General features: G+C 43.5%; 5 protein-coding genes, 2 long non-coding RNA genes and 2 pseudogenes across 8 annotated transcripts; 4 read left to right on the top strand and 5 right to left on the bottom strand.

Annotated features, from left to right (window-relative positions):
* Positions 1-4,256: 4,256 nt before the first annotated feature.
* LOC140197788 (uncharacterized) lies at positions 4,257-8,039 on the top strand. Its single transcript, XR_011886025.1, has 3 exons — positions 4,257-4,481; positions 5,618-5,700; positions 8,023-8,039. It is a non-coding gene; the product is annotated as an uncharacterized lncRNA (long non-coding RNA).
* Positions 8,040-34,435: 26,396 nt separating this feature from the next.
* LOC140197787 (uncharacterized) lies at positions 34,436-40,190 on the bottom strand (annotated as a pseudogene).
* A 14,491-nt stretch (positions 40,191-54,681) lies between these two features.
* Positions 54,682-99,827, bottom strand: LOC140198362 (uncharacterized). The gene is made up of 7 exons (XM_072259459.1): positions 99,800-99,827; positions 93,070-95,140; positions 87,109-87,195; positions 76,776-76,922; positions 76,445-76,653; positions 63,530-63,552; positions 54,682-57,553 (listed from the first exon to the last, which is right to left on the bottom strand). The coding sequence occupies exons 2-7, from the start codon at positions 94,264-94,266 to the stop codon at positions 56,313-56,315; spliced, it is 2,904 nt and encodes a 967-aa protein (XP_072115560.1). The 5' UTR covers positions 94,267-95,140; positions 99,800-99,827; the 3' UTR covers positions 54,682-56,312.
* A 24,319-nt stretch (positions 99,828-124,146) lies between these two features.
* LOC140198361 (uncharacterized) lies at positions 124,147-161,028 on the bottom strand. Its single transcript, XM_072259458.1, has 3 exons — positions 160,903-161,028; positions 124,392-126,550; positions 124,147-124,246 (listed from the first exon to the last, which is right to left on the bottom strand). The coding sequence occupies exons 1-3, from the start codon at positions 161,026-161,028 to the stop codon at positions 124,147-124,149; spliced, it is 2,385 nt and encodes a 794-aa protein (XP_072115559.1).
* Positions 161,029-192,620: 31,592 nt separating this feature from the next.
* On the top strand, positions 192,621-265,492 carry LOC140197785 (uncharacterized). Of its 2 annotated transcripts, XM_072258233.1 has the most exons (3): positions 192,635-192,666; positions 197,949-200,534; positions 259,119-265,492. In XM_072258233.1, exons 2-3 carry the CDS (start codon positions 198,917-198,919, stop codon positions 262,229-262,231), a joined length of 4,731 nt encoding a protein of 1,576 aa, XP_072114334.1. In that variant the 5' UTR covers positions 192,635-192,666; positions 197,949-198,916; the 3' UTR covers positions 262,232-265,492. The 2 variants fall into 2 exon arrangements, 1 of the variants encoding a protein (XP_072114334.1); XR_011886023.1 differs by lacking the exons at positions 197,949-200,534; positions 259,119-265,492 and adding an exon at positions 234,718-235,317 and having other exon boundaries at positions 192,621-192,666.
* A 12,355-nt stretch (positions 265,493-277,847) lies between these two features.
* On the bottom strand, positions 277,848-289,175 carry LOC140197786 (uncharacterized). The gene is made up of 3 exons (XR_011886024.1): positions 289,056-289,175; positions 281,240-281,409; positions 277,848-279,901 (listed from the first exon to the last, which is right to left on the bottom strand). It is a non-coding gene; the product is annotated as an uncharacterized lncRNA (long non-coding RNA).
* Positions 289,176-300,407: 11,232 nt separating this feature from the next.
* On the top strand, positions 300,408-303,312 carry LOC140197784 (uncharacterized). The gene has a single exon (XM_072258231.1). It carries the CDS (start codon positions 301,199-301,201, stop codon positions 302,747-302,749), a length of 1,551 nt encoding a protein of 516 aa, XP_072114332.1. The 5' UTR covers positions 300,408-301,198; the 3' UTR covers positions 302,750-303,312.
* A 27,977-nt stretch (positions 303,313-331,289) lies between these two features.
* On the top strand, positions 331,290-575,252 carry ift74 (intraflagellar transport 74). Its single transcript, XM_072258230.1, has 19 exons — positions 331,290-331,712; positions 337,177-337,312; positions 340,444-340,492; positions 352,393-352,491; positions 352,588-352,648; positions 353,610-353,669; positions 367,927-367,988; positions 397,481-397,619; positions 432,781-432,843; positions 438,633-438,776; positions 451,092-451,132; positions 467,507-467,586; positions 484,923-484,976; positions 508,635-508,732; positions 532,548-532,674; positions 539,915-540,078; positions 540,796-540,921; positions 571,696-571,756; positions 574,675-575,252. The coding sequence occupies exons 1-19, from the start codon at positions 331,599-331,601 to the stop codon at positions 574,794-574,796; spliced, it is 1,800 nt and encodes a 599-aa protein (XP_072114331.1). The 5' UTR covers positions 331,290-331,598; the 3' UTR covers positions 574,797-575,252.
* Positions 369,711-372,504, bottom strand: LOC140197273 (AP-1 complex subunit beta-1-like; annotated as a pseudogene).
* Positions 575,253-576,716: the final 1,464 nt, after the last annotated feature.

The following is a 576,716-nucleotide window of genomic DNA, read 5'->3' as shown; positions in this document are numbered from 1 at the left end:
GGAAAGTGGAACCAGGAGAAGGAACAAGGAACTAGGGGCCTGGGCTTGGACTCCGAGCTGGGTACTGGACAAGGACCCAAAACCTGGGTCTTGACTCGGGTCAGACCCCGGAACTAGGTGAGGACATGACATGGCTACAGGACAGGACATGGCTTGGGTTCTTCGAGGCTTGGGTTCTTCGTGGCTTGGGTTCCTCAAGGCGAGGACATGACGAGGCTTGGGTTTCTTCGAGGTTTGGGTATAGACTCCAAGCCAGAGACTGGGCAAGGACCCAAAAACCTGGGTCTTGACTCGGGCTTGGAATCCAGAACTAGACAAAGACATGACGTGGCTACAGGACTGGATGAAGCTTGGATTCTTTGAGGCTTTCCTGGGTGGGACGAGGTACTCCTGGGCTGGGTGAGGCAGAAGGACAGGACGAGACTCCGAAACCTTGACTTGGTCTTGGCAGAACAGGAACACAGAGACTTGGTCTTGGCAGAACAGGAACCAGGAACACAGATACTTGGTCTTGGCAGAATAGGAACATGGAACACAGAGCCTTGGTCTTGGCAGAACAGGAACATGGAACACAGAGACGTGGAACATAGAGCCGGGACTCTTCCTTGGGAACAGGACTTGACCCCAGCATCTGCAGATTATTTTGCATTTACCCCTCCTAAGGAGCAGGACGTAGGGCCGTGACTCGTACATAGAACACAGAGTGTCATGGTCCAGTCCATAAAGTCCGCATTCCAGTTCCCAGTTTGGTCCATGGACTCAGGACTCCAGGTCTTCTAGCTGTCCCTTGTTTCGGTTGGGTTAATCATAGGCACCTGATTCCCATCTTGGTGCTTGGAATATAAGTAGCCTTGGGGTCGAGTGTGGGAACTGGTTTGTCTTGTCAAGATTCCCTGTGAGCAACCTGCCTGTGGAAGGCTAGAGCAGCCACTTGCCATCTTTAGGCCACGTTGGAGAACCATTGCTTCATGGAGCCTTGTTGTGTCGGTAGTCGGAGCTGTCTTTGCGGTATGGATTCGGCCGTTTCCTGGGCCAGCTGTGTGGCCGTCAGCCACTCCGAGCTAAGTAGGGATCCAGCTGTTTCCGTAGCCAGCCAAGGTTTCTGGCTGTAACTGTGACTTGGAACAACCCCAATGCAGAGATGGAACTGTCTGTCGTTCTTCAGTGTTTGTCCCTTCTTGTCCTCGCCTCCGTGGGGTAAGTCAGGCCGTTCTGCCGTTGCCCTGCAGGGGGTATGTCTTGTCTTGTCTTTGCCTCTGTTGGGTAAGTCAGGCCGCTCTGCTGTTACCCTTCGGTGGGATCTGTCCCCTCTTATCCTCGCCTCCGTGGGGTAAGTTGGGCAGTTCTGCCGTTGCCCTGCAGGGGACTTGTTTTCTCTTTGCCTCTGTTGGGTAAGTCCGGCCGTTCTGCCGTTACCCGACGATGAGACCTGTCCCACCTTGGTATGGAGATAAAGTTGAGTCCCGACTTGTCTAAGGATTAGTCCCAACTCTATGTTGATGTACAGTTCCCAGTCTGTCTCCGAGCTCAAGCCTCAAGACCCCAAGCTTGCAGCCTCAAGCCTCAAGACCCCAAGCCTGCAGTCCTGTAGCCATGTCATGTCCATGCCTAGTTCTGGGGTCCGAGCCTGAGGCAAGACCCAGGTTCTGGGTCCTTGTCCAGTCTCTGGCTCGGACTTCAAGCACAGGTTCCTAGTCCTGGTCCCGCTTTCCCAAGCCCAGGCTCCTAGTTCATAGTTCCTTGTCCGGGTTCCCTGTCTAGTCCATGTCTTAGCCCAAGTCTGCATTCTTGGCCCTGCTCCTTGTCTGTATCCTGTCACGTCCCTACCTTAGTCAAGTCCTCTTCCTAGTACTTCAGTGTCTGTGTCTTGCATTTGGGTCCGTTCCCAACGCCTCCCACTGTGACACAGAGACAATTTCCAACACAAGGCAGTCGCAAACGGCCGGACCTACTTAGCGAAGGTGTGAACCCAGAGATGGTTCTCAACACAAGGTAGGGGCAAACGGCCAGGCCTACCTAGCGAAGGCGTGGACACAGACAGTTCAAAAAAACGATAGACAGTTCCTTATTTTGCTCCAGCGGTTGAACATGACAGCAGTGCAGGCAAAGGTTGCAGGCGCAGGGCAAGGCTCCAGGCGAGGCAAAGCTTCAGACACTGGTTGCAAGGCAAGACTTCAGGAGGAAGGGGCAGAGAAGGGATTCAGACAGGGGGTTTGGACAGGAACAATCCAGCAATTGAAGATGAACCAAGGAGCTATTTATGTAGCCAGCCCAAAATGTGAATCAGCTGCCTCAATTAGAGCACCCAACAGAAAGAGGGAAAACCAGAAAACCTGGAATATGGAATGATGGACCGGACCGTGAACTGGAATCTGGAGTTCACGGACTGGACCATGACAGTACAGTGCACTGTTGCCCCTAATTTACAAAGGGTCTGAGGACCCAGCAGGGGAAGCGGGGCTGTTTTAGATAAAATGAAGGTGTCTATTAAAAGCTTATCCTCCATTCCCTTTTTCTCTTTTCCTACCTCTTTCTTTTTGTCTTTTCAGACGTTTCTTTTTTGGGTCATCTCTAGTACTGCTAACACTTCCTTCAGCTCCCTCAGCTTCAATTCCTTTCCTGAGACCCTTCGTTACAGTGATGTCTGCTCCCCTGGGGGTGTCAGATGCCTGAACTTCTGGCATGGGGGGTTGTAAGGAGTGGGCACGGGTCGTCCCAAGGCAGTCGTCGTCATTTTTAAATCGTCTGTTTCACTATTGGGTGCCAATGGGGCACTAGCCGGTACAGGGAGTTGTGGCAGGTTTCGTTTCAACCCCAGCCTTCTCTGTTTCAGGCTGCTTAATTTCCTTTTTCTTTGGAGGTTGGTGTCTTTTAGCTACCTCCTTACATTGTTTAAAACGTCTTTACAAGGAATCAGCATCCCAATTTGGGTCGCCATCCCCATTTCGGGTGGCGTCCTCCCAGTACTGGATTAGTCTCAAATTAAAACTTCCCCCATACGGCCAATCCCCGTGTGACCACTCCTGCAAATCACTGCTGAATGTTACCGCATAAGGATCATCTCCGGTCTCTCTGATTACCATATCCGCCGGAGATGCAGGTGGGACGAGGGGGTCCCCGATTTTGCTGGTGGTGCCGCTTTATCTTTTTAATCTCTTTTTTTTCGCGGTCTTTTTTCTTACCTGTGTTTGAGTGTTCAAAGCCTTCGCCTTACCTCCGGAACTCTTCGGTTTATCAGCAGGATCAGCGCTAGCCGATCGACTGCTCACACTTCGCGTTTTTCCGGTTTAGGATTTCAATTTCAGTTAAGACAGCACAAAGTTTCTCTATACACACTATGTACACAATGAGCGCTCACTGGTCTTTCCACAAGTCTCTGAGTTCGATCACGGAATAAATCGGTAGCTACCTCGGTACTCCCGAGAGCACCCCCTGCCATCCCCCTTTCGGCGAGGAGACAGGCCACCAGTCTCTCCCTTTCAGCTAGGAGACTGATTTTCCTTCCCAACTTGGAAGGCACTTTTCTGTCTTGCTTCTCCTTTTCCACCTAGGGTTCTTTTTTGGAACCTGCTCTTCTAGCCTCCCCCTTTCAGCTAGGAGACTAGATTGAGGATCCCAACCTCGTCGCCAAACTGCTGCGGATAAATCTCAGGAGCAGCAGACAGAATAGATCAGGCCGACTCAAAGAGTTGTTTCAGACTAAAGGATTTTATTTACATGATATCATGGAGAGCCCAACACCTAAAAGCGGGATCTTGCGACACTTCACCTGTCAGTCGGCTGGGGTGATATACTGCGTCCAGTGCTCCCGATGTGACCTTCTACATATTGGCGAGACCCGACGCAGACTGGGAGACCGCTTTGCTGAACACCTACGCTCTGTCCGCCAGAGAAAGCAGGATCTCCCAGTGGCCACACATTTTAATTCCACATCCCTTTCCCATTCTGACATGTCTATCCACGGCCTCCTCTACTGTAAAGATGAAGCCACACTCCGGTTGGAGGAACAACACCTTATATTCCGTCTGGGTAGCCTCCAACCTGATGGCATGAACATCGACTTCTCTAACTTCCGCTAATGCCCCTCCTCCCCCTCGTACCCCATCCGTTATTTATTTTTATACACACATTCTTTCTCTCACTCTCCTTTTTCTCCCTCTGACTATACCCCCTGCCCATCCTCTGGTTCCCCCCCCCCCCGTCTTTCTCCCTGGGCCACCTGTCCCATGATCCTCTCATATCCTCTTTGCCAATCACGTGTCCAGCTCTTGGCTCCATCCCTCCCCCTCCTGTCTTCTCCTACCATTTTGAATCTCCCCCTGCCCCTCCCACTTTCAAATCTCTTACTAACTCTTCCTTCAGTTAGTCCTGACGAAGGGTCTCGGCCTGAAATATCGACTGTACCTCTTCCTAGAGATGCTGCCTGGCCTGCTGCGTTCATCGGTGGCTTACATCTTGCTGCCTCCCAAGACAGAAGAGAGGTAGCGTGAAAGGGGAATGCAGGGTAACGGGACTGCGTGTCGGGAGAATAGAGGCAACTGGACTGTGTGTCGGGGAAAAGAGGCACAGGGACTGTGTGTCAGGGGAATGCCATGAATCGGGATGGTCTGAATTTGGAATGCAGGGCATAGGGTCTCTGTGTCAGGGAAATAGTGGCTCCGGGACCGTGAATCAGGAAACTACAGAGCTGTGTGTCAGCGGAAGAGAGGCACGAGGATTCTGTGCGTCAGGGAATACAGGCACTGGACCGTGTGTCAGAGGAACAGAGGGATCAGGACTGTGTATCAGGGGAACAGAGGCACTGTGATGTGTGTCAGGGGGATACAGGGCGCTGGGTCTGTCTGTCAGGAAGGTGATAAACACTAGGATTATGTGAAAGGGAATGCAGGGCATCGGGACTGTGTGTGGAGGGAACAGAGGTACTGGGAATGTGAGAAAGGGGAATTCAGGGCACTGGGAGTGTGTGTCAGGGGAATAGAGGCACTGGAATTGTGGGACAAAGGAATGCAGTGCACCGGGACTGTGTATCAGGGTCTTCCCGTCAGGGAAATGAAAGACACCAGAATTTTGTGAAATGGGGATGCAGGGCTCTGACACTTGGGGTCAAGGGAACAGAGACACCGGGACTGTGTGTCAGAGAAATGCAGGGCACCGGGATGGTGTGTCAGCACAATAAAGGCACTGGAGTATATAGGGGTCAGGGGAACAGAGGCACTGGAACTTTGTAACAGGGTAATAGACACACTGTGACAGTGTTGCAGGGGAATACGGGGCACTGGGACTGTGCTGTGGGGAACATAGGGACAAGGATGGTGTATCAGGTGAAAATAGGGACTGGGACTATGTGTCAGGGCAAAATAGGGACCAGAACTGTGGGTCAGGGGAAAACGGACTGTATGTCAGGGAAACAGAGGCACTGGGACCATGTGCCAGGGGATGTAAGTAACTGGGACTGTGTGCCAGAGGAATACATGTCACCAGAACTGTGTATCAGGGGAATACAGGACTCGGAGACAGTGTGGAGGCCAGTGCAGAATTCCAGTACTGTGTATGTGTGAACACAGGCCTTGGGCTACATGACTGCCAAGATTCCATAAAGTCATTTTCTTCCGTGCAGATCGGCTCTGAACAGGAAGATGCTCCTCTTCGCAATGATGGCTGCTCTTGCCACTTCCCTGGCTGTCGCTGACTGGCGGGAAGGTAAATTCAGCAAAGTGTCCCTTGAGAATGTTGACACTCACTCACCAGTATGGGTATCAATGCAGATTACACACACAAACACTCACTAGTATGGGAATCACTGTTGAACACACAGAGACACTCACTCATCGCTATGGGAATCCCTGCCGGACTGCAATTCTCTTGGTAGTTGATAATCACGGCAGTCACCAGCTCTGAAGCAACCTCTTTCAAAATCAAAATTATATTTCACTGCTTCTTGAGGAGTGACCAGCTTTCAGACCCTTCACTTTCTCTGGTGTTGTGTGTGTTTTTTTAATACTTTATTTTCAAAATTTTCAAAAAAAATCAATGAAATCAACAAGAACATACCAGCTCAGACATGTATAAAAATGAAATAAGCAAAAAAAATAAAGAGACATAACATTAGAGGGATGCCTATTGTACAAAGTGCTCAAAAATACTAAACATTAAATCTCAAATGAGAGCTGTGAGAAATCAGCTGGGGGGAAATTGCTCATCCGCCCCCGGCCTCGTCCAGGTAGGCAAGAAATGGATCCCAGATAGCCGAAAAATTTTTAATTGAATTGGTTCTCAAGAACCTAAGTTTCTCCATCTGTATGACTGAGATCATAACAGCCATCCATCTCCGAAAGGAAGGGGGAGAAGGTGATTTGCATTCTCTCAAGATAAGCCTTTTGGCAACAACCATCCCCAGCATCAGAGACTGTTGTATGGCGGCAAGGAAACAAACAATAGATTGCGAGCAGCCAAATATAGCGAGACCAGCTTCCAAGGGAAAGGATCTTTTATAGGCCTTTGAGTACCAGTTGAATATTTTGGGCCAAAATCCAGTCAGTAATGGGTAAAACCAAAAGGTGTGTGACAATGTGGCTTCCATCCCTTGGCACCTATCACACATTGGCCAGCAGAAGGGTAAATCCTGTGCAATCTAAGTTTAGAGTAATGGAGACGGTGGACAACTTTAAACTGGATCAGTTGGTACCTGCTGTTAACAGAGCAAGCCTGTATCATAGACAAACACTTACCCCAGGCAGCTTCAGATAATTCAATGCCCAACTCCTCTCTTCAGGCATCTCCAATCTTCACAGTAAACACTACAGTGCAATTATCAAACAAACATACAAACTTAGAAACGAGATGCCTAGAGTCAGGAGGGTTCTTTAAAATATCAAAAAACATATGTTTCCCTGGAAGGATTTCAAAATTACATATCTTAGATTGAATGTAGTGTCTAATTTGTAAGTAACGAAAAAAGTGTGAATGAGGCAGCTCAAATTTCCCTTTCAGCAGGCTAAATGTTGCAAACCGTCTCTCTATGTACAGGTCTTCAATAGAAACTAGACTCTTCTCCCTCCAAGCATAGTAGGTTTTATCTGAAAGGAGTGATTGAAACAGATTGGTGTTTGGACAGAGGTCTCTGGTAAATTCAGAACATTCCTAATCTGATTTAGAATTCTGATGGAATTTTTCAAAACAAAACTCAAACTTTTTGAAGTCCCAGGCTTCTCAGTGTTAGAGAACAGCACAGCTGGCAAGGAGGTATTGACAACAGATTTAGACTCCATACATAGCCACAAGGGAGCCCCAGGGGCTAGGTTATCCAGAACCCCCTGTTGCCAAAACATTAAAGCCCTAGCACTGACAGCCCAATAATAGTGTCTAAATACAGGTAATCCCCGCCCTCCTTCAGACTTGGGCTTTTGTAAATGAATTTTCAAAATCCTGTGATTCTTATAATTCTTATATCATCTTATATCTGGTGTTGTGTTTTGACATTATTAATTTCTTTGGTATTTCATTCTCACCAGATTCTTTGGCTGTTGTATTTGATGGGTTTTCTGTGAACACAAAGTAATTTTTGACACAAGAGACCACAGTTGCTGGAACCTGAAACAACATACAAAGCTCTGGAGGAACTGAGTAATTCGGGTATAAAGGAAAATGCGCGGTCGATATTTAGGGTGGTGATTATTCATCAGGCCATACTGAGTAACCATGCAAAATGTCGGAGGAATTCAGCAGTTCAGGCAGCACCTATGGAGAGGAATAAACAACAGGTAGTTTGGGCCAAAACCCTTCATCAAGATAGCCATTGGGGTAGGTGCCTGGTGCCCTTCACTGGGTCCTGATTGATATCCAGGTAATAACCAGGAAAGGAGAGACCTGATGAAAGGTCTCGGGCCAATTCGTCAACTGTTTATTCCTCTCTATAGATGCTGCGTGACTGGCTGAGTTCTTCCAGCATTTTGTGTGCATCGCTCTGGATTTCCAGCATCAGTAAAATCTCGTGTTCCTTCGCTTCTCTCCCCTTCTCTGCAGGATAAATTGAGGAACCATTGCTGTTTCCCAGGAACACATGACAAGACTATCTGGTGGAGACACGGAAGGAGATGAGCCTCAAAGACCTGACACACTGTGCCTGAGGTATAACACTGAGCAGGGGACCAAGCATACACTCTTCTCCTACAAGTCCACTGTCCCTCAGGACCTGGTGCTGAGCTGTGAGGATGAAGGCACCATGTAGGTGATCATCGGTGGCAAGGAGGTCTGATTCCAAGTGTCCACCTTCCTTTGGGGCTGGGTCCACATCTGCATCACGAGGGACAAGGAGCAGCAGCTGGTTGGCCTAAACGTCAATGGACAGCTGTCCAGCCGCAAGCTTCAGGAGGGCACGCGGCCTGTCACCGCCAGGAGCAGGGTGATTGTGGGCTAGCAGGAGGCATGCATCGGCAAAGAGCAGAACCTTGTGGGCGAGATCCTGGATGCCAACTTGTGGGACTGGGTGTTATCTCCCATAGACATCAGGAACCTCTCCATGGGTGACTTCTTCACCCAGGGCAAAGTCATTACTTGGCTGAATGCTGGAATAGAAACCAAGGGCAAGGTCATGACCAGGTTATCAACCAGGACCCAGTAAGGGCCTGCAGTCTGCACTGCTCCCCCCGTTGTGTAGCATCCTGTGAGTTCACGTCAATTAAAGGATCTCACCTACATTTCTCGCAACTTTGGTGGTGTGCTCTTCTCTTCTCCTTACCCATTGCACTCACAAATTTTTCCACGCAGTCACCTGGGGAAAGGAAAGGGTTGCCGTTATGAAGCAGCTCCCTCAGCGCTGGGCATGATACGAGACGCATTGACCTTTGGTGCCAAGGTCCCGCTGTAGGTCCTGAAGCTCGGCTGGTGGGAACACAGAACAGGACATGATTTTGTTCCAGTCTAAGCAAGTTTACAATACTTACTACCTCTGCCTGCACAGGTAGGAAGTCTTCATATCCAAGTCCCTCCAAGTAACTGCCTCCACCGCCACCCAAGCTGCAAGTTACAGGCACTCACCACTCGGTATAAAAATCTTCCCCACACATCTTTCACCTTTACCCCGCACCGCCCACCATAAGTGTATGCCCACTACTAATAGACATTTCATCCCTGGAGTGAAGGTACCAGCTGTCTGCTCTGCCCATGTCTTTCATAATTTTATTGGTTACCATGTCTGCCAGTTCCCACTAACTCAGCACAGATGGCCTTACTCTCTAGTTGAGGGCACCAGGAAGAGGTTCTACCAGCCTGGTCCCTCTGATCTCACCTCACCCCAACAATGAGCAAGCCCTCACACATAGCCCTCCTCAGGGCCGAAGCTCTGGAATGGCTTCCCATCTCTCTCCCATCAATATCTTGGCTGCTCACTCCGAGGTGTTGGGCACCTACTGAAGTAGCTGAGGACTGAGGAGTATTCAGAAACATGTGTTGTAATAAAAGAGTCACCTTCACCATCCAGAATTTCTCCCAGTCAGCCCACAACCCAGCCTGGATCCATACCCAATCCCACCCCTCATACAGGCTGGACCCTTTCAGGCCAGCCCACCTGAAGCCCCATCCAGTCAATCCCAACCTGCACTCTCACCCAGTCCATGCTCAGTCCCATACCGAGAGGGGAGGGAATCTCCCAACACACAGGTTCCTGAGCTCTCGCTATGCGTACTCCCAACAAACCAGCATGCTTGGCTCCCTCCAAGCCCGTGCCCCTGGCTCTCTTCAGCCCAAAGAGACTGCAGAACAAACTGCTGGGGGAACTCAGCTGGACCCTGCAGCAGACCACATACATGAGAGAGAAGGTTGAGACACGGTCTGGAAGATGATGAATGGAGCCAGGTGAGGTGTGGGAATAATAGTGGGCGAGGGGATAGGAAAGGTGAAGCAAGGGAGAAGAAAGCCACTCAGATAGCTGTGGGGCTGACAGGCAGTGGAACCAGCTGGGGGTTGCAGGTGGTGTGACACCAGCTGCAGAGAAACTGAGAAGCTTCTAGAAAGTACTACATTTACTACAGCAACTACACCACACACTACAGCAATAACATATTTACTCGAAGATTTATTGCATAATTACATGTAACTATATAAAATTTAAAAGAGGGAAGTGGGAGTTACCGTATCTAAAATTGGAGAGTTTAGTGTCCACAGCATCAGGTTGTAGCTGCCAAATGGAGTGCTGTTCTTCAATTACATTTGACCTCAACCTGGCAGTGGTGAAGATTCACAAGCAGACAGGTTGGTGCAGGAATGGGAAGGAGAGATGAAATGTACTGTAACCAGAAGTGCAAGGTGGCCATGATGGACTGAATATGAATGATCTTGCTGATACAAGGCAGGCCGTGTCAGGAGCACTCAATACTAATACACCCGTTTGAGGCAGATCCATGCAAAGTTTTTTTTTCTCGGCTGAAAGGACTGTTTCGATCTTTGAATGGTGGTGAGTGAGGAGGAGATGGGGCAAAGTGGTGAACGACAGTGCTGTTTGTCAACTATCTGAATGTAGTGGATGACAATGTAACATGGTTAGCAGGTTTAATTGGATCTGCTGACACTAGTCTACAGGTCCTTTGCAAGACAAGAAGAGGCAAATCAAGAAGACTTGTTGATTGTTACTGGTTCGTTCAGTGTTACAAGAATAAAGAACAAACAAAAGACCAAGGGAAAAACAACAGTGGTCATCTCATACTCAGACTGGAGATACCGACATCTCAGCAATAATATTTAACCAATAAAATAGCCAGTTCCAAGTGGTGTGACACCTGCTGCAGAACAACTGAGAAGTTTCTAGAAAATACAGAATCAGCAATATTACTAGAAAATTTATTGATTACATGTAGTTAAGCAAGCACGGGAAAACTAAACTACAAGAAAAATAACAGTTCTGCACCCTAATTGAACGTTTTCAAGATGACCACAAAAATAGTGGTGGACAGTTAAATATTTTATTGGAAAGCAAGGTAAGTTATTCTTTCGCGCAGGGAGCGCAATTTCACTCACTCCTCTCCTTCCCAGCTGCAGGCTTCCCTCAACATCCCCCTCCCCTACATTACTCCTTCAAATCCTGGCAACCCCCTTTATCTACCAAAAGACCATAAGCTATAGGAAAAGAATTACTGTTTGGCTCACTAAGCTTTCTCTGCCATTTCATCATGACTGATCCAATTTTCATCTCAGCCCCAATCTCCTATCTTCTTCTCATATCCCTTCATGCCCTAACTAATCAAGAATCAATCAACCTCTGCCTTAAATATACATAGACTTGGCCTCAACAGCAGCCTGTGGCAAAGGAATCCACAGATTTATCAGTCTCTGGCTGAAGAAATTCCTCATCTCTCTTCTAAAAGGACGCCCCTCTATTCTGAGGCTGTGTCTTCTGGTCTTAGACTCTCCCACTACAGGAAACATCCTCTCCACCTTTCACCATTCGATAGGTTTCAATTAGATGCCCCCTCATTCATCTGAGTTCCAGTGAATACAGGCTCAGTGCCATCAAATGGTCTTCATGTGATAAGCTGTTTAATCCTGGAATCATTTTTGTGAACCACCTTTGAACCCTCTCCAGTTTCAGCACATCCTTTAGAAAAGGGGCCCAAAACTGCTGACAATATTCCAAGTGAGGCTTCACCAGTGCTTTATAAAGTCTCAACATTACATCCTTGCTTTTGTATTCTTGCCCTTTTGAAATGAATGCTAACATGGCATTTGCCTTCCTCATCACAGACTCAAACTGCAAATTAACCTTCAGAGAATTCTATACAAGGACTCCGAAGTCCATTTTGTGCCTGCGTTTTTTTGTAATTTCTCTCCATTTAGAATATAGTCAACCCTTTCATTCCTTTTACCAAAATGCATGACCACACACTTGCCGACACTGTATTCCTTCTACCACCGCATTGACCATTCTCCTAACCCATCTTAAGTCCTTCTGTAGCCTATTTCCTCAAAACTACCTGTCCTCCACCTATCTTCATATCACCTGTAAAATTTGTAACAAAACCATCAATACCATTATCCAAATCATTAACATATAACATTAGAAAAATCAGTCCCAACACAGACATCTGTAGAACACCACTAGTCACCAACAACCAACCAGAAAAGGCTCCCTTAATTACCTCTCTTTGCCTCCTGACAACTAGCCACTGTTTTATCCATGTTAGAATCTTTTCTGTAATAACATGGGCTCATAACTTGTTAAGCAGCCTCATGCATGGTGCCTTGTCAACGGCATTCTGAAAATCCAAGTACACAACATCAACCCATTCTTCATTGCCTATCCTGCTTGGTATTTCTTCAAAGAATTACAACAGATTTGTCTGGCAAGATTTTCCCTTGAAGAAACTATGCTAACTATGGCCTATTTTATCATGTGCCTCCAAGTACCCTGAGACCTCATCCATAATAATAGACTCCAATACCTTCCTAACCACTGAGGTCAGACTAACTGACCTATAGTTTCCTTTCTTCTTCCTCTCTTCCTTCTTGAAGAGTAGAGTGACATTTGTAATTTTTCAGTCTTCTGGACCTATTCCGGAATCTATTGATCATTACTAATGCCTCCACAATCTCTTCAGCCACCTCTTTCAGAACACTAGGGAAGTACATCATCTTGTCTAGGTGACTTACCTACCTTTAGATTTCTCAGTTTCCCAAGAACCTTCTCTCTAGTAATGGCAACTTTGCACCTGGACATCTTGACATCTGGAACTCCCGAATCACAAGATTCTGGAATGATTCTAGAATATATTTAAATCATCCATAAAGACAGGTGAGATACTGGAGGACATCTAAAGTTGTTCTGCTTTTTTTTAAAAAAAAGGCTCTTAAAAATAAACCACAAAATTATAGGCTGACATCAGTAGTGGAAAAATTATTGTAAGGTATTCTAAGGGACTGGATATATGATTATTTGGATAGAAATGGGCAGATTAAGGATATTCAACATAGCTTTGTGTATGCTAGGTCATGTCTGACCAATCGTATAGAGTTTTTCATATAAGTTACCAGGAAAGTAGATGAAGGCAAGGCAGTGTATGTTGACTATCTGGATGGTAGTAAGGCATTTGATAAGGTCCTGCATGGAAGATTAGTCAAGAAGGATCAGTTATTTGGCATTCAAGGCAAGGTAGTAAATTGGATTAGACAGTGACTTTGTAGGAGAAACCAGAGAGTGGTTGTAGATGGTTGCCTATCTGACTGGAGGCCTGTGACTAGTGGTGTGCCGCAGGGACTGATACTGAGTACGTTGTTGCTTACCGTCATTGATATAGATGACAATGTGAGTAACTGAATCAGCAAATTTGCTGATGACACCAAGACTGGGGGTATAGTGGACAACGAAGGCGGCTATCATGGCTTGCTGCGAGATCTGGACCAGCTGGAAAAATGGCAGATGGAATTTATTTATTTATTGTTGCCATACAATGCAGAGTAAGCCCTTCAGCCCCTTCCTGCCGTGCCACCCAGCAATCTATAATTTATCCCTAGCCTAATCATGGGGCAATTTACAGTGACCAATTAACCTCCCAACCGGTACTTCCTTGGAAAGTGTGAAAAGGTTAAAGGGATCATGAGAGGAAAGTTCATGACATCCATAAGTTTTTATACAGTTGGACATTCTTGATTGGGATCCTGCGGCAATTAGAAACCCTCTTTGTCTTTGTAAGTTTCTAAAATTATGAACAGCTCCTAAACCATATCAAAAATCAGTATAGATATCAGCTGATTATCTTTCTTCCAATTCACAGGCTTCAATCAAAGCTTTTAGTTTTGCCTTTTGCACAGAGGCACAAGAGCTTTGTTTCCTGAAGCCAGCACATCAGTTCAGAAGCAACCATTTGAATTCCTATTTCAATCATTGATAAGTCATCCCTGTATAGAATCACATCTTTGGTCATGGTTTCTTAATGCAGATGCAGTACACAATGTCACCTTTAAAGTTTGAAATTCTTTCTGTTGTTCTTCATTCAGTCACAGGAACATCTAAGCACTTATTGTCCTTCAGCAGGTTGTTGAATGGTTGAGCAATAGTTGATAATCTACCACTAGCTTGTCAATACATTCATTAACAAAGGTTTCATCATCTTCAGTCCAGTGTGTCTACATGCCCTTGGTCTTCATTGGAGCAAGCTGTGACATTGCCGTCATTCTTATTGTGTCATCACTGCCATCCTGACTTGAGTTGCTAGGGGTCAGTGCAGGTTCCATGTCATGTCTCTCCTGTAATTCCTCCAAGTTTAAATGGTGTTGCTGTCTTGGAGGACACATTGATGTAATCGAGTGTAATCCCTCAGAGTTCAGACGGTGAAACTGTTTAGGGAGACTGTCTGATGATTCCCCAGGAGGAGCACTAGCAGGACCTTCCCCTTGAAGTTGCAACTGTGCTTTCAATTTGTTTCTAAGATTAACACATTTCGATTGAATTAAAAGCATAAGAGATTCTGCAGGTGCTGGAGATCTAAAACTACACACATAAACACAAGTTCCATCAGCATTTTGTGTGTGTGACATCAATCGAATTACCGTCTTGTTCTTTACATTTTGCTGTCCTATCTTGCAGTTTCTTTAGTTTATCGCAAGTTGGCCGTTTCTTTCCATTAGTGAATACTTTACTCATCCCGTGAACTCTTTCACTTGCCCACAGTTGATCAAACCCTACACAGTGTTATCCCTAAATCAGTAGAGCAATTTTCCGTACTTAATGCATGCCTTCTTCTTAATAAACTTAACATATTAGGTATTTTTCATCCAGACTTTTTCGTTAACTTCATCCAGTTTAAAGGTTTTATCCAGATAAGAGTTCTCAGAAGGTTTCACAACTTTGTTTTGATTAGATCTTAATTCATTCTTACTTTTTATTAGTTTGACCGCGATCTCAAAATTTTAAGTTTGCAGTCGAAATTTGAACATTGTTCTGCAACCCGTATATAATGTATTCCCACTAATATGTAGAATTTACATATTTTTTTGTTTGTATTGGTTTGCATATTTAATTAGTGCTTTACCAGTTTGCACATGGCTCTACCAGAACTCGTTTCTTTCTTTAGATATTTTTTTAAACAACGCAGCAGACCTCAATCCCGATTTTCATTTTATGATGTGAAAGCCAGAACTAGAACAATAAGAGCATATAGGAGCAGAATTAGGCCAATTGACTCATGAAGTCTGCTCCTCCATTTCATTGTGGCTGACCTTCTCGTAACCTTTCATGCCCTGACTGATCAAGAATCTTATCAATCTCTGCCTTAAATACCTGTAGACCCAAACACTTGGCCCTACAATCGCCTGTGGCAATCAATGCAGCTATAAAGAAGGCAGTGAATGTATTTCATTATGAGCTTGAGGAGATTTGGTATCTCACTAAATTATTTGGAAATTTCTACAGATGTACTGTGGAGAGCATTTTAACTGGTTGCATCACTATCGGGTGGCGTGGGGGCTACTGCACAGTATCAAAGTAAGCTGCAGAGAGTTGTGAAAGTAGACAGCTCCACCATGGACACTAGCCTCTGTAGTATCCAAGACATCTTCAAGGAGTGGTGCCTCAAAAAGGAAGCATCTCTCATTAAGGATCCCACCACCCAGGGCATTGCCTCTGCTAATTGTTACCATGAGGAAGGAGGTACAGAAGCCTGAAGACACACACTTCAGGAACAGCTTCTTCCCCTTTGCCATCTGATTTCCCAATGGGCATTGAAGCCATGAACACTACCTCACTACTTTCTTATTTCTGCTTTTGTACTACTTATTTAACAATTAAATATATGGGGCTTATGGGGCATCAGGGAGAGGAGTACCTCTGGTGGGGGAACATGTCGCGTCCTTTTCAGGGCGGTTTGTCCACCTTTGGTCCCCACCTGAAACTCAGCTCTCACCTGTGGCTCCCCGTAGCTGTTTGCATGCGACAGCGGCCACACCCCAGACAACGGCTTCGACAAGCTGGCTAAACCAGGTGAGGGTAGCCAACGGGTCTCAAACCCTCAGTGAGATAGGGAGTTGTCAATCCCAGCATGTAAAGACAGACTCCAGCAGATTGAGCAGATGAGACCAATGGAAGGTGCAACGGTCTCTGCAAGCATCGTGGAACACGTAGAGCACGACAAGACACAGACGATGTCCTGGTCATCCACTGCGCCTAGTCCCATCTCCAGCTGTCTTGACTTTTGTCTTGCCACTGGATCCAGATGGGAATTGGGAAGAGAGAGTGAGGCTGACGCTGCGCAACTCTCCCTCACTTAAACCCAAATCAAGCGCTAGTCTCGACAGCTGGCTGGTGGCGCAGTAAAAGCGCTGGACTCCAGGACCGAAGGTTCCTGAGTTTGAATCCGGTCAAGCCGCTCCTGGGCATGCTTTCCACCTGTGCTGGTTTGAGTGTCGAGCTAGCAACTCGACCTCGTAAAAAGTACTAATGGTGTCGAGGTCTTCATCGATGATGATGGACGAACCTTATAACTATTAAAATATAGATATACTGGCCGTTAGTCCTGGGTATGACTCTAATCTGCAACCGGTGATGAGGCTCTGACTGGGGACTTTCAGAGCTTTGGGGAAAGTGGAATTACCCCTTAGTCATTCATTGCTCCCAGGGCTGCTCTGACCCGGAACGGTAGCACCTGCAAGGGTTCCTGCTCAAGATATGAACGAAGGCCAACGGCAGATCCGGCAGGTTCAGTAACTGAACTTATGACGGAGAAGGCGGATGAGCTAGGACCTCAAATGTCAATGGCTAGAGTACAGGCGTATGAACATTTGGGAAGATTTCTTTAGTTCGCCCAACGGAAGGAAATAGCAAACCACCATTGCTAGATACTAGGTTTCCTAGAATCTATTTGCTAAGAAAACCATGGTCAAACTCACAAAATGTATCACACAACAACAGCGTCAAGAGGATCTTCAAGACAATTCCGAAGATGCTTTGCTCGATAGGGTTGATTCTGGGCAGCAGGGGATCCCCGACCATCATCAAGCTACTGCTCATAAAATTCAAGTAACACAAAAGAAAATTATTGCCACTTGGAATGTAAGAACCCTATATCAAGCAGGAAGATTGTGATAAATGAAATGGAAAGACTAAAGATTAACATCATGGGAATTAGCGAAGTTCATTGGATATGTGCTGGAACACGTCAGAATAGAAATAAAACACCAATTTAATCTTGTGGAACATCCCATACTAATGGAGTAGGAATTCTTATGAATGAAAACATGGCAAAAAGTGCTTTAGGACATTGGGCAATATCAGAAAGAGTGTCCTTGTTAGATTCTGAGGACAACCATTTGATTTAGCAGTTATACAGGTATATGCACCAACAACAGATGGAACAAATGAGGATTTAGGTAAATTCTATGAAGAGCTTGAACAGGCAAAGAATGGATGCAAATCTCAAGATATTGTTATTGTCATGGGAGATCTAAATGCTAAAGTATGACAAAAGTTCAGGTGATAGCACCAGAAATCAAATTGACTTTATTACTATAAACCAAAGATTTAGAAACTCAGTTATATCCAGGTGTAGACTGTAATAGTGACCATAACCCAGTAATATGTCACGTAAAAGTAAAACTTAAAAAACTAAAGAAGCAAAAACCTGAACAATCCCTTGACTACTCGCAATTAATTAAAGAAGAAAATTTAAGACAAAAATTTACAATTAAGTAGGGAATAGATTTCAAAGTCTAGAAATAGAATCTGTTGAACATGATAGCAATCATGTAGAAATGAAATTTAACTCTCTAATGGATGCCTTGGTAGAATCAGCAAAGTCAGTGATTCCTAAAAAAGAAAAAAGCACAAAGAATAAATGGATGACAGATGAAATCAAAAATCTAATGGAAGAAAGGAGACAGAAGAAAGCAAATCCTATAGAATGTAAGTCCTTAGATTAAAAAAAAGTTAAAAGCTTATGTCAAAAAGCCAAAGAAGAATGGTTAAACCAGGAATGTGAGCAATTAGAAAGAATCCTTATTACTGATCCAAAAAGGTTACAACAACGAATCAAGAATATCACTCGTAAAAAGCTCCTCTGTTCTTCAGGTGGATGTTTGAAAGCAAAGGACGGTATCATTATCATGGAAAAAGATGAGATTATGAACAGATGGACTCAGTATATTCAGGAATTGTTTGAAGACCATCGAGGCGAAAAACCAGAAATTAAGAAGAACATTGAAGGTCCAAGTATTTTAAAATCTGAAGTTCATAATGCAATAAATAAGATGAAGAAAGGAAAGGCAGCAGGTCCTGATGAATTAGTAATAGAACAAATTATCACCCTTGAAGATTATGGAATTGAAAAACTTACTGATTTAATCAATGACATTCATGAGACTGGAATAGTACCAGAAGAGATGAAAAAATCAGTATTTATCACAGTTCCTAGGGAAACCTGGAGTAATAGAATGTGAATTACATAGGACCATAGCTTAATGAGTCATACTACTAAGATACTTCTAAGAATTTTGATGACGAGCTAAAAGTAAGATACAAGCTGAAATAGGTAAAGAACTATGTGGTTTTGTGAAAGACAAAGGTACAAGAAATGCAATACTGTATTGATGTTAAGTATACTATCAGAACCAGCTATTCAAGTGCAAAAAGATTTGTTTGCTTGTTTTATTGACTATACAAAAGAATTTGATAAAATGAAGCACAATAAGTTATTCAAAATATTACAAGATACTCTAGATCTAGATTCAAAAGATCTCTGCCTAATCAGAAATCTGTACTGGGAACAAACTGCCGCTGTAAGAATAGATGGAGAGGTGAGTCAGTTTACGAAAATCAAGAGAGGCATTAGACAAGGGTGTGTTTTCTCCCCTGATATGTTTAATGCGTACATTGAAACAATATTACAAAAAATAAGAGACATCTTGGGAATCAAAGTTGGCGGTGAAAACATTAATAATTTTAGATACTGATGTACTTTCAAGTCTGATGACCCAGTGAATTCCTTCCCACAGTCTGAGCAGGTGAATGACCTCTCTCCAGTGTGAATTCACTCATGTAACTTCAGCTGAGTGGTTTCTCCCAGTGTGAACTCGCTGATGTTCCTTCAGTTGAGATGACTGAGTGAATCCCCTCCCACATTCAGAGCAGGTGAATGGCCTCTCTTCAGTGTGAAATGTGTGGTATATCAGTAGGTGAGATGACCAAGTGAATTCCTTCCCACAATCTGAAGAGGCGAACAGCCTCTCTCCAGTGTGAACTCACTGGTGTCTCTTTAGCAGGGATGAGTCTGTGAATGTCTTCCCAGTCTGAGCAGGTGAATGGCCTCTCCCCAGTATGAACTCGGTATTGTGGCACAAGGGTAGATGACTGAGTGAATCCCTTCCCACATTCAGAGCAGGTGAATGGCCTCTCCCAAGTGTGAACTTGCTGTTGTGTCTATAGAGTGGATGAGTGAATGCCTTCCCACAGTCTGAGCAGGTCAACAGTACCTCCCCAGTGTGAACTGACTGGGAGCCAGTTGTACAAATGACTAAATCAATCCCTTTCCACACACAGAAAAAGGTAAACGGCCTTTCTCGCATATGAACCCACTGATGTACCAGTAGCTGAAATGACTGAGTGTATCCCTTCCCACAGTCTGAGCAGGTGAATGGCCTCTCACCACTGTGAACTGATAACTGGGTCAACAGGTGAGATGACTGAGTGAAAGTTTTCCCACATTCAGAGCAGATGTCAAGCTTCTAATGAGTATGAACTCAGTCGTGTGTCAGGTATTCAGAGGACCAAGCGAAGCTCTTCCCACGTACAGAACAGCTGAGCAATCTCTCTCCCTGGTGAACTCAGTGATGTGTCCACGATGGAATGAGTGACTGAATCTCTTCCCACGGTCTGAGTAGGTCAACGTTCTCTCACTGGTGAATTTTCTGATATATCTTTAGCATTGATTGCAGACTGAATTGCTTCCCGCAGTCAGAACACATAGAGCATTTCACTATGGTGTGAATTGCTGATGTACCTTCAGGCTGGATGACTGAATAGATCCCCTCCCATACAGAGCAGGTGAATGGTCTTTTTCCTACTGTGAATTCACTCTGTGGCTGCAGGTAAGCTGTGAGTGAATCCCTTCCCACACTAAGAGAAGGAGAATGATATCTCACTGCAATCAATTCTCTGGCAATTCAGAAAGTCAGGTGTCAGGCGTTTTGAATTCCTTGCATAATCAATGCATCAATGCAGTTGAAAACTGATCTCCAGTGAATAAACACTGGAACACCCCGGTTCCAGTGGGGTACACGGAGTTAGAACAGAAAAGTTCATTTCAGACACAAAGTACGTTTCCAGCTGGGATGAGACACATCTTCATCTTGGTGTTACCAGGAAAATATCTGGTCACTCCTTAAATATCTGGACAGAGACATCAAAACAGACATGGTGTTGTGTTTGAGGCTCCCATACACAAATTTTCTGCCAATTCTAATCTGTAAAAATATTTGCAAAACACATCAATGGGTGAAGGAGAATATTTCAGGTGAGATTTTAGACTGTGGTGAGCTCTGACATCACATTATTACGAAGTTCAATTCAAGTTGGAGGACTTCCCCATCTTCTAACTGGTCACAGATCAGGCATCCTGACTGACCATCTGATTGTATCCCTGTCCGAACCAGAATGGGCCATTTCTGCCCTTCATCAACCTGTGACTTGCCTCAGTTTGTCTCTCTCCATTAGTATTATCTCAAGTTCTGGTCATGTCCCACAGTGCTACAAAGACCACTTGATATTACATATCTGATCCTAGAGATTGTCTAACTAGTCTGATCCCGCGCCCTCGCCCCCCAGTTGATCGGCAGTGGTGAACATCACAATGCCAATGCCAATGAATATGTTGTGGAGAGGAGTAGTCTTTCTCACTGGAGTGTGCCAATTTGGTGATGTGGAAGCTACAGGTCAGTTGCTATCTAGAACAAAGGTGTATAATGTCATTTATGTACCCAGAGAGAATGGTACAAAACAAGTTGACACGTATAGAAACCTCCGGAACAATTGGAGATAGAAAAAAAAAGTGATTTTCTCAAGAACTAGATCATTCAGGACGCTGAGGGAGTGATAGAGAAGACATATAAAGAGGTAGTTACACCCGAGGTACAGACACAGGAAACTGGTTGACAGTCAGGAAGGAGAAAGGGGTTAAACAGCCAGTGCAGATTACCCCTGTGGCCACAACCCTCAACACAGGTATACCTCTTTGGAGGGGATGACCAAGCAGAGAAAGTCACAGCAGTCAGGTCTCTGCGACTCAGAAGGGAAGTGGGATAAGAGGCGAGCTGTGGTGATAGATTCGTTATTTAGGGGAACAGAGAGAGGTTCTGTGGACGGGAATGTGATTCCTGGATGGTATGTTGCCTCCCATGTGCCACAGTCCGGGACACCTTGCACTGAGTCCGCAGCATTCTGAAGTGAAAGGGTGAACACCCAGAGGCCGTGGTCCACGTAGGTACCAATGACAGAGGTAGGAAGAGTGACGAGGTTCTTCAAAGTGAATTCAGAGAGTTAATGGCAAGTTAAAGATCAAGGCTCCGGGATTGTGACCACAGGATTGCTGGCCCTGCCATCAGCTAGTGAGGCCAGAACTAGGAAAAAAATACAGTTTAATACGTGGCTAAGGAGTTGGTGTAGGAGGGAGGGCTTAAGATTTTTGTATCATTGGGCTCTAGTTCAAAAACGGTGGGACCTGTACAAAAGGGATGGTTTGCACTTGAACTGGAGGGGGACTAATACCCTAGTGGGAAGGTTTGCTAATGCTGCAGAGTGCAGTTTAAACTAGCATTGCAAGGGGATGGGAACCAGAGTGTCATAACAGTTAGTGGAGAGGTTGTGGAGACAGATATCGTTAACACCTCAGACAAAGTCAGGAACGAAAAGGTTGAGCATGGTATGACTTATATCCTGAGTGGTGTAAGAAGTATCGTAGGAAAAGAAGATGAGCTCAGGCATGGTTCAGCACCTGGAATTATGACATTGTAGCTATTAGTGAGACTTAGTTGCATGAGGGGCAGAACTGGCAGCTGAATGACCCAGAGTTCTGTTGGTTTAGTCGTGATAAGAGTGGGAGCAATTAATAGAGGAGGAATGGCAATACAAGTCAGGGAAACTGTCATGGCAGTGTTCAATCGGGACAGCCTGGAGATCTCGACCAGTGAGGCATTATGGGTGGAACTGGGAAATACGAGAGTACGACCATGGGGCTATATTACAGACCACCCAACAGTCCGAGGGATTTCAGAGAAACAAATTTGCAGGGAGATTGCAGACTGTTGCAGGAACACAAGTTGTTCAGGTAGGTGAATTCAACTTTGCACATGTTTACTGGGACTTCCAGAATGTAAATGGACAAGATGGGATAGAGATTGTCAAATGTGTTCAGGTAAGTTTTATTCATCAGTACATCGAGTCCCAATGACAGAGTGTGAGATACTGGATTTGCTATTAGGGAATGTAGACAGGGCAGGTGGCAGAAATGTGTGTAGGTGAACACATTTCATCTAGTGATCATAATGCCATTAGTTTCATAGTAAATATGCAAAAAGATAGGTCTGGTTGGCAGGTTGAGATTTTAAATTGGAGAAAGGCCAATTTGAATGGTATGAAAAAGGATCTGGCAGGTGTGGATTAGAACAGGTTGTTTCTGGCAACAAAAAGGAAGTTCATTGCTGGGAGGCACAAGTGAGGTGCTTATGTTATACACTAAATGCAATAGAACACTTAGGAAAGAAATCAGGAGAGCAAAAAGAAGTCATGAGGTTGCCCTGGAAGACAAGATTCCACAGATATGTTAAGAGCAAAACAATTGTAAAGGACAAAATTGGTGCTCAGAAAGATCAGAATAGTAATCCATGCGTGGAACCAAAAGAGATGAGGGAGATCTTAAATCTTTCTTTTTTTCATTTGTGTTTACTTAGGAATGGACACAGAGTCCGTATCAATGATTGAGAGAAGTTTGGATAAATGCATGGATAGTAAGGGTATAGAGAGCTTTGGTCCTGGTGCAGGTCCATGGGAGTAAGCAGTTAAATTGATTGTCACAGACAAGAATGGCCAAAGAGCTTGGGGGTGTGCTGTACTTTGACTCTGAAGGAAGGAAGGATTTTGTTTCTTTTTTTTCCCCAGATAGTCCTCTCACTGTCTACTATACTTCCAATCTAGCAGCCAACTGCAAGTTTGCAGATTCAGTTTACCACGTTATCATCCAAATGGTTGATATAGATGACAAAAAAATGGACCCAGCACCCATCCCTGCAGCTCATTACCAGTCACAGGCTCCAATCAGAGAGGCAACCATCTGGCTTCTTCTGTGAAGCCAATGTCTAATCCAATTTACTACATCATCCTGAATGCCAAGTAAATGAAGCTGCTTGATCAGCCTCCCTTGTGGGACCTTGTCAAAGGCCTTGCTAATGTCCATGTAGACAACATGCACTGCCTTGCCTTCAATAATTTTCCTGCTAACATTCTCAAAAAATTCCTTAAGATTGGTTAGACATGACTTACCATGCACAAAGCCATGTTGACTCTCCCTAATCAGTCCCTGTCTATCCAAATACTCATATTTCCAGTCACTTAGAATACCTTCCAGTAACTTTCCCATACTGATGTCAGGCTCACCAGCCTTTAATTTCCTGGTTTATTTTTAGAGCCTTTTAAAAACAGCAGAACAGCAGTAGCTATTCATTAATCCTCCTGTCCCTCACCCGTGACTAAGGATGTTTTAAATATTGTTGCTAGGGCAGATGCAATTTTTGCCCGAGTCCCTTTACACATCAGATTCCTGAATTTTCTTCCGGTTTACAAAATAGTCAATGCCTTTATTCCTTCTATCAAAGTGCATGATCATACATTTCACTGCAATATATTCCATCTGCCACTTCATTTTCCATTTTCCTAATCTGTCTAAGTCCTTCTGCTGACTCCCTGCTTCTTCAAAATTACCTGCCCCTCCACCGAACTTTGTATTGTCTGCAAACCTGGCCACAACATCATCAATTCTGTCATCCAAATCTTTGACATATAATATGAAAAGAAGCAGTCCCAACACAGACCCCCATGAAACACCACTAGTCACCAGCAGCCAACCAGAAAAGGCTCCCTTTATTCCCAGTCTTTACCTCTTGCCAGTCAGCCAATCATCTATCGATGCTAATGATAAATATGAGAAAGTCCACAGATGCTGGAAATCCAAAGCAATACAGACAGATTGATCAGAGAACTCAGCAGGTCAGGCGGTATCTATTAAAACGAATAAACAGTTGACTTTATTAAGTTCCTCTCTCATTCCTCTGTAGCTCACTTCACTCCATCAATACTAATGCACCTAAATGTAGCTTCTCCCTTTCAAATGCACCAACTTGCCTTTCACAATCTACCTTCACCTACTCTGCTCATGGACTGTTGTCCCACCCCCATCAGGGAAGAAATTATGTAGCATCCACGCCAGGACTACCAAACCACAAAACAGCTACTTCCCCTAAGCAGTAGGACTGATCAACACCTCCACCTATTAACCCACCTCTCCACACCCCCAAAACACCACTACTTTACCGTTTCCAGTTAGCCACCATACGTGCAGACATTCCTAAGCCTAGCTTCACCTTATGAATATACAATCAATCTATGTATAATATATAAGCTATGGACAGATATTTTTGTTATTGTGTTCTTTATCTTATTAGAATATAAAAACAAGGATGTAATGCTAAAGCTTGACAAGATGCTGATGAGTCCTCATTTGGAGTATTGTGTGCAGTTTTGGCCCCCTTATCTGAGAAAGGATGTGCTGGCATTTGAGAGGGTTCAACGGAGGTTCACAAAAATGATTCTGCGATTGAAGGACTCTTTATATGGGAAGTGTTTGATGGCTCTGGGCCTGTACTCACTGGAATTCAGAAGATTGAGGGAAGATCTTATTAAAACCTATCGAATGTTGAATTGCTTCAATGGAGTAGATGTGGAGAGGATGTTTCCTACAGTGGGGGAGTCTGAGACCAAAAGGACACAGCCTCAGAATACTGGGGGGGGGGGGGTCCATTTAGAATGTGGATGAGGAGGAATTTCTTCAGCCAGAGAGTGGTGAATCTGTGGAATTTTCTGCCACAGGCAGCTGTGGAGGGCAAGTCACTGGGTATATTTAAGGCAGAGGTTGATAGGTTCTTGATTAGTCAGGGCATGAAGGGATACTTGGAAAAGGCAGGAGATTGGGCGGAGAGGGAAAATTGGATTAGCCACAATGAAGTGGCAGAGCAGACTCAATGGGCCACCTGGCCTCATTCTGCTCCTATATCTTATCATCTTATTTTCGGCATAACATGGACAACATGAGGTTACACCTCCAATGTCCCACCTCTTGATGTACATGACTCAGAATGATGTCTGAGTGATGGAGATCCTTTGCCAGTATTACAGCATGTTTAGACTCTTCCGGCATGGCAGCTCTACTAAGCCGTCCACCAACTCTCAGACACTATCTTCAAGAGCTGTATTAAGCTTCAAAATGTGGTTGTTCTGTTTCATAATTTCTCTGTTTTGAAAACTTGAGAATTCATCAGGAAAGCTGTGTCCTTGGCAAAATTCAGTGATCACCCTTTCAGCCTTTCTGAGCTCCTCCACTAAGAGACAATCTCAGCTATTCTGACCCTTGGCTTTCCCAATCTTTCTCCCCAAGGAATACCCTTGTTCTTCATCTGAGTGAGACTGAGCAAGAGCAATATTCAATTTGTAAACACAAAATAATCTGCAGATGCTGGGATCAAAGCAACACTCGCAACACGCTGGAGGAACCCAGCAGGTCGGGCAGCATCCGTGGCCTCCTCTACTGCCATGATGAGGCTAAACACAGGTTGGAGGAGCAACACCTCATATACCATCTAGGTAGTCTCCAGCCCCTTGGTATGAACATAGAATTCTCCAACTTCCGGTAATTCCCTCCCCCTCCCTTCCTCTATCCCTGTCACTCTGCCCCCTCCCCCAGCTGCCTATCACCTCCCTTATGGTTCTGCTTCCTCCTACTACCCATTGTGTTTTCCCCTATTCCTTCTTCACTTTTCCTGCCTATCACCTCCCTGCTTCCCCTCCCCCACCCCTTTATCTTTCCCCTTACTGGTTTTTCACCTGGAACCTACCAGCCTTCTCCCTCCCACCCTCTCCCACCCCCCTTCTTTATAGGGCCTCTGCCCCTTCCCTCTACAGTCCTGACGAAGGGTTCCGGCCCCAAATGTCGACCGATCTTTTCCACGGATGCTGCCCGACCTGCTGAGTTCCTCCAGCGTGTTGTGAGTGTAGCAATATTCAATTGCTTCCTCTTCTGACTAAGAAACAAGAACAGGTTCATAAATCTAAGAATCTAGGCCACTGGTTTCCTCAAATGAGTCCAGAATGAGAAATGATAGATCATACGTGTTACCATGTCCACCTCCTCTTCAACGTGCATGAAGCTTGCCACCTTGTACGTATCAAGTGAAAGCCATACTGCTCATATAGAACACAGTTGCTAAAGCTCGAGTCTATGAAAGGCTTGTCTCTCTCTCTCTATGTATACACAGCGCATTTGGAGAACTGTAACTGCAACTGTAAAAACACAAGTTGCAGTGTCTTTGAATTCTCCTTTTGAATTCCAGATCATCTAGCAGAAATTCTCCAGCACAAGTGGGATTCACCGACTGTTTCCTTTCAGGTTGAAGAAGATACCAAGACCCCGACACCCATGTCTCATTCTTCAGGAGTGCTTTCATCTTCAACCCTCTAGAGGCTAAGTCTGACAGGTTACCTGGAGTGTTGACACTGAACATAGAAATCTACAGCACATTACAGGCCCTTTGGCCCACAATGTCACGCTGACCACGTAACCTACTCTAGAAACTGCCTAGAATTTCCCTACCTCATCGCCCAGTATTTTTCGAAGCTTCATGTACCTATCAAAGAGTCTCTTAAGAATTGACACCTTGAGAATTTCTGAGACTCTGTTTGCACTGAAGGTTCTGAACCTAGAAGTTTCTTTCTTGATATGCTTCAGCACAGAAGTACTATCAGTCAGAAACACTGAGTCAGGAAGCTGCTTGTGCGGCTCCTTCCTCCACAATATGTCCACACGGTTGCCGTCATAGCAGCGGTGAGCTCCATATGAGGGTTGGGAAGCTAACTTCAACAGAGATTCCCTAGATTTTCCTATGCTTTCATTGTGCACCTGAGAGTCTTTGTTGTGCAACAACAGGTAGGTCATTACTCCATCGCCATCTTCAGTTGTGTATGTAAAACTGTGTAACTGTGCAGCAGTAGCTTCAAAATCCAGGGGTTCCAAACATCTAATAACACTGAAGTCTTCAACTGGCAGATTTCTTCCAATCAGCTTGTCCGCTCATGAGCAACTGATATTGTATAGTGTCATCCCAGCCAAGCCCTTTCTTACTTTGATCTTATAAGATCTTTTTAGCAGATATAATCACTGGACTCAAGATTCCTAGAGATTCACAGATGAACTAACTGTGGAGAGGATCATCCATTTGGTGAGTGACCTGACTTGGATCGTGACTGTAAACTTCAAAGTATCAGACTGAATACCTAGAACTAACTCCACTGAAGGAATATATTGGTCCAAATCCTTCAATGAAGGATTGAAGGAATATATTGGTCCAAATGTTTCTCTCTTTGCTCTTCTGGTATCACAGACAGTACACTATGTCTGTTGCTTACCCACATTGTGAGTTGAAAACCGCCTTTAACACAAGCGGATACTAGGTCATGCTAGAGAGACACTGCTTCTTCCTCAGAGACACTGACACAAGGTGGTCATCAACACAGGAGCAATGCAAACCCTTATTCACTGTCTTGCAGATGAATTTCTCTTCATTGTCTTCTGGACATTTCCTAAGAATGAAATTGGCACAGCTTGGTGAAATCCTTGCTCCAAACAGATGTACCACCATTCTAGAGTCCACCATATCTTGGCTGAGGTCACTATTAGGCCAGGAGAAACCTCAGCAGATCTGCACCTTCTGCTAGTACTTTAACCTGGTGAAACATTGATCCAATATCCACCATGATCAATGCTGGTTCTTTTCTGAATCTCGTCCCGAGTCCACATCAGTGAGCCCATAACTTTTGGTCACTGTAGAAGCTGAGCATTAAGTGGTACTCCTTGAAAGGTCTCCCCGCAGTCAAACACAGAACAAAGTTTTCCTTTTCTGGGATGATAACACCATGATGTGCAATATACCAGACTTTCCCATCACCATACTCCAGATTCTCTGCTGGCACTCTTTTGGTATAGCTTTTGGAGATGTGATCCTTCATGAAAGCTGTGTCATCAGTGAGAAATGTCAAATGCTTTTTAAACTTCTGTAAGGGGGTTTCGTCTCTTATGTTACTGCATAGGCTAATTAAAATGGTTTCTTTGTTATGTTATACTTGGGAATGCTTCTTTGTTATGTTAAACGCTGAGAAAGTTTTGCGCTAGCAGCTCGTTTTGGGTTAGGCGGTGATATGAAGATGTTACGAACCAATTGGGATAGTTGTTATGATTTTGGTGTATCTGGAAGATTTGTATGCGCAGGGTTTTGGAGGCAGAAGGTGGGAGAGAGAGACAGAGGATGGACCAGTTGCTGTGATGTCCGCTAATGGGGTCGGACCCTGAGGAGCGCGTTCAGCGAGGAGACGGAGACGGACTCGTGTGGAGTGTCTGGTCGACCACCGTTGTTGGTCCCAGGCGGCCAGTCGAGGTGGTCCGAGGGGTCGCAGGGTGAAGAAGAAGGGTCCTGAGCTCCAACTGTTTGTGCATGAAAAGATTGAACTTTGATAAGTGTGGTGCCTTTTATTTTCTTTTTATATTTTATTCCCTATTAATTATATAGTTCCAGTAATATCTATAAACTGTAAATCACTTAATCGTATCTGGTGTATTGTCTGTTATTTGGGCGGGGTGGGGTACATCACACAGCATCCACACAAACTAATTACCCAGTTTGCCGGGGCCGAGGGCTGTTTCCCTAGATGACAGCGAGCCGAGCGACCCTGAGGCTGGCCAGGGGGGCTGCACTTCTTTGTTAGATTTAGTGCAGGCTGTTCAGCAGTCTTCCTATTATTTGGCCTGTTAACCTACCTTCTCAAAGGTAAACTAAACTGGTACTGGCCATCCACCAGTTTTGCACAATTTGCAACCAGCTCCATGAACTTGCGGTTTTCGCTTGACAAACCAGATTGTTCATCTTGACTGCATTCAGGGAAGTCTGCCTTAAGCTACTGCTGCCAAATCTCATTGAAGTCCAAAACAGATCCTGTTAACTGTCAGCTCTTACTGTGCACAGTCTCTTCCATCACTATGGTCTCCTTTCAGTGGTCCCCTCTGTTACAAGAATCACCCCTTGTAATAATGTTCAGGGAGGCCCAGAGAGAATCTATAATTAACGGCAAGTACCTTTATTGTCCACATGGAAGAACACGTGAACTTCACAATCAACTACCTGTGTGCACACCTACTAAGTTTTCCTGATCTTCCATGAAGAGTCAAAGAACAGAAGATATAATACCAGTTAAGAAGGAGTTTCTGCAGCTGGCTACATGTTCCTCAAGTCCTGTTTCGAATCTACTCATGTATGTGGGGCTCCTCACATGTACGATGGTGAACCTCCTAGCAAGTCATCACTGCAGTATACTTAAAAACATAGAAAACCTACAGCACAATACAGGCCCTTCGGCCCACAATGCTGTGCCAAACATGTACTTAAATTTAGAAATTACCTAGGGTTACCCATAGCTCTCTATTTTTCTAAACTCCATGTGCCTATCCAGGAGTCTCTTAAAAGACCCTATCGTATCCACTTCCACAAACATTGCCGGCAGCCCATTCCACGCACTCACCATTCTCTGCATAAAAAACTTACCCCTAATATCTCCTCTGTACCTACTTCCAAGCACCTTAAAACTGTGGCCTCTTGTGTTAGCCATTTCAGCCCTGGGGAAAGGCCTCTGACTATCCACACAATCAATGCCTTTCATCATCTTATACACCTCTATCAGGTCACCTCTCATCCTCTGTCACTCCAAGGAGAAATGGCTGAGTTCACTCAACCTATTCGCATAAGGCATGCTCCCCAATCCAGACAACAGCCTTGTAAATCTCTTCTGCACCCTTTCTATGGATTCCACATCCCTTCTATAGTGAGGTGACCAGAAATGAGCACAGTACTCCAAATAGGGTCTTACCAGGGTCCTATATAGCTGCAACATTACCTCTCGGCTCTTAAACACAATCCCACGGTTGATGAAGGCCAATGCACCGTATGCCTTCTTAACCACAGAGTCAGCCTGTGCAGCAGCTTTGAGTGTCCTATGAACTCAGACCCCAAGATCGCTCTGATCCCCCACATCGCCAAGAATCTTACCATTAACACTATATTCTGTCATCATATTTGACCTACCAAAATAAACCACCTCACACTTATTTGGGTTGAACTCCATCTGCCACTTCGATGTCCTGCTGTAACCTCTGACAGCCCTCCACACTATCCACAATACGTCCAACCTTTGTGTCATCATCAAATTTACCAAACCATCCCTCCACTTCCTCATCCAGGTGATTTATAAAAATCACAGAGAGTAGGGGGTCCCAGAACAGATCCCTGAGGCACACCGCTGGTCACTGGCCTCCATGCAGAATATGACCCGTCTACAGCCACTCTTTGCTTTCTATGGGCAAGCCAGTTCTGGACCCACAAAGCAAGGTTCTCAAGGATCCCATGTCTCACTTACTCAATAAGCCTCACAAGGGGTACCTTATGAAATGCCTTGCTGAAATCCATATATGCTACATCTACTGCTCTACCTTTATCAAACGTGTTTAGTCACATCCTCAAAAAATTCAATCAGGCTCGTAAGGCACAACCTGATCAGGCTTGTAAGCTTTTCAATCTGCTGCAAGTCATCCCTACAATCGCCAAGGTCCTTTTCCGTAGTGAATACTGAAGCACAGTATTCATTAAGTACCTCCGGTTCCACACACACTTTTTCACCGTCACACTTGATTGGTCCTATACTCTTGCGTCTTATCCTCTTGCTCTTTACCTACTTGTAGGTGCCTTGGGGTTTTCCTTAATACTGCTCACCAAGGCCTTATGGTGGCCCATTCTGGCCCTCCAAATTTCATTCATAAGCTCTTTCCTGCTAGCCTTGTATTTTTTGAGTTCTCCATCATTAACTAGTTTTTTGTACCTTTCATAACCTTTTCTTTTCTTCTTGACTAGATTTTCAACAGCCTTTGTCCACCATGGTTCCTGTACCCTACTTTCCTTTTCATCTCATTGGAACGTACCTATGCAGAACATCATACAAATATCACCTGAACATTTGCCACATTTCTGCCATACATTTCCCTGAGAACATCTGTTCCCAATTTATGCTTCCAAGTTCCTGCCTGATAGCTTCATAATTCCTCTTACTCCAATTGCCTATCCTTCTCCAATGCTATGGTAAAGGAGATAGAATTGTGATCACTATCTCCAAAATGCTCCCCCACTGAGCGACCTGACAGTTGACCAGGTTCATTTCCCAATACCAGATCAAGTACAGCTTCTCCTCTTGTAGGCCTATCTACATATTGTGTCAGGGAACCTTCCTCAACACATCTAACAAACTCCACCCCATCTAAACCCTTGCTCTAGAGACGTCAATCAATACTGGGGAAATTAAAATCTCCCACCACAACAACCCTGTTATTATTGCATCTTTCCAGAATCTGCCTCCCTATCTGCTCCTCGATGTCCCTGTTACTATTGAGTGGTCTATAAAAAACACCCAGTAGCGATATTGACCCCTTCCTGTTCCTAACTTCCACACACAGACTCAGTAGACAATCCTCCCATGGCTTCCTCCTTTTCTGAAGCCGTAACACTGCCTCTGATCAGCAGTGCCACGCCTCCACCTTTTTTGCCTCCTTCTCCGTCCTTTCTGAAACATTCCTCTAAGCTCATTCACTTTGTTCATGATACTCCTTGCATTAAAAGTCACATCTCAAACCATCAGTCTGAGTGCATCCCTTCTCTATCACCTGCCTGTCCTCCCTCTCACACTGTCTACAAACTTTCGTGAGCCAACCGCGCCTTCCTCCGTCTCTTCAGTTTGGTTCCCACCCCACAATGATTCTAGTTTAAACTTTCCCCAATAGCCTTAGCAAACCTCCCTCCCAGGATATTGGTCCCCCTCAGATTCAAGTGAAACCCGTCCTTTTTGTACAGGTCACTCCTGCCCCAAAAGAGGTCCCAATGTTCCAGAATTCTGAATCCCTGTCCCCTACTCCAATCCCTCAGCCATGCATTTATCCTCCGCTTTACACTATTCCTATACTCACTGTTGCGTGAAACAGACAATAATCCCAAGATTACTACCTTTGAGGTCCTGCTTCTCAACTTCCTTCTTACCCCTCTGTAGTCTGTTTTCAGGACCTCCTCCCTTTTCCTACCTATGTCGTTGGTACCATAACCTCTGGCTGTTCACCTTCCCACTTCAGGATATCGTGGACACAAACAGAAGCATCCCAGACCCTGGCACCTGGGAGGAAAACTACAATCCGTGTTTCTTTCCTGCATCCACAGAATCACCTGTCTGACCCCTCTGATTATAGAGTCCCCTATCACTGCTGCCATCCTCTTTCCTTTCCCTATCCTTCTGAGCCACAGGGCCAGACTCTGTGCCAGAGGCGCGGCCACTGTTGCTTCCCCCAAGTAGGTTGTTCCCACCAACAGTCTGTAGTCAAACAGGAGTACTTATTGTTAAGGGGAACAGCTACAAGGGTACTCTTTAGTATCTGACTCTTGCCCTTCTGTCTCCTGTTATCCACTTATCTATCACCCAAGGCCCCAATGTGACTACTTGCCTATAGCTCCTCTCTATCACCTCCTTACTTTCTCTGACCAGATGAAGGTCATCGAACTGCTTCTCCAGTTCCCTAATGCGGTCCCTAAGGAGCTGCAGCTCGACGCACCTGGTGCAGACGTGGTCGCCTGGAAGTCTCCTGGACTTCCCACATCTGACACCCAGTACAGAACACCAGCCTCACAGATATACTTCCTATTCCTATTCTTCACAAGTAACTTACCTCGCCTCAACCGTTATTGCCAAAGAAGCTCTGTAGAACCAAAGCCCTCCTACTCTGACTCCATCTACCCCCACACCAGCTCTATAAAGCTGTCTTTTTTTAAACCCTTCCCACGGGTCTAACTTGCTGACATCCATGCACCTGCACAGCCATTCTCGATCAAACCGCCAAAGAAAAACTGATCTCCTTTCAGACACTCCCACTGACATCCACATGCCAACAGTCATTTCTCAATTCTATTCGAGAAGATATTTAAATCACTCTTCATTACAGGTGAGATACTGGAGGACAGCTAAAGTTGTTCTGCTGTTTTAAAAAAGGCTCTTAAAAATAAACTAGGAAATTATAGACTGGTGAGCCTGACATCAGTTGTGGGAAAGTGATTATAAGGTATTCTGAGGGGCTGAATATATGAGTATTTGGATAGAAATGGACTGATTATGGATAGTCAGCCTGGATTTGTGCATGCTAGGTCACATCAACCAACGTTACCAGGAAAGTTGATGAAGGCAAGGCAGCTCATAAAATCCTGCATGGAAGATCAATCAAGAAGGATCAGTTACTTGGCATTCAAGATGAAGTAGTAAATTAGATTAGAAACTGGCTTTGTAGGAGAAGCCACAGAGTGGTCTTTAAGTGATTATGCAGAAAGTTTGAAGTTAATAACTCATATCCTTCTACCTTAGGCCACGAACTTATCAATCACCCCTCCTACTGTCCTTCAACAGGTTGTTGAGTGGTTGAGCAGTAGATGATAATCTGCCACTAGCTTGTAAATACATGGAATCAGAATCAGGTTTATTATCACAGGCACGTGTTGTGAAATTTGTTAACATTGCAACAGCAATTCAATGCAATGCATAATATAGAAAAAAAACAAATTTCACAACATATGCCAATGATATTAAACCTGATTCTGACAGAATTCCAAAAAACACTAGTTCTTATTTTCTCAGACAATTTGGAAGATAAAAGAACGTTCTTATCCTTTTGTTCCACACTAAAAATTCTTTATTTGTCTTGGATCATTCCGAGTTATCAATCCTGCCAACTACGCCAATTGACAGACATTGGTGTTTAAATCAAGATTCTTTTAAAATCAGTAATGAAGCATAAAACTTGTTGCTTCGGGACAGTTTTATTAAAGGCTGATCAAACAGGAAAGGAGCAGTGACAAGGTCTACTACTCGAAGAGAAAAATTTTAAAAATATGGCATCTAGCATAAAACAGCTACTTCTATACTCAAAGAGAAGAAAAATTCCATTCCAATCTATAGATAACAATAATCCATGATTTTTAATGTATTCAATATATACTGTAATTTATTTGCTTCATCTTCTATATTATGTATGCATTGAACAGTTGCTAAGTTAACACATTTCACTACATGCCGGTGATAATAAACCTGATTCTGATGAGCAGCAGTAATAAGTCACATTTGAACTTGCCTCTGGAGTCACCAACTGTGATGATTAAATATCCACCATGAAACTTACGTAAACATTTTCCCCAGTGTGAACGCAGTAATATGTCACAATTATGGACGACTGAGTCAATCCCTTCCTACGTTCAGAGGATGAGAACTGCCTAACCCAGTATAAACTTGCTGGTGTGTCTCCAAGTGTAATGATTGAATGAATCCCTTCCTACCTTCAGGGCAGTTGAAGAGCCTCTCCCCAGTATATACTCACTGGTGTGTCCACAGTTGGGATAACTGAGTAATCCCTTCTCACATTCAGAGCAAGTGAATGGTTTCTCCCCAGTGTGAACTGACTGGTTTGCCTGTAGGATGCAGAACTGAATGAATCCCTTCCCACACAGAAAAGGTGAATGGCATCTCCCCAATCTGAACTGACTCATGTCCTTCTCGGTTGCATTAAATGAGTGAATCCCTTCTCACACAGAACAGGTGAATGGCTTCTCCCCAGAGTGAACTCGCTGATGTTCCTTCAGTTGCCATGGCTGAGAGAATCCATTCCCACTTTAAGACAGATGAACGGCTTCTCCCCAGTGTGAATTCGGTAATGTGACACAAGGTTGGATGACTGAGTGAATCCCTTCCCACATTCAGAGCAGGTGAATGGTTTCTCCCCAGTGTGAACTCGCTGGTGTGTCAGTAGCGTGTATGAGTTTGTGAAGGCCTTCCCACAGTCTGAGCAGGTGAATGGCCTCTCCCCAGTGTGAACTCGCTGATGTACTTTCAATTCTGATGACCGAGTGAATTCCTTCCCACAATCTGAACAGGTGAACGGTTTCTCTCCAGTGTGAACTCGCCGATGTTCCTTCAGTTGACATGACTGAGAGAATCCAAACCCACATTCAGAGCAGGTGAACGGCCTCTCCCTAGTGTGAACTCGGTAATGTGACACAAGGTTCGATGACTGAGTGAATCCCTTCCCACATTCGGAGCATGTGAATGGCTTCTCCCCAGTGTGAACTCGTTGGTGTGTCTGCAGGTTGGATTTCTGAGTGAATCCCTTCCCACAGTCTGAGCAACAGAATGGTTTCTCTTCAGTGTGAACTTGCTGGTGTCTCTGCAATGTGGATGAGTCTGTGAATGCCTTCCCACATTCAGAGCAGGTGAACGGCCTCTCCCCAGTGTGAACTCGGTAATGTGACACAAGGGTAGATGACTGAGTGAATCCCTTCCCACATTCAGAGCAGGTGAATGGTTTCTCCCCAGTGTGAACCCGCTGGTGTCTCTGTAACGTCGATGAGTCTGTGAATGCCTTCCCACATTCAGAGCAGGTGAACGGCCTCTCCCCAGTGTGAACTCGGTAATGTGACACAAGGGTAGATGACTGAGTGAAACCCTTCCCACATTCGGAGCAGGTGAATGGTTTCTCCCCAGTGTGAACCCGCTGGTGTCTCTGTAGCATGGATGAGTGTGTGAATGCCTTCCCACAGTCTGAGCAGATGAATGGCATCTCCCCAGTGTGAACCGACTGGTGTGCCAGTAGAAAAGATGACTAAGTGAATCCTTTTCCACACATAAACAAAGGGGAACGGCCTCTCTCACATATGAACCCACTGATGTACCAGCAGGTGAAATGACTGAGTGTATCCCTTCCCACAGTCTGAACAGATGAATTGTCTCTCATCAGTGTGAACTGATCACTGGGTCAACAGATGAGATGACTGAGTGGAATTTTTCCCACATTCAGATGTCAAGCTTCTAATGAGTATGAACTCAGTCGTGTGTCAGCTATTCAGAGGACCGAGTGAAGCTCTTCCCACATACAGAACAGTTGAGCAATCTCTCTCCCTGGTGAACTCAGTGGTGTGTCCACGATGGGATGAGTGACTGAATCTCTTCCCACGGTCTGAGCAGGTCAACGTTCCCTCACTGGTCAACTTTCTGAAATATCTTCAGCATTGATTGCAGAGTGAATTGCTTCCACAGTCAGAACACGTGGAGCATTTCACTATGGTGTAACTTGCTGATGTATCTTCAGGCTGGATGACTGAGTAGATCCCCTCCCACATGCAGAGCAGGTGAATGGTCTTTTTCCCACTGTGAATTCACTCTGTGGCTGCAGGCAAGCTGTGAGTAAATCCCTTCCCAGACTGAGAGAAGGAGAATGATATCTCACTGCAATCAATTCTCTGGCAATTCAGAAAGTCAGGTGTCAGACGTTTTGAATCCCTTGTATAATCAATGCAGTTGAAAACTGATCTCCAGTGAATAAATGCTGGAACACCCTGGTTCCAGAGGGTTAACACTGATTTACAACAGAACTTCAGACACGAAGTACGTTTCTAGCTGGGATGAGACACATCTTCATCTTGGTGTTCCCAAGAAAATATCAGGTCACTCCTTAAGTATCTGAACAGAGACAGCAAAACAGATGTGGTGTTGCGTTTGAGGTTCCCATACACAAATTTTCTGCTGTTTCTAACCTGTGAAAGTATTCGCAAAACACATCAATGGGTGAAGGAGAATATTTCAGGTGAGATTTTAGTCTGTGGTGAGTTCTAACATTACATTGCTACGAAATTCAACTCAAGTTGGAGGACTTCCCCATCTTCTAACTGGTCATGGATCAGGCATTCTGACTGACCATCTGATTGCATCCCTGTCTGTACCAGAATGCGCCATTTCTGCCCTTCATCAACCAGTGACTTGGCTCAGTTAGTCTCTCTCCATTAGTATTATCTCAAGTTACGGTCATGTCCCACAGTGCTATTAAAAACAGTTGATATTACATATCTGATCACAGAGGTTTTCTTATTAGTCTGATCCCCTCCCCCCACGTGAACATCACAATAGCAATGCCAATGAATATGGTGTGAGAGGAGTAGTCTTTCTCACTGGTATGTGGCAAATTTGTGATGTGGAAACCACATGTCAGTTGGTACCAAGGACAAGGGGGTATAATGTCATTTATGTACCCAGAGAGAATGGTAGAAAACAAGTTCTCCCATATAGAAAGGTGCAGAACAATTGGATTTTCTCAAGAACCAGATCATTCAGGATGCTGAGGGAGTGATAGGGAGGACGTATAAAGAGGTAGTTACACCCAAGGTGCAGACACAGGAAACTGGTTGACAGTCAGGAAGGAGAAAGGGGTTACACAGCCAGTGCAGATTACCCCTGTGGCCACAACCCTCAACACAGGTATACCACTTTGGAGGGGATGACCAAGCAGAGGAAAGTCACAGCAGTCAGGTCTCTGCGACTCAGAAGGGAAGTGGGATAAGAGGCGAGCTGTGGTGATAGATTCGTTAGTTAGGGGAACAGAAAGAGGTTCTGTGGACGAGAATGTGATTCCTGGATGGTATGTTGCCTCCCAAGTGCCACAGTCCAGGACACTTTGCACCGAGTCCGCAGCATTCTGAAGTGAAAGGGTGAACACCCAAAGGCCGTGGTCCACGTAGGTACCAATGACAGAGGTAGGAAGAGTGACGAGGTTCTTCAAAGTGAATTCAGAGAGTTACTGGCAAGTTAAAGATCAAGAGTCTAGGATTCTGATCACAGGATTGCTGGCCATGCCACATGCTAGTGAGGCTAGAACTAGGAAAATTATACAGTTTAATATGTGGCTAAGGAGTTGGTGTAGGAGGGAGGGCATGAGATTTCTGGATCATTGGGCTCTCTTTCAGAGAAGGTGGGACCTGTACAAAAGAGACGGTTTTCACTAGAACTGAAAGGGGAGTAATCTCCTACTGGGAGGGTTTGCTTATGCAGCACAGTGGGGTTTAAACTAGCATTGCAGGGGGATGGGAACCAGAGTGTCAGAACAGTTAGTGGAGAGGTTGTGAAGACAGATATCGTTAACACCTCAGACAAAGTCAGGAACGAAAAGGTTGAGCATGTTGTGACTAATATCCTGATATCCTGAGTGGTGTAAGAAGATTAGTAGGAAAAGTAGATGAGCTCAGATGTGGTTCAATACCTAGAATTATGATGTTGTTGCCATTAGTGAGACTTGATTGCAGGAGGGGCAGGACTGGCAGCTCAATATCCCAATATTGTTTTTGACGTGATAAGAGCCTGGAGAACTCGACACTGAGGCATTAAGGGTGGAACTAAGAAATAAGAAAGTTTGACCATGGGGCTATATTACAGACCACCCAACAATCCGAAGGATTTAGAGAAACAAATTTGCAGAGAGATTGTAGACTGTTGCAGGAACACAAGTTGTTGTCGTAGGTGAATTCACAAATTCACAGAGAGATTACAGTCAGTTTCAAGGAACATAAGATTGTTCTATTAGGTAATTTCATCTTTCCACATGTTTACTGGGACTCATATAAAGCAAATGGACTAGAGGGGATAGAGTTTGTCAAATGCATCCAGGTAAGTTTTATTCATCAGTACATCGAGTCCCAATGAGAGAGAGTGTGATTTTATATCTGCTATTCAGGAATCAGACAGGGCAGGTGGCAGAAATTTGTGTAAGTGAACACTTTCCATCCAATGATCATAATGCATTTAGTTTCATAGCGAATATGCAAAAAGATAGGTCTGGGCAGTAGGTTGAGATTCCACATTGGACAGAGGCCAATTTGGATGGTATGAGAACGGAGATGGCAGGTGTGGATTGGGACAGGTTCTTTCTGGCAACAAAAAGGAGGTTCATTGCTAGTAAGCACAAATGAGGTGCTTACGGAGGATAATAAATGCAAGAGAACACTTAAGAAAGAAATCAGGAGGGCTAAAAGAAGTCATGGGGTTGCCCTGGAAGACAAGATGACAGAGAATCCTAAGGGGTTCTACAGATATGTTACGAGCAAAACGATTGGAAGGGACGAAATTGGTCCTCTGGATGATCAGAATGGAAATTCAATTGTGGGACCAAAAGCAATGAGGGAGATTTTAAATCTTTTTTTTTTGCATCTGTATTTACACAGGAGATGGACACAGAGTCTGTATTACTGTTTGAGAGAAGTTTGGATAAGTACATGGTTAGTAATTGTATGGAGAGCTTTGGTGCAGGTCGATGGGAGAAAGCCGTTGAAATGATTCTCACGGACTAGAATGGTCGAAGAGCCTGGTGGTGTGCGATACTCTGACTCTGAAGGAAGGAAGGGTTTTGTTTCTTTTCCCCCTGACGTCATTAATCGATAATTTCATGCACTGGAAGGTAGACACTTCATTTGAGATTAACTTAAACTCTATTTTAGTTCAGGTTTCCCCATCCTTGGATTTAAATAGCTGAATATTGAAGGTGTCTGGCGGAGTGAGTACGCGTAGTGTCAACCATGGCTGCCTTTTTACCCAGAAACCCCCAGGAACGAGATCTCGGTCTAGCCGACACGCTCCCAGCAATACGCATGCGTAATAGAAATGGCGCCGTCACTTTGGTTAATCGGCTGAAAGCTGCCGGAGTCCTGGATGCGGATCGTGCGGCTGACAGAGAGGAAAAGGATCGGGACTATCTCGGGGTGCAGGGCCACAGTGTGTCCGAAACTCAGAACAATTATCCCTCAGTCGCGGTGTGGACGCCAATGCCGTCGAAATCCCCGCCCGTAACCCAGGTCATACCTGTTGCCGATCCTCCTGAGGGTCTTGTTCACTCAGCGCATGTGCGATTTCCAGAAAGATCTGCGACCCTCACGTCTGCGCATTGGATCGTCTGATCAGCGGCGGCGAATTCTGAAGCGCCGAGGTGTCTGGGTAACTGAGGTGTCTATACATGTCTGCAAACTGCGGTTACCCTATGTCACATGGCTCAAAAACAGTCAATGTTTTTATGTAGAACACTCTGAGGGGACTTTAACTCAATATCACCAGGTATTCAGTGTGTCAAATGTCAAAGTCGAACCCACTTACAGATACAAATAGAAAACACACGAGATTCTGCAGATACTGAAAATTAGAGCCATACTCAAAGTTCAGGCAGCATCTAAGCAGAGGAATTATCTGTCGAGGCTTGGTGAGGGGTCTCAGCTCCAATTGTCAGCTGCTTATTCCTCTCCATAGATGCTGCTTGACCCACTGAGTTCCTCCAGCATTTTGCAGAAATAAACATTTTTCAATCAGTTTCCCAACATTGCTGATCTTTCATTGATAGCGACATACTCCTGCTCTGATTCCCTTTCTTGTCCCGATAAAGTCTATTCCCAGAGCCTCGAAGCCTTGGCTTTTGCTGGGACTCCCTCTGGTTTCTGGGCCTGATCCATTGAAGATTTACCCACCATTCAGCTGTCAGACAATAGTAGACTTTAGAGTGTGTATTGCAACAACTGAGCTGCATAAGGCACAACCCCTTGAAATCAGTGAAAATGGACCAAAATGTTGAAAGTGCACAGAAGTTTAACTGCCTGTGACATTATACGTTGGCCCAGAGCCTTGAAGAATGAGGAATGTCAGGGACAAAACCAGTGAGCTTATCGTCGTCTTCAGTCTATGGAAAATCATGCAGGAAATTCCAGGGAAACCTCTTCACCCACAGTGGTGACCAGTTGCATCCTGTCATGAGATGAACAACAGAGGTGGGTTTGAAGGTACTGATATGGAACAGAAAGACAGGCAGGGACCAGCTGGACTGAGTGTCCTCTCTACTGTACGATGGCCCTGTGACAGGCAGTAAGCACCTGAGACACAGGATTTCAAATGGAACTGATTTATTTGTCACAGATCCACAATATTAAACACTAGTCTAATATCAAAGCAAAATGTATTATTGGAGTACATACGTGTCACCACATATAACCCTCAGATTCTTTTTCTGCGAGTATTCTTTGCAAATCTATAGATTGGTAACTGTAAACAGGATCAATGGACTACAAACTGCAAATGCAAATATAAATAATAGCAATAAATGACAAGCATGAAATAACAAGATAAAGAGACAATTGGTTATAGAAACAGCAGAAAAAGAAATAGTGTAGTTATCCCATTTTGTTCAGAAGCATGATGGCTGAGGGATAGTAACTGTTTCTGAAGCTGGTGGTGCAAATACAATTTGTACCTTCTGCCTGACGGCAACAGCGAGAAAAGAGCCTGTGATGATGATGATGGATGCTGCTTTTCTATGGCAACATTTCGTGTAGATATGCTCAGCGGTTGGGAGGGCTTTACCCATGACGGACTGGACCAAATTCACCACCTTTTGTAGGATTTTCCACCCAAAGGCATTGGTGTTCCCATACCAGACCGTACTGCAGACAGTCAGCACACTTTAAACCACACATCTATAGAAATTTGTCGTAGTTTTTGAAGTCATGCCGAACCCCCGCAGAATCCTAAGGAGGTAGAGGTGTCGTGCTTTATTTGCAATTGTATTTATATGATGGGTCCAGGACAGGTCCTCCGGGATAGTGACAGCTCAGAATTTAAAGGTACTGACCCTTTCCACCTCTGATCCTCTGATGTGTACTGGCTGATGAACCTCTGGTTTCCCTCTCCTGAAGTCTACAACCAGTTCTTTGGTCTGATTGACATTGAGTGAGAGGTTATTGCTACAACACCCCTTAGCCAAATTTTCAATCTCCCTCCTGTGTGCTGATTCATCACCACCTTTCATACGGCCCACAACAGTGGTAGCATCAGCAAACTTGAATATGCTTATAGGTGTAGGTGTGAAGCGAGTAGAGCAGGGGAGCTAAGCTTACATCCCCTTGGTGATGCTGTGCTGATGGAGATCACGGAGGAGATGTTGTCAATCCAAATGCACTGGGGTCTGCAAGTGACGAAATTCGGGATCCAGTCGCACAAAGGAGTATTGAGGCCCAGGTCTTGGAGTTTACTGATCAGTTTTGAGGGGTTGATGGTGTTAAATGCTGAGCTGTAATCGATAAGGAGCATCCTGATGTATGCACCTTTACTATCCAGATGTTCCAGGGTGTGTGAAAAGGTATTGAGATGGAATCCACTGTAGACCTGTTGTTTTGGTGGGAAAATTAGAGTGGATCCAAGTCGCCAGTCAGACAGGAGCTGATAAGCTTCAGCATCAGTCTCTCAAAACACTTCATCACTGTGGATGTAAGTGCCAGTGGGTGATAGTCATTGAGGCAGGTTACCACACTCTTCTTGGGCACCAGTATTACTGAAGCCTGCTTGAAGCCGATGGGTACCACACAATTAAAGGCTAGCATCAGCAGAACAAACCCTCCAATCCTCAGTGACCAGGCTTCAGTCCTGAGTGTGATAAGCAGCCACAATATCTGCAGAATCCGACATTAATGATCAGTTGGGAACTTGCAACCAGATTCAGTCACCATGATGGTAAACATTTTAACATGCAGCTCACTTGAACTTCCTCCCTGATGTGACGTTGCTGGTGTTTCAGCAGATGGGATGACAGAGTAAATCTCTTTGCTCACTCTGGACAGAAGTGTGGCTTCTACTAGCTGTGAATTTGCTGGAGCCTGACAAGGTGGGTTAACTGAATGAAACCCTTCCCACACTCAGAACAGGTGTACGGCTACTCCCCTGCATGAACTGGCTGGTGTTTCAGTAGCTCTCGGGATACGAATAACACCTTTCCCACACTTGGAATAGATGAATGGTTTCTCCCCTGTGTGACCTTGCCGGTGTATCCGCTGGTGCAGTGCCCAGTGAATTCCTTCCAAAATGAGAGGCAATGAATGGCACCTCACTGCTATCAGCTGTCTGGCCATTCATCAGGTCAGATCACAGACGTGTTCATGGATTTGGGTTCTCCTTGCTTCAACTGGTGTGTTGTCTTCTCAATCATCTCCTCCTCCACGTGCGAGTGGGAATAAAAGAACTCTTTTCTATTTGGCAGCCAGTGACCAGAGGTGTTCCGCAGGGGTCTGTGTTGTGACCGCTTCTTTTCATACTGTATATCAATGATTTAGATGATGTAGCTTCAGCTTCTCAATCATCTCCTCCTCCACATGCAAGGATCAGTGGCATTCAAATGCTGAGCAACTGACAGACACAGCAGAACTGACGTGCTGTTGTGTTTGAGATTCCTGTACACGAATCCTTAACCGTTTCTATCCTGTAAAATTTTACAAAGTACGTCACTGGGAGACAGACAATATTTCAGCTAAGATTATGTTAGTCTTTTCTGTGACCTCTGATACCCCATTGTTACAGTGAGGCTCAACACAGTTTGGAGGAACAACACTTCATCTTCTAACTGGACACAGAATCAAATTCATTGTATACCTGTCTGTATCAAAATGGGTCATTTCTGTCCTTCATCAATCTGACTTGGGTCAGTTTCTCTCTCTCATAGAGTCATAGTAAAGTACAGCACAGAAACAGGACATTTGGCCCATCTAGTCTGTGCCAAACCATTAATCTGCCTGCTCCCCTTAACGTGCACCCAGACCTCAGACCTCCATACGCCTCCCAGCCATGTACCAATCCAATTCAATCTCTTTAATATTGAAATCAACCACACATCCATCATTTGTGCTGGCAATTCATTCCACACTCTCACCAGCCTCTGAGCAAAGCTATCCTCTTAAACATTTCTCCTTTCACTCTTAACCTGTGACCTCTAATTGTAGTCTCACCCACCCTCAGTGGAAAAAGCCTGCTTGCATTTATCCTCTCTGAATCTCTCATAATTGTGTATAGCTCTATCAAATCTCCTCTCAGTCGATTATGTTCTAGGAAATTAAGTCAGAACATTGTCAACCTTTCCAGGTAACTCAGGTCCTCAAGCCCCAGCATTAATCTTGTAAATTTCCTCTGCATTCTTTCAAACTTATTTACATCTTTCCCGCAGGTAGATGACCAAAACCTGGACACAACATTAAATACAATTCCAACATAATATCCCATCTCCTGTACTCAATAGATTGATTGATGGATGCCAACGGGCTAAAAGCATACTTTATTCCATACTTCATACTACTTTTAAGGAATTATGGATCTGTATTCCCAGATACTTCTGCTCTGCCCTACTGCTTATCTGGTGTGTTCCATCCTCCAAACTGTAACATCTCACAATAAAAACCCTCATCTAATTGTTCCAGCTGGTCCACATCCTGCTGCAAGCTTTGATAGACCTCTCACTGTCCACTATACTCCCAATCTAGTTGCCATCTGCAAATTTGCAGATTCAGTTTAACACGTTACCATCTAGACTGTTGATATAGATGACAATAAAAAGGACCCAGCACTAATCCCTGCAGCTCAACACCAGTCAGAGAGGCAACCATCCACAACCAACTGCTGGCTTCTTCCGTGACGCCAATGTCTAATCCAATTTACTACATTATCCTTAATACCAAGTGACTGAAGCTGCTTGGTCAGCCTCCCATGTGGGACCTTGTCAAAGGTCTTGCTAACATCCACATAGACAACATGCAATGCCTTGTCTTCATCAATTTTCCTGCTAACTTCCTGAAAAACTATTATAAGATTGCTTAAACTTGACTTACCATGCACAAAATCATGTTGACGGTCCCTAATCAGTCCCTGTCTATCCAAATGCTCATATATCCAGTCACTTAGAATACCTTCCAGTAACTTTCCCATACTTTAATCGGCCTTTAATTTCCTGGTTTATTTTTAGAGCCTTTTTAAAACAACAGAACAACAGTAGCAATCCATTAATCCTCCAGTACCTCTCCCGTGACTAAAGATGTTTTAAATATTGTTGCTGGGACAATTGCAATTTCTCCCAAGTCTCTTTATACCCCAGATTTCTGAACTTTCTCCCCGTGGCTCAGAAGGGTAGGGATGGGAAGAGGATGGCAGCAGTGATAGGTGACTCTATAATTACGGGGTTAGACAAGCGATTCTGTGGATGCAGGAAAGGAACGTGGATAGTAGTTTATGTCCCAGATGCCAGGGTCCAGGGTGTCTCTGATCACGTCCACAATATCTTGAAGTGGGAAGGAGAACAGCCAGACGTCTTGGTACATATTGGTGCCAACGACATAGGTAGGAAAAGGGAGGAGGTCCTGAAAGCAGACTATAGGTAGTTAGGAAGGAAGTTGAGAAGCAGGACCTCAAAGGTAGTAATCGCGGGATTACTGCCTGTGCCACGTGACAGTGAGTATAGGAATAGATTGAGGTGGGGGATAAATGCGTGGCTGAGGGATTGGAGCAGAGGGCAGGCATTCAGATTTCTGGATCATTGGGACCTCTTCTGGGGCAGGTGTGACCTGCAGAAAAATGACAGGTTGCACTTGAATCTGAGGGGGATCAATATCCTGGCGGGGAGGTTTGCAAAGGCTATAGGAGAGAGTTTAAACTAGAATTGCTGGGGGTGGGAACCAAACTGAAGTGACGGAGGAAAGGGAGGTTGGATCACAAATAGAGAAAGCTTGGAGACAGTGTGAAAGGGAGGATGGGAAGGTGACAGAGAAGGAACTCACTCAGACCGATGGTTTGAGATGTGTCTATTTTAATGCGAGGAGTACTGTATTATGAATAAAGCGGATGGGCTTAGAGTATGGATCAGCACTTGGAACTATGATGTTGTGGCCATTACAGATACTTGGATGGTGCAGGGGCAGGAATGGCTACTTCAAGTGCCAGGCTTTAGATGTTTCAGAAAGGACGGAGGGAGACAAAAGAGGTGGGGGCGTGACACTGTTGATCAGAGATAGTGTCATGGCTGCAGAAAAAGAGGAAGTCATGGGGGGTTGTCTACAGAGTCTCTGTGGGTGGAACGTAGGAATAGGAAGGGGTCAGTAACTCTACTGGGTGTTTTTTATAGCCCACCCAATAGTAACAGGGACATTGAGGAGCAGATAGGGAGACAGATTCTGGAAAGGAGTAATAATAACAGGGTTGTTGTGGTGATAGAGTGAGGGGTTTAGATGGGGTAGAGTTTGTTAGGTGTGTTCATGAAGGTTTCTTGACACATTATGTAGATAAGCCTACAAGATGAGAGGCGGTATTTGATCTGGTAGTGGGAAATGAACCTGGTCAGCTGTCAGGTCTCTCAGTGGAAGAGCATTTTGGAGATAGTGATCACAATTCTATCTCCTTTACCATAGCATTGGAGAGGGATAGGAGCAGACAAGTTAGGGAAACATTTCATTGGAGTAAGGGGAAATATGAGGTTATCAGGCAGGAACTTGGAAGCATAAATTGGAAACAGAAGTTCTCAGGGAAATGTACGGAAGAAATGTGGTACCTCTTCAGGGGATATTTACCTGGGGTTCCGTGTAGATTCCCGTTGGTGGCCATCCACAGCTGCCGAAAGTGAGGCCTCTGCCACTGACCTCGGAAATCGAGCCTGAGGCTCGGCTGGAGCGGAGGCCTCCACAACCGTGACTCAGTTTACGGACTTGTTTCAGCGAGGAGCCCGGCGATCCAGGATTAAGTGTTGGCTTTGGGGCCTGACCCAATTGACAGCCTGGGCCCCGGCAGCTGGAAGTGGCAGCGGAGCCTCCCCCATCACTCGGCCCGACCCAGAGCGCCCAATGACACGACCCACCGATTGATCCCCGCGGGATGCGTCCACCAACCTCAAAGAGCTGAGAACAACGCACTGCATCGATGGAGACCTGGAAAGATGCTCTATTTACCGAGGAAGCGTGGGAAAAGAGCTGGGCTGCTGGTCAGATTGAAGCTGAGGGGCTTCAGGATCCCTATGCCCACCATCCTACTAGCCAATGTGCAAGCCATAGAGAACAAGGTGGATGATCTTAAAGGGAGCCTCACCTACTGCAGGAAGATGCAGAACTGCTGTGTATTATGTTTCACTGAGACCTGGCTCTCCCCTGCCACCCCTGACTGTGCCATCTGACCGGAGGAATTTTCAATCCATCGGATGGACCACACGGCGTCTTCAGGCAAGACGAGGGGAGGTGGTGTCTGCCTACTGAACAACACTGCGTGGTGCTCGGACACAGTGGCACTGACAAGATCCTGCAGCCCGGACCTGGAACACCTGTCGGTGAAGTGTCGTCCCTACTATCTGCCACTGGAATTCATCTCAGTCATAATAACAGTGGTCTACATTCCCCCCCGCCCAGGCAGACGTGGAGTGTGCTCTGAACATACTGTATGCCAACATCAGTGAACTTGAGACCAGGTATCCGGAGGCTTTGCTCATTACAGCCGAAGACTTTAACCAGGCTAACCTCAGAAAGGCACTGCCAAAGTTATACCAACATGTGTCCTGCCCCACTAGAGGCCTGAACATACCTGACCACTGCTACACAGCAGTCAAGGATGCCTACCATTCCATCCCACAACCTCACTTTGGAAAATCGGACCATCAGGCTGTACTACTCCACCCGGCTTACAAACAGAAACTGAAGTGGGAGGTCACGGTGTCAAAAGTAGTGTCGCGTTGGACGGAGGAAACGGATGAGGTCCTCGGTGACTGCTTTGAATCGGTGGACTGGTTAGTATTCAAGGACTCGGCAGCTAACCTCAATGAGTATGCCTCAGCTGTCACGGACTTCATTTGGAAATGCACGGAGGACTGTGTGTATCGCAAGACGATCCGGGTATTCCCTAACCGGAAACCTCGGATGAATTATGAGGTCAAGTCCCTTTTAAAGGCTAGAGCTGCGGCTTTTAGGTCCGGGGATACCAGTCGCTACACGGAATCCAGGCATGAACTCTGGAAAGTCATTAAGGGCGCCAAGAGGCAATATTGAGCCAAGTTGGAAGCCCAGGCTAACCAGAGGGATGCCAGTAGACTATGGCAGGGTCTAAATGAGATCACTGGGCGCAAAGAAAAGGCTGGGAATATCAATAACTGTGGCGCTTCTCTTCCTGACGAACTAAACGTATTCTATGCAAGATTCGAACAGAAGAGGAGCATCTCGTTCCCTCCGGATGAACGGGACCTGGTGGCATCAAGATTCATCAACACCGAGGAGGACGTTAGAAGGGCCTTCCTGAAAATAAATCCAAGGAAGGCGACGGGCCCAGATGGCGTCCCAGGACGGGTTCTCCAGGCCTGTGCAAGCGAGCTAGCTGGAGTGTTTGCTGACATCTTCAACTGCTCCTTGCTTCAGTCTAAGATCCCCTCGTATTTTAAGAAGGCAACAATAATCCCAGTGCTGAAGAAGAGCAAGGTGGCATGCCTGAATGACTATCGACCTGTGGCTCTGACATCAATTGCTATAAAATGCTTCGAGAGATTGCTTATGGCACACATCAACCACAGCCTTCCGGTCAACTTTGACGCTTTGCCTACTGGAGCAACAGGTCAATGGCAGATGCCATCTCTCTGGCCCTACATTCCTTCTTAGAACACCTGGAGAATAAAGACGCATACATAAGGCTCCTTCTCATTGACTACAGCTCTGCCTTTAATACCATCATTCCAAATAAACTGATTCCTAAGCTCCAGAACCTGGACCTTAGCACTCAGATCTGCAGCTGGATCTTCAACTTCCTCACAGACAGGACCCACGCTGTAAAAATAGGGGACAAACTCTCCTCTACAATCACTCTGAGCACTGCTGCCCCACAAGGCTGTGTACTCAGCCCCCTGCTGTACTCACTGTCCACCCATGATTGTGTAGCCAAGTTTCCATCAAACTCAATATATAAGTTTGCTGATGACATAATTGTAGGCCGTATCTTGGGTAATGATGATTTTGAGTACAGAGAGGAAATTAAGAACCTGGTGGTATGGTGCGAAGACAATAACCTATCCCTCAGCATCAGCAAGACGGAGGAATTGGTTGTTGACTTCAGAAGGAGTAGCGGACTGCACGACCCAATTTACATCGGTGGTGCGCAAGTGGAACAGGTCAAAAGCTTTAAGTTCCTCGGCATCAATACCACAAGTGACCTGACTTGGTCCAACCAAGCAGAGTTCACTGCCAAAAAGGCCCACCAGCGCCTTTACTTCCTGAGAAAACTAAAGAAATTCGGCCTGTCCCCTAAAACCCTCACTAATTTTTATAGATGCACCGCAGAAAGCATTCTTCTAAGGTGCATCACAACCTGGTATGGAAGTTGTCCTGTCCAGTTGTCTAGACCGAAAGAAGCTGCAGAAGATCGAGAACACGGCACAGCACATCACACAAACCAATCTTCCGTCCTTGGACTCACTTTACACCGCACGCTGTCGGAGCAGTGCTGCCAGGATAATCAAGGACACGACCCACCCAGCCAACACACTTTTCGTCCCTCTTCCCTCCGTGAGAAGGCTCAGGAGCTTGAAGACTCGTACGGCCAGATTTGGGAACATCTTCTTTCCAACTGTGATAAGACTGCTGAACAGATCCTGACCCGGATCTGGGCTGTACCCTCCAAATATCCATTTTTCTATTTTCTATTTATGATTTATAATTTAAATTTTTAATATTTACTGATTTTTTACTATTTTTAATATTTAATATTTGTAATCCAGGGAACGGAAAGCGCAGAATCAAATAGTACTGTGATGATTGTACGTTCTAGTATCAATTGTTTAGCGACAATAAAGTATAAAGATTCATTCCAATAAGACAGGGAAAGGGTTGTAGGGTACAGGAACTGTAGTGTACAAAGGCTGTTGTAAATCTAGTCAAGAAAAAGAACTTATGAAAGCTTCAAAAAACTAGGTAATGATAGAGATCTAGAAGATTATAAGGCTAGCAGGAAGGAGTTTAAGAATGAAATTAGGAGAGCCAGAAGGGGACACGAGATGTACTTGGTGGACAGGATTAAGGAAGACCTGAAGGCATTCTACAAGTATGTGAAGAGCAAGAGAATAGGACCAATGAAGCGTGACAGTGGAAACGTGTGTATGGAACCAGAGGAGATGGCAGAGGTACTCAATGAATACTTTACCTCAGTATTCACTATGGAAAAGGATCTTGGCAATTGTAGGGATGACTTGCAGTGGACTGAAAAGCTTGAGTATGTAGATATTAAGGAAGAGGATGTGCTGGAGCTTTTAGAAAGCATCAAGCTGGATAACTCACCGGGGCCAGACGGGATGTACTCCAGGCTACTGTGGGAAGCAAAGGAGATTGCCGAGACTCCGCTGATGATCTTTGCATACCAATGAGGACAGGAGAGGTTCCAGAGGATTGGAGGGTTGCAGATGTTGTTCCCTTATTCAAGAAAGGGAGTAGAGATAGCCCAGGAAATTATAGACCATTGAGTTTTACTTCAGTGGTTGGTAAGTTGATGGAGAAGATCCTGAGAGGCAGGATTTAGGAATATTTGGAGAGGCGTAATATGATTAGGAATAGTCAGCATGGCGTTGTCAAAGACAGGTCGTGCCTTATGAGCCTGATTGAATTTTTTGAGGATGTGACTAAACATTGATGAAGGTAGAGCCGTGGATGTAGTGTATATGGATTTCAGCAAGGCACTTGATAAGGTACCGCATGCCAGGCTTATCGAGAAAGAAAGGAGGTATAGGATCCAAGGGGACATTGCTCTGTGAATCCAGAACTGGCTTGCCAACAGAAGGCAAAGTGTGGCTGTAGACAGGTCATATTCTGCATGGAGGCCAGTGACCAGCAGTGTGTCTCAGGGATCTATTCTGGGACCCCCTATTCTCTGTGATTTTTATAAATGACCTGGATGAGGAAGTGGAGGGATGGGTTAGTAAATTTGCTGATGACACAAAGGTTGGGGGTGTTGTGGATAGTGTGGAGGGCTGTCAAGAGTTTACAGTGGGATATTGATAGGATGCAAAACTGGGCTGAGAAGTGGAAGATGGAGTTCAACCCAGATAAGTGTGAGGCAGTCCATTTTGGTAGGTCAAAAATGATGGCAGAATATAACATTAATGGCAAGACTCTTGGCAGTGTGGTGGATCAGAGGGATCTTGGGGTTCGAGTCCATAGGACACTCAAAGCTGCTACACAGGTTGACTCTGTGGTTAAAAAGGCATACAGTGCATTAGCCTTCATCAACCGTGGGATTGCGTTTAAGAGCCGAGAGGTAATGTTGCAGCTATATAGGACCCTAGTCAGAGTACAGTACTGTGCTCACTTCTGGTCACTCACTACAGGAAGGACATGGAAACCATAGAAAGGTTGCAGAAAAGATTTACAAGGATGTTGCCTGGATTGGGGTGCATATCTTATGAGAATAGGTTGAGTGAAATGGCCTTTTCTCCTTGGAGCAACAGAGGATGAGAGGTGACCTGATCGAGGTGTACAAGATAATGAGAGGCATTGATTGTGCAAATAGTCAGAGGCTTTTTCCCAGGGCTGAAATGGCTAGCACGAGAGGGCATAGTTTTAAGGTGCTTGGATGTAGATACAGAAGAGATGTCAGGGGTAAGTTCTTTACGCAGAGAATAGTGAGTGCGTGGAATGGGCCGGCAGCGGCATTGGTTGAGACGGAAATGGTAGGGTCTTTTAAGAGACTCTTGGATGGATACATGGAGCTTAGAAAAATAGAAGGCTATGGGTAAGCCTAGCTAGTTCTAAGGTATGGATATGTTCGGCACAGCTTGGTGGGACGAGGGGCCTGTATTGTGCTGTAGGTTTTCTATTTCTCTATGTTTACAAATAGTCAATGTCTTTATTCCTTCTACCAAAGTGCATGATCATACACTTCCCTGCACTGTATTCCATCTGTCACTTAGTTGTCCATTTTCCTAATCTGTCCAAGTCCTTCTGCTGACTCCCCGCTTCTTTAAAATTACCTGCTCCTCCATCTAACTTTGTATTGTCTGCGAACCTGACCACAACATCATCAATTCTGTCATCCAAATCTTTGACATGTAATATGAAAAGAAGCAGTCCCAACACGGACCCCTGTGGAACACCACCAATCACTGGCAACCAGCCAGAAGAGGCAACACACATAAAAGTTGCTGGTGAACGCAGCAGGCCAGGCAGCATCTCTAGGAAGAGGTGCAATCGACGTTTCAGGCCGAGACCCTTCGTCAGGACTAACTGAAGGAAGAGTGAGTAAGGGATTTGAAAGTTGGAGGGGGAGGGGGAGATCCAAAATGATAGGAGAAGACAGGAAGGGGAGGGATGGAGCCAAGAGCTGGACAGGTGATTGGCAAAAGGGGATACGAGAGGATCATGGGACAGGAGGTCCGGGAAGAAAGACAAGGGAGGGGGGACCCAGAGGATGGGCAAGGGGTATATTCAGAGGGACAGAGGGAGAAAAAGGAGAGTGAGAGAAAGAATGTGTGTATAAAAATAAGTAACGGATAGGGTACGAGAGGGAGGTGGGGCATTAGCGGAAGTTAGAGAAGTCGATGTTCATGCCATCAGGTTGGAGGCTACCCAGATGGAACCAGAAGAGGTTCTCTCTATCCCCAGTCTTGGAGGCCCTGCTTTTCAAGTTCCTTCCTAACCCCCTTGTAGTCTGTTTTCAGGACCTCCTCCCTTTTCCTAACTGTGTTGTTGGTACCAAAATATTCCATGACTCCTGGCTGTTCACTTTCCCGCTTCAGGATATCATGGACGTGAACAGAAACATCCCAGACCCTGGCACCTGGGAGGCAAAGTACAGTCTGTGTTTCTTTCCTGCATCCACAGAATCGCCTGTCAAACCCCCTGATTACAGAGTCCCCTACCATTGCTGCCATCCTCTTCCTTTCCCTGCCCTTCTGAGCCACAGGGCCAGACTCTGTGCCAGAGGCGCGGCCACTCTTGCCTCCCCAAAGTAGGTTGTTCCCACCAACAGTACTGTACTCAAACAGGAGTACTTATTGTTAAGGGGAACAGCTACAGGGGTACTCTTTAGTATCTGACTCTTGCCCTTCCCTCTCCTGTTACCCACTTATCTATCACCCAAGGCCCTGATGTGACTACTTGCCTATAGCTCCTCTCTATCACCTTACTTTCTCTGACCAGATGAAGGCCATCCAACTGCATCTCCAGTTCCCTAATGCCGTCCCCAAGGAGCTGCAGCTCGACATACCTGGTGCAGATGTGGCCGTCCGGGAGGCTGGAGTATCCTGGACTTCCCACATCTGACACCCAGTACAGAACACCAGCCTCACAGACATATTTCCTATTCCTATTCTTCACAAGTAACTTACCTTGCCTCGACCATTACCGCCAAAGCCCTCCTACTCGGACTCCATCTACTTTCACACCAGCTCTATAAAGCTGTCTTTTTGAACCCTTCCCACCGGTCTTTCATTCCTTTCTTTTTCAATCTTTTTTATTGAGTTGCAAATTGATAAACATAACAATGATCATGAATCAAAGAGATCAGGATTACATTAATAGCGGTTAACGTATACAGGCACAGACCCTTCCCACTGGTCTAATGCGCTGACATCCACGCGCCTGCACAGCCATTCCTCGATCAAACCACCAAAGAAAAAATGATCTCCTTTGAAACACTCCCACTCGTTTAACTCACTGACGTCCATGTGCCAACAGTCGTTTCTCGAATCTATTCCAGAAGATATTTAAATCTCTCTTCATTACACATGAGATACTGGAGGACAGCTAAAGTTGTTCTGCTGTTTTAAAAAAGGCTCTTAAAAATAAACCAGGAAATTATAGAATGGTGAGCCTGACATCAGTTGTGGGAAAGTGATTGTAAGGTATTCTAAGGGACTGGATATGTGAGTATTTGGATAGAAATGGACTGATTACGGATAGTCAGCCTGGGTTTGTGCATGCCAGGTCATGTGAACCAATATTACAGAGTTTTTCGAGTAAGTTACCAGGAAAGTTGATGAAGGCAAGGCAGTGTATGTTAACTACATGGATGTTAGCAAGCCATTTCATAAAGTCCTGCATGGAAGATTAATCAAGAAGGATCAGTTACTTGGCATTCAAGATGAAGTAGTAAATTGGATTAGACATTGGCTTTGTAGGAGAAGGCAGAGAGTGGTCGTAGATGGTTGCCTATCTGACTGGAGGCCTGTCACTAGTAGTGTGCCACAGGGATTCGTACTGGGTCTGTTGTCGTTTACCAGCATTGATACAGATGACAATGTGAGAAACTGGATCAGCAAATTTGCTGATGACACCAAGATTGGGGGTATAGTGGACAGCAAAGGCCGCTATCATGGCTTGCTGCAAGATCTGCACCAGTTAGAAAAATGGCAGATGGAATTTATTTATTTATCATTGCCATACAGTGCAGAGTAAGCCCTTCAGCCCCTTCCTGCCGTGCCACCCAGCAATCTATAATTATCCCTAGCCTAATCATGGGGCAATTTACAATGACCAATTAACCTCCCAACCGGTACTTCTTTGGAAACCGGGAAAAGGTTAAATGGATCATGAGGGGTACGTTCTTCACTCAAAGGGTCAATTTATGCCCTGAACTTTGGATTCCCCCACCATTAGGAGAATCTGTCAACCATCTTTTGCACTCCAATGTGTCCTATGGAGTGAATACTGTGCCAGATAATCTTGTTTGTTCATCTGTGATACAGCATTCAACTTTGTTTCTGTAATTCCAGTTGCCAGATTCACTGTATATATTGCTGGTACTTCTTTTATTTCCTTTATTTCTTCCAATGCTGCTTCTTTTACAATTTTCTGCATGAATGCATTTCCACAGTTTATGCCTGTAGCCAATTTGGAGTGGCTTTTACATTTTAATACAGCAATTTTTCAGTAGTTGTATGACATCCATAATATCTTGTACTAGTAGGCCATTCTTGATTGGGGTCCTGTAGCAATTAGAAACCCTCTTCGTCTCTATAAGATCTTTGATCAGGGTTTCTTAATGCAGATGCAGTACACAATGTCACCCTTAAAGTTTGAAATGCTTTCTGTTGTTCTCCATTAAGATTCACAGAATCATATGAGCACATATTGTCCTTCAACAGGTTGTTGAGTGGTTGAGCAGTAGTTGATAATCTGCCACCAGCTTGTCAATAAGTGGAATCAGAATCAGGTTTATCACAGGCATGTGTTGTGAAATTTGCTCACATAGCAGCAGCAGTTCAATGCAATACACAATATAGAAAAAAAAATTCACAACATATGCCAATGATATTAAACCTGATTCCAAAGGAATTCCAAAGAAACCAGTTCTTATTTTCTCAGAAAATTTGGAAGATAAAAGAATGTTCTTAAACTTTTGTTCCACGCTAAATATTCTTTATTTGTCTTGGATCGTTCCGAGTTCTCAATCCTGCCAACTATGCCAATTGACAGACATTGGTGTTTAAATCAAGATTCTTTTAAAATCAGTAATGAAGCATAAAACTTGTTGCTTTGGGATAGTTTTATTAAAGGTTGATAGAACAGGAAAGGAGCAGTGACAAGGTCTACTACTTGAAGAGAGAAATAAAAGATATTGCACCTAGCATAAAACAGCTACTTTTATACTCAAAGAGAAGAAAAATTCCATTCCAATCTATAGATAATAATCCACGATTTTTAATGTATTCAATATATACTGTAATTTATTTATTTCATCTTCTATGTTATGTATGTATTGAACAGCTGCTGTTAACACATTTCACTACATGCCGGTGATAATAAACCTGATTCTGATGAGCAGCAGCAATAAATCACTTTTGAACTTGCCTCTGGAGTCACCAACTGTGATGATTAAATATCCAACACGTAGATTATGTAAACATTTTCCCCAGTGTGAACACAGTAATATGCCACAATTATGGACGACTGAGTGAATCCCTTCCCATAATCAGAGGATGAGAACTGCCTAACCCAGTAGAAACTTGCTGGTGTGTCTCCAAGTGCAAAGATTGAATGAATCCCTTCCTACCTTCAGGGCAGTTGAAGAGCCTCTCCCTAGTGTGTACTTACTGGTGTGTCTGCAGTTGGGATAACTGAGTAAACCTCTTCTCAAATTCAGAGCAAGTGAATGGTTTCTCCCCAGTATGAACTGACTGGTGTCCTTCTCGGTTGCATTAACTGAGTAAATCCATTCTCACACAGAACAGGTGAATGGCTTCTCCCAATTTGAACTGACTGGTGTCCCTCTAGGTTGCATTAAATGAGCGAATCCGTTCTCACACAGAACAGGTAAATGGCTTCTCCCCAGTGTGAACTCGCTGATGTTCCTTCAGTTGACATGACTGAGAGAATCCAAACCCACATTCAGAGCAGGTGAATGGCCTCCCCCCAGTGTGAACTCGGCGATGTGACACAAGGTTGGATAACTGAGTGAATCCCTTCCCACATTCAGAGCAGATGAATGGTTTCTCCCCAGTGTGAACTCGCTGGTGTGTCTGCAGGTGGGATTTCCGAGTGAATCCCTTCCCACAGTCTGAGCAGGTGAACGGTCTCTCCCCAGTGTGAACTCGCTGATGTACTTTCAGCTCTGATGACCGAGTGAATTCCTTCCCACAATCTGAACAGGCGAACGGTTTCTCTCCAGTGTGAACTCGCTGATGTTCCTTCAGTTGCCGTGACTGAGAGAATCCAATCCCACATTCAGAGCAGGTGTATGGCCTCTCCCCAGAGTGAACTCGGTAATGTGACACAAGGTTCGATGACTGAGTGAATCCCTTCCCACACTCGGAGCAGGTGAATGGCTTCTCCCCAGTGTGTACTCGCTGGTGTATCTGCAGGTTGGATTTCTCAGTGAATCTCTTCCCACAGTCTGAGCAGGAGAATGGTTTCTCCCCAGTGTGAACCCGCTGGTGTCTCTGTAGCCTGCATGAGTCTGTGAATGCCTTTCCACAGTCTGAGCAGGTGAATGGTTTCTCCCCAGTATGATCTTGCTGGTGTCTCTGTAACGTGGATGAGTCTCTGAATGCCGTCCCACAATCAGAGCAGGTGAACGGCCTCTCCCCAGTGTGAACTCGGTAATGTGACAAAAGGGTGGATGACTGAGTGAATCCCTTCCCACATTCAGAGCAGGTGAATGGTTTCTCCCCAGTGTGAACCCGCTGGTGTCTCTGTAACGTCGATGAGTTTGTGAATGCCTTCCCACATTCAGAGCAGGTGAACGGCCTCTCCCCAGTGTGAACTCGGTAATGTGACAAAAGGGTAGATGACTGAGTGAATCCCTTCCCACATTCGGAGCAGGTGAATGGTTTCTCCCCGGTGTGAACTCGCTGGTGTATCTGTAGCGTGGATGAGTGTGTGAAAGCTTTCCCACAGTCTGAGCAGGTCAATGGCATCTCCCCAGTGTGAACTGACTGGGAGCCAGTAGTAAAGATGACTACACACAGAAAGAGGCGAATGGCCTCTCTCACGTATAAACCCACTGGTGTACCAGTAGCTGAAATGACTGAGTGTATCCCTTCTCACAGTCTGAGCAGGTGAATGGCCTGTCATCAGTGGGTCAACAGGTGAGATGACTGAGTGAAAGTTTTCCCACCAATCAGATGTAAAGCTTCTAATGAGTATGAACTCAGTCATGTGTCAGCTATTCAGAGGACCGAGTGAAGCTCTTCCCACATACAGAACAGTTGAGCAATCTCTCTCCCCGGTGAACTCAGTGGTGTGTCCACGATGGAATGAGTGACTGAATCTCTTCCCACGGTCTGAGCAGGTCAATGTTCTCTCACTGGTGAATTTTCTGAAATATCTTTAGCATTGATTGCAGAGTGATTTGTTCCCATGGTCAGAACATATGGAGCATTTCACTACGGTGTGAATTTCTGATGTATCTTCAGGCTGGATGACTGAGTAGATCCCCTCCCACATACAGAGCAGGTGAATGGTCTTTTTCCCACTGTGAATTCACTGTGTGGCTGCAGGTAAGCTGTGAGTAAATCCCTTCCCACACTAAAAGAAGGAGAATGATATCTCACTGCAATCAATTCTCTGGCAATTCAGAAAGTCAGGTGTCAGGCGTTTTGAATCCCTTGCATAATCAATGCATCAATGCATTTGAAAACTGATCTCCATGAATAAATGCTGGTACACCCCGGTTCCAGTGGGTTACACTGAATTACAACAGAGAAGATCATTTCAGACACAAGGTACGTTTCCAGCTGGGATGAGACACATCTTCATCTTGGTGTTACCAGGAAAATATCTGTTCACTCCTTAAACATCTGGACAGAGACAGCGAAACTGACGTGGTGTTGTGTTTGATGTTCCCGTACACAAATATCCTGCCAATTCTAACCTGTAAAAATATTTGCAAAAGATGTCAATGGCTGAAGGAGAACATTTCAGGTGAGATTTTAGTCTGTGGTGAGCTCTGACAACACATTACTACGAAGTTCAATTCAAGTTGGAGGACTTCCCCATCTTCTAACTGGTCATGGCTCAGGTATCCTGAATGACCATCTGATTGTATCCCTGTCCGTACTAGGATGGGCCATTTCTGCCCTTCATCAATCTGTGACGTGGAAACCACATGTCAGTTGGTACCAAGGACATGGGGGTATAATGTCATTTATGTACCCAAAGAGAATGGTAGAAAACAAGTTCTCCCATATAGAAAGGTCCAGAACAATTGGAGGTAGAAAAAAAAGTGATTTCCTCAAGAACCAGATCATTCAGGACACTGAGGGAGTGATAGAGAGGACATATAATTAGGTAGTTACACCCAAAGTGAAGACACAGGAAACTGGTTGACAGTCAGGAAGGAGAAAGGGGTTAAACAGCCAGTGCAGATTACCCCTGTGGCCATAACCCTAACACAGGTATATCTCTTTGGAGGGGATGACCAAGCAGAGGAAAGTCACAGCAAATACGAGGAACTCTGCAGATGCTGCAAATTCAAGGAACGTACATCAAAGTTGCTGGTGAACGCAGCAGGCCAGGCAGCATCTCTAGGAAGAGGTACAGTCAACGTTTCAGGCCGAGACCCTTCGTCAGGACTAACTGAAGAAAGAGCTTGTAAGAGATTTACAAGTGGGAGGGGGAGGGGAGTATCCAAAATGATAGGAGAAGACAGGAGGGGGAGGGGTGGAGCCAAGAGCTGGACAGGTAATTGGCAAAAGGGATATGAGAGGATCATGGGACAGGAGGCCCAGGGAGAAAAACAAGGGGAGGGGGGACCCAGAGGATGGGCAAGGGGTATATTCAGAGGGACAGAGGAAGAAAAAGGAGAGTGAGAGAAAGAATGTGTGTATAAAAATAAATAACAGATGGGGTACGAGGGGGAGGTGGGGCATTAGCACAAGTTAGAGAAGTCAATGTTCATGCCACCAGGTTGGAGGCTACCCAGACGGAATATAAGGTGTTGTTCCTCCAACCTGAGTGTGGCTTCATCTTTACAGTAGAGGAGGCCGTGGATAGACATGTCAGAATGGAAGTGGGATGTGGAATTAAAATGTGTGGCCACTGGGAGATCCTGCTTTCTCTGGTGGACAGAGCATAGGTATTCAGCAAAACGATCTCCCTGTCTGCATTGGGTCTCGCCAATATATAGAAGGCCACACCGGGAGCACTGGACGCAGTATATTACCCCAGCCGACTCACAGGTGAAGTGTCGCCTCACCTGGAAGGACTGTCTGGGGCCCTGAATGGTGGTAAGGGAGGAAGTGTAAGGGCATGTGTAGCACTTGTTCCGCTTACAAGGATAAGTGCCAGGAGGGAGATCAGTGGGGAGGGATGGGGGGGACGAATGGACAAGGGAGTCATGTAGGGAGCGATCCCTGTGGAAAGCAGAGAGACAGGGGGAGGGAAAGATGTGCTTAGTGGTGGGATCCCGTTGGAGGTGGCAGAAGTTACGGAGAATTATTTGTTGGACCCGGAGGCTGGTGGGGTGGTAGGTGAGGACCAGGGGAACCCTATTCCTAGTGGGGTGGTGGGAGGATGGGGTGAGAGCAGATGGGTGTGAAATGGGGGAGATGTGTTTGAGAGCCGAGTTGATGGTAGAGAAAAGGAAGCCCCTTTCTTTAAAAAAGGAGGACATCTCCCTCGTCCTGGAATGAAAAGCCTCATCCTGAGAGCAGATGCGGCGGAGACGGAGGAATTGCGAGAAGGGGATGGCATTTTTGCAAGAGACGGTGAGAAGAGGAATAGTCCAGATAGCTGTGAGAGTCAGTAGGCTTATAGTAGACATCAGTAGATAAGCTGTCTCCAGAGCAGTCAGGTCTCTGCGACTCAGAAGGGAAGTGGGATAAGAGGCGAGCTGTGGTGATAGATTCGTTAGTTAGGGGAACAGAAAGAGGCTCTGTGGTCGAGAATGCGATTCTTGGATGGTATGTTGCCTCCCATGTGCCACAGTCCAGGACACCTTGCACTGAGTCCACAGCATTCTGAAGTGAACGGGTGAATACCCAGAGGCGGTGGTCCACGTAGGTACCAATGACAGAGGTAGGAAGAGTGATGAGGTTCTGCAAAGTGAATTCAGAGAGTTAATAGCAAGTTAAAGATCAAGAATCCAGGATTGTGATCTCAGGATTGCTGGCCATGCCACATGCTAGTGAGGCCAGAACTAGGAAAATTATACAGTTTAATATGTGGCTAAGGAGTTGGTGTAGGAGGGAGGGCATAAGATTTTTGAATCATTGGGCTCTCTTTCAGAGAAGGTGGGACCTGTACAAAAGAGATGGTATGCACTAGAACTGAAAGGGGAGTAATCTCCTAGTGGGAAGGTTTGCTAATGCAGCACAGCGGGGTTTAAACTAGCATTGCAGGGGGATGGGAACCAGAGTGTCAGAACAGTTAGAGGAGAGGTTGTGGAGACAGATGTTGTTAACACCTCACGCAAAGTCAGGAAATAAAAGGTTGAGCATGTTGTGACTAATATCCTGAGTGGTGTAAGAAGGTTATTAGGAAAAGTAGATGAGCTCAGGAATGGTTCAACACCTAGAATTATGATGTTGGTGCCATTAGTGAGACTTGATTGCAGGAGGGGCAGGACTGGCAGCTCAATATCCCAGAGTTCTGTTGTTTTCGATGTGATAAGAGCCTGGAGAACTCAACACTGAGGCATTAAGGGTGGAACTGAGAAAGAAGGAAGTTTGACCATGGGGCTATATTACAGACCACCCAACAATCCAAGGGATTTAGAAAAACAAATTTGCAGAGAGATTGTAGACTGTTGCAGGAATACAAGTTGTTATCGTATGTTAATTCAAAAATTCACAGAGAGATTACAGTCAGTTTCAAGGAACATAAGATTGCTCTATTTGGTGATTTCAACTTTCCACGTTTACTGGGACTCCCATAATGTAAATGGACTAGAGCAGATAGAGTTTGTCAAATGCGTCCAGGTAAGTTTTATTCATCGGTACATCCAGTCCCAATGAGAGAGAGTGTGAGATACAGGTCCTGCTATTCAGGAATCAGACAGGGCAGGTGGCAGAAGTTTGTCTAAGTGGACACTTCTCATCCTAATTATCATAATGCCTTTAGTTTCATAGTAAATATGCAAAAAGATAGGTCTGGTCAGCAGGTTGAGATTCTAAATTGGACAGAGGCCAATTTGGATAGCATGAGAATGAAGATGGCAGGTGTGGATTGGGACAGGTTCTCTCTGGCAACAAAAAGGAGGTTCATTGCTAGTAAGCACAAATGAGGTGCTTATGGAGGATAACAAATGCAAGAGAACACTTAAGAAAGAAATCAGGAGGGCTTAAAGACATAAGGCTGCTCTGGAAGACAAGATGAAAGAGAATCCTAAGCGATTCCACAGATATGTTAAGAGCAAAACATTGGGAGGGATGAAATTGGTCCTCTGGAAGATCAGAATGGTAATTCAGTTGTGGGACCAAAAGAAATGGGGGAGATGTTAAAACTTTTTTTTTGCATGTGTACTTACTCAGGTGATGGGCAGAGTCTTTATCAATCTTTGAGAGAAGTTTGGATAAGTACATGGTTAGTAAGTGGATGGAGAACTTTGGTCCCGGTGCAGGTCGATGGGAGAAAGCCGTTTAAATCATTCTCTCGGACCAGAAGGGTCGAAGAGCCTGGTGGTGTGCTGTACTCTCTCTGACTCTGAAGGAAGGAAGGGTTTTGTTTCTTTTTCCCCCCAGACGTCATTAATTGATATTTTCATTCACTGGAAGGTAGACACTTAGTTTAAGATTAACGAACTCTATTTTAGTTCAGATTTCCTCAGCCTTGAATTTAAATAGCTGAGTATTGACGGTATCTGGCGGAGAGAGTCCGCGTCGTGTTACCCATGGCTGCCTTTTTACCCAGAATCCCTCACGAACGAGATCTCGGTCTAGCCGACACGCTCCCAGCAATACGCATCCGCCATAGAAATGGCGCCATCACTTTGGTTAATCGGCTGAAAGCTGCCGGAGTCCCGGATACGGATCGTGCGGCTGAGAGAGAGGAAAAGGATCGGGACTATCTCGGGGTGCAGGGCCACAGTGTGTCCGAAGTTCACAACAATTCTCCCTCAGTCGCGGTGCGGACGCCGATGCCGACGAAATCCCCGCCCGGAACCCTGATCATACCTGCTGCTGATCCTCCTGAGGGTCTTGTTCACTGCGCATGTGCGATTTCCAGAAAGATCTGCGACCCTCACGCCTGCGCATTGGATCGTCTGATCAGCGGCGGCGAATTCTGAAGCGCCGAGGTGTCTGGGTAACTGAGGTGTCTATACATGTCTGCAAACTGCGGTTACCCTATGTCACATGGCTCAAAAACAGTCAATGTTTTTATGTAGAACACTCTGAGGGGACTTTAACTCAATATCACCAGGTATTCAGTGTGGCAAATGTCAAAGTCGAACCCACTTACAGATACAAATAGAAAACACACGAGATTCTGCAGATACTGAAAATTAGAGCCATACTCAAAGATCAGGCAGCATCTAAGCAGAGGAATTATCTGTCGAGGCTTGGTGAGGGGTCTCAGCTCCAATTGTCAGCTGCTTATTCCTCTCCATAGATGCTGCTTGACCCACTGAGTTCCTCCAGCATTTTGCAGAAATAAACATTTTTCAATCAATCAGTTTCCAAATGTCGCTGATCTTTCATTGATAGCGACATACTCCTGCTCTGATTCCCTTTCTCTCTCTCCCTTGCCTTTCCAGAGCACCAAAGCCTTGGCTTTTGCTGGGTCTCCCTCTGGTTTCTGACCCCGATCCATTGAAGATTTACCCACCATTCTGTTGTCAGACAATAGTAGACTTTAGAGTGTGTATTGCAACAACTGAGCTGCATAAGGCACAACCCCTTGAAATCAGTGAAAATGGACCAAAATGTTGAAAATACACAGACGTTTAACCACCTGTGACATTCTTTGTTGGCCCAGAGCCCTGAAAAATGAGGAATGTCAGGGACAAAACCACAGTGAGCCCATCGTCTACTTCAGTCTGCAGAAAATCATGCAGGAAATTCCAGGGAAACCTCTTCACCCACAGTGGTGACCAGCTGCAACCTGTCATGAGATAAGAACATAAGAAATAGGAGCAGGAGTAGGCCATCAGGCCCATCGAGCCTGCCCCGCCATTCAATAAGATCATGGCTGATCTGTCCTTAAACTCAGCTCCATCTACCTGCCTTTTCCCCATAACCCTTAATTCTCCTACTATGTAAAAATCTATCCAACTGTATCACAAGACAAAGGAGCAGAAGTAGGCCATTCGGCCCATCGAGTCTGCTCCACAGCTCCCCCATGAGCTAAACTATTCACCCATCTAGTTCCAATTTCCAGCTTTTTCCCCATATCCCTTGATACCCTGACTAATTAGATACCTGTCAATCTTCTCCTTAAACACCCTCAATGATCGGGCCTCCACAGCTGTATGTGGCAACGAATTCCACAAATCCACGACCCTCTGGCTAAAAAAATTTCTCCTTATCTCTGTTTTAACTGGGTACCCTCTAATTCTAAGACTATGGCCTCTTGTCCTAGACTCACCCACCAAGGGAAACATCCTTTCCACATCTACTCTGTCTAACCCTTTCAACATTCGAAATGTTTCTATGAGATCCCCTCTCATTCTTCTATACTCTAATGAATACAATCCAAGAGCCGACAATTGCTCCTCATATGTTAGCCCCTGCATTCCAGGAATCATCCTCATAAATCTTCTCTGAACTCTCTCCAACATCAATCAGTACATCCTTTCTAAGATAGGGGGCCCAAAACTGCACACAGTATTCCAAATGAGGTCTCACTAATGCCCCATAGAGCCTCATCAACACCTCCTTACTCTTGTACACTATTCCTCTTGAAATGAATGCCAACATAGCATTCGCTTTCCTTACTGCTGACCCAACTTGGTGGTTAACTTTTAGGGTATCCTGCACGAGGACCCCCAAGTCCCTTTGCACTTCCGATTTTTGAATTTTCTCCCCATCTAAGTAATAATCTGCCCGATTATTTCTTCTTCCGAAATGTACATCCGTACATTTGTCAACATTGTATCTCCTCTGCCATTTCTTTGCCCACTCTCCTAAACTGACTAAGTCTCTCTGCAACCTTTCCGTTTCTTCAACATTTCCTGCTCCTCCACCTAGCTTGGTGTCATCCGCAAACTTAGCCACAAAACCATTTAATCCATAATCCAAATCATCGATATACATCGTAAAAAGAAGCGGCCCCAACACCAACCCCTGCGGAACACCATTAGTAACCGGCAACCAATCAGAATAGGATCCCTTTATTCCCACCCTTTGCTTTCTGCCTATCAGCCAATGCTCCACCCATTTCAATATCTTTCCTATAATTCCATGGGCTCTCATCTTATTAAGCAGCCTCATATGCGGCACCTTTTCGAAGGCCTTTTGAAAATCCAAATACACAACATCCACAGCCTCTCCCTTGTCAATCTTATTCGAGATTACCTCAAAAAATTCCAATAGGTTGGTGAGGCAGGATCTTCCCTTCATGAAACCATGCTGGCTTCGGCCTATCTTGTCATGCACCTCGAGGTATTTCATAACCTCGTCCTTGAGGATTGACTCCAATATCTTTCCAACTACCGATGTCAGACTAATAGGTCGCTAATTTTTTTTTTGCTGCCTCCTTCCTTTCTTAAGTAGCGGAACTACATTTGCGACCTTCCAGTCCTCCGGAATCATGCCAGGGTCTATTGATTCCTGAAAGATCATTTCCAATGCTTCCACAATCTCCAAAGTCACCTCCTTCAGAATCCTTGGGTGCACCTCAACCAGACCGGGAGACTTATCTATTCTTAGTCCACTTAGCTTCCCAAGCACTTTCTCTATAGTAATCTTGACTGTACCTAATTCTATTCCCTGATACCTCTGGCTATCAGGCATATTGCTCATGTCTTCCACTGTGAAGACTGATGCAAAATACTCATTCAGTTCCTCCGCCATCTCTTTGTTATCCATTATAATTTCTCCAGCATCATTTTCAATTGGTCCCATATCTACTCTTGTCACTCTTTTACTCTTCATATATTTAAAAAAACTCTTAGTATCCTTTTTTATGTGTATCTTAAATATATTCAGTGAAGAAGCCTCAACTGCTTCCCTGGGCAGAGAATTCCACAGATTCTCCACTCTCAAGGAAAAACAGTTTCTCCTCATCTCTGCCCTAAATCTTCTCCCCTGAATCTTGAGGCAATGTCCCCTAGTTCTAGTCTCATCTACCGAAGGAAACAACTTTTCTACTTCTATCTTATCTATCCCTTTCAAAATTTTGTACGTTTCTATAAGATCCCCTCTCATTCTTCTGAATTCCAGAGAATACAGTCCCAGGCGACTCAATCTCTCCTCATAGATTAACCCCTTCATCTCTGGAATCAACCTGGTGAACCTCCTCTGCACTGCCTCCAAAGCCATTATATCCTTCCTCAAGTATGGAGACCAGAACTGCACACAGTACTCCAGGTGATGAACAACAGAGGTGGATTTAAAGGAACTGATATAGAACAGAAAGTCAAGCAGGGTCCAGCTGGACTGAGTGGCCTCTCTACTGTACAATGGGCATGTGACAGGCAGTAAGCACCTGAGACACAGGATTTCAAATAGAACTGATTTATTTCTCACAGATCTACAATATTAAACATTAGTCTAATATCAAAGCAAAATGTATTATCAGAGTACATACGTGTCACCAGATATAACCCTCAGATTCCTTTTCTTCGAGCATACTTTGCAAATCTATAGAACAGTAACTGTAAACAGGATCAATGAACAACAAACAGTGCAAACACAAATATAAATAAATAGCAATAAATAATCAGCATGAAATAACAAGATAAAGAGTACTTAAAATGAGACAATTGGTTATGGAAACACCAGAAAAAGAAATAGTGTAGTTATCCCATTTTGCTCAGGAGCATGATGGCTGAGGGATAGTGACTGTTCCTGAAACTGGTGGTGCAAGTACCATTTGTAGCTTCTTACCGATGGCAACAGCGAGAAAAGAGCCTGTGATGATCTTGATGATGATGGATGCTGCTTTTCTATGGCAACATTTCATGTAGATGTACTCAATGGTTGGGAGGGCTTTACCCATGATCTACTGGGCCAGATCCATTACCTTTTGTAGGATTTTCCACTCAAAGGCATTGGTGTTCCCATACCAGACTGTAATACAGCCAGTCAGCATACTTTCCACCACACATCTATAGAAATTTGTCAAAGGTTTTGAAGTCATGCCAAATCTCTGCAGAATCCAAGGAAGTAGAGGTGTCATCCTGCTTTATTTGCAATTATGTTTATATGATGGGTTCAGGACATGTCCTCTGGGATAGTGACAGCTCAGAATTTAAAGGTACTGACCCTTTCCACCTCTGATCCTCTGATGTGTACTGGCTGATGAACCTCTGGTTTCCCTCTCCTGATGTCTACAACCAGTTCTTTGGTCTGATTGACATTGAGTGAGAGGTTATTGCTACGACACCCCTTAGCCAAATTTTCAATCTCCCTCCTGTGTGCTGATTCAACACCATCTCTGATGCAGCCCACAACAGTGGGGTCATCAGTAAACTTGAATATGGTGTTGGGCTGTACTTAACCACTCAGTTATAGGTGTAAAGCGGGGGCTAAGCTTACATCCCCTTGGTGATGCTGTGCTGATGGAGATCACGGAGGAGATGTTGTCAATCCAAATGCACTGGGGTCTGCAAGTGACGAAATTCGGGATCCAGTCGCACAAAGGAGCATTGAGGCCCAGGTCTTGGAGTTTACTGATTAGTTTTGAGGGGTTGATGGTGTTAAATGCTGAGCTGTAATTGATAAAGAGCATCCTGATGTATGCACCTTTACTATCCAGATGTTCCAGGGTGTGTGGAAAGTCAATGAGATGAAATCCACTGTAGACCTGTTGTTTTGGTGGGAAAATTAGAGTGGATCCAAGTCGCCAGTCAAACAGGAGCTGATAAGCTTCAACATCAGTCTCTCAAAACACTTCATCACTGTGGTTGTAAGTGCCAGTGGGAGATAGTCATTGAGGCAGGTTGCCACACTCTTCTTGGGCACCGGTATTACTGAAGCCTGCTTGAAGCCGATGGGAACCACACAATTAAAGGGTAGCATCAGCAGAACAAACCCTCCAATCCTCAGTGACCAGGCTTCAGTCCTGAGTGTGATAAGCAGCCACAATATCTGCAGAATCCAACATTAATAATCAGTTGGGAACTTGCAACTGTCATAACAGGCTGGCTGGGAACGGACCCAAGTGCAAGACACAGACACTGAAGTACTAGGGACGGGACTAGGATACAGGGTGAGGGCTAGGACCTGGACAAGAAAACTGGGAACCCGGAACAGGACTGGATAAGAGAGCTAGGAGCCAGGGCTTGGACTCCGAGCCAGAGACTGGACAAGGACCCAGAACCTGGGTCTTGCCTGTGGCTCGGACCCCAGAACTAGGCAAGGACGTGACTTGGCTGGCAGACAGGATGAGGCTGGAGTCTTCAGACTTGAGGCCCAGCTCGGCTAGAGACTTGAGGCCGTGCTCAGCTGGAGACTTGAGGCGAGGCTGGGCTCGAGGCTTGGGGTCTTGAAGCTCCTCCTGGACAGGGCGCGGATCTCCACCCTTCGAAGGCAAGGGACAGGAAGGGACAGAACCCACCACAGGGTAACGGCAATCTGGCCTGGCTTACCTGACGGAGGCAAGGGACAGGAAGGGACAGAACCAACCACAGGGTAACAGCAATCTGGCCTGACTTACCCGGTGGAGGCAAGGGACAGGAAGGGACAGATCCCACTGCAGCGTAACGGCAATCTGGCCTGGCTTACCCAGCAGAGGCAAGGGACAGAACCAACCGCAGGGTAACCGCAAGACGACCTGACTTACCCGGCAGAGGCAAAGGACAAGAAGGGACCTAGATACAGGATGGCTCCATGACAAGACTTCAGGTGAGGGTGAGGCGAGAGTTACCGGCAAGACAAGGCAAGGCTTCAGGCAATGCAAGGCAAGACAAGAACTTCAGGAGAGGTGAGGTGAGAGTTACCGGCAAGACAAGGCAAGGCTTCAGGCAATGCAAGGCAAGACATGAACTTCAGGTGAGGTGAGGCGAGAGTTACCTGCAAGACAAGGCAAGGAAACAGAAGGCAGGGGAAGGGATACAAGGAGTAAGGACAAGAACAATCCAGCAGCCACGCCCTGGTCTCTGGAGGTATTTATGCAGCCAGCCCCAACGAGAATCAGCTGCCTCGATTAGTGCTCAACAGGAACAGAAACAGGGTAGACAGGAAAACCTGGAGCAGGGGTCAATGGACTGGACCGTGAACCGGAATGCGGTCTTCACGGACTGGACCATGACAGCAACTGGATTCAGTCACCATGATGGTAAACATTTTAACATGCAGCTCACTTAAACTTCGTCCCTGATGTGACGTTGCGGGTGTTTCAGCAGATGGGATGACAGAGTAAATCTCTTTGCTCACTCTGGACAGAAGTGTGGCTTCTACTTGCTGTGAATTTGCTGGAGCCTCACAAGGTGGGTTAACTGAATGAAACCCTTCCCACACTCAGAACAGGTGTATGTCTACTTCCCTGCATGAACTGGCTGGTGCTTCAGTAGCTCTCAGGATACGAATAACACCTTTCCCACACTTGGAATAGATGAATGGTTTCTCCCCTGTGTGACCTTGCCGGTGTGTCCGCTGGTGCAGTGCGCAGTGAATCCCTTCCAAAATGAGAGGCAATGAATGGCACCTCACTGCTATCAGCTGTCTGGCCATTCATCAGGTCAGATCACAGACGTGTTCATGGATTCGGGTTCTCTTTGCTTTAACTGGTGTGTTGTCTTTCAATCATCTCCATATCTGAGTGGGAATAAAAGGATTCTTTTCTATTTGGCAGCCAGTGAGCAGAGGTGTTCCGCAGGGGTCTGTGTTGGGACCACTTGTTTTTATACTGTATATCAATGATTTAGATGACGTAGCTTCAGCTTCTCAATCATCTCCTCCTCCACATGCAAGGATCAGTGTCATTCAAATGCTGAGTAACTGACAGACACAGCAGAACGGACGTGTTGTTGTGTTTGAGATGCCCATACACAAATCCCTAACTGTTTCTATCCTGTAAAATTTTACAAAGTACGTCACTGGGAGACAGACTATTTCAGCTAAGATCATGTTAGTCTTTTCCGTGACCTCTTATACCCCATTGTTACAGTGAGGCTCAACACAGTTTTGAGGAACAACACTTCATCTTCTAACTGGACACACTTCAGGCATCTGGACACAGAATCAAATTCATTGTATACCTGTCTGTATCAAAATGGGTCATTTCTGCCCTTCATCAATCTGACTTGGCTCAGTTAGACCTCCATACGCCTCCCAGCCATGTACCAATCCAATTCAATCTCTTTAATATTGAAATCAACTACACATCCATCATTTGTGCTGGCAATTCATTCCACACTCTCACCAGCCTCTGAGCAAAGCTATCCTCTTAAACATTTCTCCTTTCACTCTTAACCTGTGACCTCTAATTGTAGTCTCACCCACCCTCAGTGGAAAAAGCCTGCTTGCATTTATCCTCTCTGAATCTCTCATAATTGTGTATAGCTCTATCAAATCTCCTCTCAGTCGATTATGTTCTAGGAAATTAAGTCAGAACATTGTCAACCTTTCCAGGTAACTCAGGTCCTCAAGCCCCAGCATTAATCTTGTAAATTTCCTCTGCATTCTTTCAAACTTATTTACATCTTCCCCGCAGGTAGATGACCAAAACCTGGACACAACATTAAATACAATTCCAATATATCCCATCTCCTGTACTCAATAGATTGATTGATGGATGCCAACGGGCTAAAAGCATACTTTATTCCATACTTCATACTACTTTTAAGGAATTATGGATCTGTATTCCCAGATATTTCTGCTCTGCCCTACTGCTTATCTGGTGTGTTCCATCCTCCAAACTGTAGCATCTCACAATAAAATCCCTCATCTAATTGTTCCAGCTGGTCCACATCCTGCTGCAAGCTTTGATAGACCTCTCACTGTCCACTATACTCCCAATCCAGTTGCCATCTGCAAATTTGCAGATTCAGTTTAACACGTTACCATCTAGACTGTTGATATAGATGACAATAAAAAGGACCCAGCACTAATCCCTGCAGCTCAACACCAGTCAGAGAGGCAACCATCCACAACCAACTGCTGGCTTCTTCCGTGACACCAATGTCTAATCCAATTTACTACATTATCCTTAATACCAAGTGACTGAAGCTGCTTGGTCAGCCTCCCATGCGGGACCTTGTCAAAGGTCTTGCTAACATCCACATAGACAACATGCGATGCCTTGTCTTCATCAATTTTCCTGCTAACTTCCTGAAAAAAATTCTATAAGATTGGTTAGGCATGACTTACCATGCACAAAGCCATGTTGACTCTCCCTAATCAGTCCCTGTCCATCCAAATGCTCATATATCCAGTCACTTAGAATACTTTCCAGTAACTTTCCCATACTGCTGTCAGGCTCATCGGCCTTTAATTTCCTGGTTTATTTTTAGAGCCTTTTTAAAACAACAGAACAACAGTAGCTATCCATTAATCCTCCAGTACCTCACCCGTGACTAAAGACGTTTTAAATATTGCTGCTAGGACAGTTGCAATTTCTCCCAAGTCTCTTTACACCCCAGATTTCTGAACTTTCTCCCTATGGCTTAGAAGGGTAGGGAAAGGAAGAGGGTGGCAGTAGTGATAGGGGACACTATAGTTATGTGGTCAGACAGGCGATTCTGTGGACGCAGGATAGAAACGCAGATGGTAGTTTGCCTCCCAGGTGCCAGGGTCCAGCATGTCTCTGATCATGTCCACGATATCTTGAAGTGGTACCAACAACATAGGTAGGAAAAAGGAGGAGGTCCTGAAAGCAGACTACAGGGAGTTAGGAAGGAAGTTGAGAAGCAGGACTTCAAAGGTATTAATCTCGGGATTACTGCCTGTGCCGCGTGACAGTGAGTATAGGAATAGATTGAGGTGGGGGATAAATGTGTGGCTGAGGGATTGGAGCGGGGGCAGGCATTCAGATTTCTGGATCATTAGGACCTCTTCTGGGGCAGGTGTGACCTGTAGAGAAAGGACAGGTTGTACTTGAATCTGAGGGGGACCAATGTCCTGGTGGGGATGTGTGCAAAGGCTATAGGAGAGAGTTTAAACTAGAATTGTCGGGGTGGGAACTGAACTGAAGTGACGGGGGAAAGGGAGGTTGGCTCACAAATAGAGAAAACTTGGAGACAGTGCGAAAGGGAGGATGGGAAAGTGATAGAGAAGGGACACACTCAGACCGATGGTTTGAGATGTGTCTGTTTTAATGCGAGGAGTATTATGAATAAAGCAGATGAGCTTAGAGCATGGATCAGCACTTGGAGCTATGATGTTGTGGCCATTACAGATACTTGGATGGTGCAGGGGCAGGAATGGCTACTTCAAGTGCCAGGCTTTAGATGTTTCAGAAAGGACAGAGGGAGACAAAAGAGGTGGGGCGTGGCACTGTTGATCAGGGATAGTGTCATGGCTGCAGAAAAAGAGGAAGTCATGGGGGGTTGTCTACAGAGTCTCTGTGGGTGGAAGTTAGGAATAGGAAGGGGTCAGTAACTCTCCTGGGTGTTTTTTATAGACCACCCAAGGAGCAGATAGGGAGGCAGATTCTGGAAAGGAGTAATAATAACTTGGTTGTTGCGTTGGGAGATTTTAATTTCCCAAATATTGATTGATATCTCCCAAGAGTGAGGGGTGTAGATGGGGTGGAGTTTGTTAAGTGTGCTCAGAAAGGTTTACTGACACAATATGTACATAAGCCTAAACGATGAGAGGCTGTACTTGATCTGGTATTGGGAAATGAACCTGGTCAGCTGTCAGGTCTCTCAGTGGAAGAGCATTTTGGAGATAGTGATCACAGTTCTATCTCCTTTACCATAGCATAGGAGAGGGATAGGAACAGGGAAGTTAGGGAAATGTTTAATTGGAGTAAGGAGAAATATGAGGCTATCAGGCCGGAACTTGGAAACATAAATTGGGAACAGATGTTCTCAGGGAAATGTATGGAAGAAATGTGGCAAATGTTCAGGGGATATTTGCGTGGGGTTCTGCGCAGATACATTCCAATGAGACAGGGAAAGGATGGTAGGGTACAGGAACTGTCATGTACAAAGGCTGTTGTAAATCTAGTTAAGAAGAAAAGAAGAGCTTATGAAAGCTTCAAAAAACTAGGAGATCTGGAAGATTATAAGGCTTGCAGGAAGGAGCTTAAGAATGAAATTAAGAGAGCCAGAAGGGGACATGAGAAGGCCTTGGTGGACAGGATTAAGGAAAACCCCAAGGCATTCTACACGTATGTGAAGAGCAAGAGGATAAGATGTGAGAGAATAGGACGAATCAAGCGTGACAGTGGAAAAGTGTGTATGGAACTGGAAGAGATGGCACAGGTAATTAATGAATACTTTGCTTCAGTATTCATTACAGAAAAGGATCTTGGTGATTGTAGAGATGACTTGCAGTGGACTGAAAAGCTTGAGGATGTAGATATTAAGGAAGAGGATGTGCTGGAGCTTTTAGAAAGCATTAAGTCTGATAAGTCACTGGGACCAGACGGGATGTACCCCAGGCTACTGTGGGAAGTGACGGAGGAGATTGCTGAGCCTCTGGTAATGATCTTTATATCATCAATGAGGACGGGTGAGGTTCCGGAGGATTGGAGGGTTGCAGATGTTGTTCCCTTATTCAAGAACGGGAGTAGAGATAGCCCAGGAAATTATAGACCAGTGAGTATTACTTAAGTGGTTGGTAAGTTGATGGAGAAGATCCTGACAGGCAGGATTTATGAACATCTGGAGAGGCGTAATATGAATAGGAATAGTCAGCATAGCTTTGTTAAAGACAGGTCGTGCCTTATGAGCCTGATTGAATTTTTTGAGGATGTTACTAAACACATTGATGAAGGTAGAGCAGTAGGTGTAGTGTATATGGATTTCAGCAAGGAATTTGATTAGGTATCCCATGCCAGGCTTATCGAAAAAGAAAGGAGGTATGGGATCCAAGGGGACATTGCTTCATTGATCCAGAATTGGCTTGCCCACAGAAGGCAAAGTGTGGCTGTAGACGGGTCATATTCTGCATGGAGGCCAGTGACCAGCGGTGAGCCTCAGGGATCTGTTCTGGGACCCCCCCCCACCCCCCCGCTACTCTCTGTGATTTTTATAACTCACCTGGATGAGGAGGTGGAGGGATGGGTTAGTAAATTTACTGATGACACAAAGGTTGGAGGTGTTGTGGATAGTGTGGAGGGCTGTCAGCGGTTACAACGGGACTTTGATAGGATGCAAAACTGGGCTGAGAAGTGGGAGACGCAGTTCAACCCAGATAACTGTGAGGCAGTCAATTTTGGTAGGTGAAATATGATGGCAGAACATAGCATTAATGGCAAGACTCTTGGCAAGGTGGAGGATCAGAGGGACGTTGGGGTTCGAGTCCATAGGACACTCAAAGCTGCTACGCAGGTTGACTCTGTGCTTAAAAAGGCATACGGTGCATTAGCCTTCATCAACCGTAGGATTGAGTTTAAGAGCCAAGAGGTAATGTTGCAGCTATATAGGACCCTAGTCAGAGTACAGTACTATGCTCAATTCTGGTCGCTCACTACAGGAAAGACGTGGAAACCATAGAAAGGGTGCAGAGAAGATTTACAAGGATGTTGCCTGGATTGGGGAGCATACCTTATGAGAATAGGTTGAGTGAAATTGGCCTTTTCTCCTCAGAGCGACGAAGGATGACAGGTGACCTGATAGAGGTGTACAAGATATGAGAGGCATTGATCATGTAGATAGTCAGAGGCTTTTTTCCCAGAGCTGAAATGGCTAGCACGAGAGGGCATAGTTTTAAGGTGCTTGGAGGTAGGTACAGAGGAGATGTCAGTGGTAAGTTTTTTACGCAGAGAGTGGTCAGTTTGTGGAATGGGCTGCCGGTGGCGGTGTTGGATGCAGAAAGTCTTTTACGAGTCTCCTGGATGGATACATGGAGCTTAGAAAATGGAGGGCTATGGGTAAGCCTAGCTAGTTCAAAGGTAAGGACATGTTCGGCACAGCGTTGTGGGACAAAGGGCCTGTATTGTGCTGTAGGTTTTCTATTTTTCTGTTTACAAATAGTCCATGTCTTTATTCCTTCTACCAAGGTGCATGATCATACACTTCCCTGCACTGTATTCCATCTGTCACTTGGTTGTCCACTTTCCTAATCTGTCCAAGTCTTTCTGCTGAATCCCTGCTTCTTCAGAATTACCTGCCCCTCCACCTAACTTTGTATTGTTTGCAAACCTGGCCACAACATCATCAATTCTGTCATCCAAATCATTGACATATAATATGAAAAGAAGCGGTCCCAGCACAGACCCCTGTGGAGCACCACTAGTCACCAGCAGCCAACCAGAAAAGGCTCTGTTTATTGCCAGTCTTTGAGATCCTGCTTCACAACTTCTTTCCTAACCCCCTGTAGTCTGTATTCAGGACCTCCTCCCTTTTCCTACCGACGTCGTTGGTACCTATATATACCATGATTCCTGGCTGTTCACCTTCCCATTTCAGGATATCGTGGACATGAACAGAAACATCCCAGACCCTGGCACCTGGAAGATGAACTACCATCCGTGTTTTCTTCCTGCATCCACAGAATTACCTGTCTGACCCCTCTGATTATAGAGTCCCCTATCACTGCTGCCATCCTCTTCCTTTCCCTACCCTTCTGAGCCACAGGGCCAGACTCTGTGCCAGAGGCACAGCCACTGTTCCTTCCTCCAAGCAGGTTGTTCCCACCAAACAGTACTCAAACAGGTTGATAGAACAGGAAAGGAGCAGTGACGAGGTCTACTACTTGAAGAGAGAAATTAAAGATATGGCATCTAGCATGAAACAGCTACTTTTATACTCAAAGAGAAAAAAAATTCCATTCCAATCTATAGATAACAATAATCCATGGTTTTTAATGTATTCAATGTATACTGTAATTTATTTATTTCATCTTCTATATTATGTATGCATTGAACAGCTGCTGAGTTAACACATTTCATGACATGCCGGTGACAATAAACCCAATTCTGATGAGCAGCAGCAATAATTGCAGAGGTCAACGATAAGTCACTTTTGATCTTGCCTCTGGAGTCACCAACTGTGATGATTAAATATCCAGCACGTAGCTTATGTAAACATTTTCCCCAGTGTGAACTCAGTAATGCGCCACAATTATGGACGACTGAATGAATCCCTTCCCACGTTCAGAGGAGGAGAACTGCCTAACCCAGTATAAACTTGCTGGTGTGTCTCCAAGTGTAATGATTGAATGAATCCCTTCCTACCTTCAGGGCAGTTGAAGAGCCTCTCCCAAGTGTGTACTCACTGGTGTGTCCGCATTTGGGATAACTGAGTGAATCCCTTCTCACATTCAGAGCAAGTGAATGGCTTCTCCCCAATTTGAACTGACTGGTGTCCTTCTCGGTTGCATTAAATGAGTAAATCCATTCTCATGCAGAGCAGGTGAATGGCTTCTCCCCAGCATGAACTTGCTGATGTTCCTTCAGTTGCCATGACTGAGAGAATCCATTCCTACTTAAAGGCAAGTGAACGGCCTCTCCCCAGAGTGAACTCAGTGATGTAACACAAGGTTGGATGACTGAGTGAATCCCTTCCCACATTCGGAGCAGGTGAATGGTTTCTCCCCAGTGTGTACTCACTGGTGTGTCTACAGGTTGGATTTCTGAGTGAATCTCTTCCCACAGTCTGAGCAGGAGAATGGTTTCTCCCCCAGTGTAAACCCACTGGTGTCTCCGTAGCCTGCATGAGTCTGTGAATGCCTTCCCACCGTATGAGCAGGTGAATGGTTTCTCCCCAGTGTGATCTTGCTGGTGTCTCTGTAACGTGGAGGAGTCTGTGAATGCCGTCCATTCATCAGAGCAGGTGAATGGCCTCTCCCCAGTGTGAACTCGGTAATGTGACACCAGGTTGGATATCTGAGTGAATCCCTTCCCACATTCGGAGTAGATGAATGGTTTCCCCCCAGTGTGAACTGGTGTCTCTGTAGCATGGATGAGTGTGTGAATGCCTTCCACAGTCTGAGCAGGTTAACGGCATCCTCCTAGTGTGAACTGACTGGGTGCCAGTGGTAAAGATAACCAAATGAATCCCTTTCCACACACAGAAAAAGGTGAATGGTCTCCCTCACATATGAACCTACAGGTGCACCAGTAGCTGAAATGACTTGAGTATATCCCTTCCCACAGTCTAAGCAGGTTAACGGCCTCTCATCAGAGTGAACTAATTGCTGGGTCAATAGTAGAGATGACTGAATGAAATTTTTCCCACATTCAGAGCAGATGTCAAGCTGCTAATGCGTATGAAGTCAGTCATGTATCAGGTATTCAGAGGACCGAGTGAAGCTCTTCCCACATACAGAACAGTTGAGCAATCTCTCTGCCTGGTGAACTCAGTGGTGTGTCCACAATGGGATGAGTGACTGAATCTCTTCCCACGGTCTGAGCAGGTCAATGTTCTCTCACCAGTAAATTTTCTGGAATATCTTCAGCATCATTTGCAGAGTGAATTGCTTCCCACAGTCAGAATACATGGAGCATTTCTTGGTGTGAATTGCTGATGTATCTTCAGGCTGGATGACTGAGTAGATCCCCTCCCACACACAGAGCAGGTGAATAGTCTTTTTCACACTGTGAACTCACTGGTGTGACTGCAGTCAGTTTCAAGGAACCTAAGATTATTCTATTTGGTGATTTCAACTTCCCACATATATACTGGGACTCCCATAATGTAAATGGACTAGATGGGATAGAGTTTGTCAAATGCGTTCAGGTAAGTTTTATTCATCGGTACATTGAGTCCCAATGACAGAGTGTGTGATATGGGATCTGATTTTAGGGAATCAGACAGGCAGGTACCAGAAATTTGTGTGTGAACACTTTTCATCTAATGATCATAATGCCTTTAGTTTCATAGTAAATATGCAAAAAGATATATCTGGTCAGCAGGTTGAGATTCTAAATTGGACAAAGGCCAATTTGGATGGTATTGTTGCAATGGGGCGTAGGGAGCGATGAAAGTGTAGGACACAGACACTGAGGTAGCATTAACAAAAGTGTGTTTATTAATAGTTGCCAGGAAAGCTGGGGAGCGAGGATAGAATGCTTACACGGACGCGGATGTGGGACAACAAACAGGAGGAGCTCGGATATGGAGCCTGAACTTGGACTTGGATTTGAACTTGAGCCTGGAATTGGACAAGGACTTGGACACAGAGACTGGACTTGGACTCAGAGCTTGGACTTGGACTTGGACCTGAAACCTGGAGTTGGACTTGGACTTGGATCCGGAGCCTGGACTTCGACTCGGACTTGGACACACAGCCTGGTCTTGGACCGGGAGTGTGGACTTGTACTTGGACTTGGACACGAAGCATGGACTTCGACTTGGACCCAAAGCCTGGACTTGGACTCAGAGCCTTGGCTTGTACTTGTACTTGGACCCAGAGCCTGGACTTGGACTTGGACTCGAGACTAGACTTGGACATGGACTTGGACCTGGAGCCTGGACTTGAACTTGGACTCGGACGCAGAGAGACAAAATTCCCAACTCGGAGTAGCGGCAAAGGGCCAGACCTACTCAGCTGGAAACGAGGCGACAAAACCAAACAACAACAGACAATCCATATCTTGACGTTCAGTAGCTCATGAAGCGGCAAACAGCTGGCAATCACTCAATTGGACACGAAGAGACAGAATTCTCAACTCCGGAGTAGTGGCAAACAGCCGGACCTACTTAGCTGGAAATGAGATGACTAAACCAACCAATGACAGACAATATGAAACTTGACACAGAGTAGTTCATGAAGCGGCAAACGGCCGGCAATCACCCAGCTGGACACGAAGAGACAGAATTCCCAACTTGGAGTATCGGCAAATGGCCGGACCTACTCAGCTGGAAATGAGACGACTAAACCAACCAACAACAGACAATATGAATCTTGACATGGAGTAGCTCATGAAGTGGCAAATGGCTGGCAATCCCTTAGCAGATCACGAAGAGACAGAATTTCCAACTCGGAGTAGCGGCAAATGGCTGGAACCTACTCAGCTGGAAACGAAACGACAAAAACCAAACAATACCAGTCCATGTGTATCTTGGCTCGGAGTGGCAGCAATCGGCCAGCAAATCTCAGCTGGACATGAAAATGACAGAATTCGAATCTTGACTCGGAGTAGCGGCAAAACAGCTGGCAACTCAGCTGGGCATGAAAACGACTGAATTCACTAAGCAGTCACAGGCACCGAAGCAACTTAAAACCACGATTCTGGGCGGCTCCAGGATAAGCATAGCTGGACTGACTACGGTGATGAACCAGCAGTGAGTAGATGTAAGCCAGAGTTTTTATGCTGCCAGTTTGAATGAGGATCAGGTGCCCTAATCAAGGAGCCCAGTGGAACATGGGAGAAAGGAAATTAACTGAAATGAGGAGTCAACGGACCAGACTGTGACAGCTATGAGAATGGAGATGGCAGGTGTGGATTGAGACAAGTTGTTTCTGGCAACAAAAAGGAGGTTCATTGCTGGTAAGCACAAAGGAGGTGCTTACGAAGGATAATAAATGCAAGAGAACACTTAAGAAAGAAATCAGGAGGGCTAAAAGAAGTCATGGGGTTGCCCTGGAAGACAAGATGAAAGAGAATCCTAAGGGGTTCTACAGATACTGTATGTTAAGAGCAAAACGATTGCAAGGGATGAAATTGGTCCTCTGGAAGATCAGAATGGTGATGAAGTTCTAAGGGTGTTGGGGAAGTAGGAAATTTTTTTAGAACTTTGCACTTTGTCAGCATGACTTGTGTAATACCCACCCCGCCTGACTGCCTGATTAATTTATACCCGCCCCGTGTGACTGCCTGGTTGATTGACAAAGATAGCTGGCTTCTGCATGCCTGTCAAACCACAAAGAAGACTGCTTCCTTCTGTTTGCACATGTTCTATAATGATTAACAGCTCTTTGTATGGAAACAAACCTGGTACGGAAGTTGTCCTGTCCAAGACCGAAAGAAGCTACGGAAGATCATGAACACAGCGCAGCACATCACACAAACCAATCTTCCATCCTAGGACTCACTTTACACCGCATGCTGTCAGGGCAGTGCTGCCAGGATAATCAAGGCCACGACCCACCCAGCCAACACACTTTTCATCCCTCTTCCCTCCGGGAGAAGGCTCAGGAGCTTGAAGACTCATACGGCCAGATTTGGGAACATCTTCTTTCCAACTGTGATAAGACTGCTGAATCGATCCCGACCTGGATCTGGGCTGTACCCTCCAAATATCCGGACCTGCCTCTCGGTTTTTTTGCACTACCTTACTTTCCATTTTTCTATTTTTAGTATTTAATATTTGTAATCCAGGGAGCGGGAAGTGCAGAATCAAATATCGCTGTGATGATTGTACGTTCTAGTATCAATTGTCTGGCTACAATAAAGTATAAAGTATAAAGTATGGTATAAAGGCCGATTCTGTACTAACTAAGTTAGAGGTCCGATACAAGCCCCCAGAAGGAGAGGAACTCTTTCCCTCTGTCATGTGGCTCTGCACCTCTCGCTGGCTGAGCTTGAGAAAATAAATTGAAGTCAAGGATCAACTGATAAATTGTTTACTGTGTGGTTATTGGTCCGGCGAATTAAGTTTACATTTGGTGCCATGACTCGGATCCCAACATAGGGAAAGTCCCTGTGGGCTGAGTAAGTGACAGAGAGTTGCAGGTGAGTATTAACGGGTGGTTGGGCACCCCGAGGTGTTTTACCTCTGAATGTCCCTCCTACTTGTCCGATATGTCTGCCCCTCGCCCAGAGGAACTGGTACCTTGACGGAATCTAATGAATTGCCAGGACCAGGATAGTGAGGTAAGTGTATACTTATGTTAATACTGAAGGTCTGTTGGTGCTGGGTCGACTTGTCTAATTGGACAATGGGCAAGGAAAGGGCCCAGTCTATTTGTATAATTGGACAATAGGTCTTTGGCCTGGTCCATTAAACTGTATAATTGAATAATCAGCACAGGATGGGACAGACTTTGGATACAGAGGGCAAGGGAACTCCCTTGCAGTCTATGTGTGAACAAATACCAGATAAGGAAATGGACCTCCGGATGGTAAGTGCAGCGCTGACTAAGAAATTGGGGAGTGGTGTGTGGCCACTGGGGGGGACCCTGGGATATTACCTCATGTGAACAAGCAGTAAATGTGATATGGAAAAAAAACTGTGGAAAGAAGTGGAACAGTACATTATTAGCAAGTTGGAGGAATAATGCTTGTGACGAAAGGATAGATGTACGTATGGCAGCAGGAACGCCAAAAAGTCGGGAGACGCTAAAAGCGGAATGTGAATGGGTAGATGGGTGTCAAAAATGAGAGCAGGAGAAACAATGTAAGCAAACCAAGTCCGGCCTAGATAGGAGAGAAGGGCGGGAACATCAGTCTAAAGTTCAAACTAATAGGGAAACAAGGAATCCTGAACCTATGTCTGGCATACCGACCCTGTTTGAGGACAGTGACTGTGATGAGGATTGGGCACCCACAGTATCCTCCCCCCAACCTATCAGGGGCCAAGTGCACCCAGTGCTCCCGAACCCCAATCCTCCCAGTATTCAGATACAGTGGCCACTCGGGTAAAACAGCAGCAGCGGGGAAAGGGGAGGCTCTCTATATCCTGAGATCCAGAAAGGAAATACCAAGGATTATTCTGAGACAGGGAGGGAAGAATCTAATAAAACTCCAGAGTTAATGGCTCCACAAAGACAATTGCCCACCCGCATGCTGCCCAATCCATGAGCAGCGAAGGAGGGACAGCCCTCAGTGATTCCTGTGTATGCACCCTGGAAGCCTCAAGAAATGATAGTGATCATGAATCAGGCCCCAGATAGAAAAGAAAAACCAGCATAGTTTGCTCAGTATGTCTGCAGTACTATATAAATGTATAATGCAACCCCGCAAGATTTATTTGGTCTCTGCTGCATAATTCTCTCAGCTGATGAGGGGCGGAATGGAAGGCAGAATTAAGATACCAAACCCATCAGGAGTTACAGGTGGGAACCCATAATGAGAATAAACAGACAGAACAGATCATTCAAGCCTTGGAGAGGGCTCTCCAACAACCTGTAAACATCACTACAATACTTGAATGCAAACCTAAGCCTGGGGAATCGGGACCCGACTATTGGGAGTGATTTGTGACCTGCTATGACACTTTCGCAGGAGATCAAGCCTTTAATAATGGGAATCCATTCCCCCAGTTTAATGCCTTACTGCTCCAATGCTTACCAACTAAGTTAGCCAACGTGATTAAAAGAAATAATATGGATTGGCCTGACAATGACCGAGATCGAATGCGACGAGCTTTGACATATTATCTGGACACAGTTTTCGAATCCTGATCAACCCCTAAGGGAACTAATATTAAACGTAAATATGTTCAGCGGGAAGAAGGACACAAGCGGGCTATATCTGGGGATCAGAAATGGGAACAAAAACCTACCGAGGGACAGGTGGGGACAACAACCTGTTTAGAAATTGACAAGCAAGGATGCTCCCTACCATGAGTACCACCCCTCAGGAAGAGCCCAATGTAATATTGCAAGTTGCTGGAATTCCAATTCTGTTTATGATTGATACGGGGGCAACCACATCCACTCTCAATCAGGAAATAGTATCGGAAAAGGGATTCCAGCTATCAGACGCTACAATCTCTCTGTCTGGGTTCGAAGGCACGGAACGTACGTATTCACGTACCCAGTCACTGCAGGTGGAATTACAGGGGAACCAGTGTGAGGTTTCATTTGCAGTCGCCACCAGTCTGAGGTGTAATCTAGCGGGGGTGGGGGGACTTGCTCTGTCCGTTGGAAGTCGAGATTCTATGCACAGACAAGGGTACCACCCTGGGCCTAGTGAACAACCGACAGCTTCCCCAGTTTCCGACCCCCCCCAGTGGTGGGCACTTAATCTGGACTCAACTTCGTTTGAACCCCACTGCCAGTGGTCGACCCCCATGTGACCCTCTGCTATGACCCTATGGGGTGATCAACTGAGGAAAGCCAATATTATGCACCACTTGAGGGACAGAAGTTCCCAGTCACAGTGATTGAAGAGGTTAAAGGAAGAGAGGGCAGTGCATTACTGGCCGAAGTTCCGGATTTCCCTTGGCGACAGATAGGACTGGTGGTTCCCCATACCACCGTTAGGGTTTACCCTGGGTTCAAGCCAAAGAGCCTAGGGTTCCTTCCCTACACCCTGACGAAACAAGCCTCCAACACCAAGGGAGACTGGCAAGATTTACCTGTGGGCCAACTCCGATACTGGAGGGAGTCTGAGTTGAAGACAGGATATCTGGTAAGACACTCTTTTAATAGTGACCGAACCCAAGATGTTGTACCCCATCTCTGGGCAATTTCAGGCCATGAAGTCAGCCACACCAACTGCCCCCCCGATCTGGATCACCATGAAAGAAGGACAGATTCTCCCATCCATTATGTAATACCCTCTCAAGCCCAAGGAAACGTTTTATGAGAATGGAAGCTCTTTTGTGGGTCCAGCAGATAAACAATATTACAGCTATGCGATAATGACGGACAGTGAAGTAATTAAGCAAGCCTCTTTTGAAGCAGCTGTCTACGCCCAGAAAGCTGAGCTGCTTGGTCTGACTCATTCCTGTATTGTAGTAACAGACAAAAGTGTGAACATTTACACAGACTCCCGTTATGGATTTGGAAATGTACATGACTGCGGGGCTCTCTGAGAACATCGAGGATTCCTGACTTCCTCTGGCCACCCCATTAGTAATGCCACCTTGGTAAACAACTTACTCACTGCTCCACAGCTACCTTGAGTTTTGGCTATTATTAAATGTGTGGCCCACACCTGGATGTCTGACCGGGCCACTAAAGGCAATATCTTAGCAGATAAGACAGTGAAAAGTGCGGCACAGTCCTCGGTAGTTGTAGTCCCCTTGGGTTCCCGTCAAGCAACCTTCTGTGACTTAAGCAGAACGGGTTTGCCAGACATGTGGGAGGTACGTATTTTCAGGTGGACACCTCTGAGGAGGAGCGCAAACTGTGGTCCCAGATGCGGTGCCAGAAAGACCCTGACCACTGGGTTTTCGGATCACCCCAGCAGGTCAGCTTTGTGTTCCTACACAGTTTTTACCAATATTGGTCGATTATATACATAATTGTATACACCTGGAAAAGGAGGAAATAGTTGGTAACCTGTACCCTGCACATCGGGTAAGTACATTGCTATAGATACTGCATAGTTATTATAGTAGATGGATTGAAGCTATTCCAACTACCGATAATACTGCTATGACTGTTATGAAGATATTATTATGGGAAATAATTCCCAGGTACGGCCTGCCAGAGATGCTGAGCTCTGACAATGGCCCACACTTTGTGGTGAAAGTAAATGAAGGGGTATGTAACAAACTAGCTATCAAGCAACAATTCTACTTTGTACACAACCCATGGGCCACTGGCATAGTGGAAAGAGCCAACGGTACTCTGAAGAGTAAATTGGCCAAACTAACGGCGGAGACTGGACTCACTTGGTTGAAGGTCCTACCCTTAGCCCTATTCCACATGAGGGTTACACCACAGGGGAAAACAGAGTTGTCACCAGCTGAAATCATTTATGGATGGCCCATGAGGACCCCCTGGGGACCAAGATCTTGTGTAACATTGCTCCTAGAAAGTCTACCAGCAAAATTGGATATGCATACCCTAGGGGAAGAGATGGGGAAATATATATGCCAACTAACCAAAATTCTCCAAGCATTACATTCACAGGTATAACAGGCTACAAGGATACAAGGAAGAGAACTACCCTGCAGAGAAGAGTGACTATTCCACCATAGAACCTGGGGATTTTGTCCTGATCAGAACTGGGATCAAGGGAAACTCGGACCTCGGTGGAGAGGACCTTATCAGGTGTTACTGACCACTCCCTCGGCTGTAAAACTGAAGGGGCAATTTCGGTGGTTACATCCAACAGACTGCAAATGTGCTACTGAAGGAGCTGAGTAGAAGGACTCTTTCGGACTAAAGGAAAATGTATTGGTTGATAGTGGTGTTTGTGCTTATGTCTTTGAGAGGGCTCACCCCAGCATCTGGGGGCCCCCATGTTAACACCTTTTTGTCTCTCTGCCACACTTATGCTAAACAAGTAGAACAGGGGGCACGTTGGGTATGTGCCAAAATCCCCCAGCATGGAAAGGCAATGATCCCCATGTCCGTAGTTCCTTTTAATTCTAGTGAGGTCATGTCCGTGATGCTTTTTAATGGAAGGAGGAATGGAAGTGCCACAAGTTGCACATTGGAATGAGGACTGCTCCCCCGTTGCTTCAATGGGTGGTATTTTCGGTCCCCTCCCAGGATCCTTCTAAATTGTGGCCAGGAATTGGGATTGATTTACCCCTGAAACCATTGAATACTAGTTGTTACTGTAATTTTATCAAAAATGCTCCATATAAGGTAGGAGTAAGCTCGTGTACTCGGAATAAGACATATGTGAGCGGGTATAGTACACCTTGTCCCCTTAATGGTACTTATTGGATCTGTGGGAATAGATCATAACCCTGGCTGCTGGGAGAAAGATTTCATGGGTGCTCCCGGAGCCCCTCGTTTATGACCTCTACCTCCAAAAAGGATAAGGGATGGAGTGGATGTTGTTATCTAGCATATTTAGTACCCCACTTCAGAGTTCTGGCCCAGCCTCAAGATCACGTTTATTGGAATAAACAATGGAGAGGAGTAACTGAAACTGGACGATTTTGGATGATCGCCTTCCCCTCCTACGGGGCAGCCAGAAATTCCAGGGAGATAATTAACTTAGCAGTAACCCTAGAAGAGTTAGCCAATAATACAGCCGGGGCACTAACTGGTACTCAAGCGCAGGTGACTGAAATATCCACCGAAATGATTACAATCCGGCAAACAGTCCTACAGAACCGGATGGCCCTTGATTTTATTCTGGCAGAAAAAGGAGGGACCTGTGCTATTATAGGAAAAGAATGCTGCACCTATATCCCTGACGAATCCTCAAATATTACTGATCTATCTAAACACATAACCCAAGAGATTCAGGAAATCCAAGATGCTGGCAGTAAGCTACACAGTTTTAGGACTAGTAAGGCAGGGGGATGACCCTGGCCCTTTAATATATTCGGGGACTTCTGGGGAGTGTTTCTGCATTTCGGAAGTCTGATTGTATTAATTTTAATTATTGTCTGTATCCTACGGTGTCTTTGGCCATGTTTTGTATCATGTTGTAGAAGCAACAATCGGTTGTGAAAGGTTATCATATAATGATAAAAAGGAGGGAATGATGAAGTTTTAAGAGTGTTGGGGCAGTAGGGAATGATTTTTCGAACTTTGCATTTTGTCAGCATGACTTGTGTAAAACCCGCCCTGCCTGACTGCCTGATCAATTTATACCCGCCCCACGTGACTGCCTGATTGACTTGTGTAATACCCACCCTGTGTGACTGCCTGATTGACAAAGATAGCTGACTTCTGCATACCTGTCAAACCACAAAGAAGACTGCTTCATTCTGTTTGCACATGTTCTGTAATGATTAACAACTCTTTGTATGGTATAAAGGCCAATTCTGTACTAAGTAAGAGGTCCGATACGAGTCCCCAGGAGAGGAACTCTTTCCCTCTGTTGTGCGGCTCCGCGCTTCTCGCTGGCTGAGCTTGAGAAAATAAACTGAGGTCAAGGATAAAGTGATAAATTGTTCACTGTGTGGTTATTGGTCCGGTGATTTTAATTTTACAATGGTAATCCACTTGTGGGACCACAAGAGATGGGGGGAGATCTTAAGTCTTTTTTTTCGCATCCGTATTTACTGAGGAGATGGACAGAGTCTTTATCAATGTTTGAGAGAAGTTTGGATAAGTACATGGTTAGTAAGTGTATGGAGAGCTTTGGTCCCGGTGCAGGTCGAGGCAGAATGCCATTTAAATGATTCTTACAGACGAGAATGGTGGTGTGCTGTACGCTCTCTGACTCTGAAGGAAGGAAGGGGTTTGTTTCTTTTTTCTCCCAGGTGTCATTAATTGATATCTTCATTCACTGGAAGGTGGACACTTCATCTGAGATTAACTTGAACTCTATTTTAGGTCAGATTTCCCCATCCTTGGATTTAAATAGCTGAATATCCACAGTGCCTGGCAGGGAGAGTACACATAGTGTCACCCATCGCTGCTTCTTTACCTAGAAACCCCCACGAACGAGATCTCCGTCTATCGGACACGCTCCCAGCAATACGTATGTGCCATAGAAATAGCGCCGTCACTGTCGCTCATCAGCTGAATGCTGCCGGAGTCCCGGATACGGATTATGTGGCTGAGAGAGAGGAAAAGGATCGGGACTATCTCGGGGTGCAGGGCCACAGTGTGTCCAAAGCTCACAATTGTCCGTCAGTCACGGTGTGGATGCCACTGCCAACGAAATCACCGCCCAGAACCCTGTGCATACCTGCTGCCAGTCCTCCTGAGGGTCTTGTTCACTGCAGGTGTGATTTCCAGAAAGATCTATGACCGTTACGCCTGCGCATTTGATCGTCTGAACACCGGCAGCAAATGGAAGCACCAAGGTGTCTGGGTAACTGAGGTGGCTCTATACATGTCTGCAAGCTCCAGTTACCCTATACTACATGGCTCAATAACAATCACTGTTTTTATGTAGAACGTTCTGAGGGGACTTTAACTCAGAATCACCAGGTATTCAATGTGTCAAATGTCAAAGTCGAACCCACTTACAAATGCAAATAAAAAACACACGAGATTCTGTAGATGCTGAAAATTAGAGCAACACACAAGAAACTTCTGGGGGAACTCAGCAGGACAGGCAGCATCTAAGCAGAGGAATTATCTGTCTAGGCATGGTGAGGGGTCTCAGATCCAAATGTCAACTGTCCATTCCTCTCCGTAGATGCTGCTTGACTCACTGAGTTCCTCCAGCATTTTGCAGAAATAAACATTTTTCAATCAATCAGTTTCCAAATGTTGCTGATCTTCCATACTCCTGCTCTGATTCCCTCTTTCTCCTCCTGAAAAAGTCTATCTCCCACGCCTTTCTGGAGCCCCAAAGCACTGACTTTTGCTGGGTCTCCCATTGCTTTCCGAGCCTGATCCATTGAAGATTTACCCACCATTCTGTTGTCAGACCATAGTAGACTTTAGAGTGTCCATTGCAACAACTGAGCTGCATAAGGCACATCCCTTTGAAATGAGTGAAAATGACCCAAAATGTTGAAAAGAGCACAGAAGTTTAACCACCTATGACATTCTTTGTTGGCCCAGAGCCCTGCAGAATGAGACATGTCAGGGAGAAAACCACAGTGAACCCATCATCTTCTTCAGTCTACAGAAAATCATGCAGGAAATTCCAGAGAAACCTCTTCACCCACAGTGGTGACCAGTTGCAACCTGTCATGAGATGAACAACAGAGGTAGGTTTAAAGGTACTGATATGGAACACAAAGGCAGGCAGGAACCAGCTGGACTGAGTGGCCTCTCAACTGTACAATGGGCCTGTGACAGACAGTAAGCACCTGAGACACAAGATTTCAAATGGAATTGATTTATTTCTCACAGATCTACAATATTAAACACTAGTCTAATATCAAAGCAAAATGTGTTATTGGAGTACATACATGTCACCACATATAACCCTCAGATTGTTTTTCTGCGAGCATACTTTGCAAATCTATAGAACAGTAACTGTAAACGGATCAATGGACAACAAACAGTGCAAACACAAATATAAATAAATAGCAATAAATAATCAGCATGAAATAACAAGATAAAGAGAACTTAAAGTGAGACAATTGGTTAAGGAAACACCAGAAAAAGAAACGGTGTAGTTTTCCCGTTTTCCTCAAAAGCCTGATGGTTGAGGGACAGTAACTGCTCCTGAAACTGGTGGTGCAAGTACCATCTTACCGATGGCAACAGCGAGAAAAGAGCCTGTGATGATCTTGATGATGATGGATGCTGCTTTTCTATGGCAACATTTCATGTAGATGTACTCAATGGTTGGGAGGGCTTTACCCATGATCTACTGGGCCAGATCCATTACCTTTTGTAGGATTTTCCACTCAAAGGCATTGGTGTTCCCATACCAGACTGTAATACAGCCAGTCAGCATACTTTCCACCACACATCTATAGAAATTTGTCAAAGGTTTTGAAGTCATGCCAAATCTCTGCAGAATCCAAGGAAGTAGAGGTGTCATCCTGCTTTATTTGCAATTATGTTTATATGATGGGTTCAGGACATGTCCTCTGGGATAGTGACAGCTCAGAATTTAGAGGTACTGACCCTTTCCACCTCTGATCCTCTGATGTGTACTGGCTGATGAACCTCTGGTTTCCCTCTCCTGATGTCTACAACCAGTTCTTTGGTCTTGTTGACATTGAGACAGACATTGTTGTTCTGACACCCCTCAACCAAATTTTCAATCTCCCTCCTGTGTGCTGATTCATCACCATCTCTGATGCAGCCCACAACAGCGGTGGCATTAGCAAAGTTGAATATGATGTTGGGCTGTACTTAACCACTCAGTTATAGGTGTAAAGCAAGTAGAGCAGGGGGCCAAGCTTACATCCCCTTGGTGATGCTGTGCTGATGGAGATTGTGGAGGGGATTTTGTTGCCAATCCGAACGGACTGGGGTCTGCAAGTGATGAAATTCAGGATCCAGTTGCACAAGGGAGTATTGAGGCCCAGGGCTTAGAGTTTACTGACTAGTTTTGAGGAGTTGATGGTGTTAGATACTGAGGTGTAATCGATAAAGAGCATCCTGATATTTGCAAGTTTACTGTCACAAGACAAAGGAGCAGAAGTAGGCCATTCGGCCCATCAAGTCTGCTCCGCCACTCCACCATGAGCTAAACTATTCTCTCATGTAGTTCCAATATCTGGCTTTTTCCCCATATCCCTTAATACCCTGACTAATTAGATACCTATCAATCTCCTCCTTAAACACCCTCAATGACTGGGCTTCCACAGCTGTATGTGGCAACGAATTCCATAAATCCATGACCCTCTGGCTAAAAAACTTTCTTCTCATCTGTTTTAAATGGGTACTCTGCAATTCTAAGACTGTGGCCTCTTGTTCTGGATGCACCCACCAAGGGAAACAGCCTTTCCACATCTACTCTGTCCAACCCTTTCAACATTCGAAATGTTTCTATGAGATCCCCTCTCACTCTTCTATACTCTAATGAATACAACCCAAGAGCCGACAAACGCTCCTCATATGTTAGCCCCTGCATTCCAGGAATCATCCTCGTAAATCTTCTCTGAACTCTCTCCAACATCAGTACATACCTTCTAAGATAGGGGGCCCAAAACTGCACACAGTATTCCAAATGAGGTCTCACCAGTGCCCCACAGAGCCTCATCAAAACCTCTTTACTCTTATACACTATTCCTCTAGAAATGAATGCCAACATAGCATTTGCTTTCGTACTGCCGATCCAACCTGATGGTTAACCTTTAGGGTATCCTGCACAAGGACCCCCAAGTCCCTTTGCACTTCCGATTTTTGAATTTTCTCCCCATCTAAATAATAATCTGCCTGATTATTTCTTCTTCCAAAATGTACAACTGTACGTTTCTCAACATTGTATTTCATCTGCCATTTCTTTGCCCACTCTCCTAAACTGACCAAGTCTCTCTGCTGACCAGATGTTCCAAGGTGTGTGAAAAGCCAATGAGATGAAATCCACTGCAGACCTGTTGTTTTGGTGGGAAAATTAGAGTGGATCCAAGTCGTCACTCAGACAGGAGCTGATAAGCTTCAACATCAGTATCTCAAAACACTTCATCACTGTGGGTGTAAGTGCCAGTGAGCGATAGTCATTGATGCAGGTTACCACACTCTTCTTGGGCACTGGTATTACTGAAGCCTGTTTGAAGCAAATGAGTACCACACAATGAAACGCTAGCATCAGCAGAACAAACCCTCCAATCCTCAGTGACCAGGCTTCAGTCCTGAGTGTGATAAGCAGCCACAATATATGCAGTATCCAACATTGATCATCAGTTGGGAACTTGCAACTGGATTCAGTCACCATGATGGTTAACATTTTAACATGCAGCTCACTTGAACTTCCTCCCTGATGTGAAGTTGCTGGTGTTTCAGCAGAAGGGATGACAGAGTAAATCTCTTTGCTCACTCTGGACAGAAGCATGGTTTCTACTTGCTGTGAATTTGCTGGAGCCTCAGAGTTGGCTTAACTGAATGAAACCCTTCCCACACTCAGAACAGGTGTACGGCTACTCCCCTGCATGAACTGGCTGGTGTTTCAGTAGCTCTCCGGATACTAATAACACCTTTCCCATACTTGGAAGAAATGAATACCCTCTCCCCAGTGTGAGCTCACTAGTGTTTCTGCAGGTTGGATGCTCAGATGAATCCCTTCCCACACACGGAGCAGGTGAACGGCCTCTCCCCTGTGTGACCTTGCTGGTGTATCTGCTGGTGCAGTGCCCAGTGAATCCCTTCCAAAATGAGAGGCAATGAATAGCATCTCACTGCTATCAGCTATCTGGCCATTCATCAGGTCAGATCACAGACGTGTTCATGGATTCGGGTTCTCCCTGCTTTAACTGGTGTGTTGTCTTCTCAATCATCTCCTCCTCCACATGGTAGTGGGAATAAAAGGATTCTTTTCTATTTGGCAGCCAGTAACTGGTGGTGTTCTGCAGGGGTCTGTGTTGGGACCGCTTCTTTTTATACTGTATATCAATGATTTAGATGATCTAGCTTCAGCTTCTAGATCATCCCTTCCTCCACATGCAAGGATCAGTGGCATTCAAATGCTGAGTAACTGACAGACACAGCAGAACTGACGTGCTCACACGAGGAAATCTGCAGATGCTGGAAATTCAAGCAACACACACAAAATGGGAATGAGACGTGGAATTAAAAGGTGCTTCTGGTGCGGCCTTCTATATATTGGTGAGACCCGACTCAGACTGGGAGACCGTTTCGCTGAACACCTATGCTCTGTCCACCAGAGAAAGCAGGATCTCCCAGTGGCTATACATTTTAATTCCACATCCCATTCCCATTCTGATATGTCTATCCACGGCCTCCTCTACTGTAAAGATGAAGCCACACTCAGGTTGGAGGAACACCTTATATTCCGTCTGGGTAGCCTCTAACCTGATGGCATGAACATTGATTTCTCTAACTTCCATTAATTCCCCTCCTCCCGTTGTTACCCCATCACCTATTTATTTCCTTTTTTTTCTCTCTGTCCCTCTCTCAATTACTCCTTGCCTGCTCTCCATCTTCCTCTGGCGCCCCCCTCCCCCTTTCTCCCTCGGCCTCCCATCCCGTGATCCTCTCCCTTCTCCAGCCTCCTATCCCTTTTGCCAATCAACTTTCCAGCTCTTAGCTTAATCCCTCCCCCTCCTGTCTTCTCCGATCATTTCGGATCTCCCCCTCCCACTTTCAAATCTCTTACTATCTCTTCTTTCAGTTAGAACTGACGTGCTTTTGAGTTTGAGATTCCCGCAAATGAATCCTTAGCCTTTTCTATCCTGTAAAAAGTTTACAAATTACATCAATGGGAGACGGACAATATTTCAGCCAAAATCATGTTGGTCTTTTCTGTGACCTCTGATACCCCAATGTTACAGTGAGGCTCAACAGTTTCGAGGAACAACACTTCAACTGGGCAAACTTCGGCATCTGGACATGGCATCAAATTCATTGTATACCTGTCTGTATCAAAATAGGCCATTTCTGCCCTTCATCAATCTGACCTGGCTCAGTTTCTCTCTCCCATAGAGTCATAGTGAAGTACAGCACAGAAACAGGACATTTGGCCCATCTAGTCTGTGCCAAACCATTAATCTGTCCACTCCTCTGACCTGCACCCAGACCTGAGACCTCCATACGCCTCCCATCCATGTACCAATCCAGTTCAATCTCTTTAATATTGAAATCAACCACACATCCATCATTTGTGCTGGCAATTCATTCCACACTCTCACCAGCCTCTGAGCAAAGATGTTCTCTTAATCATTTCTTTCACACTTAACCCATGACCTCTACTTGTAGTCTCATCCACCCTCAGTGGAAAAAGCCTGTTTGCATTTACCATCTCTGATCCTCTCATAATTGTGTATAGCTCTATCAAATCTCCTCTCAGTTGACTATGTTCTAGGAAATTAAGTCAGAACATCGTCAACCTTTCCAGGTAACTCAGGGCCTCAAGTCCCAGCATTAATCTTGTAAATTTCCTCTGCATTCTTTCAAACTTATTTACATCTTTCCTGCAGGTAGATGACCAAAACCTGGACACAACATTAAATACAATTTCAACATAATATCCCATCTCCTGTACTCAATATATTGATGGATGGGTGTGAACTTGATGTTCCTCCAGTTGAAATGACCGAGTATATCGTTTCCCTTAGTATGAGCAGGTGAATGGCCTCTCCCCAGTGTGAACTTGCTGATGAACTTGTAATTCTGATGACCGAGTGAATTCCTTCCCACATTCAGAGCAGGTGAACTGTTTCTCCCCGGTGTGAACTCGCTGATGTTTGTTCAGGTGCCATGACTGACTGAATCCCTTCCCACATACAGAGCAGGTGAATGGCCTCTCCCCAGTGTGAACTCGGTAATGTGACACAAGTTTGGATGACTGAGTGAATCCCTTCCCACATTCAGAGCAGGTGAATGGTTTCTCTCCAGTGTGAACTCGCTGGTGTCTTTGTAGCGTGGATGAGTCTGTGAATGCCTTCCCACAGTCTGAGCAGGAGAATGGTTTCTCCCCAGTGTGAACTCGCTGGTGTCTCTGTAGTGCGGATGAATCTGTGAATCCCTTTCCACAGTCTGAGCAGGTGAATGGTTTCTCCCCAGTGTGAACTTGCTGGTGTCTCTGTAGCTTGGATGAATCTGTGAATGCCTTCCCACATTCAGAGCAGCAGAATGGCCTCTCCCCAGTGTGAATTTGGTAATGTGACACAAGGTTAGATTTCTGAGTGAACCCCTTCCCACATTCACTGCAGGAGAATGACCTCTCCGCAGTGTGAACTTGCTGGTGTCTCTGTAGTGTGGATGAGTGTGTGAATGTCTTCCCACAGTCTGAGCAGATGTACGGCCTCTCCCCAGTGTGAATTCGGTAATGTGACACAAGGTTGGATTTCTGAGTGAATCTCTTCCCGCAGTCTGAGCAGATGAATGACCTCTCCCCAGTGTGAACCAACTGGTGTTTCTGCAGGTTCGACGAATGAGTGAAGTTCTTCCCACAATCTGAACAAGTGAACGGTTTCTCCCCGGTGTGAACTCGCCAATGTTCATTCAGGTGCCATGACTGAGTGAATGCCTTCCCACATTCAGAGCAGGTGAATGGTTTCTCCCCAGTGTGAACTTGCTGGTGTCTCTGTAGCGTGAAGGAGTGTGTGAATGCCTTCCCACAGACTGAGCATGTCAATGGCCTCTCCCTAGTGTGAACTCGGTAGTGTGACACAAGATTTGATTTCTGTGTGAATCCTTTCCCACATTCAGAGCAGGTGAATGGTTTCTCCCCAGTGTGAATTCGCTGGTGTGCCCGCAGTTTGAATTTCTGAGTGAATGCCTTCCCACAGTCTGAGCAGGTGAACAGCATCACCCTGATGTGAACTCACTAGTGTGCCAATAGTGCAGATGACTAAATGAATCCCTTTCCACACACAGAAAAAGGCGAACAGCCTTTCTCACGTATGAACCCACTAGTGTAACCGTACGTGTAATAACTGAGTGTATTCCTTCTAACGAGTATGAACTCAGTCGTGTATCAGCTATTCAGAGGACTGAGTGAAGCTCTTCCCACATACAGAACAGTTGAGCAATCTCTCTCACCGGTAAACTCAGTGATGTGACCACAATGGGATGAGTGACTGAATCTCTTCCCACAGTCTGAGCAGGTCAACGTTCTCTCACTAGTGAATTTTCTGAAATATCTTCAGCATCGATTGCAGAGTGAATTGCTTCCCGCGGTCAGAACACGTGGAGCATCTCACTACGGTGTGAATTTCTGGTGTAGCTTCAAGCTGAATGACTGAGCAGATCCCCTCCCACACACAAAGCAGGTGAATGATCTTTTTCGCACTGTGAATTCACTCTGGGGCTGCAGGTAAGCTGTGAGTAAATCCCTTCCCACAGTAAGAGAAGGAGAATGATATCTCACTGTGATCAATTCTCTGGCAATTCAGAAAGTCAGATGTTAGGCGTGTTGAATCCCTTGCATAATCAATGCAGTTGAAAACTGATCTCCAGTGAATAAATGCTGGAACACCCTGGTTCCAGTGGGTTACACTGAGTTACAACAAAAAAGTCCATTTCAGACACAAAGCACATTTCCAGCTGGGACGAGACACATCTTCATCTTGGTGTTCCCAAGAAAATAACTGTTCACTCCTTAAATATCTGGACAGAGACAGCGAAAGTGACGTGGTGTTGTGCTTGAGGTTCCCATACACAAATTTTCTGCCGTTTCTAACCTGTAAAAATATTTGCAAAACACATTAATGGATGGAGGAGACTATTTCAGGTGAGATTTCAGTCTGTGGTGAGCTCTGACATCACATTATTACTAAGTTCAACTCAAGTTGGAGGAATTCCCCATCTTCTAACTGGTCACAGATCAGGCATCCTGACTGACCAACTGATTGTATCCCTGTCCGTACCAGAATGGGCCATTTCTGCCCTTCATCAATCTGTGACTTGGCTCAATTTGTCTCTCTCCATTAATAATACCTCAAGTTCTGGTCATGTCCCACAGTACTACAAAGAGCACTGGATATTATATATCTGATCCTACAAATTTTCTAATTAGTCTGATTCCCCCCACCCCCCCAGTTGATTGGCAGTGGTGAACATCACAACGGCAATGGCAATGACAATGAAAATGGTGTGGAGGGCAGTACTCTTTCTCACCAGAGTGTGGCAATTTTGTGATGTGGAAGCTACAGGTCAGTTGTTACCAAGGACAAAGGTGTCTAATATTATTTATGTACACAGAGAGAATGGAACGAAACAAGAGATCATGTACAGAATGGTGCAAAACTATTGGAGATAGAAAAAAAAGCGATTTTCTCAAGAACCAGATCATTCAGGAGGCTGAGGGGGTGATAGAGATGTCATATGGATTCTGTGGACAAGAATGCGATTCTTGGATGGTATGTTGCCCCCCAGGTGCCACAGTCCTGGACACCTTGCACTGAGTCCTCAGCATTCTTAAGTAAAAGGGTGAACACCCAGAGGTCGTGGTGCATGTAGGTACCAATGACATAGGTAGGAAGAATAATGAAGTTTTGCAAAGTGAGTTCAGAGAGTTAATGCTCAGTTATACTTTATACTTCATTGTCGCCAAACTAGAATGTACAATCATCAAGACTCCATGATTCTGATCTCAGGATTGCTGGCCATGCCACATGCTAGTGAGGCCAGAACTAGAGAAAATTATAGCTAAGGAGTTGGTGTAGGAGGAACGGCATAAGATTTTTGGATCATAGGGCTCTCTTTCAGGGAAGGCGGGACCTGTACAAAAGAGATGATTTGCACTTGAACGGAAAGGGGAGTAATATCCTAGTGCGAAGCTTTGCTAATGCTGCACAGTGGGGTCTAAATTAGCATTGCAGGGGGATGGGAACCAGAGTGTCAGAACAGTTAGTGGAGAGCTTGTGGAGACAGATGTTGTTAACACCTCAGACAAGTCAGGAACGAAAAGGTTGAGCATGGTGTGACTAATATCCTGAGAGGTGTAAGAAGTATCATTGGAAAAGTAGATGAGCTCAGGCATGGTCCAACACAGAATTATGATGTTGTAGTCAGTATAACCATATAACAATTACAGCACGGAAACAGGCTATCTCAACCCTTCTAGTCTGTGTCAAACTCTTACTCTCACCTATTCCCACCGACCTGCACTCAGCCCATAATCCTCCATTCCTTTCCTGTCCATATACCTATCCAATTTAACTTGAAATGACAACATCGAACATGCCTCAACCACTTCTGCTGGAAGCTCGTTCCACACAGCTACCACTCTCTGAGCAAAGAAGTTTCCCCTCATGTTACCCCTAAACTTTTGCCCTTTAACTCTCAACTCATGTCCTCTTGTTTGACTCTCCCCCATTCTCAATGGAAAAAGCCTATCTACGTCAACTCTATCTATCCCCTTCATAATTTTAAATACCTCTGTCAAGTCCCCCCTCAACCTTCTATGCTCCAAAGAAAAAAGACCTAACTTGTTCAACCTTTCTCTGTAACTTAGAAGATGAAACCCAGGCAATATTTTAGTAAATCTCCTCTGTACTCTCTCAATTTTATTGACATCTTTCCTATAATTTGGTGACCAGAACTGTACACAAGACTCCAAATTTGGCCTCACCAATGCCTTGCACAATTTCAACATTACATCCCAACTCCTACACTCAATGCTCTGATTTATAAAGGCCAGCATACCAAAAGCTTTCTTCACCACCCTATCCACATGAGATTCCACCTTCAGGGAACTATGCACCATTATTCCTAGATCCCTCTGTCCTACTGCATTCTTCAATGCCCTACCACTTACCATGTATGTCCTATTTTGATTAGTCCTACCAAAACGTATTTTCACATTTACCAGCATTAAACTCCATCTGCCATCTTTCAGCCCACTCTTCTAAGTAGTCTAAATCTCTCTGCCAGCTTTGAAAACCTACTTCATTATCCACAACTCCACCTATCTTAGTATCATCTGCATACTTACTCATCCAATTTACCACCCCATCATCCAGATCATTAATATATATGACGAACAACAATGGACCCAGTACAGATCCCTGAGGCACACCGCTACACACTGTCCTCCAATCTGACACAAAGTTATCCACCACTACTCTCTGGTGTCTCCCATTCCGCCACTGCTGAATCCATTTTACTACTTCAATATTAATACCTAACGATTGAACCTTCCGAACTAACCTTCCATGTGGAACTATGTCAAAGGCCTTACTGAAGTCCACTGCTTTGCCGTCAACTTTCCTAGTAACCTCTTCAAGAAATTCAATAAGATTTGTCAAACATGACCTTCCACGCACAAATCCATGTTGACTGTTCCTAATCAGATCCTGTCTATCCAGATAATTATATATATCATCTCTAAGAATACTTTCCATCAATTTACCCACCACTGACGTCAAACTCACAGGCCGATAATTGCTAAGTTTACTCTTAGAAACCTTTTTAAACAATGGAACAACATGAGCAATATGCCAATCCTCTGGCACCATTCCTGTTTCTAATGACATTTGAAATATTTCTGTCAAGCCCCTGCTATTTCCACACTAACTTCTCTCAAGGCCCTAGGGAATATCCTGTCCGGATCCGGAGACTTACTCAAGCTTATATTCCTTAAAAGCGCCAGAACTTCCTCTTCTTTAATCATTATACTTTACATAACTACCCTTCTTGTTTCCTTTATCTTACACAATTCAATATCCTTCTCCTTAGTGAATACCAAAGAAAAGAAATTGTTCAAAATCTCCCCTATCTCTTTTGGCTCCACACATAGCCGTCCACTCTGATTCTCTTAGGGCCCAATTTTATCCCTCACTATCCTTTTGTTATTAAAATAATAGTGAGACTTGGTTGCAGGAGAGGCAGGACTGGCAGCTTAATGTCCCAGAGTTCTGTTGTTTTAAACCTGATAAGAGTGGGAGGGATGGCCTTGCTAGTCAGGGAAACTGTCATGGTAGTGTTCAGTCAGGACAGATTGGAGAACTCCACTAGTGAGGGATTATGGGTGGAACTGAGAAATAAGAAAGTATGACATGGGGCTATATTACAGATCATACAACAGTCCGAGGGATTTAGAGGAACAAATATGCAGAGAGATTGCAGACTGTAGCAAGGAACATAAGATGGTTATCGTCAGTGATGTCAAATGTGTTCAGGTAAGCTTTATTAATCAGCACATTGAATCTTCAATGACAGAGTGTGTGATACTGGATCTGTTATTAGGGAATGAGACAGGATAAGTGGCAGAAATTTGTGTAGGTGAGTACTTTTCATCTAGTGATCATAATGCCATTAGTTTCATAGTAATTATGCAAAAAGATAGGTCTGGTCGGCAGGTTGAGATTCTAAATTGGAGAAAGGCCATTTTGGATGGTATGAGAACGGAGATGGATAGGACAGGTTGTTAATGGCAACAAAAAGGAGGTTCATTGCTGGGAAGCACAAATGAGGTGCTTACTGAGGATAATAAGTGCAAGAGAATACTTAAGAAAGAAATCAGGAGGGCTAAAAGAAGTCATGGGGTTGCCCTGGAAGACAAGATGAAAGAGGATTCTGCAGATATGTTACTAGCAAAATGATTGCAAAGGACGAAATTGGTTCTCTGGAAATTCAGAATAGCAATCCATGTGTGAAACCGAAAGAGATGGGGGGAAATCTTAAATCATATTTTTTGCATCTGTATTTACTCAGGAGATGGACACAGAGTCTATATCAATATTTGAGAGAAGTTTGGATAACTACATAGGTAGTAAGGGTATGGAGAGCTTTGGTGCCTGTGCAGGTCAATGAGAGTTTAATTGATTCTCACGGACTAGAAGGGCCGAAGAGCCTGGTAGTTTGCTGTACTTTCTCTGACTCTGAAGGAAGGAAGGAAGGATTTTGTTCCCCCCCCCCCCCAAGGTGTCATTGATATTTTCATTCACCGGAAGGTAGACTCTTCATTTGAGATTAACTCGGAACTATATTTTAGTTTACAGTTCCTAATCCTTGGATTTACAGAGCTGGAGCTCGACAGTGCCTGAGAAAACCATCCGCTCCGTCTACACTTCCAAACGGACACGGACTAGTGGGGAAAGAACTGCTCATGTCACCCATGGCTGCTTCTTTACCCAGAAGCCCCCACGAGCAAGATCTGGGTCTATCAGACACGCTCCCAGCAATGCGCATGCGCCGTACAAATGCCATCACTTTCGCTCATCAGCCGAAAGCTGCCCGAGTCTTGGATACAGATCGTGCGGCTGAGAGAAAGGAAAAGGAACGGGACTATCTCGGGGTGCAGGACCACAGTGTGTTCAAAGCTCTCAGGAATTGTCCCTCAGTCGCGGTGTGGACGCCAATGCCGACGAAATCCCCACCCGGAACCCTGATCATACCTGCTGCTGATCCTCCTGAGGGTCTTGTTCACTCAGCGCATGTGCGATTTCCAGAAAGATCTGCGACCCTCACGCCTGCGCATTGGATCGTCTGATCAGCGGCGGCGAATTCTGAAGCGCCGAGGTGTCTGGGTAACTGAGGTGTCTATACATGTCTGCAAACTGCGGTTACCCTATGTCACATGGCTCAAAAACAGTCAATGTTTTTATGTAGAACACTCTGAGGGGACTTTAACTCAATATCACCAGGTATTCAGTGTGTCAAATGTCAAAGTCGAACCCACTTACAGATACAAATAGAAAACACACGAGATTCTGCAGATACTGAAAATTAGAGCCATACTCAAAGATCAGGCAGCATCTAAGCAGAGGAATTATCTGTCGAGGCTTGGTGAGGGGTCTCAGCTCCAATTGTCAGCTGCTTATTCCTCTCCATAGATGCTGCTTGACCCACTGAGTTCCTCCAGCATTTTGCAGAAATAAACATTTCAAATGTTGCTGATCTTTCATTGATAGCTACATATTCCTGCTCTGATTCCCTCTTTCTCCTTCCTTGGCTTTTGCTGGGACTCCCTTTGGTTTCTGACCCTGATCCATTGAAGATTTACCCACCATTCTGCTGTCAGACAATAGTAGACTTTAGTGTCCATTGCAACAATTGAGCTCAGCTGCATAAGGCACAATCCTTTGAAATCAGTAAAAATGAACCAAAATGTTGAAAAGAGCACAGAGGTTTAACCGCCCGTGACATTCTTCGTTGGCCCAGAGCCCTGAAGAATTAGGCACGTCAGGGACAAAACCACAGTGAGCCCAATGTCTTCTTCAGTCTGCAGAAAATCATGCAGGAAATTCCAGGGAAACCTCTTCACCCACAGTGGTGACCAGTTGCAAGCTGTCATGAGATGAACAACAGAGGTGGATTTAAAGGTACTGATATGGAACAGAAAGACAGGCAGGGACCAGCTGGACTGAGTGGCCTCTCAACTGTACAATGGGCATGTGACAGACAGTAAGCACACAGGATTTCAGATGGAACTGATTTACTTCTCACAGATCTACAATATTAAACACTAGCCTAATATCAATGTTTTATCAGAGTACATATGTGTCACCAGATATAACCCTCAGATTCTTTTTCTGCGAGCATACTTTGCAAATCTATAGAACAGTGACTAAACAGGATCAATGAACAACAATCAGTGCAAACACAAATATAAATAAATAGGAATAAATAATCAGCATGAAATTACAAGATAAAGAGTACTTAAAGTGAGACAATTGGTTATGGAAACACCAGTGTAGTTATTCCATTTTGTTCAAGAGCCTGATGGTTGAGGGATAGTAACTGTTCCTGAAGCTGGTGGTGCAAGTCCCATTTGTACCTTCTGCCTGATGGCAACAGTGAGAAAAGAGCCTGGTGATGATCTTGATAATGGATGCTGCTTTCCTACGAGAATATTTTGTGTAAACGTGCTCAGCGGTTGGGAGGGCTTTACCCATGATCTACTGGGCCAGATCCATTACCTTTTGTAGGATTTTCCACTCAAAGGTGTGGTGTTCCCATACCAGACTGTAATGTAGCCAGTCAGCACACCTTCCACCACACATCTATAGAAGTTTTTCAAAGATTTTGATGTCATGCCAAATCTCTGCAGAATCCTAAGGAAGTAGAAGCGCTGTTGTGCTTACTTTGCAACTACATTTATATGATAGGTCCAGGGCAGGTCCTTTGGGAGAGTGACAGCTAGGAATTTCAAGGTACTGACCCTCTCCATCTCTGATCCTCTGATGTGTACTGGCTTATGGACCTCTGGTTTCCCTCTCCTGAAGTCAGTTTCTTGGTCTTATTGACATTGAGTGAGAGGTTGTTGCTATGACATCTCTCAGCAAAATTTTCAATCTCCCTCCTGTGTGCTGATTCATCACCACCTTTAATACAGCCCACAACAGTGGTATCATCAGCAAATTGAATATGGTGTTGAAGCTGTGCTTAACCACTCAGTCATAGGTATAAAGGGAGTAGAGCAGGGGGCTAAGCTCACATCCATTTGGTGATGCTGTGCTGATGGAGATCACGGAGGAGATATTGCCAATCTGAATGGACTGGGGTCCGCAAGTGATGAAATTTAGAATCCAGTTGCACAAGGAAGTATTGAGGCCCAGGTCTTGGAGTTTACTGATTAGTTTTGAGGGGTTGATGGTGTTAAATGCTGAGCTGTAATTGATAAAGAGCATCCTGATGTATGCACCTTTACTATCCAGATGTTCCAGGGTGTGTGAAAAGCCAATGAGATGGAATCCACTGTAGACCTGTTGTTTTGGTGGGCAAATTAGAGTGGATCCAAGTCGCCAGTCAGACAGGAGCTGATAAGCTTCAGCATCAGTCTCTCAAAACACTTCATCACTGTGGATGTAAGTGCCAGTGGGTGATAGTCATTGAGGCAGGTTACCACACTCTTCTTGGGCACCAGTATTACTGAAGCCTGCTTGAAGCCGATGGGAACCACACAATGAAAGACTAGCATCAGCAGAACAAACCCTCCAATCCTCAGTGACCAGGCTTCAGTCCTGAGTGTGATAAGCAGCCACAATATCTGGAGAATCCGACATTGATAGTAAGTTGGGAACTTGCAACTGGATTCAGTCACCATGATGATAAACATTTTAACATGCAGCTCACTTGAACTTCCTCTCTGATGTGACGTTGCTGGTGTTTCAGCAGATGGGATGACAGAGTAAATCTCTTTGCTCACTCTGGACAGAAGTGTGGCTTCTACTAGCTGTGAATTTGCTGGGGCCTCACAAGGTGGGTGAACTGAATGAAACCCTTCCCACACTCAGAAAAGGTGTACGGCTACTCCCCTGCATGAACTGGCTGGTGTTTCAGTAGCTCTCAGGATACTAATAACACCTTTCCCACACTTGGAATAGATGAATGGCCTCTCCCCAGTGTGAACTCACTGGTGTTTCTGCAGGTTTGCAGAATTCCGTTTACCACGTTTACCGTTTATCATCCAGATTGTTGATACAGATGACAAAAATAATGAACCCAGTACCAATCCCTGCAGCTCACCACTAGTCATAGGCATCCAGTCAGAGAGGCAACCACCTACAACAAATTGCTGGTTTCTAATGTGAAGCCAATGTCTAATCCCATTTACTACATCTGTCACAACCACGGATTCGGCAGTGAGGTAGATACGGCAATTGTACTTGTGAATTTGTATGCGTCAGCTAGGTATTTAATTAACTCCATACTTGTTGTCGTAGTGCTTGTTGAGACTTGAGAACAGCAACGCTTTGCTGTCTGTTTTGCTTTCGGCATTTTCCCTGAGAAATTGGACCTTTGAGTCAACTGACCTCGAAAGCTAGCGGTATTCATTTAATGTTTAGATTTTCTTTTCAGCTGCAGTATAGGGTTGGGTTCCTATTTGAGAGTTTTAGTTGACAGCCCTATTTGGCCTAGCGTTTATTGTTTATTTTCCCTTAAACACTGTTCGCAATAAAGTTGGTGAACTATTGACTTGCTTCAGTGTCTCTCACTCCGCATTTGGGCCATATCCGAACCTGGTAACAACATCATCCTGAATGCCAAGTGACTGAAGCTGCTTGACCAACCTCCCATTTGGGACCTTGTCAAAGGCCTTGCCAATGTCCATGTAGTCAACATGCACTGCCTTGTCTTCATCAATTTTCCTGCAAACATTCTCAAAAAATTCTATAAGATTGGTTAGACATGACTTACCATGCCCAAAGCCATGTTGCCTCTCCCTAATCAGTCCCTGTCTATCCAAATACTCATATATCCAATCACTTAGAATACCTTCCAGTAACTTTCCCATACTGCTGTCAGGCTCATCGGCCTTTAATTTCCTGGTTTATTTTTACAGTCTTTCTTAAACAACGGAACAACAGTAGCTATCCATTAATCCTCCAGTACCTCACCCGTGACTAATGATGTTTTAAATATTGCTGCTAGGACAGTTGCAATTTCTCCCAAGTCCCTTTACACTTCAGATTTCTGAATTCTCTCCCCATTTACAAATAGTCAATGCCTTTACTTCTTCTACCAAAGTACATGATCATACACTTCCCTGCACTATATTCCATCTGTCACTTAGTTGTCCATTCTGCCAATCTGTCCAAGTCTTTCTGCTGACTCACTGCTTCCTCAAAATTACCTGCCCCTCCACCTAACTTTGTACTGTCTGCAAATCTGTCCACAACATCATCAATTCTATCATCCAAATCATTGACATATAATATGAAAAGAAGCGGTCCCAGCACAGACCCCTGTGAAACACCACTAGTCATCAGCAGCCAACCAGAAAAGGCTCCCTTTATTTCCAGTCTTTGCCTCCTGCCAGTCAGCCAATCTTCTTTTGATGCTAAAGCTTAATACGAGAAAGTCCACAGATGCTGGAAATCCAAAGCAATACACACAAATTTATCAGAGAACTCAGCAGGTCAGGCAGTATGCATGAAAATGAATACAAAACAGAAACCAAATTCTTAATGTATGTTTAACAATGGGATTAAAATCTTGTCTACTAATCTTAGAAAACAAAAAGGGAAGAGGAGCTCCCAGTAAAGAGGCTAAAGAGAACCCCATCACCAAGTTTTCCTCCAAATCCAACCATGAAGGACATTCATGTATGTCTGAATAATGAATCCAAAAAGTAACGTATCAAATAATAAATGCCCAATAATACATTCCAAAATTTGGCAAAGCCATACCACCATCCTTCTTTAATTTCTGCAATAAGGGTTTACTTAATCTAGGATTTTTATTATTCCAAATATAAGATAAGATTATAGAGTCTATTCTGTCAAAAAACAGTTTAGGAACAAAGGAAGGAACTGCCTGAAATATATATAAGAATTTTGGTAGAACTATCATTTTAATACCATCAATTCGACCTATTAATGATAATGTCATAGGTGACCATTTAGAAAGTATTTGTTGGATGTAATCAATTAATGGGAGAAAATTATATTTATAGAGGTTCTTAAAATTTTTAGTAATTTTAATACCAAGATAAGTAAAGTAATTTTTAGCAATACTAAAAGGTACTTGATGACTTTGATCTGAGTAATTATTAATGGGAAATAACTCACTTTTATGTAAATTTAATTTATATCCAGAAAAACTACTGAATTTAGAAAATATAGATAATATAGAAGGAATAGATTTCCTAGGAACTGAAATATAAACTAACAGGTCATCTGCATATAACGAAACCTTGTGTACTTTGTCCCCTCTCTTAATACCCTGAACAGTATTAGAATCTCTAAAAGCAATAGCAAGGGGTTCTAAAGCCAAGTTAAATAATAAAGGGCTAAGAAGACATCCCTGCCTAGTACCTCTGTATAATCTAAAGTAAGGAGATTTTTGATTATTAGTTATAACTGCAGCCATAGGGGCATGATAGATCAATTTGATCCAGGACCAAAATTAAATCTTTCCAAAACCTCAAATAAGTAAGACAACTCCACTCTATCAAAGGCTTTCTCTGCATCAAGAGAAATAACACATTCAGATTCTTTAGATGGAGAAGAATGTATAATGTTTAATAATCTTTGAATGTTAAAATGTGAATATCTATTTTTAATAAATCCAGTTTGATCATTGGAAATAACTCTAGGTAAAATACTCTCAAGTCTATTAGCCAAGATTTTAGAAAGAATTTTAAAATTCATATTCAGTAGAGAGATTGGTCTATAGGAAGCACATTCAGATAAATCTTTTTCTTTTTTAGGAATTAATGAGATTGATGCTTCATAGAAAGTTTTCAGAAGAATCCCAGAGGATATAGAGCCAGTGAAAATTTGATGTAAATGAGGTGTAAGTATTTCAGTGAAAGTCTTATAAAATTCCACTGTATATCCATCCGGTCCTGGAGCCTTACCTGGTTGGGAAGAGGATATAGCCCTTGCTATTTCCTCTTATTTAATAGGGGCATCTAATGTATTCATATCTTGAATAGAAATTTTAGGTATATTCAATTTTTGCAAAAATCTATTCATAAAAGTAGATTGTCTGAAAATTCAGATTTATAAAGATTAGAGTAGAAATCCATAAATACCTTATTAATTTCATAAGGATCTACTGTTTCAGTTCTATCAGGTCTTCGTATTTTCAGGATCTGTTTTCCAGCCATATTTGCTTTTAACTGACCAGCCAATAATTTGCCTAACCTGTCCCCATGTATATAAAATTGACTTTTAAGTTTAAGAAGTTGCTGCTCAATGGGAAAAGTCAAAAGTAAATCATGCTGTGTTTGGAGTTCCACCCTTTCCTTAAAGAGATCTTCACTAGGCATTACTGAATGAACTTTATCTATTTCTTTAATCCTATTAGTAATCACTAAAAGTTCTGCCTTGGTTTTCCTTCTTAAACCTACTGAGTATGAAATTATCTGTCCCTTAAGAAAAGATTTCATCGTATCCCAAATAACCAAATTTGACATTCCCTCAGTTGTATTTAATTCAAAAAATAGAGAAATTTGCTCTTTAATAAAATTTACAAAGGTTGAATCTTGTAGCAATGAAACACTAAATCTCCTCTGAGGTAACTTCAGAACATTATCATAAAACTTCAAAGTTAGATTCATAGGTGCATGATCCGACAACGCAATCACATCATACGCACAATCAGCAACAGGGGGCACCAATTGCGAGTCCAGCAAAAAATAATCAATTCTTGAGTATTTATGGTATACACGTGAATAAAAGAAAAATCTTTTTCTTTAGGATGTCTAAATCTCCAAATATCCACCAAACCGTATTCTAATAAAAAAGAATTAATACAAGTCGCAGCTTTATTAGGAAGTGACAGATTGGTGGACGATCTGTCAATCGACGGATTGAGACAGCAGTTAAAGTCACCGCCCATAATCAACTTATATTCATTTAAATTCGGCACCACAGAAAATAGCCTCTTAAAAATTTCAGGGCTGTCTATATTAGGTGCATAGACACACACCTTTTGACCACATAACAGACCAGTAACAATTAAGTATCTTCCAATTAAATCAGTAACAGTATAAAATAAACAAAAGGGATTTGAGAATTAATAAAAATAGATACCCCTCTTATTTACTGATAAAGAATGAAATAACGGTCCCTTCCAAAATTTTTAAAAAAACAATTTTCATCCTGCCTACGGATATGAGTTTCCTGCGCAAAAATGATACCCGCATGAAGTGTTTTTAATTTCTTAAAAATCTTTCTGCACTTAATAGGTTGGTTCATACCATTCAAATTCCAAGATATTATATTAAATTTATTAAGATCCATATTTAAAGATTAATTTTTAAATTTTATAAAGTAAGCTAATGCACAGGCGCAAACTAAATCCGAAGAAAGGACAAAGCATGACTTGATCAGAAAGAAAAGCAAGATGATTGACCAAAAAAATCCTCTCAGGACTGCCCAGTTAAATAATTTTGTTCTTTCTAGTAATATCCATCTCAATTATTTTTTTAAACCATCAGTTCTGGATATGGCCTTTTTAATTTGGAAAACCAAGGGAATAACAACTTTTTTAGATTTGTTTTTAGGGGATTGTTTAATGTCTTTTTCTCAGTTAGTGGATAAATATGATTTATCTAATGCAAACACAAGGAATTCTGCAGATGCTGGAAATTCAAGCAACACACATCAAAGTTGCTGGTGAACGCAGCAGGCCGGGCAGCATCTCTAGGGAGAGGTACAGTCGATGCTTCGGGCCAAGACCCTTGTACACTTTTTTAGATATTTACAAATTAGGAATTTCTTACGTGGTTTGCTGCCAAGTTACCCTTCTGCTTATCCACCTAATATGACAGATGCTCTCTTTCAGCTTAAACCATTTCAAAAAGGGTTTATAGCTATAATTTATAAACGGTTATTGAATTTACAAATGATATCTAACGATAAAATTAAACGTGCTTGGGAATTGGAATTTCAAGAGTCATTTTCAGATAATCAATGGAGTAAAATTTTTCATTTGGTTAATAACCCATCAACAGGCCAGGTGGCCGACTCCTGCTCCAATTTATTACATTCTTACGTTCTCTCCAATGACAAAACATCCTTTCTGAGATAAACGGCCCAAAGCTGTTGACAATACTCCAATTGCAGCGCGATGCAGCTCGCAGCGGCCACTCCGGTGGTGATATCTGTTATCTGCCAAGTAAGGTGCCGTGCACAATCCTGATTTGATGGAGACAGATGTGAGAGCACAGAGGAACATCTGGTGAAACTTCTGAAATGCCTGTTTCACTGCTGCTGCTACTGTGTGATGCAGAATCTCCGGAGGGGAAGGCCCTGAGTCCTTGGCTTTGCATGTTGCTTGGCGGCCAGGGCAGGGTCGAAGCACTCGGCAGAGGATGGTGCTCGGTGCTCGGTGTCGGAGGGCTGGTCGGAGGCTCGAAGTTTTCGGACAGACTCAGAGTCTGCTGTGGTCGGGTGCTGCATCGGCAAGCTTGCGGCGCTTGGAGGTTCACGGCAAGGAGGGTTCTACCATCTGCGTGAGATGATGGGGCTATTGGGACTTCAGACTTTTTTTTACCGTGCCCATGGTCTGCTCTTTATCAAATTACAGTATTGCTTTGCACAGTTGTAACTATATGTTATAATTATGTGGTTTTGTCAGTTTTAGTCTTGGTTTGTCCTGTGTTTCTGTGATATCTTTCTGGAGAAACATTGTATCATTTTTTAATGCATGCATTTCTAAGTGACAATAAATGAGGACTGAGTGTCCTCATAATCTAATCTAATAATCTAATCTAATCTAATCTAATCTATTTGTGCCCATCATTCCTTGATACAGTTCAAGGTAGTGCATTGGGCCCGTATGTCAAAGGATAAACTAGCACATATTTTTTCCAACATTAATCCTATTTGTGACAGATGTAATATTGAGGTGGCCACTTTAACTCATATGTTTTGGTCTTGTATAAAGCTAGATAATTTTTGGAGAGATGTTTTTAAAACGCTATCAAAATTCTTGGATCTGGACCTACAACCTAATTTACTTATGGCAATCTTTGGGATTATCCCATCGGAAGCAGGAAATATTTTGTTTCCACTCAACATATGATAGCCTTTTCAACTTTATTGGCTAGAAGAGCCATTTTATTGAAGTGGAAGGATTCTGATCCACCTACTATCTTTTTTTGGCTTTCCTCCATTATGTCCTGTTTAAGTTTAGAGAAAATAAGAAGTCGGACATTTGATACAGCTTTTAAATTTGAGCAAATCTGGCGACCTTTTATTCAATATTTTCATTTGGTTTGATTTATTACTCTTCCAATTACATTTTTTCGAAGTTTTAGATTTGATCAGAAAGTCGTATCCTCAGGAATGGACTGCCTAGACCCCTTTTTTTTCCCCTCTTTTCTTATAGTGTGGTGGGGTTTCTCATTTTAAAAAATTATAGTTTTTTTTCTTTCTATGAATTGATAAGAGGAGAATTAGTTGTCTTTTTTTAAATTATATATTACATATTTGCTTAATACTATGTATGATTTTGATAATGTCTTTCACTTTCTGTTTGTATTGTTATTGATATATATTTGAGATAATTCTCCTCTTGTTTGTATATATGCTCTTTCTAAATCAATAAAAAGAATAATAAAGAAAAGAAAATGAATAAACAGTCGACTTTAATGAGTTCCTCTCTCATTTTTCTGTAGTTCACTTCACTTCATTAATACTGATGTATCGAATTATAGCTTCCCCCTTTCAAACTGCATGGTGAATTCCATCATATCAAGATCACAGCCTCCTGAGGGACAAATACAAGTTGCTCTATAAAGTCATCTCATAGTCATTCTGCAAATTCCCTCACTGGGAATCCAGCACCACCTTGACTTTCACAATCTACCTTCACTTACACTGCTCATGGACTGTTTGTCCCACCCCCTTCAGGAAAGTGACTATGTAGCATCCACGCCAGGACTACCAAATCACAAAACCACAAAACAGCTACTTCCCCTAAGCAGTAGGACTGATCAACACCTCCACCCATTCACCCACCCCTCCACACCCCCAAAACAAACACCACTACTTTACCATTTCCAGTCAGCCACCATATGTGCAGACTCTCCTGAGTATAGGTTGAAGTTATGAATATACAATCAATCTATATATAGTAAGGATGTAATGCCTAAGGCTTTATAAGATGCTGGTGAGTCCTCATTTGGAGTATTGTGAGTAGTTTTCAGCCCGTTATCTAAGAAAGGATGTGCTGGCATTTGAGAGGGTTCAAAGGAGGTTCACAGAAATGACTCTGGGACTGAAAGACTCTATATGGAGAGCATTTGATGGCTCTGGGCCTGTACTCACTGGAATTCAGAAGAATGAGGGGAGATCTTATTAAAACCTGTCGAATGTTGAATTGCTTCAATGGAGTAGATGTGGAGAGGATGTTTCCTATGGTGGGCGAGTCTGAGACCAAAGGACACAGCCTCAGAATAGGGAGGAGGAGGAATTTCTTCAGCCAGACAGTGGTGAATTTGCAGAATTCGCTGCCAGAGGCAGTTGTGGAGGGCAAGTCACTGGGTATATTTAAGGCAGAAGTTGATAGATTCTTGATTAATCAGGGCACGAAGGGACACTGGAAAAAGGCTAATGAAATTTTAGAGCAGACTTGGTGGGCCATCTGGCCTAATTCTGCAACGATATCTTATCGTCTTTGTTCTTGGCATAAACTGGACAACATGCGGTTACACCTGCAATGTCCCACCTCTTGATGTACATGCCTCAGAGTGATGTCTCAGTGATGGAGATCCTTTGCCAGTGTAACAGTATGTTTAGACACTTCAGGCATGACAGCCCTGCTGAGCACTTACTTTTTTAAAAAATTGCATTTAACTTCTTCACCACTGACTCAACCTGCAAGTTAATCTTTAGGGAATCTTGCACAAGGACTCCAAAATCCCTTTGCACCTCAGTACTTTTTTTTGCATTTTTTTTTGTCATTTAGAAAATAGTCAACCCTTTTATTCTTTCTACCAAAGTGAATGACCACACACTTCCCAACACTGTATTGCATCTGTTATTTCTTTGTGCATTTTGCTAATCTATAAAAGTTCTACTGTAGCCTCTCTACTTCCTCAAAACTACCTGCCCCTACATTTATCTTCATATTGTCAGCAAACTTTGCAACAAAGCCATCAATTCAACCATCCAAATCGTTGACATATAATGTAAAAAGAATTGGTCCCAACACAGACTGCTGTGCAACATCACTAGTCACCAGCCTCCAACCAGAAAAGGCTCCCTTTATTCTCACTCAATGCCTTCTTCCAATCAGCTACTACTTTATCCATGTTAGAACCTTGCATGTAATACCATGGGCTCATAGCTTGTTAAGCAGCCTCATGTGTGGCACCTTATCAAAGGCCTTCTGAAAATCCAAGTACATAACATCAATTGATTCTTCTTTGTCTATCCTGCCTGATATTTAACAAAGAACATAGAAATTTACAGCACATTACAGGCTGTTCGGCCCACGATGATGTGCCGACTCTAGAAATTGCCTAGAAGCTCTCTAGTGCATAGCACTCTATTTTCCTAAACTCTAAGAGGCTGTTAAAAGACCCTATTGTATCTACTTCCACTGCCACCTCTGGCAGTGCATTCCATATTTCATCTGGTCCCGGTGACTTATCTAACTTAATGCTTTTCAAAAGCTCCAGCATATCTTCTTTCTTAATGTCCATATGCTCAAGCATCTCAGTCTGCTCTAAGTCATCCCCACAATTGCCAAGGTCTTCTTTCCTAGTGAATATTGAAGCAAAGTATTCATTAAGTACCTCCGCTACCTCCTCCAGCTCCATGCACATCTCCTGATTGGTCCTATTCTCACACGGCTCATCCTCTTGCTCTTTACGTACTTATAGAATGCCTTGGGGATTTCCTTAATCCTACTCACCAAGGCCTTCTCATGGCCCCTTCTGGCTCTCCTAATCCCATTCTTACGCTCCTTGCGAGCAACCTTGTAATTTTCTAGAAATCTAAGAGTACCTAGTTTTTTTGAACTTTTCATAAGCTTTTCTTTTCCTCTCAACTAGATTTTCTACATTCTTTTGTACACCATGATTCTTTAACCCTATCATCCTTTCCGTGCCTCAATGGAACATACTTAGGCTGAACTCCATGCAAATGTTCCTGGATCTCTCATCCGCGCCGGGTCTCTACCATCCCCTCCGCCCTTCCACTCTCTGAGGCAGAGCGCTCTATCCTCAGTAAGGGCCTTACCTTTGTCCCCCCTTGCCCACACCTCAGCGAGTTCCACATTCGCAATGACGCTGAACTCTTCTTCCACTGGCTCCATCTTCGAGCCTACTTCTTCAGCAAGGACTTTCCCACCTCCACCGATGACCCTTTCTCCCGTCTTCAACCCTCTTCCTCTTCATGGACACCCCGCTCTGGTCTTCTGCCTGCTCTGGATCCCTTTATTGCTAACTGCCAACGGGACACCAACCGTCTTGACTTCACCACACCTTGTTCCCATTCCAACCTCACTCCTTCCAAACACTCTGCTCTCCACTCCCTCCGCACTAATCCTAACCTTACTATAAAACCCGCCGATAAGGGGGGGTGCTGTTGTAGTCTGGCGTACTGACCTCTACCTTGCCGAGGCACAGCGACAACTCGCGGATACCTCCTCTTATTTACCCCTCGATCATGACCCCACTAAGGAGCACCAGGCCATTGTCTCACACACCATCACCAACTTTATTCACTCAGGGAATCTCCCATCCACTGCTACCAGCCTTATAGTTCCCACACCCCACACTTCCTGTTACTACCTCCTACCCAAGATCCACAAACCTGCCTGTCTGCGTAGACCCATTGTCTCTGCTTGCTCCTGCCCCACCGAACTCATTTCTGCATACCTCGACACTGTTTTATCCTCCCTTGTTCAATCCTTTACTATGTTTATGACACTTCTCACGTTCTGAATTTTTTTCCATGATTTTAAGTTCCCTGGCCCCCACGGCTTTATTTTCACCATGGATGTCCAGTCCCTATATACCTCCATCCCCCACCAGGAAGGTCTCAAAGCTCTCCGCTTCTTTTTGGATTCCAGACCTAACCAGTTCCCCTCCACCACCACTCTGCTCTGTCTAGCGGAATTAGTCCTTACTCTTAATAATTTCTCCTTTGGCTCTTCCCACTTCCTCCAAACTAAAGGTGTAGCAATGGGCACCCGTATGGGTCCTAGCTATGCCTGCCTTTTTGTTGGCTTTGTGGAACAATCTATGCATCTGTCCCCCACTTTTCCTTCGCTACATCGACGACTGCATTGGCGCTGCTTCCTGCACGCACGCTGAGCTCGTTGACTTCATTAACTTTGCCTCCAACTTTCACCCTGCCCTCAGGTTCACCTGGTCCATTTCCGACACCTCTCTCCCCTTCCTTGATCTCTCTGTCTCTATCTCTGGAGACAGCTTATCTACTGATGTCTACTATAAGCCTACGGACTCTCACAGCTACCTGGACTATTCCTCTTCCCACTGTGTCTCTTGCAAAAATGCCATCCCCTTCTCGCAATTCCTCTGTCTCCGCCGCATCTGCTCTCAGGATGAGGCTTTTCATTCCAGGACGAAGGAGATGTCCTCCTTTTTTAAAGAAAGGGGCTTCCCTTCCTCTACCATCAACTCTGCTCTCAAACGCCTCTCTCCCATTTCACACACATCTGCTCTCACCTCATCCTCCCGCCACCCCACTAGAAATAGGGTTCCCCTTGTCCTCATCTACCACCCCACCAGCATCCGGGTCCAACATATAATTCTCCGTAACTTCTGCCACCACCAATGGAATCCCACCACTAAGCACATCTTTCCCTTCCCCCACCTCTGCTTTCCACAGGGATCGCTCCCTACGCTACTCCCTTGTCCATTTGTCCCCCCCCCATCCCTTCCCACTGATCTCCCTCCCGGCACTTATCCTTGTAAGCAGAACAAGTGCTACACATGCCCTTACACTTCCTCCCTTACTGCCATTCAGGGCCCCAGACAGTCCTTCCAGGTGAGGCGACACTTCACCTGTGAGTCGGCTGGGGTGATATACTGCGTCTGGTGCTCCTGATGCGGCCTTCCATATATTGGTGAGACCCGACGCAGGCTGGGAGACCTTTTCGCTGAACACCTACGCTCTGTCCACTAGAGAAAGCAGGATCTCCCAGTGGCCATACATTTTAATTCCACGTCCCATTTCCATTCTGATATGTCTATCCACGGCCTCCTCTACTGTTAAGGTGAAGCCACACTCAGGTTGGAGGAACACCACCTTATATTCCGTCTGGGTAGCCTTCAACCTGATGGCATGAATATTGACTTCTCTAACTTCCGTTAATGCCCCTCCTCCTGTTCTTACCCCATCACCTATTTATTTCCTTTTTTTTCTCTCTGTCCCTCTCTCAATTACTCCTTGCCTGCTCTCCATCTCCCTCTGGCGCCCCCCCCCCTTTCTTTCTCCCTAGGCCTCCCGTCCCGTGATCCTCTCCCTTCTTCAGCCTCCTATCCCTTTTGCCAATCAACTTTCCAGCTCTTAGCTCCATCCCTCCCCCTCCTGTCTTCTCCTATCATTTTGGATCTCCCCCTCCCCCCCACACTTTCAAATCTCTTACTAGCTCTTCTTTCAGTTAGTCCTGACGAAGGGTCTCGACCCAAAACATTAACTGTACCTCTTCCTATAGATGCTGCCTGGCCTGCTGCGTTCACCAGCAATTTTAATGTGTGTGTTGCTATCATGAAGGAGATAGAGTTGTGGTCACTACCTCCAAAAATGCTCTCCCACTGAGAGATCTAACACCTGACCAGGTACATTTCCAAATACCAGACCAAGTACAGCCTCTCCTCTAGTTGGCTTATCTACATATTGTGTCAGGAAACCTAAAAAAATCTACCTCATCTAAACCCCTTGTGCTAAGGAGATGCCAATCAGTATTAGGAAAGTTAAAAACAGCCATCACAAGAACCGTATTATTATTGCGCCATTCCAGAATCTGCCTCCTTATCTGCTCCTCAATGTCTCTGTTGCTACTGGGGGGGGGGGGTGGTCTTTAAAAACGCCCAGTAGAGTTATTGCCCTCTTCTTGTTTTTGACTTCCACCCACACTGACTTGGTGGACAATCCCTCCATGATTTCCTCCTTTTCTGTAGCTGTAACACTATCCCTGATTAGCAGCGCCACTCTCCCACCTCTTTTGTCTCCCTCCCTGTCCTTTTTGAAACATCTAAAGCCCGGCACACTCAGCAGCCATTCCTGCTCCTGAGACATCCAAGTCTCTGTAACAGCCACAAAATCAGAGTTCCACGTTTTGATCCACACTCTGAGTTCATCCGCCTTGCTTATGATACTCCTTGCTTTAAAATAGACACATCTCAAACTATGTGGCCGAGTGCTTCCTTGCCGTTTCATCTGCCTGTTCATCCTTATAAGCTCCCTCTAAGATGCTCCACTTGTGCGCCAACCACCCCATCCTCTGCCTCTTCACTTCGATTCCCAACTCCCTTCAAATCTAGTTTAAACTCTCCCCAATAGCATCAGTAAACCTCCCTCCCAGGGTGAGGATCAGGCTCAGTCATCAGCCGTCAGGGTTAATCATGATAAGTCACAGATAGAAGCTGAATGGTAATAGAACCATTCAAGGCAATGCATCAATTTGCAACCTGTTATGTGCTGCCTGAAGGGGCATTGTCAGCAATTATCAACAGATTTGTCAGGCAAGATTTTCCCTTGAGGAAACTATGCTGACTATGGCCTATTTTATCATGTGCCTCCAAGTACCCTGAGACCGCATCCTTAATAATCGACTCCAACATCTTTCCAACCACTGAGGTCAGACTAAATGCCCTATAGTTTCCTTTCTTCTGCCTCTCTCCCTTCTTGGAGACAGGAGTGACATTTGCAATTTTTTCAGTCATCTGAAACATTCCAGAATCTAATGATCATTACTAATGAATCCACAATCTCTTCAGCCACCTCTTTCATAACACTGGGGAATACACCATCTTGTCTAGGTAACAGTTTCCCCAAGATCCTTCTCTCCAGTAATGGTAACTTTGCATACTTCATGACTCCTGACACCTGGAACTCCTGAATCACTAGATTCTGGAATGATTCCAGAAGATATTTAAATCATCCTTAATGACAGGTGAGCTACTGGAGGACAGCTAAAATTGTTCTGCTGTTTTAAAAAAGGCTCTTAAAAATAAACCAGGAAATTATAGACTGGTGAGCTTGGCATCAGTAGTGGGAAGGTATTCTAAGGGACCGAATATATGAATATTTGGATAGAAATGGGCTGATTAAGGATATTCCGCATAGTTTTGTGTGTGCAAGGTCATATCTGACCAATCTTACAGAGTTTTTCAAGGAAGTTACCAGTAAAATTGATGAAGGCAAAGCAGTGAATGTTGATTATATGGATGTTAGCAAGGCATTTGATAAGATCCTGCATGGAAGATTAGTCAAGAAGGATCAGTTACTTGGCACTCAAGATGAAGTAGTAAATTGGATTAGACATTAGCTTTGTAGCAGAAGCTAGAGAGTGGTTGTAGATGGTTGCCTATCTGACTGGAGGCCTATGACTTGTGGTGTGACACAGGGATCAGTACTGGGTCCATTGTTGTTTACCATCCAGATCATTGATATAGATGACAATGTGAGTAATTGGATCAGCAAATTTGCTGATGACACCAAGACTGGGGGTATAGTGGACAGTGAGGAAGGCTATCATGGAGCAGCTGGAAAAATGGCAGATGGAATTTATTTATTGTTGCCATACAATGCAGAGTAAGCCCTTCAGCCCCCTCCTGCCATGCCACCCAGCAATCTATAATTTATCACTAGCCTAATCATGGGGCAATTTACAATGACCAATTAACCTCCTAACTGGTACTTCCAGTTTTATCTTTTGCACAGAGATACAAGGAGCTATTTTTCCTGAAGCCAGCACTTCATTTTCAGAAGCAACCATTTGAATTCCTGTTTCAATTGTTGATAAGTCATCCCCGTTTCGATCTTTGATCAGGGTTTCTTAATGCAGATACAATGTCACCTTTAAAGTTTGAAATGCTTTCTGTTGTTCTCCATTAAGAGTCACAGGATTGTCTGAGCACTTATTGTCCTTCAGCAGGTTGCTAAGTGGTTAAGCAATAGTTGATAATCTGCCACTAGCATGTCAATACATGGTATCAGAATCGGTATCATGTTTATTATCAACGGCATGTGATGTGAAATTTGTTAACTTAGCAGCAGCAGTTCAATGCAATACATAATACAGAAAAAAACCAGAATAATAATCAATCAATTACAATATATGTATACTGAATAGATTAAAAATCGTGCAAAAAACAAATAATATATATTAAAAAAGGTGAGGTAGTGTCCAAGGGTTCAATGTCCATTTAGGAATTGGATGGCAGAGGGAAAGAAGCTATTCTAGAATCGGTGAGTGTGTGCCTTCAGGCTTCTGTACCTCCTACCTGATGGTAATAGTGACAAAAGTTCAAGCCCTGGGTGCTGGAGGTCCCTGATAATGGACTCTGCCTTTCTGAGACACCACTCCTTGAAGATGTCCTGGGTACTTTGTAGGCTAATATCCAAGATGGAGCCGACTAAATTTACAACCCTCTGCTGCTTCTTTTGGTCCTGTGCAGTATCTCCCCATACCAGACAGTGATGCAGCCTGTAAGAATGATTAACAATGGTTTCATCTTCAGTCCTGTGTGTCTACACTCCCTTGGTCTTTATTGGAGCAAGCTGTGACATTGCTGTCAATCTTATTGTGTCATCACTGCCATCCTGACTTGAGTTGCTCGGGGCCGGTGTGGGGTCTATGTCATGTCCCTCCTGTAATTGCTCAGAGTTTAAATGGTGTCACTGTCTTGGAGAACTCTTTGATGTAGGCTGTAATCCCTCAGGGTTCAAATGGTGAAATTGTTCAGGGAGACTGTCTGATGATTCCCCAGGAGGAGCATTAGTAGTATCAGCACCAGCAGGACCTTCCCCTTGAAGTGGCAACTACGCATTCAAATTGTCTCTAAAGTTAACATATTTTGATTGAATTAAAAATTTAAGAGATTCTGCAGACGCTGGAGATCTAAAACTACACACACAAACACACGTTCTGACAGCATTTTGTGTGTGTGACTTCAACTGAATTACCATCTTGTTCTTTACATTTTAGAACATAGAACAGTACAGGATCTTTGGCCCACAATGTTGTGCCGACCCTTAAACCCTGCCTCCCATATAACCCCCCACCTTAAATTCCTCCATATACCTGTCTAGTAGCCTCTTAAATTTTACCAGTGTATCTGCGTCCACCACTGACTCAGGCAGTGCATTCCACGCACCAACCACTCCTTCCTCTAATATCCCCCTTGAACTTCCCACCCCTTATTTTAAAGCCATGTCCTCTTGTATTGAGCAGTGGTGCCCTGGGGAAGAGGCGCTGGCTGTCCACTTTATCTATTCCTCTTTTGCTGTCCTATCTTGCTGTTTTTGTAGTTTATCGCAAGTTGGCCGTTTCTTTCTGATAGGGAATATTTTCCTTGTCCCGTTAACTCTTTCACTGGCTCACAGTTGATCAAACCAAACACAATCTTATCTCCAAATCAGTAGAGCCATTTTCCAGACTTAGTGTATGCCTTCTTCTTAATAAACTTAACATTTTAGGTATTTTTTGTCCAGATGGTTTCATTAACTTCATTTGTCTTAAGTGTTTTATCCAGGTAAGAGTTCTCAGAAGGATTCATAACTTTGTTTTGATTCGATCTTAATTCATTCGTACTTTTTATTAGTTTGACCGCGATCTCAAAATTTTAACAGTTCACAGTCGAAATTCTAACATGTTGTTCTGCAACCTGAATTTAATGTATTCCCGCTAACATGTAGAATTTATTTTTTTTAGTCTCTTTTGGTTTGCATATTTAATCAGTGTTTTACCATTTTGCACATGGCTCTATCAGAATTCATTTATTTTTTTAAACAACTCAGCAGTCCTCAATCCCGATTTCCATTTTCTGACTTAAAAGCCAGAACTAGAATGGATGTTCAAGAGGACATACAAGAAACTGAGTGGGAAATGGCATGCTTAAAAGCCCCAAAACAATCAATTAACAGAGGAATGAAGCTATTACAATGCAAATAGTTAATGAGAACTTATATTAATCTGGTCAAACTGAACTGTTAGTCCCCTGACATCCCAGACACTTGTGTTAAATGTTTAGAAGGGTTACTCTGTTCCACTGTGTATGGGACTGTCCAAAATTTAAAAAATACTGGAAAACAGTTGTTCAGACTATATCTGAGGTTGTTGGAGTAAAGGTGCCTCACCAAGCACAAATGTGTGTACTACGTATATATCCAAAGAACTTTACTGTTAGTTCAAAACAGTCAATCTTAATTGACTTTGGACTCCTGCAGGCCAGGAGGATGATAGCTTTATCTTGGAGAAAAATGGATATACCTTCGATACATGTATGGGTGAAGGAGATGGCATTTTGTATTGTATTGGAGAGACTGACTTACATAACCAGAGGAAGGGCAGAAGAATTTGAAAATGTGTGGAAAATTTTATTGGAGTTCCTTGGATGGTGTGAACTGCATTCTTTTGGTGATTAATATTGCCACCCCCCTGGACCTACTATTAAATCTGGAATGAAATATCTGACTAATCCATGCTTTATGAAGTCTATTATGGTCCTCCACTCTTAAATGTATCTCTTGTAGAAATAGTATATCTGCTTTTAATTGTTTCAGATGAGAGAAAACTTTAGCTCTTTTAACCGGACCATTGAGCCCCTTGACATTCCAAGAAATAAACCTCACAGGGTGGCCTCAATCAGCAGCACTCACGTTAACCATATCAAAAGACACACAGGGCCTACAATCCAAAACAGTGCGAGGGAATAAGTTGCACACAATAATGCACAATGAAAAGAAAGTCTGATCAATCCGTAACACACAAAAGAATAAACTGCCATGATAATCCCCCAAAACACTCCCCCATCCCTTTACACAAACAACAAAAAAACCCAATTAACCCCTGAAACCTAGATCTACCTCCCCAGTTGAAGATGATCACAGGCAATACCCAACAAAAAACTTCCAAGGCATTCTCCATACAGCCCAACTTTCAAGGCTCCCCTCCTTAACATTTATCCTATCACTTATACTACCTTTAATATAACATATAGGCTAAAGATGACACAGGTCAAGCTAAGCATTAAAAACAAAAAAAAGCACTAGGCAACCTAAATGCCCGAGATACAAATCCCAAATATTTACATTTTGCTGGTTGAAAGTTTTTGTTAATCAGTTTCGGCAGCATAGCAGTTCGACCTGATCGCGTTCCACAAATTAAACTGGAAAAAATGAACAAGGAGGTGGATTGTGAAAATCAACAGTTTGCCTCGGCATGAGGCCCCTTCAATGCTGCATGAATAACCTAAAAAAAAAGTCATTGCTCTTATCGTTCTTCTTCCCCCCAGCGCGAATGATAAAACTCTTTGGCCACCTCTGGTGTATCGAAATAATGCTTTTTACCTTCATGCATGACCCGGAGCTGGGCGGGAAACAAGAGGCCGAACCTGACCCCTTACCCGCAAAGCAGGGATTTCACCTCCTTGAAAGTTGCTCGTTTTTTACCCAGCTCCGCACTAAAATCTTCATAAAAAAAACACGCGGTGTCCACGGAAATACTGCTCCTGCTTCCGTCTATTGACAATGCGTTGCTTATCTTGAAAGGAGTGAAAGCAAACCAGGAACATTCTTGGTCTCGTTTGCTCGGCTCCAGAGACACCAGATGGTTTACGTCCCACTCGGTAAGCACACGAAAGTACAAGAGGCCTCGGGAAAAAATTTGTCCCCAGCACTTCGTCAAAAAACTCGGTCATAAACTTAACAGGGTCCGAACCTTCCAAATTTTCAGGAATGCCAACCACTCTCAAATTGGATCTCTGCGACCGATTTTCGAGGTCATCTAGCTTTCCCTTCAGAAATACGTTTTCGCTCTGCAACACTGCAATGGCGGCTTCGGCACTCACCAGTCGGTCACTGTAATCATTCAGGCCGTCTTCAATCTCACGAATGCGTTCGTCGTGTGACTCGTAAAAAGACATAATTTGTTCCATGGTAGCGTTCACTGGTGATAAAGCATCTTCAAGTTCTCTTTTTAGGGCAGAATGCACTGCTTGCATCATGTCAGTAATAAGTACTAAATGAAGCCTCTCCAAGTCATCGGGTAGCGCAGGTCCGGGTCCAGGTCCAGCAGCGTGCAACGGCGCCATTACTATAGCATCAGCCTTCTTGCTCGAGGTTTCGCTATCTTTTTCCGCAGTTTTACTTCAAATGTCCAGCTATGTCCTGCGTTGTTAACAATGGTAAATATTCAGTTATCTCGAGCATACGGCAAAGATAAACAGGTAGATTTTCAATGAAAATCGGGAGCCACACTCACACGCACCGACTCAAGCCATACTTAACCCCGGAAGTCCATGGAGAGCATTCTAACTGGTTGCATAACAGTCTGGAACTGTGTGGAGGCTACTGCACAGGAACAAAGTAAGCTGCAGAGAGTTGTAAAATTAGATAACTCCACCATGGACTTTAGCCTCTGTAGTATCCAAGACATCTTCAAGGTGTGGTGCTTCAAAAAGGAGGCATCTCTCATTAAGGATCCCACCACCCAGGGCATGGCCTCTTCTCAGGAGGTACAGAAGCCTGAAGGCACACACTCAATGATTCAGGAACAGCTCCTTCCCCTCTGCCATCTGATTTTCCAATGGGCATTGAACCCCATGAACACTACCTCACTATTCTTTATTTCTGTTTTGTACTATTTATTTGAATATTAAAATATAGATATACCTTATGTAATTCAGTATTTTATCATATATTGCTTTGTGTGGCTGCTGCAAAGTTAACAAATTTCACAACATATACCAATGATATTAAACCTGATTCTGATGGAATGCCAAAGAAACTATTCTTATTATCCCAGGCAATTTGGAAGATAAAAGAATGTTCTTACCCCTTTTGTTGCACACCAAAACTTCGCTATTTGTCTTGGATTGTTCTGAGTTCTAAATCCTGCCAACCATGCCAATTGACACTTTGGTGTTTAAATCAAGGCTTTTTTAGAAATCAGTAATGAAGCATAAAACTTGTTGCTTCAGGATAGTTTTATTAAAAGTTGATAGAACAGGAAAGGAGCAGTGACAAGATCTACTACTTGAAGAGAGAAATTAAAGATATGGCACCTAGCATAAACAGCTACTTTTATACTCAAAGAAAAGAAAAATTCCATTCTAATGAATAGATTACAATAATCCAATAAGAAAGTACTTTGTGAATATTGCAGTAAAAATCAACCTATCAGAAAACACTTAGTCACTTAATGAAGTACAAAAAAGCTCCAGAATTATACTTTTATATTACACAGTTATGCATATAAACACCACTTTAAAATACAAACAGAAATTAATTGTTAAACTGTGAAGAAAATGAGAATTAAAATTAAACTGTCAGATCCAACAGACTCTCGGCACCTGTGCACTCGATTTACATTGCAGGTACACTGTGCTGCTCAGAGATTTCTGGGTAAGAACAGTGCCAGTGAAAATGTTTACGAGCAATGCCTCCCTTCTGCCAAATGGCAACTATCCAGTCAGCATTTTTATGAGAATTCAGCAAGTGCCCACAAGTAATAAACACATTGTCAACAGGCAGTGTGTCAACAGACAAAAATCAACCTTTTTATTCTGTCAATCAACTGCCAGATGCTGCTATTTGTTATTTGCTGCCACAGCCCGCCTCCCCCCCCACTCGGTTTCCCTGCTCCTGATGTGCTCTTACCCCTACCACTGCCCTGAGCTCCAATGTCTGCCCTGTGCTGACCCATCTCTGGTTTCTGACCTGCTCCATTGAACATCCAACTTGTTGTCCACATTCAGCTTTCAGACTTTGTAGGATAGTGATGTATTTTAACAACCCAGCCTGTGACACGCAACCCTTACCCATAACTTTGAGATTATTAGATTATGAGGACACGCAGTCCTCTTTTATTGTCATTTAGTAATGCATGCATTAAGAAATGATACAATATTCCTCCGGTGCGATATCACAGAAACACAGGACAGACCAAAACTGAAAAACTAACAAAAAACGCATAACTATAATATATAGTTACAACAGTGCAACAATACCATAACTTGATGAAGAACAGGCCATGGGCACAGTAAAAAAGTTCAAAGTCTCTTGAAAGTCCCACATCTCACGCAGACGGGAGAAGGAAGAAAACTCTCCCTGCCATGCTGGACCACAGTCTGACTCTGAGTCATCTGAAAACTTCGAGCCTCCGACCAGCCCTCCGACACCAAGTACCGAGCACCATCTCTGCCGAATGCTTCGACCCCAGCCTCAGTCGCCAGCAGCAGGCAAAGCCGGAGATTTTGGGGCCTTCACTCCGGAGATTCTCGATTGCACAGTAGCAGCGGCAGCGAACCGAGCATTTCAGAAGTTTCTCCAGATGTTCCTCTGTGCTACTCACGTTTGTCTCCATCAAATCAGAATTGTGCACAGCATCCTACTTACAAATACGGTATCATTTCATCGGAGAGCTGCGCGCGCTGCGCCGCGCCTCCATCTTCTCCTCCCACCTCTACCAATGATCATGGAAGAAGGAGGTTAACTTCCAATGTCATTTATCCTTGGCTGAGAGATTTGAGGGACAAAAATCGTGTCAGACATAACTGCAGTCAGCTCGTCTTCTTCAGTCTGCAGAAAGTCATGCAGGAAATGCAAACCTCTTCACCCACAGATTGCAACCATCAACACAGGGAGAGCAAGGGGTGAACGCAGGAATAGATTTAAAAGGACTGTTGTGGAATACAAATGCTGACAGGGACCAGAGGGCTGAGTTGACTCCCTACTGGATGTGTTGTAAATTTAGTTGGTACCTGAGAAAGTTTAAAATAGAACTGATTTTTTTCTCACAGATCCAGAATACTAAAGTCCAGTGCCATAAAAGATGAGCATCAGTTGAAGAAAGTGCTCTCCTGCCCTGTGACTGGGGTGCAGCACTGGGTATGATGAGCAGCAGTAATAATTGCAGAGGTCATCAATAAATCACTTTTGAACTTGCCTCTGGAGTCACTAACTGTGATGATTAAATATCCAGCATGTAGCTTATGTAAACATTTTCCCCAGTGTGAACTCAGTAATATGCCACAATTATGGATGACTAAGTGAATCCCTTCCCACATTTAGAAGCTATCCCAGTGTAAATTCGCTGGTATGTCTTCAGGTGGACTGATTGAGTGAATCCCTTCCTACAATCAGGAGTTGAACGGCCTCTCCCCATTGTGAACTTGCTGATGTTCCTTCAGATGAGATGACTGAGTGAATCCCTTCCCACAGTCTGAGCAAGTGATTGGCCTTCCCCTCAGTGTCAACTGATTGGTGTGCCTGTAATTTGCATCACTGAATACATCCCATACAGAACAGCTGAATGGCTTCTCGCCAATTTGAACTGACTAGTGTGCCTCTTGGTTGCATTAACTGAGTGAATCCCTTTTCACACAGAACAGGTGAACGGTTTCTCCCAGCGTGAATTCGCTGATGTTCCTTCAGTTGAGATGACCGAGTGTATCGCTTCCCACATTCGGAGCAGGTGAATGGTTTCTCCCCAGTGTGAACTCGCTGGTGTCTCTGTAGCGTGGATGAGTCTGTGAATGCCTTCCCACAGTCTGAACAGGTGAATGGCCTTTCCCCAGTGTGAACGAACTGGTGTGCCAGTAGGTTAGATGACCGAGTGAATCCCTTTCCACAGTCTGAGCAGGTAAATGGTTTCTCCCCAGTGTGAACTCGCTGGTGTGTCTGCAGGTGGGATTTCTGATTGAATCCTTTCCCACAGTCTGAGCAGGTGAGTGGCCTCTCCCCAGTGTGAAGTCGTTGATGTACTTTCAACTTTGATGACCGAGTGAATTCCTTTCCACACTCAGAGCAAGTGAACGGCTTTTCTCCAGTGTGAACTCGCTGATGTTCCTTCAGTTGAGATGACCGAATGAATTCCTTCCCACAGTCTGAGCAGGAGAATGGCCTCTCCCCAGTGTGAACTCGCTGATGTACTTTCAAATCTGAAGATCGAGTGAATTCCTTCCCACATTCAGAACAAGTGAACGGCTTTTCTCCAGTGTGAACTCGCTGATGTTCTTTGAGTTGAGATGATCCAGTGTATCGCTTCCCACAGTCTGAGCAGGTGAACGGCCTCTCCCCAGTGTGAACTCGCTGATGTACTTTCAAATCTGAAGATCGAGTGAATTCCTTCCCACATTCAGAACAAGTGAACGGCTTTTCTCCAGTGTGAACTCGCTGATGTTCTTTGAGTTGAGATGATCGAGTGTACCGCTTCCCACAGTCTGAGCAGGTAAACGGCCTCTCCCCAGTGTGAACTAACTGGTGTATCAGTAGGTGAGATGACTGAGGGAATCCTTTTCCACATTCAGAGCAGATGAATGGCCTCTTCCCAGTGTGAACGAACTGGTGTTTCTGCAGGTTTGACGAATGAGTGAAGTTCTTCCCACAGTCTGAGCAAGCGAATGGCCTCTCACCAGTATGAAGTCGTTGATGTACTTTCAAGTCTGATGACCAAGTGAATTCCTTCCCACAATCTGAACAGGTGAATGGTTTCTCTCCAGTGTGAACTCGCTGATGTTCCTTCAGTTGCCGTGACTGAGAGAATCCAATTCCACATTCAGAGCAGGTGAACGGCCTCTCCCCAGTGTGAACACGGTGATGTGACACAAGGGTAGATAACTGAGTGAATTCCTTCCCACATTCAGAGCAGCTGAATGGTTTCTCCCCAGTGTGAACTCGCAGGTGTGTCAGTAGCGTGGATGAGTTTGTGAATGCCTTCCCACAGTCCAAGCAGGTGAATGGCCTCTCCCCAGTGTGAACTCGCTGATGTACTTTCAACTCTGATGACCGAGTGAATTCCTTCCCACAATCTGAACAGGTGAATGGTTTCTCTCCAGTGTGAACTTGCTGATGTTCGCTCAGGTGACATGACTGAGTGAATCCCTTTCCACATTCAGAACAGGTGAACGGCCTCTCCCCAGTGTGAACTCGGTAATGTGACACAAGGTTGGATGACTGAGTGAATCCCTTCCCATATTTAGAGCAGATGAATGGTTTCTCCCCAGTGTGAACTCGCTGGTGTGTCTGCAGGTTGGATTTCTGAGTGAATGCCTTCCCACAGTCTGAGCATGTGAACGGCCTCTCGCCAGTGTGAAGTAGCTGATGTACTTTCAAATCTGATGTCCGAGTGAATTCCTTCCCACAATCTGAACAGGTGAACGGTTTCTCTCCAGTGTGAACTCGCCGATGTTCCTTCAGTTGCCGTGACTGAGAGAATCCAATCCCACATGCAGAGCAGGTGAACGACCTCTCCCCAGTGTGAACTCGGTAATGTGACACAAGGTTAGATGAGTGAGTGAATCCCTTCCCACATTCAGAGCAGGTGAATGGTTTCTCCCCAGTGTGAACTCGCTGGTGTGTCTGCAGGTTGGATTTCCGAGTGAATCCCTTCCCACAGTCTGAGCAGATGAATGGTTTCTCCCCAGTGTGAACTCGCTGGTGTGTCTGCAGGTTGGATTTCCGAGTGAATTCCTTCCCACAGTCTGAGCAGGTAAACTGCATCTCCCCAGTGCGAACTGACTGGTGTGCCAGTTGTACAGATGACTAAATGAATCCGTTTCTACACACAGAAAAGGCGAACAGCCTCTCTCTACACATGAACCCACTGGTATGTCAGTAGAAAAGATGACTACGTGAATCCTTTTCCACACATAAACAAAGGCGAACGGCCTCTCTCACGTATGAACTCACTGGTGTACCAGCAGGTGAAATGACTGAGTGTATCCCTTCCCACAGTCTGAGCAGGTGAATGGCCTCTCATCAGTGTGAACTGATCACTGGGTCAACAGGTGAGATGACTGAGTGAAAGTTTTCCCACATTCAGAGCAGATGTAAAGCTTCTAATGAGTATGAACTCAGTCATGTATCAGCTATTCAGAGGACTGAGTGAAGCTCTTCCCACATACAGAACAGTTGAGCAATCTCTCTCCCTGGTGAACTCAGTGATGTGTCCACGACGGGATGAGTGACTGAATCTCTTCCCATGGTCTGAGCAGGTCAACGTTCTCTCACTGGTGAATTTTCTGAAATGTCTTTAGCATTGATGGCAGAGTGAATTGCTTCCCGTGGCCAGAACATGTGGAGCATTTCACTATGGTGTAAATTGCTGATGTATCTTCAGGCTGGATGACTGAGTAGATCCCCTCCCACACACACAGCAGGTGAATGGTCTTTTTCCCACTGTGAACTCACTGTGTGGCTGCAGGTAAGCTGTGAGTAAATCCCTTCCCACACTGAGAGAAGGAGAATGATATCTCACTGTGATCAATTCTCTGGCAATTCGGAAAGTCAGATGTCAGACGTTTTGAATCCCTTGCATAATCAATGCATCAATGCAGTTGAAAACTGATCTCCAGTGAATAAATACTGGAACACCCCGGTTCCAGTGGGGTACACTGAGTTACAACAAAAAAGTTCATTTCAGACACAAAGTACGTTTCCAGCTGGGATGAGACACATCTTCATCTTGGTGTTACCAAGAAAATATCTGGTCACTCCTTAAATATCTGGACAGAGACAGCGAAACTGGCATGTTGTTGTGTTTGATGTTCCCGTACACAAATATTCTGCCGATTCTAACCTGTAAAAATATTTGCAACAGACATCAATGGGTGAAAGAGAATATTTCAGGTGAGATTTTAGTCTGTGGTGAGCTCTGACATCACATTATTACGAAATTCGAATCAAGTTGGAGGACTTCCCCATCTTCTAACTGGTCACAGATCAGGTATCCTGACTGACCATCTGATTGTATCCCTGTCCGTACCAGAATGGGCCATTTCTGCCCTTCATCAATCTGTGACTTGGCTCAGTTTGCCTCTCTCCATTAGTATTATTTCAAATTCTGGTCATGTCCCACAGTGCTACGAAGAGCACTTGATATTACATATCTGATCCTAGAGATTTTCTAATTAGTCTGATCCCCACCCCCCAATTGATTAGCCATGCTGGACATCACAATGGCAATGCCAATGAATATGGTGTGGAAGGCAGTAGTCTTTCTCACAGGAGGATGACAATTTTGTGATGTGGAACCTACAGGTCAGTTATTGCCTAGGACAAAGGTATACAGTAATATCATTTATGTACCCAGAGAGAATGGTAGAAAACAAGTTCTCACGTGTAAAAAGGTACAGAACAATCAGAGATAGAAAAAAAAGTGATTTTCTAAAGAACCAGATCATTCAGGAGGCTGAGGGGGTGATAGAGAGGACATATGGATTCTGTGGACAAGAATGTGTTGGCTTCCATGTGCTATAGTCCGGGACATCTTGCATTGAGTCCTCAGCATTCTTAAGTGAAAGGGTGAACATCCAGAGGTCGTGGTCCAAGTAGGTACCAATGACATAGGTAGGAAGAGTGGATGAACCAGGAGGTACGTCGTCTGCTGTAGGCTAGATCTGTGGCATTCAAGCCTGGCGACCCAGGCCTGTACCAGAAAACCAGGTATGATTTGCGGTGGGCTATTTCAAAAGGGAAAAGACAATTACGAACGAGGTTGGAAGCGACATCGGATGCACAGCAACTCTGGCAGGGTCTGCAAGACATTATTTCCCACAAAGCAAAACCCAATAGCATGAATGGCAGCAGCAATACTTCACTACCAGATGAACTCAACACCTTCTATGCCAGCTTGGAAAAGGAGAAGACAACTACAGCTGTGAAGATCCCTGCTGTACCTGATGACCCTGTGACATCAGTCTCAGAGGCTGTTGTTAGGCTGCCTTTAAAGAGAGTGAACCCTCGCAAGGCGGAAGGTCCCGATGGAGTATCTGGTAAAGCTCTGAATACCTGTGCCAACCAACTAGTGGGAGTATTCAAGGACATTTTCAACCTCTCACTGCTACGGGCGAAAATTCCCACTTGCTTCAAAACGGCAACAATTATACCAGTGCTTAAGAAGAATAATGTGAGCTGCTATAATGACTATCACCTGGTAGCACTCACATCGACAGTGATGAAATGCTTATGAGAGGTTGGTCATAACTAGATTAAACTCCTGCCTCAGCAAGGACCTGGACCCATTGCAATTTGGCTATCGTCACAATAAGTCAACGGCAGACACAATCTCAATGGCTCTCCACACGGCTTTAGACCACCTGGACAACACAAACACCTACATCAGGATGCTGTTCATCAACCATAGCTCAGCATTTATATGTCATCATTCCCACAATCCTGATTGAGTAGTTGCAGAACCTGGGCCTCTGTAACTCCCTCTGCAATTGGATCCTCGACTTCTTAACCGGAAGACCACAATCTGTGTGGATTGGTGATAACATATCCTCCTCGCTAACAATCAACACTGCGCACATCAGGGGTGTGTGCTTAGCTCACTGCTCTACTCTTTATAGACACATGATGGTGCAGCTGGGCATAGCTCAAATACCACCTATAAATTTGTTGACAATACAACCATTGTTGGTAGAATCTCAGGTGGTGACAAGAGAGCATACAGGAGTGAGATATGCCAACTAATGGAACGGTGCCGCAGCAACAACCTGGCACTCAACGTCAGTAAGATGAAAGAGCTGATTGTGGATTTCAGAAAGGGTAAGATGAAGGAACACATACCAATCCTTATAGAGGGATCAGAAGTGGAGAGAGTGAGCAGCTTCAAGTTTCGGGCGTCAAGATCTCTGAGGATCTAACCTGGTCCCAACATATCGATGCACTTATAAAAGAAGGCAAAACAGCGTCTATACTTTATATCGAGTTTGACGAGATTTGGCATGTCAACAAAAACACTCAAAAACTTCTACAGTTGTACTGTGGACAGCATTCTGACAGGCTGCGTCACTGTCTGATATGGGGGTGGGGGGGTGGGGTTGCTAATGCACAGGACCGAAAGAAGCTGCAGAGGGTTGTAAATCTAGTCAGCTCCATCTTGGGCACTAGCCTACAGAGTACCCAGGACATCTTTAGAGAGTGGTGTCTCAGAAAGGCAGTGTCTATTATTAAGGACCTCCAGCACCCAGGACATCCCCTTTTCTCACTGTTACCATTAGGTAGGAGGTACAGAAGCCTGAAGGCACACACTCAGCGATTCAGGAACAGCTTCTTCCGCTCCGCTATCCAATTCCTAAATGGACATTGAATCTTTGACACTACCTCACATTTTTTAATATACAGTATTTCAGTTTTTTGCACTATTTTTAATCTACTCAGTATATGTATACTGTAATTGATTTGCTTATTTATTACTATAGTTTTTATTTTATTTATTCTTATCATTTTTTTCTCCTCTATGTTGTGTATTGCATTGAACTGCTGCTGTTAAGTTAACAAATTTCATGTCACATGCCATTGATAATAAACGTGATTCTGAAGAGTGACGAGGATCTGCAAAGTGAATTCAGAGAGTTAATGCTAAGTTAAAGGTTAAGAATCCAGGATTGTGACCTCAGGATTGCTGGCCATCCACATGCTAGTGAGGCCAGAACTAGGAAGATTATACAGTTTAATATGTGACTAAGGAGTTGGTGTAGGAGGGAGGGCATAAAATTTTTGGATCATTGGGCTCTCTTTCAGGGAAGGTGGGACCTGTACAACGGAGATGATTTGTACTTGAACTGGAGGGGTGGCTAATATCCTAGTGGGAAGGTTTGCTAATGCTGCACAGTGAGGTTTAAACTAGCACTGCAGGGCAATGGGAACCAGGTGTCATAACAGTTAGTGGAGAGGTTGTGGAGGCCGATGTTGTTAACATCTCAGGCAAAGTCAGGAAGGAAAAGGTCGAGCATGTTGTGACTAATATCCTGAGCGGTGTAAGAAGTATCATAGGAAAAGTAGATGAGCTCAGGCAAGGACTGAAACCTGGAATTATGACATGTAGCCATTAGTGAGACTTGGTTGCAGGAGAGGCAGGACTGGCATCTAATGTCCCAGAGTTCTGTTGTTTTAAACCTGATAAGAGTGGGAGGGAAGGCGTTACTAGTCAGGGAAACTGTCACAACAGTGTTCAGTCAGGACAGCCTGGAGAACTCGACCAGTGAGGCATTATGGACGGAACTGAGAAATAAGAAAGTATGACCATGGGGCTCTTCTACAGACCATCCAACAGTCTGAGGGATTTAGAGGAACAAATTTGCTGAGAGATTGCAAACAGTTGCAAGAAACATAAAATTGTTCTATTAGGTGATGTCAACTTTCCACATATTTACTACGAATTCCATAATGTAAATTGAGTAGATGGGATAGAGTTTGTCAAATGTGTTCAGGTAGGTTTAATTAATCACTACATAGAGACCCAATGAGAGGGTATGTGATACTGGATCTGCTATTAAGAATGAGGCAGGGCAGGTGGCAGAAATGTGTGTAGGTGAGCACTTTGTATCTAATGATCATAATACCATTAGTCTCATAGTAAATATGCAAAAAGATAGGTCTGGTTGGCAGGTTGAGATTCTAAATTGGAGAAAGGCCAATTTGGATGGTATGAGAATGGATCTGGCAGCTGTGGATTGGGACAGGTTGTTTCTGGGAACAACAAGAAAGTTCATAGCTGGTAAGCACAAATGAAGTGCTTATGGAGGATAATACATGCAAGAGAACACTTCAGAAAGAAAGCAGGAGGGCTAAAAAAAGCCTTGGGGTGGCCCTGGAAGACAAGATGAAAGAGAATCCAAAGGGATTCTACAGGTATGTTACGAGCAAAATGATTGCAAAGGACAAAATTGGTTCTCTGGAAAATCAGAATGCTAATCCATGTGTAGAACCAAAAGAGATGGGGGAGATCTTAGATCATGTTTTTGCATCTGTATTTACTCAGGAGATGGACACATAGTCAGTATCAATGATTGAGAGAAATTTGTATAAGTACATGGATAGTAAGTGCATGGAGAGCTTTGGTCCCGGTGCAGGTCGATGGGCGTGAGCAGGTTAAATGTTTTCGTGGACCAGAATGGCCGAAGAGCCTAGTAGTGTGCTCTGCTTTCTCTGACTCTTAAGGAAGGAATGATTTCGCTCCTTTCATTCACTGGAAGGTAGTCTCTTTCTGAGATTAACTCGGAACTTAATATTCATATAGTAACTAATCGTTTGATTTAGATAGCTGGAGCTCGACAGTGTGTGGGAGAACCATCCGCTCCCATTTGCTCCGTCCACACTTCCAAACGGACACGGACAGCCTGGGATAGTACTATTCGGTTCACCTACGGCTGCCTCTTCACCCAGAAACCCCCACGAATGAGATCTCGGTCTATACGTCACGGTGCCAGCAATACGCATGCGCCATACAAATGGCATCATCACTTTCGCTTCCCAGCCGAAAGCTGCTGGTTGTCCCGGATACGGACCGTGCGGCTGAAAAGAAAAGTATCAGGACTGTCCCAGGGTGCAGGGCCACAGTGTGTCCGAATCTCACAACAGTTGTCCCTCAGTCACGATGTGGATGCCGATGCCAACTAATTCCCCGCCCGGAACCCTGTTCATACCTGCTGTCGAAATTCCTCGGGGTCTTGTTCACTCAGCGCACGTGCAATTTCGAGAAAGATCTGCGACCCTCACGCCTGCGCATTGTCTGATCACCGGCTGCAAATTCTGAAGCGCCGAGGCGTGTCAAATGTCAAAGTCGAACCCACATACAAATACAGATGGAAAACACACGAGATTCTGCAGATGCAGAAAATTAGAGCCACACAGAAAGTTCTGGGGGAACTCAGCAGGACAGGCAGCATTTAAGCAGAGGAATTATCTGTCGAGGCATGGTGAAGGGTCTCAGCTCCAATTGTCAACTGCTTATTCCTCTCCATAGATGCTGCTTGACCTCCAGCATTTTGCAGAAATAAACATTTTTCAATCAATCAGTTTCCAAATGTTGCTGATCTTTCATTGATAGCTACATACTCTTGCTCTGATTCCCTCTTTTCTCCTCCCGATAAAGTCTCTCTCCCACGCCTTTCCAGAGCACCAAAGACTTGGCTTTTGCTGGGTCTCCCTTTGGTTTCCGAGCCTGATCCATTGAAGATTTACCCACCATTCTGTTGACAGACAATAGAAGACTTCAGAGTGTGTATTGCAACAACCGAGCTGCATAAGCCACAACTCTTTGAAATCAGTGAAAATGGACCAAAATGTTGAAAAGAGCACTGAAGAGGTTTAACCATCTGTGATATTCTTCATTGGCCCAGAGTCCTGAAGAATGAGGAATGTCAGGGACAAAACCACAGTGAGCCCATCGTCTTCTTCAGTCTGCGGAAAATCACGCAGGAAATTCCAGGGAAACCTCTTCACCCACAGTGGTGACCAGTTGCATCCTGTCATGAGATGAACAACAGAGGTGGATTTAAAGGTACTGATATGGAACAGAAAGACAGGCAGGGACCAGCTGGACTGAGTGTCCTCTCTACTGTACGATGGGCCTGTGACAGGCAGTAAGCACCTGAGACACAGGGTTTCAAATAGAACTGATTTATTTCTCACAGATCTACAATATTAAACTCTAGCCTAATATCAAAGCAAAATGTATTATCGGAGTACATATGTGTCACCACATATAACCCTCAGATAATTTTTTTGTGAGCATACTTTGCAAATCTATAGATTAGTAACTAAACAGGATCAATGAATAACAAACAGTGCAAATGCAAATATAAATAAATAGCAATAAATAATAAGCATGAAATAACAAGATAAAGAGAACTTAAAGTGAGACAATTGGTTATAGAAACAGCAGAAAAAGAAATAGTGTAGTTATCCCATTTTGTTCAGGAGCATGATGGCTGAGGGATAGTAACTGTTCCTGAAGCTGATGGTGCAAGTACCATTTGTACCTTCTGCCTGATGGCAACAGCGAGAAAAGAGCCTGGTAATGATCTTGATGATGCTTGCTGCTTTTCTATGGCAACATTTCATGTAGATGTACTCAGTGGTTGGGAGGGCTTTACCCATGAGCTGCTGGGCCACATCCATTAACTTTTGTAGGATTTTCCACTCAAAGGTGTGGTGTTCCCATACCAGCCTATAATGCTGCCAGTCAGCATACTTTCCACTACACATCGATAGAAGTTTTTCAAAGATTTTCATGTCGTGCCAAATCTCCACAGAATCCTAAGGAAGTAGAGGTGCTGTTGTGCTTACTTTGCAACTATATTTATATGATGGGTCCAGGGCAGGTCCTCTGGGATAGCGACAACTAGAATTTAAAGGTACTGACCCTCTCTACCTCTGATCCTCTGATGTGTACAGGCTTATGGTACTCTGGTTTCCCTCCCCTGAGGTCTACAATCAGTTCCTTGGTCTGATTGACATTGAGTGAGAAGTTGCTGTTATGACACCCCTCAGCTAAATTTTCAATCTCCCTCCTGTGGGCTGATTCATCACCAACTTTGATACAGCCCACAACAGTGGTGTCATCAGCAAACTTGAATATGGTGTTGAAGCTGTGCTTAACCACTCAGTCATAGGTGTGAAGTGAGTAGAGCAGGGGGCTAAGCTCACATCCCCTTGGTGATGCTGTGCTGATGGAGATCGTGGAGGAGACGTTCTTACCAATCCAAACAGTCTTAGGTCTGCAAGTGAGAAAATTCAGGATCCAATTGCACAAGGGAGTATTGAGGCCCAGGTCTTGGAGTTTACCAGCTAGTTTTGAGGGGTTGATAGTGTTAAATGCTGAGCTGTAATTGATAAAGAGTATCCTGATGTATGCATCTTTACTGTCCAGATGTTCCAGGATGTGTGAAAAGCCAATGAGATGGAATCCACCGTAGACCTGTTATTTTGGTGGGCAAATTAGAGTGGATCCAAGTCGCCATCAGTCTCTCAAAACACTTCATCACTGTGGATGTAAGTGCCAGTGGGTGATAGTCATTGAGGCAGGTTACCACACTCTTCTTGGGCACCGGTATTACTGAAGCCTGCTTGAAGCCGATGGGTACCACACAATTAAAGGCTAGCATCAGCAGAACAAACCCTCCAATCCTCAGTGACCAGGCTTCAGTCCTGAGTGTGATAAGCAACCACAATATCTGCAGAATCCGACATTGATAATCAGTTGGGAACTTGCCCCTAGATTCAGACACTATAATGGTTAACATTCATTTTAATATACATCTTACTTGAGCTTCCTCCCTGATGTGACATTGCGGGTGTTTCAGCAGATGGGATGACAGAGTAAATCTCTTTGCTCACTCTGGACAGAAGTGTGGCTTCTACTTGCTGTGAATTTGCTGGAGCCTCGCAAGGTGGGTAGGTGGGTTAACTGAATTAAATCCTTCCCACATTCAGAACTGGTGTATGGCTACTCCCCTGCAGGAATTGGCTGGTATTTCAGTAGCTCTCTGGATACTAATAAATCCTTTCCCACACTTGGAATAGATGAATAGCCTCTCCCCAGTGTGAACTCACTGGCATTTCTGCAGGATGGATGCTCAGATGAATCCTTTCCCACACACGGAGCAGGTGAACGACCTCTCCCCTGTGTGACCTTGCTGGTGTATCCGCTGGTGGTGTGGCCCAGTGAATCCCTTCCAAAATGAGAGGCAATGAATAGCATCTCACTGCTATCAGCTTTCTAGCCATTCATCAGGTCAGATCACAGACGTGTTCACGGATTCCGGTTCTCCTTGCTTCAACTGGTGTGTTGTCTTTCAATCATCTCCATATCCGAGTGGGAATAAAAGGACTCTTTTCTACTTGGCAGCCAGTGACCAGAGGTGTTCCGCAGGGGTCTGTGTTGGGACCGCTTCTTTTTATACTGTATATCAATGATTTAGATGATGTAGCTTCAGCTTCTCAATCATCTCCTCCTCCACATGCAAGGATCAGTGTTATTCAAATGCTGAGTAACTGACAGACACAGCAGAACTAACGTGTTGTTGTGCCTGAGATTTCCATACACATATCCTTAGCCTTTTCTATCCTGTAAAAAGTTTACAAAGTACATCAATGGGAGACAGACAATATTTCAGCTAAGGTCATGTTAGTCTTTTCCGTGACCTCTGATACCCCATTGTTACAGTGAGGCTCAACACAGTTTGGAGGAACAACACTTCATCTTCTAACTGGGCACAGCTCAGGCATCTGGACACAGCATCAAATTCATCGTATACCTGTCTGTATCAAAATGGGTCATTTCTGCCCTTCATCAATTATTATCCAGATTGTTGATACAGATGACAAAAAAAATAGACCCAGCACCAATTCCTGCAGCACACCACTAGTCACAGCCATTCATGCAGAGAGCTAATCATCTATAACCAGTTTCTGGCTTCTCCCACAAAACCAATGTCTAATCCTTCTGTTAAGGATCCAGCCTGAACACTGGGTCGAAGGGCCTCTGCTGGTAGCTCTGGATCACGACAGTCTTTAATTTCTGTTTTCTTTCATCTGGCCATGTGGGTTCTGGCCCAGCCCCTTTCCTTTATTGGACTTCCTCCAATTACCTGCTTGTCTCCTCATTTGCACCCACCTGTATCTAATTTTCACTCATTACCCTGTTCATTTAAACCTTGCCTTAACTAGCATTCTCTGCCAGTTTGTCCCAGATTCTGACCTGTGTTGTTCTAGCCTGTCATTGTGACGTCTGCCAACCGATTTTGCTTGATTCTGTGTTTTGGATTTTGCCTGTTCCTAGACCTGATTTTTGCCTGTGCGCTTTGGATTGTCTGCCCTTGCCTGACTGCCTTTCCTGGTAAAACCTCGGTCTGCCATTTTGGATTCGTGCCTGCCTTCTGTTCTTGAAAGACTGTTGCCTTTGTGCTCTCTCATAAACCCTGGTGAAAAATTATTTGTTGGTCTGCACTTGAGTCCTGCCAAAACCCGACAGAACCCGACACCGATTTACAATATCATCCTGAATGCCAGGTGTCTGAAGCCGCTTGGCCATCCTCCCATGAGAGACCTTGTCAAAGGCCTTGCTAAAGTCCATATAGAAAACATGTACTGCCTTGACTTCATCAGTTTTCCTGCTAACATCCTCAAAAGATTCTATAAGAGTGGTTAAACATGACTTACCACACACACAGAGCCATGCTGACTGTCCCTAATCAGTCCCTGTCTATCCAAATGCTCATATATCTTCCAATAACTTTCCCACTACTGATGTCAGGCTCACTGACCTATAAATGCTATACTTGCTCCTACATCTTCTCCCTCACTACCATTCAGGACCCCAAACAATCCTTCCAGGTGAGGCGACACCTCACCCGTGAGTCTGTTGGGTTTATATACTGTGTCCGGTGCTCCCGGTGGCCTCCTGTATATTGGTGACACCCAACGCGGATCTGGAGACCGCTTCTCTGAGCACCTACGCTCCATTTGCCGGAAGAAGTGGGATCTCCCAGTGACCATCCATTTTAATTCCACTTCGCATTCCCATTCTGACATGTCAGTCCATGGCCTCCTCCACTGTTATGATGAAGCCACACTCAGGTTGAAGGAACGTCATGTGTGACGCCAAGCAGAGCTACCAGACAGATGATGCTAATGAGGGAGATAAAGGAAGACAATGGAGAAACATTCAAAATGCTAATGAGAGAGAAGGGAGAGACTAACGAGAAAGAAACACAATTCAGATATTGACAGACCGGTTGCTTTGAACCTGAACTGTTTGAAGTTTGATGGACAGGTGATACCCCAGCGGGGGGATAAAAAGAGCAGGTTTGCTAAGGCACGACACGCCACGAGACCCTGGAAAGAGCAGTGTGCCCCCACAAGTTGGTGGGAGTTTGAAGGACCGGTTCACGGGAACCAATCAGAGGCTCACAGGGTGTAAAGGTACAATCAGTGGGAACCTGGGGTGTGTGTCCGCCCTTGCCTGGGTGTCAGGTTCACCGCGGAAGAACGATCGTATCCGGAACGGAGGGATCACAGTTGGTGACCACAGCGGGATTAGAAGACATCAAAAGGTCTGTCCGAAACCAACTGCGAAGACATCAAAAGGTCTGCCTGAAACCAACTGTATCTCTCTCTCTCTCTCTCTTTCTCCCCCCCCCCCCCACCAACGGTACAACAACAGCGACTACTTCGAACTGTTGTAAACTGAACTGAACTCTGCTTCACTTAAGACTGATCATTTTACCACTAGACTGCGATAGAGCTTGGTTGATTCCTATTACCCTAGTTTTGTATATGTGTGTATTATCATTGATAACCTGTTACATTTATATCCTTACGATTATTGTACTGTATTACTTATTTCTTTAATAAAACTTTATTAGTTCCTAGTAATCACAGACTCCAACGAGCGTTCCATTTCTGCTGATTTGGCATCCCAGTTACAGGGTACGTAACAGGAACAACACCTTGTATTCTGTCTAGGTAGCCTACAACCTGATGGCATGAACATTGATTTCTCAAACTTCTGGTAATGACCCCTACCCCCACCTTCACCATTTCCCATCCCCTTTTCAGTCTCTCACATTATTTCCTTGCCCTCCCATCACCTCCCTCTGGTGCTCCTCCCCCCTTTTCTTTCTTCCAGAGCCTTCTGTCCTCTTCTATTAGACTCATCCTTCTGTATCTGTTTTACCATCAGCTTCCCAGCTCTTTACTTCATCCCTACCCTTCAGGTTTCACCTCACATTGTGTTTCTCTCTCCCCTCCCCACATCTTTTAAGCCTTCTCCTTTGCTTTTTTTCTCCAGTCCTGCCAAAGGGTCTCCATCTGAAACATGGTCTGTACTCTTTTCCATAGCTGCTCCAGGCCTGCTGAGTTCCTCCAGCATTTTGTGTGTGTTGCTTGGATTTGCAGCATCTGCAGATTTTCTCGTCTATAATTTCCTGGTTTATTTTTAGCATCTTTTTAAACAACAGAACAACAGTAGCTATCTATTAATCCTCCTATACCTCACCCATGGCTAAGATTATTTTAAAAACCTCTTCCAGAGTACTTGCAGGTTCTGCTTCAGAAAATCTTGCAGCAGGACTCCTAAGTCCCTTTACACATCAGATTCCTGAATTTTCTCCCTGTTTACAAATAGTCAATGTCTTTATTCCTTCTGCCAAAGTGCATGATCATACATTTCACTGCACTGTATTCCATCTGCCACTTCGTTGTCCATTTTCCTAATCTGTCCAAGCCCTTCTGCTGACTCCCTGCTTGTTCAAAATTACCTGCCCCTCCACCTAACTTTGTATTGTCTGCAAACCCGGCCACAACATCATCAATTCTGTCATCCAAATCTTTGACCTATAAAGAAGTGGTCCCAACACAGAACCCTGTGGAACAGAACTCACCAGCAGCCAACCAGAAAAGGATCCCTTTATTCCCACTCTTCGCCTCCTGCCAGTCAGCCAATATTCTATTGATGCTAATGATAAATATGAGAAAGTCCACAGATGCTGGAAATCCAAAGTAATACAGACAAATTGATCAGAGAGCTCAGAAGGTCAGGCAGTATCCACAAAAACAAACAGACAGTCAACTTTAATGAGTTCCTCTCTCAGTTCACTCCATTAATTGGGGGACCATAAATACAAGAGATTCTGCTGATGTTGGAAATGCAGAGTAATAAACAGAAAATGGTGGAGGAATTCAGAAAGGTCATGAAGCATCTTGGAGTGAATGGGAAGGAAGAATAAGATGTTGGGTGGATGGGATGGATTACAAGCTGGCAGGTGATAGATGAAGCCAAGTGAGGGGGAAGATGGGTGGGTGAGAGATGAAATGAGAAGCAGAGAAGTGATAGTTGGGAAAGGCAAAAGGCTGGAAAGAAGGAATATGATAAAGGAGGAGATTGATCCACAGCTCATTCTGGGCCGCCAAGAATGAGTTGAGCCGAGAGCCTGCCGTCTGCTGTTACTGGATCGAGCAAGAACCTGCCGTCCAGCTGAGTTTTGCCAGCTGTTTGCCACTTCATGTGCTACCCAGAGTCGAGATACGAATGGACTGTTGTTGTTTGTTTTTGTCATCTTGTGTCCGGCTGCGTATTGCAGGCCATTTGCTGCTGCTCCAAGCTGAGATATTAATTGTCTGTCATCGTTTGTTTTTGTCGTCTTGTGTCTGGCTGAATATTGCAGGCTGTTGGCCACTGCTCTGAACCACAATACGAATTCTCTGTCGTTTGGTTTTGTTGCTCGGTGTCCAAGTCAAATCCAAGTCCAGGCTCGGTATCCAAGTCAAGTCCAAGTCCAGGTTCAGTGTTCAAGTCAAGTCCAAATCCAAGCTCGGTGTCCAAGTTAAGTCCAAGTCCAGGCTCCGAGTCCAAGTCACCGTTCAAGTCCGCATAAGAATCCTATCTGCTCTGTGTGCCTGTGTCCTGCACTCCGCTCCCAACACCCGACTGCAACAGAACGGACCAGCCAAACACGGACCCAGCGGACAAGACACGGTCTTACAAACTCTTGCTAACCAGAGTCTCTTCCTGCCAAACCTCCCTCCCCCCCACCCGCCCGGGTCATCGATAATCCGGGCAAGCCTGTTTGGCGGGGGGTGGGGGGATACTGTCACGGTCTGGTCCGTTGACTCCTCATTTCAGTTAATTTCCTTTTCCGCGTGTTGCACTGGGCTCCTTGATTAGGACACCTGATCCTCATTTGAACCGGCAGCGTAAAAACTCAGACATAGATCGACTCACAGCTGGTTTGTCACCTCAGCAGAGTGGCTATGTTTGTTCCAGGCCGCCGAGAATGAGTCGAGTTGAGAGCCTGCTGTTTGCAGTTTCTGGGTCGAGTTGAGAGCCTGCCGTCCAGCTGAGTTTTGCCGGCAGTTTGCCTCTTCATGTGCTACCCAGAGTTGAAATACGAAGGGACTATCGTTGCTTGTTTTGTTGTCATGTGTCCGGCTGAGTATTGCAGGCCGTTTGCCGCTGCTCCGAGCCACAATACAAATTGTCTGTCGTTGTTTGTTTTTGTCGTCTTGTGTCTGGCTGAGGATTGCAGGCCATTTGCCGCTGCTCCGAGCCGTGTTACGAATTGTCTATCATTGTTCGGTTCTGTCGTTTGGTGTCCAAGTCAAGTCCAAGTCCTGGCTCGGTGTCCAAGTCAAGTCCAAGTCCAGGCTCGGTGTCCAAGTCAAGTCCAAGTCTAGGCTTGGTGTCCAAGTCAAGTCCAAGTCCTGGCTCGGTGTCCAAGTCAAACCCAAGTCTAGGCTCGGTGTCCAAGTCAAGTCCAAGTCCTGGCTCGGTGTCCAAGTCAAGTCCAAGTCCTGGCTCGGTGTTCAAGTCAAGTCCAAGTCCTGGCTCAGTGTCCAAGTCAAGTCCAAGTCCTGGCTCGGTGTCCAAGTCAATGTTCAAGTCCAGGCTCGGTGTCCAAGTCAAGTCCAAGTCCTGGCTCGGTGTCCAAGTCAAGTCCAAGTCCTGGCTCGGTGTCCAAGTCAATGTTCAAGTCCGCATAAGAATCTCCATGCCTGTGTCCCTGCACTTGGGCCTGCTCCCAATGCCTGATTGCAACACTTTGGTGCCATGTCCAACCAAGAATCTATCAACCTCTGCCTTCAGTACACCCAACAACCAGGCCTCCACAGCTGCCTGTGGCAATAAATTCCACAAATTCACCACCCTTTGGCTAAAGAAATTTCTCCACATCTCTCTTTTAAGTGGATTCCCCTCTATCTTGATGCTGTGCCATCTTGTCTTAGACTCCCCCACAATGGGAAACATCCTTTCCACATCTACTATCTAGGCCTTTCAACATTCGAAACGTTTCAATGAGATCCCCCCCCCCATCCTTCTAAATTCCAACATGTTCAGACCCAGAGCTATCAAGCTTTCCTCCTATGATAACCCTTTCATCTCTGGAGTCATCCTTGTGAACCTCCTCTGAACCCTCTCCAATGCCAGCACATCTTTTCTGAGATGAGAAGCACAAAACTGTTCACAATAGTCAAGGTGAGGCTTCACATCCTTGCTCTTGAAACGTGTAAGAGTTTCTTCTTTTATGTTACTGCTAAGGTGAATAAAATGACTTCTCTGTACTGTTAACTGCTGAGACAGGTTCGCTATAGCAGTATGTTTGGATTATAATTAGTGATAACGGGACTTGTATTCATTTGTTAACCAATTGGGATAGACGTTATTCTTTCTGTCTGTATGAAAGCTGTTGTGCGGGCTTTGGGGAGAAGGCGCGAGGAGGATGAAGATAGAAGACATGGCTTGAGGAGACGGTTGCCAGACCCACTGGGCCTGGGCTTGGGGTGGGAGCCTGGGGGTTGACAACGAGCGAAGGACGATCAGCAACAGGGAATCCGTGAGCTCCAACGTTTGTGCACTGGACATGTTTATGAGATTATTGGCACCTTTTATTTGTTTTCCTTTTCTTTAGTTCTCTACTAACCCCATACTTAAATAAAAAATCTTAATCGTTTAACCGCACATTGTGGACTGAATGTTATTTCGGGATACCGATGTTACACAGGGGACACAACACACAGCATCCACCCAAACTTGATTACCCAGTTTGGCAGGGCCAAAGGCTGCTCACCCCAGACGGAAGCGAGCTGAGCGAGCTTGAGGCTTACCAGGGGGCTACAAATGAATACTAACATTGCAGTTACCTTCCTCACCACCATCTCTGCCTGCAAGTTAACCTTTATGGTGTTCTGCACAAGGACTCCCAAGTCCCTTTGCATCTCAGATTTTTGGATTTTCTCTTCATTTAGAAAATAGTCTGCACATTTATTTCTACTATCAAAGTGCATGACCATGGATTTTCCAGCATTGTATTTCATTTGCCACTTTCTTACCCATTCTCCTAATCTGTTTAAATCCTTCTGCAGCCTATCTGTTTCCTCAACACTACCATCCCCTGCTCCAATCTTCGTATCATCATCTGCAAACTTGGCAAAAAAGCCATCGATTCCATCATCTAAAACATTGATCTATGGCATGAAAACAAGTGGTCCCAACACTGAACCCTGCAGAACATTGCTAGTCACTGGCTGCCTAAGGGAAAAAGATCCTTTTATTCCCCCTCGCTGCCTCCTACCTATCAGTCACTGCTCTAACCATTCCAGTAACTATCCTGTAATACATGGGCTCTTAACTTTGCAAGCAGACTCATACGTGGCATCCTGTCAAAGGCCTTCTGAAAATCCAAACATACACATCCACTGCATCCCCTTTATCTATCCTACATGTAATCTCCTCAAAGAATTCCAACAGGTTTGTCAGGCAAGATTTTCCTTCAATCTGAATCCCATGTGTCCTGTGTCACCAAGTACTCCATAACCTCATCCTTAAAATTTGACTCTAACATCTTCCCAAGCACTGAGGTCAGGCCGACTGGTCTATAATATCCTCTCTGCTGCCTTCCTTCTTTTTTAAAGAGTAGAGTGACATTTGTAATTTTCCAGTCTTCTGGCACCATGCCAGAGTCCAATGATCTTTGAAAGATAATGAATAATACCTCCACAATCTCCACCGCTATCACTTTCAGAACTCTGGGGTTAAGTTCATCTGGTCTGGATAACTTACGTCCCATTAGGTCTTTCAGCTTTTTGAGCACTGTCTCCCTTGTAATCATATCTGCACTCACTTCTCTTTCCTCACACCCTTCAACATCTGGCACACAACTAGTGTCTTCCACAGTGATAGCTGATGCAAAGTACTCATTTAGTTCATCTGCCATCTCCTTGTGCCCCATTATTATTTCTCTGGCCTCATTTTTTAGCGGTCCTATATCCACTCTCATCTCTTTTTTATTTTTTACATACTTGGAAAAACTTTTACTACGAACTTTAATATTGTTTTCCAGCTTGCTTTCATGTTTCATCTTTTCTCTCCTAATAATTCTTTTAGTTGCTCTCTGTAGGTTTTTAAAAGCTTCCAAACCTCTCTCTCAGCTACTTTTTGCTTTGCTGTATGCCCTCTCTTTTGCTTTTACATTAGCTTTGACTTCCCTTGTCAGCCATGATTATATTATTTTGCCATTTTATTTTTTTCTTTGTTTTTGAAATACATCAATTCTGCACCTTCCTTATTTTTCCCAGAAACTCACACCATTGCTGCTCTGCTGTCATCCCTGCCAGTATCTCCTACCAATTTACTTTGGTCAACTCCTCTCTGTGGTCCACACCCCTGCCACTGTTGGGAGGCCTGTATATAACTGCCGTCATGGTCCTGTTACCCTTGCAGTTTCTCAACACAACCCACAAGGATGCAACATCTTCCGATGGTATGTCACATCTTTCTACTGATTTGATGTCATTATTTACCAGTAGAGCCACGCCACCCCCTCTGCCGACCTTCCTATCCCTCCAATACAACGTGTAACCTTGGACATTCAGCTCCCAACTACAACCATCCTTCAGCCACGATTCAGTGATGGCCACAACATCATACCTGACAATCTGTAACAGTGCAACAAGATCATCCACCTTATTTCTTATACTCTGTGCATCGAGGTATAACACTTTGAATGCTATGTTTGCTACCCTTTTTGATTCCACATCCCTATTGCGCTGATCGTCACCCCGCTGGCTGCAATTATGTCCTATTATCTGCCAGCCCTTCCTGACAGTCTTTGCTTTTTTTTTTACCATAGTGAAGTAGCATAGGAAGTAGCTGTTTATAAGTCTGGGTGTTCTGGCATGAATACTATGCAGCCTCCTTCCTGAAGAGAGTGGGACAAATAGTCCATGAGCAGGGTGAGTGGGATCGTTCATAATGTGGCTGACCTTTTTACAGCTCCTTTCTGTATATATGTTCTTGTTAGTGGTACCAGTGATGCGCTGGGCAGTAGAACCTTCCTGTCTGCCACAGTGCAGTTTCCATGCCAGGCAATCGTTCTTGATTACATTGATGCCACAAGTTAACGTCAGAAGTAAGTGAGTCCGATCATAGTAAATATCTATTATCCCACCCTTACAGTTAAAATCCTGAGGGATTGTGACAGGCTGAATGTGGAGATGAGGTTTGGTCTCTTGTGGGAAATTACAGAATGGTCTATGCACCCAAGAACATTAAATCATTATTAATGTTTTCACTATTTATTGATTTGTGCAATTTATAGAAATGGGTGTTTTGCACTGTATGGCTGCCACAAAACAGCAAATGTTAGAATCAGAATCAGGTTTACTATCACTGGCATGTGACGTGAAATTTTTTTAACTTAGCAGCAGCAGTTCAATGCAATACACAGTATCAAAGGAAAGAAAAACAATTTTAAAAAAATTAAATGCAATTGTAACAATAGCCAGTTCAGAAACACTGAGCAAGTCAACTAGTTCCCAAAGAGAACTGTGATAGGCCAATCAGATGGTTCACTGCTGCTCAGCGATAGAACACAAAAAAAATCATATGTACAATTAAGAAACAGTAAAAAATAGTAGAGCTACTGGAGTCATGATGATCATGATGAAGTCTGCTGGAGAGAGACACTTATACACATGCTGTCCTGCATAATTCAAAGAGATTGAAGGATAAGGTTTCAGGGTGACAAAACGTAGCGGGGCCACTTGGAACTAAAAGCTAATCCCTACTGGGAGAAAGCAGCACCTGTTCTTTCCACACTGTTCTCCAGCAGTTTAAGGACTAAGTCCAGCAAGAACATAACTCACAAGTGCTCTTGAAAGTCAGGTATTAACCCTACCTGCCAACAATGAAGCATTAAAAATAATAATAATAATAAATAAATAAGAAAATCAATTATAGCATACATATATTGAATAGATTAAAAATTGTGCAAAAAACAGAAATACTGTATATTTAAAAAGTGAGGTAGTGTCTAAGGGTTCAATGTCCATTTAGGAATCGGATGGCAGAGGGGAAGAAGCTGTTCAGGCTTCTGTAACTCCTACCTGATGGTAGCAGTGAGAGATGGGCACGCCCTGGGAGCTGGAGATCCTTAGTAATGGACACCACTCCTGGAAGATGTCCTGGGTACTTTGTAGGCTAGTACCCAAGATGGAGCTGACTAAATTTACCGCCCTCTGCAGCTTCTTTTGGTCCTGTGTTGTAGCACCCCCATATCAGACAGTGATGCAGCCTGTCAGAATGCTCTCCATGGTACATCTATAGAGGTTTTTGAGTGTATCTGTTGACATGCCAATCTCTTCAAACTCCTAATAAGGTATAGCCGCTGTCTTGCCTTCTTTATAACTACATCGATATGTTGGGACCAGGTTAGATCCTCAGAGATCTTGACACCCAGGGACTTGAAACTGCTCACTCTCTCCATTTCTGATCCCTCTGTGAAGATTGGTATGTGTTCCTTCATCTTACCCTTCCTGAAGTCCACAATCAGCTCTTTCGTTTTACTGACGTTGAGTGCCAGGTTGTTGCTGCGACACCATTCCACTAGTTGGCATATCTCACTCCTGTATGACTTCTCATTACTACCTGAGATTCTACCAACAATGGTTGTATCGTCAGCAAATTTATAAATGGTGTTTGAGCTGTGCCTAGCCACACAGTCATGTGTACCTAGAGAGTAGAGCAGTGGGCTAAGCACACACCCCTGAGGTGTGCCAGTGTTTATGGTCAGCAAGGAGGATACGTTATCACCAACCTGCACAGATTGTGGTCTTCTGGTTAGGAAGTCGAGGATCCAATTGCAGAGGGAGGTACAGAGGCCCAGGTTCTGCAACTTCTCAATCAGGATTGTGGGAATGATGGCATTAAATGCTGAGCTATAATCGATGAACAGCATCCTGACATAGGTGTATGTGTTGTCCAGGTGGTCTAAAGCCATATGGACAGCAATTCAGATTGCATCTGCCATTGACCTATTGTGGCAATAGGCAAATTGCAATGGGTCCAGGTCCTTGCTGAGGCAGGAGTTCAGTCTAGTCACGACTAACATCTCAAAGCATTTCATCACCGTCGATGTGAGTGCTACTGGGTGATAATCATTAAGGCAGCTCACATTATTCTTCTTAGGCACTGTTATAATTGTTGCCTTTTTGAAACAAGTGAGAATATCTGCCTGTAGCAGTGAAAGGTTGAAAACGTCCTTGAATACTCCCGTTAGTTGGTTGGTACAGGTTTTCAGAGCCTTACCAGATACTCCATGTCATATAAGTCAATGGTAAAAAAAATCAGATTCTGATCCAGAACTGGAGGTGGGATGGGGTAACTTGCTTCTTCAAAGAGCATTAGAATGAAGTATTTGCGTTGTTTTATGAATGGAGAGATTATTGATAGGAAAAAAGAAGAAAGATTGCAGTGGGGGACTAGAATACACAGTTAACGCTAACATCATTCGTGAACAGGTTTGAAAGATTGAGTGGCAACTTCTTACAATTCCAGTAAAGTATGTTCTCTCCTGTGTTCCAAAGTCAGAATCAGAATCACTGGCAATCGTTTGTCCAGTGAGAAGAGGAAGTGTTCTTGGTGACGGGATGTTGCCTTTTTGAGGCATTGCTGCTTGACAGTGCCCTCGGTGCTAGGGAGGCTGGAGCCTGTGATGGAGCTGACTGACTTTGCAATTTTCTGCGGCTTATTTTGCTTCTGTGCAGTGCCCCCCCACCCCCCATTCCAGACAGTAATGTATCCAGTTAGAATGCCCTCCACGGTACATCTGTAGAAATTTGCGAGTGGTTTTGGTGACATACCAAATCTCTGCAAACTCCTAATAAAATATAGCTCCTATCACGCCTCCTCTGTAACTGCATCGACATGTTGGACACAGGATAGATCCTCAGAGATGTTGACACACATGAACTTGAAATTGATCACTCTCGCACTTGATTCCTTGATGAGGACTGGTGTGTGTTCCTTTCTTCATTTAGTGTCATAGAAATTAGAACACAGAACAGGCCCTTTAGCCCAACTGATGTTCACCAGTTTTGATTATAAGACCATAAGATATAGGAGCAAAATTAGGCCATTTGGTCCATTGAATCTGCACCGCCATTTCATCATGGCTGATCCACTTCCTTCTCAACCCAAACTCCTGCCTTTTCACTGTATCCCTTCATACCCTGACTAATCAACAAGCTATCAACTCTGCCTTAATTAGACCCAATGACTTGGCCTTCACAGCTGCCTGTAGCAATTAACTCCACAGATTCGCTACTCTATGGCAAAAAAATTCCTCATCATCTCTGTTCTAAGGTTGTATTTGGAGGTTGTGTTCCCGGGTCCTCGACTGTAGGAAATACCTTCTCCACATCCACTTTTTTGATGCCTATCAATATTCAATAGGTTTCAATAAGGTCACCCCGCATTCTTCTGAATTTCAGTGAGTACAGACCCAGAACGATCAAACGCTCCTCATATGAAAAGCCTTACAAACCTGGAATCATTTTTGTGAACCTCCTTTGAACCCTCTCCAATGCCACCACATACTTTCTTTGATAAGGGGCCCAAAACTGCTCATAATACTTCCAGTGAGGCCTCATCAGTGCTTTACAAAGCCTCAGCATTACATGTTTTTGCATTCTAGTCCTCTTGAAATAAATGCTAACATCACATTTGCCTTCCTCACCACAGACTCAACCTGCAAATTAACCTTTAGGAAATCCTGCGCGATGACTCCCAAGCCCCTTTGCACCTCACATTATTGAATTGCCTCTTTAGAAAATAATCTACCCTTTTATTTCTTCTACCATAGTGCATGACCATGCATTTCCAGACATTGTATTCCATCTACCATTTCTATTGCCCGTTCTCCTAATTGGTTCAAATCTTTCTGTAGCCTATCCATTTCCTCAAAACCACCTGCTCTTCCACCTATCTTGGTATTGTCTGCAAACTTGGCCACAAAGTCATCAATTCTGTCAAAAAAATCATTGACATATAACATAAAAAGTATTGGTCCCAACACAGAACCCTATTCTTTGCCTCCTGCCAATCAGCCATAGGTTTATCCTTGCTAGTATCTTTCTTGTAATGCCATGGGTTCATAACTTTTTAAGCAGCCTCATGTGTAGCACCTTGTCAAAAACCTTCTGAAAATCCAAGTACACATATTCCACTGCTTCTCCTTTTGTCAGGCAAAATTTTCCCTTGAGGAAACCATGCAGACTATGGCCTATTTTATTCCGTGTTTCCAAGTACCCCAAAACTATTTACATAAGAGTTGACTCCAATATCTTCCCCACCACTGAGATCAGACTAACTGGCCTATAGTTTCCTTTCTTCTGTCTCTCCCATTTTGAAAAGTGGACTGACATTTGCAATTTTCCATTGCTCCAGAACCATGTCAGGATCTATTTATTCTTGTAAGATCATTACTAATGCCTTCACAATCTCTTCGACCACCTCTTTCAGAACCCTGGGGTGTACACCATCTGTTCCAGGTGACTTATCTACCTTCAGATTTTTCAGTTTCCCAGGTACCTTCTCCCTATTAATGGCAACTTCACACACTTCTACCCCCTGACACTCTTGAACTTCCGGCATACTGCTTGTGTCTTCCTGTGGAGAAAATATTGTGAGTTAATGATTTTGCTAGACAAAGGGTTCATTTTGGCTTTTTGAGTATGGAAACCAGTTAGCAGCATAGTTTATTAATATGGCCTTGGCTTTCCGCAGAGACAACTCATAGAATAAATATTTGCGGTTGCTTATCTTGTAAGAATTAGCCTCAAGGATATGAGATAAATTTTCTGTTAATACAAAGATGTACACAGGCAATGAATCTTATCACAACAGAATTCCATGTGGCCTTCTGTAATTCTCATGGTTAATTGAACAGACATTGCTTTTCAAAACCCACTGTTAGCTGTTCCACTCCCCAAATTATGAATAAAGCTCTCTTTACTTCAAAGTCTGTGTCTAATTTACTTGCAATCAACGTTAACCTAATTTCCTCAGCAAGTTAATTTCCCTAACACTTCGACAGTGAAGACTGATGCAAAATACTTCTTCAGTTCATCTGCCATTTCCTTGTTCCCTACTACCTCAATTTTTCCCCTATTATCAGCCAGTCTCACTACATACTGCCTCTGCGTGCAAACCAACTACCTCATCCTCAGCATGATCACTCTAGTTCCCAACTTTCTGGCTAATTCTCCTCCCCCTTAAGAATGCCGTGGACTTGATCTGTGACATCATGAACCCTGACACCAGAGAAGCAACATACCATCTGGGTGTCTCTATCGTGTCACAGAATTTCATCTCTGTTCCTCTGACTCTGGAGTTTCCTATCACCACTGCAGTCCTCTTCCCCTCTCTTCTCATCTGAGCCAAAGCAGCAGACTCAGTGCCAGAGACCCTGTCACTGCGGCACCCCCTGCTAGATTGTCCCCCTCAACAGTGTCCAAAGTGGTACTATCGAGGGGGATGGCTACAGGGGTACTCTGCACCGGCTGCCAACTTCCCTTCATCCTCCTGGAAGTCACACAGTTACCTGCCTCCTGCAGCCTAGGGCTGACTACCTCCCTGTAGCTCCTGTCTATCATCTCTTTATTCTTCCAGATGTGCTGACGTTCAGAGCTTCAACTCCAGTTTTTTAACTGCAGCTCGGTGTACCTGGTGCAAATGTGGTTATCTGGGAAACTGGAGGTCTCCCAAGATTCCCACATCCCAAACACAGAACAAACATTCTCACTGCACTAACTTGCCCTAACAGACGAGGACTGAAGAATAGAGAGGAAACTTACCAGATACTTATCTTACACAAGCCTGATCTCACCTACGCCTGATGAGCCAAAGCCACTCCAACACTGACCCACTCACAACAATGGCACCTCTGCTTGTGCCTGCCTCATTTTTATTGGCCCTTTCTGATGAATCCAGCTCAGTGATTGGCCACAGTCCAACTCTACCGTGAAGCAATGCCGTTTTAATCTTGAGTGTGTACCTGAGTGACCAGGTAGCTCTCTTCTCATGCTCCCACTCAGTAATTGGTCACAGTCGTGAGGGTATTGAGCAAGATCGAGAGACTGCGTGGCGTCTTCATGTAATTCTGATGCCTCATGATCACTCCTGCGTTCCAAAGTCAGAATCCGGTTAAAATCATTGGCGTATGTTGTGGAATTTGCTGTAATGTGGCAGCAGTACATATCGAGACATAATAATAACAATTGCAAATTGCAGTAAGAAGTGTATACATTTAAATTAAACAGTTAGTGTGTAAAGAGATAAAAAAATTAGTGAGGTCGTGTTTATGGGTTCGATGTCCAAACAGAAATCTGATGGCAGAGGGGAAGAAACTGTTTCTGAATCATTGAGTGTGTGCCATCAGGCATCTGTCTCTCCTCACTGATGGTGGTAATGAGAAGAGGGTATGTCCTGGGTGATAGGATGCCACCTTTTTGAGGCATCACTCCTTGAAGGTATCCTGGATGCCTGGGAGGCTAGTGCCCATGAAGAAGCTGGCTGAGTTTACAACTTTCTGTAGCTTCTTTCGATCATGTGCAGTGCCCCTCCATACTAGATGGGTGTTGCAGCCAGTTAGAATACTCTCCATGGTATGTCTGTAGAGATTTGTGAATGTCTTTGGTGACATATCAGTCTCCACAGATAACCAATGAAATATAGCTGCTGCTGTGCCTTCATTGTACTTCAACGATATGTTGGGCTAAGGATAGTTCCTCAGAGATGTTGACACCCAGGAATTTTAAATTGATCATCCTTTCCACTTCCGATCCCTTGAAGAGGACTGGTGTGTGTTCCAACATCCTTCCCTTTCTGAAGTCCACAATTCATCTTTCTGACATTGAGTGCATGATTTTTGCTGCGACACCACTCAACCAGCTGATCTACCTCGTCTTCTCAACACCATCTGAAATTTTGTCAACAATAGTTGTGTCATCAGCAGATTTATAGATGGCATTTGATCTGTGCCTAGGCACACAGTCATAGATGTAGAGAGAGTAGAGCAGTGGGTTAAGCACACATTCTTGAGGTGTGCCACTGTTGATTGTCAGCGAGGTGGAGATGTTATTTCCGATCCACACAGATTGTGGTCTTCTGGTGAGGAAGTTAAGGAACCAGTTGCAGAGGGTGGTACAGAAGCTCAAGTTTCAGAGCTTTATGATGAGAACTGAAGGAATGATTGTGTTAAACACTGAGCTGTAGTCAATAAACAGCAGCCTGACATGGGTATTAGTATTGTCCAGGTGATCCAAGGCCACAAGAAGAGCTAATGAGATCACATCCACTGTAGATCTATTGTGGTGATTCGCAAACTGCAGAGGGTCCTGGTCCTTGCTGAGACCGGAGTTGATTCCAGTCATCACCAGCCTCTCAAAGCACTTCATCACCGTAGATGTGAGTGCTACTGGATGACGGTCATTAAGTCACATCATCCTGCTCTTCGAGGGCACTGGTATAATTGTTGCCCTTCTGAAGCAGGTGGGAATTTCTGACTGTAGCAATGAGAGATTGAAAATGTCTGAACATTCTCACCAATTGGTTGAACAGGTTTTCAGAGCCCTAACAGGTACTCCATCAAGGACTGTCTTGAAAGACAGTCTGAATTTGGCCTCCAAGACAGAGGTCACAGGCTCGTCAGATGCTGCAGGGATCCTCATAGCTGTAGTTTTAGTCTCACTTTCAAAGCGAGCATAAAAAATCATTGAGCTCATCTGGGAGAGAAGCTTCACAGCCATCCATGATGTTAATTTTCACCTTGTAGGAAGCAATGGCCTGCAAACCCTGCCAGAGTCAACGTGTATCCGATTCTGCCTCCAACCTCATTTTGATTTGTTCTTTTGCTATTGAGATAGCCCTCCATAAGTCGTACCTGGCCTTCTTGTATAGTTTTGGATCACCACACTTGAATGTCACAGACTACAACTGTCTTAGTGGACTATGAATCTCAATCAAATGACAAACATCATTCACCAAAATCTTGCTTTAGAATATAAACTCATAAGACACCATATCTTATTATAAATCCAAGCCTGGTCCAGTTTTAGAGACAGAGTCCGCCAAATTATATTGTAACCAATCCATTCTTACAGATAGAGTTGGGTGTAATGTACAGATAGGAGAATACAGATAGGATAGGATACAAATAGGACAGATAATCGTCCGGATTTAATAATACAGGACAAATAAGCAAGAACAACTTTATAGATGTAGCCATTCCAAACACACACAACATACAGAAATCAGTAAGAGATAAACACCAGAAATATGCTGAATTAAAAGAAGAAATTAAAAACTATGGAACATTAACAGGCTATACATTGTCCCGATAGTAATATCTACAACTGGTATCATCCCAAAGTCACTACACAATAGCATTAAACAATTTAGCTACACAGTTATATGTATGTGAATTGTCAGAAAGCTACAATATTAACCATCAGAGGAATAGTCCAAAAGTTACTAGCAATTGAGAAATGAGTGTGCTTGGCTATGCCCACACCTCAGGTCTTACCAGCCTGAGCTGAGAAAAAAAACAATAAATATTGCAAGCATAGGATGAAGAGTTCTCGAAAGTGAGTCCATAGGTTGCTGGGACAATTCAGTGATGGGATGAGAGAAGTTGAATGAAGTTATTCCTCTAGTTCAAGAGCCTGATTGTTGATGGGCAGTAACTGTTCCTGAACCTGTTGGTGTGTTTCCTGAGGCTCCTGTACCTCTTTCCTGATGGCAGCAGTGAGAAGAAAGCATGCCCTAGATGTTGAGGTTCCTTGAAGTTGGAGGCTGCTTTCCTGCGACAGCACTCCATACAGATGGGCTCAATGGTGGGGAGAGCATAACCCATGATGGACTGAGCCATATCCAATACATTTTGTAGGATATTCTGTTCAAGAGCATTGGTGTTTCCATACCAGATTATGATGCAGCCAGTCAATATACTCTCCACCACCCAATCTTCTAAGAGAGTCAAAAAGCTACAGTGCTTTATTTGTAACGACACTTAAGTGTGGGACCCAGGACAGACCCTCTGAATGATTACTCCGAGGAATTGAAAGTTTCTGATCCTCTCCATCCCTGATCCCCCAGTGAGGACCTCCAGTTTCCTCCTCCTGTAGTCAATAATTAGCTCCTTCATAATATTGGCCTAATTCTGCTTCTATGTCTGACAGTGTTATGGTTTTCATCCATACCAGCTCTAAGGCAATCCCAATGCACACCTATTTCCCTGTAACCTATTTCCTTTCACATTCTCTTTAACTTATTTGCCTGACAACAACCCACAACAGGGGTAATTCACAGTGGATAATTAACCCACCAAATCATTGTTGGAGACACGACAGTGCAGGGTGGAGGGGGAATAGAGGGCGAAGGTTGACATTACTAGTCAGGGAAAATATCATGGCAGTGTTCAGCCAGGACAAATTGGAGAGCTCGTTTAAAGAGGCTTTATGGGTAGACCTGAGGAATAAGAAAGATGTGACCATGTCAATGGGATTATGTTGTATATCACCTAACAGCCCGTGGGATTTAGAAGAGCAAATTTGTAGAGAGATCGAGACTGTTGGCAGAAACTATAAGGTTGTTAAAGATGGTGATTTTAACCTTCCACATATTGACTGGGAAATACTGTAAAAGGGCTAGATGGGAAACATCTAGGAAAGGTTCCTTCAAAAGTACATAGTCGCCCCAACCAAAGAGAATGTGATACCAGATCTTCTATTAGGAAATCAGACAGGGTAGGTTTTCAAAGTTTGAGTAGGGGAATACTTTACACCTAATGATCATAATGTCATTAGTTTCAAGGTAATTATGGAAAAGGATGGATCTGGTCTATGAGTAGACATTCTAATTAGAATTCTCAAATTCTAAATTTCAGAAAGTCCATTTTTGATGGGATTTGAAAGGATCTGGTAAATGTGGATTGGGATAGGTTGTTTTCTCGTAAAGGTATACTTGATAAGTGGGAGGTCTTCAAAAGTAAAATTTGAGAGTAGAAATTTTGTATGTTCCTGTTAGAATAAAAGACAAGGATAACAAGTTTAGGGAACCTTGAGTTTTGAGAGATATCGAGGACCTGTTTAAGAACAAGAAGGAAGTATCTAGGGGGTATAGGCAGGGAGGAACAAATAAGGTACTTGAGGAGTATAAAAAATGTAAGAGCATATTTAAGAAGGAAATCAGAAGGGCTTAAGGAAGACATGATGTTGCTCTAATGGACAAGGTGAAAGAGAATCCTAAGAGCAAAACAATAGCAAGAGACAAAATTGAAGATCAGAATGGTAATCTATGCATAGAGCCCAAAGAAATGGGAGAGAAGTTAAATGGGATTTTTGCAACTGTATGTATCCAGGAGACAGCCACAGAGGCTATAGCTATGATGCAATGCAGCAGTGAGGTCATGGACCCTATATGTCTTTTACGTTTGTTTTTCATCATGAATGTGGTTCTGGAACTGTTGGAGCATGCGATTTGCAATTTGGAGATTGTTCGGCTGTTTCAGCACTCTGCTGTCTCCGAGAGGTGGAGGCAGGGTTAGCAAACCTCACGGCGAGAAGGCTGCGGGAAGGGGCGCGAGCTGATGTTCAACTCCACTTTGCTGATTAAAGCTTACATTGTTCACTGATTAAAATGATGATGGAGATTGAAACCAAGGCAAATGCAGAAGGTGAGCACCAGCTGCTTGACTTTTTATCACTGGGGGATTGCTCTGCTGCCGGAGAGGAGAGTCTACCTTTTTATCGCTATGGAAATCACTCTGCTACCGGACAGGGGAACCTGCCTTTTAATCTCTGGTGGGATCGCACGCTGTGTGCCTAACGCATAGTACCAGAACCTCTATTTCCCTGACACACAATCTTGTTACCTCTATTCCACTGACACACAACACCGGTGCCCTGCATTCATGGTCCTTCTGTTCCCCAGAGACACAGCCCTGGTGCTCTATTACCCTGATGCACTGTCCCACTGTCTCTATAACCCCAATGCACAGTCCTGGTCCCTCTGTTCCACTTACACACAATCCCGGTGTCTCCATTCCCCTGACACAGAGCCTGATGCCCTGGATTTTCCTGTCACACTATCTCAGTGCCCTGCATTTCCCTGACACATATTTGCAGTGCCTCTATTGCCCTGACACACAATCTCATTCCCCCTATTCCCCTGACACACAGTTCCTGTGCCCTGCATTTGCCTGACAGTCCTAGTGTATCTATTCCCCTGACTCACAGTCCTAATGTCCCACATTCCTCTGACACACATTTGCAGTCCTTCTATTCCTCTGACACACAGTCCCAGTGCCTCTGTTCCCCTGACTCACAGTCCCAGTGGCCCTGCATTTCCCTTCCACACAGTCCCATTCCATCCACCCCCCTGACACACAGTCCCTGTGATCTGCATTCCCTTCACACTCTGTCCCGGTGCCCTTTATTCACCCAACACACAGTCCTAGTCCCTCTGTTCCCCAGAGACACAGTCCTGGTGCCTCTATTCCTGTTTTACACAGTCCTGGTGCCCTGCATTCTGCTAACACACAGTTCCAATGCTTTATATGCCCCTGATACACAGTCCAACTGTCTCTATTTTCTGACACATAGTCCCAGTACCCTGCATTCCCCTGGCACACAGTCCCGATGTCCTGTATTCCCTTGACACACTGTGCCTGTGCTTCTATTCCCCTGACACACTGTCCGGATGCCTATATTCAACTGACACACAGTCCCAGTGCCCTGAATTCCCCTTTCACCAGTCTTGGTGGCTCGTATTCCTCTGAAACACAGTACAGTACTAGTCCTTCTGTTCTGCAGAGACACAGTCCCGGTGCCTCTATCCCCCTGACACACAGTCCTGATGCCCTGTATTCCACGGACACACAATCCCACTGTCTCTATTACCCCAATGCACTGTCCCACTGTCTCTGTTACCCTGACACACTGTCTCAGTGCCTCTATTCCCCTGACACATAGTCCCAGTGGCTCTGCATTTCCCATTAACACAGTCCTGGTGCCTCTATTCCCCTGACACACATACCCAGTGCCTCTGTTTTCCTGACAAACAGTCTTGTTGCCTCTATTCCCCTGACACACATACCCTGTTTCTCTATTCCCCTGACACACAGTCCCAGTCCGTCTGTTCCCCTGACACACAGACCTCATCCATCTTTTCCACTGACACACAGTTCTGGTCCCTCTGTTCCACTGACACACAATCCCTGTGTCTCCATTCCCCTGACATAGAACCCGATGCAGTGCATTTTCCTGTCACACAGTCCTGGTGTCCTGCATTTCCCTGATACACAGTCCTGGTGCCCTACATTTCCCTGATACACAGTCCCAGTGCCCTGTATCCTCCTGACACACAGTCCTTGTGGTCTGCATTCCCTTCACACTCTGTCTCAGTGCCCTTTATTCCCGACACACAGTCCCGATGCCCTGCATTCTGTTGACACACTGTCCCAGTACATCTATTCCCCGACACACACTCCAGTGCCTCCATTCCCCTGACACACAGTCCCGATGCCCTGCATTCCCCTGACACAGTCCACCTGTCTCTGTTTCCCTGACACATAGTCCACCTGTCCCTGTTTCCCTGACACACAGTCCCAATGCCTTGCATTCCCCTGTCACACAGACCTGGTGCCCTGAATTCCCTTTCACACAGTCTTGGTGACTCACATTCCTTGAAATACAGTTCTGGTCCTTCTGTTCCCAAGAGACACAGTCCTGGTGCCTCTGTTCCCCGACACACAGTTCCGATGCCCTGTATTCTCCCAACACATAGCCCCGATGTCTCTACTGCCATGACACACTGTCCCAGTCCCTCTGTTCTCCTGACACACAGTCCTGTTGCCCTGCATTCTCCTTTCACACAGTCCTGGTGACTTGCATTTCCCTCACGCACAATCTCGGTACTGCTCTTCCCCTGGCACACAGTCCCGTTGCCCTGTATTCCCCTTTCATGCTGTCTTGGTGCCTTGCATTTCCCTGACTCACAATGCCGTTGCTTCTATTCTGTTCTCACACAGTCCCTGTACCCCTATTCCCTGTCTTAGGAGGCTGCAAGGTGTAAGCCACCAGATTTACTTTCCCCAGGCTTTGATGGGACCAATGAACTTGGGTGCCAATTTTCTAGAGGCAGATCATGAGTGGATAGCCATACCTGTTGCCCGGGCTGTAAAGCAGGTCCCTGTCTTCTCCTTCAGTTCACCTTGTCTCCATCCTCTGGGTAGAGGCTGGCAAAATCTCTTGCCCTATTCTATTTTTCAGGCAGCATTGGATGAGATCTTCAGCTGCAGTGACCCCAACCTTGGCCTCCTGTTCCAGAAAGAGGCAGAGGATAACCAAACTGGCACTCGAATAGTGACATTCTGACGCCAACTGCTGTAAGGTGTTCTGGGCAACCTCTGGCCACAAGTGCTCACACCACTCATCAGGTCTTTGAGGCCAGGCATCTTAGGGTACATTTAAAATCTTAGTTGGTCCACTTATCTGGCCATTGGACTGTGGGTTGAACCCAGAGGAAAGGCTTGATGTTGTCCTTATCAGCTTACAGAACATGCTTCCGAAATGTGACGCAAATTGTAGAACATGATCTGAAACGGTCCACTGGGAAACCACAGATTCTGAAAACCTGGTCCCGGACAAATTCTGCCGCAAACTCTGCTGTAGTTGGTAACTTGTTGAAGGCAATGGATCTGCAGCTATCATGATGATGGTCCTCCCCCAGAAAGTGGAAGACCTGTGAAATGGAGGTTTATGCCCATGGTCTGTCTAGAACAGGTGGAGGATGGAGGAGCCCTTGAGTTTGGTACGGGGCTCCTTGTTCCACATGCACACCTCAGATGCCAGCACGTACTTCCAAATGTCATTTGCTATTCTGGGCCACCAGTACCCTCGAGGAACTTGGGTCAAAGTCCACCTAGAGGACCATCCTCAGAAGACTCCCCTTGTGTCTCAGCCTTGTTAACCAGCTCATCAATCCCACAAAGGATTGGTGCTATCACCTTTGCTTGGGGCAAAATGGTGGCAAGTTGGTGTTAGAAATGATGAGACAAGGAGTCTGGTTTTTGAATCTTTGGCCCCAGTCAATAGGTCAGTATAAAGTTAAAATGGTTGAAGAAAAGAGACCTCCTCACCTGCCTGGAATTCAGTCTCTTGGTCTCCTGAATATAAGCCAGGTTCTTGTGGTATGTCTAGACAATAAAATAGTTCTTGGCACCTCTTCCTCAGCAGCCCCCCCCCCCCCAAAGCCAGTGAGACCATTCTTTCAATCTCCCGATTCCCAATGTCGTAGTTTCTCTCTGCCAGGGCTAGCTGTCTGGAGAAGAATGTACATGGATGGAGTTTACTGTCTGAAGGTGATCGTTGAGACAGCACTGCACCCATTTGGATGTCAGAGACGTCCACCTCCATGATGAAGGGAAGGTCCAGGTTAGATGAAACCAGGAGGGGAGCTGAAGTAAGCTGCTGTTTAAATTCTGTAAAAGCAGCCTCCGCTTCAGTAGTCCAGACGAAGGAGCCAAAAATGAAAAGGTTGTCATGTGAAATTCTGACTACTCCAACTTTACAAAGTCCGTTGTCCATGATGTGAATGATGTGCAACTCAATGGACTTTGAGAAGATTAGGATGTCATCCAAATAGACAAAGGCATACTTATGGAAAGTATCCCAGAGCACATCATTTATAAAGGCCTGAAAAACTGCTGGGGTGTTCTCAAGGCCAAAGGGCATAACCAGGTACTCATAGTGCCCTGTTGTATTGAATGCAGTCATCCGCTCATTGCCTTCCCTTATACAGACCAGATTGTATGCACTCCATAGGTCTATTTCTGAATACTCTTGCCCCTTGCAGGATTGCAAAGGCAGTGTTCATGAGTGGAAGGGGTGGGGGGGTAACAGCTAATGACTTATGAGATTTAATCCTCTAATCAATACATGGCTGCATGCTCCCATCCTTCTTTTGCACAAAAAAGTCTGTGCTGGCTGATGAGGAGGAATGCTGAATGAATCCCATAGCAAAAGCTTCCTTTATATATTCTTCCATTGCCCTTCTCTCTGGACCTGAGAACGCGTATGATCGAACATGCAGAGGACAAGTACCAGGCAGCAGATCTACAGTAGTCGTAGGATCTGTGTGGTGGTAGAAGAGTTGAGGCCTTTTCCTTGCTGAAGACCTCTTCCAAGTCCTTGTACATGGAAGATACGTTGACCTGCCTGTGTGTTGCAAGTTCTTCTGAACCCCACTTCAAGGATGACTCCTGAGGCTTCCTGGTGGCAGGGATGGTTTGACAAACCTCCGCACTTCTCCCTCAGCTCACTAGACTCCATCATATCTTCAGGCAATGGCAACGAGGTGTTACAGATTCTCCTTACACCCCCAGGAACAGGTTCCAAAGATCTCCATTTGGAAATCTTCACTTCAGACGGGACCTGGTGGCTGGATCCAGAATCTATGGGATTGGGAGTAGTAGCTGCTACTGTCATAATCCTCCTTATACTGGATGGTCTCAGTGGTTCTCCAGACAGCTACAGCTTTGGATGTTTGGCCTGTAGGTGACCTGCTTCCCTGCAGTAATAACAGCAGCCTTGATTCTGAAGTCAGGGCTTCTCATCGATGGTGAGCCTCGTGTAACTGATCTGCATGGGTTCGACAGAGTCCCAAGCAGGTGAAGGGCTTGTGCTGGTCTGAAGTTGAAGCAGGAGATGGGTGGAACTGCAATAGCTTCAGGCCGGGCTCAGGCTAGCCCTCTTCGACCTCGAAATGTGGTCCCTCTTATGCTGCCAGACCATGATCAAAATGAATGGGCTGGTCGATGAGGACCTCTAAGTCCTCTGTTGGCTCTCCCAAAGCGAAGACATCCTTTAGATCATCCTGGAGTCCATGGTAGTAGAGTGGCCAAGGCTTCCTCATTCCAACCACTCTCTTGTGTCTAAGTTTGGAACTCAATAGCACAGTTGGCCACTGACTAACTTTCCTGATGCAGCTTTGCACCAGAGGGAGGTTAAAAGACCTTTCTCATGGTGGTCATGAATTCCTCCAAATCTGCGCAAATCTCCAATCTTCATTCCCTTTGCAGAGTGGCCCAGGTGAGGGCTCTCCATGTCAGGAGAAGATCATGAAGGCCACTTTTCAGTGCTCTGAAGGAAACCGAGATGTTGGAGTGAGCATTGGATGACGAAGACATGGCAAGAACCCAGGCCTCTGTCAAGTCTCTCCAGGGTCAGAAGATGCACTGGCTCCAAAGAGGCACCAACAGCCTCACCGGAGTGATTTTGACATCCTCCTTGCGAAAGTTTATGTGGCGCTCGTGTATCTCAAAGCTCTGTCTAGAAATCTTGCTGTGGCTGGTCAGGGTGGCTGAGAGATTTTGAAACCCCATTAGATCCATGTTGGCTCCATCATACTGTGACAAGGGATCTTGATGAGGATGGTTTGGACCCAAATGCTGGAGTATCTGAGGTTGGAATTGAGACACAGTATCAAGCTGGAATGAGAGCTGAACACAAACAAAACACTAGATGATATCCCCCCCCCCCCTCCTGTCTTCTCCTATCATTTCGGATGTCCCCCCTCCCCTTACTATCTCTTCTTTCAGTTAGTCTTGACGAAGGGTCTCGGCCTGAAACATCGACTGCACCTCTTCCTACTGATGCTGCCTGGCCTGCTGCGTTCACCAGCAACTTTGATGTGTGTTGCTTGAATTTCCAGCATCTGCAGAATTCCTGTTGTTTGAGATGATATCTCCAGTTTGGTTTACAATTGAGCACCAAATCTCAGTTCAAGTGCTCCTTAAATACTCAATACTTGGCACCAAAAACATGATTGCCAATTGGAAGAATGGTCCTGAACCATTAAAGGGGCCAAGCCTGCTATCCCTACTCTGGAGAGTTAGAGCGTCTCAACTCCGGACGCCGGTGTGGTTGGGAGCAACTTGCAACACTTTAGTATTACTGATGTTAAGTGCAAGGTTGTTGGTGCACATCACTCAACTAGCTGGTACAGCTCTCTCCTGTACACATTCTCGTCACCACCTGAGATTCTGCCAACAATGGTTGTATCATCAGCAATTTTATAGGTGGCATGTCCAGAGCATACTTTTGTATACTATCTTTACCTTCGTAATGACTTTTTAGTTGCCTTCTGTTGGTTTTTAAAAGTTTCTCAATCCTCCAATATCCCACCATTTTTTGCTTTATTATACACCCTCTCTTGGGCTTTTATGTTGGCGTTGGCTTCTCTTGTTAACCACAGTTGTGTCATCTTTCTGTTAGAACACTTGTTCTTCTTTGGAATCTACATACCTTGTGCCCTCCAAATTGCTTCCAGAAATTCCAGCCATTGCTGCTCTACCATCAACCCTGCCAGTGTTCTTTCCGATCAGTTCTGGCCAACTCTGCTCTCGTGCTTCTGTAATTGTGTTCACACCACTGTAATACTGATAGATCTAACTTTAGCTCCTCCTTTTCAAATAGCTCTCTAATCTATTCTGGTTCATTGCACAACATCCAATCCAGAATAGCTGGATCACTAACTCCTAGTGATTTCATCTCGAGGGCACTCTAGAAATTCCCCCTCCTAGAAATCAGCACCAACCTTATTTTCCCAATATCTCTCCATATTGAAGTCCTCCATGACTATTATAACATTGGCCTTTTGACATGCATTTTCTGTCTCCCATTGTAATTTGTAGGCCACATCCTTACTATTGTTTGGAGGTCGGTATATAACTCCCAGCAGAATCTTGTTACCCTTACAGGTCCTTAGCTCTATCTACAATGATTCAACACCTTCTGTCCCTATGTTACCTCTTTCTAATGATTTGATTTCATTTTTTACCTACAGAGCAATGCCACCCACTCAGCCTTCCTGCCTGTCCTTTACATACAATGTGTACACTCCCAGCTATCATCTTCTTTCAGCCATGATTCTGTGATGCCTGCAACATCATACAACAATCTGTAACTGTGCTGCAAGTTCACTTATCTTATTCCATACACTGTGCACATTCAAATATTCTCCTTCAGTCTTGTATTCACTCTTTTTGATTTTTTTTCCATCTTTTCCATTGCAGCTTATCCTGGTGACTGTAATTTTACCCTATCATCAGGCTGTCCTCACTACAAATTGTCTTTCTTTGTAAGCCAGCTACCTCATCTTCAGCTTTATTATCTATCTTTCCTATGATACTTCTTGCATTGAAACATAGACAGCTCAGGACACACTTCTGCTCCAGATGTTTTACCCCACTCTCCTCGACGCTGAGGCTGTGTCATGTCCCGACTGCTCCGGGCTTAGTGTCTGTGAGTTTCACAGTGATTCGCCTCTGTGTGATGAACTGAGACCGTGATTATGGGCCCACTCCAGCTGACCCCAGCTTTCTGGTTTATGGACTCAATTTTGTTCCGAATGCTGATGCTTGCTTCATTGTTTGCATGATTTTTTTCTCTATCTGTGCATTGGGTGTTGGTCTCTTTTTAAATTGGCCTCTTCAGTTTCTTGTTTTGTGACTGTCTGTTAAGCAGATGAATCTCAGGGTTGTACGATTTATGCAAACTTTGATAATAAAATGTATTTTGTGCTTTGAACTACTTCGAACTTTTTGAGATTCAGTTTCTTGTGGGCATACTCAATAAATCCATAATACAATAATAGCCATAATAGAATCAATGAAAGATTGTACCAACCCTAACCAATGTGCAAAAGACAAGAAACTGGGAAAATAAAAAAGAAAACAGTAATAATTAATAAATAGATAAATAAATAAATAGGTGGACAGATAGATTGATTAATAGGCGATAAACATCGAGAAGATGAGATGAACAGTCCTTGAAAGTGACTCCATAAGTTGTGGGAACACTTCAATGATGGGACAAGTGAAGATGAGTGAAATTATTCCCTTTGATTCAAGGGTCTGATGGTTGAGGGGTAATAACTGTTCCTCAACCTGGTGGTGTGAGTCCTGAGGTTCCTTTACCTTCTTCTTGATGGCAACAGTGAGAAGAGACTTGTTCTGGGTGGAGAGTGTCCCTGATGATGGATGCTGCTGTCTGATGACAGCGTATCATGTCAATAAGCTCAATGGTGGGGAGTGCTTTACCCATGAGGGACTGACCAAAAGACATATAGGGTCCATGACCTCGCTGTTGTATTCTTTCATAGCTACAGACTTTGTGTCTGTCTCCCGGATACATACAGTTGCAAAAATCCCATTTAACTTCTCTCCCATTTCTTTGGGCTCTGTGCATAGATTACCATTCTGATCTTCAATTTTGTCTCTTGCTATTCTTTTGCTCTTAGGATTCTCTTTCACCTTGTCCATTAGAGCAACATCATGTCTTCCTTAAGCCCTTCTGATTTCCTTCTTAAATACGCTCTTACATTTTTTATACAGTACTCCTCAAGTACCTCATTTGTTCCTCCCTGCCTATACCCTTTACATACTTCCTTCTTTTTCATAAACAGGTCCTCGATATCTCTCAAAACTCAAGGTTCCCTAAACTTGTTATCCTTGTCTTTTATTCTAACAGGAACATACAAACTTTCTACTCTCAAATTTTACTTTTGAAGATCTCCCACTTATCAAGTATACCTTTACGAGAAAACAATCTGTCCCAATCCACATTTACCAGATCCTTTCAAATCCCATCAAAAATGGCCTTTCTGAAATTTAGAATTTGAGAATTCTAATTAGAATGTTTACTCATAGACCAGATCCATCCTTTTCCATAATTACTTTGAAACTAATGACATTATGATCATTAGATGTAATGTACTCCCCTACTTAAACTTTGAAAACCTACCCTGTCTCATTTCCTAACAGAAGACCTAGTATCACATTCTCTTTGGTCGGGACGTCTATGTAATTTTTAAGGAATCCTTCCTGCACACGTTTGACAAACTCTTTCCCATCTAGCCCTTTTACAATATCTCCCAGTCAATATGTGGAAGGTTAAAATCACCAACTTTAACAACCTTATAGTTTCTGCAAACAGTCTGCGATCTCTCTCTTCTAAATCCCACGGGCTGTTGGGTGGTCTATAATCCCATTGACATGGTCACACCTTTCTTATTCCTCAGGTCTACCCATAAAGCCTCTTTAGATGAGCTCTCCAATTTGTCCTGGCTGAACACTGCCATGATATTTTCCCTGACTAGTAATGTCAGCCCTCGCCCTTTAATCCTCCCTCCACCCTACACTGTCGTGTCTCCAACAATGATTTGGTGGGTTAATTATCCACTGTGAATTACCCCTGTTGTGGGTTGTTGTCAGGCAAATAAGTTAAAGAGAATGTGAAAGGAAATAGGTTACAGGGAAATAGGTGTGGAATGGGATTGCCTTAGAGCTGGTATAGATGAAGACCATAACACTATCAGACATAGGAGCAGAATTAGGCCAATATTATGAAGGAGCTAATTATTGACTACAGGAGGAAGAAACTGGAGGTCCTCACTGGGGGATCAGGGGTGGAGAGGATCAGAAACTTTCAATTCCTCGGAGTAATCATTCAGAGGTCTGTCCTGGGACCCATAATTAAGTGTTGTTACAAATAAAGCACTGTAGCTTTTTGACTCTCTTAGAAGATTGGGTGGTGGAGAGTATATTGACTGGCTGCATCATAATCTGGTATGGAAACACCAATGCTCTGGAACAGAATATCCTACAAAAAGTATTGGATATGGCTCAGTCCATCATGGGTTATGCTCTCCCCACCATTGAGCCCATCTGTATGGAGTGCTGTCGCAGGAAAGCAGCCTCCATCTTCAAGGAACCTCAACATCTAGGGCATGCTCTCTTCTCACTGCTGCCATCAGGAAAGAGGTACAGGAGCCTCAGGAAACACACCAACAGGTTCAGGAACAGTTACTGCCCATCAACAATCAGGCTCTTGAACTAGAGGAATAACTTCATTCAACTTCTCTCATCCCATCACTGAATTGTCCCAGCAACCTATGGACTCACTTTCGAGAACTCTTCATCCTATGCTTGCAATATTTATTGTTTTTTTTCTCAGCTCAGGCTGGTAAGACCTGAGGTGTGGGCATAGCCAAGCACACTCATTTCTCAATTGCTAGTAACTTTTGGACTATTCCTCTGATGTTTAATATTGTAGCTTTCTGACAATTCATATAAATCTCACCGTGTAGCTAAATTGTTTAACGCTATTGAGTAGTGACTTTGGGATGATACCAGTTGTAGATATTATTATCGGGACAATGTATACCCTGTTCATGTTCCATAGTTTTTCAATTTCCTCTTTTAATTCAGCATATTCTGGTGTTTATCTCTTACTGATTTCTGTATGTTGTGTGTGTTTGGAATGGCTACATCTATAAAGTTGTTCTTGCTTATTTGTCCTGTATTATTAAATCCGGACAATTATCTGTCCTATTTGTATCCTATCCTATCTGTATTCTCCTATCTGTACATTACACCCAACTCTATCTGTAAGAATGGATTGGTTACAATATAATTTGGCGGACTCTGTCTCTAAAACTGGACCAGGCTTGGATTTATAATAAGATATGGTGTCTTATGAGTTTATATTTTAAAGCAAGATTTTGGTGAATGATGTTTGTCATTTGATTGAGATTCATAGTCCACTAAGACAGTTGTAGTCTGTGACATTCAAGTGTGGTGATCCAAAACTATACAAGAAGGCCAGGTACGACTTATGGAGGGCTATCTCAATAGCAAAAGAACAAATCAAAATGAGGTTGGAGGCAGAATCGGATACATGTTGACTCTGGCAGGGTTTGCAGGCCATTGCTTCCTACAAGGTGAAAATTAACATCATGGATGGCTGTGAAGCTTCTCTCCCAGATGAGCTCAATGATTTTTTATGCTCGCTTTGAAAGTGAGACTAAAACTACAGCTATGAGGATCCCTGCAGCATCTGACGAGCCTGTGACCTCTGTCTTGGAGGCCAAATTCAGACTGTCTTTCAAGACAGTCCTTGATGGAGTACCTGTTAGGGCTCTGAAAACCTGTTCAACCAATTGGTGAGAATGTTCAGACATTTTCAATCTCTCATTGCTACAGTCAGAAATTCCCACCTGCTTCAGAAGGGCAACAATTATACCAGTGCCCTCGAAGAGCAGGATGATGTGACTTAATGACCGTCATCCAGTAGCACTCACATCTACGGTGATGAAGTGCTTTGAGAGGCTGGTGATGACTGGAATCAACTCCGGTCTCAGCAAGGACCAGGACCCTCTGCAGTTTGCGAATCACTACAATAGATCTACAGTGGATGTGATCTCATTAGCTCTTCTTGTGGCCTTGGATCACCTGGACAATACTAATACCCATGTCAGGCTGCTGTTTATTGACTACAGCTCAGTGTTTAACACAATCATTCCTTCAGTTCTCATCATAAAGCTCTGAAACTTGAGCTTCTGTACCACCCTCTGCAACTGGTTCCTTAACTTCCTCACCAGAAGACCACAATCTGTGTGGATCGGAAATAACATCTCCACCTCGCTGACAATCAACAGTGGCACACCTCAAGAATGTGTGCTTAACCCACTGCTCTACTCTCTCTACATCTATGACTGTGTGCCTAGGCACAGATCAAATGCCATCTATAAATCTGCTGATGACACAACTATTGTTGACAAAACTTCAGATGGTGATGAGAAGACGAGGTAGATCAGCTGGTTGAGTGGTGTCGCAGCAAAAATCATGCACTCAATGTCAGAAAGATGAATTGTGGACTTCAGAAAGGGAAGGATGTTGGAACACACACCAGTCCTCTTCAAGGGATCGGAAGTGGAAAGGATGATCAATTTAAAATTCCTGGGTGTCAACATCTCTGAGGAACTATCCTTAGCCCAACATATCGTTGAAGTACAATGAAGGCACAGCAGCAGCTATATTTCATTGGTTATCTGTGGAGACTGATATGTCACCAAAGACATTCACAAATCTCTACAGACATACCATGGAGAGTATTCTAACTGGCTGCAACACCCATCTAGTATGGAGGGGCACTGCACATGATCGAAAGAAGCTACAGAAAGTTGTAAACTCAGCCAGCTTCTTCATGGGCACTAGCCTCTCAGGCATCCAGGATACCTTCAAGGAATGATGCCTCAAAAAGGTGGCATTCTATCACCCAGGCCATGCCCTCTTCTCATTATCACCATCAGTGAGGAGGGACAGAAGCCTGAAGACACACACTCAATGATTCAGGAACAGCTTATTCCCCTCTGCCATCAGATTTCTGTATGGACATCGAACCCATAAACACGACCACACTAATTTTTTTCTCTCTTTACGCACTAACTATTTAATTTAAATGTATACATTTTTTTACTGCAATTTACAATTGTTATTATTATGTCTCGATATGTACTGCTGCCACATTACAGCAAATTCAACAACATACGCCGATTATTTTAACCGGATTCTGAGTTTGGAATGCAGGAGCGAACATGAGGCATCAGAATTATATGAAGATGCCACTCAGTCTCTCGATCTTGCTCAATACCCTCACGACTGTGACCAATTACTGAGTGGGAGCATGAGAAGAGAGCTACCTGGTCACTCAGGTACACACTCAAGATTAAAAAGGCATTGCTTCACGGTAGAGTTGGACTGTGGCCAATCACTGAGCGGGATTCATTAGAAAAGGCCAATAAAAATGAGGCAGGCACAAGCAGAGGTGCCATTGTTGTGAGTGGGTCAGTGTTGGAGTGGCTTTGGCTCATCAGGCGTAGGTGAGATCAGGCTTGTGCGAGATAAGTATCTGGTAAGTTTCTCCTTTATTCTTCAGTCCTTGTCTGTTAGGGCAAGATAGTGCAGTGAGAATGTTTGATCTGTGTTTGGGATGTGAGAATCTCGGGAGACCTCCAGTTTCCCAGATAACCACATTTGCACCAAGTACACCGCGCTGTAGTTAAAAAACTGGAGTTGCAGCTCTGAACGTCGGTTCATCTGGAAGAAAAGAGGGATGATAGACAGGAGCTACAGGAGGTAGTCATTGGGGTAATGGGGGGTGCTGCAGTGACAGGGTCTCTGGCACTGAGTCTGCTGCTGTGGCTCAGATGAGAAGAGAGGTGAAGAGGACTGCAGTGGTGATAGGAAACTCCAGAGTCAGAGGAGCAGAGATGAAATTCTGTGGCACAATAGAGATACCCAGATGGTATGTTGCCTCCTTGGTGTCAGGGGTTGCGATGTCACGGATCAAGTCCACGGCATTCTTAAGGGGGAGGATACATAGCCAGAAAGCTGGGAACTAGAGTGATCCTGCTGAGGATGAGGTAGTTGGTTTACAAACAGAGGCAGTGTGTAGTGAGACTGCTTGGAAGGACAGGCTGATGATAGGGCAAAATTGAGGTAGCAATAGAGGACAAGGTGAACAAGGTAATAGATGAACTGAATAAGTATTTTGCATCAGTCTTCACTGTAGAAGTGTTAGGGAAATTAATTTGCTAAAGAAATTTAATTAAAGTTGATCACAAATAAATTAGACAGACGTAGAAGTAAAGAAAGCTATATTCATGATATTGTGGGGAGTGGAACTGCTAACAGAGTGTTTTGAACTCCTAGTAACACAGAGAGCACAGCTCCTTTTATACATGTAAAATCAATTGCAAAAGCAAAAAAATTCTTACAAGATAAGCAACTGTAAATATCTATTCTATGAGTTCTCTCTACAGAAAGCCAAGGCCATATCTATAATAAACTATGCTGCTAACTGGTTTCCATACTCAAAAAGCCAAAATGAACCCTTAGTCTATCAAAATCTTTAACTCACAATATTTTCTCCACAGGAAGACACGAGCAGTATGCCAGAAGTTCAAGAGTGTCAGGGAGTAGAAGTTGCCATTAATAGGGAGAAGGTACTTGGGAAACTGAAAGGTCTGGAGGTAGGTAAGTCACCTGGAACAGATGGTGTACACTCCAGGGTCCTGAAGGTCAGAGAGATTGTGAAGGCATTAGTAATGATCTTACAAGAATCAATAGATCCTGACATGGTTCTGGAGGAATGGAAAACTGCAAATGTCACTCCACTCTTCAAAAAGAGTGAGAGGCAGAAGAAAGGGAACCATAGGCCAGTTAGTCTGACCTCAGTGGTGGGGAAGATATTGGGGTCAACTGTTAAGGAAATAGTTTGGGGGTACTTGGAGGCATGTTATAAAATAGGCCATACTCTGTATGGTTTCCTCAAGGGAAAATCTTGCTTGACAAATCCGTTGGAATTTCTTGAGTAAGTAACAAGCAGGATAGATGAAGGAGAAGCAGTGGAATATGTGGACTTGGATTTTCAGAAGGTTTTTGACAAGATGCTACACGTGAGGCTGCTTAAAAAGTTAAGAGCCCATTGTATTACAAGAAAGATACTAGCAAGGATAGACCTTTAGCTAATTGACAGGAGGCAAAGAATATGGGTCTTTGTTGGGGCCAATTCTTTTTACGTTATATGTTAATGATTTGTTTGAAGGAATTGATGACTTTGTGACCACGTTTGCGGACAATACCAAGATAGGTGGAGGAGCAGGGGGTTTTGAGGAAATGGATAGACTACCGAAAGACTTGGACCGATTAGGAGAATAGGCAATGGAAGTGGTAGATGGTTACAACGTCTGGAAATGCATGGTCATGCACTATGGCAGAAGAAATAAAAGGGTAAATTATTTTCAAAAGAGGCAATTCAATAATGTGAGGTGCAAAGGGGCTTGGGTGTCCTTGTGCAGGATTCCCTAAAAGTTAATTTGCAGGTTGAGTGTGTGGTGAGGAAGGCAAATAAGATGTTAACATTTATTTTGAGAGGACTAGAATATAAAAACATATAATGCTGAGACTCTATAAAACACTGCTGAGACCTCACTGGGAGTATTATGAGCAGTTTTGGGCCCCTTATCAAAGAAAGTATGTGCTGACATTGGAGAGGGTTCAAAGGAGGTTCACAAAAATGATTCCAGGATTGTAAGGCTTTTCATATGAGGAGTGTTTGACTGCTCTGGGGCTATACTCACTGGAATTCAGAAGAATGAGGGGTGACCTTATTGAAACCTATCTAATGTTGGTAGGCATTAATAGAGTGGATGTACAGAGGATATTTCCTATGGTGGGGGACCCGAGAATACAACCTCAGAATAGATTGGTGTTCTTTTAGAAGAGAAATGAGGAGGAATTTCTTTAGCCATAGAGTAGCGAATCTGTGGAATTCATTGCCACAAGTGGCTGTGGAGGGCAAGTGATTTGGTCTATTTAAGGCAGAGTTTATAGTTTCTTGATTAGTCAGGACATGAAGGGATACAGTGAAAAAGCAGGAGTCTGGGGTTGAGAAGGAAATGGATCAGCCATGATGAAATGGTGGTGCAGCCTCAATGGACCAAATGGCCTAATTTTGCTCCTATATCTTATGGTCTTATAACCAACACTGGTACACATCAAGATGGGCTGAAGGGCCTGTTCTGTGCTGTACTTTTCTATGACACTAAAAGAAGAAAGGAACACACAACAGTCCTCATCAAGGAATCAGAAGTGGAAGACTGATCAATTTCAAGTTCATGTGTGTCAACATCTCTGAGGATCTATCCTGGGTCCAGCATATCGATGCAGTTACAGAGGAGGCATGATAGGAGCTATATCTTATTAGGAGTTTGCAGAAATTTGGTATGTCATCAAAAACACTCATAAATTTCTACAGATGTACCGTGGAGGGATTCTGAAAGGATACATCACTGTCTGGTATGGTGGGGGAGTGTGGGGGGGGGGGGAGGCACTGCACAGAATCGAAAAGGCGACATCTATCATTAAGACCCCTGTCACCAAGAACATGTCCTCTTCTCATTGAACAAACATTTGTCAGTGATTCTGATTCTGATTCTGACTTTGGAACACAGGAGGGAACATCATTCACTGGAATTGTAAGTTACCACTCAATCTCTCGAACTTGCTTAGTTTGTTCACAACTGATGCTATTGCAACTTCATCTGTGTATTCTAATCTCCCATAGGAACCTTTCATCATCTGTCCTATCAATAATCTCTCCATCCATAAAACTACCCAAATACTTCATCCTACTGCTCTTTGAAGAAGCAGGTTACCCCACCCCACCTCCATTTCCAGATCAGAATCTGATATTTTTACCGCTGATTTATATGAATTTGCTGTTCTGCGACAGCAGTATGGTGCAAAAACACACATTACAATAAATTACACAAATAAATAAATAGTGAAAAAAATTAATAATGATGTAATGTTCTTGGGTGCATGGACCATTCTGAAATCTCCCATGATCTTGCGAGAATCTCCTACAAAAGACCAAACCTCATTTCCACATTCAGCCTGTCACAATCCCTCAGGATTTTAACTGTAAGGGTGGGATAATAGATATTTACTATGATTGGACTCACTTACTTCTGACATTAACTTGTGGCATCAACATAATCAAGAACGATTGCATGGCATGGAAACTGCACTGTGGCAGACAGGAAGGTTCTACTGCCCAGCGCATCACTGGTACCGCTAACAAGAACATACATACAGAAAGGTGCTGGAAAAAGGTCAGCCACATTATGAACGATCCCACCCACGCTGCTCATGGACTATTTGCCCCACTCTCTTCAGGGAGGAGGCTGCATAGTATTCGTGCCAGAACACCCAGACTTATAAACAGCTACTTCCTACGCTACTTTGCTATGGTAAAAAAAGCAAAGATAGCATGCAGTCAGACTGTCAGGAAGGGCTGGCATTATAGGACATAGCTGCAGCCAGCGGGGTGAGTATCAGTGTATTAGGGATGTGGAATCAAAAAGGGTAGCAAATGCAGCATTCAAAGTGTTATATCTTGATGCACGGAGTATAAGAAATAAGGTGGATGATCTTGTTGCACTTTTATAGATTGTCAGGTATTAGATTAGATTCAACTTTATTGTCATTGTGCCGAGTACAGATACAAAGCCAATGAAATGCAATTAGCATCTAACCAGAAATTCAAAGAATAGTGTTATTTACAAAATCACTGTGAATAAAAAGTAAGTGCTACAGCACACAAATATAAAAGAACTGAGACAGGACAATATGGGTGCAATACTGCTTAGCGCTGTGATGTGAGGTTTAGCAGGGTCACAGCCTCAGGGAAGAAGCTCTTCCTGCGCCTGCTGGTGCGGGAGCGGAGGCTCCTGTAGCGCCTACCGGATGGGAGGAGAGTAAAAAGTCCATGGTTAGGGTGCGATGCATCCTTGATAATGCTTTTCGCCCTGCCCATGCAGCGTTTATGGTAGATGTTCTCAATGGTGGGCAATTTGGTGCCAATAATCCGCTGGGCAGTTTTCACCACACGCTGGAGTGCTTTGCGGTCCAATATGGGATAATTGCCATACCACACTAAGATGCAGTTGGTGAGTATACTCTCAATGGTACAGCGGTAGAAGTCCGTCAGTACCCTGGGACAGAGGTGAGCTTTCTTGATGCTCTGCAGGAAATAAAGGCGCTGTTGTGCCTTTTTGATCAGGATGGAGCAGTTCAGGGACCAGGTGAGATCCTCGGAAATGTGGATACCAAGGAATTTGAGGCTTGATACATGCTCCACTACAGCTCCGTTGATGTAGATGGGGACGTGAGTGTGGCTCCTAGGATGCCTGAAGTCCACAATGATCTCCTTGGTTTTCTGGGTGTGAAGGGCCAGGTTGTTGTCGGCACACCACACGGCCAGGTGCTGAACCTCATCCCTGTAGGCCTTCTCATCATCCCCTCTGACCAGGCCAACCACCATGGTGTCGTCTGCGAACTTGATTATGGAGTTAGAACCATGTAGAGGAACACAGTTATAGGGGAAAAGGGAGTACAGAAGAGGGCTCAGCACACAGCCTTGAGGCATGATGTTGTGGCTATCACTGAATCATGGCTGAAAGAAGTTACACGTTGTATCGGAGGGATAGGAAGGTCGGCAGAGGGGGTGACGTGGCTCTACTGGTAAGTAATGACATCAAATCAGTAGAAAGATGTGACATACGAACAGAAAATGTTGAATCCTTGTGGGTTGTGTTGAGAAACTGCAAGGGTAACAGGACCCTGATGGCAGTTATATACAGGCCTCTCAACAGTGGCAGGGGTGTGGACCACAGAGAGGAGTTGACCAAAGTAAATTGGAAGGAGATGCTGGCAGGGATGACAGCAGAGCAGCAACAGTGTGAGTTTCTGGGAAAATTGAGGAAGGTGCAGGATAGATATATTCCAAAAACAAAGAAAAACTCAATTGGCAAAATAAGACAATCATGGCTGACAAGGGAAGTCAAAGCTAATGTAAAAGCAAAAGAGAGGGCATACAACACAGCAAAAATTAGCTGAGAGACAGAGGGTTGGAAGCTTTTAAAAACCTATAGAGAGCAAATAAAAGAATCATTGGTTGGGAAAAGATGAAATATGAAAGCAAGCTAGCACACAATAAAAGAGAGATGACAGTGGATATAGGACCGCAAAAAAATGAGGCCAGAGAGATAGTAGCTGGGGACAAGGAGATGGCAGATGAACTAAATGAGTATTTTGCATCAGCCATCACTGTGGAAGACACTAGCTGTGTGCCAGATGTTGAAGGGTGTGAGGGAAGAGAAGTGAGTGCAGTTACTATTACAAGGGAGACGGTGCTCAAAAAGCTGAAATGCCTAGGGGTATGTAAGTCACCCAGACCAAATGAACTTCACCTTAGAGTTCTGAAAGAGATAGTGGTGGAGATTGTGGAGGTAATAGTAATTATTTTTCAAAGATCATTGGACTTTGTCCCACATCGAACTGCAAAGCACTCCAGCGTATGGTGCCAGAAGACTGGAAAATTGCAAATGTCACTCCATTCTTTAAAAAAGAAGGAAGGCAGCATAAAGGAAACGATAGGCCAGTTAGACTGACCTCAGTGCTTGGGAAGATGTTGGAGTCAAATTTTAAGGATGAGGTTATGGAGTACTTGGTGACACAGGACACATGGGATTCAGATTGAAGGAAAATCTTGCCTGACGAACCTGTTGGAATGCTTTGAGGAGATTACATGTAGTATAGATAAAGGGGTTGCAGTGGATGTTGTGTGTTTCGATTTTCAGAAGGCCTTTGACAGGATGTCATCCATGAGTCTGCTTGCCAAGTTAAGAGCCCAGGGTTTTACAGGATAGTTACTGGCAAGGTTAGAGCAGTGACTGATTGGTGGAGGTAGCGAGGGGGAATAAAAGGATCTTTTTCCCTTAGGCAGTCAGTGACTAGCGATGTTCTGCAGGGGTCATTGTAGGAACTGTTTGTTTTCATGCTGTATATCAATGATTTAGATGATGGAATAGATGGCTTTGTTGCCAAGTTTGCAGATGATGATACGAAGATTGGTGCAGGGGGTGGTAGTGTTGAGGAAACAGATAGGCTGCAGAAGGATTTAGACATATTAGGAGAATGGGTAAGAAAGTGAAAAATGAAATACAATGTTGGAAAATCCATGGTCATGCATTTTGATAGTAGAAATAGATGTGCAGACTATTTTCTAAATGGGGAGAAAATCCAAAAATCCGAGATGCAAAGGGACTTGGGAGTCCTTGTGCAGAACACCATAAAGGTTAACTTGCAGGTAGAGATGGTAGTGAAGAAGGCAAATGCAATATTAGATGTGATGTTGAGGCTTTATAAGCACTGGTGAAGCCTCACCTTGAGTATTGTGAACAGTTTTGTGTTCCTCACCTCAAAAAAGATGTGTTGGCATTGGAGGGGTTTCAGAGGAGGTTCACAAGGATGACTCCAGGAATGAATGCGTTATCGTATGAGGAATGTTTGATAGCTCTGGGTCTGAACATGTTGGAATTTAGAAGGATGGGGGGGGGGGGGGGATCTCATTGAAAGCTTTCAAATGTTGAAAGGCCTAGAGAGAGTAGATGTGGAAAGGATGTTTCCTGTAGTGGGGGAGTTTAGAACAAGAGGGTACAGCCTCAGGATAGAGGGGAATCCATTTAAAACAGAGATGTGGAGAAATTTCTTTAGCCAGAGGATGGTGAATTTGTGGAATTTATTAACACAGGCAGCTGTGGGGGCCAGGTCATTGGGTGGTGGTAAGGCAGAGGATGATAAGTCCTTGATTGGACTTGGCATCAAAGGTTATGGGCTAAGGCTGGGGAGGGGGGCTGAGGAGGGGAAAAATATGATCAGCCATGATTGAATGGTGGAGCAAACTCGATGAGCCAAATGGCCTAAATCTGCTCCTTTGTCTTACAGCCTTCCCCAATGCAGTAAGACTGATCAAAATCTCCATCCAGTAACCCACACCTCCACATCCCTAATGGCCACTACTCTAGCATTACTTGTCAGAGCCACCATATGTACAGACACTCCACTGCCTATTATCACTTCATGGATATACAATTAATCTATCCATGTATATAAACTATCTTACATCTTTACATTAATCGTGTTCTTTATTTATTGTGCTTTTCATGCATTGGATCCAGAGTAACAATTATTTTGTTTTCCTTTACTCTTGTGCACTGATAATGACATTAAAGAATCTTGAATCTTGAATTTTAATCTGCAGCAGTTCATTCCACCTACACCACTGTGCAAAACTTTTAGGCACATGCGAGGAATTCTGTAAAGTGAAGGTGCTTTCAAAAATAATGAATTAAGAAGTTTGAAACGATCAAAAAAACTGTTAATAGTAGTAACAGTAAAAAACTAAATCTAATCAATATTTGATGTGACCACACTTTGCCTTTAAAACTGCATCAGTTCTCTTAAGTACGCTCCTCCACAACTCTGTAAGCCTCTCCAACCCCGATACCCCTCCCCACTTTTGTTACCCCCATCAGCTCAAAAACTCCTCCCATCTCTGTGACACCTCCCCGCCTGACTCTACATACCTCGCACTCCCAATGACCACCCTTTGACACCTATACTTCCCCATCTCTGTCACTGTCCACCTCGATATCCTCTGAGCCCCTACACCTTCTCTGTCACTCTCAATGGACCTAACCAGGTCACCTCCACCACCACCTTCCTCTGTCTGGGGAATCTAGTCCTCATCCTCCGCCATTTCTCTTTCATCTCCTCCCAATTTCTCTAAACACATGGTGTAGGCATGGGTATCCTCATGGGCTCTAGCTATGCCTGCCTTTTTATTTTTGGCTGTGTGGAACAGTTCATATTTAGAGACAAGCTCTCTACCGACACCTTTTATAAACCTACTGATTTCCACGGTTATCATGACTATACCACTTCCTACCCTGTCTCCAGTAAAAATGCTATTCCCTTTTCTCAGTTCCTTCATCTTGCCAAAGATGTTCCCAGGATGAGGCTTTCCTTTCCAGGACATCAGAGATGTTCCCCTTCATCAAAGAATGGGGTTTCCCTTCCTCCACCATTGCTTTTTGCCTTTTTTTTGCCCGATGCCAGCCCCCTAGGCCTGAGTTAAAGTCGTATTACCATTGCTGCTCCACCAACTGCTCTATTTCCTGTAAAAATGCCTTCAACCCATCTTCCCACCACCTTATCAGGAACAGAGTTCCTCTTACCCTTTGGGCAACCCTGTGAGCCTACGCATCTAACACACCCTCCACAACTTGCACCATCTCCAAAGGGATCCCACCAGAAAACACATCTTTACCTCCAACATCCCCACCCAACTCCCTGCTTTCTACAAGGATCACTCCCTCCGTGTTTTGTCCATTCATTCTCCCCACAAATCTCCCTCCTGGAATATATCACTGCAAGTGAGAGAAATGCTACACTTGCCCATTTACCTCCTCCCTCACCTCCCTTCATGGTCACAAACAGTCCTTCCAGGTGAGGGAAGACTTCATCTGTGAGTCTGTCAGGGTCACCTACTATATCCAAAGCTCCCATTGTGGCCTGCTCAATATCGGAGAGACCCGACGTAGATTGGGAGTTCGTTTTGTGAAGTACATTCACTCGGTCAGCAGCATACAGACTTTCTGGGCGATCAACTATTTCAAATCCAATCTCCATTCCCATTCCGACAAGTTGATCCATGGCCATCTTTACCACTCTCAGGATGGAGGAGCAACACCTCATATTCCTTCTGGGGAGCCTCCAACCTGACAACATGAACATCAATTTCTCTATCTCCCAACTCAACCTTCCCTTTCATTCCACTCCCCATTCTGGCTGCCGTCTTACCTCCTTTTTTCCTCCTCACCTGCCTATCATCTCCCTCCGGGGCCGCTTTTCCTTCCTTTACTCCCATGGTCCAGTCTCCTCCCTTATCATATTCCTTCTTTCCAGCCTTTTGATTTTTCCACCTACCACTTCTCTGCTTCTCACTTCATCTCCCACCCACCCACCTTCCCCCTCACTTGGCTTCACCTATCACTTGCCAGCTTGTACTCCATCCTGTCCACCCAACATCTTCCTTCCCATTCCCTCTATAGATGCTGCATGACCTTGCTGAATTTCTCCAACATTTTCTGTTTGTTACTCTACATTTCCAACATCAGCAGAGTCTCTTGTATTTATGGTGTCCCAATCTACATTGGGTCTCACTAATGTAGAGGAGGCCACACCGGGAGCACCTGATACAGTAGTTGACCTCAACAGACACAAAGTTGAAGTGTTGCCTCATCCAGAAAGACTCTCTGTGGCCCTGAATGTTGGTGAGGGAGGAGATTTAGGGGCAGGTGTAGCAACTCAGACACTTGCAGAGCTGGCCTCTGGCCTCTTACTGTACACCCGTACTTAGCGCTGTAACCCCCTGCCATTTATGGACAATACTCCCACTTGCTGGTGAATTCCCACAACAACAAGCCCTCCTGATTTGTGGACACCACTGCCACCAGGTGGTCCTCTGCTGCAATGACAGTGAGAAGCAGAAATGGGACACATCAGCCTGCTGAAATGTTTATTTGAGATTCAAGATTGTTTTGTCATTTCCAGTACATAACTGCAAATGAAAGCAAAGTAATTGTTACTCCAGCTCCGATGTAGTACCAAAAACAGAATAAGATAAAGAACACAATGACAAATATATATATACAGTACATGGATTGTATATTCATAGAATGACATTAGGCACAGGAGAGTTTGCACATATATAAGGTGACTGACAGGTAGTGTTTTTTGGGGGCGTGGGTTAATGGTTAAAGGTGCTGATCAGCCTTATTGCTTGGAGGAAGTAGCTGTTTTAGAGGCTGGTAGTCCTAGCATGGAATCTACATAGTCTCCTCCCCAATGGGAGTGTGACAAACAATCCATGAGCAGGGTGTATGGAAGTAGATGGTAAAAATCAGGTTGCTGCTGGATCCCAAATGAGGAAATCTGCAGAATGGCTATGAGATGACCTTTTTGGAGTGCTTTGTGGTTGGGCCCACAAGGGAAAAGGCAATTCTGGATTGAGGTTGTGTAATGAAGCAGATTTGATTCGGAAGCTTAAGGTAAAGGAGCCATAAGGTGCCAGTGATCATCATAAGATAGAATTCACTGTGTAGTTTGAAAGGGGGAAGGTACAATCAGATGCGTCAGTATTGATGGAGTGAAGTGAAGTACAGGGGAATGAGAGAGGAACTCTTCAAAGTCAACCGTTTATTCAACAGCTTATATTCCGTCTGGGTAGACTCCAAACTGACGGCATGAACATCGATTTCTCGAACTTCCAGTAATGTCCCCCCTTCACCATTCCCCATCCCCTTTTCCCTCTCTCACCTTATCTCCTCACCCACCCAACACCTCCCTCTGGTGCTCCTCCCCCCTTTTCTTTCTTCCAGAGCCTTCTGTCCTCTTCTCTCAGACTCACCCTTCTCCGGCCTTGTATCTCTTTTACCATTAACTTCCCAGCTCTTTACTTCATCCCTACTCTTCAGGTTTCACCCATCACATTGTGTTTCTCTCTGCCCTCCCCACACCTTTTAGATCTACTCCCCAGCTTTTTATTCTCCAGTCCTGCCGAAGGGTCTCCATCTGAAACGTCGACTGTATTTTTTTCCATAGATGCTCCTGGCCTGCTGAGTTCTTCCAGCATTTTGTGTGTGTTGCTTGGCCAGCATCTGCAAATTTTCTCTTGTCTATAATTTCCTGGTTTATTTTTTTGAAACTTTTTTAAACAACAGAACAACAGTATCTATCCAATAATCTTCCTGTACTTCACCCCTGGCTAAAGATATTTTAAATATCTCTTCCAGGGTACCTGCAATTTCTGCTTTAGGAAACCCTTGAAGCAGGACTATAACTCAGGTCCTCAAATCCTGGCAATAACTTTGTAAATTTCCTCTGCATTCTTTGAAACTTATTTACATCTTCCTGTTGCAAGGACGTGGCTGGGGACAAACCCAAGTGCAGGACACAGATGTTGAGGCAGAGTCATTAGGCGTAGCCCCTTCGCGAATGGGGAGTCAATACCCAGGAGACAATGTGAAGCTTAGAACTAACAGTTCTCAGGAATAGGAAACAGGGTTTGCTCTCATGAGAGTCGACCAACGAACTGGCGGCTTCTTACTGTGGTCGCAGGGTTTTTATCCTGCCGTTTGATGGGAAGCAGGTGCGTGTAGTTAGTGGTACTTGGGACTGATTGGAATCTAAATGAGGTGATCGAGGCCCAAATCTTGAGGCAAATGGCAAGGTGGGGAATTGCCAGGCGGGACCATGACACTTCCCTGCATACAGGAAACCAAAACCTGAACATAATACTTTATACACCAACATTTTATCCAATTTCAACATTCACTCCAACTCGTTTATGGAGGCCAATGTGCCAAAAGCTTTCTTTATGACCCTATTTACCTGTGATGCTGCTTTTAAGGAATTACGGATCTGTATTCCCAGATACTTATGTTCTGCTCTACTGCTTATCTGGTGTGTTTGGTCCTCCAAACTGTAATATCTCACATTAATATCCTTCTGCCATTTGTCATCTCATTTTCCCAGCTGGTCCAAATCCTGCTGCAAGCTTTGATAGTCCTCTCACTGTCCACTATACTCCCAATCTAGATTCAGTTTACCACGTTATTGTCCAGATGGTTGATATAGATGACAAAAAAATGGGCCCAGTACCAATCCCTGCAGCTCACCACAAGTCACAGGCATCAGTCAGAGAGGCAACCATCTGTAACCAATTGCTGGCTTCTTCTGTGAAGCCAATGTCTAATCCAATTTAGTACATCATCCTGAATGCCAAGTGACTGCAGCCGCTTGATCAACCTCCCATGTGGGACCTTGTCAAAGGCCTTGCTAATGTCCATGTAGACAACATGCAGTGCCTTGCCTTCATCAATATTCCTAACATCCTCAAAAAATTCCATAAGATTGGTTAGACATGACTTACCATGCACAAAGCCATGTTGATTGTCCTGAATCAGACCCCGTCTATCCAAATACTCATATTTCCAGTTGCCTAGAATACCTTCCAGTAACTTTCCCATACTGCTGTCAGGCTCACCGGCATTTAATTTCTTGGTTTATTTTTATAGCCTTTTTTAAACAACAGAACAACAGTAACTATTCATTAATCCTCCTGTACCTCACCCGTGACTAACAATGTTTTAAATATTGTTGCTAGGGCAGATGTAATTTCTCCCAAGTTCCTTTACACGTCAGATTTCTGAACAACAAGGTTGTTCCTTCAACCTGAGTGTGGCTTCATCACAACAGTGGAGGAGGCCTTGGACAATCACCTGAGCATCAACTCTGCAGAAACACCAGTGAGCTCACACTGAGGACAGGCCATTCACCTATTCCAAGTGTGGGAAAGGTGTCATTAGTATCCTGAGAGCTACTGAAACACCAGCCTTTGACGGGATCGGACAACCCGTTTGGATACAGGATTTTACGTAAGCGGTTGTCTCTTTTACATTTCTGCAGGTGACAGGATATGACCGGTCGAAATTTGATGATTCGGAAAAGGGGTTGCGCATGTTTCACGAGATGGGCGGTGAAATAATACGAGACTGGCAGCCCGGTAAAATTCTCACCTTGGCAGCAGAAATATGGCTGGTTGATATTTAATGAGATGAGTTCAGGATAAAGGAGGAAGGGCCTCCAGAGTACGTGAGAGTTGGTTTTTTTTGCGAGTATTAACGGAAAACAGGCTAGCAGTTTTTGTGAGAATTAAAGGCTGCGGGTGACATTGGGTATTCTGTATTGTTCCTAAGGAAAGAATCGGGACTGGGGACCCCGGTCAGGAGAGGCACCCACCACTACCTGACAGATTTGACCATATCAGCTGCCTCCTGATAATATAGCCAGTTGAAATTGATTAAGGGGAAGGCAGGCTGGCTAAATTTCTCACCCAGTGGCTTGTGCCTAGGCCCTTGTGTTGTCTATTTTGTGTCTACACGCTGTTTGTCTCGTTGGTTTGTCTGTGTTTCATGTACTTGTGATTTTGGTTACTTGCTTTACTTTGCACAGCACTTTGGTCAATGTGGTTGTTTTTAAATGTGCTATATACTTGACTTGACTTGATAATTAACAACAACTGATAAGGGCAATAATGGGACAGGCCCTTGATACAGCTATGTGTGAATGAATACCGGATAAGAAAAGGACCTCCGGATGTTAAGCGTAGCGCTAACAAAGAAACTAGGGAAACAGTATGGCCACCAGCGGAAACGAGCAGTAAATTTAATTTGGAAAAAGAATTGCAGTAAAAAGTGGAAATTATTGATTAAAAAATGGAAAGGTAGAGCCTATGCTAAATGGAATGGTACCTTACTGGCCAGCTGGAGGAATAATGCATGTGATAAAGGGATAGAGGTATGTACGGCAGAAGGGACTCCCAAGAGTTGGGAGAAACTGCAGGAGAAGTGCTAATGGGTAGAAGGGTGAAGAAGGAGAGAACGAGAAACAAAGAACACAGGCAAAAGCAGATACGGACAGACAGGAAGGTTTAAAATTGGCAGTGCCGCACATGAAGATCTAGGGCCAATATGGGATCCCAAACCCATATCTGGCATACCGACCCTGTTTAAGGACAGTGACCGCAATGAGGATTGGGCACCCACCTTATCCCCACCTTACCAGAAGCCGAGTGTACCCAGTGCTTCCGAACCCCAATCCTCCCAGTATTCAGATACGGTGGCCGCTCGGGTAAAACAGCAGCGGCAAGGAAGGGAAGGCTCCCAATACCTTGAGATCCAGAAAGGGAATACCAGGGATTATTCCAAGACAGGGAGGAAAGAATCCAATAAAACCCCAGAGTTAAGGGCTCCACAGAGACAATTGCCTACCCAAATGCTGCCCAGTCCACGAGCAGCCGAGGAGGGACATGTAATATTGATGTGACTCGGACACCGCTGTAGATTGAACAACCACGTTTATTCACCAGGCTTCCATTCTTACTTCTCTACGTCCTGACGTCATATGCAATCTTACGCTACTAATACTCACACAATACGCATCCTCCTTCTCAAGATTTTTTTTTCTTTTTACAACACTGTGAATTACCAAAACAATGTCTCTAGGTATGCTCTTCTTAAAGCCTGATTTATACTTCTGCGTCAACGCAATGCCGTAAGTACTGCGTTGCTGCAAACCCTACGCAAAGCTGTCACAGATTCCTACGCCAGAGCCTGCATTGCTGCGACGCGCACCTCTCCCAAAATGTAACCGCGTGTCGCGGCAACCCAGAACGCAACAGCTGTGATTGGTCCGCTTGGTAGCATCGCATTTCATCCTAGGCTGCAATAGCTTCCCATTGGGCAACTGAAGGGCAGGGAAGGAACTCTGACTGCAATGCTTTCCATAAAGCTTTACAGACCTCCAAAATTATGGAGGACACATTCGCTTTTACGAAAAAAGACGCTCGCTTCTTGTTTACCCCGAGAAAGACTACCATGACCATGAAGCCTTGCGCAGGCAGGTGTGTGCGCATGTGTGACGTGCCCGAATTGCAGAGCGACGCAGACACACCAACACACAAGTATAAATGCTCACAATGCACGTAGGCCACTTGCATAGGTTATGGCGTCCATTTGACACACAACAAGACTACCATGACCATGAAGCCTTGCACGGGCAGGTGTGTGCACATGCGTGGTGTGCGCGTATTGCAGTGATGCAGATGCACCAACGCACAAGTATAAATGCTCACAACGCGAGTAGGTCACTTGCATAGGTTACCTCGTCGAGCTAACGCAAAGTATAAATCAGGCTTTACAGTGTAACAACCATGACATAAACTAAAAAAAATCTTACCTTCTTATACTGTATTCTGCATTGTATCTTACAATACTAACAGCAGTGTATTTTCTTTTACTAACATAGACTAATAAACCTTTTATTTCACACCTTGGAACTTATAACGTGTGTGACTTTGCCTCAAACTGTGTGAGACTGTATGTATGTTTAGTCTCTGTATCTAGCTGGAAGTTTGATTTGTCTCCCAGACCGTGTGTGATACAACTGTGACTGTGCTTGTCCTTCATATGTGTCAGTCTCTCGAGTGGCCTCTGTGTCTTTGCGGTCTGCATCACTCTTGGTGTCATTTGCTTCCATGTCTGTATATGTGAAAATGTCCTGTGCATCTGTACGTGGAAACTCCCTCTTGCCTGTCTTCAGCAGATGCTTCCTGTTCCTCCTGTAGACTCTTCCATCTGGCGTGCGAACTATGAAGGATCTTGGTTGCTGATGTCTGTTCACTATCACAGCTGGTTGCCAAGTGTCTCCTCTCTGTACTCTGACATTTCCACCTGTATGCAGATCTGGCAACTGTATTGTATGTCTGTCATAGTAGCTCTTTTGCTTTATTTGCTTGTACTTTTGCTTGTCATGTACTTGAGTATTACCTTCAGGAGTCAGTAGAGTTGTGGATGTTGGCAGTTTGGACTTCAGACAACGTCCCATCAACAGCTGCGCAGGAGAGAACCCCACACCCTCAATCAGTGTGTGCGGTATTCAAGCAGAGCAATGTAAGGGTCACCGTTGCTGCTATGTGCCTTCTTGAGTATGTTCTTGATAGTTTGTACAGTTCCCTCTGCTTGTCCATTAGACTGAGTGTGCCCTGGACTGGAAGTAACATGTTGAAATTCCCAGCTTTCTGAGAACCCTCTGAACTCGCCACTGGCATATTGTGGACCATTGTCACTAACGGCAATATCTGGAATACCATGTCTTGTGAATGTCGACTTCATTGCGGTAATGACACCTCGACTGGATGTGTCACTTAACTTGGTGATCTCCAGATATTTTGAATAGTAGTCCACACAAAGCAGATATTCTGCACCATTGTAGTGAAAGAGATCTGTGCCAATCTTCTCCCATGGTCTTCCTGGTAGTGGGTGGGAAAGCAGAGGCTCTCTTGGATTGCTGTTTTCGTTTTCATTACAGACAGCACACTGAGACACAATGTCCTCTATCTGAGTTGACATGCCTGGCCAATAGAGAATGTCCCTCGCTCTTTCTTTTCATTTCACTATCCCCAGGTGTGACTCATGAATTCTGTTGAGCATTTCCTGGCTCATTTGGTTTGGTACGATGAGTTTTGCCGTTTTGAACATTAGTCCTGATGCATAGCTGATTTCCTCTTTAAATGTCCAGTATTTCTGCATTTCCTTTGGAACATCTTTTCTTTCTGTTGGCCATCCATTACTTGTAATGTCTCTTAGCATTTGCATTTCAGGATCATCTGCAGTCACTTTCCTGAACATGTTCAACTTCTCCTCAGAGATGGGTAGCTGAGGTACTACCCAGTTGACCTCCAGCTCTCTTCCTAGCAACTCTTCCTTTTGCTCTTTGAGGTAAGCACGGCTCAAAGCATCAGCCATGTACAGTTCTTTTCCTGGCTTATAGGTGACTGTGAGAGCGTACCTCTGTAGCCTGAGAAGCATCCTTTGCAGCATCATAAGAGCTTGGTGGAGTGGCTTTTTGAAGATGCTCTCAAGTGGTTTGTGATCACTCTCAACCTGGATTTCTTTGCCATATACGTATTGGTGGAACTTCTCACACCCATAAACTATGGCGAGTAATTCCTTCTCGATTTGAGCATATTGGCGTTGACAGTCCATAAGTGCTCGTGATCCATACACCACAGGCCCCCCATCCTGCAGTATAACAGCTCCTATTCCCTCTGAACTGGCATCCACAGACATCGTCACTGGTTTATTGACATCATAGAACTTGAGTGCTGGGTGCATTGGTAACCAACTGCTTCAATGTGTCAAAACTTTTCTTTTGTTCATCTTCCCAATGCCATTCAGTGTTGCTCTCTAGTAGCTTTCGGAGTGCAGCGCTGACCTCTGATAAGTTGGGAATGAATTTGGCAAGATACTGTATCATGCCCATGAACCTCAATAGTTCTTGCTTGTCTTTGGGTGGTGGTAGCTGTACCACAGCTCTGACCTTTTCATCATCTGGTTTTAGCCCATCAGCACTGAGTACATGACCTATGTATTTGATCTCTGTAGTTCTAATCTTACATTTGCTTTTGTTCAGTTTTAGCTTGTACTCATGTGCTCTCTCCAGGAGCTTCCTCAGTCTCTGATCACCTTCCTCAATTGTGTCACCTCATATCAGCAAATCAACAATGATTTTGACCACCCCATCCAGGCCTTCAATCATTTGTGCCACGGATCTCTGGAATCCCTCTGATGCAGAAGGAATCCCAAAGGGTAGATGCAGGAAACGATATCTCCCTATTGACGTGTTGAAAGTGCATGATTTGGAACTTTCTTCATCCAGCTTGATCAGCCAGAAACCTTGATTCGCATCTAATACTGAAAAGTATTTTGCATTAGGTATGCGGGAGACAACCTCTTCAACCGTGAGCAGTGGATAGGGCTCTCTTTTGATGGCTTGGCTGAGATCTTGTGGATTCATGCAAATCTTTGTCTTTCTTTCTGTAACCACTGTCACCATACTCTTCACCCAGTCGGTCGGTTCTATTTGTCCTGTTATGACTCCCATCTGTTCCATTCTGTGTAGCTCCTCCACTACTTGATCCCTGAGAGCTACTGGAATCTTTCTCGGGGCATGCACGACTGGTAATAGTTGGGTCAATCTGGATATGGTGTTTCCCTGGTAAACATCCTAATCCATTAAACAAGTCATCAAAGTCTTTGAGAATGTCATTTTCTTTTTCAACACCGTAGATTCGCTTCACCAGGCCTAGCTTTGTGCATGTTGCTTTGTTCAGTATTGCTGGAACATGTTGCTGTACTATTTCAAACTCGATCTTGTATTGTTGACCTTTGTATACACAGGTGAGTGCTTTTTTGCCCAGTGGCACCATCTTGTGGCCGAAATATGCAACAAGCTTGCAGGTGGATTTTTTCAGTCTTCCTCTGATGTCCAGTGAGTTGAATGTTTCTGCTGACATTACATAGCACTTTGCCCCAGCATCAAGCTTAAATGTCACATTCCTCCCGTTTATTATCAGATCTTGAGTCCAATCATCTTCATCCTCCATCTCTGCATTGTCAATATTCTTGATGCGTACCTCCTGTTCCACTTCAACTGTGCCAATGAACATGTCACTGTTGCCCTCACTCTGTTCCACAGCATGCATTTTCCTTGCGTGCTCCTTCGATTTGCACATCTTTGCAAAGTGATTTCTTTTCTGGCATAACTTGCATGTCTGACCAAAGCTGGACGTTTTCTGTATCCATGTTTATAACCACACCTGTTGCAGATAACTTCCTTTTGATCATCCTGTGGAGCTGGCTTTGTTCTACTCTTGTCAGTTTTCACAGTTTTTATTTTGTGCACTTCAATCTCTTCATTGAGCACTTTAACCTGACTTGATGTGATCTCGCTGGCACGGCAAACATCAATTGCCTTTTCTAATGTAAGATCCGCCGCTCTCAATAGCCTGCCTCTCACTTGATCATCTCGTATGCTGCATACAATCCTGTCACGTATTAACGAGTCATGCAGTTGTCTCAACTCACAATCTTTTGCCTTGTTCCTCAAATCTGTTACATAGGCGTTTATGGTCTCTATTGGTCCTTGAGCCCTCGTGAAAAACTTGTGTCGGATGTATGGTAGGTTTTTTCTCGGTTCGCAGTAATCTTGAAAGTTTTTCTTCAACACTTCAATTTTACCTTGCTCATCATCTTGGAAGACAAATGTGTTGCAAACTTTTATTGCCTCTTCTCCCGCCACATGCAGAAACGTAGCACATTGCACTTTCTCCGTCTTTTCAGCTACGCCGTTAGCACTGCAAAACAGCTCAAACTTCTGGATCCACATTTTCCAGTTCTCAGCAAGATTACCTTGTAGGTTTAAACTTGACGGTGGCTGTAACTGTAACATCTTTTACGTGTCTTCTCTTCCTTTTTTTTTTGCGATTTCTTCTTACACCATATAATATTGATGTGACTTGGGCACCGCTGTAGATTGAACAACCATGTTTATTCACCAGGCTTCTATTCTTACTTCTCTATGTCCTGATGTCATACGCACTCTGACACTAATAATACTCACACAATACATTACAGGACAGCCCTCAGTAACTCTTGTATGTACACTGGAAGCCTCAAGAGATGGTAACGACCATGAATCAGGCCCTGAATAGAAGAGAAAAACCAGCACAGTTTGCTTGGTATGTCCGCAGTACTATACAAATGTATAACGCAACCCCGCAAGATTTATTTGGTCTTTGCTGCATGATTCTCTCATCTGATGAGTGGTGGAAATGGAAGGCAGAATTAAGATACCAAACTTATCAGGAGCTACTGGCGGGAATCCATAATGAGAATGAACAGACAGACCAGATTATTCAAGCCTGGAGAAGGCTCCCCAACAACCTGTAAATATCACTAAAGTACTTGAATGCAAACCTAAGCCTGGGAAATCCGGACCAGACTATTGGGAGTGATTTATGGCCTGCTACGCCACTTTCACAGGAGACCAAGCCTTTAATAACGGGAATCCGTTCCCCCAGTTTAATGCCCTATTGCTCAAGTGCTTACCAAATAAATTAGCCAACAGGATTAAAACTAATAATATGGATTGGCCTGACAATGACCGAAATTGAATGCGACGAGCTTTAACATATTACTGGGGCCCAGCTTTCAAATCCCAATCAACCCCAAAGGGAACTAACATGAAAGGTGAATATGTTCAGCAGGAAGAAGGATGCTTCCTACCGTGAATTCCACCCCTCAGGAAGAGCCCAATATAATATTGCAAGATGCTGCAATTCTAATTCTGTTCATGATGGTACAGGAAAAGGGATACCAGCTATCAGACGCTACAATCACTCTGGGTTCGAAGGCATGGAACATACGTATTCAAGTACCCAACCACTGCAGGTGAAATTCCAGGGAACCCAGTGTGAGTTTCATTTACAGTCACCACCAGTCTGTACTCCGATAATAAATTTTACTTTGAAAATAGACTGGTATTTAACACTGTGGATTTGTGAGAAATACAGTGGCATGCAAAAGTTTGGGCACCCCGGTCAAAATTTCTGTTACTGTGAATAGTTAAGTGAGTAGAAGATGAACTGGTCTCTAAAAGTCATAAAGTTAAAGATGAAACATTCTTCTCAACATTTTTAGCAAGATTAGTGTATTATTTTTGTTTTGTACAATTTTAGAGTGAAAAAAAGGAAAGGAGCACCATGCAAAAGTTTGGGCACCCCAAGAGATTTGAGCTCTCAGATAACTTTTACCAAGGTTTCAGACCTTAATTAGCTTGTTAGGGCTACGGCTTGTTCACAGTCATCGTTAAGAAAGGCCAGGTGATGCAAATTTCAAAGCTTTAAAAATACTCTGAATCCTCAAACCTTGTCCCAACAATCAGCAGCCATGGGCTCCTCTAAGCAGCTGCCTAGCACTCTGAAAATTAAAATAAATGATGCCCACAAAGCAGGAGAAGGCTATAAGAAGACAGCAAAGTGTTTTCAGGTAGCCATTTCCTCATTTCATAATGTAATTAAGAAATGGCAGTTAACAGGAACGGAAGAGGTCAAGTTGAGGTCTGGAAGACCAAGAAAACTTTCTGAGAGAACTGCTCGTAGGATTAGTAGAAATGCAAATCAAAACTCCCGTTCGACTGCAAAACACCTTCAGGAAGATTTAGCAGACTCTGGAGTGGTGGTGCATTGTTCTACTGTGCAGCGACACCTGCACAAATATGACCTTCATGGAAGAGTCATCAGAAGAAAACCTTTCCTGCATCCTCACCACAAAATTCAGCAACAGAAGTTTGCAATAGAACATCTAAACAAGCCTGATGCATTTTGGAAACAAATCCTGTGGACTGATTAAGTTAAAATAGAACCTTTTGGCCGTAACGAGCAAAGTATATTTGGTGAAAAAAGGGTGCAGAATTTCATGAAAAGAACACCTCTCCAACTGTTAAGCACGGGGGTGAATCGATCATGCTTTGGGCTTGTGTTGCAGCCAGTGACTTGGGGAATATTTCACTGGTAGAGGGAAGAATAAATTCAATTAAATACCAGCAAATTCTGGAAGCAAACATCACACCATCTGTAAAAAAGCTGAAGATGAAAAGATGATGGTTTCTACAGCAGGATAATGATCCCAAACACATCAAAATCCACAATGGACTACCTCAAGAGGCGCAAGCTGAAGGTTTTGCCATGGCCCTCACAGTCCCCCGACCTAAACATCATCGAGAATCTGTGGATAGACCTCAAAAGAGCAGTGCTTACAAGACGGCCCAAGAATCTCACAGAACTAGAAGCCTTTTGCAAGGAAGAATGTGCAAAAATCCCGCAAACAAGAATTGAAAGACCCTTAGCTGGCTACAGAAAGCGTTTACAAGCTACGATACTTGCCAAAGGAGGTGTTACCTAGTACTGACCATGCAGAGTGCCCAAACTTTTGCTTTGGGCCCTTTTCTTTTTTTGTTATTTTGGAACTGTAAAAGATGGAAATAAAAAAAGTAATCTTACTTAAAATATTAAAGAAATGTGTCATCTTTAACTTTATGTCTTTTGGAAATTAGGTCATCTTTTACTCCCTTAGCTATTCACAGTAACAGAAAATTGACCAGGGTTGCCCAAACTTTTGCATGCTACTGTAAATCAGTTCTATTTCAAATCCTGTGTCTAAGGTGCTTACTGCCTGCCACAGGCCCATTGTACAGTAGAGAGGCCACTCAGTCCAGCTGGTCCCTGCCTGTCTTTCTGTTCCATATCAGTACCTTTAAATCCACCTCTGTTGTTCATCTCATGACAGGATGCAACTGGTCACCACCGTGGGTGAAGAGGTTTCCCTGGAATTTCCTGCATGATTTTCCATAGACTGAAGAAGACGATGGGCTCACTGTGGTTTTGTCCCTGACATTCCTCATTCTTCAGGGCTCTGGGCCAACGAAGAATGTTACAGGTGGTTAAACCTCTTCAGTGCTCTTTTCAACATTTTGGGTCATTTTCACTGATTGCAAAAGATTGTGGCTTATGCAGCTCAGTTGTTGCAATGGACACTCTAAAGTCTACTATTGTCTGACAGCTGAATGGTGGGTAAATCTTCAATGGATCAGGCTCGGAAACCAAGGGGGGACCCAGCAAAAGCCAAGGCTTTGGTGCTCTGGAAAGACAAGGGAGATAGACTTTATTGGGAGGAGAAAGAGGGAATCAGAGCAGGAGTATGTAGCTATCAATGAAGAATCAGCAATATTTGGAAACTGATTGATTGAAAAAATGTTTATTTCTGCAAAATGCTGGAGGAACTCAGTGGGTCAAGCAGCATCTATGGAGAGGAATAAGCAGCTGACAATTGGAGCTGAGACCCCTCACCATGCCTCCACAGATAATTCCTCTGCTTCAATGCTGCCTGTCCTGCTGAGTTCCCCCAGAACTTTCTGAGTGTGGCTCTAATTTTCAGTATCTGCAGAATCTCATGTGTTTTCTATTTGTATTTGTAATTCGACTTTGACATTTGACACACTGACTACCTGTTGTTTTTTAGTTAAAGTAGCCTCTGAGTGGTCTACATAAAAACACTGAATCAGAATCAGGTTTATTGTCACCAGCATGTGACATGAAATTTGTTAATTTAGCAGCAGCAGTCCAATGCAATACATAATATAGAAGAGAAAAAAAAACAAAATAAAAATTAGAATAAATTACTGTACTGTATAGTATATAGAATAGATAAAAAATCGTGCAAAAACAGAAATACTGTATATTAAAAAAGTGAGGTAGTGTCCAAAGCTCCAATGGCCATTTAGGAATTAGATGGCAGAAGGGAAGAAACTGCTCCTGAATCACTGAGTTTGTGCCTTAATGATTCTATACCTCCTACCTGATGGTAACAATGAGAAAAGGGCATGCTCTGGGTGCTGGAGATCCTTAATAATGGATGTCTGAGACACTGAAATGTCTTTCTGAGACACCGCTCCTTGAAGATGTCCTGGGTACTTTGTAGGCTGGTACCCAAGATGGAGGCGACTAAATTTATAACCTTCTGCAGCTTATTTTGGTCCTGTGTAGTAGTTCCCCATACCAGACAGTGCTGCACCCTGTCACAATGCTCTCCACGGTACATTTAGAAGATTCTGTGTGTCTTGGTTGACATACCAAATCTGTTCAAACTCCCAATGAAGTATAGCCGCTGTCTTGCCTTCTTTTATAACTGCATCGATATGTTGGGACCAGGTTAGGTCCTCAGAGATCTTGACACCCAGGAACTTGAAAATGTCCACTCTCTCCACTTCTGATCCCTCTGTGAGGATTGGTAAGTGTTTTCGTTTTACCCCTCTTGAAGCCCACAATCAGCTCTTTCGTCTTACTGACGTTGAGTGCCAGGTTGTTGCTGTGGCACCATTCCATTAGTTGGCATATCTCACTCCTGTACGCCTTCTCGTCACCACCTGAGATTCTACCAACAATGGTTGTATCGTCTGCAAATTTATAGATGGTATTTGAGCTATGCCTAGCCACACAGTCATGGGTATAGAGGGAGTAGAGCAGTAAGCTAACCAAACACCCCTGAGGTGCACATGACTGTTTTTGAGCCATGTGACATAGGGTAACCGCAGTTTGCAGACATGTATAGACACCTCAGTTACCCAGACACCTCGGCGCTTCAGAATTCGCCGCCGCTGATCAGACGATCAAATGCGCAGGCGTGAGGGTCGCAGATCTTTCTGGAAATCGCACATGCGCTGAGTGAACAAGACCCTCAGGAGGATCGGCAGCAGGTATGATCAGGGTTCCGGGCGGGGATTTCGTCGGCATCGGCGTCCACACCGCGACTGAGGGAGAATTCCTGAGAGCTTTAGACACAATGTGGTCCTATACCCCGAGATTGTACGGATCCTTTTCCTTTCTCTCAGCCGCACGATCCATATCTGGGCCTCTGGCAGCTTTCAGCTGATGAGCGAAAGTGATGGCGCTATTTCTATAGCACATGCGCATTCCTGGGACCGTGACGGATAGACCGAGATCTCGTTCCTGGGGGTTTCTGGGTAAAGAAGCAGCCATGGGTGACCCTACCAGTATATTGCTAGCTAGTCCGTGTCTGTTTGGAAGCAATGTGGAGCAAGTGGAAGTGAATGGTTCTCCCAGATACTGTCGAGCTCCAGTCATGTAAATCCAAGGATTAGGAACTCTGAACTAAAATATAGTTCAGAGTTAATCTCAGGTGAAGAGTCTACCTTCCAGTGAATTAAAATATCAATTAGTGATGTGGGGGGGGGGGAGAACAAAATCCATCCTTCCTTCCTTCCTTCAGAGTCAGAGAAGGTACAGCACACTACCAGGTTGTCCAGTCCTTCTAGTCCGCGAGAATCATTTAAACTGCTCACTCCCATTGACCTGCACTGGGACCATAGCTTGCCTAACACATACTATCCATGTACTTATCCAAACTTATCTCAAACATTGAGATAGACTCTGTGTCCATCTCCTGAGTAAATACAGATGCAAAAAAAAATGATTTACGATCCCCCTCCATCTCTTTTGGCTCCACACATGGATGACCATTCTCATCTTCCAGAGGACCGATTCTGTCCTTTGCAATCGTTTTGCTCGTAACATATCTGTAGAACCCCTTAGTATTCTCTTTCGTCTTGTCTTCCAGGGCAACTCATGACTTCTTTTAGCCCTCCTGATCTCCTTCTTAAGTGTTCTCTTACATTTATTATCCTCCGAGAAGGGAAACTTGGAAGTGTCAGTATTACAGTTGAACAAAGGGAACTATGGTGCTATGAGGGAGGAGCTGGCCAAAGTTCAATGGAACGATACCCTAGCAGGGATGACAGTGGAACAGCAATGGCAAGTGTTTCTGGGAATAATGCAGAAGGTGCTGGATCAGTTTGTTCCAAAGAGGAAGAAAGATCCTAAGGGGAGTAAGGGGAGGCTGTGGCTGACAAGGGAAGTAATGGACAGTATAAAAATAAAAAAGAGAAGTGTAACATAGCAAAGATGAGTGGGAAGCCGGAGGATTGGGAAACTTTTAAAGAGCAACAGAAAGTAACTGAAAAGGCAATACGTGGAGAAAAAATGAGGTACGAGGGTAAACTAGCCAAGAATATAAAGGAGGATAGTAAAAGCTTCTTTAGGTATGTGAAAAGGAAAAAAATAGTTAAGACCAAAATTGGGCCCTTGAAGACAGAAACGGGTGAATTTATTATGGGGAACAAGGAAATGGCAGACGAGTTGAACAGGTACTTTGGGTCTGTCTTCACTAGGGAAGACACAAACAATCTCCCAGATATAATAGTGGCCAAAGGACCTAGGGTAATGGATGAACTGAAGGAAATTTATATTAAGCAAGAAATAGTGTTGGATAGACTGTTGGGTCTGAAGGCTGATAAGTCCTGGAGACGTGATGGTCTGCATCCCAGGGTACTTAAGGAGGTGGCTTTAGAAATCGTGGATGCATTGGTAATCATTTTCCAATGTTCTATAGATTCAGGATCAGTTCCTGTGGATTGGAGGGTAGCTAATGTTGTCCCTCTCTTCAAGACGGGGGGAAGAGAGAAAACAGAGAATTATAGACCGGTTAGCCTGACGTCGGTGGTGGGAAAGATACTGGAATCAATTATAAAAGATGAAATTACAATACATCTGGATAGCAGTAACAGGATCGGTCCGAGTCAGCATGGATTTACGAAGGGGAAATCGTGCTTGACTAACCTTCTGGAATTTTTTGAGGATGTAACTATGAAAATGGACAAGGGAGAGCCAGTGGATGTAGTGTACCTGGACTTCCAGAAAGCCTTTGATAAAGTCCCAAATAGGAGATCAGTGGGCAAAATTAGGGCACATGGTATTGGTGGCAGAGTACTGACATGGATTGAAAATTGGCTGGCTGACAGAAAACAAAGAGTAGTGATTAATGGGTCCCTTTCGGAATGACAGGCGGTGACCAGTGGGGTACCGCAGGGTTCAGTGCTGGGACCGCAGCTGTTTACAATATATATTAATGATTTAGATGAGGGAATTAAAAGTAACATTAGCAAATTTGCCGATGACACAAAGCTGGGTGGCAGTGTGAAATGTGAGGAGGATGTTATGAGAACACAGGGTGACTTGGACAGGCTGGGTGAGTGGGCAGATGCATGGCAGATGCAGTTTAATGTAGATAAATGTGAGGTTATCCACTTTGGTGGTAAGAACAGGAAGGCAGATTATTATCTAAATAGAGTCAAGTTAGGAAAAGGGGAAGTACAATGAGATCTAGGTGTTCTTGTACATCAGTCACTGAAAGCAAGCATGCAAGTACAGCAGGCTGTGAAGAAAGCTAATGGCATGCTGCCCTTCATAACAAGGGGAATTGAGTTTAAGAACAAAGAGGTCCTTCTGCAGCTGTACAGGGCCCTGGTGAGACCACACCTGGAGTACTGTGTGCAGTTTTGGTCTCCAAATTTGAGGAAGGACATTCTTGCTATTGAGGGAGTGCAGCGTAGGTTCACAAGGTTAATTTCCGGGATGGCGGGACTGTCATATGTCGAAAGATTGGAGCGACTGGGCTTGTATACTCTGGAATTTAGAAGGCTGAGAGGGGATCTTATTGAAACATATAAGATTATTAAGGGTTTGGACATGCTGGAGGCAGGAAGCATGTTCCCGCTGATGGGTGAGTCCAGAACCAGAGGCTACAGTTTAAAAATAAGGGGTAGGCCATTTAGAACAGAGTTGAGAAAAAACTTTTTCACCCAGAGAGTGGTGGATGTATGGAATGCCCTGCCCCAGAAGGCTGTGGAGGCCGCGTCTCTGGATGCTTTCAAGAAAGAGATGGATAGAGCTCTTAAAGGTAGCGGAATCAAAGGTTATTCGGATAAGGCAGGAACTGGATACTGATTGTGGATGATCAGCCATGATCACAGTGAATGGTGGTGCTGGCTCGAAGGGCCGAATGACCTACTCCTGCACCTATTGTCTGTAAGCAGTTCATTTATGCCTACCAGCAATTAACTTCCTTTTTGTTGCCAGAAACAACCTGTCCCAATCCACACCTGCCAGATCCGTTCTCATACCATCCAAATGAGCCTTTCTTCAATTTAAAATCTCAGCCTTCCGACCAGGCCTATCTTTTTGCATATCTACTGTGAAACTAATGGCATTTGACAAACTCTATCCCATCTACTCCATTTACATTATGGAAGTCCCAGTAAATATGTGGAAAGTTGAAGTCACCTAATAGAACAATCCTTGCAACTGTCTGCAATCTCTCTGCAAATTTGTTCCTTTAAATCCTTTGGACTGTTGGATGATCTATAATATAGCCCATTAATGTGGTCATATTTTCTTATTTCTCAGTTCCACCCATAATACCTCATTGGTCAAGATCTCCAGGCTGTCCTGACTGAACACTGCCATAACAGTTTCCCTGACTAGTAACGCCATCCCTCCCACTCTTATCACGTCTAAAACAACAGAATTTTAGGACATTGAGCTGCCAGTCCTGCCCCTCCTGCGACCAAGTGTCACTAATGGTTACAATGTCGTAATTCAAGGTGTCGATCCTTGCCTGAGCTTATCTACCTTTTCAACGATACTTCTTACACCGTTCAGGATATTAGTCACACCCTAAATTAGAAAAAAAAAACAAAAACTAAACTAATTTGTTTTTTTTTCTTGACATTTTTTTCATTTTTCTCTTTATCATGTTTAATTACATTAAGAGTTTGGGAGGCTTAGTATGCTTGTGTTATCTGTAGTTTATATTCACATATGCTAATGAGTAATCCCAATCTCTTTGTACTAGTATTGTTGTTATATTTATGCATTTGAAAATTAATAAAAAGATTGAAAAAGAAAGGATATTAGTCACACCATGCTTAACCTTTTGGTTCCTGACTTTGCCTGAGGTGTTAACAACATCTGTTTCCATAACCTCTCCACTAACTCTTCTGACACTCTGGTTCTCATCCCCTGCAATGCTAGTTTAAACCCCACTGTGCAGCATTAGCAAACCTTCCCACTGGGAGATTAATCCCCTTTCAGTTCAAGTGAAAACTGTCTCTTTTGTACAGGTCCCACCTTCTCTGAAAGAGAACCCAGTGATCCAAAAATCTTATGCCCTCTCTCCTACACCAACTCCTTAGCCACATATTAAACTGTATTATTTTCCTCATTCTGGCCTCACTAGCATGTGGATGGCCAGCAATGCTGAGTTGGCAATCCCGGAGTCTTGACCTTTAATTAGCATTAACTCTCTGAATTCACTTTGCAGAACCTCGTCACTCTTTCTACCTATGTCATTGGTACCTACATGGACCACGACCTCTGGGTGTTCACCCTTTCACTTCAGAATGCTGAGGGCTCAATGCAAGATGTCTTGGACTATGGCTCATGGGAGGCAACATACCATCCAAGAATCGCATTCTTGTCCACAGAATCCATATGACCCCCCTATCACCCCCTCAGCCTCCTGAATAATCTGGTTCTTGAGAAAATTGCTTTTTTTTCTATCTCCTATTGTTCAGGCCCATTCTATATGTGAGAACTTGTTTTGTACCATTCTCTCTGGGTACATAAATGACATTACACACCTTTGTCCTAGATAACAACTGACCTGTAGCTTCCACATCACAAAATTGCCACACTCCAGTGAGAAAGACTACTGCCCTCCACACCATATTCATTGTCATTGCTATTGTGATGTTCAACACTGCCAATCAACTTGGGGATGGGGATCAGACTAATTAGAAAATCTCTAGGATCAGATAGATAATATCAAGTGCTCTTTGTAGCACTGAGGGACATAACCAGAATTTGAGATATTACTAATGGAGAGAGACAAACTGACTCGTCACAGATTGGTGAAAGGCAGAAATGGCCCATTCTGGTACGGACAGGGATACAATCAGATGGTCAGTCAGGGTGCCTGATCTGTGACCAGTTAGGAGATGGGAAATTCCTCCAACTTGAGTTGAACTTCATAATAATGTGCTGTCAGAGCTCACCACAGACTAAAATCTCACCTGAAATATTCTCCTTCACCCATTGATGCCTTTTGCAAATATTTTTACAGGTTAGAATCGGCAGAAAATTTGTGTATGGGCACCTCAAACACAAGACCACTTCTGTTTTGCTGTCTCTGTCCAGATATTTAAAGATTGACCAGATATTTTCTTGGCAACATCATCCCAGCTGGAAACGCACTTTGTGTCTGAAATGAACTTTTCTTTTGTAACTCTGTGTAACCCAGTGGAACCAGGATGTTCCAGCATTTATTCACTGGAGATCAGTTTTCAACTGCATTGATTATGCAAGGGATTCAAAACACCTGACACCTGACTTTCTGAATTGCCAGAGAATTGATTGCAGTGAGATATCATTCTCCTTCTCTCAGCGTGGGAAGGGATTTACTCACAGCTTACCTGCAGCCACACCAGCAAGTTCACAGTGGGAAAAAGATCATTCACCTGCTCTGTGTGTGGGAGGGGATCTACTCAGTCATCCAGCCTGAAGATACATCAGCAATTTACACCGTAGTGAGATGCTGCACGTGTTCTGACTACGGGAAGCAATTCACTCTGCAATCAATGCTAAAGGTATATTAGAAAGTTCACCAGTGAGAGAACGTTGACCTGCTCAGACTGTGGGAAGAGATTCAGTCACTCATCCCATCGTGGACACATCACTGAGTTCACCGGGGAGAGAGATTGCTCAACTGTTCTGTATGTGGGAAGAGCTTCACTCGGTCCTCTGAATACCTGACACACGACTGAGTTCATACTCATTAGAAGCTTTACATCTGCTCTGAGTGTGGGAAAACTTTCGCTCAGTCATCTAACCTATTGACCCAGCAATCAGTTCACACTGAGGAAAAACCATTCACCTGCTCAGACTTTGGGAAGGGATACACTCAGTCATTTCACCTGCTGGTACACCAGTGGGTTCATATGTGAGAGAAGCTCTTCCCCTTTTTTTGTGTGTGGAAAAGGATTCACTTAGTCATCTTTTCTACTGGCACACCAGTCAGTTCACACTGGGGAGATGCCGTTGACCTGCTCAGACTGTGGGAAGGCATTCACACACTCATCCACACTACAGAGACACCAGCGGGTTCACACCGGGGAGAAACCATTCACCTGCTCTGAATGTGGGAAGGGGTTCACTCAGTCATCTACCCTTGTGTCACATTACCGAGTTCACACTGGGGAGAGGCCGTTCACCTGCTCTGAATGTGGGAAAGGATTCACTCAGTCATGTCAACTGAATGAACATCGGCGGATTCACACTGGAGAGAAACCATTCGCCTGCTCAGACTGTGGGAAGGAATTTACTCGGTCATATCATTTGAAAGTGCATCAGCGACTTCACACTGGGGAGAGGCCATTCACCTGCTCAGACTGTGGAAAAGGATACACTCGGTCATCTCACCTACTGATACACCAGTTAGTTCACACTGGGGAGAGGCCGTTCACCTGCTCAGACTGTGGGAAGACATTCACACACTTATCCACACTACAGAGACACCAGCGAGTTCACACTGGAGAGAAACCATTCACCTGCTCAGACTGTGGGAAGAACTTCACTCATTCGTCAAACCTGCAGAAACACCAGTTGGTTCACACTGAGGAGAAACCATTCACCTGCTCAGACTGTGGGAAGGGATTCACTCAGAAATCCAACCTGCAGACACACCAGCGAGTTCACACTGGGGAGAGGCCATTCATCTGCTCTGAATGTGGAAAGGGATTCACTCGGTCATCTAACCTACTAGCACACCAGTTAGTTCACACTGGGGAGATGCCGTTTATCTGCTCAGAGTGTGGGAAGGCATTCACACACTCATCCACACTGCAGAGACACCAGCGAGTTCACACTGGGGAAAAGCCATTCATCTGCTCAGACTGTGGGAAGGGATTCACTCAGTCATATCAACTGAATGAACATCAGCGAGTTCACACTGGGGAGAGGCCGTTCACTTGTTCAGACTGTGGGAAGGAATTCAGTCGGTCTTCAGACTTGAAAGTACATCAGCGAGTTCACACTGGGGAGAGGCCGTTCACATGCTCAGACTGTGGGAAGGGATACACTCGGTCATCTCAACTGAAGGAACATCAGCGAGTTCACACTGGGGAGAGGCCATTCACCTGCTCAGACTGTGGAAAGGGATTCACTCGATCATCTCACCTACTGATACACCAGACATTTCACACTGGAGAGAGGCCGTTCACCTGCTCAGACTGTGGGAAGGGATTCACTCAGTCATCTCAACTGAAGGAACATCAGCGAGTTCACACTGGGGAGAAACCATTCAACTGTTCAGACTGTGGGAAGGGATTCGCACGGTCATCTCAACTGAAGTTACATCAGCGGATTCACACTGGGGAGAGACCATTCTCCTGCTCAGACTGTGGAAAGGGATTCACTCAGTCATCTCAACTGAAGGAGCATCAGCGAATTCACACTGGGGAGAGGCCGTTCACCTGCTCAGATTGTGGGAAAGAATTCACTCGGTCATCAGACTTGAAAGTACATCAGCGACTTCACACTGGGGAGAGGCCATTCACCTGCTCAGACTGTGGGAAGGGATTCACTCGGTCATCTCAACTGAAGGAGCATCAACGAGTCCACACTGGAGAGAAACCGTTCACCTGCTCTGAATGTCGGAAGGGATTCACTCAGTCGTCCCACCTGCGGACACACCAGCAAGTTCACACTGGAGAGAAACAATTCACTTGTTCTGTGTGAGATGGGATTCACTCAGTTATGCATCTTACAGACACACCAATCAGTTCACACTGGGGAGAGGACATCAGCGAGTTCACAATGGGGAGAGGCTGTTCGACTCCTGATTGTAGGAAGGGATTCATTCACTCAATCAGTCCACTTGAAGGCACACCAGCAAGTTTACACTGGGATAGGTTCTGAACATGGGAAGGGATTCACTCAGTCATCCACAATTATGGCACATTACTGAGTTCACACTGGGGAAAATGTTTACATAAGCTACGTGCTGGATATCTAATCATCACAGTTGGTGACTCCAGAGGCAAGTTCAAAAGTGACTTATCGTTGACTTCTGCAATTATTGCTGCTCCTCATCAGAATCAGGTTTATTATCACCGGCATGTCGTGAAATGTGTTAACTTAGCAGCTGTTCAATGCATACATAATATAGAAGAAAAAGAAAAAAAACAATAAATCAATTACAGTATATTTATATTGAATAGATTAAAAATTATGCAAGAAGAGAAATAATATACATTTAAAAGGTAAGTTAGTGTTCATGGATTCAATGTCCATTTAGGAATCGGATGGCAGAGGGGAAGAAGCTGTTCCTGAATTGCTGAGTGTGTGCCTTCAGGCTTCTATACCTCCTACATGATATTAACTGAGAAAAAGGCATGTCCTGGGTGCTGGGGGTCTTAATAATGGACTCTGCCATTCTGAGACATCGCTCCTTAAAGATGCCCTGGGTACTTTGTAGGCTAGTACCCAAGATGGAGCCAACTAAATTTACGACTGTCTACAGCTTCTGTCGGTCCTGTGCGGTAGCACCCCCCCCCCCCCAATCTCCATACCAGACAGTGTTGCAGACTGTCAGAATGTTCTCCACGATACATCTATAGAAGTTTTTGAGTGTTTTTGTTGGCATAGCAAATCTTTTCAAACTCCTTTTCTTTCTTTTTCAATCTTTTATATTGAGTTTCAAATTGATAACATAACAATGATAATGATACAGAGAGATCGGGATTACATTAATAACGGTTAACGTATACTGACACAGACTCCGAGTAACATATTTAATTTAAACCTCCCAATCTCTTAATAACTGAACATGAAAAAGATTCAAAAAAAGAGTTTTTACCCCCTACACTAAAAAAAACAAAACAAAACAAAGACTGGGCTGCCATATTTCATCGGTTATGATCATTATTTGTCATTAACTCCACTCCTCTGTACACAAACAAGAAGTTACTAAAAAGGATTCAGAAAAGGTCAGCTTACATCATATGAAAATGTTGAATAAATGGCCTCCAATTTTCTTCAAATTTAAGGATCAGTGGTACCTCACCTAATTTTTTTCCAAGTTTAAACATGTGATAGTTTGGGAAAACCATTGGAATGTAGTAGGGGGATTCGGATCTTTCCATTTAAATAAGATGGATCTTCTGGCTATTAATGTAACAAATGCAATCAAATAACAAGCTGAAGGGGATAAATGACTAAACTCTATCATTGGTAGTCCAAAAATTGCAGTAATAGGGTGAGGTTGTAAATCAATACGCAAAACTACTGAAATAATATCAAAAATGTCTTTCCAATATTTTTCCAAAAGAGGGTAAGACCAGAACATATGTGTCAAGGAACCTACCTCAGAATTACATCTGCCACAGACAGGATTTATATGACCATGAAAACGAGCTAACTTATCCTTAGATATATGGGCCCTATGAACCACCTTAAATTGTATCAAAGCGTGTCTAGCACACATTGAAGAAGTGTTAACTAGTCGCAGAATTTTCTCCCATTTCTCTGTGGGTAAAGATACCTGAAGTTCTCTTTCCCATTCATTCTTAATTTTATCAGACATACCTAAACGTACTTTCTGTAATTTCAGTTTGATGTGATATCGGAAAAGTAGGCAAAATAACCTTCAAAAAGTTTCTAATCTGTAAATATCTGAAAATATGTGATCTAGGCAGAGAGGGGAAGAGGAGAGTACCACCGATGTGGCAGAGAGGGCCTCAAGGTGGCTGTGGCTCAAAAGAGGGGAACCATGGAGTCATAAGTAGCTAGCCATCTGGACACAAGTTAGGGTCTGATCAGCCCCGGCTGGGTCACCTCGAGGAGGTTGTATGATGTTGAAAGACCCGAAACACCCGATGATTCCAGGAACATCACTGAAGATGTGTCCAGAAGCATCAATAGATGTACGTACACAGTTTATTAGACAACTGTTCAAAGGAGATGAGACAATTCTCCATGAATAAATCACGAAAACATATTATTTCCTTTGTTTTCCATAAAATAAAAGCTTGACCAGTTCTGGATGGTTGGAAGAAAAAATTGGATATAATAGGACTTGATAGGCTAAATTTATTCAATCCAAAAAATTTACGAAACTTAAACCATATTTGTATTGTATGTTTAATTATTGGATTAATCGTTTGTTTATTCAGTTTAGTAAGTACAAAGGAAAGCAAAGCCCCTAAAATAGAAGCCAATGAGAACCACTGTACAGACTCACACTTGAGGTTCACCCATCGTGGACATTGAATTTCATCCAAAGTTGTGTCCAGAACGTTAGATATTGAATATTAATTGCTCAGTAATAGAATCTAAAGTTGGGCAATGCCAAACCGCCATCCTTGTTTGATTTCTGTAAATATTTCTTACTTAATCTGGGATTTTTAATCTGCCATATATATGAAGAAATTTTAGAATCAATAATATCAAAAAAGGATTTAGAGATGAAGATTGGTACTGCCTGAAATAGATACAGAAATTTAGGTAAAGTAATCATCTTAATAGCATTGATTCGACCAATCAATGATAGGGACAATGGGGACCATTTAGTAAGCAGTTGTTTAACATGATCAATTAAGGGTAAAAAGTTAACTTTAAATAGATCCTTACGCTTCTTAGTAATTTTAACACCCAAATAAGTAAAATAATCAGTAACTAGTCTAAATGGTAATTGTCTATAGATTGGAACTTGCATATTTAATAGCAAAAGCTCACTCTTATTAAGATTCAATTTATAACCAGAGAAACTACTAAACTGAGCAATTAGTGGAGTAATATTACTGCAGGGATGGATTTCTCTGGATTAGAGATATATAGTAACAGGTCATCTGCATATAATGATACCTCATGTGTCTCATTCCCACGAATAATGCCAAATATATTGGGTGAATCACGAAGAGCGATTTCCAAGGGCTCCAAGGCAATATCAAATAGTAAAGGGCTTAAAGGACAGCCCTGTCTAGTACCTGGAAAAAGCCTAAAAAAGGGGATCTCTGATTATTAGTAAGTACAGAAGCCAAAGGTGTATGATATCCCGTTTACTTCAAACTCCTAGTGAAGTATACCCAGTGCTGTACCCTGGTCAGGAGAGCAGTTTCTTTGGGTTAAAATTAAATTTCTCAAGGATGTTAAATAAATATTCCCATTCAACTCTATCAAACGCCTTCTCGGCATCAAGCAGAATAACACATTCTGGAGTTTTAGATGAAGAAGTATATACAGTGTTCATCAACCTAACATTAAAATACGAATAACGATTTTTAATAAATCCTGTCTGGTCATCAGAGACAATTTGTGGCAATACATTTTACAATCTAATGGCTAACATTTTGGAAAATATTTTGGAGTCCACATTTAACAAGGATATAGGTCTATATGATGCACATGCAGTGGGGTCTTTATCTTTTTTAGGAATTAAAGATATTGATGCTTCATAAAAAGATTGTGGTAACTTACCTACAAATAAGGCACCCTTAAAAATTCTATATAACCAAGGAGAAAGTAGACTTGAAAAAGATTTTAAAAATTCTACTGTATACCCATCCAGGCCGGGTGCTTTACCAGAATTCATCAAGGAAGTTGCTTTCTTTATTTCTTCTTCCATAATGGGTGCACCTAATGTTAAACATTCATTAAGTGGTAATTTCGGAACATTCAATTTTCTTAAAAATTCATGCATTATGGTAGAATCGTCAGGAAATTCTGATTGGTATAAAGAGGTATAGAATTCTTGAAAAGGTTTATTAATTTTGTCATGGTCAACAGTCAAAGTACCATCCCGTTTACTTCAAACACCTAGTGAAGTATACCCAGTGCTGTACCCTGGTCAGGAGAGCAGTTTCTTCTACTGATGCTCACCTTTTATGGGACTGGAGTTTAGTATTCTAGATCTGTGAGAAATAAATTTTAAACTCTTTTAAACTACTTTAAACTCTGTCTCAGGTACCTACTGAATTTACAACACATCCAGTACACAGTAGGGAGTCAACTCAGCCCTCTGGTCCCTGTCAGTGTTTCTATTCCACAACAGTCCTTTTAAATCTATTCCTGCATTCACCCCTCGCTCTGCCTGTAGTGATGGGTTGCAAACAGTCACCACTCTGTGGGTGAAGAAGTATTCCCTTGAATTTCCTATGTGACTTTCTGCAGACTGAAGAAGACGAGCTGTCTGCAGTTACGTCTGACATGACTTTTGTTCCTCAAACATCCCAGCCAAGGATAAATGACATTGGAAGTTAACCTCCTTATTCCCTGTTCATGTCAAAGTTATGGGTCATTTTCACTGCTTCTGAAGGGCTGCCTGTCACAAGCTGGGTTGTTAAAATACATCACCGTCCAACAAAGTCTGAAAGCTGAAAGTGGACAACAAGTTGGATGTTCAATAGAACAGGTCAGAAACCAGGGATGGGTCAGCACAGGGTAGACATTGGGGCTCAGAGGCGGGCTGTGGCAACAAATGACAAATAGCAGCATCTGGCAGTTGATTGACAGAATAAAAAGGTTGATTTTTGTTTGTTGACGCACTGCCTGTTGACAATGAGCTTATTACTTGTGGGCACTTGCTGAATTCTCATAAAAGTGTTGACTGGATTGTTACCATTTGGCAGAAGGGAGGCAATGCTTGTAAACACTTTCACTGGCACTGTTCTTACCCAGAAATCTCTGAGCATCACAGTGTACTTTCAATGTGAATCAAGTGCACGGGTGCTGAGAGTCTGTTCGATCTGTCTGTTTAATTCTTATTTTCTTTACAGTTTAACTATTAATAATCTGCTTTCATTTTAAGTAGTGTTTATATGCAGAACTGTGTAATATAAAAGTGTAATTCTGGAGCTTTTTTTGTACTTCATTAAGTGACTAAGTGTTTTCTGATAGGTTGATTTTTACTGCAGTATTCACTAAGTACTTTCTAATTGGGTTATTGTTATCTATAGATTTGAGTGGAATTTTACTTCTCTTTGAGTATAAAAGTAGTTGTTTTATGCCAGGTGCCATATCTTTAATTTCTCTCTTCAAATAGTAGACATTGTCACTGCTCCTTCCCTGTTCTATCAACTTTTAATAAAACTATCCTGAAGGAACAAGTTTTATGCTTCATTACTGATTTCTAAAAAAGCCTTGATTTAAACACGGAAGTTGTGTTAATTGGTGTGGTTGGCAGGATTTAGAACTCGGAACAATCCCAGACAAATAGAGAATTTTTACTGTGCAACAAAAGGGGTAAGAACATTCTTTTATCTTCCAAATTGTCTGAGAAAGTAAGAACTAGTTTCTTCGGCATTCTGTCGGAATCGGGTTTAATATCATTGACATATGTTGTGAAATTTGTTAACTTTGCAGCAGTAGCACAATGCAATACTTGATAAATCTAGAAAAACACTGAATTACAGTCAATATATATATTTTAATAGTTAAGTAAGTAGTACAAAAGCAGAAATAAAAGAATAGTGAGGTAGTGTTCATGGGTTCAATGCCCATTGGGAAATCAGGTGGCAAAGGGGAAGAAGCTGTTCCTGAATAATTGAGTGTGTGCCTTCAGGCTTCTGTACCTCCTTCCTCATGGTAATAATGAGAAGAGGCAATGCCCTGGGTGGTGGGATCATTAATGAGAGATGCTTCCTTTTTGAGGCACCACTCTTTGAAGATGGCTTGGATACTACAGAGGCTAGTGTCCATGGTGGAGCTGTCTAATTTTACAACTCTCTGCAGCTTACTTTCTTCCTGTGCAGTAGCCCCCATGCCATAACAGACTGCAATGCAACCAGTTAGAATGCTCTCCACGGTATATCTAGAAATTTGTGAGTGTTTTAGTGACATACCAAATCTCCTCGGGCTCATAATGAAATACAATCACTGTTTTGTCTTCTTTATAGCCGCATCGATTGCCACAGGAGGTTGTGGGGCCAAGTGTCTGGGTACACTGGTATCTAAGGCAGAGGTTGATAGGATTCTTGATCAGTCAGGGCATGAAGGGTTACAAAGAGATCAGCTATAATGAAATGGCGGAGCAGACACCATGGGTCAAATGGCCTAATTCTGCTCCTATATGGTCTTATGGTTCCAGTTCTGGTTTTTACATCATAAAATGGAAACCGGGATTGAGGACTGTTGCATTGTTTACAAAAGCATCTGTAAAAAAAATGAAATGAATTCTGGTAGAGCCATGGGCAAACTGGTAAAACATTAATTAAAGACGCAAGCCAATAGAAAGTAAAGAAAATTCTACATGCTACTGGAGCATGGGAATTCATTAAATTCAGGTTGCAGAACAAGGTTAGAATTTGGACTGCAAACTTAAAATATTGAGGTCACAGTCAATAAAAAGTAGAAATGAATTAAGATCAAATCAAAACAAAGTTGTGAAACCTTCTGAAAACTCTTACCAATAAGACATTTAAGCTGGATAAAGTTAATGAAAAAGTCTGGACGAAGAATACCTAAAATGGTAAGTTTATGAAGAGGAAGACATGGAAAATGGCTCTACTGATTTAGAGATAAGACTGTGTTTGGTTTGATCAACTGTGAGCAAGTGAAAGCGTTAACGGGACGAGTAAAGTATTTGCTAATGGAAAGAAACGGCCAACTTGTGATAAACCACAAAAACAGCAAGATAGGACAGCAAAATGTAAAGAACAAAGGGTAATTCAATTTAAGACAAACACATAAAATGCTGGCAGAACCTGTGTTTGTGTGTGTAGCTTTGGATCTCCAGCACCTGCAGAACCTCTTATGTTTTTAATTCAATCGAAATGTGTTAATCTTAGAAACAATTTGAAAGCGCAGTTACCACTTCAAGGGGAAGGTCCTGCTAGTAATAATACTGCTAGCGCTCCGCCCGGGGAATTATCAAACAGTTTCACCATCTGAACTCCGAGGCATTCCAGCCTACATCAAAGAGTCTGCCAAGACAGCAACAACATATAAACTCTGAGGAATTACAGCAAAGACATGACATGGGCCCTACACTAGCCCCGAGCAGCTCAAATCAGAATGGCAGTGATGACACAATAAGATTGACAGCAATACTTACTTCCAATGGCTTTCTTTTGGATCGGGACAACAGAGCGGCGTGGGAGCTGAATTCTGAAGGAAGGCAATTTTTTTTAAAAAACTTCTTTGAATGCAAGAAGGACGAGACTGCGCAGGCGCGTGATGTAACAGGACAACGTGGAGAGTTTAAAAAGGAGACCACCCTATACAGCGAGCAGCGGAGTGAGTGGCAGCAGAGTGTAGGGCTTTGGCTTCAACGGGCTTCGGCGGTAAACGGGAAGAGGCAAGAACGAAGCACCAACTCTCTTTTCTCCCCCACTTGGCGAATAGGCCTGGACAGACAAGAACAGCAGGGCTCACACAGCTAACAGTACGAGCTAACGGTTTAAAAAGTTCATCTGTTTGGCGAGGTAAGTGGGTGAGTAGACTTATTTTTCCTGTTTCATTCCTGTAGAATTAGATAGCATGCCTGCAGGGTTAGTGCCTTGTTCAGGGTGTCAGATGTGGGAATCCTGGGAGACCTCCAGCCTCCCTGATGGCCACATCTGCGCCGGGTGCACCGAGATGCAACTCCTCAGAGACTGTGTTAGGGATCTGGAGCTGCAGCTCGATGACCTACTGCTTATCAGGGAAAGTGAAGAGGTGATAGACAGGAGCTACAGGGAAGTAGTCATCCCTAGGCAACAGGGGTCAGAAAATTGGGTGACTGCCAGGAGAGGGAAAGAAAATGCCCAGATAGTGGAGAGCACACCTGTGGCTGTCCCCCTCAGCAACAAATATCTTGTTCTAGATGCTGTTGAGGGGGATGACCTGACACGGGACACCCACGGTGACCGAGTTTCTGGCACTGTTGTGCAGGAGGGAAGGAGGGGGAAGAGGAATGCGGTAGTCATAGGGGATTCCATAGTCAGGGGAACGGACAGGAGATTCTGTGAGCCTGATAGAGATACTCGCATGGTGTGTTGCCTCCCAGGTGCCAGGGTACGGGATGTCTCGGATCGGGTCCAGAATATTCTGAAGGGGGACGGCGAACAGCCAGTTGTCTTGGTACATGTTGGTACCAATGACATAGATAGGACAAGGGAAGAGGTCCTGAAGAGAGTTTTCTGGGAGTTAGGAAGAAAGCTGAGAAGCAGGACCTCCAGGGTAGTAATCTCAGGATTGCTACCTGTGCCACGTGCTAGCGAGGGCAAGAATGGTAGGATCAGACAGATGAATGCGTGGCTGAGAGACTGGTGCAGGGGGCAGGGCTTCAGATTCTTGGATAATTGGGATCTCTTCTGGGGGAAGTACCACCTCTTCAAAATGGACAGGTTACACCAGAACCCGAAGGGGACCAATATCCTGGTGGGAAGGTTTAATAGAACTGTTAGGGAGAGTTTAAACTAATTTGGCAGGGGGATGGGAACCAGAATGATAGAGCGGAGGAAGGGGAAAACAGAAATAAATCTAAGATAGTGAGCAGTAAAGATGTCAGGAAAGCCAGGCAGGTGATGGGGCAAATTTGTAGCCATTGGGATGAGTTGCAGTGCAATAAAGTTGCAGTGAAATCAAAGCGAAAAGTACCAAATACTGGTTTTAAGGTGTTATACTTAAATGCACGCAGCATAAGGAATAAGGTGAATGATCTTGTTGTACAGCTACAGATTGGCAGGTATGATATTGTGGCCATCACTGAGACGCGGCTAAAGGATGCATGTCTCTGGGAGCTGAACATCCAAGGATACACGGTGTATTGGAAGGATAGGAAGGTAGGCAGAGGGAGAGGCGTGGCTTTATTGGTAAGAAATGATATTAAACCATTAGAAAGAAGTGATATAGGATCAGAAGGTGCAGAATCTTTATGGGTTGAGCGAAGGAATCGCAGGGGTAAAAGGACCCTGATGGCAGTTATTTATAGGCCTCCAAACAGCTGCAGTGATGTGGACTACTAATTACAACAGGAAATAGAAAAGGCTTGTCAGAAGGGCAGTGTTATGATAATTGTGGGGGATTTTAACATGCGAGTGGATTGGGAAAGTCAGGTCGGCACTGGATCTCAAGAGAGAGAATTTGTAGAATGTCTGAGAGATGGCTTTTTAGAACAGCTTGTTGTTGAGCCCACTAGGGCAGTGGTCCCCAACCACCGGGCCGTGGACCAGTACTGGGCCGCAAAGCATACGCTACCGGACCGCGAGGAAACGTTATGATTTGGCGATATGAATCAGCTGCACCTTTCCTTATTCCCTGTCACGGCCACTGTTGAGCCATTACGCATGTGAGGTCATTACCTGCGCGTCATCCATTTCAGCGCGGGAAGGAGATCAACTCCTCGAGCTTGCAAATGACGGCGGGCTGAAAAGCATATTTGATATCACATCTCTGCTGGCATTCTGGATCAAAGTCAAGGCTAAAAATCCTGAGATAGCCACGAAAGCACTGAAAACGTTGCTTCCATTTCCAACATATCTCTGCAATGAATACGACGAAAACTAAATTGCGGAATAGACTGGACATAAGGGACCCCGTTCGACTATCGCTGTCTCCCATCACCCCTCGATAGGACCGTCTTGTTGAGGGGAAACAAGCCCAGGGCTCCCACTGATTCAGCAAAATTGATGTGTTGCAATGATTTTATATGTTCATACGGGGAAAATATGTGCTGCGTGTTTAATATCCAAACGTTACTTAAAATGTTACGATGCTATTGACTTATAGGTGACTTATATAACCATATAGCAATTACAGCACGGAAATAGGCCATCTCTCCCCTTCTAGTCCGTGCCGAACACTACTCTCACCTAGTCCCACCGACCTGCACTCAGCCCATAACCCTGCATTTCTTTCCTGTCCTTATACCTATCCAATTTTTCTTTAAATGATAATATCGAACCTGCCTCTACCACTTCTACTATAAGTTCGTTCAACACTTACTTCAAGCTCCCCTGCCCTCCCCTGACAATTGACTTATCACTATATTCATGCAAGGAAAATATGCGCTGTGTGTTTAATATTAAATTCGTTAGATAAACCCTTTTAGAAAGGAAATTGAGTGCATTAGCCACTTACCACCGATATTCCGGTAGTGATTAACACACCCCAGCCCCCCTCCTCCGAAGAGAATCACCAAAAACGATTTGTGGGGGGGGGGGGGAGAATCGTACACGCATGCGCACTGGTGCCCGCTTATGGCTTCATGGTAATTGTAGACTTTCTCGGGGTAAACCCAGCGTATTTGCCTGCACTGCTACTGTTGTCCGTTGGCAACCCTACCACCTCCGCTCCCCCCGCAACCGGTCGGCCGGTCCGCAAGAATATTGTCAAAACGAAACCGGTCCGCAGTGCGATAAAGGTTGGGGACCCCTGCACTAGGGGATCGGCTGTACTGGATTGTGTAATGAATCGGAGGTGATTAGAGAGATTGAGGTGAAGGAACCCTTAGGAGGCAGTGATCATAACGTGATTGAGTTCACTGTGAAATTTAAAAAAGAGAAGCCGAAATCTGATGTGTCGGTATTTCAGTGGAGTAAAGGAAATTATCGTGGCATGAGAGAGGAACTGGCCAAAGTTGACTGGAAAGGGACACTGCCGGGAAGGACGGCAGAGCAGCAGTGGCTGGAGTTTATGCGAGAAGTGAGGAAGGTGCAAGAGAGGTATATTCCAAAAAAGAAACTTTCGAATGGAAAAAGGATGCAACCGTGGTTGACAAGAGAAGTCAAAGCCAAAGTTAAAGCAAAGGAGAGGGCATACAAGGAAGCAAAAATTAGTGGGAAGACAGAGGATTGGGAGGTTTTTAAAAGCTTACAAAAGGAGATTAAGAAGGTCATTAAGAGGGAAAAGTTTAACTATGAAAGGAAGCTAGCAAATAATATCAAAGAGGATACTAAAAGCTTTTCAAGTGTATAAAGAGTAAAAGACAGGTGAGAGTAGATATAGGACCGATAGAAAATGATTCTGGAGAAATTGTAATGGGAGATAAGGAGACGGCGGAGGAACTGAACGAGTACTTTGTATCAGTCTTCACTGAGGAAGACATCAGCAGTATACCGGGCACTCAAGGGTGGCAGGGAAGAGAAGTGTGCGCAGTCACAATTATGACAGAGAAAGTACTCAGGAAGCTGAATAGTCTAAAGGTAGATAAATCTACCAGACCAGATGGAATGCACTCTCGTGTTCTAAAGAAAGTAGCTGTGGAGATTGCAGAGGCATTAGCGATGATCTTTCAAAAGTCGATAGATTCTGGCATGGTTCCGGAGGACTGGAAGATTGCAAATGTCACTCCGCTATTTAAGAAGGGGGCAAGGAAGCAAAAAGGAAATTATAGACCTGTTAGCTTGACATCGGTGGTTGGGAAGTTGTTGGAGTCGATTGTTAAGGATGAGGTTACAGAGTACCTGGAGGCATATGACAAGATAGGCAGAACTCAGCATGGATTCCTTAAAGGAAAATCCTGCCTGACAAACCAATTACAATTTTTTGAGGAAATTGCAAGTAGGCTAGACAAGGGAGATGCAGCGGATGTTGTATATTTGGATTTTCAGAGGGTCTTTGCCAAGGTGCCACACATGAGGCTACTTAACAAGATAAGAGCCCATGGAATTACGGGAAAGTTACATACGTGGATAGAGCATTGGCTGATTGGCAGGAAACAGAGAGTGGGAACAAAGGAATCCTATTCTGGTTGGCTGCCGGTTACCAGTGGTGTTCTACAGGGGTCCGTGTTGGGGCCACTTCTTTTTACATTGTACATCAATGATTTGGATTATGGAATAGATGGCTTTGTGGCTAAGTTTGCTGACGATACGAAGGTAGGTGGAGGGGCCGGTAGTGCTGAGGAAACAGAGAGTCTGCAGAGAGACTTGGATAGATTGGAAGAATGGGCAAAGAAGTGGCAAATGAAATACAACATTGGAAAGTGTATGGTTATGCACTTTGGCAGAAGAAATAAACGGGCAGACTATTATTTAAACGGGGAGAGAATTCAAAGTTCGGAGATGCAACGGGACTTGGGAGTCCTCGTACAGGATATCCTTAAGGTTAACCTCCAGGTTGAGTCGGTGGTGAAGAAGGCGAATGCAATGTTCGCATTCATTTCTAGAGGAATAGAGTATAGGAGCAGGGATGTGATGTTGAGGCTCTATAAGGTGCTGGTCAGACCTCACTTGGAGTACTGTGGGCAGTTTTGGTCTCCTTATTTAAGAAAGGATGTGCTGACGTTGGAGAGGGTACAGAGAAGATTCACTAGAATGATTCTGGGAATGAGAGGGTTAACATATGAGGAATGTTTGTCCACTCTTGGACTGTATTCCTTGGAGCTTAGAAGAATGAGGGGAGACCTCATAGAAACATTTCGAATGTTGAAAGGCATGGGCAGAGTGGATGTGGCAAAGTTGTTTCCCATGATGGAGGAGTCTAGTAGGAGAGGGCATGACTTAAGGATTGAAGGGCGCCCATTCAGAACAGAGATGCGAAGAAATTTTTTTTAGCCAGAGCGTGGTGAATCTATGGAATTTGTTGCCACGGGCGGCAGTGGAGGCCAAGTCATTAGGTGTATTTAAGGCAGAGATTGATAGGTATCTGAGTAGCCAGGGCATCAAAGGTTATGGTGAGAAGGCGGGGGAGTGAAACTAAATGGGAGAATGCATCAGCTCATGATAAAATGGCGGAGCAGACTCGATGGGCCGAATGGCTGATTTCTGCTCCATTGTCTTATGGTCTTATGGTCTTAATATCACAGCTTTCTCCAATAAAGACCAAGAGTATGTATTCACATATGACTGAAGATGAAACCATTGTTAATCAATATATTGACAAGCTCATGGCAGATTATCAACTATTGCTCAACCACTCAACAACCTGCTGAAGATGATCCAGTGACTTTTAATGAAGAACAACAGAAAGAATTTTGAACTTTAAAGGTGACATTGTGTACTGCATCTGCATTAAGAAACCCTGATCAAAGATCTGATTCTATACAGTGATGACTCATCAACCATTGAAACAGGAATTCGAATGGTTGCTTCTGAACGGAAGTGCTGGCTTCAGGAAACATGGCTCCTCGTATCTCTGTGCAAAAGACAAAACTAAAAGCTTTGAAGCCTGTAAATTGGAAGAAGGATGATCAGCTGATACAGTATCTATACTGATTTTTGATATGGTTTTGAAGTTGTTCATGATTTTAGAATATAGAGACAAAGAGGGTTTCTAACTGCTGCAGGAACCCCAATCAAGAATGGCCAACTGGTACAAGATCTTATGGATGCGATACAACTTCTGAAAGAATTTGCTTTGTTAAAAATGTAAAAGCCATTCCAAAATGGTACTGGCGTAAGCTCTGGAAATGCATTCACAGATAAAATTGCAAAAGAGGTAGCATGGGAAGAAATAAAGGAAATAAAAGATGTACCAGCAATATATATAGTGAATCTGGCAACTGGAATTATGGAAACAAAGTTGAACTCTGTATCATAGATAAACAAACAAGATTATCTGGCACAACATACACTCCATAGGACAGAATGGAGTGCAAAAGGTGGTCGACAGATTCTCCCAATGGTGGGGGAAATCCAAAGTTCAGGGCATAAATGGAGCCTCTGAGTGAAGAATAGTCCCCTCGTGATCCCTTTAACCTTTTCACAGTTTCCAAAGATGTACCAGTTGGGAGGTTAATTGGTCATTGTAAATTGTCCCATGACAAGGCTAGGGATAAATCATAGGTTGTTTATTCCTCTCCATAGGTGCTGTCTGAAGTGCTGAATTCCTCTGACATTTTGCATGGTTACTCAGTATGGCCGTGTATTTGTGGAGCCATGGGAGATACACAATGGCTCAGGCAGCATCTGTGGAGGGAAGTCCAGATCCTGATGAAGAATCACCACCCTAAATATCAACAGCCTATTTCTCTTTATACATGATCTACTTAGTTCCTCCGGTATGTTGTTTCAATTTCCAACAACTGTGGTCTCTTGTGTCAAAATTGTCTTTGTGTTCACAGAAAACCCATCAAATACAACAGACCAAGAATCTGGCGAGAATGAAATGCTAAAGAAATTAATGATGAGTCAAAACACGACACCAGAGAAAGTGAGAGATTTGAAAGTGGGAGGGGGAGGGGGAGATCCAAAATGACAGGAGAAGACAGGAGGAGGAGGGATGGAGCCAAGAGTTGGACAGGTGATTGGCAAAAGGGATATGTGAGGATCATGGGACAGGAGGCCCAGGGAGAAGGAAAAAGGGGAGGGGGCAAAAAAACCCAGAGGATGGGCAAGGGGTATAGTCAGAGGGACAGAGGGAGAAAAAGGAGAGAGAGAGAAAAAGAATGTGTGTACATAAATAACGGATGGGGTACGAGGGGGAGGTGGGGCATTAGCGGAAGTTAAAGAAGTCGATGTTCATGCCATCAGGTTGGAGGCTACCCAGACGGAATATAAGGTGTTGTTCCTCCAACCTGAGTGTGGCTTCATCTTTACAGTAGAGGAGGCCGTGGACAGACATATCAGAATGGGAATGGGATGTGGAATTAAAATGTGTGGCCACTAGGAGATTCTGCTTTCTCTGGCGGACAGAGCGTAGATGTTCAGTAAAACGATCTCCCAGTTTGCATCAGGTCTCGCCAATATATAGAAGGCCACATCAGGAGCACCGGACGCAGTATATCACCCCAGCGGACTCACAGGTGAAGTGTTGCCTCACCTGGAAGGACTGTCTGGGGCCCTGAATGGTGGTAAGAGAGGAAGTGTAAGGGCACGTGTAGCACTTGTTCCGCTTACAAGGATAAGTGCCAGGAGGGAGATCAGTGGGGAGGGAAGGGGGGGATGAATGAACAAGGGAAACGCGTAGGGAGCGATCCCTGCGGAAAGCGGGGGGTGGGGTGGGGAAGATATGCTTAGTGGTGGGATCCCTTTGGAGGTGGCAGAAGTTACGGAGGATAATATGTTGGACCCGGAGGCTGGTGGAGTGGTAGGTGAGGATCAGGGGATCCCTATTCCTAGTGGGGTGACGGGAGGATGGAGTGAGAGCAGATGTGCGTGAAATGGGGGAGATGCGTTTGAGAGCAGAGCTGATGCTGGAGGAAGGGAAGCCCTTTCTTTAAAAAAGGAGGACATCTCCCTCGTCCTGGAATGAAAAGCCTCATCCTGAGAGCAGATGCGGCGGAGATGGAGGAATTGTGAGAAGGGGATGGCATTTTTGCAAGAGACAGGGTGAGAAGAGGAATAGTCCAGATAGCTGTGAGAGTCAGTAGGACGACGGAGATGTCCTCCTTTTTTAAAGAAAGGGGCTTCCCTTCCTCCACCATCAGCTCTGCTCTCAAACGCATCTCCCCTATTTCACGCACATCTGCTCCCACTCTGTCCTCCTGTCACCCCACTAGGAATAGGGTTCCCCTGGTCCTCACCTACCACCCCACCAGCCTCTGGGTCCAACATATTATTCTCCGTAACTTCCGCCACCTCCAACAGGATCCCACCACTAAGCACATCTCTCCCCCACCCCCGCTTTCCGCAGGGATTGCTCCCTATGCGACTCCCTTGCTCATTGGTTTCCCCCATCCCTCCCCACTGACCTCTCTCCTGGCACTTATCCTTGTAAGTGGAACAAGTGCTACACATGCCCTTATACTTCCTCCCTTACCACCATTCAGGGCCCCAGACAGTCCTTCCAGGTGAGGCGATACTTCACCTATGAGTCAGCTGAGGTCATATACTGCGTCCGGTGCTCCTGATGTGGCCTTCTATAGGTGAGACCTGACGCAGACTGGGAGATCATTTTACTGAACACCTACACTTTGTCCGCCAGAGAAAGCAGGATCTCCCAGTGGCCACACATTTTAATTCCACATCCCATTCCCATTCTGACATGTCTATCCACGGCCTCTACTGTAAAGATGAAGCCACTCTCAGGTTGGAGGAACAGCACTTATATTCCATCTGGGTAGCCTCCAACCTGATGGCATGAACATTGACTTCTCTAACTTCCGCTAATGCCCCACCTCCCCCTCGTACCCCATCCGTTATTTATTTATATACGCACACTCTTTCTCTCTCTCTCCTTTTTCTCCCCCTGTCCCTCTGACTATACCTCTTGCCCATCCTCTGGGTTTTTCCCCCCTCCCCCTTTCCCTTCTCCCTGGGCCTCCTGTCCTATGATCCTCTCATATCCCTTTTGCCAATCACCTGTCCAGCTCTTGACTCCATCCCTCCCCCTCCTGTCTTCTCCTATCATTTTGGATCTCCCCTCCCCCTCCCACTTTCAAATCTCTCACTAGCTCTTCCTTCAGTTAGTCCTGACGAAGGGTCTCGGCCCGAAACATCGACTGTACCTCTTCCTAGAGATGCTGCCTGGCCTGCTGTGTTCACCAGCAACCTTGATGTGTGTTGCTTGAATTTCCAGCATCTGCAGAATTCCTGGTGTTTACCAGAGAAAGTGAAGGGTCTGAAAGCTGGTCACTCCTCAAGAAGCACTGAAATACAATTTTGATTTTGAAAGAGGTGGCTGCCGAGATTATCAACTTCCAAGAGAATTGTAGTTCGGCAGGGATTCCCATAGCGATGAGTGAGTGTCTCTGTGTGTTCAGCAGTGATTCCCATACTGATGAGTGTTTGTGTGTGTCTGTCTTCAACAGATCCAAATACCAGTGAGTGAGTGTGTGTGTGTGAGCGCGCGCAAGTGCGTAATCTGCATTGACTCCCATACCGGTAAGTGAGTGCGATTGTGTGTGGGTGTGTATAATCTGCATTGGTTCCCATACTGGTGGAGTGAATGTGATTGTGTGTGTGTGCGTGTGTGTAATCTGCATTGATTCCCATACTGCTGAGTGAGTGTGAGTGTGTGTGTGTGAGTAATCTGCATTGATTCCCATACTGAGGGAGTGAGTGTGAGTTTGTGTGTGAGTAATCTGCATTGATTCCCATACCAAGTGAGTGTCAACATTCTCCAGGGACGCTTTGCTGAATTTACCTTCCTGCTAGTCAGCAACAGCCAGTGAAGTGGCAAGAGCAGCCATCATTGCGAAGAGGAACATCTTCCTGTTCAGAGCCGATCTGCACGGAAGGAAATTACTTTATGGAATCTTGGCAGTCATGTATCCCAAATCCTGTGTTCACGCATACACAGTACTGGAATTCTGCACTGGCCTCCACACTGTCTCGGAGTCCTGTATTCCCCGAAACACAGTCCCGGTGACATGCATTCCCCTGACACACAGTCCCGATGCCCTTTATACTCCTGTCACACAATCCCAGTTCCTTTGTTCCCCTGACACACTGTCCCAGTGCCCTGCGTAACCCTGAGACACAGTCCCAGACCCTCTGTTCCCCTGACACACAGTTCCAATGCCCTACATTCCCCTTAGACACAGTCCTGAAGACTTTCATTCCCCATTTACACAGTCCTGGTATCCTCCACTTCCCTGATAACACAGTTCCAGTACCCTGTATTCTTCTGACACACAATCCTGATACCCTGAATACCCCTGGCACATAGATCCAGTGCTCTGTATTCCCCTGACGCACAGTCCCAGTGCCCTGCATTCCCCTTTCACATAAACCTGGTGTCTTTCATTTCCCTGACAGACCCGGTGCCCCTATTCCCCTGACACACAGTCCCGGACCGTCTGTTCCTCTGACACACAGTCCCAGAGCCTCTGTTCCCCTGACACACAGTCCCGATGCCTCTGTTCCCCTGACACCCTGTCCTGGTGCCTGTATTCCCCTGACACAGAGTCCCAATACCTTGTAATCCCCTGACACAAATTCGCACTGCTTATATTCCTCTGACACACAGTCCCAGTGCCCTGAATTCCCCTTCCACACAGTCCCGGTGCCTTGCATTTCCCTGCAACACTGTTACAGTGCCTCTGTTCCACTGGTACACAGTCCCAGTACCCTGCATATCCCTTTCAAACAACCATACTGTCTTGCATTTCCCCAACACACAATCCAAGTGCTTCTATTCCCCAACATACAGTACGTTTGCTCTGTTGCCCAAACACACAATCCCGATGCCCTGCGATCCCCAGACACATAGTCTTAGTGCCTCTGTTCCCCTGACGCGCGAACCCAGTGTCTCTGTTCCCTTGACATGCCGACCCAGTGCCTCTGTTCCACTGACCTCGAGTGCCAGTGCCTACATTCTCATTTCTCACAGTCCTGTTGTCTTTCATTTCCCTGACACACAGACCTGATGCCCTCTATTCCCCTGACACACAGTCCCTGTGCCTCTATTCCCCTGACACACCGTCCCAGGCCCTGCGCTTCCCTGAGACTCAGTCCCAATGCCCTGCATTTCTTTCACACACAGTCCCAGTGCCTCTATTCCCCTGACACACATTCACAGTCTCTCTATTCCCCTGACGCACAGTCCCGGTCCCTCTGTTCTCCTGACACACAGGTTCTGTGCCTCTATTTCCTAGTCACACAGAGTTGCAGTGCCTCTGTTCCCCTAACACACAGTCCTGGTACCTCTTTCCCCTGACATACAGTTCCAGTGCCTTATTCCGACAACACACAGTCCCGGTGCCTCTATTCCCCTGATACACAGTCCGTTCCCGCTGTTGCGCACAATCCTGGAACCCTGCGGTCCCCAGACAAATTGTCCTGGTACCTCTGTTCCCATGACACACAGTCCTGGTGCCTCTGTTCCACTGACCCTGAGTGCCAGTGCCCTGCATTCCCATTTCACACAGTCCTGGTGTTTTTCATTTCCCTGACAGAAAGTCACTGACACAAGTCCTGATGCCCTGCATTCCCCTGATGCACTGTCCCAGTGCTTCCATACCCCTGACACACTATCCTGATGCCCTGTATTCCCCTTATACACAGTCTCAGAGCCTCTATTCACGTGAAACACAGTCCCGGTCCCTCTATTTTTCTGACTCTCAGTCCCAGCGTCTCTGTTCCCCTGACACACAGTCGCAGTCTCTTTTCCGCTGAATCCCTGTCCCAGTACCCTGTATTCCCAAGATACACAGTCCTGGTGCCTCTATTCCCCTGACATGCAGTCCTGATGCCTTGCATTTCCCTTGCACACAGTCCTAGTGTCCTGCATTTTCCTTATCCACAGTCCCTATGTCCTGCATTCCTCTGTCATATGGTCCCAATGCCCTACATTTCTTTCCTATGATACTTCTTGCATTGAAATATAGACAACTCAGGACACTAGTCACACCATGCTCAATCTTTTGATTCCTAACTTTGAGGTTTTACCAACATCTGCCTTCAGTCTGCAACAGTCTGAAATCTCTCTGCAAATTTGTTCCTCTAAATCCCTCGGACTGCTGGGTGATCCGTAATATAGCCTCATGGTCATTCTTTCTTATTTCTCAGTTCCACCCATAATGCCTCACTGGTTGAGTTCCCCAGGCTGTCCTGACTGTACACTGCCATGACAGTTTCCCTGACTACTAACGCCATCCCTCTCACTCTTAACAGAACTCTGGGACATTGAGCTGCCAGTCCTGCCCCCCCTGCAACCAAGTCTCACTAATGGCTACAATGTCATAATTCCAGGTGCCAATCCTTGCCTGAGCTCATTACTTTTCCTACGATACTTCTTACACCGCTCAGGGTATTAGTCACACCATGCTCAACCTTTTCATTCCTGGCTTTGCCTGAGGTGTTAACAACATCTGTCTCCACAACCTCTCCACTAACTGTTCTGACACTCTGGTTCCCATCGCCCTACAACGCTAGTTTAAACCCCACTGTGCAGCATTAGCAAACCTTCCCACTAGGAGATTAGTCCCCCTCCAGTTCAAGTGCAAATTGCCTCTTCTGTATAGGTCCCACCTTCCCCGAAAGAGAGCCCAATGATCCAAAAACCTTATGCCCTTCCTCCTACACCAACTACTTAGCCATGTATTAAACTGTATAATCTTCCTAGTTCCCACCTCACTAGTACATCGTATGGGTTATCAATTCTGAGATCACAGCTCTGGAGGTCCTGCCCTTTAACTTAGCACCTAACTCACTGAACTCCCTATGCAGAACCTCGTCACTCGTCCTATCCATGCCATTGGTACCTACATGGACCATGACCTCTGGCTGTTCATCCTCCCACTTAAGAGTGCTGAGTACTTAATCCAAGATATCTGAGATCCTGGCATCCGGGAGGCAACATACCATATCGAAATTTTGTTCTCATCCACAGAACCTCCTGTCCATTCCCCTAACTAATGAATCCCCTATCACCAAGCGTGCCTCTTTTCCCCCCTTCCCTTCTGAGTCACAGAGCCAGACTCAGTGCCAGAGACCCGGCCACTGTGACATTCCTCTGTTCTAATTCTGCTCTAGCTTCTTCTACAAGTTTGTAGATGATACCACTCTAGTGAATTGGATCTCAGGTAAAGAAGAGATAGAGTACAAGAATGAGATAGACAGCTCACTGGCATAGTGTTAGCCACTTGTTGAGAACCCTGGGGTGTACGTCATCTGGTCCAGATGACTTCCCTACCTTCAGACCTTTCAGTTTCCCAAGAACCTTCTCTCTAGTAATGGTAACTTCATACACTTCGTGACCCCTGACACCTGAAACTTCCATGATACTGCTAGTGTATTCTACAGTGAAGACTGATGCAAATACTTTTTCAGTTCATCCGCCATTTCCACGTCCCCATTACTATCTCTCCAGCATTGTTTTCCAATGGTCTGCTATCTACTCTCACCTCTTTTACACTTTATGTATCTGAAGAAACTTTTGGTGTGTCCTCTTTAATATGGTTGACTAGCTTACTTTTGTATTTCATCTTTACCTTCTTAATGACCTTTTAAGTTGCCTTCTGTTTATATATGAAAGCTTCCCACTCCTCTAACTTCCCACTTAAATTTTTGCTCCATTATATGCTCTCTCTTTGGTTTTTATGTTAGCTTTGACTTCTCTTGTTAGCCACAGTTGTGTCATCTTGCTTTCAGGATTATTCCCCTTTGGGATTATATATCCTATGCCTTCCAAATTGCTTCCAGAAATTCCAGCCATTGCTGCTCTGCTACCATCCCTGCCAGTGTTCTTTTCCAATCAATTCTGGCCAAGTCCGCTTTCATGCCTCTGTAATTGCCTTTACAATATAATACTGACACATCTGACTTTGGCTTCTCCTTTTCAAATTTCGGGGTGAAATTGATCATATTATGATCACTGTCCCCTAAGTGTTCTTTTACCTTAAGGTCTCTAATCAGTTCTGGTTCATTGCACAACACCCAGTCCAGAATAACCATGAGCTGCTCCAAAAAGCCATCTCGTAGGTATTCTAGAAATTACTCCACTTGGAATCCAGCACCAACCTGATTTTCCCAAGCTACCTGCATATTGAAATCCCCCGAGTCTGTTGTAACATTGCCCTTTTGGAATGCATTTCCTATCTCCTGCTGTATATAAATCTAATCAGGGTCTTTTTACCCTTGCAGTTCCTTAGCTCTGTCCACAATGATTCAACACCTTTCACCCTGTCACCACTTTCTAATGATTTGAATTAATTTTTTACCAACAGAGCAACACCACCCCTTCTGCCTTTCTGCCCATCCTTTCAATACAATGTACGTCCTTGGACATTAAGCTCCCTGCTGTAATCTTTTTTTCAGCCATGATTCAACATCATACATGCCAATCTGAAAGTTTGCTACAAGTTCACCTACCTTATTCCATGTACTGCGTACTTTCAAAGATAACACCTACAGTCCTGCATTCACCCTTTGCAATTTTGTCCACATTTAATGTTACAACTCATCCTGTTGACTTCAATATTGTTCTAACATCAGCTTCTCCTCGCTAGGGGTCTCACTACACATTGCCTCTTTTTGTCAACCAACTACCTCATCTTCAGCACTTTCACTCTGGTTCCCATTGCCCTGCAAAATTAGTTTAAACCCACCCAAACAATTCTAGCCAACCTACCCACAAGGATATTGGACCCCCTTGGATTCAAGTGTAACTTGTTCCCTTTGTACAGGTCATACCTTCCCCAGAAGAGATCCCAATGATTCATAAATCTGAACCTCTGCCCCCTGCACCAACTCCTCAGCCACACATTCAACCTACCAAATCATCCTATTCTTACCCTCACTGGCACGTGGCACAGGCAGCAATCCAGAGATTACTACCCTGGAGGTCCTGTTTCTCAGCTTTCTGCCTAGCTGCCTAAAATCTCTAATCAGGACCTCCTCACTTTATCTATCTATATCATTGATGCCAATTTGCTCCAAGATTTCCAGCTGCTCACCCTTACCCTTGAGAATGCCATGGACATGATCCAAGACATCCCTGATCTTGGCAAGAGGGAGGTAACATACCAATTGGTGTCTCTATATGCCCACAGAACCTCTTCTTTGTTCCTCTGACTGAGGAATCTCCTTATCAACACTGCAGTCCTCTTCACCTCTCTGCCCATCTGAGCCACAGCACTAGAATCAGTGCCAGAAACATGGTCACTGTGTCTCCACCCTGGTAGGTCATTCCCTCAATAATATTTAAAGTTGTATTCTTGTTATTGAGGGGAATGGCCACAGATGTACTCTGCACTGGCTGTGAGTTTCCCCTCCTCCTCCTGACAGTCACTCAGTTACATGTCTCCTGCAACCTTGGGGTGGCTACCTCCTTGTAGCTCCTGTCTATCACCTCCTTATTTTCCCATATGAGTTGAAGGTCATTGAGCTGCAGCTCCATTTCCATAATACATTCTTGCAGGAGCTGCAACCTGTACCCTTGTGCAGATGTGTTTATCTGTTAGACTTCTCACATCCCACACACAGTACAAAACAGTGCCCCTGGAGCCATTTGCTCTAATCTACTATGCTCTAACAGATGAGGAATGAACAAATAAGGACAGAGAGAGAGAGAGGAACATAAAAGACAATGTGGCTCACCCAACCTGATCTCACCTAAGCCCGATGAGCTGAAGCCACTCTAAAGACTGGCACAGTCCAAAAGAATGGCTGCTTTACTTGCACTTGAATTATTCTTATTGGTCCTTTCAAATGAATCCTTCTTGCTTATTGGTTAGTCCTCAACTCAGAGAAACTGCGCCAAAAGTCCAATTTTGAAATCTCAATCACCCTCCAATTAAAAGGCAGCTTGTTTTATACACAGCCCTGATGTGGATTGTCCAACGCAGACATTTTGCCCATCCACACTAATCCCATTGGTTCGTATCCTTCCATACCTTGCCAAGATTCTGATGGTGTGGACCTCCCTTAGCTTCACATTATGCTGGGCAACATGGGCTGTGACCTGCTGAAGGGTTTCAGCCCGAAACGTCAACTGTGCTTTTTTCCATAAATGCTGCCTGGCTGGCTGAGTTCCTCCAACATTTTGCATGTGTTGCTCAGATTTCCAGCATCTGCAGATTTTCTCTTGTCTGTGCGTTTAGATCCCTGGATACGTAGGGAGACCACCATTTATTGATTCAGCCTCTGATTCTCATGTAATCCAGGAAGTTTCCCATTAAGTTAAAATGGACAAACACTTTTTCTGTGTGTGTGGGTGTGCATGTGAGTCTGAATGTGCAATGGGAGGTAGAGGAAGAGGAAACAAAAAGAGAGATGAAAGACAGGAAAACAAAAGAGTAGGGTAGGGACCGGGTAGGGTGAGATCAGGGGCAAGAGGCAAGCAGGACCATGGTAGGGTGACAAGGGGTGTTGAAGGGGCAAGTTTGAAGCATTGTGTTTCAACATGCAGATAATTCACGGCCACGTGCAATTTGAGTTAACTGGACAGGATGTTAAAGCAGTTACTGAACTATGACTGAAAAATACCGGAGATTGGAATGGAACATTCCAGATCTACTCAATACTCGTAGACAAGAGGTGTAAAAACAAGTGAAGGTGAGGCAGCATTATTAACAAGAGAGGGAATGAGGAAGGACATGAGCTACTTTACCAAGGATTGCCAACTTTTTTTATGCCAGTGGACCCCGACCATTAACTGAGAGGTCCATGGACCCCAGGTTGGGAATCATACCAAACCCTGATATGGAATCAGAGGAATACCAAGGGTGAGAAAATGTTAGTGAGTGGTATAGATACACCACACAAATAGCCATAGTGATGTAAAGGATGGTATTGTCCTTGTCAATCCTGTAACGTAACATTTCCAAATATACCACAGCCAAGTCATTCCTCAAATCATCAGAATTTCCTTTATTTATATTCAGTATTCCACAACTGCCCCAATTTCCATTTTAGTTAAGAATTCTGTCACATTAAGATCACTCTTCCCTGAGGGACCCAGCACAACATCGTTTATTAATCTTTTCTCGTGACACAGGAGGATAACCCACACTCCCATTGGTTCCTCCAAAAAGACATCTTCAATGGACCCCAGAGATTCCATCTCTAAAGGATGGTATGAAATGAAAAATTAGAGACACATACAATAAGGGTGACTCAAGTCTTTATGCAGACTGGACAAACCAGATCAACAGTAATTCTCTAGAGAAGGAATCTCTGGTGTCCATTAAAGATGTCTTTTTTGGAGAAACCAATGGGAGAGTGGGTTATCTTTGTGTGTAATGAGAAAAGATTGATAAACAAAGTTGTGCCAGGTCCCTTGGGGAAGAGTGATCTTAATGTGACAGGATTTTTATTTAAAATGGAAAGAGGGGGAGTTGTCAAAAGCCAAATCAAAATAAAGGAGATAAGACCATGAGATCCTTAAGATAAAAAAAATTTAGGGGCAGAATTAGGCCTCTTCATCAATTGAGTCTGTTCCGCCATTTCATCAGAGCTGATCCAGTTTTCCTCTCAGCTCCAATCTCCTGCCTTCTCCTCGTATCCCTTCATGTCCTGACTAATCAAGAATCTATCAACCACTGCTTTAACTATACATAAAAACTTGGCCTCCACAGCTGCTTGTGGCAAAGAATTCCACAGATTCATTCTTTGGCTAAAGAAATTCCTCCTCATCTCTGTTCTAAAAGGACGCCCTCTTTAATCTGAGGCTGTGTCCCTGGTCTTAGGCTCTCCCACCATAGGAAACATCCTCTCCACATTCACTCTTTTATCATTCAATAGGTTTCAATGAGGTCGCCTCTCATTCTTCTGAATTCTAGTGAATACAGGACCAGAGCCATCAAACGCTTTTCATATGTCAAGCCATTCAATCCAGGAATCATTTTTGTGAACCTCCTTTGAACCCTCTCCAGTTTCAGCACATCCTTTCTAAGATAAGGGGCCCTCAACTGTTCACAATATTCCAATTGAGGCCTCACCAGTATTTTATAAAGTCTCAACATTACATCCTGCTTTTTATATTCTGGTCCTATTGAAATGAATTCTAACATTGTATTTGCCTTCCTCACCACAGGCTCAACCTGCAAATTAACCTTTACGGAATTCTGCTCAAGGACTCCCAAGTCCCTTTGCGTACAGTTTATTTTTGTATTTTCTCTCCATTTAGAAAATAGTCTACTCTTTCATTTCTTCTACCAAAGTGCATGACCATACACTTCCCGACACTGTATTCCATCTCCATTTCTTTGCCCATTCTATTAATCTGTATAAGTCCTTCTGTCGCTTCTGCAATTCACAAAACTACTGCCCTTCCACCTATCTGTAAACTTTGCAATAAAGCCATCAATTCCTTCATCGACATATAACATAAAAAGGACTGGTCGCAACATAGACCCCTGTGGAACACCACTAGTCACCAGCAGCCAAACAGAAAAGGCTCCCTTTATTTCCAATCTTTTCCTCCTTTCTATCAGCCACTGCTTTATTCATGTTAGAATCTTTCCTGTAATACTATGGGCTCGTAGCTTGTTAAGCAGCCTCATGTGTGGCACTGTGTCAAAACCTTTCTAAAAATCCAAGTACACAACATCACTCAATTCTCCTTTGACTATCTGGCTAGTTATTTCTTCAAAGAATTCCAACAGATTTGTCAGGTAAGATTTTCCCTTGAGGAAACCATGCTGACTACAGCCTATTTTATCATGTGCCTCTGAATACCCTGAGACCTCGTCCTTAATAATCCAACATCATCCCATTCACTGAGGTCAGACTAAATGGCCTATAGTTTCCTTTCTTCTTCCTCCCCCCTCCCTTCTTGAAGAGTGGAGTGACAATTGCAGTTTTCCAGTCTTCCGGAACCAGTCCTGAATCTAGTGCTTCTCGAAAGATCATTACCAATGTCTCCACAATCTCTTCAGCCACCTCTTTCACCTCATTAAAAATGTTGATGGTTTGAGGAGTGATTTGGTTGTGGTAGATTGGGAAACATTACATTACAGGGTTGACAAGGACATTCACTTGAAGAACATGTGCACGAACTGGCATTGTTGATTCATGTCTGGCACAAAACTAAAACAGGAAAGTTAACTCTCTGATGGACTGTAAAATAAGGTAGAGATAGAATTCAATCCTAGGAAAGGAATTATGATGTAAATGCTGGAAAACAAAGCAAAACTAAGGGTTGGGACATTTAGAATTCAGCAAATGAGGGTAATGGATTGATTAGGAAAGGGAAAGTAAAAATTACAAGTAAGCTTGCAGAGAACAAAAGAAAAACTGACTGTAAATGTTTCTATAGATACACATAGAGAGCAAGATTGATGAAGATAGATCTGGGTTCTTTACAGTCAGAGTTGTGTAAACAGAACAAAGAAGGGTTGGATCAAATGAAATATGTATTTCAGTTCTGGGTTCACAAAGGAGGAAATGGATACCTCCACCCAGACACATTGGGAACACAGGCACCGGTGAAAGAGGAACTGAGTGAAATCTATGTTAATAAGGAAACTGGAGGAATTAACAACTGACAAATTCACAGAGCCCAATAGTCTCCATCGCAGAATACTAAAGGAAGTTGCCTCAGATACATTGGCGGGTATGCTTCAGACGCAATTGCAACAGATTGGAATGTCATTAATGTAGCATCAATAGTTCAAAACCAGAGAGGGAGTAGAAACAGAGAATTATTGATCAGCTTTGCCAGGCCATTGGTAGCGACATAGAGCCCATTGTAAAGGGTGCAACAGCAAACCATGGCAGTGGAGTGAGAGGATTAGACAGAATCCAGCTTATTGTTATTTATTGGTACACTTAAATGTATTTAAATGTGTGTAGCATTCAGAACAAGGAGGACGAACTCGTGGCACAATTAGAGATTGGTCATTATGAAGTTGTGGGCATCATTAAGTTGTGGCTGAAAAATGGCCATTAGTTGGGGGGTTAATATCAAAGGCTATGCTTTGTATCAAAAGGACAGGCAGTAAGGCATAGACGGTGGAGTGGCTCTGTGGTACGAGATGGAATTACATATTTATAAAGAGGGGACATCTGGTCAGAGAATGTCGCATCTTTGAGGGTGGAGTTAAGAAACTGCAAGAGTGAGAAAACATTATGTGAATTGTATTTAGGCCTCCTAATAGCAGCCAAGATGTGGGGTTAAGATTGCAAAGAGAGCTGGAAAAGACATGTAATAAGGGTAATGACACAATTATAATGGCGGACTTCAATATGCAAGGGGATTGGGAAAATCAGGTTGGTGTCAGATCGCAAGAGGGGGACTTTGTTGAGTGCCTATGAGGTGGCTTTTTAGAGCAGCTTGTGCTTGAGCCTGCTCAGGGAAAGGCTATCTTAGAGTGGGTGCTGTGTAATAATCCAGATCTTATTAGGGAGCTTAATGTAAAGGAATCCTTAGGAGGCAGTGATCATAATATAATTGAACTCATACTGCAATTTGAGAGGGAGAAACATAAGTCACGTGTATCAGTAGCACAATGGAATAAAGGGAATTACAGAGGCATGAGAGGGGAGCTTGCCTAGGTGGATTGGAGGAGGATAGTGGCAGGGAGATGGCTGAGTTTCTGGGAATAGCTCACAAGGTGCAGGGTAAGATATGTCCCACAGAAGTTCTCAAATGGCAGGGGTAATCAGCTATAGGAAAGGGAAGGAAAGCTAAAGGGAAGTTACGGACTGCATAAAAGCTAAGGAAAGGGAAAATAAGGTAGCAAAAGTGAATGGGAAGTTGGATGATTGGGGAGCTTTTAAAATCCAACAAAAGACAGCTAAAGAACCTATAAGGGAAAAGATGAAATATGAGGGCAAGCTAGCCAATAATATAAAGCAGGATACTAAAAGTTTTTCTTCAGGTATATAAAATGAAAAATGGAGGTGAGAGTTGATATTGGACCACTGGAAATGATGTTGGTGAGGTATTTAAAAACGCAAACAACAGGAATTCTGCAGATGCTGGAAATTCAAGCAACACACATAAAAGTTGCTGGTGAATGCAGCAGGCCAGGTAGCATCTCTCGGAAGAGGTGCAGTCGACGTTTCAGGCCGAGACCCTTCCTCTAGGAAGAGGTTAGTCCTGACGAAGGGTCTTGGCCTGAAACGTCGACTGCACCTCTTCCTAGAGATGCTGCCTGGCCTGCTGCGTTCACCAGCAACTTTTATGTGTGTTGGTGAGGTATTGATGGGGGACATAGAAATAGTGGATGAACGTAATGGATATTTTGCATCAGTCCTCATTGTGGAAGACATTAGCAGTGTGCCCGACATCCATGAATGTCAGGGATCAGGAGTGGGTGCTATTGCTGTTACAAAGGAAAAATTGCTAGGCAAACTCAAAGGTCTTAAGGTGGATAAGTCACCTGGACCAGATGGACTACATCCCAGAGTCCTGAGAGAGGTTGCTGAACAGATAATGGATACATTGGTCATGATCTTTCAAGAATTATTTGATTCTGGCATGGTCCCAGAGGACTGGAAAATTGCAAATGTCACTCCACTCTTTAGGAAGGGAGGAAGGCAAAAGAAAGGAAATTATAGACTAGTTAGCCTAACTTCAGTGGCCGGGGAAGTGTTGGAGTCTACAAACCCCATTTCCAGAAAGGTTGGGATATTTTCCAAAATGCAATAAAAACAAAAATCTGTGATATGTTAATTCACGTGAACCTTTATTTAACTGACAGAAGTACAAAGAAAAGATTTTCAATAGTTTTACTGACCAACTTAATTGTATTTTGTAAACATACACAAATTTAGAATTTGATGGTATCCAGATCTAGAGGGCACTGCCTCAAAATTGAGGGGTGACCTTTTAGAGCAGAAGTAAGGAGCAATTTTTTTTTAGCCATAGAGTAGTGAATATATGGAATGCTCTGCCATAGACTGTGGTGGAGGCCAAGACAATGGGTATATTTAAGGCAGAAGTTAATAGTTTCCTGATCAGTCAGGTATGGCGAGAAGGCAGGTGTAAGAGATTGAGTGGGATCTGGGATCAGCCATGATGGAATGGTGGAGCAGACTCAATGGGCTGAATAGCCTAATTCTGCTCCTACGTCTTATGATCTTTTCCCTAGTAGGCTCAACTATGAGCTGTGCCAAAATGCCATCTCATAGGCATTCTAGAAATTTCCTGTCTTGGGATCCAGAAGCAACCTGATTTTGACTGTCTACCTGCATATTGAAATCCCCCAGGTCTATTGTATCATTGCCCTTTTGAATTGCATTTTCTATGTCCTGTTGACCACATATTTACTACTGTTTAGAGGTCTATATATAACTCCCATCAGGGTCTTGTTAGTTCTTTAGCTCTACCCACAACACTTCAATGTCTTCCGATCCCATTTGGAATAATTTGATTTCATTTTTACCAATAGAGCCACTCCACACCCTCTGCCTATCTGCAGTCCACTTCACCTCTCTTCTCTTATGAATCATGACGCCAGACTCAGTGCCAGAGACCCGGTCACTGTGGCTACCCCACCCCACCTCCCCCGCCCCGCGGCTAGGTCATCCCTCTCAATAGTGCCCTAAGTGGAATACTTATTATTGAGGGGAATGGCCCCAGGGGTACTCTGCACTGACTGCCAGTTTCCCTTGCATTACCGGGCACATACAGCACAGAAATATGTCAATATTTCCTTTGTGCCATGTCACCCAACAATCCCCTGATTTAATCCTAGCCTAATCATGGGACAATTTACAATGGCTAATTGACCTCCTGTGGGAGGAAACTGGAGCAGGTGGAGGAAACCCACATGGTCACGGAGACAACATACAAACTCCTTGCAGGGACAGCCTGGTGGCATAGTGGGTAGCACCATGCTTTACAGTGCAGGTGACCGGGGTTCAATTAATTCATCATTGTAAATTGTAAATTCGCAATGATTAGACTAGGATTAAATTGGAGGAACGCTGGGCGATGTGGCTCAAAGAGTTGAAAGGGCCTGCTGTTTATCAGGTTGTTGAAGTGCCAGCTGGTCAATGTGCTCTGTATTTAAACTTGCTGGAGCAAGAGATGAAGAGCCTCGCCATCCTCCTTGCCATCTGTGCCATCAGCTCTGCTGGTATCTCAGGAGGTAAACTCTGGCAGGCAACCTTCTTGTCCTTCACCCACCTCCCACTCTCACTGCTCTCTGTGCAGCAGCTTGTACTGAATGTAGTCGTCACTTTCACAGGGGACGTCTGTTCAGACAGAGATGTCTCCACAGGGTTCATAGATACCCTGTGCCTGGTTCTGTGACGGTGCAAGGGTGAGCAAGTTGTGGAGAGGACAAAGGGGTATTCCTATTAAATAGAGTGGGATGGGTAAGGGTGGAAAAGATAAAGATTTATTTGAAACACGTACTGTACATCGAAACAAACAGTAAAGTGTGTTATTTTGTGTCAGTGACAATACAGTTTGATGACTGTGCTGGGTACAGCCTGCAAGTGTCGTTATGCTTCTGGCACCATCATGGCATGCCCATAACTCACTTTCTTTAACACAGACTTCTTTCGTTTTGGAATCTGGGAGGAAAGTGGAGTACCCGGAGGAAACACACATGGTCAAGGAGAGAACGTACGAACTCCTTACAGACTGTGGTGTTCATTAAACATGAGAAGTTAGTCTGCCGACACAAGTAATAAAGAAGACAGTGTAACAAGATTCAAAGCACGTTCATTATCTAAGTGTGCGTGCAGTGCACGACGCTGGGAGTTGTCTTCCCCACAGACAGCCACAAGACAGTGAAGAACCTTGGAACCCGTTCAAACAAAAACTTTAAACCCCCTTCCCCCCACACGCAAAAAAACCCAAATCATGCAAAAAGCAACAAATAAAAGAGCGAGAAACACAGAATATAAAACATAAAATCAAAAGGCATATTTCAGTTCAGCTCAGTGTTCATTATCTGCAAGCCGCCCTGATTCAAAATCGCCTGAAATAGTAACAAAAAAAGGAGCCATATCCCTTTTCCCCATACCCCTTCATGTCCAGTTCTTTGCTCAATCAAATAATCTGTCTGTCTTTCTATAGCCTCTCTACTTCCGCAAAACAACCTGCCCACCTATCGTCATATCATCTGCAAAATGCCCTGCAATTCTCCTTTGTACTTACCCATCTCACCTTAATGTATGCCATCTCGTATTAGACATTTTGACCCTGAGGTCAATTCTTAATCTTATAAGCTTCCATCAGACCTTTCCTTAGTCTTCAAAGTTCAAAGTAGATTGAGTATCGAAGTATCTATACAATATGCAACCCTGAGATACGTCCTCCCACAGATAGCCACGAAACAAAGAAACACCATGGAATCCATTCAAAGAAAAGATCGAACACCCAAGCCACAAAAAAAAGAACAAATCATACTAACGGCAAAAAACAAGTGAATAACCCACAGAATATTAAACATCAAGCTGCAGAGTCCTTGAAACAGTCCAGGGATGTTCAGTTCAATTTAGACCATAAGATGGTAAGAAATAGGAGCAGAATTAGACCATTTGGATCAAGCATTTTATCATTTTCTCAGCCCCAAAGTCTCCTGCCTTTTCTCCATATCCCTTCATGTCCATTTCTTTGCCCATTCTCCTGATCTGTCTAAATCCTTCTATAGCCTCTCTACTTCCTCAAAACTACTTGCCCTCCACTTATCTTCATATCATCTGCAAACTTCACAACAAAGCCATCAATTCCATCATCCAAATCATTAACATGTAACGTAAAAAGAATCAGTCCCAACTCAGACCCCTGTGGAACACCACTAGTCACTGACAGCCAACTAGAAAAGGCTCCCTTTATTCCCACTCTTTGCCTTCTGCCCATCAGCCACTGCTTTATTCATGCTAGAATCAGCAAGTTCAGTGAGTAATGGAGCCAATCGTTGGTTCACACACTACCATTAGGCTTCATACTCAACGTCACTCTAAACCACGTCGAATTCCCTCAGAGACAGCAAAAGCACTAGATTGCTCAGTCAGCCCAAGAACACATTATCAAGATATAAATTACAGCTCCAGTTTCACACAGATTAGCAGTAGAAGTATATTTAAAAGAAGAAATAGTAGTTTTGTGAACTGTATGCAGGACATCGCCGTTAGCCACGTTGCTCACTGGTGCCATCTTGCTAAATTTAGATCTTCGCCACTCCAGAGGAAACAAAGCAAGTTTGTTCAACCTCTTCTTACAGCTGTTGTTCTCTAATCCAGGCAGCATCCAACTGAAACTCTTCTGCATCCTCTCCAAAGCCTGCACATCTTTCCTATAATAGGGCAGCCAGACTTGAACCCAATACTCCAGGTGCACCTTAATTAGATTTTCATAAAGCTGTAGCAGAACTTCCCGACTCTTGGAGTCAGTGCCCAAACCAATAAAGGCAAACATGCCATAGGCCTTCTTTACACCTTTATCTATCTGTGTAGCCGTGTTCACCTATGGACTTGGGCCCAAAGATCCCTTTACTCATCAACGCTGTTAACAATCCTGCCATTAACTGTCCTTTACATTTGATTTTCCAAACTGCAACATCTCACTCTTGGCCGGATTTAGCACCAACTGCCACTTCCATTCTGCTTGGACTATTTTTACAACTTCTGTCCATTTTAAGGATCTGTCTCCTTCTCAGGACAACTGCATTTAATACTTCTGACCAAAAGTTGTTATGGAGCTCAGAAATTCTATTCAACATTATCTTAGCAAACACGAGGAAATCTGCAGATGCTGGAATTTCAAGCAACACACAAAAAAGTTGCTGGTGAATGCAGCAGGCCAGGCAGCATCTCTAGGAAGAGGTACAGTCGACGTTTCGGGCCGAGACCCTTCGTCAGGACTAACTGAAAGAAGAGCTAGTAAGAGATTTGAAAGTGGGAGTGGGAGATCCGAAATGATAGGAGAAGACAGGAGGGGGAGGGATGGAGCCAAGAGCAGGACAGTTGATTGGCAAAAGGGATATGAGAGGATCATGGGACAGGAGGCCTAGGGAGAAAGAAAAGGGGGAGGGGGGGAAAAAGTCCAGAGGATGGGCAAGGGGTATAGTGAGAGAGACAGAGGGAGGAAAAAGGAAAGAGAGAGAAAAAAAATGTGTGTATATAAATAAATAACGGATGGGGTACAAGGGGGAGGTGGGGCATTAGCGGAAGTTAGAGAAGTCAATGTTCATGCCATCAGGTTGGAGGCTACCCAGACGGAATATAAGGTGTTGTTCCTGCAAACTGAGTGTGGGTTCATCTTTACAGTAGAGGAGGCCATGGATAGACATGTCAGAATGGGAATGGGATGTGGAATTAAAATGTGTGGCCACTGGGAGATCCAGCTTTCTCTGGCGGATAGAGCATAGGTGTTCAGCAAAGCGGTCTCCCAGTCTGCATCGGGCTCGGCAATATATAGAAGGCCACATCGGGAGCACCAGACGCAGTATATCACCCCAGCCGACTCACAGGTGAAGTGTCGCCTCACCTGGAAGGACTGTCTGAGGCCCTGAATGGTGGTGAGGGATTATCTTAGTATTGTTCAAATATGCTCAGCCTGCCTGATCTGATAAAGTTCATTAAGGGGCAGAGCAAAATGATGATGGTGCTAAATGGCAACTCCTTTGCTTGCATCTTTGGAAACAGCTCTATTTGATCTTTAATATCTCTATTTTTCCCTTTCAGGGTTCTTTTGAAGACCCTAACCTGGAGTTACATTCTGACTATGCTTCTTTGCGGGAATGGGACATGCTCTCGGGGTTTCACAACTGGCAGTTGTTCAGCATGCCAAGGGCTTGGCCTAGGAGTTCAGCTCACCTTTGGAGGCCTAGGATTTCGGGCTCTGGAGACTGGTGGATCAAAGGTCGGTGTCCAGTGTGTCGTGGGAGCTGGAACATCTTTGGCTGTGTGTGCAGAGACCTGAGATCTTTGGGCACAGAGCTTGAAAAAAGCAATGCAACAGACTTTTATCATCGTAAACCAGCAAGTTGTTTGTTATGTCTCCCCTCTTGTTGTGAAACGGAGACATCTCTTTCTCCATTATTAGCGGGAGAGAGAGAGCCTGTGGTATGTCGAATGCCGGGTGAACAATGTGGACCTTGGAGTACTGTAGGTCTGTGTCTTTACTGTTGCTTTGCTCACGCTTGAGTGCTTGGTGGCCGGTGCCGATGCTTTTTTTTTGCCTGTGGGGGGAGGGGGGATTGTTGCTTGCCGCCGCATATGCGTGGAAGGGAGAGGGGCTGTAGAGGGACTTCGGTGTTCTAACATTAACTGTCATTCATTCTTTGGGGCGTTCCTCTGCTTTCGTGGATTGATGCAAAAAAAAAGCATTTCAGGATGTATGTATATTGTATACATTTCTCTGACATTAAATGTACCTTTGAAACCTTTTAAAAGTTAGTTCTGTTTCTTGCTCTGCGGATGCAATCGGGCAATTTCTAACATTATCTGCTTTGGTTTGCAGTGTACCCATAACTCATTTCATGCTTGATCTCGCTATTCCCCCCTTCTATATTAAATCTCATAATCATAGTCAGAGTCCTACAGCATGAAAGTGACCCTTCACCCCGACTTGTCCCGCCAACCAAGATGCCTGTTGAAGTTAGCCCCATTTGCCTGCATTTCAAAGTTCATCTATTATCAAAGTATGTATACTATATAATCAGAATCAGATTTATTATCATTGTCATGTAATGTGAAATTTGTTAACTTAGCAGCAGTTCAATGCAACACATGATCTAGCAGAGAAAAAAAAATAAAATAATAATAAACCAGTAAGTAAATCAATTACACATATTGAATAGATTTTTTAAAAAGTACAAAAACTTTGTTTAAAAAAAGTGAGGTTGTGTCCAAAGATTCAATTTCCATTTAGGAATTGGATGGCAGAGGGGAAGAAGCTGTTCCTGAATCACTGAGTGGGTGCCTTCAGGCTTCTGTATCTCCTACCTGATGGTAACAGTGAGAAAAGGGAATTCCCTGGGTGCTGGAGGTCCTTAATAATGGACACTGCCTTTCTGAGACACTGCTCTCTAAAGGTGTCCTGGGTACTTTGTAGGCTAGTACCCGATGTGGAGCTGACTAGATTTACAACCTTCCGCAGCTTCTTTTGGTCCTGTGCAGTAGCCCCCCTTCCCCATACCAGACAGTGATGCAGCCTGTCAGAATGCTCTCCACAGTACAACTGTAGAAGATTTTGAAATTTTGAATTACAACCTTGAAATTCAACTCTTTACAGACAGCCACAAAACAAAGAAACCCCAATAAACCCCATTGAAAAAAGACCATCACAGCTGATCCAGGAGCTTGTTAGTTGCAGACCACAGCCTCAGTTCTGTGCAAAGACAAGTAAACCTCGCAAGCAGCAAGCTGAATATTGGCATTTATCCATATTCCTCTAACCTTTCCTATCTATTTACCTGTCTAAGTATGTGTTAAATGTTATCACTCTACTGCATTTACCACCTCTCCTGGCAGCTTTTCCTAGTTCGCCAGGCCCCTAATGAACGTTTCCCCTCTCATCTTAATTCTAGGCCCTATAATTTTTGATACTACTCCCCTGGGGAAAAAAAAGGATTTTGAGCATTTACCGTATCTACACCCCTCGTGATTTTATCTATGTTGTGAGGAAATAGTCCAAGCCTCCTCAACTTCTCTCTATAACTTAAATCCTTGAGTACTAGCAACACTCTCATAAATCTTTATTTTTTTCACTCTTTCAAAGCTCAAGGTTCAAAGTAAACTTATTACCACATATATGTCACCATATACGACCCTGAGTTTGGGAACAACCCCTGCTTGGACAATTTAAACACCAGGCCAGATGGACTGCAAAGGCAAGGTGTTGTGACCAGAGACAAGGATCAAGCCAGTTCTGCTCCAGATGTTTTACCCCACTCTCCTCGACGCTGAGGCTGTGTCATGTCCCGACTGCTCCGGGCTTAGTGTCTGTGGGTTTTACAGTGATTCGCCTCTGTGTGATGAACTGAGACCGTGATTATGGGCCCACTCCAGCTGACCCCAGCTTTCTGGTTTATGGACTCAATTTTGTCCGAATGCTGATGCTTGCTTCATTGTTTGCATGATTTTTTTCTCTATCTGTGCATTGGGTGTTGGTCTCTTTTTAAATTGGCCTCTTCAGTTTCTTGTTTTGTGACTGTCTGTTAAGCAGATGAATCTCAGGGTTGTACGATTTATGCAAACTTTGATAATAAAATGTATTTTGTGCTTTGAACTACCTTGAACTTTTTGAGATTCATTTTCTTGTGGGCATACTCAATAAATCCATAATACAATAATAGCCATAATAGAATCAATGAAAGACTCTACCAACCCTAACCAATGTGCAAAAGAGAAGAAACTGGGCAAATTCAAAAGAAAACAATAACAATTCATAGATAGATAGATGAATAAATAAATAGGTGACAGATTGATTAATCAGCAATAAACATTGAGAAGATAAGATGAAGAGTCCTTCATCTCATCTTCCTAGGTAGTCACATCTTCCCAGTGTGTCGTGGTAGTCCTGGGTAGTCACCCCTAGGTTGCAGGAGGCAGGTAACTGTGTGACTTCCAGGAGGATGAAGGGAAATTGGCAGCCGGTGCAGAGTACCCCTGTGGCCATCCCCCTCGATAGTACCTCTTTGGACACTGTTGAGGGGGACAATCTAACAGGGGGGTGCCGCAGTGACAGGGTCTCTGGCACTGAGTCTGCTGCTGTGGCTCAGATGAGAAGAGAGGTGAAGAGGACTGCAGTGATGATAGGAAACTCCAGAGTCAGAGGAACAGAGATGAAATTCTGTGGCACAATACAGACACCCGGACAGCATGTTGCCTCCTTGGTGTCAGGGGTTGCGATGTCACGGATCAAGTCCACGGCATTCTTAAGGGGTAGGATAAGTAGCCAGAAAGCTGGGAACGAGAGTGATCATGCTGAGGATGAGGTAGTTGGTTTGCAAGCAGAGGCAGTGTGTAGTGAGACTGCTTGGAAGGACAGGCTGATGATAGGGCAAAATTGAGGTAGTAGTAGGGAACAAGGAAATGGCAGATTAACTGAATAAGTATTTTGCATCAGTCTTCACTGTGGAAGTGTTAGGGGAAATTAATTTGCTAAGGAAATTTGATTAACGTTGATCACAAGTAAATTAGACACAGTCTTTGAAGTAAAGAGAGCTTTATTCATAACGTGGGGAGTGGAACTGCTAACAGTGTGTTTCGAACTACTAGTAACACAGAGAGCACAGCTCCTTTTATGCATGTAAAATTAATTGCAAAAGCAAAGTCTGTTCGATTAACTGTGGGAATTACAGAAGATAAGCTAGGTTCACATGGAACTCTCTTGTGATAAGGTTCATTGCCTGTGTACAACTTTGCATTAACAGACAATTTGTCTCATGTACTTGAAGCTAATTCTTACAAGATAAGCAAATAAAAGTATTTATTCTATGAGTTCTCTCTGCTGAAAGCCAAGCCATATCTATAACAAACTATGCTGCTAACTGATTTACATACTCAAAGAGCCAATATTAACCCTTTGTCTGTCAAAATCCTTAACTCACAATATTTTCTTCCACAGGAAGACACCAGCAGTATGCGGAGGTTCGAGAGTGTCAGGGGGTAGAAGTGTGTGAAGTTGTCATTAATAGGGAGAAAGTACTTGGGAAACTGAAAGGTCTGAAGGTAGGTAAGTCACCTGGAACAGATGGTGTACACCCCAGGGTTCTGATGGTCAGAGAGATTGTGAAGGAATTAGTAACGATCTTACAGGAAATAGATCCTGACATGGTTCTGGAGGAATGGAAAATTGCAAATGTCACTCCACTCTTCAAAAGGGGTGAGAGGCAGAAGAAAGGAAACTATAGACCAGTTAGTCTGACCTCAGTGCTGGGGAAGATATTGGAATCAACCGTTATGGAAATACAAAGTAGTTTTGGGGTACTTGGAGGCACGTGATAAAATAGGCCATACTCTGTATGGTTTCCTCAAGGGAAAATCTTGCTTGACAAATCCGTTGGAATTCCTTGAGGAAGTAACAAGCAGGATAGATGAAGGAGAAGCAGTGGAATATGTGGACTTGGATTTTCAGAAGGTTTTTGACAAGGTGCTACGCATGAGGCTGCTTAAAAAATTAAGAGCCCATTGCATTACAAGAAAGATACTAGCAAGGATAGACCTTTGGCTAATTGACAGGAGGCAAAGAATAAGGGTCTTTGTTGGGACCAATTCCTTTTATGTTATATGTCAATGATTTGTTTGAAGGGATTGATGACTTTGTGGCCAAGTTTGCGGACAATACCAAGATAGGTGGTGGAGCAGGTGGTTTTGAGGAAATGGAGAGACTACTGAAAGACTTGGACCGATTAGGAGAACAGGCAATGGAAGTGGTAGATGGAATACAATATCTGGAAATGCATGGTCATGCACTATGGTAAAAAAAAAAGGGTAGACTATTTTCTAAAGAGGCAATTCAATAATGTGAGGTGCAAAGGGGCTTGGGAGTCATTGTGCAGGATTCCCTAAAGGTTAATTTGCAGGTTGAGTCTGTGGTGAGGAAGGCAAATGCGATGTTAGCATTTATTTCAAGAGGACTAGAATATAAAAACATGTAATGCTGAGACTTTATAAAGCACTTCTGAGACCTCACTGGGAGTATTATGAGCAGTTTTGGGTCCCTTATCAAAGAAAGTATGTGCTGACATTGGAGAGGGTTCAAAGGAGGTTCACAAAAATGATTCCAGTATTGAAAGGCTTTTCGTATGAGGAGTGTTTGACCGCTCTGGGCCTATACTCACAGGAATTCAGAAGAATGAGCGATGACATTGAATCCTGTCGAATGTTGATAGGCATTAATAGAGTGGATGTAGAGAGGATATTTCCTATGGTGGGGGACCCGAGAACACAACCTCAGAATATAGGGGAATTCCTTTAGAACAGAAATGAGGAGGAATTTCTTTAGCCCTAGAGTAGCGAATCTGTGGAATTCATTGCCACAGGTGGCTGTAGGGGGCACGTCATTGGGTCTATTTAAGGCAGAGTTGATAGTTTCTTGATTAGTCAGGACATGAAGGGATACAGTGAAAAAGCAGGAGTCTGGGGTTGAGAAGGAAATGGATCAGCCATGATGAAATGGTGGTGCAGCCTCAATGGACCAAATGGCCTAATTTTGCTCCTATATTTTATGGTCTTATAATCAACACTGGTACACATCAGGATGGGCTGAAAGGCTTGTTCTGTGCTGTAATTTCTATGATACTAAACGAAGAAAGGACCACACACCAGTCCTCATCAAGGAATCAGAAGTGCTAGAGTGATCGGTTTCGAGTTGCGGTGTGTCAACATCTCTGAGGATCTATCCTGTGTCCAACATATCGATGCAGTTACAGAGGAGGCGTGATAGGAGCTATATTTTATTCAGAGTTTTCAGAGATTTGGTATGTCACCAAAAACACTGGCAAATTTCTACAGATGTACCGTGGAGGGCATTCTAACTGGATACATTACTGTCTGGTACGGGAGAGGGGGGCACTGCACAGAATCAAAATAAGCTGCAGAAAATTGTAAAGTCAGTCAGTTCCATCACAGGCTCCAGCCTCCCTAGCACCGAGGGCACTGTCAAGCAGCAATGCCTCAAAAAGGCGACATCTATCATTAAGACCCCCGTCACCAAGAACATGTCCTCTTCTCACTGGACAAATGTTTGCCAGTGATTCTGATTCTGATTCTGACTTTGGAACACAGGAGGGAACATCTTTCACTGGAATTATAAGAAGTTGCCACTCAATGTCTCGAACTTACTTAATTCATTCACAACTGATGCTATTGCAACTTCAGCTGTGTATTCTTGTGTGCCACTGCAATATTTCATCTTCTGTCCTCTCTAGAATCTCTCCATCCATAAAACTACACAAATACTTCATACTACTGCTATTTGAAGAAGCAGGTTACCCCACCCCATCTCCATTTCCAGATCAGAATCTGTTTTTTTTAACCACTGACAAATGATGTTTGCTGTTGTGCAGCAGCAGTATGGTGCAAAAACACACATTACTATAAATTACACAAATCAATAAATAGTGAAAAAATTAATCATGATGTAATGTTCATGGGCGCATGGAACATTCTGAAATCTTCCATGATCTTGTGAGTCTCCCACAAAAGACCAAACCTCATTTCCACATTCAGCCTGTCACAATCCCTCAGGATTTTCACAAGATCACAAGATCACAAGACAAAGGAGCAGAAGTAGGCCACTCGGCCCATCGAGTCTGCTCCACCACTCCACCATGAGCTAAACTATTCTCCTATCTAGTTACAGTTTCCAGCTTTTTCCCCATATCTCTTGATACCCTGACTAATTAGATACTTATCAGTCTCCTCCTGAAACACCCTCAATGATCGGGCCTCCACAGCTGTATGTGGCAATGAATTCCATAAATCCACGACCCTCTGCCTAAAAAAATTTCTCCTCATCTCTTTTTTAAATGGGTACCCTCTAATTCTAAGACTGTGGCCTCTTGTCCTGGATTCACCCACCAGGGGAAACAGCATTCCACATCTACTCTGTCCAACCCTTTCAACATTCGAAATGTTTCTATGAGATCCCCTCTCATTCTTCTATATTCTAATGAATACAATCCAAGAGCCGACAAACGCTCCTCATATGTTAGCCCCTGCATTTTAACTGTAAGGGTGGGATAATAGATATTTACTATGATCGGACTCACTTACTTCTGACATTAACTTGTGGCATCAATGTAATCAAGAGTGATTCCCTGGCATGGAAACTGCACTGTGGCAGACAGGAAGGTTCTACTGCCCAGCGCATCACTGGTACCACTAACAAGAACATATATACAGAAAGGAGCTGTAAAAAGGTCAGCCACATCATGAACGATCCCACCCACCCTGCTCATGGACTATTTGTCCCACTCTCTTCAGGGAGGAGGCTGCATAGTATTCATGCCAGAACACCCAGACTTATAAACAGCTACTTCCTACGCTACTTTGCTATGGTAAAAAAGCAAAGATAGCATGCAGTCGGCCTGTCAGGAAGGGCTGGCATTATAGGACGGAACTGCAGCCAGCAGGGTGAGTATCAGTGCATTAGGGATGTGGAATCAAAAAAGGGTAGCAAATGCAGCATTCAAAGTGTTATATCTTGATGCACGAAGTATAAAAAATAAGATGGATGATCTTGCTCCACTATTACAGATTGTCAGGTATGCTGTTGTGGCCATCACTGAATCGTGGCTGAAGGATGGTTGTAGTTGGGAGCTTAATGTCCAAAGTTACACGTTATATCGGAGGGAGAGGAAGGTCGGCAGAGGGGGTGACGTGGCTCTACTGGTAAATAATGATATCAAATCAGTAGAAAGATGTGACATACCAACAGAAAATGTTGAATCCTTGTGGGTTGTGTTGAGAAACTGCAAGGGTAACAGGACCCTGATGGCAGTTATATACAGGCCTCCCAACAGTGGCAGGGGTGTGGACCACAGAGAGGAGTTGACCAAAGTAAATTGGAAGGAGATGCTGGCAGGGATGACAGCAGAGCAGCAACAGTGTGAGTTTCTGGGAAAATTGAGGAAGGTGCAGGATAGATATATTCCAAAAACAAAGAAAAACTCAGTTGGCAAAATAATACAATCGTGGCTGACAAGGGAAGTCAAAGCTAATGTAAAAGCAAAAGAGAGGGCATACAACACAGCAAAAATTAGCTGAGAAACAGAGGATTTGGAAGCTTTTAAAAACCTACAGAGAGCAACTAAAAGAATCATTGGGAGGGAAAAGATGAAATATGAAAGCAAGCTCGAAAACAATATTAAAGTTGATAGTAAAAGCTTTTTCAAGTATGTAAAAAAAGAGAGAGAAGCGTGGATACAGGACTGCTAGAAAATGAGGGCAGAGAAATAATAAAACAGACAAGGAGATGGCAGAGGAACTAAATGAGTATTTTGCATCAGCCATCACTGCTGAAGACACTAGCTGTGTGCCAGATGTTGAAGGACGTGAGGGAAGAGGAGTGAGTGTAGTTACTATTACAAGGGAGACGTTGCTCAAAAAGCTGAAAGACCTAAAGGTATGTAAGTCACCTGGACCAGATGAACTGCACCCTAGAGTTCTGAAAGAGATAGCTGTGGAGATTGTGGAGGTATTAGCAATAATCTTTCAAAGATCACTGGACTCTGGCATCATGCCAGAGGACTGGAAAATTACAAATGTCACTCCACTCTGTAAGAAAGGAGGAAGGCAGCAGGAAGGATATTATAGACCAGTTAGCCTGACCTCAGTGGTTGGAAAGATGTTGGAGTCAATTGTTAAGGATGAGGTTATGGAGTATTTGGTGACACAGGAATAGATAGGACAAAGTCAGCATGGGATTTAGATTAAGGGAAAATCTTGCCTGACGAACCTGTTGGAATGCTTTGAGGAGATTACATGTAGGATAGATAAAGGGGAAGCAGTGGATGTTATGTTTGGATTTTCAGAAGGCCTTTGACAGGATGCCACATATGAGTCTGCTTGCAAAGTTAAGAGCCCATGTATTACAGGATAGTTACTGGCATGGTTAGAGCAGTGACTGATAGGTAGGAGGCAGCGAGGGGAAATAAAAGGATCTCTATCCCTTTGGCAGCCAGTGATTAGCGATGTTCTGCAGGGGTCAGTGTTGGGACTGCTTGTTTTCATGCCATAGATCAATGATTTAGGTGATGGAATAGATGGCTTTGTTGGCAAGTTTACAAATGATGATGGGAAACTTGGTGCAGGGGGTGGTAGTGTTGAGGAAACAGATAGAAAGCAGAAGGATTTAGACAGATTAGGAGAATGAGTAAGGAAGTGGCAAATGAAACATAATATTGGAAAATTCATGGTCATGCACTTTGATAGTAGAAATAAATGTGCAGACTATTTTCTAAATGAGGAGAAAATCCAAAAATCTGAGATGCAAAGGTAATTGGGAGTCCTTGTGCAGAACACCATAAAGGTTAACTTGCAGGTAGAGTCCCTGGTGAGTAAGGCAAATGCAATGTTAGCATTCATTTCAAGAGCAGGGATGTGATGCTGAGGTTTTATAAGGCACTGGTGAGGCCTCACCTTGAGTATTGTTAACAGTTTTGTGTTCCTCATCTCAAAAAAGATGTGCTAGCATTGGAGAGGGTTCAGAGAAGGTTCACAAAGATGACTCCAGGAATGAAAGGGTTATCATATGAGGAAAGTTTGATAGCTCTGGGTCTGAACACGTTGGAATTTAGAAGGATGCAAGGAGAATCTCATTGAAAGCTTTTGTATGTTGAAAGGCCTAGAGAGAGTAGGTATGGAAAGGATGTTTCCCATGATGGGGGAGTCTAAGAAAAAAGGGGACAGCCAGATAGAGGGAAATCCATTTAAAACAGAGATGTGGAGAAATTTCTTTAGCCAGGGGGTGGTGAATTTGTGGAATTTATTAACACAGGCAGCTGTAGAGACCTGGTCATTGGGTGGTGGTAAGGCAGAGGTTGATAAGTTCTTGATTGGACTTGGCATCAAAGGTTATGGGCTAAGGCTGGGGAGGGGGGCTGAGGAGGGAAGTAAAACGTTCATCCATGATCAAATGCTGGAACAAACTCAATGGGACAAATGGCCTAAATCTGCTCCTTTGTCTTACAGTCTTCCCCAATGCGATAAGACTGATCGACATCTCCATCCAGTAACCCACACCTCCACATCCCTAATGGCCACTACTCTAGCATTTCTTGTCAGAGCCACCATATGTACAGACACTCCACTGCCTATTATCACTTTATGGATACAGTATACAATTAATATATTGTATATAAACTATGTATATAAACATATCTTTACATTATTGTGCTCTTTAATCATGTTTTTCATGCATTGGATCCAGAGTAACAATTATTTTGTTTTCCTTTACTCTTGTGCACTGATAATGACATTAAAGAATCTTGAATCTTGAATTTTAATCTGCAGCAGTTCATTCCACCTACACAACTGTGCAAAACTTTTAGGCACATGCGAGGAATTCTGTAAAGTGAAGGTGCTTTCAAAAATAATGAATTGAGAAGTTTGAAACGATCAAAAAAACTATTAATAGTAGTAACAGTAAAAAGCGAAATCTAATCAATATTTGATGTGACCACACTTTGCCTTTAAAACTGCATCAGTTCTCTTAGGTACGCTCCTCCACAACTCTGTAAGCCTCTCCAACCCCGATACCCCTCCCCACCTTTGTTACCCCCATCAGCTCAAAAACTCTTCCCATCTCTGTGACACCCTTGTTTCTGTGACACCTCCCCGCCTGACTCTACATACCTCGCACTCCCAGTGATCACCCTCTGACACCTATACTTTCCCCAGCTCTGTCACTGTCCACCTTGATATCCTCTGAACCCCTACACCTTCTCTGTCGCTGTCAATGGACCTAACCAGTTCACCTCCACCACCACATTCCTCTGTCTGGGGAATCTAGTCCTCATCCTCGACCATTTCTCTTTCAACTCCTCTCAATTTCTCTAAACACATGGTGTAGGCATGGGTATCCTCATGGGCTCTAGCCCTGCCTGCCTTTTTATTTTTGGCTGTGTGGAACAGTTCATATTTAGAGATGAGCTGTCTACTGACACCTTTTATAAACCCACTGATTTCCACGGTTATCATGATTATACCACTTCCTACCCTGTCTCCAGTAAAAATGCTATTCCCTTTTCTCCGTTCCTTCATCTTGCCACAGATGTTCCCTGGATGAGGCTTTCCTTTCCAGGACATCAGAGATGTTCCTCTTCATCAAAGAATGGGGTTTCCCTTCCTCCAGCATTGCTGCTCCACCAGCTGCTCTATTTCCTGTAAAAATGCCTTCAACCCATCTTCCCACCATCTTAAAAGGGACAGAGTTCCTCTTACCCTTTGGGCAATGCCATGAGCCTAAGCGTCTAACACTCCGCAACTTGCACCATCTCCAAAGGGATCCTACCAGAAAACACATCTTTACCTCCAACATCCCCACCCAACTCTCTGCTTTCCACAAGGATCGCTCCCTCCGTGTTTTGTCCATTCATTCTCCCCACTAATCTCCCTCCTGGAATATATCCCTGCAAGTGAGAGAAATGCTAAACCTGCCCATTTACCTCCTCCTCACCTCCCTTCATGGTCACAAACAGTCCTTCCAGGTGAGGGAAGACTTCATCTGTGAGTCTGTCAGGGTCACCTGCTATATCCAAAGCTCCCATTGCGACCTGCTCAATATCGGAGAGACCCGACGTAGATTGGGAGTTTGTTTTGTGAAGCACATTCACTCGGTCAGCAGCAAACAGAGTTTCCGGGTGATCAACCATTTCAAATCCAATCTCCATTCCCATTCCGACAAGTCGATCCATGGCCATCTTTACCACTCGCAGGTTGGAGGAGCAAAACCTCATATTCCATCTGGGGAGCCTCCAACCTGACGACATGAACATTGACTTCTCTGTCTCCCAACTCAACCTTCTCTTTCATTCCACTCCCCATTCTGGCTGCCGTCTTACCTCCTTTTTTCCTCCTCACCTGCCTATCATCTCCCTCCGGGGCCGCTTTTCCTTCCTTTACTCCCATGGTCCAGTCTCCTCCCTTATCATATTCCTTCTTTCCAGCCTTTTGATTTTTCCACCTACCACTTCTCTGCTTCTCACTTCATCTCCCACCCACCCACCTTCCCCCTCACTTGGCTTCACCTATCACTTGCCAGCTTGTACTCCATCCTGTCCACCCAACATCTTCCTTCCCATTCCCTCTATAGATGCTGCATGACCTTGCTGAATTTCTCCAACATTTTCTGTTTGTTACTCTACATTTCCAACATCAGCAGAGTCTCTTGTATTTATGGTGTCCCAATCTACATTGGGTCTCACTAATGTAGAGGAGGCCACACCGGGAGCACCTGATACAGTAGTTGACCCCAACAGACACAAAGTTGAAGTGTTGCCTCATCCAGAAAGACTCTCTGTGGCCCTGAATGTTGGTGAGGGAGGAGATTTAGGGGCAGGTGTAGCAACTCAGACACTTGCAGAGCTGGCCTCTGGCCTCTTACTGTACACCCGTACTTAGCGCTGTAACCCCCTGCCATTTATGGACAATACTCCCACTTGCTGGTGAATGCCCACAACAACAAGCCCTCCTGATTTGTGGACACCACTGCCACCAGGTGGTCCTCTGCTGCAATGACGGTGAGAAGCAGAAATGGGACACATCAGCCTGCTGAAATGTTTATTTGAGATTCAAGATTGTTTTGTCATTTCCAGTACATAACTGCAAATGAAAGCAAAGTAATTGTTACTCCAGCTCCGATGTAGTACCAAAAACAGAATAAGATAAAGAACACAATGACAAATATATATATACAGTACATGGATTGTATATTCATAGAATGACATTAGGCACAGGAGAGTTTGCACATATATAAGGTGACTGACAGGTAGTGTTTTTTGGGGGCGTGGGTTAATGGTTAAAGGTGCTGATCAGCCTTATTGCTTGGAGGAAGTAGCTGTTTTAGAGGCTGGTAGTCCTAGCATGGAATCTACATAGTCTCCTCCCCAATGGGAGTGTGACAAACAATCCATGAGCAGGGTGTATGGAAGTAGATGGTAAAAATCAGGTTGCTGCTGGATCCCAAATGAGGAAATCTGCAGAATGGCTATGAGATGACCTTTTTGGAGTGCTTTGTGGTTGGGCCCACAAGGGAAAAGGCAATTCTGGATTGGGGTTCTGTAATGAAGCAGTTTAGATTAGGGAGGTTAAGGTAAAGGAACCATAATTATCTGTGATTATAAGAAGATAGAATTCATTGTGTAGTTTGAAAGGGGGAAACTACAATTAGGTGCATCAGTATTAATGTAGTGAAATGAACTACAGAGGAATGAGAGAGGAACTCATTAAAGTTGACTTCATTAATTTTCATGGATACTGCCTGACCTGCTGAGATCTCTGATCAATTAGTGTGTATTGCTTTGTATTTCCAGCATTTGCAGACTTTCTCATATTTATCATTAGCATCATTAGCATTGGCTGACTGGCAGGAGGCAAAGACTGGAAATAAAGGGAGCCTTTTCTGGTTGGCTGCTGATGACTAGTGGTGTTTCACAGGGGTCTGTGTTGGGACTGCTTCTTTTCATATTATATGTCAATGATTTGGATGACAGAATTGATGATGTTGTGGCCAGGTTTGCAGACAATACAAAGTTCGGTGGAGGGGCATGGTATATAATCCCAGACATGGTATATAATCCCAAAAGACTCACAGGTGAGGTGTCGCTTCACCTAGGAGGACTGTTTTGGGACCCTAAATGGTAGTGAGGGAGGAGGTGTAGGGGCTCTGTGTGTGTGGTAAGTAGTGTTTAACTAATCCTACAGAATTCCTTGAGGATGTTAGCAGGAAAATTGATGAAGGGAAGGCAGTACATGTTTTCTAGCAAGGCCTTTGACAAGGTCTCTCATGGGAGGATGGTCAAGCAGCTTCGGACACTTAGCATTCAGGATGATATTGTAAATTTAATTAGACATTGGTTTTGTGGAAGAGGCCAGAAACTGGTTATAGATGATTACCTCTCTGACTGAATGTCTGTGACTAGTGGTGTGCTGCAGGAATTGGTGCTGGGTCTATTTTTTTTGTCATCTATATCAGCAATCTGGATAATAATTGATGAACAGCAGAAATGACCCATTTTGATACAGACAGGTATACAATGAATTTGATGCCATGTCCAGATTCCTGAACCGTGTCCAGTTAGAAGATGAAGTGTTGTTCCTCCAAACTGTGTTGAGCCTCACTGTAACAATGGGGTATCAGAGGTCACGGAAAAGACTAACATAATCTTAGCTGAGATATTTTCTGTCTCCCATTGACGTACTTTGTAAACTTTTTACAAGATAGAAACGGCTAAGGATTCGTGTACAGGAATCTCAAACACAACAGCACGTCAGTTCTGCTGTGTCTGTCAGTTGCTCAGCATTTGAATGCCACTGATCCTTGCATGTGGAGGAGGAGATGATTGAGAAGCTGAAGCTACATCATCTAAATCATTGATATACAGTATGAAAAGAAGCGGTCCCAACACAGACCCCTGCGGAACACCTCTGGTCACTGGCTGCCAAGTAGAAAAGAGTCCTTTTATTCCCCCTCACATGTGGAGGAGGAGATGATTGAGAAGACAACACACCAGTTGAAGCAAGGAGAACCCGAATCCATGAACACGTCTGTGATCTGACTTGATGAATGACCAGACAGCTGATAGCAGTGAGATGCCATTCATTGCCTCTTGTTTTGGAAGGGCACTGCACCAGCGGATTCACCGGCAAGGTCACACAGGGGAGAAACCATTCATCTATTCCAAGTGTGGGAAAGGTGTTATTCGTATCCTGAGAGCTACTGAAACACCAGCCAGTTCATGCAGGGGAGTAGCCGTACACCTGTTCTGAGTGTGGGAAGGGTTTCATTCAGTTAACCCACCTTGTGAGGCTCCAGCAAATTCACAGCTAGTAGAAGCCACACTTCTGTCCAGAGTGAGCAAAGAGATTTACTCTGTCATCCCATCTGCTGAAACACCCGCAACGTCACATCAGGGAGGAAGTTCAAGTGAGATGCATGTTAAAATGTTTACCATCATGGTGACTGAATCTGGTTGCAAGTTCCCAACTGATTATTAATGCCAGATATTGTGGCTGCTTATCATACTCAGGACTGAAGCCTGGTCACTGAGGATTGGAGGGTTTGTTCTGCTGATGCTAGCCTTTAATTGTGTGGTACCCATCGGCTTCAAGCAGGCTTCAGTAATACTGGTGCCCAAGAAGAGTGTGGTAACCTGCCTCAATGACTATCACCCACTGGCACTTACATCCACAGTGATGAAGTGTTATGAGAGACTGATGTTGAAGCTTATCAGCTCCTGTCTGACTGGCGACTTGGATCCACTCTAATTTGCCCACCAAAACAACAGGTCTACAGTGTATTCCATCTCATTGGCTTTTCACACACCCTGGAACATCTGGATAGTAAAGGTGCATACATCAGGATGCTCTTCATCAATTATAGCTCAGCATTTAACACCATCAACCCCTCAAAACTAATCAGTAAACTCCAAGACCAGGTCCTCAATACTCCCTTGTGCAATTGGATCCTGAATTTCCTCACTTGCAGACCCAAGTCTGTTCGAATTGGTAAGAACATCTCCTCCACGATCTCCATCAGCACAGCATCACCAAATGGATGTGAGCTTAGCCCCCTGCTCTACTCCCTTTACACCTATGACTGAGTGGCTAAGCACAGCTTCAACACCATATTCAAGTTTGCTGATGACACTATTGTTGTGGGCCGTATTAAAGGTGGTGATGAATCAGCACACAGGAGGGCTGAGGGATGTCATAGCAACAACCTCTCACTCAATGTCAATCAGACCAAGGAACTGACTGTAGACTTCAGGAGAGGGAAACCCAGAGGCCTATCAGCCAGTACACATCAGAGGGTCAGAACCTTTAAATTCCGAGCTCTCACTATCCCGGAGGACCTGTCCTGGATCCAACATATAAATGTAGTTGCAAAGTAAGCACAACGATGCCTCTACTTCCTTAGGATTCTGTAGAGATTTGGCATGATATCAAAATCTTTGAAAAACTTCTGTAGATGTGTGGTGGAAAGTATGCTGACTGGCTGTATTGCAGTCCGGTATGGGAACACCAATGCCTTTGAGTGGAAAATCCTACACAAGGTAATGGATCTGGCCCAGTAGATCATGGGTAAAGCCCTCCCAACCATTGAGTACATCTACATGAAATGTTGCCATAGAAAAGCAGCATCCATCATCATCAAGATCATCACAGGCTCTTTTCTCGCTGTTGCCATCGGTAAGATGGTACTTGCACCACCAGTTTCAGGAACAGTCACTATCCCTCAGCCATCATGCTCCTGAGCAAAATAGGATAACTACACTATTTCTTTTTCTGCTGTTTCTATAACCAATTGTCTCACTTTAAGGCTCTTTATCTTGTTATTTCATGCTGATTATTGATTGCTATTTATTATATTTGTGCTTGCACTGTTTGTTGTTCATTGATCCTGTTTACGTTTACTGTTCTATAGATTTGCTAAATATGTTCGAAGAAAAAGAATCTGAGGGTTGTACGTGGAGACATAAGACCATAAGGTATCGGAGCAGAAGTAGGCCATTCGGCTTATTGAGCCTGCTCCACGATTCAATCATTGGATAATCCAATCCTTCCAGTCATCCCTACTCCCCTGCTTTCTCCCCATACACTTTGATGCCCTGGGTAATCATTGACATACATTGTAAAAAGCAGTCATCCTAATACCAACCCTTGTGGAACTCCACTGGTAACCAGCAGCCAGCCAGAATAGGATCCCTTTATTCCCACTCTCTGCTGATCAACAAATGCTCCACCCATGCTAGGAACTTCCCTGTAATTCCACAGGCTCTTATCTTGCTAAGCGGCCTCCTGTGCGGCACCTTGTCAAAGGCCTTCTGAAAATGCAAGTACACCACATCCACTGCATCTCCTTTGTCTACCCTGCTTGTAATTTCCTCAAAAAATTGCGGTAGGTTAGTCAGGCAGAATTTTCCTTTCAGGAAACCATTTTGGCTTTGGCCTATCTTGTCATGTGCCTCCAGGTGCTCCATAATCTCATCCCTAACTATCGATTCCAACAACTTTCTAACCACTGATGTCAGGCTAACAGGTCTATAGTTTCCTTTCTGCTGACTCCCATCCTTCTTAAATAGCAGAGTAACATTTGAAGTTTTCCAGTCATCCGGTACAATGCCAGAATCTATCAATTCTTGAAAGATCATCGTTAATGCCTCTGCAATCTCTCCAATTACTTCCTTCAGAACCCAAGGGTGCATTCCATCAGGTCCAGGAGATATAGCCACCCTCAGACCATTAAGCTTCCTGAGCACCTTCTCAGTCATAATTTTCACTGCACATACTTCACTTCCCTGACACTCTTGAATGTCTGGTATACTGCAGTTGTTTTCCATTGTGAAGACTGATGCAAAATACACATTGAGTTCCTCTGCCATCTCTGCATCTCTCATTACAATATCTCCAATGTCATTTTCTGTTGATCCTATATCTATCCTCAACTCTCTTTTACCCTTTATATACTTACAAAAGCTTTTAGTATCTTCTTTGATATTAGTCGCCAGCTTCTTTTCATAATTCATCTTTTCCTTCCAAATGACTTTCTTAGTTTCCTTCTGCAAGTTTTTAAAAGCTTCCCAATCCACTATCTTGCCGTTAGCTTTGGATTCCTTGTATGCCCTCTCTTTTGCTTTTACTTTTATGTCAGCCATGGTAGTGTCTATCTTCCATTTGAAAATTTCTTCTTATTTGGAATATATCTGTCTTGCACTTCCCTCATTTTTCACAAAAACTCCAGCCATTGCTGCTCTGCTGTCCTTCCTGTTAGTGTCCTTTTCCAGTCAACCTTGGCCAGTTCCCCTCTCATGCCATTGTAATTTCCTTTATTCCACTGAAATACCAACACATTGGAATTTAGTTTCTCCTCAAATTTCAAACTTATCTCGATCATATTGTGGTCATTGTTCCCTAAGGGTTCCTTAACCATAAGCTCTCTTATCACCTCTGGATCATTACATAACACCTAATCCAGCACAGCCGATCTAGTTTTAGAACAACAAGCTGTCCTAAACAGCCATCCCTTAGACATTCTACAAAGTCTCTCTCTTGTGGTCCAGTACTGGACTGGTTTTCCTAATCCACTTTCATGTTAAAATCCCCAACAATTATCATGACATTGCCTTTCTGACATGCCTTTTCTATCTCCTGCTGTAATTTGTAATGCACATCCCAGCTGCTGTTTGGAGGCCTGTATACGACTGCCATTAGGGTCCTTTTACTCTTGCCATTTCTTAACTCGACCCATAGAGACTTTACACCTTCGCATCCTGTCATCTCTTTCCAATGATTTAATATTATTTCTTATACACATAGCCACACCACCCTCTCTACCTACTAACCTATTTTTCTGATACACCGTATGTCCTTGGACGTTCAACTCCCAATGGCAGCCGTCCTTTAGCCAAGTTTCAGAGATGACCACAACGTCATATTTGCCAATCCGTAGCTGAATTTCATGATTGTCTATTTTATTTCTTATGCTGCATGCACTCAAATACAACACTTTCAATCCAGTATTTTCTGCTTTCTGCTTTAACTGCTCCACACCTCTATGCCCTGTAGCTCATCCCACTGGCTGTAATTATGCCTCCTCTCCTGCCTGTCCTTTGCATCTCTGTTGCATGCTACCTTTGATTTATTTCTGTTTTCCCCTTCCTCAGCCCAATCACTGCAGTTCCCATCCCCCTGCCAAATTACTTTAAACCCTCCCTAACAGCTCTATTAAACCTGCCTGCTAGGATATTGGACCCCTTTGGGTTCAGGTGTAACCCGTCCTTTTTGTACAGGTTGTACCTCTCCTGGAAGATGCCCCAATGATCCAGGAACCCAAAGCATTTCCCCCTACACCAGTCTCTTAGCCACACATTAATATGCCTCATCGTGCTATTCTTGCGCTCGTTAGCACGTGGCACAGGCAGCAATCCCAAGATTACTACCCGGAGGTCCTGCTTTTCAGCTTCCTACTGAACTCCCTGAATTCTCTCTTTAAGACCTCCTCCTTTTTTCTACCTATATCATTGGTACCAACGTGTACCAAGACTTCTGGCTGCTCACCCTCTCCCTTCAGAATACACCGAGACATCCCATACCCTGGCACCTTGGAGACAACACAGCATGTGGGTATCTCTATCAGGCAGACAGAACCTCCTGACTGTTCCCTTCACGATGGAATCCCCTATGACTACTGCATTCCTCATCTTCTCCTCTCCCTTCTGCACCACAGAACCATGCCCAGTGCCAGAGACCCGATCACCGCGGTCGTTCTCTTTCAGGTCACTCCCCTCAACAGCACCCAAAACAATATAAAAATTACTGAGGGGGATGGCCACAGGGGTGCTCTCTACTATCTGAGCTCTTCCCATCCCTTCCCTGACAATCACCCACTTATCTAACTCCTGCAACCTCAGGGTACCTAACTCCTTGTAGCTCCTATCTATCTCCTGCTCACTTTCCCTAATAAGCTGTAGGTCATCAAGATCCCTAACACATATGTACTCCGATAATAAATTTTACTTTGAAATTAGACAGTTTAATACTGTGGATCTGTGAGAAATAAATCAGTTCCATTTGAAATCCTGTGTCTCAGGTGCTTACTGCCTGTCACAGGGCCATTGTACAGTAGAGAGGACACTCAGTCCAGCTGGTCCCTGCCTGTCTTTCTGTTCCATATCAGTACCTTCAAACCCACCTCTGTTGTTCATCTCATGACAGGATGCAACTGGTCACCACCGTGGGTGAAGAGGTTTCCCTGGAATTTCCTGCATGATTTTCCATAGACTGAAGTAGACGATGGGCTCACCGTGGTTTTGTCCCTGACATTCCTCATTTTTCAGGGCTCTGGGCCAACAAAGAATGTCACAGGTGGTTAAACGTCTGTGTATTTTCAACATTTTGGTCCATTTTCACTGATTTCAAGGGGTTGTGCCTTATGCAGCTCAGTTGTTGCAATACACACTCTAAAGTCTACTATTGTCTGACAGCTGAATGGTGGGTAAATCTTCAATGGATCAGGGTCAGAAACCAAAGGGAGACCCAGCAAAAGCCAAGGCTTTGGTGCTCTGGAAAGGCAAGGGAGAGAGAGAAAGGGAATCAGAGCAGGAGTATGTCGCTATCAATGAAAGATCAGCGACATTTGGAAACTGATTGATTGAAAAATGTTTATTTCTGCAAAATGCTGGAGGAACTCAGTGGGTCAAGCAGCATCTATGGAGAGGAATAAGCAGCTGACAATTGGAGCTGAGACCCCTCACCAAGCCTCGACAGATAATTCCTCTGCTTAGATGCTGCCTGAACTTTGAGTATGGCTCTAATTTTCAGTATCTGCAGAATCTCGTGTGTTTTCTATTTGTATCTGTAAGTGGGTTCGACTTTGACATTTGACACACTGAATACCTGGTGATATTGAGTTAAAGTCCCCTCAGAGTGTTCTACATAAAAACATTGACTGTTTTTGAGCCATGTGACATAGGGTAACCGCAGTTTGCAGACATGTATAGACACCTCAGTTACCCAGACACCTCGGCGCTTCAGAATTCGCCGCCGCTGATCAGACGATCCAATGCGCAGGCGTGAGGGTCACAGATCTTTCTGGAAATCGCACATGCGCAGTGAACAAGACCCTCAGGAGGACCGGCAGCAGGTATGAATAGGGTTCCGGGCGGGGATTTCGTCGGCATTGGTGTCCACACCGCGACTGAGGGGCAATTCCTGAGAGCTTTGGACACACTGTGGCCCTGTACCCCAAGATAGTCCCGATCCTTTTCTTCTCTCTCAGCCGCACGATCCGTATCCAGGACTACGGCAGCTTTCGGCTGATGAGCCAAAGTGATGGCGCCATTTTCCCGGCGCATGCGCATTGATGGGACCGTGACCGACCGAGATCTCCTTCGTGGTGGTTTCTGGGTAAAGAAGCAGCCATGGGTGACACGAACGGTTCTTTTTTCCCCCACTAGTCCGTGTCCGTTTGGAATCGCAGACAGAGCAAATAGGAACAGATGGTTCTCCCAGTCACTGTCGGGCTCGAGCTGTCAACTATATTTTAGTTCCGGGTAAATCTCAGATGAATAAACTACCTTCCAGTGAATTAAATATCAATTAGTGACGTCTGAGAAATAAAAGAACAAAGTCCTTCATTCCTTCAGAGTCAGAGAAAGTACAGCACACCACCAAGCTCTTCAGGCATTCTAGTCCGTGAGAATCATTTAAACTGCTTATTCCCATCGAACTGCACCGGGACCAAAGCTCCCCATACCCTTACTATGCATGTACTTATCCAAACTTCTCTCAAACATTGATATAGATCGTGTCCATCTACTGAGTAAATACAGATGCAAAAAAAAAAAGAAATCTTAAGATCTACCCCCCCCCATCTCTTTTGGCTCCACACATGGATTACTATTCTGATCTCCCAGAGAACCAGTTTTGTTCCTTGCCATCATTTTGCTCTTAACATATCCAGTGTCACACACACTGTCATTGGGTCTCTGTGTAGTGATTATTAAAACTTACCTGAACACATTTGACAAACTCTATCCCATCTACTCCATTTACATTATGGAATTTTGCAGTAAATATGTGGCAAGTTGAAATCACCAACAATAACAATCTTATGTTCCTTGTAACAGTCTACAATCTCTGCAAATTTGTTCCTCTAAGTCCCTCGGACTGTTGGATGGTCTGTAATATAGCCCCATGGTCATACTTCCTTATTTCTCAGTTCCGCCCATAATGCCTCACTGGTTGAGAGCTCCAGGCTGCCCTGACTGAACACTGCCATGACAGTTCCCCTGACTAGTAACGCCATCGCTCCCACTCATGTCCAAAACAACAGAACTCTGGGACATTGAGCTGCCAGTCCTGCCCCTCCTGCAATCAAGTCTCACTACTGACTATAACATCAAAATTCTAGGTGTTCAACATTGCCTGAGCTCATCTATTTTTCCTCTGATACTTCTTACACCTTTCAGGATATTAGTCACACCATGCTCAACCTTTTTGTTCCTGACTTTGCCTGAGGTGTTAACCACATCTCCACAACCTCTCCACTAACTGTTCTGACACTCTGGTTCCCATCCCCCTGCAACGCAAGTTTAAACTCCACTGTGCAACTTTAGCAAACTTTCCCACTAGGGAGATTAGTTCCCCTCCAGTTCAAGTGCAAATTGTCTCTTCTGTACAGGTCCCACCTTCCCTGAAATACAGCCCTGTGATCCAAAAATCTTATGCCCTCCCTCCTACAGCAACTTCTTAGCCACGTATTAAACTGTATAATTTTCCTAGTTCTAGCCTCACTAGCATTTGGCATGGCCAGCAATCCTGAGTTGGCAATCCCGAGTTGGCAATCCCAGAGTCTTGACCTTTAATTTAGCATTAACTCTCTGAATTCACTTTGCAGAACCTCGTCACTCTTCCAACCTATGTCATTGGTACCTGCTTGGACCACGACCTCAGGATATTCAGCCTTTCACTTAAGAAAGCTGAGGACTCAATGTCAAGGTGTCCCGAACTGTGGCACCTGGGAGGCAACATGCCATCGAAGAATCACATTCTTGTCCACGGAACCTCTTTCCTGTTCCCCTAACTAACTAAACTCCTATCACCATAGCTCGCCTCTTATCCCACTTCCCTTCTGAGCTGCAGAGACCTGACTGCTGTGACTTTTCTCTGCTTGGTCATCCCCTCCAAAGTGGTATACCTGTGTCGCAGGCTGTTTATCCCCTTTTCCCTTCCTGTCACCCAGTTTCTGGTGTCCTGCACCTTGGGTGTAACTACCTCTTTATATGTCCTCTCTGTCACTTCCTCAGCCTCCTGAATGATCTGGATCTTGAGAAAATCACTTTTTTTCCCCTATCTCTGTACCTTTTTATACGTGAGAACTTGTTTTCTACCATTCTCTCTGGGTACATAAATGATATTATACACCTTTGTTCTAGATAACAACTGACCTGTAGGTTCCACATCACAAAATTGCCACACTCCAGTGAGAAAGGATATTGCCCTCCACACCGTATTCATTGGCATTGCCATTGTGATGTTCAACACTGCCAATCAACTGGGGGGTGGGGATCAGACTAATTAGAAAATCTCTAGGATCAGATGTATAATATCAAGTGCTCTTTGTAGCACTGTGGGACATGACCAGAATTTGAGATAATACGAATGGAGAAAGACAAACTGAGTCAAGTCACAGATTGATGAAGGGCAGAAATGGCCCATTCTGGTACGGACAGGGATACATCAGATGGTCAGTCAGAATGCATGATCTGTGGCCAGTTAGAAAATGGGGAATATCCTCCAACATGAGTTGAACTTTGTAATAATGTGATGTCAGAGCTCACCACAGACTAAAATCTCACCTGAAATATTCTCCTTCAACCATTGATGTCCTTTGCAAATATTTTTGCAGGTTAAAAATGGCAGAAAATTTGTGTATGGGACCCTCAAACGCAACACTACTTCTGTTATGCTGTCTCTGTCCAGATACTTAAGGAGTGACCAGATATCTTCTTGGCAACACCGGGATGAATGTGCGTCTCATCCCAGCTGGAAATGTACTTTGTGTCTGAAATGAACTTTTCTGTTGTAACTCAGTGTACCCCACTGGAATCGGGGTGTTCCAGCATTTATTCACTGGAGATCAGTTTTCAACTGCATTGATTATGCAAGGGATTCAAAACGTCTGACACCTGACTTTCTGAATTGCCAAAGAATTGATTGTAGTGAGATATCAGTCTCCTTCTCTCAGTGTGGGAAGGGATTTACTAACAGCTTACCTGCAGCCACACAGTGAGTTCACAGTGGGAAACAGACCATTCAGCTGCTCTGTATGTGGGAGGGGATCTACTCAGTCATCCAGCCTGAACAGACATCGGCAGTTCACACAGTGGTGAGATATTCCACATGTTCTGACTGCAGGAAGCAATTCATTCTGCAAATGATGCTAAAGATATATCAGAAAATTTACCAGTGAGAGACGTTGACCTGCTCAGACCGTGGTAAGAGATTCAGTCACTCATCCCATTGTGGACACACCACTGAGTTCACCAGGGAGAGAGATTGCTCAACTATTCTGTATGTGGGAAGAACTTCACTCGGTCCTCTGAATAGCTGACACATGACTGAGTTCATACTCATTAGAAGCTTTACATCTGCTGTGAACGTGGGAAAACTTTCACTCAGTCATCTAACCTATTGACTCAGCGATCAGTTCACACTGAGGAAAGACCATTCGCCTGCTCAAACTGTGAGAAGGGATACACTCAGTCTTTTCAGCTTTTGGTACACCAGTGGGTTCATACGTGAGAGTGGCCATTTGCCTTTTTCTGTGTGTGCAAAAGGATACATTTCATAGTCTTTACTACTGGCACACCAGTTAGTTCACACTAGGAAGATGCCGTTAACCTGCTCAGACTGTGGGAAGGCTTTCACACACTTATCCACACTACAGAGACACCAGCGAGTTCACAATGGGGAGAAACCATTCACCTGCTCTGAATGTGGGAAGGGATTCACTCAGAAATCCAACCTTGTGTCACATTACCGAGTTCACACTGGGGAGAGGCCGTTCACCTGCTCTGAATGTGGGATTGGTTTCTCTCAGTCATGGCAACTGAAGGAACATCAGCGAGTTCACACTGGAGAGAAACCGTTCACCTGTTCAGATTGTGGGAAGGAATTCACTCGGTCATCAAAGTTGAAAGTACATCAGCGAGTTCACACTGGTGAGAGGCCATTCACCTGCTCAGACTGTGGGAAGGGATTCACACATTCATCCACTCTACAGAGACACCAGCAAGTGCACACTGGGGAGAAACCATTCACCTGCTCAGACTGTGGGAAGGCATTCACAGACTCATCCATGCTTCAGAGACACCAGCGACTTCACACTGGGGAGAAACCATTCACCTGCTCTGAATGTGGGAAGGAATTCACTCAGAAATCCCACCTGCAGACACACCGGCGAGTTCACACTGGGGAGAAACCATTCACCTGCTCTAAATGTGGGAAGGGATTCACTCAGTCATCTACCCTTGTGTCACATTACCGTGTTCACACTGGGGAGAGGCCGTTCACCTGCTCTGAATGTGGGATTGGATTCTCTCAGTCATGGCAACTGAAGGAACATCGGCACGTTCACACTGGAGAGAAACCATTCACCTGTTCAGATTGTGGGAAGGAATTCACTCGGTCATCAGAATTGAAAGTACATCGGCGACTTCATACTGGGGAGAAACCATTCACCTGCTCAGACTGTGAGAAGGCATTCACAGATTCATACACACTACAGAGACACCAGCGAGTTCACACTGGGGAGAAACCATTCACCTGTTCTGAATGTGGGAAGGGATTCACTCAGTCATCTACCCTTGTGTCACATTACCGAGTTCACACTGGGGAGAGGCCATTCACCTGCTCTGAATGTGGGAAAGGGTTCACTCAGTCATGTCACCTGAATGAACATCGGCGAGTTCACACTGGAGAGAAACCGTTCACCTGTTCAGATTGTGGGAAGGAATTCACTCGGTCATCAGACTTGAAAGTACACCAACGAGTTCACACTGGGGAGAAGTCATTCACCTGCTCAGACTGTGGAAAGACCTTCACTCATTCGTCGAACCTGCAGAAACACCAGTTGGTTCACACTGGGGAGAGGCCGTTCCTCTGCTCTGAATGTGGAAAGGGATTCACTCGGTCATCTCACCTACTGATACACCAGTTAGTTCACACTGGGGAGAGGCCATTCACCTGCTCAGACTGTGGGAAGGGATTCACACACTCATCCACACTACAGAGACACCAGCGAGTTCACAATGGGGAGAAACCATTCACCTGCTCTGAATGTGGGAAGGGATTCACTCAGAAATCCAACCTTGTGTCACATTACCGAGTTCACACTGGGGAGAGGCCGTTCACCTGCTCTGAATGTGGGATTGGTTTCTCTCAGTCATGGCAACTGAAGGAACATCAGCGAGTTCACACTGGAGAGAAACCGTTCACCTGTTCAGATTGTGGGAAGGAATTCACTCGGTCATCAAAGTTGAAAGTACATCAGCGAGTTCACACTGGTGAGAGGCCATTCACCTGCTCAGACTGTGGGAAGGGATTCACACATTCATCCACTCTACAGAGACACCAGCAAGTGCACACTGGGGAGAAACCATTCACCTGCTCAGACTGTGGGAAGGCATTCACAGACTCATCCATGCTTCAGAGACACCAGCGACTTCACACTGGGGAGAAACCATTCACCTGCTCTGAATGTGGGAAGGAATTCACTCAGAAATCCCACCTGCAGACACACCGGCGAGTTCACACTGGGGAGAAACCATTCACCTGCTCTAAATGTGGGAAGGGATTCACTCAGTCATCTACCCTTGTGTCACATTACCGTGTTCACACTGGGGAGAGGCCGTTCACCTGCTCTGAATGTGGGATTGGATTCTCTCAGTCATGGCAACTGAAGGAACATCGGCACGTTCACACTGGAGAGAAACCATTCACCTGTTCAGATTGTGGGAAGGAATTCACTCGGTCATCAGAATTGAAAGTACATCGGCGACTTCATACTGGGGAGAAACCATTCACCTGCTCAGACTGTGAGAAGGCATTCACAGATTCATACACACTACAGAGACACCAGCGAGTTCACACTGGGGAGAAACCATTCACCTGTTCTGAATGTGGGAAGGGATTCACTCAGTCATCTACCCTTGTGTCACATTACCGAGTTCACACTGGGGAGAGGCCATTCACCTGCTCTGAATGTGGGAAAGGGTTCACTCAGTCATGTCACCTGAATGAACATCGGCGAGTTCACACTGGAGAGAAACCGTTCACCTGTTCAGATTGTGGGAAGGAATTCACTCGGTCATCAGACTTGAAAGTACACCAACGAGTTCACACTGGGGAGAAGTCATTCACCTGCTCAGACTGTGGAAAGACCTTCACTCATTCGTCGAACCTGCAGAAACACCAGTTGGTTCACACTGGGGAGAGGCCGTTCCTCTGCTCTGAATGTGGAAAGGGATTCACTCGGTCATCTCACCTACTGATACACCAGTTAGTTCACACTGGGGAGAGGCCATTCACCTGCTCAGACTGTGGGAAGGGATTCACACACTCATCCACACTACAGAGACACCAGCGAGTTCACACTGGGGAGAAACCATTCACCTGCTCACACTGTGGGAAGGCATTCGCACATTCATTCACGCTACAGAGACACCAAAGCGTTCACACTGGGGAGAGGCCATTCACTTGCTCCGACTGTGGGAAGGGATTCGCCCAGTCATCAGTCTTGAAAGTACATCAGCGAGTTCACAGTGGGGAAAGGCCATTCACCTGCTCAGACTGTGGGAAACAATACACTCGGTCATCTCAACTCAAGGAACATAAGCCAATTCACACTGGGGAGAGGCTGTTCACCTGCTCAGACTGTGGGAAGGGATTCACTCAGTCATCCCACCTGCGGACACACCAGCGATTTCACACTGGGGAGAAGCCATTCGCCTGTTCTGTGTGAGAATGGATTCACTCAGTTAATGCAACTGAGAAGGACACCAGTCAGTTCAGATGGGGAGAAGCCATTCACTTGCTCTGAATGTGAGAAGGGATTCACTCAGTTATCCCACCTGCAGACACGCCAGTGAGTACACACAGGGAAGAGGCCATTCACCTGTTCTATATGGGAAGCGATTCACTCGATGCAAATTACAGGCACAGCAATCAGTTCACACTGGGGAGAGGCTAATCACCTGCTCAGACTGTGGGAAGGGATTCACTCAGTCATCTCATCTGAAGGAACATCAGCAAATTCACAATGGGGAGAGGCTGTTCAACTGCTCTGAATGTAGGAAGGGATTCACTCAATCAGTCCACTTGGAGACACAACAGTGAATACACACTGGAATAGTTTCTGAATGTGGGAAGGGATTCACTCAGTCATCCACAATTGTGGCATATTACTGAGTTCACACTGGGGAAAATGTTTACATAAGCTACATGCTGGATATTTAATCATCACAGTTAATGACTCCAGAGACAAGTTCAAAAGTGATTTATTGATGACCTCTGCAATTATTACTGCTGCTCATCATACCCAGTGCTGCACCCCAGTCACAGGGCAGGAGAGCACTTTCTTCAACTGATGCTCATCTTTTATGGCACTGGACTTTAGTATTCTGGATCTGTGAGAAATAAATCAGTTCTATTTTAAACTCTGTCTCAGGTGCCTACTGAATTTACAACACATCCAGTACACAGTAGGGAGTCAACTTAGCACAGCTGATCCATGTCAATGTTTCTATTCCACAACAATCCTTTTAAATCCATTCCTGCGTTCACCTCTTGCTCTCCCTGTGGTGATGGGTTGGAAACAGTCACCTCTGTGTGTGAAGAGGAATCTCTTGAATTTCCTGCATCACTTTCTGCAAACTGAAGAAGACAAGCTGACTGCAGTTATGTCTGACCTGGGTTTTATCCCTCAAATCTCTCAGCCAAGTAAAAGTGACTTGGAAGTAAACCTCCTTATTCCCTGTGGAAGTTATGGGTCATTTTCACTGCTTCTGAATGGTTGTGTGTCACAGGCTGGGTTGTTAAAATACATCACTCTCCTGCAAAGTCAGAAAGCTGAATGTGGACAACAAGTTGGATGTTCACTGGAGCAGGTCAGAAACCAGAGATGTTAGGGCTCTGAGCAGTGTTAAGGGTAAGAGCACACGAGGAGCAGGGAAACAGAGTCGGGGGGGGGGGGGGAAGGATGGGCTGTGGCAACAAATGACAAATAGCAATATTTGGCAGTTGATTGAATAAAAAGGTTGATTTTGTCTGTTGAAACACTGCCTGTTGATAATGAGTTTATTACTTGTGGGTACTTGCTGAATTCTCATAAAAATGTTGACTAGATTGTTGCTATTTGGCAGAAGGGAGGCAATGATTGTAAACACTTTCACTGGCACTATTCTTACCCAGAAATCTCTGAGCTTCACAGCGTACTTTTAGTGTGAATCAAGTGCACAGGTGCTGAGAGTATGTTGGATCCAACTGTTTAATTTTAATTCTCATTTTCTTTACAATTTAACCATTCATTATCTGCTTGTATTTTAAGTAGTGTTCAGAAACATAGAAAATCTACAGCACAACACAGGCTCTTCAGCCCATAAAGCTGTGCTGAACATGTCCTTACCTTAGAAATTACCTAGGGTTACCCGTAGTCCTTGGTTTTTCTAAGCTCCACGTACCTATCCAGGAGTCTCTTAAAAAACTCTATCGTATCTGCCTCCACCACTGTCGCTGGCAGCCCATTACACACACTCAGCGTAAAAAACTTACCCCTGACATCTCCTCTGTACCTACTTCCAAGTACCTTAAAATTGTGTTCTCTCGTGCTAACCATTTCAGCCCTGGGAAAAAGCCTCTGACTATCCACACGATCAATGGCTCTCATCATCTTATACACCTATATCAGGTCATGTTGCTCCGAGGAGAAAAGGCCAAATTCACTCAACCTATTTTAATAAGGCATGTTCCCCAATCCAGGCAACATCCTTGTAAATTTCCTCTGCACCCTTTCTATGGTTTCCACAGCCTTCCTGTGGTGAGGCGACCAGAACTGAGCACAGTACTCCAAGTGGGGTCTGCCCAGGGTCCAATATAGCTGCAACATTACCTTTCAGCTCCTAAACTCAATCCCAAGATTGATGAAGGCCAATGCACCGTATGCCTTCTTAACCACAGAGTCAACTTGCGCAGCAGCTTTGAGTGTCCTATGGACTCGGACCCCAAGATCCCTCTGATCCTCCACACTGCTAAGAGTCTTATCATTAATACTATATTCTGCCATCATATTTGACCTACCGAAATGAACCACTTCACATTTAACTGGGTTGAACTCCATCTGCCACTTCTCAGCCCAGTTTTACATCCTATCAAAGTCCCACTGCAACCTTTGACAGCCCTCCACACTATCCACAACCTTTGTGTCATCAGCAAATTTACTAACCCATCCCTCCACTTCCTCATCCAGGTCGTTTATAAAAATCAGGAAGAGTAGGGGTCCCAGAACAGATCCCTGAGGCACACCACTGGTCACCAATCTCCATGCAGAATATGACCCGTTTACAACCACTCTTTGCCTTCTGTGGGCAGACCATTTCTGGATCCACAGAGCAATGTCCCCTTGGATCCCATACTCCCTTACTTTCTCAATAAAACCTTGCATGGGGTACGTTATCAAATGCCTTAGTGAAATCCATATACACTACATCTACTGCTCTACCTTCGTCAATGTGTTTAGTCACATCCTCAAAAAATTCAATCAGGCTCATAAGGTACGACCTGCCTTTGACAAAGCCATGTTTATATGCATAACAGTGTAATATAAAGGTATAATTCTGGAACTTTTTTGTACTTACATTAAGTGACTGAGTGTTTTCTGATAGGTTGATTTTAATGCAATATTCACTAAGTATTTTCTAATTGGATTATTGTTATGTATAGATTTGAAAGGAATTTTTCTTCTGAGTATAAAAGTAGGTGTTTTATGCTGGGTGCCATATCTTTAATTTCTCTCTTCAAGTAGTAGATCTTGTCACTGCTCCTTTCCTGTTCCATCAACTTTTAATAAAACTATCCTGAAGCTACAAGTTTTATACTTCATTACTGATTTCTAAAAAAAGCCTTGATTGAAACAACAGTGTCTGTCAATTGGCGTGGTTGGCAGGATTTAGAAGTCAGAACAATCCCAGACAAATAGAGAAGTTTTGGTGTGGAACAAAAGGGATAAGAACATTCTTTTATCTTCCAGATTGTCTGGGAAAATAAGAAATAGTTTCTTTGGAATTCCATCAGAATCAGGATTAATATCATTGGCATATGTTGTGAAATTTGTTAACTTAGCAGCAGCACAATGCAATACATGATAAATCTAAAACAACCACTGAATTATGGTCAGTATATATTATATTTCAGTAGTTAAGTAAATAGTACAAAAGCAGAAATAATAAAAGTAGTGAGGTAGTGTTCATGGGTTCAATGCCCATTGGGAAATCAGATGGCAGAGGGGAAGAAGCTGTTCATTAAATATTGAATGTGTGCCTTCAAGCTCCTGCACCCCCTTCCTGATGGTAACAATGAGAAGAAGCCGTGCCCAGGGTGGTGGGATCCTTAATGAGAGATGCCTCCTTTTTGTGGCACTGCTTCTTGAAGGTGTCTTGGATACTACAAAGGCGAGTGTCCATGGTAGAGCTGTCAAATTTTACAACTCTCTGCAGCTTACCTTGTTCCTGTGCAGTAGCCCCCACGCCATACCAGACTGTGATTCAGCCAGTTAGAATGCTCTCCACGGCACATCTGTAGAAATTTCCAAGTGTTTCACTGACATTCAATTCTCTTCAAGCTCATAATGAAATACAGTCACTATTTTGCCTTCTTTATAGCTGCATCAATTGCCACAGACGGTTGTGGGGCCAAGTGTTTGGGTATACAGGTATTTAAAGCAGAGGTTGATAAGATTCATGATCAGTCAGGGCATGAAGGGTTACAGGGAGATCAGCCATAATGAAATGGAAAAGCAGACTCCATGGGTCAAATGGCCTAATTCTGCTCCTATATGATCTTATGGGCACGTGGCCAAGTGGTTAAGGCATTGGACTAGTGACCTGAAGGTCGTGAGTTCGAGCCCCAGCCGAGGCAACATGTGTTGTGTCCTTGAGCAAGGCACTTAATCACACATTGCTTTGCGACGACACTGGTGCCAAGCTGTATGGGTCCTAATGGCCCTTCCCTTGGACAACATCGGTGTCGTGAAGAGGGGAGACTTGCAGCATGGGTAACTGCTGGTCTTCCATACAACCTTGCCCAGGCCTGCGCCCTGGAGAATGAAGACTTTCCAAGCAGAGATCCATGGTCTCGCAAGACTAACGGATGCCTTTTATGATCTTATGGTTCTTGTTCTGGCTTTTACATCATAAGATGTAAATTGGGATTGATGACTGCTGCGTTGTTTAAAAAAAATCTGTTAAAAAAGTGAATGCTAGTACAGCCATGTGCAAACTGGTAAAACACCAAATAAATATGCAAACCAATAGAGACAAAAAAAAATTCTACATGCTAGCGGGAATGCAGAACAACATATTAGAATTTCGACTGCAAACTGTTAAAATGAGCTGACCGTCAAAAAAAGTATGAATGAATTAAGATTGAAACAAAGTTGTGAAACCTTATGAAAACTCCTACCTGGATTAAACATTTAAGCTGTATGAAGTTAATGAAAAAGTCTGGATGAAAAATACCTAAAATGGTAAGTTTATGAAGAAAAGGTCATGCGTAAGTCTGGAAAATTACTCTAATGATTTAGAGATAAGACTGTTTGGGTTGATCAACTGTGAGAGAGTGGAAGAGTTATCAGGACAAGGAAATTATTCACTAACGGAGAGGAATGGCCAGCTTGCAATAAACTACAAAACCAGCAAGATAGGACAGCAAAATGTAAAGAACAAGATGGTAATTCGATTGAACCCACAAACACAAAATGCTGGTAGAACTGTGTTTGTTTGTGTAGTTTTAAATGTGCAGAATCCCTTACGTTTTTAATTCAATCAAAATGTCTTAATCTTAGAAACAAATTGCATGCGCAGTTGCCACTTCAAAGGGAAGGTCCTGCTGGTGATGATACTGCTAGTGCTCCTCCCGGGGAATCATCAGACAGTCTCCCTAAACAGTTTCACCATTTGAACTCTGAGGAATTACAGGAGGGACATGACATAGAACCTGCAACAGCCCCTAGCAACTCAAGTAGGGACACAATAAGATTGACAGCAGTGTCACAGCTGGCTCCAATAAAGACCAAGGGAGTGTAGACACACTGGACTGAAGATGAAACCATTGTTAATCATTCTGACAGGCTGCATCACTGTTTGGTATGGGGAGCTAATGCACAGGACGGAAAGAAGCTGCAGAAGGTTGTAAACTTAGTTGGCTCTATCCTGTGTACTAGCCTACAAAGTGCCCAGGACATCTTCAAGGAGCGGTGTCTCATAAAGGAAGATTACATTATCAGAGCTCTCCAGCAACCAGGGCATGCACTTCTCTCACTGTTACCATCAGGTAGGAGGTACAGAAGCCTGAAGGCACACACTCAGCGATTCAGGAACAGCTTCTTCCCCTCTACCATCTGATTCCTAATTGGACATTAAACCCTTGAACACTACCTCACTTTTTAAATATATATTATTTCTGTTTTTGCACGATTTTAATCTATTCAATAGACATATATTGTGATTGATTTATGTATTTGTTTATAATTACAGCATTTTATTTTTATTTTCTATATTATATATTGCATTGAACTGTTGCTGCTAAGTTAACAAATTGCACAATGCATGCCGGTGATAATAAACCTCATTCCGATTCTGATTCCATGTATTGACAAGCTTGTGGCAGATTATCAACTATTCCTCAACCACTCAACAACCTGCTGAAGGACAATGAACACTCAGACGATCCTGTGACTCGAATGAAGAATAACAGAAAGAATTTCAAACTGAAAAGGTGACATTGTGTACTGCGTCTGCATTAAGAAACCCTGATCAAAGATCTGATTCTGTACAGGGATGACGCATCAACCATTGAAACAGGAATTCAAATGGTTGCTTCTGAACTCAAGTGCTGGCTTCGGGAAACATGGCTCCTTGTACCTCTGTGCAAAAGACAAAACTAAAAGCTTTGAAGCATGTAAATTGGAAGAAGAATGATCAGCTGATATTTATACTGATTTTTGATATGGTTTTGGAGTTGTTCATGATGTTAGAAACTTATAGAGACAAAGAGGGGTTCTAATTGCTGCAAGAATCACCAACTAGTGCAAGAGCTTATGGATGTGATACAACTTACGAAATAATCTGCTGTGTTGAAATGTAAAAGCCACTCCAAAATGGATACAGGCGTAAGCTGTGGAAATGCATTCACAGATAAAATTGCAAAAGAAGCAGCATGGGAAGAAATAAAGGAAATAAAAGAAGTACCAGCAATATATACAGTGAGTCTGGCAACTGGAATTATAGAAACAATGTTGAACTCTGTATCACAGATGAACAAACAAGATTATCTGGCACAACATACACTCCATAGGACATATTGGAGTGCAAAAGATGGTCGACAGTTTCTCGTAATGGGGGTGGAATCCAAAGTTCAGGGCATAAATAGCCCTCTGAGTGAAGAATGTACCCCTCATGATTCTTTTAACCTTTTCACAGTTTCCAAAGAAGTACCGGTTGGGAGGTTAATTGGTCATTGTAAATTGCCCCATGATTAGGCTAGGGTTAAATTATAGATTGCTGAGTGGCATGATAGCCTTCCTCGCTGTCCACTATACCCCCAATCTTGGTGTCATCAGCAAATTTGCTGACATTGTCATCTATATCAATGATCTGGATGGTAAACAACAATGGACCCAGTACCGATCCCTGTGGCACATAATTAGCCACAGGCCTCCAGTCAGATAGGCAACCATCTACAACCACACTTTGGCTTCTACAAAGCCAACGTCTAATCCAATTTACTACCTTGTCTTGAATGCCAAGTAACTGATCCTTCTTGATTAATCTTCCATACCGCACCTTATCAAATGGCTTGTTAACATCTATGTCGTCAACATACACTGCCTTGCCTTCATCAACTTTCCTGGTAACTTTCTTGAAAGACTCTGTAATATTGGTTGATATGACCAAGCATACACAGAGCCATGCTGACTATCCTTAATCAGTCCATTTCTATCCAAATACTCATATATCCAGTCCCTTAGAATACCTTCCTATAACTTTCCCACTACTGATGTCAGGCTCACCAGTCTATAATTTCCTGGTTTATTATAAGAGCCTTTTTTAAAACAGCAGAACAATTTTGGCTGTCCTGCGGTGTCTCACCTGTCATTAAGGATGATTTAAATATCTTCTAGAATCATTCGAGAATCTTGTGATTCAGGTGTTCCAAGTGTCGGGTTATGAAGTGTGTGAAGTTACCATTACCAGAGAGAAGGATCTTGGGAAACTGAAAAGACTGAACGTAGGTAAGTCGCCTAGACAAGATGGTGTACTCCCCAGTGTTCTGAAAGAAGTGGCTGAAGAGATTGTGGAGGCATTAGTAATGATCATTAGATTCTGCAATGTTTCCAGAAGGCTAAACTATTGCAAATGTCATTCCACTCTTCAAGAAGGGAGAGAAGCAGAAGAAAGGAAACTATAGGGCAGTTTGTCTGACCTCAGTGGTTGGGAAGATGTTGGCCTCGATTATTAAGGATGAGATCTCAGGGTAATTGGAGGCACGTGATAAAATAGACCATAGCATAGTTTCCTCAAGGGAAAATTTTGTCTGACAAATCTGTTGTAATTCTTTGAAGAAATATTGGAGGTTTTCTGGTGGTGGCTGATGGAGTAACAGCAATCTGCCGTTGCTCCAACTCTAATTATCTTACTATTTCCAACCTGTCTTGAAACTTCTTTTTTAAGTGTGACATTCTTTCATTATGGATACAAGCAGGGCTAGAGGTACTAAAAAGAACGATCACCTTGCTTCTTTGGATTCTATTATGGATTTGCTGCAAAGTCATACACGAGAAGCCGTTGAGAATTTTCAACAATTCAGTTCTGAATTTAAACAAATAGATAGTGAATTGGATTCTATTCAACAAGCCCTTAATAAACACGATAAACGTATAAAAAATAACGAAGAAATTTTGGCGTCTCTGGAAACAGAAGTGGATGATTTGCAAAAGCTTTGTGAAAAGCAATCGGGTCCAATGAAAAGTTAAGACAGAAAATAAAAGTAGAAGAAACAACCTACGGGTTCTCGGTCTCAAAAAATTAATTGAAGGTAATCATCCTATGGAATTTTTTGCAAGAATTATTTCCGGAGATTTTGACGTCTGTGCCTATTATTGATCGAGTTCACAGATCTCCTGCGTTTAGACATCCTCAGGGTGAGAGACGAAGATCAGTAATAATCTGTTTTCAGAAAATTGAAATAAAGGAACTCTTAATTCATAAATCTCGTTGAAGAGGCATGATTGACTATCATGGCTGTAAGATTAGAATTGTCCAAGATTACTTGCCTGAGGTTATGCAGGAACGTGTTAAGTTCAAAGAAGTTAATGTCTGAGCTTTTTAATAAGGGTTTCGAGCCTTCCCTTTGCTACCCAGCCTGACTCAGAATCACATTTAAAGATGGATCTTGCAAATGGATCCGTTCAATTGTTGAAGCACAAAGGTTTTTAAAATCCGAAGGCTAAATCCAAGGGCTAGCTGCTTAGTTTGTCCTTACATGAAGACACAAGATTAAATGAGAAACTTTTAATTTGCACATCCCTTCGAAGGGGCATGATTGGTTATAGCGTGGAATATTAAGATTCTCGAAGATTATTTCATTTGAGGTTATGCAAGAACGTGCTAAGTTTAAACAAGCTTTGTTAGAATTTTTTTTAACAAGGGTTTTAACCCATCCTTTGGCTACCCAGTTTAACTGAGAATCTCATTAAAGATGGATCCTTTGAATGGTTTCGTGTGAATGCTGAAGCACAAAGATTTTTTAAATTTGAAGGCTAACTGCTTAGTCTTGTTTTCATGAAGATATAAGATTAAATGTTTAATGTCTTACTGTATGAATAATTGTATCTTTTACTTTTGGTAAACCTTTGTAAATAATTTCCTTTCGTATTTTTTAATACTGTATTTTTGATATACGAGAATTGAATTTCTTGTTTGAATATTGTTTAGTCTAGGTTGGAATATAAATAACCTTGAAACTAATTGGAGTGATCACCAGGTTTTTTGGGGGGGCTGTCCGTAGATGCAAACTTTCTATTGGTCGGTCTTCTTTCTTTGGGACGTGGGTGGGGGTATTTTTTTTTATCTCAGAAGCTGTTTTCGAATTTTTTCAAACTTTTTCTTTACTTTTCAAAGTCGATTTTAAGCCTAATCCTCTGACGGCCCTATTCGATATTGTTGCAGGACAAGATATCAAGCTGAAGACTTCTGAATTACATATTTTGGCCTTTAGCTCTCTTATAGCTAGGAGGGTGCTTTTATTTAAATGGAAAGATGTTTTTCCTCCTACTCATGCTCAATGGTTATGTGACGTTTTGTCATGCTTAGATTTAGAGAAGATTTGTTGTTCATTTTCTGAATCTTGTCAAGACCTTCAAACATTGTGGAGACCTTTTCTGCATTATTTTCAAAACTTTCAAAACCTTCAATTCATTGTTTAAGTTCAGATGTTGGCTATTATTCATTTTTATTATACGAGAAGGTATTTTACCTTTTTTTCTCCTTAATAGACAGCTTCGGTCTTGGTAGGGGTTAGACTCTTTTTTTTGTAATAAATTAGTATATTTCAATATAACTATTGATTAACTTACATGAATACAGGGTAATGAGATTGTTATTATGAATAGATATAATGTAATTGGTAGTTTTAAAAAGTCTTTTTTGACCTTTTATATGTACTTCTTGTACTCTGTATTCTTCTATGTAGAAACTAATAAAAATATTGGAAAGAAAAAAGTGAAGAAATATCAGGCAGGATAGACAAAGTTGATGTTATGTACTTGGATTCACAGAAGGCCTTTGACAAGGTGCCCCACATGAGGCCGCTTAACAAGCTACAAGCCCATGGTATTACAGGAAAGGTTCTAGCATGGATAAAGCAGTAGCTGATTGGAAGGAGGCATTGATTGAGAATAAAGGGAGTCTTTTCTGGTTGGCTGCTGGGGACTAGTGGTGTTCCACAGGGGTCTGTGTTGGGACCAATTCTTTTAACGTTATATGTCAATGATTTGGATGATTGAATTGGTGGCTTTGCTGCAAAGTTTGCTGACGATATGAAGATAAGTGGAGGGGCAGGTAGTTTTGAGGAAGTAGAGAGGCTACAGTAGGAATCTGAGAAATTAGCAGAATAGGCAAAGAAATGGCAGATGGAATACAGTGTCGGGTAGTATGTGGTCATTCACTTTGGTAGAAAAAATAAAAGGGTTGACCATTGACTAAATGATGAAAAAAATGCAAAAAAAAACTGAGGTGCAAAGGGATTTGGGAGTTGTTATGCAATATTCCCTACAGGTTAATTTGCAGGTTGAGTCTGTGCTGAGGAAGTCAAATGCAATGTTAGCATTCATTTCAAGAAGACTGAAATATATAAGCAAGGATGTAATGTTGAGACTTTATAAAGCACTGGTGAGGCCTCACTTGGAATATAGGGAGCAGTCTTGGGCCACTTACCTTAGAAAGGATGTGCTAAAACTGGAGAGGATTCAAAGGAGGTTCATGAAAATGACTCCATACTTGAATGGCTTGTCATACAAAGAGTGTTTGATTGCTGTGGGCCTGTATTCACCAGGTTTCAGAAGAATGAGGGGTGACCTCATTAAAACCTATCAAATGGTGAAAGACCTTGATAGAGTGGATATGGAGAGGATTTTTCTTATGATGGAGAGTCTAAGATCAGAGGACAGAGCCTCAGAATAGAGTGGTGTCCTTTTGGAACAGAGATGAGGAGGAATTTCTTTACTGACAGAGTGAATCTGTAGAATTCTTTGACATGGGCAGCTGTGGAGGCCAAGTCTTTATGTATATTTAAAGCAGAAGCATGAAGGGATACGGGGAAAAGGCATGAGGTTGGGGCTGAGAGGAAAATTGGATCAGCCATGATGAAATGGCAGAGCAGAGTCTATGGGCTAATGGCCTATTTCTGCTCCTGTATCTTATAGTGGTCAGACTTTCCAAAGTGGGGGTGTGGAATGGGACATAAAGCACTTTTTATATTAGTATAAAGAGTCATCCAGTGTGTTGGCTCCTGTGGTTCCAAGTGGCACATTGGTGATAATTATTCATTTCAGGGGATAATTATTTGCAAGATACTTTTTCAAGCTGGCCTGGTTAAAATCCCCTGAAATGATGGGGAAGGCATCGGGGTGTGCTTTTTCTCGCCTGTTGATCATGCCGCTCAATTTGTTCAGATCCAGTTTGATAAGTGCCTGATATGGGATGCAGACCACTACCAAGATGATGGTTGAAAACTCACACGGCAAATAAAATGGACGACACTTGATCGCGAGGTGTTCCAGGTCGGGTGAGCAGGATTGGTACAGAAACACCACGTTTGTACACCACAAGGAGTTAATCTTAAGACCATAAAATATAAGAGCAGAAGTAGGCCATTCGGCCCATCGAGTCTACTCTGCCATTCAATCATGGTTGATCCAATTTTTCCAGTCATCCCACATCCCCTGCCTACTCCCCATACCCTTTGATGCCCTGGCTAATCAAGAACCTATCTATCTCTGCATTAAATACATCCAATGACTTAGTCTCCACAGCCACTTGTAGCAACAAATTCCACAGATTTACCATCCTCTGACTAAAGTAATTTCTCCACACCTCTGTTCTAAATGGACTCCTTCAATCCTAAGTCATGCCCGCTTGTCCTAGACTCCCCTACCATGGGAAATAACTTTGCCATATCTAATCTGTTCAGGCCTTTTAACATTCAGAATGTTTCTATAAGATCCCCCCTCATTCTCCTGAACTCCAAGGAATACAGCCTAACAGCTTTCAGACGTTCCTCATATGGAAACCCTTTCATTCCTGGAAACATTCTCAAGAACCTTCTCCGAACCCTCTCCAATGTCAGTATATCCTTTCTAAAATAAGGAGCCCAAAACTGCACACAATACTCCAAGTGTGGTCTCACGAGTGCCTTATAGAACCTCAACATCTCATCCCTGCTCTTATATTCTATACTGTACCTCTAGAAATGAATGCCAACATTGCCTTCGTTTTCTTCACCACCGAGTCAACCTGGAGGTTAACCTTTAGGGTATCCTGCACAAGGACTCCCAAGTCCCTTTCCATCTCTGTGTTTTGGATTCTCTCTCCATCTAAATAATAGTCTGCCCATTTATTTCTTCCACAAAAGTGCATGACCATACACTTTCCAACATTTTATTTCATTTGCCACTTCTTTGCCCATTCCCCTAAACTATCCAAGTCTCTCTGCAGGCTCTCTGTTTCCTCAACACTACCCACTCCTCCACCTATCTTTGTATCATCGGCAAATTTAGCCACAAATCCATTAATCCCATAGTTCAAATCATTGACATACATTGTAAAAAGCAATCATCCTAATACCAACCCCTGTGGAACTCCACTGGTAACTGGCAGCCAGCCAGAAGAGGATCCCTTTATTCCCACTCTGCTTTCTGCTGATCAACCAATGCTCCACCCATGCTAGTAACTTCCCCGTAATTCCACGGGCTCTTACCTTGCTAAGCAGCCTCATGTGCGGCACCTTGTCAAAGACCTTCTGAAAATCCAAGTACACCACATCCACTGCATCTCCGTTGTCTACCCTGCTTGTAATTTCCTCAAAAAGTTGTGGTAGGTTAGTCAGGCAGAATTTTCCTTTCAGGAAACTATGCTGGCTTTGGTCTATCTTGTCATGTGCTTCCAGGTGCTCCATAATCTCATCCCTAACTATCGATTCCAACAACTTTCTAACCACTGGTGTCAGGCTAACAGGTCTATAGTTTCCTTTCTGCTGACTCTCATCCTTCTTAACTCGTGGAGTAACATTTACAATTTTCCAGTCATTCGGTACAATGCCAGATAATTGAAAGATCATTGTTAATGCCTCCACAATCTCTCCAGTTACTTCCTTCAGAACCCAAGGATGCATTCCATCAGGTCCAGGAGATTTATCCACCCTCAGACCATTAAGCTTCCTGTGCACCTTCTCAGATGTAATTTTCACTTCACGTACTTCACTTGCCTGACAGTCTTGAATGTCCAGTACACTACAGATGTCTTCAACTGTGAAGACTGATGCAAAATACACATTCAGTTCCTCTGCCATCTCTGCATCTCTCATTACAATATCTCCAACATCATTTTCTATTGGTCCTCTATCTGCCTCATCTCTCTTTTACCCTTTATATATTTAAAAAAGCTTTTAGTATCTTCTTTGATATTAGTCACCAGCTTCATTTCATAATCCATCCTTCCTCATGACCTTTTTAGTTTCCTTCTGCAAGTTTTTAAAAGCTTCCCAATCCTCTATCTTCCCACTAGCTTTGGCTTCATTATATGCCCTCTCTTTTGCTTTTACTTTGGCTCTGACTTCACTTGTCAGACACGGTAGTGTCCTTCTTCTGTTCAAAAATTTCTTCTTATTTGGAATATATCTGTCTTGCATTTCCCTCATTTTCATAGAAACTCCAGCCGTTTCTGCTCTGCTGTCCTTCTTGCTAATGTCCCTTTCCAGCCAACCTTGGCCAGTTCCTCTCTCATGCCATTGTAATTTCTTTTATTCAACTGAAATATCAACACATTGGAATTTAGTTTCTACCTCTCAAATTTCAAAGTAAATTTGATCATATTGTGATCACTGCTCCCTGAGGGTTCCTTAACCTTAAACTCTCTTATCACTTCCGGATCATTACACAACACCCAATCCAGCACAGCCTTTCTACAGAGCCATCTCTTAGACATTATACAAATTCTCTCTCTTGTGGTCCAGTACTGGACTGGTTTTCCCAATCCACTTTTATGTTAAAATCCCCAACAATTATCATGACTTTGCCCTTCTGACATGCCTTTTCTATTTCTTGTTGTAATTTGTAATCCACATCCCGGCTTCTGTTTGGAGGCCTGTATACAACTGCTGTTAGGGTTCTTTTACCCTTGCCATTTCTTAACTCAACCCATAGAGACTCTACATCTTCCAATCCCATGTCATCCCTTTCTAATGATTTAATATTATTTCTTATACACAGGGCCCCTCTACCTACTAACCTATCTTTCTGATACACCGTATATCCTTGGACGTTCAGCTCCCAATAGCAACCATCCTTTAGCCAAGTTTCAGAGATGTTCACAACATCATACTTGCCAAACTGTAGCTGAATTTCAAGATCATCCATTTTATTTTATGCTGCGTGCATTCAAATATAACACTTTCAGTCCAGTATTTGTTGCTTTCTGTTTTAACTGCACCACACCTCTATTGCCCTGTAACTCACCCCACTGGCTGTGATTATGCCTCCCTCATTTCCTGCCTGTCCTTTCCATCATCTCTGTTGCATGCTATCTTTAATTTAATTCTGTTTTCCCCTTCCTCAGCCCTATCATTCTGGTTCCCATTCCCCTGCCAAATTAGTTTAAACCCTCCCTTAACAGCTGTATTAAACCTACCTGCTAGGATATTGGACCCCTTTGGGTTCAGGTGTAACCCGTCCTTTTTGTAAAGGTCATACCTCCCCCAGAAGAGGGCTCAATGATCCAGGAACCGGAAGCTCTGCCCCCTACACCAGTCTCTCAGCCACGCATTTATAATGCCTGATCATGCTCTTCTTGCACTTATTAGCACATGGCACAGGCAGTAATCCTGACATTACTACCCTGGAGGTCCTGCTTTTCAGCTTCCTACCCAACTCCCTGAATTCTTTCTTCAGGATCACCTTCCTTATTCTACTTGTCATTGGTACCAACGTGAACCATACTCCATAGTCATAAAGCATACTCCGTATCTTCTGCCACTTGAAAGACTCAGCAGTCCTATCTTGGTGGTGAATTGCAAAGCCAGTGAACTGTAACACTGTGTCCAGAATGGCTGGGAAAATCCAAGTACTCGTAAACGAATAAAACGCAGCAGTTCCTGGCGTCCCTCTGGTACAGTAATCTTGCTCCGAGATCTTCGATTTTATTTACTAGTAGAATAGTCAGTAGTGTAAGTCGGAACCCACTTTTCTTTAAATAACCTTTTAATCCAGCACAGCATCCTTGCTTCTGCTGTCTTAAAGAGTAATGGCACTTGTGACCGGAGGCTGCTGTCCGAGACTCGTCAACTTTGAGTAGCGCTAGGTTTTTAAGCGCCTTAAAACAATGTTACTGCCTGTACTGTCCATGGCTGTAGCTGTGGATTCTATCTGAAGTAGTCTAAAACAGGAATATTTGATGATTTCCATGGTAGCTGCTTGCATGAGTTGCTTTGTTCATGGGTTTTCTTGTGTACCGTTCAACTGGGTCCTTAACATACAGAAACAAACTACAATGAATTCAGAGTACATTATGAATGTATTTATTAATTTACTTGCAAGGGGAAATATAGTTCCAGCTCAAGTTTCATCTGGAAATATAGCTCCAATCTTCTGTTTCAACCATTTCACAAAGAACAGTGAATAGGTTTGCTCCATTCCGAAGCACTATATTCCTTTGTTATCTTCATCCTTATCTCGTGTTATCAAAACATCCCCTCTGGCCATAAAACAAAATTTCCTGTCATCAAAGAAAATAGTCTGTTCCATATAACACAAACACACTTGCAAGTTTTCTCACTCAAACCAGCAAAGCACCTTAGACCATTTGGTTACATTACATTTTGCAAAAGTTACAATTTTATAAAGATTTCAGGGTTACAGATATATTCCCACATTCCCTCGTTTTTCTCATTTCATCAAAACATAATTTCAAAGTATGAGTACAGTAATCAAAATGATTTTTGATATTCAAATAATGATACAGTCTCAGAACTTTAGTTAAACCAAATCTCCTTTTCTTAGTCTGGATCAACAGATACCCATTTTCAATATACTCTCCTTAGTCCTATACGACACATAAATGACAAAAGAATAGCATTATTACACCAAAGGTTATAGCATAATGTAGGATAGTCACCCACCATCCTCCTTGCCAGTGTTATCATTGTGAAACATCTCCCACTTCCTTAGTCTTTTCTATGGCCTCTCCGATATGATCTGCAAAGCGAGTTATGTCCTCGGCTTCATCTGGCATATAAATGCAACATTCTTGTTCGATCAGGGCACACACGTCTCCTTTATTGGATAAAACAAAGTCTAAAGCCATTTGGTTATTCAGTGCTACTGTACAGACCACTACCAATTCAGTCAAGAATTTACATATTGCTCTTTGGGTTTGATCGAGAGCATATGCAGATTCATTTGTTAACTTTCCCAATGAATTGAATTGAATTGACTTTATTGCTTACATCTTTCATATACATGAGGAGTAAAAATCTTCATGTTACGTCTCCGTCTAAATACAATTTATAGTAATTTGTAATAAATAGTATGTAGAACAGGACAGATTAATTTACCTTTGAGAAAGAAGTACGTTAACAGGCCAAATAATAGGAAGACTGTTGAACAGCCTGCTCTAAATCTAACAAAGAAGTTTTGGAAGGATTTGACATTTCTCACTGATAACACAGCTTTCATGAAGGATCACATCTCCAAGGCCATGCCAAAAGAGTGCCAGCGGAGGATCTGGAATGCGGTGATGGGAAAGCCTGGTATATTCCACATCATGGTGTTATCACCCCAGAAAAGGGAAACTTTGACTGAAGGGAGACCTTTCAAGGAATATCACTTATTGCTCAGCTTTTCCAGTGACCAAAAGTTACTAGCTCACTGTTGTGAAAAGTCTTGGCTGGGATGACACTATACAACATCAGTTGCTCATGAGCGGACAAGCTGGTTGGAAAAACTCCACCAGTTGAAGACTTCAATGTTATTAGATGTTTGGAACCCCTGGATTTTGAAGCTACTGCTGCACAGTTACACTGTTTTACATACACAACTGACGATGGCGATGGAGTAATGACCTACCTGTTGTTGCACAACAAAGACTATCAGGTGCACAGTGATTTTATCATAGGAAAATCTAGGGAAGCTCTGTTGAAGTCGGTTTCCAACTCACATGTGGAGCTCACCAGTGCTATTACGGCAACCCTGTGGACACATTGTGGAGGAAGGAGCCGCACAAGCAGCTTCCTGACTCAGTGTTTCTGACTGATAATACTTCTGTGCTGAAGCATATCAAGAATGAAACTTCTAGGTTCAGAACCTTCAGTGCAAACAGAGTCTCAGAGATTCTTAAGATGTCAATTCTTAAGAGACTCAGGTACATGAAGCTTAGAAAAATAGAGGGCTATGCGGTAGGGAAATTCTAGGCAGTTTCTGGAGTAGATTACATGGTTAGCACGACATTGTGGGCTGAAGGGCCTGTAATGTGCTGTAGATTTCTATGTTCAATGTCAACACTCCAAGGCAACCTGACAGACAGAGGGTTGAAGATGAAAGCGTTCCTGAAGAATGAGATGTGGGTGTCAGGGCCTTGGTATCTTCTTCAGCCTGAAAGGAAACAGTCGGTGAATATCAGTTGTGCTGGAGAACTTCTGCTAGATGATCTGGAAGTCAAAAAGAGTGTTACAATGCATGCCATGCAGATTGAAGAGGAGGTAGACATGGTAACACCTATAATTTATCATTTCTCATTCTGGACTCATTTGAGGAAACCAGTGGCCTGGATTCTTAGATTTAAGAACCTACTCTTGTTTCTTAGTCAGAAGAGGAAGCAATTGAATATTGCTCTTGCTCAGTCTGACTTGGATGAAGAACAAGGGTATTCCTTGGGGAGAAAGATTGGGAAAGCCGAGGGTCAGAATAGCTGAGATTGTCTCTCAGTGGAGGAGCTCAGAAAGGCTGAAATAGAGATCACTGAATTTTGCCAAAGACACAGCTTTCCTGATGAATTTTCAAGTTTGCAAAACAGAGAAAGTGTGAAAAAGAACAACCATATTTTCAAGTTTAATACAGCTCTTGAAGATGGTGTCTAGAGAGTTGGTGGACAGCTTAGTAGGGCTACAATGCCTAAATAGTATAAACATGCTGTTATACTGACAAAGGATCTCCATCACTCAGACATCTTTCTGAGGCATGTACATCAAGAGGTGGGACGTTGTAGGTGTAACCACATGTTATGCAGGTTATGCCAAAAATAAGATGATAAGATATAGGAGCAGAATTAGGCCAGGTGGCCCATCGAGTCTGCTCTGCCACTTCATTGTGGCTGATCCAATTTTTCCTCTCCGCCCAATCTCCTGCCTTTTCCCAGTACCCCTTCGTGTCCTGACTAATCAAGAACCTATCAACCTCTGCCTTAAATATACCCAGTGACTTGCCCTCCACAGCTGCCTGTAGCAGAAAATTCCACAGATTCACCACTCTCTGGCTGAAGAAATTCCTCCTCATCCACATTCTAAATGGACACCCCCCCCCCACCCCCTATTCTGAAGCTGTGTCCTTTTGGTCTCAGACTCCCCCACCATAGGAAACATCCTCTCCACATCTACGCCATTGAAGCATTTCAACATTCAATAGGTTTTAATAAGATCTCTCCTCATTCTTCTGAATTCCAGTGAGTACAGGCCTACAGCCATCAAACACTTCCCATATAAAGTCTTTCAATCCCAGAATCATTTCCATGAACCTCCTTTGAACCCTCTCAAATGCCAGCACATCCTTTCTCGGATAAGGGGCCCAAAACTGCTCACAATACTCCAAATGAGGACTCACCAGCATCTTATAAGGCCTTAGCATTACATCCTTGCTTTTATATTCTGAACCTCTCGAAATGAATTTTAACATTGCGTTTGCCTTCCTCACCACCAACTCAACCTGCAAACTAACCTTTGGGGAATCCTGCACGAGGACTCCAAGTCCCCTTGCACGTCTGATTTTTGAATTTTCTCTCTGTTTATAGAACAGTCTGTGCTTTTATTTCTTCTACCAAACTGCACGATCATACACTTTCCAACACTGTATTCCAAAACAATTGTTACTCCGTCTCTGATGCAGCACTGAAAAACACAATAAGATAAAGAACACAATAACAAAAATGACTGTACATAGATTGATTGTATATTCATAAGGTGAAGCTAGGCTCAGGAATGTCTGCACATATGGTGGCTGACTGGAAATGGTAAAGTAGTGGTGTTTGTTTTTGGGGGTGTGGAGGGGTGGGTTAGTGGGTGGAGGTGTTGATCAGTTCTACTGCTTAGGGGAAGTAGCTATTTTGTGGTTTGGTAGTCCTGGCGTGGATGCTACATAGTCACTTTCCTGAGGGGGGTGGGACAAACAGTCCATGAGCAAAGTAGGTGGAGGTAGATTGTGAAAGTCTAAATGGACACCCCCCCATTTGGTGGTGCTGGATTCCCAGTGAGGGAATTTGCAGAAGGACTATGAGATGACTTTATAGAGCAACTTGTGGTTGTCCCTTAGGAAACTGTGATCATAACATGATAGAATTCACCATGCAGTTTGAAAGGGGAAAGCTACAATTAGGTGCATCAGTATTAATGTAGTGAAGTGAACTACAGAGGAATGAGAGAGAAACTCTTTAAAGTCAACTGTTTATCCATATTCATGGATACTGCCTGACCTGCTGAGTTCTCTGATCAATTTGTCTGCATTGCTTTGGATTTCGAGCATCTGTGGATTTTCTCATATTTATCACTAGCATCGATAGAAGATTGGCTGACTGGCAGGAGGCAAAGACTGGGAATAAAGGGAGCCTTTTCTGGTTGGCTGCTGATGACTAGTGGTGTTTCACAGGGGTCTGTGTTGGGACCAATTCTTTTCATAATATATGTCAAAGATTTGGATGACAGAATTGATGATGTTGTGGCCGGGTTTGCAGATAATACAAAGTTCGGTGGAGGGGCAGGTAATTTTGAAGAAGCAGGGAGTCAGCAGAAGGACTTGGACAGATTAGGAAAATGGACAACGAAGTGGCAGATGGAATATAGTGCAGTAAAGTGTATGATCATGCACTTTGGCAGAAGGAATAAAGGCATTGACTATTTGTAAGCCGGAAGAAAGTTCAGAAATCTGGGGTGTAAAGAGACTTAGGAGAAATTGCAACTGTCCTTGCAGCAATATTTAAAACATCTTTAGTCACGGGTGAGGTACAGGAGGATTAATGGATAACTACAGTTGTTCTGTTGTTTAAAAAGGCTGTAAAAATAAACCAGGAAATTAAAGGCCAGTGAGCCTGACAGCAGTATGGGAAAGTTACTGGAAGGTATTCTAAGCGATTGGATATATGAGTGTTTGGATAGACAGGGACTGATTAGGGAGAGGCAACATGGCTTTGTGCATGGTAAGTCATGTCTAACCAATCTTATGGAATTTTTGGAATTTTTTTGAGGATGTTAGCAGGAATATTGATGAAGGCAAGGCACTGCATGTTGTCTACATGGACATTAGCAAGGCCTTTGACAAGGTCCCATATGGGAGGTTGATCAAGCAGCTGCAGTCACTTGGCATTCAGGATGATGTACTAAATCGGATTAGACATTGGCTTCACAGAAGAAGCCAGCAATAGGTTGTAGATGGTTGCCTCTCTGACTGGATGCCTGTGACTTGTGGTGAGCTGCAGGGATTGGTGCTGGGTCCATTTTTGCCATCTATATCAACCATCTGGATGATAACGTAGTAAACTGAATCTGCAAATTTGCAGATGGCAGCTAGATTGGGAGTATCGTGGACAGTGAGAGGACTATCAAAGCTTGCAGCAGGATCTGGACCAGCTGGAAAAATGAGATGACAAATAGCAGAAAGATTTTAACGTGAGGTGTTACAGTTTGGAGGACCAAACACACCAGTTAAGCAGTAGGGCACAGCAGAGGTATCTGGGAATACAGATCCATAATTCCTTAAAAGTAGCATCACAGGTAGACAGGGCCATAAAGAAAGCTTTCAGCAAATTGCACAAAGGTTCAAAGCTACAATTTAATGTCAGAGAACTGTATACAATATACATCCTGAAATGCTTCTTCTTCGCAACCATCCATGAAAACAGAGGAGTGCCTCAAAGAATGAATGACAGTTAAATGTTAGAACCCCAAAGTCCCCCCCCAGCTTCCCCCTCCTGCATGTAAGCGGCAGCAAGCAACAATCCCCCCTTCCCCCACTGGCAAAAAAAAGCGGATTGGCACCCGTACCGAGCACTCAAGCATGAGCGAGGCAACAGTAAAGACGCAAACTTGCAGTTTCCCCAAAGACTACATTATTCACCTGGCATTCAACATACCACAGGCTCTCTCTCTCTCTCTCTCTCTCTAATAGGGGAGAAAGAGATGTCTCCATTTACACAGTGAGCTGGGAGACATAACAAACAACTCGATGGTTTACAATGTTAAAAGTCCGGCACATCGCTGTTTTCGAGCTCTGTACCCAAAGACCATGAGTCTCCGGGCACACAGCTGCAGATATTCCGACTCCCCCGACGACACATGGGTCTCCTGTCATGACACTTACCCTCAATCTGCCCATCTCCAGAGGCCGGAGATCCTAGGCTTCCAAAGCTGAACCGAGTACTTAGGCCGAACAACAGCCAGTCCTGAAACCCCGAAAATGGGTCCCATTCCCGCAAAGAACCAAAGTCAGTGGGTAACTCCAGGTCAGGGTCTTCAAAAGAACCCAGAAAGGGAAAAATAAAGATATTAAGGATGGTAATAGAGCTGTTTCCGAGGATGCAAGCAAAGGGGTGGCCGTTTTGTGCCAACATCTCTCCGCCCTGTCATCTTACAATCTCTATATGTCAAAATGTTGAGTAAACGAGCTGGAGTGTTATGTTCAAATTGTATAAAATGTTGATGTATAAATTGTTGGGTCCAGGTTTTGGTCATCTACCTGCGGGAAAGATGTAAATAAGTTTGAAAGAATGTAGAGGAAATTTACAAGATTAATGCTGGGGCTTGAGGACCTGAGTTATAGGGAAAGGTTGACAATGTTAGGACTTTATTTCCTCGAACATAGGAGACTGAGAGGAGATTTGATAGAGGTATACATAATTATGAGAAATATAGATAGCGTAAATGCAAGCAGGCTTTTTCCACTAAGAGTGGGTGAGACTACAAATAGAGGTCATGGGTTAAGGGTGAAAGGAAAAATGTTTGAGAGAACGTCTTTGCTCAGAGGCTGGTGAGAGTGTGGAATGAATTGTGGAGGAGGAGATGATTGAGAAGCTGAAGCCTTATCATCTAAATCATTGAGATACAGTATAAAAAGAAGCTGTCCCAACACAGGCCCCTGTGGAACACCACTAGTCACTGGCTGCCAACCAGAAAAAATCATTTTATTCCCAATCGTTGCCTCCTACCAATCAGCCAATGCTCTAACCATATCAGTAACTTTCCTGTAATGCCATAGTCTCTTAACTTGGTAAGCAGCCTGATTGAAGGCACATTATCAAGGTGTTCTGAAAGTCCAAATATACAACATCCACTGCATCCCGTTTATCTATCCTACTTGTAATCTCCTCAAAGAATTCCAACAGTTTAGTCAGGCAAGATTTTCCCTTAATCTAAATCCCATGCTGACCTTGTCCTGTCTTGTCCTGTCTCACCAAGTACTCCATAACTTCATCCTTAATAATTGACTCTAACATCTTCCCAACCAGTGAGGTCAAGCTAACTGGTCTATAATTTTTTTTCTGCTGCCTTCCTCCTTTCTTAAAGAGTGGATTGACAATTAAAATTTTCCAGTCCTGTGGCACCATGCCAGAGTCCAATAATTTTTGAAAGATCATTACCAATGCCTCCACAATCATTACCACTACCTCTTTCAAGACCCTATGGTGCAGTTCCCTTAAGTCTTTCAGCTTTTAGAGCACCTTCTCCCTTGTAATAGTAACTGCATTCACTTCTCTTCCCTCACACCCTTCAACATCTGGCACATTGTTAGTGTGTTCCATAGTGAACACTGACACAAAATAATCATTACGTTCATCTGCCATCTCCTTGCCCCCGTTATTATTTCTCCAGCCACATTTTCTAGCAGTCGTATATCCACTTCCATCTCTTTCATTTGTTAGTTGAAAAAGCTTTTACTATCCACGTTGATATTATTTGCTAGCTTGCTTTCATATTTCATCTTTTCCCTCTTAATGATTCTTTTAGTTGCTCTCTGTAGGTTTTTAAAAGCTTCCCAATCCTCTATCTTCGCACTAATTTCTGCTTTACTGTATGCCCTCTCTTTTGCTTTTACATTAGCTATGACTTCCCCTGTCAGCCACATTTGTCCTATTTTGCCATTTGAGTTTTTCTTTGTTTTTGGAATACATCTGTCCTGCACCTTCCTCTTTTTTCTCAGAAACTCATGCCATCAGGTCACATCTTTGATCTGACCTGATGAATGGCCAGAAAGCTGATAGCCATTGCCTCTCATTTTGGAAGGGATTCACTGGGCTACTGCACCTGCAAAGTCACGCCGCTCCATTTGTGGGAAGGGCTTCATTTAAGCATCGAACCTGCAGGAACACTAGTGAACTCACACTGGGGAGAGGCCATTCATCTATTCCAAGGGTGGGAAAGGATTTATTAGTACCTTTAGTACTGAAACACCAGCCAATTCATGCAGGGGACTAGTCGTACACCTGTTCTGAGTGTGGGAAGGGTTTCATTCAGTTAACCCACCTTGTGAGGCTCCAGCAAATTCACAGCAAGTAGAAGCCACACTTCTGTCCGAAGTGAGCAAAGAGATTTACTCTGTCATCCTATCTGCTGAAACACCCACAACTTCACATCAGGGAGGAAGCTCAAGTGAGATGCATGTAAAAATGTTAACCATCATGGTGACTGAATCCAGTTGCAAGTTCCCGACTGATTATTAATGCCAGATTCTGCAGATATTGTGGCTGCTTCTCACACCCAGGACTGAACCCTGGTCACTGAGGATTGGAAGGTTTGTTCTGCTAAATCAGTCTTAAATTAGACTGGTGTTTAATATTGTAGATGTGTGAGAAATAAAGCAGTTCTATTTCAAATCCTGTGTCTCAGGTGCTTACTGTCTCTGTCAGAGGCCCATTGTGAAAGGCCACTCAGTCCAGATAGTCCCTGCCCACCTTTCTGTTGCATACCAGTACTTTAAAATCATTCCCTGCTGTTTATCTCTTGCTCTCCCTGTGTTGACAAGTTGCAACTCAACACCACTCTGTGGGTGAAGAGGTTTCCCTTGAATAGCCAGCATGATCTTCTACAGACCGATGAAGATGATGGGCTCACTGTGGTTTTGTCCCAGATCTTCCTTGTTTCTCAGGGCTCTGGGCCAAAGAAAAATGTGCTGGGTTGTTAGATTCCTTCTGCGTTCTTCTCAATGTTTTGGGTCATTTCACTGATTTCAAAGGGCTGTGCTTCATGCAGCTCAGTTGTTGCAATTAAGTCTGACAGCAGAATGGTGGACAAATCTTCAATGAATCTGGCTCAGAAACCAAATGGAGGCCCAGCATATATCAAGACTTTGTTGGTCCTGAAAGATACGGGAGATAGACTTTAGGGAGGAGGGCGGAATCAGATCTGGAGTACGTGGCTACAAATAAAAGATAAGCAATATTTGGAAACTGATTGATTGAAAAACTGTTGTTTATTTCTGCCAAATGTTGGGGGATCTCAGCGGGTTAGGCAGCATCTTTGGAGAGGAATAAATAGTGGACGTTTTGAGCTGAGATCCTTCACCATGCAGAGACTGTTTATTCTTCTGCTGCCTGACCTGCTGAGTTCCCCCCTGCATTTTCTGTGTGTGGCTCTGTATTTCCAGCATCTGCAGAATTTTGTATGTTTTATATCATCTAGTAGCTCTTGGGCTGGATTCCCTGGTGTTCAGGAGAATAAGGAGGGATCTCATAGAAACATTCCAAATGTTAAAAGGCCTGAACAGATTATATATAGCAAAGTTATTTCCCATGGTAGAGGAGTCTAGGACAAGAGGAACACCTTCAGGATTGAAGGATGTCTATTTAGAACAGAGATGCAGAGAAATTACTTCAGTCAGAGGGTGGTAAATCTGTGGAATCTGTTGCCACGAGTAGCTGTGAAGGCCAAGTCATTGGGTGCACTTAAGGCAGAGATAGGTAGATTCTTGATTATGGGGAGAAGGCAGGAGAATGGGGATATCTAGAAGAGTTGGATCAGCCCATGATTGAATGGCGGCACAGACTCGATGGGCTGAATGGCTTACTTCTGCTCCTATATCTTATGGTCTTATATCTGCACTTATAAGTGGGTTGGAGTTTGACATTTGACACACCGAATGCTGGTTGATATTGAGCACTTGAGTGGGAATAAACAGGACCTTTTTAGAATGGCAGGCAGTGACTAATGGGGTACCGCAAGGCTCAGTGCTGGGACCCCAGTTGTTTACAATATATATTAATGACTTAGATGAGGGAATTAAATGCAGCATCTCCAAGTTTGCGGATGACACGAAGCTGGTGTTAGCTGTGAGGAGGATGCTAAGAGGATGCAGGGTGACTTGGATAGGTTAGGTGAGTGGGCAAATTCATAGCAGATGCAATTTAATGTGGATAAATGTGAGGTTATCCACTTTGGTGGCAAAAACAGGAAAACAGATTATTATCTGAATGGTGGCCGATCAGGAAAAGGGGAGGTGCAACGAGACCTGGGTGTCATTATACACCAGTCATTGAAAGTGGGCATGCAGGTACAGCAGGCAGTGAAAAAGACGAATGGTATGCTGGCATTCATAGCAAGAGGATTCGAGTACAGGAGCAAGGAGCAAGGAGGTACTTCTGCAGTTGTACAAGGCCTTGGTGAGACCACACCTGGAGTATTGTATGCAGTTTTGGTCCCCTAATCTGAGGAAGGACATCCTTGCTGTAGAGGGAGTACAAAGAAGGTTCACCAGATTGATTCCTGGGATGGCAGGACTTTCATATGATGAAAGACTGGATCAACTAGGCTTTTACTCGCTGGAATTTAGAAGATTGAGGGGCGATCTTATTGAAACATATAAAATCCTAAAGGGATTGGACAGGCTAGATGCAGGAAGATCGTTCCCGATGTTGGGGAAGTCCAGAACAAGGGGTCACAGTTCGAGGATAAAAGGGAAGCCTTTTAGGACCGAGATTAGGTAAAACTTCTTCACACAGAGAGTGGTGAATCTGTGGAATTCTCTGCCACAGGAAACAGTTGAGGCCAGTTCATTGGATATACTTAAGAGGGAGTTAGATATGGCCCTTGTGGCTAAAGGGATCAGGGGGTATGGAGGGAAGGTTGGTATAGGGTTCTGAGTTGGATGATCAGCCATAATCATACTGAATGGTGGTGCAGGCTCGAAGGGCCGAATGGCCTACTCCTGCACCCATTTTCTATGTTTCTATGTTTTACTTGGTGGTAGCTTGCAGCGTTAAGGTAGCTGCTGAGTATTATAATTAAAACATTGACTGATTTTGAGCAGAGTGGCATAGGGTAACTGGTGCTTGCAGACAATAATATGGCACCTTAGTTACCCAGACACCTTCGCGTGTCAGAATTTGCCATTGGTGATCAGGCGATGAAATGCGCAGGCGTGAGGATCGTAGCTCTCACTCGAAATATGCGCTGAGTGCATCGGGCGCTGATGGAGAGCAGCAGCAGATAAAAAGGGGGTTCTGGCGAGGGTTTCATCGGGATTGGCGTCCACACCGCGACTAAGGGACACTTACTGCGAGCTGTGGACACACTGAGGTCTTGTACCCTGGGACAGTCCCGGTTCTCGCCTCTCTCAGTCACATTATCCGTACCCGGGTCCAGAAAGCTTTAGGCTGACGACCGAAATGATGGCGCTGTTTCTGTGGCGCATGCGCATCGCCGGGACTGGGACCGGTAGACGGAGATCTCGTCCGGGGGGGGGGGGGGGGTTCTTGGTAACGTGAATGAGAATCTTGGCATTTGTCACCACATACAACCTTGGGATTCTTTTTCTGCGGGCATACTTTTCGAATCTATAGAACAGTATCTGTAAGCAGGATTTCTAAACTGTAAACAAACTGCAGATGCAGATAATAAGTAAATAGCAATAAATAACGAGTATGAAATAATAAGATAAAAGAGTCCTTAAACAAGTAACACACATAAAAATTGCTGGTGAACGCAGCAGGCCAGGCAGCATCTATAGGAAGAGGTACAATTGACGTTTCGGGCCGAGACCTTTTGTAGGATTTTCTGCTCAAAGGTGTTCCCATACCAGGCTTTCGTTTAGCCAGTCAGCAAACTTTCCAACATTTACGTATCTATAGAAGTTTGCCAAGGTTTTTGATGACATGCCAAATCTCCTGAGGAAGTAGAGGTGCTGTCATGCTTTCTCTGCTATTATATTTAATGCAAAAACATAAAATAAATAAAAAGCAGTGAGGTAGTGTTCATGGGTTTAATGTCCATTCAGAAATCAGATGGTAGAGGGGAATAAGCTGTTCCTGAATCACTGAGTGCGTGCCTTCAGGCTTCTGTACCTCCTTCCTGATGGTATCAATGAGAAGAGGGCATGTCCTGGGTGGTGGGGGTCCTTAATGATGGATGCCGCCTTTCTGTGTCACGACTCTGTGTACAGATTGGATGGGTTGCACCTGAACTCGAGGGGGAGCAATATCCTTGCAGGTAGGTTTGCTAGCATGGTTCGGGAGGGTTTAAACTAATTTGCAAGGGGGATGGGATCCGGAGCGATAGAGCAGTGAAAGAAGTGCATAGAGTAAAGCCGGATCTAACATATCGAGAGGCTTTGAGGAAAGAGAAGCAGAATAAAGGTGTTAAGGTAGAAAGGCTAAAGTGTGTGTACTTCAATGCAAGAAGCATCAGGATCAAGGGCAATGAACTGAGAGCTTGGACACATACATGGAATTATAATGTAGTGGCCATTACAGAGACTTGGCTGGCACCAGGGCAGGAATGGATTTTCAATATTCCTGGATTTCAGTGCTTTAAAAGGGATAGAGAGGGGGGGAAAGGGGAGGAGGGGTGGCATTACTGGTCAGGGATACTATTACAGCTACAGAAAGGGTGGGTAATGTAGCAGGATCCTCTTTTGAGTCAGTATGGGTGGAAGTCAGGAACAGGAAGGGAGCAGTTACTCTATTGGGAGTATTCTATAGGCCCCCTGGTAGCAGCAGAGATACTGAGGAGCTGATTGGGAGGCATATTTTGGAAAGGTGCAAAAATAATAGGGTTGTTATCATGGGTGACTTTAACTTCCCTAATATTGAATGGCACCTGACTAGTTCCAAGGGTTTGGACGGGGCAGAGTTTGTTAAGTGTGTCCAGGACAGATTCCTGTCATAGTATGTTGACAGGCCAACTAGGGGAATGCCATACTAGATCTAGTATTAGGTAACGAACTGGGTCAGATCACAGATCTCTCAGTGGGTGAGCATCTGGGGGACAGAGACCACCACTCCCTGGCCTTCAGCATTATCATGGAAAAGGATAGAATCAGAGAGGACAGGAAAATTTTTAATTGGGGAAGGGCAAATTATGAGGCTATAAGGCTAGAACTTGCGGGTGTGAATTGGGATGATGTTTTTGTAGGGAAATGTACTATGAACATGTGGTCGATGTTTAGGGATCTCTTGCAGGATGTTAGGGATAAATTCGTCCTGGTGAGGAAGATAAAGAATGGTAGGGTGAAGGAACCATAGGTAACAAGTGAGGTGGAAAATCTAGTCAGGTGGAAGAAGGCAGCATACATGAAGTTTAGGAAGCAAGGATCAGATGGGTCTATTGAGGAATATAGAGAAGCAAGAAAAGAGCTTAAGAAGGGGTTGAGAAGAGCAAGAAGGGGGCACGAGAAGGCCTTGGTGAGTAGGGTAAAGGAAAACCCCAAGGCATTCTTCAATTATGTGAAGAACAAAAGGATGTCAGGAGTGAAGGTAGGACTGATTAGAGATGAAGGTGGGAAGATGTGCCTGGAGGCTGTGGAAGCGAGCGAGGTCCTCAATGAATACTTCTTTTCGGTATTCACCAATGAGAGGGAACTTGATGACGGTGAGGACAATATGAGTGAGGTTGATGTTCTGGAGCATGTTGATATTAAGGGAGAGGAGGTGTTCGAGTCATTAAAATACATTAGGACGGATAAGTCCCCAGGGCCTGATGGAATATTCCCCAGGCTGCTCCATGAGGCGAGGGAAGAGATTGCTGAGCCTCTGGCTAGGATCTTATGTCCTTGTCTACGGGAATGGTACCGGAGGACTGGAGGGAGGCAGATGTTGTCCCTTGTTCAAAAAAGGTAGTAGGGATAGTCCAGGTAATTATAGACCAGTGAGCCTTGCGTCTGTGGTGGGAAAGCTGTTGGAAAAGATTCTTAGAGATAGGATCTATGGGCATTTAGAGAATCATGGTCTGATCAGGGACAGTCAGCATGGCTTTGTGAAGGGAAGATCGTGTCTAACAAGCCTGATAGAGTGCTTTGAGGAGGTGACCAGGCATATAGATGAGGGTAGTGCAGTGGATGCAATCTATATGGATTTTAGTAAGGTATTTGACAAGGTTCCACACGGTAGGCTTATTCAGAAAGTCAGAAGGCATGGGATCCAGGGAAGTTTGGCCAGGTGGATTCAGAATTGGTTTGCCTGCAGAAGGCAGAGGGTCGTGGTGGAGGGAGTACATTCAGATTGGAGGATTGTGACTAGTGGTGTCCCACAAGGATCTGTTCTGAGACCTCTACTTTTCGTGATTTTTATTAACGACCTGGATGTGGGGGTAGAAGGGTGGGTTCGCAAGTTTGCAGATGACGCAAAGGTTAATGGTGTTGTAGATAGTGTAGAGGATTGTCGAAGATTGCATAGGGATATTGATTGGTTGCAGAAGTGGGCTGAGAAGTGGCAGATGGAGTTCAACCCGGAGAAGTGTGAGGTGGTACACTTTGGAAGGGCAAACTCTAAGGCAGAGTACAAAGTAAATGGCAGGATACTTGGTAGTGTGGAGGAGCAGAGGGATCTCAGGGTACATGTCCACAGATCCCTGAAAGTTGCCTCACAGGTGGATAGGGTAGTTAAGAAAGCTTATGGAGTGTTAGCTTTCATAAGTCGAGGGATAGAGTTTAAGAGTCGCGACGTAATGATGCAGCTCTATAAAACTCTGGTTAGGCCACACTTGGAGTACTGTGTCCAATTCTGGTCGCCTCACTATAGGAAGGATGTGGAAGTATTGGAAAGGGTACAGAGAAGATTTACCAGGATGCTGCCTGGTTTAGAGAGTATGCATTATGATCAGAGATTAAGGGAGCTAGGGCTTTACTCTTTGGAGAGAAGGAGGATGAGAGGAGACATGATAGAGGTATACAAGATATTAAGAGGAATAGATGGAGTGGATAGCCAGCGCCTCTTCCCCAGGGCACCATTGCGCAATACAAGAGGACATGGCTTTAAGGTAAGGGGTGGGAAGTTCAGGGGGGGATATTAGAGGAAGATTTTTTACTCAGAGAGTGGTTGGTGCGTGGAATGCACTGCCTGAGTCAGTGGTGGAGGCAGATACACTAGTGAAATTTAAGAGACTACTAGACAAGTATATGGAGGAATTTAAGGTGGGGGGTTATATGGGAGGCAGGGTTTGAGGGTTGGCACAACAATGTGGGCCAAAGGGCCTGTACTGTTCTATTTTCTATGTTAACTCCTTGAAGATGTCTTGAATACTATGGAGGCTAGTACCCAAGATGAAGCCGACTAATTTTACATCTCTCTGCAGCTTACTTCGATCCTGTGCATTAGCCCCCCCACCCCCGCCCCCACTGCAATACTATAGATGGTGACACAGCCAGTCAGAATGCTCTCCACGGTACATCTGTGGAAGATTTCAAGTGCTTCAGGTGACAAACCAAATCTCCTCAACCTGCTGATGAGGTATAGCCGCTGTCTTGCCTTCTTTATAGCTGCATCGATATGTTGCGACCAGGTAAAGGTCCTCAGAGATCTTGACACCCATGAACTTGAAGCTGCTCACTCTCTCCACTTCTGATCTCTCTGAGGATTGGTTTGTGTTCCCTCGTCTTACCCTTCCTGAAGTCCACAATCAGCTCTTTGGTTTTACTAACTTTGAGTGCAAGATTGTTACTGCAACACCACTCAATTAGCTGGTATATCTCTCTCTCCTGTACGGCCTCTCATCCCCATCTGAGATTCTACCAACGATGCTTGTATCATCATCAAATTTTTAGATGGCATTTGAGCTATGTCTAGCCCCAGAGTCATGGGTATAGAGAGAGTAGAGCAGCGGGCTAAGCACACACCCCTGTGATGAGCCAATGTTGATTGTTAATGGGATGGAGATGTTACTTCCACACTACACAGATTATAGTGCTCCGGTTAGGAAGTTGAGGTTCCAATTGCAGAGGGAGATGCAAAGGCCCAGGTTCTGTAGCTTTTTGATCAGGACTGTAGGAGTCGTGGTTTTTAACACTGAGCAGTAGTCCACAAACAGCATCTTGACATAGGTATTTGTATTGTCTAGGTGACAATGGAGAGCCATTGAGATAATGTCTACCGTAAACCTATTGTGGCGATAGGCAGTTGCAGTGGGTCTCCACAGTCTTACCAGGTACTTCATTGGGGCCTGCCGCATTATCCTCCTGAAAGACAGCCTGATGTCGGCCTTTGAGACAGAGATCACAGGGTCACTGGATGTGGCCTCCATGTTGTGGTACCTGATGGTCACCATAGCCTCACTTGCCCCCTTTGTTTCAAGAATGCAGAAGTTTGAGGACAGGAAACACTGGGTCTCCACAGCAGTCTTAAGTCTCCCAATGGGAGAGGGTGGACAGAGCTGATGTGTGTACGTATGTGATTGGCAGCTCTCCACCTCAGGACCCTGCAGAGATTCCTGTACACCGAGCACCCTCCCAGGTGGCACCTGTTAGGGTCATTCTTTCTCCGGAGGGGCTGCTGTCTTCACGAACAGATGTGGCTACCACCTGTGGGTATCGGCCGTGCTGCTTTGCGGAGTCTGCCCGGCTTCTATCAGGACTGAGAGTCCGGAACATGGTTGCCACAGGCCAGGAATCCCCTCCTCTGACAGAGGGTAGAGTCCTGGCCGACCCTTGCCCTACCTCGACAGATGTTGGTGCGGCTCAGGTGTGTGGAATAACTCAGGCTGAGCTGCTCGTCGGAGCCAGACCCCACAATCTTATCCGAGAGCCATGCCCACACAACTTGAGCTGTCTCTCCTCGACACCCACAATCCCATTCAGGGATGTAAGTAGGAGGTACCTGTATGGGCTGCTGCTCCACACCCTCCACTTCCTAGCTGTTGTCCACTGTCCTGACACGCCATGGCGAACTGTCTTTATCAGGGAGTTTCATGCACCTGGGGTGGGGGCTGCTGCATAGAGTTACCCTGTAACAAGTTCTTTAGTTTGTACACAGATCTCCCAGCCACATGTCACTTCTGCGGGCAGGAGAAGAGCACGTGCCACATGTACATAGAGTGTGCGAGGCTGCAGCCTCATTTTGTGTATCTGCAAGGGCTGCTCCTGGCCTTCTGGTTACCTTTTAGCCCCACCCTATTTATGTATGGTCATCCAGTAAGGAGGGGGGCACAGAGGGATGAGGATGCCCTTGTCAATTTGCTCCTGATGCTGGCAAAAACAGCTATCTGTGGGTCCTGGAAAAGGTTTTGGACAGATCTGCCTGGGCAGACTGCATGGCAATGTTTAGGGGATATGTTCGTGCCCGCATAAGTATTGAGAAGAAACACAGGACCATAGAGGCGTTGAGGGACCATTGGGCTCCATGGGGAGTTAGCGCCATCATTGACAGGGTTGAAAACATTTTAGTTTAGTGCCATTTGTCTAGTAGTAATGTAGTAATTGTGTTAGTCACTGGTTTGTATATATTGTAGTACTGAACTTGTGATAAAGATATTTTATACAAAAAAGGGTGCCAGATGCAGCAGAGATCTGCACAGCTGTAGTTTTATTCTCCCTTTCAAAGCGGGCATAAAAGGCATTGAACTCATCTGGAAGTGAAGCATTGCCGTTATTTATGATGTTGGGTTTTGCTTTGTATGAAGTAATAGCCTGCAAACCCTGCCAGAGATGCTATGCATCAAACTTCACATCTAACCTCACTCGGAATTGTTTGTTAGCTCATGAAATAGCCCTTTGCAAGTTATGTTTGGTTGTCTTGTGTAGATCTGGGTTGCCAAACTTAAATGCCACAGACCTACCCCTCAGCAGACTATGAACCTCCGAGTTCATCCAAAGCATTTGGCTTGGGAATGTGCAGCAAGTTTTCATAGGCACAAACTCATCCACGCAGGGTTTTAATGAAGTTGGTAACAACTGCATCATACTCATCCAGATTCGAAGATGAATCCCTGAATACAGCCCAGTCCACCAATTCAAAGCAGTCCTGTAAGTGTTCCTGTGCTTCCCTTGTCTATACCTTCTTGGTCCTCAATACTGGTGCTGCAGTCTTCAGTCTCTGCCTATACTCAGGGTGCAAAGGTACAGCCAGATGATCAGACTTTCCAAATTGTGGCATGCAATAGGACGATAAACACTCTTAAGACCATAAGACAGAGGAGCAGAATTTGGCCATTCAACCCATCGAGTCTGTTCCACCATTCCATTATGGCTGATCCTGGATCCCACACAACCCCATACACCTGCCTTCTTGCTGTTTCTTTTGATGCCCTGCCCAATCAACTTCTGCCTTAAATATACACATGGATGGCCTCCACCACAGTCTGTGGCAGAATATTCCATAAATTTACTACTCAAGAAATCCTTCCTTAATCTGTTGTAAAGAATCACCACTCAATTTTTGAAGCTGGGCTCTCTGGTTCTAGATACCCCCACTATAGGAAACCACCTCTCCACATCCACCCTATCTAGTCTTTTCAACATTCGGCAGGTCTCAATGAGATGGCCCCACATTCTTCTAAATTCCAGTGAGTACAGGCCCAAAGCTGCCAAACACGCCTCATATGTTAACCCCTTCATTCCCACAATCATCCTCATGAACCTCCTCTGGACTCTCTCCAATGACAACACATCCTTTCTGAGATATGGTACCCAAAACTGCTGACAATACTCTTAAGTGCGGCCTGACTAGTGTCTTATAAAGGCTCAGCATTATCTTCTTGCTTTTATATTCTATTCTCCTTGAAATAAATGCCAACATTGCATTTGCCTTCTTTACCACAGACTCAACCTGTAAATTAACCTTTTTGGAGTCTTGCACGAGAGCTCCTCAGTCCCTTTGCACCTCTGATGTGTGAACCTTCTCCCTATCTGGATAATAGTCTGCACCATTGTTCATTTCACCAAAATGCATTATCATACATTTTCCAACACTGTATTCCACCTGCCATTTTTTTTGCCCATTCTTCCAATTTGTCTCAGTCCTGTTGCAATCATATTGCTTCCTCAGCACTACCTACCCCTCCACCTATCTTCGTCATCAATTCCATTACCTAAATCATTGACAAGCAATGTGAAGAGTGGAGGTCCCAATACTGACCCCTGAGGAACACCACTAGTCACTGGCAGCCAACCAAAAAAGGCCCCTTTTATTCCCAATTGCTGCCTCCTACCTGTCAGCTATTATGCTATCCATGGCAATATCTTTCCTGTAACGCCATGTCAAACACCTTCTGAAAATTCAAGTAAATGACACCAATTGCCTCTCCTTTATCCACCTTGCTTGTTACTTCCTCGAAGAATTCTATCAGATTTGTCAGGCAAGATTTCTTTACAGAAACCATGCTGACTTTGACTTATTTTATCATTAGTCTCCAAGTACCTTAAAACATCATCCTTAACAATAGATTCCAACACTTTCCCAACCACTGAGGTGAGGCTGACTGGCCTATAATTTCCTTTATTTTGCCTCCCTCTCTTCTTTAAGAGTGGAGTGACATTTGCAATTTACCAGTCCTCCAGGAGCATGCCAGAATCAAATGATTCTTGAAAAATCATGACCAGTGCATCCATTATCTGTTCAGCAACCTCTCTCAGAACTCCGGGATCTAGTCTATCTGGCCCAGGTGACTTATCCACCTTAAGATCTTTGAGTTTGCCAAATGCACTCACTCCTGCTCCCTGACACACTGCTAGTGTCTTCCACAGTGAAGCAAAGTCCCATTAAGTTCATCTGCCATTTCTTTGTTCCCTCATTACTACTTCACCAGCATCATTTTCCAGTGGTTCAATATCAACTCTCACCTCCCTTTTACTCTTTATATAACTGAAAAACTTCTAGTATCCTGCTTTATATTATTGGCTAGTTTGCCCTCCTATTTCATCTTTTTCATTCTTATAGCTTTTTTAGTTGCCTTTTGTTGGATTTTAAAACCTTCCCAGTCATCCAACTTCACACTCTTTTTTGCTATCGTGTATGTCCTTTCCTTGGCTTTTATGCAGTCCTTAACTTCCTTTGTCAGCCTCGGTTGTCTACCCCCGCTATTAGAGAACAACTTCCTCTGTGGGACATACCTATCCTGCACCTTGTGAACTATTCCCAGAAACTTTAGCCATCTCTGCTCTGCCATCATCCCCACCAGTGTCCTCCTCCAATCCACCTGGGCAAGCTCCTCTGAAATGCCTCTGCAATTCCCTTTATTCCATTGTGATGCAGATAGATGTGAGTTATGCTTCTCCTTCTCAAACTGCAGTATGAATTCAATCATATTACGATCACTGCCTCCTAAGGTTCCTTTACCCTAAACCATTTAATAAAATCTGGATTATTGCACAACTTCCAATCTAAGATAGCTTTCCCCCGAGTAGGCTCAAACATAAGCTGCTCTAAAAAGCCATATCATATGCATTCAACAAATTCCCTCTCTTGTGATCCAACACCAACCTGATTTTCCCAATCTCCTTGTATATTGAAGTCCCCCATTACAATTGTGTCATTACCCTTATTACATGCCTCTTCCAGCTCCCTTTGCAATCTCAGCCCCACATGTTGGCTACTATTTGGAGACCTATATATGAATCCCATAATGGTTTTTTTTTACCTTTGCAATTCCTGAAACCCCATCCACAAGGATTCAGCATTCCCTGACCCTATGATCTTAGTGTAACGGTGGTTCAGTGTGTTGTTTCTTCTAGTACTACAGGTGATTTGTTGATAATAATTATTTAGTGATTTTATCAAGATGACCTGGTTAAAATCCTCAAAGTGATGGGCAAGGAATCATGATGAGCTGTTTCATGCCTTTTGCACAGTTCATCTAGAGCCTGTTTGACGTTGGCCTGAGGTGGGATGTATGTCACTACCAAAATGATTGCAGAAATCTCCCACAGCGGGTAAAATGGATGACACTTAATTACAAGGTATTCCAGCTCTGATGAACAGGATGGGAATGCACTGCTACATTTGTACACCAAGAGGAATCACTCATGCAGCATACATCTCCACCTCTGCTTTTGAGAAACTCAACAGACCTATCTTGGCAGTGTATTGCAAACCTGTCTATTAGAATCGCTGCGTCCGGTACGGAAGGGGTTAACCAAGACTCTGTGAATCAAAGGATGCAAGTACTCCTAAAGTCCCCCTGATACAGCACCCTAGCTTTGAGATAGTTGGTACTGTGAGTCAAAAACCTCTTTTTTTTTAAGTGCACCGTCACCCAGCATGACGACCACGTAGCTTTTTGGGATTACCCTTTTTGGTAGCTTAAAGGGATGATACACCAACCAAAGTCTGATCTATTTCCATCAGTTTTGAGCAGCGATAGATTGTTTAATTGCATTAAAACATTGTTACTGACCGTACACACCTTAGATACTGTCGTGGTTCTCAGATTGACACGAGACTATTTGATGATTTCCATTGTTTCAATCAGAGCTGCCACACCAGGTCGCCCTTGTTTTGGCACCCCAGAAGTAGCAGCCACGATTGACACTTTCAACACTTTTCCCTGCCAGTCCGAGTACATCTGGAAGTCAGGCAGAGGAAATGGGAGCGGGTAGATCTCCCAAACACTGACAAGTTCCAGCTACGTAAATCCAAGGATTAGGAACTCAAAATAAAATATGAGTCAATCTCAGTAAATGAAAATACCTTCCAGAGAATGAAAATATCAATTAGTGATGTCATGGATTTTAAAAAGGCAAGATACTTCCTACAGTTTTAGTTTTTGAGAAAATCACCTTTGTTCTAGATTCATGAGAACATGTTTTGTACCATTCTTTCTGGGTACATAATGATATCAAACACCTTTTTCCTGGGTGACAAGTGACTTGTAGCTTTTACATCACAGAAGTGCCACACTCCACTGAGAAAGACTACTGCCCTCCCCTTCATATTCATTGTCATTTCCATTGTTCAGTTCATCACTGCCAATCATCTGCTGGGGGTGGGGGGGGGTCAGACTAATTATAAAATCTCTAGGGGTCAGACATGTAATAACAAGTGCTCTTTGTAGCACCATGGGACATGACCAGAACTTGAGATAATACTAATGGAGAGAGACTAACTGAGCCAAGTCACAGATTGATGAAGGGCAGAAATGGCCCATTCTGGTACGGACAGGGATACAATCAGATGGTCAGTCAGGATGCCCGATCCATGACCAGTTAGAAGATGGGGAATTCCTCCAACTTGAGTTGAACTTGGTAACAATGTGATGTCAGAGCTCACCACAGACTAAAATCTCACCTGAAATATTCTCCTTCACCCATTGATGTCTTCTGTAAATATTTTTACAGGTTAGAAACGACAGAAGAAAATTATGTACAAGAATCTCAAACGCACACCACATCTGTTTTGCTGCCTCTTTTTAAGGAGTGACCAGATATTTTCTTAGTAACAACAATATATCTATTGTCCACCCTAGAAGATGAAGATATGTCTCATCCCAGCTGGAAACGTACTTCGTGTCTGAAATGAACTTTTCTGTTGTAACTCTGTGTAACCCACTGGAACCAGGGTGTTCCAGCATTTATTCACTGGAGATCAGTTTTCAACTGCATTGGTTATGCAAGGGATTCAAAACGCCTGACATCTGACTTTCTAAATTGCCAGGGAATCGATCGCAGTGAGATATCATTCTCCTTCTCTCAGTGTGGGAAGGGATTTACTCACAGCTTACCTGCAGCCACAGAGTGAATTCACAGTAGGAAAAAGACCATTCACCTGCTCTGCATGTGGGAGGGGATCTACTCAATCATCCAGTCTGAAGATATATCAGCAATTTACACCATAGTGAAATGCTCCACGTGTTCTGACTGTGGGAAGCAATTCACTCTACAATCAATGCTAAAGATATTTCAGAAAGTTCACCAGTGAGAGAATATTGACCTGCTCAGACTGTGGGAAGAGATTCAGGCACTCATCCCATCGTGGACACATCACTGAGTTCACCGGGGAGAGAGATTGCTCAACTGTTCTGTATGTGGGAAGAGCTTCACTCAGTCCTCTGAATACCTGACACACGACTGAGTTCATACTCATTAGAAGCTTTATATCTGCTCTGAATGTGGGAAAAATTTCACTCAGTCATCTCACCTGTTGACCCAGCAATTAGTTCACACTGAGGAGAGGCCATTCACCTGCTCAGACTGTGGGAAGGGATACACTCAGTCATTTCAGCTACTGGTGTACCAGTGGGTTCACACATGAGTTCACCTTTTTCTGTGTGTGGAAAGGGATTCATTTAGTCATCTGTACAACTGACACACCAGTCAGTTCACACTAGGGAGATGCCGTTCACCTGCTCAGACTGTGGGAAGGCATTCAGACACTCATCCACGCTACAAAGACACTAGTGATTTCTGACTGGAGAGAGGCCATTCACTTGTTCTGTGTGTGGAAAGGGAGTCTCTCAGTCGTCTGAACTACTGGCACATCAGTTCATTCACACTGGGGAGATGCCGTTCACCTGCTCAGGCTGTGGGAAGGTATTCACTCGATCGTCTCAGCTGAAGGAACATCAGCGAGTTCACACTGGAGAGAAACCATTCTCCTGCTTAGACTGTGGGAAGGAATTCACTTCGTCATCTGACTTGAAAATACATCAGCGAGTTCACACTGGGGAGAGGCCGTTCACCTGCTCAGACTGTGGGAAGGGGTTCTCTCGGTCGTCTCACCTACTGATACATCAGGTAGTTCACACTGGAGAGAGGCCATTCACCTGCTCTGAATGTGGGAAGGGATTCACTCAGTTGTCCCACCTGCATACACATCAGCGAGTTCACACTGGGGAGATGCCATTCACCTGTTCCGTGTGTGGGAAAGGATTCACTCAGTTATGTCACCTACAAGCACACCAGTCAGTTCACACTGGGGAGAAACCATTCACCTGTTCAGATTGTGGGAAGGAATTCACTCAGTCATCCCACCTGCAGGCACACCAGTCACTTCACACTGTGGAGAAACTGTTCACCTGCTCAGACTGCGGGAAGGGATTCACTCAGTCATGCCACCTCCTGACACACCAGCGAATTCACACTGGGGAGAGGCCATTCACCTGTTGTGTGTGTGGGAAGAGATTCACTCAGTTGTGCAATCTGCAGGCACACCAGTCAGTTCATACAGGGAGGAAACCATTCACATGCTCAGACTGTGGGAAGGGATTCACTCGGTCGTCCCAACTGCTGACACACCAACGAGTTCACACTGGGGAGAGGTCATTCACCTGTTCTGTGTGTGGGAAGGGATTCACTCAGTTATGCAGCTTACAGGCACACCAGTCATTTCACACTGGGGAAAGGCCATTTACGTGTTCTGAATGTGGGAAGGGATTCACTCGATCATCCACCCTTATGTCACATTACCGAGTACACACTGGGGAGAAACCATTCACCTGCTCTAAATGTGGTAAGGGATTCTCTAGGTTATCCAACCTGCAGAGACACAACCGAATTCACACTGGGGAGAGGCCATTCACCTGCTCTGAATGTGGGAAGGGATTCACTCAGTTATCCAGCCTACAGACTCACCAGCGAGTTCACACTGGGGGGAGGCCATTCACCTGCTCAGACTGTGGGAAAGGATTCACTCAGAAATCTAACCTGCAGACACACCAGCGAGTTCACACTGGTAAGAGGCCATCTACCTGTTACGAGTGTGGGAAGGGATTCACTCAGTTATCCCACTTGCGGAGACACCAGTGTGTTCACACTGGGGAGAGGCTGTTCACCTGTTCCATGTGTGAGAAGGGATTCACTAAGTTATGCAACCTACAGAGACACCAGCGAGTTCACACTGAGGTGAAACCATTCGCCTGCTCAGACTTTGGGAAGGCATTCACAGATTCATCAACACTAGAGATACACCAGCAAGTTCACACTGGGGTGAAACCATTCACCTGTTCTGAATGTGAGAAGAGATTCACTCAGTTATCCAGCCTTGTGGCGCACCGCCGAGTTCATGCTGGGGAAAAGATTACATCATGGATAGTTAACCATCAGAGTTGGTGAATGAGAGGCAAGTCCAAAAGTGGCTGTTGTTGTCAAACTTTGCAATTATTACTGCTGCTCATCATACCCAGTGCTGCACCGTGGTCACCAGGCAGGAGAGCACTTTCTTCAACTGATGCTCACCTTTTATGGGACTGGACTTTAGTATTCTGGATCTGTGAGAAATAAATCAGTTCTATTTTGAACTCTGTCTGAGGTACCTACTGAACTTACAACACATCCAGTACACAGTAGGTAGTCAACTTAGCACAGCTGATCCCTGTCAGTGTTTCTATTCCACAACAGTCTTTTTAAATCTATTCCTGCATTCACCCCTCACTCTGCCTGTGGTGATGGGTTGCAAACGGTCACCACTCTGTAGGTGAACAGGTATTCCCTTGAATTTCCCACATGACTTTCTGCAAACTGAAGAAGACAAGCTGACTTCAGTTATGTCTGACATGTTCTTTGTCTCTCAAATCTCTCGACCAATGATGAATGATATTGGAAGTTAACCTCCTTATTCCCTGTTCGTGTCAAAGTTATGGGTCACTTTCACTGCTTCTGGAAGATTGCATATCACAGGCTGGGCTGTTAAAATACATCACTGTCCTACCAAGTCTGAAAGCAGAATTGTGGACTACTAGTTGGATGTTCAATGGAGCAGGTCAGAAACCAGAAATGGGTCAGCACAGGGCAGATGTTAGGGCTCTGGGCAGTGGTAGGGGTAAGAGCACATCAGGAGCAGGGAGACAGTGTGGCGGGGGGGGTGGACTGTGGCAATGATTGACGGAGTAGCAACTTTTGGAATCTGATTGACAGGAGTAAAGAAGTGACTGCTAACATGCTCTGCCTGTAGAAATTGAGTGTATTACTTGTGGGCTCTTGTGCTAAACTGGCTGTTGTCCGGATTGTTGCCATTTGACAAAGGGGAGGCACTGCTTGCAAACACTTCCACTGGCACTGTTCTTATTCATAAGTCTACGAGCATCACAATGTACTATCACTGTGAATTGAGTACACAGGTGTCTGGAGTCTGTTGGACATAACCGTTTAATGCTAATTGTCATTTTCTTTACAGTTTAACAGTTAATTATCTGCTTGTATTTTTAATAGACATTATCTGCACAACTTTTTAATAGTCCTCTAGTTGTTATACAAAGTATAATTCAGGAGGTTCTTTATACTTCATTAAGTGAATAAATGTTCTCTCATTGTTTGATTTTTTTTACTGCAATATTCACTATGTACTTTCTAATGGATTATTGTTATCTATGGATATGTTTGGAATTTCTCTTATCTTGGGTATAAAAATAGCTGTTTTGTGCTAGGAGCCAACTTTAATTTCTTCTTCAAGCAGTAGACCCTGTCACTGTTCTGTTCCAGTTCTAACAACTTTTAATAAAATGATCATGAACCAACAAGTTTTATGGCTTATTTCTGACTTCAAAGAGAACCTTGATTTAAACACCAAAGTCCATCAGCTGGCATCGTCAGCAGGACTTAGAGCTCGGGACATTCCAAGACAGAGAGAATATTTAGGACGCAACTAAAGGGGAAAGAACTTTTATGTTCCAGATTGCCTGAGGAAGAAAAATATAGTTCTGGGTTTTACATCATCACATCAAAATCAGGATTGAGGACTGCTGCATTTCTATTTTTAAAAACAGATCTGTAAAAAAGAAATGCAGTCTGGTAGAGCCATGTGCAAACTGGTACAGGTGTCCCCCGCTTTTCGAACATTCACTTTACAAAACCTCACTGTTACGAAAGACCTACATTAGTACCCTGTTTTCGCTTTCAGAAGGTGTTTTCACTGTTACGAAAAAAAAATTCAGCGCGCAATAAAAGGCAGCGGGCCCTGAGCAGCCGCTCTCCCCTGGATTCGGAACTGCTTTACTTTAACGTGTGCCTGTGAGCAGCCGTTTGCAAGATGAGCTCTATGGTATCAGAAAAGCCTGAAAGAGCTCGTAAGGGTGTTACACTTACAGTAAAACTAGACATAATTAAGCGTTTTGATCGTGGTGAACGAAATAAGGACAATGTGAGTTTGGCTTGTGGAAGCTGATGAAGATGATGTTGAAGAGGTTTTGGCATCCCATCACCAAGAACTGATAGATGAAGAGCTGATGCAATTGGAAGAAAAAAGGATAACAATCGAAACCAAATGAGTAATGACAAAGTATGACTTTAATTTTGAAAGGGTACGTCGGTTTAGGGGATATTTGCAGGATGGTTTGAGTCCTTATAAAAGAACTGTGTGATAGAAAAATGTGCGAGGCTCAGCAGTCAAGCAAGCCTTCCACATCAGCCACAGCAGACGACGAACCTCGACCTTCGACATCGAGGCGGGCAGTCATAGGAGAAGATGAGCTGCCTGCTCTAATGGAAACAGGCGACAAGATGACACCCCAGTGTCCCACCACCCCAACTCCCAGGCCATGGACAGATACCGATTCGTGGAGAATGCAAAGGTAGCCAGGAGGCACACAGCACATCTTTAAGAAAAAAGCCGAAATAAACATGCTAATTAATTAGGTGCCGCCGACACGTAATTGTCGGCCCAGATCAGAGACGACGCAATTGGAAATTGGCATTGATCTGGGCCGACAATTACGGGCGGCACCTAATTAATTAGCATGTTTGTTTCGGCTTTTTCTTAAAGATGTGCTGTGTACCTCCCAGCTACCGCTGGACCCCTGTGTTCTTCGCGGTAATGTATCGCTCAGCGGCCTGGAGGGTGGGGGCTACTGCACCACCCAACCTGCAACGACTCAGTCTAACACACCATCATCAGTGTGCTCGCTGTCTTCCCGATTCCCGTAAGTGATACTATACTGTACATACATTATTTCTACTTTAGGCTGTGTATTTTTACGTGTTATTTGTTATGATTTGGCAGCTTCATAGCTTAAAGGTTACTGGAGAGAGTGTTTTTGCCAACAGCGCTTGCGTGAGATTTTCTGCCAACGGCGCTTGCGTGAGATTTTCGCTACAGAGAACAGTTCAGTAATGATTTTGGAAAAGTATTTCTACTTTATATAGGCTGTGTATTTATCATATCATTGCTGCTTTTACTATATGTTACTGTTATTTTAGGTTTTATGTGTTATTTGGCATGATTTGGTGGGTTATTTTTGGGTCTGCAAACGCTTACAAAATTTTCCCATATAAGTAAATGGTAATTGCTTCTTCGCTTTACGACATTTCGGCTTACGAACTGTTTCATAGGAACACTGTACCTTCGGATGGCGGGGGAAACCTGTAATTAAATACACAAGCCAGTATAGCATTGAAAAGTTAAATTTATACAACCTAGTGGAGCATGGGGAAAATGATTAATTAAAATTGATGCAAAACAATGGCCAAAATTCTGAAACATACTGGGAACTCTGATCTGAATAGGACATTTAAGTTTGATAAAGTTAATGAAAGAGTCTGAATGAAAAAATACTGAACAAATTTTAAATCCAGAAATGGCTGCTACTAATTAGAGATAAGACTCCGTAGTTATTTTGATCGAATGAAACATAGAAACATATAGAAACATGAAAACCTACAGCACAATACAAGCCCTTCGGCCCACAAAGTTGTGCCAAACATGTCCCTGTCATAAGGAGGTGGCTGGGAATGGACCCAAGTGCAGGACACAGACACTGAAGGACTAGGGACAGGACTAGGATACAGGGTGAGGGCTAGGACATGGACATAAAAACCGGGAACCTGGAACAGGACAGGACAAGAGAGCTAGGAGCCAGGGCTTGGACTCCGAGCCAGAGACTGGACAAGGATCCAGAACCTGGGTCTTACCTCTGGCTCGGACCCCAAAACTAGGCAAGGACGTGACTTGGCTGGCAGGCAGGATGTGGCTGGAGTCTTCAGGCTTGAGACTTGAGGCGAGGCTGGGGACCAGAGACTTGAGGCGAGGCTGGGGACCAGAGACTTGAGACTTGGGGTCTTGAAGCTTCTCCTGGGCAGGGCGCAGATCTCCACCCGACGGAGGCAAGGAACAGAACCTACCGCAGGGTAACGGCAAGGCGGCCTGACTTACCCGACAGAGGCAAGTGACAGAACCAACTGCAGGGTAATGGCAATACGGCCTGGCTTACCCGACGGGGGCAAGGGACAGGAAGGGACAGGACAAACCGTAGGGTAACGGCAAGATGGCCCGGCTTACCCGACGGAGGCAAGGGACAGAACCAACTGCAGGGCAACGGCAATACGGCCTAGCTTACCTGATGGAGGCAAGGCACAGGAAGGGGCAGAACCAACCGTAGGGTAACGGCAAGACGGCCTGGCTTACCCGACGGAGGCAAGGGACAGGAAGGGACAGAACCAACTGCAGAGTAACGGCAAGACGGCCTGACTTACCTGGCTGAGACAAGGGACCGGGGGGGGGAGCTAGGTACAGGGTGGCTCCAAGACGATACTTCAGGCGAGATGAGGCGAGAGTTACCAGCAAGACAAAGCAAGGCTTCAGGCAATGCAAGGCGAGACAAGAACTTAAGGCGAGGCAAGAGTTACCAGCAAGACAAGGCAAGGCTTCAGGCAAGGAAACAGGAGGCAGGGGAAGGGATACGAGGAGTAAGGACAAGAACAATCCAGCAGCCACGCCCTGGTCTCGGGAGGTATTTATGTAGCCAGCCCCAAAGAGAATCAGCTGCCTCAATTAGTGCTCAAAAGGAACAGAAACAGGGTAGACAGGAAAACCTGGAGCAAGGGTCGATGGACCGGACCGTGAACCGGAATGCGGACATTTCGGACCGGACCATGACAGTCCCTACCTTAGAAATGTCTAGGGTTACCCGCAGCCCTCTATTTCTCTAAGCTCCATGTACCTATCCAAAAGTCTCTTAAAAGACCCTATCGTATCCTCCTTCACGACCGTTGCCGGCAGCCCACTCCACACACTCACTGCTTTCTGCGTAAAAAAAACTTAACCCTGACATCTCCTCTGTACCTACTCCCAAGCACCTTAAACCTGTGCCCTCTTGTGGCAGCCATTTCAGCCCTAGGAAAAAGCCTCTGACTATCCACACCATCAATGCCTCTCATCATCTTATACACCTCTATCAGGTCACCTCTCATCCTCTGTCGCTATAAGGAGAAAAGACTGAGTTCACTCACCTGTCATCATAAGGCATGCTCCCCAATCCAGGCAACATCCTTGTAAATCACCTCTGCACCCTTTCTATGGTTTCTACATCCTTCCTGGAGAGGTGACCAGAATTGAGCACAGTACTCCAAGTGGGGTCTGACCAGGGTCCTACATAGCTGCAACATTACCTCTGGGCTCCTAAATTCAATTCCACGATTGATGAAGGCCAATACATCATATACCTTAACCACAGAGTCAACCTGCGCAGCTGCTTTGAGCGTCCTATGGACTCAGACCCCAAGATCCCTCTGATCCTCCACACTGCCAAGAGTCTTACCACTAGTACTATATCCTGCCATCATATTTCACCTACCAAAATGAACCACTTCACACTTATCTGGGTTGAACTCCATCTGCCATTTTTCAGTCCAGTTTTGCATCCTATCAATGTCCTGCTGTAACCTCTGACAGACCTCCACACTATCGACAACACCCCCAACCTTTGTGTCATCAGCAAATTTACTAACCCATCCCTCCACTTCCTCATCCAGGTCATTTATAAAAATTACGAAGAGTAAAGGTCCCAGAACAGATCCCTGAGGCACACCACTGGTGACCGACCTCCATGCAGAATATGACCCATCTACAACCACTCTTTGGAGAAGGGGCAAAGAAGTTAAAGAAAGAATACAGTGTTGGGAAATGCATGATTATGCACTTAAGTAGAAGAAATAAAAGGGTAGACTATCTTCTAAATGGAGAGAAAATTCAACTACATGAGGCACAAGGGGATTTGGGAGTCCTTGTGCAGGATTCCCTGAAGGTTAATTTGCAGCTGGAGTCAGTGGTGAGGAAGTCAAATGCAATGTTAGTATTCATTTTGAGAGGACTGGAATATAAAAGCAGGACTGTAATGTTGAGACTTCATAAAGCACCGGTGAATCTTCACTTGGTGTATTGTGAGCAGTTTTGGTCCCCTTACCTTAAACAGGATGTGATGAAACTGGAAAGGGTTCACAGGCAGTTCACGAAAATGATTGAAGGATTGAATGGCTTGTCATGAAGAGCATTTGATGGCTCTGGGCCTGTACTCACTAGAATTCAGAAGAATGAGGGGTGACCTCTTTGAAACCTATCAAATGGCCTTGATAGAGTGGATATAGAAAGGATGTTTCCTATGGTAGGGGGAGTCTAAGACCAGAGGACACAGCCTCAGAATAGTGGGGCATTGTTTTAGAACAGAGATGAGGACGAATTTCTTTAGCCAGGGAGTAAAGAATCTGTGGAATTCTTTGCCACAGGCAGCTTTGGAGGCCAGGTCTATATGTGTATTTAAGGCAGAGGTTGATAGATTTTTAATTAGTCAGGCATGAAGGGATATGAGAAGAAGTCAGTAGATTGGGGCTGAGAGGAAAATTTGACCAGCCATGATAAGATAGCAGAACAGACTCAATGTACCAAATAGTCTAATTCGGCTCCTATATCTTATTCACGCACAACACACTACACACATACATACTAGACACACACTGGATGGGACACATACACCACAGACACACAGAAAACACACAGCACACACACAGAAATCACACTACACACACACACACACGCAGGTCAAACATGCATAGCACACACAAACACAAAGAACCCACACATAAGCACACAACACAAACAACATATACATACTGCACACAATACACAAAACAGCACACACACAATGCACACATTGAGACAACATATACAAACTGCTCACATAACATATGCAAACACACAAACCAAACATACACAAACACGCACTTAAACACCCAACATACACACTCAAAGCACACATTACACACAATACACATACCCAACAGACACACACATACATAACCAACACACATCACACACACCTCATACACACTGCACACACAACACACCCAAACACACATCACACAATACACAAAATAACATGCACATAACACAAGCACACACACAACAAACATACAACACACATGCACCCAACACCCACAATCAACACGCAACATAAAGAACAAAGCATAGAGCTCACACATACACAGCAAACACAACACATTCACAATACACAACACACATGCACACAACAGATGCACATACAACATATACATAATACACTCAGAACACACCCAATATATCACACACAACAAACACATACCAGACAAACAAATACATACTCTACACAATACAACACGCACAACACACTGAGACAACATATACACCCTGCACACACACAACATACATAAACACACACTGAACACACACAACACACACACTTAAACCAAACACTCACACACAACGTACAAAAAATACACTTCAAAACACATATACACACACACACACACCATACATACACAACACACACACTCTCAAAGCACACAATACATACAAGAGACACACAAAAACACACACTCAAGACAAACAATACTTGCCCAAGTGAATTGGAGGAGGATACTGATGGAGATGATGGCAAAGCAAAGATGGCTGAAGCTTTTGGGAATGGTTCACAAGGTGCAAGATAGATATGTTCCACAGAAAAATAAGTTCTCATATGGCAGGGGTTGGCAACTGTGGCTGACAAGGGAAGTTAAGGATAGCATAAAAGCCAAGAAAAGGGCATATAAGCAAAACTGAGTAGGAAGTTGGATGATTGGGCAGCTTTTAAAATCCAACAAAAGACAACTATGAAACTATAATAAGGGAAAAATGAATATGAGGGCATATTAGCCAATAATATAAAGCAGGACACTAAAAGTTTTTTCAGTTATATAGAAAGTAAAAGGGAGGTGAGAGTTGATATTGGACCACTGGAAAATGATGCTGGTGAGGTAGTAATGCGGGACAAAGAAATGGCAGCACTTTGTATCTGTATTCGCTGTGGAAGACACAAGCTGTGTGACAGAGGTCCGTGAGTGTCAGGGAGCAGGAGTGAGCACCATTGCTATTACAAAGGAGAAAGTGCTAGGCAAATTGAAGGTTGTAAGGTGGATAAGTCACCTGGACCAGATGGACTACATCCTAGAGTTCTGAGAGAGGTTGCTGAAGAGATAATGGATGCATTGGTCATGATCTTTCAAGAATCACATGATTCTGGCATGGTCCCAGAGGGCTGGAAGATTGCAAATGTCACTCCACTCTTTAAGAAGGGAGGAAGGCAAAAGAAAGGAAATTATAGGCCAGTTATCCTAACCTCAGTGGTTTGGAAAGTGTTGGGAGTCTATTATTAAGGATGGGGCTTTGGGGTACTTGGAGACTAATGATAAAATAAGTCAAAGTCAGCATGGTTTCTGTAAAGGGAAATCTTGTGTGCCAAATCTGTTAGAGTTCTTCAAGGAAGTAACAAGCAGGGTGGACAAAAGAGAGGCAGTGGATGTCATTTATTTGGATTTTCGGAAGGCATTTGATAAGGTGCTGCACATGAAGCTGCTTAACAAAATAAAATCCTATGGAGTTTAATGAAACATACTGGCATTGACAGAGGACTGGCTGACAGGCAGAAGGCAGCAAGTGGGATTTTTCTGGTTGGCTACCAGTGGTGTTCCTCAGGGGTCAGTATTAGGACTGCTATCTTTCACATTGCTTGTCAATGATTATTTATAATAGCATTGATGGCTTTCTGGCAAAGTTTGGGGAGAATACAAAGATAGGTGGAGGGGTACATAGTACTGAGGAAGCAATGCGATAGCAGTAGGACTTAGGCAAATTGGAAGAATGGGCAAAAAGGTGGCAGATGGAATACAGTGTTGGGAAATGTATGATAATACATTTTCATTAAAGGAAAAATGGTGCAGACTATTATCTAAATAGGGAGAAGTTTCAAACATCAGAGGTGCAAAGGGACTTAGGAGTCCTCCTGCAACACATCCAGAAGGTTAATTTACAGGTTGAGTCTGTGGTAATGAAGGCAAATGCAATGTTGGCTTTTATTTCAAGGGGAATAGATGCACCTGATGAATAAACTCTTCTCGCGCTTTTGGCTGGGTGCATCAGTATTACAGAGAGGTTGGTCAGAATTGATTGGAAAACAACACTGGCAGGGATGACAGCAGAGCTGCAATACTGGAATTTCTGGAAGCAACTCCAAAGGCACAGGATATATACATCCCAAAGGGGAAGAAGAATTCTAAAGGCAAGATGACACAACCAAACAGGGAAGTCAGAACCAACATAAAAGCCAAAGAAAGGGCATATAATAGAGCAAAAAAAATTAGAGAAGTTAGGGGACTGGGAAGTTTTTAAGTACCAACAGAAGACAACTAAAAAAATCATTTAGAAGATAAGATGGAATACAAAGTAAGCTAGCCAATAATATTAAAGAGGATATCAAGAGTTTCTTCAGATACGCAAAGTGTAAACGAAAGGCAAGAGTGGATATTAGATCGATGGAAAACGATGTTGGAGAGGTAGTAATAGGGGACGAGGAACTAGCAGATGAACTGAATAAGTATCTTGCATCAATCTTCATTGTGGAAGACACTAGCAATACAGTGTAAGTTTGAGAGACCGGTGGCTGAAGTGTGTGAAGTTACCATTACTAGAGAGAAGGTTCTTGGGAAAACTGAAAGATCTGAAGGTAGATAACTTACCTGGACGAAATGGTGTACACCCCAGCGTTCTGAAAGAGGTGGCTAAAGAATTTGTGAAGCCATTAGTAATGATCTTTCAAGAATCACTGGATTCTGCAAAAGTTTAGGATGAATGCAAAATTGCAAATGTCACTCCACTCTTCAAGAAGGGAGAGAGGCAGAAGAAAGGAAATTATAGGCCAGGTAGCCTGACCTAAGTGGTTGGGAAGATTTTTGAGTCGATTGATTAACAAGTTACATTGTATTACAGGAAAGATTCTAGCATAGATAAAGCAGTGGTTAATTGGCGGGAGCACACTATACAACATATATTAACACACACACACACACACAGCAAATACCCAGGACACTCAACATATAAACACTGCACATACAACACAAAGACACACATACACAATACACACATAAATCACATGCACTGCACAGACAAAACTAACACCCAGATGCAAATTAACACAGACATACACACAACACATATAGCATGTACACAACACAACACACACACCACACAAACACACACACAACACACACAGCAAACACACAACACACACGCAGCAGTTACACACTACACACATAAAACACATACTGCACACACAGCACAAAAACAAGCACACAACACACACAATACACATACACACACAACACAAACACACAACACACACACATAAAACATACACACTGCACACACAACAAACGTTACACACAGAAGTCACCAATAACACACAAAGCACAGAAAGAATATACACGTAACACAAACACACAGATACAACACACAAGTGCAACATAGAATAGACACAAATATCATGTACATACTTTACACAAACAGATACACAACACTAACTCACAGAACTCACACACAATACACACACAACCTACACACATAAGGCATGCACACCACATACACAACACTAACACACGCATACAAATGAACACAAACGCAATGCATAACACGCACAGCACATATACACAGCACGTACACACAACACACACACATACAGAACACAATCACACAACACACACACACACACACACACACACACACACACACACACACCACACATACACAACACAAACACACAACAACCATATGCAACACAGGCACACAACACAGAGTACACAAAAATACAACCCACACACAGAGGCATATCATACACACAACATATACACACTGCACACACACAACATGCACGAACACACACTCAACACACACAACACATACACACATAACATACAAAACACAAACACATACTCAACGCACACACCACATACTCACTGCACACATATGCAACACACACACAAACAAAACACACACACATAACACCTGCACACAATACAAACACACAATACACATGCAACAGTCACGCAACACACACACACACAAAATGGACACAACATATGAACATAGAACATAGAAATCTACAGCACATTACAGGCCCTTCGGCCCACAATGTTGTACCGACCAAGTAACCTACTCTAGAAACTGCCTAGAATTTCCCTACCACATAGCTCTCTATTTTTCTAAGCTCCATGTATCTATCTAAGAGTATCTTAAAAGACTCTATTGTATCTGCCTCTACCACCATCACTGACAGTACATTCCATGCACCCACCAATTTCTGTGTGAAAAACTTACCTCTGACATCCCCCTTTTACCTACTTCTAAGCATCTCAAATAACTATGCCCCCTCATATTAGCTATTTCAGCCCTGGGAAAAAGCCTCTGGTTATCAACATAATCAGTGCCTCTCATCATCTTATACACCTCTATCAGGTCACCTCTCATCCTCCATTGCTTCAAGGAGAAAAGGCTAAGTTCACTCAGTCTGTTTTCATAAGGTACGCCCTCCAATCCAGGCAACATCCTTGTAAATCTCCTCTGCACTCTCTCTATAGTATCCACGTCCTTCCTGTAGTGAGGTGACCAGAACTGAACACAGTACTCCAAATGGGGTCTGACCAAGGTCTTATATAGCTGTAACATTACCTCACGGCTTTTGAACTCAGTCCCACTGTTTATGAATGCCAGCACACCATATACCTTCTTAATAACATTGTCAACCTGCATAGCAGCTTTGAGTGTCCCTTAGACATGGACCCCCAACATCTCTCAGATCCTCCACACTGCCAAGAGTCTTACCACTCATATTATATTCTGTCTTCAAATTTGACCTCATTTATGTTCAGTTTTTTCGGATTCATTCAAGTCAGGCAGACTCCCTCAGTCTTTTTATGAGGCTTCCATTTGGCTTATCCTTAAAAAGAATAAGGATCCAACTGAATGCTCTTCTTATAGACCAATTTCTTTACTTAATGTTGATATTAAGATCCCATCTAAAGTTTTGGCCCATAGGATTGAAAATATTTTACCATCTGTCATTTCCGATAACCAAACTGGATTTATCAAAAATCAATATTCTCACTTTAATATTCGTCAGTAATTAAATGTTATTTATTCTCCTTCTAACATGATACGGTATTGGAATGTGTGGTGTCCCTAAATGCTAAGAAAGCTTTCGACAGAGTTGAATGGAATTATTTATTTAAAATTTTAGAAAAATTCAATTTTGGACCCGTTTTCACTCAATGGATTAAATTACTTTATTTAGCTCCTTCCGCTAGGGTTATCACTAATTCTCATATTTCCAAACCATTTAAGCTTCAATGTGGCACTAGACAAGGCTGTCCATTGAGCCCTTTGCTTTTTGATCTGGCCTTAGAACCTTTAGCCGTTGCCTTTCGAGAATCTAATGATATCACTGGTATTTTAAGGAGAGACATTATTCATAAAGTCTCGCTGTACGCTGATGATCTGCTGCTATTTATTTCTAATGTTGAGACTTCATTACCCCTTACCCCTTTACTCTCCTGTTTTAGCCAGTTCTAAGGTTATAAATTAAACCTACATAAAAGTGAACTTTTCCCTTTGAATAATTTGATACCAACAAATTCTAACCTTCCTTTTAAAATTGTAAGAAACCAATTTACCTACTTAGGTGTAAAAATTACTCAAAACTATAAGCGTCTATTTAAAGAAAGTTTTTTTTACCCTATTGAATCACATAAAAAGGATACTATCAAATTGGTTGCCTCTTTCGTTATCGCTGATTGGCTGAATTAACTCTATTAAAATGAATATATTACTTAAATTTATATATCTTTTTCAGGCATTGCCTGTTTTTATTCCTAAATCTTTCTTTGATTATCTTGACTCGATTATATCTTCTTACATATGGAAGAATAAGCGTTCTAGATTAAATAAAATTCATCTTCAGAAAGAGAAAAAGAATGGAGGATTAGCCTGACCAAAGTTTAGATTTTGTTATTGGGCAGTTAATATAGGAAATCTTACATTTTGGTTATATTACATTAATCGTGAGGATTGCCCGATGTAGGTTTTTTAGAAGCTAACTCTGTTAATAAATTTTCTATTATTTCTGTTCTTGGATCCTCACTTCCTTTGTCTCTGAGTAAGTTAACTGATAATCTGGTAGTTAAACACACTATGAGAATTTGGATACAATTCCAAAAATACTTTGGCTGATTGAGATTTTCTCTTTTGAGTCCCATTTTTCCTAATTATTTTTTTAAACCCTCTATGATTGATGTGGCTTTTTAAGAATGGGATAGATTAGGTATTAAATACTTTCAGGAATTGTTTGTAGAGGGAAATCTCTTTTTGTTTGAACAACTGTCAACTAAATATAGTTTACCCAAAACTCATTTTGTTGGGCACGTGGACAAGTGGTTAAGACGTTCGTCTAGTGATCTGAAGGTCGCTAGTTTGAGCCTCAGCTGTGGCAGAGTGTTCGTGTTCTTGAGCAAGGCACTTCACCAGACATTGCTCTAGCGTCTGTGCGAGGAGTGGCGCCCCACACAGACTTCCAATCTGCACCTTGTAAGGCACGAGAATGCCTGACTCAGGTCTCTCATGATCTGAGTCGATGTTCCCTCCCTCCCCTCTCCATTTTTTTCCATACCTACAAATAAGAGATTTTTTACGGTCTCAAGTAAGTACATTTCCTAAAAGTCCTGATAAGAATCTACTAGATGCAATTTTTAATTTGAAACTTTATAATGGTTCCATATCTGATATTTATAATATGCTGTTGGGAATGAGAAGTCTTCCTTTAGATAAAATTAAAAATCTTTGGGAACAGATTTACAGACTTCAATTTCTGAGGAAACTTGGAATCAAATTTTTAAATTGGTTAACACTTCATGGTTATGTGCCCGCCACACTCTCCTACAATTTAAAGTGGTCCATAGGGCCCATGTGACCAAGGATAAGTTGTTTTTATTTAGATATATCTCCATCTTGTGATAAATGTAATAATGGAGAAGCTTCACTCATTCATATGTTCTGGACATGCCCGAGTCCTTATATTGGAAAGAAGTATTTCAAACTTCCTCGATACTTTTCAAAGTAAACTTTAAGCCTAATCCTTTGACCACTTGATTTGGTATTGTTGGAGGAAAGGATATTATTTTGGAATCATCTGACTTGCACATTTTGGCTTTTATTTCTCTTACGACCAGAAGGATGCTTTTGCTTAAATGGAAAGATGCGGCCCCTCCTATTCATGCTCAATGGTTACGTGATGTGATGTGATGTTTAGATTTAGAGAAGATTCAATATTCAATCTCTGAATTTTGCCAAGACTTTCAAACATTGTGGGGACTTTTTTTGAATTATTTTAAAAACCTCTGATTTGCTGTTAAAGCACAGATGATGACAAATATTTTTTTCCTTTTTTTTCTTTACTAATCAGCTTCGGCCTTGGTAGTGGGTTGGATTTTTTAATATGACAAAATTACTATATTTCAATGTTATGAATTAATTAATCTGTATGAATATAGGGCAAGGAGACTTCATGTGCGATTTAGTATAATGTATTGATTTTTTTTCTTGTACTCTGTATATGTAAAATTAATAATAAAAATATTGGAAAGAAAAGGGAAAGTAGAACAGTACAGCACAGGAATTAAACTAGTAATTAAGTATCCCACTAAACCAATTCCTTCTGCTGACATAATGTCCATATCCGTCCGTTTCTTGCATACCCCTTTCTAATAACATCATGAATACCTCTTTTGTAACCGCACCACCAGCCATCCCACCGTTCTCTGTGTAAAGAAAAAGTATTTCCCCTCTTCAATTTCAAAGGTTGTTGTTGTGGTACAACTCAGCTAGTTTAGGAGGCCTGTATAACTCCCATAAGGGACTTTTTACCCTTGCAGTTTCTTAATTATGTCGACAATGATTCTATATCTTCAAATCTTATGTCACCTCTTTCTAAGGATTTGATTTCATTTTTTACCAATGGAGTCACTGCTCCAATTCGGCCTACTTGCCTGTCCACAAGACCAAAAGACCATAAGATAATATGAGCTGAATTAGGCTATCAGGCCCATCAAGTCTGCTCCACTATGTCATTGTGGCTGATCCATTTTCCCTCAATCCCAATCTCCTACCTTCTTCCCGTATCCTTTCATTCCCTATCTAATCAAGAATCTACGCTTTAAATATACCCAATGACTTGACCTCCACGGCCACCTGTAGTAATGAATTCTACAGATTTACATTTACTGGCTAAAGAAATCCCTCCTCATCTCCAGTCTAATAAGATGCCCCTCTATTCTGAGGCTGAGTCTTCTGGTCTCAGACTCTCCCCACATCCATGCTATCAAGGCTTTTCAACATTCAATAAGTTTTACTGAGGTCACCTCTCATTCTTCTGAATTCAAGTGAGTAGAGGCCTAGAGTTATTAAGTGCTCCTCATATGACAAGCCATTCCATCCTGGAATGTTGTTATGAACCTCCTTAAAACCCTCTCCAATGTTAGCACCTCCTTTCTTAGTTAAGAGGCCCAAAACTGTTCACAATACTCCAACTGAGGCCTCACCAGTGCTTTATAAAGCCTCAATGTTACATCCTTGCTTTTATATTCTAGTCCTCTTGAAATGAATGCCAACATTGCCTTTGCCTTCCTCACCACAGACTCAACCTGCAAATTCTGCACCTCAGAGTTTTGAATTTTCTTTCCATTTAGAAAATAGTCTACCTTTTATTTCTTCTAACAAGGTGAATACCATATACTTCCAGACCCTGTATTCCATTTGTCCATTCTCCTAATCTGTCTAAGTCCTTCTGTAGCCTCTATATTTCCTCAAAACTACCTACCACTCCACCTATCTTCGTATTGTCAGCACACCTGGCCACAAAGCCATCAATTCCTTCATCAAAGTCATTGACATATAATGTAAAAAGAAGTAGTCTGAATACAGACCCCTGTGGAACACCACTGGTCACTGGCAACCAACCAGAAAAGGCTTCTTTTATTCCCACTCTTTGCCTCTCTGCTAATCAGCCAATGCTTTATCCATACTAGTATCTTTCCTATAATACCACCGGCTCTTAACTTGTCAAAGGCCTTCTGAAAATCCAAGTACACAACATCAATTGATTCTCATTTATCTATCCTGCTTGTTATTTCTTCAAAGAATTCCAACAGATTTGCCAGGCAAGATTTTCCTTACGGAAGCCATGTTGACAACAGCCTATTTTATCATGTACCTCCAAGTACCCCGAACCACATCCTTAACAGTTGACTCCAACATTTCTCCAACCACTGAGATCAGACTAACTGGCCTACACTTCAGGAGGGCAAGGAGCAACCACTCTCCACTGAACATCGCCAACTTCTCCGTAGAGATCGTTAACAGCACCAAATTTCTTGGTGTTCACCTGGCGGAGAACCTCACCTAGTCCCTCAACACCAGCTCCATAGCAAAGAAAGCCCAGCGGCGTCTCTACTTTCTGTGAAGGCTGAGAAAAGTCCATCTCCCACCCCCCATCCTCACCACATTCTACAGAGGTTGTATTGAGAGCATCCTGAGCAGCTGCATCACTGCCTGGTTTGGAAATTGCACCATCTCAGATCACGAGATCCTGCAGCAGATAGTGAGGTCAGCTGAGAAGATCATCGGGGTCTCTCTTCCCGCCATTACAGACATTTACACCACACGCTGCATCCTTAAAGCAAACAGCATTATGAAGGACCCCATGCACCCCTCATAGAAACTCTTCTCCCTCCTGCCATCTGGCAAAAGGCACCGAAGCATTCGGCTCTCACGACCAGACTATGTAACAGTTTCTTCCCCCAAGCCATCAGACTCCTCAATACCCACAGCCTGGACTGACACCAACCTATTGCCCTCTACTGTGCATATTGACTTGTTTATTATTTATTGTAATGCCTGCACTGTTTTGTGCACTTTATGCAGTTCTGGGTAGGTCTGTAGTCTAGTGTAGTTTTTGTGTTGTTTTACATAGTTCAGTGTAGTTTTTGTATTGTTTCATGTAGCACCATGGTTCTGAAAAACGTTGTCTCGTTTTTACTGTGTACTGTACCAGCAGTTATGGTCGAAATGACAATAAAAAGTGACTTGACTTGATAATTTCCTTTCTTCTGCCTCTCTCCCTTCTTGAAGAGTGGAATGACATCTTTAATTTTCCATTCCTTCGGAACCATGTCAGAATCAATTGATTCTTGAAAGATTATTACTAATGCCTCCACAATCTCTTCAGTCACCTCTTTACATCCCTGGGGTGTAAACCATCTGGTCCAGGTCACTTATCTACCTTCAGACCATTCATTTTCTCAAGAAGCTTCCCTCAACTTGAAATACTTCTGCCTCAACACTCTCGAACTACTTGTGTCTTCTACTGTGAAGACTGCACAAAATATTTATTCAGTTGATTCGCCCCATTACAACCTCTAGAGCATCATTTTGCAGCAGTCTGATATCTACTCTCGCCTCTCTTTTATACTTTATGTTGTCTGAAGAAACTTAAAATATCCTCTTTAATATTATGGGCTAGCTTACCTTCGTATTCCATTCTTTCCTTCTTTATGGCCTTTTGATACATCGTGTATCCTTGAATGTTAAGCTCCCAACTATGATCTTCTTTTGGCCATACCTGCCAAACTCTACCTGTGCTACAAGATCATTTGCCTTATTCCTGTAATTCAAATATAGCTTTTTCAGTACTGTATTCATCAACCTTTTTGATTTTGCACCTAATCATCTCACATCCCTAATCATCACTTGTAATCATCCCACTGGCTGCAATCTTGCCCAATCATCTGCTGGTCAAATTAGTTTAACCAGTCCCCAACAGCTCTCACAAACCTCCCCAAAAGGATCTTGGTCCCCCTTCGGTTCATGTCCTTTTTGTACACATCATACCTTCCCCAGAAAAGATCCCAATAACTCAAAAATCTGAAACCCTACCCCTTCAGCAATTCCTCAGCCACACATTCATCTGCTGAATCATCCTATTCTTACCTTCGCTGGCGGGTGGCACAAAGCAGCAATCCAGAGCATACTCCCTTAGTAATGCAGAGATTACTAGATGGCACTCATCTAAAGTAAAAGGGGAAAATTCAAAGGAAATGTACAGGCAAGTTTCTTTTTGCCTAGAGATTAGTGTGTGTCTGAATTATGTTGCTGATGGAGGCAAATATAATAGAAGCATTCAAAAGACTCAGAGATGATTAGATGTCTGTGTTGAGAATGTAGGGATATGGACTTTGTGTAGGAAGAAGGGATTAGTTTTGTTAGGCATACAATCTGAAGTGTTGTCCACTCACTACAACTAATTAAACTCTGTATTTCAAGATAATTATGGAGAAAGATAGGACTAGCCCCTAGGTTGAGTTTCTAAATTGAAGAAAGGCTAATTTTGATGGTATGTGGATTGAGAAGGATTGTTTTTCTGGCAAAAGGATTCTTGGTAAGTGGGAGTCCTTCAAAAAAGAAATTTTGTGAGTGAATAGTTTGTATGTTCCTGTTTAAAGAAAAGGCAAGGATGAGGATAACAGGTACTATATAGGGAACCTTGGTTTTTAAGGCATATTGCTTAAGAAGAAGAAGGCGCAGAGCAGGTACAGGCGGCAAGGAAGAAATTATGTGCTTGAAGAAATGGAAGAGAGCACTTAAGACTGACATCAGGAGAGTTAAAAGAACATAGAGCACACAGCATAGTACAGGTCCTTCAGCCCACAATGTGACATCAACAAAGGCATAGGTTGCTTTGGTGGATAAGGTGAGGGAGAATCCCAATGGCTTCTCCATATACTGTGTATTACAAGCAAAAGGATAGCAACCGCTAAAATTGGTTCACTTGAACAACAGCATGGTAGTCTATGCATGGACTCAAAAGAGATGGGGGAGATCTTAAATGGATTTTTCCGTCTGTATTTACTTAGGAGACAACACAGAGTCTATAGAACTGAGGAAAGACAGTATTGATGTTATGGACTGTATACAGATTACAAAAAAGGATGATTAAGTTCATTAGCTTTTTTAGATTACCTTAAGTTAGTTCACTGTCAGTTATTCAATGTTATGCAACTGAAGGTAACTTATATTTTGGTAGGTCTCGCAATGTTCAAAGTACAATAAGAAGTAACACCTATAAAGAGCTTTGCAACACAATGAAAACTGCTTCTATTGATATTAAGAACAATATGATTATCACTTTGTAGAACTGTGTTTATGTACAGGTTAGCATTTTAAGAAGTCATCTTTTTTAGGCTGCAAAAATAACATAGTTTAGACTATCTACACTATTTCCCCATAAAGCATGAAATAATTTCTATCAATTGCATTATAAAACAATGTAAACTACTTTTGATATAGTGATTTTGACTTCCCGGATATTGATTGGCATCTCCTGAATACAAAAGGTTTAGAAAGGACCGAATTTATTAAGGGAGGGTGAATGGCCAGAAGTCATGGTACATATTGATACCAATGGAATAGGTAGGGAAAGAGATGAGGTTCCAAAGAGTGAATATAGGAAGCTGAAAAGAAGGGCCACAATGGTAGTAATCTCAGCATTGCTGCTGTAGTGTATTTCATATTCCAATAATATGAGTTATATTGTATATTGTTTGATTAAGCATCATTTGTTTACATAATTAATTATGGGTTGTAAGAAGTACTCAATAAGCATTTTATGTCATTCTTCACTGTGCAAGACACCATCAGTGTGCCAGAAATTCAAGAGTGTTGGTGGTAGAGTCTTGGGAAGCTGAAAGGTCAGAAACTATATTAGTCACCTGAACCAGATGGACTACACCACAGGGTCCTTTCTGAAGAGATTATGGTGGCATTATTTCATGAATCATCAGATTCTAGAATTGTTCTGGAGGACTAGAAGATTGTAAATGTCACTTGGCTACTTAAGAAGGGAGGGAGGCAAAAGACGGGAAACTAGCCTGACTTCAGTAGTAGGGAAGATATTAATTTCCATTATTAAGGATGAGGTTTGGGGCTACTTGGAGACACATGATAAAATAGACGAAAGTCGGCACAGTTTCTTTCAGAGGAAATCTTGCCTGACAAACCTGGTGTAATTCTTTGAGGAAATAACAGGCAGGATAGACGATGGAGAGTCAGTGGATGTTGTTTACTTCAATTTTCAGAAGGCCTTTGACAAGCTGCTGCACATGAGGCTGCTCAAAAGGCCAAGAACCCATGGTACTTCAGGACATATACTAGCAGAGATAAAAGATTAGCTTTCTGGCAGGAGGTAAAGAGTAGGAATGAAGTGGACCTTTTCTGATTGGGTGCTTGTAACTTTTATATTTTGCAGGGGTCGGTGTTTAGACTGCTACTTTCGTTTTATATGTTAATGACGTGCATGCCAGAATCTATGCCTCTTTGGCCAAGTTTGCAGACAATAAAAAGAGAGGCGGTGGGACAGCTAGTGTGCAGGAAACAGGAAAATCCGTACAAGGACTTAGACAGATTGGGAGAATGGGTAAAGAAGCGGCAGGTGAAATACAGTGTGGCGAAGTGTATGGTAATACACTTTGGCAGAAAGAATAATGATATAACACTTACAAAATGCTGGAAGCATCGATGAACAGGAATAAATAGTTGACTTTTTGGGTCAAGATCCATCATCAGGACTGGAAAAGAAGGGGGAAGTAGCCAGAATGTAGTAATGGGGAAGTAGTACACGCTGTAAGATGACAGATGAAGGCCGGTAGATGGGAGCGGGGGTGGTGGTGTTGAAGTGAAAAGCTGATAGGTGTTACGTGGAAAAGAAAGAATCTGATAGGAGAGGAGAGTGCACCATGACAGAAAGGGAAGAAGGAGGAGCACAAGAAGGAGGTGATAAACAGCAGCAGGGAGAAGAAAAGAGGTAAGAGGGGAGCCTGAGTGGGGAATGAAAGAAGAGGGAATGGGAACTTGGGAAAATTACTGGAGTCAGAGAAATTGATGTTCATGCCATCAGGTTGGATGCTATCCAAACGGAACATGAGGTATTGCTCCACTAAACTGAGAGTGGCCTCATAGTGGCAGCAGATGAGGCCATAAACCATCATGTTGGAATCAGAGTGGGGACAGGAATTAAAATGGTTGACCACTGGGAAATCCAGGTTGTTGCAGATGGAGTAAATGTGCTCAACAAAGCATTCCCTCAATCTACATTGGCTCTCACCAAATTACAGGAGGCCACTTGGGGAGCACCAGATACAGTAAAGGACCCTAACAGCTATGCAGGTGTACTGTTACTCCACCTACAAGGACTGTTTACAGCCCTGAATGGATGTGAGGAGGAGAATGGGCAGTTATCTCCATTATTACTTGCAGAGAGAAGTGCCAGGAGGTTTAGTGGGGAGAAATGAAAGGACAAGGGAATCACGGAGAGCGCATTCGCTGCGAAAAGCCGAGTGTGGGGTTGGGGAAGGAAAATCATGTTTGGGGGTAGGATCCTGTCGAAGCTGGCAGACATTGCAGAGAATAATGTCTTGGGTATGGAGGCTCATGGGGTGGTAGGTAAGGACTGGAGGAACTCTATACCTGTAAGTCGGTGGGAAGCTAGGCTGAGGGCAATATCTGGGAAATGGAGAAGAGACAGGACAGTGTCATTGCCAATAATAAAATAAAATAGCTGGGCCCAAAACACATGCACTCGTACCACTTAAACACATTTTTATTTTACTTCTGCATAAGAATAGCATAACCGCTGTTACCTACACTGTTCTGAAGGCAGGAGAGAAAGCTGCTATTTTTATACAGACAAAATGCAGGAGGAACTCAGCAGGTTAGGCAGCATCTATGGAAAAGAGTAATCAGTCGGCGTTTCAGTTGGAGCACTGGAGAAAAAGGATGAGTTAGAGTAAGGTGGGGGGAGGGAAGGAAGAAATACAAGGTAGTAGGTAATAGGTGATACCGGGGAGAGGGAGAGGGGTGACGTAGAGAGCTGAGAAGTCATTTGATGGAAGAGATAAAGGACTGGGGAAGGGGAAATCTGATAGAAGAGGATAGAAGGCCGTGGAAGAAAGGGAAAAGGGAGGAGCACCAGAGGGAGGTGATGGGCAGAGAAGGAGATAAGGTGAGACAGGGAAATAGGAATGGGGAATAGTGGTAGTGGTGGGGGGGGGGGGTGTTGGCAATTACCATAAGTTCAGGAAATCGATGTTCATGCATTCAGCTTGGAGGCTACCTTGACAAAAATAAGGTGTTGTTCCTCCAACCTGAGAATGGCCTCATTGCGGTACTAGAGGAGTCCATAGACAGACATGTCAAAATAGGGATGGGAAGTAGAGTCAAAATGTGTGGCCACCGAAACACCCCACTTTTTCTGGCAAATGGAGCGTAAGTGCTTGGCAAAGCAGTCTCCCAATCTATGTTGGGTCTCACCGGTCTACAGGAGGCCACACCAGGAGCGCCGGATACTGTAGATGACCACAACAGACTCACAAGTGAAGTGTTGCCTCACCTGGAAGGACTGCTTATGGCCCTAAATGGTAGTGAGGGAGGAGGTGTAGGGGCAGGTGCAGCACTTGTTCCACTTAAAAGGATAAGTGTCAGGAGGGAGATCAGTGGGGAGGGACAGATGGACAAGAGAGTCACGTAAGGAGTGATCTCTGCGGATAGTGGGGGGGGGGGGGAGAGAGGGAAAGATGTGCTTGGTGGTGAGATCCCGTTGGAGATCGTGGAAGTTACAGAGAATTATGTGCTGGATGGGTGGCTGGGGTGAAGGCAGACGTGCAAAATAGAAGAGATGTGGGTGAATTGATGGTGGAGGAAGGGAAGCCCCTCTCTTTGAAGAAGGAGGACATCTCCTTCGTTCTGGAATGAAAAGCCTCATCCTAAGAGCAGATGCAAAGGAGACAGAGGAATTGAGAGAAGGGGATGGCATTGTCGTGGCAGAGTTGAAGAAACTGCCCTCACCCCACTAGTGATCGAGGTTCTGCTTGTAGATTGGGAGATTGGTTTGCCAAGCAGTTACACTCTCTCGCCAGGAAAAGAGGGATCTCCCGGTGGCCACCCATTTTAATTCTACTTCCCATTCCGACATATCAGCCTATGGCCTCGTCTACTGTCATGATGAGGCCACACTCAGGTTGCAGGAGCAACACCTTATTTTCTGTCTGGGTAGCCTCCAACCTGATGGCATGAACATTGATTTCTTGAACTTCCGGTAACTGCTCCACTCCCTCTTCATCCTTCCCCATTCCCATTTCCGTGTCTCACCTTATTTCCTCACCATCACCCCCCCCGGTGCTCCTCCCCTTCCCTTTGTTCCGTGGCCTTCTGTTGTCTCCTATCAGATTCCCCCTTCTCCAGTCCTTTATCTCTTACACCAAATGGCTTCCCAGCTCTCTACTTCACCGTGCCCCTGCCCCAGATTTCACCTATCTACAACCTTATATTTCTTCCTCCCCTCCCTCACCTTCTTACTCTGACTTCTCATTTTTTTCTCCAGTCCTGATGAAGGGTCACAGCCTGAAACGTCAACTGTTTACTCTTTTCCATAGATCCTGCCTGATTATGCTGAGTTCCTCCAGCATTTTGTGTGTGTTGCTTGGATTTCCAGCATCCGCAGATTTTCTCTTGTTTGTGATTATTATACAAAATTAGCTTACGGATATTGACCATTTGGTAAATTCCTTACTTACAAGATAAATCGTCACTCATAATAGAGATGGTAAAAGTCAATTGAAATTTCAAGGTGACAGTCAGTGAAAGTTAGTAAGGCAATTGTCCCTTCGTTGTTTTGTGTGTTTCACATCCTCCTGTTATTCCTATCTTGTCTGTCTCCTACACCTCTTATTGTGTAAACGGACACTATACTTTAGGAAGACCTTCTTAGAATAGCCTCACTACAGAGGCCTCACTCCTCTGGATGAAGTGGGTAAAATGGAATGGCATTTTTACGGGCTGGGAAGAAGTATAGTCGAGATAGCTGTCAGAGTCGGTAGGTATATAAAAGTCTCCGGAGGAGGAGACAGAGACACCAAGAAAGGGGAAAGGGATGTCAGAAATGGACCAACTGAATTTAAAGGCCAGGAATGTTAATGAAATTGAAGAGCCCAGCATGGGTGCATGAAGCAGCACCAATGCAGTCGTCAATGTAGTGTAGAAAGAGTTAGGGACTGTTACCAGCGAAGGCTTGGAATATGGATTGTTTCACACAGCCAACAAAAAGGCAGGCATAGCTGGACACCATGCTTATGACCATGGCTACACTTCGGGTTTGGTATATTTTATAAACTTACAAAGACACCTTTTATAAACCTACTGACTCTCACAGCTATCTTGACTGTGTTTCTTCCCACTCTTTCGCCTGTAAGAATGCTATTCCCTATTCTTAGTTCTTTTGTCTCCACTGCATCTGTTCACAGGATTAGGTTTTAATTTCCAGAATATTAGAGCTGTTGACTTTCTTAAAAAGAGCAGTGTTTCACTGATATCAGTCTCACCTGCAACTCCTCTATTCCCTGGACATCCGCTCTCGCCCTATCTTCCCGCGGGGATAGGATTCCTCATGCAGTGGTAGGTTGCATCCAGCACATCCTTCTCCGCCACTTATCCATGCAATCCGAAGAAGGGCAACACTGGCCCGTTCATCTACTTGCTCAACTCCATTCAGGGTCCCAAAAAGTCCTTCCAGATGAGGAAACATCACCTGTAAATCTGCTTTGGTTATTTACTGTATCTGGTGCTTCCGGTGCGGACTCTCTGCATTGGTGAGACCCGACGTAGTTTGGGGGACTGCTTTGAGTAGCACCTTTGCAACAAGCAGTATTTCCCGATGGCCAACCATTTTAAATCCAGTCCTCACTCCCATTCCAACATGTCAGTTCATGGCTTCCTCTGTCTACTGCCATGTTGAGGCCAATCTCAGTTTGTAGGAGTATCACATCATATTCCATCTGGATAGCCTCCAGTCTGATAGTATGAATATCAATCTAACTTCCGGGAATTTTTCTGCCTCCTCCTCTCTTTTTCCATTTCCCACTCTGGCTCCCCTTAGCTCTTCTGTTCACCTTCTCTCCCATCTGATTCCTTCTATTTCAGCCTCTTACCTCCTAGATTCTCACTTCACCACCCACCCTCACCTACCTGGCTTCACCTATCACCTGCTAGCTTGTACTCCTTCCCTCCCCCATTACCTTCTTATTCTGGCTTCTTCCTTCATCCTTTCCAGCTACAATGAAGTGTTTCAGGCTGAAATATTGACTTTTTGAAATATTCCTTTCAATAGATGCTGCCTGTCCTGCTGAGTTCCTCCAACATATTTTTATGTGTTACTCTGGATTTCAAATATCTGCAGAATCGCTTGTGTTTAGGAATAAAGCTGTAGACTATATTCCAAATGGGGAGAAAATTCAAAAATCTGAGCTTCAAAGGGACTTGTGAGTCCTTGTGCAGGATTCCCTAAAGTTTAAGCTGGAGGTTTAGCCAATGGTAGAGAAGGCAAGTTAGCGTTCATTTCAAAGGAGTGGAATATAAACAGGAAGATATAATACTGAGGCTTTAAGGCATTAGTCAGTCTACACTTGGGAGTTTTGCGAGCAATATGGGCCCTTTATCTAGCGCAGCGGTCCCCAACCACCGGGCCGCAAGGAAACGATATAATTTGGCGATATGAGCCAGCTGCACCTTTCCTCATTCCGTCGCGCACTGTTGAACTTGAACGCACCCGAGGTCATTACGCACGCGTCATCCGTGTCAGTGCGGGAAGATCAACTCCTCGAGCTTGCAACTGACAGTGGGCTGAAAAGTATGTTTGACATAACATCTCTGCCAGCATTCTGGATCAAAGTCAAGGCTAAATATCCTGAGATAGCCACGAAAGCACTGAAAACGTTGCTTCCATTTCCAACATATCTCTGCAATGAATGCAGTGAAAACTAAATTGCAGAATAGACTGGACATAAGGAACCCCTTTGAGTATCGCTGTCTCCCTTCACCCCTCGATGGGACCGTCTTGTTGCAGGAAAACAAGCCCAAGGCTCCCACTGATTCAGCGATATTGGTGTGTTGCAATGATTTTATATGTTCATACGAGGAAAATATGTGCTGTGTGTTTAATATCCAAACGTTACTTAAAATGTTATGATGCTATTGACTTATAAGTGACTTATAATTGACACTATATTCATGCGCTGTGTTACATAAAACCTAAAATAACACTAACATATAGTAAAAGCAGGAATGATATGATAAATACATAGCTTATATAAAGTAGAAATAATGTACGTACAGTGTAGTTTCACTGAACAGAATTGCCAAAAACGATTTGTAGAAAAAAATCCGCACGTCCACCCATGTGCACACAGGTGCCCATGCAAGGCTTCATGGTCATGGTAGTCTTTCTCAGGGTAAACACAATGTATTTGACTGCTACTCTTCTCCATTGGCAACCCTCCCCTCCCTCTCCCGCGCCCGCCGCCCCCCCCCCCGGGTCGGCCGGTCCGCAAGAATATTGTCAATATTAAACAGGTCCGCAGTGCAAAAAAGGTCGGGGACCCCTGATCTAGCAAAGGATGTGCTGGCATTGGAGAGGGTCCAGAGGATCCTTTGGAGGTTCAAGAGACTGATACCAGGAGTGAAAGAAGCACATGATGTCTTTGGGCCTGTAGTCACTTGAAGTTAGAAAAATGGTGGGGGGGGGGAGTTCTCATTGAAATCTATTGCATATTAAAAGACCTGGATAGAGTGGATGTGAAGAATATATTTCCTATAGTGGGGAGATCTAGGACAGAGATGAGGAGGAATTTCATTAGCCAGAGGGTGATTAATTGTGGAATTCATTGCCACAGACAGCCGTGGTGGCCAGGTCAGTGGGTGTATTTAAATCAGAGGTTGACAGGAACACGCAGAAAATGCTGGAGGAACTTAGCAGGCCAGGCAGCATCTATAGAAAAGAGTAAACAGTCAATGTTTCAGTTGGAGACCCTTCATCAGGGCTGAAAAAAAAAGATGAGAAGTCAGAGCAAGAAGGTGGTGAGAGGGGAGGAAGAAGTACAAAGTGGTAGGTGATAGGTAAAACCAGGAGAGTGGGAAGGGATGAAGTAAAGAGCTGGGAAGTTAATTGGTAAAAGAGATAAAGGCAGACATCCCACCTCTCCCGGAAGTTCCAGGAGTCTCCAGCATATTGATAGTGGCTCCCTGACGCCCGGAAATTATATACAATATCCCGGAAATCGACTTTTTTGAGAAAGAGAGGGAGAGGGAGAGCGAGCATCCTGATTGGTCTCTCTTCATGCTATGTATGGTCCCCAACCACCGGGCCACGAGGAAGCAATATGATATGGCAATATGAAACGATATGAGTCAGCTGCATCTTTCCTCATTCCCTGTCACGCACTGTTGAACTTGAACGCACGTGAGGTCATGACCCATGCGTCATCCATGTCAGTGCAGGAAAAAGATCAACTCTTTGAGCTTACAAATGATGGCAGGCTGAAAAGTATGTTTGACATAACATCTCTGCCGGCATTCTGGATCAAAGGCAAGGCTGAATATCCTGAGATAGCCACGGAAGCACTGAAAACGTTGCTTCCATTTCCAACATATCTCTGTGAAACGGAGTTTTCTGCAATGAATGCAACGAAAACTATATTGCGGAATAGACGGGATATAAGGAACCCCCTTCGGGTATCACTGTCTCCCATCACCCCTCGATAGCACCGTCTTGTTGCAGGAAAACAAGCCCAGGGCTCCCACTGATTCAGCGATATTGGTGTGTTGCAATGATTTTATAAGTTCATACGAGGAAAATATGCGCTGTGTGTTTAATATTAAATTCGTTAGATAAACCCTTTTAGAAACGAAATTGAGTGTATTAGCCACTTATAAGTGACTTATAGTTGACTTATCACCTATATTCCAGTCGTGATTAACCCCCCCCCCCGCAAGAATATTGTCAATATTAAACCGGTCTGTGGTGCAAAAAATGTTGGGGACCCCTGCTAAGTAGACCTATCAGTTTTCTCTGTGGGCAGGCTTTACAGTCGACCTCAAAAATAATGACAGTGTTGCTCGCTGTACTGTTTGCAACAGTGACTTTTCTATTGCCCATGGTGGGTTAAAATGTAAAAGACATGTTGAGGTGAGTTTAACAGGTGTCATTCGTTTATTAGCATAGCTAACGTTATTTAAACTAGCTGTCTGGCTGCGAAGGAGCTACTCGATTGATGTCCTACGTGATGAAGCCAAACTCCTCGTAGACTTGCTTAAAGTTGTAATAGAATAAACATGATAGTATAAGTACATATTTTAATGTTACATTTTCTGCATATACCCAACTTGGTTTACAGATTAGACAAAATCACTAAACAAAATATTACGTACACCCTTGGAGGTCGACCGGGGGAGGGAGGATATGGGGTTGCGGGGGGCGGGGTGCTACCTCCCTGAAATGAGTTTTTCATGGTGGAATGTCTGTAAAGGGAGAAGAGGGAAACTAATAAGAGAGAATAAAATTGACAGGATATTATTTTCAAGGGCGTCAAAATTTCCGGAGAGAAGGCAGAAGAATCTGACTGAGAGGGTTAATAAATCACCTTGATGGAACGGCGGAACAGATTCGACGGGCCGAATGGCGCAATTCTGCTCCTATGCCTTTTGCACATGGCAGGGAGGACAGTTAGTGGTCAGCCCATATTGTTACGATCATGTGGATAAAAGAGAATTTAATCCTACCACGTTTTTTTTGGAATACGCCACTAGAATGGAGAACCCGACAAAAAACTACATCTTTTACGAACCGGAAGTGTCGCACAGCCGCGCCAGCATCAGCGCGCTACAGTCGCGAGACTTGTAGCACGTTGCTAGGAGACGGCAGTGTGGTCAATGGCGAACGCTCAGCAGCCTTTTGGTGATGGACGCCCATTTACGAAAGGTGTGCCGGGCAGGCCGGCCACCGGCACCCGACCTCCCCCCACTGCACCGAGGCTCAGCACGGGAGTAAGTGGCTGGGGTTTCTTTGGGGGACCCATCAGAGATCGCTCACTGTCATCTTCTCCTTCACCATTTTCTACTCTGCACTCGCCTTCATGCATTCTCTCTGCGGCTGCACACTCCACTCTGAACCCAGAGCCTTATTATACTCCAAATGCTGCTACACGCAACCGTCTTTGCCTTTTTATCTTGCCGTTACCGATTCTCACTCACCTCCTACCATCCTTTAACTATGCCTAGTCTCGCTACCACGATCCTCGCTCTCTATTCTTGTCCATCCCTTCACCCAGATTCTCCCTTCCACGTACTTCGCGTGGCTCTGTCTTCGGGCAACACCCCCACCCCCCCATATACCCGCTTGCCTCCACCGTATCTTTTCAGTGCCTGGCATTTTTCCGCTTGATAGCGTTTCTGCTTTTTCATCCCCTCACAGCATCAATCCTTCATCTGAATCTCGTATTGTAAATATGTATGTTCTCAAGTAAATAATCATGTTCTCAAGTATTACTGGCGATCTCCCTCTCTACCTTAGGGCTTTAGGTTCAGACCAAGGGAATAATTGTCATACACAGTTTAGTTAAGATTACATACTGTTTATTAGCAAGCTTGCATTTACAGAGCCCCCACTCCTAGAGCCTGGAAAATCTGTAATCAAGTGAGCCCTGAGCACTGTCTGGGGCAGCTTGTTATAGATTCGTTATCACACAGTTCTCTGATCATTGCCTGGCATCCTTGATTAGTGGTTACACAAAGCAGCTTTCTCATGCAACAAGCATGCCTTTGTTCCTTAGTTACCTTGCAACATTATTTCCACAACATGACCAGTCAAGCTGCAAATGTCAGTCAGGTTTTAACGATTTTAATTCTGCATATAATTCCTCGTTATCAAAGGCAATTTAAAAGCAAGGATGTAATTCTGAGTCTTTATAAGGCATTGGCCAGACTGCACTTGGAGTATTGTGAGTAGTTGTACTTTATCTAAGAAAAAGATATGCTGGCATTGGAGAGCGTCCAGATGAGGTTCACAGAAATGAAAGTGTTAACATGTGAGGAACGTTTGATGGCTCTGGGTATGAAGATGAGAAGAATGAGGGAGAGGGGATCTCATTGAAACTTATTGAATATTAAAAGGCCTACATAGAGCAGGTATGGATAGGATGTTTATATAGTGGAGGAGCCTACGATCGGAGTGTGCAGGCTCAGTATAGAGGAACATTTATCCAGAACAGAGATGAGGAAAAATTTTTTTTGCCAGAGTTTGGTGAATCTGTGGAATTCATTGCCAAGTGAATGTTACAGAGGCCAGTCACTGGATACATGCAAAGCGGAGGTTGATAGTTTCTTGATTAGTAAGGATGTCAAAGGTTATTAGAAGACAGGGGAATGTGGTTCAGAAGGATAATAAAGAGGGCACCACCGTATTGTAGCCATAGGTGCGACACTATTACAGCTCAAGGAATTCAGAGTTCAATTCCGGCGCCGTTCTGTAAGTACTCTCTGTGTGGCCTCCCCATGGAATGTGTGGGTTTCCCTGGGTGCTCCAGTTTCCTCCCTCAGTTCAAAGATTAAGGGGTCATTGTAGAATTGCCCCATGATTAGGTTAGGGGTTTTTGAGTTTGCCGGTGGTTACTGGGTTGGTGTGGCTCGAAGGGCCTACTCTGTGCCGTATTGGTAAAATAAATAAACCAGCTATGATGGAATGACGGAGATGATTTGATGGGCTGAATGGCCTGTTTCTGCTCCTATATCTTATGGTCCTATGGTCTAAATCTAACATACATTTGTTTTCCTTTCTCACTTTGATTTATAAATTTGACCTTGTCTGGTAATTTTATATAACATTTCTTTTCTTTGAGTATAGTATATACAGTGAATTCCAGTTAATTGGGACACAATGGGAGCTGTACATTTTGGGCCTATTAAGCAACTGTCCCAATGAGGTACAGTTTCATAGAAATAGTTAAAAGGTATAAAAAAGACAACTACCATTTAACTGAGTAACAATTTATGTTTTTAAATGAAATACAGAATAAACTACAGAAGTATAAAACTGTGTATAAGTTCCTAATTGTTATCAATGGAGGAATTCATGTGCTGTATTCTTAATATTGACTGTAAATGAATAAAATTAGCGCACATACTTAGAGGACTGCCTTCATTCATGCTTTAGACAATTGCATCCTTCAAATCTACTATTTTCATTGTAACTTCAAGATGATTGTGGGTACCTTCAAATTCTTCATAATTCCTAACTTGTTGAATCAGAATCAGGTTTATTATCACTGGCATATGTATATGTTAAATTAGGTAGTGCAAAAAGAGAAAAAAAGTAGTGAGGTAGTGTTCATTCGTTCAATGTCCATCCAGAAATTTGATGGCAGAGGGGAAGAAGCTATTCCTGAATCATTGAGTATGTGTCTTCAGGCTCCTGTACCACCTTCTTGATGGTAGCAATGTCCAGGGTGATGGGGATCCTTTACGATGGATGCAGGCATCACTATTTGAGGCATCACTCCTTGAAGATGTCCTAGGTGGTGAGGACACTAGTGTTCATGATGGAGCTGACTGAGTTAACAACTTTCTGCAGCTTATTTAGATCCTGTGCAGTGTCCTCCCCACACCAGATGGTGATACAGCCAATTAGAATGCTCTCCACTGTACATCTGTAGAAATTTGCATGTCTTTGGTGACATGCTAAATCTCCTCAAACTCGTCATGAAATACAGCTGCTGTCTTTGTAACTGCATCAATATGCAGGGCCTTAGAGACATTGACACCCAGGAACTTGAAATTGCTCACTCTTTCCCTTACTGATCTCTCGATGAGGACTGGTGCCCTTGTCTTACCCTCTACAATCAGTTCTTTGATCTTACTGATGTTGAGTGCAAGGTTGCAGCTGTGACACCACTCAACCAGCTGATCCACCTCACTCGTACACATTGTCACCATTCTGCCAGCACCAGTTATGTCATTAGCAAATTTATACATGGCATTTCAACTGTTCCTGGCCATACAGTCATGGGTGTAGAGAGAGTAGAGAAGTGGAGTAAGTACACTTCCTTGAGGTGTGCCAGTGTTGATTATCAGTGAGCTGAAGATGCTATTTCCGATCTGTACAGACTGTGGTCTTCCAGTGCGGAAGTCAAGGTTCCAGTTGCAGAGGGAGGTACAGAGGCCAAGGTTTTTGAGTTTTTTGAACAGAACTGTAGGAATGATTAAAAGCTGAGCTGTAGTCAGTAATCAACATCCTGACATGGCTATTTTTGTATTATCCAGGTGATCTAAGGCCGTGTGAAGAGCCAATGTGATTGCATCTGCTGTAGACCTATTTTGGCAATAGGCAAATTGCAGTGGGTCCAGGTTTTTGCTTGGGCATTAGTTGATTCTAGCCATTACCGACCTCTCAAAGTACCTCATCACCATAGATGTGAGTGCTACTGGACTCTTGATGCAGCTCACTTTGCTCTTGGCCACTGGTATGATTGTTACCCTGTTGAAGCAGGTGGGAACTTCTGACTGTAGCAATGAGAGACTGAAAATGCCTTTGAACACACTAGCCAGTTAGTTAGCACAAGTTTTCAGAGTCCTACCAGGTACACTACCAGGGCCTGTTGTTCTTGAAAGATGCTCTGACGTTAGCCCTTGTGACAGACATTGCAGGGTTACTAGATCCTGCAGGGATCCTCATAGTTGTAGTTTTATTCTCCCTCTCAAAGTGAGAATAAAAGATGTTGAGCATATATGGGAGTGAAGCATCACTGACATTCAAGATGTTAGGTTATGCTTTGTAGGAAGTAATGGCCTGCAACTGCTGCCAGAGTTGATATGTATCCAATTCTGCCTCTAATTTTAATTGGAATTCTTTTTATGCTCTTGAGAGTGCCCTCTGTAAATCGTACCTGGGCTTCTTCTACAATGCTGGATCACCAGACTTGAATACCATAGATCTAGCCCTTGGCAGACTACGAACCTCCTGGTTCATTGATGGCTTTTGATTGAGGAATGTAGGATATATTCTCAGAGGCATACATTCATCCACACAGGTCTTAATGAAGTTATTGAAAACTATGGTGTATTCATTTAGACTTGAAGATGAATCCTTGAATGCTGTCCAGTACTGAAGTAATGAAATCATTTTATTTTCACTCCCGGCTGTTTCTAGCATCCCTGAGCCTGAATGCTTGAAACTACAATGCGCAAAACAGTTCTGAATTGGCTTTCTGCTTATTTCTCACCAGCTATCAATTACAAAATCACTGCCTTTTGAACACAAACACATACAGCCAACACTATTTAAAAACTGATCACTCAAAGCACGGAGTTGTATCCAGTGGCCACACAAGTGCTACTGATGCTGGTTTGAAACTGTTCAGTAACTGTTCTCCAATTAAGCGGCATAGCATCCCAAATAAACGAAGGGAATCCTGGCTATTTTCGTGATTTAATTTTTGTTCTTTAAGAGTTGTCCCAAATAAACAGCTGCCCTTATTAAATTATGGCCCACTGGAATCCACTGTATTCAAAACATGAGCAATATTACTCTAGCCTTTAATTGATATACTGAGAAATTTGTTTACTATCATGAATAATGTAAAGCAAGATAGATAGATAGATATACTTTATTGATCCCGAGGGAAATTGGGTTTTGTTACAGCCGCACCAACCAAGAATAGAGCATAAATATAGCAATACAAAAACCACAAACAATCAAACAACAAAATGCAAACTGTGCCAGATGGAAAATAAGTCCAGGACCAGTCCATTGGCTCAGGGTGTCTGATCCCCTCACGAGAGGAGCTGCAAGTTCGATGGCCACAAGCAGGAACGACCTCCCGTGCCGCCCAGTGTTGTATCTCGGTGGAATGTGGCCGAAGTCCAACAGTAAAAAGTTCAACATCCGGTCTACAAACACGTTCCTCGATCGTAATATGACCTGGATTGCACCATCTGTTGTAAAGCAAGAACTCAAATTTATAAGCATGAGGAAGTCTGCAAATGCTGGAAATCTTAACTATCACACACAAAATGCTGGAGGTACTCAGCAGGTCAGGCAGCATCTACGGAAATGAATTAATAGTTGAGGCTGAGATCCTTCTTCAAGACTGAAAAGGAAAGTGGAGCATGCCAGAATAAAAAGATAGGATTGGGGAAGGAGAATAGATAGAAGGGGATGGGTGAAGCCAGGTAGGTTGGAAAGATAAAGAGCTGGAGAAGAAGGAATCTTAAAGGAGAGAAGAGTGAACCATTGGAGCAAGGGAAGGAGGAGTTGATGGGCAGGTGAGAAGAGGTGAGAAGGAAGGATGGAAGGAGAAATAGATATTCATGCCATCAGGTTGGAGGCTACCCAGACGGAATATAAGGTGTTGCTCCTCCACCCTGAGGGTGGTCTCATTTTGGCACGAGGAGGCCATGAACTGACCTAATTCAAACTTGTGCTCATTTTTTTGACGCAGTGGATTTCTGCCTCTAGGTATCTCCTGGTACAGCAAGACTTGGAACACGTGGAGGAATGGTAATGTCTGGTGGTGTGCTCTCTGCCCAGATTAAAGTTGCAGATCGCCCTGTAACTCAGCAAGGGTTGAGTGGAATGAAAACTGGAATTAAAGGTAGGCTATCATTTATCCTTTCTGCATAATTTTGGAAAGTGATTAATAAAATATGTAACTTATATTCTTGAAACATGGATGGTCTTTGAACAAAATAAGGTAGAGATTTTTTTTTACATTGGTTTTGTGACCATTTGACAAGGTCTCTCTTGAGAGGTTGGTCCGGATTAACTCGCATGTGATCCATAGTGAATTGTTAAATTGAAATAGAAAATTGTCTTAGAAGGAGACAGAGTCTTGGAGAAGTGTTTCTTTGATCAGTGGTGTTCTGCAAGGATTGATGCTGGAACTCCCATTGTTTGTGATTAATGACATGATTGAAAACATAGGGAGCCTGATTAGCATATCTCCAGGAGACATGAAAGTTGGCAGAGTTGTGGGTTGTGGATTGTGGATTTGACTGTCATAGCATATAGATCAGTTGGAAATTTGGTTAGAAAAATCACAGGTGAAGGTTAATCTGGAAAGGTGTGTGGTTATGCACTTCAGGAAATCAAAAGTGTGAGGGTTGCTGCTCAGGAGGATTTCATCTGGAGGGTCTGGGGATGGGGTGGGACACTATTACAGTGCCTATGAGAACTCAGGAGATAATACAGTAACTAATTAGAGCAATTTTAATTATCATGATAGATAGAAGCACAGTAAAGGGAGACCAAAGGTTTAAATTGCATTTCAATACAAGAGACTAAACAGGTAATGTGGATGAACTTAGAGTGTGGATTGACTCTGGGGACTCAGATATCATAGCCATAACAGAAACATGGCTGAAGGGCTCAATTGGCATTCAGTGTTCAAGTATACGGTTGCTACAGATGTGACAGAGGTGTAGGTAAGAGAGGAGGGGGAGTTTCCTTCTTGATGGTAAAAAATGTGACAATGGTCCTGAGAGAAGATGATCATTGGGGATCATCCCATGAGTCTATATGGGTAGAACTTAAAGAAAGAAGGGGATAGTCACTCTGATGAGATTGTATTGTGTTGCTCTGCACCCCCCCCCCCCTCCATTTGTCAGCAGGAATTAGAGGAGCAGATATATTGAGAGATTGCAGCACAGTGTAAACATAATAGGATAGTACCAGTGGGAGATTTTAACTTCCCTAATATAGACTGGGCCAACCATAGTGTAAAAGGCCTGGACATGGTGGAATTTATGGAATGTGTCCAAGAGTACTTGCTTTATCAATATATGGGGAGGGGGAACACCTGGAGGGGGTGCAGTACTGAGAAATGAGGTGGGACAAGTGGCAGAAGTGTCTGTCGGTGAGCTGTTTGTGTATAGTGATCACAATTCAATTAGTTTTAAAAATGTTGTGGAGATGGATACTACTGGTTCAAAGTTTAGGGCCTGACCTGGTGCATTCTCAGAACTTGTGAGAAGCTGTGGAAGAAATTATAGAGACCCTTAAAGATATTTCCTTTATCTCTGGTTGTTGGTAAATTTACGGAGGACTAGAGAGTGGCTGGAATAATAACATTGTTTTAAAAAGGGTGTCAAAAACCTGCCAGAAAACTACAGCCAGTGTGTCTGACATCAGTGGTGTGCAAGTTGCTGGAGGGGATTCTGAGGGAGAGGATCTACCAATATTTTGAGAAACAGGGTCTGATTTTAGACAGTCAACCTGGCTTTGCACGTGAGAGAACGTGTCTGCCAAATCTTTTTTTTCAAGGTGGATGTTGATTATGTGGATTTTACCAAGGCTTCTGACAAGGTTCCTAATGGCAAGGTAGTCTGGAAAGTTTGATTGCTTGGGATTTGGGAGGAGATTAGATTAATTATTGGTTCAGTGCTAGGAAGCAGAGGGTGATGGCTGAAAGTTGATTCTTAGACTGAAGGCTTGTGTCTATTGATGTACCACAGCGTTGCTGCTAAGACCTTTGTGGTAGCACCCGAGGAGTGTTATGGAATAAGGGGAACCTAGTTGTGCAAGTGTATAGTTTGCTAAAAGCAGCATATCTAGTAGATAGGATCCCATATTCCAAAGACATATGGTTTAGAGTTAGTGTGCATAAGCTGTAAGCATATCTGGGTGCCAGAAGCACGGTGCACTTGAGCAGTCCTCAGATTGTGTTGGTCATTGATGCAAGTGACACATTTCAATAGGTTCAATAGGTTTAATTTAATGTCACAGAAACTTATACAATATACATCCTGAAATTCTTTTTCTTCTTAAACATCCATGAAAACAGAGCGCCCCAAGAATGAATGACAGTTAAATGTTACAACCCCAAAGCCCCCCCAGCTCCCCCCTCACACGCATAAGCAGCAGCAATGCGATGACCTTCTCCACCAGCAAAAAAACGTCTGCACCCTCCACCGAGCACTCGAGCATGCAGAAAAGCATCAATAAAGACACAGTCTTGCAGTACCCTGAAGACTACTCGTTTATCTGGTAATTCGACATACCTCTGTGTGTGTGTGTGTGTGTGTCTGTCTGCGTGTCTGTCTCGCTCTCTCGCTCATTACTGTATTTTGATATACATGTAATAAAAATCTAATCTTTAATTTTTAAGATTTCTTAGAGTGCTGAAGAAGGCTTTTGGCACCCTGGCCTTCATCGGCCAAAGCACTGAATACAGGAATTGGGAAGTGATGTTGCTGGTGAGGAAGCGTCTGGAGTATTGTGTACTGTTTTGGTCAGCCTGCTGCAGGAAAGATATTAAGCTAGGGAAAGTGTATAAAGATTTACCGTGATGCTGTCTGCAGTTGGGGGTGTGAATTGCAAGGAAAGGTTGCATAGACTAGGACTTTATTCCCTGGAACATAAGACGTTGAAGGGTGACCTAATAGAAGTACAGACAGAATGAAAGCAGTCTTTTATTCCCCCATGCTGTCACACATTTAGATCAAGCAGCATGTTCTCTTATTCTCTTATGTTCTCTTAATGCATTTGAATTGGTTGTTTTTAAATAAGTTTGATAGAGCTCTGGATCAGCATTAACCAGATCTATTGAACTTTCTTCCTCACTTTACCTTAATGGAACTTTAACCTGCTGCCCTTGGATTCAAAGTCCTGTTCTGACTTGTAATTTAGAATATATGTTAAAGTTTTAAAAAATCAGATTTTTGCTGTTTTTCTTTTAACTTGCTATGCTAAGATTAGGAAATTACCTGTGAGTTACATGCATTACAGGACCACATCGTCAGATTCTGGACAAGTCTTACTTTCTTGGACTGCTTAGGTGAGTATGTAAATATTTTTAATTAATGTAAGGTCAATCCACATGAGTTCTGCTGACTGGCTGACCCCACTGTTGTCAACACTCCTGTTTGGTTTCAGCTGCAGTTTCAAATCACAAATTTGAAGGCCTTTTCTCTTCTTCCAAATATTTCCAATACTGTTCCATGTGCTTCAGTTTAAAATCATGTCATTTGTCACCATTGCAAGTCTCTTCCATTCTTGCTGGCCTTCTTCACTCCTTGTTTTGTAGTGCATTGAATTTAGCTGTTCATGCTTGTTTTTGAAGTCCCACATATCTATAACAATCATCATGGAAAATCTATTGGTCCAATGCCAACTTCTAATCACCATCTACATGTAGATTTTCCCAACTCTTAAGTTACCTGAAGCAATCTAGCAGGAGGGCAATAGGTTGATTTATTATAGAGCCTTTTGGCTGAGGGCAAGAATATAGCACTCTTTGGAGCAGTGCAGTTGTCTTAGTCTATTAGAACGATAGAACCATAGAAAAACTACAGCATAGAAACAGGCCTTTTGGCCCTTCTTGGCTGTGCTGAACCATTTTCTGCCTAGTCCCACTGACCAGCACACGGACCATATCCCTCCATACACCTCCCATCCATGTTGGTGAAAGTGCTCCTCTACTCAGCCAAGGTGGAATGCAAAGGATGAGAAACATTGTCCAGAATTGCCAGGATTTTCTGTAGGGTCCTTTGTTCTACCATAGCCTCCAGCGTGTCCAGTTCATAAAACCTTCCACTAATTTACTTATGACTGACATCAGGTTCAGTGGCCTATAATTTCCTGGCTTATTCTTAATGGCTTTTCTTAAATAATGGAACATTAGCCATCCTACAGACCTCTAGTACTTCCCCAGTGGCGAAGTACATTTTAAATATCTCTACCAGAGCCCTTCAATTTATGTACTAGCCACCCTAAAGGTTCAAGAGGATACCTTATTAGGTCCTGGGAATTTATCCACTCTAATTCATCTCAAGATAGCAAGCACCTTGTCTTACATAATCTAGACACAGTCCATGACCACACTATATTTATTTTCTGTCAGATATGTTTTCTGTCTTCTGAGTAAATACAGATACAAAGAATTCAGATAAGGTTTTCCTTCATCTCTTTAGGCCGCATACATTGATGACCATGTTGATCTTAAAGTGGATTATTTTTGTCCCTTGCTATCCTTTTGCTCTTAGTATTGCTGCAGAAGCCCTTGGGATTCTCTTTCTCCTCATCTCCCTGAGCAACTTCATATGCTCTTTAAGCCATCTTGATTTCTCTTGTGTTCCCTTACATTTCTTATACTCCAAGCACTTCATTTGATCCTAACAGCCTTTACCTGATATGCACGTCTCCTTTTTTTCTCTACTATGGCCTTAGTATCATCTCAGTAACCAAAATTCCCTAAACCTGTTTGCTTTGTCATTTATCCTAACAGGAACAAACGGTTTATGTTCTCAATATTTCAAACTTGAAGGCCTCCTACTTACCAAGTATCTCTTTGCCAGAAGCGAAACTATCCCAATCCACCAGGCAGGCAGATCCCTTCTGATGCCATCTGTACTGGCCTTCCACTAGTTTAGAATATTAATCTGAGGACCAGTTCTATGCTTCTTTATTATCTTGAAACTAAGGGAATCATAAACACAACAGTCACTTTTGCCTCTTTCCCAAAGATCTAGTATTGTGCTATATAGTTAAGACCTCCGTATTTTGATGAAGGAAATTTTCCTGAACACAATTGGCAACCTGTATCCCATCCAGCCCTTTTACATATTGGAGTCCCAGTCAATATGGAAAGTTAAAATCACCTGCCATCACAACTTTATATTTCTTGCAACTGTCTGCTGTTGTTCCAAATATTTGTTCCTCTAAATAAATCCTGCTGAGTTTTGGGAAGTCTATAATATTATAGTCCATTAATGTCGTCATCTCTCTTTCATTTCTCATATCTATCCAAACAAGACCTCCAGTATGAACTCTGAGCATTGACGTGATATTTCCCCTGATAAATAACGCTACTCCTCTTCCTTTAATACCTTCCCTCTATCATGTTTGAATAGAGTTTGTTTGACTAAAAGGCAAGCCTAACAGATCTAGGGAACCTTGGTTTTGAAGAGGTACTGAGGTCCTGGTTAAGAAGGAGGAGGTGCATACCAGGTAGAGGAAGGAATTCATGAGGCTCTTAAGGAGTATAAGGATTGCAAGAGAACACTTAGAGGAAAATCTGTAGGGCTGAAAAAGGCATGAGCATGCTGTGGCAGACAAGGTGAAGGAGAAGCCCAAGGATATATTAAGAGGATAGCAAGGGGCAAATTGGTTGATTTGAGTATTTGATGCTGGGAGCCAAAGGAGATGGGGGAGATTTTAAGTAGATTTTTTGCATCTGTATTTACTGGGGAAATGGACACAGAACTGAGGTAAAACAGCAGTGAGGTTTTGGATCATATTCAGTTTGCAGAAGAAGAGGTGCTTGCTGTTTTGAGGCAAATTAGGATGGATATGACCCAAGGGCCAGATAAGGTGTCCCCTAGAACCTTGTGGGATCCTTCAGAAGATGCAGGGACGCTGGCTGAGATATTAAAACGTCCTTAGCCATGGTGAAATACTTGAGGAATGGAGGATAGCTAATGTTGTTCTGTCTTCAAGAAAGACTGTAAGAATAAGTGGGAAATGACAGGCTGATGTGCCTGATGTCAGCAGTCGGAAAATTATTGGAAGGCATTCTAAGAGATAGGATGCACTAATATTTGGATAGACAAGGTTTGATTAGGGATAGTCAGCATGGCTTTGTGCGTGGTAGGTTCTGTCTAACAATCTTGCAATTTTTCATGGAGGTTACAAGGAAAGGCAGTGGCTCCCACCCTCCTGCAACTCTAGTTTAAACTTCCTGGAGCAGCACAAGCAAACCTTTCCACAAGGATATTCGTCCCCATCCAGTTCAGGTGCAAATCATCTTGTTTGTACAGGTCCTTCCATTCCTGAAGAGAGTCAAATAATCCAAAATCTGAAGCCCTCCCTGATGCACCTTCTCAGTGCAATTTAACATGGGCTATCTTTCTATTCTCAGACACAAGATGGTGCCACTAAACCATGGCAATGTTATGCAGTATATGTATAATACTCCTAAGTATATCTCTTTTCAATTTCTCTCACTTCAATCTGCAACATGTCCCTTTTAAGCAATGTATTTTTAAATTGACTTAATGAGCTGCAGATTTCACGCTGTTCTGAAGGACTCAGAGGGCTAAGCTTTCAAGCAAACAGGTACAGTGTCTTTAATCAGACAAATATTCATCGCCATGGCTGGAAGCAAGACAGGATGGTCGGGGGGGGGGGCGGGACTCTAAACCAGACTGAAATACAGGAATGGGACTTCCTATACCCATTATCTTGTTAGCAAATGTGCAGTTACTGGAGAACAAAATTGAGAACCTGAGGGTAAGATTGCTGAATGAGAGATTGTTGTGTTCTGTGTTTGATTGAGACATGGCTTAAAGCTAGCACATCAGATATAGTGATAAGACCTGAAAGCTTCTTGATTTCCAAGATGCACTGAACTGCTGATTCAGAAAGGAAAAAGGTGGATGTACGTTTCATTATAAACCCTCTGTGGTGCTTTGATGTGGTGATTTTGTCGAACTCATGTTCCCCCAGCTTTGATTATGATTAGATGCAGTCCATTCCATTTACCCAGGCAGTTCTTGTTCACAATCCTCAGCAGAGTTTGGCTATAATCAAACACTTGAGATACTGCATGATGTCGTCTGCAAACACAAAACAATCCATCGTGATACATTTCAAATCATAGTTGGGAACTTCGACCAGGCTTATTTAAGAAAATCCCTGTCCGGTTACCATCCGCAAATAACCTACAGCATCGGAGGTCCCAACACTGTGCTGACCACTATTATACTAAGATGAGGAATGCTACCATTCCATGCTTAGACCATACTTTTGAAAATTTGATCACTTGGCTGTCCTTCCCCTACCTGCATACAGGCAGAGGCTAAAGAGCAGAGCTCTGGCGATTAGGATAACAAAGGAGGCAGAGTAACAGCTATAGGATTACCTCAGTGGACTGGGCTGTGTTCAAGGACTCATCTGTGGATTTGAATAATTACAGGATGGTTGTCTTGGACTTAATAAAAATAATTGTAGATGAGTGTGTCTCCACAAATTCATTCAGAGTCTTCCCCAACCAGAAGCCCAGGATGAACTATGTGATCCACAATTTGCCGAGCGCCAATTCAGAGGCATTCAAGTGTGGTTACTGGGAAAGTTACAAGAGGTCCAAGTATAATCTCTGGAAAGCCATCTCATGGGTGAAGTGGCAACTCTGGATTAAACCGGAATCAACGAAGGATGCTCAACAGTTATGGTAGGGCTTGAATACTAACACCTTTTATAAAATAAAATCAAACAACATAGGCAACAACAGGGCTTCGCTTCCCAATGAGCTGAATACCTTCTATGCTTGTTTTGTCAAACATGAAGGAACCATTGTGTGCTCCTGCAGCCCCCGATGATCCTGTGATTTATGTCTAAGGCTGACATGTGTGCAGCCTTCAAGAGAATGAACCCATGGAAAGCATATGGCCCAGATAGGGTATCTAGCCAAGTACTAAAGACCTGTGCTGATCAACTGGCTGGAGTGCTCACTGAGATCTTTAACCTCACGCTTCAGCAGTCTGAGGTACCCACCTGCTTTAAGCAGACTTCACTTATCCAGGTGTTTAAGAAGAACATGGTAACTGGCCTCATTGAATATCATACAGTGGCACTTACATCCACAGTGATGAAGCGTTTTGAGATGTTGGTGTTGAAACATATCAATTTCATGTTGTATATTGTATACATTTTTCTGATGTTAAATGGAACTGTTGAGCTATTGAACTCGTGCCTGAGAAGTGTCTTGGATCCACTCCAATTTGCCTACCAGTGCAACATCTCTGCAGTAGATACCATCTCATTGGTTCTTCACTTAACCCTGGAATATCTGGACAGCAAAGACACATACATCAGGATGTTCATTATCGACTACAGTTCTGTATTCAATACCATCTTCCTTCAAAGCTAATCAATAAGCTTCAAGAGCTTGGCCTCAGTACCTCCCCGTGCAAATGGATCCTCAATTTGCTCACTTGCAGACAGACCCCAGTCAGTTCAGATTCAACAGCATCTCCTCCACAATCTCGATCAGCACAGATGCACCGCAAGGCTGTGTGCTTAGCCCCCTAGTCTACTATTTTACACTTAAGACTGCGTGACTAGGAATTGCTCCAATGCCATATTCAAGTTTGCTAATGATAGCATTGTCTTAGGCTGAATCAAATGTGGTGACGAATCAGCATATAGGAGGGAGATTGAAAATCAGGCTGAGTGCTACCACAATAACAACCTCTTACTCAATACCAGCAAGACCGCGGAACTGATTACTGACTTCAGGAGGAGGAATCCAGAGGTCCATGAGCCATTCGTCATCAAAGGATCAGAGGTGGAGAGGGTCAGCAACTTTCAAATTCCTCAGTGTTATTATTTTGAAGTACCTGCCTTGGGCCCAGCACGTAAGTGCAATTGCAAAGAGAGCATGGCAGTGCCTCTACTTTCTTTGGAGTTTACAAAAATTTGGCATGACATCTAAAATTTGACAAACTTCTATTGATGTGTATAGGAGAGTATATTGACTGGCTGCATTACAGCAATGCCCTTGGATGGAAAATCCTACAAAAAATGGTGGATACGACCCAGTCTAGCTTTGATAATCTTCCTTGCTGTGCACTATACTCCCAGTTTTGGTGTCATGCACAAGTTTGCTGATTCATTTTGCCACGTTATTATCCACATCATTGATTACAGATGTCAAACAACAATAGAACCAACACTGGTCCCTGCGGCACACCACGAGTCACAGTAGTAGTAGATAGTCACAGAGGCAACTATCTACTATCACTCTGGTTTATACTGCAAAGCCAGTGTCTATTTCATCTTGAATGCCAAACAACTGAACCATCTTGCCCAACCTCCCATGCAGGACCTTGTCAAAAGCCTTGCTAAAGTTTATATGGACAATATTCATTGTCATGCCTTCATCAACTTTCGTTGAAATTCCTCCAAAAAGTTTATAAGATTGGTTAAGCATGGCTTACCATGCACAAAGCCATATTGACAATCCCTAATCAGTCCCTGTCCATCCAAGTACTTATTTATGCAATCCCTTAGAATACCCTCCAATAAATTTCCCACTACTGATGCAAGACTCACCGGCCTATAGTTTCATGGCTTATTGTTAGAGCCTTCCTTAAACAATGGAACAATTAGCTGGCTTTTCACCTGTGGCTAAGGATGTTTTAAATATCTCTGCTAGGGCCCCTGAAATTTCTGCATTAACTTTCCCCAGTGTCCAAGTGAACAGCTTGTCAGGTCCTGGGGACTTGGCCACCCTAATAAGTATCAAGACAGCAAATACATTCTCCTCTGTAATCTGTAGAGGATCCATGACCCCGCTGCTGCTTTGCCTCACTTCTATAGCCTCTGTGTCTCCCCAGTAAATACAGCTGCAAAAAAAATCTAAAATCTCCCCACCTCTTTTGGCTCCCTGCATAGATTACCACTATAATCTTCCAGAGGACTGATTTTGTCCTTGGCAATTCTTTTGCTCTTAGTATAAGTGTAGAAGTCCTTGGGATTCTCCTTCGCCTTATCTGATAGAGCAATCTCATGCCTTCTTTAAGCCCATTCACAAACAAGAAGGGTCTTGGCCTGAAACTTCATCTGTATTCTTTTCAATAGATGCTGCCTGGACTGCTGAGTTCCGCCAGCATTTTGTGTGTGTTGCCTTCCTTAAGGCCTCTTGATTTCCTTCTCAGGTGTTACCTTGCATTTCTTATACTACTCAAGCACCTCATTTGTTCCTGCCTGCCTATGGCTGTTGTGCACCTCCTTCTTTTTCTTAACCAGGGCCCTAATATCTCTCGAAAATCAAAGTTCCCGAAACTTGTTATCCTTGCCTTTCGTTATGACAGGAACATACAAGGTTTGTACTCTCCAAATTTCACTTTTGAAGGCCTCCCACTTACCAAATGCACCTTTGCCAGAAATTAACCTGTCCCGATCCACACCTGCCAGATCCTTTCTGATACCATCAAGTTTAGAATTTCAACCTGTGGAACAGATCCATCCTTTTTTCATAATTACCTTGAAACTAATGACATTATGATCACTAGATGCAAAGTGTTCCCTTATATAACTTCTGTGAGCTGCTGCGTCTCATTGCTCCACATTGCACCACATTGCACAGAGGGCGGTGGGGGGGGGGTAGAAACCCCGTTTACCTTTTCCGGGAAACCAGCTTTAAGCAACACTAAAAACATTTCTTTGCGGGACTTGCCAGATCCCCCACTCCCCGTCTGCTTATCCAACTTCTGCCCTGGCTACGCTCACCCTCATGTACATACTCTAAATCTTGTAATAGTTGAATCACTGTACTTATAGGATGACCATCAGCTGGTGCTATTAAAGACAGCAATATCCCTTTTGTTTGAAAAGCCTCTGACATAACCACATATCCTATCATTCCAGAAGTTAATTCATTATCCTCTGCTGGGCTACCACTAACGCAGTATAATTCTATGATAGGAGCACGCTAGTGTAGAACTTTAATTCCCTCCTCTACTGTACTTCATTCCACTTGTGGGGTTTTAAATTCTATTCTGTACACACTGGGTGATTCAGAAATAGCCTCTGCCATCCGATTTCTAAATGCACGGTGAACCCAAGAACACTACCTCACTTTTTGATTTCTGTTATTTTGCACTACTTATTTTAACTTAACTATTTAATAGACATTTATATATTTAATGTAGCTCAGTTTTTTTTCTTTATATTTATTTATCATGTATTTCATTGTACTGCTGCCATAAAGTTGACAAATTTCAAGACATATGCTGGTTATGACCTGGCTGGTGGCGTAGTGGCATCAGTGCCGGACTTCGGGACGAAAGGTCCTGAGTTCGAATCCAGCCGGCTCCCCTGCACGCTTTCCATCCGTGCTGGGTTACGAGCTGGTGATCTCTTTGGAAACTCACTTGGCAGAAGGCAACGGCAAACCACTGCTGTAACTTGCCTCGTACGCGGTTCCCCACTACGTCAGAGCGGCGTGGAGGGAAATCGTCCGCTAACCGGAGAAACTCCGGATGCGACGTACCTTTCCTTTCCTATGCCGGTTACATTAAATCTGATTCAGTTTAACCGCTGCGTTTACTCAATGCCATAGTGATGCATTATGCTCGGGGGAAGCAAACAGCATTCTCAAGGTGTTATTGATCACATGGTGGGATGATAAGCTCCTTAAAGCACCCATCTCTCTGTTAGATAGACTCACTCCGGTACCTCTCTCATCCTGTATTCTCAATAACCATGCAGCCAGAGACACCCCAGAATTTTGTCTGTACCTAACCCCTAAACTCGCTTAATTCCTTAGGGTTGAATTCCCTGATCTCTGTTGTTTCGAAGATGCCCATTGTTGCATCCCCCACATATTCCTGATCCTCCTCCTCCACATCCTGAGAGGAAGAAACCACTGGCCAATGACCCCACAGCGGGTGTGGGAATGAGTGATCACTGGCCTGCTCTGTACTGTTTCGGACATGCAAGGGAGAGTGCGATCATCTCGAGGATTAAACCGAGGGTTCCACTTTACTCCCTCTCCCTCATTTTCATCATCCAGCCAGAAATCCTCATCCTCCAGCCCCGCAGTAGAATCATCGCCCCGCCTCATCATGGCTTGTACCTTAACAGGGTTGGGCTGCCAACCTGCTCAGCACACAGCCGCTAAGTGTTGTAGCTTCAGTAATTGACAAGCTATCTTTATTTTCTTATCCTCTAACCTCGCAATTTAGTGACTCTCTCAGAATAACACAGCGCTGACTGAGATTTTCCAATTCATTCTTAAGACTCACTATCATTTTATACTGATATATTACAATCACTTTAAACAGCCAGAAAGCATCCAGCCAGGTATCCTTTCTCCTGAGAAAACCTAATGATTTAAGTATGGAAACAATGTGGTGTCCCATTTCAACCCCAGTGGAATCTAACTGGTCTGGCCAATCTACCAGCATCCCATAGCCCATCAGTAGGTTAGCAAAACTTCTAAAGCCCTCACAATTATCTGTCCACCCTGGGACTCTGCATCTCTCATACAGAGTGTCCACTCCTTTAAATAACCTTTTAAAGAAATGCATTGCTGCTCAAAAAGCCAGATCCTGCTTGCTGCGTCAAAGTGTAGCGTTGAATCATGTTCACTGGTTAGGTGAGTGAGACACAAAACACTGACTGCGAATAAGTACATTAATCATTTATTTACAGACAATAAAAATTCAACCACATATTCATGTTGCCCAAATTACAGAAACTACATAGCCGAATATTCAATATACGTACATTCAACAAACATACTTAGTTAAAGGTGCGCACAGAACATACCTTCCCAATGGTTATGTGCACTGCTTGCCTTAAAGGAAGATAGAGCAAGCCCGTTCTACGTGCTATTTTATACCTGGGACATTTGAAAATGGACCTGAGGTACTAACCACGAGGAAAAGAACCTGTAGTTTCTAAACTAACCAATCGCGACAAAGCAATTTTCAATGGGCAGAATAAACCATGACCCCCACAGGACACTCAGATCTCTTTTAAATCCCCAGCAGGTCACGCAGCAACTGTGGAAAAAGTACAGTTGACGGGTCTTAGCCTGAAATGTTGACTGTACTCCTTTCCATAGATGCTTGGCCTGCTGAGTTCCTCCAGCATTTGCAGATTTTCTGTTGTTTATATATGTGCTCTCTAGTTTTGGACTCCCCAACCTTGGGGCTAAGACTATGACTGTTCACCTTATCTATACCCCTCATGATTTTATAAACTTTTATGAGGCCACTTCTCATTCTCCTGCACGCCAAGATGTATGATCCAAGCTATCCTTATAACTCAGGCCCGCAATCTCTCACTCACTCCCAGCAAGACCGACGAGCCGATTATTGACTTTAGAAAGAGAAATTTGGAGGTCCATGAGCTAGTTCTCCTTCGGGGAGAGGTGGAGAGGGTCAGCAACTTTAAATTCTTTGGTGGTATCATTTCAGGAGATCTGTCCTTGGCTCAGCATGTAAGTGCAATTAAAAAAAAGTGCGGCATTGCCTCTACTTTGTTAGATGTTTGCAAAGATTTGGCATGACATCTAAAACTTTTACAAACCTATAGATATGTACTGGAAAGTATATTGACTGGTTGTAATCACAGGCTATTATAGAAATACCGATGCTCTTGAACAGAAAATCCTATAAAAAGTAGTGGACAGGCCCAGTCTATCATGCGTGAAGCCCTCCCCATATTGAGCACATCCACATGTGCACTGTTGCAGTAAAGCAGCATCCATCATCATGGACCCCCACCACCTGGGCCATGCTCTCTTCTTGCTGCTGCCATCAGGAAAAAGGTATAGGAACCTCAGGACCTACTCAACCATCAGGCTCTTGAACCGGAGGGAATAACTTGATACAACGTCACTCGTCACGTAATTGAACAGTTTTCAAAACCCATGAACTCTCTTTCAAGGACTCTTCATCTCATGTTCTCAATATTTATTACTTATTTTTGTTATTATTTTTCTCTTTTTGTTGTCTTTTGCACATTAGTTGTTTGTCCATTCTGTTGGGTGTGGCCTTTCATTGATTATATTGTGTTCCTTAGATTTACTGTGTAAGCCTGCAAGAAAGCGAATTTCAGAATTGTATATTCAGAAATGTATATATGTGCTCTGACAATAGATTTACTTAGAGCTTTGAACTTGTCCAGGCTGGACCCTCGTAAATCTGTTCTGCACCCTTTCCAGTTTGACAGTGTCTTCCTTAGAGACAATCTTTTCTGAGTCTGTCTCTTTTTGCTCAGTATCAAATCTATGTACAGTTCCCACTTGCTCATCTAGTCATTCATTATATTTATGCAGAACAATACACCAAGCATTGTTTTACAGTAGCCTCATATGGTTGTGGCTCTGCTACATTTTCTGGGGATTTTTTCAATTATATGATGGTGTTTGCAACTGTTGAGATTCTTCAACGGTTCATGAAGTTTTATTTATTTATTTAGTGATAAAATGAGGAATTGGCCCTTCTGGCCTTTTGAGCCATGCTGCCCCAGCAACCCCTGACAAACCTGATTAACCCTAACTTAATTATTGGTCAATTTACAAAGACCAGTTAGCCTATGCAGTATATCTTTGTGCTGTGGAAGGAAACCAGAGGACCTGGGGAAAACCCACACATTCCACAGAGTCCTTACAGCCAAAGCTGGAATTGAACTCGGAACTCTGGAATGCCTCCACCTGTAATAGCGTCGAGCTAACCGTGAAACTGCCATGGCGCCATGATTCCTGAAGTTCTCTGTCATTGCATGTATGGATCTGTGAGGTTGCTCTGTTCTTTGATTGTCACAACAAATTTAAGCATGTTAGCAACTGCCGTCACCAATTCTTTCAGTTCAGCTTGAAATCTTGTTGCCTTCACAAAGCATTCTTGGAGCTTGGTCACTTTACAGAAACTGAATCTACAGTTCATACTTCCTTACATTCCAGCAGCTTCAGAATCATGGGTTATAACTGTTACAGTTGATTTAATGTAACCTTTTATAACAATATACCGTATGTTTTCTACCCAAATGCCATGCTTTACTTACTGCCCAGTTAGCTATAGATAAATATGATTTTCTATTTACTTATGGCACTGCAGATACGCATACCCAAATCTGCACCAGCCATTTATACATATAGATGTTTCTAAAGTAACATGGTGTGTAATTTTTCAGAATGGAATAACTTGTGATATTTTTGGACAGAGCCAAAATCAGTGAACTTACAACAGAAGTTAGCAAGTTACAAAAGGAAATCGATACATTTAACCAAGAAAATTCTGTCTATCTGTCATATGAAAAGAGGTGAGAATTTAATTTCTGCCTGTGTACGAATAGTAGATATTAAATAAGTAGGTGTGGACTTTGAGTTGTTTTTACATACTTTCATATTTTCAACAGAGCTGAAGCATTGGCTATAGAAATTAAAGATTTACAAGGCCAGTTGGCAGATTACAATATGGTGAGTGGATAAACTTGTTGAGAAATTCATAGTGATCTGTTATATTTAAACTGTTGAAGTTATTTTAAGTGTGTTGTATAAAGTGTAGCAAGCAGATGATTTTTCATGTTTCCATGACAATAATTATGTAATTTTAGCTTCTGCTCTTTAACAACATTCTTGCCTTTGAGCTAAAGGGTCTTGGGTTAAAGCTCTGAACCTGAAATGAACCTAGGCTGACATGATGCGATAGTAGCAAGCAAGTACTGCAAAGTTAAGGATATTGAGAGTTGTGGACACTCTCAGTAAATCCCTGAAACTTGGCCCCATGGACTCTCTACACTTCTTGCAAAAGCAGGTACCCAGGCCATTCTCCTTTCTCCCCCTCTCAGCCCACAGAAGATAAAAAAGCCTGAAAGCAAGTATCACCAGGCTCAAGAGTAGCTTCTGTCTCACTGTTATAATACTGCAGAGCAGTTCCCTAGTACAATAAGCCAATCTATTGCTCTCACAAACTACATCATTGTGACCTTGCACATTATCTGCACTGCAGTCTATTATTGTTTTATCTTGAATGACCTTGCACTGTTGTAATGAATTGATCAAAAGGGAAGGTATGCAAGGCATATTCTTTGCTGTTCTCTGGTGTAGGTGACAATAATAAACCAAATTATCAATTATTATGCTGAGAGGTTTGTTTGACTTGTCAAGTGACTGAAAAATCCCATTTGGAGGGAATCCTTCCAAAGTCTAATATTTATCATTTTACCAATATTAGTAAGCAACAGATGATCTGATTATTATTACAGCTCTTTATAGGAACTCTGTATGCACTAATTTGCTGCTTATCTTATAAATTTCTGTTTATGATTTTTATGGTGTTAAAGTGTTTTGAAATTGACTTCGGTGGTAAAGACACCATGAAAATGAAAGTTTATTCTTTCCTGACATCTTCTGTCTATGTTTTGTGCTTATGCTTTAGCTTGTGGATAAACTGAATACCAATACTGATATGGAAGAAGTTATGAATGACTATAACATGGTAAGTAATTTAATTTCTGGCATAAAAAGACCATCTTTTTAAAATAATACACACACACACACAAAATGCAGGAAGGACTCAGTAGATAAGGCAGCATTTATGGAAAGGAATAAAGAGTCGACGTTTCAGGTCAAGAATTCATCAGCACTGAACAGGAAGGGGGAAGAAACCAGAATAAGAAGGTTGCGGGGGGTAGGGGGAGAGGTGAAACAATACAAGTTAGTTAGCTGGGAGGTGATAGGTGGAAAAAGGCTGAAGAAGAAGGAATCTGATTGAAGAGGATAGTGATCCATGGGAGAAGGGGAAGGAGGAGTGTCACCAGAAGCAGGCTACAGGCAGGTAAGGAGAAGAGAAGGGGTAGGAGGGAAGACAGGGTGGGAGATGGAAAAAGGGAGAAGGGGGAGAAAGAGAAATTACCAGAAGTTAGAGAAATTGATTCATGCTACCAGGTTGGAGACTACCCAGATGGAATATGAAGTGTTGCTCCTCCAACTTGAGAGTGTCATCATCGTGGCAGTAGAGGAGGCATGTATTGACATGTCAGAATAGGATGGGCGGTGGAATTAAAATGGTTGGCCACCAGGAAATCATGCTTGTTGCAGACAAACTGAAGGTGGTCCCCCAATGTATGTTAGGTCTCACCAATGTAGAGGAGGCCATACTGGGAGTACTTGATATGGTAGATTACCCCAACAGACTTGCAGATGAAGTTAAAAACACAAACACGAGGAATTCTGCAGGTGCTGGAAATTCAAGCAACACACATCAAAGTTGCTGGTGAACGCAGCAGGCCAGGCAGCATCTATAGGAAGAGGTACAGTCGACATTTCAGGCCGAGACCCTTCGTCAGGACTAACTGAAGGAAGAGCTAGTAAGCTGGAAGAATTGGATCAGCCCATGATTGAATGGCAGAGCAGACTGAATGGGCCGAATGGCCTATTTCTGCTCCTATATCTTATGGTCTTATGATCTTATTTATTTAGACATACAGCACGGAACAGTCTCTTCTGGCCCAATGAGCCACAAGCCCAACAACCCACCTGTTTAACACTAGCCTAATCGTATGACAATTGACGATGACCAATTAACCTACTAATCGTTGTATCTTTGGACTGTGGAAGGAAACTGGAGTGCCCAGAGGAAATTCACGTGCTTACAGGAAGAACATACGAAGTTTCTTACAGAAGATGCCAATGTTGAACTGTGCACTCCAAAGCCCCAAACTGTAGTAGCATCCTGCTAGTCGCTACGCTACCGTGATGCCTGAGTTATTCTTCATGAGAGATAACGCCACCTCATTCCTAATCTTATAATGCATTAACATATGTACGTGCTCTACAGAGATCTCAGTATCATCTATATTCTTGGTGAATACTGAACACAATATATTCATTTAGGATAACTTTGAGTGGTCCTACTCTGTCCCTAGTTATCCTCATATTCTTGATGTGTGTATAGAATTCCCTGGGATTCTCTTTATTCTTATTTTCCAAGGATTTTTCATGGTCCTATTGACATTTCAGTTCCATTAGCATATGATATAGAATAATATAGCACTGGACATGCCATTTGGCCTATGATGTTGTGCTAGTCTTAGTGCCTATTTATACACTAAATGTCCTCTTCCCTTGTATCATCCCTATCCTTCCATTCCCTTCATGTTAATGGTTCTATCAAAAAGCCTCCTAAATTCCACCAAACTGCTGTCATTATTACCTGTGGGGCCCATTCCAGGCATTGACCATTCTGAGTATAAATACTTGCCCATCACATCACTTTAAAATTTCCCCACTTAACCTTAAAAGCATTTGTGATTTCAATCCTAGGGAAAAATCCTCATTGTCTACTATATCTATGCCACTCATAATTTTAGAACCTTCCACCAGATCTCCCCTCAGGCTCTGAGGAGAACAACCCAAGTTCGTCTAACCTTTATTGTTTAGACTCTCTAATCTGGGCAGCATCCTGGCAAATCTCTTCTACACCTTTACCCAATCTCCAAATCCTTCCTGTAACTGAGTAACCAGAATTGCATGTAGTATTCCAAGTGCTGTCTGACTGAAGTTTTACGTAGCAGCAGCATGAATTCCTTATTCTTCTATTCAACAGTCCTATAAATGAAGGCAGGCATCCTATACAGGTGTCCCTTGCTTTTCGAACGTTTGCTTTACGAAACCTCGCTGTTACGAAAGACCTACATTAGTTCCCTGTTTTCGCTAACATAAGGTGTTTTCACTGTTACGAAAAAGGCAACACACGAAAAAAGCAGCGCGCGATAAAAGGCAGTGCGCCGGGCGCCCCGAGCAGTCAAGTTCCTCCCCCGGATTCGGAACTGCATTCTAGCCGGCATTGCTTAAACACGTGCCTGTGAGCAGCCGTTAGCAAGATGAGTTCTAAGGTATCGGAAAAGCCTAAAAGAGCTCGGAAAGGTGTTACACTTAGCGTAAAACTAGACATAGTTAAGTGTTTCGATCATGGTGAACGAAGTAAGGACAAAGTGAGTTTAGCTTGTGGAAGTTGGTGAAGATGATGTTGAAGAGGTTTTGGCATCCCATGACCAAGAACTGATAGATGAAGAGCTGAAGCAATTGGAAGAGGAAAGGATAACAATTGAAACCGAATACAGTAGTGAACGGACCAAAAGTGACGTCGTCCAGGAACTGAACGTGAAGCAACTACATGAGATGATAGAAAAATGCGCGGGGCTAGCAGTCAAGCATACTGTCGTTTTTCAAGCCTTCCACATCAGCCACAGCAGACGATGAACCTCGACCTTCGACATCGAGGCAGGCAGACATAGAAGAAGATGACCTGGCTGCCCTGATGGAAACAGACGACGATGAGATGACATCCCAGTGTCCCACCACCCCAACCCCCAGGCACGGACAGATACCGATTCGCGGAGAATGCTGCGGTAGCTGGGGCGCACCAAACACATCTTTGAGAAAAAAACCAAAATAAACATGCTAGTTAATTAGGTGCCACCTGGCATGTAATTAATTAGCTTGTTTATTTCGGCTTTTTTCTTAAAGATGTGCTGGGTGCGTTCTGGCCACCGCTGTACCACTGCATTCTTTGTGGATCGGTATCTGTTCACTGCCAGTGAGTTGGGGACCACTGCACCACCCCAACCTCCGACGACTCAGCCTAACACACCATCATCAGTGTGCTTGGTGCTGACTTCCTAATTCCGGTAAGTGATACTACACTGTACATACATTATTTCTACTTTATATAGGCTGTATATTTTTATGTGTTATTTGGTATGATTTGGCAACTTCATTGCTTACAGGTTACTGGAGAGAGTGTTTCTGCTGAGAGCGCTTCTGCGAGATTTTTGCTACTGAGAACAGTGCGGCGATGATTGTAGAAAAGTATTTCTACTTTATACAGGCTGTGTATTTATCAGATCATTCCTGCTTTTACTATATGTTACTGTTATTTTAGGTTTTATGTGTTATTTGGTATGAGTTGGTAGGTTATTTTTTGGGTCTGCGAATGCGCACAAATTTTTCCCATATAAATAAATGGTAATTGCTTCTTCACTTTACGACATTCCGGCTTACGAACCATTTCATAGGAATGCTCTACCTTTGGATGCGGGGGGGGGGGGGGGAACCTATATATCTTTTTTACCACCCTATCCTTGTCCGTATTTACTTTCAGTGAACTAAGGACGTGGACTCAAGCTCCCTCTATACTTCAATGCTATTAAGGAGTAAACCATTAACTGTGTAATTTCTCCTTCTATTTGAGGCTCTCAAATTCTCACAGTTTACACTTGCCCAGATTAAACTCCATTTGCCACTTTCCTGCCCAGATCTATAACTGTTCTATATAGAACATGGAACAGTACAGACCCTTTGTGCCATGATGCTGTGCCGCCCTTTTAACCTACTTAAAGATACATATGCAGGTTTCTCCCGCAATCCAAAGGTAGAGCGTTCCTATGAAATGGTTCGTAAGCCAGAATGTCATAAAACGAAGAAGAAATTACCATTTATTTATATGGTTAAAATTTGTGAGTGTTCGCAGACCCAAAAATAACCTACCAAATCATGCCAAATAACACATAAAACCTAAAATAACAGTAACATATAGTAAAAGCAGGAATGATATGATAAATACACAGCCTATATAAAGTAGAAATACTCTTCTACAATCATTGCCTGCACTGTTCTCCGTAGCGAAAATCTCACGCAAGCGCTGTCGGCAGAAACACGGTGCAAGTGCTCTCGGCAGAAATACTCTCTCCAGTAACCTTTCAGCTATGAAGCTGCCAAATCATACCAAATAACACATAAAAATGCACAGCCTATATAAAGTAGAAATAATGTATGTACAGTGTAGTATCACTTACGGGAATCAGGAAGACAGCGCCGAGCACACTGATGATGGTGTGTTAGGCTGAGTCGTCGGAAGTTGGGGTGGTGCAGTGGCTCCCACCCTCTGAGCAGTGAACTGATACCGATCCACGAAGCATGCAGGGGTACAGCAGTACCTAATTAATTAGCTTGTTTATTTCACGGCACCTAATTAATTAGCTTGTTTATTTCGCGGCACCTAATTAATTAGCTTGTTTATTTCGCGGCACCTAATTAATTAGCTTGTTAATTTCGGCTTTTTTTCTTAAAGATGTGCTGGGTGCATCCCGGCTACCGCTGCATTCTTCGCGGATCGGTATCTGTCTGCGGCCCGGGGGTTGGGGTGGTGGGGCACTGCGGTGTCATCTCGTTGTCTGTTTCCATCAGGGCAGGCAGGTCACCTTCTTCTATGTCTGCCTGCCTCGCTGTCGAAGGTCGAGGGTCGTCGTCTGCTGTGGCTGATGTGGAAGGCTTGCTTAGCCTTGCCCGTTTTTCTATCATACAGTTCTTTGCAAGGACTCAAACCATCTTGCAAATATGCCCTAAACCGACGTACCCTTTCAAAATTAAAGTCGTACTTTATCATTGCAGCGAAAATCTCATGTAGTTGCTTCACGTTCAGTTCCTGGACGACTTCACTTTCGGTCCGTTTGCTACTGCATTCGGTTTCGATTGTTATCCTTTCCTCTTCCAATTGCATCAGCTCTTCATCTATCAGTTCTTGGTCATGGGATGCCAAAACCTCTTCAACATCATCTTCGTCAACTTCCACAAGCCAAACTCACTTTGTCCTTACTTTGTTCACCACGATCGAAATGCTTAATTATGTCTAGTTTTACGCTAAGTGTAACACCTTTCCGAGCTCTTTTAGGCTTTTCCGATACCTTAGTATTCATCTTGCTAACGGCTGCTCATAGGCACGTGTTTAAGCAATGCCGGCGAGAATGCAGTTCCGGGGGAGGAGCTTGGCTGCCTTTTTTCGTAACAGTGAAAACACCTTCTGTTAGCGAAAACAGGTAACTAATGTAGGTCTTTTGTAACAGTGAGGTTTCATAAAGCGAACGTTCGAAAAGCGGGGGACACCTGTAATCCTTTCCTCCTACAGTGCCTTGAAAAAGTATTCAGCCCCCACAAATGTTTTCACATGTTACTGTCTCATTTTCTAAATTTAAAATATATCGAAGTAGGGTTTTTGTGCATCATATCAAATCGAAAGAAAAATTCCAAAACCTGTGAACAATTTACTAAAAAGTTTAAAAATTATGAGACTGAAAATGTATTCGTCCCCTTTGCATTTACTCTGCTAACTTTCCTCAGCTGCAATACTGTATACAGTATTACCATACCAAATCACCCAATTTGTTAATGTAGAAAATTGGAGGATCATCTTTTTTCCGTGAATTCGTAAGAATAAGTACCTCCTCTCTCTATAAACTCCAACAGTATAGTAGATTTTCAACAGACCAGACCAAAATGCAGACAAAGGAACATTCAAGTCAGGGAGATGGTAATAGAGAAGCACAAATTTGAAGAAGGATACAAGAACATCTCAAAGCTCAGTGCAGTCCATCATGAAAAAGTGAAAAAAATATTAAACCACAGCTTAATATTAATCCCTACTGTAAAGTATGATGAGATAGCATCATGCTCTGGGGATGATTTTCAACAGCAGGGACTGGAAATATTGTCATGAATGATGGGGAAATGAATGTTGCTAAATACAGAGAAATCCTGGATAAAAACCAGCTAGCCTTTGCCAGAAAGCTTAAACTGGGGAGGAAATTTGTCTTTCAGCAGGACAGCAACCAAAGCACACAGCCAGAGCAACCATGGAGTGGTTTCAGATGAAGAAAATTGATGTCTTTGAGTGATCCAGTCAGAGTCCTAACCTTAACCCGGCAAACATCTCTGGCAAGACATCAAGACTGTTATCCACCACTGCTCCCCAACTAACTTGGCACAGCTTTAGCAATTTTGCAAGGAGGGTTGGGCAAATCTTGCTGCCATCATGTTGTGCAAAGCTAATAGAGACTTATCCAAAAAGACTACTAGCTGTAATAGCTGCAAGAAGTGGTTCAACTAAGTATTGAGCAAAGGGGGGATGGATACTTTTGAACTACTGACATTTCAGTTCCTGATTTTTTTATTTTTCATACTTTTCCAATTTTTGGGCTCAGTACTATTGGGGGAGGGGAAGAAGCATGTGATTTAAAAATAAAAATTCTCAGTTAATTTGATCAAACTCCCTGGTTGTAACATTCATTTATGTGAACAAACGGTTGGAGGCTAAATGCTTTTACAAGGCACTGTACATAGTCCTTTATTTTTCTGTCATCCCTAATGTACAGTTTGTGCTTCTACTACCACCCCTGATAGTACACATAGTAATTTGTATAAAATACTAATCTCTGACTTCCCCAGTACACTTTCCTCCAATCACCTTAAAATTAGCCATTTTCTCCCTAGGAGTAACTCTCTAGATATCCATTGATCTATGTACACATCTGTCAAGTCATCTCTCATTGTCCTTCACTCCAGAGAGAAAAGCCGTAGCTAACTCAATGTATCCTAATAAGACATGTTATTTAGTTCAGGCAGCGTTCTGGTGAGTCTCCTCTGTGCCTTCTTTAACACTTCCTCACCCTTCCCATAAAGAGGCGACAAGAACTGAACACAATATTCTAACTGTTGCCTAAATCAGGCTCTTGAATTCAAATCCCTGACTAATGAAGACCAACATTCCATACACCTTCTAACAACCCAATCAACTTGTGTGGCAACTTCAAGGAAGCTATAGATGTGGACCCAAGATCCCTTTGTACATCCACACTGCTATGAATCCTGCTATTATCCCTGTAATCTGCTTTTAAATTCGATCTTCCAAAGTGAATTACTTCTCACTTTTCCATATCAAACTCCATCTGCCAGCATAGCACTGCATCCTATCAATATCTCATTGTAACCTATGACGTCCTTAGAGTCATAGAAAACGACACACAGAAACAGGCCTTTCGGTCCAACCAGTCCATTTAGCCATTTAATTGTCTAGTCCCATTGTCCTGCCCCCAGACCATGGCCCTCCATACCTCCCCATTCATGTACCTATCCAAATTTCTTTTAAATGTTGAAATTGAATTCACATTCAGCATTTATGCTGGCAGCTCGTTCCACACTCACTATCCTCTGAGTGAAGACATTTCCTGTCATGTTCCCCTTAGACATTTCACCTTTTACCCTTAACCCAGTGGATTTACTTGATCCCTACTGCTTATGCCTGACATTGTCATATTGTACAGGAAAAAGACCCTTCAGTCCATACGTGTCTGTGCTAACCCAGTAGTTGGTCCCTATCTACCTAAATTCTTGTCATCCATATAGCTGCATACATAGTTTTTTTAAATGTGGCTCAGAAATGAAGGAGGGAGAGGAGGAGTTCAGTAATGATAGTAGTTTCATAGAGGAGCAGATAGGAGATTCTGTGAATACGAAAAAGAAAGTATTTTGCCTCCAAGGTGCCAGGGTCAGGAATGTCTCGGATCAGGTCCACAGCATTCTAAAATGGAAGGGCGAGTAGCGAGAAGTCATGGTACTTATTGGCAGTAAAGACATAGGTAAGAAAAGAGAGGAGGTCCTGTAGAGAGAGTAGAGGCAGTTAGGTAGAAAGCTGACAATCAGGACCTCCAGGGTGGTAATCTCTGGATTGCTGCCTGTGCCACGTGCCATTGTGGCTAAGAAAAGAATAACTTGACAGATGAATTTGTGGCTGAGATTTGGTGCAAGAGAGCAGGGTTCAAATTTCTGGATCATTGGGATCTCTACTGGGGAGGGTATGACCTGTGCAATAGGGATGGGTTACATCTGAACCCAAGTGGGACCAGTATCCTTTTGGGCAGGTTTGCTTCAGCTGCTGAGGAGAGTTTAAACTAATTTGGTAGGGGGATGGGAACTGGAGTGATAGGACTGAAAATGGGGAAATTGATGTACAGGTAGATGCCGTGTGTATTGAGACTGTGAGGATGGATGGGCAGTTAATAGGGCAAAATTGCAGTTAATGGGATGAATTGAAGTGTTACTTGAGGGCAACATCGAAAAGGGTGATGAATACAGGACTGAAGATGTTATATTTGAATGCACGGTTAGAGATTGGGGGTGTTAAGACATTGTGGGGATTACTGAGTTGTGGTTGAAAGAAAATCATAGTTGGGAGCTTAACATCCAAGAATATACATTGTATTGAAAGGACAGGCAGGTAGGTCGAGGGATGAGGTGGCTCTGTAGGTAAAAAATGAAATCAAATCCTTACAAAGAGGTGACATAGGATTAGAAGATGTAGCATCCTTATGGGTATAACTAATAAACTGCGAAGGTATAAAGGGTCTGATGGAAGTTATTATATAGGCTTCCAAATAGTAGTAAGGATGTGGGGTACAAGTAACAAAAGGAGATAGAAAAGGCATGTAAAAAGGACAATGCTATGACAGTGGTGGAGAATTACAGTATACAAGCAGATTGGGAAAATCATGTTTGTGCTGGATCCCAAGAGAGGTAATTTGTAGCATGCCTACAAAAACGATTTTGAGAATAGCTTGTAGTTGAGTCCACTAAGGGAAGGGCAATTCTGGATTAGATATTGAGTTGTAAATCAGATTTGATTACGAAGTTTAAGGTAACCCTTAAGAGGCAGTGATCACAGTATGATATAATTCATCCTGCATTTTAAGAGGGAGAAGATAAAGTCAGATGTATCAGTATTATAGTGGAGTGAAAAGAATTACAGAAGCATAAGAGAGGAGCAAGCCAAAGTTGATTAGAAGGGGACACTAGCAGGGATGACGGCAGAGCAGCAATGTTTCTGGGAGCAATTTGCAAGGCACACGATAAGTAAGGGGAGGATGAGGCAACGGTGGCTGACAGGGAAGTCAAAGGTAGCATAAAAGGAACTGAGTGTGCATGTAATATAGCAAAACATAGTGGGAAGTTTGAGGACTGGGAAGTTTTTAAAAAAACAACAGAAGGCAACTAAAAAAGCCATAAGGTGAGATAAGATTAAATATGAAGCTAAGCTAGCCAATAATATAAAAGATTTTTCCAAGAGTTTTTTTTTTCAAATATATAAAGAGTAAAAGAGATGAGAGTGGATATCTGACTGCTGGAAAATGATGCTGGAGAGGAAGTAATGGAGGATAAAGAAATGGTGGATGAACTTAATAAGTGTTTTGTGTCAGTTTTCACTGTGGAAGACACTAGCAGTATACAACAGCAGCAAATTTGAGAGTGTCAGAGGGCAGGTTGCTATTGCTAAGGAGAAAGTGGTTCAGGAAATTGACAGGTCTGAAGGTAGATAAGTCACCTGTACCCAGGGGTGCAGTGGTAGCCAGAGCGCACACAGCACATCTTTAAGAAAAAAGCCGAAATAAACAAGCTAATTAATTAGGTGCCGCCCAGCATGTAAATGTCGGCCCAGATCAGAGGCAATTGCCGATTTCACTTGCTCTATGTGATGTTCACTTCTCTTTCCAGGGTGCTGGAGCCTTTAGCTGTTCCATTGTTTGGTCAATTTAAACGCCAGCCCAGACAGGTTGAAAAGACAGGGCTGTCAGGATCGAGGTGACATGTTGAATCTACACAAACTTCTAATAAAATATAGGCGCTGCCGTGCTTTCTTTGTAATGACAGTTATGTGCTGGTCCCAGGACAGATCCTCTGACACTTTTCAGAGAGAGAAACGTCGATCCTTCATGCTGAAGAATTTAAAGTTATTGACCCTCTCCACCTCAGTTCCTCTAATGAAGACTGGCTTCTGGGTGGCACCTAATTAATTAGCTTGTTTATTTGGGCTTTTTTCTTAAGGATGTGCTGGGTGCGCCGTGAGAATAAATGGAGCCTTTTCTGATTGGCTGCGGGTGTTCCACAGGGGTCGATGTTGGGACCACTTCTTTTCACTTTATGTATCAATGATTTGGATGATGGAATTGATGCCTTTGTGGCCAAATTTGTGTTCAATACGAAGATAGGTGGTGTGGCAGGTAGTGTTGAGGGAGCTGGTAGTCTGCAGATGGACTTCGACAGATTGGGAGAATGAGCAAAGAAATGGGAGAGAGATATTCAGTAGTGTAGGGAAGTACATAGTCATGCTTTTTGGTAGAAGAAATAAAAACATATTATTTTCTAACGAGGAGAAAATTCAAAAATCAGAGGTGCAAAGGGACTTGGGAGTCCTTTTGCAGGGTTCCCTAAAGGCTCTAAGATCAGACAATACAGCCTTAGGATAGAGGGATGTCCATTTAGAACAGAGTTGAGGAGGAATTCCTTTAGCCAAAAGGGTGAATCTGCGAAATTTGTTGCCACAGACAGCTGTGGAGGCCAAGGCATTCCAGTGAATACAGGTGCAGAGCCATCAAATGCTCTTCATATGACAAACAGTTCAATCCAGGAATCACTTTCGTGAACCTCCTTGGAATCTTTTCCAATGTCAGCCCATCCTTTCTTAGATAAGGGGCCCAAAGCTGCTCAGAATACTCTAGGTGAGGCCTCCCAGTGCTTTATAAAGCCTCAACATTACATCCTTGCTTTTATATTCTGGACCTCTTGAAATAAATGTAAACATTACATTTGCCTCCCTCACCACCAACTCAATCTGCAAATTAACCTTTAGTCTATCCTGCACAAGGACTCCCAACTCTCATTGCACCTCAGATTTTGAATTTTCTCTCCATTTAGAAAGTAGCCTGTCCTTTTATGTCTTCTACCAAAGTGCATGACCATACACTTCGTGAAACTGTATTCCTAATAAAGGCATCCGTTAGTCTTGCAAGACCATGGATCTGCGCCTGGAAAGTCTTCACTCTCCAGGGCGCCAGCCTGGGCAAGGTTGTATGGAAGACCAGCAGTTGCCCATGCTGCAAGTCTCCCCTCTCCATGACACCGATGTTGTCCAAGGGAAGGGCATTAGGACCCATACAGCTTGGCACCAGTGTCGTCGCAGAGCAATGTGCGATTAAGTGCCTTGCTGAAGGACACAACACCTTGCCTCGGCTGGGGCTCAAACTCACGACCTTCAGTTCACTAGTCCAATACCTTAACCACTTGGACACATGACACTATATTCCATCTGCCACTTAATTGCCCATTCTCGTCATCTGTCTAGATCCTTCTGAAGCCTCTCTATTTCATCAAAACTATCTGCCCCTTCAACTTGATTGAGTTTTTTGATGAGGTGACCACGAAACTCAATGAAGGCAAAGTTTACATATGGTTAATATGGAATTCATTAAGGCCATAAGGTTCCATATGGTAGGGTGCTCTGTAAGGTTAGATCGCATGTAATCCAGGTGGAACTGGATACTTTGATACACAGTTTGCTTGATGGTAGAAAGTTGCAGGTGATGGTGGAAGGTTGTTTCTTGGACTGGAGGCCCGTGACTACTGGTGTTCCTCAGTGGTCAAGGCTGGGCTCATTGTTGTGTGTTATCTATATCAACAGTTTGGATAAGAATGTTCAAGGCATGGTTAGTAAGCTTAAAGATGACAGCAAAATAGGTGGAGTATTAAACAATTTAAAAAATCATCAAGAATTACAGGGGATATTGACTAGCTGAATAATTGGGCCGAGGAACGGCAAATGGAGTTTAATTTGGATAAGTGCAAGATGTTGTATTTTGGAAATCAAATCCAGATAGGACCTTCACAGTGAACGGCAGTGTGAGGGGTGTTGTAGAACTGAGGGACCTTGGAATACAAGTATATGGTCCAATAAAAGTGGAATTATAGGTAGACAGGATTCTGAAAGAAGGCTTTTGCCATACTAACCTTCATAATATAGGACATTACGTATAGAAGTTGTGAGGTCATAGTGTGGTTGTACAGGACTCTGGTGAGTTCGCACTTGGACTATCATATTCAGTTTGGAAAAGATGCACAAGGGTGCTGCCAGGACCTTGGTTATAGAGAGAGGTTGAAAAAGCTAGGACTTTACTCTTTAAAGTGTTGAAGACCGAAAAGTGTCTCCACTGAGTTGTGTAACATCATGAGGAACATAGATAGGGTGAATGTACTCTGTTTTTTCCCCAGGGTTGGGGAATAAGGGACTAGAGGGCATAGATTTAAGGTGAGAAGAGAAAGATTTAATATAAACTTAAAGAGGGTGGTATCTATGTGGAATGAGCTATCAGAGAAAGTGTTTAAGGCAGATACAATAACAACATCTTAAGTGACAGTTGGAGAGATACATCGGTTGGAATAGTTTAAAGATTATGGGCCAAATGCCGGCAAATGGGACTAGCTTGGATGGGACATCTTAGTTAGCGTGGCAAGTTGGGGCATGTGGTATAGTTCCCCAACTCTATGACCTCAGGCCACTTGCCATCCCCTAGAGAATATTCTGCAACTGTTTTGAGATATCCTTGACTATGGCACCAAGAAAGCAAAGGTCTTTCCATGGCAATAGTTCATGGCAACAGAATCTTTAGTCTGCCCCCTGGATTCTCAAGTCTCCTATCACTATAGATCTTTTTATTTTCACCCAGCCTTGCTATGCATCAGAGCCAGTCATTGTGCCACAGACCTGGCTACTGCTATCCTATGAAAGACCGTCGACCTCATCCAACTATATTCAAAATTATGAGGTGGAGGCTTCAGATGAATCCTGCACTCTCTACCTTTCATGTGGTCACATGTTGTTTGCACATTAAGTATGACGACTATTGACTGAAACTACCTTCAACAATAATGATTGGTTAGGCACAAAAAGAATCTGTATTAACTGGCAATTACCTTTATTCAGCTAATGGTTAACAATATGCGTGCAATTCATGCAAGACTAAATATCTGTGCGTACACCCACTGGGTTTCTCTGGCAATCACTGAACAGTACCAAGAAATAGAGAAGGTAATCCCGAAATGAATAGGAGTTTACACTGGCTAGGCTTCCCTCTTGATCGCAACGTAAGCTCTTCTACTCCTGATATTCTCCATTCTCATCCTTGTTCTTGTCAGGTCGAACTGTTTTGATTTTGTTGGTTCAGGCTTACCTGGCTAGCCTGTGTCGGCTTCTCATTGGATCTTCTCCAAGGCTATAATAAGCATTATTTTATTGCTCTTCCACCAGACTTGTGCCTCATGCTAGTTTCCTTGTTCAGCCTGAGTGGAACTAGTTCAAACCAGTTTAGCCCTGGTCAGCCATAAGCCTGCTATTTCTGCCTAATCAAATAAACAGTTCCAGTTTATCTGGAAATGTCCCCTGCTTTACCAATTGTTGGTAGCGACCTCATTGTAGCCACTTCCACTTGCTTGGATCATGAAACAGGTCACAAAATGGTGCTCACAAGAACAGACTCGCAACATGGCAGCCTCCATTCCTTTGACCACATGGCAAGAACAGAGACATTTTGCTTGTCTGCTTCCGTGGTTCTTGACTCATTGCAGTTAGCTGTTTTCTAGATTTTACTTCCCCTTATGGCTAACACCATCATACGAAAGCTCCTGTGTAAGTTCAGCTTCTGCTTCAGCCAGGATCTGTAGTTCGATGGATGCGCATTGCACAGATACAGTCACCTTGCACACTGGAACTCAAGCATTCTGTAAAAGGAACATATGTCTTTGCAAAAATTTTCTCGAAATTTTCTCTCAAACCTGAATTCTTGTCCCTATACTTTTATTAATGCTTTGAAATATTCTCAAAATCCAAATTTCAAATAAACTTTCACCATCCCATCAAGTAACAAGCAAGTTAATGTATCAGTGAAACAAATATTCTCAGTACTAAAGATATTTTGAATGTTATTGCTTCAATTTATTATAGTCCATTTAAAATAATTGCAGTAGAAGTGCCACGGTGGCGGTAATGGAGATTTTAATAGGCTGTAGCTGATTGCTTTGAAATTTTATTGTTTTAGCTCAGAGCACAAAATGATCGCGAAGCCCAGAACATGGATGTAATCTTTACAGAGCGACGTGAGTAAGTAGTGGTATAACTATATTTTGTTCAGAATACCTATGAAGCAATGTTACACATCAAATACCCTTTGTCATAACTGAAATGCACATGGAGAAGTTTCTGGTCCTGCAAGGGGAAGGTGTGGAATATCTCAGACTGGATGCCCATGGGAATGTTGCAAATAACAACAAGAGTAGGTTATAGATGATAATCAGGAAATTGCACGCCCCTAAAATGTGTTTGTTTATCATTTTATTATTACTTATAATTTCAAATGGTTTTACTGTAATGCAGTTTTTGCATAGTGTTTAATTTTAATATTTATTTTTGTTTGATAATGTCGTCACCAATTAACTGGACTCGGAAAACTCATGCTCATTTCTCAATCATGCTTACTTTACTGGTGCACAAGGAGAATAGCATGGCCAGTGTCACCACACTGACAGAGAAATACCATTTTTATACAGAAATGATTTGGAATTATGGATATCAGCTGTTTGGTAAACTGTCTATGTTTGAATTCCTTACTTCCAAGATCAATTACTATTCACAGTACAGGTGTTAAAAGTCAGTGGAAACTACAAGCTGACAACCAATGTCATTTTGAAGTTAGGAAAACGATTGTTCCTTAGTTGGTGCATGTATTCACATCTTTCCATTTCATTTTTATCTTGTCTCCAGTGGGTGGAAATGGCTGCAGCAATTTGCTTTGTAAAGGGAAACTATGCTCTTCCTTACCTGTGCTACCTGCATTCTTATTTGCAATGTATCTTTGCCTGGGCACTATGTTAACTCTTGCAAACTCCACAGGAATGTGGGAGTTAGTTGCAACGTTCAAATTAATTTGTCAAAACATTGAAATTTTGTTTTGTCGTCTCATAGACACATAACCAGGTCTAGGTATACAACTCCCTCAATGCAGTCGTTTCACTCTATCTCACTCAGCCTTAGGTTCCTCGCTTGTTTGTGCAACTACCACTTAGCAATGGTCTTGAACCTTTCTTTCCCAGGTTCCTCTGCCAGCAACCTTTCAGATGGAGTTTGAATCAGGCAAGTGTGAGGGTACAGCTCACTGCCGGTCAAGAGGTCCCTGGTTAAAATCCAGTTGTCCCCTTCAAAGTTTATAGTTGACATGGTAGCATAACGGTTATCACAATCACAATCATTTCATAGTGCCAGCAATGCCACCGATTGGGGTATGATTCCTGCAGATGTCTGTAAGGACTTCTTACATCTCACCGTGACTACAAAGACATATGAATTATGGTTAGTAAGGTGTAGACATGCTAGGTGGTGTGATACTTGCAGGCTGCTCTAGCACATTATGGATGCAAGCAATGCATTTCACTGTATATCTTGATGTACAGTACATGACAAATAAAGCTAATCTTAAAAGAAAATCTCAAAAAAGTGTGAAGTGTTACATTTTGAGAGAGTGAATGAAAAGGCAAAGTATACAATTAATGGCAGGCAGGATCCATTACAGTATTGACGTGCAGTGAGATCTTGGGGTTCAAATCCATAGCTCAGAAAGTAGCCTTGCAAGTAGATAGGGTAGTGAAGAGGTTGCCTTCATTGGTTTGGATTAGGTTTTTACAGTAGGAATATACAAGAAAAAGCCACACTTCAGCTATATGAAACTTTGGTTAAACCAAACTGAGAATATTGTGTACAGTTCTTGCTGTGTAAACTTAAATTCACTGGACCAATAATCACACCACACAGTTCTTTACTTTAACCTCTTCACCAGTTTATTGTTCGAGCTCAGCCGGCCAGAAACTCGAAGCCGAATGTCAAAGACACAGAGTTTCTCTCTCTCTCTGGCAGCTCAAACGAGCTTCTGACTCGACAGGCGGAAAACGCTACAATTTATAGGACTAACAGACAAAGAACACTCAGTTACCATGATATTCCCGCCAAGTTAGTTAGAGCAAACTTAATTAATTAGATAAGAGAGTACACTAAATCACTGGTTTTAATTGCAGACAAATTCTTGCCTTATCAGTAAAACTTGAACAGACAAAGGTGGGAACATAGATCAATATGTGAACTCATAAGACATGATGTATGCAGCATGTGTGAATATAGCCCACAGATCGTTCTCAAAGGGACAGCTGTGAGTTGTTAAAAAAAAAACACTGAAGGCAGTTTTTTCAGTCAAGAACAGTCTCTCCAACTTTTCACAGAAGAGAGCATACACAAGTTGGCGCCGAATTTTAACCCGCTATTTACAGGAATCAAGGAATCATTTCTTACTTCCCCAACACCCTTAAATTTGATCAAACACTCTGAAGCTTCATCATTCCCTCCTTTTTATAATTACATAATAACCTTTCAGACCAGATTGTCGCTTCTACAACATGATACAAAACATGGCCAAAAACACCGTAGGATACAGATAATAATCAAAGTGAATACAATCAGACTTCTGACATGCATAAGCACCACTATCAACCAACACATTTTCCTTTAATCCAAAAGAGTCCTTCTACTCAGTTCCTTCAGTAACATGTTTGCAGTCTGTTCGACGTATCCTCCGAGATTGCCCCTCCACAAATGCACTGGGTGGCTTATGGTACACAGGGGCCAGTGTTCCAATATGGCAGATTAATTCATCAAGGAGGTTGGTTCAATATGATCAGTTTCTTCTGAAATTAGAGGTTTTTCTGCCAATACAACTTCTTTTGCTGCCACTAGATCTGTAGAATGTCAATGCCAGTATATATAGCCACAGTCTTTCAATTCAGGGTTGTCAGAATCCTGTGTCACCAAGCTTAGAACTTGCTGCACCAGTTCTTGTGTCTCATTCGTTTTTTTTTAAGAATAGCTTCACAGTAGCAGCCAAAAGTTGTAGTTGAACTGTGTGCTCTCATCATGGAATCCTTCCAGGAAGTTCTCTAATAGCTCATCAGCATTGTCAGTTCTTTCGGCATACTCTCTAACTATCCGTATCATTGCTGCTCTTCCTTCTGGTTCATCCATTGAGTCCAGATCTTCATAAAGTGTTGCAATAACACTTTCATACTTGTTTTGGTATCTGTGGAAAATGTCCTTTATTACTGCAATAGCTTCTTGGACGATGTAGTTTACTTTTGTCTGAATGAGGCCGAGTAGCGTACTCACACAGCATTCTGCTGATTGCTCAACCTTAATTGCACATCATCCAATTGTACGCACGGCTTTTTGTACAAAGTCAACATCTACTTCAGTGGCATACCCCTTCAATTCTGCCAAAACCTGTGCAATGTTGGCTTGAGAAGCCAATCGAATCATAATATCCAGTTTTTCCAGTTTCGCATATATCGGATCATTATATTTTACAAAGAAAACCTTCGTTTCATGCTTAAGAATCTCAGACCTTTTCTGTATAATGAGGGCAACATATTGGAGTTCTGGTTTTGTAGACAACAGCGTTACCAGTGGGGGAGCCAGTTCCTTCAACGAAGTGCTGTAGTAATCCAAGTCCTTTGAAAGCATTTCCATGAATTTCATCAGAACTTTTACAGCCGATAAGATAACAGCTGAGTTGGCATGAGGTAAACATGGCGTCACACGCTTACAGATGCCTTGAGCTTCTCGGTCACCCTTTGGGCTATAATTGGCCAAACAATTCAAGGATAAATATCTGGCCCCATTCAGTACATTTGTTTAAGGCAGTTGAAAGCTTGTTGATTGTCTGAAAATTGAGGTCTAACAAGTTGCTGTTTGGATGAGATTCTGTAATCTCTGACAGAGCAACCACAGCATTTGCAATGACCATTGGATTAGAGTCAGATATCAGATCCTTCCGAGTGTCCAGAAATCCCTGGTCTTTTACCAGCTGTGCATTGATGTCATGTAGCATGGCTACACAGACAGCAGCAGTCTTTCGTACATAAGGGTCTTCATCCTTTAGACATTTTCACAGGGGCTCACACAAATACTCAGTAATTTTATCCACACAAACACAGCCTATTGTTCCCATGGTCAGCACTCTGATAAGTAGATTGGGATCTTCACAGTCCTTAACAAAAGTATTGACAGCCATAATTGTCGTATCTGGATGGCTCTTTGCATAGTTCATTAGATAGAAGTACACCAGCTTCTTCAACTCCAAATTGTCTGTCGGTATACAGTTTACGACATCAGGAAAGAGGTCACTGACATCTTTGCCACCAGTCATTGACGTAATCACTTTCTTCACTGCTTCTTTCCTTTTCTCCTGCTTGTCACTGTTGAGTTCTGCTTTGAGTTCGAAGATTTCTCCTTTCATGGTTGTTGTGAAATATTTAGAATCAGTCATGGTGAGTGTGGTCCTCTCCACTAAGGTCCGAGTTTCCCTGGATCCCAATTCTTGATCAGGGCAAAATCTCCAGGCTCAATTGTGGGGTTGTCACCTTTAGGCTGGGTTTCGTCTTCCCGATTGGCCTGTTGTACCTGTGAATGAAAGCTTTGGAAAGTTTTAGTTAATTTGCATAAATATTTCCCATCTCCTCCCCCAAGGTATGCACATCTAATTTTGCTCTCAGGGAGGAGTGGCAAACAGGGTCGGGGTCCCCATGGGGTTCTCAAAGGCTTCCCGTAGATAATTTCTGCAGGTGATAACCCCATCTTACTTGATGGCGTGATTCTCATAGAGTTTGTTAAGTGTGTCCAGGACGGATTCCTGTCACAGTATGTGAACAGGCTGATTAGGGGGAATGCCATATTAGATCTAGTACTAAGTAATGAACCAGGTCAGGTCACAGATCTCTCAGTGGGTGAGCATCTGGGGGACAGTGACCACCACTCCCTGGCCTTTAGCATTATCAAGGAAAAGGATAGAATCAGAGAGGACAGGAAAATTTTTAATTGGGGAAGGACAAATTATGAGGCTATAAGGCTAGAACTTGCGGGTGTGAATTGGGATGATATTTTTGCAGGGAATGTACTATGGGCATGTGGTCGATGTTTAGAGATCTCTTGCAGGATGTTAGAGATAAATTTGTCCCGGTGAGGAAGATAAAGAATGGTATGTTGAAGGAACCATGGGTTGCAAGTGAGTGGAAAATCTAGTCAGATGGAAGAAGGCAGCATACATGAGGTTTAGGAAGCAAGGATCAGATGGGTCTATTGAGGAATATAGGGAAGCAAGAAAGGAGCTTAAGAAGGGGGCATGAGAAGGCCTTGGTGAGTAGGGTAAAGGAAAACCCCAAGGCATTCTTCAATTACGTGAAGAAAAAAGGATGACAGGAGTGAAGGTAGGACTGATTAGATATAAAGGTGGGAAGATGTGCCTGGAGGCTGTGGAAGTGAGTGAGGTCCTCAATGAATACTTCTCTTCGGTATTCACCAATGAATGGGAACTTGATGATGGTGAGGACAATATGAGTGAGGTTGATGTTCTGGAGCATGTTGATATTAAGGGAGAGGAGGTGTTGGAGTTGTTAAAATACATTAGGACGGATAAGTCCCTGGGACCTGACGGAATATTCCCCAGACTGCTCCACGTGGCAAGGGGAGAGATTGCTGAGCCTCTGGCTAGGATCCTTATGTCCTCGTTGTCCACGGGAATAGTACCGGAGGATTGGAGGGACATGAATGTTGTCCCCTTTTTCAAAAAGGTAGTAGGGATAGTCTGGGTAATTATAGTAATTATAGACCAGTGAGCCTTACGCCTGTGGTGGGAAAGCTGTTGGAAAAGATTCTTAGAATTAGGATCTATGGGCATTTAGAGAATCATGGTCTGGTCAGGGACAGTCAGCATGGCTTTGTGAAGGGCAGATCGTGTCTAACAAGCCTGATAGAGTTCCTTGAGGAGGTGACCAGGCATATAGATGAGGGTAGCGCAGTGGATGTGATCTATATGGATTTTATTAAGGCATTTGACAAGGTTGCACACGGTAGGCTTATTCAGAAAGTCAGAAGGCATGGGATCCAGGGAAGTTTGGCCAGGTGGATTCAGAATTGGCTTGCCTGCAGACGGCAGAGGGTGGTGGTGGAGGGAGTACCTTCAGATTGGAGGATTATGACTAGTAGTGTCCCACAAGGATCGGTTCTGGGACCTCTGCTTCTCGTGATTTTTCTTAACGACCTGGATGTGGGGGTAGAAGGGTGGGTTGGCAAGTTTGCAGACGACACAAAGGTTGGTGGTGTTGTAGATAGTGTAGAGAATTGTCGAAGATTGCAGAGAGACATTGATAGGATGCAGAAGTGGGCTGAGAAGTGGCAGATGGAGATCAACCCGGAGAATTGTGAGGTGGTACACTTTGGAAGGACAAACTCCAAGGCAGAGTACAAAGTAAATGGCAGGATACTTGGTAGTGTGGAGGAGCAGAGGGATCTGGGGGTACATGTCCACAGATCCCTAAAAGTTGCCTCACAGGTGGATAGGGTAGTTAAGAAAGCTTATGGGGTGTTAGCTTTCATAAGTCGAGGGATAGAGTTTAAGAGTCGCAATGTAATGATGCAGCTCTATAAAACTCTGGTTAGGCCACACTTGGAGTACTGTGTCCAGTTCTGGTCACCTCACTATAGGAAGGATGTGGAAGCATCGGAAAGGGTACAGAGGAGATTTACCAGGATGCTGCCTGGTTTAGAAAGTATGCATTCTGATCAGAGATTAAGGGAGCTAGGGCTTTACTCTTTGGAGAGAAGGAGGATGAGAGGAGACATGATAGAGGTGTACAAGATAATAAGAGGAATAGATGGAGTGGATATCCAGCGCCTCTTCCCCAGGGCACCACTGCTCAATACAAAAGGACATGGCTTTAAGGTAAGGGGTGGGAAGTTCAAGGGGGATATTAGAGGAAGGTTTTTTACTCAGAGAGTGGTTGGTGCATGGAATGCACTGCCTGAGTCAGTGGTGGAGGCAGATACACTAGTGAAGTTTAAGAGACTACTAGACAGGTATATGGAGGAATTTAAGGTGGGGGGTTATATGGGAGGCAGTGTTTGAGGGTTGGCACAACATTGTGGGTCAAAGGGCCTGTACTGTGCTGTACTATTTTATGTTCTATGTTGATATGGAATAGGGCTAAGGGTAAAACCTTCAACCAGGTCAATCCAGTTTCTTGTGCAAGTTTGGTCAACTTATCTTTCAAGGTACCATTGGCTCGTTCCACTATGCCAGCTGCTTTCGGATGATGGGTGCAGTGGAACTGTTGTTTTATAGCCAACTCCTTGCAAATTTCCTCATTTATTTTGGCTACAAAATGCGGTCCATTGTCCGAGCTTATCATTTCTGGAAGGCCATAGCGAGGAATTATTTCTTTTAGCAATATTTTCACAGTAGTCACAGCGGTATTATTAGTTGTAGGAACAGCTTCAATCCATCTGCTAAATGCATCTACTATCACTAAGCAATTTTTATAACAATGTACTCTAGGTAATTTTATAAAATCAAGTTGTTAACAAGAAAAAGGCCCACAAGGCAAGAGGGTAGTTCCAGAAACACAAGGCATTCTGTTTCAAAAATTCGTTTTTCTTACAAATTAAACATGCTGTGGCTCGCTTTCTGGAAATCAGGGTGTCACCAAGATTGTAATAATGTATTAACCATTCCTTCCTTGCCCAAGTGTGTACAATTATTTACATAATCTTTCAAAATAAGTGAAAACACAGAGGGAACACAGACCTGTCCCGCAGAGGTCACCCATAAATTGGTCTGAGGTTCAAGGTGACAACCCATTTGGGACCATAGTTTGCACTGTCCTTCAGGGGCGTTCCCCTTTGAACGTATGTATTTTCCCCATAACTGGCATACCCGTCCTTAGATTTTGTCTATTGGAGCTTGCTGGGTTCCCGAGGGGACTAAAAATGTGGCATTCAAGGCTGTCTGTTTAGCTGCTGCATCAGCCCTAGCACTGCCCTTGGATATCTCATCAGATTCCCCAGTTTGGGCTGCACATTTGATTACAGCCAAAACTTGAGGTAGCTGTAGAGCAGTAAGTTGTTTACAAAGGTAGCATTACTAATGGGGTGACCAGAGGAAGTCAGGAATCCCCAAAGTTTAGTAGTCAGTACCTAACAGGAGTCTGTGTAAAGCTTCGCACTTTAGTCTTGGTTTGAGACTTCTTTTCAACAGGCTTTTTTATTTTGAAATTCGAAATGTTAATCAAAGAGGATTCCAGCTTAGGCTTGTACTTTTGGCTCCTCCACTGAAGCCCGCATTCAGGCCTCTTTATTTTTTTCTAAGTAGTCGTGGACTCCCTCTTCAAAGTCGTCTTATTTTATGACTTTGCGTTTTTTTTTAAGGTCCTCTTCAAAGGATTGGTTTTGTGGTGGATTCTTCAAAATCAGAACTGAGTAATCTGTTAGACTGCACTTTAGTCTGTTGGCTAGGATGCAGGCACGAGTCAGAGCAGACAGCTCAGCCTTGTGGGTGGAGGCAGCTGTTTCAAAAGAGGCCTGTTTAACTATTTCACTGTTCGTCACTATCCCATAGCCAGAACATTGTTTCCCTGCTGGATCCACAAAGGAGCTTTCATCCTCATAAAATGTTGCCCGGGCTTGAGGGGGTATTGCGGAATGGATGGGACAGTCTGTCCTCCTTTCATGGTGATCTGTACGGGGGGGCAGTTGGTGCAGCCGACTTCATGGCCTGAAATTGTCCAGAGATGGGATACAACGTCTTGGGTTCAGTCAATATTAAAAGAGTGTCTTACCAGATATCCCGTCTTCACCTCCGACTCCTTCCAGTATCGGAGTTGGCCCGCGGACAAGTCTTGTCATTCTCCCTCGGTGCTGGAGGCTTGTTTCGTCAGGGTGTAGGCGAGGAACCCTAGGCTCTTTGGCTTGAACCCAGGGCAAACCCTAACGGTGGTATGGGGAACCACCAGTCCTGTCTGTTGCCAAAGGAAATCCGGAACTTTGGCCAGTAATGCACTGCCCTCTTTTCCTTTAACCTTTCCAATCACCGTGACTGGGAACTTCTGTCCCTCGAAGGGTTTCCTCAGTTGAGCACCCCTTAGGATCATAGCACAGAGTCATATGAGGGTCTGCCTCTGACAGAGGGGTGTTCAAACAAAGTGGAGTCCGGATTAAGTGCCCACAACTGGGGGGTCGGTAACTGGGGAAGCTGTCGGCTGTTCACTAGTCCCAGGGTGATATCTTTGTCTGTGCAAAGAATCTTGACCTCTAACGGACAGAGCAAGTCTCTCGCTGCTGGATTACACCCTATGCTAGTGGTCGCAGTGAAAGAAACGTTGCCACCATGTCTGCAATATTTGACTGGTAGCGGCTGAGTTCGCGGGTAGGGGCACTCAAGTCCTTCAAATCCTGACAAGATAATGGTAGTTTAAAAATGCAAGCATGAGGAAATTTGCAGATGCTGGAAATTCAAGGAACACACACAAAATGCTGGTTGAATGCAGCAGGCCAGGCAGCATCTATAGGAAGATGTGCAGTCGACGTTTAGAGCCGAGACCCTTCGACAGGACTCACGAAGGGTCTCAGCCCGAAACATCGACTGTACCTCTTCCTATAGATGCTGCCTGGCCTGCTGCGTTGCACCAGCATTTTGTGTGTGTTGCTAGGATAATGGTAGTGCCTGCTAGCTGGAATCCCTTATCCTTCACTATTTCCTGATCGAGGGTGGAAGTTGTTGCCCCCGTATCAATCATAAACGGAATCGGGACTCCAGCCACTTGTAAGGTGACATGAGATTCTTGACTTGGGAACGTGTTTACCACCGGGAGATTCCTTCCTTTAGATCAGGCTCTAAAGGGGTTGTTGGTAGAGAATAGAGCTTGTGGAGGCCCCTGAGATGGGGGTTCAGATTTCGGTTTCCAAAGGCAATTATTCCTCCAATGCCCATAGCGGCCACAATTAAAGCAAGGACCCTTGCCATCTTGTCTCCAGGAGTATCCTTCTCTGAGGTGCCAAGGTGAATTCATTGGGCGCGGCCCTCGCGGGGGTCCTCGTGAATATCATTGAGGCATATTGCAGCTGGGTGGTTGCCACCCATCAGGGGGCTGGTCCCAGGGTTTTAAATCATCTGGGTTTAGGATACGCGGGATATGGCCAATTCGGATAACGTTGATCAGGGCCTTTGGGTTCCTCCCTTCCATCAAGTGGATCCCCATCACCTCCAACTAATTGCTTCCGCGGGTGCTGTATGTATTCAGTTTTTACCTGAGGTCGCGGGCGAGATTTTGGTTCACCAAGTCAGTCCCAGAGGTGTACCACAGCACGTCTCATCCGTGGTCTGGTGCTATGAGACCAGTCCATATTATTCGTTCTGAGCATGTCCACAATGTCAGAAGGTTTACACTGCAAAATCATTACATTAAACAACGGGGAATCTTGGCCACCGTTAAAAGCGGAATTGCCTGCAAATGTCCCGTAGCACGTGACAAATCTCTCCAATAGTCGGATCCCAACTCCCCTGGCTTGGACTTACATTCCAAGACCTTGGTAATATTTACTGGTTGTTGTAGGGCTTGCTCAAGGGACTGAATAATTCTTTCTACCTGTTGGTCGTCACCAGGAACAGCTGCTTTAAAATTTGCATAGGTCTGTGGTCCCCCTATACTCTCCTGCCATTTCTGTTTTTCCTCTGGAGATAGTATCATGCAGCATAATCCAAATAAATCCTGTGGAGTGGCCTTATACATCTGAATGGTACTTCGGATATATTGAGCGAACGTTGCAGGCTTCTCCTTTCAATCTGGTGCCTGATTCATTATCATTATCATCTCCTGGGGTTTCCAGGGGGCATGCAGGTTGGGTTCTGGTCAGGGATACTATTACAGCTACAGAAAGGGTGGGTAATGTAGCAGGATCCTCTTTTGAGTCAATATGGGTGGAAGTCAGGAACAGGAAGGGAGCAGTTACTCTACTGGGGGTATTCTATAGGCCCCCTGGTAGCAGCAGAGATACAAAGGAGCAGATTGGGAGGCAGATTTTGGAAAGGTGCAAAAATAACAGGGTTGTTATCATGGGTGACTTTAACTTCCCTAATATTGATTGGCACCTGATTAGTTCCAAGGGTTTAGATGGGGCAGAATTTGTTAAGTGTGTCCAGAATGGATTCCTGTCACAGTATGTGGACAGGCCGACCGGGGGAATGCCATACTAGATCTAGTACTAGGTAATGAACCGGGTCTGGTCACAGATCTCTCAGTGGGTGAGCATCTGGAGGACAGTGACCACCACTCCCTGGCCCTTATAATTACCATGGAAAAGGATAGAATCAAAGAGGACAGGAAAATTTTTAATTGGGGAAAGGCAAATTATGAGGCTATAAGGCTAGAACTTGTGGGTGTGAGTTGGGATGATGTTTTTGCAGGGAAATGTACTATGGACATGTGGTCGATGTTTAGAGATCTCCTGTGGGATGTAAGGGATAAATGAGGAAGATAAAGAATGGTATGGTGAAGGAACCATGGGTGACAAGTGAGGTGGAAAATCTAGTCAGGTGGAAGAAGGCAGCATACATGAGGTTTAGGAAGCAAGGATCAGATTGGTCTATTGAGGAATATAGGGAAGCAAGAAAGGAGTTTAAGAAGGGGCTGAGAAGAGCAAGAAGGGGGCATGAGAAGGCCTTGGCGAGTAGGGTAAAGGAAAACCCCTAAACCCCAAGGCATCCTTCAGTTATGTGAAGAAAAAAAGGATGACAGGAGTGAAGGTAGGACCGATTAGAGATAAAGGTGAGAAGATGTGCCTGGAGGCTGTGGAAGTGAGCGAGGTCCTCAATGAATACTTCTCTTCAGTATTCACCAATGAGAGGGAACTTGATGATGGTGAGGACAATATGAGTGATGTTGATGTTCTGGAGCATGTTGATATTAAGGGAGAGGAGGTGTTGGAGTTGTTAAAATACATTAGGACAGATAAGTCCCCGGGGCCTGACGGAATATTCCCCAGGCTGCTCCACGAGGCGAGAGAAGAGATTGTTGAGCCTCTGGCCTGGATCTTTATGTCCTCGTTGTCCACGGGAATGGTACCAGAGGATTGGAGGGAGGCGAATGTTGTTCCCTTGTTCAAAAAAGGTAGTAGGGATAGTCCGGGTAATTATAGACCAGTGAGCCTTACGTCTGTGGTGGGAAAGCTGTTGGAAAAGATTCTTAGATATAGGATGTATAGGCATTTAGAGAATCATGGTCTGATCAGGGACAGTCAGCATGGCTTTGTGAAGGGCAGATCGTGTTTAACAAGCCTGATAGAATTCTTTGAGGAGGTGACCAGGCATATAGATGAGGGTAGTGCAGTGGATGTGATCTATATGGATTTTAGTAAGGCATTTGACAAGGTTCCACACGGTAGGCTTATTCAGAAAGTTAGAAGGCATGGGATCCAGGGAAGTTTGGCCAGGTGGATTCAGAATTGGCTTGCCTGCAGAAGGCAGAGGGTGGTGGTGGAGGGAGTACCTTCAGATTGGAGGATTATGACTAGTAGTGTCCCACAAGGATCTGTTCTGGGACCTCTACTTCTCGTGATTTTTCTTAACGACCTGGATGTGGGGGTAGAAGGGTGCGTTGGCAAGTTTGCAGATGACACAAAGCTTGGTGGTGTTGCAGATAGTGTAGAGGATTGTCGAAGATTGCAGAGAGGCATTGATAGGATGCAGAAGTGGGCTGAGAAGTGGCAGATGGAGTTCAACCCGGAGAAGTGTGAGGTGGTACACTTTGGAAGGACAAACTCCAAGGCAGAGTACAAAATAAATGGCAGGATACTGGGTAGTGTGGAGGAGCAGAGGGATCTCGGGGTACATGTCCACAGATCCCTGAAAGTTGCCTCACAGGTGGATAGGGTAGTTAAGAAAGCTTATGGGGTGTTAGGTTTCATAAGTTGAGGGATAGAGTTTAAGAGTCGCGATGTAATGATGCAGCTCTATAAAACTCTGGTTAGGCCACACTTGGAGTACTGTGTCCAGTTCTGGTCACCTCACTATAGGAAGGATGTGGAAGCATTGGAAAGAGTACAGAGGAGATTTACCAGGATGCTGCCTGGTTTAGAAAGTATGCATTCTGATCAGAGATTAAGGGAGCTAGGGCTTTACTCTTTGGAGAGAAGGAGGATGAGAGGAGACATGATAGAGGTGTACAAGATAATAAGAGGAATAGATAGAGTGGATAGCCAGCGCCTCTTCCCCAGGGCACCACTGCTCAATACAAGAGGACATGGCTTTAAGGTAAGGGGTGGGAAGTTCAAGAGGGATATTAGGCAAGGTTTTTTACTCAGAGAGTGGTTGGTGTGTGAAATGCACTGCCTGAGTCAGTGGTGGAGGCAGATACACTAGTGAAATTTAAGAGACTACTAGACAGGTATATGGAGGAATCTAAGGTGGGGGCTTATATGGGAGACAGGGTTTGAGGGTCAGCACGACATTGTGGGCCGAAGGGCCTGTACTGCACTGTACTATTCTATGTTCTATGTTATGGTTGCCTCCATGACCAGCCTGGGGGTTCGGCATCTGGCAAATGGGGTATTGATGTGGTGGTGACGTGGTCATCCCCTCAAACAGGTTTCGGAGTCCCTCTCCCTTGCCCCCTTCATTCCCAGGCCATGACAGCCTTCATCCCCCCCATTACGGGGATATAATTTCACTCGTTCGCCTATTCCCTCTTGGACAGGACCTTGTTAGGGAGGCGGTGGGGGTGCCATTGGTGGTGTCGGGGGCATTGGCAGGGGTTGTAGTCAGGGATAGCAACCTCTCTCCTCATCTCTATCAGTGTCACCGGAATCATCAAATAGAGTCGGTATGTCAGACATAGGTTTGGGATCCCGTATTAGTGCTGGATCTCGCACACTGCACTGCCGATCTAAACCTTCCTGTCTGTCCATATCAGCCTTTGCCTGCTTACGCTGCTTGTCCTGCTCTCTCTTCCATCGCCCATCTACCCACTCACACTCTGCTTTCAGTGTCTCCCAGTTCTTGGGAGTGCCATTACCTGTACATACCTCTACCCCTTTATCACATGCATTGTTCCTCCAACTGGCCAGTAAAGTACTATTCCATTTGATATCAGCTCTATCTTTCCATTCTTTGATCAATAATTTCCACTTTTTACCACAATTCTTTTTCCAAATTAAATTTACTGCTTGTTCACAAGAAGTTATATCTCAAGCTTCCCTAGTGGCCACACACCATTTCCCAGCTTTTTTTCAGCGCTGCGCTTAACCTCCGGAGGCGTCTGTCACCTGTATTAGTTATTCGCTTATACAGCTTAATTAACCAGGCCAGAGACCTGTTGTCCAATTATACAAATAGACCAGGCCCTTTCCTTGCCCGTTACCCAATTAGTTAAGTCGACTCAATTATACAGCTTAATAATTGACCATGCTAAAGACCTGTTGCCCAATCCTTCAGCACCTGCAGACTTCTCACAAAACAACTGCTTACCTTATTCTCCTGGTCCGGGTGGTTCGTTGGATCCTGTCAAGGTACAGGTTCCTCAGGGCGAGGGACAGAACGCCTGACCAGACACAAGGAGTGGCCAGAGGTAAAACATCTCGAGGCGCCCTACCACTCAGTTGTGTTCGATTCAAACTCTCAGTCGCTTACTCAGCCCAGAGAAATGTTCCCTATGTTGGGATCCAAGTCATGGCACCAAATGTAAACTTAAATTCACCGGACCAATAATCACACCACATAGTTCTTTACTTTAACCTCTTCACCAGTTTATTGTTTGAGCTCAGCTGGCGAGAAACTCGAGGCCGAACATCAAAAAGAGAGAATTTCTCTCTCTCTCTGGCGGCTCAAACGAGCTTCTGATTTGACAGGCGGAAAACGCTACAATTTATAGGACTAACAGACAAAGAACACTCAGTTACCATGATATTCCCGCCAAGTCAGTTAGAGCAAACTTAATTAATTAGATAAGAGAGTACACTAAATCATTGGTTTTAATTACAAATTCTTGCCTTATCAGTAAAACTTGAACAGACAAAGGTGAGAACGTAGATCAATATGTGAACTCATAAGACATGATATATGCAGCATGTGATAATACAGCCCACAGATCGTTCTCAAAGGGACAGCTGTGAGTTGTTAAAAAAAAACACTGAAGGCAGTTTTTTTCGGTCAAAGACAGTCTCTCCAACTTTTCACAGAAGAGAGCATACACAAGCTGCCACCTAATTTTAACCCGCTATTTACCAGAATCAGAAAATAATTTCTTACTTCCCCAACACCTTTAAACTTCATCAGCCGCCCCATTAGAAGATTTGGGAAAGGGTACTAAAGAGGTTTTCCAGGATGGATTAGAGAGCATTATCCATAAAGAAAGGTTGGATAAGCTTGGATTGCTTTGCTTGGTGTGTAAGAGGCTGAGGGGGAGACCTATGAACAGCTTATGTGAGGTGTACATAGAGTAGATGTGTCGAGCAAGTTTCTTACATATGTCTTGTGACGTGTGTGTGAATCTTCTGGAAATGGGAAGATAGGGATCATGTGCACTCTGGCATTATGTTTGGCACAGAATTCTTGGGCCAAAGGACAGGTTCTTATGCTGTACTCTTCAGTGTTGTTATTAAAAGGTGCCTGCTGCGGAATTAAAACTGGGGAGGAGTAGAAGAATGACTAATATTTCTTCAGTCCCTACCAACAGGACCACCAGTGTTTTTAATGGTTTGTTAATAACATTATATAAAATTACATAAATGTATTGCATCAAATTGGCAGGAAAAAGAAAGCTAATTCCAGTTGATCTAATGTTATCAAGTTTCAATATTTTATTTATTGTTTCTGTCCAACATGTCATTCAGTTCAAAATGGTATCGTGAAGGCTGAATCCAAGGAATCTTTTGCATCTGAGTAGACTGGATTGTCTGTTCTATGTTTTCAAAAAGTTAGTTCTACTTCCTGGATCCTCATTAATTCATTTTCACTATTCAAGTGTCACTCAAGAGTTATTGTCATCCCTAATTGCTGTTGAAGATGGTAGGATGCTGCTGTAGGTTTTCGCAAATAAACGAAATGAAGTGTTTTATGTTTAATGAAACCGTGACACATTTTATTGAACTCCAAAACCTAAACACAAAGGCACGTTAAAAAATCATTACGTAACAACGCCATCACGTCAGATCAGCCTCTTAAAGCAAAATCCCAACTCAGCGTCGGTGGTTGTGAATTATGTACATTTCTCCCAATTACGGTACCCTACACAGCCCCCAAGAATTCACTGAAACTGGCATTGTGAACCTGTCCAGAGCTCAAACGAGCCACCCGGCTCTGGTCCTGTGTTCCATGGGAACCGCAGGTACCTCTGGCTGACACAGAGGTACACTGATGGGCTCGTGGTTATGTTGTAATGCTGGGGCATGGTAGCAGAACCTTTCAAATCTTGGTGGACTGGTTTAAGGCAATCTGCAGGAATATGTTCAAGTTTATCCCTCTTATCTATGATAAAATTCTTTCCTCCCCGTTCCAAAATGCAGAATGGGCCATCTTAAGGGGATGTTGGTGTGCATCATAGTGGATAAAAATACATGAGGCAGAATGTAGATCAACAGGAGCCCAAGAGTGCTGTATGCCATGATGGGAGGAAGGAATAGGTGAAAAGGAATTGAATTTTCTGAGGAGGGTGAGATGCTGCTGAAAGGCCGACCAGGTGGTCGTGGCGTCAGGAATGAAATCACCTGACACTCGTAATGGCTGCCCGTATACCAACTCAGCCGCGGATGACTGCAGGTCCTCTTTTGCAGTGGATCTGAGCTCCAGCAGAACTCATGGGAGACGGTCATGCCAACACTCATCGATCAGGGAAGCCCTCAGAGCAGCCTTTAAGGAGCATAGAAACCGCTTGCATAGGCCATTGGGCTATGGATGATCCGCCATGGTGTGATGTAGCCCAACACCAAGGTTCTGGGCCATCACAGCCCAGAGGTCTGAAATGAATTGAGGACCGCGATCAGAGGAAATATCAGATGGGATGCCAAACCAAGGTGCTGATAAACACCCAAGCTGTGTCTGCAGCCATCGCCAATGCTAGCGGGATGACCTCAGTCTTCTTGGTTGTACAGTCCACCATGGTAAGAAGGTGCGTGAAACTGTGGGAGGGAGGGAAGAAGGCTAGCAAGGTTGACATTGACATGGTCAAACCGTCGTTCAGGGACCTCAAAAGCTGCCAATGGTGGCTGCACATGATGGTTAATTTTTGCCCAATGACATTCCACACAAGCTGCAGTCCAATCACACAGTCCTTTTTGATGCCATGTGAAACAAACATTAATGCAACCAATTCCTGTGAGGCCTTCTGGCCTGGATCTGAGAGGCCATGTTTGGAGTCAAAAACAATCCGCCTCCAGTTTGCAGGCACAATGGGACAAGGGTGACTGGTTTCTCTCCTGGAATTACGATACTGAAGCCATTAGTGAGATTTGGTTGCCAGGGGGCAGGACTGACAGCTCAATATTCCAGGGTTCTGCTATTTTAGATGCAACAGAGTGGGAAGGGTTAAAGGGGGAGGTGTAACTAGTCAGGGAAAATGTCACAGTAGTGCTCAGTCAGGACAGACTAGAGAACTCGTCTAATGAGGCTTTAAGGTGGAACTGAGGAGTAAGAATGGTATCACAAACAGGAGAAAATCTGCAGATGCTGGAAATCCAAAGCAACACGCACAAAATGCTGGAAGAACTTAGCAGGTTAAGCAGCTTCTATGGAAAAGACTAAACAGTCGATGTTTCAAGCCCAAAACATCGACTGTTTACTCTTTTCCACAGATGCTGCCTGACCAGCTGAGTTCCTCAGGCATTTTGTGTGTGTTGCAATAAGAAAGATACGACCATGTTAATGAGATTATATTATAAACCACCCTACAGTCTGCGGGATTTAGAGGAACAAATTTGTACAGAGATCACAAACTGTTGCAAGAAACAGAAGGTTGTTATAATAGGTGATTTTCGCTTTGACTGGAGCTCCCATACTGTAAAAGGACTAGATGGGATAGAGTTTGTTAAATCCCTCAGGGGAAGCCTAAGGGATTCTACAGATATGTTAAAAGCAAAATAATTACAACGGATAAAATTGGTCCTCTGGAAGATCATAATGGTAATCTATGTATCTGCATTTACTCGGGAGACAGACGCAGAGTCTACAGAAGAGAAGCAAAGCAGCAGCAAGGTCATGGACCTTATACAGATTACAGAGGAGGAGGTAACACACACAAAATGCTGGAGGAACTCAGCAGGCCAGGCAGCAGCTATGGAAAAGAATATTGTTTGTTGACAGAGGAGGAGGTATTTGCTGTTTTGAGGCAAATTGGAACCTCATTTACACCTGGAACTTCCGGTAAGATGATGGTGCGTTCAGACGCAGTGGCCTCTCAGTGGCCAACCAAAAGTGTTTTTTTTTCCTTTGTTAATGTCCTTTTAACAATCATAAGATAATACCGGTTTCTAAGAACTTTGGGTACTGCTCACTGATCAGAGAAGCTAGATTGGGTGTTGGAAACCTAGGCGGGCATTGGAGGAGCTGAATGGGGTTCAGTGGAGCTAAGATGGGTGTTAGAGGAGCTGGCCTGGTGCAGACAGTGTTGCTGCCTGCTATGAGAAGGCATCAAAGGCATCGGAGTTGGTGCGCAAAGGTGACGTAAATGTGACCATGGGTGATTGTCTTAGATATTTCTCTTGTGATTGCAAGACCTTGTTGGACAATGATAATGTAAGATGCCGCAGCCCTGTTACCCTTGTTTGATGGCGTGACAGATGGCAGGGAAGATGTGTGGTGTCGGTTGTAGTGAGGACTAGGCCTCAAGCTGTGAGAGTGCCTGCTGTAGCAGTCCAGGAGAAACGATGTCGGAGGTGGTGTAGTGTGACGTATGTACTCAGTTGGGGGCTGGCCTCTCCCATCAGTGCTACCTTTCCAGTGTTTGATCAGTGGAATGACAGGCTGAATTGCAGTGGTTGCGTATTGCCAAGAACTCCTCCACCAATTTGTGGGATACGTAGGTCAAGAACAGTAAACAGTTGATGTTTCAGGCCAAGACCCTTCATCAGGACTGATAAAGGGTCTCAGCCCAAATCGTCAACTGTTTTCTCTTTTCTGTACATGCTGCCTGGCCTGCTGAGTTTCTCCAGCATTTTAAGACCATAAGACCTTAAGATAGAGGAGCAGAATTAGGCTATTTGGCCCATCTTGTCTTCTTCGCTATTTCATCATGGCTGATCCAATTTTCCTGTTGGCTCCAATCTCCTGCCTTCTCCCTATATCCCTTCATGCCCTGAACAATCAAGAATCTCTCAACCTCTGCCTTAAATATACTTAAAGTCTTGGCCTCCACAGCTGCCCGTGGCAACGAATTCGACAGATTCACCACTCTCTGGCTAAAGAAGTACCTCCCCACCTTCGTTCTAAAAAGGCACCCTTCTATTCTGAAGCTGTGTTCTCTGGTCTTTGACTCTCCCACCATGGGAAGTATTCTCACCACATCCACTTTATTGAGACCTTTCACCATTTGATAGATTTCAATGAGGTCAACCCTCGTTCTTCTGAATTCTAGTGAATACAAGCCCAGAGCCATCAAAGGCTTTTCATATGACAAGCCATTCAATCCTGGAATCATTTTCATAAACCTCCTTTGAACCCTGTCCAGTTTTAGCACTCCTTCCTAAGGTAGGGGCTCAAAGCTGCTCACAAAACTCCAAGTGAGGTCTCACCAGTGCTTTATAAAATCTCAACATTTCATCCTTGCTTTTATATTCTAGTTCTCTTGAGATGAATGCTAACATTGCATTTGCCATCATCACCACAGACTCAACCTGCAAATTAATCTTTAGGGAATCCTGCACAAGGACTCCCAAGGCCCTTTGCACCTCAGTTCTCTCCATTTAGAAAACAGTCAATCCTTTCATTTCTTCTACCAAAATGCATGACCATACACTTCCTAACACTATTCTATCTGCCATTTCTTTGCCCATTCTCCTACTCTTCTGGAGCCATTCAACTTCGTCAAAACTACCTGCCCCTCCACCCATCTTCATATCATCTGAAAACTTTGCAACAAAGCCATCAATTCCATCATCCAAATCATTGACATAACGTAAAAAGAATCGGTCCCAACACAGACCCAATGGAGCACCAGTAGTCACCAGCAGCCAGAAAGAAATGGCTCCCTTCGTTCCCACTCTTTGCCTCCTGCCAATCAGCCACTGCTTTATCCATGCTAGAATCTTTCCTGTAATACCATGGGCTCGAAGCTTGTTTAGCAGCCTTATGTGTCGCACCCAAGAACACAATATCAACTGATTCTCTTTTGTCTATCTTGTTTGTTATTTCTTCAAAGAATTCCAACACATTTGTCAGGCATGGGTAGCAATCCTGAGATCACAACCCTGGAGGTCCTGCCCTTTAACTTAGCACCTAACTCTGAACTCCCTATACAGAACCTTGTCATTTGTCCTACCACATCATTGGTATCCACTTGGACCATGACTTCTGGCTGTTCACCCTCCCACCTAAGAATGCTGAGGCCTTGATCCGAGATATCCTGGACCCTGCCACCCGGGAGGCAACATACCATCTGGAAATCTCGTTCTTGCCCACAGAACCTCCTGTCTGTTCCCCAAACCAACGAATCCCCTATCAGCACAGTGTGCCACTTCTCCCCACTTCCCTTCTGAGTACCAGGGGCAAACTCAGTGCCAAAGACCTTACCACTGTGAGTTTCATCTGTTTGGTCATTTCCCCCTCCCCCTGGACAGTATCCAGAGTGACTTGTTGTTGAGGCAGATGGCCACAGGGTTACTCTGCAGTGGCTCCCTAACCTCTTTCCCCTTCCTGACTGTCACCCAGTTTCCTGTGTCTTGCAGTACCTCTCTGTATGTTTTATCTATCACCCTTTCAGCCTCCTGAATGATCCAGAGTTCATCCAGTTCCAGGTCCAACTCCTTAATGCAGTTTGTTTGAAGCTGCAGCTATATGTATTTCTTGCAGTTGTAGTCGTCAGGGATACTGGAGGTCTCCCTGCCTTCCCACATCCCGAAGAGGAGCATTACGCTATCCTGCCTAACATCTCTACACCCCTAGCTGAGCAGATCTAAAGAAGAGAAGGAAAAATCTTGATCTTTTCTTTCCTTTGTTTTTTCCGAGAGAAGCCTCTTTTTGCTAAAGCCTGAAAGATCACCAGTCTGACTATGTCCACTCAGACAACGGCTGCTGCAATGATGGCCACTTCATTTGCCCCTGCCTTCCTTTAATTTGCTCTTAATTATCAATCCCAAACACCAATTGACCACTGGTCAAAGCTCTATCACGCTGCCGTGAACCGCTGCTGTCTTTTACCCTTGAGCAGTAGACCTGTTTGAAATTCCCTCCCCTCCAAAGTTCCAACATCCAGGTTGGCTGCCATCAAAGCTCTATTACGCTGCCGCGAACCTCTCCTGCCTTTTATCCTCAAGCAGTGGACCTGATTGAAATCCCCATCTCTCTAAACGTCCGATGTCCGATTGGCTGCTGGTCAAAGCTCTATGTATATTTTGAGTGTATTACTTTGATTTCCAGTATCTGCAGATCTTGTTTGTGATAGCTTGGAAGAATAAGTGGTGCAGGGGACAGGGTTTCAAGTTCTTGGAACATTGGAAACTTTTCTGGGGAAAGCATGACCTGTACAAGAGGGACATGTTGCACCTGAACTGGAGGTGAACCAATATCCTGGCTGGGAGGTTTGCTGATGTGGCTCAGGGGGATTTAAGCTAGTTTTGCAGGGTGCTAGGAACCAAAGCCCCAAGTCAGTAAGGGAAGGATCAGACTAGAAGGTAGATGTCAGGGAAAGTATTGAAAGGTAAAATCAAAATAACAGGTATAATGGGTTGGATAGTTTGAAGTGTGTATATTTTAATGCTAGGAGTCTTACGGGTAAGGGTGATGAACTTGGAGCATAGATCAGTACATGTAGCAACGATACATGAAACAACTTTGTTGAGAGAGGGAGGGAATGGATGGTTAATCTACGTTTGTACTAAGATTTTGAAGATTTAGAAAAGAGAGGTGGAGGAGGGGCTGGTGGTTGGAGTTGCATTACTAATCAGGGACAATTGTCACAGCTACACTCAGGGGAGACATAATAGAGAGGTCAGACACTGAGTCCATTTGGGTCGAACTCAGGAATTCAAAAGGTGTAATCACACTAATGGGATTGTACTACAGACCACCTAATAGTCACCAGGACATTGAGGAATAGATATATAATCAGATTAAGGAAATGTTTTAAAATAATAGGATTGTTGTTGTGGGGGATTTCAACTTCCCTGATATAAACTTCTCAGTGCAAGGAGTTTAGATGGGGGCAGAATGTGTTAAGTATCTCCAGAAAGGTTTCCTAAATCAATATGTGAAGGTCCAATGAGCGGAGGGGCCATAATAGGCCTGGTGTTGGATAATGAGCCGGGCCAGGTGAACAGTGACTACAACTCCTTAACTTTCAGGATAGCTGTAGATAGGGATAGATATGGTTCTTGTGGGAGAGTTTTAAATTGGAGTAGGGCAAACTATGAGGGCAATAAGCAGGAACTAAGAAGTGTTAATTAGGAACACCTGTTCTTTGGCAAGCCCACATCAGGAGGGTGTTTAAAGATCATTTGCACAGAGTACAGGAAAGGTATGTTCTTGTTAGGAGGAAGGACAGGGATGGAAAGATAAGAGAACCTTGGATGTCCAGAGAGGTGATGAACTTGGTCAAGAAGAAAAAGGAGAAGTATGTAATGATTCAGAAGTTAGGATCAAACAAGGCACATGCTGAGTATAAAGAAGCAAGAAAGGAACTAAAGAAGGGAATTAGGAAAGCCATAAAAAATCCTTGGCAAGTAGGATTAAAGAGAATCCCAAGGCATTCTATACATACATCAAGAGCAAAAGGATAACTAGGGAGATTGTTATCCACTCTGGGATAAAAGGGGAAATACTTGCTAGGATGAGAAGAATTTGAGTAAGGTATTTAATTGGTACTTTGCTTCAGTACTTACTAAGGAAAAGGATATGGGGGACTAGGAGATCAGTGCTGACTTTATAAAGGGTTGGGGTGGTTTGAGTATCTTCCTGTTGACTCTAGCCACAAGTGAGGTACCAGAGGACTGGCGAGTGGCTAATGTTTTACTTCTATTTAAGAAGGGAACATGAGAAAATCCTGGGATCTATAGACTGGTGAGTCTCAGGTCAATGTAGGGAAGTTGCTGGAGAAAATTCTTTGGGATATGATATATCAACATTTAGAAACCCATGGTCTAATTAGGGAGAGCCAGCATGCCATTGTGAGTGGCAAATCATGCCTTACGAACTTGATTGAGTTTTTTGACAAAGTGATGAGAGAGATTGATGAGGGTAGGCAGTAGATGTTGTCTACATGGATTTTAGTAAGGCATTTGTCAAAGTCCCTCATGGGAGGCTAATCCAGAAGATTAAGATGCATGGGGTCTGTGGCAAATTTACTGGATTTAGAACTGGCTTGCGCATAGAAGACAAGGTAGTGGTTGAAGGGACTTATTTGAGCGGGAGGTTTGTAATTAGAGAGGTTCTGGAGGGATCTGTGCTGGGGCCTCTACTGTTTGTCATGTATATAAATGACCTGGGTGAAAATGTAGGTGAGTGGGTTAGTACGTTTATGGATGATACCAAGATTGGTAAAGTTGTGCATTGTGTAGAAGACTGGCAAAGAATACGATATGATATAGATCAGTTGCAGGTAAATGGCAGATGGAGTTTAACCCAGATAAATGTGAGGTCCTGCACCTTGTTAGGGCAAATGCAAGGAGACAGTACACTGTTAAGGGCAAGATCCTTCACAGGCAAGGTCTTACACAATGAACATTAGGGCATTGAGAAGTACAGTACAACAAAGGGATTTGGGAATACAGGTCCATAATTCATTGAAAGTGGCAGCAGAGTTAGATAGGATTGTGTAGAGAACTTTTGCCACTTACAACTAGAGGGCATGCGTTATGGGTGAAAGGTCAAAAGTTTAAGGGGAACATGAGGGGAAACGACTTCACTCAGAAGGTTTTGACAGTGTGAAATAAGCTGCCAGCACAAGTGCTGAATGCAAGCTCGATTTCAACTTTTAAGAGAAGTTTGGATAGGTACATGGATGGTAGGGCTATGGTCGGAGTGTATATCGATGGGAGTTTAAATAATTCAGCACAGAATAGATGGGCCAAATAAATGAGCCAGAACAGGCTATTCTGTGCTGTAGTTTTCAATGACACTATGGCTTGTGCACAAGAAGAACAACATAACTCTGTCATCACGCTGTTCTGAAGTTTGAACAGAGAAATTACATTTTTATACAGAAATTGACTGGTTGGATGCAAATATTAATTGAATAAAAACTTTCTGCATTCTGAATCCAATCATTTGTGTATTGTAGTACCAATCATAATACATAGTTCAGGTGTTAATTACCAATTAAATCAACATATTGAAGGGCAATAAAACATGAGAATTAGTAAAATAACTGTCCAGTGGTAAGTGTTGCCCAGGGGCGGCGCTAAGGTGGTGCTAGCTGGGGCTATAGCCCCAGCAGAAATTGCAATAGCCCCACCATAGCACCACCAAGAAATTAACTGCAGCAGCTTTGCTTTCTGTCTATAGTTTTGAATACAGCTTTTTTTCCAGCTGATCTCGTAAAATAGCACCCCCAATTACCATAGCACCCACGCAGCAATAAAGTTATAAACTCTGTCAGATCCACTCTACACTTCTGCTTATTCGTTCGTTGTCAATATCCTGCCGTTGCTGTCCTCAGATCAGTTAAGCTGATCTAAGATCACTTAAGGTGGTGATGTCACTCACGTGAGAGATTGATAGTATACATCCAGGTGCAGATCCGTCGTCTCGCGAGACTAACGGATGCCACACGCGCACATTGTTCTTTTACAAGCTAGCGTCGACCTGGCATGTGCATTATTTTGGCCGGCATGAAAAATGGATCGATTTTTAGTCAGAAAACGACCTCATCCAGAGGAATCAGTGGTGTCTCAGCCTGAGCATGTCCTAATTGAAAGTGACATGCAGAAAGAAGTAAGTGGAGATGAGGACTACAGCAGTTCATCGAAGGAGTGTGAGGGCGAAGTAGAGGAACAAGAAATGGAGCGGGATTCGGAAGAGAACTTGGATGAAGCTGCTCTTAGTGCGAGTGGGAATACTATTAGCGATGTTAGCCAGCAGCCTGAGGAAGGACCCCGTCGGCCAGCATTGAAAAAGTACCCTTCGCAGCAGTTTGGCAATCAGCAAAGGAGTTTTATTTATGGCTGGTTTGACCTGTACTCCTGGCTGGAATATTCAATCACAAAAGATGCTACATTCTGCTTCACATGCAGGCATTTCCTGTGTGGAGGACATGGGTTCCATTCTGAGTCTATCTTCACTGTCACCGGTTACCGCAACTGGCGGAAAGCTACAACAGCTTTCAAAACCCACCATGTAAGTGCAGCTCATAAGTTTGCGATGGAGGCATGGGCCAAATTCAGATTGAGAAAACAAGACAGTTCAAGATTGGGAAATATGCTTGACGAAGGACGTGCAAAGATTGTCCAAGAAAATCGTGAGTATATGAGAGCAGTAGTTGAGTCTCTATGCTATACTGTGTGCCAAGGCATTGCCCAGCGAGGACACCGGGAGAATGATGGATCTGGCAATAGGAGAAACTTTGTTGAGTTGCTCAGTGTAATTGGGAAGTTTGATAAGACTGTAGCTAAAAAAATAGAGGACAATCCTGGAATTGCAAAAAACACCTATCATGATATCCAAAATGAAATTGTGGGTATTAGGGCAGATGTCAACTAAGTGCAGAAATCAAGGATGCTGGATATTTTGCCATCATAGAGGATGAAAGTAAGGACTTGAGTAAGAAGGAGTAAATATCAGTGGTGGTGACGAAACAGTGCTTGAAGAATTCTTGCACTTCACTCCAGCAGAAGGGTTAGACGCAGAATCGCTTCTTAAAAGCATTGAACAGACACTCGCCCAGTGTGTTATTGATAAGAACGCGTGTATAGGTCAGTGTTATGACGGGGCAGCAGTGATGTCCAGGTGCAATAATGGGGTACAAGAGAGGTTCAGGAAAGAGGTCCCGCAGGCATTATATATACACTGCCATGCTCACAGACTTAACCTTGTTTTAGTGGATGTTGTGAGCAATGTACCACAAGCAGGTGAGTTTTTTGAAATTGTGCAGCTGCTTTACAACCTCTTCTCAAACTCTGTTGCCCACGATCTTTTTATGAAGAAACAGAGAGAACTGGAATCAACTGCACAGCCTGAGGAGTTGAAGAAATTGTCAGATACACGCTGGGCATGGCAGTATACAGCTTTGTGGGCTATAAGGAAATCACTCCCTGCCATTCTAGCTACACTACAGGATACTATGGGTCAACCAAATGCATGGAGGAAAACGGAGGCTAGAGCTGTAAATGGACTGATTGACGAGCAGTTTGCTTTACGTCTCACTCTGTTTGAGGATTTATTCCAAATCACCAAGTTCATGTCAGACCAGCTACAATCTCCCAGTTTGGAGCTTTCATTCGCTGTGGAATTGGCTTAGTCTGTTATCGATGCACTCTCAGCAAAACGGGGAGAGGAATCATGGAGTGAAATTCAGACAAGAGCTAGGGACCTGTACGTCAAGGCCGGTATACAGAACAGAACACATGAAAGGAGTCAGGCCCAGCCACCCCGCCGCCTACATGATTTTGTTGCTGAGGCCCAAACTGAACGCACACCTGTCACATCCTCTGATGACCTTCGCAACCACTGTTTCTATCCAGTTATAGACAGACTTCTGACTGAAATGAAAAGATGGTTCTCAATTGAGACTGGGGGTGTTCTGTCTAGAGTCTCAGCATTGAGTCCCAAACACAAGTTCTTCCTAGACAAGAATTGTCTTTGGCCAATGGCCCAATACTATGGAGTGACTGAAGTGAACTTGACTGCAGAGCTACATCAGGTTCGGCGTCTGCTAGAAATAAAACAAAAGCAAGGACAGACAGTGACAACCAGAAAATCATTGATGCTTTCGCCACCAATCACAACAACAGACAGATTGTGCTTCTCTGAAAACATTAATGGTGAGTGCAGTTGATTTTTTAAAAATTTGGGCCAAGACTAATGCTGATTATTATTATTATTTTGTGGTGGATACCCCATAGTCCTTATGTTTCCTGCAAATCCTAAAATATTACATTTACTGCTATTAAGCCTACTGGTTTTGCTTAGACTTACAAGCAGTGATTCTGTTGATTTTTGTTTTAAATTTAACAGCCAAATTAGTTGAGGTATTGCATGGTCAGAGTACGATTTGTCCAACTCCTGGTAAAGCCTTGCATCTGTTGTTTGCCTTATTTGACTTTAATACGGTGTATCTTTTGGCATTGCTGTCTACGTAATGCAAATAGCAGTGGGTTCGTTTTGTGTTTTTCAGTTGAAAGGCACGCATTTGACGCTGATTGCGGGATTGGTGCGTGATTCGCGTTGTCTGCTGTTGCTTGGATGCTCTGTTTGTTTTTTTTTGTTTATGCTCTGTGTAGCCCAGGTTGTCTCCGATGCTGTTGACACTGTAACAGTTCACTTCTATATTAGATCTATCAATTGCTGTTGCCTGTGAGTTAACAGAGGCATTTATAGTAGGCACATAATGCTTGAAATTGACTTTTTAACGCCACGCGTCTGGCCTTGCGAATACATATTAACATACAGTGCATCCCTCAGCACCATCACTGAATCATTCAGCCCCTCCGTAGCACCAGCAAGAAAAAAATCCCTGGCGCCGCCACTGGTGTTGCCCAAGAACAGGGATGGCCAATCTATGGCACATGCAGCAAAAGTGGCACATTGGATGATTAGAAGTGGCGCATTGCACCCCAGTGATAACAATAAGGAAGTAAACCTACTCATGCAAAAAGTATTAACCAAGGACAAACTCCAAGACAGAGTACAAAGTAAATGGCAGGATACTTGGTAGTGTGGAGGAGCAGAGGGATCTCGGGGTACATGTCCACAGATCCCTGAAAGTTGCCTCACAGGTTTTTTACTCAGAGAGTGGTTGGTGCATGGAATGCACTGCCTGAGTCAGTGGTGGAGGCGGATACACCAGTGAAGTTTAAGAGACTACTAGACAGGTATATGGAGGAATCTAAGGTGGGGGCTTATATGGGAGGCAGGGTTTGAGGGTCAGCACAACATTGTGGGCCGAAGGGCCTGTAGTGTGCTGTACTATTCTATGTTCTATGTTCTATGTTAAAAACCGATTTGTAGGAAAAAATCTATAACAAGAATTCAAGTGCTTAGAGCTAGAAATGGGTTTTACCGAGAATAAATCTAAAACTTAGCAATTATTTTTAGGGATTTTATTATTTCGTGCAATCTTTTGGCGAATATTATCTTCTTTCACATTAATCTGTTTTCAATTTAAAAAAAAGTGTTCAATGAGTCAAACTAGGAAAGAAGGAATTTCGTTCTGCAGTCGTTCCATAACTGTTCAATACAGGTTTGATACTTGTTTGATCCTGAGGTGCCAGGCGTCTGCACCAGCAGTGTGCCGCAGGTTTTTGCCCGTCAGTTTACAACTGACACTCGTGCGCCACGGAGTTGTGCTTTGTTTGTCCTTTGTGAATACTTGCTGTTTTGTACTTTTTTGAAAATTAAGCCTTGTTTTTACCCATCGCAGTGCAAAAGAAAATGAGCAAAAGAAAAGCAGAAAGTGACAGCGTGAATTCAATGAGCAGTGAGAAAATTGGTTCTTATTTATAGCGGTCCGTCAGGAAAACCGTTGTGCATTGTTTTTGAAAATACTTTCTCACATAATAGAAGACATGATTTTAATAGACACTATAATCAGACTGAATAGAAGGAAAACTGAAGCTAGTGCTTGGGTCTGAGTTACGGAAAGTATATGTGATTAAGAAAAGGGAAGAAATCAAAAGAAGTCAAAATATATTTGTTAAATTAAGTAAGTAATGTTTATCTTGTTTTTATATTAAATCAATATATCACGTAAAAATGCTAAATATGTATATTAACATATTTTTACAAGAATTGAATGTGGGTACAATAGTTGTATGGCGCATCTGAACTCGTGCGTGAAAAAATTGACACATGGAATGTAAATGGTTGGCCACCCCTGCCCTTGAATCTCTTCAGCCTTGGTGATTGCACTATATCTGCACACTGTTTCTGTCAGCTTATTATCTTGGCTGTTGCGTTAGTGACTTTCAACACATGGAATGGCTGTACAAAGTATCTACATTCCATTCTGTTTGTACACTATTTTAAATCTCGCTTTGCTGCAATTTCCACAATAGCTGTGATTTGAAGATAATTACATATAAATTATGTCTATAGAGTCAGTCACTATCAGTTGAAATAGTGTGGCCAGCAATCTTGATTTATAGTTCAACGAACTAATGATCACCATGTGAATAATGTCGCCATAAGCAGGCATATTTTAAAATCATAATACCAAGTTCATTTTCTGAGAAAATCCTGGATTATTGGCTTGAAATTTTAACTCTGATCTACTTCCATAAATGCTACTTCACCTGTTGCAAGTCAAAAATTCCTTTTAAAGTTGTTGCTTTTGTATATTGTGATAGAGTAAAAGTTTGTGTTCCTTTCTTATATAAAGGAAAGAAGACCTGATTAAAGTTATTGATCTGGAAATTGACCAAGAGAAACGAGCAGCGGATACCATCATCAAAAATATGGGAGAAGATAAACAAGCTAAATTCATAAAGATGAAAGCAACTAATGAGCATCTATTGGAGGTGGGTAATTTAAACTAAATGTAAATAATGACCAAAGGAATCAAGTGCAAGGAAAGTGCTAAGCTACATATTATCACTAAAAGCATTCAATAAGATTGTAGGTTTTCGCCAATAAAACTCCGTGAGGTGTTTTATGTTTAAGAAAAGAAGTAACATATTTTATTGAACTCCAAAATCTGAACACAAAGCACACTAAAAACCCTTTAGATAGTTACATCAGCACATCAGACCAGCCTCTTAAAGTGAATTCCCAGCTCCACGTCGGTGGTTGTGAATTATGTACATTTCCACCAATTAGGTTACCCTACAAGATAATGACTATTGTGATAACCGCTTCATCAACATTTTCTTTCTTGCTTCCCCAATCTTTCTTGTCCCTCTGATCAAAATACGTCAATCTCAGTCTTGAAAATGTTCACTGATTCATCCTCCATTACTTCCTGAGGAAGCGAATTCATGGTAGTCATAGAGTTGTATAGCGTAGGAACAGGCCCTTTAACCCTCTGTGTCTGTTGCTGGCCTGTGTAGACTAATCCTGCATGCCTGTATTAATACAATATTCCTCTAAGCCTTATTCTTCGAAGTAGTTGTCCAGCTGCCTTCTGCCACCAGCTCAAACAGCTTATTCCAGGTACCAACTGCTCTTTGTGTGAATAATTTATCCCTCAGATCCCCTTTAAACCTTTTCTTCTCAGCTTAAATCTCCTCCCTCTCTCCTTAAGCCCATGCCCTCCAGTTTTAACACCTGTAAAATGGGAAATTGACTCAGGATATCTATCCTGTCTATGAATCTGGTAGGAGAGGAGAGTGGGCCATGGGAGAAAGGAAAGGGTGGGGGTACCAGGGGAGGTGATAAGCAGGTGAGGAGTAGAGAAGAGTTAAATAGGGAGCCAGAGTGGGGAATGGGTGAAGAAAGAAGAGGAGGGAGACAAGTTACTAAGCTTGAGAAATCAATGTTCATGCCATCAGGTTTGAGGCTACCCAGATGGAATATGAGGTGTTACTCTTCCAACCTGTGAGAAACTTCATCATGGCAGTAAGGGAAGCCATGGTAGTGACATGTCTGAATGGGAATGGGGATTGAACTTAAAATGGTTGACCACCAGGAGCGGTAGTGTAGCAGTCAGTGTGACGTTATTACAGCTTGGGGCATTTCAGAGTTTGGAGTTCAATTCTGGCACCATCTCTAAGGAGTTTGTATGCTCTCCTCGTGATTCCATGGATTTTCTACAGCTCCTCTGATTTCCTCCTACAGTCCAAAGATGAACTGGTTAGTAGTTTAATTGGTCATTGTAAATTGTTCTGTAATTAGGCTAGGGTTAATTAGGTGGGTTGTTCGGCGGTGCTGCTCATTAGGTCGGAAGGCCCTGTTTCACACTATCTCTAAATAGATAAAATTCTCGTAATTTATATATCTCTGTCATGTCAAAGTCTCCTTCACTCCCAAAAAACAGAGCTAGTTTATTTAATGTCTCCTTACAACTCACATCTTCCAATTAACTCCTATAACTCAAGACCTCTAATCCTGGCAAGATTCTTGTGAATTTTTTCTACACTCTCTCTTGTTTAATCACAAACTTGACACAAAATGGTGAATGCACCCAGCAACAAAGTTCTTTTCTAGCTTCTTTCTACTCCTCATGTGCTCCGTTTGATCCTAACTTCGAAACTTTACATACTTTTCCTTTTCCTTCTAGCGTAAATTCATCACCCCTCTGGACATCCAAAGTTTTCTTATCTTTCCATCCTTGTCCATCCTTCTAAAAGAAACATACTTTTCCTGTACTCTGTGCAATTGATAATTAAACACCCTCCACGTGTCTGTGTGGACTTGCCAGAAAAAAGGTGTTCCCAATTAACTTCTCTTAGTGCCTGCCTAATGCCCTCATAGTTTGCCCTACTCCAGTTTAAAGCTCTCCCACAAAGGCCATACCTATTCTTATCTATAGCTATCCTGAAAGGTAAGGCGTTGTGGTCACTGTTCATCCGCTGAAAGCTCAGTCACCTGGCCAGGCTCATTACCCAACACCAGGTCCAGTATGGCCCCTCCTTTCGTAGGACCATCTACATATTGATTTAAGAAATCTTCCTCGATACACTTAGCAAAATTCTGCCCCATCTAAACCCCTTACACTAAGAAGGTCCCAGTTTATATTAGGGAAGTTGAAATGCCCCCAGAAAGCAACCCTATTATCTTAACACATTTCCTTCATAAGACCATAAGATATAGGAGCTGAATTAGGCCATTTGGCCCATCAAGTCTGCTCCGCCATTTAATCATGGCTGATCCATCTATCCTCTCAGCCCTAATCTCCTGCCTTCTCCCTGTATTCCTTCATGCCCTGACCTATCAAGAAACTATCAACCTCTATCTTAAATATACATAAAGAATTGGCCTCCACAGCTGCCTGTGGCAATGAATTCCACAGATTCACCACTCTCTGGCTAAAGAAATTCCTCCTCATCTCTGTTCTAAAAGAATGCCCCTCTATTCTGAGACTGTGTCCTCTGGTCTTAGACTCTCCCACCATCGGAAACACTCTCTCGACATCCACTCTATCAAGACCTTTCACCATTCATTAGATTTCAACTAGGTCACCACTTATACTTCTAAGTTCCAGTGAACACAGGCCCAGAGCCATCAAATGCTCTTCATCTGACAAGCTGTTTAATCGTGGAATCATTTTTGTGAACCTCCTTTGAGCTCTCTCCAGTTTCAGCACATCCTTTCTAACATAAGGGGCCCAAAGCAGCACACAATACTCCAATGAGCCTCAGCAGTGCTTTATTAAGAATCAACATTACATTCTTGCTTTTATTTTCTAGTCCTCTTGAAATGAATGCTAACATCACATTTGTCTTCCTCACCACAGACTTAACTTGCAAATTAACCTTTAGGGAATCTTGCACAAGGACTCCCAAATCCTTTGTGCCTATGATTTTTGTATTTTCTCTCCATTTAGAAAATAGTCAAACCTTTCAGTTCTGCCAAGGTGCATGACCATACAATTCCTGACCTGTATTTCATCTGCCACTTTTTTGCCCATTCTCCTAATCTGTCTAAGTCCTTCTGTAGCCTCCCGATTTCCTCGAAACTACCTGCCCTTCACCTATCTTTGTACCATCTGCAAAGTTTGCAACAAAGCCATCAATTCTATCATCCAAATCATTGACATATAACGTAAAAAGAATCAGTCTCAACACAGACTCCTGTAGAACACCACTAGTCACTGGCAACCAACCAGAAAAGGCTCCCTTTTTTTCCACTCTTTGCCTCCTACCAATCAGTCACTCACTTATCCATTCTAGAATATTTCCCGTAATTCTTATGAGTTCATAGCTTGTTAAGCAGCCTCATGTGTGGCATCTTGTCAAAGGCCTTCTGAAAATCCAGGTACAGAACATTGATTGATTGTCTTAATCTGATTACATATCTGTTCCTCAATGTCCTGGTGGCTATTAGGGGTCTGTAGTACAATCGGATTAGTGTGATTGCACCCTTCCTGTTCCTGGCTTCCACCCAGATGGACTGTGTCTGACCCCTCCATTATGTATCCTCTCAATGTAGCCGTGAGTGTAGCTCTCAAACAAGTTTCAGTATTGGCTACAACATCGTGGTTCCATGTACTGAACCGTGCTTTTGAGTTCATCACTCTTACCCGTAATACTCCTAGCATTAAAATATGCACACTTCAAACTATCTGAACCATTATACACGTTATTTCAATTTTGTCTTTCAATACTTAACCCTGACTACCTTTTGGTCCAATGCTTCCCTTAATGACCTGGGGCTCTGGTTCCCAGCCCCCTGCAAAACTAACTTAAACTCTCCTGAGTAGCATCAGTAATGCTACCCATGGCTGATCCATTTTTTCTTAACCCCATTCTCCTGCCCTCTCCCTGTAACCTTTCACACCTTGACTAATCAAGTACCTAGCTACTTCTGCTTTAAATACACCCAATGACCTAATCTGCACAACCACCTACAGGAACAAATTCCACATGTTCAGCACCCTCTGGCTAAGTAAATTCCTTCTCATCTCTATTCTGAATTCTCTATTCAGAGGCTGTGTCCTCTGGTATTCGACTCCCACCATAGGAAACATCCTTTTCAAATCCATTCTATCTAGGTGTTTCAACATTCAATAGGTTTCAATGAGATTCCCTCATTTCCTCATACATTAAGCCTTTAATTTCTGGAATCTTTCTCGTGAACTCTTCTGAACACTTTCCAGTGTCCGCACATTCTTTCTTAAATGATAGACCAAAAACTGCTCAAAATACTCCAAGTGAGGCCTCACCAGTGCCTTATAAAGCCTCAACCTTAAATCCTTGCTTTTATATTCTAATGCTCTTGAAATGAAGGCTAACATTGCATTTACCTTCCTCACCACCAACTTAAACTGGACTTCCAAGTCCCTTTACACCTTTGATTTTTGAATTTTCCCTCCTACAACTTTATAAAACTTTGGTTAGGCCACATTTGGAATATTGCATGCAGTTCTGCTCACCCCACTAGGAAGGACGTTGAGGCTTTGGAGAGGATGCTGAAGAGGTTTACTGGGATGCTGCCTGGCTTAGAGGACATGTGCTATTTTGAGAAGCTGGACAAACTTGGGTGTTTTATTTTTGGAGTGGCAAAGGCTGAGGGGAGATCTGACAGAGGTTTATAAGATTATAAGAGGCATAGAGTAGACAGAGTGTATCTGTTTTCCAGTGTCTAATACCAGAGGGCATGCATTGAAGGTGAGAGGGGGTAGGTTCAAAGGGGATGTGAGGGGTAAGATATTTACTTAAGAGATTTATGGATGTCTGGTATGGTAGTAGAGGCAAATACATTAGAGGCTTTTTAGAGACATTTTGGGCCATGGATGCAAGGAAGATCGTGGGATATGGACATAGTGTAGGTAGGAGAATTAGTTTTTGGGTGTTTTTTGATTTTTAGAGCAGTTTGTGGTTAAGCCCACTATGGGGATCAGTTACTGCAGATTGGGTGTTGTGTAATGAACTGGGTTTGATACCCACAGTCCTGGTTAAGAAGTTGCAGAACCTGGGCCTTTGTACCTCCCTCTGCAACTGGATCCTCGATTTCCTAACTGGAAGACCACAATCTGTGTGGATTGGTGATAACAAATCCGCCTTGCTGACGATCGACACTGGCGCACCTCAGGGTTGTGTGCCTAGCTCACTGCTCTACTGTCTATGTACACATGACTGCTTGGCTAGGCATAGGTCAAATACCATCTACAAGTTTGCGGACAATACAACCATTGTTGGTAGAATCTCAGGTGGTGATGAGAAGGCATGCAAGAGTGAGATATGCCAACTAGTGGAGTGGTGCCTCAGCAACAACCTGGCACTTAACGTGAATAAGACGAAGGAGCTGATTGTGGACTTCAGGAAGGGTAAGACGAAGGAACACATACCAATCCTCACAGAGGGATCAAGTGGAAAGAGTGAACAGTTTCGAGTTCCTGGGTGTGAAGATCTCTGAGGATCTAACCTGGTCCCAACATATCGATGTAGTTATAAAGAAGGCAAGATAGTGGCTATAATTATTAGGAGTTTGAAGAGATTGGGCATGTCAACAAATACACTCAAAAACTTCTATAGATGCACTGGGGAGGACATTCTGACAGGCTGCATCACTGTCTGATATGGAGCAGCTACTGCACAGAACCAAAAGAAGCTGCAGGAGTTTGTAGATCTAGTCAGCTCCATCTTGGACACTAGCCTTCAAAGTACCCAGGACATCTTCAGGAAGCGGTGTCTCAGAAAGGCAGTTTCCATTATTAAGGACCTCCAGCAACCAGGGCATGCCCTTTTCTCACTGTTACCATCAGGTAGGAGGTACAGAAGCCAGAAGGCATACACTCAGCAATTCAGGAACAGCTTCTTCCCCTCTGCCATCCAATTCCTGAATGGATTGAATCTTTGGACACTACCTCACTTTTTTTAAATACAGAGTATTTTTGTTTTTGCCTGTTTTTTAAAAATCTGTTCAATATATGTAAGTGATTTACTTGATTATTTATTATCATTTTATTTTATTATTATTTTTCTCTGCTAGATTATGTATTGCATTGAACTGCTGCTGCTAAGTTAACAAATTTCACGTCACATATTGGTGATAATAAATCTGTTTCAGATTAGGGAGCTTAAGGTAAGGGAAGCCTTAGGAGACAGTGATCACCGCAATTTGAGAGGGAGAAGCGAGAGTCAGATGTATCAGTATTACAGCGTCATAAGAGAGGAGTTGGCAGGGGACACTAGCAAGGATGACTGCAGAGCAGCAATGGCTGCTAGAGCAACCTCTTGTTGTATTTTTACCCTCCAGATCTCCCCCTTAAGTGTTCTCTTGCATTTGTTTTACTGCTTATTAATGCGCATGACAAATAACAAATGATACAACACTGATTCCTCCTGAGCTCTTCAAAGGTCTCAATTTGGAAAAACAGTCCCCTATTACCTTTAGTCTCCTCTCATCAGGCTAGTTATGTATCTCATTTGATAATTCATCCTAGAACCCATGTGATCTAACATTTAGGGACCTTGCCCTGTAGACAACATCTACAACCTGCTCTTGACAATCCTCTTGGTTACCCCTTAAAAGAAACTCAGTCCCATTTGTTAAATGTGATTTCATGATCAGTGCTCACCTTTCAAAATACAAATAACTCTTGTCCCTCAAGATTTCTTTCAATGAGTTTGTCGTTGTCCATAGAAGGCGGATAGTAGGGATAGGAGGCTGCTAACCTGGCCGCAGGTGCGTAACTAGTGGTGTTCTGCAATGATTGGTGGTGCGAACGCAATTGTTTGTGATATATAGGTATATCAATGATTTGGATGAAAGTGTAAATGGGTGGACTAACAAGTTTGTTCATGACTCCCAAGATTGATGGATATTTGGACATTGTAAAGAGCTATCAAAGAATACAGTAGGACATAAAGTAGATCGGTTACAGATATGGGCGTAGGAGTAGCAGATGGTATTTAATCTAGGCAAAATAAGGTGTTGCACTTTGGGAGGTTAAATAAGAGACAGTATCTCATTAATGATGGGCAATTTCTTAGCATTGAGGTACAGATGGATCTTTGAGTCCAGGTTCGTAGTTCCCTGAAAGTGGCTATGCGAGTACAAAAGGTGGTGAAAAGGGCATATGGAATGCTTGTCTTCATTGATAGGTTTGTTGAGTATAAGATTTGGGAAATTATGTTACAGCTTTATAAAACTTTGTTCTTACTGCACTTGGAGTATTGTGTGCAGCTTTGGTCTCATTGTTATAGAAACTTGTTGTAGACAGTGTAAAGGGTGCAAAAACAGGTTTACCAAGATGCTATCTGGATTAGAGGATATGAGGTAGATGGTAAGGTTTGACAAAGTTGGTTTGTTCTCATTAGAGCATCAGAGGATGAGGGAAGAATTCCCAGAAGTTTTTTTAATTATAGACATAGATAAGTTAGATAGTCAGAGGCATTTTTCCAAGATAGAAATGTCAAATACCAGAGTACATACATACTCAGTATGTATAATACAGGGGGGATGTTTAATGGTGATGCAATGGACACAATTTTTTATGCAGAATGAGGTAGGTGACTGGAATGTGCTCTCATGGATAGTAGTAGAAACAGGCAGTTTGGTGGAGTTTAAGAGGCTTTTTGGTATACACATGAATATGAGGGGAATGGAGGGATATGCATCATAAACAGGAGGAGGACATTAAGTATAACTTAGCGTCAAGATGAGAACGGCATCGAGGGCTGAATGGTTTGTCAAGTGCTGTTCTGCTCTGTATTTTCTGTTCAAATATGTGAGGAATCCACAAATGGCTGTAAGAATAATAGGGTTATTTTTTTCAGTGATTTTATCTTTCCTCATATTGACTGGTACTGGGCTTGGATGGACAGAGATTGTTAAATGTGCCCAGAATGGTTTTCCAAAGAATACATCAATTGCCACACAGAGGGATGGGAAAACAAGATGTTCTGTTGGGAAGTGAGTCACAGCAAATGAACGTAATGAGAGCAAATGAGTGTAATGTCGGTGGCAGAGCACTTTGGCAGCAGTAACCATAACTCTATTAGTTTTGAAATATTTATGGGAAAAGAATAGGACTGATCCATAAATTACGGTCATAAATTGGGGAAATGCCAATTCTGAAGGCACCAGACAAGTGTTTGAAAAAGTTGTTCACGAATAGCTGCTTACCGTTAAAGTGTATTCTGGCAGTGGAGGGCTTTCAAAGTAGTAAGAGGACTGGAGAGTTCAGGGACAGAATATTCCTGTTAGAGTAAGGGCAAGGCTGACAGGATTAAGGAATCTTGATTAATGAGGTTCAATTTCCAGTCAGGAAAAAGTAGGAGGGTATGAGAGGTCTAAGCAGCTGGGATCAAGCAAATGACTGAAGAAATATAAGGGAAGTAGAAGTAAGCTTAAAATGAAATCAGGAGGTCAAAAACATATTATGAGGTAAGCTATACGAGTTACCCAAGACATTCTACAAATATATTAGGAGCAAAAGGGTAAGCAATTAGGGAAATGAAATGTGCTATCTGGGAACATACCTAAATGTCAATAAAGGAGGTCTTCAGAATTATTAGAATCAGGTTTATTATCAGCAGCATGTGATGTGAAATTTGATAACTTAGCAACAGCAGTTTAATGCAATACATAATATAGAAGGAAAAAATAATAAATAAATAAGGAAATCAATTACAGTATATATATATATATAGAATAGATTAAAAATCGTGCAAAAACCAGAAATACTGTATATTAAAGTGAAAGTGAGGTAAATGTCCAAGGGTTCAATGTCCATTGAGGAATTGGAAGGCAGAATGGAAGAAGCTGTTCCTGAATCGCTGAGCGAGTGCCATCAGGCTTCTGTACCTCCTACCTGATGGTAACAGTGAGAAAAGGACATGCCCTGGTTGCTGGAGGTCCCTAATAATGGACGTTGCCTTTCTGAGACACCAGTCCCTGAAGATGTCCTGGGTTCTTTGTAGGCTAGTACCCAAGATACAGCTGACAAGATTTGCAACCCTCTGTAATCCCTTTCAGTGCTATGCAGTAGCACTCCCCCCCCCATATCAGAATGCTCTCCCCGGTACACCTATAGAAATTTTTAAGTGTATTTGTTAACATGCCAATCTCTTCAAACTCCTAATGAAGTATAGCACTGACTTGCCTTCTTTATAACTGCATCGATATGTTGGGACCAGGTTAGATCCTCAGAGATCTTGACACCCAGGAACTTGAAGCTGCTCAGTCTCTCTACTTCTGATCCCTCTATGAGGATTGGTATGTGTTCCTTCGTCTTACCCTTCCTGAAGTCCACAGTCAGCTCTTTCATCTTACTTATGTTGAGTGCCAGGTTGTTGCTGTGGCACCACTTCACTAGTTGGCATATCTCACTCCTGTACGCCCTCTTGTCACTACCTGAGATTCTACCAACAATGGTTGTATCGTTAGCAAATTTATAGATGGTATTTGAGCTATTAGCCACACAGTCATGTGTATATAGAGAGTAGAGCAGCGGGCTAAACACATACCTCTGAGGTGCACCAGTGTTGATCATCTGCGAGGAGGATATGTTGTCACCAGTCTGCACAAATTGTGGTCTTCTGGTTAGGAAGTGGAGGATCCAATTGCACAGGGAGGTACAGAGGCCCAGGTTCTGCAACTTCTCAATCAGGATTGTGGGAATGATGGTATTAAATGCTGAGTTATAATAGATGAACAGCATCCTGACATGTGTGTTTGTGTTGTCCAGGTGGTCTAAAGCCGTGTGGAGAGCCATTGAGATTGCATTAATATGGATAAGTTTTCAGGACCTGAGCAAATATATCACAGAATATTGCTAGAAGCTAGGAAGAAGTTTCAGAGGCCCTAGGGATGATATTAGCATTGTCTTTAGACAGAAGCCATAATGATATATTAGGCACTTGGCAGGTGTCAATAAAAAGAAGGGGGGTGTAAGCAGAGTGACTATTATGTGTTGACATTACGTGTTGTTATTACGTGTTGTTAGGGTGGTCAGGCTTTGGCTTAACAGACTTAGGTGAGAACAAGTTTGGGCAAGTATGTTTCTAGTAAGTTTTTCTTTCCGTTAGTACATAGCTAGTGTACTGAGAATGGGTCAAGACTTAGTGGTATGTTCCTTGTGTGAGACGTGGGAACTTTGAGAGCCCTCCAGACTCCCTGATATCTACATTTGCACAAAGTGCCCATGCTGCAGCTCCTTATGTTATACAATTGGAGCTGCAGCTGGATGACCTACTGTTTATATGGGAAAATTATGAGGTGATAGATAGGAATTCCAAGGAGGGAGTCACCTTTAAATTGTGGTGGGGGGGGGAGGTATCTAGGTGACTTTCAGGAAAGGGAAAAGGAATAGGGAGCCAGTGCAGGATACCCTTTTGTGGCCTTTCCCCTCAATAATAAGTATACTGTTGGGGGAGGGGGGTACGTCTTACCGAGGAAACCTGGGGCAACCTGATGTTGGCACCAAGTCTGTCTCAGAAGGGAATGAGGAAGAAGAGGAGTGTAGCAGTTATAGGGGATTCCATAATTAGAGGAACAGACGGCAGATTCTGTGGATGTGAAAGAGACATGCAAATGATGTGCTGCTTCCCAGGTGCCAGGGTCGGGGATGACTCGGATCAGGTCCACAGCATTCTAAAGGGGAAGGGCAAACAGACGGAAGTCATGGTCCATCTTGGTACCAACGACATAGGTAGAAAAAGGGAGGAGGTCCTGAAGAGAGAATATAGGGAGCGCTGAAATGCAGGATCTCCAGGGTAGTAATCTCAGGACTGCTGCCTCTCCCAAGTGGCAGTAAGTGTAAGAATAGGATGATTTGGCAGATGAATGTGGCAGAAGAACTGATGCAGTGGGCAGGGTTTCCAATTTCTGGATCTTTAGGGATCTCTTCTGGGGGAGATATGACCTGTACAAAAAGGATGGGTTACCCCTGAATTCGGGGGGTCCAATATTCTTGTGGCAGGTTTGTTAGAGTATTAGTGAGGATTTAAACTAATTTGGCAGATGGATGGGAACCAGAGTGATAGGGCTGAGAATGGGACAGTTGGTATACAACTAGATACAGTGTGTAGTGAGACTGTGAAGGACAGGCAGATGATAGGGCAAAATTGCAGTCGGTGGGATGAGTTAAAGTGTAACAGGGGTCAAAATCAAAAAGAATGATGAAAAAGGGATTAAAGTTTTTATATTTGAATGCACACAGTATACGGAATAAAGTAGATGATCTTGTAGTGCAGTTAGAGATTTGTAGGTATGATGTTGTGGGCATTGCTGAGTCATGCCTGAAAGAAGATCATAGTTTGAAGGTTAACATTGAAGGATACACATTGTATCAAAAGGCTAGGCAGGTAGGCAGAGAAGGTGGGGTGGCTCTGTTGATAAAAAATGAAATCAAATCCTTACGACAGTGGTGACATAAGATCAGAAGAAGTAGAATCCTTGTGCATAGAGTTAAGAAACTCCAAAAGTAAAAAGATGCTAATGAGAGTTATATTGCAGGTCTTGAATAATAGCCAGGATGTGGCAATAAATATCGTGGTGTGTGTGGTGACAGGTGACTGAACCAGGTGCGGAGGAATGACAGACTCCCAAGTAAAGACAGAAACAAGAGTTTTTTTCATAGGAATTCCTGCAGAACATCAATAGTGACACCATGAGACAAATCATTCTCAAAACACAGCGACCTTGCGATAAGTGCTAATGGGAGTCTGCTTTAAATAATCACAGTACGTGGAAAACTTGTGCCAGTCAAACTAAACAGAAAGCACAAGGGCTTAAAAACTCTAGATAAGACAACAAATGCAGGTGTAATAGGCCCCATGGCTCATGACAAGAAATTATAATGGGAGATAGAAAAGTCATGTAAAAATGCAATGTTGTGATAGTCATGGGGCATTTCGATATGCAGGTAGATTGAGAAATTCCGGTTGGTGCTGGATCCCAAGAGAAGAATTTGTAGAATGCCTAAGAGATGGCTTATTAGAGCAGCTTTTGATTGAATCCAGTGGTGGAATGACAATTCTGAGTGTAGCGACCCAGATTAGGGGCCCTAAATTAAAGGAATCCTTTGGAGGCAGTGATCATAATATGATCGAATTCACTCTGCAGTTTGAGGAGAAGCTACAACTGGATGTATCTGTACTATAGTGGATTAAAGGGAATTACAGAAGTATGAGGGAAGAGCTGGCCAAGTTGATTGGAGAAGAACACCAGCAAGAATGACAGCAGAGCAGGAATGGCTAGAGTTTGTGTGATCAACTTGGAAGGTGCAGGATAGTTTCATCTCAAAGAAGAGGAACTATTCTAAAGGGAGGAAGAGGGAACAGTGGCTGACAAGGGAAGTCAAGGACAGCATAAAAGCAAAGTGGAGGGCATGTAATATAGCAAAAACTAGTGGAAAGGTAGATGATTGGGAAGCTTTAAAACCAACTGAAAAGACATAAGGAGAGAAAAGATTAAAAATGAAGGTAAGCTCTCCAGTAATATAAAAATATACAATACACTTTTCAGATATATAGAGAGTAAAAGAAAGATGAAAGTGGATATTGGACCACTGGAAAATGACACTGAAGTGATAGTAATGGGGAACAAAGAACTGGGAGATGACCTGAAGAAGAATTTTGTGTCAGTCTTCACTGTGGAAGACACTAACATTATACCATAAATTCAAGAGTGTCAGGAGGCAGAAGTGAGTGTAGTTGCTATTAATGAGGAGAATGTGTTTGGGAAACTGAAAGGTCTGAAGGTAGATAAGTCACCTGGACCAGATGGACCTCTGGCCCACTGTTCTAAAAGAGGAAGCTGAAGGCATTAGTAGTGATCTTTCAAGAATGACTAGATTCTGGAATGGTTCTAAAATTGCAAATGTCACGCAACCCATTAAGGAGGGAAGGAAGTTGGAGAAAGGAAATTATAAGCTAGTTAGCCTGACTTCAATGATTCAGAAGATATTGGAGTCCATTATAAAGGATGGAAGAACATGATAAAATAGGCCAAAGTCAGCAGGTTTACTTTAGGGGAAATGTTGCTGGATAAATCTGTTGGAATTCTTTAAAGAAATAAAAAGCCGAATAGACAAAAGAGAGTCAGAGGATGTTGCGTAATTTGATTTTTAGAAGGCCTTTGGCAAGGGGCTACTCATGAGATTCTTCAAAAGATAAGAGACCATGATATTACAGGATAGATATTAGCATGGATATAAGATTGGCTGACTGGTAGGACGCAAAGAGTGGAAATCAAGGAGGTCTTTTCTGATTGGCTGCCAGTGACTAGTAGTGTTCTGCACAAATAAGTGTTTGGTCTGCTTTTCAAGTTATATATCCATCTGTGCATGATGGAACTGATAATTTTGTGGCAAGTTTGCAGATGATACAAAGATACGTGGAGGGGCAGGAGGTGTTGAGGAAGCAGGGAATCTGCAGAAAGATTTAGACAGATTGGGAAAATGGATAGAATATAGTGTTGTGAAACATCTGGCCGTGCTCTTTGATAACAGCATCAAAAGCATAGACAGTTTTCTAAATACGGAGAAAATTTAAAAATCAGAGGTTCAAAGGGACTTGGGATTCTATTACAACGATTGCCCCTTAGTATTAATAATCAGTTAGAATCTGTATTTACTGACGACTAAAAAGCATGCGAATTTATAAAACCCAATACCGGTGTGTACAACTACTAAGTTTTCCTGACCCTCCTGAACAGTCAAAGAACAGAAAAGGTAATACTGGGGAAAGGAGTCTGCGCAGGCCAGGTGTACCCAGACTAATCACATGTCTGACGTGGGGTTATTTACTTCAGTGATCTGTGATGGTTCTTCTCCAGAGATCTGTCCCTCTTTTGCATTCAAAGTCTGTCATTCTTGTACTCTTTCCTCACCAATTAAAATGTTGCACTTCAGACTCATTGGCTTGAGGTCACCTGACCAACTTGGGTCACCTTCTTATTGGCTCTGGGCCAGGGTTATAACCAGTATGTTTCTATGGCTTTTGCCCTCCTCCTCGTGCCTTTTGTTCTTTTCAACTCTGACTAGTTCAAACTAGGTGACCCAGACACTGAGCCTAAAGAGATTACAGATTGCTCCTCATGCAAGCTGGTGACTTTACATAATGAACAGCTACTTGTTTGAGAATGGTCTCAGGTTTAGCAGGTCATTAGCAGAAAACTTTTTCCAGAACAGGAAATCAGTTCAAGCAGTTCACAAAATGGCAGCAACAAGGAGAGTCTCACAACATGTCCACCTCCATTCTTTTTCACTGTTGTTAATTTTGGTCAGCAGGAATATAGTGCAAATAAGTGCCCGGTCATGCACTGTGTTAGCTGGAAGGAAGGTATAAACTATTTTCTAAATAGGGAGAAAATTGAAAAATCAGAGGTTCAAAGGGTCTTGGGAGTCCTTGTGCAGGATTCCCTAAAGGTTAACTTGCAGGTCCAGAGTTAACGTATGAGGAGCATTTGATGGCTCTGGGTCTGTAATCACTGGAGCTGAGAAGAATGAAGGGGTATCTCATTGAAACCTATCAAATATTGAAAGGACTTGATACAGTGGATGTTGAGAGGATGTTTGCTATAGAAGGGAAGTCTAGGCCCTGCCTTAGAATAGAGGGATGTCTATTTAAAACAGATGTGAGGAAGCATTTTTTTAACTAGAGTAAATCTGTGGAATTCATTGCCAAATATGGCTGTGGAGGCCAAGTTATTAGTCTATATTTAAAGCAGAGGTTGATAGATTCTTGACTAGTCAAGGTGTCAATGGTCACAGAGAGAAGACAGAAGAATAGTCTTGTGAGGGGTAATAACTCATCCATTTTGGAATGGCGGAGTGAACTTGATGGGCCGAATAGCCTAATTTTGCTCCAATGTCTTATGGCCTCATGTACTGTTACTTCAGGCTGCTCACCCTCCCATTTAGAATGCTGTGGATATAATCTGTGCTGTCCCTGACACGTCCCTGACACATCCCTGACCTGTTCACTATGGCCAAGAGGGTTTTGGATAATTAGTGTAAGGAAAAGCTTGCAACTTAAGGAACGAGCTAGACAGTAGAATTTGTGTGTTGCTCTAGTAGAGATCCAGCTTGGGCACAAAGGGCCAAACTGTTTTCTGTGCCGTAAATATTGTAGGTTTCTGTGAACTGTGGAAAGAGACGCAGTATTTCCTGCATACAATTAAGTGCAAAAGACTATTAAGGTAAAGCATTGTAATATGTATAGAATATAATTCTGAGGAAGGGTGGTAAAGGAAACTGCAGTCCTGGGGAATTCCTGTACAACTTGGAAGACAGAAGTAGATTTCATTGATTAAAATTTTCAGAAGAGTTTACTCAGTCCATATTATTTTGACGACTAACTGATCACAGTTGAGGCTGTGTTAAATTATATCATATGGAAATGTAATTGAAAATGTGACATTATTTGCATTTACATCTATCCACACCTCAGTAATTGTATTGTTTGTTTTCGTTAGAAGAGTACCAAAGTGTTTCTTGGCTTCTGATTATTACACTCTGTGAGGATGTTGGCTTGCCTGCACAGGATAGCCTTTCAATAACATTTTCCTGTTTAGCTGTGTGCAAGCCTGTTATCTTTGTTCTTTAACAGTGCCAGGCAGTGATCACCAATAAGAACATACCAGAACAACTAAAGTTATGATGACCATTTGTAACATGCTAGTTCAGTATTAGGTACAGTTCTTGCCAACACATTGTAGAGAAAATACACAATTTGAATAGAAAATATGTGGAAAATATTTATGAAAATATCTCCAGAGTTAAGATTCTTGGGTTATGTGAATAAATAAAACCTGAGGTTGATATCCAAGGAACACAGGAGGTTCTGAAGAGATTTAACTCATCTGTTGATCTACCTAATTTGAATTGTCACGTGTCCAGCAACAATGGATATGAAATTGAGTCAGGTTATATAAACAAACAACAATATTTATTAACCTCTGCTCAAAACATCGAAAACTAAACGTATGACTAATTTAACTGGAAGTTAACAGTTAGGTGACTATATCAAACAGTCAAACTTATAAACTGTTCTTAAAGAGTTCTCATCCAAGCACAGACTTAAAGTGGTAAATTCAAAAGTCCATGTGATTTATAGTCATTAAGGAGAGACTTCCCAGAAACAACGATTTCTTCGAGGCAATAACGAATCTGTTGATCTCAGCCGAGAGATTCCTTGTCCAAAGGAATCACGAAGAAATAAAGAACTGACGTTTTGTCTGGAGGGTGGTCACTGCACAAACCTTCCCACCCTGGCAGGGGTTTTACTCAAATGTGCATGCCACAATTCCCGAACGAAGATTAAAAAGGTCGATCATTGCTAAGAAGCTGAACGACATTAACTCTACCCAATCCTTTGCTCGGATAACTCTGGTAATGTCTTCACTCTCCGATACTGGACTGTAAAGGAAAACAATGGTGCAACACACAAAAACTGGCAGTGATTGGTGAAACTACTGGCAACAATGTTACACTCAAAATAAAAGTGAGAACTGCATCACCGTGGTGGGCTTTTTCTTTTATACCATGCCATCACGTGACATCACATCACCCCATTATCACAAGACCATTACATCATTCCAATAGCATGAGACCATTACATCATGCTCACAGGATATGTAACAGAATGAACAAGAACACAGAGTAAATATAGGTGATAAAGTCAAATATGGAAGGAAAAGTAAGTGGATCTGTAGGCAGACAAGATATGGATGAAAATAGGAGGTGGGTACTGATTAAGGAGTCTATTATTGTTTTAGAGAAGGAGAATGTTCTGGGAGGTTCTTCTAAAGTGGTCGCATGAGCAGAGCTTAGGAGCAGAAAGATGGTAATCACTTTGCTTGGGCTATTCTACAGGCTTCCTACCAGTGAGCAGGAGAAAGTGCAGCAGATATGTAGACATATGGTAGAGAGGCTTAAGAGTAGTAGGGATGCATGCCTTGGAGTTCGAATTTCCACAATATCAACTGGGATCATTTCATTATGATAGTCCTAGAGGAGGTGAAAATTTTAAAGTGCATTCAGGGAACGTTGAAAACTGATGCTGAAGAGGTAGTAATGGGGGACAATGAAATGACAGACAAACTGAATAAGTACTCTGTATCAATCTTCACGGTGGAGGACACTAGCAGTATGGTGAAAGTTCCAGGTGTCAGGGGTCGTGAAGTGAGTGAAGTTGCCGTAACTAGAAGAGAAGGTTCTTGGGAAACTGAAAGGTCTGAAGGTAGATAAGTCACCTGGACCATATGGTGTACACCCCAGAGTTCCGAAGGGGGTGCCTGAAATGATTGTGGAGGCATTAGTAATGTTTTTTCAAGAATCACTGATTCTGGAATGCTTCCAGAACTCCACTCTTCAAGAGAGGGAGGCAGATGAAAGGAAACTATAGGCCAGTTAGACTGACCTCAGTGGTTGGGAAGATGTTGGAGGCGATTATTAAGGATGAGGTCTCAGGGTACTTGGAGGCACATAATAAAATTGGCTGTAGTCAGCATGGTTTCCTCAAGAGAAAATCTTGCCTGACAGATCTGTTGGAATTCCTTGAAGAAATAACAAGCAAAATACACAAAGGAGAATTGGTTGATGTTATGTATTTAGATTTTCAGAAGGCCTTTGAGAGGGTGCCACACATAGGCATAACAAGCTACGAGCTACACACATCAAAGTTGCTGGTGAGCGCAGCAGGCCAGGCATCATCTCTAGGAGGAGATACAGTCGACGTTTCAGGCCGAGACCCTTTGTCAGGACTAACTGAAGGAAGAGTTAGTAAGAGATTTGAAAGTGGGACGGGGAGGGGGAGATCCAAAATGATAGGAGAAGACAGGAAGGGGAGGGATGGAGCGAAGAGTTGGACGGGTGATTGGCAAAGGGGATATGAGAGGATCATGGGACAGGAGGTCCGGGGAGAAAGACGGGAGGGGGGGGAACCAGAGGATGGGCAAGGGGTATAGTCAGAGGGACAGAGGGAGAAAAAGGAGGGTGAGAGAAAGAATGTGTGTATAAAAATAAATAACAGATGGAGTACAAGGGGGAGGTGGGGCATTAGTGGAAGTTAGAGAAGTTGATGTTCATGCCATCAGGTTGGAGGCTACCCAGACGGAATATAAGGTGTTGTTCCTCCAACCTGAGTGTGGCTTCATCTTTACAGTAGAGGAGGCCGTGGATAGACATGTCAGAATGGGAATGGGATGTGGAATTAAAATGTGTGGGCACTGGGAGATCCTGCTTTCTCTGGTGGACAGAGCGTAGGTGTTCAGTAAAGCGGTCTCCCAGTCTGTGTCGGGTCTCGCCAATATATAGAAGGCCACATCGGGAGCACCGGACGCAGTATATCACCCCAGCCGACTCACAGGTGAAGTGTCGCCTCACCTGGAAGGACTGTTTGGGGCCCTGAATGGTGGTAAGGGAGGAAGTGTAAGGGCATGTGTAGCACTTGTTCCGCTTACAAGGATAAGTGCCAGGAAGGAGATCAGTGGGGAGGGATGGGGGGGACGAATGGACAAGGGAGTCGCGTAGGGAGCAATCACTACGGAAAGCAGAGAGACAGGGGAGGGAAAGATGTGCTTAGTGGTGGGATCCCGTTGGAGGTGGCGGAAGTTACGGAGAATAATATGTTGGACCCCGAGGCTGGTGGGGTGGTAGGTGAGGACCAGGGCAACCTTATTCCTAGTGGGGTGGGGAGGTCCCACACTATCCCACACCATCATCGACTTTATCCGCTCAGGGGATCTCCCATCCACTGCTACCAACCTTATAGTTCCCACACCTCGCACTTCCCGTTTCTACCTCCTACCCAAGATCCACAAACCTGCCTGTCCTGGCAGACCTATTGTCTCAGCTCGCTCCTGCCCCACCGAATTCGTTTCTGCATACCTCGACACGGTTTTATCCCCCCTTGTTCAATCCCTTCCTACCTATGTTCGTGATACTTCTCACACTCTTAAACTTTTCGATGATTTTAAGTTCACTGGCCCCCACCGCTTTATTTTCACCATGGATATCCAGTCCCTATATACTTCCATCCCCCATCAGGAAGATCTCAAAGCTCTCCGCTTCTTTTTGGATTCCAGACCTAATCAGTTCCCCCCTACCACCACTCTGCTCCGTCTAGCGGAATTAGTCCTTACTCTTAATAATTTCTCCTTTGGCTCCTCCCACTTCCTCCAAACTAAAGGTGTAGCTATGGGCACCCGTATGGGTCCTAGCTATGCCTGTCTTTTTGTTGGCTTTGTGGAACAATCTATGTTCCGTGCCTATTCTGGTATCTGTCCCCAACTTTTCCTTCGCTACATCGACGACTGCATTGGCGCTGCTTCCTGCACGCATGCTGAGCTCGTTGACTTTATTAACTTTGCCTCCAACTTTCACCCAGCCCTCAAGTTTACCTGGTCCATTTCCGACACCTCCCTCCCCTTCTAGATCTTTCTGTCTCTGTCTCTGGAGACAGCTTATCCACTGATGTCTACTATAAGCCTACTGACTCTCACAGCTATCTGGACTATTCCTCTTCCCACCCTGTCTCTTGCAAAAATGCCATCCCCTTCTCGCAATTCCTCCGTCTCCGCCACATCTGCTCTCAGGATGAGGCTTTTCATTCCAGGACGAGGGAGATGTCCTCCTTTTTTAAAGAAAGGGGCTTCCCTTCCTCCACTATCAACTCTGCTCTTAAACACATCTCCCCCATTTCACGTACATCTGCTCTCACTCCATCCTCCCGCCACCCCACTAGGAATAGGGTTGCCCTGGTCCTCATCTACCACCCCACCAGCCTCTGGGTCCAACATATTATTCTCCGTAACTTCCGCCACCTCCAACGGGATCCCACCACTAAGCACATCTTTCCCTCCTCCCCCTCTTCTTTCCGCAGGGATCGCTCCCTACGCGACTCCCTTGTCCATTCGTCCCCCCCATCCCTCCCCACTGATCTCCCTCCTGGCACTTATCCTTGTAAGCGGAACAAGTGCTACACATGCCCTTACACTTCCTCCCTTGCCACCATTCAGGGCCCCAAACAGTCCTTCCAGGTGAGGCGACACTTCACCTGTGAGTCGGCTGGGGTGATACATTGTGTCCAGTGCTCCCGATGTGGCCTTCTATATATTGGCGAGACCCGACGCAGACTGGGAGACCGCTTTGCTGAACACCTATGCTCCGTCCGCCAGAGAAAGCAGGATCTCCCAGTGGCCACACGTTTTAATTCCACATCCCATTCCCATTCTGACAAGTCTATCCACGGCCTCCTCTACTGTAAAGATGAAGCCACATTCAGGTCGGAAGAACAACACCTTATATTCCGTCTGGGTAGCCTCCAACCTGATGGCATGAACATCAACTTCTCTAACTTCCACTAATGCCCCACCTCCCCTTCGTACCCCATCCGTTATTTTTTTTTATATACACACATTCTTTCTCTCACTCTCCTTTTTCTCCCTCTGTCCCTCTGACTATACCCCTTGCCCATACTCTGGTTCCCCACCCCCCGTCTTTCTCCCCGGACCTCCTGTTCCATAATCCTCTCATATCCCCTTTGCCAATCACCTGTCCAGCTCTTGGCTCCATCCCTCCCTCTCCTGTCTTCTCCTATCATTTTGGATCTCCCCCTCCCCCTCCCACTTTCAAATCTCTTACTAACTCTTCCTTCAGTTAGTCCTGACGAAGGGTCTCGGCCTGAAATGTCGACTGTATCTCTTCCTAGAGATGCTGCCTGGCCTGCTGCGTTCACCAGCAACTTTGATGTGTGTTGCTTGAATTTCCAGCATCTGCAGAATTCCTGTTGTAAGCTACGAGCTCATGGTATTGCAGTAAAGACTCTAGTGTGGATAAAGTAGTAACTGATTGGCAGGAGGTAATGAGTGGGAATAAGGGCAATCTTTTCTGGTTGGCTGTTGTTGACTAGTGTTCCACAGGGGTCTGTGTTAGGACCGATTCTTTATACATTATATGTCAATGATTTGGATGATAGAATTGATGGATCTGTGGGAAAGGTTGCAGGTGATATGAAGATAGGTGGAGGGGCAGGTAGTTTTGAGGAAGTAGAGAGGCTTTAGCGGACTTAGAACGGGAGCATAGGCAAAAAAATGGCAGATGGAATACAATGTTGGGAAGCGTATGTTCGTGCACTTTGGTAGAAGAAATGAAAGGGTTGACTATTTTCTAAACGGAGAAAAATACCACAAACAGAAGTGCAGAGGCACTTGGGAGTACTTGTGCAGTATTCCTTAAATGTTAATTTGCAGGTTAAGTCTGGTGAGGAAGGTAACTGCAATATTAGCATTCATTTCATGAGGATTAGAAAATTAAAGCAAAGGTGTAATGTTGAGACTTTATAAAGCACTGGTGAGACCTCATGGAATGTTGTGAGCAGTTTTGGGTCCCTTATCTGAGAAAGGATGTGCTGAAACTGTAGAGAGTTCAAAGGAGGCTCACAAAAATGATTCCAGGATTGAATGGCTTGTCGTATGAAGAGTGTTTGATGGATCTCGGCCTGTATTCGCTTGTATTCAGAAGAATTATGGGTGGCCTGGTTGAAACCGATGGAATGGTGGAAGGGCTTGATAAAATGGATGTGGAGAGGATGTTTCCTTTGGTGGGAGAGTCCAAGACCAGAGGACACAGCCTCAGAATAGAGGGGCATACTTTTAGAACAAAGATGAGGAGGGATTTCTTCAGCCAGAGAGTGGCGAATCTGTGGAATTCTTTACCACAGGCAGTTGTGGAGGCTAAGTTTTTATATTTAAGGCGGAGGTTGATGGATTCTTGATTGGTCAGGGCATGAACGGATACAGGGAGAAGGCAGGAGATTGGGGCCAACAGGAAAATTGGATCAGCCATGATGAAATGGCAGAGCATACTCAACGGACAAAATGGCCTAATTCTGCTCCTCTCTATGGTCTTTGTACTCTCAAGATTTCACTTATGAAGGCCTCCCACTTACCAAGTAGACATTTGCCAGAAAACAACCCATTGAATCCACACTTGCCAGATCCTTTCTGATTCCATCAAAATCGGCCCTTCTCCAATTTAAAACATAAAAACGTAGAAACATAGAAAGCCTACAGCACAATACAGGCCCCTTGGCCCACAAAGCTGTGCTGAAAATGTCCTTACTTTAGAAATTACCTCGGGTAACCCATAGCCCTCTATTTATCTAAGCTCCATGTACCTATCCAGGAGTCTCTTAAGAGACCCTATCGTATCCGCCTCCACCACGGTCGCCGGCAGCCCATTCCACACACTCACCACTCTCTGTGTAAAAAAACTTACCCTTGACATATTCTCTGTACCTACTTCTAAGTACCTTAAAACTGTGCCCTATTGTTCTAGCCATTTCAGCCCTGGGAAAAAGCTCTGACTATCCATACGATCAATGCCTCTCATCATCTTATACACCTCTATCGGGTCACCTCTGATCTTCCATCGCTCCAAGGAGAAAAGGCCAAGTTCACTCAATCTATTCTCTTAAGGCATGCTCCCCAATCCAGGCAACATCCTTGTAAATCTCCTCTGCACCCTTTCTATGGTTTCCATATCCTTCCTGTCGTGAGGCAACCGGAACTGAGCACAGTACTCCAAGTGGGGTCTCATGAGGGTCCTGTACAGCTGCAACATTACCTCTTGGCTTCTAAACTCAATCCCATCATTGATGAAGGCCACTGCGCACCATATGCCTTCTTATCCACAGAGTCAACCTGCGCAGCTGCTTTGAGTATCGTATGGACTCGGACCCCAAGATCCTTCTGATCCTCCACAGTGCCAGGAGTCTTATCATTAATACTGTATTCTGCCATTATATTTGACCTACCAAAATGAACCACTTCATACTTATCTGGGTTGAACTCCATCTGCCACTTCTCAGCCCAGTTTTGCATCCTATCAATGTCCCCACTGTAACCTCTGACAGCCTTCCACACTATCCACAACACCCCTAACCTTTGTATCATCAGCAAATTTACTAACCCATCCCTCCACTTTCTCATCCAGGTCATTTATAAAAATAACGAAGAGAAGGGGTCCCAGAACAGATCCCTGAGGCACACCACTGGTGACCGACCTCATTGCAGAATATGACCTGCCTACAACCACTCTTTGCCTTCTGTGGGCAAATTAGTTCTGAATCCACAAAGGAATAACACCCTTGGATCCCATGCCTCCTTACTTTCTCAATAAGCCTTGCTGAAATCCATATACTCTACATCTACTGCTCTACCTTCATCAATGTGTTTAGTCACATTCTCAAAAAATTCATTAGGGCTTGTAAGTCACGACCTGCCTTTGACAAAAATATGCTGATTATTCCTAATCATAACATGGCTCTCCAAATGTTCATAAATCCTGTCTCTCAGGATCTTCTCCATCAATTTACTAACCACCGAAGGAAGACTCACTGGTCTATAATTTCCTGGGCTATCTCTACTCCCTTTCTTGAATAAGGGAACAACATCCACAACCCTCCAATCCTCCTGAACCTCTCCTGTGCCCATCGATGATGCAAAGATAATCGCCAGAGGCTCAGCAATCTCCTCCCTCATCTCCCACAGTAACCTGGGGGTACATCTCGTCTGGTCCCAGTGACTTATCCAACTTTGTGCTTTCTAAAAACTCCAACACATTCTATTCCTTAATATCTACATGCTCAAGCTTTTCAGTCCGCTGTAAGTCATCCCTACAATCGCCAAGATCCTTTTCCATAGTGAATACTGAAGCAAAGTATTCATTAAGTACTGCTACTATCTCCTCCGGTTCCATACAAGCTTGTCCAGTGTCACACTTGATTGGTCCTATTCTCTCATGTCTTATCCTCTTGTTCTTCACATACTTGTAGAATGCCTTGGGGTTTTGCTTAATCCTGTCCGCCAAGGTCTTCTCATGGCCCCTTCTGGCTCTCCTAATTTCCTTCTTAAGCTCCTTCCTGTTAGCCTTATAATCTTCTTGATCTCTATCATTATCTAGTTTTTTGAACCTTTTGTAAGCTCTTCTTTTCTTCTTGACTAGATTTACAACAGCGTTTGTACACCACGGTTCCTGTACCCTACCACCCTTTCCCTGTCTCATTGGAACGTACCTATGCAGAACATCAAGCAAATATCCACTAAACATTTGCCTCATTTCTTACGTATGTTTCCCTGAGAACATCGGCTTCCAATTGATGCTTCCAAGTTCCTGCCTGATAGCCTCATATTTTCCCTTACTTCAATTAAACACTTTCCCAACTTGTCTGTTCCTATCCCTCTTCAAAGCTATGGTAAAGGAGATAGAATCATGATCGCTATCTCCAAAATGCTCTCCCACTGAGAGATCTGACACCTGACTAGGTTCATTTTCCAATACCAGATCAAGTACAGCCTCTCCTCTTGTAGGCTTTACTACATATTGTGTGAAGAAATCTTCCTGAACTCACCTAACAAACTCCACCCCAACTAAACCCCTCGCTCTAGGGACATGCCAATCGATATTTGGGAAGTTAAAATCTCCCACCACAACAACCCTGTTATTAGTACAGCTTTCCAGAATCTGTCTCCCTATCTGCTCCTTGATGTCCCTGTTACTATTGGGTATTCTATAAAAAACACCCAGTAGAGTTATTGACCCCATCCTCTTCTTAACTTCCACCCATAGAGACTCTATAGACAATCCTTCCATGACTTCCTCCTTTTCTGCAGCCGTGATTGTTTCTGGGTACTTGGAGGCACGTCATAAAATAGGCTGAAGTCAGCATGGTTTCCTTAAGAGAAAATCTTGCCTGACAAATCTGTTGAAATTCTTTGAAGAAATAACAAGCATGATAGATAAAGGAGAATTGGTGGATGTTATGTACTTGGATTTTCAGAAGGCCTTTGACAAGGTGCCATGCATGAGGCTGCTTAACAAGTTAAGAGCCCATGGTATTATAGGAAAGATACTAGCATGGGTAGACCATTGGCTGATTGGCAGACTGGGAATAAAAGGAGCTTTTTCTGATTGGTTGCCGGTGACTAGTGGTGTTCTGCAGTCGTCTGTGTTGACACCACTTCTGTTTACGTTATATGCCAATGATTTGGTTGATTGAATTGATGGCTTTGTTGCAAACTTTGCAGACAATATGAAGATAGGTGAAGATAGTTTTGAGGAAGCAGAGAGGCTGAAGAAGGACTTAGACAGATTAGGAGAATGAGGAAAGAAGTGGCAGATGGAATTCAGTGTCAAGAAGGGTGTGGTCATGCACTTTGGTAGGAGAAATAAAAATGTAGTCTAATTACTAAACATTGAGAAAATTCAAAAATCTGAGGTGCAAGAGGAATTGGGGGTCCATGTGCAGGATTCCTTTAAAGGTTAATATGCAGATTGAGTCCGTGGTGAGGAAGGCAAATGCAATGTTGGCATTTATTTCGAGAGGACTACAACATAAAAGCAAGGATGTAATGTTGATGTTTTATAAGGGACACTTTATGTTGAGGCACCACTTGGGTTATGGGGAGGAGGCAAGACATTGGGGCTGAGTGGGAAGTGGATCAGCCATGATGAAATGATAGAGCAGTCTCGATGGACCAAATAGCCTAATTCTGCTCCTATATCTTATGGTCTTATGATTGTGTTAAACGTTCAGCTGTAGTCAATGAACAGCAGCCTGACGAAAGTATTAATGTTATTCAGGTGACCCAAGGGCATGTGAAGTGCCAATGAGATTGCATCTGCTGGGAACGTAGTGTGGTGATAAGCAGATTGCAGTGGGTCTAGGTGCTTGCTTAGGCAGCAATTTGTTCATCTATAACCAACCTTTCAAATCACTTCATCACCATAGATGTGAGTGCCACTGGATAATAGTTGTTAAGGCAGCTCACCCTGCTCTTCTTGGACACTGGTATGATTGTTGCCTATTGAAGCAGGTTGGAACTTCTGACTGTAGCAGTGAGAGACTGAAATGTCTTTGAACACATATGCCACTTGGTTGGCACAGGTTTTCAGGGCCCTACCAGTTATACCATTGAGCCCTGTCGCCTTGCAAGGGTTCACCCCCTTGCAAGGTGTTGCCATTGGCCTTCGAGACAGAGATCACAATGTCAACGGATGATGCAGGGATTCTCATAGTGTAGTTTTATTCTGCTTTTCAAAGTGTGCATAAAAAGTGCTGAGCTCATCTGGGAGTGCAGCATTACTGTCATTTGTGATGTCCTGGGTGACCTCAATGGTTGGGAAGATGTTGGAGTTGATTGTTGACTGCCATTTATAATTTGCTGTATAGGAAGTAATGAACTGCAAACCCTGCCATAGTTGACGTACATCTGATTCTGCCTCTAACCTCATTCAGAATTGTTCCTTTGCTTTTGAGATAGCCTTCCATAGTCATACCTGGCCTTTTGTGTAGTCCTGAATCACCATACTTAGTGCTATAGATCCAGCCCTCAGCCAACTATGAGTCTCCTGGTTAATCGATGGATTTTGATTCAGTGATGTATGGTACGTTCTCGTACGCACCCACTTGTCTGCACGGGTCTTGTTGAAGGCAGTGACAACTGTGACGTATTTATTCAGACTCAAAATGAATCCCTAAATACTGTCTAGTACACTGACTCAAAGCAGTCCTTCAAGTGCTCCTCCACCTCCCTTGTCCAGATCTTCTCAGTCGTCTCTGTTGGTGCTGCAGTCTTCAATCTCAGCTGATACTCAGTGAGTAGAAGTGCAGCCAGGTGATCAGACTGTCCAAAGTGTGGGCGTGGGATGGCATAGTAAGCATTCTTGATGGTAGTATAACAGTGGTCCAGAGTGTTGGCTCCTCTGGTTCCACAAGTGATATGCTGATGAAACATCTTTTTACTGGGCATCTCAGAAACACAACTGGTTAGCCCCTCGCTAACAAGCCAATGAACTCAGCAGTGCAAAAAGCACCTTTCTCAAATTCTGTACGTCTAGGGTTGATATGACTTGGGTCCCATCAAACCGGGAGAGCTAGGATGTTTCGCCCACCCACACCCCAATCAGAGTGAATACTGTGTAAATACTGCCCACTTGCAATTTCACACTGGCAAGAAATAACAGATCATACACTGCATATAATTATCAAGAAATTATGTTTACAAATATCAGCTTTATTGAGCAGTTAGTATCAATGAAATGTCAAAGAAGGAGGGTGCCCACCTGATGACCCCGATGACGTACCTACCCTCCCTTCTTGTCACCATTCCAAACCCACTGCCAACATCGAGAGTGCCAACTTACCATAGGGATTGAAACATCAAGTCCTAGTAGCTCTACTTAATCGTCGTAAAACAGAACATAGAACATAGAATAGTACAGTGCAGTACAGGCCCTTTGGCCCACAATGTTGTGCTGACCCTCAAACCCTGCCTCCCATATAAGCTCCCAGCTGAAATTCCTCCATATACCTGTCTAGTAGTCTTTTAAACTTCATGAGTGTATCTGCCTCCACCACTGACTCAGGCAGTGCATTCCACGCACCAACCACTCTCTGAGTAAAAAACCTTCCTCTAATATCCCCCTTGGACTTCCTACCGTTTACCTTAAAGCCATGTCCTCTTGTATTGAGCAGTGGTGCCCTGGGGAAGAGGCGCTGGCTATCCACTCTATCTATTCCTCTTATTATCTTGTACACCTCTATCATGTCTCCTCTCATCCTGCATCTCTCCAGAGAGTAAAGCCCCAGCTCCCTTAATCTCTGATCATAATGCATACTCTCTAAACCAGGCAGCATCCTGGTAAATCTCCTCTGTACCCTTTCCGATGCTTCCACATCCTTCCTATAGTGAGGTGACCAGAACTGGACACAGTACTCCAAGTGTGGCCTAACCAGAGTTTTATAGAACTGCATCATTACATCGCGACTCTTAAACTCTATCCCTCGACTTATGAAAGCTAACACCCCATAAGCTTTCTTAACTACCCTATCTATCTGTGAGGCAACTTTCAGGGACCTGTGGAGATGTACCCCCAGATCCCTCTGCTCCTCCACACTACCAAGTATCCTGCTATTTACTTTGTACTCTGCCTTGGAGTTTGTCCTTCCAAAGTGTACCACCTCACACCTCTCCAGGTTGAATTCCATCTGCCACTTCTCAGCCCACTTCTGTATCCTATCAATGTCTCTCTGCAATCTTTGACAATCCTCTACACTATCTACAACACCACCAACGTTTGTGTTGGCTGCAAACTTGCGAACTCACCCTTCTACCCCCACATCCAGGTCGTTAATAAAAATCATGAAAAGTAGAGGTCCCAGAACAGATCCTTGTGGGACACCACTAGTCACAACCCTCCAATCTGAATGTACTCCCTCCACCACAACCCTCTGCCTTCTGCAGGCAAGCCAATTCTGAATCCACCTGGCCAAACTTCCCTGGATCCTATGCCTTCTGACTTTCTGAATAAGCCTACTGTGTGGAATCTTGTCAAATGCCTTACTAAAATCCATATACGAACCCCATTTCCAGAAAAGTTGGGGTATTTTCCAAAATGCAATAAAAACAAAAATCTGTGATATGTTAATTCACGTGAGCCTTTATTTAACTTCAAAAGTACAAAGAAAAGATTTTCAATAGTTTTACTGACCAACTTAATTGTATTTTGTAAATATACATAAATTTCAAATTTGATGGCTGCAACACACTCAACAAAAGTTGGGACAGAGGCATGTTTACCATTGTGTTGCATCACCTTTCCTTTTAATAACACTTTTTAATCGTTTTGGAACTGAGGATACTAATTGTAGTAGATTTGCAATTGGAAATTTTGTCCATTCTTGCTTGATATAAGACTTCAGCTGCTCAACAGTCCGTGGTCTCCGTTGTCTGATTCTCCTCTTCATGATGCGCCATACATTTTCAATAGGAGATAGGTCTGGACTGGCAGCAGGCCAGTCAAGCACATGCACTCCGTGTCTACAAAGCCACGCTGTTGTAGCCCGTGCAGAATGTGGTCGGCATTGTCCTGCTGAAATAAACATGGACGTCCCAGGAAGAGATGTCGCCTTGATGGCAACATATGTCTCTCTAAAATCCTAATATATGCCTCAGAGTCAATGGTACCTTCACATACATGCAACTCACCCACGCCGTGGGCACTGATGCACCCCCATACCATCACAGATGCTGGCTTTTGCACCTTTCGCTGATAACAATCTGGATGGTCGTTTTCATCTTTGGCACGGAGAACTCGACGCTCATTTTTTCTGAAAACTAACTGAAATGTGGACTCATCTGACCACAGCACATGGTTCCACAGTCTTTCGGTCCATCTGAGATGAGCTCGGGCCCAGAGAACTCGCCGGCATTTCTGCATAGAGTTGATGTATGGCTTCCTCCTTGTGTAATACAGTTTCAAGTTACATTTCTGGATGCAGCGACGGACTGTGTTGAGTGACAATGGTTTTCCAAAGTACTCCCGAGCCCAGGTGGCTATAATTGTCACAGTAGCATGACGGTTTCTTAGGCAGTGCCGCCTGAGGACTCGAAGATCACGTGCGTTCACCAGTGGTTTCTGACCTTGCCCTTTACGCACTGAGATACCTCTGAATTCTCTGAATCTTTTCCCATTATATACTGTAGATGTTGAAAGACCTAAATTCTCTGCAATCTTGCGTTGAGAAATGTTCCTTTTGAACTGACTAACAATTCTGTCACGAATTTTGGCACAAAGGGGTGAGCCACGACCCATCCTTGCTTGCAAAGGCTGAGCCTTTGATGGACGCTACTTTTATACCCAGTCATGACACCTCACCTGCTACCAATTAGCCTGCTTAATGTGGAGTCTTCCAAACCAGTGCTACCTGAATATTCTGTACACTTTTCAATCTTATTTTAACTCTGTCCCAACTTTTGTTGAGTGTGTTGCAGCCATCAAATTCGAAATTTGTGTATATTTACAAAATACAATTAAGTTGGTGAGTAAAACTATTGAAAATCTTTTCTTTGTACTTTTGTCAGTTAAATAAAGGTTCACGTGAATTAACATATCACAGATTTTTGTTTTTATTGCATTTTGGAAAATATCTCAACTTTGCTGGAAATGGGGTTTGTAGATCACATCCACTGCACTACCTTCATCTATATGCCTGGTCAGCTTCTCAAAGAACTCTATCAGGCTTGTTAGACACGATCTGCCCTTCACAAAGCCATGCTGACTGTCCTTGATCAGACCATGATTCCCTAAATGCCCATAGATCCTATCTCTAAGAATCTTTTCCAACAGCTTTCCCACCACAGAAGTAAGGCTCACAGTCTATAATTACACGGACTATCCCTACTACCTTTTTTGAACAAGGGGACAATATTTGCCTCCCTCCAATCCTCCGGTACCATTCCCGTGGACAACGAGGACATAAAGATCCTGGTTAGAGGCTCAGCAATCTCTTCCCTCATCTCATGGAGCAGCCTGGGGAATATTCTGTCAGGCCCCGGGGAGTTATCCGTCCTAATATATTTTAACAACTCCAACACCTCCTCTCCCTTAATATCAACATGCTCCAGAACATCAACCTCACTCATATTGTCTTCACCATCAAGTTCCCTCTCATTGGTGAATACCGAAGAGAAGTATTCATTGAGGACCTGGCTCACTTCCACAGCCTCCAGGCACATCTTCCCACCTTTATCTCTAATCGGTCCAACCTTCACTCCTGTTATCCTTTTTTCTTCACATAATTGAAGAATGCCTTGGGATTTTCCTTTACCCTACTCACCAAGGCCTTCTCATGCCTCCTTCTTGCTTCCCTATATTCCTCAATAGACCCATCTGGGATCCTTGCTGCCTTCTTCCACCTGACTAGATTTTCAACCTCACTTGCCACCCATGGTTCCTTCACCCTACCATTCTTTATCTTCCTCACCGGGACATATTTATCCTTAACATCCTGCAAGAGATCTCTAAACATCGACCACATGTCCATAGTACATCTCCCTGCAAAAACATCATCCCAATTCACACCCGCAAGTTCTAGCCTTATAGCCTCATAATTTGCCCTTCCCCAATTAAAAATTTTCCTGTCCTCTCTGATTCTATCCTTTTGCATGATAATGCTGAAGGCCAGAGAGCAGTGGTCACTGTCCCCCAGATGCTCACCCACTGGGAGATCTGTGACCTGACCTGGTTCATTACCTAGTACTTGATCTAGTATGGCATTCCCCCTGGTCGGCCTGTCCACATACTGTGACAGGAATCCATCCTGGACACACTTAAACTCTGCCCCATCTAAACCCTTGGAACTAATCAGGTGCCAATCAATGTTAGGGAAGTTAAAGTCACCCATGATAACAACCCTGTTATTTTTGCACCTTTCCAAAATCTGCCTCCCAATCTGCTCCTCTGTATCTCTGCTGCTACCAGGGGCCCTATAGAATACCTCCAATAGAGTAACTGCTCCCTTCCTGTTCCTGACTTCCACCCATATTGGCTCAGAAGAGGATCCTGCTACATGACCCACCCTTTCTATAGCTGTAATAGTATCCCTGACCAGTAATGCCACCCACCTCCCCTTCCCCCCCCTCTATCCCTTTTAAAGCACTGAAATCCAGGAATATTGAGAATCCATTCCTGCCCTGGTGCCAGCCAAGTCTGTAATGGCCACTACATCACAATTCCATGTATGTATCCAAGCTCTCAGTTCATCACCTTGGTTCCTGATGCTTCTTGCATTGAGGTACACACACTTCAGCCCTTCTACCTTACTACATTTACACCGTTTATTCTGCTTCTCTTTCCTCAAAACCTCTCTATATGTTAGATCTGGCTTTACTCTATGCACCTCTTTCACTGCTCTATCGCTCTGGATCACATCCCCCTTGCAAATTAGTTTAAACCCTCCTGAACCATGCTAGCAAACCTACCTGCAAGGATATTGCTCCCCCTCGAGTTCAGGTGCAACCCATCCAATCTGTACAGGTCCCATCTTGCCCAGAAGAGATCCCAATGATCCAAAAATTTAAAACCCTGCTCCCTGCACCAACTCCTCAGCCACGCATTCAACTGCCATCTCCTCCAATTCTTACCATCACTGTCACATAGCACTGGCAGCAATCCTGAGAACCTCACCCTTGAGGTCCTGTTCTTCAGCCTTCTGCCTAGTTCCCGAAACTCACAGTTCAGGACCTCATCCCTCTTCCTGCCTATGTCATTGGTACCAACATGTATCACGACTTCTGGTTGCTTTCCCTCTTGTACCAGGATATCGTGCACCCGGTCAGAGACATCCCGGACCCTGGCACCCAGGAGGCAACAAACCATGTGGGTGTCCTTCTCACATCCAGAAAATCTCCTGTCTGCTCCCCTGATTATAGAGTCTCCAATGACGACAGCTCTCCTCTTCTCTGTCCTATCTTTCTGCTCCACCGGGTCAGACTCAGTGCCAGAGGCCCTGCCACCGTGGCTCACACCTGGTTGGTCGTCCCCGCCAACTGTATCCAGGACGGTAAACTTATTATTCAGGGGAATGGCTACAGGGGTGCTCTGAACTACCTGTCTGCTCACCTTCACTTTCCCCTCTCTGACTGTCACCCAACTACCTGCTTCCGACAGCCTAGGTGTGACTACCTCCCAGTAGCTCTCATCTATGACTGCCTCATTCTCCCTTATGAGTCGGAAGTCATCCAGCTGCTACTCCAGATTCCTTACACGGTCTTCCAGATCGCCCAGCCGTATGCACTTCTGACAGATGTGACTCTGCGGGAGAGGGGCTTTCCCCCAAGACTGCCACATCTCACATGAGAGGCACATCACCATCTCAGGAGGCATTGTAAAGACTAACTGCAAGCAAACTTGTCCTCCGCCTCTTCTCGTCGAAGCCTCTCCAGTCAAAGCCTCAAAGTTCCACTCCTTCACTGGCCCACCCACTCACTCACTTGCCGCTTTCCATAGGCCACTCCGCTTGAGCTACCCCTCTATTTATCTGTTTGAGCTTTTCAAAGTGCTTGGTCACCTGACCTCAATTGCCCAATCAGCTGCTTTCTGCTGAGTCTGAGCTATTCAAATCTTGATGGTCTAATCAATGGCTTTCTGCTGATCTATTCAAATCTTGATTGACTTGATTGCACAGACCAACTGCCAAAACTGCCAGAATCTCTCGAGTCAAAGCCTCAAAGCTCTACTCCTTCACTGGTCCTCTCACTCAGTGGCCGCTTTCCAAAATGATGATGTTTGAAGTACCCGTTGATGTGACTGCATTTCAGCTGTTGTCATCCTAAATAGAAATATTTGATGCTTCCCATTGGATGCAAAGAGTTCCCAATAAGAGTGCCATATTTTGGTTGAATCCATGTGAGAAGGTTTTGTTTGTGTTGCTCCATTGTGGATAGTACTAAGGAACTGCAAGGGTAAAAAGACCTTGCTGGGAGCTATATACAGACCCTAAAACAGTAGAAAGGAAGTAGCCTACAAATTACAACAGGAGATAGAAAATGAATGTTAAAAGGGCAATGTTATAATAGTCATGAAGGGACTTCAATCTGCAGGTAGATTGGGAAAATCAAGTTGGTGCTGGATTACAGGAGGGGGAATTCCTGGAGTACCTATGAGATGGCTTTTTAGAGCAGCTCATGGTTGAGCCCACTAGAAGATCAGATATTCTAGATTGGGTGTTGTGTAATGAACCAGAATTGATTGGAGAGCTTAACGTAAAAGAACCCTTCGGGGAACGTGATCATAATATGATCAAATTCACTCTGAAATTTGAGGAGAAGCTGAAGTCAGATGTATCAGTATTATAGTGGACTAAAGGGAATTAGAGAGGCATGAGAGAGGAGCTGGTCAGAATTGATTGGAAAAGAACAATGGCGGGGATGACAGTAGAGCAGCAATGGCTGGAATTTTTGAAAGCAATTCAGAAGGCACAGGATATATACATCCCAAAGAGGAAGTATTCTAAAAGAAAGAGGACACAACCATGGCTAACAAGAGAAGTCAAAGCAAAGAGAGAGCAGATAATAGAGCAAAAATTAGTCGGAAGTTAGAGGATTGGAAAGCTTATTACAGCCATCTGAAGGCAACTAAGAAAGTCATTAAGGAGGTAAAGATGGAATATGAAAGTAAGTTAGCCAGTGATATTAAAGAGATTTGGATGATGGTATTGACGGCTTTGTTGCAAAGTTTGCAGACAATATGAAGATAGGTGGAGGGGCAGGTAGTTTTGAGGAAGTTGTGAGGCTACAGAAGGACTTGGACAGATTACGAGGATGGGCAAAGAAATGGCAGATGGAATATAGTGTTGGAAAGGGTATGGTCATGCACTTTGGTATAAGAAATGAAAGAGTTGACTATTTTCTAAATGGTGAGAAAATACAAAAAAGCTGAGCTGCAAAGGGACTTGGGAATCCTTGTACAGAATTTCTTAAAGGTTAGTTTGCAGGTTGAGTCTGTGGTGAGGAAGGCAAATGCAATGTTAAGATTCATTTCAAGAGAACTAGAATGTAAAAGCAAGGATGTAATGTTGAGACTTTATAAAGCACTGCTGAGGCCTCACTTGGAGTATTGTGAGCAGGTTTGGACCCCTTATCTTAGAAAGGATGTCTTGAAATTGGAGAGTGTTCGAAGAAGAACATTTGATGGTTCTGGGACTGTATTCACTAGAATTCAGAAGAATGAGGGGTGACCTTATTGAAACCTATCGAATGGTGAAAGACCTTTATAGAGTGAATATGGAGAGGATGTTTCCTATGGTGGGAGAACATAAGAAATAGGAGCAGAAGTAGGCCATCTGGCCCATCGAGCCTGCTCTGCCATTCAATAAGATCAAGGCTGATCTGGAGTACACTGGATAAAGCAATCAGGAGGGCTAAGAGCAAGAGTTCTCAAAGGTTATTTTTCCTGTGTTTTACCATGGAGAAAGATGTGAAGACTTGGGAACCTGGCAAAGGTAATAAACTACTGTTAGAAATTATGGAAGCAGGTAGAATAACAAAATTTAAAAGACACTTGGGCAGGTACATGACTAGGAGAGCTTTAGAAGGCAATAGGCCAAGCGTGAGCAAGTGGGACCAGTTTAGATGGGCATCTTGGCTTGCAAGGTCGAATTGGCCACACTTAGCTTACTGTCTTGGCTTTCAGGTACCCTAATCTCTTCCAAGTCACTCTATTTGTGGTTTAGGAGGAATGAATGGTGTCTGTTTCTGATGTTTTTTGCTTGGTTATCTTTTTAGGAGTTGGATGCTCGACAGCGTGAGCTGGATGCATTGAACACAAGAAAGGAAGCACTGGAGGCTGTAAGAGTTGTGAACATTTACACTTCTATTTTATTTAATTATTATATTCTGATCTTTATTTATGCAAAATTGACAACATTCACAATTATTTGAATACAGTAATTCTGATCTAAACAATGTAGGAATATTTGATTTGTACTTTTTCCAGGGATAACTTTGGCTAAAGTTGCTGCTTGAAATTCAGATTATTCTCTTTAATTAGTTCTAGAATTCACTAATTACTTGAGAACTAGATGTGAAGATGTGAAGATCATAGCTATGGATTCTTACTTAAGCTGTCCATTAAACTACATTACTAGATTAGATTTCTACAGCATACAAATTATTGGGAAATATTATGGTAACTAGTTTTGCACATTTTTATTCAAAATTGCTATATTGAAAAAATATATTTTGAAAGTTCTCCTCATTTTGGGTAAAGATTTGATTATCCAATATTACATTTGGGTCTTTTAATGATTTGTCATTTACTTGGAATACTGGCCCACGCTGATTATGACGTCCCATCTAAGCTAATTCGATTTGCCAGGATGCAGCCATAAGCTTCTAAACCTTTATAAACCATGTGCCTGTCGAACTGTCTTTAAAAAGTTGTAACTGTCTGAATCATATCATTTGGCACCTGATTCCATGTAGATACTGCTATTAGTGCTAAAAAAAAAGTTGTCCTCAATTTCCTTCTTAATGATTCCCCTCTTTCCTTAAATCTATGCCCTCTTGTTTTTGGATTCCTAGCTCGGGGAAAAACACTGAGTTCATTCACCTTGTCTATGCCTCTCATGATTCTTACACCTCTATAGAATCACATCTCAGATCCATACACTCAAAGAAATGAAGTCCTTTCCTTTGTTGAACCTCTCCTTATAACTCAGTCTCTCAAGTCCTGGCATTACCCTTGTAAAACTTTTCTGTGCTCTTGGCTCTTTCCAGTTTAATAACATCTTTTCTATAAAAGGGTGACCAAAACTGACCACAATGTTACAAGTGTGTCCTTACCAGTATTCAACACAGCTACATCATGACATCTCAATTTTCATAAACAGTGCCCTGAATTATGAAGGCCAGCATGCATAGGCTTCTTCAGAACCCTATCTAACTGTAGCTCCACTTTTAATGAACCATGGACTTGTACTTTAATGTCCCTCAGTTCCACAACATTCTGCAAGGCTTTGCCATTCACTGTGAAAGTCTGACCTAGAATTGACTTTTCCAAGTGCAACATCTCATATTTATCCAAATTAAACTCTGTGTCATTCGTTGGCCAGCTTACTCAACTAATCAAAATCCCCCTGTAAGTTTTGATAAGCTTCTTTGGTGTCCGTAATACCACCTATTTTAACACCATCTGCAAACTTACTAACCATGCTATATATTGTATATTCTTATCCAAATCATTGTTCAGCAAATATGGGCTCCTTAAGCACACCATTAGTTATGGCCAAGGAACCAAACTTTCTCCATCAGCTTCTGGTTTCTGCAGTCATGCCAATTGGGTATCCAGTTACACAGCTCTCCCTGAAGTCCACGCAATCTGACCTTACAGAGCAAACTACCATTTGGAACATCAAAGGCCTTTCTGAAGTCCATATAAACCATGTGTACTGCCCTTCCCTAGTTGACTTTCTTGTCAACCTCATCAAAAAGCTCAGCCAAGTATGTAAGACATGATCTACCAGGCACATAGCCCAAGTATCCTAAATCGACTTGTTTTTCCAGATGTACGTGTATCTTATTCCTCAGAAAACCCTCCGCTAACTTGCCATATGTAAGACTTGCTGGCTTATAATTCCCAGGTTTTTCTTTGCTAACCTTTTTAATTAAAGGCACAATTGTCACTACCCTAAAGTTGACCTCAGCCATATCTTAATGGCTAATGATATTGCAAATATTTCAGCCAACACTCACGTCTTTTCTTCTGTGGCATCCCATAATGGATAAACCCATTCAGGCCCTGGAGATTTGTCTTCCTTAGACATTTTAAGACATCTAGCTACTACTCTACTGTAATGAAGACTACTTCCAAGAACTCTCTATTTATTTATCCTACTTCCGAAGTCTTCATGTCTTTCTCGGTGGCAAAACAAAGGAGAAATGTGTATTAAGGACTTTACCCATCTCCTATGGCTCCATTCAAAATTGTCCCCAAAAACTGTGATGGGTCACCACCCCCATGTCTTTTTTTATCTATAGAGAGCAATTAGGTGGATTTCATTATGCAAGTCATGATTGAACCAAATAGATTAATGTTTATAAAGGAAAAGAAATAGAACTGTTGATAGGACTGGATGTAAGGGTGGCCAATGCCTTATGTGGAATGTGGGAATGTAACACCAGAACATGTTAATGGGTAAATGAGATGGCAGACGGCTTACGTGGAACCCCAAGACCATTTCTGCTCATAGAGAGGAGGATGTTTGGGGTTCCACTGAGAGGTACAAGTTGGGTGGCGCAGTGACATAGAGGTCAGCACAGCCATTATAGTGGTTAGTGTAATGCTGTTTCAGTTTGATTCCCGTTACAGTCGGCCCTCTGTATCCGCGGGGGTTTGGTTCTGGGACCCCCCGCGGATGCTCAAGACCCATGTATAAAATGGCATAGCATTTGCCGTTTTAGTAGTTCAGGGAATAATGACAAGAAAAAAAAGTCTGTACTTGTTCAGTACAGACGCAACCGTCGTAGCTCTTCCTCGAACCCTGAGCGGCGAGAGTGGTGAAAAACGAAAATAGCGTTCAGCGTTTGTTTTGCAGCAAGCTGTTATAGAGGCAGCGCGCACCCCGAGCAGCAAGAGTGGCGAAAAGCGAAAATAGAGTTCAGCTTTTTTTTTTGCAGCGAGCCGTTATAGAGGCAGCGTGCACCCGGAGCAGTGAGAGTGGCAAAAATAGGGTTCAGCGTTTGTTTTGCTCTCAGCAAAACAAACACTCAGCATCTCAGCATCAATCTGCCATAGCTTTGAACAGTGTGAGATTTTCGCTACGGTTGACAGTGCCGCAATGATTGCAGAAAAGTATGACTTTAATTTTGAAAGGGCACATAGGTTTAGGGCAGGTTTGCAGGATGTTTTGAGTGATTACAAAGAACCGTATGATAGAAAAATGCGTGAACTTTCCAGTGTGGTAGGTTATTTTTTGGGTCTGAGAATGATCAAAAATTCTTCCCATATAAATTAATTGTAATTGCTTCTTCGCCTTACGCCATTTCAGCTTACAAAAGGTTTCATAGGAACGCCCTACTTTCGGATAGCAGGGGAAACCTGTACAATGGAAATGCTATGTAAATAGTTGTTACACTGTGTTGTTTAGGGAATAAGAAGAAAGAAAGAGAACTTGCGGGTTTTTTTTTTATCCCGATCCGCGGATTCAACCAACCGTGGATGTGGAATCCGCGGATACAGAGGGCCAACTGTACTGTCATGTACGGAGTTTGGATGTTCTGCCTGTGACTGGGTGATTTTTGCTTGGGTCCTCTGGTTTCCTCCCGCATTCAAAAGATGTATGGTTAAGTTTAGTGAGTTGTGGGCATGCTCATCAGTGAGAGGGACCTTAACTAATGTGAGGCTAGCATAAAGCAGACTGATATATTATTGTTCTTGGCAAATTTTTCTACAGAAGTGGTTTGCCATTACCTTCTACTGGGCGGTGTCTTTACAAGACGGGTGATCCCAGCCACTATCATTACCATCCTCTTCAGGAAATGTCTGCCTGGCGTCAGTGGTTGGATAACCAGGCCTTGTGATATGCACCAGCTGCTGATACGAACATCTACCACCTTCTTGCATAGCTTCACATGACCCTGATTGGGGGACTAAGCAGGTGCTAAATCTTGCCCAACGGTGACCTGCAGGCTAGCAGAGGGAAGGAACACCTTACACCTCTGGTAGGGATGTATCTCCACTCTGCCACCCTTAGAATACCTTCCAATGACTTTTCCACTACTGATGCAAGGCTCACTGGCTTATAATTTCCTGGTTTATTTTTAGAGCCTTTCTTAAATATCAGCAATCCTCCAATCCTCCAGTACCTCACTTGTCGCTAAGGATGATTTAAAGGGACCCTTTAAATGATAGGGCCCTGCAATTTTTGCACTTGCCTCCCATAGGGTACGAGGGAACACCTTATCAGGCCCTGGGGATTTATTCGCCCTAATTTGCCTCAAGACAGCAAGCACCTCACCGTCTGTAACCTGTAGAGGGTCCATGAGCTCACTGTTGTTTTACCTTATCTCAATAGACTCTGTGTCTGTCTCCTAAGTAAATATAGGTGCATTTAAGATCTCCCCCATGTCTTTTGGTTCCACGTGTAGATTATCATTCTGATCTTCCAGATGACCAATTTTGTCCCTTATAATCCTCTTGCTCTCAGGGTTCACATCTATAGATCCTTCAAAGTTGCCATGCAACTGATAAGATGGTTAAGAAAGCAAATGATGTATCAGCATTCATTAGTTGAGGGATTGAATTCAAGATCTGCGAGGTAATGTTGCAGGTCTATAAAACTAGTTGGGCAACGCTTGGGATATTGTGTTCAGTTCTGATGACATCATTATAGGAAAGATGTGGAAGCTTTAGAGAGAATGCAGAGGAGATTTAATGGGATGCTGCTTGGTTTAGAGAGCATGTCTTATGAGGATAGTTTGAGTGAGCCTGGGTTTTCTCTTTGGAGTGAAGGAAGATGAGAGATAACTTGATAGAGGTGTAGAAGATGATAACGTGGACAGGTAGTGCCTTTTTCCCAGGACGGAAATTGCTAATACAAGAAGGAGTAATTCAAGATTCAAGTTTATTTACCGTGTGTACATCAAAACATACAGTGAAGTATGTATTTGCATTATCAACTAGTTGGAGGCAGCCCACAAGCATTACTACACATTCTGGTGCCAATATAGCATGCCTACTAAGCTTGCAGAACAACACAGAACACAACAAGCAGAAAAAAACCCAAAACAGCAAACAAGTATGAGGTAGTTAGAGGTAGTTTTTTTTTGCAGAGTGGTGGATATACGGAGTGATGGTAGAGGCAGACTCATTAGAGCCATTTAAGAGACTTTCAGATAGGCACATGGATGATAGAGAAATGGAAGGCTATGTAGGAGAAAAGGATTAGATTTATCTTGGAGTGGGTTAAAAGTTTGATACAATATTATGGGCTGATGGGCCTGTACTGTGCTGCACTGTTCTGTGTTCAAACACAAGCAAGCGCCATAGCTTTTCTACGCTCATCATTAAAGCTAAAGGTGAGAAGTATCTAGTCTGTGCACAGTTCTGGTACCGCATCACAAGAAGAATGCCAAGTCTTTGGAGAGGGTGCAGAAGAGGTTTGCCAGTATGTTTCTTGACTTAAAGGCTGTTCACTGATGGGAGATGTTGGACAAACTTGAATTGTTTTCTATGGAGTGTTGCAGATTTATGTCTGTTCTGATAGAAGTATATAAAATTATGAGAAGCATAGATTGGTTAGTGAGTCTTTTTCCCCTGGGTTAAATATCATTGCTTTAAGGTAAGAAGAACATTTTTAAAGGAGATTTATGAGGTGAGTGTTTTACACAGAGATTGCTAGGTGGCTGGAACAGGCTGGTGGGGAAATTGGTGGAAGCAGATACAATAGCAACACCCAAGAAGCATTTAGACAACAGAGGTCTATAAACTATGTTCAGGCAGCTGCGATTAGTTTGAATTATTTGGCACAGACATAGTAAGCTGAAAGGCCTTTTTCTGTGTTATGCTTTACTATGTTCTTAAGAAAGAGCCATGTAATTTAATAAAATAAAATTCAAATTCTGTTCTTTTTCCTCAGGAGATAGCTCATTCCCAGGTGAAGCAAGAAGCAGTGGTTCTGTATGAAAAACTCCATGAGCTTGAAAGTCGCTGTACTCAGATGATTGCAGAAAATAAAAGTATGGGATCTCCACAGGAGGAGAGGGAACGACTACTAAAACAGGTGAAATTGACCTGCTAAGCCAATCAGTTTTTTAAAGTTTCTCCAAGTGCAGTGATTTAAGAAAAGGTGTACAATATATGAAAGAAATTAAGGAAGTATGGTTGAAAAGCTACTCAAGTCATTTAGCAGAAGAAAGGTGCACGGTGATGATGGTATTTCAAAGTTCAAAGCAAATATATTAACAAAGTACATATAAGTCACCATATAGAACCCTGAGATTCATTTTTTGTAGGCATACACAGTAAACCCAACAAACACAATGGAATCCATGAAAAACTGCACCCAGCAGGACGGACAAACCAACAATACGCAAATACAAAGGGGAAAAAATAAAATAATAATAATAAGAAAATAATATTGAGAACATGAAAGAAACATCCTTGAAAGTGAGTCCATAGGTTGTGGGAACAGTTTTGTGGTGGGGTGAGTGGAGTGGAGTGGAGTTACTCCCTTCAGTTCAAGAGCCTGATGGTTGATCGGTAATGACCTTTCCTGAACCCAGTGATATGGGTCCTGAGTTTCCTGTACCACCTTCCTGATGGCAGCAGCAAGAAGAGAGCATGGCCTGGGTAATGGGGGTCCTTGATGATGCTTTCTGGTGGCATTGATCGGTATAGTTGTGCTCAATGCTGGGGAGAGTATAAACTAATTTGGCAGGGGGATGGGAACTGGTGTGCTGGGCTAAGGATGGGGCGGTTGTTATACAACTAGTGTCTAATGAGTCTGTGAGGAAGGACAGGCAGATGATAGGGCAAGATTACAGTCAGTGAGATGAGTTAAAGTGTAAAAGGGGGTGATGAATACAGGACTAAAGGTGTTATATTTGAATGCATCAAATATACGGAATAAGGTAAACAATTTTGTAGCACAGTTATAGATTGGCAGGTATGATGTGGGCATCTGTAAGTCGTGTCTGAAAGAAGATCATAGTTAGGAGCTTAACATTTAAGGGTGCTGATTGTTTCGTAAGCACAGGCTGGTAGACAGAGGGGGTGGGGTGGCTCTGTTGGTTTAAAAAAAAATGAAATGAAATGAAATTCTTTGGAAGTGGTTACAGAGGATCAAAAGAAAGAGAATCCTTGTAGGTAGAGTTAAGAAACTACAACAGTAAAAATATCCTAATGGGAGTTATATACAGGCCTCCAAACAGTAGCCAGAATGTAGGCTACAAATTACAACAGGAGATAGAAAAGACATGTAAAAAGGGCAATGTTGTAGTAATTATGGGGGATTTCAATATGCAGGTAGGTTGGAAAAAACAGGTTTGTGCTGGATCCCAAGAGAGGGAATTTGTAAAATACTTATGGGATGGCTTTTAAAGCAGGTTGAGGGTGAAACCACAAGGGGAATGGCAATTCTGGATTGGGTGTTATCTAAAACGACTATAAGATATAGAAACAGAATTAGGCCACTCTCCCATGGAGTCTGCATCGCCATTTCATCATGGCTGATCCATTTTCCTCTCAGCCCCAGTCTTCTGCCTTCTCTCTGTATCCCTTCATGCCCTGACTAATCAAGAATCTATCACCCTCTGCCTTAAATAGCCAATGATTTGGCCTCCACAATTGCATGTGGCAACAAATTCCACAGCGACACTCACAACACGCTGGAGGAACTCAGCAGGTTGGGCAGCATCCGTGGGAAAGATCAGTCGACGTTTTGGGCCGGAACCCTTCGTCAGACCAAATTCCACAGACTCACCACTCCCTGGCTAAAGAAAATCCTTCTCATTTCCTTTCGAAATGGACATTCCTCTATTATAAGCTATTAGACTGTCCCACCATGGGAAACATCCCCTCCACATCTATAGGTTTCAATGAGAAGGCAACCAAAAAGCCGTGAAGAGAACAGATGAATTATCAAGGTAAGCAAGCCAAGAGTATAACTAGGATACAAAAAGTGTTTTTCGTATGCAGTATATAAAGATTAAAAGAGAGTCGACAGTGGATATTGGACCACTGGAAAATGATGTTGGAGAGGTAGTAATGTGGGACAAAGAAATGGCGGATGAATTGTAAAAGTGTTTGTGTCAGTCTTCACTGTGGAAGACACTAGCAGAATGCCAGAGATTCAAGAGTGTCCAGAGGCAGAAGTGAGTGTCATTGCTACTACTAAGGAGGAGGTACTTGGGAAGCTGAGAAGTCCAAAGGTAGATAAGTCACCTGGACCAAGTGGACTACACCCCAAGGTTTTGAAGGAGGTAGCTGAAGAGATTGTGGAGATATTAGTAATGATCTTTCAGGAATCACTAGATTCTCGAATGGTTCCTGAGGACTGGAAAATTGCAAATGTCACTCCACTCTTTAAGAAGGGAGGGACGCAGAAGAAAGGAAATTATAAACCAGTTAGCCTGACTTCAGTGGTTGGAAAGATGTTGGAGTCGATTATTAAGGATGAGGTCTCAGGGTACTTGGAGGCACATGATAAAATTGGCTGTAGTCAGCATGGTTTCCTCAAGAGAAAATCTTGCCTGACAAATCTGTTGGAATTCTTTGAGGAAATAACAGGCAGGATAGACAAAGGAAAGTCAGTCGATGTTGTATATTTCGATTTTCAGAAGGCCTTTGACAAGGTGCTGCATATGAGGCTGCTTAACAAGATAACAGCCCATGGTATTACAGGCAAGATATTAGAATGGATAGAAGATTGGCTGACTGGTTGAAGGCCTCGAATGGGAATAAAGGGAGCCTTTTCTGGTTGGCTGCTGGTGATTAATGGTGTTCCACAGGGGTCTTTTATGGGACCACTTCTTTTCACGTTACATGTCAATGATTTGGAAAAAGGAATTGATGGCTTTGTGGCCAAGTTTATGGATAATACGAAGATAGGTGAAGGGGCAGATCGTATTGAGGAAGCAGCGTGTCTGTAGAAGGACTTAGATTGGGCGAATTGGCAAGCAAGTGTCAGATGGAATATAGTGTAGGGAAATGCATTGTCATGAACTTTGGGAGAAAGAATGAAGGTGTTGATTAATTTCTAAATAGAGAGAAAATTCAAAATACAGGGGTGCAAAGTGACTTGGGTGTCCTCGTGCAGGTATCCCTTAGGGTTAACTTGCAGGCTGAGTAGGTGGTAATGAAAGCAAATGCAATGGTAGTATTCATTTCAAGAGAATTAGAATGCAAAAGCAATAATGTAATGCTGAAGCTTTATAAGGCTTTGGTTAGACCATATATGGAGTATTGTGAGGCGTTTTAGACACTTTATCTAAGAAAAAGTAGGTGGAGGGGTAGAATTTAGCAGAATGCGGGGATTCTGATTGAAACCTATCAAATGTTGAAAGGCCTTTAGCCAGAGGGTGGTGAATCTGTGGAATTACATTGTCAGGCACCTTCTTACAGTGAGAGGTGCGAATCCACAATGGTTTTTCTGTTATCTTGAATGCTGTATTGGTTACCAGCATAGCTGAAGTGGTCCTTCAAACTGAAGTTCCAAACAATTCTTTCTTTTAAATGCCTGCACCACGCACTTAGCTTCTGCTAATGGTCACTGGGATTCCTTTACCTGTTGATGATATTTGGTAATGCTGATTTTAGGACAATACAGTAGTTAAGAATACTCTCATCAAGGTTATGTACATCCATCTGCTTAAGGGCCGTCCCATTATGATTTCATGTACGGGCAAGCCAGTGGTTCTATTAGCAATGGCTTGAATAGTCGTCATAACCAAAGGCAGCACCTGTTTCTACTTTTTTATCCAGTTTTCTTGCACATTTTGCTCAATTTATGTTTAATTGTTCCGTTCATCCTTTCCACTAGGAAAGTATGAACGGAACTGATGATGGTAGTTACAGTGGAAATGTTGATCCACCTGTAAGGCTTTTCATACTTCTTTGATTACTTTACCAGTGAAATGGGTACCATTGTTACTTGATAGTTTCCAGGGGATCCCAAATCGCAGGATTATTTCCTTTAAAATACATTTCGCTACTGTAACTGCATCATTCTTTCTGCAAGGAAATTCTTCAACCCATCATGAGAACACATTAATAATGACTAATACATACCTATACCCTTTACATTAAGCCAATTCAATAAAGTCTATCTGTACGTGTACAAAGGGGGCTATCTGACAGCAGTGTATGAAAACCCTGTTACTTGTTACTTGCACCAGTATTCCCAGATTCTGCAAGGCAATTATCATACATTATCTACAGATATGTTCTGCAATTTAAGATACTCCACTGGCATACCAAGTTTGGTTTATTTAATTAATAATTCCCTTCTTGCCTGCATGTGTGAACTTGTGAACTCATCAGGTAATCCACAGTACCAATGTACCTGGGGCCACAATGCGTCCATTGGAGTGAAGCCACATAACACTGTGCTGCTTACAGCCCAGCTTTTTCCACTTTACCCTTTCGATCGATGGAGCATTGGACTGGTATCCTCGTATGTCCTCCAAAGTGCAAAGTGTCATCAAGGCCAACTGTGTGGGGCTGCTTGTTTCTGGCACAACAAGGGTGGGCCTAATTGCTGCTGCTTTTGCAGTACAAACTGCCACTTTATTACCCTTATAGACCTCATCCATTTGTCCTGTATGTATTGCACATTTAATAATCGCAGCCTGTTTAGACTTCTGTAATGCTGCCAATAAGTTTTGTATGGACCGTGGAATCTCGCCTGGAGGGGGTTGGTTACCACTGGAAACAGAACTAAGACCCGATCGCCCACTTGAAACACTTGTTCACAGGCATGTCTATCATATCACTGTTTCATTTTAGTTTGGGAGTGTCGTAGATTTTCTTTGGCAAGGTCACAGATCCTTTTAAGCCTCTCGCAAAATTTTAAAACATAGCCAATCACATTGACTTGTACTGCCGGACTGGACCATTGCTCTTTCAGTAAGGTCAGGGGTCCTCTGGGCCGATGACCGAAGATGAGCTCGAATGGGCTGAACCCCAGTGACTCCTGAACTGTGTCCCTTACAGCAAATAGCAGAAGAGGCAAGGCATCATCCCAGCCCCTAGCGTTCTCTTGACAATAAATTTTATTCATGGTCTTTAATGTTGCGTGGAATCTTTCCAACGCCCCTTGGGTCTCTGGGTGGTACGCAGAGGCCAAAATCTGCTTTGCTCCCATCTCATCCAACATCTGTCGGAATGTGTGAGATGTGAAGACACTCCCCTGATCTGACTGGATTTCCCTTGGCAGCCCCACCGTAGTGAAAAATTTCACAAGTGCCTTTACCACTGCGGGAGCCTTGACGCTTGCCGGGGGCACAGCCTCCGGAAACCTGGTGGCGGCGCACATCATAGTCATCACATACTCTCGCCCACTCGCAGTTCTGGGCAGGGGACCGACAAAACACACAATTATTCGGGAAAAAGGTTCCCCGAAAGCGGGTATCCGTTGAAGGGGCGCTTTAGGCAGGACCTGATTCGGCTTTCCTACCATCTGACATAAATGACATCGCCTACAATATTCAACGATATCCTTCCTCATGTTCGGCCAGTAAAACTCTTCCTTAATTATATCGACTGTCTTTCTCACCCCAAAATGTCCACCGAGGGGTATCTTGTGGGCCAGGTTAATGATCTCGTCCCTATAAATTTTCAGCACTACCACCTGGTGCACCATCCCCCATTCCTCATCTGTGGACACGGTACTTGGTCTCCACTTCCTCATTAGTACTCCCTCCTTCACATAATAGCCCACTGGTTCCTTCTTTATTTCTGCTTTGGAGAGAGCTGTCTCCATCAAAACCATCAGCTCCTCGTCTCGTTCCTGTGCCTGTATAAATTCCTTCCTCACTAATGATAAGTCTACCTCAACTCCCTCACTTCCTTCCGCTCCACTATGCTCCTTCTTCTCACTTTCTAACCCCTCCTGGTACAAGGTTGGTAAAAACATCTCAGCTAAATCTACATTCGCTTCGGCAGCCTTTCTGGACGTGCACTGAGTCACTGCGCAAACGGGATAAACCTGTGAGTCCATGGGCGGGTCTTCAATCCTGGCAGGCTTGCTTGTCAGCTTTACTGCTGGGTACACATCTCCGCCTGCAGGGTCATTACCGAGTAAGACCTCCACGTCTTCCATCGGTAATTCAGGCCTCACCCCTATCGTGACCGGTCCGGAGACCAAGTCACTTTTTAGGTGTATCTGGTGCAAAGGTACTGCTTCAGTCCCTTTCCCAATGCCTTTTATCACACTGACCTCCCCAGTCTCGGTCTCTGAACTAAAGTCTAACACACTCCTTAAGATCAATGACTGACAAGCCCCAGTGTCTCTCCAGATCCGTACTGGAACTGGGTTTGACCCCTCCTTCACCAACACCAATCCGGCCAAAATAAACTTCTCGCGCCCTTCCTGAACTCTATCAGACCTCTTCTCCGCTAGCGGTTTGTTTGCAGGCTCAATTCAGCCAGTCGGAGTCGTCGTTTTTCCTTTCCCCGTCTCCTTCTTTGGGGCAAAGCACCTGGATGCAAAGTGAACGGCTTTCCCACAATTATAGCATACATCCCCAGGAGACTTCCTACCAAACTGCTTCCTGTCTTCCTTATCCTTCTCACTAGTCCCCCAGCTTACTTTCTGGCTTTTCCGGCGGACTCTCTCCGCCCTCTCGACTACCCTTCTGGTAGCTTTTACTCGGGGTAAACTTTGCTTTGTGTGTTAACGCGTACTCATCCGCTAACTTAGCAGTTGCGGCTAAGGTTTCTGCCTCTTTCTCATCTAGATAGGGCCTCGTACCTTCAGGGACACAACCTTTAAATTGCTCAATCAGTATTAGCTGTAGCAGTCTGTCATAATCCCCATTGACCCCTTTCAAGGCGCACCAACGCTCACAATACATCTGCATCTCATGGGCAAACTCTAAATACATGTGGCCCCACTGCTTCCTCACATTCCGGAACCTTTGCCAGTATGCCTCTGGGACCAACTCATAAATCCTGAGTATAGCCTCTTTCACCACATCATACCTCTGGGCATCTTTGGCGGACAATGCCGAGTAAGCTTGCTGAGCCTTCCCCTTAAGTACGCTCTGAAGCAAAACAGCCCACTTATCCCTCGGCCAGTCCTGACTTGCAGCGACTTTTTCAAAATGTAGAAAGTACCGATCAGCATCGGCCTCCTCAAATGGGGGAACTAGCCTAACCTCCTGGGTCGCCCTGAACCCTCCATCTTGGTTCGGCATGTGGCCCTGCTCTAGCGTCATCCTTAACTTCTCCAGCTCAAATTCCCTATCCTTCTGCTTCTCTCTCTCTTCCCGTTCTAACTGCCTCTCTTTTCGATCTAGCGGCTTTATTCTCTCTTCTCGTTCTAACTGCCTGTCTCTCTCTTCTCGTTCCAGCTGCTTTACCCGGAGCTCGTGCTCGAGTCTCAATTTTTCCATCTGCAGCTGCACTGCTTCTCCACCAGATTTGCTCATAGATACCACCTCCAGCTCCCCTTGGGGAAACACACCTTTAGATACATAATGCTCAATGATAGCTCTGTGCATCTCCGATCTCCTCATTGTCAGCTTCCCCTTAAAAAGATTCAACCGTTTGGCAACAGTCACCAATTCTGATTTCCTGGCATCCTCTAATGCCTCCAAGGTTGGCGCCTTTAGAAATTCCTCAATCTCCATTTCTGCTGTTTGCCCTTTCTTTCCTTTGGGAATTTTAACCCAATCAATTTACCCAGTCCCAAATTTGGCATTCAAAATCCCGGACGAGATCCCCACTTATGTTACGTACCCCGTAAATGAGTTGCCAAACCAGCAGAAATGGAACACCTGTTGGAGTCTGGATTACTAGGAACTAATAAAGTTTTATTAAAGAACTAAGTAATACAGTACTCTAATCGTAAGGATATAAATGTGACAGGTTAGCAATGATAATACACACACATACACAGAACTAGGATAATAGGAATCAACCAAGCTCTATCGCAGTCTAGGGGTAAAATGATCAGTCTTAAGTGACGCAGAGTTCAGTTCAGTTTAGTGCAGTTAGTGTGGTACCATTGGTGGGGGGCAGAGAGAGAGAGAGATGAATGGATGGATGGAGGGAGGGAGAGAGATGCAATTTGCATCAGGCAGACCTTTGATGTCTTAGCAGTTGGTTTCGGGCCGACCCTTTTATGTGTTCTATCCCACTGTGGTCACCGACTGTGACCCCTCCGTTCCAGGTACGATTGTTCTTCCGCGGTGAACATGGTACCCAGGCAAGGGCGGATACCCCAGGTTCCCACCGATCGTACCTTTTCACCCTGTGAGCCTCTGGTTGGTTCCCATGAACTGGACCTCCAAACTCCCACCAGTTGTGGGGGCACACCGCTCTTTCCAGGGTCTCATTGTCTCGTGGTGTCGTGGTGTGTCGTGTGCCTTAGCAAACCTGCTCTTTTTATCCCCCTGCTGGGTATCACCTGTCCATCAAACTTCAAACAGTTCAAAGTAACCGGTCGGTCAATATTCTGAATTGTGTTTCTTTTCCGTTAATCCCTCTCTTCTCTCTTATTAACATTTTGAATGTTTCTCCGTTGTCTCTCTTATCTCTCTCATTAGCATCAATCGTCCGATAGCTTTGTTTGGCATCACAATATACAGTACTCCTTGGAACACTATCCAAAAATGGGATGCAAATGCAGTGCGGTGTTCTCCTTTCCTCTGAACATTTGTCTTGTGTGTCTACCAGCTCCCCTCTGTTAACACCTACAACAGTCAATATTGCATTCTTTAATTCCTTATTTATACCCTTAGCATGTCGATGTGCTTCTGGCAAAGCAGATTTTACGTTCAGATGCAAGAATATTATAATATATCCCCTTTCCTCTGCATCATCTAGACTGTGTATTGCTCTCTGGTAGCTAATTACTTAGAATAGCTTTCTAGAATCATCGCAGGGCACATATGTCCCAATGACCGTAGCAATATCCCTCATCTCTGTACCCTGAATGGGGTAGTGTATGTTACATTTTGGTTTTGATTTCCCTCCCCACCCCATCCTTTATGATAGTAACTTGGGGGAGGGGTGGTGCAATTGTGTTGGCAGTAACACAGGCTCTTCTCAGTTGTGTGTCAGTTGAAGATCCTCAGGAGGAGGCTCCTTATCATGCCAATGCGTATTTCCATATTCATCCTCCTCCCCTCTTTCAGATCCAAAAGCAGATATTATTCCTCTCTGTGTAGCAAGTTGGCCCAGCAGTTTTTGTATCTGCTTAAAACACTGTATAGACTTAGGAGCAGGAGTCAGCCGTCAGTGCTCTTAGGCCTGTTGCAGACGATCTGACTGTAACCTCAATAATGCATTTCCTTTGATCTATTGTAATCTTTTGACCCCTTATCAAATATTTATGTATTTTTGCCATTAAAATGTTGAAAAATTCTGCTTCCTTAAGCTTTTAAAGAAGCGTTTTAAAGGTACATAATTTTCTGAGAAAATAAGAATTTATTTATTTATTGAGATACAGCTCGGAATAGGCCCTTTGAACTGTGCCACCCAGCAACCTTCAATTTAATATTAGCCCAATCATGGAATAATTTACAATGTCCATTTAGCCTACTCGCCTGTTTGTCTTTGGACTGGGGGAAGTACTGAGAGAAAACTCACGCATTCCTTACAGATGACATAGAAACGTAGAAAATCTACAGCACAATGCAGGCCCTTCGGCCCACAATACTGTGCCGAACATGTACTTGTGTACATGTTGGAATGATGTTGGAATTGAACTCTGAACTCTGCTGTCTCGAGCTGTAATAGTGTTACGCTTTCATGATAAGTATCCAACCCCATATCTTTAAACAGATCAGAAACAAGAGAACAACACACATAAAAGTTGCTGGTGAACGCAGCAGGCCAGGCAGCATCTCTAAGAAGAGGTGCAGTCGACGTTTCAGGCCGAGACCCTTCGTCAGGACTAACTGAAGGAAGAGTGATCTACAGATGCTGGAAATCCGAGCAACAGACAAAATGCTGGAGGAACTCAGCAGGCCAGGCAGCATCTATGGAAAAAAGTACAATCAATGTTTCAGGCTGAAACCCTTTGGCAGGACTGAAGAAAAAAAAAGACTGAGAAGTAGAAAGTAGTCCTCTGAAACCTCTCCCGTCCACATTGTTGATTGTTGATGCAAACAAAGATCATTGCCAGAGGCTCAGCAATCTCCTCCCTTGCCTCCCACAGTAGCCTGGGGTACATCTCATCCAGTCCTGGTGACTTAGCCAACTTGATGCTTTCCAAAAGCTCCAACACATCCTCTTTCTTAATGTCTATATGCTCAGGTTTTTCAGTCCGCTGTAAATCATCCCTACAATTGCCAAGGTCCTTTTCTGTAGTGAATACTGAAGCAAATACTCCGCCATCTCCTCCGGTTCCATGCACACTTTTCCACTGTCATACTTGATTGGTCCAATTCTCTCACATCATCCTCTTGTCTTCTCATGGCCCCTTCCTAATTTCATTCTTAGCTCCTTCCTGCTAGTCTTATAATTTTCTAGATCTTTATTATTACTTATTTTGAACTTTTCGTAAGCTTTTCTTTTCTTCTTGACTAGATTTTCATTAGCCTTTGTACATGGTTCCTGTACCCTACCATACTTTCCTTGTCTCATTGGAACATACCTATGCAGAACACCACACAAATATCCCCTGAACATTTGCCACATTTCTGCTGTACATTTCCCTGAGAACATCTGTTCTCAATTTATACTTCCAAGTTCCTGCCTGATAGCTTCATATTTCCCCTTACTCCAATTAAACGCTTTCCTAACTTGTCTATTCCTGTCCTTCTCCAATGCTATGGTAAAGCAGATAGAATTGTGATTACTATCTTCAAAATGCTCTCCCACTGAGAGACCTGACACCTGACCATGTTCATTTCCCAAGTACAGCCTCCTTGTAGGCCTGTTTACATATTGTGTCAGGAAACCTTCCTGAACACACTTAACAAACTCCACCCCATCTAAACCCCTCGCCAATGAATATTGGGGGAATTAAATTCTCCCACCACAACAACCCGGTTATTATTGAGGTTAAGGTAGAGGCAGGTTCGATTTTGTCATTTAAAAAAAATTGGATAGGTATGTGGACAGGAAGGGAATGGAGGGTTATGGGCTGAGTGCAGCTAGATGGGACTAGGTGAGAGTAAGCGTTCAGCATGGACTAGAAGGGCCAAGATGGCCTGTTTCCGTGCTGTAATTGTTACATGGTTATAGATTTGAAAGGTTGGGGCAAGGGAGAGAGAAAAACACCAGGTGATAGCTGAAACTTGGAGGGGGAGGGTTGAAGCAAAGAACTAGGAAGTTGATTGGTGAATGAGACAGAAGGCCATGGAGGAAGGAAAGAGAGGGGGGAGGAGCACTAGAAGGAGGCAATGGACAGGCAAGGAGATGACATGAGAGAGGGAAAAGGTGATGGGAAATGGTGAAGGGGTGGTGAGGGGGAGGCATTACTGGAAGTCTGAGAGATCTTTGTTCATGCCATTAAGTTGGAGACTGACCAAACAGAATATAAGATGTTGTTTCTCCAACCTAAATGTGGCCTTATCACGATAGTGGAGGTGGCCATGGATGGACATATCAGAATGGGAAGTGGAATTAAAATGGGTGGCCAATCTCCCAATCTACGTTGGCTCTAACCAGTGTGCAGGAGGCTGCACCGGGAGCACAGACTCACAGGTGAAGTGTCGCCTCACTTGGAAGGACTGTTTGGGGCCCTGAATGGTAGTGAGGGCGGAGGTGTAAGGGCAGGTGTAGCACTTGTTCCGCTTGCAAGGATAAGTGCCAGGAGGGAGGTCAGTGGGGAAGGATGAATGGACAGCGGAGTTGCATAGTCAAGTATAACTATAATCCAGCATTTGAGTATTGTGCCAAAGAGGACTCACTTTTTGCCTTGTGATACCATGCAAATCATGACAATACCAATCAGCTAAAGTACTACATTCACCTCAGTACTTCATGGTTATTAGCTGTTGCATTTTTGCTGTCTTTAACTTTAACAAAGATATTTCACTATCAAGTCTTGTACACCTTTTTACTTACTTCCATGGAGCTTTCTTTCAGATAGTGTTTTACTTGTAATTTTGTTCCCTGCCCTGACATTGTACTCTATAATGCAGAATTAATTATCGTAATGTAGTTAAAATTCTTCATATGCTGCTGTCAATCTTTATTTATGCCAGTACTTAATGTAACAATAATGCTTTTTGAAAGATTTGAAAATATCCTTTTTAATTGTGTGAAAGAGTAGCACAGCATGGAAACATATTCTTCAACACACCATATCCATGTCAATCTTTGTGTCCCATCAGTACTAATCAATCCAATAAAACCCAATAGCCATTGAAGCTTGTTGTCCCCTATATTCCTGAAACTCAGTTTTTCTTGCTTTTAACAGGTTAAAGAAGATAACCAGGAAATAGCCAGCATGGAAAGACAGTAAGAAAGGAATTTAATTATTATCTCCAATAATTTTACTGTGTTGATTTTATTTATATTATATTTAATTTCAATTTTTGTGTGATAATGTGGGGATCAGTTGTGGCAATAAAATTAATCATCCAGCATTCTTCCTCCTCGATACAGACTTTGCACCAGCTCATACTCAGCTGTAAGTGCTTTGCATACTCATCTTGTTGCAGTCTTTATAGTGTTCATCACTTAGCAATGCTGTTAAGCAGATATATTTACTGTTACTGGCCCAGAGATACTTCAGAATTAAAAAGATGCCTTGGGTGGAGTAGAAATATGATCAGTTTTCTTTATCAATGTTGCCATCAGGTTTTTCTTAATGATTATATTTATAAAAAGTGTAATCTTTTTCATCAAATTATCGGGAAAAGTATAATTAATTCCAGTTGATCCATTCTTTTACAATTTTGTCAATTTTTCTGTCTGACATGTAGTTAAGCTCACTCCATAGATGCGGTATGATCTACTTTCTCTTTCCATTATGTATGTTTTAGATTTCTAGCACCAGTAGTATTTTATTTTTCATCTAATAATGAGTTGTTATTAATATAGCATCATGAAAGTGGCATTAGAAGACTGAAAGTGGACTGAAATTTCAAAGCTTGTATTCCGTCTGGGTAGCCTCCAACCTGATGGCATGAACATTGACTTCTCTAACTTCCGCTAATGACCCACCTCCCCCTCGTACCCCATCTGTTATTTATTTATATACACACATTCTTTCTCTCTCTCTCCTTTTTCTCCCTCTGTCCCTATACTATACCCCTTGCCCATCCTCTGGGTTTTCCCCCCCTCCCCCCTTTCCTTCTCCCTAGGCCTCCTGTCCCATGATCCTCTCATATCCCTTTTGCCAATCACCTGTTCAGCTCTTGGCTCCATCCCTCCCCCTCCTATCTTCTATCATTTTGGATCTCCCCCTCCGCCTCCCACTTTTAAATCTCTTACAAGCTCTTCCTTCAGTTAGTCCTGACGAAGGGTCTCGGCCCGAAACTTCGACTGTACCTCTTCCTAGAGATGCTGCCTGGCCTGCTGCGTTCACCAGCAACTTTGATGTGTGTTGCTTGAATTTCCAGCATCTGCGGAATTCCTCGTGTTTGTGAAATTTCAAAGAGTCAGTCCCACTCTCTGGAACTTCATTAAATTATTCTCACCTCACCAGAGAATTTAGTTATCACCAGACCAGACACAAAGCCAGATTTTATTGTCCATTCCTAACTGTTCTTGAAAAGGCTCTTGATTCACTATTATCCTCCTCTTGAAAGAGCTCTAAAAGAGAAAACTGATGGTGAAGGAGTTCTTTTCCTGTATCTTGCAATCCTTTTAAATATGACAGTTGAATTTGCAAACATCTTATCAAATAGCAAATTAAAATTTTGGCCTTTTGTTTTCTAGTTATTTTAGGTACTTTTTCTTTGGGGGGGGGTATTTTGGGCATCACTGGCATTTATTGCCATACTTATTGCTTTAGTGGAGTTGTGAGTTATGTACCTTCTTGAACCACTGGATGATACTCCCAAAGTACCACTGAGGATGAAACCCCAGGATTTATGCACAGTAATGATGAAAGACCAGAATTTTTTGTTTGATTCTGAGTGATTTGCAACTTGGAAGTAATCTCTAGGTGATGATGGTCCCATCTGCTCAAAGTGCCTATCCTATTTGAAGGTAGAAGTAATTGCTTTCAGACAATTCACATATAATTATAAAGAAAGTGTATTTACTAATTTCAGCTTTGTCAACCAGTTATGAAGAGAAAAAGAAAAAGAAACAAAATGGCCATTACAATTAAACCAGTCTAAATGTGCACAGTGTTGGACCTTATATCTTCCAAAAGCTGGGTTTGACTGTTGCTCATGGCGCCAAATTCTCATCACCAATCACCGGTGGAACTTCCCATCTTGGGTTACGTCCAAACTACACTGGATAATTTTGAAAACGAAGCTTTTTCTCTTCGTTTTGCCCTCCCGTCCACACTGAGCCGGCATTTTCAGCCCTCGAAAACGGAGATTTTCGAAAACACTCTCCAGAGTGAATAAATCTGAAAACGCTAAATATCCGGCGTAGTGTGTACAGGATAACTAGAGAGATTTAAAAACGTTGTCATGGCAACACAACAACAATGCTTTTTTCTGCTTCTGCTTGGTACAGCGCAGGCACTGCCGTACGGCTGTTATAACGCACAGTCGGTGTGAACGGCGTGGGAGTTAAATTGTAAACTGAGCTTTTCTGACTATTTAAAAACGCTGTCATGACGTGCCGGAACAGATGTTCGTTGTTTTAACAACGAAGTGAAGAAGTGAATAAGTAAACTCACTTCGCCCTGTTTTCTGTCCTTGCTTGTATGAAGGTGGTTTACCTATTTATGCTAGTACTTCTCTGACAATAGATGTGTAACAGCCTAATGTAACATTGTATGGAAATACAAGATAACGCTGATGCAGACGTTTTATACATTTAACAAGGTGCTTTATTAATGCAACAGAGTTAGTCAGTTTTTCAATGTTTGTCGTCAGCTGGGTTATACTGTCCATGAACTCCCTGTCGATTGCCTCCATACGCTCCAGTATTTGTATTTTTTTAAGTTTTAAGCCCTCCTGCGCGACAGCCAAGAGCAATTCCTTTAAAGTTTTTCTACTCTGTAACTGGACAAACGCGCACTAAGTATATCGTTTCCTCTTCGCTTGTTTTCTGTGTGTCCTGCGCATGCCCAGTAGGAGGAGATTCACCCAAATATCCGCCTAATGTGGACGAAGATATTTTGAAAAACGCTTAGTGTGGACGCCTGTCGTTTTTACTCAAAACCGGTGTTTTCAAAATTATCCGGCGTAGTGTGGACGTAGCCTTGGACTCTTACCAACTCATGAAGCACTCCTTGCAATTGCGTCTTCCTGTTGGATCAAATCCTATAGTTATCTTTTCTGATCTTCTCTTCTTTCCATCTCCCCCCACAAAAAGACCACGGACCCCACCAGTGTCTGTCACAACACTCTCTCCACTCAGCTTTCTCTAGAACTTTCTGCCAATTCCAGCATCCTGACTGGCTGACACAACATTCCTAAGATGAATATCACAGCTCCCTCATCTTTAACCAAAACCCAAACACTATCAGCAGGACACACTGCAACTACAGAAAGCTACTAAATGAAATACCCTAACACGAGGAAATCTGCAGATGCTGGAAATTCAAGCAACATACACAAAATGCTGGTGGAACGCAGCAGGCCAGGTAGCATCTATAGGAAGAGGTACAGTCGACGTTTCGGGCCGGGACCCTTCATCAGGAAATACCCTACAGCATTAGCAGTAAAAATCCTAACCAGGGCATTACACTAATATTACAAAAGAGGAGCTGTTAGCAGTCTTCAAGGGCATAAAGATCGAGCAAGGTAAAATCGGTGCCTGAGAAAGTTTATCTGAGGAAATTGTGGGAAGGTAAGGAGGAGTTTGCTGGTCACCAACAGATATTTTAGTGTCACAAGTGAGGAATCATAAAATTGGAGGGTAGCTAGTTTTTAAGAATATCTGCAAGGGAATGCCAGGGAACTACAGGCCAATGACCCTAACATCAGTGGTGGGTAAAATAATGGAAAGGATTCCAGGAGACTGAATTAAGGGTAGACAACATGGCTCCATGGATTGGAAATCGTTTTTCATAAATTTAACTGAGTGTTTTGGAGATGTGATAAAGAGGATTAACAAGGGAAGGACAGTAGATATGTCCACATGAATTTTAGCAAGGCTCTTAAGGTAAACTGGTCCAGAATATGAGATCACATGGGATCCACAGGTCATTAAGGTGGTTAAGAAATTTATGGAATGCTTGCTTTTATTAGTCAGGCTTTTATTAGTTGAAAAGTCGAGGTTATTTCGCAATATTATAAAACTCTGGTTAGGCCAAATCTGGAGCATTGCATACAATTCTGGTCGTCTACTATAGGAAGGATGATGAGGCTTTGGAGAAGATGTAGAAGAGGTTTACTTGGATGATGCCTGTTGTAGAGGGCATGTGCTATTATGAGAGGCTGAAAAAACTTGGGTTGTTCTCTCTGGAGTGGCGGAGGTTGAGGGAAGATCTGATAGACGTTTATAAGATTATAAGAGACATGATAGAGTGGACAGGGTGTAACTGTTCCCCAGGGTAGTAATGTCTAATACCAGAGGGCATGCTTTGAAGATGAGAGGCAGTGTTCCCTCGTAAGGTATACGTGTGTGTGTGCATACGTCTTTTGCTATGAGCGCATAAAGGAATTTAAACTGCACAGAAGGTTGTCACCCTCTGCCGTGATGGTATATTTCACAATCGTACAGAATCACATTTCCTTTTCCAGTTCTGATGCGGACAGTGTTGATAACGTGGAGTTTGCAAAGATTTGTCTGCAGATTTTAGAACTGGTTGTTTTTATTGAAAAAAAATTGATTCAGTATGTTGAATTCCAAAGAAGTAAAGGGCGTGAAGCACAAAAGAACTGCTAGTTCATTTAAAGCAGAATGGTTTAATGAAACAATAGAAACTGCTACACTGAAAGCTCATGAGGTCAGGAACGTGCAGCTACGAGAAATAGGTTTACTTCCACTTAAGGATTCAGTGCACACATGTTGTTGCCACTGAGTAAGAAATTGCACAGCACAAGATTTTTTTACGCACATTGGTCACTACAGATTAGAAGAAACATTGGTGAGAGGGTGTAGGTTCAAAAGGGATATGAGGTGTAAGTTTTTTGCTCAGAGTCGAGGTTGCCTAGAATGCACTGCCTGGTTTGGTGGTAGAGGCAAATACATTAGAGGCTTTTGGGAAACATTTGGATGGGCAAATAAATGTAAGGATAATGGAGGGAGATGAACATTGTGTAGGTAGGAGGGATTAGTGCTTGGGTGATTTTGATTTGCTTTTTAGCTGGTTCGGCAAAACATTGTGAGACAAATGGCCTGTCCCTTTTCTGTACTGTTGTATGTCCTATCCAGTTTGTGCAAAATTGGTGTAACATTTGATACAAAATTAGTTTGGTGAAAGGAGTCAGAGGATGGTAGCTGAAGTTGTTTTTTAGACTGAAAATCTGTGGTGTACGGTAGAGATGTACAGTAGGGATATAAGTGATTTGTTTGACATACTATATATTAAGGATGTAGATGAGAATGTAGGAAGCGTAATTTGTAAGTTTGTAGATGCCACTAAATTTGGTAGTGTGATGGACAGTAAAGAAGGAAGACATCGAAGAAGTTGGACAGTGAGGCAAGATGTAGGAAGAGAGCACAGTTCAAGATGGGTAAGGTGTGGTGCAGGAGTGAACACTTAAGAGACGTGGATTATTAGCCCTTTTTTCCAGGGCAGGTGGGATGTAGTCATAGAGTAATACAGCATGAACACAGGCCCAGTGAGTCCATACTGACCATGCTGTTCACCTAATTTCCTGTGTTCAGTCTATATTGCTAAGACCTTCCCTTCCATGTACCTATCCAAGTGCTTTTTAAATGACACTATTGTACCTGCCTCAGACATTACTCTGACAGCTCATTCCATATACTCACTACCCTCTGTGTGAAAAACTTGGTCCTCAGGTCCCTTTTAAATCTTTCCCCTCTTATTCTAAATCTATGCTCCCATGGTTTGGAGATCCCCTACCCTGAGAAAGAGACTGTTGCCATCCACCTTATCTATGCCTTGCACAATTTTAGGCGTTTCTGTAAGATTGCTCCTTACTCTCATATATTTCAAGGAATGAGGACTTAGTGTGGTCAACTTTTCCTTATAACTCACAAGTCCTTGCGAATCTTTACCGCACTATTTCCAGTTTAACCACAAATTGCTGAAAACTAAGTTTCTGTAATATGACAGGGTTCCTGCAGCATAATTTCCCAAATCTTGTACTCTGTTGTGATGGATGAAGGCCACGTTCACAGTCAATAACCACTTAATAATCACGTATCTGTGTACCTGTGACACTATCAATGAACTGTGCAGACCTACTGCTAGGATGCTGTGTTCTGTAGGCTCCACAGTGCCCTACCATTCATTGTACTTGAATCCTATTTTGCTTTGTCTTTCATAAATGCATCACTTCCTGCTTATCTGTATTGCAATTATTTGCCACTCCTTGGCCCATTAAGTTAATTCATCAAGAGCTTCCATAATCTATGATAAACATCTTCACAATCAATAATACTTTTGAATTTTGAATCATCTGCAAATTTGATTATCTAGTCTTCTGCATTCACATCCAAATTATTCATATAAATAACAGATAACGGGTCCCAACTCTGACTCTGCTGCACAAAAGTAATCACCAGTCTCCAATTGCACTTTGCTTCCTACACCGAGCTAGCTTGAATCTTCCTGACTAGCTGACCCTGGATTCCATACTTCCCAACTATCTAGACCAGCCTGCCATGCAGGACCTTATTAAAATCCTTGCTAAAGCCCAAATAGACAATGTCCACTATCCTCATCTATTTTGGATGCCTCTTTAAAAACGTTAAAAGATTCATTGAACATGTCGTCCCACACACATAGACTCTGTCGATCCAAATTACGGTAGATGCTGCCCCTCAGAATTCACTTGAGTAACTTCCACAAGGGATGGCGGGGTAGAAACACACCTCTACCAAAGACACTCTTTCCCTCTCTTGTCACCCTTGGGCAAGTTGTAGCGCCTGCTTAGACCCCCGATAAGGGTCCTGTGAAGCCACGGGAGCAGGTCGTGGATGGTTCTATGAGCAGCCGGTGTAAATAACAAGTCCTGGTTATGCGACCACTGATGCCAGACAGACAATCTCTGAAGAGCATTGATAATGGCTGGGATCACCAATCTTGTAAAGACACTGCCCAGAAGAAGGCAATGGCAAACAACTTGTGTAGAAAAATTTGCCAATAACAATGATAGTCATGGAAGGACCACGATTGCCCTTGTCATACGACATGGGACATAATGATGACGGTGAACTTCCCCACTACTGATGTCAGTCTGACCAGCCAGTAGTTCCCTAGCTTCTCCATATTACTATTTGAAAACATCATGAAACATCGTGTTCAGCAGCCTTCCAGTCATCAGGAACATCACTAGTGGAGAATGCTAAAGCAAATACCTCTGCATCGGCCTCCATCATTTCAAAAGTTCAATAGTTCCATTTAATGTCAGAGAAATGTATACATTATACATCCTGAAATTCTTTCTCTTTGCAGAGATCCCCGAAAACAGAAGAGTGCCGCAAAGAATGATTGACAGTTAAAACATTAGGACCCCAACCGCTCCCACACACAAGCATCAGCAAAGCAGTGACCCTCTCCCATCGCTGCCCAATTCCGCAGAAAAGAATCAGCATCCTTCACCCATCAGGCATGCAATAGCAAGGCCCAATAAAGACCATGATGTGCAGTACAACAAAAATTAATAGTTCACCTGACAATTTGGTATGCCACAGGCTCTCTGCTCCTAATAAAGGGAAAAAGAGGTGTCCCCTTTCACAGCACGAGGGATGACATAACAAAACAACTTGCTGATTTAAGTTGTTAAAAGTCTGTTTCGCCACTTTTTTTCTGAGTTCTGTGAATCAAGAATTGGCAACAATCTCTCACCAACCGATCAGTGAGAGAGAGAGAGCACAACTAGCCAAGTACACAAACTCTGACAGCTGATCCGCTGACCCAATCTTCTGTTCTCTCTGTGATACATCAGTCGACAGCACCAGCTTAGAATCAGCCCGTCCTCGGGGCCGCAAAACCTTGGAAAGCCAAAGACACGCTCATTTTCTAGGCTGCATCCTTGGAATATCGAAAAGCAGCCAGTCATGAGACCACAAATGCGGGCCCCATCACAAAGTACCGAAGTCTGAATGTAACTCCAGATTAGAGTCTTCAAAAGAGGCCCATCCGTCCTAAAAGGGAAAAGGAGAGTCATTAAAGGCAGAAATTAACCTGTTTTCGTAGATGAATGTGAAGGAGTCACAATTTAGTGCCATCATGACTCCGCCTCCCACAAATTCTACTGATGTATTCTGTCAAACAATGTGGATTTATCTACCTAATTTTCCTCTCAGCCCCAATCTCCTTCTTTCTTTCTGTATCCCTTCATGTCCTGACCAATCAAGAATCTGTCAATCTCTGCCTTAAGTATACAGAAAAACTTGGCCTCCACAGCTGCCTGTGGCAAAGAATTTCCCAGATTCACCACTCTCTGGCTAAGGAAATTCCTCCTCATCTCCATTCTAAAAGGATGTCCCTCTCTTCTGAGGCTGTGTTCTCTGTTCTGGGACTCTCCACCACATGAAACATCCACTCAATCAAAGCCTTTCGATAGGTTTCAATAGGTCCCCCCTCATTCTTCTGAATCCTAGTGAATACAAGCCCAGAGCCATCAAACACTCTTCATATGACGAGCTATTCAATCCCAGAATCATTTTCGTGAACCTCCTTTGAACCCTGTCCAGTTTCAGCACTTCCTTTCTAAGATAAGGGGACCAAACCAGCTCAGAATACTCCAAGTGAGTTCTTACCAGTGCTTCATAAAATCTCAACATTACATCCTTAGTTTTATATTCTAATCCTCTTGAAGTGAATGCTAACATTGCATTTGCCTTTCACACCACAAATTAAGCACCTGAGTTTTTTTCTATTTTCTCTCTTTTTATAAAATAGTCAACTCTTTCATTTCTTCTTACCAAAATGCATGACTGTACACTTCCTGAAAGTGTATTCCGTCTGTTATTTCTTTGCCCATACTTCTAATCTGTCTATGTCTTTCTGTAGCCTCTCTAATTCCTCAAACTACCTGCCCCTCCACCTACCTTCATATTGTCTGTAGACTTTGCAACAAAGCCATCAATTTCATCATCCAAATCATTGACATAAAAATAATCGGTCCCAACACATACCCCTATGAACACCACTAGTCACTAATAGCCAGCCAGAAAGGGCTTCCTTAATTCCCAGTCTTTGCCTCCTGCCACTGCTTTATCCAGACTAGAATCTTCCCAGTAATACCATGGGCTCGTAGCTTGTTAAACAGCCTCATGTGTGGCACCTTGTCAAAGGCTTTCTGAAAACCCAAGTACACAACATCAACTGATTCTCTGTCTATCCTGCTTGTTATTTCTTCAAAGAATTCCAACAGATTTGTCAAGCAAGATTTTCCCTTAAAAAAATTATGCTGACTATGGCCTATTTTATTCTGTGTCTCTGAGTACCCAAGACCTATCCTTAACAACCAACTCCAACATTTCACCAAACACTGAGGTCAGACTAACTGGCCTACAGTTTCTTTTCTTCTGCCTCTCTCCCTTCTTGAAGAGTGGTGTGACATTTGCAATTTTCCAATTTCTGGAACCATTCCAGAATCTAGTGATTCTTGAAAGATTATTACTAATGCCTCCATGATCTTTCCAGACACTTCTTTTTGAACTCTGGGATGCACACTGTCTGGTCCAAGTGACATATCTACCTTCAGACCTCTCAGTTTCCCAAGCACCTTCTCTCTTGTTATGGTAATTTCATACACTTCATGCCCCTTGACACCTAGAACTTCCACCATACTGCCAGTGTCTTCCACAGTGAAGACTGATGCAAAATACTTATTCAGTTTGTTTGCTATTTCATTGTCCTCATTATTATCTGCATCATTTTCCAGCAGTCCTACAGTGCCTATAAAAAGTATTCACTCCCCTCCCCTTGGAAGTTTTTATGTTTTATTGTTTTACAACATTGAATCACAGTGGATTTAATTTGGCTTTGACACACCATCCTGCTTTCTCATTTGTGGCCAGAGACTTTCCCTTCTGTTCCGCTAACTATTGAGTCCCCTGTAACTACCGCACTGCCTGACTTTACTCTTCCCTGTTGAGTCTCAGTGCCAGCCACAGTGCCATCTGCCTGGCTGCTGCTGCCATGCTCTGATGGGTCATCCACCCAGCAGTATGCTTGTTGCTGAGGGGAGTGGCCGAAGGGGAAGCCTACACTGATTTTTTAATCCCATTACCACTCCTGGTATTACCATTCTACTGTCCAAAGGCTGTATTCTGGGTGTGACCACCTCTTCAAATGGCTTCAGCCTCCTGAATAATCCTGAATACATTCAACTCCCACTCCAACTCCTTTCCATTCAGATAGACTTTCCCAATCAACCTCTGCTAGATCCTACCTAATTCCCTCAAAGTTAGCCCTACTGCAACATAGGATGCTATCTGTCTAATCTTTAAGAAGTTTTTAGTTAGACACATGAATATTCAGGGTAGGCGAATATAGAATATGTGCAGGGAGAAGAGACTTAGTTTAATTTGACATCATGTATTGTTCAGATACTGTATCTAAAAGTCTCTTGAAAACCACAGTCGTGAATACTTCCATTACCACCCTAACAGTGCGTTCCAAGTAACCAGTTTAAAATGCTTAAGCCTTCTAACTTACCTTTTCACGCCTTAAAGCATGCCCTCTATTATTCAACATTTCTGCAATGGGAAAAAGATTTGACTGTTTATTTATCCATGTCTTTCATAATTTTGTACATTTTTATTAGGTATCTTGTACAGCCTTTTCTTACGTCTCATACTTTCTAATCTGGGCAGCATCCTGATAAATCTTCTCCAAAGCCTGCATATCATTCTTATAATGGGGCAACCAAAACTGCACACAATATCTCTAAGCTAAGGAGCTGGTGCAGGAGGAAGTACCTCAGATTTTCGGATCTCTTCCAAGGAAGCTGGGACCTGTATAGAAGAGACAGTTTGCACCAAAACTGAAATGGGACTAATATCCTAGTGGGAAGGTTTGCTCATACTGTGTTAATTTAAACTAAAATTTCAGGGGGTTGGGAGCCAAAGTGCCAGAACAGATAGTGTGGTTATGGAGGCAGATGTTGTTAAGACCTTTGACAAAGTCAGGAGGCAAAAGGCTGAGCGTGGTGGGACTAATGTTCTGAGTTCAAAGGTTTCAGAGTTTCAAAGGTACATTTAATGTCAGAGAAATGTATACAATATACATCCTGAAATGTTTTTTCTTCGTAACCATCCACGAAAAACAGAGAAGTGCCCCCAAAGAATGAATGGCAGTTAAATGTTGGAACCCCAAAGTCCCCCCACAGCTCCCCTCCCTCTCGTGCGTAAGCGGCAGCAAGCAACGATCCCCCTCCCCCCACCAGCAAAAAAAAACACAACGGCCCCCACCACCGAATACTCAAGCGTGGGCAAAGCAGCAGCAAAGACACAGACCTACAGTACTCCAAAGACTGCACGTTCACCCAGTATTCGACATACCACAGGCTCTCTCCCTAATAAGGGAGAAAGGGGTGTCTCCGTTTCACAGTGAGGGGGGAGACATAACAAACAACTTGCTGGTTTGCGATGTTAAAAGTCCGTTGCGTCACTTTTTCTGAGCTCTGTGCCCAAAGATCTTGGGTCTCTGGGCACACAGCCTTAGATCTTCCATCTCCCACGACACACTGATCTCTTGCCCAGACACTGACCTCCGATCCACCTGTCTCCAGAGCCCTGAGATCCTAGGCCTCCAATGGTGAGCTGAACTCTTGGGTCGCGCCCTTGGCAGGCCGAATAACGGCCAGTCTTGAAACCCTGAGAGCGGGTCACATTCCCGCAAAGAACCATAGTCAGTGTGTAACTCCAGGTCAGGGTCTTCAAAAGAACCCTGAAAGGGAAAAATGGAGATATTAAAGATGGAAATAGAGCTGTTTCCGAAGATGCAGGCAAAGGAGTTGCCGTTAGGTGCCATTGTCTCCTTCGAAGCTCTGTGTATATTTCAATGCAAGATGTGTTGTAGAAGAGGCAGGTGAGCTCAGAGCATAGATCAACACATGGAATTATGACATGGTAGCAATTACTGAGACTTGATTGCTGGAGGGCAGGATTGGGAATTTACTTCCATGCCTATATTTTATCTGCAACTTCTTTTCCCATTCTAACCTGTGTAAATTGTTCTGCAGACTCCCTGCTTCCTCAGCACTACCTGCTCCTCCACCTATCTTTTCATCGTCCACAAACTTTGCCACAAAGCCATCAATTCCTTTATCCAAATCATTGACATATAGTGAGAAAAGAAGTGATCCCAACACCGACCCCCTGCAGAACACCATTAGTCACTGGCAGCCAACCAGAAAAGGTCATCTTTATTCCCACTCTTCGCTTTCTGCCAGTTCGCCAATCTTTTATCCTTTAATACCACGTGCTTTTACCTTGTAAAGCAGCCTCATGCTGATATCTTGTCAGAGGCTTTCTGAAAATCCAGATAAACAGCATCCAGTGACTCTGCTTTGTCTATTTTGCCTGATTTTCCTCAAAGAATTCCAACAGATTTTTTAGATGGGATTCCCCCTTAAGGAAGCCATATTGACTTTTTTTTTAAATCATGTGTCTCCATATACTCTGAAATGTTAATAATGGACTGAACATCTCCCCAAATACTGATGTCAGACTATCTGCCCTACAATTTCCTGTCTTCTGTCTTCCTTTCTTTTTAAAGAGTTGAGTAACATCTGCAACTTTCCAGTCCTCTACAACCATTCTCTTCAACCGTTCTTTCATAATGCTGGTGTGTAGTCCATCTGGTCCAGATGACTTAGCTACCTTCAGACCTTTAAACTTCCCTAGCATCTTCTGCTTAAAAATAGCAACTACAATCAATTCTGTCCCCTGACACTCTTGAATTTCTGGCATACAGCTAGTGTCCAGAGTGAAAACTTGACGCAAGATAATTAGAGTTTGTCTGCCATTTCTTCATCTTTCATTACTACCTCTGGAGTTAACGTTGACTAGCTTACCTTCATGTTTCATCTTTTTTCTCATTGCTTTTTTAAGTTGCTTTATGTTGGTTTTTTAAAGTTTCACCATACTCTAGCTATGTTATATGCCCTCTCTTTAGCTCTTATGCTGCCTTTGACTTCACTAGTCAGCCACATTTGTTTGTTATCCTCCCTTTAGAATATTTTTTCTTCTTTAGCTTGTATCTATCCCGTGCCTTCCAAATTGCTCCCAGAAACTCCAGCCATTTCTATTTTGCCGTCATCCCAACTTTCTTCCCAAACAGTATCCAAAACAGCATACTATTTATTGAAGGCAGTGGCTGTAGGGGTACTCTGCAATGTCTGCCTATTCCCTTTTCCTCTCCAAAGAGCTGATTATAGACTTCAGGTGGAGAAAACCAGATGTCCATGAGCCACTCCTCATCGGGGAATCAGAGGTGGGGAGGTCATCAACATCAAATTCTTTGGTGTTATTATTCCAGAGTATCTGTCCTGGGTCCAACATGTACTGCCATTATGAAGATAGCACAGCAGCCCTTCTACTTTCTTATGTTTGTGAAGATTTGGCATGTCATCTAAAACTTTGCCAAACTTAAAGAAATATGGCGGATAGTATATTGACTGGCTGCATCACTGCCTAGTATGGAAGCACAGTTGCTCTCGGAAGGAAATCTTCCAAAAAATAGTGAATATGGCCCAATTCATCATATGTAAAGTCTTCATGGAGCGCTGTTGCTGGAAAGCAGCATCCATCATCAAGAGCCCCCACCATCCAGTCGATGCTCTCTTCTTGCTACCATCAGGAAGGTAGTACAGGGGCCTCAGGACCCACAGCACTAGGTTCAGGAACAATTATTACCCTTCAACCATCAGGCTTTTGAACCAGAGGGGATAACTTCACTCAACTTCGCTTGCCCCATTACTGTTCCCAAGGACTCTTCAGCTCATATTCTCGATATGTATTGTTTATTTATTTACTACTATTATTTTTTTTTTCTTTTTGTATTTGTACAGTTTGTTGTCTTTTCAATATTGGTTGTTTGTCCTTCGGGTGACTACCTCCCTGTTGCTCCTACCTATCACATCCGCATTCTCCCGTATGACCTGAGGACCATCCAGCTGCAGCTCCAAAGGGATGTAGATAAAGTGAATATCTCTGTGTTTTTCTCAGCTGAGCTGCTTATGCAATTGAATGTGATGCAATGATATTTGAACATCTCATTTCTGACTTGTGATGGAAGGAAGGTCACTGTTAAAGTGACTCAAGGTGGTTAGAACTAGAACACTGCCCTGAGAAAGTCAGACAGGTTTTCCAGAGGTTCTTGTTGCCATTCATGGTTGAATGCTTTCATTGATAGCCAATTTATCCAAATCTACCACTGAAATTCAGTACTTTACCCCATGAGTCAACCAAGGCAGTTTTGAAGGCTTAGAGGCAAATAAATCTCAAAAGAGCATCTGTAATTAGATATGTGTTATTTGATAATTAGATTAGATTAGATTCAACTTTATTGTCATTGTGCCGAGTACAGATACAAAGCCAATTAAATGCAGTTAACATCTAACCAGAAATGCAAAGAATGGTGTTATTTACAAAATACACCCTATCCTTGTTATATGCGGGGGATACATTCCTCGAAGTCGACGCATAAATGTGAATAATTATTTAAATGGAGAAAATAGGGGTGCGTTCTGGAGGCTTTCTAAATATGTTTTATCTGTAATTTATTCACATTTTCATACCAATACGACACAAAAGCAGTACCACAAGGCAATATTCATATTATATTTCATCAATTTAAGGTAATATTCAACGTAATAAATCATAGAAAGTTAACATTCTAGGGTGTACAGTACAGTACCCTCCAGCAGTGGCAGGTGTGTTCGCTCCGGGAGATGAGTGGTTGTTGTGGTGTCGGGCACCTTTACATGGATGAGGTGGGTGGTTGTGTGTCGTCAGGATCATCAAGGACAGCAAGGGGCAAAGGAAGACTCACAGAACTCTCAGTACTGCCGGCAGCAGGAGATGACACCGGTTTGAAGAAAGTGGTGAGGGTTGTTTGCTTGGCAGCATTTTGTTTTTCAGCATAAATTTGCTTGTAGGGAAGAAGGTAAACTCCCGGGATTTTCTAAATCATCTGTTGCTTGCAGCATCTGAGAGATAGTTTGCCGTAAAAAAATATGCCTTGAATGTGGATATCACACCTTGGTCGAGTGGTTGAATCAGCGATGTTGTGTTAGGTGGCAGGAAGCGCACTGTTATGTTAGGATGAATGCTGTCCAAATGTCTAGGATGGCCTGGCGCATTACCAAGCAACAAAAGAACTTTGAAGGCAAGATTCTGTTCCCGACAGTAGCGTTCAGCCTCAACAGCAAAATGATTAGCAAACCAATCTTCAAAGATTTGACCAGTGACCCATGCTTTCTTGTTAGCTGCCCAGTGGACAAGAAACATATTCTTACTCAAACCCTTAAGAGCACAGAGGTTTAGTGAATGAAACTAAGAGGCTTCATCTTATAGTCTCCTTCAGCATTGGAACACATAAGCAAAGTCAATCTATCCTTTGCTGCCTAAAAACCTGATGCAGTTTTTTCATCCTTACTTATGTAAGTGCTTTTCGGCAAACGCTTCCAAAAAAGCCTGGTCTGCATTAAACACCTGCTTTGGTGTGATGCCTAACTCAGCTATCACAGCCCACAACTGCACAGGGTAGTGTCCCAGAGCTGTGTTACCTTCACCTGACGCTGCCCTGTTTATAATTTCCAACTTTTTTTCAAGTGTTAAAACTGTTCTCTACCACTTGGCTTATGGCCCAGGACTTGACATCGGAAGCTTAGGAGGCATAGTTAAATATTTCAAGCACAAAATCACTGCACCATAGGTAAAAACGTTTAAGAGCGCAAGATCACACATCCACACGTTGCCGAAACCAATGCGAGACTGCCGGGAGTGAGACTGTGAGGTGTGCGCACGTGACTTGTATTGGCGGGAAAGCAGTGCTCCTCGCATAACTGAGTCTTGGACGCATATAACGAGAAGTTGGTACAAATAGGTTCCTCGCATAACTGTGAATCCGCATTGTCTGAAGACGCATATAACGAGGATAGGTTGTAACTGCGAATAAAAAGTAAGTGCTACAGCACACAAATATAAAAGTACTGAGACAGTACAATATGGGTGCAATACTGCTTAGCGCTGTGATGTGAGGTTCAGCAGGGTCACAGCCTCAGGGAAAAAGCTCTTCCTGTGCCTGCTGGTGTGGGAGCGGAGGCTCCTGTAGCACCTACCGGATCAGAGGAGAGTAAAAAGTCCATGGTTAGGGTGAGATGCATCCTTGATAATGCTTTTCACCCTGCCCAGACAGCGTTTATGGTAGATGTTCTCAATGGTGGGCAATTGGGTGCCAATAATCCGCTGGGCAGTTTTCACCCCACGCCGGAGTGCTTAGGAATACCTGATAACTCTTGATAACACCTTTCAATTTTTGAATTCTGTTCATTTACAATATATGATATGAATGCTTTGGACATTTGCATCTAGGTTTGACATGCATGCCTTTGCTAATTTAATATACTAATGATGACCATGAATATTTAATTCTAGACTTATGGAGATGAGGGAGAAAGTGAGCCACGTAACTGAAGAGATTCGGCAACTTGATATGGATTTGGAGGAACACCAAGGTGGGTAACTTTAAACCGAATTGGGCTACTTCTGGCAAATGTTACTTGAGTGTTCATTATGTGATCTCATAGGTAACATTGTATGCATTTGCTTTAACAAATGCGTCTATGCCACGTGGTCATGCAAAAACATGACACAGAGTAATATCTAGCTATAAAGTTTCTCTCAGTCTTCTCTGAACCTATTTCCTGTTATATTTGTGTTTTTGTTAAGTGACTGTCTTTCAGATCTCTGGAGATATTTTGGAAGTACAATAATGCAGTGGAACTTACATTTAAGTACATGAGTCACAGGGTCAGAGGCAGGTTTCAGTCCAACTTCTCCATGCCAATGAAGTTGCCTGTCCTATTTGTTTACATTTGGCCCATATTATGGATTTGTAGATCGATAAAGCACAGAAACAGACCTTTGGCCCAACCCATCCATGCCGATCAAGATGCCTACCTAAGCGAATCCCATTTGCCCACTTTTGACTCCTATTGCTTTAAGCCTTTTCTATCTATGTACCTGTCCAACTAGCTTTTAAATATTGTTATTGTACTTGCCTCACCACTTCTTCTGGCAGCTTGTTGCATATAAATATCAACCTCTGCATGATGATTTTGCTCCTTAGCTTCCTTTTAAATTTTCCTCCTCATCTTAAACCTAATCTCTCTAGTTTTTTTTTCACCCCTTCTATGCCTTTCATGATCTTATGCACTTCATAAATCTCATGTGCCCCAAAGAATGGAGTTCAAGGCCTTATCACCCTATCCCTTGAGTCCTGGCAAAATTCTCATAATATCTTCTTTGCAGATTTTCCTTCTTACTTACATCTTTGTCAGGCTAAGCAGAATTATACAAAATACCTCATAACAACTGATATAATTGCAACATAATGTCCAGTGTTAATGTCATAATCTTTATTGCTCTGACTGATGAAAGCCAACATGCCAAATGCCTTCTTCACAGCCCTATATACATCATTCGGGGAACTATGTATTTGTATTCCAGTCCCTTTGTTCAATAACATAGAAACATAAAAAAAATCTACAGCACAATACAGGTCCTTCGGGCCTCAAAGCTGTGCCAAACATGTCATTACCTAGGGTTACCCATAGCCCTCTATTTCCCTAAGCTACATGTACCTGTCCAGGAGTCTCTTAAAAGACCCTATCATATCCGCCTCCGCCACTATTGCCGGCAGCCCATTCCACACACTCACCACTCTCTGCATAAAGAACTTACCGCTGACATCTTCTCTGTACCTACTTCCAAGCACCTTAAAACTGTGCCCTCTCGTGCTAGCCATTTCAGCCCTGGGAAAAAGCCTCTGACTATCCACACGATCAATGCCTCTCATCACCTTATACATATCAGGTCACCTCTCATCCTCCGTCGCTCCATGGAAAAAAGGCCGAGTTCACTCAACCTATTCTCAAAGGCGTGCTCCTCAATCCAGGCAACATCCTTGTAAATCTCCTCTGCATCCTTTGTATAGTTTCCACATCCTTCCTGTAGTTAGGCGACCAGAACTGAGCACAGTACTCCAATTGGGGTCTGACCAGGGTCCTATATATCTGTAACATTACCTCTCAGCTCTTGAACTCAATCCCACAGCTGATGAAGGCCATTGCACCGTATGCCTTCTTAACCACAGAGTCAATCTGCGCAGCAGCTTTGAGTGTCCTGTGGACTTGGACCCCAAGTCCTGCAACACGCAGTCACAGGTTTACAGTCTGAAAATTACCTTCAGCCATCACCAACCTCTGCTCTCTATCTGCAAGTCAATTTTTAATCCGCCTAGGTGCTTCTCTCTGGATCCCATGAGGCTTAATCTTCCATACTTAATCTTATAGACCAGTTTACCACGCAGGATCATGAATACCTTGCTAAAGTCCAAACAGACTACATTTACTATCCTACCCTCATCCACCTTTATCAATTACTTCCTGAAAGAAACTGCGAGTTCTCTACACAGCGTATCACAGAAGCTAGCCTGTCTGCACTTGCTGCCTCAGTAAAGCAGCCACGATAATAAGACCCCACCCACCCCAGACATTCTCTCTTCTCTACTCTTCCATAGCGCAGAAAAATTTCCTTCCTGGTACTTATCCTTGCAAGCGGCCAAAGTGATACACCTGCCCATTCACCTCCTCCCATTCAGGGCTTAAAACAGTCTTTCCAGGTGAAGCAGCACTTCCCATTCCAATTTTCATTCCAACATGTCGGTCCATGGCCTCCTCTCGTTCCAAGGTGAGGGCCCCCTCAGGGACGAGGAACGACACCTTATATTCTGTCTGGGTAGCCTCCAACCTGATGGCATGAATATCGATTTCTCCTTCCAGGGAAAAAAAAATCCCCTCCTCGCTGCTCTTCTTTTGTTCCTCATTCTGGTCTCTTACCTCTTCCCACCTGCCTATCATCTCCCCCTGGATCCCTTTCTCCTTGTTTTTCTCCTGTGGTCCACTCTCATAGTCATGGAGTCATAGAGAAGTACAGCACAGAGACAGGCCTCTCGGCTTATCTAGACCATGCTGAAGCCATTTAAACTGCCTACTTTCATCGACCTGCATTGGGACCATATCCCTCTATACCCTGACTATCCATGTACCTCTCCAAACTTCTGTTAAAAGGGGCTTTTCTCTTTGGAGTGAAGGAGGAACAGAGGTGATTTGTTAGAGGTGTACAAAATGATAAGAAGCGTAGATGAAGTGCACAACCGGATACTTTCTTCACAGGGTGGAAATAGATAATGTGAGAGAGTGTAATTTTAAAGGGATTGTAGAAAACTTAGGGGGATGTCAGAGTTGAGATTTTTTACACAGAGAGTGGTAGGTGCATGGATAGTGGTAGGTGCGCTGCCAGGGGTGGTGGTAGAGACAGATACATTAGCGACACTTAAGAGACTCTTAGTAGGCACATAGATGAACAAAGAATGTAGGGCCATATGGGAGGGAAGGGTTAGATTACTCTTAGAGTAGGTTAACTGGCCGGCACAACATCATGGCCGAAGGGCCTGCACTGTGCTATGCTGTTGTGTGTTTTAGAATCTGTGTTCTAAAACAATTGTGAAAGTAGGTCAGAATGGTACATGGCATTTAACTCTGACAAATGCAAAGGGTTGCATTTTCATATATTTAACCAGGGCAGGACCCTGGGAAGTGTGCTAGAACAGACAAAACTAGATGTATAAGTACATCAATCTCTGAAAGTGGCCACACAGAAATTCTGGGTGAAGAAGACATAATGTATGTTTTAAACATGAGAATGTCTGCAGATGCTAGAAGTCTAAAGCAACAGACACAAAATGCTGGAGGAACTCAGCAGGTTGGGTAGCATCTATGAAAATGATTAAACAGTCAATGTTTTGGGCTGAGGCCCTTCTTCAGAAAATGAAGGGGGAAGATGGCAGAATAAAAAGGCTGGGGGAAGGGAAGGAGGATAGCTTTAATTGATAGGTGAAGCCAAGATGGAATCTGATAGGAGCTGAGAGCCTTCAGAAACAAAATTTTGAGAGTACAGAGCTTGTATGTGCCTCTCAGAATAAAAAGTAAAGATAACAAGTGTAGGAAGCTTGGTTTTCAAAAGATATTGAGGCACTGGTTAAGAGAGAAAAAAGGAGGTGCCTAGCAGTTATAGACATGTAGGAACAAATGAAGTGCTTACAGAGTATAAGAAATGCAAGAGAACACTTAAGAAAGAAATCAGGAAGGCTAAAAGAAGGCGTGAAGTTGATCGAGCAGACAAAGTGAAGGAAAATCCTAAGGGATTCTACAAATATGTTAGGGGCAAAAGAAGTGAATGAGACAAAATTTGTCATCTGGAAAGCAAAGAGTGGGAATAAAGGAAGTCTTTTCGGCTGGCTGCCAGTGACTAGTTGTGTTCCACAGGGCGCTGTGTTGGGACTGATTCTTTTTACATTATATGTCAATGATTTGGATGATGGAATTGATGGCTTTGTTGCACAGTTTGCAGACGATATGAAGATTGGTGGAAGGGCAAATAGTTTTGAGTAAGTAGAGAGGCTACAGAAGGTCTTAGACAGATTAGGAGAATAGGCAAAGAAATGGCAGTTGGAATACAGTGTTGGAAAGTGTATGGTCATGCATTTTAGTAGAAGAAATTTAAGGGTTGATTATTTTCTAAATGGAGAGAAAATACAAAAAAACTGAGGTGCAAAGGGACTTGGGAGTCCTTGTGCAGGATTCCCTAAGGTTTAATTTGCGGGTTGAGTCTGTGGTGAAGAAGGCAAATGCAACATCAGCATTCATTACAAGGGGACTAGAATATAAAAGAAAGGATGTTATGTTGAAACTTTAGAAAGCACTGGTGAGGCCTCACTTGGAGTATTGTGAGCAGTTTTGAGCCCCTTACCTTAGAAAGGATGTGCTGAAACTGGAGAAGGTTGAAAGAAGGTTCACAAAAATAATTCCAGGATTAAATGGCTTGTCATATGAAAAGTGTGTGATGGCTCTGGGCCTGTATTCACTGGAATTCAGAAGAATGAGGGCTGACATCATTGAAACCTATTGAATGGTGAAAGGTCTTGATAAAGTGGATGTGGGGAGGATGTTTCCTATGGTTTGAGAGTCTAAGACCAGAGGACACAGCCTCAGAATAGAGGAGTGTCTTCAGAACAGAGATGAGGAGGAACTTCTTCAGCCAGAGAGTGGTGAGTCTGTGGAATTCTTTGCCACAGGCAGCTGTAGAGACCAAGTCTTTACGTATATTTAAGGCAGAGGTTGATAGATTCTTAATTGGTCAGGGTATGAAGAGATTGGGGGAGAAGACAGGAGATTAGGGCTGAGAAGAAAATTGGATCAGCCATGATGAACTGATGGAACAGATGTGATGGGCTAAATGGCCTAATTCTGCTCCTAAATCTTATGGAAAATGCCACAGTTTTCACTGACTTCATCAAGACTTGTGTAGGTGAGTACATGTCTTCAACAACATACTGGGCATGCCCAAAAGCCATGGATGAACCAGGAGATTCATAGTCTGCTGAGGGCTAGACCTATGGCATTCAGGACTGATGATCCAGAACTATACAAAATTCCATCAGTGAATGCAGGATGGTTGTCATGGACCTCATTAAAACAGTTGTAGATGAGTGTGTACACACAAAATCATTCACCCCTCCCCAACCAGAATTCCTGGATGAACCATGAGATGCGCAATCTGCTGAGGGCCGGGTCAGAGGCATTCATGTCTGGTGACCAAGAAAGTTACAAGAGGTCCAGGTACAATGTCTGGAAAGCCATCTGACAGGTGAAGTGGAAACTCCATATAAATCTTGATACAATGAAGGATGATCAACAGTTGTGACAAGGCTTGAATGCTCTCACCTCTTATAAAGTAAAGTGATAACAGGGCTTCGCTTCCAGATGAGCTCAATGCCTTCTGTGCTTGCTTTGACCGTCAAAACATGGAGGAACTATTACAAAATCGCATAGCCCCCTGTGATCTTGCGATTTCTGACTTTGAGGCCAATGTGTGAACAGTCTTCAGGAGGGTCAACCCCTGAAAAGCATACAGCCCAGATGGGGAACCTGGCCAAGTACGAAAGACCTGTGTGATCAACGGGCTGGAGTATTCATTGAGATCCTTAACCTCTCACTTCGGCAGTCTGAGCTTCCCACCTGCTTCAATCAGACTTTAAGCTGCATTACAGCATGGTATGGAAACAGCATACCAAGCTGCCCCTGATGTCCATTTTAAATCTCTCACCTTTTTCTAAAACCTGTGCCCTCTTGTATTTAGCACCCACTTCATGGAAAAGCAAACTATGTACTTTCACCCGGTTTATGACCTCATGATCTTGTGTATATCCCTCGATTCAGTCACCAATCAATCTTCCACATTTCAGGCAATGAGTTCATGTCTCCCTATTACATCTATGTGATCAAATAACCTACTGACACGTATGTCTTTGAAAAGTCTTAGTCTATGCAACGTCACTTTCAACCTTATTTTCATCTGTCCTGTAGGTAGGCAACCAAAACTATACTCCAGATTAGGCCTCACCAATGTCCTATACAACTTCAACGTAACATCCCATTTCCAGTACTCAGTACTTTCATCTACAAAGGCCAGTGTGCCAAATGCATTCCTTACGAACCCATCTACCTGTGCCACCAGTTTCAATGAATTATGGACCTGTGATCGCAGATCCCTTTGTTCTACTGTGCTCCTCAGTGCCCTACTGTTTACTGTACAAGACCTAACCTGTTTGGTCCTGTCGAAGAGCAAGACTTTGCACTTGTCTGCATTAAATTCCATCTGCCAATATCAGCCCATTTTACTAGCTGGTCCAGATCCCACTGTAAGCCATGGTAGCCTTTCTCGCTGTCCACTACACTCCCAATCTTGGTGTCATTCACAAAATTTCTGATTCCGTTAACTACATTATCATCCAGATCGTTGATATAGATGACAAACAACAATGGACTCAGTATGGCCTCACTTCTAAATACTCTGTGTCTGTCTCCTGTATAAATACAGAAGCAAAAATTTCATTTATGATGTCCCCTATCTCTTAACTCTACACATGGAATACCATTCTGATCTCCCAGAGGACCAGTTTTGTCCCTTGCAATCCATGGAATCCCACAGGGTCCTCTTTCACATTTTCTGCTAGGGCAACCTTATGCCTCCTTTTAGCCCGCAAACACGAGGAAATCTGCAGATGCTGGTAGTTCAAGCAATGCACAGAAAAAATGCTGGTGAACGCAGCAGGCCAGGCAGCATCTTTAGGAAGAGGTACAGTCGACATTTTGGGCCGAGACCCTTCATCAGGACTAACTGAAAGAACAGATAGTAAGAGATTTGAAAGTGGGAGGGGGAGATCCGCAATGATAGGAGAAGACAGGAGGGGGAGAGATGGAGCTAAGAGCTAGAAAATTGATTGGCAGAAGGGATACGAGGCTGGAGAAGGGAGAGCATCATGGGATGGGAGGCCTAGGGAGAAAGAAAGGGGGAAGGGGGAAAGCCCAGAGGATGGGCAAGGAGTTATAGTGAGAGGGACAGAGGGAGAAAAAAAGGGAAATGAATAAATAAATAAATAAAGGATGGGGTATGAAGGGGAGGTGGGGCATTGACGTAAGTTAGAGAAGTCAATGCTCATGCCATCAGGTTGGAGGCTACCCAGACAGAATATAAGGTGTTGTTCCTCCAACCCGAGTGTGGCTTTATCTTGACAGGAGAGGTGGTCGTGGATAGACATATCAGAATGGGAATGGGACAGGGAATTAAAATGTGTGGCCACTGGGAGATCCTGCTTTCTCTGGCAGACAGAGCGTAGCTGTTCAGCAAAACGGTCTCCCAGCCTGCGTCAGGTCTCGCCAATATATAGAAGGCAGCATCGGGAGAACCAGACGTAGTATATCACCCCAGCCGACTCACAGGTGAAATGTCGCCTCACCTAGAAAGACTGTCTGGTGCCCTGAATGGTGGTGAGAGAGGAAGTGTAAGGGCATGTGTAACTCTTGTTCCGCTCACAAGGATAAGTGCCGGGAGGGAGATCAGTGGGAAGGGATGGGGGGGCCAAATAGACAAGGGAATCGCGTAGGGAGCGATCCCTGCGGAAAGCAGAAAGGTGGAGGGGAGGGAAAGATGTGCATAGTGGTGGGATCTCGTTGGATGTAGCGGAAGTTACGAAGAATTTAATATTGGACCCCAAGCTGGTGGGGTGGTAGGTGAGGATAAGGGGAACCCTATTCCTAGTGGGGTAGCCGGAGGATGGGGTGAGAGCAGATGTGCGTGAATTGGGAGAGATGCATTTGAGAGCAGAGTTGATGGTGGAGGAAGGGAAGCCCCTTTCTCTAAAAAAGGAGGACATCTCCTTCGTCCTGGAATTAAAAGCCTCATCCTGAGAGCAGCTAGTCATAGTCATAGTTATAGTCATACTCACACTTTATTGATCCCGGGGGAAATTGGTTTTCGTTACAGTTGCACCATAAATAATAAATAGTAATAAAACCATAAATCCATAAATAGTTAAATAGTAATATGTAAATTATGCCAGTAAATTATGAAATAAGTCCAGGACCAGCCTATTGGCTCAGGGTGTCTGACCCTCCATAGGAGGAGTTGTAAAGTTTGATGGCCACAGGCAGGAATGACTTCCTATGACGCTCTGTGTTGCATCTCGGTGGAATGAGTCTGTGGCTGAATGTACTCCTGTGCCCACCCAGTACATTATGTAGTGAATGGGAGACATTGTCCAAGATGGCATGCAACTTAGACAGCATCCTGTCTTCAGACACCACTGTGAGAGAGTCCAGTTCCATCCCCACAACATCACTGGCCTTACGAATGAGTTTGTTGATTCTGTTGGTGTCTGCTACCCTCAGCCTGCTGCCTCATAACACAACAGCAAACATGATAGCAATGGCCACCACAGACTCGTAGAACATCCTCAGCATCCTCCGGCAGATGTTAAAGGACCTCAGTCTCCGCAGGAAATAGAGACAGCTCTGACCTTTCTTGTAGACAGCCTCAGTGTTCTTTGACCAGTCCAATTTATTGTCAATTCGTATCCCCAGGTATTTGTAATCCTCCACCATGTCCACACTGACCCCCTGGATGGAAACAGGGGTCACCGGTACCTTAGCTCTCCTCAGGTCTACCACCAGCTCCTTAGTCTTTTTCATATTAAGCTGCAGATAATTCTGCTCACACCATGTGACAAAGTTTCCTACCGTAGCCCTGTACTCAGCCTCATCTCCCTTGCTGATGCATCCAACTATGGCAGAGTCATCCGAAAACTTCTGAAGATGTTTGTTAAGTGTGTCCAGGACGGATTCCTGTCACAGTATGTGAACAGGCCGACCAGGGGGAATGCCATACTAGATCTAGTACTAGGTAATGAACCAGGTCAGGTCACAGATCTCTCAGTGGGTGAGCATCTGGGGGACAGTGACCACCGCTCCCTGGCCTTTAGTATTATCATGGAAAAGGATAGAATCAGACAGGACAGAAAAATTTTTAATTGGGGAAAGGCAGATTATGAGGCTATAAGGCTAGAACTTGCGGGTGTGAATTGGGATGATGTTTTTGCAGGGAAATGTACTATGGACATGTGGTCGATGTTTAGAGATTTCTTGCGGGATGTTAGGGATACATTTGTCCCGGTGAGGAAGATAAAGAATGGTAGGGTGAAGGAACCATGGGTGACAAGTGAGGTGGAAGATCTAATCAAGTGGAAGAAGGCAGCATACATGAGGTTTAGGAAGCAAGGATCAGATGGGTCTATTGAGGAATATAGGGAGCAAGAAAGGAGCTTAAGAAGTGGCTGAGAAGAGCAAGAAGGGAGCATGAAAAGGCCTTGGTGAGTAGGGTAAAGGAAAGCCCCAGCATTCTTCAATTATGTGAAGAAAAAAAGGATGACAGGAGTGAAGGTAGGACCGATTAGAGATAAAGGTGGGAAGATGTGCCTGGAGACTGTGGAAGTGAGCGAGGTCCTCAATGAATACTTGTCTTCGGTATTCACCAATGAGAGAGAACTTGATGATGGTGAGGACAATATGAGTGAGGTTGATGTTCTGGAGCATGTTGATATTAAGGGAGAGGAGGTGTTGGAGTTGTTAAAATACATTAGCACAGATAAGTCGTCCAGGCCTGACGGAACATTCCCCAGGCTGCTCCACAAGGCGAGAGAAGAGATTGCTGAGCCTCTGGCTAGGATCTTTATGTCCTCATTGTCAACGGGAATGGTACCGGAGGATTGGAGGGAGGCGAATGTTGTCCCCTTATTCAAAAAAGGTAGTAGGGATAGTCCGGGTAATTATAGACCAGTGAGCCTTACGTCTGTGGTGGGAAAGCTGTTGGAAAAGATTCTTAGAGATAGGATCTATAGGCATTTAGAGAATCATGGTCTGATCAGGGACAGTCAGCATGGCTTTGTGAAGGGCAGATCATGTCTAACAAGCCTGATAGAGTTCTTTGAGGAGGTGACCAGGCATATAGATGAGGGTAGTGCAGTGGATGTGATCTATATGGATTTTAGTAAGGCATTTGACAAGCTTCCACACGGTAGGGTTATTCAGAAAGTTAGAAGGCATGGGATCCAGGGAGGTTTGGCCAGGTGGATTCAGAATTGGCTTGCCTGCAGAAGGCAGAGGGTGGTGGTGGAGGGAGTACATTCAGATTGGAGGGTTGTGACTAGTGGTGTCCCACAAGGATCTGTTCTGGGACCTCTACTTTTCGTGATTTTTATTAACGACCTGGATGTGGGGGTAGAATGGTGGGTTGGCAAGTTTGCAGACGACACAAAGGTTGGTGGTATTGTAGATAGTGTAGAGGATTGTCAAAGATTGCAGAGAGACATTGATAGGATGCAGAAGTGGGCTGAGAAGTGGCAGATGGAGTTCAACCCGGAGAAGTGTGAGGTGGTACACTTTGGAAGGACAAACTCCAAGGCAGAGTACAAAGTAAATGGCAGGATACTTGGTAGTGTGGAGGAGCAGAGGGTTCTCGGTGTACGTGTCCACAGATCCCTGAAAGTTGCCTCACAGGTGGATAGGGTAGTTAAGAAAGCTTATGGGGTGTTAGCTTTCATAAGTCAAGGGATAGAGTTTAAGAGTCACGATGTAATGATGCAGCTCTATAAAACTCTGGTTAGGCCACACTTGGAGTACTGTGTCCATTTCTGGTCACCTCACTATAGGAAGGATGTGGAAGCATTGGAAAGGATACAGAGGAGATTTACCAGGATGCTGCCTGGTTTAGAGAGTATGCATTATGATCAGAGATTAAGGGAGCTAGGGCCTTACTCTTTGGAGAGAAGGAGGATGAGAGGAGACATGATAGAGGTGTACAAGATAATAAGGGGAATAGATGGAGTGGATAGCCAGTGCTTCTTTCCCAGGGTACCACTGCTCAATACAAGAGGGCATGGCTTTAAGCTAAGGGGTGGGAAGTTCAAGGGGGATATTAGTGGAAGGTTTTTTTACTTAGAGAGTGGTTGGTGCGTGGAATGCACTGCCTGAGTCAGTGGTGGAGGCAGATACACTAGTGAAGTTTAAGAGACTACTAGACAGGTATATGGGGGAATTTAAGGTGGGGGCTTATATGGGAGGCAGGGTTTGAGGGTCGGCACAACATTGTGGGCTGAAGGGCCTATACCTTGCTGTACTATTCTATGTTCTATGACAAGACTCTGTGCAGTAGTTGAAGTCCGAGGTGTAAATGGTGAAGAGAAAGGGAGACAAGACAGTCCCCTGTGGAGCCCCAGTGCTGCTGATCACTCTGTCAGACACACAGTGTTGCAAGCACATGTACTGTGGTCTGCCAGTCAGGTAATCAAGAATCCATGACACCAGGGAAGCATCCATCTGCATCGCTGTCAGCTTCTCCCCCAGCAGAACAGGGCGGATGGTGTTGAACGCACTGGAGAAGTCAAAAAACGTGACCCTCACAGTGCTTGCTGGCTTGTCCAGGTGGGCGTAGACACAGTTCAGCAGGTAGACGATGGCATCCTCAGCTCCTAGTCGGGGCTGGTAGGCGAACTGGAGGGGATCTAAGTATGGCCTGACCATAGGCTGAAGCAGCTCCAGAACAAGTCTCTCCAGGGTCTTCATGATGTGGGAGGTCAATGCCACCGGTCTGTAGTCATTGAGGCCGCTGGGGCACGGCGTCTTTGGCACAGGGACGAGGCAGGATGTCTTCCACAGTACAGGAACCCTCCGGAGCCTCAGGCTCAGGTTGAACACATGGCGAAGTACTCCACATAGCTGAGGGGCACAGGCTTTGAGCACCCTGGTACTGACACCATCCGGCCCTGCAGCCTTGCTTGGGTTGAGACGTTTCAGCTGTCTTCTCACCCGTTCAGCTGTGAAGCCCACCGTGGTGGTTTCGTGTGGGGAAGGGGTATAGTCATGAGAGCAGGGTGGGGGACGGTGAGGAGAGGTAGGAGGGGAGAGTGGAATGGAGGGGAGAGGAGGGGAGATGCAGTGGTGATGGAGGAATTGCGAGAAGGGGTTGGCATTTTTGCAAGAGACAGGGTAGGAAGAGGAATCTCCCATCAGCTCAGCTCAGGGGATCTCCCATTCACTGCTACCAACCTTATAGTTCCCACACCCCACACTTACCGTGTCTACCTCCTACTGAAGATCCACATGCCTGCCTGTCCAGGCAGACCCATTGTCTCAGCTCGCTTCTGCCCCACCGAACTCATTTCTGCATACCTCGGCACTGTTTTATCACCCCTTGTTCAATCCCTTCCCACCTACGTTCGTGACACTTCTCAGGCTCTGAATTTTTTCAATGAATTTAAGTTCCCTGGCCCCCACCGTTTTATTTTCACCATGGATGTCCAGTTCCTTTTTACCTCCATCCCCCACCAGGAAGGTCTCAAAGACCTCCGCTTCTTTTGGGATTCCAGACTTAACCAGTTCCTCTCTACCACCACTCTCCTCCGTCTGGTGGAATTAGTCCTTACTTTTAATAATTTTTCCTTTGGCTCCTCCTACTTCCTCCAAACTAAAGGTGTAGCCGTGGAAACCCATATGGGTCCCAGCTCTGCCTGTCTTTTTGTTGACTTTGTGAAACAATCCATGTTCCAAGCCTATACTGGTATCTGTCCCCCACTTTTCCTTTGCTACATCGACGACTGCATTGGCGCTGCTTCCTGCACGCATGCTCAGCTCGTTGACTTCATTAACTTTGCCTCCAACTTTCACCCTACCCTCAACTTTACCTGGTCCATTTCCGACACCTCCCTCCCCTTTCTTGATCTTTCTGTCTCTATTTCTGGAGACAGCTTATCTACTGATGTCTACTGTAAGCCTACGGACTCTCACAGCTACCTGGACAATTCCCCTTCCCATCCTGTCTCTTGCAAAAATGCCATCCCCTTCTCGCAATTCCTCCATCTCTACCGCATCTGCTCTCAGGATGAGGCTTTTAATTCCAAGACAAAGGAGATGTCCTTTTTTAGAGAAAGGGGCTTCCCTTCCTCCACCATCAACTCTGCTCTCAAACGCATCTCTCCCATTTCATGCACATCTGCTCTCACCCCATCCTCCCGCCACCCCATTAGGAATAGGGTTCCCCTTGTCCTCACGTACCATCCCACCAGCCTCTGGGTCCAACATATAATTCTCTGTAACTTCCACCACCTCCAATGGGATCCCACCATTAAGCACATCTTTCCCTCCCCCCCCTTCTGCTTTCCACAGGGATCGCTCCCTATGCGACTCCCTTGTCCATTCGCGCCCCCCCATCCCTTCCCACCGATCTCCCTCCCGGCACTTATCCTGGTTAGCGGAACAAGAGCTACACCTGCCCTTACACTTCTTCCCTCACCACCATTCAGGACCCCAGACAGTCTTTCCAGGTGAGGTAACACCTCACCTGTGAGTCGGCTGGGGTGACATACTGTGTCTGGTGCTTCCGATGCGGCCTTCTATATATTGGTGAGAATAGACACAGTCTGGGAGACCGTTTTGCTGAACACCTATGCTCTGTCTGCCAGAGAACGCAGGATCTCCCAGTGGCCATACATTTTAATTCCACGTCCCATTCCCATTCTGATATGTCTATCCACGGCCTCCTCTACTGTCATGATGAAGCCACACTGAGGTTGGGGGAACAACAACTTATATTCTGTCTGGGTAGCCTCCAACCTGATGGCATGAACGTTGACTTCTCTAACTTACGTTAATGCCCCACCTCCCCTTCGTACCCCATCCCTTATTTATTTATTTATTTATTTATTCATTCATTCATTTCCCTTTTTTTCTCTCTCTTTTTTCTCCCTCTGTCCCTCTCACTATAACTCCTTGCCCATCCTCTGGGCTTCCCCCCCCTCCCCCTTTCTTTCTCCCTAGGCCTCCCATCCCATGATGCTCTCCCTTCTCCAGCCTCGTATCCCTTCTGCCAATCAATTTTCTAGCTCTTAGCTCCATCTCTCCCCCTCCTGTCTTCTCCTATCATTTCAGATTGCCCCCTCCCCCTCCCACTTTCAATTCTCTTACTATCTCTTCTTTCAGTTAGTCCTGACGAAGAGTCTCGGCCCGAAGCATCGACTGTACCTCTTCCTATAGATGCTGCCTGGCCTGCTGCGTTCACCAGCATTTTTTGTGTGTGTTGCCTCCTTTTAACCTTCTTGATTTCTTTTGTAAGTACCTCAATTGTTCCTACCTACCTATATCTGCAATGCACCTTTTTTTTCTTAACCAGTGCTTCAATATCCCTTGAAAACCAAGGTTCCTTAAACTGTTGTCTACCTTTTATTCTGACAGACACATATAAGCTTTGCACTCTGAAAATATCATTTTTGAAAACCTCCCACTTACCAAGTCCACCTTTGCCAGGAAACAGCTTGTCCCAAACCACACTTTTGCTGACAGAACTGAGTGCAAATGCTGTGCGGTTTCAAGCTGTACAAAACCCTTGAGAGCTGGACACCCCTTTGAAGGAGATGAGTTACTAACTTCAAACTTTCCGCATAATCACTCAAAGAGTTGAACTGTGTGTGCATGTAACGAGAGCTGTATAACTCATCTCCTTCTGCCTTAGGCCACAAACTTATCAATCACTCATGCTGTGGACACTTTCTGGAGGTCCAAGATCCATATGCTCCACGACCGCTGGACTAAGTGTGTAAATGTAGGAGGGGACTATTATGAAAAATAAATGTGCTAGGTTTTCTAAAATTGACTTCCTTCTACATTAGACCACGAACTTATCAATCACCCCTTGTACTTCTTAATGTACTGGTTCGGCCATTTCTCTGGCAGCTGGTTCTATATGTCTATCATTTGCAGTATAAAAAGGTTGCCCTTCAGCTTCTTATAAAACATTTCACCACCATCTGAAAAATAAGTCCTCTTGTTTTTGATGCCTAACACTGGAAAAAGACTGATCACCCTATTTATGCCCTCTCTGAAATCATTCCTCAGGTCTCTTATGCTCCAAGGAATAAAGGCCCAGCCCATCTGATTTCTCCCCCTATAACTCAGTCTATGCAGTTGTGCCAACTTCCTTATAAATCTTTATTGCATCCTTCCTACTATAGACGGAGCTAACTAGAACACAGTACTCCAAGTGTGGCCTTACCAAAGTCTTTGTACAATCACAATAAAACCCCCCAACTTTTATATTCAGTGTCCTGACTGATGAAGGCTAGCCTGCCAAAAAGGTTTAAAGGTCAAAGGTTCAAGGTTCATTTTATTGTCAAAGTATGCATTTACAATACAACTTTGATATTTGTCTTCTCTAGATAGCCATGAAATACAGAAAGATTATGTGTGTTGTTGAAAGAAAAGATATCAACCCCCCCACCTGCAGAAAAAAAGAAAAAGAAACAATACTCGCAAACCCCAAAATTCTCCACCCCTCCGCCAAGAATAAAGCAGCAACAATAGCATTAAATCCCCTACCCCTCACCACAGGAAAAAAAACAGTGAGAATAACAACAAATCCCCAACCCCTCCCCCACAGAAAAAAGCCTTCTTCATTGCCTTGTCTACCTCCGTGAAACCACTTTAAGGGAACTATGCACCTGTACTCCCTCTGTACCCAAGGCCCTACCTTGATTTGTCCTTCCAAAGTGTAACACTTTGCACTTAGCTGAGTTAAATTCTATTGGCCACTTCTCTACCCACCTACGCAGCTAATCAAGATCCCACTGCAATCCTTGATACTCTTCTTCACTGCAATCAACACAAATGCTGGAAGAATTCAGCCGGCCAGGCAGCACGTATGGAAAAGAGTGAATAGTCATCATTTCAGGCCAAGATCCTTCATCAGGACTGGGGAAAAAAAAGATGAGAAGTTGGGGAGAGAGGGGAGGAAAAAATACAACATAATAGGTGTTAGGTGAAACCTGGAGAGGGGAAGGGATGAGGTAAAGAGCTGGGAAGTTGATTGATGAAAGGGATAAAGGACTGGAGAAGGGGGAACCTGATAGGAGAGGACAGAAGGCTATGGTAGAAAGGGAAAGGGGGAGGAGCACCAGAGGAAGTTGATGGGCAGGTAAGGAGATAAAGTGAGAGAGTGAAATGGATTGGGGAATATGAAGGGAGGGCAATTACCAGAAATTGGAGAAGTTTAGGTAGCCTCCAACCTGATGGCATGAACATCGATTTCTTGATCTTCTGATAATTGCTCCCTCCCACCCCCTGTATTCATATATTTTATGTAGATTAGGTAATATTTCCGTGGTAGAGTTGCTGACTCCATGCATATCTTTATTGCCTTTGTAATTAATGGCAGAGCAATTGCTAAGTTAAAAGAAAATCAGAAGACCAACAATATAGATTCTTGATTGGTCAGGGCATGAAGGGAGATGGGGAGAAGGCAGGGAGATTGAGGCTGAGAGGAAAATTAGATCAGCCATGATGAAATGGTGAAGCAGACTCGATGGGCCAAATGGCCTAATTCTGCTCCTGTATCTCATGTTCTTATATCAACAGAGGCTTTTTGTTTGATCAGGAATGTGGATGGAACTTTCTCCTTTAGACTTTTGTCAATTGTTTCTGAGTTGGAACCAAAATACCGCCAAAAATATGATGATTTTGAAGCATTTCAGTCGGGATGTAAAACAAGGAAATCATATTGTACATTTCAAGTATGCTATCCATGATAAATTACTATGTTACATGCTTGTGTTACATTCTGTATTACATTGATCTGCTGATCTGTAAGAAGTGGCGTTTTCTGACTTCACAACTTTTTCTTTAAATTTTGTTTCACTATAGATGCTCAGTTGCACATCATATTCCTCAGTTTTAAGATATACAATAGTTTGAAATTTGGGTTGATAGTTGGAGCTTTACGTTTCATGATTTTTGCTGTGCAGAAATTATTTATTGATTTTGTTTTAGTGCAAAATTAAACTGTTGCTGGTCGCCAAACCACAAAAGTCGTGATAGATTTTTTTGATATAAGTGAATATAAGTATGACCTCTTAAGTACTTCTGTCTGGAACTTTGATTATTATTTTCTATAACAGCCTCAGTGAGCTTTCAGAATTCTTGGCGTGGCCAGGTGGTAAAATTTTCGACTAGCATGTCCAACATTGTTTTATTCCTGGTGGCTCAAATGTACCCACCCATCTTCAGTCATCCATCCAGACCAGAAGATCTTTCTTAAAATCCAACACTCCAGCTCTTAAAACAGTTATTTAATGGCCTGTTATATTTGTTCATTGAGAAAGACTTCCTGAAATGCCTGTCAGTCCAATGAACTTACTCCCACAGAACCAGCAAAAAGAAAATGTGTATGTTGCACAACCTGTGTATGTTGCACAACCTATGCATTGCAGGGCATTGCCACAGAGGAAATATTTTGTTTTACATTAGTTATTGATGTGAAGTGAATGACAGACTGGCTATCATTTTCTTAGGAGAGCGTAATCAAAAGTACAAAGAGCTGAAGAAAAGAGAAGAAACAATGGATGGTAAGTTTAATAATATATGCATTTTAGCCTGTGCTTTCCAAATTGATTGTTAAATCAGGATAGAAATTGTTTAACATTATTTAACCTTCGTGGAAATGCAAGGTGACAAGGATAACCACTTGCAAAGTATATTTTGGGTTTTGTTAACCATCTCATTCATTATGCTTGCAGAGTTTTAAGTTTCATAATTACTCAGTACCTGACCAAGTATATCCTAGAATATTGTGTGAAGCAGGAGAACAGAATATTGTGGCCCTTGCAGAGATTTTTTAAATCTTTATTAACCATGGGCTGGGTACCACAACGTTGAAGGATGACTGATGTTGTGCCTTTATTCAAGAAGGGCTGCAAGGACAAGCTATTGTTTCTATTATGGTTATTGGATTTACTGAGTATGCCTTCAGGAAAACAAATATCAGGGTTGCCCATGATGACATATATGTACTTTGATAATCAAGTCAAGTCAAGTCACTTTTTATTTTCATTTCGACCATATCTACTGGTACAGCACACAGTAAAAATGAGACAAAGTTTTTCAGGACCATGGTGCTACATGAAACAATACAAAAACTACACTGAACTACGTAAAACAACACAAAAACTACACTAGACCACAGACCTACCCAGGACTGCATAAAGTGCACGAAACAGTGCAGGCATTACAATAAATAATAAACAAGACAATAGGCCCTGTAGAGGGCAGTGGGTTGGTGTCAGTCCAGGCTCTGGGTATTGAGGAGTCTGATGGCTTGGGGGAAGAAACTGTTACATAGTCTGGTTGTGAGAGCCCAGAGTAGAGTAGCAATGGCTGGAATTTGTGGAAGCTATTTGGAAGGCACAGGGTACAGTACATACATTCCAAAGAAGAAGTATTCTAAAGTAAAGAAAACATAACCACGGCTAACAAGGAAAGTCAAAGCCAACATAAAGTCAAAGAGAGTGCATATAATAGAGCAATAATTAGTGAGAAGTTAGTGGGTTGGAAGCTTTTAAAAACTAACAGGCAACTAAAAATGTCATTAAGAAGTTAAAGATGGAATATGAAAGTAAGCTAGCCAATAATATTAAAGAGGATACCAGAAGTTTTCTCAGTTACATAAAGTGTAAAAGAGAGCTGAGAGTGGATATCGGACCACTGGAAAAGGATGCTGGAGAGGTAGTGATGGAGGACAATAAAATGGCGGACAGACTGAATAAATATTTTGCATGAGCCATCACTGTGAAAGACACTGGCAATATGGTGGAAGTTCCAGGTGTAGGGGGCAGAAAGTATGTGAAGTTACCATAACTAGAGAGAAGGTTCTTTGGAAACTGAAAGGCCTGGAAGTAAATAATACCCCTGGACGAGATGGTGTGCACCCCAGAGGGCTAAAGGAGGCGGCTGAAGAGATCGTGGAGGCATTATTAATGATCTATCAAGAATCACTAGATTCTGGAATGGTTCCGGAGATTGGAAAATTGCAAATGTCATCCACTCTTCAAGAAGAGAGAGAAGCAGAAGAAAGGAAACTATAGGCCCGTTAGTCTGACCTCAGTAATTGGGAAGATGTTGGAGTCGATTATTAAGAATGAGATCGCAGTGTGCTTGGTAGCTCATGATAAAATAGGCAGTAGTCAGCATGGTTTTCTCAAGGGAAAATCTTTCCTGACAACTCTTTTGGAATTCTTTGAAGAAATACCAAGCAGGTTAGACAAATGGGAATCAGTTGATGTTGTGTAATTGGATTTTCTGAAGGTCTTTGACAAGGTGCCACACGTGAGGCTACTTAACAAGCTACGAGCCCATGATATTACAGGGAAGATTTTAGCATGGTTAAAGCAGTGACTGATTGGCAGGAGGCAAAGAGTGGGAATAAAAGGAACCTTTTCTGGCTGGCTGCCAGTGACTAGTGGTGTTCCACAGGGGTCTGTGTTGGGACCGTTTCTTTTTACGTTATATGTCAATGATATGGATGATGGAATTGATGGCTTTGTTGCAAAGTTTACAGATAATATGAAGGTAGGTGGAGGGGCAGGTAGTTTTCAGAAAGTAGAGAGGCTGCAGAATTAGATTAAGAGAAAGGGAAAAGAAATGTCGAATGAAATGCAGTGTCGGGAAGTGTATGGTCATGCACTTTGGTAGAAGAAACTAAAGGGTTGACTATTTTCTAAAATGGGAGAAAATACAAAAAACTGAGGTGCAAAGGAACATGTGAGTCCTTTTGTGGGATCCCCTAAAGGTTAATTTGCAGGTTGAGTCTGTGGTGAGGAAAGCAAATTCAATTTCAGCATTCATTTCAAGAGGACTAGAATATAAAAGCAAGCATGTAATGCTGAAATTTTATAAAGCACTGGTGAGGCCTCATTTGGAGTATTGTGAGCAGATTTGGACCCCTTATCTTAGAAAGGATGTGCTAAAACTGGAGAGGGTTCAAAAGAGGTTCACAAAAATGAGTCCAGGATTGAATGGTTTGTCACTTGAAGAGCATTTAATGACTCTGGGCCTGTATTCACTAGAATTCAGAAGAATGAGGGGGGACCTTATTGAAACCAAGATGCAAGTCCATAAGATATAGGAGCAGAATTAGGCCATTTGGCCCATCGAGTCTGCTCCGCCATTCAATCAAGGCCGATCCTTTTTTCTCTCCTCCTCAGCACCACTCCCCGGACGTTTTCCCATAATCTTTGATGCCATGGCCCATGAAGAACCTATCAGTCTCCGCCTTAAATACACCCAATAACCTGGCCTCCACAGGTGCCTGTGGTGACAAATTCACCATCCTCTGGCTAAAAAAATTCTCCTCATCTTTTTCTTTAAATGGATGCCCCTCTATCCTGAGGCTGTACACTCTTGTCCAACACTCCCCCACCTGGGAAACATCCTTTCCAATCTACTCTGTCTAGTCCTTTCAACATTGGAAAGGTTTCAGTGATATCCCCCCACCCCCTCACCCTTCTAAATTCTAGCGAGTATAGGCCCAGAGCCATCAAACGTTCCTCATGTGATAACACTTTCATTCCCGGAATCATCCTGTGAAGATCCTGTGAACCATCTCCAATACCAGTACACCTTTTGTTAGATAAGGAGCCTGAAACTGTTCACAATACCCAAAGTGAGGCCTCATGAATGTCTTATAAAGCATCAGCATCACATCGCTGCTCTTATATTGTAGATCTCTTGAAATTAATGCTAGTATTGCATTTGCCTTCCTCACCACTGACTCACCCTGCAAGTTAACCTTTAGGTGTTCTGCACAAGGACTCCCAAGTCCCTTTGCATCTCAGGTTTTTGGATTTTCTCCCTGTTTAAAAAATATTCTGCATATTTATTTCTTCTACCAAAGGTGTGTGACAATGCATTTTCCAGCATTGTATTTCATTTGCTACTTTCTTGCCCATTCTCCTACTTTGTCTAAGTCCTTCTGCAGCCTTTCTGTTTCCTCAACCCTACCTGCCCCTCCACCAATTTCGTATCACCTCAAATTTGGCAACAAAGCTTTCTGTTGTATCATCTAAATCACTGATAAACAGCATAAGAAGAAGCAGTCCCAACGACTCCTGCGGAACACCACTTGTCACTGGCAGGCAACCAGAAAAAGATCCTTTTATTCCCACTTAGTGGATCCAACCATTCAGTCATGCTGTAACCATGCTAGTAACTTTTCTGTAATACCATGGGCTCTTAACTTGGTAACACACATCAAAATTGCTGGTAAACGCAGCAGGCCAGGCAGCATCTCTAGGAAGAGGTGCAGTCGACGTTTCAGGCCGAGACCCTTCGTCAGGACTAACTGAAGGAAGAGTGAGTAAGAGATTTGAAAGTTGGAGGGGGAGAGGGAGATCCAAAATGATAGGAGAAGACAGGAGGGGGAGGGATGGAGCCAAGAGCTGGACAGGTGATTGGCAAAAGGGATACGAGAGGATCATGGGACAGGAGGTCCGGGAAGAAAGACAAGGAGTGGGGGGGGAACCCAGAGGATGGGCAAGGGGTATATTCAGAGGGACAGAGGGAGAAAAAGGAGAGTGCGAGAAAGAATGTGTATATAAATAAATAACGGATGGGGCACGAGGGGGAGGCGGGGCATCAGCGGAAGTTAGAGAAGTCGATGTTCATGCCATCAGGTTGGAGGCTACCCAGACAGAATATAAGGTGTTGTTCCTCCAACCTGAGTGTGGCCTCATCTTTAGAGTAGAGGAGGCCGTGGATAGACATGTCAGAATGAGAATGGGATGTGGAATTAAAATGTGTGGCCACTGGGAGATCCTGCTTTCTCTGGCGGACAGAGCGTAGGTGTTCAGCAAAGCGGTCTCCCAGTCTGCGTCGGGTCTCGCCAATATATAAAAGGCCACATCGGGAGCACCGGACGCAGTATATCACCCCAGCCGACTCACAGGTGAAGTGTTGCCTCACCTGGAAGGACTGTTTGGGGCCCTGAATGGTGGTAAGGGAGGAAGTGTAAGGGCATGTGTAGCACTTGTTCCGCTTGCACGGATAAGTGCCAGGAGGGAGATCAGTGGGGAGGGATGGGGGGGACGAATGGACAAGGGAGTCGCGTAGGGAGCGATCACTGCGGAAAGCAGAGAGACGGGGGGAGGGAAAGATGTGCTTAGTGTTGGGATCCCATTGGAGGTGGCGGAAGTTACGGAGAATAATATGTTGGACCCGGAGGCTGGTGGGGTGGTAAGTGAGGACCAGGGGAACCCTATTCCTAGTGGGGTGGCGGGAGGATGGAGTGAGAGCAGATGTACGTGAAATGGGGGAGATGCGTTTAAGAGCAGAGTTGATAGTGGAGGAAGGGAAGCCCCTTTCTTTAAAAAAGGAGGACATCTCCCTCGTCCTAGAATGAAAAGCCTCATCCTGAGAGCAGATGCGGCGGAGATGGAGGAATTGCGAGAAGGGGATGGCGTTTTTACAAGAGACAGGGTGAGAAGAGAAATAGTCCGGATAGCTGTGACTCTTAACTTGGTAAGCAGCTTGTGTGGCACTCTGTGAAAGGCCTTCTGAAAATCCAAATATACAACATTCAGCCCCTTTACCTATCCTACTTGTAATCTCCTCAAAGAATTCGAACAGGCTTGTCAGGCAAGATTTTCCCTTGAGGAAACCATGCTGACTTTGTCTCATCTTCTCCTGTATCACCAAGTACTCCATAACGTCCTCCTTAACAATTGACTTCAACACCTTCCCAACCATTGAGGTCAGGCTAACTGGTCTAAATAATTTCCTTTCTGCTGCCTCCCTCCTTTCTTAAAGAGCAGAGTGACATTTGCAATTTCCTAGTCCTCCGGAACCATGCTGGAGTCCAATGGTTCTTGAAAGATCATTACTAATGCCTCCACTATCTCTACTGCTACCTCTGTTAGAACTGTAGATTGCAGGTCATCTGGTCCAGGTGACTTATGCACCTTTATGTCTTTCAGCTTTTTGAGCACCTTCTCCCTTGTAATAGTAACTGTACTTGCTTCTCTTGCCTCACACCCTTCAACACCTGGCACAGTGCTGGTGTGTTCCACAGTGAGGACTGATGTAAAATACTCATTTAGTTTATCTGGCATCTCCCCATTATTATTTCTCCAGGCTCATTTTCTAGCAGTCCTACATCCACTCTCATCTCTCCTTTACAAACGTATTTTTTATATACTTGAAATAACTTCATCTATCCACCTTGATATTGTTCGCTAGCTTGCTTTCATATTCCATCATTTCCCTCTTAACAATTCTTTTAGTTGCTTTCCGTAGGTTTTTAAAAGCTTCCCAATCCTCTATCTTGCTATTATTTTTTTTGCTTTGTTGTATGCCCTCTCTTTTGCTTTTTCATTAGCTTTGACTTACCTTCTCAGCCACAGTTGTACTACTTTGTCACTTGAGTACTTTGCCACTTGGAATACATCTACCCTGCACCTTCCTCACTTTTCCCAGAAACTCAAGCCATTGCTGCTCTGCTGTCATCCCTGCCATCATCGCCTTCCGATTTACTTTGGCCAACAAATCTCTCATACCACTGTAATTTCCTTTACTGTACTGAAATACAGCAACGTCAGACTTATCTTCCTCCTTAACAAAATTTCAAGTTGAACTCAATAGTGTGGTGTTCACTGCCTCCTGAGGGTTCTTTTACCTTAAGATCCCTAATTGCCTCCAGTTCACTATATAACACCCATTTCAGTATAGTTGATCCCCTAATAAGCTCGATGACAAACTGCTCTAAAAAGCCAATTCAACAAATTCACTCTCTTGAGATCCATTACCAACCTGATTTTCTGAATCAACCTGCATGTTAAAATCTCCCATGACTGCCAGAACATTGCCCTTTTGACATGCCTTTTCCATTTCCCATTGTAATCTGTAGTCCAGATCCCAGCTACTGTTTGGAGGCCTGTATTATAACTGCCATCAGGGTCCTTTTAATCTTGCAGTTTCTTAACTCAACCCACAAGCATTCAAAATCTTCTGATCCTATGTCACATTTTTCTAATGATTTGATACCATTTTTTTTTACCAGCAGAGCCACACCACCCCCTCTGCCTACCTTCCTATCCCTTCGAAACAATATGCAACCTTGGATATCAGCTCCCAACTACAGCCATCCTTCAGCCATAATTCGGTGATTGCCACAACATCATGCCCGACAATCTGTAAAAGTGCAACAAGATCATCCACCTTATTTCTTGTATTCCATGTATTGAGATATAACAATTTGAGTACTGTATTTGCTACTTTTTTGATGCTGCATCCCTAATGCACTGATATGCATATATGTAGATGACTCTGCTGTAGTTGGATGCATCAGCAAGGGAGATGAGGCTGAGTACAGGGCTACGGTAGGAAACTTTGTCACATGGTGTGAGCAGAATTATCTGCAGCTTAATGTGAAAAAGACTAAGGAGCTGGTGGTAGACCTGAGGAGAGCTAAGGTACTGGTGACCCCTGTTTCCATCCAGGGGGTCAGTGTGGACATGGTGGAGGATTACAAATACCTGGGGATATGAATTGACAATAAACTGGACTGGTCAAAGAACACTGAGGCTGTCTACAAGAAAGGTCAGAGCCATCTCTATTTCCTGAGGAGACTGAGGTCTTTTAACATCTGCCGGGAGATGCTGAGGATGTTCTACGAGTCTGTGGTGGCCTGTGCTATCATGTTTGCCGTTGTGAGCTGGGGCAGCAGGCTGAGGGTAGCAGACACCAATAGAATCAACAAACTCATCCGTAAGGCCATTGATGTTGTGGGGATAGAAATGGACTCTCTCACGGTGGTGTCTGAAAAGAGGATGCTGTCTAAGTTGCATGCCATCTTGGACAATGTCTCCCATCCACTACATAATGTACTGGGTGGGCACAGAAGTACATTCAGCCACAGACGCATTCCACCAAGATGCAGCACGGAGTGTCATAGGAAGTCATTCCTGCCTGTGGCCATCAAACTTTACAACTCCTCCCTTGGCGGGTCAGACACCCTGAGCCAATAGGCTGATCCTGGACTTATTTCATAATTTACTGGCATAATTTACATATTACTATTTAACTATTTATGGTTCTATTACTATTTATTATTTATGGTGCAACTGTAACGAAAACCAATTTCCCCCAGAATCAATAAAGTATGACTATGACTATTCACTCTGCTGGCTGCAATTATGTCCTATCATCTGCCTGCCCTTCCTGACAGTCTGACTGCACACTGTCTTTGCTTTTTTTACAACCCGTACTATCCTAAGTGGTGCCAAGATAACAACCTCTCCCTCAATGTTCAGAAAACAAAAGAGCTGATCATGGATTATAGGAGGAACTGAGACAGACTCACCCTGATCAACATCAATGGGACTGAGTTGAGAGGGTGAGTAGTTTCAAGTTCTTTGGTATGCACATCACTGAAAAGCTCACCTGGACTGTACACACCAGCTGTGTGGCAATAAAAAGCACAACAGTGTCTCTTCCACCTCTGGCGACTGAAGAAGTTTGGCATGAGCCTCCAAATCCTCAAGTCCTTCTACAGGGGCACCATTGAGAGCATCCTGTTCAGCTGTATCACCACCTGATACGAGAACTGAACCGACCTTGATCACTGGGCATTGCAGAGAGCGGTACAGACAGCCCAGCGCATCTGTCGATGTGAACTTCCCTCTATTCAGGACACTTATAGCAGCAGGTATATAAAGAAGGCCTGGAACATCACTGGGGACACCAGTCATAACCAGTCATAACCAGTCAAACATAAACCGTTTCAGCTGCGTCCATCTGGCAAATGGTACCACAGCGTTAAGGCCAGGACCAACAGACTATATAACCATATAACAATTACAGCATGGAAACAGGCCACCTCGGCCCTTCTAGTCCATGCCGAACTCGTACTCTCACCTAGTCCCACCGACCTGCACTCAGCCCATAACCCTCCATTCCTTTCCTGTCCATATAGCTGTCCAGTTTAACTTTAAACAACGACATCAACCTGCCTTAACCACTTCTGCTGGAACCTCGTTCCACACAGCCACCACTCTCTGAGTAAAGAAGTTCCCCCTCAAGTTACCCCTAAACTTTTGCCCTTTAACTCTCAACTCATGTCCTCTTATTTGAATCTCCCCCACTCTCAATGGAAAAAGCCTATCTACGTCAACTCTATTTATCCCTCTCATAATTTTAAATACCTCTATCAAGTCCCCCCTCAACCTTCTATGTTCCAAAGAATAAAGACCTAACTTGTTCAACCTTTTTCTGTAACTTAGGTGATGAAACCCAGGTAACATTCTAGTAAACCTTCTCTGTACTCTCTCTATTTTGTTGACATGTTTCCTATAATTCGGTGATCAGAACTGTACACAATACTCCAAATTTGGCCTCACCAATGCCTTGTACAATTTCAGCATTACATCCCAACTCCTATACTCAATGCTCTGATTTATAAAGGCCAGCATACCGAAAGCTTTCTTCACCACCCTATCCACATGAGATTCCACCTTCAGGGAGCTATGCACCATTATTCCTAGATCCCTCTGTTCTACTGCATTCTTCAATGCCCTACCATTTACCATGTATGTCCTATTTTGATTAGTCCTACCAAAGTGTAACACCTCACATTTATCAGCATGAAACTCCATCTATCATCTTTCAGTCCATTCCTCCAACTGGCCTAAGTCTCTTTGCAAGCTTTGAAAACCTACTTCATTATCCACAATTCCACCTATCTTAGTATCATCTGCATACTTACTCATCCAATTTACCACCCCATCATCCAGATCATTAATGTATATGACAAATAACACTGGACCCAGCACAGATCCCTGGGGCACACCACTAGTCACCGGCCTCCAATCTGACAAATGGTTATCCACCACCACTCTCTGGTGTCTCCCATCCAGCCACTGCTGAATCCATTTTACTACTTCAATATTAATACCTAACGATTGAAACTTCCTAACTAACCTTCTGTGTGGAACCTTGTCAAAGGCCTTACTGAAGTCCATATAGACAACATCCACCGCTTTACCCTCATCAACTTTCCTAGTAACCTCATCAAAAAATTCAATAAGATTTGTCAAAACTGACCTTCCACGCACAAATCCATGTTGACTGTTCCTAATCAGACCCTGTCTATCCAGATAATTATATATACCATCTCTAAGAATACTTTCCATCAATTTACCCACCACTGATGTCAAACTCACAGGCCTATAATTGCTAGGCTTACTCTTAGAACCCTTTTTAAACAATGGAACAACATGAGCAATACGTCAATCCTCCGGCACCATCCCCGTTTCTAATGACGTTTGAAATATTTCTGTCAGAGCCCCTGCTATTTCCACACTAACTTCCCTCAATGTCCTAGGGAATATCCTGTCAGGACCTGGAGACTTATCCACTTTTATATTCCTTAAGAGCTCCTGTACTACTACTTCTTTAATTATTATAGTTTCCATAACTTCCCTACCCGTTTCCCTTATCCTACACAATTCAATATCCTTCTCCTTAGTGAATACCGAAGAAAAGAAATTGTTAAGAATCTCCCCTAGGGGACAGCTTCTTTCTCCAAGACTCACACTGATAAATTCACCTGTCTGTACATTGCAACGGAGTCATAATGCAAAGATTTTTACTCCCTCACATTGTGGGACAGATGTAAGATTTAAATAAATTCAATTCAAATTCAAGTCCCTTCACTCTGGTTCCCACCCAACTGCCAAATTAGTTTAAACACCCCCCTCAATAGCTCTAACAAACCTGTTTGCGAGAATATTGGTCCCACTCGGGTTTAGGTGCAACCTGTCCCTTTTGTATCAGCCATACCTCCCCAAGAAGAGATCTCAATGATTCAAGAAGCTGAAGCCCTGCCCCCTGTACCCAGCTTCTCAGCCACGCGTTTATCTGTCAAATCATCATAGAACATAGAATAGTACAGCACAGTACAGGCCCTTCGGCCCACAATGTTGTGCCGACCCTCAAACCCTGCCTCCCATATAACTCCCCACCTTAAGTTCCTCCATATACCTGTCTAGTAGTCTCTTAAACTTCACTAGTGTATCTGCCTCCACCACTGACTCAGGCAGTGCATTCCACGCACCAACCACTCTCTGAGTAAAAAACCTTCCTCTAATATCCCCCTTAAACTTCCCACCCCTTACCTTAAAGCCATGTCCTCTTGTATTGAGCAGTGGTGCCCTGGGGAAGAGGCGCTGGCTATCCACTCTATCTATTCCTCTTATTATCTTGTACACCTCTATCATATCTCCTCTCATCCTCCTTCTCTCCAAAGAGTAAAGCTTATACTTTATAAACCAGGCAACATCCTGGTAAATCTCCTCTGTACCCTTTCCAATGCTTCCACATCCTTCCTATAGTGAGGTGACCAGAACTGGACACAGTACTCCAAGTGTGGCCTAACCAGAGTTTTATAGAGCTGCATCATTACATCGCGACTCTTAAACTCTATCCCTCGACTTATGAAAGCTAACACCCCATAAGCTTTCTTAACTACCCTATCCACCTGTGAGGCGACTTTCAGGGATCTGTGGACATGTACCCCGAGATCCCTCTGCTCTTCCACACTACCAAGTATCCTGCCATTTACTTTGTACTCTGCCTTGGAGTTTGTCCTTCCAAAGTGTACCACCTCATACTTCTCCGGGTTGAACTCCATCTGCTACTTCTCAGCCCACTTCTGCATCCTATCAATGTCTCTCTGCAATCTTTGACAATCCTCTACACTATCTACAACACCACCAACCTTTGTGTCATCTGCAAACTTGCCAACCCACCATTCTACCTCCACATCCAGGTCGTTAATAAAAATGACGAAAAGTAGAGGTCCCAGAACAGATCCTTGTGGGACACCACTAGTCACAACCCTCCAATCTGAACGTACTCCCTCCACCACCACCCTCTGCCTTCTGCAGGCAAGCCAATTCTGAATCCACCTGGCCAAACCTCCCTGGATCCCATGCCTTCTAACTTTCTGAATAAGCCTACCGTGTGGAACCTTGTCAAATGCCTTACTAAAATCCATATAGATCACATCCACTGCACTACCCTCATCTATATGCCTGGTCACCTCCTCAAAGAATTCTATCAGGCTTGTTAGACACGATCTGCCCTTCACAAAGCCATGCTGACTGTCCCTGATCAGACCATGATTCTCTAAATGCCTATAGATCCTATCTCTAAGAATCTTTTCCAACAGCTTTCCCACCACAGACGTAAGGCTCACTGGTCTATAATTACCCGGACTATCCCTACTACCTTTTTTGAACGAGGGGACAACATTCGCCTCCCTCCAATCCTCCGGTACCATTCCCTTGGACAACGAGGACATAAAGATCCTAGCCAGAGGCTCAGCAATCTCTTCTCTCGCCTTGTGGAGCAGCCTGGGGAATATTCTATCAGGCCCCGGGAACTTATCTGTGCTAATGTATTTTAACAACTCCAACACCTCCTGTCCGTTAATATCAAAATGCTCCAGAACATCAACGTCACTCATATTGTCCTCACCATCTTCAAGTTCCCTCTCATTGGTGAATACCGAAGAGAAGTATTCATTGAGGACCTCGCTCACTTCCACAGCCTTCAGGCACATCTTCCCACCTTTATCTCTAATCGGTCCTACCTTCACTCCTGTCATCCTTTTTTTCTTCACATAATTGAAGAATGCCTTGGGGTTTTCCTTTACCCTACTCGCCAAGGCCTTCTCATGCCCCCTTCTTGCTCTTCTCAGCCCCTTCTTAAACTCCTTTCTTGCTTCCCTATATTCCTCAATAGACCCATCTGATCCTTGCTTCCTAAACCTCATGTATGCTGCCTTCTTCCACCTGACTAGATTTTCCACCTCACTTGTCACCCGTGGTTCCTTCACCCTACCATTCTTTATCTTCCTCATCAGGACAAATGTATCCCTAACATCCCGCAAGAGATCTCTAAACATCGACCACATGTCCATAGTACATTTCCCTGCAAAAACATCATCCCAATTCACACCCGCAAGTTCTAGCCTTATAGCCTCATAATTTGACTTTCCCCAATTAAAAAATTTCCTGTCCTCTCTGATTCTATCCTTTTCCATGATAATGCTAAAGCCAGGGGGCGGTGGTCACTGTCCCCCAGATGCTCACCCACTGAGAGATCTGTGACCTGAGCCGGTTCATTACCTAGTACTAGATCTAATTTGGCATTCCTCCTAGTTGGCCTGTCCACATACTGTGACAGGAATCCGTCCTGGACACACTTAACAAACTCTGCCCCGTCCAAACCCTTGGAACTAATCAGGTGCCAATCAATATTAGGGAGGTTAAAGTCACCGATGATAGCAACCCAGTTATTTTTACACCTTTCCAAAATCTGCCTCTCAATCTGCTCCTCTGTATCTCTGCTGCTACCAGGGGGCCTATAGAATACTCCCAATAGAGTAACTGCTCATGTTTTTACCCTCACTGGCTCATGGCACAGGTAGCAAACCAGAAATTACTACCTGAAGGTCCTGCTTCACAGCTTTCTGCCTAGCTCTCTAAATTCTCTCTTCAGGACCTCTTTACTTTTCCTTCCTATGTCATTCATACCAGTATGTACCAAGACATCTGGCTGCTCTCCACCCCTCCTCCAAAATGCTGTGGACTCATTCTGAGACGACCCTTACCCTGACATCTGAGAGGCAACATACTATCCTGGTGTCCTGTTCACAGAAACTCCTGTCTGTTCCTCTGACCATTGAGTCCCCTATCACTATTGCTCCCCTCTTCTCCCTCTTTCCCTTCTTCACAATGGACCCATGCTCAGCGCCAGTAACGTGGTCTCCATTGGCATTGCCTTGGGAGGTCATCCCCCACAACAGTATCCAAAATGGGATATTTATTATTGAGGGTAATGGCCACAGGGGTGCTCTGTGCTAACTGTTTACTCACTGTCCTATTCCTTCTCCTGACAGTCACCCAGCTACTCGCCTTCTGCAACTTAGGGGTGACTACTTCCCTGTAACTCCAATTAATTATCTCCTCACCCTCCTTTACAAGCCAAAGGTCATCCAGCTGCTGCTCCAGATCTCAAACACGGTCTTCAAGGATGGTGAAACCTATCGAATGATGAAAGGCCTTGATAGAGTGGATGTGGAGAGGATGTTTCCTATGGTGGGAGAGTCTAAGACCAGAGAACACAGCCTGAGAATAGAGGGGCGTCCTTTTAGAATGGAGATGGAAAGGAATTTCTTTAGCCAGAGTGTAGTTGGTCTGTGGAATTCATTGCCATGGGTGGCTGCAGAGGTCAAGTCTTTATGTATATTTAAGGCAGAAAATAGATACTTGATTGGTCAAGGCATGAAGGGATACGGGGAGAAGGCAGGCAATTGGGGCTGAGAGGAAAATTGGACCATCCATCATGAAATGGCAGAGCAGAATGAATGGGCCCGGGTGGCCTAATTCTGTTCCTATATCTCGTGGTCTAAATAAAAATGCCAATATTTACAAAGTGATATCTCCAGGTAAACACAATAATAGCTCCAAACTTATTCTTGTCTACTGCAGACTCCTTGCAGCTCCTATCTCTCTCCGTTACTGAAGGTGAAGAGCTTTTTTTCAGACACTAGGATATACCATCTTTAATTATCAATAAAGATAACTTGAGTCTACATGTTAATTAGGAAATGATACACTCCACAATGTACGTTTGTAACTAATTGAATCAAATTGACTTTATTTCTAACATCCTTCACATACATGAGGGAGTAAAAATCTTTACGTTATGTCTCCGTCTAAATTTTCGATGTGCAATCATAGTAATTTATGATAAAAGAACAGTCAATGTAACATAGAAGTACACTCAAGTCAGTGTGAGTTAATCAGTCTGATGGCCTGGTGGAAGAAGCTGTCCTGACTTTTATGCTGCAGTACTGTTTCCTGGATGGTAGTAACTGCAATAGACCATGGTTGGAGTGACTAGGGTCCCCAATGATCCTTCGGGCCCTTTTCGCACACCTGTCTTTGTAAATGTCCTGAATCATGGGAAGTTCACAACTAGAGTTGCGCTGGGCTGTCCACACCACCCTCTGCAGAATCCTGCGATCAAGGGAGGTGCGGTTCCCATACCAGGCAGTGATTCAGCCAGTCAGGATGCTCTCAATTGTGCCCCTGTAGAAAGTTCTTAGTGTTTGGGGGCCCATACCAAACTTCCTCAACTGTCTGAGGTGAAAGGGGCGCTGTTGTGCCTTTTTCACCACACAGCTGGTGTGCACAAACTACATGAGGTCCTCAGTGATGTGGATGCCGAGGAACTTAAAGCTATTTATCCTCTCAACCTCATTGATGTCAGTAGGGGTTAGCCCATCTCCGTTCCTCCTGTAATCCACAACCAGCTCCTTTGTTTTTGCGACATTGAGGGAGAGGTTGTTTTCTTGACACCACTGTGTCAGAGAAATGACTTCTTTCCTGTATAGTTTGAGATCAGGCCAGTCAATGTGTTGTCATCAGCAAATTTAATTAGCAGATTAGAGTTGTGGGTGGCAACACAGACATGGGTATACAGGGAGTAAAGGAGGGGACAGTACACAGCCCTGAGAGACTCCTATGTGAGAGTCAGAAGGGTGGAGGTGAGGGAGCCCACTCTTACCACCTGCTGGCGATCTGACAGGAAATCTAGGATCCAGCTGCACAAGGCAGGGTCAAGGCCTACGTCTCTGAGCTTCCTGTCGAGCCTGGATGGAATTATAGTGTTGAATGCTGAACTTTAGTCCAAGAACAGCATTCTCACATGAGCATCCTTCTTCTCCAGATGTGTAAGGATGGTATTGCATTCTTAATACAAAATAAACAGAAGTATCTACATTAAATACAGCTTATAAACAACTTATAGACATTTACACATCCCTATTACTAAATAGCTGGAATATTCTGCTGTGTATGGTGAGAGAGGCACCATAAAGCCAACCCAATTGCATCAGCTCAGTTCAGGACCCATTATGAGAATATACCAGGGAAGACATTGAAGTGCGTACTCTCAGCGCAGTGGCAACAGAATGAGAAGGCAATGTTTGTGTGTGTGTGAATGGGCGTGTGTAAGGAGTGCTCCATATCATTACTACCTTCCTCTCCTGCGGCAGTGATGCTCAGCAGCTGAGGCAGATAGTCTGCAGTAATATTTCCTTAACCTTTTTTATGGTGGACACAGAATTTGAAGAGTTGGAGCTCCAGGTACCAGTCTGGCATTACAGTCCTTCATTGTCTGAATCCATGCCAACGCTCTGTGGTCTGTGTAAAAGTCAAACTCCCTGCCAAGGAGTTAGTACCGGAGTCTGTCAAGGGTACACTTAGTAGCCAAATATTCCTTTTCAATGGTGGAATATCCCTTGGGAGGAGTTTTCGGCTCAAGTGAAGGACAGATTGCTCTTCTCCAGCTCTGCTCCAAAGCTCACTCCTGAGGCATCCACCTGGACAAGGAACCATTTGTCAAAGTCTGGGATCTAAAGGACAGGTGAAGAACACATGTGGGCTTTAAGGGCTTGAAAAGCATCTTCACACGCACTTGCCCATGTCACTGGGTTGCTTACAAACTTTCCAGTAAGATTAGTCAGTGGTGCCAGAGTGACGAATTGGGGAATGAATCTGCGATACCACCCTACCAGACCAGGGAAGAACTTCACTTCCTTCTTGGTGGGAGACTGAGAACTGTTGCGGATTGCTTCCACTTTGTCCACCAGTGCTCGAACCTCTTCATGTCCCAGTTGGTAGCCAAGGTATCTGGTTTCCTTTTTGCGCACTCAAATTTTTGTAGATTGAGGGTAAGACTGGCAGTATGAATATTCCCAAAGACCCTGTGCAGATGATCCAGGTGCTCTGACCATGTCTGGCTATAGAGAACCACATTACCTCGGTAGGCCTCACTGTAGTTCTCTCAGCCTTGGAGCCACAGTGAAATGAAACAGAACCAGAATTGTGCAGAGGCATTTTGTTTGGTCATCCAGGGGAACCTGCCAGTAGCCTTTACAAAAATCCAGAGTGCTTATTGTAATTTGCCTGCCCAAGCCTCTCTAGTAGATCATCAATGCAGTGCATAGGATCAGCATTAAGAAAAGAAATGGCATTCAGCTTCCAGAAATCAATGCCTCAGGGTGCCATCCTTCTTGGCAACGATAACGAAAGGACTGCTCCACTTACTATTTGAAGAATCGGTGACTCCCAGCTCTAGCATGGTCCAAATCTTATCCTTCAGGGGCCCACAAGTCATTCTGGCACTCTGTAGCAGTGTCACCGTTCTGAACTCTGGTCTCACCTGGTCCTGATGGAATGTATTAGGACCTTTGTCAACCCTGGTCTCTGCTGGAACAGCTGTGAAAAATCAGTAAACACCCTCTGCGGCTCCTCTGATTGTCAGTCATCAAGATGGGGGAGGTGACCCTTCACTAGCTCTTTCCAGGCCCCCACGACCCTTTCTGAGCCATCATCAATGAGCACATCATCTGTACAAATAATCACAGAGGCAAGAGAACCATCATATTTCTCGAGGTGCCATTGCCGGTGTGACGTTTTAGGCCTTTTGTTTCCTCTATCACACAGACAAGAATCAGAGTCAGGCAGAGATTGTAACTCACTGAGCTATTGCTTTGGTTTTTAGCACAAGTCATCACAAAATGAGAAACAGCACTGGCTACTCTTGGATTAACAGGTGGATGTGATTGGCTATTTCCATTACTCGTCACTCATGTAACACAGGCAAATCTCTCCCCAGAATCGTGTCAACTGGTTCTTTCTCCAGCACCACCACTTTCCTCAAGTACTTGCAGTCATCCAGCTCAATAGTGAGTTTTGCCAGTGGCTCATTTGGACACACTGGACAGGTGTTTGGTGACAGTAGTCAACACCAAAGGCAGGGGCATAATTTTTCTTGATTAATGACCGTAGGCTCCCAGATTGTAAAAAAAAGCTTTACTAGGTTTTCCATTAACTTTGATTATTATAAACATTGGCTCTTTCTCCTTACATTCTGCTTGTTATCCATTACCTTACTCACAGTCATTACAGTCATTAACATCATCATCACATTCTCCCTCTATTGGTACATAGAACATACCCTGACAATTTGGACTTCTGACCTGGCTGCTGACAATGGTAGCAAATAAAAGTCTTAGAAGAAACTATTAATGGTTCTGTTGCCTCGTTTCTCCAATTCCTTAAGTTACCCTGAGAGTCCCTCAGAGGGTTCGAGTCTATTGCTTCGGAATGATGGCCGTGTTGGTGCCCCCTTGCTGTTATTGAGGTACTGCAGGGCAAGCCCAGTCACAGTGAGTGCATCTTCTGGCTCATGCTCTCAGACCCTTGGTCTGGTGTCTGGAAGAAGAGTCCACAGCTGCTGTTCCAGAACAATGGCCCCATCATTCTCCTCCTTGGACTTCTCTGGTCGAATCCATTAGGCGATGATGCATCTCAGTGGGTGACTCCTCTGGTGGTAGAGTACTGGAAAGGAAGTGTTGGTGATAGGTTTCTGCTGAGATATCAGATTTTGTCCCAGCAGCACCTCCATCAGGTCAGAATAGTTGTTGAACCTCTCTTCATCCATTGCAATGTAAGCTTCTAGAGATTTACCTGTCAATAGTGGCACTAGCTGTTAGGCCCACTCCTCCTCTGGCCATCGCCATATCCAGGCCATCATCTCAAGCCTGAGGAGTAGCTCCCAATATCATCACCTTGTTGATAAGAAGGCATTTTGAGACCCTTCTGCAGGCTTTGGAGTTCCATTCTAAAAGCATCATCTCTCATCTGCTTGGTAGGCAAAAAGTCTCTGAACAGTTTTGGCCCTGGGCTGTTCTTCTTCCTCTGAAGTCTCCGCTGTTTCCCAGGCATCTGCTTTACTTTTAAACTCAGGGGGTTTCCTGACGTGGGACTGCAATCCCACCACTGCCACCACATGTTAAGCACATGGGTTATGACCAAAGGAAAACTGGCTGGAGTCACTTAGCACTTTAGTGCGAGTCTGTTTATTAGATGTGTCAAAAATCAAACCTACAAAAATTAGTGAAAATAATGAAAAAAAAATGCTAATATTTACAAAGTGATATAGACAAGTAAACACAATAATAGCTCTGTACTTATCTTTATCCAGTATGGACTCCTCTCAGCCCCTAGCTCTCTCCCTTACTAAGGGTGAAGAGCTCTGTTCTGTAGGCAATAGGACATACTATTTTTAATTAACAACAAAGTTAACTTAAGACTTCACATGAATTAGGAAATGATGCACTGCACAATGTAATTACAATCATATTACAAAAATAAACTGAAGTATCTACAATAAATACAGTGTACAAACAACATATAGACATTTACACATCCCCATTACTAAAGATATGGAATATTCAGCCATAAAGCCAACCCAAATGCATCAGCTCGATTTACGATCCATTATGGGAATGTACCAGGGAAAGCGTACACTCAACATGACAGCAGAATGACATGGCAATGTTTGTGTGTGTTGGAATGTGCCCGTGTAAGGAGTGCGTTTACCAAGTGCTCCCCATCACAAGCTTGGTTTCCACAGCTGTCTGTGTGTCAATGAATTCCACAGATTCAGCACATAATACCTAAAGGAATCTCTGTTGTAAAGGGTCGTCCCTCTATTCAGAGGGCTTTGCCCTCTGGTCCCGGACCCCACCCCCACCCTTACTATGGGAAACATCCTCTCCACATACACTCTATCTCGGCCTTTCAGTATTGCTTTTGCCACAGAAAGCAGTATGTTGTATGTCACTTCTGCATCCCTTCTCATTTCCCACTTTGAATGACTCATTTCACCACAGTTCTATGTTCAATTTTCTCATCCCCCATATCCCAAAAGTATGTTAGTGGATAGATTAAGTGGCTACTTTAAATTATTGATAATCAGGTAGGAAGTAGATTAGTCGTGTGAAGTAGTGCTGCATGAGAGCAAGGTCCTGTGAAAGAGAATAGTTCAAGGAGGAAAACAATGGTATGGGATTGAAAGGATAAATGGCATCACCGGTGGAACAGTACACCACAAGAACAGGCCCTTCATCCCATGATGTCTGTACCAACCAGAACGCTAGTTTAAATTGTTTTGAAGTTCAAAGTAAAATTACTATCAAAGTACATACATATGTCATCATATACTACCTTGCTATTTATTTTCTTGCAGGTGTTCACAGTCGAACAGAAATACAATAGAATCAATGAAAAACTACACGCAAAGAATGACAAACAAGCAATATGCAAATGAAGATAAACTACAAATAAATAATTAAATAACTAATGAGTAATACTGAAACATGAGCTGTAGAGATTGGAGACCCATACAAAATTATAAGGGGTATAGATCGGGTGAACATATGTAGCTTTTCTGCCCACAGGTTGGTGAGATGAGAACTAGAGGTCTAAGGTGAAAGGTGAAATATTTAAGAGGAACCTGAGGGATACCTTCTTCACTCAGAGCGTGGTGGAAGTATAGAATGAACTGCCAGCAGTAGATGCAGGTTCAATTGAAATATTTAAGAGAAGTTGGGATAGGTACATGAGTGAGGGTTATGGAGGGCTATTGTACAGGTCCAGGTAGATGGGACTAGGCAGAAGACCAGGCTGATGTAGACTAGATGGGCCAAAAAGCCTACTTCTGTTCTGTAGTGTTCCATGACTATGACTATGATTCACTGGCCTACAGTCCCGTTGCTTTCCTTTGCTGCTCTTCTTAATAGTGACACAATATTAGCTACCCACTAGTCTTCTGGCACTTCACCTGTGGCTAAAGTGAAGCAAATAACTTTGCATGGGTCTCCATTTTCTTCTCTAGCTTTCCACACTGTCCAATCGTGCGTTCATTCTGGCCATGAGGATTTATCCTCTTTAATGTGTTTTAAGGCCACCAATACACCCTCTCTGGTAATTTGCATGCATTCTAAGACTTCATCACACATTTCCCCTACTTTTGTTTTTTAGCCTTCATCAATTTCTCCGCAGTACAAACTGAAAATCTCACCCATAGAAGACCATGCTCATCTTTAAGGAATCCTATTTTCTTCTGAGCCATCCCTAGACTCTTACTATTGCTGTAGAATATCTTGGGATTTTCTGTAACCTGTCTACTATATATAGTAGTTGTTAGTTCAATGCTTTAAAGTACTAGTGACCTAAGTTCAGTTCCTGCTGCTACCCGTAAAGAGTTTGTATGTTCTTCCTGTGACTGTATGGATTTAGCATGGGTGTTCCGCTTTCTTCCCACAGTCCAAAGACATACGGGTTGGTAGGTTAATTCTTCATTCTAAATTGTCCCGTGATTAGGCTAGGGTTAAATTAGGGATTGCTGGGCGGCGTGGCTTGAAGAGCCAAAAGGAGCTACTCGTGCTGTAGCTCAATAAAATAAATAAATATATTAGTAGCCGGCAGGCTGCAATCATTGCAGTTCAATGACTGGCTCATACAGCAGAATGAGGAGGTGATAGATAGGAGCTACAGGAGCTATAGAAGTAGAGAGCCAGTATAAGGTACCCGGGTGGCTGTTCCCCTCTATAATAAATATACCGCTTTGGATACTGTTGGGGCAGAAGACTTACCCTGGAAATCTGCAGCAATCAGGTCTCTGGTACTGAATCTGACTCTATGGTTCAGAAGGGTGGAGGGGGGGTGAAGAGAAGAGTAGAACAGTAGTGATTCCATAGTCAGAGGAGCAGACAGGAGATTCTGTGGACATGAAAGAGAAGATCAGAATGTATATTACCTTCCAGGTGCCGGGGTCAAGGATATTTCAGATCAAGTCCACACCATTCTAAAGGTTGAGGGTAATAGTATGTATTGGTACCAACAACATTAGTAGGAAAAAGGAGGAGGTAGAGAAGAGGGAATATAAGGTGTTAGGTAGAACGCTGAAAAGCAGGAGCTCCAGGATGATAAACTCTGGATTGCTGCCTATGCCATGCGCCAATGAGGGTAAGAATAGGGTGATTTGGCAGATGAATGCATAGCTGAGAAATTGATGCAAGGGGCAGTGTTTCAGATACCTAGATCATTGGGATTATTTCTGTGGAATGTATGACCTCTGCAAAAGCCATGGGTTCCACCCGAACTTGATGGGTATCAATATCCTTGCAGTCAGTTTTGCTAGAGCTGTTGGGGAGAGTCTAAACTAATTTGGCAGGAGGATGCGAACCAGAGTGATAGGGTTGAGCTTTTAAATTCCAAGCTGCCTTATCTTGGTATTTAAAAGCTTCCCAATCCTCTAAATTCCCACTAATCTTTGCTATGTTATACATTCTCTCTTTTGCTTTTATGCTGTCTTATTAGCCCTGGTTGCATCATCCTCTCTTTAGAATGGGTAGCATAGCGGTTAGCCCGCTGCTATTACAGCTCGGGGTGTTCTCCAGCTCCTCTGGTTTACAGCGACAGTCCAAAGACGTACCTGGTAGGTTAATTGGTCATTATAAATTGTCCCATGACTGGGTTAGGGTTAATCAGGTTTGTCCGGCATAGCTGGGGTGGCATGTGAAGGCTGATGCAAAGTACTTGTTGAGTTTGCCCACCATTTCTTCGATTCCCATTACTACTTCTACAGCAGCAGTCCCCAGCCACCAGGCCGCGGACCGGTACCGGGCCGCAAGCATGTGCTACCGGGCCGCGAGGAAACGATGTGAGTCAGCTGCACCTTTCCTCATTCCCTGTCACGCCCTGTTGAACTTGAACATAGGGTTGCCAACTGTCCCGTATTTGCCGGGACATCCCGTATATTGGGCTAAATTGGTTTGTCCCATACGAGACTGCCCTTGTCCCGTATTTCCCCCGCTTAGGTAGAGCGTTCCTATGAAACCTTTTGTGCCGAAATGGTGTGAAGCAAAGAAGCAATTACCATTAACTTATATGGGAAAAATTTTTGAGCGTTCCCAACCCCAAAAAATAACCTGCCAAATCATACCAAATAACACATAAAACCAAAAATAACGCTAACATAGAGTAAAAGCAGGAAGGATATGATAAATACACAGCCTATATAAAGTAGAAATAATGTATGTACAGTGTAGTCGGGAAGATGAAGGCAAAACTGATCTGTGGAAAAAAATCGGCACGTACGTGCATGCGCACACAGGTGCCCACGCAAGGCTTCATGGTCATGGTAGTCTTTCCTGGGGTCAAGTGTCCTGGGATGTGACTGCTACTTTTGTCCCTTACTTGGGAGTGAAAAAGTTGGCAACCCTAACTGTAAAAGACATGTTGAGGTGAGTTTAACCCTACTTGAACACCACCCCCCCCCCCCGGCCCCCGGTCGGCCGGTCCGCAAGAATATTGTCGATATTAAACCGGTCCGCGGTGCAAAAAAGGTTGGGGACCCCTGTTCTACAACATCATATTCCAGTAGTCCAATATCCACTCTCGCTTCTCTGTTACTCTTTAAATGTCTTTTACTTTGAAAAAAACTTTTGGTATCCCCTTTTATATTGTTAGCTAGCTTTCCTTCATATTTCATCTTTTCTTTGCTTACAGAAACATACAGTCACTAGGCTCCTGATAACATATTTTAGAGGCTTTTCACTTGCCAGTCATTCCTTCACCAATAAACAGTTTCACCTAAATGACTTCAAGGAGTATAGCTTACTTGCTTCCACAGTAGCAATGAATACACGAGTTGAGGTGTCATAATGCAGTTGAGCAAAACAGCATTGAGAAGATGTGATTAAGCTAGGGAGAGTAGGGAAAGATTCACAAGGATGTTGCTGGAATTGGAGGAGTTGAATACAGTAGGCTAAGGCTCTTTTCTTTGAAGTGAAGGAGGCTGAAAGGTGACCTTACCGAGGTTTATAAAATTATAAAGGGGCATGGGTAAAATAGTCACAGTCTTCCCCACCCCCACCACCCCAGAGTAGTAGACTGTAAAATGGAGAGCATGGGTATAAGGTGAGAGGGAAAAGATTTACAAGAGAACTGAGAGGTAAGTTTTTCCCTACATGGAGAGTAGTTGCTAAGTGGAATGAGCAGCCGGGAGGTAGAGGTAGGTACAATTACTGAGTCTATTATATATTTAGACAGGTACATTGAAAGGGAAGGTTTAGAGGGATAATGGCCAAATACAAGTAAATGCGATGAATTCAGCCAAAGAGCCTATTTCTGTCCTTTTTAACCCTAGGAAGATGAAGATTGCAGGAAAATAGCACATGGATCAGAGGGCATAATTTTGTTTGTATTTCATATTCTAAATGGCCATATATGTCTTAAATATCTTTCAAGCATTCCTGGATACTGCCGAAGAAATGAAAAATCAGGAATTTGAACGAAAAGCTCAACTTGAGGGTAGTATTGTTGCTTATCTGGAGCACACAAGCAGAGTAAGTACAATCACAAACATGAACCAAGACTTTAGTCTTCTGCTGCAACTTTGGCTTAGAAGCTGATAAAAAATTATGAAGTGCTTTGTCATGAGCCTTTCCTGTCAGACTAAATAGCAGCTGATCTATGTAAAAGTTAGGTTCTTGCAAATAAAGGACTTTCTTCATTGTAGTTTGCAACATTTGTATTGGCACAATGAGTCTCTATTCCAAATCTTCAGAATTATCCTTATTGGTCACGTGTTAATTGCTTGACTCATTTGAGAATATAACAAGAAAAGAAAATAGGAACAAGAGAAAGCCACTTGGATCCCAAACCTAACTGCCATTTAATATGATAACAAACAATTCCTTTACTTCAGATTTCAACTCTTATTTTCAGTGCCCCATAGCCCTCAATTCCTTGATGTTCTTTGAATATTCCTGCTGATCTGGCATCAACAAGCAATGGGGAGAGTGAGCAGTGCAAAAAAAAACAAGAAAAATACTGAAGTAGTGTTAATGGATTTATTGTCCTTTCAGAACTCTGATGATGGTGGGAAAGAAACTGTTCCTAAAGCATTGAATGCATGGCTTCAGGCTCCGTACCTTCTCACTGATGGTAGTAATGAGAAGAGGACATGTCCTGAGATGTTTGAGATGTCATTGATGGTGGATATCTCCTCTCCTATCAGATTTCTTCTTCTCCAGCCCTTCACCTCTTCCACCTATCACCTCCTAGCTTCTTACTTGATCACCTTTCCCCCACCCACCTGGCTTTACCTATCATCTTCTAGTTTGGACTCCTTCCCCTCCTCCACCTTCTTATTCTAGTTTCTTCCCCCTTCCTTTCCAGTCCCGATGAAGGGTCAGTGCATTCTGTGCCCACCATGATGCTGAGCTCTTCCTCCACCGCCTCCATCTCTGAGCCTATTTCTTTGGCAAGGACTCCCCACCTGTCTCCTGTCTTCAACCCTGTTCCTCTTCCTGGACACCCTGCCCAGGTCCTCTGTCTGTTCTGGAGCATTTCATTGCCAACTGCCAATGGGCCATTAACCATCTAGACTTTAACACTCCTCCCTCCTATTCCAACCTTACTGCTTCCGAACACTGGGCTCTCCTCTCCCTCTGCACTAATCCTAACCTCATCATCAAACCCGCAGGTAAGGGAGGTGCTGTAGTAGTCTGGTGAACTGACCTCTACTTTGCTGAGGTCCAGTGCCAACTCTCTGACACCTCCTCTTACTTACCCCTTGAACAGGACTCCACTAAGAAACACCAGGCCATTGTCTCCCACACCATCACCAACCTTATTGACTCTTGGGATCTCCCATTCACTGCCACCAACCTCATAGTTCCCACAACCTGCACCCCCCTTTTCTACCTCCTACCCAAAATCCACAAACCTGCTTGTCCAGGTAGACCCACTATTTCAGCTTGTTCCTGCCCCACTGAACTTGTATCTGCATACTTCAACACTGTTTTATCACCCCCCCACCCCGCCACCCCCGGTTCAGTCCCTTTCCACCTACATCTGTGACACCTCACACATTCTTGATCTTTTCAAGGATTTCAGGTTCCTTGGCCCCCATCTTCTAATTTCTTATATGGATGTCCTATAGTAATACACCTCCGTCCCTTACCAAGAAGACCTCAAAGCTCGCTGTTTCTTTCTGGACACCAGATCCAATCAATTCCCTTCCACCACCACTCTCCTCCTCCTAGTGAACTTGTCCTCACTGTAAATAATTTCTCCTTTGGGTCCTCCCACTTCCTTCAAACAAAAAAGGTAGCAATGCGCACTCACATGAGTCACAGCTATATCTGCCTGTTTATCGGCTACATGGAACAGTCCATATTGCAAGCCTACACTGGTGACCATCCCACACTTTCCCTACATTACGCTACATCAATGACTGCATTGGTGCTGCTTCTTGCACCTGTGCTGAACTCATTGATTTCATCCACTTTGCCTCCAACTTCCACCTACCCTCAAATTCACCTGGTCCATTTCCGACACTTCCCTTCCTTTTCTCAATCTTGCTGTCTCTATCTCCGGAGGCAGCTTATCCACCAATGTCTATTATAAACCAATGGACTCTCACAGCTACCTGGACTGTACCTTGTCCCACCCCTGCTTCCTGTAAAAACACCATCCCCTTCTCTCAATTCCTCCCTCTCTGGTGCATATGCTCTCAGGATGAGGCTTTTCATTCTAGAATGAAGGAGATGTCCTCATTTTTCAAAAAACAGGCTTCCCTTCCTCTACCATCAGCACTGCCCTCAACTGCATCTCTTCCATTTCACACACATCTGCTCTTACCTCATCCTCCTGCCACGCTACCAGGGATAGGGTCCCTCTTGTCCTCATATACCACCCCAACAGCCTCCAGGTCCAGCACATAATTCTTCGAAACTTCCGCCACCTCCAACTGGATCCCACCACCAAACATCACTTTTCCTTCCCCCCACTTTCAGCTTTCTGCAGGGATTGCTTCCTGTGCAACTCACCTGTTCATTCGTTCTTCCCCACTGATCTGCCACCTGGCACTTATCCTTGCAAGCAGAACAAGTGCTTCATCTGCCCCTACACCTCTTCCCTCACTACCATTCAGGGCCCCAAACAGTCCTTCCAGGTGAGGCACTCCCAATGTGACCTCTTGTATATCGGTGAGACCTGATGTAGATTAAGAGACTGCTTCGCTGAGCATTTATGCTCTGTCCGCCAGAGCAAGCGGGATCTCCCAGTGGCCAACCATTTTAATTCCACTTCCCATTCCCATTGCAATATTTCCATCCATGGCCTCCTCCACTGTTGGGATAAGGCCACACTTAGGCTGGAGGAACAACACCTTATATTCTGTTTGGGTAGCCTCCAACCTGATGGCATGAACATCGATTTCTCAAACTTCCAGTAATGCCTCCCCTCCACTCCACCCCCTCCCCCTTCACCATTTCCCATCCCTTGTCTCTCTCTCTCATGTTATCTCCCTGCCCACCCATTGCCTCCCTCTGATGCTCCCCTCTCCCCCTTGTTTCTTCCATGGCCTTCTGTCTCTTTCACCAATTAACTTCCTAGCTCTTTGCTTCATCCCTCCCCCTCCAAATTTCACCTATCCCCTGGCAATTCTCTCTCCCCTCTCCCCACCTTTCACATCTACTCTGCAGCTTTTTTTCTCCAGTCTGCCGAAGGGTTTCTGCCCGAAACGTTGACTGTACTTTTTCCACAGATGCTGCCTGGCCGGTGTGTTCCTCCAACACTTTGTGTGTATTGCTTGGATTTCCAGCATCTGCAGATTTTCTCTTGTTTGTGTAACAAAATCGGTGATTGGATACAACCCCAAAAATGATAGAATGATCGCAATACGACTTCAAGGCAAGCCTTTCAACATCACAGTAATCCAAGTTTATGGTCCAACCACAGATGCCAAAGAGGATGACATTATGCAGTTTTATGAAGAATTGCAGCACCTCCTGGATATGACACCAAAAAAGGATGTTACATTTATGATTGGAAACTGAAATATCAAAGTTGGAAATTACAGAACACCTGGAGTAACGGGTAACTTTGGCCTTGGAGTACGGAATGAAGTAAAACATTGACTGGTAGAATTTTGCTAAATTAACTCTCTGGTAATAGCAAATACTGTCTTCCAGCAGCCTAAGAGGCGGCTGTATACATGGACATCACCAGACGGTCAACCGGTCAACACTGCAACCAGATTGACTGTATACTTTGCAATCAGAGATAGAAGAGCTCTATACAGTCAGCTAAAACAAGACCAGGAGCAGACTGTGGCTCAGACCATGAGCTGCTTGTTGCAATATTCAGAATGAAACTGAAGAGCATCCGGAAAACCAACATACCAGCAAAGTTTGATGTTGAGAGCATCCCTCAAAGATATGCCAGGGAGGTGAAGAACAGATTGAATGGATTAAACCTGATAGAGAGAATGCCAGAAGAACTATGGATAGAAGTAAGAAGCATTATACAAGAGGTGGCAACAAAAAATATTGCAAACAAAAGGACCAGGAAAGCAAAATGGCTTTCTGTGGAGGCTCTACAAGTGACTGAACAGCGAAGAGAAGTGAAGGCCAATGGAGATTAGAACAAATACCTCCAACTGAGTGCAAAGTTCAAGAAGATAGCAAGGAAAGATAAGGAAACTTACTTAAAGGAACGACGCAAAGAAGCTGAAGAAGGAACAAAGGAAGATTTCATGCAAAAATGAGTATAGTAAAAGACAAAGAAGGGAAGGACCTTACTGAAGCAGAAGACATCAAAAAGAGATGGCAGGCGTACACAGACAAACTATACAGGAAGGATCCCAATAGCAAAGACACCTGCAATGACTCCCTCATCGATCTAGAGCTGGACATTCTGGAAAGTGAAATCGAATGGGCAATAGAAAGCATTGCCAATAATAAGCTGCATAATGTGACAGGATTCCAGCTGAATTGTTTAAAACTTTAAAAGGTGATGCTGTAAAAATGTTGCATGCAATTTGCACGCAGCATAAGAAATAAATGGACGATCTTGAAATTCAACTACAGATTGGCAAGTATGACATGGCCATCTGTGAAACTTGGCTAAAGGATGGCTGCCATTGGAAGCTGAGCGTCCAAGGATATATGGTGTATCGGAAAGTTAGGTTAGTAGGCAGAGGGGGTGGTGTGGCCCTTGTGTATAAGAAGTAATATTAAATCATTAGAAAGGGATGACATAGGATCGGAAGGTGTAGGGTCTCTATGGGTTTGGTTAAGAAATGGCAAGGGTAAAAGGGCAGTTGTATACAGGCCTCGAACCAGCAGCTGGGGTGTGAATTACACATCACAGCAGGAGATAGAAAAGGCGTGTCAGAAGGGCAATGTCATGATAATCGCTGGGGATTTTAACATGAAAGTGATTTGGAAAAACCAGGCCAGTATTGGACCACAAGAGAGAGAATTTGTAGAATCTCTAAGGTATGGCTTTTTAGACCAGCTTGTTGTTGAGCCCACTAGGGGATTGGCCATGTTGGGTTAGATGTTGTGCAATGATCTGGATGTGATAAGAGAGCGAAAGGTTAAGGAACCCTTAGGGAATAGTGATCACAATATGATCGCGTTAACTTTGAAGTTTGAGAAGGAGAAACTAAATTCCAATGTGTCGGTATTTCAGTGGAATAAAGGAAGTTACAACGGCTTGAGAGGAGAACTGGCCAAAGTTGACTGGAAAGGGACACTAGCAGGAAGGACAGCAGAGCAGTAATGGCTGGAGTTTCTGTGAAAAATGAGGGAAGTGCAAGACAGATGTATTCCAAATAAGAAATTTTCGAATGGAAGAAGGACACTACCGTGGCTGACAGGTGAAGTCAGAGGCAAAGTAAAAGCGAAAGAGAGGGCATACAATGAGACCAAAGCTAGTGGCAAGATAGAAGATTGGGAAGCTTTTTAAAAACTTGCAGAAGGAAACTAAGAAGGTCATTAGGAAGGAAAAGATAGATTATGAAAGGAAACCGGCAACTAATATCAAAGAAGATGCTTAAAGCTTTTTTAAGTATATAAAGGATAAAAGAGTGTTGAGGATAGATATAGGACCAATAGAAAATGACACTGGAGATATTGTAATGAGGGACGCAGAGATGGCGGAGGAACTGAATGTGCATTTTGCATCAGTCTTCACAGTGAAGACGTCTGCAGTATACTGGACATTCAAGAGTGTCAGGGAAATGATTAGATTATGAGGACACGCAGTCCTCTTTTATTGTCATTTAACAATGCATGCATTAAGAAATGATACAATATTCTGTGAATATTCAGTACTCTATCACAGAAACACAGGACAGACCAAGACTGAAAAACTGACAAAAACCACATAATTATAACATATAGTTACAACAGTGCAAGCAATACCGTAACTTGATGAAGAACAGGCCATGAGCACAGTAAAAAAGTTCGAAATCTCGCGAAAGTCCCACATCTCACACAGACGGGAGAAGGAAGAAAACTCTTCCTGCCATACCCGACCACAGTCTGACTCTGAGTCGTCCGAAAACTTTGACCTCCGACCAGCCCTCCGACACCAAGCACCAAGCACCATCTCTGCCGAGCGCTTCGATCCCAGCCCTGGCTGCCAGCAGCAGGCAAAGCCGAGGATTTTGGAGCCTTCTCCCCGGAGATTCTCGATCGCACAGTTGCAGCGGCAGCGAACCGGACATTTCAGAAGTTACTCCAGATGTTCCTCCATGCTCTCACGGCTGTCTCCATCAAATCAGAATTGTGCATGGTACCCCATTTAACAAATACGATATCATTTCACCGGAGACACTACGCGCGCTGCGTTGCACCGCCATTTTCTCCTCCCGCTGAAGTATGTGCAGTGAAAATTACGACTGAGAAGGTGCTCAGGAAGCTAATGGTCTGAGGTTGGATAAATCCCCTGGACCTGATGGAATACACCCTCGGGTTCTGAAGGAAGTAGCTGGAGAGATTGCGGAGGCATTAACAATGATCTTTCAAGAATTGATAGCTTCTGGCTTTGTACTGGATGACTGGAAAATTGCAAATGTTACTCCGCTATTTAAGAAGGGTGGGAGGCAGCAGAAAGGAAACTATAGACCTGTTAGCCTGACATCAGTCGTTGGGAAATTGTTGGAATCGATTGTTTGGGATGAGATTACAGAATACCTGGAGGCACATGACAGGATAGGCCAAAGTCAGCATGGTTTCCTGAAAGGAAAATCCTGCCTGACTAACCTACTGCAGTTTTTTGAGGAAATTACAAGCAGGGTACCCAAAGGAGATGCAGTGGATGTGGTGTACTTGGATTTTTCAGAAGGCCTTTGACAAGGTGCCACACAGGAGGCTGCTTAGCAAGCTAAAAGCCCATGGAATTACAGGGAAGTTACTAGCATGGGTGGAGCATTGGTTGCTCAGTAGAAAGCAGAGAATAGGAATAAAGAGATCCTATTCCGGCTGGCTGCCAGTTACCAGTGGAGTTCCACTGGGGCCGGTGTTGGGACCACTGCTTTTTATGATATATGTCAATGATTGGACTAATGGATTTGTGGCTGAATTTGCTGATGATACAAAGATAGGTGGAGGAGCGGGTGTTGTTGAGGAAACAGAGAGCCTGCAGAGAGACTTAGATAGTTTAGGAGAATGGGCAAAGAAGTGGCAAATGAAATACAATGTTGGAAAATGTATGGTCATGAACTTTGGTGGAAGAAATAAACAGGGAGACTATTATTTAGATGAAGAGAGAATTCAAAATGCAGAGAAAGAAACATAGAAACATAGAAAACTTACAGCACAATACAGGCCCTTCGGCCCACAAAGTTGTGCCAAGCATGTCCCTACCTTAGAAATTACTTGACTTCCCCATAGCCCTCCATTTTTCTAAGCTCCATGTACCTATCCAAAAGTCTCTTAAAATACCCTACCGTATCCACTTCCACCACCATTGCCGGCAGCCCATTCCACGCACTCACGACTCTCTGAGTAAAAAAGTTACCCCTGACATCTCCTCTGTACCTACTCCCCAGCAACTTAAACCTGTGTCCTCTTGTGGCAACCATTTCAGCCCTAGGAAAAAACCTCTGACTATCCACACGATCAATGCCTCTCATCTTATACACCTCTATCAGGTCACCTCTCATCTTTCATCGCTCCAAGGAGAAAAGGCCGAGTTCACTCAACCTGTTTTCATAGGGCATGCTCCCCAATCCAGGCAACATCCTTGTAAATCTACTCTGCACCCTTTCCATGGCTTCCACGTCCTTCCTGTAGTGAGGCGACCAGAACTGAGCACAGTACTCCAAGTGTGGTCTGACCAGAGTCCTATATATCTGCAACATTACCTCTCAGCTCCTAAATTCAATTCCACGATAAATGAAGGCCAATACACCGTATGCCTTCTTAACCACAGAGTCAACCTGCGCAGCTGCCTTGAGCGTCCTGTGGACTTGGACCACAAGATCCCTCTGATCCTCCACACTGCCAAGAGTCTTACCATTAATACTATATTCTGCCATCATATTTGACCTACCAAAATGAACCACTTCACACTTATCTGGGTTGAACTCCATCTGCCACTTCTCAGCCCAGTTTTGCATCCTATCAATATTCCGCTGTAACCTTTGACAGCCCTCCACACTATCCACAACACCTCCAATCTTTGTGTCATCAGCAAACTTACCAACCCATCCCTCTGCTTCCTCATCCAGGTTATTTATAAAAATCACAAAGAGTAAGGGTCCCAGAACAGATCCCTGAGGCACACCACTGGTGACTGACCTCCATGCAGAATATGACCATCTACAACCACTCTTTGCCTTCTGTGGGCAAGCCAGTTCTGGATCCACAAAGCAATATCCCTTTGGATCCCATGCCTCATTACTTTCTCTGTAAGCCCTGCATGGGGTACCTTGTCAAATGCCTTGCTGAAATCCATATACACTACATCTACTGCTCTTCCTTCATCAATGTGTTTAGTCACATCCTCAAAAAATTCAGTCAGGCTCATAAGGCACGATCTGTCCTTGACAAAGCCATGCTGACTATTCCTAATCACATTATACCTCTCTGAATGTTCATAAATCACCTTTCAGGATCTTTGCCATCAACTTACCATGCACTGAAGTAAGACTCACTGGTCTATAATTTTCTGGGCTATCTCTACTCCCTTTCTTGAGTAAAGGAACAACATTCACAACCCTCCAATCCTCCGGAACCTCTCCTGTCCCCATTGATGAGTCAAAGATCATCGCCAGAGGCTCAGCAATCTCCTCCCTCACCTCCCACAGTAGCCTGGAGTACATCTCATCTGGTCCCGGTGACTTATCCAACTTGATGCTTTCCAAAAGCTCCAGCACATCCTCTTTCTTAATATCTGCATGCTCAAGCTTTTCAGTCCGCTGCAAGTCAGCACTACAGTCACCAAGATCCTTTTCCATAGTGAATACTGAAGTACTCATTAAGTACCTCTGCTATTTCCTCCGGTTCCATACACACTTTCCCACTGTCACGCTTGATAGGTCCTATTCTTTCACATCTTATCCTCTTGCTCTTCACATACTTGTAGAGTGCCTTGGGGTTTTCCTTCATCCTGCCTGCCAAGGCCTTCTCATGGCCCGTTTGGGCTCTCCTAATTTCCTTCTTAAACTCCTTCCTGTTAGCCTTATAATCTTATAGATCTCTAACATTAGCTCTCTGAACCTTTTGTAAGCTTTTCTTTTCTTCTTGACTAGATTTATTACAGCCTTTGTACACCATGGTTCCTGTACCCTACCATAACTTTCCTGTCTCATTGGAATGTACCTATGCAGAACTCCACATTAATATCCCCTGAACATTTGCCACATTTCTTCCATACTTTTCCCTGAGAACATCTGTTTCCAATTTAAGCTTCCATTTTCCCTTACTCCAATTAAACGTTTTTCTAACTTGTCTGTTCCTATCTCTCTCCAATGCTATTGTAAAGGAGATAGAATTGTGATCACTATCTCCAAAATGCTCTCCCACTGAGAGATCTGACACCTGACCAGGGTCATTTCCCAATACCAAATCAAGTACAGTCTCTCCTCTTGTAGGCTTATCTACATATTGTGTCAAGAAACCTTCCTGAACACACCTAACAAACTCCACCCCATCTAAACCCCTTGCTCTAGGGAAATGCCAATCGATATTTGGGAAATTAAAATCTCCCATCACGACAACTCTGTTATTAGTACACCTTTCCAGGATCTGTTTCCCTATCTGCTCCTCGATATCCCTGTTACTATTGGGCTGCCTATAAAAAACACCCAATAAAGTTACTGACCCCTTCCTGTTCCTAACCTCCACCCACAGAGACTCCGTAGACAATCCCTCCATGACGTCCACCTTTTCTGCAGCCATGACGCTATCTCTGATCAACGGTGCCATGCCCCCACCTCTTTTGCCTCCCTCCCTGTCCTTTCTGAAACATCTAAAACCTGGCACTTGAAGTAACTATTTCTGTCCCTGAGCTATCCAAGCCTCCACGTCATAGCTCCAAGTACTGATCCACGCTCTAAGCTCATCTGCTTTGTTCACAATACTCCTTGCGTTAAAATAGACACATCTCAAACCGTCAGTCTGAGCGCGTCCCTTCTCTATCATTTGCCTATCCTCCCTCACACACTGTGTCCAAGCTTTCTCTGTTTGTGAGCCAACCGCCTCTTCCCTAGTCTCTTCAGTTCGGTTCCCACCCCCCAACAATTCTAGTTTAAACACTCCCCTGTAGCCTTAGCAAATCTCCCCACCAGGATATTGGTCCCCCTGGGATTCAAGTGCAACTCGTCCTTTTTGTACAAGTCACACCTGCCCCAAAAGAAGTCCCAATGATCCAGAAATCTGAATCCCTGCCCCCCCTGCTCCAATCCCTCAGCCACGCATTTATCCTCCATCTCATTCTATTCCTATATTCACTGTCGCGTGGCACAGGCAGTAATCCCGAGATTACTACCTTTGCGGTCCCGCTTCTCAACTTCCTTCCTAACTCCCTGTAGTCTTTTTTTAGGACCTCTTCCCTTTTCCTACCTATGTCATTGGTACCAATATGTACCACGACCTCTGGCTGTTCTCCCTCCCACTGCAGGATATCTTGGACGCAATCTGAAACATCTCGGACCCTGGCACCTGGGAGGCAAACTACCATCCGAGTTTCTTTCCTGCATCCACAGAATGGCCTGTCTGACCCCCTAACTATAGAGTCCCCTATCACTACTGCCTTCCTCTTCCTTTCCCTACCCTTCTGAGCCACAGGGCCAGACTCTGTGCCAGAGGCACAGCCACTGTCGCTTCCCCCAGGTAGGTTGTCCCCCCCAACAGTACTCAAACAGGAGTACCTATTGTCAAGGGGTACAGCCATAGGCGTACTCTCTAGTACCTGACTTTTCCCCTTCCCTGTCCTGACTGTTACCCACTTGTGTGTTTCCCGTGGCCCCAGTGTGACCACCTGCCTATAACGCACCTCCTCGCTCTCCCTGACCAGACAAAGGTCATCGAGCTGCATCTCCAGTTCCCTAACGCGGTCACTTAGGAGCTGCAGCTCGACACACTGGGTGCAGATATGGCCGTCTGGGAGGCTGGGAGACTCCAGGACCTCCCACATCTGACACCGAGCACAGAAAACCGGCCTCACATGCATACTACTTCCTTTCCACAATTAACACAGGTAAACCTACCTTGCCTCGTTGCTGCCTAAGCCCATTGAGCCAAAGCCCTATCACTCTGCTACCTCTCACTCCACTGCCCGCTGGATATGGCGGTCCTCTTTTTAAACTTTTCCCACTCTACTGGCTGACATCACGTGCCTGCGCAGTCTTGCCTCTCTTTTACCCCGAGTAGTGAAGTGCCTTTGCTCCAGAAATCCTTAGCTGTTCCACTCGCGGCCTTCTTGCTCCAATGCGAAGGGCCTTGGGAGTCCTTGTGCAGGATATGTGATTGATGATGTTTCACAGGGATCTTTACTGGGTGAAAATGTAGATGAATAGGTTAGTAAGTTTGCAGATGATACAAAAATTTGTGGTGTTGTGGATAGCTTAGAAGAATGGCAAAGAATACAATGGGATATAGATCAGCTGCAGATATGGGCAACAAAATGGCAGATGAAGTTTAATTCGACCAAATGTGAAGTGTTGCACCTTTGTAGGTCAAATGCAAAGAGGCAGTATACACTGCTAAGAAAGAGCAAGAACCTTAACACTGCTGATGAGCAGAGAAACTTAGGGTCTAAGTTTAACCTATGTGTTCCTACATAGGTTGATACTGTGGTTAAGAAGGCATATGACATGCTTGTCTTTATTAGTCGAGGCATTGATTCAAAAATTGGGAATTTACGTTGCAACTTTATAAAACTCTAGTTAGGCCAAATATAGGATATTGCGTACTGTTCCGTTTGCCCCATTTTAAGATGGATGTCAAGACTTTGGAGAGGGTGCAAGGGTATGTACTAGAACAAGAGGTAGGACAAACTTGTGTTGTTTTCTCTGGAGTGGTGGAGGCTGTGGGGAGATCTGAAAGAGGTTCATAAGATTATGAGAGGCATAAGAAGAGGAATTCCTTAAGTAGAGTGGTTCCTTAAGGCTGTTATACCCAGGGATGGTCGTAAGGATAAGTTTCCACTACCTATTAGCTGCTCACATTGGCATGCATCTCAAATAGCTGGACAACCAAGTTCAGCTCCTGGCCTTCATGTGTGGCATAGCTATTAAGCCCGGTGGAACCATTTCTACTGACAGGAGAAGGGGCTTTCAAATGAGCTCAATGCCTTCTATACTTGCTTTGACCATCAGAACATCGCACGCCCCCACATCTCCTGATGATCCTGATGATCTTAGTATCTGAAGCTGTTATGTGGGCTGCCTTCAGAAGGGTGCCTTCAGGAGGGTGAATGAAAGGAAAGCATCCAGTCTGACCAAGTACTAAAGACCTGTGCAGTGTGTTTTACCCATCTGCTTCAAGCAGGCGTCTATCATACTAGTGCCCAAGAAGGGTGTGGTAACCTGCATCAATGACTATCACCCAATGATGAAGTGTTTTGAGAAGCTGGCATAGAAACATATCAGCTCCTGTCTGAATGGCGTTTTGGATCTGCTTCAATTTGCGTATCGAAGCAATTGGTCCACAGCAGATACCATCTCATTGGCTCTTCACACAACCCTGGAACATCTGGACAGCAAAGGTGCATACATCAGGATGCTCTTTACTGATTACATCTTGGCATTTAACACTATCATCCCCTCAAAACTAATCAGCAGACTCCAAGACCTGGGCCTCAATACTCCCTTGTGCAATTAGATCTTGGATTTTCTGACTTGCAGGCACCAGTCAGTTCAGATTGGCAAAAACATCTCCTCCATGACCTCCATCAGCACAGAAGCACTGCAGAGCTGTGTGCTTAAACCCCTGATCTACTCACTTTACACCCACGAATGTGTAGCTAAGCACAGCTCCAAAACCATGTGCAAGTTCACTGATGACACCATTGTTGTGGGCTCTATCAAAGGTAGTGATGAATCAGCAGGCAGGAGGGAGATTGAAGATTTGCTTGAGTGTGTCAATGTCAGCAAGACCAAGAAACTGATTGTAGACTTCAGGAGAGGGAAACCAGAGCTCCATGAACCAATACTCATCAGAGAATCAGAGGTCGGTAACTTTAAATTCCTAGGCATTGCCATCCCAAAGGACCTGACCTGGACCCATCATATAAATCTAATTACAAAGAAAGCACAACAGCACCTCGACTTCCTTAGGAGTCTGCAGAGATTTAGCATGACATCAAAAACTTTGATAAACTTCTATAGATGTGTAGTGAAGAGCGTATTGACTGGCTGCATCATGGCCTGGTATGGGAACATCAATACCTTTGAATGGGAAATCCTACAAAAGGTAGTAGATTCGGCCCAGTACATTGCAGGTAAAGCCCTCCCAACAATTGAACACGTCTGCATGAAACGCTGTCGTAGGAAAGCAGCATCCATCATTAAAGATCCTCACCACGCAGATCATGCTCTTTTCTCACTGCTGCCGTCAGGTAGCAGGTACAAGAGGCTCAGGATTCACATCACCAGATTCAAGAACAGTTACTACCCCTCAACCAACAGGCTCTTAAACAGAAGGCGATAACTGCACTCATCTATTAAGATGTTCCCAAACCAATGATCTCACTTTAAGGACTTTATCTTTCAGTACGCTGGATGAACTCAGCAGGTCGGGCAGCATCAGTTAGAAACGATGAGTCGACGTTTCGGGCCGGAACGCTTCGTCAGGACTGAAGAATGAAAGATGGGGAAGGATTTGAAGAACGCTTGTAGCTTCAGTTGAAAGACCAGTAATTTGAAAGACAAAGGGTTGGAGGAGGGGAAGCATTGACCTCATAGCCCTGAAAACAATGGGTAGTAGAAGAAGGAGGCGGAACCATGAGGGAGCTGGGGGAGGGGGTAGAGTGAAATAGCGATAGAGGAAGGGAGGGGGAGGGAATTACCGGAAGTTGGAGAATTCTATGTTCATACCAAGGGGCTGGAGACTACCTAGATGGTATATGAGGTGTTGCTCTTCCAACCTGAGTTTAGCCTCATCATGGCAGTAGAGGAGACCATGTATGGACATGTCTGAGTGGAAATGGGAGGCAGAGTTGAAGTGGGTGGCTACCGGGAGATCCTGTCTGTTGTGGCGGACGGAGTGGAGGTGCTCGACGAAGCGGTCCCCCAATCTGCGTCGGGTTTCACCGATGTAGAGGAGGCCGCACTGGGAGCACCGGATGCAATAGATGACCTCAACAGACTCACAAGTGAAGTGTTGTCTCACCTGGAAGGACTGTTTGGGGCCCTGAATGGTTGCAAAAGTTGAGGTGTAGGGACAGGTGTAGCACTTATGCTTACAGGGATAAGTGCCGGCTTGTAGATCAGTGGGGATAGACGTGCGGATAAGGGAGTCGCGGAGGGACCGATTCCTGCGGAAAGCGGAGAGGGGTGGAGAGGGAAAGATGTGCTTAGTGGTGGGGTCCTGTTGAAGGTGGTGGAAGTTGCGGAGGATAGTGTGCTGGATCCGGAGGCTGGTGGGGTGGTAGGTAAGGACAAGGAGAACTCTGTCCCTGTTGTGGTTGCTGGAGGATGGGGTGAGGGCCGAAGTGCGGGAAATGGAGGAGATGCAGGTGAGGGCATCATTGATGACAGCAGAAGGGAAACCACGATCCTTAAAGAAAGAGGACATTTGAGATGTCCTGGAACGGAAAGCCTCATCCTGGGAGCAGATGCGGCGGAGATGGAGGAACTGAACTGGGAATAGGGAATGGCATTTTTGCATGTGGTGGGGTGGGAAGAGGTATAGTCGAGGTAGTTATGAGAGTCAGTGGGCCTGTAGAAGATGTCAGTGGACAGTCTGTCTCCAGAGATGGAGACCGAGACATCAAGAAAGGGGAGAGAAGTGTCCAAGATAGAGGAAGTGAATTTGAGGGCTGGGTGGAAGTTTGAAGTAAAGTCGATGAAATTGACGAGCTCAGCATGGGTGCAGGAAGCAGCACCAATGTAGTCGTCAATGTACCGAAGGAAAAGTTGGGGAGCAGTAGCAGAATAGGTTTGGAGCACAGACTGTTCCACATAACCAACGAAGAGGCAGGCGTAGCTGGGTCCCATGTGAGTTCCCATAGCTACACCCTTAGTCTGAAGGAAGTGGGAAGAGCCAAAAGAGAAGTTATTAAGTGTGAGAACCAGTTCTGCCAACCGGAGGAGGGTAGTGGTTGTGGGGAACTGGTGAGATATATTATCCAGGAAGTAGCGGAGGGCTTTGAGGCCTTCTTGATGGGGAATGGAGGTGTATAAGGATTGGACATCCAGAGTAAAAATGTAGCAGTTGGGACCGGGGAATTGGAAGTTATTGAAGAGGTGGAGGGCATGGGATGTACCCCGGATGTAGGTGGGGAGGGACTGAACTATGGGAGACAAAATGGAGTCCAGGTAGGTAGATACAAGTTCGGTGGGACAGGAGCAGGCAGAAACTATGGGTCTACCGGGACAGTTAGGCTTGTGTATCTTTGGGAGGAGGTAAAACCGAGCGGTATGGGGTGTGGGAATAATGAGTTTAGCGGCTGAGGATGGAAGGTCTCCGGAGTTGATAAGGGCAGTGATGGTGCGGGAGACAATGGTTTGATGTTTTTTGGTGGGGTTCTGTTCCAGTGGTAGTAAGAGGAGGTGTCAGAGAGCTGCCGTTTTGCCTCAGTGAGGTAGAGGTCCGTCCGCCAGACTACTACGGCACCATCTTTGTCAGCAGGTTTGATGGTGAGGTTGGGATTAGTGCGGAGAGAGTGGAGGGCAGTGCGTTCAGAGTGAGTGAGGTTGGAACAGGAGAGATGAGTGGTGAAGTTGAGACGGTTGATGTCTCGGCGACAGTTGGAGATGAAGAGATGGAGTGCAGGTAGAAGACCCGGGTGGGATGTCCAGGGGGAGGAGGAGGGTTGAAGACAGGAGAATGGGTCACCTGTAGCGGGAGGGGAATCCTTGCCAATTTCCTTCCATTTTACAGGGGACAAAGACAGGGGAACTCTGTCCCTGTTGTGGTTGCTGGAGGATAGGGTGAGGGCCGAAGTGCGGGAAATGGAGGAGATGCGGGTGAGGGCATCATTGATGACGGTAGAAGGGAAACCACGATCCTTAAAGAAAGTAAAGTAAAGTCATTTACTTAAGGAAATGTAAATGTAAAGACATCCTTCCGTCTAGGTAGTCTCCAGCCCCTTGGTATGAACATAGAATTCTCCAACTTCCGGTAATTCCCTCCCCTTCCCTTCCTCTATCCTTATTTCACTCTGCCCCCTCCCCCAGCTCCCTCATGGTTCCGCCTCATTCTTCTACCACCCATTGTTTTCAGGGCTATGACGTCAATGCTTCCCCTCCCTCACCCCTTTGTCTTTCAAATTACTGGTCTTTCAACTGAAGCTACAAGCATTCTTCAAATCCTTCCCCATCTTTCATTCTTCAGTCCTGATGAAGGGTTCCGGCCCGAAACGTCGACTCATCGTTTCTAACTGATGCTGCCCGACCTGCTGAGTTCATCCAGCGTACTGAAAGTGTTGCTTTGATCACAGCATCTGCAGATTATTTTGTGTTTAAGGACTTTATCTTGTTATTTCTCGTTATTTATTGCTGTTTATTTATATTTGCATTTGCACAGTTTGTTGTCTTCTACACTGTGATTGATCTTTCATTGATCCTGTTATAGTTACTATTCTATAGATTTGCTGAGTATGCCCGGAGGAAAAAGAATCTCAGGGCTGTAGTGGTGATACAGTGTACAAGGGGTGATTGATAAGTTCGTGGCCTAAAGTAGAAGGAGTCAACACATTTATTTTTCAACATAGTCCCCTCCTACATGTACACTTAGTCCAGCAGTTGTGGAGCATACGGATCCCTTCTTTGTAGAAGTGGTCCACAGCAGGGGTAAATGATAAGTTCGTGTCCTAAGGTAGAAGGAGATGAGTTATACAGCTCTCATTACATGCGCGTGCAGTTCAACTCTTTGAGTGAAAATGCAGAAAGTTTGAAGTTTGAAGCTATGAACTTATCAATCACCCCTGCTGTGGACCACTTTCTGGAGGTCCAAGACGCCGACTCCTACAGAGAAGGGATCCGTATGCTCCATGACTGCTGGACTAAGTGTGTAAATGTAGGAAAAATAAATGTGCTAGGTTTTCTAAAATTGACTATTTCCACCTTAGGCCATGAACTTATCAATCACCCCTCATAGGTACTCTGATAATAAAATGTACTTTGAACTTTGAAAGGCGGGTTACTGGAGCCTTAAAACCAGTCATGGGGCTCATCAGCCATGGTTGGCAGCTCAACTAGAAAGAAACCTCTGATCTTAAACTTCTGCTGTCTTGTGGCTATACCCACTCATAGTGCAGGCTTCACGACTAAACCTTGAGGAAAATCCAGAGCTGGAATCCTTATGCTGAGTTCAACGCTGACTGGCAACTCTTGTGATGATGCAAGTATCAAACTGTATCGGTCTCTGTATACTTTGGATTTATCAGCCTCGTGGAGAGGGAGAGCTTGCTACATGGACAACATTTTGCTCTCCATATTGTACTGCCCTGGCTTGCATATCATAGACAGCTGGGATGCAACATCCATGGTCAACCGCAAACTACAGATGGCCTCAAAATTTGAAGACAGACAGTATCTTTCTCCAAGGGCTGAGATCACAAATTCCAGAATGCGTACATTTAAGTTGGGGGGGGGGGTAATTTCAAAGAAGACGTGAGGGGCATGTTGCTTATACAGAGACTGGTGGGTGCCTGGAATGTGCTACCTGGGGAGGTAGTAGAAGCAGAAACATTAGAGAGTTTTACAAGACCTTTAGATAGGCACATGAATGTGAGGAAAATGGAAGAATATGGATATTGTGGAAGCAGAAGAGATTAGTTTAATTAACTACTAATTTAGTTCACTCAGCACAACTATTCCTGTGCTATACTGTCCTATGTTCTATGTTAAACAAGTTGGGAGCTCCAGGTTGTGGGGTTGGAAAAAGCAAAGCAGCACAGGGTTGTCTCCAGCTCCCGATTCACTCCCTCAGTCTGGCCATTAGTTTGGTGGTGGAAACCTGATGAGAGGTTGGCTGTGGCTCCTATAGCAGAACAGAAAGCCTTCCAAAAATAGAGTGCCAACTGTGGTCCTCAGTCAGACACTGTGTTCTGATGGAAGCCATGCAGCCTGAACACATGCCTGGTCTGTTTCAAATCTAGCTCTTCTTTCAGTTAGTCCTGAGGAAGGGTCTCGGCCCGAAACGTCGACTGTACCTCTTCCTAGAGATGCTGCCTGGCCTGCTGCATTCACCAGCAACTTTTATGTGTGTTGCTTGAAATTCCAGCATCTGCAGGTTTCCTCGTGCCTGGTCTGCGTTGTTTGTTTTTTTGAGTGGGAGGGGGGATTTGTGAGTTGATGTGCCTGATCCATTTTGTTGGCTTTTTTGTGCGGGTGGGGGGATTTTGGGGCCAATGTGCCTGATCTGTTTTGATCATTTCTTGTACAGGAGGAGGGATTTGGGGGTTGATGTGTCTCCTCCATTTTGTTCATATTTTTTATGTGGGAGGGGGAATTTGGGGTACTCTCATGAGCTGATGGGAGCTTGGGGAGAACAATGAAGTGGCTGTTTTAGCGAGCCGGTCCACAACTACTAGAATGTTAGTGGTTCTAACTGACGGAAGCAGACTACTGATGAAATCCACTGAGCACATCGCTGAGCAAGGCCTAACAAACAGAGGAAGCAGTGGCCAGCCCAAATGGCATTTCAAGGTACTCAGAGTGGCCAGTGGATGTGTTGAATGTAGTCTTCCACTTGTCTCCTTGGAAGCGAAGCAAGTTGTAAGCATTGTGTAGATCTATCTTAGAGGATATGGTTGCTCCATGGAGGTGTTCAAATGCAGAGGAAGAGGGTAGTGATTCTTCATAGTGATGTCGAGAGGCCAATAATCAATGCAGGGATGGAGTTTGCCATCCTCTTCGTTCACAAAAAAGAAACCTGCCCCTTTTGGTGAGGTAGATGGACAGCTAAATCCTAAGGTCAATGCCTCTGCTTCAGTTAGTCTTGACGAAGGGCCTCGGCCCAAAACGTCCACTGTACCTCTTCCTATAGATGCTGCCTGGCCTGCTGTGTTCCACCAGCATTTTGTGTGTGTTGCTTGTATTTAGCTGAAAGATTATTTTCAATAAGTATAATTATTAATTACTACATTATTTATGTAACTAACCTTTTGTGCACACATTAATTTCCTTTGTGCATTGGTTGAAAAACGTGTGTGCGCGCGCACACACGCACAGCTTAGAGGGAACATAGGTGGTGGGGGTTTTTAATGATGGATGCTGTGGTTTTGAGGCATCACCTTTTGAAGATGTTCTTGATGCAGGGGAGTCTAGTACCCATGATGCAGCTGAATGATTTCACAGATTGGATAAATTTGGATTGTTTTCTTTGGGGCATTGTGAGAGGATGGGTGACCTGATGGAAGTGTGTAACTATATGATAGAGGCAGTCTTTTATCCAAGGTAGAAATGCCAAGTACTGGAGGACATTGAGACTCTCTCCATTTTAATGATGTCTTTCTTATAACTGGGCGAGCAAAGTGTACGCAGTACAACCCATGTCTGGATTTACCAAGGTTTTTCTACAACTGCTCAACTTTGAACAACCAATTCCTATACTTAGTGCCCTGACTGATGAAAGCTGTCATGTCAACAGTCCTCCCAAAATGCAACTCTTCACACTTAACTGAATGGAAAGCCATTTGGCAGTCTGCTGGCTACTTATCTATCTGATTAAGATCCCTCTAGAATTTTTAATAATCTTCTTCATTGTCTGTGATACCACCTATTTAATAGCTCTGGGATTTAATGCCTTAATGTTCAACTCTGAGATTCCTCTTTGCCAGGCAGCCATGAAACAAAGAAAACCATGGAAGCTGTTTAAAGAAAAACATCAACCCCAATCCCCACGTGCAAAAAAAAACAAATTGCACAAACGGCAACAATAACATCAAACCCCTCCCACCCACGCAAAACACAAATCGTGCAAATGGCAACAATAACATCAAATCCCAAACCACCCACACTAAAACACAAATTGTGCAAACGGGAACAAGTACTTAAAAACTCCACACCCCACGCAAAAACACAAATCGCCCAAACGGCAACAATAACATCAAACCCCACCCCCGTGCAGAAACATAAATCATGCAAACAGCATCAAGTACATAAAAGCCCCACACTCCATGAAAAAACACAAATCGTGCAAACGGCAACAGGAACGTCAAATCCCAAAACCCTCTTGCGCAAACAGCAGGAAGAAAGAACGGGCAAAAATGCAGAATATAAAGCATAAACCTAAAAGAGTCCTAATGAACTACAATCCAATCAAAAAATCATAGACGGAGAACTTGGGTATCATCCCCCGACAGCATCGAGGGAGAGAAAGACCGTTCAAACACCGGGACCTTCCTTCAGGAGCAGTGAGCAAGTGACTGGTAGATGCTTCTTGTGCAAGTGGGACAGGTTGTGCCTTAACTGGAAAGAAACCAATATTGTGGCCGGGAGGTTCATTAGTGCTACTCAGGGTTTAAGACTGTTTAGTATGGGGGTGGGAATAAGAGTCCTGGGTCAGAACATTTCTTGACCAGTAAGTCTTTAAGGAAGGACAGGTAGGAACAAAGTTATAGTCACAATTGGACGAATGGATTGAAGTATGTTTATTTTAATTGGAGGACTAGTTAGCGTAACGTAAATCATAATGTTAAACATAGATCATGCATAGGTACAATCAGAGACTTGATTGAGAGAAGGACAGGTTTGGGTGCTTAATATTCCAGGGTTTCAGTGTTTTAGAAAAGAGAGCGATTAGGTCAAAGAAGGGGGGCAGTTGCATTCAGATTGTCAGGGATAATATCACAGCTGCACTTTCAAAAGACATAATGGAGAGTGTATTCACTGTTTCTCTTGGTGTAAAACTCAAAAATAAGAAATGTGCAGCCAGACTGCAGACACCGCAACCCCCCCCCCTCCGCCCCATATCCACTGGGTCATTGAGAAACAAATATGCAGGTAGATTAGGGAAATGTGTGAAAACAGTGGTGGTGTTGTCATGGGTAAGTTCAACTTCACCAATATAGATGGGCACCTCCTCAGAGCAGAAGGAGGCAGAATTTGTTAGGTGCATCTGGAAGAGTTTCTCAAATCAATATAGAACAGAATATTTCAGCACAGTACAGGCCCTTTGGCCCACAATGTTGTCATACCCTTTAAATTTACCCTAAAATTAATCTAACCCATGAACCCTCATTACTTTTTCCCCTTTTTGTATGACTTACTTAAAGTTCAAAAGTTCAAAGTAAAGTTTATTATCAGAGTACATACATGTCACCACATACAGCCCTGAGATTCTTTTTCTTGCAGGTATACTCAGCAAGTATACAGAACAGTAATTGTAAACGGGATCAAAGAAAGAGCAAGAACACAGAAGACAACAAACTGTGCAAATGCAAATATAAATAAACAGTAATAAATAACAGGAAATAACAAGATAAAGAGTCCTTGAAGTGTGATCATTAACTGTGGGAACATCGCAATAGATGAGTGTAGTGTTCAAGAGACTGATGGTTGGGGGGTAGTAATTGTTTTTGAACTTGGTAGTGTGAGGCTTGAGGCACTTGTATCTTTTACCTGATGGCAGCAGCGAGAAAAGAGCATGGCCTGGGTGGTGATGATCTTTGATGATGTATGCTGCTTTACTACGACAGTGTTTCATGTAGATGTGCTGAATGGGAGGCTAGACCCTGATATAATGGGCCGAATTCACTGCCTTCTGTAGGATTTTCTGCTCATTGGTGTTCCCATACCAGTCCTCAGTGCAGCCAGTCAATACACTTCCCACTACACATCTATAAAAGTTTGTCAAGGATTTTGACGACATGCCGAATCTCCACAGACTCCTAAGGAAGTAAGGACGCTGGTGTGCTTTCTTTAAAATTACATTTATACAATGGGTCCAGGGCAGGGTTTCTGAGATAGTGGCGCCCAGGAATTTAAAGGTACTGACCCTCTCCACCTCCAATGAGTGCTGACTCATGGACTTCTGGTTTCCCTCTCCTGAGGTCTCCAATCATTTCCTTGGTCCTGCTGACATTGAGTGAGAGATTGTTGTTATGACACCACTGAGCCAAGTTTTCAATCTCCGTCCTGTATGCTGATTCGTCACCACTTTGATACGGCTCACAACAGTGGTGTCATCAGCAAACTTGAATATGGTGTGGAAGGTGTACTTAGCCACACAGTCATAGGTGTAAAGTGAATATATTGGTTAAGTTTGCCTTCTTCTGGGCAAGGTCTTTACAAGACAGGTGACCCCAGCCATTATCATTACTCTTCAGAGAATGTCTACTTGGCATCAGTGGTCACATAACCAGGACTTGTAATGAGCATCAGCTGCTCATACAACCATCTATCACCTGCTCCCATGGCTTCACGTGACCCTGATCGGGAGGGCTAAGCGGGTGCTACACCTTGCCCAAGGGTGACCTCCAATCCACCAAAGGGAAGGAGTGTCATACATCTCCTTTGGTAGAGATGTACCTCCACCCCACCAACCTAAATAAAGCTAAATTTTCTTTAGCCCTGTATTGATACCTGTGCAAAAATACTTCATTAAACATTATATCAAGCTTTAGTATTCTTACTTTGCAGTGATAAATTTATAGTGTTAAGAGCAGTTTAACTTCGAAAATCCTATAGAAAAGTTAACTTTATTATTACGAGTCTGAAATTCTGTAATCTCTAACCACCAGTAACACAATTGTTGCTGTGATACAATTTTCTTTAAAACCAGGTTACTTGGGAATGATCTACCAGTCTAATTTAACATTTTGCTTAAAGTAACAAAAATAATAATACTGTTTCTGAAGATTTTAGTACTAACATAAATAGTAAAATGAACAAATTAAGTCTATTGAAGATCAATAGACAAAATCAAATGTTTCAAATGGTTCAATTTAATATCAGAGAATGTATACGGTATACAACCTGAAATCCTTACTCTTCATAAACATCCACGAAACAAGAAACCCCATAGAATGAATGATAAAAGCATAAGAACCCCAAAGACCCCCTCCCCACCACTCACACACAAGTAGCAGCACAAGCATCGACCCTCCCCCCCAACTTGCGCAGCAGAAGCACCAATCCAGATCCCCCACTACCACCAAAGAGATCTTGCTCTACAGTCCATCAAAAACTATTAGTTTCCATAACCCAGTACTTGGTATCTCAGATAGACTCTCTCTCACTAGTGAGGGAGAGAAGGATTGCTCCTGCAACTATGAGGGAGGAGACCAGCAACTCGCTGTTCCGATGTTACGATCTTCTACGTCACTTCTCCAAGCCCTCTGATTTGAGGACCAACAGGCTCTCACTCACCATCAAAAGAGAGAGAGAGAGGAAATCACTCGAGTACAGGGGCCTTCTTCAGACAGCAGTACACACTTCCTGCTGTCCCGATCTTTCAATATCCTACAGACCTTCAGTCGGCAAAATTGGCGAGGAACCAGGTCATCTACAGGGCTGCTCCCCAAAGGTGCATGTCTTCCAGGCCAAATTTACATACAGTATTTACGACAGATTCCTCACCCACAGAATCAGCTTCTGTTCTGTCAAATGTCTAAGTCCATGTTTTCCTAAGGCTGCTTTTGTTTTTTTTGTATCAAGATTCCATTTTATTTATAATTTTATTAAGCAGTGTAGGAGAAGAGTTAGTTAGCAAAATGTAATGTACCTATTGGTCTTCCTTGCAGAATATGAATCGGATGAGACAAATCTCATCAGTAACTGCACACGAACTTAAATCCATGCAGGAGGACCTGAATTTCAAGGAGACTGAAATGCAGAAATCACAGACAACTGCCAAGGGTTTGACTGATGGTAAGTTATTTTAGAATATATGGTTTTATTCCACTTGGCGCCCTCCTTGTCAGTTGCTTTCATATATGCAAGATTTGGGCAGGGAGTGTCTGGCTGAAGACTGATTTAGACAACCTTTGAGCAATGAGCACTGATACAATTGTATTTCTATGTTATATTGACTGTCCTGTTGTACATACTATTTATTACAAATTACTATAAATTGCACATTACACATTTAGACGGAGTTGTAGCATAAAGATTTTTACTCCTCGTACAGTATATGAAGGATTTAAGTAATAAATTCTGTTCAATTTAATTCAATGAGAATTTTCTTCATTGAACCAAATATCTTGGCAACACACACAAAATGCTGGAAGAACTCAGCAGGCCAGGCAGCATCTATGGAAAAGAGTAAACAGTTGATGTTTCGGGCCGAAACCCCTCATCAGGACTGGAAAAAACTGGACCATAAATGTTCTATAGACTACTCCCAACAATAGTTCTTAAATATTTCAACAAGATTATGTTCAAGTGCCTTAAATATAGAATGTAGTGTATCATTTATAATTTTTCTCATTATATCATCAAACCTTACTTTTTAAAATAGAACAAATACAGTACAACTCTAATCATGTGTGTTTTGAAACACAAATAATCTGACTCAGTGAATAATACAGTATTTCTCTTTCTCTTTATAAATTAATTGGGGCCCTTTTCCAGTATTCCTTTCAAACTCACTAAGTCCCTGTTCCCATGTTCCTTTTAAACATATTGGGACCAAAACTTGTCAGTTTAAAGGGTGTGCATGAAAGAGGACCTCAGGGGCTTCATATTCACCAGATCAAGAAGGAATTTAAAATGATTTGAGGTATTAATGGGACATAATAGTCCATAAAATCTGCTATCACCACCAAATTTGGACCTTGATGCAGTTCCCTCATCCTTCTTGACCCTTATGGAGAATTTGACATGACCAACTGTTCTCTTCTCATTTCATGTCACGACTCTGTATCAGCAATGTTGAGCTTGAGAGGGTTAAGCGCTTCAAGTTCCTATGAGCGAACATCGCCAGTAGCCCATCCTCGTCTAGATACAGAGGTATCATGACCAAGAAAAGTCAACAATGCCTCTACTTCCTCAGGAGGTTACAGACGTTTTGCATGTTCCTATTCCTCCTTATCAGTCTTATCAATGTGTCCTATGTGGATGCAACACTGCAATTATGGCAACTGCTCTGCATGTAACAGAAAGTAACTGCAGAGTTGTAAACACAGCTCAGCATATCACAGAAACCAATCTCCCCAATCATCCTGGACATTTTCTCTTCTCCCTTCAGACTCAAATACCTGAAAGCACATACCACTAAGCTCATGGATAGCTTCTACTTCACTGTTATAAGACTATTAAATAGTTCCATAGTACGATAAGTTGACCATTGAACTCTATCTTGTAATGACCTTGCACTTTATTGTTTACCTGCACTGCACTTTCTCTGTAGCTGTTACATTTTATTCTGCATTCTGTTATTGTTTTATCTTGTTCTACCTCAATGCACTGTACAATGATCTGATCTGTATGAACAGTATGTAAGACAAGCTTGTCACTGTATTTCAATACATGTAACAATAATAAACCAATGCTAATTCCAATTCAATTCCATTATCCAGCCTTGCCTTACTTGGTTTTATTTTTATCCAGAACCAGAGCATATTGGCCAGTGATTTTGTTGACATTCCTGCAATTTGAGAGAAAGTAGTTATAGGTTCCACAATGATAGTGCCAGTTTATCTGAGATATTGGTAAAGGTTGCCCTGGAATGTCAGATTGTTGTAAAAGCAAAACTGGTTCCCCTTTCCGTTAGAAAAGGAAATAGGCAGTCTTTGCCTGGTCTTGCCTTTGTGATTTCTGCTTCACACTACCACTCTTAACTGATATCTGAAGGTGCCTTGGTGCGTTACATACGAAACAGCCAGGAATTGGCAGAGATTCAGTTTTACCTGCCTTGCAAGACTATCTTCAAATTCTTGTGTTTAAGTTTTCTCTTCATCTTGCCTTTTCTTATGTGTGTAACTCTCTTGAACAGTAAATCAGATAAACTTCTCTTTGTCTAAGTTTTTGTTCCATGCTTCTGCAAGCAAGTTCCCACCACTCACTCCCTTAAAATACACTTTTTTAACCAAATATTAGTCACCTCTTCCACCTCCTCATTGCTATCACACTTATACCTAGCACTTGGGACTTTTCTTATATTAAGAATGCAATTTGATAATATTGTAAAAATTGTTGTTAAGTGCTTTAAGTTCAATGACTCAAATAATAATGCAAAGTATTTTGTCAAAAAACTGTCATCCCAACCAATGTTTCAACAGGTTCTATGTGTCCTTCTCAATGACTATGCAGTTGTGAGCATTTGGTGTCTCTATTGACACTTGCATTGTTGTTCAACCTCTCCCTCTTGAGCCCAGCTTTTATAATCAGTAAACATTGCTGAAGTCCAGACCCTTTTTTTAAAATATATTAATCTAATAGAGATATGCAGCACAGAAATAGGTTGTGTGGTCCATCACGTCCATTCTGAACTATTTACTATCCATACCAATCCAATTTTCCTGTGATAGGTCCATATCATTCTTATTTACATGCCCGTCGAAATGTCTCAAACATAGCCACTGAACCTGACTCCACCACCTCCTATGGCAGTGAGTTTCAGATATTAGCCACTCTGCATTTAAAGAATCTTTCCCCTTAAATCCCCTTTAAAATTCCTTCCTCTCACCTTCAACAATTCCTTCTTGTTTTTCACACCCCTGCTATGGAGAAAAAAGATCTCTTCACTCTATCTGTACTTCTTAAAAATTTATATACCTCTATTTGGCCAACTCTTGGCCACCTTTGTTCTTGGGAAAACAGACCCAACCCATCAACATGGAAATTGATCAATGCTAACCAAGATTCCCATCTAAACTAGTCCCATTTACATGTATTTAGCCCATGTCCCTATGACCTTTGCTTGCCCACGTACCTGTCCACATTAATGTACCTGCCTTGTCCACTTCCTGTGGAAATTCATCCATGTACTGGGTGAAAAAGTTGCCCTCAAATGCCTGTCAAATCTCTTCACTCTCACCTTAATTTCTGCTTCTGATTCATGATACCCTAAACCTAGGCATAAAGACTGTGAATAAAAACCTAGGAATATCGTCCCTGTACTGTATGCCCCTTATGATTTTATACACCACTATATAACCACCCTTTTGTTTTCCCCTTGGTCCAAAGAATAAAGTCACAATATGCTCAGTATCTCTCCATAACTCATTTCTCAAATCCTGGCAACATCCTCATAAATATCTTCTGCATTCTTTCCAACTTACTGGCATTACCAAACTCCAAGACCTGGAACTCAACACCTGTATCTGCAACTGATCTCAATCAGTAAGGACAGGCAACAGCACATCCATCACATTTATTCTTAACACTAATGCTCCACTAGGTTGCGTCCTCAGCCCACTATTCTACTTCCTGTACACTCATGACTGCATCACCAGGATCTATACTTTTGTAGACAATACCACCATTGTGACTGCATCTCAAATTATAATGAGTTGGAGAACAAGAAGGAAATAGGGAGATTCGTAACATGGTGTCATGACAACAACCTTTCCCTCAATGTCAGCAAAACAGAAGTGATGGTAATTAGCAGGTGGTACACATGCTGCTGTCTACATCAACTGTTCATACTTTTTTGCCTCTTGCGTAAGCAGCCAGCATAACCACAGACCCCACCAACCCTGGACATCCTCCCTTCTCCCTTTTTTACTACAATCAATTGAAACACCTTAACTACACACAGGTCTCCAAAACAGATCTCCATTTATCTAATTATGTGATTCTAAAATCAATTGGCTGCACCAGTGATGATTTGGTGTGTCATATTAAAGGGGGTGGATACTTATGCAATCAGTTAATTTGTGTTTTATATTTGTAATTAATTTAGATCACTTTGTAGAGATCTGTTCTCACTTTGACATGAAATAGTCTTTTTCTGGTGATCAGTGTCAAAAAAGCCAATTCAAATCCACTGTGATTCAATGTTGTCAAACAATAAAAAATGAAAACTTCCAAGGAGGCTGAATACTTTTTATAGGCACTGTATTTAAATTGTCAATGTTTCAAGTTACAACACTTGCAAATTCTAACAACATGGAATGGAAGTCAGTAGCTCATCTTTAATAAACCGCTGGCCAGCTTCTAGTGCTGACTGCAAATGTGGATTTAGTCTTGTGAATTCAATCAAATGTAAATCTAGAAACAGACTAGAAGTGAAATTTAGATGATCTAATGAGGATTAAGACATATCTTTCATCTGGATGCAAATGGATTTGTAATAAAGACAGACGCGAAACAGTGCACGAAGTATGAAAGCCTTCCTTTGTGCACCATATTTCATTATACCAATTAATAAGTCAAATCAAAAGTATGCGACTTTTCAGATTTCATTCTAAATGTACATAGTATGCGTATTACAAAAACAGACATTTAAAGTGCTGCAGGGCTGTAAAAAAAGGGATCGGTGCTGGTTGAGGAATGACCTCCCTCCCCCAATGGCACATAGTCTCTGGCCTCCAATCAAAGAAGCAATATCTATTCCCACTCTTTGGCTTCTCCCTTGAAGCCAATGCCTAATCCAATTTACTATCTCATCTTGAATAGCAAGCAAGTGAACATTCTTGACCAGCCTGTCCTGCAGGACCTTGTCAAAGGCCTTGCTAAGATCGATATGGACAACATCCACTTGCCTTCTATCAAATTTCCTGGTAACTTCCTCGAAAAACTCGATAAAACACAACCTACCATGCACAAAGCCATGTTGACTATCCTGAATCAATGTCTGTCTATCCCAATACTTAATGTATCCAGTCCCTTAGAAAACCTTCCAGTTACTAACTCACTACTGATGTCAGGTTCACTGGCCTATAATTTCCTGGTTTATTCTTAAAGTCTTTAAACAACAGAACAACATTAGCTATCCTCCAATCCTCTGGCACTTCACCTGTGGCAAAGGTCATTTTAAATATCTCTGCTAGGGCCCCTGCAATTTCTGCACTAGCCTCCGACAGGATCCAAGGAACATTTTGTCAAGCCCTGGGATTTATCCACTCTAAATTTCCTCAAGACAGTTAACACCTCCCCCTCAATAATCTCTATGAGGATTGGTATGTGTTTTCTCATCTTCTTGTTCCTGAAGTTCACAATTAATTTCTTGGTCTTACTGATTTCAGTACAAGGTTGATGTTACATAAGCTATCTTATGTATTTATATTTGTTTCTTTATTATTATTGTTTTTGTTTCTTTTGTGCTGCATCAGATCCAGAGTAACAATTATTTTGTCTCATTTACATAAATTGGTTACTCGGCAAGAAGTAGAATGTAAATTATCTCTTTTTTTTTAGCTTTCTTTATCTCTGGACAATGGCATTGCAGTTCCTCGGGGTCAATATCACAAATGACCTGACTTGGTCCAACCAAGCAGAGTCCATTGCTAAGAAGGCCCACCAGCACCTTTACTTCCTGAGAAAGCTAAAGAAGTTTGGCCTGTCCCCTAAAACCCTCACTAATTTTTATAGATGCACCATAGAAAGCATTCTTCTAGGGTGCATCACAACCTGGTATGGAAGTTGTCCTGTCCAAGACCGGAAGAAGCTGCAGAAGATTGTGAACACAGCCCAGCACATCACACAAGCCAATCTTCCGTCCTTGGACTCACTTTACACCGCACGCTGTCGGAGCAGTGCTGCCAGGATATTCAAGGACACGACCCACCCAGCCAACACACTTTTCGTCCTTCTTCCCTCCGGGAGAAGGCTTAGGAGCTTGAAGACTCGTACGGCCAGATTTGGGAACAGCTTCTTTCCAACTGTGATAAGACTGCTGAACGGATCCTGACCCGGATCTGGGCCGTACCCTCCAAATATCCGGACCTGTCTCTCGGTTTTTTTACACTACCTTACTTTCCATTTTCTATTTTCTATTTATGATTTATAATTTAAATCTTTAATATTTACTATCGATTTGTACTCCAGGGAGCAGGAAGCGCAGAATCAAATATCGCTGTGATGATTGTACGCTCTAGTATCAATTGTTTGGCGACAATAATGTATAAAGCATCAAGTATAAAGCATTCATCTTTTGCATTTGGACTACTGGACAAGAACCACAACTAATGTAATGCTACATGTGTTGACATACAAATCTAGCTAATTAACAGTATGAAGTTTAAAAATATTTATATTTTACCTGACTTACTGTATGCTGCAATTGAGATCACAGACTCACACTAATGGTCTGATATTTATTTTCAGTGAATGGGAGCAACACGCTAAGAGGTGAAATAAACACGAGGAATGAAATAATTCTGTTCCTTTGGATCAGTGGTGGGAAGGATTATACTGCTTTTTATGAAAAGCTGAAAGGTTTATTGTCAGATTTCAGCCCTTCAACAAAAGATTTGTAAAGAAGTAGTGAAGGAATAAAACAGACCACCAAAACATGTTTTACTTACATACAGTATTTTAATAAAAACAAGTTTTTTTTTTTAGAAGAGTGCTTTTTAGAATCTTAATTGGATTTGATGGAAGTGCAACCACATTTGCAACACTTAAGAAAACAATTCTTTCACACTGGACAATGAAAGATCTGTCACACCCATTGATTATGTAAAAAGTTAAAAATAGAATTCCTGAGCATGAAATATTTATAATTTCATATTTTAAGAATATAAGAGCATAAGAAACAGAAATTTCACCATTCAGATACAAGTCCTGATGAAGGGTCTCAACCAGAAGCATTAACTCTTTATTCCTCTTCATAGATGCACCCTGACCTGCTGAGTTTCTCCAGCATTTTGTGTGTGTTACTCTAAAAGTCAATCTGATCCTCAACTTCAACTCTATTTTTTCTGCCTTATCTTGATATCTCTATATTTCCCTTTTATCCAGAAATGTCCTGTCTTCAGTGTACTTAATATCAAGTCATTTACACCTCCTTCGGATTGTATTTTAAATACACCAGCATCCCTTAGATGTTTTTACCATATGTAATCATTGCAGTCTGCACATTATCTTGCATATTGCTCTAATATTTCAACTTGCAGGTTTTGATAAATGCTGTAACTTCATCCATTTTTCTGGTTTGCTTGGAAGTCTGAGGGGATAGTGTCCAAGACTATAATCTTCTCTTTCCTCCTATGTGACTGACTAGAGAGCCAACGGCTCCAGCAAGATCTTCAGAAAGTTGAACAACTTGAAAGCAAGATAACTACTGAGCTGAGTTCTTTAAAAGAAAAAATCCAGCAGATAACAGTTGCTCTAGAAACTTATAATGACCTAGATGGACTAAAGGCAGCTGGAGAAGAGAAGAAAAAGGTAATAGCATTTGAAATCATTCACATTGATATGACTGGATATGGTTTTGCATCGAATCTGTAATATGTTCCATGTGTGAAAAAAACATTATTTTAAATATACTGTGCATTCAAATAATTTAGATACAAAATCACTTGATTGAAGCTGGAATAACTTCAATAAGTGAATATTGGTCACAGAACTGTTTTTCTTAATCTCTGTATTACACAAATGTGTAAAAATCTAATTTAATTTCTGCTGTGAAATGGTTTTATTTAATAATTTTGTACTGTTTTTACTTCTGTTAACCTTTTTTCCATAACAAAGAACTTGTTATTCTCAGAGAAACTAAAAAATCTTTATTCAGATATTTCTTAGTTGTTCATGGCTACACATAATTATTGAAGCTTATGCGTTTTCCTGCTGGCATGCCAGTGCATTATAAATATATTGGCTATTAAAATCTGGAAATCAAGTTTTATAATTTTGCTGAAAAAATCTAACCAGTCATATTCCTGTCCTACAGTCAGCCATTCATTTTGTGTTGTGTTACTCTGGATTTCAAGCATTTCAAGCATCTGGAGATAGATAAGTTTTTTAGTCTTGACAGTACATATCTTGAAAGGATAAAATGTGGAAATCATTATTTTATGTTTTTATTTAACAACTCTGCACTTGGACATTTTGTTTATCTCCTGGAATGGTAAACAACAATTCTTCATTTCACTTGGTTTCCAGAAACTCCAGGAGGAGAAGATAAGACTGACAAAATGCAGAAGCACCTTTAAGAAGATGATGCAACAGGTCTCAAAGGAAAGTGATATTCTGAAGATGCAATTACAGGAAAATGAAACCCATTCACAGGTAAGGATATTTTAACCTGCCCATTACTGCTTCAAACTATAATGAGATTATAAAAAGCCTGTAATGATGAGCGAGTCTGCATGTAAACTCATAGGCTTGGTAAGTGTTTTATATCTTTAGATACCTTACATTGTGATACTATGCAAAAAAATTTAAATTTGTTTTTTAATTATTTGATCATTTTTATTATACTTGCCTTTGCAAAGTAATTTCTCCAGTGGGGTTTTAACTACCAATGAGATTTACAGGAAGATGTTGCTTCCTGTATTGCTGCATGCTGCACATCCAACAGTGCCCTTAAGTCAGCTGTAGGGTCATCAACGAGGACCACAGCTCATTGATGTTTCACTCCCTTTTCCCTGGTATATCTACTGGTGGTGGAGCAGTGGCAGGGACGTCCTTTTATCCTCCCCTGTAGCTTCCAGTGGGGTTAGTCAGTTTCCCAATTTCTGTCCTTCCTCCTCAACCACAGCCAAAAGCTGCCCTTCTCTGCCTCTCAGCCAATTCTCTGGTGGCCCTCCTGAGCCTCGCTAAAGTCACTGCCATATCACAGAGTAACCTTGTCGTTGAAGGGCAGACAAAGCCCCAGCATCCTACTTCTACAGGGTAGGTGATAGTCCTCCAGCCACCTTCCTTACACTCAGCTGCTAGGTCTGAGTATTTCAGCCTCTACCACTCATGGGCAGCCTCTACTCTTTCCTCCCGTGGGATAGTTAACTCAATGAGGAAGACTGCCACTGACCACAGTACTATACCTGTGCGGAGAGATGTAGTGTGATTTCCGCGGGGAATTGTAGCTGTCTGCCTAAATCTACCCGCATGATCCACTTCTTGTCTTTGGAGAGGAGTCCAAATGGTTAAGACGTTCGTCTAGTGACCTGCGGGTCGCTAGTTCGAGTCTCAGCTGAGGCAGCATGTTGTATCCTTGAGCAAGGCACTTAACCACACATTGCTCTGTGATGACACCGGTGCCAAGCTGTATCAGCCCTAGTGCCCTTCCCTTGGACAACATCGGTGGCGTGGAGAGGGAAGACTTGCAGCATGGGCAACTGCTGGTCTTCCATACAACCTTGCCCAGGCCTGCGTCCTGGACACTTTCCAAGGCGCAATTCCATGGTCTCATGAGACTAACGGATGCCTATAAGGAGAGGGGTCCTGAAGAAGCTCTGGGACAAGTTCATTCAGCACTCTTATCAACCTTAACAAATAAGACCATAAGATATAGGAGTAGAATTGGCTATTTGGCCCATCGAGTTTGCTCCACCATTTCATCATGGCTGATCCAATTTTCCTCTCAGCTCCAATCTCCTGCCTTTTCCCCATATTCCTTCATGCCCCGACCAATCAAGAATCTGTCAACCTCTGCCTTAAATATACATAAAGATTTGGCCTCTACAGCTGCCGGTGGCAAAGAATTCCATAGATTCACCACTCTCTGGCTAAAGAGATTTCTCCTCATTTCCATTCTGAAAGGATACTCCTCTATTCTGAGTCTGTGTCCTCTACTCTTAGATTCTCCTACCATATGAAACATCCTGTCCACATCCACTCTCTCAAGGCCTTTCACCATTAGTTAGGTTTCAATGACGTCATGTCTTATTCTTCTGAATCCTATTAAGTACAAGCCCAGAGCCATCAAACGCTCTTCATATGGCAAGCCATTCAATCCTGGAATCATTTTCATGAACCTCCATTGAACCCTCTCCCGTTTCAGCGCATCCTTTCTATTGTGAGGCCAGACCTATTCACAATACTCCAAGTGAAGCCTCAACAGGGCTTCATAAAGTTTCAACATTACATCCTTACTTTTATATTCTAGTGCTCTAGAAATGAATGCTAACATTGCACTTGCCTTCCTCACAGCCAACTCCAGCTGCAAATTAACCTTTAGAGAATCCTGCACAAGGACTCCCAAGACCTGTTTCTACTCAGTTTTTTGTACTTTCTCCTCATTTAGAAAATAGCTAACCGTTTCATTTCTTCTACCGAAATACATGACCATACACTTCCCTACTCTGTATTCCATATGCCATTTTTTGCCCATTCTCCTAATCTGTCTAAGTCCTTCTGTAGCCTCTCTACTTCCTCAAAACTATCTGCCCTCCACCTATCTTCATATCATCTGCAAACTTTGCAACAAAGCCATCAATTCCATCATCCAAATAATTGACATTCACATAAAAAGAATTGGTCCCAACACAAACCCTTGTGGAACACCACTAGTCACTGGCAGCCAGTCAGAAAAGGTTCCCTTCATTCCCACTCTTTGCCTCCTGCCAATCAGTCACTGCTTTATCCATGCTAGAATCTTTCCTGTAATATCAGGGCTCGTAGCTTGTTAAGCAGCCTCATGTATTGCACCTTGGCAAAGGTCTTCTGAAAATCCAAGTACTCAACATGAAGCAATTCTCCTTTGTCTATCCTGCTTGTACTTCTTCAAAGAATTCCAACAGATTTCTCAGGCAAGGTTTTCCCCTGAAGAAGCCATGCTGACTATGGCCTATTTTATTATGTACCTCCAAGTACCCTGAGACCTCATCCTTAGTAATTGACTCCAACATCTTCCCAGCCATTGAGGTCAGACTAACTGGCCTATAGTTTCCTTTCTTCTGCCTCTCTCACTTTTTGAAGAGTGGAGTGACATTTGCAATTTTCCAGTCTTTCAGACACCAGAACCGTTCTAGAACCTAGTGATTCTTGAAAGATCGTTACTAATGCCATTATCATTACAAATAGAATGGGTTGTCGTCCCACTAGGGAAATGCTGCTTCTCACATCCCGCCTGCAGGTCTCTAGGATCTCCCATCAGTCAACTTCTTCAAGACCTGGTCATGCCGCCATCTGTAGTACCCTTGGGACAGCGCAATCTTGCATTCTACCAGGATATGTTGGAGGTTGGCATTAATGGTATCACATGGGGCAGCTATCTTCATTGACGAAGCACTGGTGAAGATTTTGGGTGCAGGGCAAGATGTCGTAGGTTGCCCTGATGAAGAAGCTGAGTCTAGTGGATCTTCCACAGGTTAGACCAGCTGAATGTCCTGTTGGTGGTATTTTCCCATGTTGTCCGGCTTCCCTGGTGGCCCTGTGCCTCTGCCTTCATCCTGTAGTGTTCTTGCGCTGTCCTTGTCACCTCTTCTAGTACCATGGCTTTCCTGTCTTTCTTCAAGGCCTTGCTCCAGAAACGTCTTGTCTTCCCCCAGCCAAGTCCTGCATATCCAGCCTGAACTTTTCTGACAACCTGACAGCCTCTTGGTGCTGCAGCCTGCTGATGGCCTGGTCTAATTCAGCTTGAGCTGGTCTAAACCAGCATGAGGACTCCTGCTCAGCAACCAGTTGGGTTTTCTCCTGCTTGTACCCCAGGCTAATAGATCTCAGTAGCAGCTGCCACATTTTCTTTCCAAAGAGGTCAATGTCCAAGAAACACCAAGGTAGCCCCAGTCGTTTCAGGATATACTATTTGGCTATCCCAACCATCCTGCCAGCTGTTGATGAGCAAAGTTTTACACATCTTCAGTGGCCACATCACCCTTTGGTACACTGTGAACTGGCAGCACCACACTTTATACTTCCTGGGTAGTTGGCTCTGATCAATTCTGACCAGGCCCTTAGTGAGGTGTTTCTGTGCTACTTTTCCCCATCTGCCTGTCAGAGAGCTCTGCGGTGTACTGCCTCCCAAAACTTTGAATGGGCTACCTGGACAACAATGGGATTTTCTCGCCCCCTACAACAAAGATGATGTCACTTCTGATCCCTTTTTGGAGGAGTAGGCTTTGTGACTTGAAGGGCTTGATCTTCATCCTTGTCCATGTCACTAGTTTGTCCAGTCTCTTCAGCAACCTTCTTTAACATACAGCCATCCTAAGGATACTTGAGACATCATCCATGTAGCTTCTCAGTGGAGGAAGCCTCTGTCCTGACCGTAGCTTTATCCCTCCAACAACCTGCCTTGCTCCAATAAGAATGATCTCGAAGGCTGCCACAAACAGGACGGGAGAGATGGAACACCCCATAGCAATGCCTACTTGGAGCTGCTGCCACCCTGTTATAAAGTTTCAAAAAGAGAAGCCCATTTGGAGGTCCCTGAAGTAATCGGAAACCAGGCCCCTAACGAATCAAAGATGTAAAACAACTCTATCACAAAGTTGATGAGCTGGTGAGGCACAGATCCATAGACATTCGCAAGATCCAGCCACATGATGTGTAGGCCACCTTTCTCATGCTTGGCTCATTGGATCTGGAGCCATATATACGATACATGTTCCACACATCCTGGGAAGCCTGGAACTCCTACCTTCTGACAGCTGTTGTCAATGTATCTATTGCCCATGAGGTAGCTGGTCATCCTCATTAGACACAACAGAGAAGATTTTCCCCTCAACGTACAGGAGTGCAAAGCTCCTGAACTGGAGGATGAACACTACCTCAGCTCTTTGCCTCTCTGATGGGATGCGCTTACTAAATATTTAGATTAGTAAGTGGAAAGCACAATAAATTCAGACAATGTGTGTCTTATCTGCAGTTCTTTTAGACTGAAGTTTAACATATTTTCAAATTTATAAATCTAACCGTGTCACTAGCCTTTGTATTGGTAACTATTTATCTTATTTGTATTGACATTAAAGGTTCGAATGATGTTACTGATGTAGCATTTAGCTCTGAATTCATTGATGATCACCTTTGTGCTGATTCTTCACTTATAGGGCTCGCCTTAGGAGTATATTCAAAGTCTGTCTTTCTCAGTCTTATTTTGATATTTTGTACTGAGATTAAGTCACCTTTTAAAATCTCTCACCAACCTGCTCAACGTCTCTGATGTCTATTTTATCAAATCCAATAAGCCTGGAGCTCAAGTCACGCAAATTTTATGATCAAATGCTTCTTCCCTTTATAGTATTTGTTGTGCTGCTTACTTTGATTTAGTTGCCTTTCTTCCACCTTTCCTTCTGAACCACATTCTGATATATATGGAATCTCTTAGAGCCATGTACTGAATCAATGTATATTCCTGCAGGAGTGTATTTTGTGAACTTATGTTTATCGTAAGAAATTCATGTTCTGTGGTAATGCCTAATCTAAATTCCACAGCTTGCTTCTTTGAGTTCATATGTTAATCTTTTAGCCTCTGTCTCAGAGGCTGGATGATATAATGTAATACTTGATTTAAGTTTTTTTTCAAAATCAATTAAATATGTAATGATCCAAATAGTTGATCATTTTCCAGTGCTGTCTCCCAAAAAGACACATTTTTTCCCTTTATTGTGAGATCTGTTGATGCTGCATGCTTCATTTTATTTCAAGTGGCCATCTGTCAAATTAATTGATGGCCAGGTAGGAGATTTCAATGTCCATAAGACATGGGAGCAGAATTAGGGCATTGAAGCCATCAAATTCCCAAACTTGAACCAGTGTGGCTGCACTGCATTTTACAGGCAATTTGTATGCCAAATACTCCAGACCCTTGCCTCTGCCAGGTGAATAGACAAAATTTTGTGCTACTTTACTGCTTAACATCCGAAATTTATCCAGCAATCATGGGTCTATTCTGACCCCATCTTGTGTGGCACTGATTGTGAACAGCTGATGGCTCCTTTGGTGGAAATCTCCAACAAAAACAACCTGTCCAATCACTCCTTATAATTTAATTTCTCCTGGCAACATTCTTGTGAATATTTTCTGCATTTTAATTAGCTTAATCACATCCTTCTTATAGCATGGTGATTTCACCAGCTGTAATGTGATATACCAACTATTGTACTCAATGATCCAAATCATCAAGGTTTCAGGTGTCATACACATTCCTCATCACTGTCTAACTTTGCTTCCACCTTCAGGAAACTATGCATTTATACCTCAAGGCATAAATGTTACAACACTCTTCAGCATTCATTCTGCCCAGATTTAGCTTTCAAAAATGCATCAAAATGCCTGAGTTAAACTGCATTTTCCAACCCTTTGGCCATTTTTCCATTTGATCTAGATTTCATTGTAATCTTTGACAACTTACCTCACTAATTACTGCCAATTTTGGTGACATCTGCAATCTTACTAGTCATGCCACCGACATTCTCATCCAGATTCTTAATTCTTGCGGATACCACTACCACCTTTTAGAAGACTTCCCCACAATTTGCCTTAATCAACCATGGAATTGAGTTTAAGAGCCGAGAGGTAATGTTACAGCTATATTGGACCCCAGTCAGACCCCACTTAGAGCACTGTGCTCAGCTCTGGTCACCTCACTACAGGAAGGATGTGGAAACCATAGAAAGGGTGCAGAGGAGATTTACAAGGATGTTGCCTGGACTGGGGGCATGCCTTATGAGAATAGGTTGAGTGAATTCAGCCTTTTCTCCTTGGAGTGGTGGAGGATGAGAGGTGACCTGATAGAAGTGTATAAGATGATGAGAGGCATTGATCATATGGATAGTCCTAGGGCTGAAATGGCTAACACGAGAGGACACGGTTTTAAGGTGCTTGGAAGTAGGTACAGAGGAGATGTCAGGCTAAGTTTTTTATGCAGAGAGTGGTAAGTGTGTGGAATAGGCTTCCGGCGACGGTGTTGGAGGCGGATACAATAAGGTCTTTTAAGACTCTCCTGGATAGGTAAATGGAGCTTAGAAAAATAGAGGGTTATGGGGTAATCCTAGGTAATTTCTAAAGTAAGTACATGTTTGGCACAGCATTGTGGGCCGAAGGGCCTGTATTGTGCTATAGGTTTTTCTATGTTTCTAAGACCTACCAACAGGCCCATTTTGTATTATATTGGCTCTCCAGTGACCCCAGATCCCATGTGATATAACCTTCTGGATCAGTCAACCATGCAGGATGTTGTCAGACTCTGCTAAAGGGGGCTAGGATCCAGAGTGATGGGGGTCAGTGGAGGGAGAAGTTGGTGTAAAGGTAGATGGAGCGTGTAGAGGGAGACTTGAGAAGGCAAAATTGCACTCAGTTGGTTAGGTTGAAGTGTGTCTGTTTTAATGCAAGGAGTATCAGGGCCAAGGGTGATAAACTTCGAGCATGGTTCAGTACATGGTGCTACAATGTTGTGGCCATTGCAGAAACTTGGCTGTCACAGGGGCAGGAATGGTTCCGATATTCCAAAACAGACAGGGAGGGAGGAAAAAGAAGTGATTGGTAGTAGTATCACAGCTGCAGGAAGGGTGGACATTCTGGTGAGATTGTCTGCTGAATCATTGTGGGTGGAAGTAATGTGAGGTCAGTGTTGAACAGTCTAATATGCTGAAACATGTTGACCTTAAGAGAGAAAATGTGCTAGAACTTTTCAAAAACATTAGGATAATTAAGCCCCCGACGCCAGATGGGATATAACCTGGGTTACTACAGGAAGTGAGGGAAGAGATTGCAGCCTCTTTGGCAGTGATTTTCACGTCCTCACTGACCACAGAAATAGTGCCAGAGAACTGGATGTTATTGCTTTGTTCTATAAAGGTAACCCTGGGAGTGGTTAGCAAACTACTGGAGAGAATTCTTAGAGACAGAATTACTCAGTGTTTGGAGAAACATAGACTAATTAGGAATAGTCAGCAAGTCTTGCCTCACAAGCCTGATTGAATTAATTGTGGAAGTGAGAAAATAAATTCATGAGGGTAGAGCAGTGGTTATGGTATTTATGGATTTTACTGAGGCATTTGACAAGGTTTCCCTTGGTAAGCTCATTTAGAAAGTCAAGAGGCATGGGATCCAGGGGAACCTGGCTGTATGGTATCAGAATTGGCATGCCCGTAGAAGGGTGATGGTGGTAGTAGTTGGAGCATATTCTGCCTGGAGGTTGGTGACCAGTGGTGTTTCACAGAGATCTGCTGTTTGTGATTTTTATAAATAACTTGGATGAAGAAGTGGAAGAGTGAGCTATTAAGTTTGTAGATGACATGATGGTTGGTGGAGTTGAGGATAGTGTAGAAGATAGTTATGGGTTTAGCAGGATATTCATAGGATGCAGAGCTGGGCTGAAAAGTGGCAGAAGGAGTTCAATCCAGAAAGGTCTGAAATACTTCACTTTAGAAGTTGAAGTCAGAATACAGAGTTAATGGCAGGATTCTCAACAGTACGAAGGAACAGAGGGATTTTGGGGCTCACATCCATTAATCCTTCAAAGTTGCAGCACAAGTTGATAGGGTGGTTAAGAAGACACATGATGTGTTGGCCTTCATTAGTCAAGGAATTGAGTTCAAGAGCCATGAGGTATTTTTACAGCTCTATCAAACTGATGTATTAATTTAAGACCTTGCCCGTCTCCTGTGGTTCCACATGTACACAATAGCAGTAATCCTTAAGGGGATCTCTTCTTATTGGTTAACCTTTTGCTCTTAAGATAAAGGAGAACTTAAAAGATTATGTAAGTGTATTATCTGCTAGGGATATATTTTGGCTTCCTAACTTCCTTCTTAAGGATACTTTGACATCACTTCTACTCAAGGGATTCACATGATCCTAGCTGATTATGTTTGACAAACAGCTCTTTGTTTTCCTAAAGAGAGCCTTAATATTCCTTGTCGACCTAGTACCCTTGTGTGAGCAGCCTTACCCTTAACTCTAACAGGAACATTTGATGAACTCTCTCTATCTGACACATAGAAGCCTCTTTCTTACTGAATGTGTATTACCTAGTAACTGCTTACCTGCTAAATTGATCTTCCCATCAATTTTTACAAATCCTTGTCCAATGCCTTCAAAATTAGCTTTGCCTTAATCAAGGAATTTAACTTGTGGACTAGTCTTGTCTTTTTCCACAACTGTTTTAAGACAAACCAAATTATGGTCATGAGTCCCCTGATATTTTGCCCATTTGCCCAGCCTTATTCTCTAAAAGCCCCTTCTCTTGTTGGACCATCTACGTATTGAGAAAACCTCTCGTCACTAAACAAATTCTACCCTGTTTAATCCCTTGACACTGAAACAGTTCCAGTCAATATTAGAGAAGTTAACGTCACTTACTTTTTCAAGTCTATTATTCCCATATCTGTGATTTCATTACATATTTGCTCCTTTAATTCCTGCAGACTATTGGGCTCCTGGTTTAATTCTATCAAAGTTCTTACTTCTGAGTTCTGACGCCACATCATTTCACTGCAACCAACATATTTTTTTTTAAATTTTATTTTTATTTGGATAAGGAATTCACAAATATCATGTACTTTTTTCACACATATAACCTTTTCCATTTTTTTATATGTATAAAACTACAATTATTTATACATTCTTAAGTACACATTGAGGTGATATAAAAGGAAAATAAACATTTAAATAGATAATTATGTACTGTGGTAAATCTAACCTATTAGGCTAAGTAATGAAATTAGTTGTTAAGAAAAATGGTAATAATAGTTTGCAACCAACATATTTTTGATAAATATTCTAGTTTCGTTCTGAGTGAGCACTTTTTCACCTTCACCCTCTAATTTGACAATATTAATTGCCCTATTCATGTCATTATTCATAAATTTTGGCGTGTGGCCAAGTGGTTAAGGCGTCGGTCTAGTGATCTGAAGGTCGCTAGTTCGAGCCTCAGCTGAGGCAGCGTGTTGTGTCCTTGAGCAAGGCACTTAACCACACATTGCTCTGCGACGACACCGGTGCCAAGCTGTATCGGCCCCAGTGCCCTTCCCTCGGACAACATCGGTGGCATGGAGGGGGGAGACTTGCAGCATGGACAACTGCCGGTCTTCCATACAACCTTGCCCAGGCCTGCCCCCTGGAAACCTTCCAAGGCGTAAATCCATGGTCTCATGAGACTAACGGATGCTGATATAAATTCACAAATGTCATGACATATGTCAGTGATAATAAATCTGATTCTGATACTGACTCTGATTCCTGAAGAGCACCTCAAACTGAACGCTTCCCACTTTGTATTGTAATCATCAAAGTATTCAATATTCCTGGATTGACTGTGAGATGCTATCACTTAATAACTTTTATTTCAGTAATTGCCAGAGAGCAATACATCACAGATATGTGCCCTTCGGCCCATTCACCATTGAGTCCATGCCAATGTAATACACACAAAATGCTGGAATCTCAGCAGGACAGGCAGCACCTGTGGAGATAAATAAACAGCTGATGTTTCGGGCTGAGGCTCTTCATCAAGACTGAAAACGAAGTAAGAAGAAGCCTTGGGGAGTAGATTTAGGATGGAGATGAGGAGGAAGTGCTTTTCCCAGAGAGTGGTGAATCTATGGAATTCTCCGCCCAATGAAGCAGTGGAGGCTTCCTCCGTAAATATACTTAAGACAAAGTTGGATAGATCTTTGCATAGTAGGGGAATTAAGGGTTATGGGGAAAAGGCAGGTAGTTGGAGATGAGTCCATGGCCAGATCAGCCATGATCTTATTGAATGGCGGAGCAGGCTTGACAGACCAGATGCCCTAATGCTGCTCCTGTTTTTTATGTTCTTATGTAGAATAAGGTGGAGGAAGGAAAGGAGTATAAGGTGATAGGTGAAACCACGTGAGGGAGAAGGTAGGTGGGTGGGGGAGGGGTGAGGAAGTGGGAAGCTAGGAGGTGATAGGTTGAAAAGATAAAGGTCTGATGAAAAAGGTAGGAGAGGAGAGTAGACTACGGTGGGAGAAAGGGAAGGAGGAGGGGTACCAGAGGGAGGTGAGGAGAAAAGAAGGGGTAAGAAGGGAGACAGATGGGGAATAGAAAAGAAGGTAGGGGGAAAGGGACGAGAAATTACCAGAAGTTAGAGAAATTGATGTTCATGGTATCAGATTGGAGGTTACCCAGACGAAATAAGAGATATTGCTCCTCCAACCTAAGAGTGGCCTCTATGTGGCAGTCGATGAGAACATGGCAACACATCAAAATGGGAATGGGCATTGAATTAAAATGGTTGGCAACTGGGAAACCTGGCTTGTTGAGGATGGAGCGAATGTCAATGCCCACCCAGCTAGTGATATTGCATCTTGATGTCTACCTGCACTGCACTTTCTCTGTCCTATTACATTTTATTCTACATTCGATTATTGTTTTACCTTGTACTACCTTAATCCAATGTGTAATGAATTAACCTGTCTGAACACCTCAATACATGTGACAATAATAAACCAGTTCAAATGCAGTCCATATCCCTCTCAGCTCCACCTCTTGTGTACCTACTCAAGTGCTTCTAAAATGTTACTATTGTATATTCTCAACCACTTCCTCTGTCAGCTCTTTTCATATACTCACCACCCTCTATATGAAGAAGGTGCCCCTTAAATCCCTTTTAAATCTTTCCCCTCTCACCCTAAATCTATGCCTTCTGGTTTTGGAGGAAAAATTATTACCATCCACCTTATCTATGCCTTCTAAACATTTCTGCAAGATCACCCATCATTCTTCTACAATCAAGGGAATAAAGACTCAGCGTGGCCAACCTCTCGATATAACTCATGTACTCTAGTCTTGGCAACATTTCCGTAAATGTTTTCTCCACTCTTTCCAGTTCAACCACATTTTTCAAATGTTGTTCTTTTGTTCAAGAAAGAAAGTATGGATAACACTGAGAATTATAGACCAGTGAGTCTTACTTCAGTTGTGAACAAATTATTGGAAGAGATTCGCAGAGACAGGATTTAGGGCATTTGGAAAAGTATAGTCTAATTAGGGTTGGTCTTCATGGCTTTGTAAGGGGAAGGTCATGCCTCTTGGGCCTGATTAAATTCTTTGATGATGTGATAAAGCACATTGATGAAGGTAGAGTAGTGGATGTGGTGTATATGGATTTTTGGTAGGACATTTGATAAGGTTTCCATGATAAACTCATTCAGAAAGCCAGGAGGCATGGGATCCAGGGAAATTTGACTGTGCGGTACAGAATTGGCTTGCCTATAGAAAGCAGAGGGTGGTTGTAGATGGAGCATATTCTACCTGGAGTTTGGTGACCGGTGGGGTTCCACAGAGGTCAGTTCTGGGACCTCTGCTCTTTGTGATTTTTATAAATAACTTGAACAAGGAAGTAGAAGCCACCATACCAAATAAACATATGACATTAAGCTGGAAAGAGTACAGAAAAAGTTTGAGGATGCTGCAAGGACTCTAAAGGGAAGTTGAGCAGGCTAATACTTTGCAACACACATCAAAGTTGCTGGTGAACGCAGCAGGCCAGGCAGCATCTCTAGGAAGAGGTGCTGCCTGGCCTGCTGCGTTCACCAGCAACTTTGATGTGTGTTGCTTGAATTTCCAGCATCTGCAGAATTCCTGTTGTTTGAGGCTAATACTTTGTTCCTTGGAACATATGATACTGAGGGTGACTTTGAGAGGTATGTAGAATCACGATGTGCATGTATAGGGTGTATGACTCAGTCTTTTTTCCCTGGGCTGGGAATCAAGAACTAAAAGGCGTAGATTTAAGGTGAGGAAGAAAGATTTAACAGCAGCCTGGAGGAAACTTTTTCACACAGAGAATTGTTCATTAAGTGGCCACTCTATGAGGCACACCTGTACAATTGCTCATTAATGGATATATCTAACTACCCAACCGTGTCCTTCACCCTCTGCATGTACTGTAAATGTAGCACAGTCAGGTCCCCACGCAACATAAATTTTTGCCCTCTAGTTACGGATTCCCCTATCTTGTGGAAGATAACTATACTCTCCAATAACCACCATGCTGTATAACTCAATGATGTTCATCAGGCTTTAGTCATCATGACAAATCACATGTTTTAGTGATGAAGCATGAGATTTTAAAAGTAAGCAGGATCTTCCAGGACTTTTCAGCGGACTTCATTTTCATGAACAGTTACATATTTTGGAAAGCCAGTGTGAGATTTAAAATGTGAGTTGGGCCTTTTGGGACTTTCCCGTTGCTTCGATCCTCGCCATTTATTAGCCAGTTGGCAAAGGCCAATAAGAAAAAAGTTAGATTTAGGAGGAGTGGCCTTTTTGGAAGTAGCCATTAAGTAAGTGGGCAGTGTTAAGAGTGGGGTTGAGAGGGCTCAGCCATGATTGACTGGCAGAGCAGACTCAATGGGCCAAATGGCCTAATTCTGCTCCTATGTCTTATGGTCCTATGGTCTAATGGACATTTTTGAAACTATAAAGTCTTTTCATCACTGAAGCTATGAACTGTTCATAAATTAGGATTATGCATGATAGGGTTAGATTTGGGGAGAAGAAAGAAGAGGTGTATTGCAGGTAAAGGCAGGTAGGAACAAATATGCTGGCATTCATAGCAAGAGGATTCGAGTACAGGAGCAGGGAGGTACTACTGCAGTTGTACAAGGCCTTGGTGAGACCACACCTAGAGTATTGTGTGCAGTGTTGGTCCCCTAATCTGAGGAAAGACATTCTTGCCATACAGGGAGTACACCAGATTGATTCCTGGTATGTCAGGACTTTCATATGATGAAAGGCTGGATTGGCTAGGCTTATACTCTCTGGAATTTAGAAGATTGAGGGGGGATCTTATTGAAACGTATAAAATTCTAAGAGATTGGACAGGCTAGATAAAGGAAGATTGTTCCCGATGTTGGGGAAGTCCAGAATGAGGGGTCATAGTTTGAGGATAAAGGGGAAGCCTTTTAGGACTGAGATGAGGAAAAACTTCTTCACACAGGGAGTGATGAATCTGTGGAATTCTCTACCACAGGAAACAGTTGAGGCCAGTTCATTGACTATATTTAAGAGGGCGTTAGATATGGCCCTTGTGGCTAAAGGGATCAGGGGGTATGGAGAGAAGGCAGGTACAGGGTTCTGAGTTGGATGATCAGCCATGATCGTACTGAATGGCGGTACAGGCTCAAAGGGCCGAATGGCCTACTCCTGCACCTATTTTCTATATTTCTAAATAAGGTACTTATGGAGTATAGGAACTACAAGAAAACACTTCAGAAAGAAATCAGGAAGTTAAAAGAAGGTATGAGGTTGCCTTAGCAGACAATGGATCCTAAGGGATTCCATAGATAAAAGCAAAAGGATTGTCAGGGACAGAATTGGTCCTCTGGATATCAAAATGTTAATCCATGTGTGAAGCCAAAAGAGATGGGGGAGATCTTGCATGCATTTTTCACATCTGTATTGACTCAGGACACAGACACAGAGTCTATAGAAGTAAGGCAAAACGGCATCAACTTCATGGACTCTATACAGATTACAGAGGAGGAGGTGCTGGAATTTTCAAGACAATTTAGGGTTGGTAAATCCTTAGGAACTGACAAGGTGTTCCCTCGGACTCTGCAGGAGTCAAGTGCAGAAATTGTCAAGCCCTCAGCAGAGATATTTAGATCACCGTTTAGCGACAGGTGAGGTGCCGGAGGACTGGAGGATAGCCAATGTTTTTCTGCTGTTTAAGAAAGGCTCAAAAAATAAACCAGTGAATTTTAGGCCGGTGAGCCAGACATCAGCAGTGGGACAGCTATTGGAAGGTATTCTAAAGGACCATAATATATGAGTATTTAGATAGACATGGACTGATTAGGGGTAGTCAACATGGCTGTGTGTGTGGTAGGTCATGTCTATCCAATCTTATAGAGTTTTTTGAGGAAGTTACCAGGAAACTTGATGAAAGCAAGGCAATGGATGTTGTCTACATGGACTTCAGCAAGGCATTTGACATGGTCCTACATGTGAATTTGGTCAAGAAGTTTCAGTCACTCGGCATTCAAGATGAGGTAGTAAATTGAATTAGACAATTGCTTTGTGGGAGAAGTCAGAAAGTGGTAGTAGAGGGTTGCCTCTCTGACTGGAGGCCTGTGACTAGTGGTGTGCTGCAGGGATCGGTGCTGGGTCCTTTGTTGTTTGTTATCTGTATCAATTATCTGGATGATAATGTGGTTAACTGGATCAGCAAATTTGCAGATGACACCAAGATTGGTGGTGCAGTAGACAGTGAGGAAGACTACCATGTCTTGCAGTGGGATCTGGACTAGCTGGGGGAACGGACTGAGAAATGGCAGATGGAATTTAATGCAGATAAGTGCAAGGTGTTGCACTTTGGCAGGAGCAACCAGGATAGGTCTTACACAGTGAATGGTAGGGTACTGAAGAGTGTGATAGAACAAAGGGATCTGGGAATACAGGTCCATAATTCATTGAAAGTTGGCATCACAGGTTGATAGTGTTATAAAGAAAGCTTTCGGCACATTGGCCTCCAGGTGGGATGTTATGTTGCGGTTGTTTAAGATATTGGTGAGGCCCAGTCTGGAGTATTGTGTGCAGTTTTGTTCACTTACCTAGAGGAAAGATGTACAGGTGTCCCCCGCTTTTCGAATGTTCACTTTACGAAACCTCACTTTTACGAAAGACCCTGTTTTCGCTTTCAGAAGGTGTTTTCACTGTTACGAAAAAAAAGCAGCACACGAAAAATCAGTGCGCGATAAAAGGCAGCGCGCACCCCGAGCAGCCGCTCTCCCCAGATTCGGAGCTGCATTCTCACCGGCATTGCTTAAACACGTGCCTGTGAGCAGCTGTTTGCAAGATGAGTTCTATGGTATCAGAAAAGCCTAAAAGAGCTTGTAAGGGTGTTACACTTAGCGTAAAACTAGACATAATTAGCATTTTGATCGTGAGCGAAGCAAGGACAAAGTGAGTTTGGCTCATGGAAGTTGATGAAGATGATGTTGAAGAGGTTTTTGCATCCCATGACCAAGATCTGATAGATGAAGAGCTGATGCAATTGGAAGAAAAAAGGATAACAATCGAAACCGAATGCAATAGAGAACTGAACGTGAAGCAACTGCGTGAGATTGTCGCTGCAATGATAAAGTACAACTTTAATTTTGAAAGGGTACGTAGGTTTAGGGGATATTTGCAAGATGGTTTGAGTCCTTACAAAGAACTGTGTGATAGAAAAATGCGCACGGCTCAGCAGTCAAGCAAGCCTTCCATATCAGCCACAGCAGACGACGAACCTCGACCTTTGACATCGAGGCAGGTGGAGATAGAAGGTGAGCTGCCTGCCCTAATGGAAACAGATGATGACGAGATGACACCCCAGTGTCCCACCACCCCAACCCCCAGGCCACGGACAGATACCGATTCGCGGAGAATGCGGCGGTAGCCGGGAGGCACACAGCACATCTTTAAGAAAAAAGCCGAAATAAACATGCTAATTAATTAGGTGCCACCCGACACGTAATTGTCGGCCCAGATCAGAGACGACACAATCGGAAATCGGCACTGATCTAGGCCGACAATTATGTGCCGGGCGGCACCTAATTAATTAGCATGTTTATTTCGGCTTTTTTCTTAAAGATGTGCTGTGTGCCTCCCGGCTACCGCTGCACCCCTGCATGCTTCACGGTAGTGTATCGTTCGGCGGCCTGGAGGGTGGGGGCCACTGCACCACCCAACCTGCGACGACTCAGTCTAAGACACCATCAGTGTGCTCGGCGCTGAACCAATTCCGGTAAGTGACACTACACTGTACATACATTATATCTACTTTATATAGGCTGTGTATTTTTACGTGTTGTTTGGTATGATTTGGCAGCTTCATAGCTTAAAGGTTACTGGAGAGCACTTGCGCCGTGTTTTTGCCAACAGCGTTTGCGTGAGATTTTCTGCCGATGGCGATTGCGTGAGATTTTCTGTACGGAGAACAGTGCAGCAATGATTGTGGAAAAGTATTTCTACTTTATATAGACTGTGTATTTATCATATCATTCCTGCTTTTACTATATGTTACTGTTGTTTTAGGTTTTATGTGTTATTTGGCATGATTTGGTAGGTTATTTTTGGGTCTGCGAACGCTCACAAAATTTTCCCATATAAATAAATGGTAATTGCTTCTTCACTTTACGACATTCCGGCTTACAAAGGGTTTCATAGGAACGCTGTACCTTCGGATGGCGGGGGAAACCTGTAAATAAGGTTGAAAGAGTACAAAGAAAATTTACAAGGATGTTGCCAGGCCTGTAGGACCTGAGTTATATGGAAAGATTGAATCTTCAAACGTGGAAGATTGAGAGATTTGATAGAGGCATACAGAATTATGAGGGATGTAGATAGTGGAAAAAGTCTGCTTACATTTACCTTGAAGTTGGGTGGAACTATGGCTAAAGGGCATGGGTTAAGGGTGAAAGGTGAAAGTTTAAGGGGAACATGAGGGAAAACTTTCAGTCAGAGGGTGGGAAGGTGTGCCAGTGCAAGTGGTGCACGCAAGCTTAATTTCAACATTTAGGAGAAGTTGGGACAGGCACATGGATGGGAGTAAGCAGTTTAAATGGCTCAGTACAGACTAGATGAGCAAAAAGGGCCAGTTCCCGTGTTGTACTTTTCTGTGATTCTATTACTCTATGCTGGGTGGTAGGACTCATTGGACCACAAGAGCCTGTTCCGCATTGTATCTTTAAATAAATAAATAATGAAGCACTTTGTCACATTCGTTTGTTAGCTTTATAAACAATTTGAATGATATTGTTAATATGGATGGTAAGTTTGCGGACGACATCAAGATTGTTAATATCCTGAAGAAGATTATCCAAAGTCACGAGGGAATCTCAAGCTACCTGGAAAATGGTCAGAGAATGGCAAACAGAATTTTTTAGACAGTGTAAGGTGCTGTGCTTTGCTAAGTTGAATCAGGGTTAAACTTACACAGTAAATACTAGGGCCATGGAAAGGGTTGTAAAGCAGAGGGACCTAGGGGTACAGGTGCATAGTTCCCTGAAAGTGGAGACCACATCTAGAGAAGCTGATATGACTTCTTCATGGTTGCAGTTATATGTTAAGCGCCAGATAGAGTCTCCAAGATGTTGGCATCCAGGAACTTCCAATAAGGTGGCAGTGCATTTTGATGCAGTGGCCTCTCGGAGGTCAACTAAAGGTGGTTTTCTCTTTGTTAAATGTGTTCTTTATGATTGCGAGACAACACTGGACTCCAAGAACTGCAGGTACATCAGTGAGCTGCTTGTTGATCAGAGTAGCTGGCCGGTGTACTCGAAGGCATCGGAGTTGGTGCGAAATGGCAGCATGCAGTGTCTTGGATGTTTCTCTTGCAATTGCAAAACCCTGTTAGACATTAATAATGTAAGATGCCATAGGCCTATTTCCCTTGTTTAATGGCACGACAGATGGTGGGGAATAGTCTCAGTTGTAGCGAGAACTAGGCCTCAGGCTGAGAATTGCCTGCTGCTGCAGTCCAGGAGAGGAGGAACCAGAGGCGGTGCGTCATTTCATCTGTACTCAGTTGGGGGCTGGCCTCTCCTGTAAGTGCTGCCCTCCAGTGTTCGATCGGTGGAATGACAGGCTGGATTGCAATGCTGGGAACTGTACCATCAAGTTGCAGGAGATTGCACTCAGGGTCTTGGGCTATTTATGTGTTTTTTTGCATAACTATGTTTTTTTGATCACTATTTTGAATGTGCTGTGAATGTTTTGCACTTTGGCTCCAGAGGAGCACTGTTTCGTTCGGCTGTATCCATTTGTGGTTGAATGATAGCTAAACTTGATTTGATTTGGTTTGAACTTGAAGTTGCTCACCCTTTCCACCACAGCCTCTTTAATGAGGATGAGTCTGTGCCTGACTTAACTTTGCTAAAGTCCACAAAGAGAACAAGGGTTGGGACATTTTACAGTTGTACAAAATGTTAGTGAGAATGTACTTTTGAATACTTGTACACTTCTGGTCACCTGGGTATAGGAAAGATCCATCTTTCCCATTAAGCTGGAAAAGTCACTGAAAAGATTCACAAGGACGTTGCTTGGTCTGCAGGGCCTGAGCTATAATGAGAGTCTGGATAGGCTATGATCTTTTATCCCCCTGGCTCATAGGAGGCTGAAGGGTGACCTTACAAAGATTTATAAAATCCTGAAGGCATAGATAAGGTGAATGATTGCAGTACTTTTCCCTGGGTAGGGGAGATGAGACTGCATATGTTTAACTTGAGAGGATCTGAGAGGGTGGTGGATATGTAGAATGACCTGGTAGAGGTTGATATACAGTAGCATGCAAAAGTTTGGGCACCCCTGGTCAAAATTTCTGTTACTGTGAATAGTTAAGTTAGTAGAAGATGAACTGATCTCCAGAAGTCATAAAGTTAATGATGAAACATACTTTTCAACATTTTTAAGCAAGATTAGTGTACTATTTTTGTTTTGTACAATTTTAGAGTGAAAAAAAGGAAAGGAGCACCATGCAAAGGTTTGGGCACCCCAAGAGATTTGAGCTCTCAGATAACTTTTACCAAGGTCTCAGACCTTAATTAGCTTGTTAGGGCTACGGCTTGTTTACAATCATCGTTAGGAAAGGCCAGGCGATACAAATTTCAAAGCTTTATAAATACCCTGACCCCTCAAACCTTGTCTCAACAATCAGCCGCCATGGGCTCCTCTAAGCTGCTGCCTAGCACTCTGAAAATTAAAATAAATGATGCCCACAAAGCAGGAGAAGGCTAAGAAGGTAGCAAAGCATTTTCAGGTAGCCGTTTCCTCAGTTCGTTACGTAATTAAGAAATAGCAGTTAACAGGAACGGTGGTGGTCAAGTTGAGGTCTGGAAAACCAAGAAAACTTTCCGAGAGAACTGCTCGTAGGATTGCTAGAAAGACAAATCAAAACCCCCGTTTGACTGCAAAAGACCTTCAGGAAGATTTAGCAGACTCTGGAGTGGTGGTAGCCAGTCGGCTGGTGACGTAGTGGCATCAGCGCCAGACTTTGGAGCGAAGGCTCCCAACTTCAAATCCAGCCGGCTCCCTTGCACGCTTTCCATCTGTGCTGGGTTGAGCGTCGAGCTAGCAACTTGACCTCGTAAAAATAAGAAAGCCTGCTAAAAAAAATGCTGTCATGACGGCGTCCCGATGACTCCACTTGGAGTTAAGGGCTTTCTTCTTCTTCTCGAGTGGCGGCGACACCTGCACAAATATGACCTTCATGGAAGAGTCATCAGAAGAAAACCTTTCCTGCATCCTCACCACAAAATTCAGCATCAAAAGTTTGCAAAGGAACATCTAAACAAGCCTGATGCATTTTGGAAACAAGTCCTGTGGACTGATGAAGTTAAAATAGAACTTTTTGGCTGCAATGAGCAAAAGTATGTTTGGAGAAAAAAGGGTGCAGAATTTCATGAAAAGAACACCTCTCCAACCGTTAAGCACGGGGGTGGATCGATCATGCTTTGGGCTTGTGTTGCAGACAGTGGCACAGGGAACATTTCACTGGTAGAGAGAAGAATGAATTCAATTAAATACCAGCAAATTCTGGAAGCAAACATCACACCATCTGTAAAAAAGAGGATGGCTTCTACAACAGGATAATGATCCTAAACACACCTCAAAATCCACAATGGACTACCTCAAGAGGGGCAAACTGAAGGTTTTGCCATGGCCCTCACAGTCCCCCGACCTAAACATCATCGAAAATCTGTGGATAGACCTCAAAAGAGTAGTGCATGCAAGACGGCCCAAAAATCTCATAGAACTAGAAGACTATTGCAAGGAAGAATGGGTGAAAATCCCCTAAACAAGAATTGAAAGAGTCTTAGCTGGCTACAGAAAGCATTTACAAGCTGTGCTACTTGGTGTTACCAAGTACTGACCATGCAGGGTGCCCAAACTTTTGCTTTGGACCCTTTTCCTTTTTTTGTTATTTTGAAACTGTAAAAGATGGAAATAAAAAAGTAATCTTGCTTAAAATATTAAAGAAATGTGTCATTTTTAACCTCATGGCTTTTGGAAATCAGTTCATCTTTTACTCGCTTCGCTATTCACAGTAACAGAGATTTTGACCGGGCTGCCCTAACTTTTGCATGCCTCTGTACAGGATTCCCCTGCCAACCGAAGGTAGAGCGTTCCTATGAAATGGTTCGTAAGCCAAATGCCGTAAAGCGAAGAAGCAATTACCATTTATATGGGAAAAATTTGTGAGCGTTCGCAGACCCAAAAATAACCTACCAAATCATGCCAAATAACACATAAAACCTAAAATAACAGTAACATATAGTAAAAGCAGTAATGATATGATAAATACACAGCCTATATAAAGTAGAAATACTTTTCCACAATCATTACTGCACTGTTCTCCCTAGCGAAAATTTCACGCAAGCGCCTTCGGCAGAAAATCTCACGCAAGCGCTGTTGGCAAAAACACGGCGCAAGCGCTCTCCAGTAACCTTTAAGCTATGAAGCTGCCAAATCATACCAAATAACACGTAAAAATACACAGCCTGTATAAAGTAGAAATAATGTATTACAGTGTACTATCACTTACGGGAATCGGGAAGACAGCGCTGAGCACACTGATGGTGGTGTGTTAGGCTGAGTTGTCAGAGTTTGGCTGGTGCAGTGGCCTCCACCCCCCAGGCCGCCGAATGATACCAAACCGCGAAGCATGCAGGGTTGCAGCGGTGGCCGGGAGGCACACAGCACATCTTTAAGAAAAAAGTCGAAATAAACATGCTAATTAATTAGGTGCCGCCCGGCACGTAATTGTCGGCCCAGATCAGTGCCGATTTCCAATTGCGTCGTCTCTGATCTGAGCCGACAATTACGTGTCGGGTGGCACCTAATTAATTAGCATGTTTATTTCGGCTTTTTTCTTAAAAATGTGCTGTGTGGTTCCCGGCTACCACTGTATTCTCCGCGAATCACGGGGAGGTTGGACACTGGGGTGGCATCTCGTCGTCTGTTTCCATTAGAGCAGGCAGCTCATCTTATCCTATGACTGCCTGCCTCAATGTCGAAGGTCGAGGTTCATCGTCTGCTGTGGCTGATGTGGAAGGCTTGCATGACTGCTGAGCCTTGCGCATTTTTCTATCATACAGTTCTTTGTAAGGACTCAAACCATCCTGCAAATATCCCCTAAACCTACATACCCTCTCAAAATTAAAGTCCTACTTTGTCATTGCAGCGAAAATCTCACATTCCTGGACGACTTCACTTTCTGTCCATTTGCTACTACATTCGGTTTCGATTGTTATCCTTTCCTCTTCCAATTGCATCAGCTCTTCATCTATCAGTTCTTGGTCATGAGATGCCAAAACCTCTTCAACATCATCTTCGTCAGCTTCCATGAGCCAAACTCACTTTGTCCTTGCTTTGTTCACCACGATCGAAACGCTTAATTATGTCTAGTTTTACGCTAAGTGTAACACCCTTACAAGCTCTTTTAGGCTTTTCCGATACCCTAGAACTCATCTTGCAAACGGCTGCTCACAGGCACTTATTTAAGCAATGCTGGCTAGATTGCAGTTCCGAATCCGGGGGAGAGCGGCTGCTCGGGGCACGCGCAGCCTTTTTTCGTGCGCTGATTTTCCCCGCGTGCTGCTTTTTTTTCATAACAGTGAAAACACCTTCTGTTAGCGAAAACAGGGTACTAATGTAGCTCTTTCGTAACGGTGAGGTTTCGTAAAGCGAACGTTCGAAAAGCGGGGGACACTTGTAATTACAATTTTGAAAAGGCATTTAGACAGTTACATGCATAGAAAGAATTTTGAGGAATTTGGGCTATATGTGGGGAACTGGAACTAGCACAAGTAAACAACTTGGTCAGCGTGGAAAATTCAGCTGAAGAGCCTGTTTCTGTGCTGTATAACTCCATTCTTGTACTCACATATGCCACTTCCTCTGACAGCATTTCCCATGCACCTACTACCCTTTTTGTGGGAAAACATTCTGCTCAGATCCCCTTTAAAACATTCCCCTTTCACCTGTCTACTCTAGTTCTAGACTCCATTACCTAGGATACTGTAAATGACAGTGATTATCCACCTTATCTCTGCACCTCATGACTTTATAAGGTCACCCTTCAGTCTCTTTTGCTTCTGGGAAATAATTCCAGCCTCTTCAGTTTCTCCTGATAACCCAAACTTCCAGTCAAGGGAAGGTCTTCATGAATCTTTTTTGCATCCTTTCTAGTTTAATCAGATCCTTTCCATAATATGGCAACCATAGCTTCACACAAAATACTAATAAGTTATTTTAAAATAAGAAATGATTGCCAGTATGTGTGAATATCAGGAGGAGAAACTGAGCAGGACAGAGAGTAGGATAAAGAAGCCATTGGTGCAAGCTGTGTTTCTGATTGGCTCAGTGTATCGCACTTCGCCAATAAATGGAAGACAAGATCAAGTGGAGTAGCCATTTTAAAGCAGCCAGTATGAGAGGGGGCAACCTAGGAGTGGGATTTCTGTGGCTTTGGCTCAAAAGGTTTTAGTGATGAAGAATAGGTAAGGAGCAGATAAGGTTTTTATTTTCCTATTAATCCATAATCTTTCACTTTGTAGACAAAATGGCAGTCAGGTCATTGGAATGCTCTGCTTGCAAGATGTGGGAGGTCAGGGAACCTTGTAGTTTCCCAGATGACTACATCTGTGGGAAGCGCACCCAGCTAAGCTCCTAACAGCTTAGATGGGACAAATTTCTTCAATGCATCCAAGAGGGGTTCTTCCAAACAGTATGTGGAGATTCCAACTAAAAGAGAGAACATACTGGACAATTTTAGGAAATGAGCCAGGCCAGGTGACAAATCTGATAGTGAATGAACATTTTTGGAATAGTGACCACAATTCATTAAGTTTTAAAATAGTTTTGTCTGAAGGTTCTAATGGATTAGAATAAAATTAGATCTTGCAGGGAGGTTAAGTTATAATGGGATAAGACAGGAACTAAGAAATTTTAGTTGGGAGCAGCTGCTATCAGACAAATCCTCATCTGACATATGGGACCAGTTGATCGGAGTTCATGATTGGTCTTTTCCAGTAAAGAGTAAATATAAGGATGGTAAGTACAGGGACCCTAGATGACTTGGAAGATCCTAAACTTAGGGTAAAAAACAAGCTTAAGTAAGGTTTAAGAAACTAAAGTCTGATTGGTCAGACTAAAGATAATGGGGAAGTGCTCAAGAAGACTATTAGAAAGGCCAAAAGGGGCCATGGAATGCCCTTGCAAGCATGATCAAGGCATTTTATACTTGTATTAAGAAAAGGAGGATATCTAAGGAGAAGGTAGATTCACTGAAGGATAAAGGAGAGAATTTATGTTTGGACTTAGAGCAAGTAACTGAAGTGCTAAGATCATACTACAGAACATAAAACAGGAAAGCACTGGACGGGCCATTCGGCTCATGATGCAGTGCTGATTTTAATGCCAATTTATACTAAATGTCTTCCTGCTCATCCATATCTCTCCATTCCCTTAAAGGGAAATTAAGAACCTGGTGGCATGGTGCGAAGACAATAACCTATCCCTCAACGTCAGCAAGACGAAGGAATTGGTTGTTGACTTCAGAAGGAGTAGCGGACCGCACGACCCCATTTACATTGGTGGTGCGCAAGTGGAACAGGTCAAAGGCTTTAAGTTCCTCGGGGTCAATATCACAAATGACCTGACTTGGTCCAACCAAGCAGAGTCCACTACTAAGAAGGCCCACTAGCGCCTTTACTTCCTGAGAAAGCTAAAGAAATTTGGCCTGTCCCCTAAAACCCTCACTAATTTTTATAGATGCACCATAGAAAGCATTCTTCTAGGGTGCATCACAACCTGGTATGGAAGTTGTCCTGTCCAAGACCGGAAGAAGCTGCAGAAGATCGTGAACACAGCCCAGCACATCACACAAACCAATCTTCCGTCCTTGGACTCACTTTACACCGCACGCTGTCGGAGCAGTGCTGCCAGGATAATCAAGGACACGACCCACCCAGCCAACACACCTTTCGTCCCTCTTCCCTCCGGGAGAAGGCTCAGGAGCTTGAAGACTCGTACGGCCAGATTTGGGAACAGCTTCTTTCCAACTGTGATAAGACTGCTGAACGGATCCTGACCCGGATCTGGACCATACCCTCCAAATATCCGGACTTGCCTCTCAGTTTTTTTGCACTACCTTACTTTCCCTTTTCTATTTTCTTTTATGATTTATAATTTAAATTTTTACTCTATTTCCTTTTGATTTGTACTTCAGGGAGCACGAAGTGCAGAATCAAATATCGCTGTGATGATTGTACGCTCTAGTATCAATTGTTTGGCGGCAATACAGTAAAGTAAAATCATGTACCTTTCTAAAAGGCTTTTAAATTCCACCAAACTGCCTGATTCCACTACTACCCACAGAAACAAGAGTTTGTTCATAGAAATTCCAGCAGAACATCAGTGGCTCAACCGAGTGACACCATGAGACAAATCATTCTCGAAATACAAAAACCCCACAATAAGCACTATTTGGCAGTCCGCTTTAAATAACCAGGGTATGCAGAAAACTCATATCAATCAAAATAAACATGGCATAATTAAATGGAAAGCACAAAGGCTTAACAACCGTAGATAAGACAACAATGAACTAATTCTGGTGCGAGGGCCAGCAGGGCTCATAACACCATCTTTATCATCATCTTAAAAAGTGTTAGATATTTCTTTCAGCTTCCGTTACTCTAGGTACCAAGCTTTCCAGTTTTGCCTTATAGCTCATACCCTGTAATCCAGGCAGCATCTTAGTAAATATATTATGCCTCCTTTTCTTAGCCTCCACATACTTCTTATAATGGACTGACCAGAACGGCACACAGTACTCTAGTGTAGTCTGTCTGAGGTTTTATGTAGCTCAAGCATGATGTATTTGCTCTTATATTCAACACTCCTACCAATTAAGACAAAATTCCATATACTGCCTCATCCACTTGCACAGCTACTTCAGTGAATTATTGACTTGGAGCACAAGTTCCTTGTCTACCTCAATGCTATAGGGGCTCTACCATGAACAATGTACTACTTCTTTTCATTTAACCTGCTAAAGTGCAACATCTCATGCTTGCCTGTATTAAATTCTATCTGCCACTTCCTTCCCCATATTTGTAATTGATCTATATCTCACTGTGTTCTTTGATAGTCCATTACACTGTCTACACCTCTACTGATCTTGGTGTCATCTGCATACTTGCAGATATGCAGTTCCAACAACGATAATCATGGAACTCCACAAGTCACAGAACTCTATCCAGAATAATAGCCTTTCGACCTAACTTCCTGTCTTCAATATGCAAGCTATTTCCGAATCCAAACTTGCAATTTATCCTGGGTCCCCTGCATCTTCGTCTTCTGAATTAACCTACCTTGAGGGATCTTATCAAATACCTTTGCAAGGTCCTTGGAGACAATATCCCTACGTTACACTTATCAAGCACTTTTGTCACCTCCACAAAAAAAAATCAAGTTTATACTATCAGCCCCACACAAAGAAATAATGACAGTCTCTAAGCAGGCATGCCCTTCCAAATGCACGTATATCATATCCTCAGGTATCTTCTCCAATACTTTCCAAAAGCTTTTTAGTTAGATACGGCGCTGTAGCCCAAGGTGTTCTCGGTCCACCAGATCAAATGGCGGAATCAGGAAAGGATAAAAATGATGGTGTTTGCTTAATGACAAACTCATGATGGTGCTTGGATTTAGTGGTCTTAAACTGGCATATAGAAGTTAGATTAACAATCTGTCTGAATGGGGCCATACTAATCTCTCATACAACATCAGCAAAACCAAAGAACTGATTATTGACTACAGAAGAAGGAAACCCGGGGTCCATGAGCCAATTCTCATCGGAAGGTGGAGAGGGCCAGAAACTCGAAATTTCTTGGTATTATCATTTCAGAGGATTTGTAGAGGCTTATACTCTCTGGAATTTAGAAGATTGAGGGGGGATCTTATTGAAATGTATAAAATTCTAAAGGGATTGGACAGGCTAGATGCAGGAAGATTGTTCCCGATGTTGGGGAAGTCCAGAACGAGGGGTCACAGTTTGAGGATAAAGAGGAAGCCTTTTAGGACCGAGATCAGGAAAAACTTCTTCACACAGAGAGTGGTGAATCTGTGGAATTCTCTGCCACAGGAAACAGTTGAGGCCAATTCATTGGCTATATTTAAGAGGGGGTTAGATATGGCCCTTGTGGCTAAAGGGATCAGGGGGTATGGAGAGAAGGCAGGTACAGGGTTCTGAGTTGGATGATCAGCCATGATCATACTGGATGGCAGTGCAGGCTCGAAGGGCCGAATGGCCTACTCTTGCACCTATTTTCTATGTTTCTATGTCATAGGACTAGCACTTAATTGCCACTGCAAAGAAGACATGGCCACATCTCTACTTTTTTCAAAGTTTGCATAGAGTCAGCATGTCATCTAAAACTTTGACAAACTTCTATCAATATACAGTGGAGAATATACTAACTGGTTGCATCATGGACAGGTATGGAAACACCAATGCCCATGAATGGAAAAGTCTACAGAAAAGTATTAGATACAGCGTAGTCCATCACAGGAAAAGTCCTCGCCATCATTGAGCACATTCACGGGTAGTGCTGCCACAATAAAGAAACATCCATCATGAGGGATCCCCACCAGTCAGGCAAAGCTTTCTTCTCACTACTACCATCAGGAAGGAGATACAGGAGCTTCATGTCCCACACCACCAGCTTCAGGAACAGCTAATACCCTACAAACATCAGACTCCTGAACCAGCGGGGATAACTTCACTCACCTCAACTCTGAACTGATTCCACAACCTATGAAATCACTTTCAAGGACTCTACAACTCATATTCTCAGTATTTTTTTTTTACATGTGTATTATTTAGTTATTATTTGCAGAGTTTGTCTTCATTTGCACATTGGTTGTTCGCCAGTCTTTGTTTATATTTTTTGTTGATTCTATTACATTTCTTCTTTTCCTGTGAATGGCAATGAATCTCAAAGTAGTATATGATGACATATATGTAGTTTGACAATAAATTTACTTTGAACTTTGACATTTGAATATATATTGGCATTAAAATTAGCACATCATCATGGGCCAACATGGCCTGCCCACTGCTGTACTATTCTGTGTGTTTTCTATGCAATTTTAAATGGCCATGGGAAACAGTTCTTATTAAAAAGAATGTGGGGAACATCCAGTCAACTAGAAGAAGAAAATATACTTAAGGTTTAGGAAGCAAGGTACAGAGAGGGCTCTAAAGAGTTACAAGATAGCCAGGAAGAAGCTTAGGAGAGCTGGAAGGGGACCTGAGAAGGCCTTGACAAGTAGAATTAAGTAAAACCCAGGAGGATAATTAGAGTGAGTGTAGAACAGATCAGGGAATGAAGAGGAAACATGTACCTCAAGATGGAAGAAGTAAGTGAAGTCCTTTATGAATATTTTGCTTCAGTATTCACCATTGAGGGGAACCTTGACAAATGGGAGGACAGTGTAAACTGGTTGATATGCTGGAACATATCAGTGTTAAGAAAGAGGATGTACTGGAACTTTTGGAAAACATTAGGGTAGATAAGTCCCCAAGGTCAAACAGGATATATACCCAAGTTTATTACGGGAAGTGAAGAAAGAGATTGCTGTGTTCTTTGGCAATGATCTTTGTGTCCTCATTAGTCATAGGAGTAGTACCAGAAGACTGGAGGGTGGCAAATGTTATTCCTTTGTTCAGGAAAAGAAATAGGGATAATCCTGGGAATTAGAGACCAGTGAATCTTATGTCAGTGGTGGGCAAATGATTGGAGAGGACTCTTAGAGACAGAATTTACAGGCATTTGGAGAAGCGTAATCCGAAGGGTCATCAGTATGGCTTAGTGAGGGAGGGGTAAGACATGCCTCGCAGGCCTGATTGAATTCTTTGAGGCAGTGACAACACAAATTCATGCAGGTAGAGTAGTATGCTAGGGCATATTCTGGAGTTACAGTATATAGCAAATACTAATTTCAATGCAGCCAGTCTTCAGACCTGAACATGGATTGTAGATCGAATTGAAGATGCAGCTGTGAACATTGCACTTCTTGCAGCTGCATTTTGCGGTTGCTTGCAAGCAAAGAAATACTCCATTTTACAGCAGTTGTCTGCATATGCATGAATGCGGCCCAGGGTCAGTGTGAATTAACATTCATATTGGGTGTTTGGTTGGAAGATGGAAGTATTTGAAAATCATATGTATTTCAAAGGAAGCATTATAGATACATTGGAACTATAGAACTATTGTCCTGTTGTTATTATCTTAACCATATAAAAATGTCTTTAACATATAAATATTGATTCATGTAGGTGTCTTCTTCCAAGAGTGTCTTGAATATGATAACTGCCACTCATTTTGCTGAATAAGGGCTCCTATATCCACTGGCTTCAGTGTCTCTCTGGTGACTTTGTTCACAGTCACAACAGTGTATACGGATTTTAGTAAAGCGTTTGACATGGATCTCCACTGTAGGCTCATTCAGAAAATCAAGGGGCACTGGGTCCAGGGAAACTTGGTTATGAGTATTCAGAATTGGCTTGCCCAGAAAAAGCAGAAGGTGGTAATAGATGAAGCATATTCTGCCTGGAGGTCAGCGACCAGTGGTTTTCCACAGGAATCTGTTCTGTAACCCCTGCACTTTGTGATTTTTATAAATGTCTTCAATAAGGAAGTGGAAGGGTGGGTTAGCAAGTTTGCAGATAACACAAAGGTTGAAGGTGTTGTGAATAATGTAGAAGACTGTCGTACTGTTGCTGATTAACTGGACTCTGAAAATTTGCACTTGTTCCACAATCATACTTTATTATTTGTGCACAAAGAGAAAAGCATGGCCCCTGTCATCAGTTCTAAATTTTGAATAAAGGAATGCCATTTTTTAATCAGAAATTGACTACAATGGGATATTGACAGGATGTAGAGCTGGGCTGAGAGGTGACAGATAGAGTTCAATCTGGAAAAGCGCAAAGTGATACACCTTAGAAGTTTGAACTTCAAGGCAGAATACGGGGTAGCAGTATAAGTAACAGAGGGATCTGGGGTCCACATCCGTACAACCTCAAAGTTGCCACACTAGTTGATGGGGTGGTTAAGAAGTCATATGGTGTGTTGACCTTCATTCGTTGGGAGATTAAGTTCAAGAGCCGCAAGTTAACGTTGCAGCTCTTTAAAGCTCAGGTTAGACCATACTTAGTGTATTGTGTTCAGTTCTGAACTCCTCCTTATAGGTAGGATGTAGAAACTTTAGAGCAAGTGCAGCAATCTACCAGGATGCTGCCTGAATTAGAGAGTATGTCTTATGATGATAGGTTAAGTGAGCTAGGGCTTTTCTCTGTAGAGCAAAGAAGGATGAGAGGTGACTTAATAGTGCTGTACAAGATGATAAGAGGTATCAATCGAATGGATTTTTTCCCCCAGGGTAAAACTGGCTAATACGAAGGGGCATAATGTTAAGGTGACTAGAAGAAAATATAAGGGGGATGTCAGGGGTAATTTTTTTCGTACAGAAAGTGGTAAGTGTATTTAACACATCTTCCACAAAGAGCAGGGGTTGCAGAACTGATCCCTGTGGAAAATCACTGGTCACTGACCTCCAGATAGTGATAGAGACAGATACGTTAGGGACATTTAGAAGACTGTTAGATTACCACATGGATGAAAGAAAAATGGTGGGCTACATGGGAGGGAAGGGTTAGGTTGATCTTAGAGTAGGTTATAGGTCAGTGCAACATTGTTGGTTGAAGGGTCTTTATTGTGCTGTACTGTTCGATATTCTGAAACAAGATCCATGTGCATGTATGAGCACCTTTGCAATTGATCAGTTATAGAATTGCCACAAACTTAATTTCTGAAGAATGTATTTACACTTCCATGCAGGAATAATCGAGTTAATACAATTTAAGCTGATATCAATTAAGATCTGTTAGATTCCATTGTAATTGCTGAAAGCAAAACACACAAAATGCTAGAGGAACTCAGCTGGTCAGGCAGCATTCTTAGAAATGAACAAACAGTCGATGTTTTGGGCCAAGACCCTTCTTCAGGAATGTTTCAAATGTTGAAAGTCTTTTTTTAACAACTGTTGGAGCCTCTGTGGTTCTCAATATTTACTCATTAAAATTATTATTTTTTTCAGCTGATGAATCTGGAACGTAAATGGCAACACCATGAGCAGAATAACTTCGTTATGAAAGAATGTATCCTTAACAGTTTGCATCAATCCTATTTTTAATTTACAGAAGCATTTAAACAATATGTCTTATAAAATTAGTGAAACATTTCTACTGTAAAAGTTTGAGGTACTATTTTGTCCAGACCATGAAGAAGAAAGTGATATAGCATCTTTTACATCTGATTTGGCTGATATAGCCTTAATTTAATATGAAAATGGTGATACCTCCTCAGTACCAGTTAGAAATGGCCATTTGGATTAAATAACTCATGGCCTATTGAAACAGCTCAGTATGCCAACCAACTGAACCAAATATGCCATCTTTCGAACAGATTTGCTTTTTTCTGAATCTTATTCCCTTATGTTGTGATTATATAGGTAGCATGTCACCAATGCATTGATTGCTCCAAGTAGTTGTTAGTTAGTGAGTAGGGTCAAGCTGCTTTTGAAACTAATTTACCAGAAACTTAACAAAAACTTTTGCCTCTTCTTGCCTAAACCTCTTGAGACAAAGCCTACCCTCTCTCACACAATGGCTGCACCAATTAAACCTAACTTTTTATTGGCCTTTGCCATGTGCCTAACAGATCATTTGATAGAAGCTTGCAAAAATGTCCTGAAAGGCCTCTGCTCTTTTTAAATCTTCCGCTACCTCACCAACAAGTGACTGAAGCCCGTCAAAAATTTACTGAAAAATTCATGTTAGCTGCCTCCTGAGATTCCCTTCATTGCAGAATCCAACCAAATAATTTCACTCTAGGTGGCCAAATGCACTGGAAATAGGAAACGTCTCCAGGACCAGACAGCACTACATCCGAAGTATGATAAACCTCTGCTCCAGAACTAATTGACTAGCCAAAAAGTGTCATTATTTTTTAGATTATGAGAACACTCAGTCCTCTTTTTATTGTCATTTAGAAATGCATACATGCATTAAGAAATGATACAATGTTTCTCCGGAGTGATATCACAGAAAACAGGACAAACCAAAGACTAACACTGACAGAACCACATAATTATACCATACAGTTACAGCAGTGCAAAGCAATACCATAATTTGATGAAGAACAAACCATGGGCACGGTAAATAAAGTCTCAAAAGTCCCCGAGTCGATCAACTCCCGAGTCCCCGATTGCAGGCGGCAAAAGGGAGAAACTCCCTGCCATAAACCTCCAGGCACCGTCAACTTGCCGATGCCTTGGAAGCAACCGACCACAGCCGACACTGAGTCCATCCATCCGAAAACTTCAAGCTTCCATCCAGCCTCTCCGATACAGCCTCCTGAGCGCCGTCCTCTGCCGAGCGCCTTCGACCTTGCCCCGGCCGCCGAAACAAGCAAAACCGTGGATTTCGGGGCCTTCAGCTCCGAGATTCTGGTTACCACACAGTAGCAGCGGCAGCGAAGCGGACACTTCAGAAGTTTTCCAGATGTTCCTCCATGCTCTTACATCCATCTCCATCAAATCAGAATTGTGCACATTCCCCTGCTTGACAGATATAATTATAATGGCCATAATGGAAAATATAATGACTGTTTAAGTTATTGTACAATTATATACAGGTCATAAAAGCATCTCATTTCAGATAGAAACTGATATCAAAAGTGTAGTCCAGAGTACAGAAAGAACAGTACAGAATAGAGACCCTTTGTCCCACAGTGTCTGTGCCAACTGTGATGGCAAATTAAACTGCAGCACTGCCTGTACATTATCGCCTTCCATCCATGCCCTGCCTGTTTACCTGCCTACCTAAGTGCCTCTTAAACATCGCTATTGTTCTTATTTCCATTTCTTCCCTGGGCTGCATGTTCCAGCTGTTGACATCTCTGCATACAATAAAACTGGCCTGGTAAAATTCCTTTAAACTTCCCCCTCTCTCACCTTAAACCTGTGCCCTCTAATGTTTGATATTTACACTTGGGGGAAAAAGACTAATCATATGCTGTATGTATGCCTCTCATGATATAATAAACTTTTATTAGATCACTCCTCAGCCTCTGACAGAAAACAATCCAAGTTTGTCCAATATTTCTTCATAGCTAATGCTCTCTAATCCAAGTAACATTAGATTAGATTATGAGGACATGCAGTCCTCTTTTATTGTCATTTAGTAATGCATGCATTAAGAAATGATACAATGTTCCTCCAGTGTGATATCACAGAAACACAAGACAGACCAGGACTGAAAAACTGATAAAAACCACATGATTATAACATATAGTTACAACAGTGCAAGCAATACCGTAATTTGATAGAGAACAGACCATGGGCAGGGTAAATAAAAGTCTCAAAGTCTCTTGAAAGTCCCATTATCTCACGCAGATGGTAGAAGGAAGAAAACTCTCCCTGCCATGAGCTTCCAGCGCCGCAAACTTGCCGATGCAGCATCCTGGAAGCACCCGACTACAGATTTATCTGGTAAATCTCTAATGCACCCTCTTTTAAAACACTGCTTCTTGCAGTGACCAGAACTGCACACAAAACTTCAAATGTTTATTCATTTAGTTTACATATGCCTGAGTTTAATTTGTTTATGAGACTTAGCAATGGTTTTTGGATGCTTTCAAATACTAGTTGATATGCATGCTATCTCCAAGCATAGCCATTGTGCATACAGCCAGCCATTTGTGCTTCACCACACTGATCAGCTGAGAACTAGCCTGTCAGAGAAAGACTGGGTGCAAATGGGAAGAAACACTTTGATTAAGCAAGTGACTGACAAGTTTTTCCAATCAGCATAAAATTTGCTGGATTGATCTTTAGAAGTTTTGTTTTCACTTGGCTATTTCATAGCGTTGCAGGTTTTTCCAGTGTTAACATCACACTCAGACAAAATTTCCATTGCTTTCTTTCATTTATAGTTCTTTAGATTTAATCTATTTTGACCTGCAAAACAATATTTTTGAAATTACTCTGTTTGTTTTTCTTAACTCTATTCAACAGTTATAGCTACAAAGGGAATGGAGAGTAATTACCAACCTATTATGAAGGATGTTACCAAACAACTTACTGAGTTCAACAAAATACTTCAAGAAGCCCTTCAGAATGCTAAAAAAATGACCTAAGCTTCCTGGTTGATCTGAAAGGATATCAAAGAAAATAGTTTTAATTGGTTTATTGCTTTAACTGTGAAATATTCATATGCGGATAGGCTCACACTTTACTGAACCTTTCTCATGCATTTTTTTATTTTGAAGTGTATCTGCATACAGTTTATTGTGAATATTTGTTTATTGTTAGAAAATAGAACATACTTATTTCCCTTTACCTTTGCAACTTGTATTCTCTCACATGCCCGTCAACTCCAATTTCATTACTTTTCTCATTAAACAGCATGAGCAGTAATTTACAATAGCCAAATAACTTAGTCTTTGGGATGTGGGAGAAAATTGGAACACTCTTGAAAATTGCTTTTTCATTGAGAAAGTTGTGAAGTGTTTGTATTTTAGCTCAAATTAACTTTTTAACTACGTTTGTGTTTGTATTTCTGTAATGGGATACTTTAAATACAAATATATCAAACGGAAATCAAGATGTGTGAATTCAACATCCTTTGGATAATCCATTCTGCCACTATTCAACCTATGGACTTCATTTCAATTTGCATGAGCTTGAAACTGAGGAGTTCTGATTGTATCTGTAAACTTGAAGTGTGCAAGGGGTTTTATTCTAAGCCACTATGCTTCTGGGATTCCTGATGAAGTTCATAAATCAGATTCAATTCCACCAGGTAAAGCCTCCAATCATGTAAGTTAGCTTTCCGTGTAGAGCAAAAGGACAAGTGGAGTGAAGTCAGAACATGATCATTGAAACCTCGCAAATGTGACTACAGATTGCCACTGAAGTAGCACCATGTGATTTCAATGGCACAAACCATCTTAACAGAAAAGGTGAGTGTTTCTAGCTACTTGTTTTTTCCAGTCTGTTCCAGAACTTTATTTCTTTGGAAATCTGATCTTGCAGGTACACTTGTAGTCATCTTTCCTCAGTCCCATCTGTCCGGCCACAACCAATGGTTTCTGTCCTCTTTACGCAATATTTTACTATTCCATCATGCTTACCCTTATCAAAGGCACTGTCAGCCCATTAACCTGTTCAACATCAGTTGCTTTTTCTCCTCATAGGAGCAAAATACAGAACTTGAAGGCAAAAAACAAAAGGTGACTCCATCCATTTTATAATTGATAGTGACAGATAGGGAGTTGTTGAAGCTTGGTGAAGGCCAGCATGAATTAGTAACTTCACCGCTGCTTGATGTTATGATTAGATGCCCCCTCTGACGTATAGCAGTCACCCATGATAAGTTTCTTTTGGCAGTGCCATAGCAATTATTAAAAAAATTCTTACCTTCGCTGTTATGTCTTGAATCTTTAGTCTCCCACAGGAGCTTCAAGTGCTCTATGGAAAATGATTCAGAAATTACTAATTCACCAACAGAGAAGTCAGGCCAGGGAGCATCTGTGTAAAAGTGTAAACTGTCGATGCTTTGGGCTGAGACCCTTCATCAGGACTCCATCTGACCTTCGCCAGTCCTGCCGAAGGGTCTCGGCCCAAATCGCTGACGGTACTCTTTCTCAGCCTGGCCTGCTGAGTTCCTCTAGCATTTTGTGTGTGTTGCTCGGATTTCCAGCATCTGCAGATTTTCTCTTGTTTGTAACTGGTATATAATTTTATTTCTTCTACCTCCTTCCCTTCTTAACAAGTGGAATGACATTTGCCATTTCCCAGTTCTCTGGAAACATTCCAGAATTTAGTGATTCCATAAAGGTCATTACTAATGCCTCCACAATCTTTTCAGCTACCTCTTTCAGAACCCTGTGGTGTACACCATCTGGTCCAGATGACTTAATTACCTTCAGACCTTTCAGCTTCCCAAGCACCTTCTCCTTAGTAAATCGACGACAATCACTTCTGCCCCATGACACACTGGAATTTCTGGCGGATTGCTGGTGTCTTCCACATTGAAGAAGGTCTCAGAATATTTA

This window comes from Mobula birostris, chromosome 5 (assembly GCF_030028105.1).
Source record: "Mobula birostris isolate sMobBir1 chromosome 5, sMobBir1.hap1, whole genome shotgun sequence".
In the NCBI taxonomy this organism is placed as follows: Eukaryota; Metazoa; Chordata; class Chondrichthyes; order Myliobatiformes; family Myliobatidae; genus Mobula; species Mobula birostris.
This window is presented reverse-complemented; position numbering and strand designations above follow the sequence as displayed.

Excerpts from the sequence above, each read along its gene's own strand:
- LOC140198361 (XM_072259458.1), bottom strand. The coding sequence starts at position 161,028 with ATGGATCTAATGGGGTTTCAAAATCTCTCAGCCACCCTGACCAGCCAC. Across the intron at positions 126,551-160,902 it reads AGGATGTCAAAATCACTCCG|TCATCTGTACAACTGGCACA; the intron begins GTGAGGCTGTTG and ends GGATTCATTTAG. Across the intron at positions 124,247-124,391 it reads AGAAACCGTTCACCTGTTCT|GCCAATCACTTGCTCAGACT; the intron begins GTGTGAAAAGGG and ends ACTGAGGGGAAG.
- LOC140198362 (XM_072259459.1), bottom strand. The coding sequence starts at position 94,266 with ATGCTGTTCACCTGCTCAGACTGTGGGAAGGCATTCACTCAGAAATTC. Across the intron at positions 76,923-87,108 it reads CTCAGGAGGACTGGCAGCAG|CTTGACATCTGCTCTGAATG; the intron begins GTATGCACAGGG and ends ACGCATTAGCAG. Across the intron at positions 63,553-76,444 it reads TCCACGTTACAGAGACACCA|GTTGCAGCTGGTCACCACTG; the intron begins GCAAGATCACAC and ends ATCTCATGACAG.
- LOC140197785 (XM_072258233.1), top strand. The coding sequence starts at position 198,917 with ATGCCGTTGACCTGCTCAGACTGTGGGAAGGCATTCACACACTCATCC. Across the intron at positions 200,535-259,118 it reads ACCGTTCACCTGCTCTGAAT|ACTGTGGGAAGGCTTTCACA; the intron begins GTCGGAAGGGAT and ends TAACCTGCTCAG.
- LOC140197784 (XM_072258231.1), top strand. The coding sequence starts at position 301,199 with ATGCCGTTCACCTGCTCAGGCTGTGGGAAGGTATTCACTCGATCGTCT.
- ift74 (XM_072258230.1), top strand. The coding sequence starts at position 331,599 with ATGGCGAACGCTCAGCAGCCTTTTGGTGATGGACGCCCATTTACGAAA. Across the intron at positions 432,844-438,632 it reads GAAAGGAAGCACTGGAGGCT|GAGATAGCTCATTCCCAGGT; the intron begins GTAAGAGTTGTG and ends CTTTTTCCTCAG. Across the intron at positions 484,977-508,634 it reads AAGAGAAGAAACAATGGATG|CATTCCTGGATACTGCCGAA; the intron begins GTAAGTTTAATA and ends ATATCTTTCAAG.